General features: G+C 40.5%; 3 protein-coding genes and 1 non-coding gene across 26 annotated transcripts; 1 reads left to right on the top strand and 3 right to left on the bottom strand.

Annotated features, from left to right (window-relative positions):
- The first annotated feature begins 138,905 nt into the window (after positions 1–138,905).
- CDC42BPA (CDC42 binding protein kinase alpha) lies at positions 138,906–433,015 on the top strand. Of its 9 annotated transcripts, XM_061160196.1 has the most exons (40): positions 138,906–139,582; positions 194,332–194,423; positions 240,089–240,172; positions 249,126–249,221; positions 264,520–264,668; positions 284,639–284,732; positions 296,413–296,613; positions 298,460–298,708; positions 299,395–299,474; positions 303,114–303,280; positions 314,159–314,281; positions 327,712–327,845; positions 333,488–333,730; positions 333,978–334,088; positions 346,855–347,102; positions 352,385–352,490; positions 365,831–365,955; positions 367,471–367,576; positions 368,020–368,168; positions 369,706–369,797; positions 372,066–372,142; positions 373,211–373,258; positions 383,158–383,196; positions 390,499–390,603; positions 394,394–394,477; positions 397,614–397,719; positions 400,134–400,270; positions 401,166–401,305; positions 402,580–402,661; positions 404,484–404,700; positions 405,563–405,625; positions 408,203–408,796; positions 410,810–410,907; positions 413,414–413,498; positions 416,511–416,634; positions 417,294–417,411; positions 422,479–422,664; positions 425,358–425,475; positions 427,741–427,898; positions 428,516–433,015. In XM_061160196.1, exons 1-40 carry the CDS (start codon positions 139,405–139,407, stop codon positions 428,645–428,647), a joined length of 5,538 nt encoding a protein of 1,845 aa, XP_061016179.1. In that variant the 5' UTR covers positions 138,906–139,404; the 3' UTR covers positions 428,648–433,015. The 9 variants fall into 9 exon arrangements, with proteins under 9 accessions (XP_061016179.1, XP_061016176.1, XP_061016173.1 ...); XM_061160188.1 differs by lacking the exons at positions 373,211–373,258; positions 383,158–383,196 and having other exon boundaries at positions 138,910–139,582; XM_061160189.1 differs by lacking the exons at positions 383,158–383,196; positions 390,499–390,603 and having other exon boundaries at positions 138,911–139,582.
- COQ8A (coenzyme Q8A) lies at positions 433,009–479,619 on the bottom strand. Of its 2 annotated transcripts, none has more exons than XM_061160199.1 (15): positions 479,504–479,619; positions 456,276–456,461; positions 452,590–452,997; positions 452,307–452,373; positions 442,128–442,202; positions 439,101–439,223; positions 438,314–438,399; positions 438,077–438,217; positions 437,512–437,593; positions 437,324–437,417; positions 436,968–437,109; positions 436,633–436,740; positions 436,430–436,495; positions 435,892–435,978; positions 433,009–435,052 (listed from the first exon to the last, which is right to left on the bottom strand). In XM_061160199.1, the coding sequence occupies exons 2-15, from the start codon at positions 456,450–456,452 to the stop codon at positions 434,765–434,767; spliced, it is 1,944 nt and encodes a 647-aa protein (XP_061016182.1). In that variant the 5' UTR covers positions 456,453–456,461; positions 479,504–479,619; the 3' UTR covers positions 433,009–434,764. The 2 variants fall into 2 exon arrangements, with proteins under 2 accessions (XP_061016182.1, XP_061016181.1); XM_061160198.1 differs by lacking the exon at positions 479,504–479,619 and adding an exon at positions 478,917–479,055.
- Positions 479,620–496,175: 16,556 nt separating this feature from the next.
- On the bottom strand, positions 496,176–496,282 carry LOC133069769 (U6 spliceosomal RNA). Its single transcript, XR_009695984.1, has one exon. It is a non-coding gene; the product is annotated as a U6 spliceosomal RNA (small nuclear RNA).
- A 13,639-nt stretch (positions 496,283–509,921) lies between these two features.
- On the bottom strand, positions 509,922–536,937 carry PSEN2 (presenilin 2). 14 transcript variants are annotated; one of them, XM_061160177.1, is made up of 14 exons: positions 536,852–536,937; positions 531,522–531,606; positions 530,649–530,684; positions 530,343–530,447; positions 525,607–525,803; positions 523,382–523,599; positions 522,092–522,233; positions 519,888–519,955; positions 519,001–519,221; positions 517,376–517,474; positions 516,566–516,649; positions 516,146–516,247; positions 512,177–512,295; positions 509,922–510,650 (listed from the first exon to the last, which is right to left on the bottom strand). In XM_061160177.1, exons 5-14 carry the CDS (start codon positions 525,745–525,747, stop codon positions 510,495–510,497), a joined length of 1,350 nt encoding a protein of 449 aa, XP_061016160.1. In that variant the 5' UTR covers positions 525,748–525,803; positions 530,343–530,447; positions 530,649–530,684; positions 531,522–531,606; positions 536,852–536,937; the 3' UTR covers positions 509,922–510,494. The 14 variants fall into 14 exon arrangements, with proteins under 14 accessions (XP_061016160.1, XP_061016155.1, XP_061016166.1 ...); XM_061160172.1 differs by having other exon boundaries at positions 525,607–525,767; XM_061160183.1 differs by having other exon boundaries at positions 516,146–516,244; positions 525,607–525,767.
- Between the last annotated feature and the right edge of the window lie 39,779 nt (positions 536,938–576,716).

Raw genomic sequence — 576,716 nt, 5'->3', positions numbered from 1 at the left:
TATAATATTACTATCAATTACATACTAACAATTGTGGTTCTGCTAATATAAATGTATAGAAGGTACATTTTATAAGAGTTAAATGTATAGGGAATCTAAGCAGTTTATTGCTTAGATTTAGTTAAGCAAATAAATCTATTGCTTGCTGCTGCTGCTGCTAAGTCGCTTCAGTCGTGTCTGACTCTGTGCGACCCCAAAGAGGGAAGCCCACCAGGCTCCCCCGTCCCTGGGATTCTCCAGGCAAGAACACTGGAGTGGGTTGCCATTTCCTTCTCCAAAATCTATTGCTTAGATTTCATTATTTATTTAATTTATTGCTTCAGTAGTGTTTCATGTCATAAAGAGAAGTGGTATTTGTGTTTTATTTTTTATGTGGCTAGGTTTCAGTTATTGGAAGCCAAATGAATGAATAAGCTGTTGACATAATACAACATGAAAAGCTCTTTGCGTTGAGAATATGTCTCACCACTTTTATCCAGTCACCTCCTGCTTTTGCTTAATTTTTATTATTTGTGATCTTTTAGGAGAAAGAGAGAATTGATGTTTGAATATATAACTAGGATGGATGTTTGAATGCGATTCAGGTTTGCTACCCTTTGTGAAGCAATCCACAGCACTCAGAATCCTTTTAAAGTAATGCTCCCAAGCTAGAAACATCCAAACTACAGGGATTTGCAAAGATTATCGATATTTTATTGCTCCTATGCCTCCGTCACTTCCCAACTGAGTAACTTTGGGCTACTTAATCATGTCATGCATCAGTTTCCTCATCTGCAAAATGCAAAATCACAATAGTTTTAACTTCTAGGGTTATTGTGAAAATTAAATGATTTAAAGAGTATTAAAAACTACATACCTTCTCTATAGTTTTATTCACTGCTTGTCTCCAGCATATACTAGATACTTGATGAATATCTGTTAAATGCATGATTAAGTGATATTTCTTTTAGTCTGTATGTTTAATTCAGCTTCCCCACCCACCCACCTACCCACTCACAGTATCCAGTAACTTCTTTCCGGAAATTATTGCCTTTCTCAACTAAGCTGAAGAAGATCTGGAAAAAGAATTTGCCCATACCTCGGTCCTACTTTTGAAGCAGGATGTACCTACCATGGTTCTCTAAGAGTTTCCCCATTGCCAGCTTTTATCACATTCCTGAAATTCTGGTTAAATACTGGGTTTACTGTACTGTACTAAATGTTTCTTTATCACGTGCTCAAACCTCAGGCCTTCTTTGGAGAGACGCATAAGGGAACATAGGCCATCTCCAGTATATTGAAATGAGTTAACATGGCATTGCTAATTACTGTTTTATTCACTGGTAAGTTCTGAAAGATCATCAAAAACTGTAAATTGTAAATCAATCTCTCTGGATCAAGAGACTGGTCATTTAATTTAAGAAAACCTATATAATATCCTCAGTGATAAAAACAAAGAAACCTAAAAGTCAGGGTAAGTATAACACATGGAGCTCTGCTATGTCCTTAAGGAGTCCCAAGAGGATGGTCATTCAGTTTTATAAAAAATCCTGAAGTCCTCCATTTTGCCATCTGTGGAACATCTGTCCCTAAATACAGGGGCACCAGCACATGAATGAACAAATGACTTTAATTTGTCCTCATCTGACCAGACCCCCCTTGCTCATCAAGCCAACCCAAAAGTAACAGAAGGCACTGTCCTGAATTTCCCTGAGAACCAACAGCACTCAGAACTGTTAAACCAGGAGAATAAAATCCCCAAGTATTCGCATCCACTCTCCAACCACATTACTGAGCGGCTTAGAGCCAAAGACAGGAAGAAGCAATGCCTGTCAGCTGTTTCAGAGAAAGGCTCCAAAGTGATCTCTTTCATATTGCTGGAGAAGATCCATCACCCTTCTAGCGGCATGAGATAGACCTCCAAACAGGCGAGTAGCATGACACAATGTTACACTGTCACACCACTACCACTTCAGCTGTCACAGGACAGAAAAGAAAATCCATGTAACTGGAAGGTGAGGAACAAAGATTAAGGTAATGTAAGATTCTGGTTGTTTTATCCAATATGCAGGATTTCAAAATTGGGCTTCTACATATAGAAACTATGTGCGTCTAGAGCCTTAAAATTTATACAAATTCCTCTAAAATAACCACTGATGAGTTCATCTGTAAAAATGTGGAATCTGGGTTAGATGACCTCTAAAGCCCCTTTCGGTTCTAACCTCTATGAGTCTTACCATCTCTGTGTTCTAATAATATGGGTTTGCTTTTTTGCTTATTAAGTATTTAGAAAAATAAAAACTAAGAAAGTCAAAAATTAGCAAATATTATGTGACTGGGTGGAACTGGGTAGCAGAGGATGAGATGATTAGATAGCATCATCAACTCAACAGACATGAATGCATATACATAATTTTATTTAATTAGAAGCAGAAGAACCTTTTTACATGGTGTCTTTTATAAACTTAAATTCCAAAGTCTATGTGTGCTCAGTTGAATCCAACTCTGCAGCCTCCTGGACAGTAGCCCACCAGGCTTCTCTGTCCATGGGATTTCCCATGCAAGAATACTGAAGTGGATTGCCATGCCTTCTTCCAGGGAATCTTCCCCACCCAGGGATCGAACCCATGTCCCCCAGGGCTCCTGCATTGGCAGGCAGATTTTCTTTACCACTGGACCACCTGGGAAGCCCTGATGCTGGGCAAGTTTGAAGGCAACAGAACTGGGTGGCAGAGGATGAGATGATTAGATGGCATCATCAACTCAACAGACATGAATTTGAGCAAACTCTGGGAGATCATGAAGGACAGAGGCACCTGGCTGGCTGCAATCCATGGGATCACAAAGAGTTGGACACGACTGAACACACATGCACTTTGGAATTTAAAGTGGATAAGACAACAACAACTTCCAAAATTATCATCCTGCTCAGTACTACTAATCTGTTCATTGAGCTTGCCAACAACCTCTACAAAACAGGGATGATTTAATTTTAATCCAAATTGATTTTATTTTGCCTAAAGGAGATTTTTTTTTTCAAGATTTGCCCCAGGCCTTTAATCTGAAAGGATAATCCCCTATATTTATATAGCATTGTTAACTCTCAAAGACTATTCTATTATCTGTCTAGAGTGTAAGCTCCATGAGAGCATGATGGTCCAGCACACAGTAGGTGTCAAATAAGTATTAGTTGAAATGAATGAATGTGATACTCATAACAACTCCGTGGGTGGACAGGGATCGCCCGGCTAAGGGTGTATCTGCCAGAGGTGGGAACTGAGGGCCCAGGATCCAGGTCAGGAAACTAGCCAAAGTCACACAGGGGCCAAAGATCAACCTTGAGTGGATCCTAATTTTTTTTTTAAAAAAAGCTGTGAAAGATGGTCATGAAACAAATGGAGAATATTGAATATAGAATGGATATTAGATAACATTATGAGATTATAACTTTTCTTAGATGATAATGGTGATGTGATTATTTAGGATAATGCCCTTATTCTTAGGAGATAACATGCTGCAATAGCTGAGTGCCAAAGAATTGATTTTTTCAAACTGTGGTGCTGGAGGAGACTCTTGAGAGTTCCTTAGACAGCAAGGAGATCAAATCAGTCAATCCTAAAGGAAATCAACTTTGAATGTTCATTGGAAGGGCTGATGCTGAAGCTGAAGCTCCAATATTTTGCCACCTGATGCAAAGAGTCACCTCACTGGAAAAGACCCTGATGCTGGGAAAGACAGGGCAGGAGGCAAAGGGGATGACAGAGGATGAGATGTTTGGATGTCATCACTGAGTCAATGGACATGAGTTTGAGGAAACTCTGGGAGAAAGCGAAGGACAGGGAAGCCTGGCATGCTTGCAGTCCATGGGGTCACAAAGAGTGGGACACAACTTAGAACTGAACAACAATAACAATATGTTGAGGCAGTATCGTGATATCTAAAACTAGCTTTCTAACTAGCTTTTTTACCAGTTCAGCAAGAAAAAAATATATAGCAAAATTTGCAAAATGTGGTTATTTGGTGAATCTATGTGGAAAGCAAATGGATGTTCTTAGAAATACTCTTTCAAAATTTTCATTAAAAGTTGAAAGGGGAAGGCAATGAAAGAGACCACAGGGGGAAATTGTAGATGTGACTATACGAAAACTTTCATCCTCTCTAGCTGTGGTTTATTTGGGTGGTAGGACTTTATTGGACTCTTTCCCTCTGCATTTTCCTAAATTTTTCATATGAGTAGATATTTTATTTGTAATAAAATTATTAAAATTTAAATCATGTAGCAACTACAAGATGAATCTCCAATACCTTTCTAATCTATGGCCATACCACCCTGAACGTGCCCCATCTCGTCTGATCTCAGAAGCTAAGCAGGGTTCAGCCTGCCTAGTACTTGGATGGGAGACCTTTCTAGAATCACAGGGTAGCAGATTGTATCTTCCAAAGATGGCTCTATTTATACATTTTTCCCATCCTACATGCATGTCTTACAACCTCTTATGTGAGATAGGATCTCTGTCTCAAGCTTATGAACCTGAACAGTGACCTGTGGCTGCCCAGAGCACTGGAGGCTGGCAGACCATCACTAAACAAATGACTTTGAAGCCCAGCCCACGCGAAAGATACAACCTCCATCTCTTTCTCCTTCTCTCTTTGGATAGTTGCCCTTAAAACTCAGTCATCATATTGTGAGGAAACCCAGCCCACATAGAGAAGTCCAGTGCAGATATCCTGGCTGACAGCCCCAGCCAGCCCCCAGCCGCGAGCCCGCATCAGCCACTGTCATACAGTGAGAGTTGATGATCTCTCAGATGGTTCCAGCCTTTGAATTTTCCAGCTGATGCTCCAGATATTGTAGATCAGAAACCAGCCATCCATTCTGTTCCTGGTCTGAATTTTTGACCAAAGAAACAGTAAGAGATAATAAATACATTATATAATGCATGATAATAGTGCCTCAAGGCACTATGTTTTGGGGTAACATGCAGTCATCATAACACAGAGGGACAGTAAAATCCTCTGATGTGGAAAATGTGTTTGTTATTGATTAGAAAACTGAGTGCCACTGGGAGAGAAGAACTGAAACACAGTGTGAAAGTGAAAGTCGCTCACTCGTGTCCGACTCTTTGTGACCCCATGGACTTTTAGAGTCCATGGAATTCTCCAGGCCAGAATACTGGAGTGGGTAGCCATTCCCTTCTCTGGGGGATCTTCCCAACCCAGGGATCGAACCAGGGTCTCCTTCATGGCAGGTGGATTCTTTACCAGCTGAGGTATCATGGAATCCTGAAATGCAGAGTATGTTATCATTAATCTTCCTGGCCGTCATTAACCAGATGTATCCTCTCTTCAGAAAGCAGCATTTAAATGTTGAAAATGAATGTCTGGTTACTGCTGCTGCTGCTGCTGCTGCTGAGTCGCTTCAGTCGTGTCCGACTCTGTGCGATCCCATAGACGGCAGCCCACCAGGCTCCCCCCTCCCTGGGATTCTCCAGGCAAGAACACTGGAGTGGGTTGCCATTTCCTTCTCCAATGCGTGAAAGTGAAAAGTGAAAGTGAAGTCGCTCAGTCGTGTCCGACTCTTAGCGACCCCACGGACTGCAGCCTACCAGGCTCCTCTGTCCATGGGATTTTCCAGGTAAGAGTACTGGAGTGGGGTGCCATTGCCTTCTCCCTGGTTACTGCAGAGAAACCAAAAAAAAAAAAAACATCTTTAGAACTTGGATGACTGAGGTTGTCCCTTTTGCCTACAACGTACCACATATCAGATAATATGTTACACAAATGTGCTCTTTGGAAAAAAACCAAACTGTTTTTAAAATCCACTTTTTAATAGTCTTAGTCTTTCTTCCGTCCAAACACAGGTTTTAGTTTCATGAAGAATTCGTAATTGTTTGTTTTTCCTATCACATTTCACACATTTTGCCATGTCATTATTTAAGGAAATGATCATATTGTAATACTTCCTCTTTTCAGTTCAGACAAAGAAATTGTAAACATATCAGCAAAAAGGGAACCATAGCTTTATCTGAACACTAATATATTTAGAGAGTGAATAACATGGCCATCCAATTTCTCAGTGGCCCAGATGCATTTTAGTGTACTCAAGCAAGGTGTTAGGATTGCAGTAAAAAAATATATATATCTATATTCATATCTATCTATCTAATGAGGCAAATTTTTAATGGTGACCTGCTGCTTTCTCCAGTGCTATTTGTCATACATGGAGAAGTAAAAACAAGTTAGTGCAACAACATAGAACATTACCCATGTTTCACAAATATGTAAAAGGCCCAGGGAACAATCTTTCCATTCAGAGCGAGCTGCTTGGCTATGCAGGAAAAAATTTTTTTCTTCTTTTCTGTCCATTAATTCTCAATAGTTCAGTAAAATTATCTAGCCTCTGAAGAACAGTACAAGGAGCTGTAAAAAAACAAAGGATCTATGGCAATCTTTTAAACTCAAATGCTTTTATTTCATTTATCATTTTTAAAATATTTGTCATGATGGTGAGCCTCCTGACTTGAGTCATGGATTAAAACTTATAGGAGGGTTAAATTAGTAACCAAGAAAAGTTATCTATGTCAAAACCATGGAGTAAAACTCTTACACAATATACACTTAACTCAGAATTGCCATCTTTAGCTGTATCATCAAAAAAGAAATTGTATACATGTCATTTTCCTAATTAGGAGTAACACTTCATTAGAAGTTATATATGTGTTAAAAGCCTCCTCCAGCTGCACTAACCTATAATCTGTGTCTTCCATTCAGGTGGCAATACTGTCTTATGTATTTGTAGGTACTTAATAGGGCTTCCCAGGGGCACTAGTGGTAAAGAACCTGCCTGCCAATGCAGGTTAGACATGAGACACTCCAGTTCGATCCCTGGGTGGGGAAGAGCCCCTGGAGAAGAGAATGGCTACCCACTCCAGGATTCTTGCCTGAAGAATCCCATGGACAGAGGAGCCTGGAGGGCTACAGTTCATGGGGTCGCACAGAATTGGATGACTGAAGTGACATAGCACGGCACAGCCCAGGTACTTAATAGGACTTCCCAGCTGTCTAGTGGTAAAGAGCTTGCCTGCCAATGCAGGAGACTTTAGAGATGCAGGTTCGACCCCTGGGTCAGGAAGATCCCCTGGAGGAGGGCATGGTAACCTACTCCAATATTCTTGCCTGGAGAATCCCAGAAGAGCCTGGTGGGCTACAGTCCATGGGGCCGCAAAGAGTCAGACACGACTAAAGCAACTTAGCACACCACAGCACAGGTACTTAGTAAAAGTACTTAGTACTTTCTAAATGAATAAATGCAAATATTCTACCTTCCTACAGTGTGACATTAAATCTTAATCTCCTTTGTTCTACTCCATCCTCTACCACTTCCATTCCATAACATGTGGCACAGCTGATATGTAAACTGCTCATGTTTAAGTGAGTTTCTTCAGCAGCTTTCTGTATACTTACAGGCAGGTTGTGCTTCTCTTTTCCAGACCCTCAAGGAATCTTTTCAGGATGTGTCCCTTCCTCTCTACTAGACTGACTTACTCCCTCTTGCTAACTCTGCTCATAGTCTCTTTGCTTCACACTCAAATTTCACCCATCAGCCTGATCTCTCTGATGGGTGGTTGATAACGTCAGGCTCTCTTCCTGGGTGCTGTCTCTGGAGTCCTCACCCCACAGCCTGTTTCACTGCTCCAGCCAGTCCCAGCCTGGGAGGGAAATTCAGGCTGCTTGAACTTCATGGTAGGGGTGATCTGACTACTTGACCATTGGCTCCAAGGTTGACCAGTCTGGTCAGGCAAGCGTCTTCTTCACCACTCCCCTCACTACCCAATTAAAGGAAAAGATCTTCTCACAAAGGCAGAGGTATAAAGTAGCACCTCAAGAGCACATGAGCTTAGTTTAGTGTCTAACACTGTATTTTGCATAAACATTCATTGTCATGGCAGGTTCTGGTAGTGACCATCCTTGTCGCCTGTACCTTTCTAATCTTAGACAAATCTAAACTTCTCTTTAGGGAAACGTACGCATAATTTCCTTCTCCAGTTACTTCATAGGGCAGTTAAGGTGGGGCAAGAAGCCGCAAAGCCCTGTTTAACAAATTAAAGCAGTGTTTATATTATAGGCTTGGTCTTTCATAATAGAAGGGAGGCTGCTGACTCATGGTGCTCAGGTCAGACTTCCTGCCACCAGCTGGGTGTTCACATACTGGGAATACAGATGAATGGCGTGGGCTTTGCGCCCATCATCACTGGGCCCTGGTGACCCAATAACAGGAAGATGACTGGTGAGGCTGTATAATTGCTTTTCATCTGTGTTCAGTGAATGGCACCATCACCTCTCAAGTCACCCAAGCTAGAAATCTGGTTGTCATCCTGAGTTCTTGCTCTGTCTCACAACTCACAACTGATTTGTTTAGAGTCCTGAAGATTTAACTTCCTAACTATCCTTCAAATTCACTCCCTTTCTGTGTTAATACCTCTGGCCATTGATTCAGAGTCCTCATCATTTGTCATCAGATCTGCTACAATTAGAAACAACTGGTCTCCTTGGGTCTGGCCTCACCACTTCTAAACTGATATCTCTGGCAGAGTGATCTTTCTAAACTACTGACATGATCAGGTTTTACAGCTCTCTCCACTGAACTTAAAAATCTTTCAATGACACCTCGTTGCTTTAGGCTGAAGTTCAAAGACCTTACCATGGCAAACCATCCCCTGCCTCTTGGCTATATTTCCACAGGCCCTTCACTGCAGCTATATACATCTCATTTCAGTTTCCTGATCATCTCTCTTTAACTTTTCAGGGCTGTTTTGTGCCATCCCCACATCCTGAAATAATCCTTCACTGATTACCTCCCCTACCATTGCCTTGGCATTCATCTATTCACGAAATGCTTACTGAGGCTGACTGTGCCTGATACTCTTTCAGGTGCTGAGCATCAGTGACTAATACAGACAAAACTTCCTGACTCACAGAATTTACACTATAGTGGTGGTGGGGGTGGTGGTGGGAGAGGACAGACAATGAACAAAATAAATAAATAAATTATATCACAGGCTAGGAGGGGTAAGTGCTATGGAAAAATATTAAGCAGGGAAGAAGGATGTGATGGGGATGCCAGAGCAGGTGTGGAGGTCAGGTCACTGCAATTTTAAACGGAGTCGTCAGGGAAGGCCTCACTGAGAAGGGACATTTGAGCAAAGACTTAAGGAAATGAAGGAGCAAGCCATGTGAGTATTGGGGGGAAAGTATTAAGGGAAAAGTGAGGAGCAAGGGCAAATATCCTGAGGTCGAGACAGCCCTCGAAAATGGGAACTGGAAGGAGACCAGTGTGGTCTGAGGAGAGTGAGCATGCGGGAGAAGAATAAAGGTCAAAGGGAGAAAGGTAAGGGGAGACCTTGTAAGCCACTGCAAAGCTTTTTAAAAATATTTATTTGGCTGTGTCGGGTCTTAGTTGGGGCATGCAGAATCTTCCTTGCGTCATGCAGGAGCTTTTGTTCCGGCACACGGATCCTTTAGTTGTGGTGCATGGGCTCAGTAGTTGCAGCTTGTGGGCTTAGTTGCTCCCCAGCTTGCGAGATCTTAGTTCCCCAACCAGGAATTGAACCCACATCCCCTATATTGCCCAGCAGATTCTTAACACTTGGATTGCCAGGGAAGTCCCCATTGCATCCTAAGGGAGATGAGGAGCTTATTGGAGGGTTTGAATTGGGAAGTTTTACACGATGGAAGGATCTCTCTGGCTGCTGAATTGAGAATAGTTTGTAGGAAGACAAAGGTGGAAGCAGGAGATTTGTTAGGTGGTTGCTACAGAAACCCAAGCAAGAACTGCTGATGGCTTGGGCGAGGGTGGGGACAGTGGAGGCCATGAGACAGCGTTGAATTCTACATCTGGCTTAAAGATGGGTCTGATGGGGTTTACTGATGGATTGAATGTGGGATAAGAGAGAAAGAAAGGTCACAAGGATGTCATCAAAGTTTTTAGTCTGATCAACTCTAAGGATGGAGTTGCCATTAACTGAGATAGGGCATTCTTGGAGGAGCAGGTCTGGGGCAAAGATTAGGAGTTCTGGTTTGGATTTGAAACATCTGAATTTCTTCTGAGTTTCTTCCCCTAAAAGCCTCCCCAGTTCTCTCTCTTCACCTAGAATATGCACATTGGTTCTCCCCTAAATTGGTTTCTATTGCTTTCAGAGCCCTTAGTACACAAAGCAGCCCTTTTAGTACAAACATTTTCCATTAAGCATGTATTGACTTAGATTAAAAAACAAACCAATAACTTCTGTTCTGGCTGTGAAGGAGTAATTGAAATAGAACTTGCCCTTCTGGTATATAAACTAGAAAACGGGACAAAATCAATGAAACAACTATATTCAGATATTGGGACAATAGGGAGTGAAGAATGTGCCCTTGGAGATGAGGGAAACAAATAAGCGAGCCCCATAATCACTCTAGCTATTAAACTGCTGCTCGGGGGGTGGGAACCCAGTCAAAACCCATGAGATCTTGTTGAGTTAAAGAGAGAAAGACTGGAGTTGTTGGAGGCTGGAGGGGGGTGTGGCAGGGGCGGGAAGGGGAGTATTAAAGAGACACTCTATAAAGAAAGTGTTTCACAAATATCATATGATATTGCTTATATGTGGAATATAAAAAAAAATGATACAAAGGAACTTATTTACAGAACAGAAACAGACTCACAGACATAGAAAGGAAACTTATGGTTATCAAAGGGGAAGGATGGTAGGGAGGGATAAACTGGGAATTTGGAATTGACATGTACACACTACTATATTTAAAATAGATAAACAACAAGGACTTACTATATGTTACAGGGAACTCTGCTCAATATTCTATAAGAACCTAAGTGGGAAAAGAAATTGAAAAAGAATAGACATATGTATTTGTAAAACTGAATCACTTTGCTGTAAACCTGAAACTAACACATTATAAATCAACTACAGCCCAATATAAAATATTAAAAATTAAAAAAATAATGAGGTGCTTAAAAAAATCTGCATGGGGATTCCCTTGAGACTTTGTGTAACTATTAATCTGGGCACATTTTGGAAGAAACCCTGAAGGTCTAGCAAAGAACAGCTAATGGGAATCTCTAAGCTAAACAATCCCCAACGCTGACACAGGACTGCGAGACCTGAGTTCTTACTGTGCAGAGTGGAAAGTGCTTGTTGAACACTTGGGGTACTGAGTAAAGAACTCAGAAGGGTCATGCCTTAGTATCAATAGAAGAGCTAAACTAAGCCTAAAGTAAAGGCTGTAAAATAAAGCTGTAATTCAAAAAGATCAGCCTGATCTGAAAGTAACTTAACTACCCCAAGAAAACAGACTTTAACTTTCTTTAAAGGAAGACAAGAAAATCCCATCACTCAGCAACAGAACATTTACAATGTCAGAAATTTAAAATGGCACCAAAACCATGAAATATTTACAGATATATCCAATGTGTGTTGGAATCGGCTCACACAACAGCTCATTCTCCCATCTCTTCGGAACTCCATGTTGGGTGACGTCACATTGAGAGCTTGAAGCTGATCATAGTTTTGAGTATTCACACCACAGAAATTGGCAAACAAAACACGTTAGGGCTCTGTGACCTCCCACCTTGCTAGAAGAGTTGGCTCACCAGCACTCTGCTGTATAAACACAAAATACGGGATTACCTCTGAAGCAAAACACTGCTGAAAGACGTTAAAGGAGATCTAAATAAACAAAAAGGTATCATTTGTTCTTCGATTAGAAGACTCAACAGTAACATGTCAATTTGTCCAAATTACAGAGTCAATGGAATCCTAATTAAAATCCCAACAGACAAACTGATACTAAAATTTATGAGGAAAGGCAAAACCTTAGAATTAACCAAAAGTTGAAAAACAAATAAGTTGGAGGACTTATATTCCATGATTTTAAAGTTATATTCATTAAGACAGTATGGTATTGGTATATTAGTATAATAATATACTGATCAATGAAACAGAATACAGCTTAGAAATTCACATGCACACACACACACATAAATATATATATATATTTATAGCTAATTGTTTTCTTGGCATTAGACATTCTATTACTGCTTTATTGAGATTTCATAGTGGTTGTTTTGAGCATTTGTTAATACGTATAAAAAACTGTGTTTCATGGCACAGAAATTTGGACTTTAGTCACCCCTCTGTTCTGTGCTGGAATAATCTCAGAACTGTTCTCTAATATAAAATGTGCTTTGCTTATGACTACTCCCCTGGCCCTTCTTTGCACATTGGGTTTTTATCCAATCAAGTCACCTATCTCTAATTAAAGAATGTTCTTAATCAGCAACATAAAATGGCTCTCATTCATTTAAACAATATTTAGTGAGCAACTACTATATGCCGGGCTCTTCAGATATGATTTGGGAATGTAACAGCAAGATTACGTATCAAAAGTTTGGTTACAAAAATAGTATCTATGAATGATGGTCTGAAGAATATGTAGTCAAGTCATTTTCCTACTTATCTAAAATTGTTCTTTCATTTAAGCCAGACTTTCAAATTGATATATGCATTTGCACCTTCACAGTGACTCATGGGCTAGTATTGTGCTCTATGTCCTAAGGCAAGTAGTGTTATAAGAAATAATCATAGTTTAGTTAGGGTCATTGGATTCCATGGAGCATACACCCACCAAAATTTGCTCAAAACTACATTAAAGTAATGTGGCTCTTTGACTGACCCTAAGTCAGGCTATTGGGAAAGTTCCCATCTTTATTTTCATGGGCATGATAGTAATAGGTCCTGAATATCTGAGTTTATTCTAGTGAATGTTGGTTAGTTGCGCCTCAAAAAACCTATATAACACATGTACTTTTATAATGAAAATATCCCACAAGGCAAGCATCTACTATTTTGCCTGATGGCTCAGATGGTAAAGAATCTGCCTGCCAATGCAGGAGACCTGGGTTCGATCCCTGGATGGGGAAGAGCCCCTGGAGAAGGGAATGGCTACCCACTCCAGTATTCTTTCCTGGAGAAATTTTGACAACTTAGATAAATACTGAACAGTTTCCCCCAAAACACATTTCACCCAATAAAAATCATTTAAATACTGTGTAATTATTAAGAAAATTGAATGCATAACATAGAAACTGCTAGAGCTTCTTAACTGGTCTTCTTGATTCTGACCCTGCTTGTCTCTGCTCTGCTTTTTACAGAGTAGCCTGAGAAGTATTCTCAAAGGAAAAATCTCGTCACACCAACTCACACTAAAACCAACCAGTGTCTTCTCACTGCTCTTAAAACCCAAATTCCTATTTTTGTGGCATACATGGTCTGTGTTGATTATTCGTCTATTGCCTCTCAGGTCTAAACTCATCCTTTTATTCTAAATTTGTTTTTCTGGATCTGAGAGTCTAAAAATTCTGTTTTTGTTTTTGACAGCTTTTTTCTTTTTTAGTACCTTGCCCATAGGGTGGTAGAGCGAGACTGTAAGTTCAGAGGAGGAAGAAGGGAGCTATTCCTCACTGCCTCCTGTCTGCTTCCTGTTTCTGAACACATAACCTTTTCTTCATTCCATCAGTGACTGCCCCTCTTCTTAGTAATGAAAAGTGAAAGTGAAGTCACTCAGTCGTGTCCGACTCTTTGCAACCCCGTGGACTGTAGCCCACCAGGCTCCTCCGTCCATGGGATTCTCCAGGCAAGAATACTGGAATGGGTTGCCATTTCTTATCCAGGGAATCTTCCCAACCCAGGGATCGAACCCAGGTGTCCCACATTGCAGGCAGGTGCTTTAACCTCTGAGCCACCAGGGAAGCTTTTCTTAGTAATAGTCAAGTCTAGTTTTCAGTTTTCCTGATGCACACAGAACCAGCCTTATCATGACCCACAGAAATACCAGCACTAGTTGGCTAGTGCCTCCTCCTTCTCTGAGTTCTGGGTCCAGGCTTGAGAGGCCCCCTCCTCTGAACTTAGAAACATCAACAGAAGCTCAGCCACACCCCCTTCTCTAAGGTCCAGAAATTCAGCTCTGTGGAGCCTCTCCTCCAAGTTTGTGAGTTCTAACAATAGCATCCTTTCCCTTTGTTCCTTCAACTCTAGGGATGTTAGCTGCTTCCTGAGCCTGCTAGCTTCATGATACCTTACTCTATGTTTTTTGCCTTTTCAGTTACCTAGTTAACAATTGTTTACATAGAATTCTCTCTTTTAAAATAACTGGTTTGATTTCTCTGTTTCCCAACTAAGCCCTGATCACCTAAGGTCCTAAGTGATCTGCTTCATCTAATTTACCAATCTCATCTTACACAACACTCCTCCTCAATCCATGTTCTTCAGCTGCACCAACCTAATTTTTATCAGAAAGCTCTTTCCTATCTCCTGGGCTTTGAGTATTTTTCTCCTCTGCCTGGAATGCTCTCCCCCTGGAATTTAATGAGGTTAAGTCCTTCTCATCTATGACTTCATTTTCATTATTTAATGAGGCTAGACTCTTCTCACCTATAACTTCATCTTCATCATTGAGTAGAGCTCAAATGCTACCCACTCAGAGCCGACTTCCCTGGTGACTTTCTAAAACACTCCTGAGCACTTTCTCCCATTTCCTGTTTATTTCTTTGCCACCCTCAACAAGATCTGTAATGATCTTGGCTTTGTTTGTTTACTTGTTTACTGTCTGTCTTCACATCCATTCCAGAAGGGAATGTAACTTCCATGCATTCAGAGTCCTTGCTTACACTTACTGTGTTTCCTGGTACACGTTTTAACTCTTATACGTACTTGTTGAGTTAATGAATGGGGTCGCAGTTGGGAAAAGAGACTTGAATGAGAAAAGGGGTCCACTGACTTCTGCAAGGCACTAGAACAGGTGCTGTATGACCTGGGCCACAGAGATGCCGCAAAGGATCGGACACCTGACTCTCCAGCCCTGTCCTTCATGGCTGACCGAAGCTTGTCACTGGGAAAGCTGAGATGTCCTTGGTCCTCCGCTCTCCAGCCTCCTTTCCCAATCTGGTGCCTCCTGATCTTTCTCAGGTGACTAGTGCTCTCAGTCTCCCATTTCAACTCACGGGGACTCATTTTCATAAGACGATCTGAACAGACACCAAAACAGAAGTGACAGTGACATTCTAGACCACTAACTATCCTGAAGGCGTTTGTTTTTTATCTGGCAAAAATCCCTAAGCCAAGGAAGCTTTAGAGCAGGGGTTCTTATTTTTTGTAACTTTTGACTATGCCGTGGTGAATGCATTTATTATTTTTAAAGGTCCATAAAAATTTGAAAGACTGGTTTTTTTTAAAAAAAAATTGCATTATCTTTATCATAAATGTAGTAGGAGTTTGTTCAAGGTAATGACGGACTGACTGAGCAAATGCATATTCCTTTTATTCCTATCCTTTTAATTTTACTGAAGTACAGTTGATTTATAATGTTGTGCTGGTCTCTGCTGTACAACAAAGTGACTCGGTTATACACATATTTGCACTCTTTTTAAAAATACAGAGTGGAAGGACACCGTTTGTCATTGAAACCACTGGTTGGGATACTTCCCCAGTATGCAAAACCCCATTGGACAGCCAGCCACCTTGCCTGAGTGATAGTGTGTAGGTGACCCTATTGGGGGCGGGGGACGCAGATGAAAGGCATCTGCATTTGGTTTCTCTTCTCTTTCCTTTGCTCCAGAGGAACGCAGAGGTCTGTGGCCGCCTGCCCACAGCTCTCCCTCCTTCCTACAATCCCTCCGATACTAAAACCAGAAACTCGATGTCATTCTTGACAACTCCCTCTCTTGCCTCCTCCCCGTAAAACCCATCACCAAATCTTGCTAACATTACTCCTAAAGATCTTCCAGATCTGTGGCCCCTCCCCACTGCCAGCCCTGCACCCCACGAGCTCTCCTCGCTCTTCTCTGGAGCCCCTCACCAGCTCACCCAGCCGCCCTTTTCCTACCCTTTCTCTGTGTTGCAGCCAGAGAAATCTTCCCAGCCACAGATGGGTCGTGTCCCTTTACCCCTCTCCCAGGAGCGGAATACCCTCCAACACTTGTTTTGTTTTAGGATGAAGACCAGATTCCCTGAAAAGCTGAGTCAGCCCCCTCTGCCCGCTGTGTCCCCACAGCCTCAGTGCCACCAGCCTTTGGTTTCTCTGCTCCGATCTCAACGGCCTTGTTTCATCCCGTATCCCCTCCTGCCTCAGGGCCTTTGTGTATGAAGGCTCTGCTTACCCGCTTTACACTTTTACTCCACTTCACTTCCTCAGGGAAGCCTTCCCGACCTCTCGACTGGGTCGGATCTTCTCATACAGCCTTTCCCTCACAAGATTTGTCTCAATCACTATCCTTTACAGCTACGGGCGTGATTACTGGGTTAAGACCTGTCTCTCTGGGCGGAGAGCCTGACTTCTCTCTCCTGCCTGCCCCACATCACTATAACTCACATGCCCAGGAAGCAGAAGGGAAGACATCTTAGACTCCAGGGCTCAGAGAGAAATGATATTGCAGGTGGGACTGGAGAAGTAGAGCTTGAGACAAGGTAGTGGGTGCTTGTAATTTACTGAGACGTTGTTTTTAAGAAAAACCGGCAAGTGAGAAAAGGAGGCAAAATAGGAAAGGGGAATGGAAGCTCCAAGTAAGGGTGTGTGTCAGGTAAGTACTAACTCAGGTGAAGGTTGTGGTCTCAGGTAAAGGCTGAGGGGGACTCTGGAATGTAACCTACTCTGAGGCACGTGGGGCAGCTTGTCCTCCCATTATCAGTCAGTCAGTGGCTGGAGCTGCCCGCTCCTCTGAGGGAAAAGGGTTCGTGACTTCCCAGCAGGCAGCTCTTGTCAGTCAAGAGCAGTTGTCCTGAGAAGGGGAGGGAGAGGCGTAGCCATGATGTATGTGTTAGCCGCCAGCACCCAGCGACTGGCTGGGGATCTGGGTGGGCACCACAGCATCCACTATGGTGGCAGTTCAGATCTCTTCTTTATAAAGTGTATGTGGAAGCTGCGGGGGGTGCAGACTCCTGCTCCAGCGCTGCTGTGTACCTACCACCTCTGCAGAGTCCCAGTTTATCTTGACCAGCCTCTCACTGCTGAGAATGAATGACTTATCCATCAGAGGATGAGGTCGTCTTATACCTGTCTTTTCTGAATCTGGTAGCAGTAGGAGGCAGATATCCTTTACAGAAAGGGACACTTGTCTGCTTGATGACATCCCATCTTGTGACATCATTTCTGACTTCTGTGCCCAGGGACATCTGAGGATCATTGCACATTTCCCAATCCCAACTGTCCCTGGAATATGTGTTCTCTGGGCTCCATCTCTGACCTTCTGTGCTTGCATACCCTTGGCTGGCTCATTCTAGTGGTAAGAGATACTGTCAGCAAGACAGTCACTTAATACTCCCCCTACTCCCACTGACTAGAGTCAACCTGTTTATCCTCCAAGGGCTCTGATGGACCCCATTTCAAGCATTCCCACTACCTCTTCTTTTGGCAACTCCTAGCCAAGCCTCTGCACTATTGCCCACCATCTGTAGTCAGCCAAATGCAAGTTATGAACCAGCTGACGATGTGTCACAGTTCCTTGGTTGTAAGTAAGAAAAACCAACTTCAGGGAATCGGACAAAAGGAGAAGCTTGTTGAAACACTCCCAGGTAGCTCACAGGGTAGACAGGAGACTGGGTACCCAGACTTGAAATGGGACAGGAACCAATAGAAACTGGTCAAGTGTTGGACCTGAGAGTCACTGAGGCGATGGGTATGCTCCAAGTGTTCGTTGCTGATGATGCCTTCTCTTCAAGAATCACAGTCTCATGGGACTTCCCTAGCAGTCAAGTGGTTAAGACTCTGTACTCTGGGATCCTACAAACCATGTGGCTCGGCCAAAAACAAAAAAACAGACTCGAAGTCTCAGGAGAGTCTGAGTCGCCCGGCCTGCATTGTGCTCCCACCTCTTGGCTGTGGGAGAGACCCCTGATTCACTGTCCCACCCGCAGTGCACACAGGAGAGAAGCTTAACTCCACAAACAAAAGCTGGCGTGCTGTTTTCAATAAAGGGGAAATGAATGCTGGCAACCAAAGAAACAAACAATTAATGGCTGCTATACGTAGCTCTGTTGCTGCATGTTCTACCAAACACATGACTAATCAACTGAACTCACCACTGCAAAATCACCCTGAGGAGGTCTCCCCCAGTCCCCCACCCAGGTTGCTTCATAACCAGATGGCTTCCACCTCTGCAGCTTTCTCATCAGGCTCTGCTGACCTGAGTGCAGGACAGGCTGCCCAGAAGTGTCTCCAGGGTGCCCTCTAGGGGCCAAGGGCCATATACCTTCCTGAAGGACAAGAAGTCCCCTACATGTTGTTCAGTCGCTAAGTTGTGTCTGACTCTTTGCCACCCCCTAGACTGCAGCACGCCTCCAGGCTTCCCTGTACTTCACTATTTCCCGGAGTTTGCTCAAACTTACGTCCTTTGAGTTGGTGATGCTATCTGACCATTTCATCCTCTGCTGCCCTCTTCTCCTGCCCTCAATTTTCCCCAGCATCAGGATTCTTTCCAACAAATCAGCTCTTTGCATTAGGTGGCCAAAGTATTGGAGCTTCAGCTTCAGCATCAAGTGCCCTGCATACAAACCTGCAAGTTGCAAACTTTCACAGATGTGAATGTGCCCCTGTATACCAGTTGTTGGACTGTACCACTGTGCTTTTCAAGGTACTGTTCTCTAAGTTTAGGATGTTTTCTTTATTTTCTGTATTTGATTGTTCTTTATGTATTATTTGTGTGAAAAGTGTTACAAACCTATTACAGAACAGGCTGGGATTTCCCCTGCCACCTGGTGGGATGCTCTAACCACAGTGGCACCTTCCTCTGAACATTTCTGGAAGGCTTAGCACTGTTTTGTCCTGGGTGGATGGTCCCTAAAGTGGATCATTGGTGGAGGGTGGTGAGGCTAATGACAGAGGGTGGGTGTGAATGGAGCAAAGAGCAGGGAAAAGCAGTATAAAGAGATCATTAAATTCCACATATAAGCCATAACTAATGGTATTTGTCTTTCTTTAGCTGACTTACTTCACTTACTCTGATAATCTCCAGGTCCATCCATGTTGCTGTAAATAGCATTATTTCATTCTTCTTAATGGCTGAGTACTATTCCATTATATATATATATATATATATATATACACACACACACACACACACCACATTTTCTGTATCCATTCATCTGTCAATGGACATTTAGGTTGCCTCCATGTCTTGACTATTGTAAACAGTCTTGTAATGAACATTGGTTGTTTTTTATGTATTATTTGTGTGAAAAGTGTTACAAACTATTACAGTACAGTACTATATAGCAGATTGTGTTAGCTGGGAACCCAAGCTAACTTTGTTAGATTTATGAACAAACCGGACTCATGAATGTGCTCTTTATACTTCTTTTCCCTACTCTTTGCTCCATTCACACCCACCCTCTGTCATTAGCCTCGCCACCCTCCACCAATGATCCACTTTAGGGACCATCCACCCAGGACAGAACCATGCTAAGCCTTCCAGAAATGTTCAGAGGAAGGTGCCAGTGTGATTAGAGCATCCCACCAGGTGTCAGGGGAAATCCCGGTCCAGATCCTATTCCTGTGGTGGGGAGAATATGTTTATATTCACTGAGAAAGTCAAATTGTTCCCTTCTTCAACATAAGGCCACAGGCCCATTTGAATCCATTCCACAAATTTTTATTCAGCATTGACTACATGTCAGGTACCATGTGAGGTGCTAGTGATACAATGTTGAATTGGTGGGCTTGGGGGCGGGGGGAAGGAGACATTAATCAATTGAATGTGCACATAGAAATTTAAATTCTGATGTTTGCTGTGAGGAAAAAGCACACGAAATCTAGACTAGATCATAGAGGGACCTGTTATCTGAAGAAATGATGTCTGAGCTGCCATTTGGAGGGTGAATGGAATTAACCAGATAGAGGGGGAATTAACTAAGAAAGACTGTGCTTGACAGAAGGGACGGAGACGCGAAGACGTGAAGGCAAGGGCAAACTTGTCTGGTTTGGAGAATCGAAAGAAGATCTGTGTGCAGATATGAGAGGGTCAGGAGGAGCAGGCACCAGATGAGGTGCTGCAGCCACTGAGCCCCCAGGTTGTGGTAGGGGCTTGCTCTTATTCCTAAAGCAAAAGTGTTCATTGCTTAGTCTTATCCAATTCTTTGTCACCCCATGCACTGTAACCCTCCTGGCTCCTCTGTCCATGGGATTCTCCAGGCAAGAGTTCTGGAGTGGACTGCCATTTCCTCCTCCAGGGGATCTTCCCAACCCAGGGATCTAACCCAGGTCTCTTGCATTGCAGGCGGATTCTTTATCATCTGAGCCACCAGGGAAGCGAAGCCCTTACTCCTAAGAGCAACAATAAAACATTAAATGATTTTAAGCAGGCTGCTATGAATTGCAGGAAGTGCATTGATGGGAACAAAGAGAGTATTAAGGGAGGTGGCCAAGGATGGTTTGGCTCAGGATAGAAGAAAGCGAAAGCGGAGAGATGTGGATGGATCTAAGGAGCATTTTCGACTTGGAATTGAAAGGACTTTAAAATAGATTGGAGGTGGAGAGTGTTACCAGGATTCTGGCTTGCATACTTCTCTCCACTGCATTTACAACAAATTACCTAAATTGTAACCTCTTCAAGGTTGAGGAAGTGAACTTATGGCCCCACCTCCAGGTGCTCATAAATACCTGGAGAATGAATGAGTAAGCATCTCTTCCACGGCAGGCAGTTCTGCAGTTCCTAAGTCTCCCAGGAGGTGGCAGCACACGAAAACGTAACCGGTCACTGTTTCCGTGCCCGGAACTTCGTGTCCTGCAGCCTGCGATTTTGACTCCCTTTGGGAGTTTCCCACATTCCCAGTTCCCAGAAAAGACCGCACTCCCTAGCCTTTCCGAGCTGCCTCACTGGAGGGTGTGACTTAGCCGGGGAACTTTTCATGTGGGGGACAAGGCCTGAATTTACTCGGTGATTCTGTGGCCAGAGCTTCTATATTTTCAGCTTCCGAGGTTTTGCACAGGCATCTGTTGTCAGCATTCCCGCCTTTCACAGAGCTCTTAGGCCAAGCTGATAGCGCCAACGGAGAATTTCTTCCCCTTTCTGTTGCTCCAGACTGGACATAAAACACCAGCTGATCTAAGTGAACCCTTCTCAGTTATGTCAGGGGGAGGCCGGTCAGGTGGGTTTGATCTAGGAAAGGAAAACCAGAATGCAGGTAGCCAGAGAAGGAATGGCCAGGCTGAAAGGCCAGTGGGAACAGACTGAAATTACCCCGAGGATGTATGTGAAAGGACTGATTTATCAATAAACATAACTCTTGATTTATCAAGTTAAACATAAAGCTTGATTTATCAAGCAAACATCAGTTCAGTTCAGTTCAGTCGCTCAGTCGTTTCCGACTCTTTGCGACCCTATGAACCGCAGCATGCCAGGCCTCCCTGTCCATCACCAACTCCCAGAGTCAACCCAAACTCATGTCAATGAGTCGGTGATGCCATCCAACCATCTCATCCTCTGTCGTCCTCTTCTCCTCCTGCCCTCAATCTTTCCTAGCATCAGGGTCTTTTCAAATGAGTCAGCTCTTTGCATTAGGTGGCCAAAGTATTGGAGTTTCAGCTTCAACATCAGTCCCTCCAATGAACACCCAGGACTGATCTTCTTTATGATGGACTGGTTGGATCTCCTTGCAGTCCAAGGGACTCTTAAGAGTCTTCTCCACCACCACAGCTCAAAAGCACCAATTCTTAATAGTCCAACTCTCACATCCATACATGACCACTGGAAAAACCATATCCTTGACCAGACAGACCTTTGTTGGCAAAGTAATGTCTCTGCTTTTTAATATGCTGTCTAGGTTGGTCATAACTTTCCTTCCTAGGAGTAAGTGTCTTTTAATTTCATGGCTGCATAACTTTGAGTTAAGAATGAGAAATATGGGGATTGAGTGGCAGGGGAGGAAGGACGTGAAAAGCATTAAGAACAAGGACCCAGTGATGGACACAGTAAGTTGAAGGTCAGTTTAGGGGGACACATTGCCAGGAGGGACGCAAGTCCAAATCCCGAACATCTCGCTCAGGGCCGGGTTGGTTCCTGTATGTAAAAGGGAAAAAGTCTGTGGCTACAGGTGACGGCACCCCAGGACTTGTCTCCCATTGCTCAGGTTCTTCTGTCATTGATAGAACAAGGTGTGAAGGCTTTTCCTCCTTAGGATAAATCGCCAGTATTCCCACTCCACTAGTGCTCTCCTGTGCCAAATGCTCACCATTGAACCCCTTTCAACCTCTTCTCTCTTGTTCCCACCCATTCTGCTTCTACTCCTTACTCTTCTGACTTCTTGATCTTTAGAGACTATGAAGAACTAGTGGTTCCCAATTTCAGGAAGCTTGATCTCTCCTGATTTCGTGCATGTGTCCCTCAACCTCTGACTTATTCCCTGGAGAGTTACATTTCATTTTATAACTTTATTAATATTATTTTTACTATATTTGTTTACTATATTTTATTTAATGTATTTTTATTAATTTTCATTATATTTTATTATACTTTAGTATGTATTATATATTTTATTATTATTGTCAGTATTTTTTTATCTTAATGCTTTAGTCAGTTGAGTTTAATGAATATGTGATGAGGAGCTACTTGGTAAATGGCACATCCATCACTTAATTCAAACAAATATACTCTGGGAGGACAACATATTTACCTGTCACTTGCTCTTTAATTTTGAATGTTGATGCTCAGGTGAAGTGAAGTGAAGTGAAAGTGGTTCAGTCGTGTCCAGTTCTGTGACCCCGTGGACTATACAGTCCATGGAATTCTTCAGGCCAGAATACTGGAGTGGGCAGCCTTTCCCTTCTCCAGTGGATTTTCCCAACCTAGGGATCGAACCCAGGTCTCCTGAATTGCAGACAGATTTTTTAGCAGCTGAGCCACAAGGGAAGCCCTGGTGCTCAGGAGTCACCCTTAACTCATTTTATATAAATAGTTCCATACTTCGGTACCCTGGCCAGGGTTGCCTGGTAGATTCTCCTCTGAGTCTGTTAGTGAAAGGGCCCCAGGCTTGTCTCTGGTCACTCACATGTCATATTCTACAGCCACCTTGAATAACCTGCTGTTCTCTAGTGTCTCATTTTCTACTGCATCTTTGCTTGTTGCCTTGACTGCTCAAGATATTCCCTGACCTGTTTTCAACCAGTCAATTCTTTGCTATGAATTAGGACTCAGGTTAGTTGTCATCTCCTTCAGGAAGCCTTCCTTGACCACCCAACAGGCACTTAGTATGTGTCAAGCTCTGTGCTAGATTCTGGGGATCCAAAGATAAACAAATCAGAGTCCAGAACCTGAAAGTGCTCACAGTCTAGGGGTGAGGGCAGTGTGGTGAGTATTATGGGAACACTGGAAAAAACACCCAGCTCAGGGAGGGTGGAAGGATCCCAGAGAATGTGACATTTCAATAGAGTTAAGCAAGAGAGGAAGCTGGGGAGGGGAGGGATGTTCCAGATCAAGAATTCCTGGGGAGAGGAGTTGCAATTGTAACATATCTGGGCAATGGCTAGTGATTCCAAATGAGCCTGAAAGACAAAACCAGGAAGTGACAAGAAATTAGGCTTGAATCAGAAGGTCATATGACCAGATCATAAAGGGTCACACTGCAGAATTTGTCCTTCTAAAGACATTAGCTTTATGCCCAAAACATTGTGGAGCCTCTGAAGGATTTTAAACAGGGGAAGATGGGATCAAATCTGCATTTTAAAAAGATAAATGACTGAAGTGAGAAGATTAGATCAGATGGAACAAGGCAGGAGGCAGGGACTCTGGTGGGCATTCAGATGTCAGATGACCCTGGCCTGAACTGAGATGGTAGTGTTGGGGCCAGATGTGGAGAAGTGGAAAAATTCAGGAGCTAGCAGGGAGCTAGAATTGTTGAAACTGACAAGAAAGCCATCCAGGTCTCTAGCTTTGGCACTGGTAGGGTTTGGAAAGGCAGAGAACACAGGGGATGAGGTTTGGGGGAAAAGTTTTTGTTTTCGGCAAGTTGAGTCCAAGGTTCTCTAAGATATTCGGACTGAGATGTCCAGTAGGCAGATGTCTATACAAGTCTAGAGCTGACAAAACTCATTTGAATCTTATACCCATTAAGATCAGTTCAGTCAGTTCAGTCGTTCAGTCGTGTCCGACTGTTTGTGACCCCATGGACTGCAGCGCACCAGGCTTCCCTGCCTATCACCAACTCCCAGAGCTTGCTCAAACTCATCTCCATTGAGTCAGTGATGCCATCCAACAATCTCATCCTCTGTCGTCCCCTTCTCCTCCTGCCCTCAATCTTTCCCAGCACCAGGGTCTTTTCCAATGGGTCAACTCTCTGCATCGGGTGGCCAAAGTATTGGAGCTTCAGCTTCAACATCAGTCCCTCCAATGAACACCCAGGACTGATCTCCTTTAGGATGGACTGGTTGGATCTCCTTGCAGTCCAAGGGACTCTCAAGAGTCTTCTCCAACACCACAGTTCAAAAGCATCAATTCTTTGGCGCTCAGCTTTCTTTATAGTCCAACTCTCACATCCATACATGAGTACTGGAAAAACCATAGTTTTGACTAGATGGACCTTTACTGGCAAAGTAATGTCTCTGTTTTTTAATAAGCTATCAAGGTTGGTCATAACTTTCCTTTCGAGGAGTAAGCGTCTTTTAATTTCATGGTTGCAGTCACCATCTGCAGTGATTTTGGAGCCCCCCCAAATAAAGTCTGCCACTATTTCCATTGTTTCCTCATCTATTTGCCATGCCAGATGCCATGATCTTAGTTTTCTCAAGGTTGAGTTTTAAGCCAACTTTTTCACTCTCCTTTTTTGCTTTCATCAAGAGGCTCTTTAGTTCTTCTTTGCTTTCTGCAACAAGGGTGGTGTCATCTGCATATCTGAGGTTATTGATATTTCTCCCAGTAATCTTTATTCCAGCTTGTGCTTCTTCCAGACCAGCATTTCTCATGATGTACTCTGCATATAAGTTAAATTTTGCAGGATGAGAAAGAATTCTGGAGATGGGCCATAGTTATGGTTGTACAACAATGTGAATGTACTTAACGCTACTGAACTTAAAAATAGTTATGATAAAAAAGAACCCTAAAGATGGTCACGATGGTTCATTTATGTTATGTGTTTTTTTACCACAATTTTTTTTAAAAAGCCATTTGAGTCACAGATAGTGATGTGGGAATCTTTAGAGTATATAGATAGCAACTGAAGCTGCGATCTCACCTACAGTAGGATAGAGGGAAGCTACCAGTTGCAGGAAGGAAAAGGAAGATACCCAGGGGCCTGAGAAGTAGCAGCCAGAAGCATCAGGGGAAAACAGGAGGAATGGTGTGCAGACGTGGAGGGACGAGAGCAGGTCTCAGGCGCAGAAGCTGTAGAGATGCTAATGGTGGTTTAGTCGCTAAGTTGTCTGATTCTTGCGACCCCATGGACTGTAGCCTGCCAGGCTCCTCTATCCATGGGATTCTCCAGGCAAGAATCCTGGAGTGGGTTACCATTTCCTTCTCCAAGAGATGCTAAGGAGAGTGACTAAAATGGATTCTGTATTTAGCAACAAAGAGCGCATTTGTGACCAAGGTGAAGACAGTTTCAGGGGAGAAGATGGGGTAGAATCCAGATTACAGTGCGGTGGGGAATTTATGGGCTGAAGATGGTGAGAAAAGTGCATCCCAGAAGCTTGGCTGCAAAGGGAGGGGGAGAGGAGCTGGTACTAGAGACAGATACGATGCCGCCAGAAGTTGATGACAAGATCATTGACTTTGCAGCTTGCTCCAATTTCATGCTCACTCAGCATCCTTCTGTATGCATCCGGATTCCAGGGCCCACACAAACATCTGGCCCACCAGACAGAGTCACTCTGACTTGAGAAATTGGCATTCTACTTGCGACGCATCTTCTCAAGAATTTGGTTAGCTGAAGGAAGCTAACTGGATGCCAAACAACTCTGACAAAATTGAGTTTTCGGAAGTACAAAGCCCCAGATATTGGACTGCTGGAGGTCCCCATGAGCCCTGGCTGCCTCTCTCCTCTTTGTCTTTTTAAGTTGTCATCTCTGTCTGAAAGGTCATCCTTAGGACAGACACAACTTGGTTTCATTCCTATGCATCCCTCTTTGAGACTCAGGCTCCACTCCAGAAAGCCTTTGCAGACCTTTCCCTCCTGTCTGGGGCTGGGTGACAGTCCGCTCCTCTGTATCCACCCCACAGGGATCCGATGCTCACAAAAGAGTGCTCACCCTGCTGTCTGGTGGTTATTTGCTTGTTCCCCCTTCTGAAATGTGAACAACCAGAGAGCTTCTTGTTTCTGCAGCCCCTGTTCCCAGCACATTGTAGCTGTTCGATAAATATTTATAGAATTGATGAATGATTGGCAAAGAAAGATTAGGTTGAAATTGCGTGGTGAATAACAGGACAGGAAATTCATTCTTGGGAGACATTATTCATTGCGTGTTTGTCACACACCATGTATGATGAGTCTGTGAAAAGCTCTGGACCCCATCCTTTCAAAGTGTAGACATGGGAGCTCTCTTATCCTATCTTTCCTGTTTGAAAGAGTAATGGTAGTTGTATATGGCCTCTGTGCTCTTAAAATTATTTGTTCATACTTGAGGCTGGCACATTGTACACAGTAAATCTTTGTTGAACAGATGAATGAGCCTTTATTACAGAACTTTTAATGCGATTTCCTAGTTTTATGTCCCCTCTAGACTGTGAGCTCCTGGAAGTCAGGGACTGTGTCTTGTTCCTATTTGTTAACAGAATCTAGCACAGAGCTTTGCACATAGTAGGTATCAAAAATGGTTATTGGCTGAAAGAATAAATATCTGAGAAGAGATAGAGGAGCACACACACACACACACTCACACATGTATTGTACACACTCTCTCTCTCTTTTTTTTTTTTTCTCCCTGGTATTATTTTTTTCCATAGGAAACCAGGTGAAAAATTCATTTCTTGTAATTGGCTTTTAATGAGCCTGAACGCTTCTGCAGGCTTCCTTGGCAGCTTGCTCTGGCAGCAGCCGACACACTTCCATTACATGGCTAGAGGTTCTGAAGGGTCTGGGAAGAAGCACGGACCTGTGAGTGTGGAGGGTGGGAGTGGGCAGAGTGAATTCTCCAATGACTGTATTCAGCTCACCAATAGGTACACAAAAAGGGGGGGGGGGTGCTGGGGGGGGGCTTCCACATGGCTTAATGGTAAAGAATCTTCCTGCAATGCAGGAGCCACAGGAGACACAGTTTCAATCCCTGGGTTGGGAAGATCCCCTGGAGGAGGGTATGGCAACCCACTCCAGGATTCTTGCTTGGAGAATCCCCATGGACAGAGGAGCCGGCAGGCTACAGCCCGTAGGGTCACAAAGAGGAGGACGTGACTGAAGGACTTAGCACGCAACCACACAAAATGGGGTCCCAAGTAGTTATCAAGTTATCGAGGAAGTTTCCCTTCCTCTGGCCAAAAGAACTTCCCTGCCCCCTTCCCACCCCCCACCCCCCCAACATCTTTGTCCTGCCTGTAGGAGAAATGGGTTTGTTTAAGCAAGGATGAGATTCACAGGCAGGGTTGAGGGAGGAACATGTGTATTTTAATAGATTGTTTCCCTTTACTGAGGGAATGAGGTTATCAAAGAGCAGAAGCAGAGCCTCAGGGCCGCAGGTGATTTCATTTCGGAGGTTCTGCCGTGCTGCTCTGGGGGCGACTCTGGCGGCTGTGAGACTGGCTGGCTCAGGGCAAAGATGACAGCCCCTCCGCCTGCTCCGGGCTCATCTCAGCACTGTGGGGCTCTGTCCTCTTTGGCAACCAGCTGTATGCCTAGAGACATCCAATCTGTCCCCACCCTGGGGTCGAGCCCTGGAGGCTTATATTGTCACTGCCTCTTAGCCTTGATGAGAGCTCGGAGCAGCAGTTCAAGGTCAGCCAGGGAGGGGCGTGCCCTTCGTGATGACTGTCTATTCTGGGGCTTCCGGGGTTGGCTCCAGCTCTATAAACAGAGATGGGAAAGCCTTACCCCGTACTGATCTATAGCCTAATTTCTCTTGGACTAGCCCGATTGCTTTCCTGCTATCTTCAGGGGGTGCTTGTCCAAAAGCATGTTCTGTTTATTCCCAAGGAAAAGAATTGGCTTCCTCTTCAGCTCTTTTTCTGCTCTTCATTATTTGTAAATTCCAACTCTCCAGCCTCCAGCTAGGCACATTGACAAGTTATTATTAGGAGCTATGTGGAAAACCTCATAGTCCAAATGTTTTCTGATAAAAGAACGGGGCCGTACTTGGTTAAAAAATAATTCAGAAATAGTTTGTCCGGTTCTCCCGGTTCTCTCTCCTCTGCACCCCTACCCTCTCCTGGCTCACTGTCACATGCGGTGGTTTTACAGTTTTAAGACACCGCCTTCTCATTTGACACAATGCTAACAGTATGGGTTTTAGTTAAAGGGTTATTTAGACTTTTACGTAACATTTATATTTACCAGAAAAAGAAAACCCCTGAAATCAATTGCTTTGCGCCCTCTTGCCCTTGGTTCTGTTAGTGGCTTGGTTGCTATCTCAGTTCCCAAGCTGCCAGCAGGGCCACACTGTTTCCTTTGAGAACAGTGAGATCTTAGTGTTCCAGGCTGGTGTTTCTCCCACCTAACAACCACTGCCTGCCAACCATTCTTGCCGGACCTGGAAGTGAACCACTGATCCCAAAGATTAACAAACAAAATAAGGAGATGTCGTGTCCCCTGGGGACGTCTCTGCTTGACTCTACCGAGGATTACTAGCTTTGTCCTGCGCTGTGCTCCAGTTCCCAGGGAGAGGAAGTGGCAGACCCTCTAAAGCTACTGGGGATGGGGGAGTCTGGACCAAGATGACACAGTGCTTGACCCTCGAGGGAGCTGAGGGTACAGGAGGAAGCTACTGACTCCAGAGCTGCAGTTTTAGCTCACTTGATCGCACCCTCATTTGCCTTCGGTTAACTGACAAACTGGGGCTTCCCAGGTGGCCCAAGTGGAAAAGAAACCCCTGCCAACGCAGGAGACATAAGAGATGTGGGTTTGATCCCTGGGTCAGGAAGATCCCTTGGAGGAGGGCATGGCAACCCACTCCAGTACTCTTGCTTGGAGAATCCCATGGACAGAGGAGCCTAGCAGGCTACAGACCACAGGGTCGCACAGAGTCAGACACAACTGAAGCGACTTAGCATGCATGCAACCAGCAAACTGCATCTCTATGTGTTCCCTGCGGTGTCTCTATTTACAGCCGTGGCTCTCCAGCTTATGTGACATCAGAATCAACAAGTCCCACAGGAGAACTTGTTAAAAGTCCAGATGCTGAGTTTCTGGTCCATAGGATTGGGGTGGAGCCCAAGAGTTTACATTTCTAACCAGTTCTGAGGTGATGCTGTTGGCTGAGGAGCAATGCTCAGAGAACCAACGATTTAGGAGATAGGACTGGTGGTTTTATCTTATCTCTGTGCTGGGGTGAGCCCAAGGTCAGGACAGGAAGAGATGTGGTGGCTGCCCACAGCTTTTAACAGCAGCGCATCCATTTCCACTCCTCTGTGCTCCAGACGTTGGCGAGGGTGCTGTTTGGGAAGGGGCACGTCCAGGTGGATCTCAACCAGGAAGGATTTCCTCTGGTCTTATGGTGACCCACCTGCCCACTTTCCTGGTTGGAAGCCAACTTGCGATTTGTGTTTCTAGGTTGTGGTAAGTGTACTGATGATGTTTCTCAAAAGTTCACAGCATAATGAGAGTTTGAAGCTATGTTTCAGGATAGCCTAATTCTGCCTACCCATCCTGCCTGCTGTTCCCATGGCAGCTCATCCCTCACAAGCTGGCTGAGTATCTGGTTGTCGTCTGACCAGGCCAGTCTCCCAGCCCCACGGAGGACCCAGCTCTGGGGTTTCTGCAGCCAGTCTTGATGCACTGTGGACCAGCTAGCTAGCTGCATCCCAGGAATTCTTGAGGTTCTGTCTGTCTTCTGATGTTTATTTAGAGTTGAGTTATTGGTGGTGCTAACTCAGGAAGTGGAAAAATCCCTGATGCGTGTGTCTTCTGTGTTTGGAGAAAGGGGAGAGCGGGGGAGGGGAGTAGTCTTTGTTTTCATGGCTCAGTAAATTTCCCCAAACAATCTCCACTTCCAACATTTAGCACTGAAGGAAAATCCCCAAAATGGATTTTTAATAATCTAAAATCTTGACCAACAGGAGCAGAGGGTGAAGGGTTGATACTATGTTACTGTTTTCTTATAGAGCAATTAAATCTAGATTTTTTGCTGTGGGGCTTTATTTTTAGAGCAGTGAATTGTCTCTGCATATGGCTATAGTCTAATTTTTTTTATCCTCCTCTCTGTAACACAGTAACTCATTGTACACATACAATATTATACAAATCCTTTCATTGTTATTAAATTTTCATATATAGGAAAGTTTAAGCAACATCTATCTTAAAATAAGTTTCTCTTACCTTGTACACTTTGGGAGTGTTTCAGAAGCCTTGCCGTTCTCCCTGATGCTAGCACAATCTTTTTTTCAGATAGGCAAATTAGACTTCATTACCTTCTCCTTACCAGGAATCTTAGATCTGGGGCCATGTTTTATGAACTCTGGGACTATTTGGTGACTTATCTAGAAAGACAGAGAGATACATTCTAACTATTTGCCAGTGGTCCTTGAACTAGGTTACATTTATGTTTTAATGCACCTCACCATTAGATGGTAGTATAGTAATAGGCATAATAGCTAGGGGCAGAGGGACAATCTCTTCACCCATTTAAACAAGCTCAGAGAGGTCTTGGTTGGTCTAGTAGAGCCATCAGGTCCTGGGCAGCCCCAACAGGGTAGGTTTGGGCCTGGGACTTCTGTCTTAAATAAGAATCCATGGAAAGTCACCCTGGTAACAGAACTTACTTTTAGCTCTGTTAGCTTCAGATCAGGGATAATTATCATTTTAGCCTAAGAATACTTGATTGGAGTTGGAGGTGTTGTTCAGAGACTCCTTAGCAGAGCTTTCGGCTTCTCTACTTTTCTAAATTTGGGTGCTATCGTATATAATTTATCATTACTCTCTGATACAGCTGTCATTTTTCCAACATCAAATCCAATGCATTTCTTTACATTAGAATATAATTTCCAATCCCTCATGTCTCTGTGTTCCTAAACTGGTATTTTGAAAAGAAGCAAGTTTAGTGTTTGGCAGCTTCTCTCCTCGGTCACTTGTGACCTGGGGCAGAAAGAAATGGCTCAGGTTCTGTCCCTCCTCTGTTTCAAGAGTCCGCTGCCCTTTGACACTGATGTCTTCCTGTCTTCTGCAGTGAGTTATAAGGTGTCAAGATCAGGTGTCACACAGGATTCCCCTGTGCCCAAGGGGAAGAAGGAAACCAGGTCAAGGGGACTTCCAAGGAAATTTAAACATTTTTAAGAATGGCAAGTTTGGCTTAATTTCCATCATAATTAAAAGACTCTCTAACTTAAAAGTATTAGAAAGCTAATGGAGCTATCCATGGCTAGTAGAGAAAGAAAACATCCAATTAGACCTAGTTTCAGGAAAACAGAAGAGTCCAAGAAGAAAACAAACTGGGAGAAACGAGAAAACAGAGTGAATCTGATTTGTAAAGGTTTTCTTAGCTTCAGAATCAAGGTGGTAGAGATATTTGCAAATAGGGCAGTTTACCTGTGTAGGGCTCAGTGTCCTCAGCCCCAGCGCCTGATGCTCCTTTAGGAACCTGTCCTTAACCATCATTCATTCACTGGGTCATTGCCACAGGCTGTTTCACAGTTGAGTTTCAAGTTTTTCTCTGATGGCATGCCCTCCCCAGGGAATATTGTAATTGTCACAGCCAGGAGCTGACCCTCCACACCCTGAGCACCCTGGGCACTCAAATAACCCCCCTGCCCCCACCACCTCTGAGTCTGGCCCATCCTCATACTGTGGGGAAAGATGTGAAGCCAGATACTGCACACCCACCAGTGGCAGACAGCCAAGGTCCTCCTGGCCTTTCCACCTCCCAAGAAGGCGTCCACCATCCCCCGTCACTACCCGAGCCCCTCTGTTCCCTCCTAATGTGAACGGCCTTCATGATCCTCAATTCTGCAGCCTTCAAAGGTCAGAAGGTTGAGCGCAGCTCAGGGACCATGAAGGCCACATTGCTTGTGGGGTAGAGTTCACCTCTCTGCTCCTGGGCCCTGGGGAAGGCATGTGGGAGCTGAGACTCCTCCAGGCCTGAGAGGGGGCGGCAAGGCCTGGTGGGCCACTCTCCAGCTGCGCCAGCCTGCACAGCCGCTGCGAGGAACCCACGCTCCCTCCTCTATCCCGTCTGTCAGCAGATTACTTTTCCTAGAGAACAGGTGCTTCCTCAGGCCCTGAGAACTCAATTGTCCCTTCCCTTCAGCACATCTTTGCTGGCCACTCCCAGGGATATTCCTATGTGAAGTGCGGGCGTCACTTGCCTGCCCTCTTCTTTGTCATGGTTCTAACTGGGAGCTCTATCTTCCAGCCATGTCATGTGAGGGCTCCAGATATAAACAATGTATAACAAGAAGATGCAGGTAACTATTTAAAGCCACCTTTGGATGGAGAGATGGGAGAAAGCTCTAATGTGTAACACTAGCTCATATTCTCACTATGGGTGATTTCAAACTACTCATATGATATCACAGAACATGGTGACTGGGTTTCCAAAGGTGATTGCAACAGCCGTCAGAGCAGGTGGAGCAGTCTTGCACACCACTGACGGCATGCATTTCCAGAACTTCCTGTCTGATCCTGTCCTAATCCTGACGCTACTTCTGTGAGGTGAGAAGGGCAGATACTATTCTCATTTTTATAGATGACAACTCTTATGTGCCTCACATAGGTGGTTGGTTGAACAGCATATTCATTTGGGGCATGTATGTGACAGACCGTATGTCGCTTTTCAAATGAAATGTCTCAACACTGTTTTATACGACCCTTAAAAACCCCCATCCATGAAGGAATAGCGAAGGATCAAGAAAATGGAGAGAGGAGAATGTGTGAGGAAAGTTATGATTGACAGCCCTCCAGAAGAGGTGTGGGGCTGGGAGTATTGCATCCTTCACATCAGGTTACAAGAGGAGAACCAGTCTGAGACCTGCCTCGGGGAACTCCTGCAGGGGCTACAGCTGCTGTGGCCATGGGAATAGGTTGCTGTTGTTGTTCAGTCACAAAGTCATGTCTGACTCTTTGTGACCCCATGGACTGTAGCATGCCAGGATTCCCTGTCCGCCACTTTCTCCTGGAGTTTGCTCAAACTCATATCCATTGAATTGGTGATGCCATCCAACCATCTCATCCTCTGTCTTCCCCTTCTCCTCTTGCCCTCAATCTTTCCCAGCATTAGGGTCTTTTCCAGTGAGTCAGCTCTTTGCATCAGGTGGCCAAAGTATTGGCGCTTCAGCTTCAGCATCAGTCCTTCCAATGAATATTCAGGGTTGATTTCCTTTAGGATGGACTGGTTTGATCTCCAAGGGACTCTCAAGAGTCTTCTCCAGCACCACAATACAAAAGCATCAATTCTTTGGCACTCTCTTTATGGTCCAACTTTCACATCCATCCGTGACTGCTGGAAAAAACATAACTTTGACTATACAGAGCTTTGTCAGCAAAATGATCTCTCTGCTTTTTAATATGCTGTCTAGGTTTGTCATAGCTTTCCTTCCAAGGAGGAAATGTCTTTTAATTTTGTGGCTGCAGTTACTGCCTGCAGTGATTTGGGAGCCCAAGAAAATAAAGTCTGTCACTGTTTTCACTTTTTCTCTATTTGCCATGAAGTGATGGGACCAGATGCCGTGTTTTTTGTTTTTTGAATGTTGATTCAGCCAACTTTTTCACTCTCCTCTTTTCACCTTCATCAAGAGGCCGTTTAGTTTCTCTTTACTTTCTGCCATAAGGGTAGTGTCATCTGCATATCTGAGGTTCTTGATATTTCTCCTGCCCATCTTGATTCCAGCTTGTGATTCATCCAGTCCAGCATGAGCATGAATAGGTAGGGAGAAAAAAAAAATAGGACTTCGTTTAAGAAAGAACTGCCCAAGAAACACACACACACACACAAAGTATAAATAAATAAAAGATTTTTTAAAAAAGGAAAGAACTGTTCTCTCGCAAAGAGCAAGGACCAATCAATGTGGGCCTCATGATGGAGAGAGCAGGCCAAAGACATTTGAAATGAGTTGGCCTGAGAAGGTAAGGGGGTGAGGGGATCATCACAGGGAGAGAGAATTTGTGTGGGAGGAGGAGCTGGCAGAATGAGGAGGGCATCAAGGCTCCAGCACGAGACTGAAACCAGTCAGACCTAGAGAAGAGAGTCCTCTTCACCATCTGCCAGGGCCTCAGAGAGCCTGCTAAGAACTGTGCTGTCCCCTGACCTCTGCTCCTACCTACAGGCTGGGCGTAGCTCCACCTTGAAACAAATATCACAATGTTAATATTCTAGGTACTTAGCCCAGACACCTAATTTCTGAAATGAAACTGTGTTTTACGATTTTAACATCTGTCCATAGAATGTTCCAGTATCTCAGCGAGAACATAAAAATTCTGGAGTCCACAGAGTTTAGTCTCATGGCAGGAAAGAGCTCATGAAATATATTTTGAAGGAGCAGTGGGCAACAAAAACTTGCTTCTGGATCCTCTCCCATGAGTGGTACTGATTGCATGTGTGGATTTGGCGGTAAGCAGTACACTCCAGGCCTCTAGGGCCACTGATCTGCAGGGTTCCTGGGGGTGGGCCCTGTGGTTGCAGAGCCACCTGCAAGGAGTAGGGGCCAGCCTAAGCCCTCTGTGGAGTGTGGTAAAGGCTGAGTTAAGAAATGCATCTGTTAATAAAATGATACTTCTGTACACAGAGTTATTGCCTGAGTCAGAATTCCGTGGGACAGTCTCACTCCCATTTGTAGCTTTCCAGCCCCTTCCATGACTCATGAAGGGTGGGAATTGTATGCCCACCCCACCCACACACAGTCCTCTTGAGAAGCCAATACTAAAATCTACCATACTAACCAAACTTCATCTTGGGATGTTTCAGGGAGTCATAACTGTGAGAAATAGCTGTGCTTGCAGGTGGATACTGGTTCTGGTTTGGAGAATTTGACCCCAGGGACACACGTCCAGCTCCTTAGAGAGAGAGTCTTGATAAAAAATGTTAGTGGAAAAGCCGAATGAACATGCGAAATCCTTATACATCCTGCCAAGTCTGAAGCTCCAGAAATCTTTGATTCTGTGTCTTGTCGGCAGCACAGTCCAAGAGCCAGAATTTTTGCTCTCCAGGCGATGTTTGCACTGTGTGTGTGTGTCTGTTGTGTGAGCTGCCGCTGCGGCTGCCACCTCGGACTGCAGCTGGTGTTGATGGCGCAGAAGCGCTGAGTCACTGGCTGTTTGCTTGCCCTTACATCACGTTCCATTGTCCTTTCTTCCTTTCTAGGCTTTTAAGGGCTCTTTCAGTGGTTTTGTTCTGTTTTAGCCTCCCGCCTATCCCTGTTAGGAAAAGGGGGTGTAAAAGCAAAGAGGCTGCCGAGGTTTCTGAACAAAGCCGTCCAGAGGGATGGCCCATCCCCATGGGCTGCAGCACTCAGAGCACTCAGATCTCGCTTGGAGGCACCCAGTAGGCAGGGGAGGCGGCCAGGGTGTGGGGCTGGGCCCCAGTGAGGCCAGGGTGCCCCAGGGTGGGCTCTGGCTCATTTTTCTGGAGCTCTCCCTGCTGTGCTGGTTTGAACTGGAGTGATGACTTTAACAATCTCTTTATGCATTCTGAATCCAACATTTCTCTTGCCCTGTTTTAGCACGAGCATAACAGGTGGTGCTAATTATCTGTGTGACATAAATTCTTGGAGAGCTGGCCTCTGGAGAGTGCTAGAGAAATTTGTTTAAATGACCATTTTGACCCAACAAGCTTGTCACTTTATTAAAATTTTTTTTTTTGGTTGTAAAAATACCTATTTATCATGGAAAAATTGGGGGAAACCCAGAAAAGTATGATGGATGAAATAAAAATTATCCATCACCCATCACCCACCAATGACCACATTTTGATGTATATTTTCCCAATATTTTTTCTATATATCAATTGCTATGCACACAAAATTTCCATAATCGGGCCCACATTGCACATCTTATCTGAACTGAGAAATATTCTGTGCATATGCTCTTACATCCTTAAATCATATTCTGGAAGTGCCACAAACTAGTTATAGTCTGAACAAAGAGATATAGCTCCATTTCAATCACTGTCATTTCATTTTTAATTTCTAGAATGTTTCTCTTGCCAAGACCTCATCCGGAGGTCCCATCCTTCCCTCCCACTTCCACAAGGTCTGTAAAGCATTTTCTCAGGTAACCATCTCACACCATCTCTTCTTCTTTTGCCTTCTGAGGACCCTTAACATGTATCTCTATCTTGGTCAAAAGTTCTCAAACTTGAAGGCACCATCAAAATCACCTGGAAGGCTCAAAAAAGAACACTGGGCTTCAGCCCCGGAGTTTCAGGTTGGTAGGGATGGCTGGGGGTGGGAAGTGTGGCAAGTCCCCGGGAGATGTGGCCTGTGTTGGTTCACCACTGAGCTGGATGATATGGGAGGGTGGAGGGACAATTTGATTACTCCAAGCCCTCTCCCACCATTCCTTGGCTCCTGGTCCTTTTCCCTTTGAGCCTTCGTCCTGCTTCCAATGCCTTGCTTTAGTTCTTATCTATTTTTTTGGTTGTGTTGGGTCTTCCTTGCTGCATGCAGGCTTTCTCTAGTTGTGGCGAGCAGGGGCTACTTTGCAGTTGCAGAACACGAGCTGTACTTGCATGGTCTCTGTAACTGTGGCCCACAGGCTTAGTTGCCTGCAGCAAGTGGAATCTTCCCAGACCAGGGATCAACCCCCTGTGCCCTGCATTTGCAGGCTGACTTCTACCCACTGTACCAGCAGCGAAGTCCCCAAAGCCTTGGTTTTAACTTGTGTTGATTCCTCGTGGTATCACCTGTGCCTACAGAGGACAGAGTTACTTTCTTAAGGAAGGATTGGAACCGAAGGCTTCGGAGAGGCCCCTCAGTACCTGAGAGTGGAAGACAGGGTGGTTTGCCCTTCACTCTCAGAGCATCACATTCTCCTAAAGAGCTGGCTCAACAGGAAATGCACAAATGCCCAGACTACTTGTTCAAGGAAATGACACATTATCCTCTTCCCAACATCTGGTAATTCCTGAAAGACAGTCAGGCCCTGATAATACTGTTGGCTCACTAGATGCCTCTGTCTTCTTTCCCGAGGGGAGGTGGGGGCAGGCAACCAAGGAGGAGAGAGTCTATTTTTGGTGTCAGCCTGAGAGGATGCCTTGAGGAGGGGGCGAAGGGTCAGCGGCACCGCTGTTCTGTTCGCTGAGCCAGGAATGCAGGCTTCCTTCCTGTCCGGCCCTGAGCAACAGTCTCTTTCTGCAGTTTTAAGTCTTGCATGGAGAGCTGAAGAGTTTTAAATAGGCCATGCTGGGCCAGAATGGCTGGACGTGAGGGCAGATGAACTGTTGATGCAGGGAGAGAAGATTGGCAGGAGACTGGGGGTTGGGGTTCCAGCAAAGGGGAGCAGAGCTGTTTCCGACTGACAGGCTGTCACACTGCACCAGGGTGGCTCAGAGGGACTCAGGAACTTCTGGGTGCTCCTCAGCTGGGAAACGCACACATTCTTTCAGCCCCAAGTCATCCTCTGGAAGCAAAATGCAACATACAGAAGGACCAGGAGAGGTGTGAGAGGGGTGCCTAGTTTCCCCAGGTAATTAATTTCACACAGGTTAAAAAAAGCAGGAGCCAAGCTTTGAACTCAGTCAGAGAGCCGAGGGGCAGGGGGCCTCCAGCCTGACCCCAACTCAGCATCTAGGCCGATGGCGCAACCTCAGGTGGAGGCCTGAGAGGAGCTGTTAAGTTAGCACAGGACTGGGGAGGGGGTGGCGATGGTGGGGAGGGCACCTCTGCCTCCGGAGCTGAGGGCATTGGTTGTGCCAGGCCTTTGTTTTGTTCCAGCCAGGGCACTCTGGGGAAGGCATCCTGGGAATTCGGCCTGCAAACAGAAAGGGCATTTCCTTGTGTGGGTTTCCTGTTTAGGTCTGTGTAGAAACCCGAAGGATTGCTTGGCCTCATAAATCCTCCAGACATTACTGATGTAGATGCTCTGGCAAGATGCCATGGGAAAATTGCACAAAAATAGACGAAGGGAGGAAAGCACATTGACTCTCAGGCTTCTGGGTGGGTTTCTGGCTTCATGTTTTTGGATCTATAAATGGAGGGGGTTGGGTTAGAAGAGAGGACCATCAAGGTCCCCTCCAGCTCTGACGTTCTCAGATTCTCTTTCCCGCTCAAGGGTCACCCGCAGCTTGAGTTGTCCAGCTTGGTGTCAGGGGTCTGCCTGGTGGCTCACCGAACAGAAGCAGGATGAAAGCTTTAGGCGAAAAAATTAGGAAGTTGTCCTAGAATATATTTTAGGCTCCTTCACAAAAGAATAAAGGTACTTTTGAACTTTGGTAATTCCCAGACTTTCCTAAATATTTAGTTTATTCCAAAAGTGACAGACACCAGGCTCAGAAATACTGCGAAGTCTTGGGGCTGGATTTGGCACCAGGCGAGATCACTGAGCTGACCCCAAGGTGGTAAATAAGGTGTGTGTTTGGAGACAGCACCCATCTCAGGATTCGTTTTTACTTCCTGCTCACCTCAATTCCTGCAAATGTCAAATGGACATTCAGACTTGTTGGATTAATGGAAGAAGCCACTTTTTCATACTTACTCTGCGCCTGGAACCACAGCCTCTGTGGTAGGTTCTTTACTCGGAGTCCAACCAGACGTTAGGTTGGCTGCGAGAGAGAAGAGACAAGAGTGGGATTTCTCACTGAAGTTTCTTCTGTCAATCATGCTTTCTTCCGGTGAGGACTTTCTAATTTCTTAAACTATACTTCTTGGGTTCTTCATTGTCCCATTTATCCTTGTTTGCATTATTAAAAAAAATTTTTTTTGTCATATGGAACTGTGCTTTTTAGGAGGGAGGTACTAAAATGACATTGAGCACCATGAAGCTAATCTCCTTAGTCTAGCTATGCAGTGTTCTAGTCTAATAGGTTAATTGGATTTTCTACTTAAATGTGGATAAACTCATTTACGCAGCAACATTTCCCAAGATAAGATTGTTCCCTTAGAATTCACCATTGCTCTATTCTCAGTTCTCTCAGGTATGGATTTGATGTTGGTCTATAAACTTTATTCCCTAGAACATGTTCTTACAGGTAAATACATCAGCAAAGAAATTTTACTTCCAAGATCTCATTCTGTCATTTCTTTTCCAAAGTTTTCTTATATGTATCTGAAATACATTTTCCATTTTCCTGACTGATCCTGAACTGGTTTTTCAATAATGAAGTGAAAGGAAGGTAAAACAATATGAAGATCTAAACTTTCTGGGTCAGTACTCCTTAGAACACTGGTCCTGGGAAATGTGTTTTCAAAGCGGAGTTCCATGGTCACATATGTTTGGGAAATGCTGCTCTCTTTAAGAATCACACTGTAGGGACTTCCCTGGTGGTCCAGTGGCTAAAGCTCCAAGCTCCCAATGCAGGGAGCCAGGGTTCAATCCCTGGTCAGGAATCAAGGTCCTGCATGCCACAACTAAGACCCAGTGCAGCCAAAAAAGAAAAAGAAAGCGAAAGAATCACACTGTACCCTAATGTATTAGAAGCTCTAAAAATTCATGCAATAAAGCAATGTGTTCAACTTTAACTCAGCATTTCCCAAACTTACCTGATTGAGAATATTTCTTTTTATATTATTTCTATAGCAACTGTCCCATGTGTTCCATGTGACACATTTTGAAAAATGCTTCTTTCAACCAAATCATAGAGTTCACTGTCCTGCATTTAGCAGCTGGGAATATGTCTCTCTATCTTCTATTATTTATCTATCTTCTATCTACTATTTATCTATCGATGTGTAATGGAAATGTTTTGCTCTTTTCCACATTTTTTTTTTGTTTTTGTTTTGGCCTTGTGGCTTGCAGGATCTTAGTTCCTCCACCAGGGATCAAATCCGTGCTCCCGGCAGTGAAAGCATGTTTTCCTAATCACTGGACCACCAGGTAATTTCCAACTCTTTTCGAAATTTTAATAAGCATAGACTAGGATGTTCATAGCTATGAAAACATTTTCATGTTTTCATAGAAAAAAGTGCTAGAAAGACACCCCAAAACTTTAACTGTGGCTCTTGGTGGCCAGTAGAATGACAGGTAATTTTTTTCCCTTCTTTCACATTCTTCTACAATGAACATGAATTCATTCTATATCTGGGGTAAAAAGCAAAACAAACTTCATTTTTTAAGAAAAGAATCAATATACAAAGTTCTTTCCATTTGTTCTTAAAGTGACCGTACCTCTCTACTGAGAAGATGTCAGATGAACATCCTCCCTCCTCCAGTCACTTCTCCTAGTTTTCTTGGGGCTCTGTGGCATTTGTCTTCTAAAGTCCCATGTACCTGTCCTTGGAGTTCAAACAGCTCCTTCTGATTTAAGATGAAGCAAAGCAGTTCACATGACTGGAAGGTCGACCCGAGAGATGGAAATGATCCAGTCAAGCCCGCCATACTCAGTTGTTGTTGGACCACATGTCCACGAAGGAGAGATTGGCATATCGGTCAGAATTCTTGTTTGCAACCAACGAAAATCTCTTCGTTGACTGGAGCAGAAGATGAATGTACTGGAGGAATACGTGCAGCTCAGAGAATCAGTGGGAAGGCCAGAGAAGCAGGCTATGGAAATGAGTAAAAGTCAAGGGAGGCAAACACAGATGAAGAGAACAAAAATGGATACCAAGGGGGCTGGGGTGGGTAGGTGGGAGGATTGGGATTGATGCATATATACTATTGATACTATGTATAAAATAGATAGCTATTGAGAACATACTGTATAGCACAGGGAACTCTACTTAATGCACTGTGGTGGACTGAATGGGAAGGAAATCCAAAAGAAGAGGAGAGATGTGTATGTGTATGGCTGATTCATTTTGCTATACAGTAGAAACTAACACAACATGTAAAACGACTATACACCAATAAAAATTAATTAAAAAGAAATCAAGGGAGGCAAGACACAGCTGAGATCTTGCTGCCACATGGGTAATCTGCTTAAAATGCTACCTCTGGGGCTATCACTACCGGACAATTGTCATAGCGCTGCTGGGCTCTGCCACCCCTGAGCATTTGTCGCCATGCTGCTAGACACCCAAACCCAGCTCTGCCCCTGCCAAAGACCACTGCCTCCCCATAGACTATGTGTCCCAGATGGGACCTTCCATCTGCCGAGCCCAGGTGAGATTCTAGTTTCCTCATTGCGGGCATAGAAACTCTCTGCCCTCTTTGGCTTCTAAAATAGGAAGTAGAGTCTTGTTTTTCCGCTACTCTGGAGTTCTTCCCAGGTGGGTAGGATGCTTAAAGGCTGGGTAGCCAGAATGACAAATAGGCATAGGTACTCTGTCAGAGGGCTGCTAGGATGATGCAAGGGCCAAATTGAGGCCAGTCATGGTCAGAAGAGAACTCACCCTCCCACAGTTACATAATGCAAGCTTTCCTTTCTTTTTTGAAATTAAAAAAAAAAATTTATTTGATTTTTTGACTGTGCCGGGTCTTCATTGTGGTTCACAGGCTCTTTGCTTCTGCACGTGGGCTTTCTCTAGTTCCAGAGAGCTGGGGCTGCTCTGTAGTTGTGGAGAACAGGCACCAGGGCACACAGGCTTCAACAGTTGTGGTGCAGAGGCTTAGCTGCTCCACGGCATGTGGGATCTTAGTTCCCTGACCAGGGATGGAACCTGTGTCCCCTGCATTAGCGGATGGATTCTTAACCACTGGACCACCAGGGAAGTCCTACAAGCTTTCCTATCAAACTGGGTTCCTAAGATGGGAAAACTTCCACAAGGTTTCTTGATCAGTGGGTAGAAAAATCTGCCCCTCTAAATAACTGACCTCTCCTAATAAAAACCACACTAAATAATAAAAAGAATAACCATTTTCCAGTGGAATTAGGAGGTTAATGTAAAATATCCAGGTGACTGGGAGGGCTAAAATTTGTGGCTTACTCTGTGTGTCGGGCACATGAATTGTCTGTATCACACTGTCCAAGACAGATGAAGGAGTACAAGGTATCAGAAGAATTTTTTTTTTCCTCTGAAGAACTTTCAGTATAAGGAAGCTGATTGATTAAATATAATAGGTTGATATTACCTCAGAGAAAGGCCCTGTATGTACAGGGAATGAGAAGGGAGTGGAAAGTGTAAATGTGGATCTTTTATTGACTTCCTTATTTGAGAATGTATCTTCCTGTGTGCGAGTGTCCAAACACTGGGATTGAGCACAGAGACCAAAAGATGAGGTCCCCGGGCAGAGTTTCTGCTGCTCTCTGACTGCTGTGAAGTTCTTCGCTGCCAGACACAGACCCTAAATTGGACTGTATGACAGAAAACTGGTGGGGTTGACCACTTCAGAGTTTGGAGTGGAACGAGAAATCAGTGATTAAAAGATGAGAAAAATTCCTTTGTTCTTGAACTAATATGGATATGCTTCATATTACTATAGTGTGTCAGCATGTGCCGAAAGAAGGGTGACATCTTTAAACCTCAAAACTTACATCCAGGTACGCTTTCATTTGATGAAACTCAAAAAATGCTACAGCCAGTGCTTTGATGTGACTTAAGTTCATCAAGTGTCTCTGTAGTGGAAATAATTAACTTGCATCTGTAATAGTAACAGATTGCTAGCATTAAAATCTTACTAGTATGTATACATATAACTAATTCACTCTGTTGAACAACATTGTAAAGCAACTATACCTCAATTAAAAGAAATTTTATTAGTAGCAGATGCTTTGTTTCATTGAAGCCTTTCTTAGTTGAGAGAACACTGTGGTTAAAATGCAGCCCTTCTGGACCTTAATATTAAGATCCTCGGAAATGGAGTTCTTACGAGGGGTTGTGGAAACCGTGGTTTCTTGTAGTATTTCTTACAGGGAGGTCCTCAGGATTTGGGGAGAACTTGACAATTTTCAAATTTATGTTTTCATAGAGCATAACTTTGTTTCTCCAACTAGGGTCTGTGAGAAATTTTTTCCTTAATGAGATTTCAGAGTAACAATGAACTTTGAGGAATGCTGGTATAGTGGAAAGGACATGGGCTTTGAAATCACATAGATCCGTGTTCAGACTCTGTCTCTACAGTTTGTTCACTGGGATACCTTAGACAAGTTACCTGGCCTCTCTGAGCCTCACTTTTCTCATCTGTAAAATGGTGACAATAGCTACTAATCTTGTCGTAAAGAGTGCACAGAAATTATTTAAAACATAATAGGGGCTCAATAAAAATTATCTCCCATCTTTTTGCCTATTTTACTTCTCCTCCAAAGAAAGAAGAGAGTGGTTATTCTGCCTGCATGAAGGAAAGTAACGAGAAACTCAACTGAGATATTTAGCAAGTTTGTACTGGAAACACAGTGATTCAGATAGTGATGGTGTGGTTGGCTGAATAATGTCCCTCCTCCCCCACCTTAAAAAAAGATTGCCATGAGCCAATGCCTGTAACCTGTGAATATTGCCTTCTATGGCAAAACAGACTTTAAGATCTTGAGATGGGGAGGGTTTCCTGACTATCCAGGTGGGCCCTAAATGCAATCTTGAGCATCATCATTAAACGGAGGCAGAGGGAGATTTGACAAGAGACAGAAGAGAATGAGGCAATGTGACCAGGGAAGCAGAGGCTGGAGTGATATTGCCATGAGTCAATGAATGCCAGCAACCACAAGAACCTGGAAGAAGAGGCCAGGAATAGATTCTCCACGAGAGCCTCAGGAGAAAGTGCTGCCGACCCAACATCCTAATTTCAGCCACGAGAGACTAATTCAGGCTCCAGGCCTCCAGAACTGTGAGAGAATTAGATTTCTGTTGTTTTAGCCCCCAAGTTGGTGGCACTTTGTTACAGCAACCATGAGAAGCTAATACAGCTGGTTGGCATGACTGCAGATTGAATACTATGGAGATGGGATGTAAGTGAATTGTGCTCCCCAGCAGAAACCTAAGACTCCCAAGCAAACCTTTCAGTTCTCTTGCCTAGTTCTTGACTGCAAGGTCAACAGTTATGTAGAAGAGAAAATTCTTTTTAAAATGTAGCATTTTTCACACTGAGGGTTGAGACCTTACTGGGCTGTGAACAGCATATTTTTTTAAAAAAGTCAACTTGGGGAGATGAAAAGACTGCCACCTAATGCTCTTGCCTCTGTGAACCACGTGCCCTCCCACCTTCCCACACACAGCCACCACACAAGGTCTTTCTTTCAGTCTCTTTCTCTCTCTGCTGAGTGTGGTCAGGCGCCCTGGTGTGCGTTCCCACGGCCCCTTGTGCTTCCTTTCCTAAGGTCCTCGTCACCATGCAGCAGAGACTGCCCGTTTGTTCAGCAAGTCTCCTGTGAGTCCTACTGTGCATCACGTGCTGTGCTGGCTGTTGGTCCTGAGTGCTGGTCTGTCTCCCCACTGGACGCCCGTTTCTCTGAGGAACAGCATGTAACAGGTTTGTATCGGAGACCCAGTGATTCAGATAGTGATGGTGTGGCAGGCTGAGTAATGCCTGGCACGCTAAAAGAGATGCAGTAGGGTTACGTGCTATGGTTGTAGATTTTAGCATTGTTCTTAGGACTTCCCTGGTGGCCCAGTGGCTAACACTCTGCGCTCACAATGCAAGGGGCCTGGGTTCAATCCACGGTCAGGCAATGAGATCCCACATGCCGCAACTAAGAGTTCTCAAGCTGCAACTGTCAATAAAAGATCCTGCATGCCACAGTGAAGATTGAAGACCCTGTGGGCTGCAGCTAAGACCCAGCGCAGCCAAATAAATAATTTAAAAAAAAAATATTCTTTTGAACAAATTCAAATGGTGCCAGAGGCAGGAAGGTCATCTGGTTTGATCTTACTAGGTGTGGACAGGATATTGCTCTGTGGGCGTAGGCTTGATGAGTATAGGCTTTCTAGAGGCATGATCATAGAAATCCTCCAACTGGGCTTTCACATATTGGTAACCCCTTGGTACAACTGAACAGTTTTTCCTCCTCTCCAGGTCACCCCTTGCTACAGTACCCTCACCCTTTTAGAGGGGGAATCACATGACTGATATAGAAGTGGAAGGAGGTGGTCCTAACTGCAGGACCAGGTGGAGAAACTAGACAAAATTGTTTCTGTCATTCAGAAGTTTTTAAAAGAAGAGGATGCCTCAGTTTCCCAACTTAGGCTGTTTTACTATTTTATTGTAACATGATCATAACCTTAACCATCAAAATGAGCACCAAATTATATTCATCAGTATCTTAGGCAAAAACCACACATGTAAAATATAGATGGTGGTATCATGGCTAACTCTATGTAATTATACCTTTGCATGTACACTTTCTTTCTAGGCTTTCAAAGCACATAATACACATTAATTGGTTGTTTTCCCCAACACCTTTGCTAGCAAGGTAGGGAACAGGTATTGTTACAGTCTTATTCTCACATATATATTGATAGCTTTCCTGGGAATTATTTATCCAAAGTCCCACTGACAATAAGAACAACCAGAAAGAAAATGACTGGCATTTTGATTTAAAAACCAGAACTTCCTGTTGAGGCAACTTCAGGTCACAGTGCTGGAATATTTCTAATTTCAGGCATTCTTGAAGCAAGGGAGCATAAAGCATTAGCTATTTCCCTTTATTGTGGGTGTATAGGGAATGGGGTAGCAGATAATTTAATTAAATCAATTTAACTGTCGGTATTTTGTGTTCAATGTCTACAGGGAGCTTCTGCATTTGTTTTCCTTCCGTGATTGTAGTGGCATCACCAAGCAAAGTTCAATAAAATAGGACTAGCAACAGACTCTGGAACATAAATAGACTGTTGAGAGTCCCTTGGACAGCAAGGAGATCAAACCAGTCAATCCTAAAGGAAATCAGTCCTGAATATTCATTGGAAGGACTGATGCTGAAATTGAAGCTCCAATACTTTGGTCACCTGATGTGAAGCACCTGATGGAAAAGATTGAAGGCAGGAGGAGAAGAGGACGACAGAGGATGAGATGGTTGGATGGCATCACTGACTCAATGGACATGAGCTTGAGCAAACTCTGGGAGACAGTGAAGGACAGGGAAGCCTGGCGTGCTGCAGTCCATGGAGTCACAAAGAGTCAGACATGACTTAACGACTTAACAACAAATATAGTTTTTTTGCTATTAAAAGCAATTCTGCTATAGTGACGAAAACATTTAGAGATATAAAGGTCTGGGCTGGAGTACCAACTCTGACACTAACTTGCTGAGTGATTTAGAGTAAGACTCTCAATCTGAGTCTCTCTCTTTCTCTTTTTTGTCTGCAAAACGGGCACAAAAATATTTACTGTAACCAATGGCTTTCCCTGGTGGCTCAGCAATAAAGAATCCGCCTGCAGTGCAGGAGATGCGGGTTTGATCTCTGGGTCATAAGATCCCCTGGAGGAGGAAACGGCAATCCACTCCAGTACTCTTGCCTGGAAAGTTCCATGGACAGAGGAGCCTAGCAGGCTACAGTCTATAGGGTGGCAAAGAGTCAGTTATTTATGAGAATAAATAAAAAAGATCATATTTGTAAAGTGCTTTATAAACAGTAAAATGCTATTATGAAGCTGATGGACCACTAAAATTATAGCCCCTAGTTCCAGTTATATTTTCTACCAATGGCATCTATTTCCAATGGGTCAATGGCACAAGAAGCAAGACTTTAAATCTGTAATTATTATCTCCCTGGAAAATCAGAAGAAAATGAGGAGGGGAAATGAGACCTGGGGCTATAAGTATATCAAAATTTAAAGAATGTGTTAAGTATGAACTCTAGTCTATGTGATAGAATTCAAGTATCTATACACTGTAGGGGGCAGGACGCTTGAAAATAAGGCTTTCCTATGCCTCCTGGAATGTAGAGCCTTTGTTCAGGATCTAGGAGGTAAAGCATTCCATAAGAAGTATTTGTTTAATTGTAGCCAGAACTCAGCTGGGGGTAGGCCAGATTCCATCGTGTAATGTTATTGCTTCTTCAACCAAGATATGTGCACACTTGAGGCCAAGTGAAAACCCACAAGATTTGAACTCCTAACCTTTAAAATACAAGGCAGCTACTTTGGACACCAGGCATCCCTGTTCTTGTTTACCAGGACTGGGAGATCTCATCAGACAGAGCTCCATTTATGCCACGACCCTCACAGAATAACATTGAGAAACTCAAAGGAATATCCATTTTAAAATAGTGTCTGTGGAACCACAAGGATTCTGGAGGCCTGAATCAGCCCCTTACCTCATGGCAAAATTTACAGGCTTGCAGAGTTAAATGGAAATCAGATTGGAATGTATGGGTTCCTATTTTTCTGTAATGACACGTTGTGAGGAGAAGGAAGGCAATTTTCTTAGACATTCCTCTCAAACCAGTGCACTTGCAGTGGTTGTTTTTGGTTTATGAAACCATCCAAAGCAGACCCAGGGCCTGCTGTCTTCTCTGGGTACAGGACTCTGGGCCACTTGGTCCACTTAGGCCACTCGCCAAGGGATTATACTTAAAATCCGTAACCATACCTTGCGCTGGGGGCGTGTTTGCTTCTTTTCAAAGCCCTGAGAAAGTGGACTTATTAACTCATTCTTTCTCAGAAATAATTTAATGACGATATAAGAAAATAGATTCTCTAAAATACAATCTTACACTTTGGCTCCACCTACAAGTTGAAAGAATTGTGTGAGGAAGGAACGAAGAAAGGAAAGAAATGTGTGTTTCTCACATCCGACGATGAAAAAATCCATGTACTATAACCTGAAAAGGAAAAATAAACATAGCCCATGAAAGCCTGTGGCTAAAAGGAATGAATATGTTCTTTAAAAAACCCAAAAAACGGAACTGTATTCTCTGCAGGTTTAGTGGCAACCTTTGCCAAAATCTGTTTTCTGGAAATTTTCCTCTAGACCTGGCTCCCACCAACAGGCTTGGCTGCAGGAGAAAGACTTGGATGACTGTGGTTTGGAATGTGTGAATGTTAAAATCAGACATTGTTCCCTTTTCTTTTTAACAACAAACCTTTGGTTTGGATGTGTTTGTGCTGGGTTTTCCAATGCTGCCTTGTTTCTTTCCTTGCTACAGGTTAAAACTATTGAGGAGTTCTTTTTTTAAATCGAATATGTATTTATTTATTTGGCTGTGTCAGTCTTAGTTGCAGTATATGGGTTCTTTGATTCGGCGAAGACTCTAAAGTGCCTGGGCTCAGTAGTTACCCCACAGCATGTGGGATCTTAGTTTCTCAACCAGGAATTGAACCTGTGTCCCCTACGTCGGAAGGTGGATTCTTAACCACTGGACCACCAGGAGAGTCCCTGAGGAGCTCTTCATGTTGTATTTTCAGTTCATTCTCATTTTTGACCACCACTTTGCCCTTTCTCACAATGCCCTTGAGAAGCTAATAGACACTATTGCATGCTGAAAACTGAGTGAGTGTGAAATGATTCATGGAAGCCACACAGCAAGTTGGAAGAAGGTTCTGAATTAGAACTTAGAATTTCCTTGTCCACCCAGGTCTGTCAACCTGATCCACTAGGTCAGTTTTTCTAAGACATTGAGATCCCCTGATGCATACTGATCCATAGATATAAAGTGAAACTTCAAACTAGTAGTATTATGCAGAGTGACTAGATATGAAATTATATTGTTGTTCAGTCACTCAGTTGTATCCAACTCTTTGCAAGCCCATGGACTATAGCCTGTAAGTCTCCTCTGTCCATGGGATTCCCCAGTCAAGAATACTGGAATGGTTTGCCATTTCCTTCTCCAGGGCATCTTCCTGACCCAGGGATCAGACCGTCGTCTCCCGCATTGCAGGCGATTCTTTAACCCTGAGCCACCACGGAACCCAGGTTGTCTGTGTAACCTACCATATTATATAGCAGCTGTTTCCACTGAAAAAGCTGTTTCCAGGAAAAAGGCACATGCTGAAATCATTTTCACTGGATTTTCGAAGCAAGCAGATGTCTTTACGCTCTGGTGTTCTATAGACCAGAACGTACAAAGCTAGAACCAGAGAACATGTTGAAGAATCTATTTAAAAGAGCAATGGTGGACCCAGAGACTGAGAATGTTCTGTAATGAGTATAAAATGCTTCCTGACATCAGCAAGTTTTGTTGATAGAGGAGGGCATGAGATGTGGGACAGTGTGGGATGCAGAAAAGGATCAGTAGATGAGCAAGAACCAGGGGCAATGGAAGGATCAATAAGGACCAGGGCAGATATGTTTCCTTTGGTTATATTTGTCTAAAATGAAACCCAGAGCCAAACCATATACTAACTTATTGCATGCATGCATTTGTCTAAGATACTTATTTATGGTTGTTTTATGATGTTGATGCATTTTACGCTCTTTCTGCTGATTTCAGATTTTGAAAAATCTAGATTAAAGCCATCTCTTCTTATATTAATAAATATTGATATTAGGTACTTTAGTTGATGATGGCAGATTAAATGTATACATTAGCTTGCAGTCCCTTCTAAACTGTTCTAAAGTATAAACAGAAGAATTGGAGTTGAGAGGGGAAGGCATAAACCATAATGACAGAGAGACTAGGACAAGAGAAAACAAAAACAAAGTTTGGGGTGCTAGAAAACACCTGGTCTAGTGATAGCTACTTGGAAAATTGGAGAATGCCAAGTTTTATAAAAGTGGTTGGAAAACTGAGAAGCAACCCAGTTTACACTCAAGAACCTGAAAAAGGCTTGGGAAGTGGTGACTGGAGGTTCTTTTTGAAGTGATATTGACGCGGGGCTGCAGTCAGCAGATTGGATAAAAGTCTATTTACAAAACAGTTAGATGGATAAATGGATATATGAAATGTGATATATCCACACAGTGGAATATTATTTACCAAAGAAAGAAATGAAGTTCTGATTTACTATTAAACAAGGGTGAACTTTGAAACATCATGCTAAGTGAGGGAAGCTAAGTACAAAGGACCACATACTGCTTGGCTCCATTTATATGAACTGCCTAGAATAGACAAATCTATAGAAATAGAAAGTACATTAATGGTTGCCTAGAGCTGGTGGGAGGTAAAAATTGGAGTTTTGGCTGATGGAAATGAATTTTGTTTGGTGGTAATAAAACATTCTAAATTGTTTGTGGTGATGGATGCACAACTCAGTGAATATAGTAAAACTCATTGAATTGTGCACTTTAATTGGATGAAATTATATGGTAAGTGAATTGTATTTCAGTAAGTCTGCTTTTAAAAAACAGATTAAAAAAAAAAAACCAGATCAAAACAGATGTCCATATTATCTCTCCCATCCAGGAATGTTTTCTGAACCAGAGACCACCAGACATAATTGAGGATGGGGATACCATACTAAAACCAGAGGTATTAGATGAAATTTTACTCACTGAATGTTGGTACCTGTATTACTTCTTTCCTTAATCAGTTCCTGGTCTACCTGCAGCCAAGCTTAAGCTTTTCATCTAAGTAGAAAATTGGAAGTCTTCTCTGGGGCATCTGTCCAGCCCTTGAGAAAAGATCTAATTATATTGACATAGGTAGGCTAAGGGAGCGTCCTTTAATGAAATGACCTGGGAGATTGTGAAGGACAGGGAAGCCTGGCATGCTGTGGTCCATAGGGTCTCAAAGAGTTGGACACGACTTAATGATTGAATGACAGCAACAATGTGAATCACTCTATTGAGAAGATGTTTGCACAACTGGGGAAGAATTTGGAGATGACTCAGTCATAAGTACATTAAAAAGTAAACACATTTTAAAAACAAAACAAGACTATGTACAATAAAATATTTGGGAAAGAAAAAATCAAGACAGTATACTACATTGCTTAGCTGTTAATCATATCATATAGTCAAAATAGTATAAACACTAAATATAAAAATAAAATTTGTTTCAACTGTATTGTAGAACGAGAGTTGATGAGAGAGTGGCTATGAGATACAATACAGGGGGACAACTGTGAAGGTGAGTGAGTACTAAATCCTCATCTTCCAATGTGAGAAGTTAATAGATAATGCTGGGAACTGAAAAATCAAAAAGTACCAATATAAGAGAAGCTTTTAGAAATTTAGAAATAATTACTAGAAGAATCAGTTGACAGCACTGCCACTGAGGCATAGGTAACAAGACAGGGTTCAAGAAAACTCTGATTTGAATAGCAATACTTATAGATTACTTTTTTAAAAAAATGTGCAAGCATGACTTGGATAAAAATAAAAATTAAAACTCAACAATTAGAGTATAAACAACTGGGTTTAAAAAAATGGCTTGTTGACCTTAACAGGCACTTTACCAAAGAAGATATGTAGATGTCAAATAAACACATGAAAAAAATGCTCTACATCTTCTCAAATGTCAAAGAAAAATGCCAATCTAAAACACTGGTAACATACCACTATACACTTATTAGAATTGCCAAGTCCAGAACGTTGACACCAAATGCTGGTGAGTGTGTGAGAATACAGAATGGTATGATCCCTTTGGAAGACAATTTGGCAATTTCTTATAAAACTAAATATATTCTTACCAAAAAATCCAACAATTACACTCCTTGGTATTGAAAACTTATATGCATACAAAAACCTACACACAGATGTTTATAGCAACTTTATTCATAATTACTAAAACTTAGTTACAACCAAGATGTCCTTCAGTAGGTGAATGGATACATAAACAGTAATCAGTTGAGTTCAGTTCAGTTGCTCGGTTGTGTCTGAATCTTTGCAACCCCCTGGACTGCAGCACACCAGGCCTCCCTGTCCATTGCCAACTCCTGGAGTTTACCCAAACTCATATCCATTGAGTTGGTGATGCCATCCAACCATCTCATCCTCTGTCGTCCCCTACTCCTTTCACCTTCAATCTTTCCCAGCATCAGGGTCTTTTCAAATGACTCAGTTCTTTGCATCAGGTGGCCAAAGTATTGGAGTTTCAGCTTCAGCATCAGTACTTCCAATGAAAATTCAGGACTGATTTCCTTTAGGATGGACTGGTTGGATCTCCTTGCAGTCCAAGGGACTCTCAAGAGTCTTCTCCAACACCACAGTTCAAAAGCATCAGTTCTTCGGCATTCAGCTTTGTTTATAATACAGCTCTCACATCCATACATGACTTCTGGAAAAGCCATAGCTTTGACTAGACGGAACTTTGTTGGTAAAGTAATGTCTCTGCTTTTTAATATGCTGTCTAGGTTGATCATAACTTTTCTTCCAAGGAGCAAGCATCTTTTAATTTCATGGCTACAGTCACCATCTGCAGTGATTTTGGAGCCCCCCAAAATAAAGTCTCTCACTGTTTTCACTATTTCCCCATCTATTTGCCATGAAGTGATGGGACCGGATGCCATGATCTTAGTTTTCTGAATGTTGAGTTTTAAGCCAACTTTTTCACTGTCCTCCTTCATTTTCATCAAGAGGCTCTTTAGTTCTTCTTCGTTTTCTGCCATAAGGGTGGTGTTATTTGCATATCTGAGGTTATTTATATTTCTCCTGGCAATCTTGTTTCCCGCTTGTGTTTCATCCAGCCTAGCGTTTCTCACAACAGTAATAAATCTAGATAATGGAATACTATTCAGCACTGAAAAGAAATGAACTAGCCAGTATGATTTCAGTTATATGACAGTTCTGGGAAATGGAAAACTATGGAGACAGAAAAAAGGTCAATGGTGGCCAGGGGCTGAGTGAAGGATGAGTAGGCAGAACATAGAGGAGTTTTAGGACAGTAAGCTATTTATTTTGTATGATATTTGAATGGTGGGTACATGTCATTATGCAGTTTTACATTTGTCAAAACCCAAAGCATGTACAACAACAAGAATAAACCCTAATGTAAACTATGGACTTTGGGGTAATTATAAGTAATTATAATGTGTCAGTTTGGGCTTATCAGTTGTAAAAACTGTCCCATTCTGGTGGGGGATATTGATAATGGGAAAGGCTGTGTGTGTGGGGAGGTACAGGGGGTATTATGGGAAATCTCTGTACGCTTTGCTCAGTTTTGCTGTGAACCTAAAACTGCTCTAAAAAATAAAGTCCATTAAAAAGTAAACAAATAGGGGTGGATACAGCTCCCATCCTAATGAAGTATAAGTTGCTGTTGTTTAGTTGCTAAGCCATGTCCAATTCTTTTGTGACCCCACGGACTGTAGCCCGCCAGGCTCCTCTGTCCATGGAATTTTCCAGGCAAGAACACTGGAGTGGGCTGCCATTCCCTTCTCCAGGGGATCTTCCTGACCCGGGGATCGAACACAGGTCTCCTGCATTGCAGGCAGATTCTTTACCACCTGAACCACCACTTGTGGTCTAACCTCTGTGCTAGACTCTCTGCTTTAACACTTGTCTTCGTAAAAGTAAATATACCTGGTGATGGTATAGCTTAATTTTGCATTTTAATCATACTCAGGGAAGTTCATACATTTCCTTGGTTTGTTTTCTATGCTTTCTTTCCAGGAAATTCTCCCAACTTTATATTGTCATAGGAGTGCTATCATCAAAGGAACTGAATTTTTTCAGTCACAGCATTCTAGAAGCTTCAATGGCAATAGTCACTCCAATTGCCTCTTTGCATACGTCCAAAATGTATACCCTTAAAAGGTCCATCTGAAAATCTGATCTTGAGTTCATGCATTTATTTATTACTTTTTTTCAACAAATATCCATTGAGCAGTTATAATGGGCTAGGCCTTAGGTTTACAATGAGTGTAATAGATATGGTCCTTGCACTCATGTAGCTTACAGTTTAATGGGAGAAGATAGACATGAAACTGGCAAACAGTTCAATACTCAGAATTATGTGTGTTAAGAATCTTAAACAACTTGTGGGGCCAAGTGTGGTAGTGAGGAGGAGAGTGGTAGGAAATGAGGTTGGAGAATTAGAGTGAAATCTGATCATGCAAGCCCTGTAGGCCATGTAAGGATGTTTCATTTTCTACTAAATGCAATGGAAAAAGCAATAAAGGTTTTAAAGCATGTTTAAACAATCTCTCTACCCACTGTGGCGCGCACAGGAGGAAGGGGCAAGAGAAGATGGGGTAGCGCTTAGGCATTCAGCTGCTGTAGTTCATTGACTTGGACATGGAGAGATACAGAGAGATTCAAGAAATATTTCGAAAGTGGTTTCAGTAGTATTTGGAATGGATTGCTTGTTATGAGCAAAGGGGAGGGCGCTTGCCTAGATGACTCCTAGGTTTGTGGTTTTAGAGAATGAACAGATGGTAGTTTCATCTACTTAGATAGGAAAGATGGGAGGAGGAGGGTCAAGAATTCAGTTTTTGGACAACTTAAGTTTGAGTTGCCTCTGAGATATCTGAGTAGGGAGTTGGATATCAAGCTTGGCTATCAGAGAAAAGGTCTGGGATGGAGATAAAAATATGGGAGTTAACAGCCTTTTGGTGATATTTAAAGCTATGGCACTGGATGAGCTCACCCAGGGTGGGGGGCGGAATGTAGAGAGAAATGAACAACAGCTCCAGGAGGGCAGAGTGTCTCTAGTAATAGAAGCAGAGAGGAGGAGTTGCTGACAGTGATACTTATATTAACCCAAGCTTAGGGGAGACAAGGGGACAGCACCGCTGGCAGAGAGGGCAAGGGTAGAGTGTTTCAATAATAGAACAAGCAACTGTGCTGAGTGCTGCTGGGCGGTCAAGCTGAGATCTGGAAAGTATCTATTGGATTTGGCATTAGCACTCTATGGTGCTGAAGCTGAGCCCTACCTGCCCAGGAAATCTATTGTGAGCATCTCCTTTCAGTTCTGTGTTTAGCAATGACACACTGTTAGTTTGAAATGAGCCACAGTGGGAGTATTGACAACATGGACGTTGACAAACGCTATGATTTTTTTTTTCCTCGAGAGCTAGTTGTTAAACACGTACCAATATGCCACTGGCAATGCAACTCCATTTCTAACAAAAGGAAGGGTGAATCAGCCTTCTCTACTTTCTCTGGTCCCATCAGAAAGTTTTCAGAACATTTTTCATGGAAATGAGCTCCCTGCAAAGAAAGCAGCTGAATGTCTGAACTTCCTTTGAAATGGGTTTTTACCTTTGCCACAGGACCTTCTAAAGTCTTTGCATTTTAGTCACTAACCTTTGCAAATGGGATACAGACCAACAGGAAAAAAATATTCAGTGTGCTCATAGGAAGAAACTCTTCCATGTCTAAGATGCTATAATTCTGAATTGACTGCAAGAAATTCTGGGAAGCATAACAGTAAACCACATTTCATTTACTCCTGGGTTTATTTACTTGGTAAAAATAATCATTAGAAGATTCCAGAGTTTAAGGGCTAAGAGATGATATTTCTCCCATCTTTCTATTCCATTTCAAAAAAATTCTTGTGATTCTATGAAAATATAGACAAGAAAAGTAACTGGAAGTTGGAAAGTTTGATATGTTCAGTATCATGACAAACAAACTAGATTATTAGATAATCAAGCTAGTTATTAGATAAACAGATGTTAAGATGAAATCGTTTAAAGAGCTATGCTTTTGACATTATTTCAGTTGTGATATTTAGCCACAGGCTAAATCCTGTTCTCACCTAAAAGTGAACTAAGGATTGAGCTGAATGCATTACAGAGTCTTCAGTTCACTGAAGAAGTTGGCATGCAAACCTAATCCAGGCTGCTCTGAAAGTTTGTACTTTGACACATCTTTACTCCAAAAACATAGCAATGATAAATGAAATGTATCAACCTTAAAAACTAAATAAACACTTCTGTGGCCCAGAATTGGGATAGACATACAAAACTCATGCCGAGCGGAAGCCACAAGCTTACAGGGCTCTAGGTCTGGAACCAGGCAATGTTAGCTAGAGTTTGGCTCTTCCAGGGTAAATTAAAAGCATTCCATGCCGAGACGGGAGACTGAAGCCAGGTTCACTGCTTGAAGCCAGAGGCAGATGCAGGCTCCTCCTAATCTTGAAAGGAGGTTGAAAAAGAAGTTGTTCCTGCCTAGGGCTACAGCTTTCAGCAAACTGTGGTCTTAGAGGAGAGAGAAGACACGGATATGACCCTGTGACCAGGACAGGGAACAGTCCATCACCTGGCTTGGTGCCTGGATCTGTCTTCAGTCACTGTGGGCTGGATCTCTGAAGATCCGTTAGTAGATCTGGGTCTGAACTGGGGTCCACAGAGCCAAGAGCAGAATGAGGGCAATCACAAAACCACCAGACAGGAAGGAGAAAACACACTGGGAGTGGAGGGAAGAAGAGAAAGAGAGATAGAAGGAAGGCAAGCCTAGTCTTAAAATGAGCAACTCAACCAAAATCCGGTGATAAGCAAGAGCCAACAAGACAAAAGAAGATGAATTTATTACTGTTGAAACTACTTTTATGGAACAGTCTGAGAAAAGGTTTAACTATATTTAGAATATTCAAAGAGATATGTGAAGGAATAACTTTCATTAGAAAAAGAGCAAGACATTGTGAGAAAAATGCCAGCATAAAGGAAATTAGAATGGATGGAGGCTGAAAAGAACAACTACAAATCTTAGAAATGAAAAGCAGAGTCATTAAAATAAAAATCCAACAGATGAGATAAACTCTACACCAGAAATAGTTTAAAAGAAAATGAATGAATTAAAGATAGTGCTAAAGATTTCACCCAAGAAACAAGACAGGAAGACAAGAGATTTAAAAAATGTGAGCGAAATGTTAAGAGAGTGCATGCGTGCTCTGTCGTGTCTGACTCTTTGCAACCCCATGGACTGCAGCCTGCCAGGCTCTTCTGTCCATGAAATTTTCCAGGCAAGAATACTGGAGAGGGTTGTCATTTCTTCCTCCAAGGGATCTTCCTGACTCAGGGATTGAACCTGCATCTCTTGAGTTTCCTGCACTGGCAGGTGGATTCTTTATGGGTAGTGTCACCTGGGAAGCTCTAGTTAATTAAGAGAAAGAGAGACGGTCAAGTGAGTCTTCAACATAACGTCTCCAAGGAGTTCTAGGACTTAAGGATGAACAGAATGGTGGGAAACCACTATTTGAAGAAGTAATAGCTAAGAATTTTCCACAGTTAAAAAAGATCTTCCATCTTAGATTTGAAGAGTTGTGTAAACTGCCAAGCAGGAAAAACATAAATTCACACATCCTAGTGAAACTGTGTAACATCAAAGATAAATAGAGAATTTAAAAGCTGTTAGAAAAGATGTATCACCTTCATAGGAATGAGAATTTGACTGATAGATTACTTTTTATATGTAGAAATATATGCCAGAAGACAATTAAATGGTATCTTTATAAGTCCTAAGGCAAAATAGCTGAGAGTACAAAACTCTTATATCTCTTTAAACTATTATTAACAGTGAGGGTCAAAGACATTTTAAAAAAGACAGTGATTAAAATATTTCCACTCAGACTCTCATGACCATAACTAGTAAGAATGCATTTCAGGAAAAACAAAAAGAAACAGAGATTGATAATGATAAACAGAAATTGATAAATTAGATTAGCAAATTTAGTTTATTTTAAAAACTCACCATTTTTGCACTTATTAAAGGGATTAACTCTAGACAAAACTCTAAACAAAAGTGAAAAAGCCAGAGGGGGTAAAGGAAGGGTAAAGAACATGAGAATTACTCAATGGGAGGTTTATATATATGCTAATATCAGTTTCATGTCGGGGAAAGGATAAAAATACTGAATAATCTTAGATGTTTTCAGAAAATGGAATAGTTAAGTATGTATGTTAACAATTTAAAAATTCCTACTAAAACAAATAAAATACCATGTCTGGCTCCTAAGCCAGCAGAAGAGGAAAAACAGAATGTGGAAAATGTTTTTAATCTAAGAGATGGCAGGAAAAGTGGGGAAAAAACAGCAAAAGATGGTAAAAATAAAAGAAAAAAAAGTTAAAAATAAGTTCAAATACTCATTAACTTCTGCAACCACAAATGTGTTAAAAATTGATTTAAAACAAGGATATTATCAGAATACATAGAATACCAAAAACAGTTACATACTATACACAGCAGACATATCTAAAACAAAGTCATTTGGGAAAATAAAAATATAGGAAATGGTTCACAGTAAAAATAATAACGAAATGAAAGTTGGTATAGAAATCTTAATACCAGATGCAATATAATTTAAAAACACAAAAATTAATAAGTATATATACAGGTACACTATACTATAACATGATATATATAGAACAATCTCAAACCTGTAAATACCTCAAAATATGTAAAGAAACACTGACCATATTATACAGAAATTTACTAGTCCAGTATCATGGTAAAGAATTTTAACATACCATTGATAGATCAAGCAGAACTTTAAAAATTAGCAACTCCCCTGCAAGGGATGATTTGAAGGAGTAGCACTGAAATATATACATTATATATGTAAGGGCTTCCCAGGTGATGCTAACTGTAAAGAACCCGCCTGCCAATGCAGGAGACAGAAGAGATACACATTTGATCCCTGGATTGGGAAGATCCTCTAGAGGAGGTCATGGCAACCCACTCCAGTATTCTTGCCTGGAGAATGTCATGGACAGAGGAGCCTGTGGGCTACAGTCCATAGGGTCACAAAGAGTCAGACACTACTGAACCAACACATGCACACACCATATGTAAAATAAATAGTCAGTGGGAATTTACTGTATGATGCAGGGGACCCAAATCCGGTGCTTTGTGACAACCTAGAGGGGTAGGATGGAGTGGGAGGAGGGGGGGAGTCTTAAGAGGAAGGGGACACATGTATACCTATGGCTGATTCATGCTGATGTATGGCAGAAACCATCACAATAGCGCAAAGTAATTATCTTCCAATTAAAAATAAAATAAAATTAGCAACTCCTCAGAATATTTGAATACCAAATTTAAAAGTTTGATCTAATACATAAATCAAATACATGTAATACTCTGAATGAAACAGATGAAGAATATGGACAGTGGATTCTTTTTCAGTGTCATCAAACTTTTAAAAAAGAAATTTATCACCTACTAGGTTAAAAAGAAGTCAAGACAAATTTTTAAAAGATCAGTATCATACAGACTACAGTCTTATGAAAATTTAATTAAATTGGAAATCTACACTAAACATATTTAAATTTCTATGTGTTTTGAAACTTAAAGATTTATAACCAAATAACTCAGAATTAAAAAGAAAATCACAATGAAAATTACAAAAATGAATAAAGTAGTATCTAGAGATAAGTTCAATTCAGTTCAGTCGCTCAGTCGTGTCTGACTCTTTGTGACCCCATGAACCGTAGCACGCCAGGCCTCCCTGTCCATCACCAACTCCCAGACTCTACCCAACTCCTGGACTCAATGTCCATTGAGTCGGTGATGCCATCCAACCATCTCATCCTCTGCCATCCCCTTTCTTCCTGCCCTCAATCTTTCCCAGCTTCAAGGTCTTTTCATATGAGTCAGCTCTCCGCATCAGGTGGCCAAAGTATTGGAGTTTCAGCTTTAATATCAGTCCTTCCAATGAACACCCAGGGCCAATTTCCCTTAGGATGGACTGGTTGGATCTCCTTGCAGTCCAAGGGACTCTCAAGAGTCTTCTCCAACACCACACTTCAAAAGCATCAATTCTTCTGTGCTCAGCTTTCTTTATAGTCCAACTCTCACATCCATACATGAGTACTGGAAAAACCATAGCCTTGACTAGATGGACCTTTGTGGACAAAGTAATGTCTCTGCTTTTTAATATGCTGTCTAGGTTGGTCATAACTTTCCTTCCAAGGAGTAAGCGTTTTTTAATTTCATGGCTGCAATCACCATCTGCAGTGATTTTGGAGCCCAGAAAAGTAAAGTCAGCCACTGTTTCCCCATCTATTTGCCATGAAGTGATGGGACCAGATACCATGATCTTAGTTTTCTGAATGTTGAGCTTTAAGCCAACTTTTCCACTTTCCTCTTTCACTTTCATCAAGAGGCTCTTTAGTTCTTCTTCACTTTCTGCCATAATGGTGGTGTAATCTGCATATCTGAGATTATTGATATTTCTCCCAACAATCTTGATTCCAGTTTGTGCTTCATCCAACCCCGCATGTCTCATGATGCACTCTGCATATAAGTTAAATAAGCAGGGTGACAATATACAGCCTTGACGTACTTCTTTTCCTATGTGGAACCAGTCTGTTGTTCCAAGTCCAGTTCTAACTGTTGCTTCCTGACCTGCATACAGATTTCTCAAGAGGCAGGTCAGGTGGTCTGGTATTCCCGTCTCTTTCAGAATTTTCCACAGTTTATTGTAATCCATACAGTCAAAGGCTTTGGCATAGTCAATAAAGCAGAAATAGACGTTTTTCTGAAACTCTCTTGCTTCTTTGATGATCCAGTGGATGTTGGCAATTTGATCTCTGGTTCCTCTGCCTTTTCTAAAACCAGCTTGAACATCTGGGAGTTCGTTCACATATTGCTGAAGCTTGGCTTGGAGAATTTTGAGCATTACTTTACTAGCATGTGAGATGAATGCAATTGTGCGGTAGTTTGAGTATTCTTTGGCATTGCCTTTCCTTGGGATTGGAATGAAAACTGACCTTTTCCAGTCCTGTGGCCACTGCTGAGTTTTCCAAATTTGCTGGCATCTTGAGTTCAGCACTTTCACAGCATCATCTTTCAGGATTTGAAATAGCTCAACTGGAATTCCATCCTCCACTAGTTTTGTTCGTAGTGATGCTTCCTAAGTCCCACTTGACTTCACATTTCAGGATGTCTGGCTCTGGGTGAGTGTGAGTGATCACACCATTTGATTATCTGGGTTGTGAAAATCTTTTTTGTATAGGTCTTCTGTGTATTCTTGCCACCTCTTCTTAATATCTTCTGCTTCTGTTAGGTCCATCCCATCCCTGTCTTTTATTGGCCCATCTTTGCATGAAATATTCCCTTGGTATCTCTAATTTTCTTGAAGAGACCTCTAGTCTTTCCCATTCTATTGTTTTCCTCTGTTTCTAGAGATAAATGTATATCCTTTTTTTTATTATCATTAAGAAAAAGATTGAAAGCAAATGAGCTAACCATTTAAAATAGAAACTGGAAAAACGATAGAGTAATAAAGAGTGCAAAAGGAAGGTACACTCATTTCCTAGAGCTGCCATAGCAAAGTACCAGAGACTGGTTGGCTTAAAACAACAGAAATTTATTGTCTCACAGCTCTGGAGGCCAGAAGTCTGAAATCAAGATGTAGGTAAGATGTGAAGGGCAAGAACTGTCCAGGGCTCTCTACTATCTTCTGGCACCTCACGTGTCCTTTGGCTCATAGGTGTGCGTGGGTGCTAAGTCGCTTCAGTCATGTCTGACTCGTTGTGATCCCACAGACTATTGCCTGTCAGGCTCCTCTGTCCATGGGATTCTCCAGGCAAGAATACTAGAGCGAGTGGCCATTTCTTCCTCCAGGGGATCTTCCTGACCCAGGGATCGAACCCTTGTCTCTTAGGTCTCCTGCATTGGCAGCTGGGTTCTTTACCACTAGTGCCACCTGGGAAGCCCTTGTTTTATAGATGCATTTTTCTAATCCTGTCTTCACCGACCTTTCTTCCTGTGCATCTTCACATTGTCGTCCCTCTGTATCTGTGTCTGTGGCCAAATCCCCCTCCTCTTAAAAGGACCTCAGTCATGTTGGATTAGAGACCCTTTCTACCCTAGTATGACCTCGTGATGACTTAACTAAATTCATGTGCAACGACCCTATTTCCACCTAAGGTCACATTGTGAAGTACCGGTGGTAAGGACTTCAACATCTTTTGGAGGTAGCGGGACATGATTTGACCCATGACAGAAAGCATGAATAAAAATAAGAGCTGAATGGCTGAATAGAAAGCAAAGTTATAATAAAGAAATGCAACCAAAATTTAGTTCTTAGAAAAACAGTCTAAGGTGGATACAGTCTTTAACAAGGCTGTTCAAGGGGGAAAAGGCACATGTAAGTTCTTATAGCAGTCTTTCACTTAAAATTGATCCTGACCTGATGTTAACTCTACCATCTGGAGTTCATATTTTATTTTATTTTATTTATTTTTTCTTTTTTTATATGGGGTTCATATTTTAGAAAAAAGAAAATAAAGCAAAAGGAAAAAAGAACACGTGATTAAATCAGAAATTTATCAAGCAAAAGCTAATTATACTCACTTAATTGTAGTACCTAACAATTAACCTTACCTGGTTAATTTCATACAGTAATGACAGTCATCTATAACAATAGAAAAAGTCTGAATTAAAGGGCTCTTGAACAAATATGGGCATGAATTTCAGTCATATACTTAATACACAATTCACACTTATTTTTAAAACAAATTTTATAAATCTTGGATAGAGTATCACTTCAATCTATTTTTAAAACTTGGATGGGTAGATGATCACATAATATCTCTATTTGTAATAGCTATGTCTCTTCCTTGGGCTTATATTGGGCTTATTTTCAGATTTTTAGGTGAAAAATAAGGATCTAAGAAATGTGCCCTTAGCCAGCAGGGAGCTGCAGTGTTTGAAAAACAGTTTCTGGTAAGATTTAATTTTATTCATTAAATAAATACTTTAGCATATTTGTATACACAGAGCATATATTTTTACCTACTCCAATCTTTCTGTGTGGATATAAAAATAAATATACAAGGAAATGATAATGGAGCTACTGACAGATGCTTTGGTACAGCTGCGAAATGAAAATATTTCTCTCTATATATTCATAATCACTCTAGAGATAGAGATCTATAAACCTGCTGAGCTGGTATTTCACTTATGCACTATTTTCTGTCTCCTTAACACGGGACTCCACATTCCACATATGATCTACATTTTATTTTAACTACCATGTTCTTGGCTTTGTTCTTGTCATGTCAGATTTATCTTTTAAGAGTCCTTTAATTCACTATGCTTTAATAGTGCTTCTCAGCTTCAGACTCTGACTTGCTTTTCTTCCCTTTCAGAAATGTCCTGTAATTTTATTTCTTGTTTCCCAAAGTGTGGCTCTCACTCATATTTCCCGTGAATAACAACCTTTTCCCAGAGGGAACCATCCTCTAGCTCCACTTAAAAACTGTATTTAAATGCAAATATAATTGCTCCCATTTGTTTAGCTTTACTTCTCATATTTAGTCTAAACTTTGAGACATTGCCAAATGAAACCACAAAAGACTCTGAATAGGCAAAACAATCCTGGGAAAGAACAAACCTGGAGGCATCATGCTCCCTAATTTCAAACTATACTATGAAGCTATAGTCATCAAAACAGTAAAGCACTGGCATAAAAACAGATATAAACCAATGGAAAAGACTTGAGAGCCCAGAAATAAACCCTTGCATAGATGGTCAACTAATATTTAAAAAGTGAGCCAAAAATACTTGATAGGGGAAGTATGGCCTCTTCAATAAATGGTGTTGGGAAACTGCATAACCACATGCAAAGAATCAAATTGGAATTCTGTCTTACATCGCTCACCAAAGTTAACTCAAAATGGATTAAAGACTTAAACATGAGCTCTGAAACGATAAAAATCTCAGAAGAAAACGTAGGGGGAAAGCTCCCTAATGTTGGTCTTGGAAATGATTTTTTGACTGTAATGCCAAAAGCACAAGCAGCAAAAGCCAGGGTTAAAAAGTGCACTACATCAAAACTACAAAGCTTCTCAGAGCAAAAGAAGCAAGCAAAAAAAAAATTAAAAAGCAACCTATGGATTGGGAGAAAACTTTTGCAAATCATATATTTGATAAGGGGTTTAGATCTATTTAGGGGTTAATATCTATTTAGTATGTTGACCCATTTATATTAAACATATAATATATTAAATTATATAATATTATTACATATAATATTAAATTATATAATATTATTATAATTAATAATATAATATAATAAGTATATAATTTTATAATTATATTATAAAACCCTCAAATATATAAGAACATATTATTGATATATATTAATATAGCATATATTAATATATATAATTTATATAATAATTATTATATAATATATGATACAATATATATATTGTATTGTGCTTGCACCTGAATAGTAATTAAATTATTAGATTTCTTGTACACACAACCATCTATCCCTATGCCTTTGCTTGCACTGGTCGCTCCATCTGGATATTTGGTTTCTCTTTTGCTACCATGACTCAACTGGTAAAGAAACTGGGGCCTGGAGCTTGACTCACCCAAAGTCGCATAGTTAGTAAGGTCATAACTGAGCCTAGTCACCTCTGGACTCTCTTGATTCCCAGGGATTTTTTTTTACCACACGCACTGCCTTTTCAAGGTTCTGCACAAATAATGCTTTATTTCTGAAGCTTTGTTGAAATCTTCAAATAGAAGTAATCTGTCCCTTCCTTCAGCTCCTACATGTTTAATTTTAAACCCCTAAGGATAGTTATCACTTTAAATTTTGTATGACAGTTGTTTGTGCCCACTGTCCCCTCTGGATAGCTAATTCTCTGAGGATTGGAATCTGCTTGATTTCATTTTCATGTCTATCGTATTACCCAGACTTGTATTATTATAGTAGGTGCTCAACATATATTTGTTAAAATAATTAAACTTCTTTTGGATTTTGGAAACTCGTGACAGCATATAGAAAGCAGCTGCAGCAATATGCCAGTGGCTTCGGGAATTTGTTCAAGCTTTCTACACACTTCAATGGTTCTAGAACTGCAGTGCCCAAAAGAACTTTCTGGAATGATGAGAATGCTTTTTATTTGTATTATCCAATGTGGTAACACTAGCCATGTATAGCCATTGGGCATTTGAATGTCTAGTGAGATCGAAATGTTAATTTTATTTAATTTTAATTAAGTTGTATTTAGACAGCTACACGTGCCTAGTGGTTACCATACTAGAGAACGCAGTTTTAGATTGCCTTGGCACCCCATTTTGATAAATCTACTTGTGTTGTTCCTTTGAACTTTGTTACACAATTGCCTGCTTTGTGAGAAATGGTATTGTTGTCCAGGCTCTGAGTGCCAAGATCCCACACCTGACCTTCCTCCTTCCCCACTTCTCTCCCCAGGAGAAAGATGAGATTCATAAAACTTTTCCTGAGTACTCCAAACTTCAGGGACCTCCCTTGCCTCAGATTCTGACTACATTGCTAAAGAATAGATGTAATGCTTAGATGGTATATGTCATTTACTGCTGTTTTGAATTTTAGCATTTCTAAAATAGATTATAAACTACTTGAGGGCAAAGACCATGCATTCCATATCTTCTGATTTGCATTTCTCCGATAATGAGTGATGTTGAGCATCTTTTCATGTGTTTGTTTGCCATCTGTATGTCTTCTTTGGAGAAATGTCTGTTTAGATCTTTGGCCCATTTTTTGATTGGGTCATTTATTTTTCTGGAATTGAGCTGCAGGAGTTGCTTGTATATTTTTGAGATTAATCCTTTGTCTGTTGCTTCATTTGCTATTATTTTCTCCCACTCCGAGGGCTGTCTTTTCACCTTGCTTATAGTTTCCTTTGTAGTGCAAAAGCTTTTAAGTTTCATTAGGTCCCATTTGTTTATTTTTGCTTTTATTTCCAATATTCTGGGAGGTGGGTCACAGAGGATCTTGCTGTGATTTATGTCGGAGAGTGTTTTGCCTATGTTCTCCTCTAGGAGTTTTATAGTTATTGGTCTTACATTTAGATCTTTAATCCATTTTGAGTTTATTTTTGTGTATGGTGTTAGAAAGTGTTCTAGTTTCATTCTTTTACAAGTGGTTGACCAGTTTTCCCAGCACCACTTGTTAAAGAGGTTGTCTTTTTTCCATTGTATCATCCCTGGTGCCAAGTATGGTGCCAGTTATATCACAAATATCTATAAATATTGATCAGTTGAAGGTAGCAAAAGGGGATTTGATAAGCAACAAAGGACAGTACCTGAGACACAGGGAAGGCTTGTTGATATCTGGTGCTGTGGTAAACAACCTGCCTGCCAAAGCAGGAGATGTGGGTTTGATCTGGGTTTGATGCTCTGGAGTAGGAAATGGCAACCACTCCAGTATTCTTGCTTGGAAAATTCTATGAACAGAGGAGCCTGGCAGGTTATAGTCCATGGGGTCACAAAGAGTCGGACATGATGAGTGACTGAGCATACATGCCTGCATGCATGCACGTGCTAAAAACTAAAGGATTTTAGAAATTATTTTTTTATTCCCATAATTGTTTTTGCAAATGCCACTTAGTATTATTTTCCAGTCATCTAAGGAGCTCAACTCACAAACACCAAAAAAATTCAGAGAAATTTTTTCTGAGTACCCATGTGGCAAAAACTATGCTATCCATTTGAATGTATTCGTTTCTAATAGCGTCTCCTATCAAAGGAACTTTCTAACCACATTTATGAGCTGCATTTTAGAATATTTACTGGGAAATTGAGAGGTTGTTAGATGTGCATAACAGTACATTTGGTGGAACCAAAATTAGAATTTGGCTGTATGTTTGTTCAAAAACCTCCCCTAGATGGTCTTGATTGTGTACGAGGCTATGCTTTTTTGGTGGATGAGGAAATCCAGGCCAAGGCGTTAGAGTTAGTTCACCTTTCCCTCTTTCTTAAGCACCTAAATTATATGTTAGCAAGATTGGGCTCTTGTAGGAATCCAGATAATGGCAAAATTCCTGCTGACCACACCCTGTGTGAGACCACAGTGAGATTGTAAGGGGCTCTGGCAAGAGAACTTAGGAAATGAATGATAGCTGCAAAGTTAGAAGGCCCAACCCTGGAATTCTCTCTCCTGCAGAGCCACACTGCCTGCCTGCCTGCATGCCAACCACTAGCTCCCAGTACCCAAAATATGAGAAGAAAATAAGGAAACCAGGAGGGAGTTGTCCTTGTGGGACAGGAATTTCAGCTGGCAATTGTTAATCACATTTTTCCAGCTCTTTTGACATGTGTTATATAAGGGAACCGATTCCAAGAACAAACAATTAAATGCTCTGACTACAAGGGTGTAAATATAGAGTAAGTTGGAACTGACTTTTCCTTTTAGGGCTTCCCTGGTGGCTCAGACTGTAAAGAATCTGCCTGCTATGCCAGAGACCCTGGTTCAAACCCTGGGTCAGGAAGATCCCCTGGAGAGGGGAACAGAGACACACTCCAGTATTCTTGCCTAGAGAATTTCATGGACAGAGGCATCTGGGGGCTATAGTCCATGGGTTGCAAAGAGTTGGACATGACTGAGTGACTAACACTTCCACTTTTTTCCTTTTAACTTCTTAATTATGTAGGATGGATTTATTTAAGCAATTTGTTTTTTACTTCTGTGAAGCAGCAAATCAGGTATTTTATTCCCGTCTTTGTTCATTTTTATTTCTGCTAATTTTTATATGTTTAAAATGTTTACAGTTTGTTGAAAATACTTATGAATCATATGCACACATGCATATGTACAATAAATCATTTTTATAGGATCAATTAAATCTGACATTCTTTTTTTTTTGGATTTGAGGTTGTTACTTTTGAGTCAGCTGTTATGTTTGTTTGTTTTTTAACTTTTAATTTTGTATTCGGGTATAGCCAATTAACAAAAACATTGTGATAGCTTCAGGTGAACAGCAAAAGGACTCAGCCGTACATATACATGTATCCATTCTCCCCCAAACTCCCCTCAAATCTGGCACTCTTTTGTAGCTTACTGTGGTTCAAAATTTCAAGGCCTTAGCCCTGTTTGAGTTACAACTTGATACTTACAAAATAGGTGGCTCAAAGGTAAAAGTTTGGTTTAAAGTCCTTTGACAGATACATCTAGATTTAGTTATACATAACATGGGGGAAATAACTTTTGTCTCATTCCCATTCATGTCAAGACTAATGAAAAAAATATAGTTGGTTGCATGTGCCCAGTGTCTAAATAAGATCACATTGATCTGGTAAAATGCTGATGAATCCTAAATTATACTCCTATTTTCTGACTACTTGCCTTAATTCCAAGGTCATACATACCATTTCAACTTAGTGTCAAATAGTCTTCTCAAACTTAACATGTCTGAAAAATGACTCTTGACTCCCATACTCCTGGAACTTGCTCTTTCCCCAGCCATCCCCAATTCAGTCAACAGCATCATTATTCACCTTATTGGGCATTCTACAAGTTTTGACACATGTATATATTTCTGTAAGCACTACCACAGATAAGATATAGAATAGTTTCGATGAAGAACATTTAGGTTGTTTCTGGTGATTATAAATAGAGCTGCTATAAACCTTCATATGTGTACTTTTGAATGAACATATATTTTCCTTTCTTTCTGGGTAAATACTCAGGAGTGGAATCATTAAGTTGTATGGTAAGTATATATTTAATGTATATATTTAACTTCAGAAGAAACTGCCAAACTGTTTTTCAGAATAGTTGCACTATTTTATATTCCCACCAGTGATGACTTCCCAGGTGACCCTAGTAGTAAAGAACATGCCTACCAATGCAGGAGACGTAAAAGACGTGAGTTTGATCCCTGGGTCAGGAAGATCCCTTGAAGAAGGGAATGGCAACCTACTCCAGTGTTCTTGCCAGGTGAATCCCATAGACAGAGGAATTGGTAGGCTACAGTCTATAGGGTCGCAAAGTCAGACATGACTGAAGTGACTTAGCATGCAGTGATGTATGAGAGATTCATTTCTCCCTGAGCTCACCAGCATTTGTATTGACATTAGTTTTTATTTTAGCTGGTCTGATAGATATGCAGTGATAGCTCTTGTGGCTTTAATTTGCATTTCCCTTATAGTTAAAGATGTTAACCATTTTTTCATATGCTTATTTGCCATCTGTATACTCTCTGAAGCTATACTGTCTTATTAAGGATCCAAATCTTTTGCCTTTTTCTTCTTCTTCTTTTTTTTTTTTTTTGGCTTTCAGGATCTTAAATTTCTGACCATGGATTAATTCCCTCCCCTTGGCAATGAAAACACGAAGTCCTAACCACTGGACTGCCAGGGAATTCCCTTGCTATTTTCTAATTACATTGTTTTCTAACTGCTGAGTTCAGAAAGTTTTTAAAAATAGTCTGAATATAAGTACTTCGTTGGTTATATTTTTAGAGAAGTTTAGGATTTTTTTTAGAGCAGTTTTAGGTTCACAGCAAAATTGAACAGAAGATACAGAGATTTCCCATATACTCCCTGTGCCCCCCCCGCCACATGCACAACTTCTATATCAACTTCCTCTGTCAGAGTGGAACATTTGTTACAATTAATGAACTTACACCAATACATCATAATCACCAAAAATCCATAGTTTACAATAGGATACACTCTTGGTGTTGTACATTCTATGGGTTTGGGCAAAGGTGTAATGATATGTACCCATTTTTATAGTATCACATAGAATCATTACATCTATGTACACCAAGTTGCTTCTGTCATGTCCAACTCTGTGAAACCCTATGGACCATAGCCCACCAGTCTCCTCGGTCCATGGGATTCTCTAGGCGAGAATACTGGAGTGGGTCGCTGCATCCTCCTCCAGGGGATCTTCCCGACCCAGAGATCGAACCTGCATCTTTTACCTCTAACCTGCATTGGCAGGCGAGTTTTTTTTTTTTTTTTTTTTACCACTAGCACCACCTGAAAAGCCCTAAAAATCCTAAAAATAGTGCTCCACCTCTTCATTCTTCTTCCCTAACACTGGGCCATCACTGATCTTTTTACCGTCTCCATGGTTTTGCCTTTTCTAGAATTGTCCTGTAGTTGGAATCATATGAGAGCTAGCCTTCTCTAACTGGCTTCTGTAATTTGTAATACACCTTTAAGATTTTTTCCATGTCTTTTAATGGCTTGATAGCTCATCTCTTCTCAGTTCTGAATAATAATGCATTGAATGAATTTACCTCTGTTTACCCATTTGCTGACTGAAGGGCATCTTGTCCTTCCAGGTTTTGACAATCTGAATAAAGCTACTATAAACATCTGTATGCAGGGTTTTATGTGCACAAAAATTTGTGAGAAACTGCCAAACTGTTCCAAAGTGGCTGTACCATTTTGCATTCCCCATCAGCAATAAATGAGAGAATTCATGTTGCTCCACATCCTCACCAGCATTTGGTGTTTTCAATGTTCTAGATTTTACATGTTTAGTGGTTTGTCATTGTTGTTTTAACTCACATTTCCATGATGACATATGATGTAGAACGTCTTTTTGTGTGTTTATTTGCCCTCTGTTATCTTCTTTGATGAGTTATCTGTTAGGGTCTTTGGACTATTTTTTAAATTGTTTTCTTACTGTTGAGCTTTAAGAGCTCTTTGTATATTTTGAATAACGGTGTTTTATTAGATGTGCCTTTGCAAGTATTTTCTCCAGTTGTGTGACTTGTCTTCTCATTTTTTTGACATTGTCTTCTGTAAAGCAAAAATTTTTTAATGTTAATGAACTCCAGTTTCTCAACTGTTTCTTTCATAGATCATGCCTTTTGTGTTGTATGTAAAAAGTCATTGCCATACCCAAGTCTAGGTTTTTTCCTATATGTTGACTTCTAGGAGTTTTATGATTTTGCATTTTACATTTAAGACAGTGATCCTCTTAAAGTTATTCTTGTAGAGGGTGTAAGCTCTATGTCCAGATTTATTTTTGCATGTGGATGGCCAGTTGTTCCAGCATCATCTGTTAAAAAGACTATTCTCCATTGCATTTTTTTTTTTTTTTTTTGCTCCTTTGTCAAAGATCAGTTGACTATATTTATGTGGATCTATTTCTGGTCTCTGTATTTTGTTCCATTGATCTATTTGTCTGTACTTTCATTATCTGTTCTTTCATTAAAATCACATTGTCTAGATTACTGCAGCTTAAAGTCTTAAAGTTGAATGTTGTCAGTCCTCCAACTTTGTCCTTCTTCAATATTGTGTCAGCTATTCTGGATGTTTTGCCTTTCCATATATACTTTATTTTATTTTGCCATGCCATGCAACACGTGGGATTTTTGTTCCCTGACCAGGGATTGAACGCATGCCCCCTGCATTGGAAGCACAGAGTCGTAACCACTGGACCACCAGGGAAGTCCCCACACAGACTTTAGAGTCAGTTTGTTGATAATCTCACAACTTTCTGGGATTTTGATTGGGATTGCTTTGAATCTATAAACCAGTTTTGGAAGAACTGATATCTTGACAATATTGGGTCCTTCTGTCCACAAACATAGACTATATCTCAACTTGATTTTATTTTTATACCTTTCATCAGAGTCTTATAGTTTTCTTTATATAGATCTTATACATAGTGTATTAGATTTATACCTATGTATTTCATTTAAGGGAGTGCTATTGTGTTTGTAATTTCAAGTTCCATTAGTTCATAACTGGTATATAGGAAAGCACTCAACTTTTGTTTATTAACCTTATAACCTACAACCTTGCTATAATTGCTTATTTGTTCCAGAATTTTTGTTTGTTTGTTTGTTAATTCTTTTGGCTTTCTACATACAGAATCATGTCACCTGCAAACAAAGACAGTTCTATGTCTTTCTTCCCACTTGGTACACTTCTCTTTCCTTGTCTTGTTGCATTAACTGAGACATACAGTACAAAAGCTTTTAAGTTAAACAGATGGAGAAACATACCGTGTTCATGGATTGGAAGAATCAATATTGTCAAAATGGCTATTCTACCCAAAGCAATCCATAGATTCAATGCAATCCCTATCGAGCTACCAACGGTATTTTTCACAGAACTAGAACAAATAATTTCACAATTTGTATGGAAATACAAAATACCTCGAATAGCCAAAGTAATCTTGAGAAAGAAGAATGGAACTGGAGGAATCAACCTGCCTGACTTCAGACTCTACTACAAAGCCATAGTCATCAAGACAGTATGGTACTGGCACAAAGACAGAAATATAGATCAATGGAACAGAATAGAAAGCCCAGAGATAAATCCACGAACCTATGGACACCTTATCTTTGACAAAGGAGGCAAGGATATACAATGGAAAAAGACAACCTCTTTAACAAGTGGTGCTGGGAAAACTGGTCAACCACTTGTAAAAGAATGAAACTAGAACACTTTCTAACACCATACACAAAAATAAACTCAAAATGGATTAAAGATCTAAATGTAAGACCAATAACTATAAAACTCCTAGAGGAGAACATAGGCAAAACACTCTCCGACATAAATCACACCAAGATCCTCTATGACCCACCTCCCAGAATATTGGAAATAAAAGCAAAACTAAACAAATGGGACCTAATGAAACTTAAAAGCTTTTGCACTACAAAGGAAACTATAAGTAAGGTGAAAAGACAGCCCTCAGATTGGGAGAAAATAATAGCAAATGAAGCAACAGACAAAGGATTAATCTCAAAAATATACAAGCAACTCCTGCAGCTCAATTCCAGAAAAATAAATGACCCAATCAAAAAATGGGCCAAAGAACTAAACAGACATTTCTCCAAAGAAGACATACAGATGGCAAACAAACACATGAAAAGATGCTCAACATCACTCATTATTAGAGAAATGCAAATCAAAACCACAATGAGATACCATTACACGCCAGTCAGAATGGCTGCTATCCAAAAGTCTACAAGCAATAAATGCTGGAGAGGGTGTGGAGAAAAGGGAACCCTCTTACACTGTTGGTGGGAATGCAAACTAGTACAGCCACTATGGAAAACAGTGTGGAGATTCCTTAAAAAACTGGAAATAGAACTGCCATATGACCCAGCAATCCCACTTCTGGGCATACACATTGAGGAAACCAGATCTGAAACAGACACGTGTACCCCAGTGTTCATCGCAGCACTGTTTATAATAGCCAGGACATGGAAGCAACCTAGATGCACATCAGCAGATGAATGGATAAGGAAGCTGTGGTACATATACACCATGGAATATTACTCAGCCATTAAAAAGAATTCATTTGAATCAGTTCTAATGAGATGGATGAAACTGGAGCCCATTATACAGAGTGAAGTAAGCCAGAAAGATAAAGAACATTACAGCATACTAACACATATATATGGAATTTAGAAAGGTGGTAACGATAACCCTATATGCAAAACAGAAAAAGAGACACAGAAACACAGAACAGACTTTTGAACTCTGTGGGAGAAGGTGAGGGTGGGATGTTTCAAAAGAACAGTATGTATACTATCTATGGTGAAACAGATCACCAGCCCAGGTGGGATGCATGAGACAAGTACTCAGGCCTGGTGCACTGGGAAGACCCAGAGGGATCTGGTGGAGAGGGAGGTGGGAGGGGGGATCGGGATGGGGAATACGTGTAAATCTATGGCTGATTCATGTCAATGTATGACAAAACCCACTGAAATGTTGTGAAGTAATTAGCCTCCAACTAATAAAAAATATACAGTGACAATAAAAAAAAAGGTTTTAAGTTTAATTAGGTCCATTTGTTTATTTTTTCTTTTATTTCCATTAATCTGGGAGGTGGGTCATAGAGGATCTTGCTTTGATTTATGTCGGAGAGTGTTTTGCCTATGTTCTCCTCTAGGAGTTTTAAAGTTTCTGGTCTTATATTTAGATCTTTAATCCATTTTGAGCTTATTTTTGAGTATGGTGTTAGAAAGTGTTCTAGTTTCATTCTTTTACAAGTGGTTGACCAGTTTTCCCAGCACCACTTGTTAAAGAGGTTGTCTTTTTTCCATTGTATATTCTTGCCTCCTTTGTCAAAGATAAGGTGTCCATAGGTTCATGGATTTATCTCTGGGCTTTCTATTTTGTTCCATTGATCTATACTTCTTTCTTTGTGCCAGTACCATACTGTCTTGATGACTGTGGCTTTGTAGTAGAGTCTGAAGTCAGGCAGGTTGATTCCTCCAGTTCCATTCTTCTTTCTCAAGATTGCTTTGGCTATTCGAGGTATTTTGTATTTCCATGCAATTTGTGAAATTATTTGTTCTAGTTCTGTGAAAAATACCGTTGGTAGCTTGATAGGGATTGCATTGAATCTATAGATTGCTTTGGGTAGAATAGCCATTTTGACAATATTGATTCTTCCAATCCATGAACACGGTATATTTCGCCATCTATTTGTATCCTTTTTGATTTCTTTCATCAGTGTTTTATAATTTTCTATATATAGGTGTTTTGTTTCTTTAGGTAGATATACTCCTAAGTATTTTATTCTTTTTGTTGTAATGGTGGTGCACAACAAAGGAAATGATAAGCAAGGTGAAAAGACAGCCTTCAGAATGGGAGAAAATAATAGCAAACGAAGCAACAGGCAAAGGATTAATCTCAAAAATATACAAGCAACTCCTGCAGCTCAATTCCAGAAAAATAAATGACCCAATCAAAAAATGGGCCAAAGAACTAAACAGGTATTCCTCCAAAGAAGACATACAGATGGCTAATAAACACATGAAAAGATGCTCATCAGAGAAAAGATCACTCATCAGAGAAATGCAAATCAAAACCACAATGAGGTACCATTACACGCCAGTCAGAATGGCTGCTATCCAAAAGTCTACAAGCAATAAATGCTGGAGCGGGTGTGGAGAAAAGGGAACCCTCTTACATATGTTGGTGGGAATGCAAACTAGTACAGCCACTATGGAGAACAGTGTGGAGATTCCTTAAAAAACTGGAAATAGAACTGCCATATGACCCAGCAATACCACTCCTGGGCATATACACTGAGGAAACCAGAACTGAAAGAGACACGTGTACCCCAGTGTTCATCGCAGCACTGTTTATAATAGCCAGGACATGGAAGCAACCTAGATGCACATCAGCAGATGAGTGGATAAGGAAGCTGTGGTACATATACACCATGGAATATTACTCAGCCATTAAAAAGAATTCATTTGAATCAGTCCTAATGAGATGGATGAAACTGGAGCCCATTATACAGAGTGAAGTAAGCCAGAAAGATAAAGAACATTACAGCATACTAACACATATATATGGAATTTAGAAAGGTGGTAACGATAACCCTATATGCAAAACAGAAAAAGAGACACAGATGTACAGAACAGACTTTTGGACCCTGTGGGAGAAGGCAAGGGTGGGATGTTTCGTGAGAACAGCATCAAAACATGTATATTATCTATGGTGAAACAGATCACCAGCCCAGGTGGGATGCATGAGACAAGTACTCGGGCCTGGTGCACTGGGAAGACCCAGAGGAATCGGGTGGAGAGGGAGGTGGGAGGGGGGATCGGGATGGGGAATACATGTAAATCCATGGCAGATTCATGTCAATGTATGACAAAAACCACTACAATATTGTAAAGTAATTAGCCTCCAACTAATAAAAATAAATGGAAAAAAAAGAAAAAGAGACACAGATGCATAGGACAGACTTTTGGACTCTATGGGAGAAGGTGGGGTCGGATGATCTGAGAGAATAGCATCAAAACATGTATATTATCAAGTGTGAAGCAGATTGCCAGTCCAGGTTGGATGCATGAGACAAGTGCTCAGGGCTGGTGCACTGGGATGACCCAGAGGGATGGAATGGGGAGGGAGGAGGGAGGGGGGTTCAGGATGGGGAACACATGTAAATCCGTGGCTGATTCACATCAAAGTATGGCAAAAACCAGTACAATATTGTAAAGTAATTAGCCTCCAACTAATAAAAATAAATGGAAAAAAAAAATACAGTACAATGTTGAAAAGGAGTCCTGGGATGGGCCATGCTTGCCTTGTTCCTAATTATGACGTTATCTGTAGGGTATTTTTTGTAGATATTCTCTATCAAGTTGAAGTTTCCTTCTATTTCAAGTTTACTGAGGATTTTTGTCATGAATGGGTATTAGATTTTGTCAAACACTGTTTCTGCATCTATTGGTATGATCATGTGTCTTTTCTTCTTAGTTTGTTGATGTGATGGATTACATTAATGTATTTTCAATGTTGAACCAGCCTTGCATAACTAGGATAAATCACACATGGTCACAGTGTATAATTCTTTTTATGCATTGTTGAATTCAATGTGTTATTATTTTGTTGAGGATTTTTGCCTCTATTTCATGAGAGATAATGGTCTGTAAACTTCTTGTAATATCCTTTGGTAGTCAGAAACTGCTGGCCTCATAGGATGAGTTAAGAAGTATTTCCTCTGCTTCTCTTTTCTGAAAGAAATTGTAGTGAATTGGTATAATTTCTTCCCTACAAGGTTAGTAGAATTCACCATCTGGGTCTGGTGCTGTCTTTTGGAAAGTTATTAATTATTGATTAAGATTTTTGAAAGATATACATCTACTTGGATTGTTTATTTCTTCTTCTGTGAGTTTTGGCTGATTGTGTCCTTCAAGGAAATATTCTATGTCATCTAGATTATAAAATTTGTGGCCATTGAGCTGTTCATAGTATTTCTTTATTATCCTTTTAATATCCATGAGATCTGCTTATTTTGAATTTCTTCTTTTTCTAATTTTCTAACATAGAAGCTTAGATTATGATTTTAGATCTTTCTTCTGTTCTAATATATACATTCAATGCTATAAATTCCCCCACTAAACACTGCTTTCTATTGAGATATTTTCAAATTCAGAGATTTTTTTTTTTTTCCCTCAGCAGTGTCCAGTCTACTTATAAGCCCATCAAAGTCATTTTTCCTTTCTGTTACAGTGTTTGTTTTAATCACAACCATTTCTTCTTGGTTCTTTCATAGAGTTTCCATCTCTCATCTTAATTTGTCCATCTATTCTTGTAGATTGTCTACTTTATCATTAGATTCCTTAGCATATTAATCATAGTTCCTATAATTCCTGATCTAATAATTCCAACACCCCTGCCATATCTGAATTTGGTTCTGAGACTCGCTATATCTCATTGAACTGTGTTTTTTGCTTTTCATTATGGCTTGTAATTGTTTCCCTGATAGCTGGACATGATGTATTAAGTAAAAAGAAGTACTGTAAATTGGCCTTTAGTGACGTGGTAAGGTGTGATGGGGAAGGGAAAGCATGCTGTAATCATGATTAAGTTTTAGGCTTTTAGTGAACCTGTGCTTCTGGACACAAGTGCTTATCAGTTCATGAACTCCACCCCCCCAACCCCCCCCCCCCCCCCCCCCCCCCCCCCCGCAGCTACTTCCCTTAGGTCCTACCAGATGGCTAGAATGGGCTGGAGTTGGGTATTTCCCTTCCCCAAGGTCAGTTAGGCTCTGATAAAACACCAGCAGGTTAGGTTCTAGCTAAATAGTTTCTCCTGAGGACAGGCCTTGTTAAGAAGAATAGAATGTTCTATTGTGCTTCAAAATGATTCCTTTTTTCCTTCCCTGGCCAGAAGCACAACAGGATTTTTCTTTGATATGCACTCTAAGCACCTGATTGAGTTCTTAGAGGGAAAACCCACAAAAATGTGAAGCCCTCCCTATAACAGGGGGATCTTACTGTAGTTTTTCTCTCTCAGAGTCGTTCACACTGAGCCTACAATAATTTGTCATTGACAGTTCAGGTTTCTCTATCCTGCACTGGTTCCCATGGAGATTTTTGCTTGCGGGTTTCTGTTCTGGCAAGTTGTGCTTCCCTGTGTTTGTCCATTTCTTCAATCTGTGGGCAGCAGTTTGCCCTGTGACCTCACTGCTCTTAAAGATCTAAGGAGAATGGTTGACTTTTCAGTTGGTCAGTTGTCTCCTTCTTAGGCTGGAGTAGCGACTTCCAACTTCCTTACCCACTGGATTGGTTGTGCTCTGTTTTTAATCCTCTAAGCTGTGTTTCTCAGGCAGCAGAAATCCTTAATTCTAATGAAGTCCAATTTTTCAATATTTTCTTTAATGGATCAAGCTTTTGTGTGTTGTATCTAAGAAATCTTTGCCTAATTCAAGGTCACAAAGATTTTCATCTGTTTTCTTCTAGCAGAGTAATTTTTTTTTTTAAGTATAAATTAGATCACATCACTCCCTTGCTTAAAACTCTGCAAGGCTTTTCCCTCACATTTAAAATAAAATCGAAACTCTGGGTTTAAGCCTACAAAGGCCTGTATGGTCTGGCCTTAGACTTCTTTGACCTTTCCTTCTACCCCTTTCTCCGTTGTTCACTCTGCTCCAACCGCATTTGCTTTCTTACTGTTCCATATACCCTACTGGAGCTCTTTTACTTGCTGTACCTTTGCCTGGATTACATTCCTCTTAGATTTTCATATGGCTCACTTATCAACACTGAGGACTGCTCAAATACTACATCTTGGGGAGCTCCCTTATACCAGTCTATTTAAATTGGGTCCCCCTTTCATTTGCAATTTCATTACCTCTCTTTATCTCATTGCATTTATCACTACTTGCAACTATTTTATCTGATGATTTGTTTTTTGCTTCTTTGTGCCTCTAAAATGTAGGTTCTTTGAGGGTTATGAGTTCTGTTCTATTTACTACTGTATTACCCAAGTCAAGAGCAATGTCTGGCATAGAGCAGATGCTCAATTAATTACATGTTAATAAAACTATACCTTAAAGCTCAACATTCAGAAAACTAAGATCATGGCATCCAGTCCCATCACTTCATGGCAAATAGATGGGGAAACAGTGGAAAGAGTGCCTGACTTTATTTTTCTGGGCTCCAAAATCACTGCAGATGGTGATTGCAGCCATGAAATTAAAAGACGCTTACTCCTTGGAAGGAAAGTTATGACCAACCTAGATAGCATCTTAAAAGGCAGAGGCATTATTTTGTCCACAAAGGTCTGTCTAGTCAAGGTTATGGTTTTTCCAGTAGTCATGTATGGATGTGAGAGTTGGGCTGTGAAGAAAGCTGAGCACCAAAGAATTGATGCTTTTGAACTGTGGTGTTGGAGAAGACTCTTGAGAGTCCCTTGGACTGCAAGGAGATCCAGCCAGTCCATCATAAAGGAGATCAGTCCTGGGTGTTCATTGGAAGGACTGATGTTGAAGCTGAAACTCCAATACTTTGGCCACCTGATGCGAAGAGCTGACTCACTTGAAAAGACCCTGATGCTGGGAAAGATTGAGGGCAAGAGGAGGAGGGGACGACGGAGGATGAGATGGTCAGATGGTATCACCGACACAATGGACATTGGTTTGGGTGGACTCCGGGAGTTGGTGATGGACAGGGAGGCCTTACATGCTGCGGTTCATGGGGTCGCAAAGAGTCGGACACGACTGAGCAACTGAACTGAACTGAACTGAAAAACTATATCTAATATCCTGGGAAACTCCAAATATGGGTTTGAGGATAAGGGAGAGAGTAAGATTGGGACAGGGTGGGGCTTGTTTTGAAGCATAAGAAGAATGGAAGACTTCAGATGGACCACATAGAGAGAGGAAGCCTACTGAGCAAGACACAGCCAGTTCTCAGACATGTTGACCCCTGCATGATTCCCTCACCTACACAGAATCCAAGAATAGATCTATAGCAGCTAAAGTTCATTGTTTTCCTCTAGGGCAAGAGCTATCTCAGGATCTTGAGCTTAGGGTAATTTTGGGGGGCCTCTGAGCTTCAAATTGTATTGCCGCCCATGTAATTATTGACAAGGATGACATCTTTCAAATTAAATTAAAGTTAAAAGTTTTGACATGAGAATAGACACATAACTCAATGGAATAAGATTGAGAGTCTACAAACAAACAGTTGCATTTATGGGCAGCTGATTTTCTGGCGTGCTGGGACAATCGAGTGGGAAAAGAATAGCCTTTCTGACAAATAGTGGTGGAGCAACTCACATGCAAAAGAATGAAGTTGGACCCCTATCTCAAACCATTCACAAAAATTAACTCAAAATGAATCACAGACCTAAATGTAACACATATGCGTGAGTGCTAAGTCATTTCAGTTGTGTCCAACTTTTTGTGACCCTATGGACTGCAGCCCACCAGGCTTCTCTGTTCATGGGGATTCTCCAGACAAGAATACTGGAGTGGATTGCCGTGCCCTCCTCCAGAGGAATCTTCCCAGCCCAGGGATCGAATCCTTGTCTCTTAGGTTTCCTGTAATGGCAGCTGGGTTCTTTACCACTAGTATCACCTGGGAAGCTCCCATAGGACCTACTGTAGGGCTCCCCTGGTGGTTCAGTGGTAAAGAAAAGCTCCTTCCAATGCAGGAGACACAGGTTTGACCTGTGGTCTGGGAAGATCTCACATGCTGTGGAGCAACGAAGCCCATGTGCCTCAACTACTGAGCCTGTGCTCTAGAGCCTGGGAGCCACAACTACTGAGCCCATGTGTCACAGCCTCTGAAGCCCATGTGCCCTAAAGCCTGTGCTCCCAACAAGAGAAGCCACTGCAGTGAGAAGCCTGTGCACCGCTACTAGAGAGGAGCCTTTGCTCACTGCAACTAGAGAAAAGCCTATGCAACAATGAGGACCCAGCACAGCCAAAATAAATAAATAAATGTTATAATTTTTTTATCAAAGATGGACAATACCTAGTATCAGTGAGGATATGAAGAAAATGGAACCTTTATTAATTGTTGGTTGGAATGTAAAATATTTCAACCACTTTGGAAACAGTTTGGCAGTTCCTTAAATGGTTAAATATAGAGTTACCATATGACCCAGCAATTCCATTCCGAGGTATATACCTAAGGGAAATGAAAACATATGCCCACACAAAAACTTGTATGTGAATATTTAAAGCAATGCTATTCATAATATCCAAAAAGCGAAAACAGCTCAAATGATCAACTAATGAATGGATTTAAAAATGTGGTATATTCATACAGAGGAATATTATTCACCCACTTAAAAAGAATGAAGTAGTTGTACATGCCTCAACCTGAGTGAGTCCTGAAAACATTATGCTAAATAAAAGGAACCAGTCACAAAAGACCATGTATTGTATAATTCCATTTATGTGAAATGTCCAGGCTAGGTAAATCTATGTAGAAAGAAACTAGATTAGTGATTGCCTAGGACTGGGTCAGAAGTACTGGGGGGTTGGGGAAGTGATAGCTAAAGGGTATGGGGATTTTTTTCTAGGGGAACAAAAAGTTTTAAAATTAGATTGCTATGATTGTTGCACAACCCTGTGAACTTACTAAAAGCCGTGGAATTGTATACAAGAGTAATTGTATGTTGTGTGAGTTATAGATAAAACATAATGCTCCCCTTGAACACCTTAACTCACATCCAGGTGAAAAATCCAAACACATCCACCCAGAAATTTAGGGGATCCCCTGGGGGTCCAGTGGTTAGGAATATGCCTGTTAATGCAGCGGACATGGGTTTAATCCCTTGTCCAGGAAGATCCCACATGCCATCGGATGACTAAGCACATGAGCTACAATTACTGAAGCCCAGGCACCTAGAGCCTGTGCTTTGCAATGAGAAGCCACAGTAAGGGGAGGCTAATGCATTGCAACTAAAGAGTAGCCCCGCTGCTTGCCACAACTAGAGAAAGCCCGCAGGCAGCAACGAAGACTCAGCACAGCCAAAAATAAATACATAAATTTTTAAAAAATTGAAATTCAAAGCACTGCAGGGTCCAGCAAGGCAAAACAAGCCACCATGCCTAGTATTTTTTTAATTAATTTATTTTGATTGGAGGATAATTACAATATTGTGATGGTTTTTGCTATACATCAACATGAATCAGCCACAGATTTACATGTGTTCCCCCACCTCCTGAACCCGCCTCCACCCTCCCTCCCTTTCCCATCCCTCTGGGTTGTCCCAGAGCACTGGATTTGGGTGCTCTGCTTCATGCATTGAACTGGTACTGGTCATCTATTTTACATATGGTAATGTACATGTTTCAATGCTATTCTCTCAAATCATCCCACCCTCACTTTCTCCACTGAGTCCAAAAGTCTGTTCTTTATATGAGTGTCCCCTCTGCTGCCCTGCATGTAGGACTGTCAGTACCATCTTTCTAAATTCCATATATGTATATATATACACACACACACACATTAATATACTGTATTTGTCTTTCTTTTTCTGACTTACTTCACTCTGTGTAATAGGTTCCAGGTTCATCCACCTCATTAGAACTGAATCAAATGCATTCCTTTTTATAGCTGAGTAATATTCCATTGAGTATACATACCATAACTTCTTTATCCATTCATCTGCCAATGGACATCTAGGTTGCTTCCATGTCCTAGGTATTGTAAATAGTGCTGCAACGAACATTGGGGTACATGTGTCTTTTTCAGTTCTGGTTTCCTCAGTATGTATGCCCAGAAATGGGATTGTTGGGTTGTATGGAAGTTCTATTCCCAGTTTTTTAAGGGGTCTCCACACTGTCTCCATAGAGGCTGAACCAGTTTACATTCCCATCAACAGTGTAAGAGGGTTCCCTTTTCTCTATACCCTCTCCAGTATTTACTGTTTGTAGACATTTTGATGATGACCATTCCGACTGACATGAGATGGTACCTCATTGTGGTTTTGATTTGCATTTCTCTAATAATGCATGATGCTGAGCATCATTTCATGTGTTTATTAGCTATCTGTATGTCTTCTTTGGGGAAATGTCTGTTTAGGTCTTTTGCCCACTTTTTGACTGGGTTGTTCGTTTTTCTGGTATTGAGCTGCATGAGCTGCTTGTATATTTTGGAGGTTAATTCTTTGTCAGTTGTTTCATTTGCTATTATTTACTCCCATTCTGAGGGCTGTCTTTTCATCTTGCTTATAGTTTCCTTCACTGTCGTGCCCAGTATTGAAGGGAATTTTTCAGAGGTGATTTTTAAACTGAGATACTATGGACAAGTAGGACAATGAAAGAAGAACAGTGTATGTAAAGGCACAAAATCACTGGAGTGCTCAGGGTATTTGGGGAATTGTAAATTCATTTGGCAAAAGGGTGCATTTCTAGGAGAATGGTGAGAAATTAGTAAGAATGACAAAGAAAGTTAGGCTGAAGGAAACTTTATGACATTTTAGGAAATTATTTTACAGGCAAAGGCAAGGCAGGCAAAAGAGACAGTAACTCTGCAAACAGTGCTGGAGGGGCTGAGCAAGGAGAGCCTGGGGGAGGGAAACCAGTTCAGAGGCTCTTACCCAAAACGACAAGGGCGGTAACACCGGGAAGGTTAGCTGGACTGTGCTCAAGAAGCATTATTGAGATAAATTGCCAGAATGTGTAGAGTGGGTTTATTCATATGAGAGTGATGGAGGAATCTGAGCTGATGGCTGGAGAGTCTAATGTCAAAGGCAAAATGGCTGGAGACACAATTCTCTGTAATACAAAGGTGGGTGAGAGCTGGTTTGGCAGGAGGATAACGTGTGTGATTTTGAACATGTTGTGTATGCTTCAGGTGCCTACAGGACATCCAGGTGGAGTGTCCAGATGGTTGGAAATATGTGTCTAGAGCTCAGGAGAGCTATCTGGGCTAAGACACAGATTTGGGCGTCTTTACGTCTGTAGGTAGATGAAATGTCCAAGGGAAGTATATGGTGTCAAAGCAAGAGGGGCCTCAGTGTGGGGCCCATTTAAGATGCAGGCAGTGGAGAAGAGCTGGCAAGAGAGACAGAGGAGGAAGAAGATGAGAGAGGAGGGAAGGGTAGTGTGGAAACCTGAAGGAGGGTTTGGAGCCAGCCCTGGGGAAAGCGAAGAGGAAGAAAGGAAGGAGACCGAGGGATTTTCTTGGTGGTCCAGTGGTTAAGACTCCACACTCCCAGTGGAGGTGGCCTGGGTTCAATCTCTGGTCAGGGAACTAGATCCCACATGCTGCAACTAAGACCCAGTGCAACCAAATTATAAACAGAGATACAGAGAGACAAAGGAGGCTGAGAACATACCGAAAATGGGTGTTGAATTGATCAAGACAGGGAGACTGGGAGCAGGAGGGCATTAGCACCAGTGGAGCTGAGTAATTGCTACTATGGATCAAACGGGTAAGCAGAGCCAAGGGAGAAAGTCGGAGCACACTTGCTGTCTCTATGATCTTGCCTAGAGTTGGTCTTCTTTAAGTCATGTTTTGAATTTTTGGCTATGTTATACAGATCTTCAATGATAAGCAAGCAGTCACTTTCTTTAAATTGTTTGAGAATGCTGTCAGCAAAAAATGCCTTTGAAAGTTTACAGAACCTCTCCTGCTTGATGTTCATTTTGTTAGAATAAGAATAATAACATAGACATTGAAATACGCTAAAGAATTCTTTTTTTGTTGTTAACATTCATCTAATTGTTTCTCTACTCCTTTTTCTGCTGTCTTCTTGCAAATCCCTCTGCGTTTGGGGGCCTGGCTTGCATAACCTTTAATTATGCACAGCTTGGAGGCAGATGCTACCCATGGAGGTATTTTGCCTCATGTAGCCACTCTCGTGGGAATGAACTCCACCAGATGAGATATGCCAAGACTGCTTCATGTGCTTCCTGAAGATCAGAGTGACCAATTTGCTTATGAAAAAGCTTCATTTCCAGAAGACTAACTTATGATGGTATTAATATAGCACCATTCAGGGATGAAGTTTTAAAAAATGTGGCTCCTTGTAGCCTAACCTAGACTTAAACACAGATTTGCTGTGTGACCTTGGCCAAGTCATTGCAACTTTCTATCCTCAATCTCATCACCTACATAATCAAGTAGTAAATAAGAACCAGTGCCTCTTTAGTTTAGTTGATGACCAGCATCTCCTGGGGTTCTTGTTAATTATATAAATTCCAGGCCCTACCCCATGTGGCGCTAGTGGTAAAGAATCCACCTCCCAATGCAGGAGACATGAGACATGGGTTCAATCCCTGGGTTGGGAAGATCCCCTGGAGGAGGACGTGGCAACCCACTCCAGTCTTCTTGCCTGGAGAATCCCATGGACAGGGGAACCTGGTGGGCTATAGTCCATAGGGTTGCACAGAGTTGGACACTACTGAAGCAACTTAGCATGCACACATGCACCCTAGTCCCACTGGATCAGAGTCTCTGGAGGAGGAGCTAGGGATGTCGTGGGTCTAACAGGTGCTCCCAGCCCTCTGATTCCATCTTTCTATGATGTTGGTTTATATTAGGGCAGAAGCCTGGGTGAGCTGGAAATTCCCCTTTTGGCCCCAGCTGGAGTGTCACTTCTGGAAGGTTTGCTGGCGGTGGTGGGTAGAAACATGGATAACGGTAGCCTTTTATATGCGGGCCATTTGTATGTATATAGGGCACCTCAGCCTAAGAAAGAAGCAGCAAAACAGTGGCTCCTTCACTTCTATCTTCCCTTCCTCTGTGAACCCCAGAAATGCGCCTTTAGGGAAATGGGCCCTGGGGCACAGCAGGAGTGGCTTCTGAAGGAATGAGCAATGTTTTCTAAATGATGGTGTTGTCCTTTGAAAACACAGTGATGTCATTCAGTATTCTTCCAAAGAGAGAGACTGTTCTTTTGGTATTTCAGCTCATTTAGAATGGTATCACTCATTAGGGTCTCCAAAAGCCACCGTTCAGAATAGCATCTTTAAGTGCCCACTTAAGTGCCATGAAGCCATTACAACAGGCATCGTTTCCACTCTGTCTAAGCTTTCCATCAGAGTGCACAAACACATCAAAGGGCAGACAAACAGAGCTGCATGACATTGGGAAAAAGATAAACAGAGACCCTATCCGGCAAATAAACATAACTTGAAATATTGACATTCTGAAAAGGGATTAGTACTTGTTCTTATGTTCTCTGTTAAGATGGTTGGAGCCAGTCCAGGGGTGCAGGATTCACTCCCCCGGGCAAACAGAGATCGGATTCTTGCCTACTTATCTATTCACCCTATCTCCAAATTTGGAATTTTTAATTTATTCATAAACATTCATTAAATTTTTTCCCATTTTCTAATTGTTATGCACTGGGGATACAAAATACAAGACATCTTGCTGCATTTGGGTGGCTTGGTAACGACAAAAATTAGGAAAATATAAGAAGACCTTTCTACTATGCAGAAAAATGCAGACCTCCCTTTCTTAGGAATTTAAGAGAGCCAAACTCCAAAGAAGCATGTAAATGTTTAGACCACTTTTTAAAATCAACTTGGCTTCCAAGCTTTACGCAGGATTAGTTAAAAGCCCAAGCTAGCTTATTCCATGGGAATTGCTGTAATTGTCTTATTGTAGAGTAATTAGATTTTTTTTTTTTTTTTCTTTTTGGGTCAGATGAGTTGATCTCATTTTGACTGGAATCTGTTTTTTCCTTCTCTATTTGCAGATAGCAGCAGGCCTTAAGTAGATCAGCACTGTGGCTTGTATACATATGGGCAGCTGATTTTTTTTTTTTTTTTTCTTTTTTAATTTTTATTATTATTATTTTTTTTTTTCCCAGTGGGTTTTGTCATACATTGATATGAATCAGCCATGGATTTACATGTATTCCCAATCCCGATCCCCCCTCCCACCTCCCTCTCCACCCGATTCCTCTGGGTCTTCCCAGTGCACCAGGCCCGAGCACTTGTCTCGTGCATCCCACTTGGGCTGGTGATCTGTTTCACCATAGATAGTATACATGCTGTTCTTTTCAAATATCCCACCCTCACATTCTCCCACAAAGTTCAAAAGTCTGTTCTGTGTTTCTGTGTCTCTTTTTCTGTTCTGCATATAGGGTTATCGTTATCACCTTTCTAAATTCCATATACATGTGTCAGTATGCTGTAATGTTCTTTATCTTTCTGGCTTACTTCACTCTGTATAATGGGCTCCAGCTTCATCCATCTCATTAGGACTGGTTCAAATGAATTCTTTTTAATGGCTGAGTAATATTCCATGGTGTATATGTACCACAGCTTCCTTATCCATTCATCTGCTGATGGGCATCTAGGTTGCTTCCATGTCCTGGCTATTATAAACAGTGCTGCGATGAACATTGGGGTGCACGTGTCTCTTTCAGATCTGGTTTCCTCAGTGTGTATGCCCAGAAGTGGGATTTTTTTAAAAGGTATTTTTAAATATGAAAGATCCTAAACTAGTACAGCCGCTATGGAAAACAGTGTGGAGATTTCTTAAAAAACTGGAAATAGAACTGCCATATGACCCAGCAATCCCACTTCTGGGCATACACACTGAGGAAACCAGATCTGAAAGAGACACGTGCACCCCAATGTTCATCGCAGCACTGTTTATAATAGCCAGGACATGGAAGCAACCTAGATGCCCATCAGCAGATGAATGGATAAGGAAGCTGTGGTACATATACACCATGGAATATTACTCAGCCATTAAAAAGAATTCATTTGAACCAGTCCTAATGAGATGGATGAAGCTGGAGCCCATTATACAGAGTGAAGTAAGCCAGAAAGATAAAGAACATTACAGCATACTGACACATGTATATGGAATTTAGAAAGGTGATAACGATAACCCTATATGCAGAACAGAAAAAGAGACACAGAAATACAGAACAGACTTTTGAACTTTGTGGGAGAATGTGAGGGTGGGATATTTCAAAAGAACAGCATGTATCCTATCTATGGTGAAACAGATCACCAGCCCAGGTGGGATGCACGAGACAAGTGCTCGGGCCTGGTGCACTGGGAAGACCCAGAGGAATCGGGTGGAGAGGGAGGTGGGAGGGGGGATCGGGATTGGGAATACATGTAAATCCATGGCTGATTCATATCAATGTATGACAAAACCCACTGGAAAAAAAAAAAAAGAAAATAAAAAAAAAAAAAAAAAAGAAAGATCCTGGATGCAATTCTGTCAGCAGAGTCAAGTGCAAACCTTCTTTTAGTCTGTGTTCAACTTTTCCGACTTTAGAGGTCATCTTTCAGAAACAGCTGAGTTTCCTATATGTTGGCCCCTCTGAAGATCTATTACGAAAATCATTAATGAGTCAGGGCAGAGAAAGTGAACTCGGAATCTTCAAAACACTGTCCAAGGACTTCATGACTACTTCAGACTGACATCTTTTTACCATCTAATTGTGCTCACGGCAAGAAACTGCCTACTGAGATTGGATGTATTTGGTCAAGGGCATGATACAAATTTTTCCATATGTTGACTGAAGCTTTATGGGCCTATAGTTTGATTTTCTGAAATGTAATTTGGTTTTGCTTGCTACCTTACTTCTGTGTTTCCCTCCCAGCAAGCAATAAATTAGATTGTACCCCGGCCTTCTCCAAAAAGTCTTCCCTATCCCTTCCAAGCTGGTTGAAAGTGAAAAGTGAAAGTGTTAGTCACTCAGTCATGTCTGACTCTGCAACCCTATGGACTGTAATCCACCAGGCTCCTCCAATCATGGGATTTCCCAGGCAAGAATACTAGAGTAGGTTGCCATTTCCTTCTCCAAGCTGGTTAGCATATCTCTTCTCAGAGCTTCCAAAATAATACCCTCTGCATTTCACTATTACTGACTTTTTTCTTATTGTTTTATACCATCATTATCTTTATTTATCTGACTCTACTACTAGATTGTTAGTTTCTTGACGGTAACAATATTATATTGTTTATTTCTTCCTTGCTCGGTACATGGCAAATGTTTAACAAATGCATTATTTTTTTTTTTGCCTTTTTTTATAATTAGAGGATAATTGCTTTGCAATGTCGTGTTGGTTTCTGCTGTGCAACAGCAGAAGTTGAATCAGCCATATATATATACATATATCTCATCTCCCTCTTGAGCACCACCGCCCTCTCATCCCACCTCTCTAAGTTGTCACAGAGCACCAGATGGGACTCCCTGTGTTATAAAGAAGCTTCACACAAGTTATCTTTTTTACACATGGTAGTGTATATACTTCAATGTTACTTTCTCCATTTGCCCTTTCCTTTCCTTCCCCCATCACAAATGCATTTAAAATAAGTGGTTAAATGCATGAGTATCAGTCAGTTCAGTTCAGTCGCTCAGTCGTGTCTGACTCTTTGTGACCCCATGGACAGCAGCACACCAGGCTTCCCTGTCCATCACCAACTCCTGTTTACCCAAACTCATATCCATTGAGTTGGTGATGCCATCCAACCATCTCATCCTCTGTTGTCCCCTTCTTCTCCTGACTTCAATCTTTCCCAGCATCAGAGTCTTTTCCAATGAGTCAGTTCTTCACATCAGGTGGCTAAAGTATTGGAGTTTCAGCTTCAACATCAGTCCTTCCAATGAATATTCGGGACTGATTTCCTTTAGGATGGACTGGTTGGATCTCCTTGCAGTCCAAGGGGCACTCAAGAGTCTTCTCCAACACCACAGTTCAAAAGCATCAGTTCTTTGGTGCTCAGCTTTCTTTATAGTTCAACTCTCACATCCATATGTGACTACTGAAAAAACTATAGCTTTGACAAGACAGACCTTTGTTGGTAAAGTAATGTCTCTGCTTTTTAATACTCTGTCTAGTTTGGTCACAACTTTTCTTCCAAGGAGCAAGTGTCTTTTAATTTCATGGCTGCAATCACCATCTGCAGTGATTCTGGAGCCCCCAAAAATAAAGTCTGTCACTGTTTCCCCATCTATTTGCCATGAAGTGATGGGACTGGATGCCATGATCTTAGTTTTCTGAATGTTGAGTTTTAAGCCAACTTTTTCACTCTCTTCTTTCACTTTCATCAAGAGGCTCTTTAGTTCTTCTTTGCCATAAGGCTGGTGTCATCTGCATATCTGAGGTTATTGATATTTCTCCTGGCAATCTTGATTCCAGCTTGTGCTTCCTCCAGCCCAGCGTTTCTCATTATGTACTCTGCATATAAGTTAAATAAACAGGGTGACAATATACAGCCTTGACGTACTCCTTTTCCTACTTGGAACCAATCTATTGTTCCATGGCCACTTCTAACTGTTGCTTCCTGACCTGCATACAGATTTCTCAAGAGGCAGTTCAGGTGGTCTCAGGGGTCTCATGGGGTATCAGGTCAGGTATCCCACATCCAAGGACAGAGAAACCCGAGCAAGATAATAGGCGCTGGAGCAGCTGTGAGGAGATACCCCACATCCAGGGGCAAAGGAGAATTCCCAGCAAGATGATAGGAGGGGCAAAATCACGTTTAGAATCAAACCCCATACCCGTCAGAGATGCTTAGAGGGCTCAAACAAACCTGTGCGCATCAGGACCCAGAGACCCCACAGAGTCTGAGACAGAACTGTGTATGAGTGTCTCCTAAGGAGGTGTGGGTCAGCAGTGGACTGCCGCAGGGACAGGGGCTCTGGGTGCAGCAGACTTGGGCTTGGTGCAGCAAACTTGGGTTTGGCATAAGCCCTCTTGGAGGAGGTTGCCATTAACCCCACCATAGAGCTGCATGAGCGTATGTGTGTATAATTCAATTCTGCAAGAACAAATACATCATTGGGCACAGAGAAATTCAGTGGTTCTGCTGTGGGGCTAAAAATCCTCTTCTCTAAGGGTAGCCAGTTATCACCTGTGGGTGTTAAAAGTGACTTAGACATGGAAGCAACCTGGATGCCCATCAGCAGACGAATGGATAAGAAAGCTGTGGTACATATACACAATGGAATATTACTCAGCCATTAAAAAGAATACATTTGAATCAATTCTAATGAGGTGGATGAAACTGGAGCCTGTTATACAGAGTGAAGTAAGGCAGAAAGAAAAACACCAATACAGTACACTAACGCATATATATGGAATTTAGAAAGATGGTAACGATAACCCTGTATGCAAGACAGCAAGAGAGACACATGTATTGAACAGTCTTTTGGACTCTGTGGGAGAGGGCTAGGGCAGGATGATATGGGAGAATGGCATTGAAACATGTTAATTATCATATGTGAAACGAATCACCAGTCCAGGTTCGATGCATGATACAGAAAGCTCTGGACTGGTGCGCTGGGATGACCCAGAGGGATGGGATGGGGAGGGAGTTGGGAGGGGGGTTCAGGATGGGGAACACATGGACCCATGGTGAATTCAAGTCAATTCACAGTCAATTGGCAAAACCAATACAATGTTGTAAAGTAAAATAAATAATTAATTAGTTAAAAAAAAGTGACTTAGATCCCATTGCATGCGGTGCTCAGTTTGAAAAATCAGATATACCAGCTAAGTTGGGTGTAAACTGAGATTCTGTATCATGAACACCATTTTGGGGAGATGAGTTCTGGAGGCGGTGGAGTCCAGGGAGGATAGGTTAGGACACAGCGCCAAATAGAGGAGTATCAGGCAGAAGGGAGTGGAGATTTGGCCTTTGACCCAGTGGGGTTGAGACCTGGAGATAAGAGAGTGGGGCTGAGGACTGGCGAAAGTATATGGGGGAATAAGGGAGAGGGAAGGGAGTCTAGGAGGTAGGGAGCCTTCTGAATTAAAGACTTGATTCCCAGGCATTTGTCAGATCATGAGAAAAGAAGTGATTGTGTTAGGACCTTGAGACCTGGTCTAGAAGCACTTGTGCTGGCGTCAGTAGGGGCATCACAGGTGTAACCAGGTGCTCCTGAGCACTGGCCCCTCTGCAGCTCTTTCAGCCAGAAGTGCCTGCCATCCCAGGTCAACTTTCTTTTAACTGTGCTGGGTCTTAGTTGCAACATGTGAGATCTAATTCCCTGACCAGGAATCGAACCCAGGCCCCCTGCATTGGGAGCACAGAGTCCTAAACCCTGGACCGCCAAGGAAGTTCCTCCCCTGTCAACATTTTAGCACAGCTATTTCAAGCCACTGAATTCAACAAAAAAGGAATTTTTAAATCCTGAAATCCAGAGTCTTCAGGCCATTATTAGGAATTTAATTCCTTGCTTTATTTATTTTCTAGTGCTAAAATCTGGCAAACTTTTTCTTTTTTGCCAAAGGATGAGGAATACTTGTATTAAGAAAAGAATCTACACACACACACACACACACACACACACCCCTACATAGTCCTTGCCGTCTAGCTGCTTAAAATTGAAACAATGGTTCTGACACTGAAAAGGAACCTGATATCAAAGAGCAGATATTTGACCCTGAACACACTTTGCATATACTATGGTCAAATTAGAACAAGGGAAATAAGAGTGAGGATAACTTCTTGAAAAGGAGGTAGTGCCAGCAAGTGAAAATAATTTCCCAGGGAGACCCATGAAAATGGCAGGGATTTTATTCAAAAAGCAAATAATCAGGACAAGTTAAAGCAGAGGAGTAGACCTATATGGGGCCTGCCCGTGCATGGCTAAGGTATCATTTAACACAGACCAATGTATGTTTTTCTATTACACAGTATGTAGTTGTCTTTGCTAGGTGATTGTCTGCGTGTCTATTTTAGATTAAATATATATATATATATATATATATATATATATATATATATATTGGGAGCTTCCCTTGGCTGTGACTGTAGTCTATTCAGATGCTGAATGGGATTATGGAAGGAGGTCTAATCTTATCCAGAGTGGCTGCTTGTCCTCCTGACAGGTCGTCCCCAGACCCTGGTGACCTCAAATCATTCCTTGAGGTTTTGGATCTTGAATCATTCCTACCACTTTTACTAATAAATATCTGATCCTGTGTGTCTTTCCGGGCATCAAGTGATCCAGCCTGTTCTCTGTTCCACTTATTAAATGCTGCTCAGAAACCACACTGGGTTTGCTGCAGAGTGCTTTGGCTATGACGCAAAGAAAACGGTCTTATTTCCTTACATTTTTAATGCCAAAGCATGGGTTAGTAAAAAGAGGATTATGCCAAGCCAATGTTATTTCCTTTGTGCTTCAGGGGCAGGATATATGGTGGCGGGTGGTGGGTGTTGGAGAGTGGACAGTGGGGTAGAGAGAAGGAGCCCATGTGAATATGAATAAGGCAGCTGATTCTATTTCACATGATTTTCTAAGTCAGATGCTGAGATACTATTAGCCTACTAAAAATTCCTTAACAGTCAGTGATTATCAGTGGCTCCTTATTAACTCAATGACATCCTCCAGGGCTAGTTCTTTATCAGTAATTTAGATGAAGATATTGAAAGTATTCAGTAAATTTGAAGAGGGCACCCATTTGTAGGGAAGAAATGCTATCAACTTGAACATTAGAAATAGAATGCAAGATGACTGAAAAATCAGAAAATGTGCCTATTAAAACTAAAATTTGCTTTCAGTCTCAGCAGAGACGAATGCATATTATAATCTTGAGGAGTCAGAAATATAGACTCAAAGAGGCTTAAGTCTAAAGACTCACAAACTGAGTAGAAAGTGCGTCCATGCCAGTGTTAGTTGTTCAGTTGTGTCCAACTCTTTGCCACCCCATGGACTGTAGCCTGCCAGGCTCCTCTGTCCATGGGATTTCCCAGGCAAGAATACTGGAGTGGCTTGCCATTTCCTTCTCCAGGGGATCTTCTTGACCCAGGGATCCAACCTGGGTCTCCTGCATTGCAATTGGATTCTTTATCGTTTGAACCACCAATAGTGGACCACACACTACATGAATTAGCAGTGTAGTGGTAGAATTAAAATGATTTATTGTGACTCAAAGATAAATTAAAGGGAGTATGCCGTACAAGACAAGAAATCATCTCTCCATGGTGTTTAACAGCATTACATTTGGTGTTCATTTTTTATGATCCCATTTGTGAAAGAGCAAATACTTTGGTGAAATATAATAACAGTGATCATTAGAATGACAAATAGAAGAAATAGAGAGGTAATGACTCTTCACACTTGAAATGCTGATAAGGCCCTGCTTTCAGTGTCTATTATGTGAGATAGGATCATTGGATCTTAAATATTGTTTGGGGGTCTCTTCTGCAGGGTCAGTTTTTTACTTTGGACCTCAATATTACTAAATAATGAAAAAATAGGTAACTGGTGGGCTAAAATTAGCCACTAATTATTTGCAAAGCACTCCTCTATCAGGTTCTCCTCCTGCTTGTCCTACTTTTCTTTGTCCCTAGCTATAGAGACCATTTATCCTTTTTAAACAACTGCAGAATCACAGTAGCACTTTCTTGGCCTGAAACCCAGGCATCTTTTGTATTGATTCTAGCCAATTATTGCTTTTCACTAAAAATGATAAACCAAAAGTAAGGGAGGGAGCAAACCTGAGGTTCTAAATCAGTATTTCAGGCAATTAGGTCCTCTCAGAATTACTGAGCTTGGGAGCAAACTCTGTGGGGCAGAAGGGCTGGTCTCGGTGAGGGGTGCCTCCTCTGGCCTCCACAGTGCTTCCTTCTATGACATCATTTATTATACTGTCATGTTGTGCTTTTCTTTTTTTTCCTTTTTTAACAAAATGCTTATTTATTTACTTACTGGCTGTGTCTAGTCTTAGTTGCAGCGTGTGGAATCGAGTTCCCTGACCAGGGATCGAACCCAGGCCCCCCTGCATTGGGAGCAAGGAGACTTAGCCACTGGACCACTAGAGAAGTCCCTGTGCTTTTCTGCTTCTAATTTTATACTTTAGATCAGTGCTTCTCAAACTTAAATGTGCATTCAAATCACCTGGGAATCTTGTTAAAATCCAGATTCTGGTTCAGTAGGTTTGGGGTGGGGCTGGAAAATCTGTTTCTGTTATCCTCCTAGAAGTCCACGCTGCTAGTCCCATGGAATGCACTTTGATTACAAGGTCAACCCCTTGAGAGCTGGGAAAAGTCCCTTCATGATCTTCAAAAAGAAAATAGCCAAAAACTTTCTGTTGAAGAATCACATACATACAGAAACATGCACGAAGCATCAGAGTTCAGAATATTTCCAAAAAGTGAATACACCTGTATAAACCAGTCCCCAGATCAAAAATTAAAGCACTGCCAGCACCCCAGAGGCCCTCGTTGTGCTCCGTCCAGTCACCACTTAATCCTTAAAGTAAATAGAATCTGACATCTTTCATCCTTGCTCTTCCCTCAGTGCTCCAATGAACACATTTGTCTGTGTCCCTTTACTCATAAATGCATGTTTTTCTCTAGGGTTGTACGTGGACCCACTCTGATTTTCACAGGAGGAGGATACTCTACAGAAACATGAGTGCCTTGTAGTATTAGGACTGTATGACTTGGTCTCTGGATGGCTTTTATCTAGGAAATCAAGGACTTATGAATGATTGATAAATGCTGCTAACAGCTTAAAGTTGTTTTACATTCTTTCGAACTAAAACAGAATAACTGTGGCCAGTGCCTCTCCATTGCCTGAGGTATGTTTGTTCTTTACATGAAGTCTCAATTTAGAAACTATGACCCAGTAATTTGTCAAAAAGAAACAGGTCTGGAGTTTTGAAGAAATTGGTGATCTACTAGTTTAAAGCATGAGTATTTTTTTGAAAATGGAATGGACAAACCTCTGTCTACATTCTGATGGAAAACACACCTACTATTCACAGGGATAATAGTTTGGCAAGGACTGGCATTCACAAATCAAGGTAGCATCTAAATAATTTTGATGACAGAACTCTTCTGGGGCTTTTCCAATTGAGTAGCTAATCAGCCACTATGAAGGGGTTATAATGTAGGTCTCTATAATGTACAAAATATGTACCCACAGTTGTAGAATTTCACAGCTGAAGAAAGCAAGTTGTCTAGTTAAAAATGATTTATGCTTTGATAATTCCATTTACAAAAGAGTTACAATGGACTCGGTGTCCCAAATCTAATTTCACCATTATGTAACTGTAGATATAAAAATCTTCACTGGATTTTGTTATTGTCTAGTTCTTTGAGGTAATAATCACAAAACAATATTAATTTAATGTGTCTGCAGTTGATTTTTGCACAGGATATTATTTATTACAGGATATTATTTGTCAGGCTGCTTTTGAGAAATTCAGTTCTTTTTAATATGATTGCTGATGTGTTTTCATCAGTCTCTAATCACGACTGAATAAGAGATGGATGATACTTTGTTTTTAATTTCAGGCAATTCCCCTGGAGATATGTGCTGTGCTTAGCCTCTCAGTCGTGTCTGACTGTCTATAACCCCATGGACGGTAGCCCACCAGACTCCTCTGTCCATGGGGATTCTCCAAGCAAGAATACTGGAGTGGGTTACCATGCCCTCCTCCAGGGGATCTTCCCAACCCAGGGATCAAACCTAGGTCTCTGCATTGCAGGCAGATTCTTTACGATCTGAGCTACTAGGGAAGCCCAAGAATACTGGAGTGGGTAGCCTATTCCTTCTCCAGGGGATCTTCCCAACCAGGAATTGAACCGGGATCTCCTCCATTGCAGGCAGATTCTTTACCAGCTGAGCCACTAGGGAAGCCTAGCGATGTAACCCAATGTAAATTCTCTGAATAAGCACAGCTGGCAGAACCATTACAAACTTAGATGTTCAAACGCTTCTAAATTAAGATGGTAGCTGGTAGCTGTTTAAAAATGCACAATTCAGAAGACTAGCACTTGTTTCCAGACATCTAAAGGATTAGCTTGCAGGTTAGTAGGATGATACATGTGTACGTTAAGACGTACTATTTAGTGTTGTCAGGTCATGTGCATGTGATCACTTAGAGAAGATGTTTCTTTTACTAACTGTAACCAGAGTTCATCGACTCATTTAAAAAGATCTTCCAGGACTTCACTGGTAACTCAGTGGTAAAAAATCCACCTGCCAAAAAAAAAAAAAAAAAAAAATCCACCTGCCAATGCAGGAGACATGGGTTTGATCCCTGGTCCGGGAGGATCCTACATGCTGTGGAGCAACTAAGCCTATGAACCACAACTACTGAAGCCCTTGCTCCTAGAGTCTGTGCTCTGCAACAAGAGAAGCCACGGCAATGAGAAACCTTTATATCACAACTAGAGATGAAGCCCGAGCAGCAAAGACCCATCACAGCCAAAAATAAATAAATAAATAAAAAACAAAAAGATCCTTCAGGTACATGGTATATATCACATGCTATGGCAGGCACTGAAGATAAAGAGACAAATGTAAGTAGCCCCTATCCTGGTGTGGCCACTGTCTACCTGGGGAGATAGACAAATAAGCAAACGTTGGCGATTACGGTGAGAATTTTTAAGATGTTGTTTCACATTTGTAGTAACAGTGATTAACCCAGAATCTAGCCTAGTACATGCCCAAATGAAGAAGGCATATTCTCTAATACATGAATGCTCTAAAAAGGTGCGTGTGTGTTAGTTGCTCAGTCGTGTCCGACTCTTTGCGATCCCATGGACCAGAGCCTGTCAGGCTCCTCTGTCCATGGAATTCTCCAGGCCAGAATACTGGAGTGGGTAACTATTCCCTCCTCCAGGGGATCTTCCCAACTCACGGATCGAACCTGGGTCTCTTGTATTGCAGGTAGATTCTTTACCAGCTGAGCCACCAGGGAAGCTCTCTAAGAAGATAGAATGATGAATCAAAGGAGTATTTATCAACTCAGTCCGGGGTCGGGTGGGAAAGCCAGAATCAGGAAAGTTTTCACAGAAGAGAGAATATATATTGCTGATGTGGTCAGCTGAATAATGTCCCCCCCCCAAAGATCTCCATGGCCTTATCTCCAGTACATGTGACTATGTAAGCAATGGAAGGGACTTTGCAGATGTTTAACATTAAAACCTTAGAAGTTAATGATCTTGAGACGAGGGTGGAGGAGGGATTGTCCAGCTGGGCCCAATATAATCAGGGGTCCTTATGAGAGAGAGTCAGGAGGATCAGGGTCAGAAGAGATTGAAATGCTGCAGTTGTGAGAAAGGAGTCATGGCCAAGGGAGGCAGGCAGCCCCTGGAGGCTGGAAAGAGAAGGGTAGAGGTTCTGCTCTTGAGCCTCCAGAGAGAATCAACCCTGCTGACTCTTTGACTAAAGGTTTATGAGACTGATTTTAGACTTCCAACCTTTAAACCTGTAGGACAACAAATCTGTAATTTTTTTAAGCCACTAAGTTTGTAGTAGTTTGCAAATGGCACCAATAGGAAACTAACATATTGGTTCACTGCCTGCTGTCTTCCAAGTTCTCAGACCTCTCTGTTCAGTGATTTCTTTCAGAGATTTCTATCCTACTTGTCATTCACTCACTTGGTGATAGCCTAGATTCAATGTTACTAATAATTTCAAGTCTTCTATAACTTTCACTTTCAAGGATCTCACTTTGGCCATCACTTCCTGTGTTTCCAGCGCTCTCTCAAGTGCCCTGGATTCCAGTAATCCTTCAATCCCACTGGATCCTCCAATCCACTGATCCTACCATCTGTTCACTGTCCTTCACCCACTGATGTCCTGGTTTCCCTCCTAACCCGATTTAGATTTCTTGGGCAGTCATTGTAAACATTCCCTTGCCCACACTCTAGGCTCCCTCGCCTCTCTTTCATTTTGATGTACTTGCTTGCCAAAATTCCACCCCTGCTCATAGCCAGCTTTCTGCCTACTCCTTGCCTGCACTTGGACAGCTGAATGTGACTGAAGAAAAACACACAACCATGCTGTTGGTTCTAAATTAAACAATCACTAATCTCCAGTAGCCCTAGTGCTGCCTGGCCACCCTACCACATTTCCAGAGTCCACTCATACCTTCCCCTGCCTCCCCAACCAGCATCTTGTCCTCCCACCCCTCTTGCCCACCTTCCGGCACCCTACCACTACACACTGTTTCACCCTGCTCTTGTGATTCTAGATGAACTCCCTGTGCTCCTGTTCCAAGCCAATTTCTCATTCATGTGCTAGCTCCCATCTCTTTCCGAGGCTCGAAAACACTGCCCCTGATACAGCTTCCCTCATTTCCAATGTCATTATCTTTCCCCTCCATTTTTGGATCAGCCCCATGTTATAGCCAAACTCCTTATAAGACTTGCCTATCATTGCTATCACTATTTTCCTCCTCCAATTCTCTCTCCCTCTTTTTTTAAATTATTTTTAAGGGTGTATGTATTTATGTATTTGGCGGTACCAGGTCTTAGTTGTGGCATGCAGAATCTTTGGCTGCATGTGAACTCGTAGTTGCAGTATGTGGGACCTAGTTCCCCAACCAGGGATGGAACCTGGGCCCCCTAGATTGGGAGCTCAGAGGCTTAGCCACAGGACCACCAGGGAAGTCCCACTCCCATTCTCTCTAATCTACTCCCATCAAGCTGTCTTTCCCACCATCTTACTGAAATAGGTCTTATTATTATTATTTTTTAAAATATTTATTTATTTTGTCTTAGCGCCGGCACTTGGGATCTTCATTGTGTCATGCGGGGTCTTTTGTTGGAGTGCACGGGCTTCTCTCTAGTTGTAGCTTGTGGGCTTAGTTGCTCTGTGGCATGTGGGATCTTAGTTCCCCTACCAGGGATGGAACCCACATGCCCTGCATTGGAAGGCGGGTTCTGAACCACTGGACCACCAGGGAAGTCCCCAAAATGGCTCTTATCAAGGAGTCAGTAATTCGAGGGTGCTAAGCTCAATGGTCAGGCCCCATCTAACTTCACCTTTCAGAAACATTTGACATGAATGATCACGTCTCCTTTCCTGAAACACATTTTTTTCCACTTAGCTTCTGGGTCATTCTTTCTTGGTGCTCCTCCTTCCAGGCTGATGACGCCTTTTCCACTTTTCTTCTCAATCTCTAAACACTTAGAGGCCCCAAAGCTCAGTTCTTAGAACTCTCTTCTCTGTCTATACCCACTCCAAAGGGGTCTCATCCAGACCTGTGACTTTAGGTAGGTGACTGCGCCCACATTTATATCTTCCATATGGCCCAGAGCTCCCTTTTGAACTCTGGACTTTAACATCTAATTGCTGCCTCAACATATCCACTTGGATTTCTAATACCATGTCAAAATCAACAAGTCTGAAGCTGAATCCCAGGTTTCCATGTTTACCCCCACAGAATGCCATCAAACCTGTTCCCTCTGCAGGTTTCCCAAACTCTGTGACTGGCAACTGGAGAAGGAAGTGGCAACCCACTCCAGTATTCCTGTCTGGAGAATCCCATGGATGGAGGAGCCTGGTGGGCCACAGGCCATGGGGTCACAAAAGAGTCAGACACGACTAACACATGAATTGCAAGTCCATCTTTCCAGAGATTCAACTCAACCTTGACTCTTCTCTTTGCAAATGCTATCACCTTCACAGTATGTTCAAGATCCAAGCACTTACCATCTCTACTGCTGCCGCTGTGGTCCAAACTCTCATTGCCTCTCTCCTGGATTCTTGAATTGGCCTTGTTATTGATCTCCTTGTTTCTGCCTCACCTCCCTGCCCCAGCAAGAAGAGTTAACTCTGGACTTGGGAGCCATTTATTTAACAAATATGTATCAACTGGACATCTGCTCTGTCTGACATGTGAGATCCCATCAAGTGTCTGCTCCGTCTCTCTAGAGTCAATGCCAAAGCCCTAACTGTGGCCAAAAGACTAAAACTGGTGTGCTCCCTGCTCCTTTGACCTCATTTCCTAGCAGACCTCTCTTGTGCACTGTGATCTAGCCACACCAGCCTCCTTGCTGTTCCTCCACCTCTAGGACTTCGTACTTGGGGCTCATTTTGCTTGGAGTGTGTTTGTGTGTGTGTGTGTGTGTGTGTGTGCCCACACACATGTGCCTGCATGATCAGTCATGTCTGACTCTTTGCCACACCATGGGCTGTAGCCCTCCACACTCCTCTGTCCATGGAATTCTCCAGGCAAGAATACTGGAGTGGGTTGCCATTTCCTGCTCCTGGGGATCTTCTCCACCCAGGGATTGAATCCACGTCTCTTACATCTCCTGCATTGTCAGGTGGATTCTTTACCACTGAGCTACCTGGGAAGCCTGAAGTGTACACTCCCTCTAAATCTTCATATGGCTGGCTTTATACTGAGAAATTTTATCTAATCAGCAACAACATCATACAACTTCCTCTTCATGACATTTATTTATACTCTTAACAGTATCTTTGCGTATTTACTTGTATGTTTGCTTATGGCCTGATTTCCTCCATTAGAATGTAAACTGCATGAGAGCCAGAATTGGAGTTACTTTTGTTTGGCACTCTATTCCCAGTACTTGGAATAGTTTCTGGCATGTGGTAAGTGTTCAGTAAATGTGTGAAGAATGAATAGGCTTGTTAAATAAAGTACAGGCTATCCAGTTAAATTTGAATTTCACATCAACAAGTGATTTTTTTAGTATCAGTATGTCCCATGGAATAGTTGGGCAGAGTTATACTAAAAATATTTGCTGTTTTACTTGAAATTCAAATTTAACTGGACATCCTGAACTTTTATTTACTAAAACTGGCAACCCTATGAATGAATAGAATCCTGGGGGAAGACAGGGGTAAGAAAAAGCATTCTGGCAGAAAGAATGAATTTGCAAAGGTACCCAGGTGTGAAAGCAGCATCACTCATCTGAAGAAGAGCAATTTAGAAAGGTTATCCTATCCTCAACTCTGCCAGAATTACTTTGTCAGAAAATAGATTTAAGAAGGGTAGTTTTTTCAAAACCTGGACATACTTTGTCTCATCTTTATAGATGGGTGATATTAAAAGTTTATGGGAAGTATGGAAGATAGATTGTGTTTCTCTGCCATAGGATTGATACAGGGAAGGATCTACAAAATATGCAAAGAACATCCTTAGGGTGAGAGAAGATGCATTTTTGCCTTTTTGACATTGGGATTATATGAAGTCGCCCACAGTTATTAATACCATGTTATTAATCTTGCTACTGTTTTTAGGTCTGATTTACTGGGCTAAGTCTCCTCACTTAGAATAAGTTATATGCTTATTAGTTCTCTTCATTGAAGAGAGAAGAATTGGCTTCACATAGTGTTTGCTATGGCATGGTGCCCATAGACCCCTTCCAGACTGAGGCTCTCATCCACCTAACTGTTCAGAGTGTTCACATTAGACTACTCTCCTTTGAATTTGTGTGTGTGTGTGTGTGTGTGTGTGTGTGTGTGTATTTGTGTGAATTCCCATCAGCCCAAGAAAGCCACTTTGCCAAGTCACCTTCTCCCTGGAGGTGACCCACATCTCACTCCAGAACTCCCTGGAAGATCAGCCAAGGTTTTTTGTTGTGACTGCAGCACAGTTCATCTTCTCCTTCTTATAAATCCTTCTCTCTTCATCTCCTATTCACGAGGATCTGATGACACCCCTCCCCTCCTAAATTTACCGTATGCTGAGCCTCATCTCAGAGTCTGCCTCTTGGAGAACCTGACCTAGGATAGCTGGCTCAAGGACTGGTCTGACCAAGCTGACTCAGAAATGGATTTTGGAGCTGGATTACCCATGGTCAGGCTTCCCCAGTGCCTCAGTGGTAAAGAATCTGTCTGCAATGCAGGAGCCACAGGAAACTCAGGTTCGATCTCTGGGTCAGGAAGATCCCCTGGAAGAGGGCATGGCAACCCACTCCAGCATCCTGGCCTGGAGAATCCCATGGACAGAGGAGCCAGGCAGGCTACAGTCCACAAGATCACGAAGAGTTGGACACGACTGATGTGACTTGGCACGCTCACATGCACCCACGGTCACTAGTAATGACATCAACACTGTGGTGGGTGGATGCCATGAGATTCACTTTCCCTGGTGGTGAACTGGGATAGAGTATTGGTGGAGGGGAACAGAGGGGCAATTAGGGTTAGGTTCAGGCATTTGAGAAGTTCAGGGGAAGTAGTAATTTTAAGAACGATGGAAATGGGTGGCTGTTACTATGGACATTTAATGCACTGGAGAGAGACAATGGAAGGCTGAGGATGATTAGTCAACGATCAGAAAGCCAGTTCTTGTTGGCATCATATAAATAGACTACTTCCCTACAGCTGGAACACAGAGAAAACTGAGGATCACGACCAGGACTTAATTACAAGCTAAAGAAAGCTCCAGGAGAGACTGAGTTCATGTTTTCTACCCCTGTTGCAATGGTTCCTCTCACTCAGCTTATACCTATGGACCGTGGAAGGTCCTAAGGATAAGAACAACTGACAGAGAGGGAAAAAGCCATGTTAAATTCACGGGGTCAGCTTGGTGTGTGGATGCAAGAGAAAAATGCAAGAGAAAATGCAAGAGAAAAATGAACTGCGCTGCACTACAGCTCTATTTTAGCCCCACAGTGGAAGATCCTGGAAGAAAGGGAAAGAAATCCTACCAGCTGGCAGATCTGGGCAGTGCATCTGGTCATCTATCCTTGGTGATTAGCTTTGATGATTCCTCAGGAGGCTAGAGGCAGAAATATTAGAGGATTGGGGTAAAGACATTTGAAGGAGAGGTACATTGATAGACCTAGGAGTGTGGCCCAAAGTGTGTAGGTTTTTGAACCCCATTGTTAATTAGCTCATCAGAGAGCACCCACAAGGGAATGGGCACTAGAATCAAATAGAGAGAATGACTCAACTGGTAGTCATCAGCCAGTCCCTAACATCAGCCAACCCAGTGTTAGCATAATGAACAGAGTAGACATGGTGGCAGGAAGGGAGGCTACACATGGATCAAGGGCATGGATGCCCACTTACCAAGGCTGGTCTAGCTACTGCAACTACCAACTGTCCAACCTGCCAGCGACCATCTCTCAAGAAATCCCATTAACTGGTGGCAAGTTGATTACACTGGATCCTTTCTAGCCTGAAAGGGACAGCAATTAATTTTGACAGAAACCAATACCTACAGATGCGGTTTTGCCTTTCTTGCCTACATGATCTCTGCTAGCACCACGGAGTGTTTCACCCACAAACATGGAATCCTATATGACTCTGTTACAGTCAATGGTGTGTAAAAATAGCAAATGAGTGTAAATATGGGCACATGACTGTAATATCAACTGGACCCTGCCAACCTGCTAAAGGAATGGAATGGAATTTGAAGGTGTCCCTGAGGCTCAGGTTTGCAGATAACCTGTGAGGATGAGACAGGACACACCCTAAAACAGCTACCACTGTGTGGTGCTCTATCCCCAGCAGGAAGAACGTGGGTCTGAGAAAGGAGGTGAAGTAGGAATGGCTGTGTTTGTCCGTGACTATTGGGCATTTGTGCTTTCTGTCCTGAGAACTCTGGACTCTGTGATTTTAGAGATCCTGTATCCTAGGTGGCTCAGCAGTAAAGAATCTGCCTGCAATGCAGGAGACATGGGTTCGATCTCTGGGTGGGGAAGATCCGCTGGAGTACGAGCTGGCAACTTACTCCAGTATTCTTACCTGGAGAATCCCAAGAACAGATGAGCCTGGTGGGCTAGAGTCCATGGGGTCACCAAGAGTCAGACACGACTGAGCAAGTAAACAACAATCCTAGAGGGAACCCCTTCCACCAGGGATACAGGAATCTTTCCATTAACCAATAAGTTACAGCTGCTGCCCAATTGCTTCAGGTTCCTTGTGGTAAGGAGTTATCCTTCTGGGATTGAGTTATATTGGGAAAACAATAGGGATGATTGACTCTGGTCACCAGGAGGAGGTAGCACTAGGGGAAAACATGTTTGGCACTCAGGCCATCACTAGGGGAGTTCCCTGGTACTCTCTCAATTTTGATAGTAAGGGGGCAAGTTGCCACAGTCACAGCCTGAGAAGGGCATGGCAATCAGGGTCTCAGGTCTGTCAGGGATGCGAGTCTAGGTCACCCTACCAGGTAAAGGCACCAAGACCATCAGAGGCTAGCCAAGGGTGGGAGGAACATAGAATAGGCAGTTACAGGGGGAGATGGTTAGTTGGAGCTTCAAGTTCTGTTGCTTCAGTGACAGAAGTTGTGTTTTTTTTCCTGCTAACATTCCACTTTTAAATTTCCCACAAGAAGAACCAGTCAGAATCCTGGAAGGACTCTCTGTAGAACTTGACTTACAAAGAAAATAACCCAAGCAGCAGAAAGGGTGACATTAGTTAACACTGTGATACATTGCCCAGATTTTCCCTTCAGAAATGCGATATCATCTCCCCAGCTGTGGGGAGTGTTCCCGGCTGAAAGCGCTCAGCTGAGTCACTCTCCAGGAAATGCTCAGTCCCTCGCCCAAGAACACACCCTCCCTGGGGCCAGTCCTCAGCCAAAGACTGATGGATGTAGGATACAAAGGTCTGCCCTCTTTGCATCAAGGTGGGACCAGAGGAGGAGGAGGAGGAGAAGGGGGTGACAGAGGATGAGATGGTCGGATGGCATCATTGACTCAATAGATATGAGTTTGAGCAAAGTCTGGGAGACAGTGAAAGACAGGGAAGCCTGGCATGCTGCAGTCCATGGGATTTCAAAGAGTCGGACATCACTGAACAACTGAACAGCAACAGGCCATGCTCAGCTCCCCTTTGATGGCAGCCTGGTTTCTGTGAGGTTTCAGCTTCTCTTTCTGCCTAATCCTACTTCCTTCCCTTCTTATTGGTGCTGATCCTGAAGGCACTCCCCAAACTTCCGGCAAACAAACCAATCTCAAAGTGGATGTCTCAGAGGATATGACCTCATAAATCTTTGTCACAAATCTACTGCAATTTATGACCAGGAGCAGTTAAATAATATGAGAAACAACCTGAGGAAAGAGTCATTATATGATAATTCACAAAGGAAATTACACAGAGGAACTGGATGAATACTGCTATTAGATAATAAGAGTGTTGTTGGGTTAAGCTTTACAGATGGGGAGGGACTCCCTGTTGAGATTGTTTCCGGGAGAGAGTCAGAGTGATGATAAATGAAATAGAGGGTTTGGGCAAAGAGAATGATATTAGGCAATGTTCTGGGAGAAGAGGCATATCAGAGACATCTTGCATCTTATTGTACAACATTTTGACCTATCTTCTTTCTTTTTAATAATTTTGTTTTTTGTTTATTTTTGGCTGTGTTGGGTTTTCACTGCTGCGAGTGGGCTTTCTCTAGCTATGGCAAACAGTGATACTCTCTAGTTGCGGTGCGTGGGTTTGCATTGAGGTGGCTTCTCTTGTTGAAGAGCACAGGCTCTTGGGCACGTGGCCTTCAGAGGTTGTGGCATGTGGGCTCAGCAGTGGCCCTTCCTGGGCTCTAGAGCACAGGCTCAATAGTTGCGGCACACGGGCTTAGCTGTTTCGCCACATGTGGGATCTTTCCAGATCGGGGATCGAAAGGGTGTCTCCTGCATTGACTGGCAGATTCTTTACCACTGAGTCACCAGGGAAGCCCCTTGACCCATCTCTATTCTAGTCACTGAGGTGACTGGCGTTATGTGGGGTTAAATGGGGCTGGCTCACACCCTCATCAGTCAGAATGTCACCAACAATGTACAGGTATAACCAGACAGAACCCACCTCCACCCTGTATCACATTTCTCTCAGTTTCTCTCACTGTGTACTCTCTTGGACCCATAAAGGAACCCATTCAGCCATTCTGACACAGTGGCCATGTGGACCTGGCAGGGAGTTTTGTTTCCTGGGGTAGATACTTCCTTGACCATGATAGAGGCTCTGATGCCTCTGATTCTGAGGCACATTTACCATGACCCTTTAGAAAGTTCCCAGCAGGACTGAGCTCGATAACAGCTTAATAACACACCTTTGGTTTGTTTTCCCTCCTTTCCTATTTTACTCCTCCTCGCCTCATTTCTGTTCCTCGAGATCACATCCCTAAATGAATAATCTGCATGCAAACCTTTTTCTTAGGCTCTACTTTCTAGGGAAACCTAGGCTAAGGCAGTTGGAGCCAGAAGTAGCATAGAAAGGAAAATTTCAGAGAGGAGTCTGGCTCTTCCACCAGGCAAGGGCCTCTGACTGGTGTTAAGTGAGGTGATAACAACCACTGGCTTGCAGCAGCATCCTAATCATGGAGAATTTCACCAGTGATGGGCTGGCGTGAGATGCAGGCAAACACTGGAGCATGGTATTATACCACAGTAATGGCATCTGAAGGGTACAAGAATGATGTGTGTTATAGGCATGTGGAGTTGGCTGGGTCTTATGAACAGCATCACAAGTCAGGAGAAAGAAAACGACAGGCTCAGATGAATCAAATATCAACTGAAGTATGCTGTGAAAGTCAGCAAACCTTCACAGCAGCATTTTAAAAGGATCTTGTCTTTCTTACCTCAGACCCAGGATTTAATTTTAAGGATAGAAGACCTACAACAAAGAGTGAATATGAAGCTTTGTCAAGTCTTCTGTGTTAGGGCCCTGATGTGGAATGAGTGAGGCTCTGGCACATGGAATGGGAACAGTGTGGATGGATGAACTAGAGGATTTGAACACCCAAGATCTTGGTTCCACTGGACACTCCAGGTTGGCAAAAGTGGCTCACTTACCTCAGGGTGGAGGAAAGAAGCCTCTCCCCTTCTGGAGATCCTGCAAAGACCTCACTTGAGGGATTTCCCTGGTGGTCCAGGGGTTAACAATCTGCCTTCCAACACAGGGGATGTGGGTTCAATCCTTGGTCGGGGATCTGAGATCCCACATGCTGTAGTGCAACCACTGAGCCTGGGCATGGTGACTAGAGAGAAGCCCTTATGCTATAACATAGAGCCCATGCATCCCATCAAAAGGTACCATGTGCCAGAGCTAAGACTCAATGCAGCCAAAAATAAACAAATAAATTTTAAAAAGAGAACTGACTTGAAGCAGTTGCCTCATGGATGAGTGTCCTCCTCTGGGTCTGCTCCTACCTCCCTTCATTGCCCAAAGATCTGGCTAATATGTACTGGCAGGAAATAGGAAGCTACATCCAGGGATGGGTCTTGAGGGCGCTGGGCTAGGAAGAGCAGGATCTAAGGCCGTGTAGGTGAGAATTCATTGATATAAGAGTGCCCTTATAAACATAGGAGCTTCATGTCCTGGCAAATAAGACCCAAAATCAGTCCTAATGTGGGCTGGAATTTCTCCAAAAAAGTTAACATAGCAATGACCTGCAGTAAACAAGGTTGAGATGTTGGAACTGTCTTATAGAATATAGAGAAGGACATTACAAATACTGGGGAGATGAAAATATAAGAATTTTTCTTATGCGATAAAGAGAACCCATTACTGAGCCCCACATGGTCCAAAGAACCTGCCTTCCATTGAAGCACTAAAGATGTGCCAGTGAGAAGAGCACCAGCACCTTTGAGAAGCCCAATGATGGTTATTCTCACTGGTTACCGTAGCAGTGGGCTCCTCTGGTGGCTCAGTGGTAAAGAATCCACCTGCAAATTCAGGAGACGCAGGTTGGATCCCTGGGTCAGGAAGATCCCCTGGAGGAGGGCATGGCAACCCACTCCAGTATTCTTGCCTGGAGAATCCCATTGTCAGAGGAGCCTGGAGGACTTCAGTCCACGGGGTTACAAAAGGGTTGGACATGACTGAGCAACTAAAAGCAACAACTACTATAGGAGATCCTGCCTTGGACTGGGCTATCTAGTATTAGTACAGGTGAGAGAATTCTGAGATAGAAAAGTCCAGGTACTAGCACTAAACAGATGAGAACAAGGTAAATGTAACAGAAACAAGCAGCAAGTCAGACACTCAAACAGGGTGCTTTGTCACACAAAGTTTTATGGCAACGGTTAACAAACAGACCAGTGATGCTAGGGAGGCAAGATAAATGGGCAGCTAACTAAGATAATACTTCACTTATATAACCAGAAAAATACTAGAGCTTAGTGAACAGAAAGTTAACATTAACTCCAGAAGTGGAAAATCATAACCCCTCACCTAGTTTCCATATCTGAGCCAGTTCTCACTCCCGGAGGCCATTGATTGAAGGAGACGCTAGATCTACTTGAGAAAGGAACCCACAATGCCACTATAGGAATATACAGCTACACTACAACAACAAGTAAAATAGGTATATAAAGGGATAAGGGACCATGCCCTCTGAAGGCTGTTGGATATTGTTTTGTAGTTGTTCAGTTGCTAAGTCGTGTCTGATTCTTTGAGACCCCATGAACTGCAGCACACCAGGCTTCCCTGTCTTCACTATCTCCTGGAGTTTTCCCAAACTCATGTCCATTGAGTCAGTGATGCTATCCAACCATCCTATTCTCTGTCACCCCTTTATCCTCCTGCCCTCAGTCTTTCCCAGCATCAGGGTCTTTTCCAATGAGTTGGCTCTTTGCATCAGGTGGCCATAGTATTGGAGCTTCAGCTCCAGTTAGCCATAAGGGACTTGAAACACCAACACAATCCTCCAGTTATAGGCAAATCTTATGGAATCCAGGTAATAAATGGAATTCTGTCCAAATTCATCTGCTGGTGGGTCTACTGAGTCTGCAGACCCATCTATGGTTATTGTCCCAGTTCCCAGGGGCATCACTGGGATACATATACTTAACAGGAAGCAGGCACCTTACATTGAATGCCTGATCTATGGCATAAGGGCTATTATGGTAGCAAGACCCAAGGGAAGGTCCTTAAAACTGCCTTTCTCTAGCCAAGACAGTAAATCAGAAGCAGTCATGTATCCCAGGAAAAACTGTAGTGATAAGCAAAGGGATGCAAGGGTAGCAACCTCCATCAAATCCCCATTCAATTTACCTCTCTGGCCCTTGTGAAAACTAGATAGATGAAGGCAGGTAGTAACCGGGGCTACCCAGTTGCAATGATTGTACCAGATGTTGGATCTTTACTGGGATATATTCACAAAGTCTCTGGCACTTGAAGTACCACTACTGATGCAGTGAATGTGATCAGTAAGGAAAATTAAAAACCCATTTCCTTTTACAAGGCATCAAAATACCATCACTGTCTTGCCACAGATATGTGTTAACACGTCTTCTTTCCATGACAACATAGTCCAACAGAGACCTTGGCCATCTCAATCATCTGTGGAACCCAGATGATTGATCATCAGCATGTCAGGCTGATCAATTGAATTAATGACATTATGCTCATTCCGATTCAGGGAGCAGGGACTAATACAATCTTAAGACCCACTTGGGTCTTTCTACCATAATAGCTCTTACACCATAGATCAGGTATTCAATGTAAGGCACTGCTTCCTGTTAAGTATATGTATCCCAATGATGCCCTTGGGAAATGGGACAATAACCATAGATGGGTCTGCAGACTCTGTAGACCCACCAGGAGATGAACTTGGACAGAATCCCATTTATCACCTGGATTCCATAAGATTTGCCTATAACTGGAGGATTGTTTTGGTGTTTTGAGTCCCTTATGTCCAATTGGAGCTGAAGCTCCTATGCCCACCTGATGCGAAGAGCCATTATGGATGGAAGTAGACATAGTTGCAGATAGGCTCCCATAGGCAGGCTGTAGGCAATTTTCCCCAGAGGTGATGAAACTACCAGTGAGATATTATTGTAACATGAGTTTGAGAAAACTCCAGGAGATAGTAAAGGACAGGGAAGTCTGGCATGCTGCAGTCCATGGGGTGGCAAAGAGTCAGACACGACTGAGTGACTGAACAACATTAATTACTGTAACTCACTCATAGTAGACAATAAAAGGAAAAGGTTTTGAGAGAGGAGTTTACAAATAACCTCTCGTGTGTCTACCAAGCCTCCCGACTTTTAGTTATGATCATTTTTCCACTTCAACTAAGGAAGAAATGAGTGAGTGGCAAATGAAAAGCCTTAGAAGTAGAGATTTACTGTTGCTGTTTTGTGCATAGGTGTTCTAGAAGGACTCCATCTTCTTGCTTGCCAGGAAACCCAAATGACATGGGTTTCTTAGAAGTAAACAAATAGCCACTGCTATTGTTGGGGAAAATAAGAGGGAAAAAAAGATGCAAAAAAAAATCCCTCCAAAATAGTAGGAGTGTGCAATCAAGTGTGAACGCTGCCACTGTTTCTGGAAGAGAATGCTAGAGTCAGCACAGGGTTGGCTGGGCATCCCAGGGAAGCAGAGATGCCTGAGAGAAGGAAAGAAGGGAGACGCAGCAGCATGAAGTGAGGCTGAAGTACGGTCCTTAAATGTGGATGAGGTAAAATGCCTGGGAAAGAGGGAGAAGCAAAGTCATGAAAAGCTGAAATGAAAGACTAGGGGGAAAAAAAGCAGCAAGTCTGTGACATCTATAAGGACAGCAAAGCTGAGTGACACCAAAAGACTGATCAACCTCAAAAATATTAATGCCTTTCCTCAATACAAAAATCAATTGTTCTCAGGAAAGAAAATCACAAAATTATCCTAAGAATTTGTTTTCAAAAGTAATTTTCATCACTTTTTTAGAAAAATAATGCTTATTCATTTTAGACATTTTGTAAAATGTAAGCTAGGAAAAAAAAAACCCATAATTTTACCACTCAGAATTTAATACCATGAATAATTTGATGCTTACTCTTCAAAGGGTTTGTGTGTCTGTATTCTGTTTTAATAAAAACAGGATCATGCTGTGTCAGACAATTTCTTTTAAAAATGCATTATTTTCATCTGTGAGATGAACAATAGTGCTTCCCTCAAATCATATTCAATTTCTGAAAGGAACTCGACGGACAATAGGAAATCTCTTCTGGGATTATTTTTTTATTTGAATGCTCAACATCCTATTTTCTTCTTCTGGAATGTGCTATATCATGGTACCATGAAGCCAGGGCCAGGGTAGGCTCAGCCTGGCTTTTTCCCTCTGCAGAAATACACAGCCTGCCTCATGTGATGTTATCAGTAGCTTGCTGAAGCTGACCCGTATATTTAATTTCTTTTTATGGAGGCTTTTTCTGGAATACTAAAAAAAGTATTCTGGGATATCTTCCACAAGAAATGCAGAGGAAGTGCTGTCAGTCTGGGAGAATGGCAGGGCAGGAGCTGCTTTCCCCACAACTCTGTTTCATGGGATCTGTGACTTTCCTGCTTCTGCCTTCACTTTGGTTCTGACTGGAAAGTGTTGCTGAGTAGAAGTTTATGAGGCCAGCTATTAATATTAAGTGTGTGTTAGCCCCTCAGTTGTGTCCAACTCTTTGCAATCCCATGGATTATAGCCCACAAGTCTCCTCTGTCCATGGGATTCTCCAGGCAAGAACACTGGAGTGGGTTGCCATTCCCTTTTCCAGGGGATCTTCACAACCCAGGGATCGAACCCAGGTCTCCTGCACTGCAGGCAGATTCTTTACCAACTGAGCCACCAGGGAAGTCCAATAATAAGTGTGGAGTATATAGTGACTCAAAGTCATCTTGCCCTCTCATTACAATGAGATTCTGGACGAGTTATAAGTTCTCTGAGCCTTGCTTTCCTTTCTTCAGTTAATGGGGATAACTCCTATCAATAAAATAGTGGCAAGAACTGAATAGGATTACATAGGTAAAGGACATACATTTCTGTAATAAATGCAGAAACCACAAGTCACTCATTCTGTAAACATGCACACATAATTTATGGAAAAAACAGAGTTGGGCAGGTTGCTCAAAATCTGCAACTTTGTAACCAAAGCATTGACAGTCACAATGCATATGCTAATAAAATACTATCACAGTTAAAGTTCTCTTTAAAAACATGCTAAGTAAATATAAGACTTGCCTTTTAAGAAATGTGATGGCTACTTGATGGAAGAGGGTATGAGTAAGGGTAGATGCTGCCAAGTTATGGAGATGAGGGCAAAATACACTAAGATCCAGGAAAACTCCCAGCAAGCACTTCCAAGATAGAGCCAAGAGGAAGAAAGTGGGGTGAATTGGGCACTGTGTTCGGTACTGGATTACTTCATGACTTCCTGTGTTTTTTTTAAACCTTATTAAATGGTGTGCATTGAGCTGAAACGTATTAACATGTGTGAATTGAGCTGCAAAATATTCGCTTGCTGGGGGGGGGGAATCACTTATGAATCAAAGTAATCTTGATTATATTGATATCTCTTTATTTGCTATTCATTTATGAACTAATTTGCCTTATATGTATAGACACTGGAGAACAGGCTGAACTTAATGGCTGCCTTATAGTAAATGCTCCTTAAATGACTGCGAAGTCATCTTCAACATCATTCTCATCACACTCATCATCACAATAATCATCATATATGTTAATTTTCCCTGATCAGGCATTCAGAATAGAGAAGAAAGTTCATACACAGAACCAGCATATAAGGGACCATAAGGAAAAACCATCCTCAAACAAGATTCCGATCTGAGCCAGAGACTTAGTGTATGTTCCTGCTAACATAACAACTGGTTCTAGGGTGTTGGTAGTTTTGAGTTTCAGTTGAAAGTGACAAGCAAGAGTAGAACCAGATGACTTTGGGGATGGTCATATGGAGATTTGGAATTTCCCGAGTAATCTGCTTATGGCAAAATAGTATGGATGGACTTATTTGGTGTCCAAAATAGAGAATGAGGTTCTCTGATTTTATTTTTATAACCTGTCCACTAAAACAAAATCGTGAGTAAGGAAAAGCTGAATCTAATCCCTCTTCATCCACCACTTCAGATTGAGCATTTAGCACAAGAGGTCACGGAAAAACAGTGAGCTCACATTTTACCATAAGAGCCACTAACGCTTCCTTGCTTTTCCAACAGCTTCTGTCCTGCTTGTTTGACAAAAATTTATAGTAAGAGTCAAAGATTTTAAGAATTAAAAAACAGTTGCTTCATATAGAATCTTTTAAAAATATTAATAAGAACTTCAATTTCAGAATTCTCTAGTGCCACACTAGCTCAACTCTGCTTTGGCTGACAGAATCCCTTGTCCCAGGCTGCTGTGGAAAGCCACAGTGACCTAATGGGTGAAAGGAAACATAGAGTAGAAGAAACCTAGAATGGTGCTTGTTTTTATGAAACTGTCCATAAATAGTGTAACACAACAGTCTTGTGAATTTACACATTCAAGAACCAGGAAATTCCAGAGTTCAAATTCTTATGTTGATTCAACTATAGAGCACATTCAATATGACTTATAACATGCCCTAAAAATATAAAGCATACTGTGCTATGCTATTGTATACCATACAAAGGGGAAAATGGGAAGATCAATTTATGGGTAAAGAGGTCAACTGAACATTGCTATGAAAACTTTGTAATTCCTTATGCTTGGATAATGTGCGTTCCTAATGCTTGTGCTTCATTACTATATATATTTTTTGAGTTTAGGTAGAAGGTGTATCCAAAGAAAAACTGTCACTTTGCTAAAGTCAAATCCCTAAGTTGTAATTTTTTGGAATCAGGAAGCCCTAAGTCAAAGTTCTTGTGAAAATCCGTAAAATGTCCTCTCTTGTGCTTGTTCTTAACTACTTTATTTAAATTTTTATGACTTTAGATTGGCTTGATTTTTTCTTTTCCTCCATTGGGAGTACATGCCTGCCAAGTTGGAAGTTTATAACAATCATTTTTGAATGACATAAATGCAGAAAAATCTCAACCGTCTGTCTGCCATAGGAAAATTGTATTTCTTTCACCATTGTTTTACTGCAGGCTCATGAAGTTATTTTTATAAAACTATTTTTTTTTCATGGGGCGGGGGAGAAAGTTCAGTACAAATATGTTGACTTAAAATCCAAACATAAATTTTCTAGGGACATCTTTGGTAAAAGAGTGACTACATTGTAGTCTTAAATATTATCACTTAAAGTTTTGAGGGTTTCAATTTCACTGACAAGTGATTTGGGCAAGGTGACTAGTCTTTCTAAACTTCCTTTACCAAAATAAGCTTGGGACCTGGTGATCCAGTGGTTAAGAATCTGCCTGCCAATGCAGCGGGGGACACAGGTTCGATCCATGGTCTGTGAAGATCCCACATGCCAAACAGCAACTAAGTCTGTGCCCCACAACTACTAAGCTCTAGAGCCCGAGAGCCACAAATGCCGAAGCCCATGTGCTCCAGAGTCCCTGCTCTGTAACAAGAAAGAAGCTACCACAATGGAAAGTCCTTGCACCACAACTAGAGAGTAGCCCCTGCTCGCTGCAAGGAGAGAAAGCCCACGTGCAGCAATGAAAGCCCATGTGCAGCCAAGTAAGTAAATAAAACCAAGTAAGATTGACGATAGTTTATGTAATAAACGGCAATAACTATTGTTGTTTGTTGGCCCAGCAAGATTTCTCAAGACTTTCTTTGGTTAACGTTTCCTGCTCTAGGAGTCCTTCTCTGGGATTTCTGGATTTCGAGTCTGAGTCATAGTCCTGCCCCTAAGGGCAGGTGCTCAAGGCTTATGAAGGGTGTTGTAAAGGTTGGAGGGTAGAAGGTTGACATCTTCAGGGTGAACAGAAGCCTTCTGTAGTAGAGGATGAAATTAAGCAGAGACAGAAATGAGCAACTTGTGGGCTGAGGGTGGGGCAGGGGGAGGGCGGCAGGCAGTGGAGCCAGGGTACGCAGTACTGACCACGGACAAGAGTAAGATGTTTTTTTGCCTTCTTTTCAGTCCCAGAAGCCCATCTTGTAGGTCCAGATCAATTCCTTGGATCCTATGAAGTAACCCCTTATCACAAGCCTCATGAACTAGGATATACCCTCTTATGCTAAAGCTAAATTTATAGCTAGATTTCTGATATCTGCAACCCAAAAGGCTAAAACACAGTGTCCTTGTTAATTTTGTTGTATGAGGTTGTATATAGGGCAGTGGTTCTCAAACTTCAGCATGCATCAAAATCACCTGGAGGGCTTGTTAAACTACTACTGGGCTCCTTTCTTAGACTTTCTTAGTCAGTCAGTCTAGAGTGGAGGCCTGAGAATTTGTGTTTCTAACAAATATTTAGGCCATGTTAGTGCTACTGGTCCAGAGACCACACTTTCAAAAACACAGATTAAGGGTTAACACAGATCTTTGTACAACCAGAGCTCCTGAGTAAGGAAAAGAAGCACTGAACTACCCATCATCAAAAATATTCAGGAAGCATCTGGGTTAAGATTTTTCAGGGATGCTGGCAGAAGGGGTTTTGCATTATATGGAAAATTATACTACACTTCTAGGTTTCCTTCTAATATAATACTAAAATTTTATGTTTCTCTAAAATTTCTTTTAGGTTGAAGGAAGGGAGAGAACAACAAAACGCTTCGTTTGATTCCTCCAAATAACAGAAATACAGGAAAACTAAATGTGTTCCTGCCACAAACTCAGACTTGTTCAGTAAAGCCAGCACCACAGTGCATTCCCATATTGACTTTGGGAAATACACATTGCCATTGTTTATGAAGTTTTGTAGTATATCAAAAAACACAAATTTAACCCCTATTCAAGTTTGCTAACAAAGTATATTATGTGCTCACTGCCCAAACCCAGTGTAACAACTACAAAGTAAATACATGGATAAATATATCCAGAGTTTACTTTATAATACATTAAAATTTCTAACTTGAGGAGGCAATCAATTTTACCAGCTCCAGAAGTTCAGTTCCGTCACTGTTACCAACAGGTAAATCTAACAGTTAGTCCAGTAGGATTATCTTTAATCCTACTGTGGGGAAAAAAAGTCCTTTGTTTCCTCTTTAAACTTTCGAGAAAGAACAAATTGTGCGTAACAAACATGATAGTGAAAATATTATAGTGTTACTTGGTACTGTTTGCCTTGTGTTGTGACAACCTCTCAGGATTTTTTTTTTTTATTTCTAACATGGGGCCCCTTGTCTATTTTTGAGTACTATACCCAAGGTCATATGCAGCTGGTAGAACCAGAACAGACAGACCAATTGTTGGGCAATGTCTATGATATCCTGTTGTTAAATACGTTGAATATCACCTCTGAGTAATGATTTCATAGAAACATTCTTAAAGGCACAAGCCCCAGTAGGAATTCTTTGATTAAAAAAAAAATGAGACACAGCAGGTTATTTTAGTTGTGTTTGCTTGTTTGTTTTTTGACTTTCAGGATCTCAGTTCCACATCCTGGGACTGAACCCAGGTTGCAACAGTGAAAGCCTAGAATCCTAACCACGAGTCCACCAGGGAACTCCCTTAGTTGTATTTGGAGACTTAAAAAATTTAACCAGGCTATATTAGTCTTCAGATTTTTTTTTTAAAATAAACTAATGCAAATGAAATAAAGGGACTTGCCTGGTGGTCCAGGGGTTAAGAATCCATCTTGCAATACAGGGGACACAGGTTCGATCTTTGGTCAGGAAACTAATATCCCACATACTGTGAAGCATCTAAGTCCATGCGCCACAGCTCCCGAGCCCGTGAGCCACAACTAGGGAATCCATACGCTACAACAAAAGATCCCACATGATGAAACGAAGATCATGTGTGCCACAGCTAAGATCTGGTGCTTCAAATAAATTTTTTTTTTTAAAAAAGAAGTAAATATCAATATTACATGTTTTTAAAACTATACACATACAGATCTGTCATTTACTAGTCTTGCCACTTTGGGCAAATTTCAAGATTCCTTGAGATCCCCAAAGTGCAATTTTTCTCATCTCTAAAATGCAGAGATTGGCCTGGATATTCTTTATGTTCCCTTCAAAGCTAAAATTCTACAGCCTCATGGGAAAGGGATAGCATAATGATTCACTAACAGTTTTGTTTAAACAATCTCAGTTTATTGAAGTTCCTAGAGTTCAGGCATTTGAATCCATGCCATATGTTTATTTAGGAAGTAGAGACACAGAATGAGCAGTATATTACTAAACTTCATGAGAAATTGTTACTTCATAAAAGGAGAAAATGTGAAATTCTAGAACTGGGCAGAAACCTGTGTATCAGAATTGTGGGTTTGTGGAGAGGTGTTAAAAGGAACACTGAAGCAACCCACTATTCATGGAGGTTCTTCTCTCTCTCAAAGCAGCATATTGCCATGGTGGTTTCTTAAGTGGAATTTCACAATGTACTCTGTGGTAGCTAAATTATTAACTTTCATATATGAGGGAATGGAAATTTTAAAAAATAGCAATTTTTCCAGGTTTATACAATGAATAAAAGTCAGACTTAAAAGCTTGACATGTAGGGGTAGACATAGTCATGTGAGGGCTTCCCTGGTGACTCAGACAATAAAGAATCCGCCTACAATGCAGGAGACCTGGGTTTGATCCCTCAGTTGGGAAGATTGCTTGGAGAAGGGAATGGCTACTCACACCAGGATTCTTGCTTGGAGAATCCTATGAACAGAGTAGCCTGGTGGGCTATAGTCCATGGGGTCACAGAGTCAGACATGACTGAGTGACTAAGCACACAAGTATGCATAGTCATGTGAAGATACTGGAGAATCAATTTCAAACACAGAGAGTCAATGTTAGCTGTGTTTCCTTTTCTATCAACATAAAACCAAATAATTTTACAGGAAATAATTGTGGGGAACATTACATCATCACTATTTACAAAAGAAACCATTCAAAGTGCTTCTGCTAACTCACTTTCAACCGCTTTTGAAAATCAAAAAACAAAATTGGAATCACAAATGAAATTTGGTATGGTAAAGTGTAAATTGGCACAATCCGGGTGAACACGATTAAAGGACAGATAAACTGTGTGTTAATGTAAAATACTGAAGATTTTGTGTTAAGGAAAGTATATATATATTAAGTATGAATTCCCTGGTTTGAAAAGGATTAACCAAACTTGGTAGAAGTAAAGCCAATGAAAACATATACTTCATTTGTGGATAAAATAAAAAATACTTAAATTTCTCTTGATGATGTCATAAAGCTACAGGATACTGAGGTCCTTACAAAGATCAGTTCTCACATATTCAGTAAATAATATAAAACACAGTCATTACCACTCTGTTGAGCCTGCTGGCATAATTTACAACAGACAAAAGAAATATATCCTTTGGCAACTTTTGGCTCACCATTCAGAGATTCTGATGTTTGATATATTTAATAAAGCAGTGAAGCTTGATATTGCGTTTCTACTGAGCAGAAATATCCCAAGAATGCACAGAGAGAAAATAAATAAGAACGTGATTCTAGTAGAGGAATTGGAGCAAATGTGAAGACAGGAACATCAAAGTAGAAAAAAAAATGACTAGTTTCATATGCTAAACATTTTAAATCACTGAGGATTTATTATATTTGGCATCAAGTTGGAAGATCATACATCCATAAATCTATAATATAAATAAGATTGTTTATATCTTAAAATAGATTATTAATGTATGATTGCATATATCATAACATGTTCAAAAGCAGATTCAGACAATAATTGTGGCTATAGCAACTACTTTGATAAACTCAAGAATCTGAACATGATAAGGCTAGAGGAAGAGAAGAGGAACTGGAGTATTGGAAGGAGGTTCAACAGACTGTGCCTGCAGCATATCAGATGGCCAGAAAATGGAACTTAGAATGAGGTTCTGGGGCTTCCCAGATGGTTCAGTGGTAAAGAACTCGCCTGCCAGTGCAGGAAATGCAAGAGATGCAGGTTCAATCCCTGGGTCAGGAAGATCCCCTGAAGAAAGAAATGGCAACCCGCTCCAGCATTCTTGCCTGGGAAATCTCATGGACAGAGGAGCCTGGTGGGCTGCAGTCCATGGGTCACAAAAGACAGATACTTAGCAACTAAAAAGCAACAATAGCAAAGACTTCATTCCACACTGTATACCACTTATCTAGGATCTTCATATATCTTCACATGGCCGCCCAAAGAATACAGCTGTTTTAACTATTCTTTTTCTTACTTTCTGTACTCTTGATGCTCTAGTATTTGGAGCCCTACAGATCTGGGGAACTGCCTTCCCAGGGTTAACTAATTCATAGAGAGACCAACAACTTTCTTGCTAGCATGCTTTTGACAGGCAACCAACATCCTCCACCAGTTTCCTTTTCTCATACTTCTTCAGTCTGGGATACTGTCTTCTGCCCTAATCACCACAGGACTGGGTACTGGACAACTGGGAACCATCCCTACAGAGCAGAGCCTGTTAAAACTATTCAAACTATCCAATCATAAGTTTGTACTGCTTGCTTCTGCCATTCTTTCCTGTATAACTGAAATAAAAGCTCCTGCCTGCCGTTCCCCCCATCCCCACCCCACCCCCGGCTGTCTCATCTTATTTGGTGCGTCCCTCTGTGGCCCTGCACAGAGTGGTATAGCATGGCACGATCTCCTATTTCTAGAGGATTGTCAGTATCATAAAAACTTCTTCCTTTAGGCAATCATTTTTAAGCCTATTTGTCTTACTTTCCTGCTCAAAACAAGTGCCAAGTACATTTTTAGAACAATTGTGTTTTGTAGATTTACTGAGTTTCTCAACCATTCACATAGACTGTTCTAACTCAATACTTTCTTCTGAGGTTGTCTGTTAGACTATTACACATTACAGTCCCCAGGTCACCTTAACCTCACTGCATGTCCTCACTCAGCACTTTAAAGATACTGTGCTATGATATTGCAGTGGACTCTTTTGGACGACCCTGCAGTCTTGCCTATTCCTTTGGAAAATGAGAAGTGAGTCCTCTCTACTCAAATTAGTTCATTAGGTTCCATGACTTTCTCTGTCCAGGGGATGAACATGCAATCAAGCTAGGTCAGCTAAACATTGTTTTCCTAAAATTTGGTTCTTATATCCTATGATACAAGATCAAAAATGTTGAAGCTGATTTATTCTGTCCTCGGCAGCTGGAAGACATGTGCTAAACGAGACATTAGTTCTTGCGGCCTATATCCTAACATCTGTCTGGGTGATTCTGGCTTTCCTTTGATTTTGTGAGCTATCTCATAATCTTCCAGGAAATTCCTTATTTTAGCAATGGTTTCTGTTGCTTGCAACCACAGAATTCCAACTTACTTACGAATACAGTCAACAGAGATACTTTATGCAAAGTTGACTATTAAAGTAAATTCACAGGGATTTCTGAAAGTTCAGGATGTGTTAAGAGGATTTGTGTGCACAAGTATTTTGTAAAATGTTAAACAGCATATAGCATTGGCCTCTAGTCTTCTCTCTGCTCTTCTTCCTTCATCCCTTACTCTAAACCAAAAACCAGGCTTTGGTATAGATTTTTCAGGTTTAAGGATACCTTTTTCAGCCAATCTATATGAGTGGAGGGAATCACTGCTCTGGGATGAAATATTTGGTGTACAAGGAAAGATGCCCTTCTGGACTCCAGCTAGAAAAATGAGATAAAGCCTGAACCTCCTTCTTAAGAGTGGAGACTCACTCAGGGCTCTCTCATCCCTCACCAAAGGGTAAGGCACCTGGTATGATAAACACTCACTATATCCTTCTCTTTAGATGTCCTTCCCCTCTCTGAGCCCCCACCCATTCTGTGACTAATCTGAGAAGTACTGTGTTTCTGCCCTTGTCTAAGAAGCTATGAAGTAGACAAATTTTGGCTTTGAGCCAAACCATCTCTTGCTGTCTGTCCCCTTTGGATCTTTTGCTTCATATCTTCATATTTTTAGAACAAACATTTTATGTAAATTTACTGAATTTCTCAATCATCCAAATACGGTGGATATGACCTATCCATGCAGAAGAGTGAAAGGATCTCAGAATCAAATTCAGGCTTCCAGTGGAAAAACACAAGGTTGGCCTTTGGGTCAACTTAAGTTTGAAGCTATGCAGATTTAACTTGAGTTCTTTGCTAGAAGTTCAAAGTTTCAGTCAATGTTAAGGTAACTTGCTATATCTTCTGAGTATATATTTGTTTTGAGTATCACATCCTTCAAGTCAACAAGTATACATTAGTGTGTCTTTATCTATTGTTTACAGTTGTCATCCATTCTGGAATGTTTAGTGTTCATTTCATACTGGTTGTCCTTTAGACATTTTGCATGTCATCTCTTATATCCTGAATAACATACCCAACATCTCCTAAAGCAATTTTATTTTTTTCTAGTTGCTCAGTTGTGTCTAAATCTTGGCGACCCTGTGGACTGTAGCCCAGCTGGCTCCTCTGTCCAGCGAATTCCCAGGCAAGCATATTGGAGTGGGTTGCCATTTTCTTCTCCAGGGGATCTTCCCTACTCAGGGATTGAACCCATATCTCCTGTGTCCCCTGCGTTGCAGGTAGATTCTTTATAGCTGGGCCTCTGGGGAAGCCCCTAAATGTAATTTTTATGATATATGTGGTAGGTGTCAAAAATGGTCACAATCATTCTTACTTCCATGTGTCCACACTCTTTATAATATATCTTCTTCTATTCAGAGTTAGAGTCCACTTCCCAATTCTCTGAATATAGGTTGGATTTGTGATTTGCTTTGGCCAACACAGTATGGCAGAATGATGGTGTGCTGATTCCAACCCTAGGCTTTTAGAGGCCTTGTGTGTTTCTACTTGCACTATTGGGACTCCTGCCTTTTGCCATGGGAACAAGTCCATGCTAGTCTGCTGGAGAATGTGAGACCATGTGGATCAGAGCAAAGTCAGCTCAGTTGTCCCACCTAAGGCTCTAGACATGTGTGAGAACCCCCCCAAAAGTAACAGAACCCATTTGGATCTGGCCACAGGGGCATGAAGAACTGCAGAAGAACTGCCAAGTAGAGCTTGGACTGCTGACTCTAGATTCATGAACTTTATAAACAATGTGTTAAGCCATTAAATTCTGAAGTGGTTTGTTATGCAACAACATCAGTTGCTAACTGGTGCAATATATTACTTATTATTCATAGTAAAAAGTAGAATTATTTAGCAATAGAGGAGACCTTGGGCTTCCCTGATAGCTCACTTGGTTAAGAATCTGCCTGCAAGGCAGAAAACCCCAGTTCAATTCCTGGGTTGGGAAGATCCACTGGAGAAGGGATAGGCTACCCACTCCAGTGTCCTTCGGCTTCCCTGGTGGCTCAGCTGGTAAAGAATCTGCCTGCAATGCGGGAGACCTGGGTTTGATCCTTGGGTTGGGAAGAGCCCCTAGAGAAGGGAAAGGCTACCCACTCCCGTAATCCGGCCTAGAGAATTCCATGGACTGTATAGTTCATGGGGTCAAAAAGAGTCGAACATGACTGAGCGACATTCATTTTCATTTTCAAAGACAACCTTGAAAAACAATAAGATGATTATCACCGGGATCTCTCTGTTCAGTTCAGTTGCTCAGTCATGTCTGACTCTTTGCAACCCCATGGACTGCAGCATGCCAGGCTTCCCTGTTCATCACCAACTCCCAGAGCTTACTCAAACTCATGTCCATCGAGTCAGTGATGCCATCCAACCATCTCATCCTCTGTCATCCCCTTCTCCTCCCACCTTAAATCTCTCCCAGCATCAGGGTCTTTTCCAATGACTCAGTTCTTCTATCAGGTGGCCAAAGTATGGGAGTTTCAGCTTCAGCATCAGTTCTTCCAATGAATATTCAGGACTGATTTCCTTTAGGATGGACTGGTTGGATCTCCTTGCAGTCCAAGGGACTCTCAAGAGTCTTCTCCAACACCACAGCTCAAAAGCATCAATTTTTTGGCACTCAGCTTTCTTTGTAGTCCAACTCTCACATCCATACATGACCACTGGAAAAACCATAGCTTTGACTAGACAGACCTTTGATGGCAAACTAATGTCTCTGCTTTTTAATATGCTATCTAGGTTGGTCATAGCTTTTCTTCCAAGGAGCAAGTGTCTTTTAATTTCGTAGCTGCAGTCACAATCTGCAGTGATTTTGGAGCCCCCAAAATAAAGTCTCTCACTTCCATTGTTTCCCCATCTATTTGCCATAAAGTGATGGGGCCAGATGCCATGATCTTAGTTTTCTGAATGTTGAATTTAAAGTCAACTTTTTCACTCTCCTCTTTCACTTTCATAAAGAGGCTCTTTAGTTCTTCTTCACTTTCTGCCATAAGAGTGTTGTCATCTGCATATCTGAGGTTATTGATATTTCTCCAGCAATCTTGATTCCAGCTTGTGTTTTATCCAGCTTGGCATTTCGCATAATGTACACTGCATATAAGTTAAATAAGCAGGATGACAACATACAGCCTTGATGTACTCCTTTCTCAATTTGGAACCAGTCTGTTGTTTCATGTCCAGTTCTAAGTGTTGCTTCTTGACCTGCATATAGATTTCTCAGGAGGCAGGTCAGGTGGTCTGGGATCTCTCAGCAGAGACTTTACGATTCCTATACTGGACTTGTGACAAGATCCCAAGACGTATTTTCAAATGCATGATTCCAAAATTCTGTGTTATGATAGTTTCATTTCTCCCTCATTCTGAATGCCCACCAGGCTCCTCTGTCCATGGAATTCTCCAGGCAAGAATACTAGAGTGGGTAGCCATTCCCTTCTGTAGGGGATCTTCTCAACCTAGAGATCGAATCCTGGTCTCCCACATTGCAGGCAGATTCTTTATCATCTGAGCCACCAGGGAAGCCCATTCTAACTGCAAATAAACACATTAAAAACATGTTGCTTTCTTCTTCCCATAAGTGAAACTCTTGTATGTTAGCATTAAAATATCCCAAGTTAATAAAACATCTGTTGAGCATGGACTCTAAAAACCAATTGGTCATGTAATGACAGTGTAAGAGAAGTGAGATTCTGAAACACAAGCATCAATTTCTAAGTCATGATCATGTCTTTAATATCTTCCCACTGTTGCTGTAACACCTCAGCTAAATTCTTCATGATCTGAGTTTTAGTTTCATGACCAATAAAATAGGCACAATAATCATTCCTCTGTCTTGAAACTTGGTATGAGCCAATCATGTATATTCCTTCTATACAGCTGAGAATCCAAGTTAGATTAAATATACATATGAATCACTCTGACATACAGAGAATAAATCTCTTAATGAGAGTATCTTAACAAATATGTCACCTGATGTATGAATATTCCCAAATAAAAGTGTCATTGAAGAAACAATTAGGTTAGAATACAAATGATCAAACTGAATTACAGTGGGCTCTTCAGTATTTGTAGGCTTCCCTGGTGGCCCAGACGGTAAAGAATCTGCCTGCTAGGCAGAAGACCAGGGTTCGATCCTTGGGTTGGGAAGATCCCCTGGAGAAGGGAATGGCTACCCACTCCAGCATTTTTGCCTGGAGAATTCTATGGACAGAGGAGCCTGGTGGGCTACAGTGCATAGAGTCACAAAGAGCTGGACACAGCTGAGTGACCAACACTTCAGTATTCGTGGGTTCCACAACTACGTGTGCAATCAAAATATTTTTTAAAATTTCAGAAAGACCCAATAAGAAAAACTTGAATTATTTGCAGTTATTATAACAGTTACAGTTATTATATCAGTTACATTGTATACATGACCATTAACATAGCATTTGCATTGTTTTAGTGATTTTAAGCAAGCTGAGTATGAGTGCTCAGTTGCTCAGTCACGTCCAACTCTTTGCAACCCTGTGGACTGTAGCTCACCAGGCTCCTCTGTCCATGGAATTTTCCAGGCAAGAACACTAGAGTGGGTTACCATGTCCTTTTCAAGGGGACCTTCCTGACATGGGGGTCGAATCAGAATCTCTTGTGACTGCATTGGCAAGAGGATTCTTTACCACTGCGCCACCTAAGTAAGCTAAAAATGACTTAAAGTATAAAGAAGAAATAGATAAGTAGTAAAGACCTGCTGTAAAGCATAGGGAACTCTACTCAGAACTCTGTAATGGCCTAACTGGAAAAAGAATCTAAAAAAGAGTGGATCTATCTATAAGTATAACTGATTTGCTTTGCTGTACACCCGAAACTCACACAACATGGGAAATCAACTACACTCCAACAAAAATTTTTTAAAATATATTTGAAAAAGTAATATCCCCTCCCCCAAGAAAAAGTACATGGGAGGATATGCATAGGTTATATGCAGATACTAAGCATTTTATATGAGAAACATGAGCATCCGTGGATTTTGGTATTCAAGGCAGGGGTGGGGGTGGGGGGGAGAGAGGTGGTGTACCTTAGAACCAGCCCCTGTCAGATACTGAGGGAGAGCTGTAATTGTAAAATGCTAACTACTATAGAGCAACCGAGACAGCATATTAAAAAGCAGAGACATTACTTTGCCAACAAAGGTCTGTCTAGCTTTGACTATGGTTTTTCCAGTGGTCGTGTATGGATGTGAGAGTTGGGCTACAAAGAAAGCTGAGCACCGAAGAATTGATGCTTTTGAATTGTGGTGTTGGAGAAGACTCTTGAGAGTCTCTTGGACTGCAAGAAGATCCAACCAGTCCATCCTAAAGGAAATCAGTCCTGAATATTCATTGGAAGAACTGATGCTGAAGCTGACACTCCCATATTTTGGCCACCTGATGGAAGAACTGAGTCATTGGAAAAGATCCTGATGCTGGGAGAGATTTAAGGTGGGAGGAGAAGGGGATGACAGAGGATGAGATGGTTGGATGGCATCACCGACTCAGTGGACATGAGTTTGAGTAGGCTCCAGGAGTTGGTGATGGACAGGGAGGCCTGGCGTGGTGCAGTCCATGGGGTTGCAAAGAGTCAGACATGACTGAGCAACTGAACTGAACTACTGTAGAAAATTTAAACTTACATTTACACAGAAGGCTGAAGAGAAATATGAGTTATTAAAACTTCCAGAAGAGTAGATGTAAGAGTGGCACTAACGTGGTATTCAGCACAGTTAACAGCTAAGCCCCAATCCCCAGACAAACAGGCTTGCTTAGTCATCCTTTGAATTTTAATTTTTTTCTGAAATAAAACAAGTAGCTTACTTGTCCATGCCACTAACTTGCAAGATTATATATTTTAAAATTATATATATATTTATAGACATATATGTTCATATTATGATGATTTTAAAATTTTTTACTTGTGAAATATGCACAAAACTTAAGCATCTTAACTATCTTTAAGCAGTCCAGCATCATTAAGTCTGTTCACATTACATTCTGGTGATGTTTAAAGAATTAATGACAGATGAAATGTTATAAAAGTGGGAGTATCAGAAAGCTATTTTAAAGCCTCTGCATACATGGGAGTTTAAGGCCTTAAACTGTTGTATCAAAAATGTGGCTCAATGGTGACTCTTATTTTGTAGGATGATTGTCCCTGGGAATGTTTACCCAGAGGCTGCATGACCCCTGGATTGGGTATGATAATGATTTTTCCAGTTCAGAAACTCCAGGGCTTGCTGCTTTGAATCCTGTTCATGCGTTCTGTAATCATTTATTCAGCGCCCTGGTCCGTGCCAGCACACTGGTAGGGACCACAAATGTGAAGCTAAATGGGAATAGTCTAGTGGGACCATGAGCTCTCAGAATATCTTTCTGTGGTTCCTTTTTACTACTGTTCTAACAGATAGAACTATCAAGCTAGTGAAGTTTCTCTTTGATTTGTCACCATGGACTTTGGTAACAGACAAATTGGGTCTCAATTCTTCCTCTGTCACTTACTTTCTACACCTGTTTCCACATCTGGAGATAATATCGATAATGCTACTTAATTCACAGAGGTGTTGTGAGGATCAAAGAAATGATGTGAGAAAAATGTTCAGAACAGACCCCCCTCCCCACTGAACGTTTGCTCAGATTTCTCCAATGCTTACTATCCTTATGGAGTGTCCCACAGCAAAAGCTTTTCCTTCATCCCTCTACCTGCCACCAACTGTCAGGAAAAATTACACCTGGCATGCTCTTCCTGCCTCTTCTAGATAAGTTCATCTAAATTTATACAAATGTGTAAGTAAGCTCTAACTTGTTTTTATTTGTCCCTGGTAATGCATTTACCTTCTTGAAAGGATATTTTCCTCCATTGAGACAGGTTAACTCTACTTAAGTATTTACAAATGATTTTTCATTTATTATTATGAGAAGTTGAGGGAAAGGAAAGTAGTTAGAAAGTCAGAAGGAAAAAGAAAGAGAAGTGAAAGAAAACTAGAAAAGAGAAAGAACACATAAAGGGGGATGGGAGGGAAGTTAGAGGAAATCTGGGAAGAAGTAGATAACGGAAATTGCTGCAGAAAGATACGTTAGCAGAGATTGAAGTGGGGTTAAAAGGTAGAAACCAAGGGAGGGAACAAGAGACAGCTGAGGAGAGGGTTCTTTGTATTGTCAACCTTCACAGAGACTGGGAAGCATCCAGTATGCTGCCTGGCACAGTCAGTATGCAGGAGAGACATGGTGAGAAACTGTCATAGAGGGACACTCTCACCATCTGATTGCTCTTTGAGCTGAGGATGTTCTGCCTTCATTATTTCTTCTAATGACTTTCGTTTACAAGGCTGGTTCATAGCTCCACAGCAGTTTATTATTTAACCTTCAGAGGTTCCACTCTGAATAGGATTGTCATAGTAGACAGTTAAAGGAGAAAACACTAATTGAATTTTAGCTCCAGTGCATACAAGCTCTAGATTGTATCCAACCTGTAAAAGATGTTCCCCCAACTCAACCTTAACTCATAGCGGTGTCAGATTGCTGAAGGGGTTAGGCATCACGTAGGATGTGGAGAGAGCTAGTTTTAGGCAGGTGGCATCAGTCTGTGGCTCTTCTAGTTCTAACTGGATGTCAGCGGTGATGAGCCCCATGCTCCATCCCATAAAGGCCCTGAATAGGGTACTGCTACTGCTACTGCTAAGTCACTTCAGTCGTGTCCGACTCTCTGCGACCCCATCCCTGGGATTCTCCAGGCAAGAACACTGGAGTGGGTTGCTATTTCCTTCTTAAGCCTGGCCTTATAAGACACTGACAACTCTAACCATTAGGCAGCAATGGTTCTACCATCATAGCTCTGCATCTTGGATCTAGTGGGTCCAAAGCAACATTTAGCTCCCAAACACCTTAGAGAGTTTCTACCTGACCCCTATTCTACTTGGTCACCTTGTATGTCAGGCTTTGCATCTTGGTTTTGAACTTCTGTTCCAGTTTCCTTCTGAAATGAGTTCATTCCTTGTTGGCTGAGTCCTAGGTTCCTGCATCCTGGGTTTCTGCCTATAGATCCTCTTCCCACCTCTCTTATTAGCCTAGAAGAACCACCATTATACTAGCACCCATATGATAACAATCTCTGCTTCTTTCAACCCTGTCCTCATGGAATGGCCACCTGGATATTAGATCACCCACATAAGATCTCATTTAGCTGTACTTAGATTTCATTGTCTGTACCTCGTCCCTTCCTGGAGGGCTCTGCTTCTTCTGTCCTGGCTTGTTTCCCACAGCGCTGAAGTTGGCTTTTTCCTTTCTTCCTACTTGGAAAAATCCCCTCTGTCTGCTCTGTTCTGTGAGTAACCCAAAGCTTACCAAAAGGCATACTCTAATTCAACTTCTCAGGGAAATTTCTCTGCCTTATCACTGGCTACCAACCAATCTTCCTCTTCCAGTTAAAAGGATATTAACAGCATTGTGATACCTTTGCTTATAATTTATAAGTGCATCTTTGGGGATTTGTACAATGAAGGTTAAACAACATCCACTTATACTTTTTACTTTGTTCCTAATGCAGACTGGGGGCTTAGTAAATGGTGAGTGAATGAATGAAGAGACTAGAACAGGTTAGTGGTTTGAAAAAATTGAGAATGATTGCTCTTGTATTTGTTAATGATTAGCTAATAATTTTATGAGATGGTGAATTCCATTTTTAGTTTGAAGTACTCATGAGGACAATGTTCTAGCTTTATCACTGCCTGGACTATTTATTTTTTATATAGAGAAAGTGTTTGCTCCACAGTACTACTTTGTACTGTGGCTTGTCATTAAATAAATCATTCTCTTCTCACAAGGCAGGGTGAGCAAAAGGGTATGGATGGTTCAGAGAAATTCAGCACCATTGCTGAGAAAACAATCCACTAAAGATCAACAGAATAACATGTTATCATTATGAGAAACCAAGTTTCAAGGTATAGGAAAATCTAATATTACAGCAAATAAAAATACTTAATTTGTTTCTTCTAACATCATTTCTTAATATTATTCTGTAGCTTTTTACCTTGACCTACACCACCCTAGAATCTGAGGAAGTGATTGAAACAAGTCTCAAGTTTTAATACTTACAAAGAATTTTGCACTGTTTCCTATCTTCTGCAGGGATTTCAGCTTGTACTTGGTTATGTTAGGAACGTTTCTTATTCGAGGAAAGCCCCTCTTGCTATTTCAGATTTAATTTGCTTGAATTTTCATTTCCCTCATTCGCATGAATGCCAGGGGTGCTCCAGATACCAACCTACATGTGGGTTTATGTCTTGATACTTTTTATTGTTGTTGTTATACTTTTTATTGTGAGGAACACTGCTGACAGGGCCTTAATTCACTTGGCTTTTAGTGCTGATGCTGCTGCCCTCTGGGTCAGGGAGAGATCACAGTCTGTTCTAAAACAGAATCGCTGGCTCCACTGTATGCCTGTGGGTTTAACTGGTCCCCCACACTGGATCTTATTGCAGATTGGAGTCTGGAGAGCACATCTGTTCTGACTCCCTCACCTTCTGACAGGTGGATTTCATGAATTGAAAATGATCATTTTACAGATCCTCAGATACTACAACTCCACAATCTCTCTTTGTGTCTGATTTTGGGGTTTGTCAACCTAACAATTAAGAGTTTCTCTTTTTGTCTGCCTGACAAAACTCTATTTCAATAAACTGTTCTCTCTGGTTTTGCTCTTTTTTATATGGAAAACAATTGATCAAACTCCTGCCAGGGAATGTCTTATGTTTTGAGGTTATAATCAAGTCATTTTAGTTTTCCCTTCTTTTTATTAGACAAGAGAGCTTAGTCTAATTAGTCAGTTAACTCCTATTAGTTTTTCTGACTTGTACTGAGACAGGTTAGCAAAACATTTCAGCACATAGGCCTTAGAATGAATCTCACCTGGATTGAAACCCTGACCTTACTACCTATCAACTTTATAACCTTTGGAAAGTTACTTAAACTATTCATCCTTTGTTTTTCTATATGGAAATGTTATGGACCAAATGTTTGTATCACCTCTAAAATTCATATGTTGAAATTATAACCTTCAATGTGATGATATTAGGAGGTAGGGCCTTTGGGAAGGTCATGAGGGTGAAATCCTTATGGGTGGGACTAGTGACCTTACAAGAAGGGACACGGGAGAGCTTGCTTCTTCTCTCTGCTCTCCATCATGTGAAGGTACAAGAGGAGCCAGCCATCTGCAAACTAAGAACAGTGTTCTCAGCAGGAACCAGTTTGTCCAGCACCTTGATCTTGGATTTCCAGCCTCCAGAAGTGTGGAAATGAGTTTGTTGTTTAAGCCAACCATTCTATGGTAATTTGCTAGAGGAACCTGAGTTGATTAAGGCAAGACATAATAATAATTTCTGTCCTATAGGGTTGTTAAGAGGATTCAATGAATGGAAAGTCCTTAGTTTGGTACTTGACATGCTGCTGCTGCTGCTGCTGCTAAGTCGCTTCAGTCGTGTCCAACTCTGTGCGACCCCACAGACGGCAGCCCACCAGGCTCCTCTGTCCCTGGGATTCTCCAGGCAAGAATAGCGGAGTGGTTTGCCATTTCCTTCTCCAGATACTTGACATAGAAGATGCATAATTAATATTAGCGGTTATTAGTGGTACTTGATGGGCATCATACAACAAAGGATATGGCCATCACATCTCTTTTTCCCAACCTCAGTAACGCACATAAAGTTTTTCTTTCTCTAAAGTTTGAATTTTGCACACATATCATCCACCTTTCTTAGAGAAAAGTGTCTGTGACTTTATGCTTTAGGTATTTGCAGGCTTGTAGTATTAGGATGAGAGGATCCTAGAGATTACTTCCTTAAAGGCACTCGACTTACTGGTCGCCAACAAGATCCTGGAGAAGCAGTGGCATTAAAAAATCTTAGTAGACAGTGTAACAGGGAACCTTTTTCCTTAGGAAAAATTCTCTCCATTTCCTGCTTGGTAGGCAGTGCCTGCTCCTGGGGCAGTTTACATGATACAGACAAAGCCCAGGAGAAAGTAGAGCATGGTGTCTAGTACTAAGTGTTGGTGAATGACACAGCATTTCTGCCTTCATGGAGCTTACATTTTAGTGGAGAGACCCAGGCAATAAGGAATATTCAAATAAACAACAACAATATAGCATATGCTGTGTAGACATATGCTACATAAAAGCAGGATAAGAGGCTAGAGAAAGGCAGGGTAGAGGGCTGCTATTGATAATAGCTTATATGGGAAAGGTCTCTCTGATGAAGTGATGTTTGACTTGAATGTAGTGGGAGAATATGATATGTAGATATATGGCAGAAGAATGTTCTAGACAGAGGGAATGGCAAATTGCAAACACTCTGAGGCAGGAGTGTGTGGTAGTTGGGAAACAGCATAGGGCATAGCATGGTTGGAACACATGAGACTGAGGGCAGAGAATGATAGATGAAATGAGAGAGTCAGAGACCCAGTGATGGAGGACCTTATAGGCTATAGTAGGATCTTGGTTTTTATTCTTTGTATGCGTGTGTGCGTGCTCAGTCAGTCCAACTCTGTGTGACCCTATGGGTTACAGCCCACCAGGCAATTCTGTCCTTAAAAATCTCCAAGCAAGAATACTGGGGTGGGTAGCCATTCCCTTCTCCAAAGGATCTTCCCAACCCAGGGATGGAACCTGGGTCTCCTGTATTGCAGGTAGATTCTTTACTGTCTGAGACACCAGGGAAGCCCATTCTTTCTATAATGGGAAGCAACTGGAAATTTCTGAACTGGAGTATGAAGGCAGCAGTAAGACATGTCTGTTTTGATGTTCAGATTGGCATCTGTTCTGATTTGTTGGAACCCATATTATTCTGGTTATTAAATATTTTGAATTATATACCTGCTTTCAAGATACAGGATTTGTTGTTAGACTGGTCATGGAGGGTGAGAGAAAGTGAAGCATTTGGGTTAATACTAAGGATCTGGGTAAAAGAAGGTGCCATTTACTGAGATGGAGTACTCTGGAGAAGGATCATGGGTTCTTTTGTTTTTGGAGGGGACAGGTTAAAGTCTTCTGTTTAAACATATTGTCTTAAAATAAGTGTCAAGTAGACAGTAAGAAAATTAGGTCTGGGATTCAGGGTAAAGGCTCAGCTCAAAAACACACATTCGGAGTTATCAGCATTTATAAATTATTCTGGCTACTATTTCTGCATAACAAACTACTCAAAACTTAGTAGCTTAACACAATCATTTTACTAGGTTCATGGATGATATGCTTGAGAAATTTGGAAAAGTTACAGTGATGAGAGTTTGTCTCTGCTCTACAATGACCAGGGTGTCAGCTGGGAAGACCTGGAGTCTTGGTTGGGGTGATGACATGTACAGGCTAGAATCACCTGGCATCTTCAATCATATGTCTGGTAGTTGTACTGCCCAGAGCTGCTGTCTGAGTGCCTGCATGTGGCTCTTTCATATGCCCCCTTAGCAAGGCAGTCTTGGCACAGTTGAACATCTTATGATAATTGAACTTCTTTAATGGCAGTGCAGGGTTCTAATGATAGTATTTCAGTGGACAAGGGGAGGCTGCATGGCCAGCCTGGGAAACTAAATGGTCACTTCTGTTACATTCTATTTGTTACAAATAATTCACTAAGATTGGCCTAGATTTAAGATGCAGACCCAATCTTCAATGAGAGAAGTGTTGAAGAATTCATGACATGTTTTTTTTTTCAAACTATCATATATAGTATTTAAATCTTTAAGACTAATTGAGGTTACCTAGAGACTGGGTGTAAATAAAAAAGAGAAAAGGTCCAAAGATTGAGCCCTGAGACACTCTGGTTTTTAGAAATCAGGAATACAAGGAGGACCTAGTAAAGAAGACTGAAGGAGGAGAATGTAAGGAGAGTATAGAAGGCACATTAAGAACAGATTTCAATTAAGGGGGTGAGTAGTGCTGTCAAAACAGCTAAAAGTTCAAATGAAATGTGGACTGAGGATTTACCATTGGCTTTGATAATGTATAAGTTGTGATAACCTTGGCAGAGAGATTTCCAGAGAAAGATAACCAGGTTCTTCAACTTATTTCTCCAGCTGCCAGTCCCTAGGTCCTGGCTGTGTCACCTCCAGCCCCACTTTGCGACTGAGAAGAACACACTGGCTTAACTGGTTTGGTTTTTGTCATCACACATGGCATGGAGCCTTTTGCCAAATGTTTCCTGCTGATGGAATTTATAAAAGAATGGCATCTATCTTCTCAGTATTCAAATTTACTAAACTGTTATAATAGGGGGGCAATATTTATAATGATTGACTCTAAACTTATTTTTGAAAATTCCATTTATAGTACAGCTTGTTAAATTCAGCTTGTGAATTTAAAGAGAAATTCAAATGCAAGATTTAAAGGTAGGGCAAAGCAGACAAGATTCACTGATAAGCAAGAGGGAAATATTAGTCTGTGAACCTAAGTAAACATGCCCTAGACAAGGAGGGTTGTTTTGGTTGGGATTTTAGCCTTTTGTTTTTGAGAAATTAAAACAAAGCAAAATAAATATGAAAAGGGAGTAGTAAAAACTGCTCCTAGGTTAAAATCATGACACTTTAAAATCCACTTAATTGTTATTCAAAGATAAGACATTTGCTTTATTTATTTATTTTTTTAATAGTTTAGGTAAAACTGAAACTGCATTGATGATATGCATGTAAATCCCTGACCAGTTTATAGCCAGTCCACGTTCATCACCTGCTCTGTTCTGTATCTTTGCGGACAATGCCTGCAGGCTGTCTAACATAAGCTCTGTTTCAGCAGCAAATGGTGAGAGATTCTAGGTAAGAGGCTTCTCCTTCCTCTCTCTCTGCCCTTTTTGTACCTCCTCTATGGTTCCAGCTCCCTCTAGGCCTGGTTTTAGCTTCCACCAGTCTTGGGGTAGTAGGTGGTGCTGCTACCAAACTGAGGGTCACCTCACTCTCCCCTGTTTGTTTCCTCAGCTCAACTGTTCCATCACCTCTGTAACCATTTCTTGTAGCTAAAGTTCTTCTGGTTTAAATACATGAGTGATTTCTCTTTTTCTGGCTGGATTCTGCTCCATCATATGTGTCTCCCTTTTCTGCCCTAAAGTCAACTTCTAACATCCAGATATGTGAATTAGCAACTATAGCCCACTGCTTCCTGGTTACAACAGGAATGAGGAGTTGGGTTTAGAGAATTCTGCAGATCTTTCTGACCCCTCTCGTATACTGGTTAAAACCATTGACTCAGGCCTGGTGTTGACTCCCAGCTCCTATGTCATTGCTAGCTGTGCAGTCATTAACAAGTTATCCAAGGTATCTCTAAACCTGTTTCCTTATTTACATATGGAAATGATACTTTGTCTACTTCATATGGTTGTAATGATTGCATTGCATAATATGCTCAAAGTGCTCAGGAGAGTATCCCCATATTGTAAAGTGTTCTGTAACAGAGGCAACTATTAGTTACAAAGTCTCCCCTTGCCCCTCCTTTTTTTTTTTTTTTTTTTTAATTACATCAGCTTTTATAGCTGGTATTACTCATGTCAGGAGCCAGACCTGAAGTGAGGACAAGCATTTGGCGGCATTTCTCAGAAAGCACTAAACCAAGTCAATCATTTTCAGGGTCAGGATGTGCTAACTGGGCTGAAAGGCAATGTAGTAAAATACTTGTCTGTTACTATACATGAAGCCCTGCTGTGACATTCACCTTGCTTTTGGGCTCTGTTCTTCATTATTGAACCTATACTTATTCTGGAGTAAGATATAGCAAGGTAAGAGTGGGCTGGTTGTTATAAATGTTAATTGTTGGATCAATTCTCCCCTTCGTAGGCCAGAATTGGAGGATTCATTGGACTAAGTTTAATGACTCCTATCCTGTCTTATTCTTTTCACTCTCCTATTTCTGTCCTCTCCTGTCCTATTTCTTTTCTGAAAGGTCAGAATACTTCCTAGCATCTTTGTAAAACTTTTCCTGAGTATTTCAAATAATTTGTGTTTGCAGTTACATCTAACCTCCAGTCCCCTCAGCAAAATTTCACAAAGCCCTCCTCCAGGTTCTTTATCCAAAGAACACCCTGCCATGTAGCCTGTAGCACTCACGTTTTGCAGGATCACTTCAGGCACTGTGGGACTGCTGGGGCTTCGCCTTGCTTTGGTTTCATTAACAAGCATGTTCACACTTTAACCGGAACATTTAAAATAACACCCACACAATGTTTAGTGTCTAGTTAATGATTAAGTCTCAGAGCTTGAATTATTCAAGCAAAATTGATTGGGTTCACCCTTGTTCCTTCTCTTTGTGTGTGTGTGTGTGCTTTTTTTTTTTTTAATAAAAGAGTTCTCCTCTTTACTCTCTAAATAATGTGGAAAAGTTTATTAAGCAATCATCAATACCCTGGACTGTGGGTGGTACCCAAGTGCTAACAGAATAGGTAGACAGAGGACTGGCAGTATGACTATTCTGTTAAAAAAATGCATCTGTATCTTACATACTTCCACTGTTAATTAGCATTTATTGAGACAACATGTTTTAGATTCTCTCCTTTAACCTCTTCTTTAGAGTTATTTACAAGTTGGATAAGTGGTTATCTTGGAGCCAGCTCTATGGTATAAAAGCAGAAGAGATTTTCTTTGCTATCCCACTTCATGGTCAATTGAAAGTGTTAAAATGTCTTGGCTTCACTATTAAAAACCATGTTGTTGAAGAATATGTGTTGACCTGAAAACATGTTTATAATATATTGCCATTATTTCATGGCAAATGTTGTGTTGTGTTGTCAGTAGCTCAGTCATGTTCGATTCTTTGTGACCCCATGGACTGTGGCCTGCCAGGCTCCTCTGTCCATGGGGATTCTCCAGGCAAGAATACTGGAGTACATTGCCATTCCCTTCTCCAGGGCATCTTCCCAACCCAGGGATCGAACCCACATCTCCTGCATTGCAGGCAGATTCTTTACTGTCTGAGCTACCAGGGAAGCCATAAATGAGGAAAAAGTGGCAGATTTTATATTCTTGGGCTCCAAAATCACTGCAGACAGTGACTGCAGCCATGAAATTAAAAGATGCTTGCTCCTTGGAATAAAAGCTATGACAAACCCAGACAGTGTATTAAAAAGCAGAGACATCAGCTTGCTGACAAAGATCCATATAGTTGAAGTTAAGGTTTTTCCAGGAGTCATGGATGGATGTGAGAGTTGGATCATAAAGAAGGCTGAGCACTGATGAATTGATGCTTTTGAATTGTGGTGCCTGAGAAGACTCTTGGGAGTCCCTTGGACTGCAAGGAGATCAAACCAGTCAATTCTAAAAAATCAACCCAGAACATTCATTATAAGGACTGATGCTGAAGCTGAAGCTCAAATACTTTGGCCACCTGATGAGAAGAGCCAACTCATTGGAAAAGACCTTGATGTTGGAAAAGATTGAGGGCAGGAGAAGGGGGTGACACAGGATTAGATGGTTGGATGGCCTCACTGATTCAATGGACATGTGTTTGAGCAAACACTAGCAGATAGTCAAGGACAGGGAAGCCTGGTGTGCTGCAGTTCACGGGGATGCCAAGAGTCACATACGATTTAGTGACTGAACAAGTGAAAACAGGAGGCTATAAAACTGTCTTTTTTTTAATGCATCATTTTATTAAAATACATAGGAAAAAGACTTGAATAGTAAACACCAAAATACTATTATTTATCAAACTTTTCTTTTTTTCTATTTATAATTAGTCAATACATACACACACACACAAAGTTGTAATGGCTATAATGACCCATCTTTTGTCTGAACCTATGTATCACTCATGTGTTAAGAGCTCATTGGGAATAATGTTTTGTCCTTATTGAAATCAGGCCAGTGTAGAATTAACAAAAGATTCACAATATTTTGTGAATGATGGCATCTTGAATACTTAATCTTAGCCTTCATTTCTAGACCTTCCTTAGTCCATATTAGTAAGATGTAAAAAACAGAATTGTGCGTATTAACATAGAAAATATAACTGCCTCAGGGATGTAGGAAAAGAATGTAAAATAACTGTATTTTGGAGAAGTTTTTATAAAAGAGATGGCATTTTGAAAGGGAATGACAGAAATGCAGTGACCCAATTTAGTGACACATTTAAATGTGGGCTCTTCCATGAGAAATTTGTAGAGCGCTCTCCTAAACAGGGTCAAAAACCAAAACAAAACCCCACCCTGAAAGGCCCTAAATGCATCAGCGGCCTTACCTATTCAATGACTGGTCTTTGCTGCCAGGCTTCTGCATTGTGCCACTGGGCTACGTGTGTGTGCGCGCGCACGCGAGCGCGCTCTGGGGATGGAGGTTTGAGAAGAGGGGTGAACTGTCCTGACTCCCCTTCATTGGCTGAATCCCGTGTAGGTGGTAACCTTGGCTGGGGATAAACAGGCAGCAGCTAGAATAGTTCCGGAGAAGAAAACACTGTGCTCTCCGTAGGGAAACTTTTGGGAATAGACATGGGGAATTTTGTTCTTCTCGCACTCAGGGCTTGCAGGGTAGCGCGTACAAGTCTGTCATTGTATTCGTCCTGGGTAGTGACACAAGAAGTGGTGTAATTAGACACCCAAGGAATTATTACTTTGGAGTGCTGGAGAACTGAATGGGGCGGGGGGGGGGGGGGCGGCACGGGTTGTGGTGAGCAGGTAAGAGGCGCTGAGAAGGGCACGGTTGTTAGAGATCTGTTGGAAGCCTAAAGCCGTCTGCTTCTGGGCCTCCTTAGCAAACGTGCCAGTCAGGTGGTGCCTCCGAGGCCCAGGAGGAAGACCCGCTCTACGATCGTACGAGAAGCCTCGAGGACCGGGAACACCGCGGCGAGGCGGTGGCGCAGTTCCCAGCCCGCGCCCGGGTCCTCCCACCTCCAGACCGGCCGCCGCCGCCGCGGCCTCCCTCAGTCCTCCCGTATCCCTGCATTCCACGTTGCGGCGGCAGCAGCCTCGCCGGCCGATGCGTCCCCACCCGCCCCTCGGGGTGGCGCAGCCGCCGCGCCCCCGGCCCCCGCCCGCGCGCCCCCCCAGGGCCCGGGCTCGGCTCTGCGCGGCCCCTGGACCGGACCCCGCCGGGCCGGCTGGGCTCGGGCGGGGGCGGGGAGGGGAGAGAGGGCGGGCGCGCGCGTGTCGGGGGCGGGGGCGGGGGGCCGCCATATTGGATCTGGACTCGTCGGCCAGCCTCCGCCTGCGTGCGGTGGGCCCTGGAGCTGCCTCGCGGAGCCCAGGGCGCGAGCGCGAGAGAACGGGGAAGGCGGGGGAGGGGTGGAGGGAAAGGAAGGGAGTGGCTGCGAGCCGGGCTGCGGCAGCCTCTGGTCTCCTTACCAGCGGCGGCAACCCCTCCTCCTGCGCCTCGGCCGCTTCCCTCCTCGCCGGGGAAAGATGCCCTTAAGCCAGGGGTGTGAAGAAGGGGGAGATCTAGCTGCCGGAGCCGTCCGCGCCCTCGCCGCCGCAGTTGCCGCCGTCCGTGTCCTTTGAATCCAGAAAAGCACCCCCTCGCCAGGGCGTCGGGAGCGTCGGCGGGCGGGCGGCCGCGGTGCGGGTGTTGGGGAGACCCGGCTCTCTGCCGGGCGCGGCCCAGGCCGGCGGCCCAGCGACCACCGACATGGAGCGGGCTCGGGCCGCCAAGTAGCCGCCGCTCCCGGAGCCGGGGGCGAGTGCCGCCCGCAGTCAGTCAGGCCCCTAGGAGAAGCGGGGAGAAAAATGAAGAGTTTTCATCGGAATCGGTTGGAAATAGGACTAACTGCAAAGCCTTAAAAAGAAGGACTTCGGAAGGAGAAAGGAGAAGCCTCCTCCAGGGAAGACTTGGCGTGCTCCGAGCCGAGGGGCTGCTTCAGGGACCTCGCCCCCTCCCTTTCCCGCTGGAGAAATTGCCTCTGATGCGTTATCCAAGTGGTGGCTGGGAGGATTTGCAGCAGAATTTTTGGTTTTCCCTCCCCCTTATATACATTCTGGCTTTTTCCTCCCCTTTCGATTTTCCTTCTGCCTGGAAGTGAATTGCTGATACAGATCGGGACTTAATTCATAAATGATGCAGCCGGATTCGTTTCAGGATTCTGTTGCACGAGTTGAATTTTGAATGAAGGAGAAGAGCTTTTTTTTTTCCCCTAAAGAAGTGTTGACTCTTTGGTTCGCTGTACTTTTTAATTATTTTATTTAAATATACGATTTAATTGTATTATTCTTTTAAAAATGTATTAAATATATATTTTATGGTAACTTTCCCTCAAAAATATATGTATATGTGCGGAATTGAAGACGCTTCAGTTAAGTGAGGTTCCTGGCGTGTTGGATGTTGAATTCAGCACCGGCATTGCATGACAGTTATTTGAATAACAAGTGGTTTATTTTTAAACCACACATTTTAACATTTAGGTTTCAGTAATCATAGTCAAAATCGTTTTAGTAATTGAAAGGAAAACCAGCGGAGATTGAAGCAAACATGTCTGGAGAAGTGCGTTTGAGGCAGTTGGAGCAGTTTATTTTGGATGGGCCCGCTCAGACCAATGGGCAGTGCTTCAGTGTGGAAACGTTACTGGATATCCTCATCTGCCTTTACGATGAATGCAATAATTCTCCATTGAGAAGAGAGAAGAACATTCTTGAATACCTAGAATGGGGTAAGTTTGTATTTAAAATAAAAACTCTTTAGCTGGCCATTGTGATTTGTTACAGAGAGCTACCGTGATAAACTCTCTACTCTGTAATAAGTACATAAACATATAATATCTGTTGTGTATGTATTATGTATTTAAATATGTATGTATACACGCAATAAAAGAGTAGACACCAATTCTAGGTTTTTTTTTTTTTCCCCAGTAGTTTTTGGTAAATATTTTCCCAAGAGTGAAAGCATGGTACTTAGTTGTTGCCTTGATTTAATGTGAAACTTGAGGGGAAGAACTTACGTTGTTTTGGTCAGACAAATTTTGAATAATTCTATGATGGGCGGAAATGGATTATTGCTCACTTTGCCTAAAGCGTGGTGGTCTAACAGGCATTCAAGTGAAAGGTATTTATTAGTGGAAACATTCCTTCTTAGGCTTTGGAAGTCACTCTGGAAATGGGAGGAGGTTTTAAAATATCTTAGGTCAACAGGAACTTGAAGGTGGTCATCATTGGGTTTTATTACATCTCTATATAGTACAAGGCAAGGAAATTACTAAACATGGACTTGCCAAAAATTGTCATGTTTGTAAGATGACATAAATAGTTTAAATTTTTTGTGATAATATTTGCTAGAGAATGTTTGGGAGCAACTCCTGCTTGCCTGAGAGTTAGATTCACTCCAAATTTAATTCAGACCTAAACTGGTTCATTTTTTATCTTCATTCTCCGAAATCTAGATGTGATTTAGAAGACGTAGATATTGGAGTAGATCAATGATGAAAGCAAATGCTCCATGTGACCTTTAGCTTGAAGTCTTGGTTTAAGTTCTGCTTCCAGTGTTAACTGTGAGCAAGTTCCAACATCCACCAGTTCCCTGTGAGAAGAGTATATACATCAGCACACATCATACTGTTAATATAGTACATATCAATGCATCTGTATTGGTACACTGACTTTTGAAGGGTATTAGCCAAAGAAGTTATTTTGTACCTATGGTATGAGGATGCTTGAATTTGTTGGAAAGTTTTTATACTAAAATGTCTTTGTTCCCAAGTAAAGCTTTATTTTTTTTGAAGCAAAAGTCAGTTGGCGATTATTCCATTTTTGGGACTTGAATTTTCTTAAAATTTCATTTGCCAGGTAAATCACTTATTCAGGATTTCATGCACATAACTTTAGTTATTCAATATGTCAATATCAGGAATTTTCTAGTAACTTAATGTCGTAGGGTTAAATATATATATGTGTGCGTGTATAAGACATGAATTGAATGATTTTAAGGAACAGATTACTAAACTCATACTGGAAATGTAAGAATTTTAAGTCATCTCTCAGGAGCTCACTGTGTTAAGAATGAGACAGTTTTGACTTTGATACTGTATTAGTGAGTATATGTCCTTTAATTTTATATGTAGAGCAAAATATTTTATAAAGCCTGTGTAGTTTTACACTTCATGTTTTAGAAATTTTTTAGTTCTTTTTTTAAAATTTATTGAAAAGATTCTGATACTTTGAGTTAGAGTTTCAGTTCTTAAATTATGGTTGCATAGTCTGTGATTATGGTTGTCATTTAATATCTATTCTTTCTCATCTGTAAAATGATGGGAGAACTCTTTGTATGTACCAGTTGTAAATGTAATGTAAAAATTATGATAAAAGAGAAAACTATTCTCAATTGCCTTTTGGTTATTAAGAATTTACATTTATGTTATGAGATATTTTGCTGTATTATCAGAAAATTTTAAATACATTTTCCACTAAATATGCTTTCTTGGATCTTGTTTCTTTTATCTGTATTTAAAAAACCTTGTTTGTATATGTTTAATTTAAACCACATAAGCCAAAAGTCAAAGTGTTTGGCCAAATACATTTTATTTTTTATAATATAGTAGATTTTAAAATAATTTCGAAACAGGGACTTTTCACAATTTTAAAGTAAATTGAGTTTTAGTATTATTCTTCATATTTTGTCTTTTAGAAGTCTGGTGTGATGTAACAAAAATAATATATACAGTCTCTTAAGTACACTCCTGTTGTAATAGGAAACAAGGGACTAGAATTTTTAGGATTTATTTTGTAGGCTTTAGAACTTTTGTTGTCGTTACTTAGTTGCTAAGTCGTGTCCAACTCTTTTGGGATCCTATGGACTGTAACCCGCCAGGCTCCTCTGTCCATGGGATTTCCCAGGCAAGAATACTGGAGTGAGTTGCTATTCCCTTCTCCAGGGAATCTTCCTGACCCAGGGATCGAACTTGTGTCTCCTGCTTAGCATGCAGATTCTTTACCCCTGAGTCACCTGGGAAGCCAGGCTTTAGGACTAGGCAGTGTCTATTAAGTCTCAGGCATTTTTAAGTTGGTATTTGAGGTCTTGAAAGTGGAAGGTACCAATCATAGAAGTCTGGGTAAGGAGTAAGAAAAGAATGGAAAAAGCTGTCAAGTACATCATGAGTAGTAGTATTTACTATTTTTAAGTTATTTGAGAAATTGGGTTATTTAACAGTTTAGGTCGCCTCATTTAATTATTGAAATAGATCTGTTGTTCTTCGAGTAAGATTTGATTACGCATTTTGGGAAATATTTTATTCTCACTACCTAACATTATATAAAAAGCAGTTAGATTAAGGAAGTTTCCAGATAGTGAGTTGGCCTCAGTTTAATTTTTTAACATTATTTATTTGGTCTGTGATGGAGATTGAAAGAGTTTGTTTGTTGGGGTTAAATTTGATAATTTAGATTTGCCTTAAATGATACAGTTCTTAGTTTGAGTTTTAAAAGACCCAATATTTGCAACAGGAGAGCAGTAGTAAATACTCTGTTAATACATGCTGTATATTTGTGTTTGGCTGTCTGTATTAATGAAAGTGTCATCTAGATAATATCTTTATTTTTTTAAAACTTTTTAATTTGTGTTGGGATATAGCAGATTAACAATGTTGTGATAGTTTCAGGTTAACAGCAAAGGAACTGAACCATATGTGTACTTACATCCATTCTCCCCCAAACTATCCTCCCTACACATGCCTTATTTTTAAAGATGGAGTCAGCAAAATTCTGTTTGACTTGCTTCATTTCCATCAATTTCACTTTATTCCTAGTTATGACCCGTTTCATATTTATATTGATACTGTTAATGTTTTGTTCATTACCGCATCATGACAGTGAGAAAACTTGACAGTCCAAAGTCAGATTTTGTTTTTGGATAGCACTCCTTGCATTTGGAGCTAATGGCCTCAGGGAGGAAGTAAGTAGAGTTCTAGAGAGGAAGAGGGGATTAAGCCATTGAACAATAGAGCAAGGGGATAAGAGTGCTTTTATACCTCAATGCCACAGATCACTGTCGAATTTATATTTTCCAGTTATGTACAATAAGATTTGAAAGATTATGTTTTGTCCTTATTTTTTGTCAAAATGATTGTGTTTTATATGTTTTGTTTATACAGTAATGGTTTTGATGTCAGTAGTGTAACTACAGTAGAGTTGTAAAAATAGCTTTTACATTATAAGCTAATTTGCTGGTAGTGACTAAATGAATATGTTATTCATTAAATTGGCTGTCCTCTACTTTGAAATGGAAAGTTAAAATTTTAGGAAATTCTGAATCAAGTTGTTTAAAAATAGGGGAAAGATAATATTACTCAAATAAAAAAAAAAAGCCAGACTGTATGTGGCTAACTGTATTTTGATGCTTTCTGAATATTGGAGTTTACAATATTTTGTTTAAATTATCCTTTAACAACAGTGATTTTATAGTTTATTCAGTGTATGCACACACACACAAAATAGCCTGAATGGTTAATAAACTTGTTACTAGAGTACATCAGTAGGTACTGTGATTTAAACTTTTCATTTTACTAGAGTAGTTTTAAAGCTTATTCACATTTTTTGCTCTGTAGGTCTGTTAAGGGAGGTGATGATGGCCTAATTACACAAATCTGAATCTTTTCTTTGTTTTTCACTTATACTGTTCTTCATTGTTAGCTTTTCCTAAGTAGAGTTTATTAATCATACCAAATTATCAAAAAGTTCATTTAATACACATAATTAGGTTTATTTAAGTCCTCAACTAGGATTATCATAAATGTCACCAAAAATATATGTTGGGTAGTTTCCTTTATACTAGTCACCTAATAATTTAGTCTCTTCTTAGAGTGATAATAAGTACAATTATTTGATCTCACGCAATGCTGGCACATGATAGAAGCATGTTCTTAAGTGGTGGCTATTGTATTTCCATTTCTCTTCTATTTCTTTCTTTTTAAAAGGCTATATTGCTCAATGGGTGAGAACAGGGATGTCAAGAATAACTAATAATTTTAGGAACTTATTTCATGTGAAAATATAGGACATACCTAAGCACAGTCGTGTAAACACAAATAGCATAATATGTTGGAAATTTTATGAAATAATTTCGGAAATTTTATGAAATAATTCCTGGGACTTGACTAAGATAGTAAGCCCAGGCTATTTTAAAGTAAAAGAACTGAGCTTGTTGCAAATTAATATTTGATTGTACTCCTCTTCTATGGTAGTAAAAAAAAATTCTTCCAAAACCTTTTCTCTTCATGTTCACTTATTGCCAGTATATTGTATATATTGCTGATTTCATCCTATTGGTTTTGATAGGTTTTAGAATCAGTTTACTAAGTCCAGCTAGCATTTAAAAAATTAAATAGAAAATACTAAGTAGTCATGTGTTGGAAGAATAACTATTGTTATACAGAATTCCTGTGTTTTCTTGTATATTTTACTGAAGATTGGAATGAGCAGAGTTAGAATTCTAAGGTGAATGATACTAAAGCATGTTGGCTGTTTAACAGTGAAAAGATTATGGACATAGTTACCCTTTTCAAAAAGCACACATGTTTAAATTAGGGACAGACTGAAGAATTTAAAGAAAAGGAACTTAGATAGGGATAAGATACTTGGAAGGAGGGAGGGAGAATAGGAGAGAGGAAAAATGAGATAATGAGCGTGAATATACTGTTTTCCTGGCTTGCTGCTTCAGGCTGATTTGTGAATAACTGGGTACTTTTAATTGAGAAATTAATGGACAAGTGGATTCACTCATTTGTTTTGTCTTTGATGGTTCATTTCTTTTCTTTTCACATTTTTCCTTCTCTGACTTTGGGTTCCTGGATGTTGACTTCCACTGACTGTAAAGTTGTATAACTTGTCAAACATGAGGGATATGACCTACAGATATTGGTTGTGGTTTTTGTTTATGTCTTTCCATTACTCCAGATGTGTGTTACAGTTGATACAGGTGAGCAGGGTTTCTGGTTCCCTTGTTACTCATGGTCTCATCACTTGTTACTCACAAAACTTCCAGTGAGGTTGCCTTCAAGTTTCAGTAGCTAATATGAAGAATTGCTCAGCAGATTTTGCTGTATCTTGAGTCAAGAACTTCTTTCCATAAAGATCTTTTTTTTTTTTGAATGACCTGCCCTATAAATATAGGTCATCCCAGACATATGAATGACTGTCTTTTGTTATCACTGCATATAAAACTCCTTTCCAGATCCAGGGGATTTCCTTTTCTCCCCTTTGATACTGACCAGAGGAACAGAATTGCTTTTCTCAGCTAGTCCTCCATACTTCCCCTCTGCATTGTCCACTTCTTCCAATTAATAGCTATTAGCCTCTATTGGCCAGTACCCCTCCTCCCATTCTAGTGCTTCTTTATCTGCTGCTGTAGGAAAGTAGCACTTTGGCTTTCATAGTTAATGGGAGGCTCAAAGACCTGGCTCTCCACTTTCCAGTCTCACTATTTGCCCATTAATTCTTCCTCACATGAACTGTTCTGTTGGGAGTTAGGGTTTCTTTACTCTAGCCCCCTCCCTAGTTGTTAAGTGGGTTCTGGAAATCTGGGATATCAGTAGGTGCTTTTGGAGGGGAGAAGGTTTATGTGGCTAAATAAATATGGGAAAGTATTTTGAACAAAATTAAACTTTAGAAATATTGTGGGTTATACTGATATTTTTTATGTTTTGGGGAAGATGGATGAAAGCCAGTGTTCCATGGAACACCCTTTGGGAAATCTTCTTTCACTATGAAGTCATGGTGTCCTTTGTGTCAGAGATAGAAAGAATTAATTTTGAGGGAAAATTTGGAACACTGTATGGTGTGGAGAGAAAATCCAAATCTGAATAAGTTAGATTTTACTTAGTGGTTGTGAACTTTTGTCTCCTGTGTGATAGTCACAAGAACTGAAAGATAAACTTAATCATGGTGGAGTAGGACATGAGTGAGGCTGGTGAGCATTTGCGTCCAGGAAAAGCACCCTGTAAAGTAGAATGAAATTAAATATAATAATGAATCAGTGCTGTTAGCGTCTAAAGTCCTAGAAATTACTGATAGGTCTCTATTTATGAGCTTTTCTTGCTCTCATATCAACTTGCTATTTAACTATAGGCATTCACAACAAATTCAGAAGTTCTCACCGTATCTTTTTGCAGCTTTAGTTATTTTCATTACTTTGTGATATTTCAGAGGAAAAGATCATGGACATGCAATTTCAGGATTCATTATAGTTTTAAGTATTCTTTTTTATAAGGTTATAATGTTTTTGCTAAGCTCTTGGTTTCAGACTTTAGGATTAGTGTGGGAACTTTACTGTTATTTGTATCTGTGAAACTATGGGTTTCAAGCACCAGCACCTATTTATGTGTAGTGCAAAGAAGCCAGAATGTACAGTACTTTTATTAAAGAGGAAGCCATATATAATTAGTGCTGTTTCAACACCCTGTGAGCAAGTAGAACTCTGTGATTACTGTAAACTTCTATTCTGACTATAGAGTGGTAGATAATACTGGAGAGTAATTTGACTTGATTTTAAAGATAAATAACTTATAGGATCAATTAGTCTTTTTTCCCACTCACTTCTGTGAGTGGGAAATATATTAATTTTTCTCTTTAGTTCTTCCTCATCAACACTATTCCTCTCAACCCTGATCTAATTAAGTTTGAAAATACCTACTTATGTGGTTGAAAACAATCTTTTAAGAATACATGTGAATTAGTTCAGTCATGCAGTCATTTGTTAAATTTTGATTTTTATTTCAAATTGCTTACACATCACTGTAGACTTAATTTACCAAAACAAACCCACTTCTAGTCAGTTTGTTCTATTCATAGTGACAAAAACTTAATTAAATTTAATACTTAGAGTTTCCATGGTGAAGATCTACAGTGGAATACCTCACCCTGAAATATTTCTGTTCTAAACCTATATGCTAAACAATAGCAGGGACTTTGGTTTCAGACTGGCTCCCGTGGTTATGGGCTGGTTGATTTAAACAAGTTACTTAACTTCTCTAAGTCTGTTTTATCATCAGTGGAAAATTGAGATGATAATAATAGCTTATTCTTCCAAAAGGTTGAAAGTTGGTTTAGAATTTTCTTTTTCTGGTGATTTATAGTTAAATTTTGTTGTCTTTTTTCTCATTCTGTTTTTGAAGTTTCTATTGGGCCTTACGATAAAGGAAGATAAAACACTAGTTTTGAAAGTTTAGGTGAAATGTATAGCTATACAGCGATGTAAATAACTTTATTTTACTGTTGACAAACATAACTTACTGGTAATGTTTTATTGAATTATATTGGCATCAGAGGTGTCTTTCCCTCTGATGTCTGACTATGCCGACAGCATCTTATTCCTTCTCTTAGGATACTTTGCATTGTCACATTTTGTTGTTATTAACAGAACTCTTTTTCAGTAAATATTAAGCTCATGTGTATTTTCATCACCAACAGCAAATATGAAATGCTAGTTATGATTTATTTTTACATTTATAAAGCTCCAACCTGCAAATCAGTGGTAGAGTTCTAGACCTCAACTCAGAAGATGAAAATAATCCTGAAAAATTATTGGTATTCATTCACTTAGAACATTTTGTGGACTAAAGATTATGTAGCACCCATAAATGTGTAAGCACGCATTTATGATAGTAAGCCTGAAGAAAACTCACAGTATACCCTAGTGTTCCCTAAACTGTATTTCATATATAAAGTGTTGAATCTTCTACTAGTAAAATCTTTTATTTGCTTATTTTTTAACTATTAGTATTCCATGGATTTCTTTCCTCACTGATGTATCCTGTTTTATTTCAAAAGGGATTTCTTACAAGTAGTGGTTTATCATCCCCTCCCTTAGCAGTTGACTAAGTGTTTAATCAGGGTTTAAAGGAATAAGATAAAATGCAAATAATCTCTAGTTTTTGAAGGTAAGATTTTCTTACATTAAGTGTGTGTTTAACCTTATTTGCACAACATTCAGCATAGTCTGGTGATGATGAGTTGAACACACAAATTAGTTGCATTTTCTTCTGCAACCCCATTAAAACTACAGTAAAGGAATTTTTAAAACGTCATGAATCTTCAAGGATGAGAAAAATGGGAGGATACTATGAAATATTGGAAGCTGAAAAAGCAGGTAGATGGGTGATAACTGCTGACTTAACACATCTGAGAACATCAAGTCTTAAGTTGTTAATTGTGTAAAGCAGGGCCTATTCCTTTTACTTGGCAGAATCCTCAAAAGTCTTAGATGTTGGTATTGTCAGGAACCTGTGAAAGTTGAGGTAGGGGTGGAACTAAAATGTGGACAATCCATTGAAACTGTTGTGTAAATCGTAGGAGCTCTAGCGCCCCTCTCCTCCATGCCAGTTGACTCCTGTCTTTCCTCCCCAAAGACTGGGTGTTCATTTTCAATAAAACAGAGGTTCTCTGTGTTGAGTGATATTAGGCATAGTTTAGGATTGGCATTTCATACTGAAAACAGGAGAGTAAATACATGTTTATTTACTTTTGCTTGACTACCAGAATGTGGACAACTAGGCCCTTATCACAGAGGCAGGAGGTTAGAGAAGTGTCTCTGGAGCCTCTGAGCAGCTCCAAAATCAAGGATTAAGATATAGATGTATCAGGGATTCCTCAGCAAAGGGCAGAGGCAATCACACTTCAGTGCAGTTCATTATCAGCGGGCTTCACCCAGGGCTTCAGAGCTTTGATTAGCTCTTTCATTTTCTCAAACCTAATAGAAAACCAAGGATTGTCAGATATCTGAAGAAAGCCTGTGAGGAAATAAGTACAATTGCAAATGAACAGAAAAACGGGAGAAAAACACCTTATGTGAAACAGGGTCTGCAGAGAAAGCATAATTTCAAAAAAGCTAACGATATTTTCAGAGATAAGAGAAGGACCATGAAGTAAGTTATGAGTCAGGATGTCCTAAAAAGGAATAAAAGTGAATTAAAAAATCCTTTGAAATTAAACATGTGATAGCTAAAATTAAAACCTCAGTATAAGAACTGGAAGGTAAAGCTGAAGGAGTTTCTTGGAAAATAGAGCAAAAATCACAAAGGGATAGAAGAGAGGAGATAGAAGGAGATAGAAGAGAACACTGGAGGACCAGTTTAAGAGGTCTGAATAATAGGAATTCCAGTTGGGAGGACGGAGGGGAGGAACCTCTAGGAAAATATTCTAGAATTGAAAGACATGAGTTTCTAGACAGAGAGGCCCCACCAAGTACAGCACAAGGGGTGGAAATAGATTCATACCAAGATTTACAGCCAGTTCACTGTGGAATTTCCAGATCTCTGGGGACAAAGACTCAAAAAGTTTCCAAAAAGAAACTAATCAATACAAAGGATCTGGAATCAGAAAGGCTCTGGAATTCTCAGCAGCAACACTGGAAGCTAGAAGATAGTGTTAGTATTCTGAAGGAAAAAGATTTCCAAACTGGAATTCTGTAGCCATCCATATTCTCAATAAGTGTGAAGGTGGGATAAGGACATGTTAAGAGCTGTAGGTCTTCAAAAAAAGTTTGACCTGCAACCCGTGGACTCCCAGTAAGGTAACCCACCATCCAGGTTTACCTGGGACTAGGGAATTTCTTAATATATCGACTTGTGCTGAAACCAGGAGAGACATAGACAAACTGTGATGAGTTGGATGCTCTAGCCCCAACTAAACGAGGGAGGAAATGAAGATGAGAAAATACAGGACATCTCCTAGTAGGAGATCCAGTAGAGGGGAGAGAAGAAAGGATTTCCTAGGATGATGGTGAAGGGAGAATATGGAGTGATTGCATGGAACATAGAGGTCAATCAGCCCAGATAAGAGGCAGCAAAGAAATCTCCCTGAGAGACTTCTTTAGTATCTGATGTAAGTGAATATCTTGAGAGGAGATTCAGAAATCTGGGGAGAGCTTAGAGTTGCTTGGAAAAGGAAACAAATGAGAAAGCAATTATTAAGAAAAAAATTTGTGTAGGAAATGGTCACAAATCATGTCGCAGGAATGTAAACCGTGAATATGCATTTAACTAAGGTTATGCTGTAACTGTGTTGGGAGGTTGGTACAGAAAGGGAAAGGCTCTTAGTGAGGGTGAAGGTACTTACTGGGGCCTGGTGGTTTTCTTGAACCTTAATTGGCAATTGAATCTGTGTTTATGAATAACTAATAAACATGAATACTTAAAAAAATAGTTTTTGAAGAATTATGTAGTCCCTGTTCCTTTAATCCTTCCTCATTAATCTCATTTTCAAATTTTTTTCCAAGTCCTTAACCAAGGACCTCAAAACTGGATACAGTAAATAGATTTAAAATTTATCAGTTTATTTTTGAGCAGATAATCTTTTTTCTTCTTTAGTGATTGCTCTGTTCTTATAGATGGCATTTTATGAATAGTCTTTATTTTAGGAAAAGGTAGGGTAAATTCTATGTAATTACATTAATGAAGTTACATAAGGCACACATATTACTCAATGTTTCTGGAATTGAACACACAACAAAAGAACTCTAGTAGAACAATAAAGACAAACTAAATTATACAAATGATATGAAAGATGGATGAATTGATCACTTCTATAAAGTAGTAAGTGACCAGGTATGACAGCAGACATCAGAATGCTTGTCAGATGCTCAGCTGCAGGATAGCTTTGATTTAAAAATACTCAGCTTCTCTTGTAGGCTTACCTGGTGGCTCAGTGCTTAAGAACCTGCCTGCCAATGCAGGAGATGAAGGTTCGATCCCTGGGTCGGGAAGATGCCCTGGAGGAGAAAATGGCAACCCACTCCAGTGTTCTTGCCTGGAAAATCCCAAGGACAGAGGAGCCTGATGGGCTACAGTCCATGGTGTCACACAGAGTCGGATACAACTGAGCAATTAAGCACACAGGCTCTCTTGAGTCTTCTGAAATTCCTGTTGGACCTTGTAAATGCAAGGAAATGCATCATATTAAATCAGATTCTTTTTGAAATAAATTTTAATATTCCACAGAGAAAATTTTTTGAAACCTAAATAATTTGAGTTATGCTTTTCATATCTGTTTTAGGGCGGGTTTATGAGAAGTTTGTTTCAGGTAGTTGCTGAGCAGTAGGACTAAGTGGGAAACTGGACTGTTTTCTAACTACTCCTGGGTTAGGTTTTCAGGGGATGCTTTCCTTGTTTAATTTGAACTCTAGGATACTTGAAAAACACACTCTAAAACAAATTATTACTGAATTGCTGCTGTGGTCTGAATGTTAGTGTCCCTCCAAAATTCATATGTTAAAATCCAAACCCCTAAAGATGATGGCATTAGGAAGTGAGGCCTTTGTGGAACCTCTCTGGATGGGATTATTTGTTCCTTTATAATGAACGAGGTCCCAGAGAGCTTGCGAACCCTCCCACCATGTGAGGACACGGAAGGCAACTCTGCTGGCACCTTGGTCTTTTAGTTCTAACTTCCAGAATTTAAGAAATAGATCTGTGGTATCTTATTATAGCAGCCCAAAGGACCAAACAGTTATTCAGTACTTGGTTTCCTTACATGAGAGATTATTCTCCTGATTTTTTTGTTGAATGCACTGCTGTTGTTGAAGGTCATTTTTACTGTTTTCCAGACTTATTTTGTTGGTGATTGTATACTTAAAACATTCTGTACTTATTCTTGCATTTCATCTAAAAGGGAAAAAGAAAACATTAAAAATAGTATTGTTGTAAACTAAAATTTAAATCTTAAATTGGTGATCATTTTTCAGTTTCTGGATACAATGCTTTTACTTAGAATAAAAATAATTTAAAGTAGCTCTAACCAGAGTTCCTAGGTAGCAGCGTCCATAGTTTAAAATAGTTACCCAGGGTTAGAATGAAATATTTATAATAACCTAGTATCATTTTGTTTTCAATTAGGTATGCTACAAAAAATAAAATTTCAACCATCCCATTTTTAAAAAACAGAGGTAAAAGGAAATGATGTCATATAGCTGGTATTTGGAAATAATGAAGGAATTTTTCCTCTAGCAATAGTAATACTTCCTTTGTAGCATTATCTAATTTACATTTCAATTCTGAAATATACAAAGATGATTTTTGTAAGAGTATGTAGTTTTTGAAATAGAAATTATTTAGATTTTTAAAAGCCCCAATACTAAGAATTTTCAGGTAAAGCTATTTGCACTAATTTTTTTTCCCTAAAATTCTCTGCATGTTACTCAAATTATATTGGAGTCAGAATTTCTCATTTTGAAAGTTTGGAAAACTTTCTGAAAAAATACCAAGAAAATGTTTAGTTCAGTTTACTACTGTCCTCTCACAGAAGGATTTTCACTATGATTAACTGTTTCACCTGGTTTATATCGCTTCTACTTTAAAGGTTGTCCATTTCTAAAAGATACTAGCCTCCAAAATGTAAAGGCTAGTATTTACATGCCTTTAAATATGATTCTATTCAAGCACATTGGATACGAAATTTTATAGATGACCAGTGTGTTTAGCTCAGTTTTGTTGCTCAGTCGCGGCTGACTCTTTGCGATCCCATGGACGCGGCATGCCAGACTTCCCTGTCCTTCACTATCTCCTGGAACTTGCTCAAACTCATGTCCATTGAGTTGGTGATGCCATCCAACCATCTTGTCCTCTGTCGACCCCTTTTCCTCCTGCCTTCAATATTTCCCAGCATCAGCATCAAGGTCTTTTTCCAATGAGTTGGCTCTTGGCATCAGGTGGCCAAAGTATTGGAGCTTCAGCTTTAGCATCAGTCCTTCCTATGAATATTCTGGGTTGATTTCCTTTAGGATTGCCTGGTTGGATCTCCTAGCTGTCCAAGGGACTCTCAAGAGTCTTTTCCAGTGCCACAGTTCAGAACCATCAATTCTTCGGTGCTCAGCTTTCTTTACAGTCCAACTCTCACATCCATACATGACTACTGAAAAAACCATAGCTTTGACTAGACGGACCTTTGTTGGTAAAGTAATGTCTCTGGTTTTTAATATGCTGTTTAGGTTTGTTATAGCTTTTCTTCCAAGGAAAGCTCAGCTTTGTTTTGATTAATTTTCCTTTTGAGTTTTTAGGGTATAGCAGATATGGCTGTATGAATGCCATCTGGTTTATTCACATATTTAGCCAAATTATTAAAACTAGAAAGATGTTATTAGGTTTTTACTTTAGATTATTACTACAAAAATAATACAGTGTGAGTAAAGGCAGTTATAGTGCTTGAATTCTGGTGCTGTTTGATTATAATTTAACTTGTGATTACTTTGTGTTTGTGTATGTGTTTTGGATGTGCTCTAAATGCTCCTTGTTACCACTGCTTTGGAAATATATTTGAATTTGGAGTCATGGTACAACTCTGGGGAGGGAAGGACCCTTGAAAATTGTAGCTACCTGAAATTCTTACTGCACATGAGTGTGTGTGTTTGTGTGTGTGTGTGTGTGTGTGTGTATTTGTTTCTGAGATGGATGAAAAACACAGTAATCTCTCTGTTTTCCCCCATTTTCCTGTCTCCCTTTGTTCCTTTTTTTTTTTTTTTACCAGTTTTTTTTTTTTTTTTTTTTGGTGGCTAAACATATGTCTGGAGAAGGAAATGGCAACCCACTCCAGTGTTCTTGCCTGGAGAAACCCAGGGACGGGGGAGCCTGGTGGGCTGCCGTCTATGGGGTCGCACAGAGTCGGACACGACTGAAGCAACTTAGCAGCAGCAGCAGCAGCAGCAAACATATGTCAAAATTTCTGTTTTAACCATTTAGAAATGTATAATTCAGTGACATGTTTACAATGTTTTGTAAACATCACGGCTGTCTATTTCTGAAAACTTTCATCACCCCAAACAGAAACTCTGTACTAATGAAGCAATAACTTTCCATTTTCTTCTCCCCTAAGCTCTTGGCAACCTGTAATCTATTTTCTTTCTCTATGAATTTGTCTATTCTGGATGTTTCATAAAAGTTGTATCATACAGTATTTATCCTTTCATATCTGGCTTATTTCACTTAATGTCTTCAAGATTGATCCGTTTTGTAGCATGTATCGGAGTTTCATTTATATTTAAGGCTGAATAATATACCATTGTATGTATATTACCACATTTTTTTAATCTATCCATCTTTCAGTGAACATTTGGGTGGTTTCTAGTTTGTGGCTATCATGAATAATACTGCATCGAACATTGGTATATAGATATGTTTGATTTCCTGTTTTTATCTTTTGAACATGTACCCAGGAGTGGAATTTCTGGGTCATATAGTAATTCTATGTTTAACATTTTTGAGGAATTGCCAAACTGTTTTCCAAAGCAGTTGTACCATTGTACAGTCCTACCAGCAGTGTACTAAGATTTCTGTTTCTCTGTATTTTTGTCAACACTTGGTAGCTTGACATATTTTTATTGTATCCATTCTAGTATGTGTGAAACGGTATCTCACTGTAGTTTTAATTTGCGTTTCCCAAATGATTAGTGGCAGATTTTCATGTGCTTATTGGCCATTTGCATATCTTCTTCAGAGAAGTGTCTGTTCAGGTCATTTGCCAGTATTTTAAATTGAGTTGTTTGTTTTTTTGTTGTTGAGATTGAAGAGTTCTTCTGTATTGAAGAAGCTGAAGAGTTCTTCTGTGTGTATTCTGAATATTAAGCTCTTATCAGATATATGACTTGCAAACATTTTCTCCCATTCTGTGCTTTACTTTTTTTACTCTGTTGATAATTCTTTTTTTTTTTTTTTCAATTTTTTAATTTTTTTTTTCATTTATTTTTATTAGTTGGAGACTACTTACTTTACAATATTATAGTGGGTTTTGCCATACATTGACATGAATCAGCCATGGATTTACATGTATTCCCCATCCTGATCCCGCCTCCCACCTCCCTCTCTACCCGATCCCTCTGGGTCTTCCCAGGGCACCAGGCCCAAGCACTTGTCTCATGCATCCAACCTGGGCTGGTGATCTGTTTCACCATAGATAGTATACATGTTTCGATGCTGTTCTCTAGAAACATCCCACCCTCGCCTTCTCCCACAGAGTCCAAAAGTCTGTTCTGTACATCTGTGTCTCTTTTTCTGTTTTGCATATAGGGTTATCATTACCATCTTTCTAAATTCCATATATATGCGTTAGTATACTGTATTGGTCTTTATCTTTCTGGCTTACTTCACTCTGTATAATGGGCTCCAGTTCCATCCATCTCATTAGAACTGATTCAAATGAATTCTTTTTAATGGCTGAGTAATATTCCATGGTGTATATGTACCACAGCTTCCTTATCCATTCGTCTGCTGATGGGCATCTAGGTTGCTTCTATGTCCTGGCTATTATAAACAGTGCTGCGATGAACATTGAGGTGCACGTGTCTCTTTCAGATCTGGTTTCCTCAGTGTGTATGCCCAGAAGTGGGATTGCTGGATCATATGGCAGTTCTATTTACAGTCTTTTAAGAAATCTCTACACTGTTCTCCATAGCGGCTGTACTAGTTTGCATTCCCACCAACAGTGTAAGAGGGTTCCCTTTTCTCCACACCCTCTCCAGCATTTATTGCTTGTAGACTTTTGGATAGCAGCCATCCTGACTGGCGTGTAATGGTACCTCATTGTGGTTTTGATTTGCATTTCTCTGATAATGAGTGATGTTGAGCATCTTTTCATGTGTTTGTTAGCCATCTGTATGTCTTCTTTGGAGAAATGTCTGTTTAGTTCTTTGGCCCATTTTTTGATTGGGTCATTTATTTTTCTGGAATTGAGCTGCAGGAGTTGCTTGTATATTTTTGAGATTAATCCTTTGTCTGTTGCTTCATTTGCTATTATTTTCTCCCAATCTGAGGGCTGTCTTTTCACCTTGCTTATAGTTTCCATTGTTGTGCAAAAGCTTTTAAGTTTCATTAGGTCCCATTTGTTTAGTTTTGCTTTTATTTCCAATATTCTGGGAGGTGGGTCATAGAGGATCTTGGTGTGATTTATGTCGGAGAGTGTTTTGCCTATGTTCTCCTCTAGGAGTTTTATAGTTTCTGGTCTTACATTTAGATCTTTAATCCATTTTGAGTTTATTTTTGTGTATGGTGTTAGAAAGTGTTCTAGTTTCATTCTTTTACAAGTGGTTGACCAGTTTTCCCAGCACCACTTGTTAAAGAGGTTGTCTTTTTTCCATTGTATATCCTTGCCTCCTTTGTCGAAGATAAGGTGTCCATAGGTTCGTGGATTTATCTCTGGGCTTTCTATTCTGTTCCATTGATCTATATTTCTGTCTTTGTGCCAGTACCATACTGTCTTGATGACTATGGCTTTGTAGTAGAGTCTGAAGTCAGGCAGGTTGATTCCTCCAGTTCCATTCTTCTTTCTCAAGATTGCTTTGGCTATTCGAGGTTTTTTATATTTCCATACAAATTGTGAAATTATTTGTTCTAGTTCTGTGAAAAATACCATTGGTAGCTTAATAGGGATTGCATTGAATCTATAGATTGCTTTGGGTAGTATAGCCATTTTGACAATATTGATTCTTCCAATCCATGAACACGGTATATTTCTCCATCTGTTTGTGTCCTCTTTGATTTCTTTCATCAGTGTTTTATAGTTTTCTATGTATAGGTCTTTTGTTTCTTTAGGTAGATATACTCCTAAGTATTTTATTCTTTTTGTTGCAGTGGGGAATGGTATTGTTTCCTTAATTTCTGTTTTCTCATTGTTAGTGTATAGGAATGCAAGGGATTTCTGTGTGTTAATTATATATCCTGCAACTTTACTATATTCATTGATTAGCTCTAGTAATTTTCTGGTAGAGTCTTTAGGGTTTTCTATGTAGAGGATCATGTCATCTGCAAACAGCAAGAGTTTCACTTCTTCTTTTCCTATCTGGATTCCTTTTACTTCTTTTTCTGCTCTGATTGCCATGGTCAAAACTTCCAAAACTATGTTGAACAGTAGTGGTGAGAGTGGGCACCCTTGTCTTGTTCTTGATTTTAGAGGAAATGCTTTCAATTTTTCACCATTGAGGGTAATGCTTGCTGTGGGTTTGTCATATATAGCTTTTATTATGTTGAGGTATGTTCCTTCTATTCCTGCTTTCTGGAGAGTTTTAATCATAAATGAGTTTTGAATTTTGTCAAAGGCTTTCTCTGCATCTATTGAGATAATCATATGGTTTTTATCTTTCAATTTGTTAATGTGGTGTATTACATTGATTGATTTGCAGATATTAAAGAATCCTTGCATTCCTGGGATAAAGCCCACTTGGTCATGGTGTATGATTTTTTTAATATGTTGTTGGATTCTGTTTGCTAGAATTTTGTTAAGGATTTTTACATCTATGTTCATCAGTGATATTGGCCTGTAGTTTTCTTTTTTTTGTGGCATCTTTGTCTGGTTTTGGAATTAGGGTGATGGTGGCCTCATAGAATGAGTTTGCAAGTTTGCCTTCTTCTGCAATTTTCTGGAAGAGTTTGAGTAAGATAGGTGTTAGCTCTTCTCTATATTTTTGGTAGAATTCAGCTGTGAAGCCATCTGGTCCTGGGCTTTTGTTTGCTGGAAGATTTCTGATTACAGTTTCGATTTCCTTGCTTGTGATGGGTCTGTTAAGATCTTCTGTTTCTTTCTGGTTCAGTTTTGGAAAGTTATACTTTTCTAAGAATTTGTCCATTTCATCCAAGTTGTCCATTTTATTGGCATAGAGCTGCTGGTAGTAGTCTCTTACAATCCTTTGTATTTCAGTGTTGTCTGTTGTGATCTCTCCATTTTCATTTCTAATTTTGTTAATTTGGTTCTTCTCCCTTTGTTTCTTAATGAGTCTTGCTAATGGTTTGTCAATTTTGTTTATTTTTTCAAAAAACCAGCTTTTAGCTTTGTTGATTTTTGCTATGGTCTCTTTAGTTTCTTTTGCATTTATTTCTGCCCTAATTTTAAAGGTTTCTTTCCTTCTACTACCCTGGGGTTCTTCATTTCTTCCTTCTCTAGTTGCTTTAGGTGTAGAGTTAGGTTATTTATTTGACTTGTTTCTTGAGGTAAGCCTGTAATGCTATGAACCTTCCCCTTAGCACTGCTTTTACAGTGTCCCATAGGTTTTGGGTTGTTGTGTTTTCATTTTCACTCATTTCTATGCATATTTTGATTTCTTGTATGATTTGTTGGTTATTCAGAAGCGTGTTATTTAGCCTCCATATGTTTGAAGTTTTAACAATTTTTTTCCTGTAATTGAGATCTAATCTTACTGCACTGTGGTCAGAAAAGATGACTGGAATGATTTCAATTTTTTTGAATTTACCAAGACTAGATTTATGGCCCAGGGTGTGATCTATTCTGGAGAAGGTTCCGTGTGCCCTTGAGAAAAAGGTGAAGTTGATTGTTTTGGGGTGAAATGCCCTATAGATATCAATTAGGTCTAGCTGGTCCATTGTGTCATTTAAAGTTTGTGTTTCCTTGTTAATTTTCTGTTTAGTTGATCTATCCATAGTTGTGAGTGGGGTATTAAAGTCTCCCACTGTTATTGTGTTACTATTAATTTCCTCTTTCATACTCGTTAGCGTTTGCCTTACATATTGCAGTGCTCCTATGTTGGGTGCATGTATATTTCTAATTGTTATATCTTCTTCTTGGACTGATCCTTTGATCATTATGTAGTGTCCTTCTTTGTCTCTTTTCACAGCCTTTATTTGAAAGTCTATTTTATCTGATATGAGTGTTATGACTCCTGCTTTCTTTTGTTCTCCGTTTGCGCGAAATATTTTTTTCCAGCCCTTCACTTTTAGTCTGTATATGTCCCTTGTTTTGAGGTGGGTCTCTTGTAGACAGCATATATAGGGGTCTTGTTTTTGTATCCATTCAGCCCATCTTTGTCTTTTGGTTGGGGCATTCAACCCATTTACATTTAAGGTAATTATTGATAGGTATGGTCCCATTGCCATTTACTTTGTTGTTTTGGGTTCACGTTTATACAACCTTTTTGTGTTTCCTGTCTAGAGAAGATCCTTTAGCATTTATTGAGGAGCTGGTTTGGTGGTGCTGAATTCTCTCAGCTTTTGCTTGTCTGTAAAGCTTTTGAATTCTCCTTCATATCTGAATGAGATCCTTGCTGGGTACAGTAATCTAGGTTGTAGGTTATTCTCTTTCATTACTTTAAGCATGTCCTGCCATTCCCTTCTGGCCTGGAGGGTTTCTATTGATAGATCAGCTGTTATCCTTATGGGAATCCCTTTGTGTGTTATTTGTTGTTTCTCCCTTGCTGCTTTTAATATTTGTTCTTTGTGTTTGATCTTTGTTAATTTGATTAATATGTGTCTTGGGGTGTTTCGCCTTGGGTTTATCCTGTTTGGGACTCTCTGGGTTTCTTGGACTTGGGTGGATATTTCCTTCCCCATTTTAGGGAAGTTTTCAGCTATTATCTCCTCGAGTATTTTCTCATGGCCTTTCTTTTTGTCTTCTTCTTCTGGGACTCCTATGATTCAAATGTTGGGGTGTTTCACATTGTCCCTGAGGTTGTCCTCATTTCTTTTGATTCTTTTTTCTTTTTTCCTCTCTGCTTCATTTATTTCCACCATTTTGTCTTCTACCTCACTTATCCTGTCTTCTGTCTCCGTTATTCTACTCTTGGTTCCCTCCAGAGTTTTTTTGATCTCATTTATTGCATTATTTGTTTTTAATTGACTCTTTTTTATTTCTTCTAGGTCCTTATTAAACATTTCTTGCATCTTCTCAATCTTTGTCCCCAGGCTATTTATCTGTAACTCCATTTTGTTTTCAAGATTTTGGATCATTTTTATTATCATTATTCTAAATTCTTTTTCAGGTAGATTCCCTATCTCCTCCTCTTTTGTTTGACCTGGTGGACATTTTTCATGTTCCTTTACCTGTTGGGTATTTCTCTGCCTTTTCATCTTGTTTAGATTGCTGTGTCTGGAGTGGGCTTTCTGTATTCTGGAGGTCTGTGGTTCCTTTCTATTGTGGAGGTTTCACCCAGTGGGTGGGGTTGGACGATTGGCTTGTCAAGGTTTCCTGGTTAGGGAAGCTTGCGTCGGTGTTCTGGTGCGTGGAACTGGATTTCTTCTCTCTGGAGTGCAATGGAGTGTCCAGTAATGAGTTTTGAGATGGGTCTATGTGTTAGGTGTGACTTTGGGTAGCCTGTATGTTGACGCTCAGGGCTATGTTCCTGAATTGCTGGAGAATTTGCGTGGTATGTCTTGCTCTGAAACTTATTGGCTCTTGGGTGGTGGTTGGTTTCAGTGTAGGTATGGAAGCTTTTGGATGGTCTCTTATTACTTAATGTTCCATGTAGTTAGGAGTTTTCTGGTGTTCTGAGGTTTCTGGCTTAAGTCTCCTGCCTCTGGATTTCAGTTTTATTCTTCCTGTAGTCTCAAGACTTCCCCAACTATACAGCACTGATAATAAAACTTCTAGGTTAATGGTGAAAAGATTCTCCCCGCTTAGGGACACCTGGAGAGGTTCACAGAGTTACATGAAAAAGAGGAGAGGGAGGAGGGAGACAGAGATGAGCAGGAGGAGAAAAAGGGGCACTCAAGAGGAGAGAGACAGATCTATGCAGTTGTCTGTTCCCAAAGTGTTCTCCATAGCCCAGACACCCACAAAGATTCACAGAATTGGATTGGGAAGAGAAGGGGAAAGGAGGAATTAGAGGTGTTCTGAAGTAGAAAACAGTCAAAAGTGGGAGAGAGTAATCAACACACTCCTGAATAAAAATGGGGACTGAATATTGGATTCTTAAATGTCCAAAATTTATATCACATACTGAAAAACAAAGATTAAAAATCTAGAGTAGAGGTTAGACTCTTAAAAATACAATATTAAAAATAAAAACAAAAAAAAATTTTAGAAATATATATGAAGTTTGGTTTAAAAATAGGACTTCTCTTTTGTTTTTTTTGCAAGGTTATAGTAAAATGAAAATGAAAATTAAGGAGTAGTAGAGGAGTAATAGAGGACTTTAAAAGAAAATAAGAGAAAAAGAAAAAAAAAACAAGAAAAAAAATGGTTTCCTAATTTAAAAAATCATAAAAATATATGAAAATGAAAGTTAAGGAGTAATGGGGGAGTAATGGGGAATTTTAAGAGAAAATAAAAGAGAAAAAAGAAAAAAAATTTATTTTTAATTTAAAAAAAATATATATCTAGGAATTTCTCTGGAGCTGTTGCAGTCAGTGTGGGTTTGGTTCAGTTTCAGATTGCTCCTCGTTCCAGCTTACACTTCTCGATATCTATAGGCCCCTTCTGATGTTGTCGGTGTTACCTACAGGGATTTTAATCTGTTGCACCAGTCCCTTCTGAAGCGGTTCCCTTTGTTTATTTGGCTTCTGTTTGCTGGTCTCTTCAGTATCTAATTTCCGCCCTGACATAGGCGGGTGGAGGTGGTCTCTTGTTCAGGTTCGCTAGTTCAGTTGCGCTGCGGGGAGGGAGGGGCGCTGCTGGCTCCCGGCTGCTCTATATGGAGAGTGCCCTGCGTTGTGTGCGGCTCCAGTTTTCGGGTACTCCACAAAAGCGCGGACTCGTTTTTCCCTGCGTTTTGTGCCTTCCCCGACCGGAGCAGCTCAGGCAGCCAGGAGCTTGACGGGCACACTCTCCCCGGGTGCGGTGCGCCTTCTCCCCTCCGCGCCCCGGCCTCAGTTTCTGTTTCCGCCGGCGCCGGTCGGGTGCGTGCGTCTTGTGATTAGCCGTGACTCTTCTGGGGGATGTCAACTATCCAGAATCTCAGGAAGTCTTTGGTTAGAAACTGGAGGCCTGTTTGCAGTTTGGTACGGGGTGCCGTCTTTGGGGCCGAGTTTGCCCCTTTCCCCTCCCCCCGGCCTCCTGCCTCCAGCGGGGCTGGGCCGGTCTGCAGCCGGCTAGCTCCTCTGGACTTGCTCGGTCCCTTTGTTCTGCGAACAGCCGGCTAGTTTTGTGTGTTCCGGCCGGTTAATTTTCTCTCTCTCTTTTGCTATCCCACAGTTTAAGTTGCTATCTCACAAAAGCTCCCTCCGATTGCCCTCAGGTCACTCAGGCCCAGTCCTTACCCTAAGCAATGCCACCTGCTCCTCTCCGTTCCGCCCCCACTTGCTGGTGGCAGATGCGGGTGTCTGGGGTACTTTTCTGCTGGGAGTTGCTTTTAGGCACGTAATCTGTGGGTTTTATTTATTTTTCCTCCCAGTTAGGTTGCCCTCCGAGATTTGAAAACTTCCCCCAGACCCGCCAGTGCAAGGGTTTCCTGGTGTTTGGAAACTTTTTCTATTAAGACTCCCTTCCCGGGACAGATCTCCATCCCTAGCTCTTTTGTCTCTCTTTTTATCTTTTATATTTTTGTCCTACCTCCTTTCGAAGACAATGGGCTGCTTTTCTGGGCGCCTGATGTCCTCAGCTAGTGATCAGAAGTTGTTTTGTGAGGTTTGCTCTGCGTTCAATTGTTCTTTCGATGAATTTGTAGGGGGGAAAGTGGTCTCCCCGTCCTATTCCTCCGCCATCTTGGCTCCTCCCTCCTGATAATTGTCTTTTTATGCACAAAGTTTTTTCATTTTCAGAAAGTCCACTTTATTTATTTTGCCTTTTGTTTCCTATGCCTTTAGTGCCATATCATTGAAATCGTTGCCAAGTCCAATATCATGAAGATTTTTCTCTGTATTTTCTTCCTAGAGTTTTATGGTTTGCAAGTGAGTGAAGTAGCTCAGTCGTGTCCAACTCTTTGCGACCCCATGGACTGTAGCCTACCAGGCTCCTCCATCCATGGGATTTTCCAGGCAACAGTACTGGAGTGGGTTGCCATTTAGCTCTTATTTTTAATTTGATCCACTTAGAGTTAATTTTTGTATGATGTGAAGTAGAAGTCTAACTTCATTGTTTTACATGTGGAAATCCAATTGTGCCAACATAATTCCTTAAAGAGATTATTTTTATCCATCAAATGAACTTTAAACCCTTTTCAAAAAGCAGTTGGCCATAAATGTATGGGTTTATTTCTGCACTTTTCAGTTCTATTCCATTGGTCTGTGTGTCTGTTCTTATGTCAGTATCACAGAACCTTGATTACTATAGTTTTGTAATAAGTTTGAGATTAGGAAGAGTGAGCCCTCCAACTTTGTTCTTCTTTTTCAAGACTGTTTTAATTAGTCTGGGCCCTTTGTAATCCCATAGGAATTTAAAGATTGGCTTTTCCATTTCTAGTAAAAAAGGCTGTTAGAGTTTTGATGGGGCTCCCCTTCTTTAATAATATTCAGTTGACTGTATTTTCTAGCTTTTTTTGCAGTTAGGTTTGGACACAGGACTAGTTTTGGACATTAGACTTTAAGTAAAAGTGATATGTTTTATCAGGAGCATCATGAAAAGGTAAACTTTCCCCACTTACTCCCTTCTGCGATACAGAGAACATGTCGGGTGATGTCTTCAGAGGTTGAACCTTAAGGATGGACGCATGAGGGCCGTGCTCCAAGGATGACGTAGTAGGAGGTGAAAGCATCCTGAATCCCTTGACAACTTTGTCAGACTGCCCTACCAGCCTTGGACTGTTTACCTTCAGACTTCTTTTGTTTGAGAAAGAAATACATTTTTATTTTGTTTAAGTTGAGGTTAACTTGAGATTTTTGGTTTTATAGATCTGAGTTTAATTGATACGCCTTTCCAATTATGTTAATTTGGTTTCTGTTTGTGTGCAATGTGTGAGGGGATTAATTTATATATATGTTTTGTAAATTACACTTTAAAATTATTTGTTCTTAATATATAATATAAATGGCCACTACAACTTTTTAAAAAGTAGAAAAAAATTTGCCACTATGACATAGCAGCTTTTGTCATTTTTGTACCTTCCTATTCTGTTTTTTTTTTTTTTAATATGCACATTTAGCTTTCTACATGGGAACGCTTCTGGTATTTTTATATTCTCCTTTTTGCACTTAACATTACAAAGCGAATGGTGCATATTGATGAACCTCTTTGTTCCTCAGTTTCTTCATCTCTAAAAGTGGTAATAGTTATTATATATACTTCACAGAGTTGTTGTGAAGATTAACTAAAATATTGCACATATGGTACTAGACCAGTGCCTGGCACATAGTACGCCCTAAATATTAGTTATCATTAACATTGAATTATCATAATCTTTTTTCTATATTATTCTATGTAGAATATAGTCTATATTATTTCTGTATTATTGTATCTTTGTACTCACCACGGCTGTAGCATTGGCCTCTTTTAACACTTTCCCTTGAGACTGTGGTACTGATGGCGTTGGAGCAACTTGATCCCTTGTTTAAGTGGGTGAGGAGAGCAACTGAGAGACGGAGACAGAAGTGGCTTCCTGTAGCCCTCTCAAGAGGGACAAGCCTACCTTTCATAGAAACACCCCCAAAGTCTCCTCTGTAGTCTGAATAGCCAGAACGAGGAAACATGTCTGTTTTTGAACTAGTGGTTACTTTGGTGAGATTATTGAGGATACGTAGGCTATGTGAGGGAAGTATAGATAACAATACTAGGATTCTGTTTAGAAAGAGTGGATGGGTTCTGGGTAAACCACAAGCAGTCTCTACTACAGTTGGCATTGTGGTTTTTAGCAGTTTATAGCAATTTCTTTAAGAATTATTAGTGCTACAGTAAAGTTTTACGGTGTTCTTTGCCCTTTCCTTGACCACCTCCAAGTAATGCCTTCTCTAATGTATGGTTTTGATTTAAGGATTCTGAGCCAGGGTTGCTGTATAGAACAGAGAAGAGGATGCATTTTAGATATACACAATTAAATTTTAATTTCAAGATTGCAGATGGTCATTAAAATGATACTTTTCTCAGCCATTCCATCTTTTTTTTAAATTTATTTTTAATTGGAGCATAAGCCATGACATCTTTTGTTGGCTTATTCCTCTCTGAATGCCTGTAAAATTTGTTTGTGGTGCTCATTTGGCAACCAAAATGAATAATCTTAGATTATTGTCTTTTTATATATGTCACACCAAGAATCAGCTCTCCTTGTATCTCTGACACAAATAAATTCCAGTGTATCTCTATTGTTAGTAATAGCTCCAGATGGTATGGTTAGAAGGTCTGTTTAAAGTTAATTCATAAATATTTATTGTACACAATAAATATTATGTGTATAATAGAGTATGGGAACAATAAAGATGGACAGTATGTGGTTCCTACCCTCAAGGAATTAAGCAGAATATAAATGTATTAAAGGAGACACAAGAGGGATTACTTTTGATAAGGAGAGTAGGGAGTGAAAAAGGATCAGTTATGGTGGTGACATTTAAGGTGATCCTTAGAGTAGCATTTTGTGAATTAGAGGTAGGAAGATGGGCATTTTAGATGGAAGGGAACAATGGAGCTAGAGTATGGAGGCAGGAAAGCTCAAAGGCATGTGCTTTGAAGCAGAGTGAGGGAGTAGTGGGAAATATAGTTGGAATGGTGGGTGGGGGCTATTTGAGAAGTACCACTACATAAGTTGAATTTGACTCTGGACAGTAGGAAGCCATTGAATATGCATTTGTTTTTAAAGCAAGGAGTCTTGGAAATTGCTTTCTACCAAAGCATAAGTAGCCTTAGGATTTGTAGTCTATTGTTATGATAGAATGATTTTGGAGTTCACCCATTAATTCATTTTAACAAGTATTTATGGCATATCAAGTATGTGCTAGGTATCATTTTCTGCAGATCCAGCAATGACCAAGGCAGACAGGGTCTCTGCTATCGTGAAACTTATATCAAAATTTGGGGGGAATTCAGGAAATAAACATGTAAATAAATAGGATTACTGTAGATATTTCTAGGAGTGCTAAAGAAAATAAGAGTTTGACATGACAGAGTGTTTTGGGTCATAATTTAGATCATTAGTCATGGAATGACACATGGTTTTACTCTGGGCAACAAGCTGAATAACAATAGCTAATATTGATTATTTACTGTGTGCCAGGTACTATTTAAGCAGTTTTCATGGATTATCCTATTTAACAATAATCATCACAACCTTATGAAGAAGGTAGCGTTATTCTTATATTATAGATGAGGAAACTGGGGTGTTAAGTGGTGGTGTCAAGGTCTAAACCATTTAATCTGATTTTAGAGCTCGTACTCTTAATCACAACTACTCAGTTGTACTGCCATTGTGTTCAGTCATGTCTGACTCTTTCTGACCCCGTGGACCATAGCTCACCAGATTTCTCTGTCCAGGCAAGAATGCTGAAGTGGATTGCCTTTTCCTATGCCAGGGACTCTTCCCAACCCAGGGATTGAACCCTTGCGTCTCCTGCATTAGCAGGTGGGGATTCTTTGCCACCGAGTCACCTAGGAAGTCGGACTGTTATGCCTGAGAAGTGGAGTAGGGTGAGAATTAAGAATTCTGTTTTGGCCACGTTTGAAATAGTAAGTAGTTGATATGTTAGTCTGGAAACATAGTTGTTTCGGAGGTTAGGACTGGAGATACAAACTTCAGATTCATCTGCTTACAGGTAAAACCATGGGACTAGATGAGAATTTTTAGTCTGTAGATAAGAAAAAGAAAGAGATTAAGGGCTAACTCTGGAAGCATTCAAAATTTAAAGCTTGAGCAGTAGAGGAGCCAGAAATGGAGATGGCTAGTGAGATAGAAGAAACCAGGAGAACATGTTGTCAGGAAATCAAAAGAAAAGCTTCAGAAGAAAGGACTGTCACATGTTGTGGATGTGGCTAGGATGCAGGCACAAGTCCAAATTGAGTCAGATGAGAAAATAGAGCAAAGTGGAAGACACACACGTAAACACACATATATGTGTTTATGTATATGTATATAGACAATTGTATGGACAGTTTTTACAGAGGTTTCACAGTGATGGGGGGGTGCAAAGAATTTTGGTGGTAGTTAGAGGGGACATGGGATTAGGAAGGGTTTTTAAGCATGGGGGAGAACTATGGTTGATAAAAGTGATCCACTGAGGAGACAGATTTATGATATAGGAAAGAGGAAAATAAATACAGGGATTGGTCTTTGATTGAAGTACGGCACTTTTTTTTTTTTTTTTTTTATAGTAGAGAGGCAGAGCACAAGGGTACAGTTACAGGGTTGTGGGAGGATAAAGGAGTTCACTTCTGATTGCTTCTATTGTTTCATTAATATTTAAGATAGTAATCAGCTGAGAGTGGTGGGAGCTATGGGAAATTTAAGGAGAGAGCAGATGTGTTTGACAGGGTGCCCAAGATTACCCCTCAGTTAGATGCTTCACTAGCAGGACTCACAGAATTCAGCATGTAGTCATAGTCATGGTTAGTGTAACAAAAAGCTGCAAAGCAAAAAAGCTCATGGGGTGAAGACAGAGGAAACCAAATAGAAGCTTCCAAGAATCTTCTCCCATAGTTCACCTAAGATGCTATTAATCCCTTCAACAGTGAACTGTGACATCATGTGTGAAGTGTTGACTACCAACAATTGTTTAATGAGTGAAACTCATTAAAAACTTAATGCCCAAGGTTTTCCTTGGAGCCTGGTAACATGGGCTAACTCTGACTAGCACGTACAAAATTCCAGATGCCCAGAACACAAGCATTCAATCTAAGCCATATTGTTTACACAGTTTAAGCACATTGAGCCACTAACTCCTGTCAGGATTGAGGGGACACTTCCCGCACCCAAGTTCCCAGACTTCAGGCAAGGACCAGCCTTGCCAGCAGGTCTTTCTACTCCAGCCTTAGACCTGGAGTGCCACCTCTTTTCTGCACAGTATGAAATAGTGATTTTAAGGATAGGAGAGTGACCATCCTAACGAGAGGTATTGAGATTGTCAGGAATGTTGTGTTCACACGACACATGTGGTGATGAGTTTAATCAGCTAGTAGACTGTGGTTTTTTTCCCTCCGTGTATGTATATCCAGCTGCTCAGAAGCTGGCTGTGTTGCAGTTTTATTGTGGTAGTTTAGTTGCTAAGTCATGTCTGACTCTTGTGACCCCATGGACTGTAGCCCACCAGACTCCTCCCTCCATGGGATTCTCCCAGCAAGAATACTGGAGTGGGTTGCCATGCCCTCCTCCAGGGGATCCTCCCCACCCAGGGATTGAACTCTGGTCTCCTGCATTGCAGGAAGATTCTTTAGTGACTGAGCTACAAGGGAAGCCTGCAGTTTTAACTAGGCTGTGCCAAAATCATTTGACTAGAGCAGAAATAAGATTGCTCCTTTCTCATACCGGTGTGAGACAGAGACAAAGATGGAGTTTCTTGGATTTTATTCTCAATTGATATTTCCATGGTAGATGATCCTCTCTCTAGTGACAGGAGTATGTGGGACTCAGAGGATAGAATTTGTATGGAATTACCTGGCACTCTTCAAGGAAAATAGCACTAAATCCTGAAAAGCCTTCATTGTGACTTTTTAATGGGGTCCCTTTACCTGGTTTGGTTTTGGGCCAATTGTTTTAGGGCTAGATGGATGGAGTTTGGGTCTTTTATTTCAGGAGCAGATAGATGAAACCAAGAAAGTAAATTTTGGTTTGTCTTTCATAGGTATATGTGGCTACTGAACAATTACTTAAGATGTAAAGTCCTTAAAAGCAGTGATTCTTAGCTTAAGGTAGGGGTGTGTGTGTGTGTGTGTGTGTGTGTGTGTGGGTGTGTGTGTGAGAGAGAGAGAGAGAGAGAGAGAGAGAGAGGGAGAGAGGGAGTCCTTCAGTTGTGTCCAACTGTTGGGACCCTCTGGTCTGTAGCCTGCCAGGCTCCTCTATCCTTGGCATTCTCCAGGCAAGAATACTGGAGTGGGTAGCCATTCCCTTTTCCAGGGGATCTTCCTGACCCAGGGATCAAACCTGGGTCTCCTGCATTGCAGGTAGATTCTTTACTGTTTCAGCCACCAGGGAAGCCTCAACTTAGGGTATACGTCCAAATAAATTGTGTGGCTTTTTCAAAATATATATGATTTTTAACTCACTTCCAGAGATTATGATTCGGTTAACTCAGGATGAAGAAATGGTATGTGAATTTTTAAAATGCTTCCCTATTGATTCTAATGTGCACTTCTGCTTAAGAATCACAGCTTCATGCTGGAGACTGTCAGCTTAATCTTTATAAAAAGTTTGGATCCTCCATTAGTACCATCGAGGCAGTTTGTTTTGCTCCCTGTTTAAGGCAAGAAACCAGGAGAATTTTGTCATGGTCATGTTGGGCCATGTGTCTGGCTGGATAGATGGGAGAGTGTTGATTGGACCATGTATCTCCACTTGGAGATGTGTGCCAGGGAATTGAATCCTTTGGTCAGCCTGCCTAACTTCTAATAGTTGGCAGAACTTTGGTGTCTTTAAGAGAGAAGCTCAGCCAAATGTTGCCTTGAAGTCTAGACTCAGGGACCAATTTAGTATTTCTTTAGGAATCATAGATTGAGAATATTAGTACATCTTCAGTGCTATTAAGTTCAGGCACTCTCTTGAAAGTGATGGTGAATGGAAGAATTGAAAATTAGTTGTTTAATCTTAGGTTTAAACTTACAGACTTAAGTGGGCTGGAAAATTAACCACTATTTGTAACACTTTTGATGAGATATTGTATTCTAAGTTTCAGATTAATTTAGAAATAAATTTCTGGATTATGACTGGTTCATACCTTGTGAACTGCTTGAACTTCAGTTTTTCATTTTGAGTATAAAATATAGAAAAATAAATAAATCTTTTTTTTTTTTTACAAAGTAATTCTTGCAACATTTTGGGTTATAAAATATCAAGGTATACTGTTAAATACCTGTCAGACTACACCATCATATCGGATATGGTAAGACAAAGCATTAATTACTTTATATTCATTTCCTGTTATAGAAGAAAGAGTTTATGGATTATTCAACAGTTATTTAAAATAAGCTAGTAAAGCGTTTTGAAAGTAAATGTATTACAAACATTTTCATCACAAATAGATCTTACTTTTTGGTTCTTAGATATGTTTGCTATTATTTTTTCATGCAGAAAGAGTGGTAAGACAAAATTTGTATTAGCTCTTAGATATTTTTACAATGGCTCATGAAACATCATTTCTTTGTGGGTTAAATACTTTTTACTCATTTATATTTCTCTTGTTTATGTATATTTAGAAAACCTATATAGGAATTTCTATATCATTTTATATCAAAAGAATTATAAATATCTGCTTGCAAAAATATCTGTGAGACTTATCTGTATCATTTCAGGACATTGGTATTCCATCAGTATATGGACTTTAAGTCATATTCCTTAGAGCACTGATATTCTGCTAATAAAAGAGAATAATGGAAAATTTATTTAATTTCAGAAAAGATTAAGTTAATGAAATTTCTCAATTTCTCAGTTTTTGAGTTTTTAATTCTATGAATTAAAAAAATCTTTATTTTAAATATTGTGGTAAAATATACCTACAATTTTCCCTTTAAACCATTTTTAAGTGTACAGTTCCATGTCATCAAGTATATTCACATGGTGCTATAACCAACACTACCATCCATTAACAGCTTTCTCATCTTACTAAACGGAACCCATTAAAAACAGATCCTCATTTACTCCTGACCACTGACCGTTACCATTCTACTTTCTGTCTGTGTATTTGACTAAGTATCTCATAGGAGTGGAATCATGCAGTATTTGTCCTTTATCGACTGGCTTATTTCACTGACTGTACACTTGAGTAAATGTAAGAACCACTAGCAAAAAGTGAGGTAGAGGTGTGCCTTTCTGCTGTTTGCTTTTTACCTGCTCTTGAGCAACTAGTATTACTATTTTAAATACTTAAATAATTTATCATGTTTTTTTTAAAAAGCTATAATAAACTAAGCAAGGTCTTAGCTGCCTGCAGGTAATAACAGAGAGTCCATTGCTGTTACAGTATTGTGCTAGAGAAATTCTGTTGCCTTTTTCCACTCAGCTGCCATCAAAATTCTTATGTCACATATGTATAATGTACGTAAGTAAACACTAGAAGTGATCCTGCTATTTTCTAACAGATATTTTAGAGTGTTATGTAAACAACTGTTTAATTTTAGTTACTCACTGGAAGTGCTGCTATAAAAATAAGTTTCAGAAAATTGCTGTTCTGGCCTGAAGAATATTAATATTACAGTCTTAGGCAATATTTACTCCTTCACTCTAAATTTTTTTTTTCTTTTAGTTCTTAGAACTCCTTTTCTTTTTCTGACTGACGGGTCTGGTTTTACCCAGGACCAGGTGGGTTTTCTCTCTCTTGTCTTATACTAAAGGATGTGTGTAACCTGCCCAGGATTACCTGGGAGTTCTTATTATGTCCAGTACAGAAGTTCAGGTCTTCTGAGTCTCTGTAGTACTCTGTCCCACTCCAGTTCCTGGCCTGAGGCATTGTTATTGCACTCAGTTGTCGGGCGGGAGCACTTGTGAAAGCTCTAGCTCTGGATGAGGGGTGCTCAGAGACACACTGCCCTAGGTCCACTGCCTCTGGCTGCGTGCAGGCATGGAGTGTCTGCCGCAGTAGACGCACCGGCTGCAGTGGGCAGGCCTGTGTGCTCTGGGCTGCTTTGGGAGACCTGGGATAGCTGCTTCTCAGGGGCTCCTGTCTAGGGGGCCTTGGGACCCAAGACAGGACCCTCGCTTAGAACTGCCTGGGCTGGGAGGCTGGAGGCCTGTTGTTGACTGACCGCCTCTGTCCCATAGATTGGGGAACTCCGCCTGCTGATTGATACCCTTTGGAGCTATGTTCTGAGAAGCCTTGAAATTCCCCGGGCATGCTTGGGGTGTCAGAAGTAGGGACAGAAAAAAAAGCCTGAAGATTTAGGACTCTGAACCTACCTATCCCCATCTGGTTTTTGGTAAAACCAGAGCAGCCAGTCAAGAAAATGAGTTCTAATAATTAAAAGGAGCCTGGGCCACCAGTGCTAGCAGTCGTGTCCTGGGGAACTTCAGAGGCAGCTGTGGCTCTGAGAAATGGTTCTGACACTGTGAACTGCTGGTCTGGGATCCCTAGCTGGCAAGCTTACCTTCCAGTGAGGAGGAAAGGGAGAGGGTTGAGAAAATGATCCTTGGCCCTAGCCAGAACACCTCTCCGAACGTATGGCAAATGTTCCCTGTGAGAAAACAGAGCCCCCAGCATGGAGTCCTTTCTAAAGATTTCTTCATTTGCTTATACCTGAGAGTCATTTTAATTCACTTACACCTGAGAGTGATTTTAATTACCAGGTTAACCTGTTTTTGTTAAAATGCAAATTGTGAATTTCACTTAAAAACATCTACTAAAGCTCAAGATTATGATAATCTAGTGTAGTAGTGTTCAAACTGAAGTATCTGTACCCGTGGTGCATGAAGGCATCCCAAGGGGTTTGTGGATATATATAGTTTAATGGGATTCCAGATCCTCAACTTCCCTAAGTATTCTTTCCTAAGATCCATCTGTTGAGAACAGCAAGTCTCTTTCTTTTTCAGCTTCCATTACATAATTGCTCATCTTCCACTTTATAAAATAAAGGCATACTTATCACATCTCACATACATAGTGTCTCACTTCTTGCTATGGTGCATGCTTTAGCTTGTGAAGATATGTTGGGTGCAAAACAAAAGGGACTATTTGAGAATGCATAGCTCCCAAAACAAAAACCTATAAAAAGTATTGAAGTAGGTGTTTATTTCACTAGGTTACAAACTAGTGACAAAACTCTGTCACCCATCATCTTTCTGAAAACTCTGAAACAAAGTGTTGATATTGGCCTATGTATTAACATACATTTGAGTCAAAAATTTAAGTCCGAACTTTTCTAACAGAAAATAAGTCTTTGTGGCTTTGCTAATTAGATTATACAGTAGACATTTCCCATAAATTTTCATGAATTCCAGATTTTAATAGAATTCTATTTAAAGCATATATGCAATAGGAAATACACTGGAAATTACATCATTTACAACTGTTAAACCTGTAATTATTTGAGTTATAATGTAGAACTGTTCAAAAGAGCATGTTGTTTTTCAGAACCTTTATGGAGATAGCATGTGAAAATAATTTCATGACCACTGCTAGGATATTGTGGGAATGGCTGGGTTTTAGAGTCATTATGAGTACCCTAGCGTTGAATCTTGTCCTTGGCAATATGACTTTAGAAGTTTACTTAAAATCTACTCAACAGTTTTATTCGAGATACACACAGACACACACACACACACGTATATATATATATACACCTAATTTTCTAAAGATTTTAAGTGTTTTGTCTTTTTAATATAGATTGGTATTAAATTTTTGTCATTTTTTGCATTTGTTTTGATAATCATTTGATTTTTCATCTTTATTCTGTTGATGTGGTGATAAGCATTGAAATTTGAATACTGAATCAATCTGACATTCCGGCATTAAACCCAACTTAATTGTGATGCTTAACATATATTTTTGGATTTGATTTACTAGAGCTTTGATTATGATTTTTTACATTGTGTACACAAGAGAGAATCTTTTCTTAAGTTTTGGTGTAAAGTTTTGGCATCAACGTGCTGCCCACACAAAACAAGTGAAAAGTATTCTTTCATGTAATGCTAGTGTCATTACTACCTTAGATGTTTAAAAGTTTGGAAGAATTCAGTGACAAATCTGTCTTATCCTGGAGTTTTCTTTTTGGAGAGATTTTAAAATAGAGATTTAGTAGTTTATTTATTAGTAGAATTTTATAAAGTATAAAGTTTGATGAAGTAGTTTCTTTCTTAGCTGTAGAATTATTTAAGTTTTCTGTGACTTCTTGTGTCATTTGACACGTTGAGCTTTTTTAGGAATTTGTCTGCTTAATTTTAAAATTTATTGGCATAAACTTGTTCAAAATAATGATTTTCTGTTTATTCTCTTAATATCAGTAATTATGTACTTTTTTCATTTCTAATATTGCTTATTAATGTCTTCTCTTTTCTTGGTCTCTTTTCTAGAGGTCTTGTGAAAGAACCAAGATTTTGTAATGTTGATTTTCTCTATTTTCTTTTAATCTGTACCCTCATCTATGTTATTTTCTTTCATTTACTTTTGTTCTTTTCCTCATCTTTTGAAGTTCTTTGATTAGTTCATTAATTTTCAGCATTCTTCTTTTCTATTATAAGTTTTAAGGCTTTGAATTTCTAACTACCACTGTAGGTGCATCTCCCACATTTTAATATGTTGCCTTTTTATTCTATTTCTCTTCCTTTAGAGGTTACTCTAATAACTTCCAAATGTTCCATGTTATATGCTTTCTAATTTCCTATTTCTCTTTTCTTCTTTGAACTGTCAGTTTTTAATATGTTTTAATTTCCAAATGCTTTAAAAAGTTATTATTTTAAAAAATTTCCAACTTATTTCCATTGTGGCCCAGTATTTGTTCCATGTATGTAAATGTTTCACATGTATTTCAAAGTAATGTTTCTCCTGCAGTTGTTGTATTGTATGTGTCCACTAGACCCAGTTTATAATTTAGATTTTCTGATTTTTGTCTGCTTCACCCATCAATTAATGTGTATTAATGTTACCTATCTTGATGGGATATTTTCCAATTTTTCCATGTAACTTTCAGGTTTTGCTTATTATATACTTTGAGTAGTACTAGATTAAGTACATAAAATATAGAATTATTACATTTTCATGATGAATTGCATCTTTCATATAATGACCATCATTATCTTTAGTTAGGATTTTTGCCCTACAGTTCCACTTTTTTCTTTTATTAATATAAATAATGTGACTTTATTTTGGTTATTTTTGTGGTTTGTTTTTCCATCCTTTTATTTACATTCTGTATTCTTGTATTTCGATGGTTTTTGGGGAAGCATCTGACTGAATTTTTCTCTCTCAGTGTGAAATCTTTGTATTTTGACTGTAATATATAGACTACTTATATTTATTGTAAATACAGAATTATTTAGATTTATTTCTACCACTTTTCCTTTTAAAAAACTTGAAAAATATTTATTTTCCGTATGTTCTCATTATCTTTTGGATTAATGTAGTTTATTTTCCTGAATCAATTTTCCCTTCTTGTTTGCCTGACATACATTCTTTTTCTCTTCCTTTAGAGGTTACTCAGTTAAAACTTCCAAATGTAAGTATCAAAGTATAAAGCTAATCACTGTCTTTTAGGTGTCTCCCAAGGATGCTCTCCTATGATTCCTGCTCTCTATTTCTTTTAATTGAGAGAGAGAGAATCTAATTGAGATAGCTTGGATCAGGTGTCTAGCTCTAGTAGCTATTGTGAGGTATGGGGGAAGAGGAGGATTTTAGTAGGGATATGGCCCCTGGGTTCCTGTCTTTTACCCCTTACCACCTCTCCTTTCCCTTCCCTTCCCTGGACCATAAATTACCATGCCTCTTATCTGCCATTTAGGAGATATCTGCTACAGAATTGCAGCAAACCCACATGTATCTAGTTCTCTACCCTTTCTGTAAGACTTCTTTTCCCCCACAAACTCACGGCATGGGGAAACCTCTTCTTTCTTATCCCTCTACCCTCTACCCTTCTCATTTCTCTTTCTTCTTATCAGTTCCACTTTCTCTCTTCTCTTCCACTTCCTGTTCCTTTTTCTTTTTTGTATAAGTGAGTATTTGAACCTGTCAAAGGCAGTCCCCCACCCCAACTGGTCATCTTTTCAGGGTTGAGCTGTTTGAAAAGCCTTGGGTGAGTTATATTTTTTCCCTTGGTCTCTCCCTTCTTTTCCATTACTGCTTATCTGCTTGAGAATTCCTAGGAAACTTTGAATATGACATAGGTGTTCCATAGTTAGAATGAACTATACCTTAACAGTTAAGGGAGGCTCAAGACTGAATATATATATATATATATACACCTGACACCATCCCAAACACAAACATTTTAGCAGGCAAAGACATCCTTCTGGATTCTCCACTGGCCATTATTATTTTCATTTTAACTTGAGCTCCTTATCCTTTTAATCAATCATCTTATAGCCAGGTCTTGCTTTTTTTAATGTTTTCATCTTATCTGTTTATAAAATATTAATACTTACCTTACCAGTACTTTTGGGTTAATAAATAGTCTCTATAAAGAAACTGAGAGTTAGTTTAAGAAACATCCAATAATTTAGTTTTCTTTTAAATTTATTCAGAGAATTAAATTCATAACTTTTAAATAAGCAATAAGGATATATTGCATAGCACTGGGAATTATAGTCATTATCTACAATAACTTATAATGGAGTATAATCTGCAAAAATAGCAAATTGCTATGCTGTACACCTAATATATAATATTGTCAATCAACTACACTTCAATTAAAAATATAAAAATTTTTGTTAAATCTTTCTTTCTTTTCCTTTAGAGTTTTTGCTTTTGGCATCTGATTAGAAAAGTTATTCCCAGAACATAAAAATACCCTACGCTAATACATTTATGGTATACATAGGTTGTTTTTTAGATAATCTACCTATATTTGGACTGATACTTTTAAAACACATTTTAAATAGCTGGTAAGGCAAGACCCTTCATGTTTCTTTTTAAATGTTTTAAGAACATGTAAAAAATATAAACTAAATGGCCAAACTATTTTTTTTTTACTTTTGTCATATTTTATACATATGGAATAATTTTAAAACATCATTTTGAGTCCAGTGGTTAAGACTCCCTACTTCTACCGCAGGGGGAATGAGTTCAATCCTTGGTCAAGGAACTAAAATCCCACATGCTGCATGGCACTGCCCAAAAAACCCAAAACAAAACCCCACCATTTGATTGTAGTATTCTGACCAGCTGAGTGGAAATAAATTTATGTAGTGTCATATTTATTTTGTCTGTTTGAGATTTACTTCCCATAAAGCTCTCACATAAAATATCCTTTGAACCTGTTATTTATTTATGCATCATTATAGTGGTGATAACTGAAGATACATGAAAGAGGTGTGTGATGAGATTAACTTGTCGCTATGGGAAAACTAAGTAACTGGTCGTCTCTAGCACAGTGGCTGGTACTGGACAGGAACTCAAGAATTAAATATAGAATTAAATGATTAATGAAGACATCTTCTGGGAGAATTTATGAGACTCAACCTTATAGAACTGATCAAGTTAGGGATGCTCATATTTTCACTAATCTCACTGGTAGGAAGCAAAGTAGGTGAATTGAGAATGCTAGTTTAGCGATTTATAATAAGGAATGTGTCTATCAAGCGTTGGAGTCAGTTGTGTCGGCCCTATCAGTGCTTATTTTTTCTTGCAGAAAATATTTTATTAGAAGTTTTTCTGAAGAATGGTGTTGGAATCAGGATAGTTACTCTCATGGATTTAAGTTCTGATAGCCCATGACGGGAATGACATATCAAATGGATTAATATTTTGTTCATTTGTCAGCATCCCCATCTACTGTGCATGAAAGACTTCTACTTAGGTTTTTCACTTACAAATATTCTCTTCTGATCAGTATCTTCCTCCTGGACACATTATTTCCTAATTTAGTTATATTATTATTTTACCATCAGATCTTGCTCTGACTTAGGAGCAGTTATTTTAAAAAATGTACATGTTGTACATTAACACAAGTTTATTTAAACTATTGGCAGTTATTGAGCCTTTATATATGTGAAATACATGTTAAGTATTTTATTATTTAAGTATAAAACAATACAACACCACCACAAAGGTACTATACACCAGTGTTCATAGTGATATTCATAATAATACAAGTGTTCATTAATTGATGAATGGGTAAGAGAATGTGATATACACACATACACAGTGGAGTATGATTCAGCCATAAAAAGGAATGATGTTCTGATACTGCTATAACCTGGACGAGCCTTGAAAACGTCATACTCAGTGATATAAGCCAGAAAGAAGCCACTTATTGAATGGTTCACTTATGAGGTACCTAGAAAAGGGACTGGAGAAGGCAATGGCAACCCACTCCAGTACTCTTGCCTAGAAAATCCCATGGACAGAGGAACCTGGTAGGCTGCAGTCCATGGGGTTGCAAAGAGTCGGACACGACTGAGCGACTTCACTTTCATGCATTGGAGAAGGCAATGGCAACCCACTCTAGTGTTCTTGCCTGGAGAATCCCAGGGACGGGGGAGTCCGGTGGGGTGCCATCTATGGGGTCGCACAGAGTTGGACACGACTGAAGCGACTTAGCAGCAGCAGCAGCAGCAGAAAAGGGACATTCACAGAGAAATAAAGTAGATTATAGAGTTTACCAGAAGTTGGGGCCAAAGGGGAATGGGGAATTATTACTTAATAGTTGTGGAGTTTCTGTGTGGGGTGATGAAAACGTTTTGAAAATAGAAATCAGTGATGGTTGTACAGTATTGTGAATGTGATTAATGCTGGTATGTACCCTCAAAAGTGGCTAAAATGGCATATTTTAAGTATATATATATTTACCATAAAATAAAAGTGAAAAAACAAACAACCCATTGACTTAGGTTCTGTTATTTCCATTTTGCAATGAGGTTCAGAAAAGATAAGTAACTAGTATGAGATCGTATAGCTAATAGGTTACAAACCCTAGCCTTGAACTCGGGTCTAATCTCAACTTCCGTATTTTTAACCAAATGGTTCTCTGCTTTCAATAATGAAAGTGAAAGTCCCTCCTTTTCTGCTCCCTATGTCCATTCTCTTTCAGATATTATCTCTATTAATTCTTTGGCCTATATCCTTTTAGACCCTTTTTCTGTGGGTTCATTTTAGGTGGGATATGTGTGCATATAAAAATATGTACAACTTTTCCTTTTTTAAAGTAAACATGATAATTTTGTATGAACTGTTCTGTCATTGCCTTTTTTCTCCTGATAATACACCTAAGAGGTGTTTCCCTATTCATATAGGTCTACTTTATTCTTTCTATTGACTGCATAGTGTTTCATGGTATGGGTATGCCATAATTTATATACCATTTCTCGGTTTCTTAGGTAGGTTCCAGATATTTGTTCTACATAGAGTGTTACAGGGCTTGTACATGTATCTTTGTATTATTCAGGATTAAATACTCAGAAGTGAAATTTTGGGGTAAATGCAATGCACATTTAAAATACTTAAAGTTACTGAAATGTTTTCTTTCCCCAAAGTGATTATTAAACTCCCTGTAATGGTGTATGAGTGTACCTGTTTCCCAGAAACAGGATATTATGAATAATTTTTTCTTCCTATCCCAAGATCAATAATTGATATTTTGACTTTAATATGTAAATTCTGATTTGCTTCCAGGTCTTTGGTATTTTTCATATGATCTTTTTTATTTTAAATTACCCCCTTTGTATCCTCTGCCCATTTCTCTAATATTAATCTTTTTTTATTGATGTGTAAAAAAACTGTTCTATATATTAATTCTTATAAGTATATATTGTAGGTTTTCCCATATACTGCAAATTTTACCATTGTTTTAAAAAACTTATCTTTAAACTTAGAGAGATTTAAGTTTTAATGTAGGTAGAAGACTTAAATTTTTATGTAGATAAATCTAGCACTTCTTTCTTTTATGGCTTCTGGCCACGTGGCTATGTTTTGCTAAGAAAGTCTTCTCTGCTTCAAGATTACAGGAATATGCTCCATCATTTCCTCTGGTAGTGCTGTAGTTTTTACAAACATTTATTTCTTTAATTGGAGTTGTATGACTTTGGATTAATTCCCCACCCCCTGCCCCCAAATAGTCCATCTTTTTGCCACTGACTTGAATTACCACTTTGATTTTACACTAAATTTTCACATATTCATGGACATTTTACTGAACTTATTTCTGTTTAATTGTTTTGTTAGTCCGGGGTTCAGGAAACTATGACACCGTGGGACAAATCTAACTCACCACCTGTTTTTATTTTAAAGACTATTTTGTAAGGAAAGAAAGACTTTGTAAAGAAAGATGTTTTTAAGTCTGTGCAGTAAGTTTACCCTGTTATTTGAATACCACATCCTAAGTTCCTTACTAGTTCCTGGTTCCTTCTAAATATGTCATAGGAAGTAGAATTCACTGAGGCTTGGAATGTGGAAAATGACATTCTCAGCCTATCCTATGGCTTAAAAGGCTAATATTTTTAAACCAGGTGGTATTTTCTCTGATGACATATAGTTTGGTATAATATATCTACATATTTAAAATCTTTTAGAACATGATTTCTTAATCTAAGATTATGCAATATCTAATAATCTTTTTTATATGATATATAAAATTTGAGGAATATGTGCTTTTTCTCTGGGAGAAGTTCATAGCCTTATTGGACTTCCCTGGTGGCTCAGTGGTAAAAAATCTGCCTGTAATGGAGGAGATGTGGCAGGAGCTGCAGATTTGATCCCTGGGTCAGGAAGGTCCTCTGGAAAGAGAAATGGCAGCCCACTCCAGTATTCTTGCCTGGGAAATCTGGACAGAGGAGCCTGGCTGGCTGCAGTCCATGGGGTTGCAAAAGAATCGATGTGGACACTCACCTAGAGCCAGACATCCTGGAGTGTGAAGTTAAGTGGGCCTTTAGAAAGCATTACTATGAACAAAGCTAGTGGAGGTGATGGAATTCCAGCTGAGCTATTTCAAATCCTAAAAGATGGTGCTGTTAAAGTGCTCACTCAGTGCATCACAAAAATTCAGCAATGGCCACAGGACTGGAAAAGGTCAGTTTTCATTCTAATCCCAAAGAAGGGCAAGGGCAAAGAATGTTCAAACTACCATACAGTTGCACTTAGTTCACATGCTAGCTCAAAATCCTTCAAGCTGTGCTTCCACAGTACATGAACTGAGAACTTCTAAATGTACAAGCTGACTTTAGAAAAAGCAGAGGAACCAGAGATCAAATTGCCAACATCTGTTGGATCATAGAGAAAGCAAAGGAATTTCCAAAAAACATCTATTTCTGCTTTATTGGCTATGCTAAAGCCTTTGACTGTGTCGATCACAACAAACTCTGGAAAATTCTTAAATTGATGGGAATAGCAGACCACCTTACCTGCCTCTTGAGAAACCTGTATGCAGGTCAAGAAGCAACAGTTAGAACCTTACATGAAACAGCAGACTGGTTCCAAATTGAGTAAGGAGTAGGTCAAGTCTGTATATTGTCACCCTGTTTATTTAAGTTCTATACAGAGTACATAATGTGAAGTGCCGGGCTGGATGACTCACAAGCTGAAATCAAGATTGCCAGGAGAAATAACAACTTCAGATATGCAGATGATAGCACTCTAATGACAGAAAGTGATGAGCAACTAAAGAGCCCCTTGAGGGTGAAAGAGGAGAGTGAAAAGGCTGGCTTAAAAAATTCAACATTTAAAAAACTAAGATCATGGCATCTGGTCCCATCACTTCATGGCAAGTAGGTGGGAAAAAATGGAAAGAGTGACAAATTTTATTTTCTTGGGCTCCAAAATCAGTGCGGACAATGACTGCAGCCATGAAATTAAAAGATGCTTGCTCTTTGGAAGAAAATCTATGACAAACCTAGAGTGTATTAAAAAGCAGAGGCATCACTTTGCTGACAAAGGTCCATATAGTCAAAGCTATGGTTTTTCCAGTAGTCTTGTACGGATGTGAGAGTTGCACCAAAGAGAAGGCTGAGCTTCGAAGAATTGATGCTTTTGAATTATGGTGCTGGAGAAGACTCTTCAGAGTCCCTTGGACTGCAAGGAGTTCAAACAAATCAGTCCTAAAGGAAATCAACCCTGAATATTCATTGGAAAGACTGATGCTGAAGCTGAAGCTCCAGTGCTTTGGCCACCTGATGCAAAGAACTGACTCACTGGAAAAGACCCTGATGCTGGGAAAAATTGAAGGCAGGCGGAGAAGAGGGGGAAAGAGGATGGAATCGTTAGATAGCATCACTGATTCAATGAATGTGAATTTGAGCAAACTCCAGGAGATAGTGAAGAACAGTGAAGCCTGGCATGCTGCAGTTCATGGGGTTGCAAAGAGCTGGACACGGCTTAGTGACTGAACAACAGCTTTAAACAGCAAGTTTGAATTTAGGTATTAGTCTAATACATTTTCATTTCTGGCTTTTTTTTGTGGAGAAAATTTTTGTTTTTTCACATTTTAATGTTGAAATCTTGTTTTAAAATTTTTATTAAGAAAATTACAATGCCCTACAGAAGTTTGAAAAATAGTTTAATGAACTCCCATGTATCCTATATTTTTCTGTCCTTGATGTTTTGCCACATTTGTGCTGTTCTTTCTCTGTACACACATGCATACCTATTACTTTTGCTGAATTAGACTAAATTGTAGGTATCTTGCCCCCTTACCTATACCTACTTCAATGTCTGTTTTCTGAGAAATTAAAACATTCTCTTAAATCTTTCTACCATACAATGATTAATTTAGCAAATGTAACCCTGATACAGTATTATATAATATACATTTAATATTGAAGTTTCACCAGTTATCCCAATAATTTCCTTTACAGCAGTATTTATGTTTTATTTTTGGCTGTGAGTCCCAATCCTTTATTACACATTGCATTTAGTTTTTTGTTTTTTGGCCACCCTGAGTGGTTAGCAGGATCTTGGTTCCCTGACTGGGGTCGAACCTGAGCCCTTAGTAGTGAAAACATGGAGTCCTAACCACTGGACCACCAGGGAATTCTGCATTTCGTTTTAATGTCTCTTTAAAATCTATTAATCTGGAGCAGTTCTTCAGATATTTTTTTATCTTTTAGGGTCCGTGCTGTGTCTTGAAACTTGTCATACCACAAGCCAGTTATTTTATAGGTTGTTTCTCAATTTAAGTTCGTCTGATTATTTCCTTGTGATTAGAGTTGAGTTATCTGTCTCTGGGGCTTCCCTGACAGCTCAGTTGGTAAAGAATCTGCCTGCAATGCAGGAGACCCTGGTTCGATTCCTGGGTTGGGAAGATCCACTGGAGAAGGGATAAACTTCCCACTCCAGTATTCTTGGGCTTCCCCTGTGGCTCAGCTGGTAAAAGAATACGCCTGCAATGCAGGAGACCTGGGTTTGAGCCCTGGGTTGGGAAGATCCCCTGGAGAACGGAAAGGCTACCCACTACAGTATTCTGGCCTGGAGAATTCCATGGACTGTATAGTCAATGGCGTCGCAAAGAGTTGGACATGGCTAAGCAACTCACCTTCACCTTCACCTTATCTGTCTTTGGCAGGTGTGTAGTAATAAGTGATATTCTGTTCATTCAGTACATCATACCAGAAGGCACATAATGTCTTTTGTCCATCGTCACGATGTTGTGTTGAGCACAAACATTCATTGCAGTAACCTAGCCTCCTTTTGGTGAGGGCGGGTAAATAGAAATCAGTGTCTGGGTGTTACATATGCTCGTTGCTGCTGAGATAGCTGTATGTCATACTGCAGTGTCTTCAGTATGTTACGGTGTGTGTGTGTGTCTGAGTTTATACTGTGTATCTTTCTTTTTCAAACATTTTTATTTTTTATTTATTTTTTTACCACACTGCTTGGCATGTGGGATCTTGGCTCCCTGATCAGGGATCAAACTCCTGCCCCCTGCAGTGGAAGGATGGAGTCTTAACCACTGGACCACCAGGGAAGTCCTGGTACTTTGTATTCTGACTTAACACGAAAGATTTCTTTCTTGATACCCCTTATTCCCATGTTTGTATTTCCTCACATTGGGAACCAAGGTTTCCAGCAACAGTTAAACATTATTTTTTGATTAACTACACTACATGTAAAATAGTTTCATAATTGCTACCTACTGATTCAAAGAACCAATCTAAGTGGAGTTCAAGTTGTTTGTATTCCTTTTTTTTTTTTTTTCCACTTGACTGAAGACATATATTTAAAATACTTTGTTGTAAAGTTACTTGGATAAGTTTTTTTTTAATAATTCTCTCGTGGTTATGTTATTTGTTTGAAGGCTAAAATTACACACAGAACAGAATACTCAGATAAGTGTCACTGTCACTTGTAACCATCCTATCACTCCACCTCATTCCTACTCACACTTTGTAGGCAATCACTTTTAACTTTTTAATTTCTTTTTGAAGAAATAAGGACATTTAAAAAATATAGTAGCAGACTTCATAAGTATCCAATACTTTGGCCATCTGATGCAAAGAACTGACTCATTGGAAAAGACCCTGATGCTGGGAAAGATTGAAGGTAGGAGGAGAAGGGGACAACAGGGGATAAGATGGTTTAATGGCATCACAAACTCAATGGACATGAGTTTGAGCAAGCTCTGGGAGTTGGTGATGGACAGAGAAGCCTGGCGTGCTACAGTCCATGGGGTCGCAAAGAGTCAGACATGACTGAGCAACTGAACTGAACTGAATTGGTTTCCTCACTTAATGTATCTTGGATTGGATCAACAAGATGTAGTACAATGGAGTACTCGTTGTTGTTTAGTTGCTGAGTTGTTTCTGACTCTTTTACGACTGCAGAGACTGTAACCAGGCTCCTCTTTCCTGGGATTTCCTAGGCAAGAATACTGGAGTGGGTTGCCATTTCCTTCTCCAGGAGAGCTTCCCAACCCAGGGATTGAACCCGAATCTCCTGCAATGGGAGGCAGATTTTTTACCACTGAGTTGCTAGAGAAGCCCCCAATGGAGTATTCAGTTCAGTACCGTTGCTCAGTCGTGTCCGACTCTTTGCGACCCCGTGAATCGCAGCACGCCAGGCCTCCCTGTCCATCACCAACTCCCAGAGTTTACTCAAACTCATGCCCATCGAGTCGGTGATGCCGTCCAGCCATCTCATCCTCTGTCGTCCCCTTCACCTCCTGCCTTCAATCCCTCCCAGCATCAGGGTCTTTTCCAATGAGTCAACTCTTGGCATGAGGTGGCCAAAGTATTGGAGTTTCAGCTTCAGCATCAGTTGTTCCAATGAACACCCAGGACTGATTTCCTTTAAGATAGACTGGCTGGATCTCCTTGTAGTCCGAGGGACTCTCAAGAGTCTTCTCCAACACCACAGTTCAAAAGCATCAATTTTTCAGTGCTCAGCTTTCTTCACAGTCCAACTCTCACATCCATACATGACCACTGGAAAAACCATAGCCTTGACCAGACAGACACAAGGGAGTATTAGTCAACCATAAAAATGAATGAAACTGCCATTTGTAGTAATGTGAATGGACCTAGAGAATATTATATTTAGTGAAATGTCAGAAAAAAACAAATACTGTATGGTATTCATATGTGGAACCTAAAAAATAATGCAAACAAATGTATGTGCAAAATATAAACACAGCTGTAGAAAACAAGCTATTGGTTACCAATGGAGAGAGGGAAGAAAGGAGGAGTAAATTAAGGGTATGGGATTAGAAGACAGAAACTGCTGTGTATAAAGTAGATAAACAGTAAGAATGTATTGTATAGCACAGTTAATTGCAGGCATTATCTTGTAATAACTTTTAATGGAGTAAAACCTATAAAAAAAGTGAATCACTATGCTCTACACCTGAAACTACTATAACATTGTAAATAAATAAAGTGCTATTTTAGGTATTTTCCTAAATGATTTTTCAGAAGCTTTTTTTGATGTATAGGAGTGAAGTTGACTTGTGAATATTATTTCTGTCCAGCATCCTACTTGACTCAGTCATTAATAATAATGACTCATACTCATTTTTTTTGTGGGATCTATGTAAAGTGATGCTCAAAATTCTCCAAGCCAGGCTTCAACAGTACATGAACCATGAACTTCCAGATGTTCCAGCTGGATTTAAAAAAGGCAGAGGAATCAGAGATCAAATTGCCAACATCCATTGGATCATCGAAAAAGCAAGAGAGTTCCAGAAAATATCTACTTCTACTTTACTGACTACGCCAAAGCCTTTGACTCTGTGGATCACAATAACTGTAGAAAATTCTTAAAGGGATGGGAATACCAGATCACCTTACCTGCTTCCTGAGAAGTCTGTATGCAGGTCAAGAAGCAACACTTAGAACTGGACATGGAACAGCAAACTGGTTCCAAATTGGGTAAGGAGTATGTCAAGTCTGTATATTGTCACCCTGCTTATTTAACTTATATGCAGAGTACTACATGTGAAATGCCGGGCTGGACAAAGCACGACTTGAATCAAGATTGCCGGGAGAAATATCATAACCTCAAATGTGCAGATGACGCCACCGTTATGGCAGAAAGCAAAGAAGAACTAAAGAGCCTCTTGATGAAAGTGAAAGAGGAGAGTGAAAAAGCTGACTTAAAACTCAACATTCAAAAAACTAAGATCATGGTGTCCAGTTTTATCACGTCATGGCAAATAGATGGGGAAACAATGGAAACAGTGAGAGACTTTATTTTCTTGAGCTCCAAAATCACTGCAGATGGTGACTGCAGCCATGAAATTAATAGACGCTTGCTCCTTGGAAGAAAAGCTATGGCCAACCTAGCCAGCATATTAAAAAGCAGAGACATTACTTTGCTGACAAAGGTCCATCTAGTCAAAGATATGGATTTTCCAGTAGTCATGTATGGATGTGAGAGTTGGACTATAAAGAAAGCTGAGTGCCAAATATTGATGCTTTTGAACTGTGGTGTTGGAGAAGACTCTTGAGAGTCCCTTGGACTGCAAGGAGATCCAACCAGTCAATCCTAAAGGAGTTCAGTCTTGAACATTCATTGGAAGGACTGATGCTGAAGCTGAAGCTCCAGTACTTTGGCCACCTGATGGGAAGAACTAAGTCATTGGTAACGACCCTGATGCTGGGAAAGATTGATGGCAGGAGGAGAAGGGGATGACAGAGGGTGAGATGGTTGGATGGCATCACTGACTCAATGGACATGAGTTTGCACAAGCTCCAGGAGTTGGTGATGGACGGGAGGCCTGGCGTGCTGCAGTCCATGGAGTTGCAAAGATTCGGACACGACTGAGAAACTAAACTGACTGATGTCGATAAATCACACAATCTGCAGATTTTAACAGTTTTCTTTCTTCCTTTTCAATCTTTTTATCTGTTATTTCTTCCTACACTGACTTGGACCACTATTACAATGTTAAATAAAGCTGATAATAACAATTATTTTAGTGGAAGTCATCCTTTATTTCCTAATTTTATAATTTTATTTATTTTTGTTTTACTGTGCTGAGTCTTCATTGCTTTGTGAGCTTTTCTCTAGTTGTGGCAAGCAGGGGCTTCTCTGTAGTTGTGGTGTGTGGGCTTCTCACTGCAGTGGTTTCTCTTGTTGCAGAGCACAGCCTCGAAGGCGCATGGGCTTCTGTAGTTGTGGCATGTGGGCTTAGTAGTTGTGGCTTCTGGGCTTAGAGCACAGGCTCAACAGCTGCATGAACCTAGTTGCTCCATGGCAGGTAGGGTCTTCGTGAATCAGGTAGCAGGTGGGTTCTTTACCAGTAAGTAACCAGGAAAGCCAAATTTCCTAATTTTAAAGAGAACAGTTTTAACATTTTACCTGTAAGTTTTATATGCTGTTTGCAACTGCTGCTGTTATTGCTGTCATTTATCAGGCCATAGAAATCTCCTCATTTGTTATAAATGTGGTTTTTAAAGTTGCATGAATGGTTGTTTAATTTAATTGAAATGTGTTTGTATAAATATATTTATTGATATGTTAATTTTTCATAAATCTCTTTATGTGATAAATTATGCTAGTCAATTTTCTAATATTATAGATTCTTTGCATGCTTGGTATAAGCCCAACCTGGTCATATTATGTTATGTTATTTATACATTGCTTGATTTGTTTAGTTGGATAATTTGATAAGACTTTTTGCATCTATGTTTGTGAATCAGTTCAGTCACTCAGTTGTGTCCAACTGTTTGCGACCCCATGAATTGCAGCATGCCAGTCTTCCCTGTCCATCACCAACTCCCAGAGCTGACTCAAACTCACATCCATCGAGTTCGTGATGCAATCCAACCATCTTGTCCTCATTGAATGTTCATGAATAAGACTGTACTTTTGGCATGGGATTAGGATTACATGAATTGGATAGCTTCTCCTCTTTATTTATTGTTTGGAAAAATCTGTTTTACTACGGGAATTTTCTCTTATATGTTTGGTTGAATTTGCTTATAAAGCAGTTCAGGATTGGTATTTTATGTGTGAAAGATTTTAAACTATTGATTCAGTTTACTTGTTGAACAATTCGTATTTTCAATTTTTATCAGTTGCTCTTTTTAGTAACTTGTACACTTCCTTTTCAAATTTGTGCCCTGAGTTGTATATTACATTCTCTTACTATCTGTTTAATATCAGGAGCATCTGTAGTTTTGTCTAATTTCTCATTTCCAGTGTTGACGTTTCTATACCTTCGTATTTTTTCCCTCTCTTATGTTTTTGTTTTACTGTGTTCAGTGATTTGTCCTTTGGTCTTGTTGAGACTTTCTGTTTTATGCTTATTTTCAAATTAATTTTATTTTTTTCTTCTTTATATTTTTGTTTTCTTCTTTCTAATGTGATTTTATTCTCTTGGTCTGACCTTTTGTGTTGTGTTTTTAACATCTTATAATTCAGCTTTCCTTCTTTCCCATTATAAATACTGAGTGCTTTCCCATCCCAGTTATATTATAGAAGTTTTGGTATGTAGTATTTTTATTATTAAGTAGTTCTGAATACTTTCTAGTTGCCTAATTAATTTCTCCTTCAAAATTATTTTTGGATTTCAGAGCTTACGGATTTTCCTTGTGGTCTTTTTGTTATTGATTTGTAATTGTGCTTATTGCATATTATTCATAGAATTTTGTTTTTATGTTCCCAATACTTTGAATTTTTGTTGGAGATAGTTTTATGTTTTGCATATTATAGAAATTTGTAGAAGTTCAGTGTGTGTTTGAAAATTAATCTTCCAACGCTTAGGTGGAGTATTATATATATGCCACTCAGTACACTAAAAGTACACTAAAACCTATTTTGGTCTGCTTGAGCTATCAGTTACTGAGAGAGAGTAAAATCTCCCTTTAGGAAGGTCAGTTTGTTCTTTTATGTCTGTCAGTTTGGCTTTAAATAGTTTGAGGTTATGTTACTAAGTGTATACATCGTTAGACTTATTATGTCCTGGTTAAGTTCAGCTATTTTTTTTTTTTTTTTAATCCTTAGGTATGGCTCCTTTAAATCCCTATTCCACTAGTGCCTCCTCACCTGGTATCTCTTTTGTTTAATTTTTATCACTGTATTGATTTTGGGGATGAGGACAGATGGTTAATGTTAGCCTCTATTTACTTTTTCTGAAATTTTATGTAAATTTAGTTAAGAACCTACTAAAACAGAATTTTAGAAAGGATGATCACATGTAAATATTGTATATTTGGAAAAATGCTTACAAAATATGGAAACTTCCAGCAATATTGGTAAAGAAAAGTAACGAATATAGACTTGAATATATATTTTAGTAACTAAAAAAGGATCAAACCTATTCATGTAGTAGGATTTATTTATTTTAAAAAATTTATTTTATTTATTTTTGACTGTGCTGGGTCTTTGTTGCTATGCAGGCTTTTCTCTAATTGTGGCAAGTGGAGGCTCCTCTCTAGTTGCAGTGCCTGGGCTTCTCGTGGTGGTGGCTTCTCTTGTTGTGGCGCATAGGCTCTAGGACATGTGAGCTTCAGTAGTTGCAGCACATGGACTCAGTCCTGCGGTTTGCAGGCTGTAGAGTGCAGGCTCAATAGTTGTGTTGCACAGGATTAGTTGCTCTGCGGCATGTGGGATCTTCCTGGATTGGAGATCAAACCCGTGTCTCCTGCATTGGCGGGCAATTTTTTACCACTGAGCCACCAGGGAAGCCCCTGTATAGTAGGGTTTTATAAAGAAAAGAGTATTTTTGTCACCCTATTTCAGTAAATTTGAAAATTTCAATACAGTGTGTAGTTTCTTAGAAGAATATAATTGATACAGTTGTCACAGGTAGAAACAGAAAAATGAAAATGACAGTCTGAAAGAAATCAGAACATCAAAGTACAACATAATGATGCATGTAAGATGTTTCACTAGCAAGTTTTAGCAGACCTTACCGTCATAGTCTTCTTTGTCTTCTAAAACTTCTTTAGGTTTGTTTTTCACAGTAAGATCTTTAAACAACCTGGAATTATTTTATTTTAGAGAAAAGAAAAGAAGCTACTCAACATATTACATGAGGTTGGTTTATCATTGGTACTAAATCAGATGAAGATAGTAGAGAAAAAAATATAATTGTAAACCAACATTGTTTATAACCACGGATGTAAAATACCCAAGTAAAATGAAAGCAAACCAATTTCATTTTTTTTTTCTTAAATATATTACAGCGACTTCCCTGGTGGCCCAGTGGCTAAGACTCTGCTCTCCCAATGCAGGGGTCCCAAGTTCAATCCCTGGTCAGGGAGCATGATTCCACTTGCCACAGCTAAGAGTTTGCATGTTGAAACTAAACAAACAATCCTGCATGCTGCAACTAAGACCCAGCACAACCAAAATAAATAAATAAATAAATAATATAAAAATAAATAAAAAATATAAAAAATACATTGTAACCAAGGAAGATTTATCTCAAAGTGTACAAAAATGTACCAACTTCTAAAATCTTTTAAAGTAAAATGCCATGTTAAGAGAATAGAAAAGAAAACCAAATCTTGTCCACAGAGGTTGCAATTAACAGTCCTACCAGTTATGTATGAGAATACCTGTTATTCACACTCTGGAAAATCTTGGTGGTTTCAGATTCTTTTATTTTTGGCATATTTGGTTGTTAAATAATAGAATATTACTAAGTTTATTTGCAGTTCTCTAATTCTCTAATTAATTTGCAGTGAATATAGTTTTCTCTTTATTAGACATTTGCATTCAACACATTGAAAAATTGGGAGAGTAACACTTACTGCACAGTTTGTTTACTTGAGAACAAAGAACTATTTTATTTATCTTTATACCTCTTACATCTTATAAAATGCTCAGCATACAGTGAGTATTCAGAGTTACTTTCTGAGTGGATAAATATTGGTAAACTATGAAACTTTTGAAGAAATTTATGAAACTCATTTTTGAATGTCTGTAAATAGAATCGTTTTGTTGTGTCAAAGAAATCATATTTTTGCTAACAGTTTCCAGGAAACAAAGAATGGACAGAATTACCCTTTTAATTCATGTTGTTAGTAGTACTACACGGTGCTATAAAATGTGGATATCTGACTGAATCCTTAATCATAATTATACGTGATTTAACTACTCATTTTCTTTCTTTCTTTTTTTTTTTTAAGACCTCCAAAAATTATGCAGACCTCTCCTATAATTCTCCTCCGAGCCTAACTACCCGAGTCCTAAGTATGAAACAAAGGACTCGGGTGTGCGCACGGGGGAGAATGGCCCTAACTCTACTACTCATTTTCTTGATGCTTGCAGAAGGTATACTATTGCATGGAAAGATAATATCATTTATTTTTTGGCATATTGTTACTCTTTGTACCTTTGCCAAAGATTGTTTCAGAAACCATTTGATTACCTGAATTGTATTTCAGATACTTTCATTTTTAAAAAAGTTTCTTTTCCTATTTGATGATAGTGTTTTAGAGGATTGAAATACTTAGATTTCTAACCTTTTAGATAATGTTACCCAGAGGAAGGCATATATAGAATTATTCTTTAACCATAGTTGTCTGTGATGAATTTGCTGTCTTTGGATTTAGGGTCAGAATGAAACAGAGATATAGAACATATCCTCTGCTTGGATTAAGATATTTGGAAATCTTGAGGGGGACAGGGTTATAAAGAGAAGTACAAAAACAAAGAACTGTTCAATGTAATGTAAGCTGTGTTGTGATATTTTCCAGCTCTATCTGACAACTAGAGTAATACTAGTCTCCCCTGGCTGGCTCCAGGTCTTTATTTTTAATTTACACATTCTATGTGTACCAATTTTAGCCAAGTATTTCCGATACACTTGTGTAGAAGCAGGGAAAGAGAGGGACACTAGTCTCAAGATTATTGCACTATTTCTTGCCATGGCCTTATAACCCACCTCAGTCAGTTCAGTCGCTCAGTCGTGTCCGACTCCTTGCGACCCCATGATCACAGCACGCCAGGCCTCCCTGTCCATCACCAACTCCCAGAGTTTACTCAAACTCATGTCCATCGAGTCGGTGATGCCATCCAGCCATCTCATCCTCTGTCGTCCCCTTCTCCTCCTGCCCCCAATCCCTCCCAGCATCAGGGTGTTTTCCAGTGAGTCAACTCTTCGGATAAGGTGGCCAAAGTACTGGAGTTTCAGCTTCAGCATCAGTCCGTCCAGTGAACACCCAGGACTGATTTCCTTTAGGATGGATTGGTTGGATCTCCTTGCAGTCCAAGGACTCTCAAGAGTCTTCTCCAACACCACGGTTCAAAAGCATCAATTTTTCGGTGCTCAGCTTTCTTCACAGTCTGACTCTTACATCCATACATGACCACTGGAAAAACCATAGCCTTGACTAGATGGACCTTTGTTGGCAAAGTAATGTCTCTGCTTTTTAATATGCTATCTAGGTTGGTCACAACTTTCCTTCCAAGGAGTAAGCGTCTTTTAATTTCATGGCTGCAATCACCATCTGCAGTGATTTTGGAGCCCCCCAAAATAAAGTCTGACACTGTTTCCACTGTTTCCCCATCTATTTCCCATGAAGTGATGGGACCAGATGCCATGATCTTAGTTTTCTGAATGTTGAGCTTTAAGCCAACTTTTTCACTCTCCTCTTTCACTTTTATCAAGAGGCTTTTTAGTTCCTCTGCACTTTCTGCCATAAGCGTGGTGTCATCTGCATATCTGAGGTTATTGATATTTCTCCCAGCAATCTTGATTCCAGCTTGTGCTTCTTCCAGCCCAGTGTTTCTCATGATGTACTCTGCATATAAGTTAAATAAGCAGGGTGACAATATACAGCCTTGACGTACTCCTTTTCCTATTTGGAACCAGTCTGTTGTTCCATGTCCAGTTCTAACTGTTGCTTCCTGACCTGCATAACCCACCTACAGCTTTGTAAATAATCTATTTGTAAATAAACTATCCTCAGATTGGAATAATTTATTTCTGTTAGGACCCTGAGTGATTTCACAGTCTCACCATTTGTCCAGTCCAGTTTGTTCAAAACTAAGATGTCTTCGTTATTTTATCGAAATGTTAACTCCCTGACTTTACATCTCTCTCTCACAGTATGAGATCCTTTATACCTTCATTCAGATTTGATCTGTTTATTTGATCTTCTTCTTTTCTGTTGTGTGAATTCCAAATAGAGATTCAATCTGTATTTCCTTTCCTGACAATCTAAAGCAGAAATCTAAATCACTGCAGAAACTTCTAAACCAATGCGGAAATCTCTCATAGACTGTTTTCTGCAATGTGGAATACCCCTCTTTTCTAAACTAGTTAGGGCTAAATATCTTAGACCAAAACAAGTGGTAAGGCATTCTGTGTTTCTGTCACTTTTCTAATGCTTAAATATATACCTTTAATCTTCTACATGCTGGTCCATGGTAGGAAGGAGAAGAGATCTGTACCCATATATAAAGACCTTTTAATCATATTAACTCCTTTTTGTGTGAGAATAATGAGGGACATCAGGAGAGGAAAGGTGACAGGTCTAAATTTCTCTCAGAGACAGCAGAACATATAATTTATCTTATAATTTCTAAAACATTTCAATATATTCCCTATAATTAATAATGTTTAAGTTTCTTGTATGGCATCCAAGGCCATTTCCATCTTCCATTTTCTAGTCCTGATTTCTTTTTTATTGTTACAATTCTATTACAGCAATTAATTATTTACCATTATCACCCAAAGTTCACTTTCTTGCTTCCCTTACTTTGCAAATATCTCTCCCTTTGCTGGGAATGGGGCTTCCCTGGTGGCTCAGAGAGTAAAGCATCTGCCTGCAATGTGGGAGACCCAGGTTCAATTCCTGGGTTGAGAAGATCTCCTGGAGAAGGAAATGGCAACCCACTCCAGTATTCTTGCCTGGAGAATCCCATGGATGGAGAAGCCTGGTGAGCTACAGTCCATGGGGTCACAAAGGGTCGGACACAATTGAGCGACTTCACTTTCACTTTGCTGGGAATATCTACAGTGCAAACAGGTAAAGTAGCAAAGTTTACTTAGTCCTCAAGGCCCAGGTCCAAACTTACTCCCTCATTAGTGTTCACATAAGAGAATTAGGGTTCCATTCTCACTGACCCTGAAACACTTTGTATCTATCTCTGTTAGAAACTTTGATCACATTATTAGGTTATGTGTTTACGTACTGTGTAAACAGTCTTTCAGAAAGACTGTGAAGTTCTTGAATGAAGGTACCATATTGTAATTATATTTGTTTAAAACTCCAATAATTGCCACCATGCTTTGTATAATATCAGCTCTTGCTAAAGGCATGTTAAAAGAAGAAATAAATGAATGAATGTGGCAGAAATTTTAATTTAATGTGTGGGAATTGCTGAATCTCTCTGGTGCCAACATATTTCCTTTTACTCCTTGGATCTTTGTGTTAAAATATATATCTAGCATTGAGTTAGAATACATGGAATGTTTAACATAAGAATATATTGATCTCATTTGTATGTCACTGCTACTTTGCATTATTTCATATGTTATTTGGCTTTTAAAAATATGTTTTCCACCAAAAATATAATTCATATGTAAGAAATAAATGAAACATGGAAATTAAAACTATTTCTTCTCAATATAGTTTCATGGGACTATTAAATACTTCAGCTTAATCCTTGATCATAATGTTTAAGAAATACTGTTTACATCTAATTTGTATCACATTTCAATAATTGATATTACATTTTTGTTTCAGCTAAACCATTTACTTCTAAAGTGAAACAGATGCGATTACATAGAGAAGACTTTGAAATATTAAAGGTGATTGGTCGAGGGGCTTTTGGAGAGGTAAGAGATAAAGATTTTATAGAGATCTGATATTTGTTTTACAAGCTATTTTATATAGTCTTTGAAAGAATTTAACTGAAATATTATTTACTTGCTTTTGTAATTGGTATTATTGATCAGAAATCATTAAAATTTTGAATGAAATCTTTCTACATGGATTTTTTTTCCCAGTATTTTTCTAGTTTTTATTTGTTATTGAAGTTTGAAGTGTAGACTCTTCTGTTTGTCTATTTGCCTCTCCTTGTGTCAATAGTACGCTTCCTTAAATTAACTTTAGCTTGAGAAGTCTTAATATCTGGTAGTGTATTTACTGTAACTTCTCTCTTTGCCTCTCTTGTTATTCCTTTATATTTTCATATAATTTTGGAATAAATGTTTCAGTTTGTATTTACGCTTAAAAATCCACATCTACACTCAGCACTCACATATCTGGAATTTTGATTAGGACTTAACTAGAGATTACTTTGAAGTTAATTTACATCTTAATAATATTGAGTCAACCAATCCATGAACATAGTATGTTCCTTCATTTATTTAGGGCTTTATAAATTTAACCCATGAATTATTTGTAGTTTTCATTCAGTAGAGATAATTTATGCATTTTTCAGCAGATTTATTCCTAGGTATGTTATATTCTTCATGCTGTTTTAATTAGATTGTTAAGTTTTATTTTCTAATTGTTTTTACTAGTAGTTAGAACTACAGTTAAACTTTGTTTATTGACCTCATGCTCAGCAACCTAGCTAATTGTACTTTTAAAATCGTGAATTGTGTTGGATTTTAATCAGTGCTTTATCAGCATCTTTTGAGACATGGCTTTTCTCCGTAATTAGTTGAGTTACATTGATTTATTTTCAAATGTGAAACTAACTTTGCATTTCTAAAATAAGCCAGCTTTGTTGGGATATATTATCCTTTTAATTTACTGTTGGATTTGGTTTACTATTTGTGTCTGTGTTTTGGATCTTTAACAGGAATTAACCTGACATTTTCCTACTTACCACATCCTGATCAGATTTTGGTATCTTGGCTATACTGGCCTCATAAAAAGAGGGAGGTGTTTCCTCTTTTATTGTTCTCTAGAAGAGTTTGAGAAGATTGTTATTATTTCTTCCTTAAATGCTGAGAAGATTTCATTGGTGAAGTCATTTGAGTCCGGAGGTTCCTAGAGAGAGAGTTTTAAATTATATATTCATTTTTAAACATTGAAATTGGACTATGTGGATTTTCTACATAGTTGTGTCAGTTTTGCTAGGTTCATCCACGTCACCTAATTTTTCAAATTTATTACTGTATTGGTCATTTGAGCTTCTCATATTTTTCATTTGTTATGCTTTGAGGTTTATCAATTCTGTTATTTTTTTCAATGAATTAACTTTTGCCCTTTGAATTTTCCTATACTAGATTTGTTTCCTGTTTCATTAGTTTTTGCTTTTGAAATATTCTCTGTCTTTGGTTTTAACTTGCTGTTCTTTTTCTAACTTATGAAGATAGAGCATTGATTTCTAGCTCTTTTCAATGACCTGAAAGGCTGTACCTTTTCCTCTAAGCAACTTTAGCTATAGCCAAGTTTTGATATGTCATATTTTCATTACAGTTTTCCTTAAAATACAGTGTAATTTCCAATGTGATTTTAGATTTCTCTAGTGGGTTTTTTTTAATCTTTGATTTTAGAAGTTTATTTCTCAATCTCTACTTGGTGTATTTTTAGTTACATTTCTGTTTCTGAGTGATAATTTAATTCTAGAACAGTCAGGGAGTATGCACTGTGTGCTTTTACATCTCTGAAACTTGCTGTGTGGTGTTCTGGAAATAGCGGCTAGGTGAAAGATATTAACCTTGTTTAAATCTTCCATATCCTTAGTGTTCTTCCTGCTTGTTGCTTCATTTCCTGAGAGAGGATTTGCTTATTTTTTAATTTTATTTCTTTCCGTTTTCACTGATAGCAAATATAATGTTATTATATCTCCCTAGTTATTAACTCTTTTATCAGGATATAATGATACCTGTTATCTCTAAGTAATAAAGTTAAACTTTACTTCATCTGATATTAGTTGAATGATTCCAGCTCTTATTATTAGTCTTCTACATTAAATATCTTATTCTACCCTTTTAGTTTCAGTTTTCTATAACTTTTCATGTTTACCATTTAATAGAATATAGTTTTTGGTTTTTAATTCAGTCTGATAAATTTCTTATCTTTAATTGGAGTATAGTCAGTTGGCATTTAAATATAATTACATTATTATTATTTGCTTTCTATTTGTCTTGCACATTTAGTATTATCTTTCTCTCAATTCTTGGATTAACTGAGTATTTTAAATTATTCTTTCCCCCTTCTATTAATTTCTTAGTTGCACCTTCTTTTATTGGTTTCCTGAGATTGCTTCTTGTATACTTAGTAAATTTGTATTGAGTGGCCAACACTTTGTTTGGGTTTTTCCAGAACATCTCACAGAAAAACCTGAATGAACTTTTGGCCAATCCAATATTTTGCCATTTCCCATTTTTTTTTTGTCATTATTGTCTTTTAGCTCTACATATATTTGAAACCCCAAAAGATATGATTATACTGACCCTCTTCATTTTAGATATACCCATGTATTTACAGTTTTTTTACCCTTCACATTCACATATTTATTTATATTTATTTATTTCTCTTTGATAGGCTTTTCCTTTTGACTTAAAAATGTTCTTTAGTAATATTTTGCTAGGTCTGCTGAGATAAATTATCTGCCATTTTTTGTCTGAAAATACATTTATTTTGAGGTATTAACAAAATTGTGTTATATATATACTTAGCTCAGTGAATTTGTACATTTGCATGAACTTCTGTAACCTTTATGTTGATCAAAATAGGCTTCTATTGCCCGCCTCTCTGTGAATAACCACCTTCTCAGTAACCATCTATTCTGACTTCTATAATTATAGGTTTATTTTGCCTGTTTTTGGATGCTATACTAGTGGAATTATATAATATATATATATTTCTTTTGTTTGTGGCTTCTTTTGCTCAGTATTATGCTTGTATAATTCACTTTTGTTTTTTATTGATCCACAATATTCCTCTGTATGAATATACTACAAGTACTCAAATTTATTTTTGACTATTGTTAATAATGTTGTTATGGACATTCATATACATGTCTTTTGGGAGACAGAAGCATTCATCTCTGTTTGCTATAATCCTAGTAGAATTTGGGTCACATGGTAGGCATATTTAGATTTAGTTGGTAGTGCCAAATAATATCCCAGTTGGTTAGTTCAGATTATACTCCCGCTAACAATGTGTGAAGGTCCCAGTTGCTTCACAACCTCACCAGCAGTTGGGTCAATTTTTAAACTTTAGACATTTTTTTTGGTGGATGAGTGTAGTGGTATTGATTGTGATTTCATTTTATATTTCCTGATAACTTTAACATTTAAAGTTGAGCTCATTTTCATATCACTTCATGTAACTTGGACATCATTTTTTTGTAAAGTGCACATTTGGGGCCTGGGGGAGTGGGAACAGGTGACTTATTGGTATATTCTGGATACAAGTTCTTTGTTAGAGGTGTGTGTGTGTGCGCGCGCGCGCGTGTGCATGTGTGTGCACGCATACTCATGTATTAAACAAAATCTCTTCCTGTCTGTGGCTTGACTTTTCTCTGTATAGATCTTTTATTGAAGAGAAGATTTTAATTTTGATGAAATGCATTTAATTAAGCTTTTCTTTATGATTAGTGTTTTTTTGTATTTGTTAATTTTTTTCTACCCTGAAGGTCATAAAGATGTTTCCTGTTATATAATCTATAAAAAATCTTTTTCATTTAGGTCTATGATCCATCTGGTATTATTTTGTGTTTTGTGAGGTATAGTCAAGGTTCATTTTATTCTTTGTGGATTTCACATCATCATTTATTTAAAGACTACTTTTCTACATTTGGTTACAAAGGAACTTCTGTTGGTCAGGTGTTATGTGTGCTACTTTTATTAATTTTTAATAGTTTTTAATGTAGAAGTTTTGTTCGTGTTTCACTAAATTTATTTTTGGGTCTTTGATGTTTATTGATGAGCCTATAACTGCTGCTAGACTAGAAATACAATTAATTTTTGTGTATTGATCTTGTATTTAAATATCCTGATGTATTGACTAAGTCTAGTGTATTTATCAATTTAAAAAAAATTTCATGTGCATAGTCATACCATTTCAAAATAATGACAGCTTTTTTCTTTCTTTCATTTTTCCTTTTACTTCTTTTTCTGTATTATTGCAATAGAGAATTTTTTTGCTTAAAACATTGAATTCAGTTGTTGAAAATAAATTTTTGTGTGGTTTGTGATTCAGGGTAAGTACGAAGTTTGCTACAGCTTTTTTTTTTAATTGTTACTATTTTTAGGTTAAGGATATACTTTTTTTTAGGTGAAGGAAGTTTTCCTTGTAGTCCTAGTCTGTTGAGAGCTTTTATCAATCACTAGAGTTAACTTTTGTCAAAAGGTTTTCTATATCTGTTTTGATTACATGATTTAACTTCTATATTTGGTTAATGTGGAAGTAATATTGATTAATTTTTAAATATACCAGTAGTGAATTGCTATATAAATCTGGTTGTTCCTGATGTATTCTTTTAGTATAGCGTTGGTTTTGATTTGCTAATATTTTGTTTACCATTTTTTTGTTATGTGCATGAAAAAGATTGGCCTTTAATTTATCTATCTTTTAATTTCCGTATATTTTAAAAATGTTATGCTTATCTCCTAAGACAGTTTGGGAGTTATTCACATACTATCAATTTCCCGAGTTTGTTTAAGATTATTGCTATTTCTTTATATGCTTGAAAGTATTCTCTGGTGAAGCCATCTAGATTAGGAGTGCAGTATCTTTTGGTTGGTTGTTTATATTTTTGGAGGTAAATTTTATATGTGTTGAAATACACTGGTTGTATTATGTACAATTCTATGAGTCTTGACAAATGGATTCACCTTTCTCAAGATACAGAATGTTGCTGTCACTCTAAGAAGTTCCCTTTCCTGTTAGTTTCCTGTAACTTCTGTCAAGTGGCAGCCACTGTTCTAAATTTTAACCATGGATTAGTGTTGACCATTTGAAAATTTCATGTAAATGAAAATCATACCATATTAATCTTTTGTGTCTGGCTTCCTTTGCTCAGAATAATATCTGTGAGATTCATTCTTGTGATCAAATGTAGTAATACTTTTTCCTGCTGATTAGTATACTGCTTTTTTTAGTATACCATAATTTATTCTTCTATTGATAAACAATTGCATAGTTTCTCATTTTTGGTTGTTAGCATTAAAACTGAAGTGAATATTTGTGTACAAGTTTTATGGAACTATGTATTCATTTTTCTTTGATAAATAACAGATTGGAACTGCTATGTTAAGTAGTGGATGCATATTTAAATTGAAAAGAAACTACCACTTGTTTTTCCTAATAGGGTTGTACCATTTTATATTCCTATCAGCTCTGTGTTCTCACCAGGATTTTTTTGTTGTTGTTAGTCTTTTAAATTTAGTCATTCTAATGGGTGTGTAATAGTGTCTTATGGCTAAATTGCATTGTTATGTGGATTTGTGTTATATAAAAACATAATGGTGAGTTTTTGTGTTATATCTTCCTTTATGAAGTATATGTTCAGATATTTTGTTCATTGAAAAAAATGAGGTATTTGTGTCATCATTAAGTTGTAAGAATTCTTTATATTTTATATTTATAAATGTCTTTTGTCAGATAAATAGTTTGTCAGTATATTCTCAAATAAATTTTCTGTTAATTTTCTGCATAAATTTCCTGTTAATTTACTTAAAAATGTCTTTTGATGAGCAGAAGTTAGGTTTAATTCTATCAATTTTTTTTCCTTTATGTTTTTTTTTTTCCTGTGTTCTTTGTAATAAATCCTTATTTATATCCAGGTCAAAGAGATACTTAACATATGTCTTTCCCTAAAACCACTGTAGTTTTAGCTCTAATGTTTAGATTGGTGATTCATTTCAGATTAATTCATGTATGAGATAAGGATCGAGGTTCATTTTTTTCCATGTGGCTGTTCACATGGCACACGGCAGTTGTTTCAGCACCATTTGTTGAAAAGGCTGTTTCTCCTCTCTTGAATTACTTCAGAGCCTTTGTCAAAAATGTCAGTTGACCATACGAATGTTGATCTGTTTTCCCTCTTTCTGTTCTATTTCATCAATATCTTTTTCTATCCTTATGTCAGTACCACACAATCTTGATTTTGTAGGTTTATACTGTAGAGTTGAGTGTATATAATAAAGTGTAAGTTCTCCTTTTTAAAAAATTGTTTTAACTGAGGACTTTTCTATTATTTATATAAATTTTAGAAATCAGTGTGTCAGTTTCCATAAAAACTTAGTGGTATTGAAATTGAGTTTGCACTCAATTTATTGATCAATTTTTGGAGGACTGACATCTTAATATTGAGTCTACTAGTTAGTTCATGAACATGGCAGTTTTCTTTGTCTTTTAACTTTTTTAAAGAGTACTTTGTAATTTTAGTGTATAGATCTTGTTCATAATTTGTTAAATTTATTGGTAAAATTTTTGTTTTTTGATGCTAATATAAATGATATTTAAAAATTTTTATTTCATGTAGTATGCTCTTAGTGTGTAGATAATACCACTCATTTTTGTATGACTTTATTTTCTAAATTCATTTATTATTTTTTAAATAGTTTTTTGGTTTTTTTTTGGTTGCTACTTTCTTAGTTGTTCCCTGCAAACAGCCATATTATCTGAGAATAGGAATAGTATCCTTTCACTTTCTAGAGTTTGTGTTCTATTTCTCTATTTTGACTTATACTAATTCGGACCTCTAATATAATGTTGAATGGGTATCTTGAGGTACATGTCCTTACTTTATTCCTGAATTTAAGGAGATAGGATTTAGTGTTTGACTAGTAAGTATGATGTTAATTGTATGTGTTTTTGTAGGTACCCTTTATCGGATTAAAGAAATTAACTTCTGTTATTAGTTTGCTGAGGATTTAGTAGTCATGCGGACTTACTCTTTTATTCTGTTAATTTGGTGGATTAATTTGATGAATTTTTAAAATAGGCTTTGTTTTTTTTTGAGTAGTTTTAGGTCTGTGGCAAGATTGAGTACAAAGTACAAAGAATTTTTCTATACCCCTTTCCCTTGCACATGTGTAGCCTCTCTCATTATCAGCCTACCACACAAGAATGATATATTTATTTTAACTGTTGAATCTACATTGACATATCATAAGGTATAGTCTATAGTTTATATTAGGCTTCACTCTTGGTATTATACATTAGAAAAATGTATAGTTACATTTATCCAGCATTTTAGTATAATACATAATAATTTTTCACTGCTTAAAAATCCTCTGTGCTCTGCCTATCCATCCCTTCCCTCTCCTAACCTCTGATAACCACTGATCTTTTTCCTGCCTACATAGTTTTGCCTTTTCCCAAATGTCATAGACTTGAAATTATACAGTATATAGCTTTTTCAGATTGGCTTCTTCCATGTAACAATAGTCATTTTAAGTTTCCTTTGTGTCTATATTGCTTGATGACTCCTTTCTTTTTAGTACCAGGGAATATTTCATTGTTTGAATGTACCACTGCTTATTTATCCTTTTACCTACTGAAGGACATCTTTGTTTTTTACCAAGTTTTGGTAATTATGAACAAAGCTGCTATAAACAGTCATGTGCAAGTTGTTGTGTGGACATCAATTTTCAATTCATTTGCCTAAATACCAAGAGACAGAATTGCTGATTCATATGTTTAAGAGCATTATTTAAGTTTTGTAAGAAACCACCAAACAGTCTACCAAAGTGGCTGTACCATTGTGCATTCCCACCAGCAGTGAATGAGAGTTCCTGTTGCTCCACATGCTCACCATCATTTAGCAGTTGTCAGTATTTTGAATTTTGGTCATTCTAATGGGTGTGTAGTGGCATCTTATTGTTTTAATTTATAGTTCCCTAGAGAATGTGGAGCATCTTTTCATGTGCTTATTTATCATCTGTATATCTTCTTTGGTAAAGCATATATTAAGATCTTTACTCTTTTAACAGGATGGTTTGTTTTCTTATTGTGAAACTTTAAGAGATTTTTTTATGCTACATTTTAGATAATAATCTTTCATCAGATATCTTTTGCAAATATTTTTTTCCCAAGGCTTGTTTCTCATGCTTTTGACAGTATCCTTCACAGAGCAGAAGTTTTTAAATGAAGCCCAGCTTATCAATTATTTCTTTCATGAATTATGCCTTTGATGTTATGTAGATTGATTTTCAAATATTAAATTACTCCCTAGGATAAACTCCATTTGGTCATGACTTACTGTCCTTTTGTGGCTTCCCTGTGCCTCAGCTAGTAAAGAATCTGCCTGCAAAACGGGAGACCTGGGTTTGATCTCTGGGTTGGGAAGATCCCCTGGAGAAGGGAACAGCTACCCACTCCAGGATTCTGGCTGGGAGAAATCCATGGACTGTATAGTCCATACGGTCACGAAGAGTCAGACATGACTGAGCGACTTTCACTTTGGCTACTGTCCTTTTGAGATAATTGATTTATTCAGTTCCTTGATTTTTTTTTTAACTGTTTCCATGTCTATATTCAGGGGAAATAAAGTGAAAGTGAAAGTTGCTCAGTTGTGTCCAACTCTTTCCGACCCCATGGACTGTAACTCACCAGGCTCCTTTGTCCATGGAATTCTCTAGGCAACAATACTGGAGTGGGTTACTATTTCCTTCACCAGGGGATTCCAACCCAGGAATCGAACCCACGTCTCCTGTATTGCAGGCAGATTCTTTACTGTCTGAGCCAAATGTTGACCTATAATTTTCTTGTTTTAAATCATGTCTATGTCAAATACTGACATCAGGTTATGCTGGACTTATGAATTGGGGAGTGTTTACTCTTTTTCAGAAAAAATATGTGTTTATTTATTTATGTATGTATTTATTTTTCTTTGAATGGTAAAGTTTACCAGTGACACCATCTGGACTTGGGTATTTCTTTGTGGGGCATTTAATCCTACTAATTTAACTTCTTGATGCTTATAAAGTTAGTCAGATTTTCTATTTCATCTTTTGTTGCCTTCAGTAAGTTTTGTGTTTCATAGAACTTGGATAATTCTTTTAAATTTTTGAATGTATAAGGTTGTTCATAATATCTGTTATTTTTTGATGTCTGTGGAATACAAGATGATATTCTCTCTTTTATTGCATATATTTATAATTTATGTTTTATTTCTCTTGATCTGTCATGTAGAAGTTTTTTAGTGTTGTTAATTATTGAACAAAGCTACTTCGGCCTTGTGAATTGTCTATATTTTTGTTTCTTTTTGGGCTTCCCTGATGGCTCAGGTGGTAAAGAATCTGCCTGCAGTGCTGGAGACCTGGAGAAGGGAATGGCTACCCACTCCAGTATTCTTGCCTGGAGAATTCCACGGACTGAACAGTCCATGGGGTCTGAAGAGTCAGACATGACTGAGTGACTTTCACTCACTTGTCTCTTTTTAACTCAAACCTTTTTTTTTTTTTTTATCATTTTAAAAATCATTGTTATTTCATTCCTTTTAATTTCTCTGGATTTAATTTGTTCATCTTCTTATGCTTCTCTAGACAGAAACTTAGATCTTTGATTCTTTTCCATTCCAGTTTAAGCATTAAAGCTATAAATTTCCCTCTAAGCAGGGTTAGGTATACTCTATAGATATTGATGTTATATTTTCACTGTCATTCATATTAAAATACTATTTAACTTTGATGTCTTCTTTGATGAGTCATTATGTGCATCATTTACTTTTGGTAATTTTTGGACTTTGTGAACTATCTTACTGTTACTAACTTTAATTCATTTTTTTAAACCATCAGACATCACACTCTTAATTTTTCAAAAGTTTTAAAGTTTATTGAAATTTGCCATATGATCAGAATATGGTTTATCTTTATGAGCACTCCATGTGTACTTGAGATTACTTTTTATTTTACATTTGTTGCTTTTAGTCTTTATAAATGTCAGTTGGGTCAAATGGTTGATGTTGTCATTAGATCTTCCATAATTTGTTGAGATTTGTTCAGTGTTTTTGAGGGAGGGGTATTAAAGTCTCCAAATATAATTGTGAGTGTGCCTGTTCCTCCTCCTGTAATTTATCACTGTTTATTTTATACATTTTGGACCGCTTAATGGGGGTATACACTTTTTCAATTTTTATGTCTTCCTGATATACCAACCCTTTTAGCATTATGGAATGTTTACTTTAAGGTAATATTCCTTGTGTTGTAGTCTAATTTGTTTCATATAAATATAACCTTTTTCTTTTTGTATTTGCATTTAAAGAGACTGTCTCATGCATGCCATATAGTTAGGTTTTGCCTTCCTTATACACTATAATAATCTCTGCACTGTTTAGACCATGGTCAGCAGACTTTTTCAGTAAAGTGCCAGACCATAAATATTTAGATCTTGAAGGAAGACCATATGGTTTGTGTGGCAGCTACTCTTCTGTCTCTGTAGTGTGAAAGCAGCCCTTGACAGTTTGTAAATGAATGGATTTGGTTGTGTCCAAAGACAGTTTTATTTATAAAACAAGTGTTGTGTCATATTCGACCCTCAGGACACAGTTTGCTAAAGCCTGTTTTAGACTATTTTTAATTAATATATTTATAAATGTAGTAGATTTAACTATGTCATTTGTTGTTTGTTTTCTCTTTGTCTCATCAGTATTCTATTGATCCTTCCTTTGAGTTGTTTGAGTATTTTTTTATGATTTCTCTGTTGACTCTTTTACCACACATCTCTGTATTATTTTCTGAGTGGTTGCCCTTTATTATGGATCTTTTTTTCCCATTCCAAGAAGTTAGTGTCTTTGAAGAAGTGTCACAATATTCTTATTTATCACAAACATCCATGTCAGTTTCCTTCTTGCTGATAACTTTGCTTTCTTTCTTATTCTTTTATGTTAGTACATAAGCCAGAGAGTAGCATCAAATAAATTGCCGAGAATTAGAGCCAAACAAAAGTGAATTGCAGTGACCCAGAAAAACATACACATAATTTCTGCCAAAAAGTATATTAATCAGGTATAAGAACCGGAAAGGAAGAGTTAAAATTCTAATTTGCCAATATGATATTATTATATATCTCAGAAACCCAAGATAATAACTGAAAGCTACTGTGAATTAAAGAGATAATAATTATACAGAAGTCATGAGTTTTTATATGTATAGACAACCACAGTTGAAAGATAATGGAAGAAAAAATGCACATCTTAAAAATGTTAATTCTTTCTAAATTAATTATAGATTAAATAACTAATATATATGCTGATTATTAGACAGGCTGACTCTAAGTTTAGGAATATAATTAAGAATCATCAGAAGAACTCTTAAAAAGTAGAGTGATGACAGACCCATTATATAATTGAAACATGTTATAAAGCCTCAACAAATAACACATAAATAAGAAGTCCAGAAATGAGGTCAATTACATAAAGGAATTTAAAATTTACTAAAGACAGGATCTCCTGTTAGTACAAAAGAGATAGAATTCATAACAAATGGTCTTGAGACAACTGGATAGCCAATTGGAAAAGTCCATTTGTGAATCCAGTTAAAATTCATACCATATATTAGGAGAAAGTACAAATGGATCAAACATTCAAGTATAAAAATAAAATGAATGCAATACAAAGTACCCATCATTGGATTGACTAAGCTATGGTCTGTCTGCCTGTGGAACACTGTGTAGCTGCAGTAAAGAAAAAGTTCACTGTACTTCTATGGAGAAATCTATAGGACATTGTGAAGTGAAAAAATCAGGTGCAGGATAACGTATGTAGAATGCTATCTTTTGTTAAAAAGTGGTAGAAATATTATGATTCATACATGTGTTTTCAGAAAGTAACATTTTAAGGGGACATGAGGGAATGGGGTAGACAGAAGTGTGAGTGACACTTCTAACTGGAAACCTTTTTATGTTGTTTTGATTTTTGAAATGTGTGTGTTTCGTCTATTTTAAAAGTCATTAAAAAATTCTTCCAGATGGAGATGAATTAATTTGCAGGTTCTGTGAATCATTTAAGGAAGAAGCAATTCTAAATTTAAATTTCCTCAGATAATAAAAAAAGAGGGACCACTGCCCCAGTTCCTTTTATGAGGCCAGAACAGTCTTGTTTCTGAACTCTTGACAGTATACTGAGTGAAGGAGGAAACAAGGAAAAAATGGATCTGATTTGCTTTTATCACATAAATCAGGGTAATGGTTATCTCTAGTGGGAAAGCAGAGATTGTGGTCAGGTGGAACACATCAGGGTTTTCAAGGTTGCCCCACGGTTCTGTTTCTTGATCTTAGTTTTAGTTGTGTTTCATTCACTTTATGATCGTGTTGAACTCTACCTTTATTTTCTTTATGTATTTTATAATCAATTACAAATGTTATAAAATAATGAAAGAAGCTATAATAATCATGGAATATATATTCATCTAACAAATTAGCTTTAAAATGTATAAAGTAACAACTGATAGAGTTTGCATAGGGGAATATAAGAACTTTCAACAGTTTTAGAGCTTTTAACTCTCCTCAGAAATTGTCAACTTAAGCATGTAAAAAAAATTAAGACTTAGAAGTACTTACTATTTGAAGGTGGAACTTTTTTTGTTTGTTTGTTTGTTTGTTTTTTTTTTTGTAAAAGCTAGAGATTTATTGTTATTTTGTGATTAATAAATTGTCAAACTGGTTATGACACTACCCCACACTGTATAAAAGGTGGAACTTTTTAATGACATTTATTCCATTCTGTGTTTAAATGTTTGACAGAGCAGTGATTTTAAAAAATGGTAAAAACTGTTTTCTCCCAAACTAGTTTCACAAGGGGATTACAGATCAGTTAAATCTGTACCTAGTGGGCACCACCTAGTTTTGTTTTAAGCTATGGCAACCCACTCCAGTATTCTTGCCTGGAGAAACCCCAGGGACAGAGGAGCCTGGCGGGCTACTCCCACCGGGTCACAAAGAGTTGGACATGAATGAGGAACTAATCACACATACATTTCTTTTTTAAAAGCTAATTTTATTTATTTATTTATTTTTGGCTTCACTGCTTTGCTCAGGCTTTATCTACTTGTGGCGAATGGGGCCTGCTCTTTGTTGTGGTTCATGGGCTTCTCGTTGTGGCAGTTTCTCTTGTTGGGGAACACAAGCTCTAGGTATGTGGGTTTCAGTAATTGCAGCAAGCAGGCTCTAGAGTGCTGGCTCAGTCCTTCTGGCTCATAGGCTTAGTTGCTCCGTGGCATGTGGAAGCTTCTCACACCAGGGATCAAGCCTGTGTCCCTTGCATTGGCAGGTGGATTCTTATCCACTGTGCCACCAGGGAAGTGCTGTTTGAAGCTATTTCTGTTGTCAGCCGAGAACTTCCAGATGTTCCAGCTGGATTTAGAAGAGGCAGAGGAACAAGTGATTAAATTGCCAACATCCGTTGGATCATAGGAAAAGCAAGAGAATTCCAGAAAAAAAATCTGCCTCATTGACTATGCTATAAAGCCTTTGACTGTGTAGATCACAACTAACTGTGGTAACTAACCTTACCTGCCTCCTGAGAAATCTGTATGCATGTCAAGAAGCAACCGTTAGAACTGGACATGGAACAACGGACTGATTCCAAATTGGGAAAGGAGTATGTCAAGGCTGTATATCGTCATCCTGCTTATTTAATGTCTGTGCAGAGTACATCATGTGAAATGCCAGGATGGATGAAGTACAAGCTGGAATCAAGATTGCCAGGAGAAATATCAATAACCTCTTGATATGCAGATGACACCACTCTTGTGGCAGAAAGCAAAGAGGAACTTTGCTTTCTTGATGAAAGTGAAAGAGGAGAATGAAAAAGCTGGCTTAAAACTCAACATTCAGAACTCAACTTTCATAAAACTAAGATCATGGCATCCGGTCCCATCACCTCATGGCAAATAGATGGGGTAACAATGGAAACAGTGAGAGACTTTAATTTGGGGGGGCTCTAAAATCACTGCAGATGGTGACTGCAGCCATGAAATTAAAAGACGCTTGCTCTTTGGAAGAAAAGTTATGACCAAACTAGGCAGCATATTAAAAAGCAGAGACATTGCTTTACCAACAAAGGTCCATCTAGTCAAAGCTTAGGTTTTCCCAGTAGTCATGTATGGATGGGAGAGTTGGACCATAAAGAAAGCTGAGCACTGAAGAATTGATGCTTTTGAACTGTGGTGTTGGAGAAGACTCTTGAGAGTCCCTTGGACTACAAGGAGATCAAACCAATCAATCCTAAAGGAAATCAGTCCTGAATACTCTATGGGAGGACTGATGCTAAAGCTAAAACTCCAGTACTTTGGCCCCCTGATGGAAGAACTGACTCATTGGAAAAGACCCTGATGCTGGGAAAGAGGGAAGGCAGGAGGAGAAGGGGACAATAGAGGATGAGATGGTTGGATGACATCACCGACTCGATTGACATTACTTTGAGCAAGCTTCGGGAGGTGGTGATGGACAGGGAAGCCTGGCGTGCTGCAGTCCATGGGGTTGCAAAGACTTGGACACGACTGAGTGACTGAACTGAACTGAACTGATTGGAATGTAACTCTGCAACTAGCACAGCAGTTCTAGCCAGTGTTAGAACTGTTCATACTATGATCAGCCCAAGTGAAGTGAAGTGAATTCGCTCAGTCGTGTCTGACTCTGCAACCGCATGGACTGTAGCCTACCAGGATCCTCCATCCATGGGATTTTCCAGGCAAGAGTACTGGAATGGGTTTGCCATTTCCTTCTCCAGGGGATTCTCCCAACCCAGGGATTGAACGCAGGTTTCCTGCATTGTAGGCAAATGCTTTACCATCTGAGCCACCAGGGAAGTCTTTACAAATAAAGTCTTCGTAAAAACTTCACAAATAAAGTTTCTGATAAGAAAAAAGAATCATGCTACAGAACACAGAGGGTATATAACACTGGAAGTTCAACAGTTTTCCCAAGAAAAAATGGCTTTCTTCACTTAAAGGGCTGTGTACCATTTCTCCTCTTAACTTATTCCAAACCTAGAAAATAACTACTTGGGAAGAGGTAGTAAATATATGTAAGGTTTTAAATCCTTGTTAGGAATTCTATATTCCATTTAAACCCTTCAGGCTCTCAGTGAGTTCTGCTCCCTAGAGATGTTCTGGTGGGGGAAGGGTAGGAGGTTTGTTGTAGCAGGCTTTAGGGCAGCAGGCTCTGTGTAGAACTAGTCTCTGTGAAAGTCCTTATTAGGAAATTTAAAGGGTGCTCTGCCTTGTCAGCAGTAAGGAGATGTAGCAGTAAGGAGATGAGGCTGAGATGTAGCCAGGATTTGGAGTTATTTTCTGTGTAGGAGAGCTCTGTTTAATCTAGAAAGGATCAGTTCAAACCCTATACACAGGATTGGCCTAGTCTAGTCTTTCGTGCTGCTTAGTCAGTCAGTCGGGTCTAACTCTGTGTGGCCCCATGGACTGAAGCCCGCCAAAGCTCCTCTGCCCATAGAATTTTCCGGACAAGAGTAATGGAGTAGGGTGCCATTTCCTCCTCCAGGGCATCTTCCCAACCCGGGATTGAACCTGTGTCTCCTCATTGGCAGGTGGGTTCTTTACCACTAGCTGCCACCTGGGAAGTCCCAAGTCTTTCATAGCCACTGTCTAAACTCTTCAGTCTTAACTAAAAAAGAGAATTTCCACCCCCATAGTCACCTTAACCCTATCTGCCACATTAAAAACAAAAACTGTGTGAGGATGGCTGGATATGCTGCAGTAGACTAAACTTTTTTTTCTGTATCGATCAGTGCATGAGATTCTGTCCACTAGCTCTGACTTGATCCCACAGTAGTCATTTTCTCAGAGAATTTGAACACACAGTTGTCACTGTGTTCAGTTCTCTAAGGTTGATAGCCAGCTATTAGGGGGTAGCATTCTCTACTCTCCAGTCTCCAGGAGGCAGATGCTGTGACTTCCCTTCATTTCCTTGGTGACATGTTGAACTTTAGGCTTGGACTGCTGAAAGTTGGCATACACAGGGAAGGTTCCCTCTATAGGCTGGCCATTCTTGTAAATATCATCTGTGATCTTGAAGGACATTGTGGAAACTGCAGCTGTAGTACTTGTTGTCTTTGTAGGAAGGAGTAGACCAGGTTCATAGGTCTTTCTGCCCTCAGGAGTCTCTCTTCGCTTTCATCATGTGGTGTCTGAGAGCATTGAGATGGTGTTCACCTTGGTGGGTAGAATAGGGCCTGCAGCCTACACGGGAGTCGTAGAGGCCACCAGAGACCTTTCTTGGTCCAGAAATTCCAGGTTTCAAAGGGAAAGCCCCCATATAGCCACCCCCATACTTCACAGTAGATTTTCAACAGGGATCTCTGTTTGCATTCCTATTGTTAGCAATACTGATCTGATCAGAAGTGGTTTCTGTGACCCCAGGCCCCCAGGAAGAAACGCAGGACTCTGTTGGTAATGTCTCTTTTAATGTTTAGACAGGTTAGCCACTATTGTGGGTAGCACAAATTTTTTTGACAGATTTATTTTCTTAACAAGCTATCCTCTCTGAGGCAGCTTGAGTCTATCCAGGAAATGCTCAAAAATGCTGTTGACCTCATATGCCCATTATGGAGCCTAAACAGTTCATCTGCAGAGGGGCAAAAATAGGGTCTGCTTGCAATACTGAGCAGCACCATCAGGCCAAAAAGCATGGCTAGGGCCTGCCACATCCTTGGATCTGGATCCTGGATTTACTGAAGTTGTAGAGACTAAGCCTGCAGTTGCTATGTCTAATCTCAGTATCTGGTGTCTGTAACCCAAGTCCACCATGTTGCCATTTGGACAGAATATAAAATATTTTAATGACATGATTGTCATGCTGAACCTAATAGATATATATAGAGTTCTCCATCCATAAGAGAATACCCTTTTTATTCGTAGCACATGAAGATCCTTCTTAAAATTTACCATGTTCTAGGCCACAAAAGTTGCCTCTGCTGCTGCTTAGCACTCAGTCGTGTCTGACTCTTTGTGACCCCACAACTTCTAGTCTCCTCTGCCCATGGGGATTCTCCAGGCAAGAATACTGGAGTGGGTCATTATGCCCTCTTCAAGGGGATCTTCCCAACCTAGGGATCTAACTCAGGTCTCCCGCATTGCAGGCAGATTCTTTACCATCTGAGACACCAGGGAAGCCCACAAAAGTTGCCTCAGTAACTTAAAAAAACAAAAATTGTCTTTATGCAGACCATGATCTCTGACCTTAAAAAAATGCAATCAATATCAGTCAGATACTAAAAAATGAGACATGCTTGCAGACTTAAAAGCATAAATCATAGGAAAAATTATAAAATAATTAGATATTAATGGAAATATTGCATTTCACAGTTTGTAAAGTACTTAAAGAGAGACTTATATTTACCAGGAAATAAGATACTCTGGTGGGCTTCCCTGGTGGCTCAGTGGTAAAAAATCTGCCTGCCAGTGCAGGAGACATGGGTTAGATCCTTGCATTGGGAACATCCCCTGGAGAAGGAAATGGCAACTCACGCCAGTATTTTTGCCTGGAGAGCTGCAAGGACAGAGGAGCCTAGCAGGCTACAGTTCATGGGGTTGCAAAAGAGATGGACACGACTTAGCAACTAAACAAAACAATAGTAGTCCAGTATGCACTGAAATCTTTCTTGGCGCTTCTGTGGCAGCTCAGTGGTAAAGAATCCTCCTACCAGTGCAGGAGATGTGGGTTTGATCCCTGGGTTGGGAAGATCCTCTAGTAAGTGAAATGGCAACCCACTCCAGTATTCTTGCCTGGGAAATCCCCTGGACAGAGGAGCCTGGCAGGCTACAGTCTATGGGGTTGCAAAAGAGTCAGACGTGACTTAGCAACTAAACAAGAAACTGGTAATTGTTATCAGTTGAATTATGTTTCCTTCTCTACCCATTCAAAAAAAAAAAAAAACCCAGACATATTGAAGTCTTAACCTCCCTTACTTCAAAATGTGATAGTATTTGGAAACAGGGTCTTTTCAGTGGTAACTAAGTTAAAACGAGATTGGTAGGGTGGGCTGTAATTTAATATCATTTGGTGTCTTTATAAGAAGGGGAAATTTGGACATGGGCATAGATGGAGGGAAGATGACGTGAAGACATGGGGAGAAGTTGTCCATCTCAAGCCAAAGAGAGAGGCCTGGAATGGATCCTTCCTTCATGACTCTTGGGAAGAATCAGCTCTGCTGATACCTTGATCTTGAACTTCTAGTTTCCAGAACTGTGAGAGAAGATAAATTTCTGTTGTTTGAGCTGCTCAGTCTGTGATACTTTACTACAGCAGCTCTAGGAAACTAATATAGTAACTAATGAGCCAAATATTTCAGAAACTGGAAAAAGAGCCACAGAATAAATAAGAAGGAAGGAAATATAAGGCCAGAAATATTAGAGTAGATATTATCAAAATCCAAAATTGATTCTTTAAAAGTTAATATATTTAAAAATTGTTGGATACATGGTTTGCTCAATTTCAGAAAAAGCATAAGTTAATATATATTTATTAAAAAGCCAGAAAAATAGTAAAAGAGAATGTCTTTAATTTGATGAAGGATATGTGCCAGAAACCTAAAGCAAACCTTTAGTGGAAAAACTTCACATGCATTCCACTTAAGATCAGAAACAAGACAAAGATGGTTATCACTGTTTTTTATGTTACTGGAGTTCCTGGCCAGTGCATTAAGAAAATAGAGATGAGTTAATGGGATTGAAAGAGAAGAGATAAACCTATAAGTATTTATAGTTCACCTGTATAAAAAACTATAGGGGAAATTGATGAACTCTATAAAAAATTGTTTTCCAGACATCATTAGAATTCCTTTATACTCAAAATTCTTAGCTAGAGGAGATGATATAAGATATCACTCATATAACAAAAAAAAAAAAGTATCTACGGTTTAACCTGACAAGTAATACGTAAGATCTACATGGAGAAAATTCTTGAAACTCTTACTATAATATGTGATTAAAAAGACCTGAAAAACAGATGCGTCGTGCTTAAATATGGAACAAAAAGTTCTCCCTAAATTCGTCTATAAATTTTGTGAAATGCCAATCAAAATCCAGTAGAATATTTTGAGAAATTTGACATATGAAATAATTTGCACAGAACTTCTGATTCTAACACACTTGTTTATATCACACCAACTCTTCTGCTGAAAACAGCAAAAAACCTTGATTAAAATATAAATTCATCTATTTGAAGGTGTAAGAGCTATAAAATCATTAAATATTCAAGGTACTAAGAGTCATAGAAATAGGCTTTTTGAGAGGTGAACCCCCAACCTTCAGCTTTATTTTTCTCTTGTAAGCAGTTTTCTGGAGGTAGAGAAGTTAAAGATCACATTCAGAAATCTTACAGGTAAGGGAAACAGAAATTGGAGTTCAGTTCTCAATAAAGAGGCAGGGCTCTTTTAAAGAGGGAGGGCTCAGGTGTTTAACTGGAACATCTGAAAGGGTACACCGTTTGGTATAAGAACAAATGGAAATAGGCAAGCCCTCACAAAACTGAAACTCAGTTCTGATCAAGTCAGTCTCCAGTTGGACTAAAGTAATCTGGACCCTTGTGTAGAAATGAAACATACAGTGGCTCACATTAAAGCTTGATAGGTTTCACAGCAAATGAAGAGAGGATTCGTGAACTGGAAGACAGGTCAAAAGGAAATGCTGAGGCTGAAACATGAAAAGGAAACAAATGGAACAAAGGTTTACAAATTAGGATTCATATTAGACACAGTAAAAAAAATTAACATTCTATATTTATAGTTCCAGAAGAAGATGAAAAAGAGAAAATGGATGCAATAACATTTGAAGAGATAATGGCTGAGAATTTTGGAGCCAACTAAATACATAACTCTGTACATAGATTCAAGAATTCCATTGACTCCATGACAGGATAAATACTGATATATCTAGGCATATAATATATCCAGCCACATAATACTAAAACTTCTGAAAACCGAAGATGAAGATAAAATTTTAATAATAGTTAGAGGCAAGGGACATGGCAGGCAGTTCTTTGCCACTGGCATCACCAGGGAAGTCATCTAGCCACATTTAAAAAAAGCAGTGCCATGTTAGCAGATGAATGTATAAGGAAAATATATATACACTCATTGAGCTCTTTTACTTACAACATTCTGACACCAAATGTGTGGGTTTTCTTTTTCTAATACCAACCAGTTCTCCAACTCTTTGGATACCATCTAGGCACCCAGCAGTTCAATTCAATTCTGATATTATCTCCCTGGAGTTATCATGAGATCCCACAAGACTGCCCCTGCTTTAAATGCCATTTGCAAGTCCCAGGCCACTCATGCTTTTGACCAACCAGCTATAAATTAAGGGTTCCTATAGCTCCTTCCTCAAATACAGTAATTTTCTTGTAGACTCACAGAACTCAGGAAATATCCTTAATATGTATTTTTATTAATATATAAGTTTCAGGCGTGCAACATTATAGTTTGACATCTATATATGCTAGAAAGTGATGACCTCCCAAAAATCTAGTTACCATCTATCACCATATAGTTGAACCTCTTCACCACTTTTGTCTACTTTCCAACCCCTTTCCTTTTCAGTGACCACTGATCTGTTCTCTTTATAAGTTTGTTTCTCTTTAGTTTTGTTTGTATTTTTAGACTCCATGTATGAATGAAATCATACATTATTTGTATTTTTCCTTCTGACTTATTTCACTTAGCATAGTACCTTCTAGAGTCATCTGTCTTGTTGCAAGTGGTAAGCTTTCATTCTTTTTTATGGCTGAGTACTATTCCAATTTGTATGTGTGTATATATACATACATATGTGTTTGTATATATATACATATATATATATACATACACCATCTTTACCCATTCGTCCATTGATTGACAGGTTGTTTCCGTAACTTGGATATTGTCAGTAAAGTTGCAGTGAACATAGGGATGCATAGATCTTTTTGATTTAGTGTTTTTATATTCTTTGGCTAAATACCCAGAAGTGGAATAGCTGGATCATGTGGTAGTTCGATTTTTAATCTTCTGAGAAGTCTTCACACTGTTTTCCATAGTGACTATACCAATTTACAACCCCACCAACAGTATGTGTGTTCTCTCTTCTCCACATTCTCTCCAGCACTTGCTATTTTTTGTCTGTTTTATGATAGCCATTCTAATAAGTATGAGGTAATATCTCATTGTGGTTTTGACTTGCATTTCCATAATAATTAGTGATGTTGAACATTTTTTCATGTGTCTGTTGGCCATCTGTATGTCTTCTTTGGAAAAATGTCTATTCAGCTCCTCTGCTTGTTTTTAAATGGGTTGTTTGGATTTTTTGTTGCTGAGTTTTATGAGTTCTTCATATAATTTCAATGTTAACTCCTTATTATATATATATGGTATGCAAATATATTCTCCTACTCAGTAGGTTGACTGTTCACTTTAGAGATGGTTCCCTTTGCCGTGCAGAAACTTTTTAGTTTGATGTGGTCCCATTTCGTTATTTTTGCTTTTGTTTCCTTTACCTTTGGAGTCAGATCCCCTAAAACATTGCTAAGGCTGATTTCACTGAGGTTATTGCCTGTGTTTTTTTCTAGGGATTTTATGGTTTCAAGTCTTAATGTTTAATTCTTTAATCTATTTTGAGTTACTTTTTGTGTATAATGTAAGGTAGTGGTGGTCTAATTTTATTATTTTGCACATTGCTATCCAGTTTTCCCAACACTATTTACTGAAGAGATTGTCTTTTCTCCATTGTAAGTTCTTGGCACCTTTATTGTGAATTTATTGCCCATATATGTGTGGGTTTATTTCTGGGATCTCAGTTCTTTTCCATTGATTGCTGTGTCTGTTTTTGTGCCCACACCATACAACTGATGACTGTAGCTTTGTAGTACAGTTTGAAATCAGGAACCATGATACCTCCAGCTTTGTTCTTTTCAAGTTTGTCTTGGGTGTTCTAGATCTTTTGTTGTTCCATGCAAATCTTAGAATTATTCGTTCTAGTCCTGTGAACTAGAATGCCATTGGACCTTGGATAGGGATTGCATTGAATCTGTAGATTGCTTTGGGTAGTATGGATATTTTAACAATACTAATACTTATAATCCATGAGCACGGAAGAGCTTTCTATTTATTAGGGTCTTCCTCAGTTTCTTTCATCAGTGTCTTATAGTTTTTAATGTAAGATCTTTTACCTCCTTCAGTGAATTTATTCTTAAATATTCTTCTGATGCAGTTGTAAGTGGGATTGTTTTCTTAATTTCTCTTTCTGGTAGTTCTCTATTAGTTGTAGAAATGCCATGGATTTCTATATATTTATTTTGTATCTTGTGACTTTGCTTAGTTCCTTTATTATCTTTTTGATGGAGTCTTTAGGGTTTTCTATATTCAATTTGTCTTCTGCAAGTGGTGAGTTTCACTTTTTCCCAATTTTGAGTCCTTTTTCTTGCCTGATAGCTATGGCTAAGATTTCCAATACCATGTTGAATAGAAATGGTGAGAATGGGCATCCTTATCTTGTTCCTGATAGAAGAAAAGCTTCCAGCTTTTCACTGTTGAGTTGTATGGTGTAGGCTTATCATGTATTTCCTTTACTATGTTAAGGTACATGTCCCTTTGTGCATACTTGTTGAGAGTTTTTATCATCAATTGTTGTTGAATTTTATCAAATGTTTTTCTTGCATTTATTGAGATGACTGATTTTTATTCTCTGGTTTGTTGATGTGATGTGTCACATTGTTTGATTTGTGGATATTTAGATATCACTGCATCCCTGTGATAAATTCCACTTGTTCGTGGTGTATGACCCTTTTAATATATTGTTGAATTCAGTTTGCTACTATTTTATTGAAGATTTTTACATTGTGTTAATAATGGATGTTGACCTGTAATTTTCCTTCCTCACTTCCTCCTTTGCTTCCTTCCTTTCTTAGGTGTGAGTGTGTTTGTCTGTGAGTGTGTGCGTGCGCGTGTGTGTTTGTGTGGTGTCCCTTTCTGCTTTTGTATCAGGGTAGTGCAGGCTTCATGAAAAGTGTTTGGAAGCCTTCCCTCCTCTTTGACTTTTTGGAAGAGTTTTAGGAAAACAGGCATTAACTGTTCTCTGAATGTTTGGAACAATCCACCAGTCAAGTATCTAGTTCTGGACTTTTGTTTCTTGAAAACTTTTTGATTATTGATTCAATTTCATTTCATAGCAATTCGTGTAGTCAGGTTTTCTATTTCCTAAATTTTCAATCTTGGTAGACTGTATATTTCTGGAAATTTATCTCTTTTCTCTAGGTTGTCCAGTTTGTTGGTGTATATGTGCCTAATATTCTCTTATGATCCTTTGTATTTCTGTATTATAAGTTGTAACGTATCTTCTTTCATTTTTGATTTTATTTATTTGAGTACTGTCTCTTTTCCTTAGTTAGTCTACCTAGAGGCTTATTGACTTTTGTTTTTATCTTCTCAAAGAACCAGCTCTTAGTTTCATTAATCTCTTCTGTTCTTTTTTCCCCATGTTTTATTTATAATTTAATTATTTAAATCACTTATATATTTATTATTTCCTTCTATTTATTATTTCCTTCCTCCTACTAACTTTGAGCTTTGTTCTTTTTTTTCCCCCTAGTTCATTTAGGTAAAATTATATTGTTTACTTGAGATTTTTCTTATGTCTTGAGACAATCCTATATTGCTATGAACTTCCCCCATAGGACTACTTTTGCTTCATCCCATAGACTTTGATACATTTTATCTCTGTTTTCATTTGTCCCTAGGTATTTTTCTATTTATCTATTGATTTCTTCAGTGACCCACTGGCTGTTCAGTAGCATTTTGTTTAATCTACGTTTCTTTTTTCAGTTTGCTTCTTGTAATTGATGTCTAGTTTCATACCATTGTGGTCAAAAAAGATGCTTGCTATGATTTCAATTTTCTTTGGAATTTACTGAGACTTGTTCTGTGGCTTAACATGTGACCTTTGCATGGGAGGGAGAAAGTTACATGTACACGTGAGAAGAATGTGTATTGTGCTGCTTTTGGGTGGCATACTCTTTATATATCTATTACGTTCATATTGAATAATGTGCCATTTAAGACCATTGATATGTTCATCGATGTAAGTGGGGTGTTAAAAATCCCCAACTCTTATTGTATTGCTTTCACTTTTCCCCCTTAGGTCCATTAATATTTGCTTTATGGATTTTTCATTCTCCTATATTGGGTGCATATGTGTCTATAAGTGTTATGTCTTTTTGATAGATTGACCCCATTTATCATTGTATAGTGCCCTTGTCTTTTATTACAGGGCTTCCCAGATGGTGCTAGTGGTAAAGAACCCACCTGTCAATACAGGAGATGTAAGAGACCTGGGTTCGATCCCTAGGTTAGGAAGATCCCCTAGAGGAGGGCATGGCAACCCACTCCAGTATTCTTGCCTGGAGAATCCCATGGGGAGAGGAGCCTGATGGGCTATAGTCCATAGGGTCACAAGGAGTCTTTTATTACAGTCTTTGTTTTAAAGTCTATTTTGTCTTACATAAATATTGCTGCACTATTTTTTTTCATTTCTATTTGAGTAGAATATCTTATATCCCCTCACATAAAGTCTGTTTGTATTCTTACTTATGAATTGAGTCTCTTGTAGACAGCATGGAGATGGGTCTTCTTTTTGCTCATTCAGCAACTGTATGATTTTTGAGTTTTAGTTCATTTGCATTTAAATGAATTATTGATTGGTATTTACTTATTGCCATTTTGTTAGTAGTTTTCTGTGTGTTTTTGTAGCTCCTCTCTGTTCTTTCTTCTCTTTCTCTCTTGCTTGCTGGCTTTCTTTAGTGTTTTATTTATTTATCTCACTTCCTTAGTGTTTTGTTTAATCTTACTTTCTTTTGTGTGTTTACTATAAATTTGTGTGTATGTGTGTGTATGTGTGTGTGTATGTGTGCGTGCGTGCAGATACTGTGAGGCTCACATATAACATCTTAAGTATATAGTGATCTTTTTTAAGTTGATAGTAACTTTTTTGAAAGCTGTAAATTATTACTCCTCTGTCACCTTTTATATTTTTGATGATACCTTTTCCATCTTTTAATATTATATTTTCCTTAACTAATTATTATATTTTTAGTTTACTTTTGTCTTTTAGCTTTCATACTTTCTTTATAAGTGATTTATCCACTACCATTACTGTATTTTTACCTTTTCCCTTTTGTATGTCTTCTTACTATTAATTAGTATCTTTTCACTTTAGTATTTCTTATATGACTGGTACAGTGGTGATAATCTCCACTCTCATATCATTCTGAATGATAACCTTGATGACTAGAGAATTCTTGATTGGAATTTTATTTTTAGCACTTGAGTAAGTTATGCCACTCTCTCTGGTCTGTAAAATTTCTGCTGAAAATCGGCTTATACCTTCATGAGGTTTCCCTTGTATATAATAGGTGTTTTTTTTCTTTTTTCTTTTAAGATGCTCTCTTTACCCTTAACTTTCACTGTTTTAATTATGATGTGTGTCAGTGTGGTTCTCTTTGGGTTATCTTATTTGGAACTCTGTGGGGTTCCTCAACCTGTTCCTCAACCTTCCTCCCCCAGATAGGGAAGTTTCTTCAGGTAGTTTTTCTGGCCCTTTCTTTCTCTCTTCTCTTTCTGGGGCCCCTATAATGTGAATGTTCTTCGTCTTGATGTTATTCCAGAGGTCCCTTATGGTATCTTCCAAATTTTTAATTCTTTTTCCATTTTGCAGCTCAGTTTGGGTGATTTCCATTGCTTTGTTTTTCAGCTCATTGGTTTGTCTTCTAGTTCATCCAGTCTGATTCTGAACCCCTGAAGTCGATTTTTCAGTTCAATTTTATCTTGTTTGGTACTTTCTTATATTTTCTATCTCTTTGTTTTGTTTTTGTTTTGACTGTGTGGCTTGCAGGATCTTAGTTCTCCAACCAGGGATGGAACCCAGGCCTTGGCAGTAAAAGCATCAACTGCTAACCACTGGACTGCCAGGGAATTCCTTCTCTTCATTGATGTTCTGTGCTCATTCTTTTGTCGAGTTCAGTGAGCATCTTTATGAATATTACTTCTAACTATTGTGTAAGTTGCTCATCTCTATTTCATTAAAGTCTTTTTCTGGAGATTTGTCTTGTTCTTTAGTTTGGAACATATATTTATGTCTCCTCGGATGCCTGACTCTCTGTGTTTGTCTTCATGTATAGGGTGAACTAGCTACCGATTCCATTCTTGAAAGAGTGATCTTCTGTAGTAGATGGCCTGTGAGACCTGAAGTGCCATCTCCTGGCCATCATTGCTAGGTAGTCAAGGTGTGGCAATTGTATGGGGTGTATACACCTGATGGCTATGGCAGGCTGTGTCTGCTTTGCAGGGAGGGAGGGTATGTTGCACTTAGCTGGCTTAGTTGCTGCATGGGGTTGGTTGAGTGTGGGATGTTTGCCCAGCCCAGTTGTAGTGAGGCTGCTGTATGAGGTAAATGAGGGTTCAGGGTTTTGAAGTGGGGTAGGTAGAGCATCCCCCTGGTGCTGATAGGCTAGAGGGAGGATGCCAAAAATGGTACCCATCAGCTCTGTCACCAACTAGAATGATATTGTGAAGAATGATATTGCAAGTTAGAGTGATGTTGCAAAGACTGCCAGTGCTTCTGTCCCCAGATAATGTTCCAGCTGGTTCATGTCTCTGGCAGCTACTTTAAGATCAGTATGTGGGTCTCCTTTGCTTATGATCTAGGTGCTTTTCAAATTATTTCTTTTGCACTGGATCTCAGGGTGAGTGGGTCGGTATGTGAGCCTTTTAATAGCAGGTTCTCCCTTCCGTTCAGTTCTGATGTTTTCCTGGATTTAATTCCCATTCATTCACTAAATTAGAAGTTTTGAGGGGGTCACCTTTCCTGTGCTGGACCTGAGGGCTGGGGTACCTCATGTGGTGCTCAGTCTCTTCACTCCTTGAGGAAAAGTTTTGTATTTTTGGAATGCCTCCCAGCTGTGGGTAACTGCTCCTGGTGTGGAGTCCCACGTGAAACCATGTCTCTGCCTTTCCTACCTCTCTCCATACATCTCTTTTATCTTAGCTTGTCAATATGTTGTTCATCTAGTTCTCAGGTCCTTTAGAAAGGAAAACTGCTCCTATGTAGCTGTAAATATGTTGTGTTAATGGGAGGAGGTGGGTTTACGGTCCTCCTATGCTGCTATCTTTAACCCCTCCTGGAAGTTAACCTGGTGTTACTGGTTTATTGTAAAAGATACAACTCAGAAGCAGCCAAGTGGAAGACACACATAGGGTGATGTATGGAAGGAAGGGCGTGGAAGGAAGGGCGTGGAGCCTCCATGCCCTCTCTGGGTGCACCCCTGTTGCAGCACCTTGATGTGCTGAGTAACCTGGAAGGTACCCATTCAATTATAAATTTTTATGGAGATTTCATTACTTAGACATTATTAATGAAATTGTAGGCCCCTAACAAGATCTCTGGCCCCTCTCCCCTCCTCTGTAAGTTGGGTGTAGGGCTGAAAATTACAAGCTTCTAATAATGGCTTAGTCTTTGTGGCAACCATCCACCTATACTGAACTACCTAGGGCCACCACTTATCTCATTAACATACAGAAGAATTTTATCACTGCACAGATTCAAAGGGTTTTAGAAACTGTGTGCCAGGGACACAGATCAATATTTATTTTTATTATACTATAGCCATTATAACTATATATTTTCTAATTGATAGTTTTTATGTATGTAGAACAAAAAATGGACAAAACTTAAAGGGTAGACCTCTTAATTTCATAATAGGAAATTTTGACACACTGTTTTCATAGCTGACACAAGTAGATGAAAATCAATAAGGAATAAAAGATGTGAATAACAATTAACAGACAACTTAATTGATGCAGTACATTATGCTCAGCAGCTGATGAATGCTCATTTCTTATCTAGTGAATATGGAACATTTACCATTTATTAATGTATCGAGATGCAGTAGGTATTTTGGTACATGGACCTTGTATCCTGTGACCATATTTTAAATCCATTTATTCGTTTTAGGAGGTATTTTATGTATATATATGGCTGCCTGTTAGGTTATCTGCCTTGTGTGCCGCTTAGTCCTTATTTCCTTTTCCTGTCTGCTTTACAGTTACCAACATGAAAATTCAGTCTCTGGAGTATGGGGTAAAGTTTCTACCTTCATGGTGAAAGCCAGCTATGCTTGCTTCTGTTATAGTATTCTTAGATGCACTTAGTTTTGATGCTATACCAATTTCTTTCATTCTAGTTCTGAAATTTGTTTAAAAGGTGATTTTAATAGTTTTTCATGTTTACTATTGGGTTAGCCAAAATGTTCCTTCAGTTTTTAAGTAAAAATAAATGACACATTTTTCATTTTCATCAAGGACTTTATTGAACAATGTATTCACTGTTTTGTTCCACTACCTTCTGCCATTTTTACAGGCAACTTCATAATTCTGTCTTCCAAAACTTTTTATCTTTTTGAGCAAAGAACTGTTCAGGTGCCTTTTATAGTCTTCCAGGGAATTGAAATTTTTTCCATTAAGAGAATTTTGCAAAGACCGAAATAAATGGAAATCTGACAGTAAAATATCTGGTGAATATAGCAACTGAATGAGAACTTCCCAGCCAAGGTGAAAGAGTTTTTGCCTGTTCATCAAAGAAACAGTGCAGTCTTGGGTTATCCTGATGGAAGATTATGCATTTCCTGTTGCCTAATTCATGGCCCTTTTTGTTAAGCGCTGCTTTCAGCTAGTCTAATTGGGAGCACTACTTGTTGGAATGAGTCCTTTTGTTTTTTTGGGAGGAGCTCCTAGTACAGAAAGTAAGTGAAATTGAAAGTCGCTCTGTCATGTCCAACTCTTTGGACTCCATGGACTGCATAGTTCATGGAGTTCTAGAATTCTAGGCTGGAATACTAGAATACTGGAGTGGGTGGTCATTCCCTTCTCTAGGGGATCTTCCCAACCCAGGGATCCAACCCAGGTCTCCCACATTGTTGCTGCTAAGTCGCACTTTGCAGGTGATTTCTTTACCAGCTGAGCCACCAGGGAAGCCCAAGAATACTGGAATGGGTAGCCTATCACTTCTCCAGGGGTTCTTCCCAACCCAGGAATCAAATTGGGGTCTCCTGCATTGCAGGTGGGTTCTTTACCAGCTGAACTACCAGGGAAGATCCAAAAACCGTCATTCAGATCCCCTCTCCCAAGTAGATTTGAGAAGGTCATTTGAGGAGGTCAGTGGTTATTCAACACTTCTTTTTTAGTGTGCTTGTGTGCGCAGTTGCTTCAGACTCTGCAACTTTTGGGCTGTAGCCCACTGCACTCCTCTGTTCATGGGGTTCTCTAGGCAGGAATGCTAGAGCATGTTGCCATGCCCTCCCCCAAGGGGATCTTCTGGACCCAGACATCCAAACTGTGTTTCCTGTGTCTCCTACATTAAGGGTGGATTCTTTACCACTGAATCACCTCGGAAGCCCAAGCAAGAATACTGGAGTGGGTAGCCATGCCCTCCTCCACGGGATCTTCCCAAACCAGGGCTTGAACCCGGGTCTTCTGCATTGCAGGCAGATTCTTTATCGTCTGAGCCACCAGGGAAACCCTTCAAATCCTACCATATAAACATCATCACCTTCTTTGGATGAAGACCAGCCTTTGCTGTGGTTATTGGTGGTTCATTTCACTTGCCCCGTGATCTCTTCCATTCCATGTTATTGTACAGCATCCACTTTTCATCCCCGTCACAATTTGTTTTAAAAATGGAACATTTTTGTTATGTTTTAGTAGAGAATCATATGTGCAAACATGGTCAAGAAGGTTTTCTTTTTTTTACTTGTGTGGAACCCAAACCTTCTTAATATAACCAAGCTCGTGCAAATGATTTTCAATGCTTGATTTGGATATTTTGGGTATATTGGCTATCTTCCACGTGGTATAGTGTTGATTGTTGTCAGTGTCTCGATTGGATCATTGTCCACTTCAACTGGTCTACCCGACCATGGAGCATTGTCTAGCGAGCAGCCTGTGCTCACGCTCAGTTGTGTCCAGCTCTTTGTGACTCCATGGGCTGTAGCCCTCCAGGCTCCACTGTCCATGGAACTTTCCAGGCAAGGATAGTGGAGTAGGTTGCCATTTCCTATTCTACTAGTGAGCAGTCTACAGCACAAAATTTCGCAAACGACTTTTGACACATTTGGTCAGTCACAGCACCTTCTCTATGCTCTGCACAAAACTTTTTTTGCATTATAGATGAATTTTTTCCTTTCTTGAAATAATAAAGCTAAAATGTTAGGCTAAAAATGTTACTTCTTTCTTCCATCTTCAATCTTAAAATGGCTATGAAAAATTCACCAATTTTGATAAGTTTTTTTTTAAATGCACACTGATATGACAGCTGTCACAACACAATCTAACCAGAAGTGTTAAAGACAACTAAGCACTGCTAGAGCCATCATTGGAAAAACCGAATGAACCTTTGGCCAACCTGATATGTTTAGAAAACTCATTCAAAGTTTCTAACCTTACATACCACCAAAAACAGAAGTGTATATTTTCCTGTATGAACTTTAGGCTCAACTTGTCTACTTAAAGTGTTATTTTCATTGAGATAATATTAAATTTATAGGTTAATTAATGGAGAATTGATGCCCAGTATTCTTTGGGGATTTATATGATTTATAGTATGATTTATAAATTTAAAGAAGAAAGATTGGCTCATTTACTACATATTTTTTCTTCTGTTGCTATTGGGATATTTCTCTACCATTATATTTTCATTTCTTTCTTGAAAAATATGAATGTCATTTTTAAAATGTACATTAGTTCTCTAATATTACTTCTTTCAGTGCAGTTCAGTCACTCAGTTGTGTCCGACTCTTTGCGACCCATGAACTGCAGAACACCAGGCCTCCCTGTCCATCACCAACTCCTGGAGCTTGCACAAACTCATGTCCATCGAGTTGGTGACGCCATCCAACCATCTCATCCTCTATCCTCCCCTTCTCCTTTCACCTTCAATCTTGCCCAGCATCAGGGTCTTTTCCAATGAATCCATTCTTTGCATCAGGTGGCCAAAATATTGGAGTTTCAGCTTCAGCATCAGTTCTTCCAGTGAATATTCAGGACTGATTTCCTTTAGGATTGACTGGTTTGATCTCTTTGCAGTCCAAGGGACTCTCAAGAGTCTTCTCCATCACCACAGATCAAAAGCATCACTTCTTTGGCACTCCGCTTTCTTTATAGTCCAACACTCACATCCATACATGACTACTGGAAAATCCATATCTTTGACTAGACAGACCTTTGTTGGCAAAGTAATATCTCTGCCTTTTAATATGCTGGCTAGGTTGGCCATAGCTTTTCTTCCAAGGAGAAAGCGTCTTTTAATTTCATGGCTGCAGTCACCATCTGCAGTGATTTTGGAGCCCCCAAAAGTAAAGTCTGTCAGTGTTTGTATTATTTCCCCATCTATTTGCCATGAAGTGATGGGACAAGATGCCATGATCTTAGTTTTCTGAATGTTGTGTTTTAAGCCAGCTTTTTCACTCTCCTCTTTCATTTTCATCAAGAGGCTCTTTGGTTCTTCTTTGCTTTCTGCCATAAGGGTGGTGTCATCTGCGTACCTGAGGTTATGGATATTTCTCCCTACAGTCTTGATTCCAGCTTGTGCTTCATCCAGCCCAGCATTTCTCATGATGTACTCTGCATATAAGTTAAATAAGCAGGGTGATGATATACAGCCTTGACGTACTCCTTTCCCGATTTGGAACCAGTCTGTTGTTCCATGTCCAATTCTAACTGTTGCTTCTTGACTTACATACAGATTTCTCAGGAAAGCTTCTTTTACCAGCTGCCTTAGCAAAGGACTTTGTAGTTTTTGGTAGTTTCCTTTTCATTCACTATTTTATTCATGTTAAAGTGTACAATTTTGACTTGTACCAAAAATGATAAAATTTGGAATGAAGACTGACAAGTTTCTTTGTGAGTTCTCTTTAGTCTTTGAGTTTATTGATGTCAAGCTTTAACTCCCTATGTCATTGCTCTTAACCTGTGCCTCAATTTTCTTCCTTAATGTAGTTTGGGCTGTGGTTTCTCCATTCTTGTCTCTATCTAATCTCATTTTATCCATCCTAGATTTTAGGGGCTCTTTAAAATATCTGATTAGTTGATGTTCTTATTTTCCGATGTCGTAATTTTATTCCTTTAAACAACTTACAGTTTCTATAATTTCATGAGATTGAGGGTGAGAGAGAAGTCAATATCATTTACCATCTCAAAATACTTTAAATACTAACAAAAAGAAAACGTTAACATTAATAAAGGTCAGTATGCATGGCTCTTGTTCTTCAGTAATTCAATATTTCTTGACTGGTCTCCTTAGACTGAGGTTCTTTATATTACTTCAATGTTTCCATCCTTGGAGAATCCCAGTGTTCCATGTTTTGCCTCTACATATCTTTCATGAATGTCTGTAGTCCCTGTACTCTAGAATCCTGGTTGTTTTTTATATTTTTTATTTCTGGACTATAAGATACTGTATCTGTGTAAGGAGATGAGGTTCCAATTACTCTCTTCTCTTCGCCTCATTGGGTTTTAATCAATATGTTGGAGCCATATCAGGTTCAGAGTTATCAGGATCCCCTATTAAAAAAAGATTAAGACATGAACTTGGAGCCAACTTGGGGACTTAACTACCTTCCCCCAAATGTAAACCTTTGTTCCCCACTTTGGATCGCAAAACAGACTCAAAATATGCATATCCAGCTAGCTGCATTGAGGTTTCCAGTCAGCCTTAACAACTCGTTTGCTAGTGGAACAGGGTCGTGTTGAGATATGGACTTCCAGGCTGATTACTTTGAGGCTTAATCCATTTGTTAATTGTGGACAGAAGTGAAGGAGAATTACTGTGGTTTTTCAACACTTCTCTCTTTGCTCAGAGAGGGTAGAACCTTTCTTGCTTTAAAGATAGACTGTTTTTATTCACTCCAAACGTGATCTCTAGGAAGAAAAAGGCAGCAGGAAAAGTTTTACAGAAGCTAGAAATAGAGCAAAGTGAATTTTCCCAGGCTCACCTCTTTCGATACTGTTCCTGCAGATAGTTTAAAATGACTCTTGCATTATATTTGTGGCCAGTATTAATGGATATTTTGTTTCCAGAAAAAGTGGAGATTATCCTGGCCTAACAAAATATATTTTGTTATTACTATGGCTTCTTTAAAATCATTACATATTTTGAAATCAGTGAAAGAATTGATGGCAGAATGCAATCAATGAAAGAAATGAATGGGAAAATGACATCAGTGGATTAATGAGTTCAGAAAAATGGGAGTGAAGATGTAAGACACTTTTATCTTTTTATTGGGAAAGGTGAGAACCTTGTACAACTCCTTCCTAGCACTTGTATTTTTAAATTTCCTTATTTCTGTGTTTAATATTTGTCTTCACCAATAGACTCTAAGTGAAGGCAAGGACTGAATTTCTTTATCCCTTATACTCAGTACTTAGCACAGTGCTTTTGGTACATATACACTATGGAATATTACTCAGCCTTTAAAAATAATTCATTTGAATCAGTTCTAATGAGATGGATGAAACTGGAGCCCATTATACAGAGTGAAGTAAGCCAGAAAGATAAACACCAATATAGTATACTAACGCATATATATGGAATTTAAAAAGATGGTAACGATAACCCTATATGCAAAACAGAAAAAGAGACACAGATGTACAGAACATACTTTTAGACTCTGTGGGAGAAGGCGAGGGTGGGATGTTCTGAGAGAACAGCATTGAAACAAGTATACTATCAAGGATGAAACAGATCACCAGCCCAGGTTGGATGCATGAGACAAGTGCTCACGGCTGGTGCACTGGGAAGACCCAGAGGGATGGGATGGAGAGGGAGGCGGGTGGGGGGATCGGGATGGGGAACACTGTAAATCCATGGCTGATTCATGTCAGTGTATGGCAAAAACCACTACAATATTGTAATTAGCCTCCAACTAATAAAAATAAATGGGAAAAATAAAAAAAATAAAAATAAAGTTTAACTGTAAAAAAAAATTTCATCATACCAAGTTATTTTTCTTGCCAACAGACTTTGTAACAGGAATAATATCTTATTTGATTTCTAATAAACCTGGGTATAATAAAAAATATATATAATCATTTTCCTTATTGGAGCTTAAAAACAGAAAAGTGAAGTTTTTTTTTTTTTCTTTCATCCTTGTCTGTTTTGACTAATGAAAAAAAAACTTATTAATCATACACTGTAATCTAAACATGTTCCATACCCGTGACTAGGATCACAGTCTAATCTACAAGAGGGAAAGGTACACAGCATTGAGATCGACTGATGTAATTTTCTGGCATTTTCCCCCCCAATTTTATTTCTACTCATAGGTAATAAAATTGGGGTATTTTTGTAAACGTTGATGTCAAACCAGCTCTTCTTACCAAATATTTTAAGTCTTTTCCCCATGTGCTGAAACATTTTCTTTTAAACCTGATGGTTCTAATGGTTCCAAACAGTAATGTTAAGCTAGAATGTATGCTCCATGAGTATAAGGATTTTATTCCCTGTCAGTTCACTGTGACTCCCCAGCACCTAATTGTACATAGTAGGTGCTCAGAACATAAAAAAATGAATTAAGTTCTATTTTTTCTATATTAGAGATAATGCTCTCTAAAGCGTTTTTTAACAAAATGCTTTTGCTGTATTTCAGCTGATTTCTTAAATAATTGCTTTAGAATAAACTTCCAGAAGAGGACTTTGCTGGTTGAAAGGATATAGACAGCTTACATGATTTCGTGGTTTTCTCTATGAAATAATGCTGTCTGTGGCTCTTTTTTACACTTTAATTTTATAAATTTTATATAATAATTCTAAAAGAATCAAAAGAATTTTTTTTTCTTTTAAGTGCATTTATTTTATTCAGGGAGCAGTTAGTGATCTTGTGCCTGGAATATAAGGGTTTTTGGTGGTGGTGGTCAAAGATGAGGATTGAAAGTTCTCTTGGGCAATGCAGTGAATGATTTGGTATGCTATGGTAAGGAACGTTATTTCATAGGAATGGGACTCCTATCAAATAATCAGAGTAGTGATATAATCAGAATGATAAGAAAGATAATACCGTTAGTGTCAATGAAGGATTTGGTAGAGAAGAGACCAGAAGGGAGGGAGATCCTAGATATCTCACTCCCAACAGCCACATTATATTTAATCGATTTTTTAAAATTCTAAGTATTTCTTGAATTTCTTCCTCTCTTCCTTAGTTAGGTCCTCAAAATCTTTCACCTCAGCTACTGCTATAACCTCATGTCTTTTCTTGCCTCAGACCCAGTCTCCACAGAGCTATTAAAGTGATGTAGCTGCCACCAACTATGAAGAATTGTTCTCTATTATCTACATTTTAAGGTTCTAGTTGTTTTAGCATGGCATACAAGCTCTTGCATTACTTGGACCCTTCAGTTTCATTTCTAGCTATTCCCTGCTAGGAAGAAACCCTTTCCTAAGAAAGACAACTGCTTATTATCCCTGATTGTCTTCACCCCTTTCCCCCTCACAGACATCACATGTGCGTTGCTCATGCTGTCCCCATTCCCCAAAATATTCCCTCTCTTTAATCAGATCCTCTTGGTCCCCCTTTTCTGAGGTTCACTGTGTAAGACTCATATGTCAGTCACCTCTTTCAGGAAACTTTAACATATATATTCACAAATTACATAGATCCCTCCCTTCTCCCCCATTTTGGGTTAGGAATCTCTTTTCTTTGCTTTTTATAAGACCTTGTTTTTACCTTTCTTTTCATGTTGTACTGTAATTATCTGTTTAGTGTTGTTTCCCATACTGGACTATGAGATTTTTGAGAGCAAGGGCTCTTTTATTTATCTTCATATTCTCAGCAGTTAGCATAATGTTTGACATAGAGTAAGGTGGTCAAAAAGGAACCTATTATCATTTTTTCAGATGAAATGAGGGCTTGAACTTGGCCAGTGGAAGTGGGCAAGAAGGGTGGATAGGATAGACAGAATGTAAAGAAATCACTATATGTCACTGATAAATTAAAGTTAGAAATCATGGATGATTGAGGTATGCAGTCTGAGTAAATGGGTTTAATGTGCAGGGTTTTGACTTGTTAAATTTGAGATATATGCTGAACATTTCAGAGAGATGACTAGTAGGCTACTGGAAGTATGGGTCTACCTATTAGGAGATAAGAATTTAGGAGTCATCAGCATATAGATATTAATAGGATCATATATAGGTCAGGGAAGAGAGGAGATATAAAAAAGGTGGAGTAGGGATCCTTGGAGAAAATCATTTAATAGGATATGAAAAAAAGAATAAGTAGGAAAATGCATTGATCGTCTGCGATGTCCAGTAATGAAGAGAGGTTGAAACAGATGAGAGTTGAGGACAATATATTTTATTTGGAATTTGGAAGGACATTATTAATCTTTGAGAGAGTAATTTCAGTCCAGTAGAGGGAAATAGCAACTAGATTGAAATAGGTGATTACAAGAGGCTGAGAAACTGATGATGAACGAGTGGAAAAAGCAGGCATAAATGTTCTTTAGAAATGTGCTTTATGGAGAAATAATACCTTGTGGAAAGGGATGTGATATTACTTTCTTGAGAGGAAGATAGGATGGCAATAAAGTTTTTGTTTTGTATTTGGTTTTGAATAGGAGATGGTCATGGAGACGTTGGTGTTCAGGTGCCATAAGAAAGCAAGCTTGAAGTTCAGAAACAAATCTTTAATGGAACAAGGGAAAGAAAGGAGAGAGTCTGGCATTAAGATTTCAGATGATACTGTTATCCTTGCAAGTGGTAGGGAAACTTCTTCCTTGGGCTCAAAAGGAAAAGAAGTAAGGAGAAGTAGAAATATAGAAATATTTAAAGGTGATATGAGGAAATGTGAAGGATCTATTTTCTATGAAGTATACTACAGGGTAGGGTTTGGATAGTTCAGAGTTAGGATAGATGGTGATGGCAGGGTGACATAGGTTATTTTAGAAGCTTGGTAAAGGACAAAGGGTTAATGATGGGGCTGCAAATAGATTTAGGACTCAATTGGGATGCAACTAAGGAACAAATAAAGCAATAATACAAATATTTAAATAACTGTATATGTGTTGTTATATATTTTTTCCATAAAAAGGATTGAAGGAAAGGACAGGGTACTGAAGAATTGCTTAAAGTTACTCATGAGGATTAAGTGAGGCATATAGGTAAGGACAATGATATCTGCTCTATAGTCCTAATGCTTGGAACAATTGAAGAATGGATGCAGAGCCTGGGGAGTGGGCTATAGCAGACAGTAGTCTGGCTGTCAGTGAACTGGGAATCAAGTCCTGCTTGGTCATAGGCCAGTGATCTGGAGTCAATTCAGAGTATTTAATGCATGACTGATAATATTTGAGATTTTGTATGAAAAGATACCTTTCTCTGTCTCTCTCTCACTCCCTCTCTCTCTGTTTATTCCTCCTCTCTCTATATATATCAATTAAAATATATAAAATAAAAGCAAGCAATACGTTGTAGATAATTGACTCTCTTTTAAGACACAGTGAATTTTGTATAGAAAAGTAATATTGACTAGTTTATGAGCTCTTACTGCTTAGCTATTCATTCCTGATTAAAGTATCTTTGATGGCCCTAAATACCCTTGTAGTATTTATCAACTAATAAATTTCAAAATTCAAAGACTGCCCTAATTTTTTTCCTCTAAAGTATTTTGTCTTCTATCAGGAATTTGTCAGTAGATATTATATAGACCCAGTGGATAGGTTCACCTCTGGCACAGATGTCTGATAGGAACAGCACCTCTCTCAGTTATGCTTTTTCTTAAAAAAATAAAACTATGAAAATAAAAGCATAATTTATATAACTCCTACAAGAAATGCATAAATTATGGGAAATAATAAAGGAGCAAGATATAGTTGAAAATCAACAGCTCTACGAGTTAAGAACCTTCTCTCTACGACTCAATTGTTGTCAGTGACTGCTTAACTTAACGCTGGGTTTTCCTTTTTGCTTTCAGGAAAACCTTTAACTTACGCCCTGGGTGTTGCCTGTCCACAGTTTCCTGGTGGCTCACCGCTTCTGCCTGCTCCAGCCTTGCTCCGGCAGCTTCAAGGCTTCTGGGCTTCAGAGCTTGTTGTGAAAGCTTGCTGCTTTGGCCTGCTACCCCTGCTTCAGGTGTCAAAAGCTTTTAATTAGCTTGCTTCCTCTAATTACCATAAGTAGGCCCTTATGTGTCTGCATAACCTAGTCCTAGAGTTTGAAAGGAGAATTATTTTTAGCCATTCATTCTTCCTCAGAAACTCTGTTCCCTGGCTCTGTGGGGATCCAAGGGAGAGTAAAAGAAGTTTGAAGTTATGTTGCATGATTCACGTTTGATAGCCTCTGTATATACAGGGCTAGTCTTCAGTCCGTAGGAGTACACTGGCATGGGCATACTATATTTTTATAGCTAATGTCTGCTCTAATTGGTCAATGCCCAGGCTATACCAATTTCTAAATATTTTGACTTATCACTAGTAGATATATAAATTGCATCTCCATAGAGGGGATATCTCTAGCCAGTTTAGTTAACCTTTGTAGTGTTTTTGGTTTGTTAAAGTGTCTTAATTTTTTTATTAAGTATTTTGAATACAAGCTGATCACTAACAGAACAGTTTGTAAAAAACAAGTATTTCCATACACGTTAACCACGATCACCATTAACATGGCAGCAGGAATCAAGACTACAGGCGAGACGAGTGGGAAGATCTCTGTAAAGACCTACAGAGCCGCCTAGTACTCATAGCAGTAAGTGACAGCAGCTTTGTCATCACTTAGTGAGGGCTGTAGAAACTACTTCAGCATGGTGTAAGAACTGATTATGGCAGTGTATGCGTTGTGCCTCGCCCAGTGCCAGGCACAGAGTAGGCTTTCTATAATTGAGTTGTTTTTAATATTTTATTATTGATAATAATAAATGATGGTAGACATTATGCAGTCGAGAAAGAAGGAGACAATGACATGAAACAGTAATAATGACATGAAATAATGGCATGAAACAGGCAAAAGATAGTGAAAGCTAAGTTGTGAAGTTGAGAGTTTAAAAGCCATACATCTGATGAAGAGAGCAGCATGAGCTGGAATAATCTGGTACACACTTAATAACCCTTAAAATAGAGAATTGTATCTCTTTTTATCATAATGCCTTGTCTTTATTTTAGTTTCAGTCTCAGTTTAGTAGTGTACTTGAAGCTTGAGCATATAGATGGTTTTCAATAGTCTAAGTATATATGCTCATATAGACTACAAATCCCTTGTTATTTATTCAGTAAATATTTATTGTCTACCTCCTGATTCCCAAGCACTGGCACATACTAATGAACAAATGAGAAAAAAATAATTTCTGCCCTCTTAGAGGTTATGTTCTAGTGAGTGAAGCACACAGTAAGCAAAATACGTAAATAGAATATATAATTTGTTAAATAATAAGAGCTAAGGGAAAAAGGAAGCAAGGAAATGGGATAGAAAGTGTGAAGGGCAGAATGGCATTTTAGTGAGGGAGGGAGAGAGCAAACCATCTAGCTATGGTGGAGTGTGGGGAGGGGGAAGACGGTTTGAACTTAAGTGCACAGACACTAAGTTGACTTTGAACAAGGTGATCCGTATGTTTTGAGCAGAGTGACCTGGGAGGAGAGTAGTATGAGATCTGGGAGACTGGAAGACCAGGGTGTGCTGGAACCCATAATACTTCTAAGTTATAGTTAGAACTTTGAATTTTACATGGAGAGAGGAAACTTAAAGTTTTGGAGCCGAGTGTCACGATGTGAGCTAGTTTAAACAGAATCACTGTCGCTGCTGTTTTGAGAATAGATCTTGGAGGATAAGAGCAGAAGTAAGAGAGAGTAGGAGTAAGAAGTAATAGGACAGTCCAGGCAAGACTGGCGGATAGGAATGGGATGGACCAGAGGAGGTGTGGTGAATTCTAGATATGTTGAATGTAGACTAGATCTGTGGAACTGCATGGCAACTGCTTCTTAATTATTGAAATTCTGTTTAGTATAGTATAATCATTCTTAGTTATATGCTGTATCTATAAGTGATAATTCAGAACTCATTCATTTATACTTGTAACATACTAATTTTTTTGTAGTGTTCGCTGTTTTTCTGATATCATAGTGCTTTTAATAAGACATCTCTGTATTTGGTGCTTTTAAAAATACATCTTTGTTCTGCATTAAATTTATAATCTTCCAGTTCATACTAAATGTACTTTACATTTTGATCAAATTAGATAAGAAAGGACATTTTAACATACTACCTTTTTGTATATCAGTTAGCCGTGGTTCTTGAAAGTCTAGAACCTAGAGTTTCAGGACAATCCCTTCTTCTTCAAGTTTACAGAAATGAACGTGAAAATGATCTGTAGTGTTAAAGGAGAAAAGCATGATCAATTTTATCACTTCATCAACTTCATTATTCTTGTCTCATTATGTCATCAATTTGATAATTTGAGCATAGTTTCTAAATTGACTTCTAAAAAATTGAAATGTAGTTGATTTACAATGTTGTGTTGGTTTCTGATGTACAGCAAAGTGATACACACACACATATTTTTTCATATTCTTTTTCATTATGGTTTATGACTGGATATTAAATGTAGTTCCCTGTGCAAACAACAGGACTTTGTTGTTTGTCTATTTTGTATGTAGTACTTTGTATCTGCTAATCCAAACTCCTAATTTGTCCCTCCCTCACCCTATTTCCCCTTTGGGAACCATAATTTTGTTTTCTGTGTGAACTGACCTATTTAATTTCACCACATCCCACTTCATCTCAGAGAAGTTTTTAGGCAGCTCATGAAACTGTTGTAAGACAGTGCTGAGAATGTTTTTCACCTTGCAGCAGCTTGACATTCCTGATTAACACATAGATGTGAAGTGTGGGTCTCATTTTGGCCCTTATCAGCCACAAAATAATATCTCAACAATTAGTGGTCATTTCATGTTCAGGATGAATTATGGTATTCTATACTAGCCCCTCCATGTTTCAAATTTTGTATGTCCTATATAGAAAATATAGAAAGGAGGATGGAAATCATATCCCTAGAAATAACTGATTTTTAAGAGTCTGATGCTTGTCTTTCTCAGACTACATATAGAAATGTATAGGTATATATTTTATGTGTATATATAGACAATTTTAGTTTGTAAACTTTAATAAAATTCTTTTAAACAGTATATTGTGAACTTTCTCCTATTAATTAGTAATCTTTAACAACATATTCAAGAATTTAAAATATTTTCTATTGTTTGTGATATATTCAGTCAGTTTTACCTTTCAAAATGTATTTATTTTCAATGTTTCACTATTGGAAATTACACATAAATCTTGTAGCTTAGTTTTTATTTGTATGAATGTTCCTTTGAGGAGATTTCTAACTATATTTCTATGTATAAGTATGTGTCATGGGTAAAAATTTATAAAGTTAAGTGTTGAAGAGACCAAAGCTTCTTATTTCCTAGTTAAAGAAATTGAAGAAATTAGGAAGTATAGGATCTACCAAGTCTTAGTGATAGAGCGAAGAACAGTTAGGAGACCGAGCTATAATGTGCCTAGTGTGGTACCTGACATGTAATAATAGCTAGTGGTTACTGAACACTTGTGCTGTGCCCTTAGTTGCTCAGTCGTGTCTGATTCTTTGCCATCCCATGGACTGTCCCGCCACGCTCCTCTGTCCATGGGGATTCTCCAGGCAAGAATACTGGAGTGGGTTGCCATGTCCTCCTCCAGGGGATCTTCCCAACCCGGGGATCAAACCAAGGTCTCCTGCATTATAGGTGGATTCTTTACTGTCTGAGCAACCAGGGAAGCCCAGGAGTACTGGAGGGGGTAGCCTATCCCTTCTCCAGGGGATCTTCCCAATCCAGGAATCGAACTGGGGTCTCCTGCATTACAGGCAGATTCTTTACCAGCTGAGGTACCAAGGAAGCCCCACTGAACACTTACCAAGTGCCAGACCCTGTTGTATGCACTTCATACTTGTGTATAACCTGGATCTGGTTGCACAGACTGTGCTATCTCCACTACCCTGAACAGTGTCTGAGTGTTCAATAAATGCTAGCTTATTTCTACTGCACATCTCTATAATCCAGAGGTGGTTTTGATTCCAGTAGTTTTTGGATTGTAGAAAGATAATTTAGTACATATACTCCGTATTGCACTCTTAATGGGGTTTTGAGCAGAACCTCATAAGCAAATGCGTATGAGGTGTTTCTGCAATGAAGCACATTTATTTTTACACTAAGTGAGATTTTAAAAAAACAAACTCCCCTCAAACTGTGATTAGCCTGATGTCAGTGTATGTTGCCAAATGAATTGTCAAAACCCTTTATCTTGCAGAACTGCAGGTAAAGGATTGTGGACCTGCGTAAAACTCTTAAGAGTACTTGGCGTTTAATACACACTCAATATGTGTTGGTGGATTACTACTACACTACTGGGTATCCTCAGGTACTTCTCTACTCATATGCATAGAAAATTGGTGAGTCATACAGTGCTGGGAGGAGTTCTTATCACTCCATATGACCTGAGGAGGGCAAATCTAAGTGTTGGAGTCTTTCAGCATTTCTTCTCTAAATCAGAAGAGGAGAAGGCTTAAGTGATAGCCTTCGTTATCTCTTCCCTGTCCTCAATGTAGGCATGTCTAGCTGTGTGCTCCTATCCTTCCATCCATTTGTGCAGTATATGGTTTGAGTCTACACAGTAGTGTAACTTGTGTTTTCAGTCTGTCAGAGATCTTAGTGAAAAAAAAAAAAATATTTTAAGTTTTGCTGTGCTCTTTATTAGAGTACTCCCCTCCTCCTTTTTGGTGATAAGAACATTTAAGATCTACTTTCTTGGCAATTTCCAAGAATATAATACAGTACTGTTAACTATAGTCAACATACTGTACATTAGATCTCCAGAACTTATCATATAACTGAAAAACTTATACCCTTTGACCATCATCTCCCCATTTCCCTCAACCCCCAGCCACTGGCACCACCATTCTAGAATTAGAATTCTAGAAATAGATTTCTCTGTTTATATGAGTTTACCTTTTTAGATTTTTCCATATAAGTGAGATCACACAGTTTTTTTCTTTCTGTTACTGGCTTATTTCACTTAGCATAACGCCCTCAGCAAATAGATGGGGAAACAGTGGAAACAGTGGCTGACTTTATTTTTCTGGGCTCCAAAATCACTGCAGATGGTGATTGCAGCCATGAAATTAAAAAACACTTACTCCTTGGAAGGAAAGTTATGACAAACCTAGACAGCATATTAAAAAGCAGAGACATTGCTTTGTCATCAAAGGTCCATCTAGTCAAGGCTATGGTTTTTCCAGTGGTCATGTATGGATGTGAGAGTTGGACCGTAAAGAAAGCTGAGCACAGAAGAATTGATGCTTTTGAACTGTGGTGTTGGTGAAGACTCTTGAGAGTCCCTTGGACTGCAAGGAGATCCAGCCAGTCCATCCTAAAGGAAATCAGCCCTGGGTGTTCATTGGAAGGGCTGATGTTGGAGCTGAAACTCCCAGTACTTTGTCCACCTGATGCAAAGAGCTGACTCATTTGAAAAGACCCTGATGCTGGGAAAGATTGAGGCCAGGAGGAGAAGGGGATGAGGATGAGATGGTTGGATGGCATCACCAACTCAATGGACATGGGTTTGGGTGGACTCTGTGAGTTGGTGATGGACAGGGAGGCCTGGCGTGCTGCGGTTCGTGGGGTCGCAAAGAGTTGGACACAACTGAGCGACTGAACTGAACTGAACTGAACTGAATGCTCTCCAGGTTTATCCATGTTGTCACAAAAGACAGACTTCCTTCTTTTTAATGGCTGAATAATATTCTATTTCTTTATCCATTCATCTGTCAGTGGACATTTAGGTTGTTTCTATATCTTGTACAACCCCTTTTCTTTAAATGTGAACCCATTAAGAGATCCATAGCTGATGCAGAAATGATGGATCCATAACTGATTCATCATTCTTCAGATATGACCAGATATGACTAAAGACTAAAGTGATTGCACTTGAAATTGAGATAGTTCTTCTTCCTTCCCACCATTTTATGAATAATTGATGAAAAACTATAATCACAGTCATTAGTATAACCATTTATGATAGTTCAGTCGCTCAGTCATGTCCGACTCTTTGCGACCCCATGGACTGCAGCACGCCAGGCCTCCCTGTCCATCACCAACTCCCAGAGTTTACTCAAACTCATGTCCATTGTTTATGACATTTACCAAGGTATATTTTAGTTCAGATAACATTATAGTATTATATACTGATTTCCATTATACATGGTCATATAAGTGTTATTGCACTCTGATCCAAAAATAAATTTATTAAATGACCCTGATATGTACATTTACTATTAGGGTTTTAAAAAGTTTAGCACTTGAGTTTAAACCTCAAATTTAAAAAATTCTCTATTCTTGTAAATATCCCTTTAAACTGTTTGAAGATATGCTGTACATAGTTTATTTTCTGTTTCTTCATATTAGAGTAGTATTTGCTTTCCCTTTCCAGCCTCCAACAGCTGGTAACAGCGTTTATCTTCTCTTCTATAGTTCATCATCTGCTGTGTAGCATCCTCAGTGAACTGCAAAGGCCCTTTGAGATTATCTAGTCAAACTGAGGGAGAGAAGTAGAAACAGAAATGTCATCACTTTATTGAGAGTAGGAAAAAAAGGGGGGGGATTACCTATTTATATTTGACAGTTTTTTGATCCACAACTAAAATACAAAATACAGAAATATCTGTTCTTTTTTTTGTTGGGAAGGAATGTGGGAAGTGTATGATTTGTAGAGATATCAGCCTTAATTGATCTTTAGGGGTGTGTGTGTGTTGTCAGGGGGGGTTTGGTTTAGTGTGCAAGACTATGTGGCATGAAAAATAATATCATTTTCAGTTTATGTCATACTGTTTGATCCCCATGAAATGTATTTGTTTTGGCAGCTGGCTTTACCTGTAACATCGTGTTGGAATTTGGCATGCAGTGTTTAATGTTGTTTAGTCGCTAAGTGGTGTCTGACTCTTTGTGACCCCGTAGACTGTAATCCGCCATGCTTCTCTAGCTATGGGATTTCCCAGGCAAGAATACTGGAGTGGGTTGCCTTTTCCTTCTCCATGGGATCTTCCTAACCCAGGGAGTGAACCCATGTCTCCTGCTTGGCAGGCGGATTCTTTACCACTGAGCCACCTGGGAAGCTCACAGTGTTTACTAAGCTTTAGTTATTTCATATGGTACATTTTGGTCAATTTTTTAGATAGTAGATACTGAGTTTAATTTCCAGGGAAATTAAACTTTTTTTTTTCTTTTCAAGAAAGCTTGAAAAGGAGAACATAATATATAATCACCAACTGATACTGTGTTCAAAAACAGAGTTGTTTGGCTTATGTTCACTAATGTAACTTTTTCAACTGACAGTATTATTTGATTTAGGATCTTAGAATTTGAACTGCATGGAAATCATTGATAATTTTGGTATTTATTTTTTTTACAGAGAGGAAAAAGGAAAATGGATGACTGAAAAAAGTATTATGTGTCATGTTTTAAAAGTTGTATTTCCTTTTCTAGGTTGCTGTAGTGAAACTAAAAAATGCAGATAAAGTATTTGCCATGAAAATATTGAATAAATGGGAGATGCTGAAAAGAGCTGAGGTAAGATTCTAATTATTAGAATACTTAAATAATATCTTAGAAATATTTTTAGAGAAAAATAAAATTATAGAGAGTCAATAGATCTTTTAAGTATCATTTAGTAACCTTTTATCTATGATGGCATCATTTTTTTAGGCCTGAAACAAATTTAGGAATTCACAGTTGTGATATAGTTATTATAAGTGTTACATTTATGATGATATTTTAATGTTGTCTGAAAACCAAATGGAAACTCTTGTAATGTCAGGTTTCACCCTTATGTTAAAAGGATGTATGGCAACCAGTTTCTTTTATAGGAAGAAATTTTGTAGTGATTGATATCCAATTTGATGTAACTTGTTTATATTGTTTTGTATTTATCTCTATTCTGCTCTAAGCAAAAGCCAGCAGGAGTTTTGAATATGGCCTATAAGAATTCTGTTTATTGCTGACTATGCAGTTAAATTTATGTTATGTCCTATATTATTAAGAATGAGAGTAAAGTCTTCTGTTGTAAGAATTGTCAGCATTTTTATCTTGGTACTAAATTTGAGGGAAAGACTGACTGGAGTGCTATTAAAAATGTCTAGTAGCTGGTATGGTATGGTCGGAACTAACATTCCGTGTAAATTTTGGGGGGAGCTGTTCTAGAGGTCTCCTGTTGTGCTAGGTTCTAGTGAGTTCCTGGGTGAGGCAGGGCATTCAGGGGCCTTGGGGATGCAGAACTTACCAGTGTGGGAGTATTTAAATATTTTAACTTGCAGAAGGGTTATACTGCTGAATAGGTGAGTATTAGCCCTGGAGGCTAGTAAGATCCATAAGAGAATAATGAGAAATTAGCCCTTAGAAATCTTTCTTTATATATCAGTACTTGTAGCAACCTAAAAAACAATCAACACAAAGGGAAAAGCAAAAATGGTTCCCATGATGATAGATACATACCATGAGAGTGACAGTGCGTGCGTGCTCAGCTTCTCATCGTATCCAGCTCTTTTTGACCCCGAGGACTGTAGCCCACCAGGCTCCTTTGTCCATGGGACTTCCCAGCTAAGAATACTGGAGCGGGTAGCCATTTCTGAATCCAGGGATCAAACCTGTGTCTTCCGCATGAGCAGGTGGATTCTTCACCACTGAGCCACCGAGAAAGCCCCATAGGGAAAGTAAATACTTCAATATTTCTTTCTTTTAGAAAATATGGAAAATATAACAAAATTCAGAAAAGAAAATAATAATCACTTGTATTCCATCACTTAGGATTAATAACATTTTGGGCATGTTTTGCTTTTAGTCTTTTTCTTTTTTTGTCTACTGAAAAAGCTGCACAAGTGAAATGCAGATAAATTCTTTGTAATGTCACATTACAGATAAAGCTAAAGTACTCATTGACTATACCCCACCCAAGTGCAGCCCCTCTCTGCCTCCCAGAGGTAATTACAGAGAGTTAATAAAATCCTGTTTAAAAAAGTATCTGGAAAGTTTTATGTCATATATCTCTGACATTTGTGCCAGTGCCTATTATATTCAATAACTTCAGTATTTACTTTTGCATTTCCCCTTACTATCACTGGTCAGACTGAGTTCAGTATGCCATCTATTTATTAGAGAGTGCTTTTGAAATTGGCCTTGATCGAAGGGAAAGGAGGTGAAACATGATTTATCAGGGAGACGTCAGGCTGTCCCAGCAGTCTGTTGATCCAGCAGGGAACTGGGGAGCAGAAATGGTCCTTCAGAGTTGTCCTGCCTTAGACCAAATGATTGACCTCTTTGCAGTTGCCTTAGTCAGTCATTGGATACGGGCTGCCTCCAGAAGGACATGGATGTGGACTAGTAGGCTTTTGGCAGCTGAAACAAAGCCAGGAGGGACTGACGGCATTGCTGACAGTTGGAGCAATTAAGTCTTATTATTAAAAAATAGTAAATAATTATGCTTTTAATTGTTTTTCAGAATTCATAATTGTGGGTTAGTGTTCCAGGGTTAGAACTTTTAAAAGATTGAATTAAAGTTTGTACTTGCTTTTTATGATGTTGGCTGTTGGGGAAGAATTTTGAAAAGAAAGAGTAACTGGTTTAGCTTTACTTATTGACTGGAGGAAGTGGCAAAATTGAGGATAAAACAGGAGTAATTGAAAATTAAATATCATTTTGTTGCATTATAAAATCATTCATATAGTCTGTTTCTGGGGCAAAATGGAATAGACATGCTTCTTTTTATCTCTCCGTTTAAGTACAGTTAAAGACCATGGACATTATGTATAAAACATATATATGAAGACTCTGAAAGGCAGAAAGAATGTGGACCAGCTCGGGGCCATGGAACCCAAGGAACATCACTAATTCTGTGAAGTCTGTATTATTCTGAAGGAACAGCCAGATAAGGACCATACAAAGAAAGTTAAAGATCAATATGCCTCATGAATATAGATGCCAGTACCCTTAACAAAATACTAGTCAATAGAATTTGGCAATATATAAAGTGAATTATACACTGTGAGCAAGTGGGGTTTGTTTGAGGGATACAAGGCTGGTTCATTATTTGAAAAGAACTTGCCTCAAACTACTTGAAACTTTCATTTTTTTTTGGAGGAATTTATCCATTGAAACTTTTAAAGAGGAGTTCATTTTAAAGCATTTTAAAGGATGGAATTATATTTTTATGCTTGAATTGTCAAATCCTTCTTTAAAAAAATTAAGAAGAAACTTATTTTGATTATTACTTATCCAGCTTTGGAAAACTGGTCCACCAGTGATGCTTAATAAATTACAAGTGAACAGCAAAATTTCTTACTTTTTTAGTCTGTGTATTGTTGATACTTTAAAACAATTTTCAGAGATTTACCTCCAATCTGTTTGTCGTATTTATTTCTATTTTTGTTGTGTAACAAATATATAATTAGTGCAACACAGATTATTTGAAGGTACTAGGAAACTTGTCTCTTTCTGTAACTGGCAGATAAATAATTAGTAAATAATCCTGTAGTTACAAGAGCTTTTCTTGTGGCTCAGCTGGTAAAGAATCTGCCTGCAATGTGGGAGACCTGGGTTCTATCCCTGGGTTGGGAAGATTCCCTGGCGAAGGGAAAGGCTACCCAGTCCAGTATTCTGGCCTGGAGAAATCCATGGGGTCACAAAGAGTTGGACACGACTGAGCAACTTTCACTTATAGTTACAAAGATTAATATATATATAGATTCATCATTTACAAACTTTGTTAGTATGTCAACAATGTCTTAAGTTAACTTCTCCCAATCAATTCTGTAAATTTTACTTTCTCTTCAAATTTATTCAACTCTTAAAGATTTCACTCACATGGAAGATGTGTTACTCATTTCATTGGAAGATGCAGAATCGTTTACGGAAGTGCTGTCCGTCTCAGGAGTCAAACCTTTCTGAGGCTCAGTTGTCTCTGTACCATATAGTGGAGGAATAATATATCTTAGTTTAAGTGGGATAGTACTGGCTTATGCCTCTTGTCTTACTATTTTTGTTATTGTTGTTAGCCCTATTTTATTATTTTTATAATTGACATGCCAATAGTAGTAGTTAACAGTAGTAATAGTAGTAATGAATTCAGGTCATTAGATTGGGATTGCCTCTCCTTCCTGACCTGTTACCTGTAATAAAAAAGAAAATGCAAGCACTGTAGGAAATAAGAAGTAAAAAGATAAAAGCTTTTTTTTCTTCCTCAGATAACCAGTCTTTCTATTCAAAGTAAATCATTACTAAGAGTTTAGTTTCTTATTTATCCTTTTTTTCTCTTAGATAAACATATATTTACCTAAATATATATTTATTTGTATACTGTTCATGTTGTATAATGTTCTTTCTGTCATGAGTTACCTTGACAAAGACCGTTCTCCGTGAACATTCAGGTGATTTAGAGCTAGTTCCAAACAGGGCTAAATTTCCACACAGAAGCACACATTTTTTTTTTTCCTGGCAGTGGACACAAATTTTGAACATATTCAAAGAAATGTCCTTTTTGATATCTTTGAGTAAAACAGATGGTGAATTTATGAGGGTTTACTGAATTGAAAATATAAACACATGGGATATGAGTATTTATAATGGGGTTTCTGTGGTTGGTTAGTGCTGGGCCCTCTGTAGGCCCTTTCAGTTTTGAAATACATGCTGTTCAGTTCTAAGACATTTTCTCGTATTATTTCTTTGGTAATTTCCTTTTTTCTGTTTCTTTTGCTCTGTCTTTCTGAAAGTTTTATTTGGATATGCTCTTAATGGACCAGTTAGCTGATTTCTCATTATTTCTTTTCTAGTGAGGTTGTATTGGCTTTTGCTGTAATACTTCAGTTGGGTGTTTTATTTCTTCAACCACCCTTTTAGTATCCAGTAGCACTCCTTTGATCTTTTTTTTTCTTCATGTTCCTTTTTAGTGAGCCTGTGCCTCTGGACTGTAAACTTAAACAGTTTCTAAGTTTTTTCCTCCCTCTTTAGGTAAGACAGGATGCTCCAGCTGACTAGTATTAGGTGTTCTGTTTTCTACCCGTCAGGAGGTCAACTAGGCTCTGCTCCTACTCCAGCAGATTCAGGTCTGGTTAATTAGTTTCACCTTAAGGGCAGGCCTTGTTAAGAACTGAGTGCTGCGGCAAGTTTCAAAATGGTTTCCTTGCCTCTCTTCCTGCTGGAAAATCTAGGAGATTTTTCTCCTTTATTTACTGTTATCGTGTGATGGAGCTCCTGGAGGTGAGACTAAAAAATTGTGTAATTCTCCCTGACTGGGTCCCCTGCAGTGTTGAACTCTCAGAGTTGTCCAGACTCTAGCAATCATTCCCAGTTGAGTTTGTCTTACTCCCAGCAGCATCAGTTCTGGTTTCTGTGGCTCTTTCTGCTCTGGCATCTCTGCTCTGGCAAGCTGCAATATGTTCCCTTTTTGTATATCTAGTTTCATGGTTGCAATGTTTTCTTATCTCTAAAATATATATTTGTATGTGTATATGTATATACATCCTTCTTGCCTTGTCTCCGTCCCCTCTATTTAATTCTTTTTCTGTTTGGAACTATTATTAACATTGATTGCTGTCATGAAATGTCAAAAATTATTTTTAACTGTTGGCTTATGATTTTAATTGAATTTTGCAGTCCTTAAACACCACACCCCTCCATCTCTCATTTATTTAGTTACTTAATCTATTATTTTAGAGTTTTCTCTGTAGAGGCCTTAAATATCTTTTACTAAGTTTACTCTGAGATAGTTGGTGTTTTTAATTTGCTTTTGGAAATGGCATTATTTATTTATTTTTATTTTTTTGAAAATGATATTATTTTAAAAGATATTTTATAATTGTTGCAATTATATAGGAATATAATTTATGTATATTGACTTTTAAATTCTGTTAATTTATCTGTTTTCTTTTGTGATTTCTTTCTATGCATCCATGTTGTCTGCTAATAAAAATAATTTTCCCTCTCCTTCAGTTCAGTTCAGTCTTTCAGTCGTGTCCAACTCTTTGTGACCCCATGAACTGCAGCATGCCAGGCCTCCCTGTCCATCGCCAACTCCTAGAGTTTACCCAAACTCATGTCCATTGAGTCGGTGATGTCATCCAACCATCTCATCCTCTGTCGTCCCCTTCTCCTCCTGCCCTCAATCTTTCCCAGAATCAGAGTCTTTTCAAATGAGTCAGCATTTTGCATCAGGTGGCCAAAGTATTGGAGTTCAGCTTTGCTCTCCTTAGTAATCTTTATATACCTTTTATTTCTTCTTAACTAATTTCACTTGTGAGGAAAACAATAGAGTAGGAATGCCAGACTTTCATCTTATAAATGTTTCTTATTTATCCTTAATAGTTGATTTTACTCTATTGAATAGTGAAAGTGAAGTCGCTCAGTCGTGTCTGACTCTTTGCAACCCCATAGATGGTAGCCTACTGAACTGTCCCATCCATGGGATTTTCCAGGCAAGAATACTAGAGTGGGTTGCCACTTCCTCCTCCAGGGATCTTTCTGACCCAGGAATCTAACCTGCATTTCCTGCGTGTTAGGTGAATTCTTTACCTGATGAGCCACTGGGGAAGCCTAAGTGCATGAGAGTGTTGATGAAATAAGATTGAAAAATAAAGTAACTGTTGAAATTGGTGATGGGTACATTGAGAGCAGGGGATTACTTTATTTGTATGTGTTTAAAGTTTTATATTATGGTTTACATTTTATGTTTTTAAAATTTTATTTTCTCACTGCATAGTTTAGAACAGATCAGCATCTACTAAAGTTAATTCTGTTGACAGGTAGTCTTTGAAGTTTTATTTAGAGCTACCAGTAAGTCACATTTCCATATTTTAGCTGGAAATATCTTTAAAATTTCAGCTGTTGTGGTAAGATAAAGTCAGGAGTAAGGAGTCTCCTAGACTTGATAAACTTCACTACTTCTTTAAAATGATAGCAGCAAACCATAACCTCAGGTCAGTTAAAATCTAAGACAGAATTTAGTGGTGAGTATGTCAATGATACTATTTCCCCCCTAAAGTGAACAGAAGCATAATTATAGTAGATTTTAATAATTGAATTTATAAGTAAATTGCCCATTCATTTGGTTTAAGTTTTATTTGTTTTTAAGATTTTCCTTGGTGATGGTGTTTAATGAGTGGCTTTAGAAATTCTATTGCATCAGACAGCAAAAGAGACACAGATGTAAAGAACAGACTTTTGGACTCTGTGGGAGAAGGCGAGGGTGGGATGTTCTGAGAGAATAGCAATGAAACAAGTATACTATCAAGGGTGAAACAGATCATACATGTTGGATGTATGAGACAAGTGCTCTGGGCTGGTGCACTAGGAAGACCCAGAGGGATGGGGTGGGGAGGGAGGTGGGAGGGGGGATCGGGATGGGGAACACATGTGTGCCCATGGCTGATTCATGTCAATGTATGGCAAAAACCACTACAATATTGTAAAGTAATTAGCCTCCAACTAATAAAAATAAATGAAAAAAAAAGAGCAAAAATAAAAATACAATCTATCAAAAAAAAAAAAAAAGAAACAGATTTTTGGACTGTGGGAGAAGGCAAGGGTGGGATGATTTGAGAGAATAGCACTGAAACATGTACATTACCATATGTAAAATTGATGACCAGTGCAAGTTCGATGCATGAAGCGGGGCACTCAAAGTCGGTGCTCTGGGAGAACCCAGAGGGATGGGTTGGGGAGTGGGGTGGGAGGGGGGTTCAGGATGGGTGGGGGGCACATGTTCACCTGTGGCTGATTCAGGTTGCTGTATGGCAAAAAACACCACAAAGTAATTAGCCGCCAATTAAAATAAATTAATTCATTAAAAAAAGAAATTCTATTGCATCAAATAAAATTTATGGAAATACATGAAAAAAATTAGGGCACTTACTTAGGTTAGATAATGTGAGTTGTTTTGTATATCATGACTATTGAATTTATCTTGTGGGAAGTAAATTACTAGGTACCTACTATGTGTAGGATACTGCATGATAATTTTTAAATGTGTATGAAATGTGGTATAGCCATTGAGAAAAATTAGGTAGGTTTCTATGTACAGGTATGGAAGGCTGTTCAGATATGTTGTTACTTGAAAAAATGACTTATAGAGCACTGTGATCTCATTTGTGTAAAGAAAGAAAAGTCAGGGGAGATGGGATACCACATGAATATAGGGTGTGTGTATGTACAAAGAAGTTTTCTGAAAAGAAATTCAACTGAGTTATTGGTGTTAATCATTGTATGTAACAAGGGGACAATGAATCTATGAGAGAGTTTCAGTTTCTACTTTACCTTTCAGTTTTTTTTGAGACTTTCTGGCGTAGTGGTTTCTTAATTAAAAATTAAAAAATATATTGTAGAATTGTATCATACAAAGTTATTTTTTATTTTTAGTAACATATTTCTAAGATTCTCCAGGCTGTATCTTTATAATAATAGAAGTATATCCTGAGAATAAGTAAAACTTTTTTAAATCAGAAAAAGATAATCCTTTAGAGAAAATGGGCAAAGGGAGTTTTTCAAAGAAAACTCAGATATCTAATAAGCATATGTAAAATTATTTATCCCCTGTAATTAAGAATATGCTAATTAAAAGAATGATGAGATATTATTTCATACACATCTTATTGAAACATGCTTAAAAGTCTAACAGTGCCAAGTGCAGTTCAGGATGTTGTGGAAAACAGGTGATTTCATACCCTGGGGTGAAGGTAGAAATTGGTATAGCACTTAGGAAAGAAACTAGGTTGTATCTGATAAGGTTGAACATGCTTACGTCTAGCATTTCTGCTTCCAAGTGTATACCCTAGAGAAACTCTTGTACATTTGTACAAATATATTTATTGCAATGTTGAAATGATGCAAATTTGGGAATAACCTATGTTTTCATGATTGGGAGGGTTACATGAGGCAATTCTGCTATGATCGTAGAATGAAATACTATAGCAATTAAAAATTAAAGAGCCATTATTGATTAAAAAGTAATCACATTGCAAAGGGATAGATACAGTTACACTATTCACAGAAATTTCCAAAACACAGCTTTTCTATTGTTTTTGGACACATACATGTGTAATAAAGCATGTGATGGGAGGAATATATACTAACTTCAGATTATTCATTTTTCTTAGAGGAAGAACTGATAATTCTCTAGAAATAGGAAGGCTACAACTTCTATTTTCTTAAAAGCAAGTAGGTTAGGAGTAAATGTGACATTGTTGACATTTATGTTATCTAAATGGTAGATTGAACCATGGTTGTTAAATAATTCTGTGTACTTTTCTGATTTTTTGAACTATATATAAAATTCAAAAAATATAAAGTACTTTTAAGTTTACTATTCAGTTATTCAGTTTTTGAGGGTTCTTTGAAACTTGATTTATTGGAAGTCATATAATGCTGGATGTATTCCTTTTTCAGAATAGAAAGTATAATAAATATTTGAGTAATTGTTTGCATAATATATTTCCTAGTTTTACATAAAGTATTCTTTATCTAAATTTTTTTTCCTTTTCAGACAGCATGTTTTCGTGAAGAAAGGGATGTGTTAGTGAATGGAGACAATAAATGGATTACAACTTTGCATTATGCTTTCCAGGATGACAATAACTTAGTAAGAATCATTTTTATATGTTTTAGTAAGAATCATTTTTATATGTTTCTATATATTACCTATTTATTGGCAAAATTTAGCATTATTTTCTCTTAAGCATTGTTTAAATGTAAATGTTATTTAGAAAACCACTTTATTTCAGAGCATATAAATGTTTGATATGTGATTTGTTTCCCTGGGTAATTCAATACCTTTCAGTTGGAATTTTTAATGTTTTTTAGTAAGTAAGTCAAATCCAAACATTTAAATTCTGTAAAAGGTGGTCAGGATTTTTTCCCCATGATTCTGTCAATGTATTTTATTTGTATTGTAAATGTAATAGTATTCTATTACCATTTAGAATTTTGCATATTTTTCAAAGTTGTCATGTGCCTCTTTAAGTAGAGCCATACTTAAAATGTAGGCTTTGTTTAATTTTATATTAACATCATGGACCACTAGACAAAAGAAGTCGGGGGAGAGCTTGGAGGAAAATCAAACTATTAGAAACACTGTCAAATGAAGATTGAAGAGATGAACAAGTGAATAGGAAAATAAGGCAGAATCTACCACAGTTGAACATAAGATTCCTGGGCTATTACTTAGGAATCTTCATTTTCTGACCCCAATTTTTATTTCAAGATTTATTTTTTAGCATGCATATGCTTAGTGACTGCTTTCTGCCAGCCACTACACTATGTACTGGGATATAAAAATTAATAAGACATTTTTCATTTGATAAGCATTTATTGGACATGTCCTGTGTGCTTGGCACTATTCTTTAGATTCTAGCAATTTGGTAGTAAATAAGACAGACAAGATCTTATTCTTAAACTCTTATGAGGGAAACCAGATAAGCAATTCATAGTCAATTAAATAATATTTTCACATTGTTTCTTGTAAAGAAAAATATAACATGTATTCAAAGATATAAAGTCAATAAGGGCTCTTCTAAGACAAGTGTAAGTTGGCTGAACCAAGAAGGGAGGAGAGACAGAGAGGGGTTGGTGAACATGGAGATCTGAAGCCACCTGTTATGTTCCTATTGATGGAGGATAGAGAAGGAGGCTTTGGCGATGAGGGAGGAGAGATACATGAGTCACACTGTATAGCTGTTTATACATTATGGTATGTAAATTAGACTTTAACAGCCATGAGTGTCAAAAGCAAAATTTTTTTAAATCATAGAACTCGTGTGTGTGATTTTAAAATGACATTATATCTGAAAGCCAGCTTAGTTGGTAAAGAATCCGCCTGCAATGCAGGAGACCTGGGTTCGATTCCTGGGTTGGGAAGATCCCTGGAGAAGGGAAGAGCTACCCATTACTGTATTCTGGCCTGGAGAAGCCCATAGTCCATGGGGTCACAAAGAGTCGAACATGACAGAGTGACTTTGACTTTCACTTTCATATCTGAAAGCCTAGACAGTGAAGCATATAGAAATGCAACTGCCCAGATTCATATCTTAGCTTTCCTCATGCTTTTTCAGGGTTCTTTCTCAGAGCAAAACTGCTGTTTTAGGACTGTAGAAGGGTTTGTGGCAGGAAAGGATGGGGTTGTCAGAGGAATGAGAGAAAGGCTAATAGGACTATGATAAGGAGGGGAGAGATATATAAAATGAGGCTTCCTGAGTGTAGGCCATGCAGAAGAGTTCAAATTTTATTCTAATTTCAAGGAGGATTTTAAGGACAGTGTGATAATCAGTTTTGTATTTTACACAGAACATCTTAGCAGCAGTGCGAAGGATGGATTTTAGAGGGCTAGACTAGAGAGACTAGTTAGGAGACAATATTCGGGTGACAAGTAATGAGGATTTGAATAAAGCTGATAGAGGGAGGGGATGGATTCAGGTACTATGTAGGAAGTAAAATAATCAGAAATTGTGTTAGAGTGAGTATCAGAGGCGGAGAGAGGAATCAAAATGATTCCCAGTTTTCTGGTGTCTGACTTATGGGGTTCAGTACTTGATAGTTGATTCTGGAGTTGGGGAATATAGCAAGGAAGAGAAAATTTAGAGTAGATGGGAAAATGATTAGTTTAATTTGGTGTATGTTGGGTTTGAATTATAGTGTGATCTATTTAATGGGTTATAGATATTAGTCTGGTGTTTCTAAGGGTAAATAGCACCATTTATTTTGGAGTTATTATCTTATAGGCCAGATTTTGGTAAACTCTGACCTGTGGTTTAAATCTGGACCACCACCTATTTTCACACAGCCTGCAAGCTAAGAATTATTTTTACAGTTTTAAATAGTTGAAAAGAAGTCAAAAGAAGAATATTTTGTGACTCGTGAATCTTTTAAAGTTCAGATTTCACTGTCTGTAGTTTTACTGACATAGCCATGCCGTTGATTTGCACACTACCTATGGCTGCTTTTGTGCCTCAGTCGCAAAGTTGATTAGTTGTGATGGAGACTGGCCCTGTGACAGAGGGTAACACTGTATGTGTTACTCATTGCTTTGCACTGCTATGCTCAACAGACTATAAATTGCAGTGACATTTCAAGTGCTGTATATATGTGTATGTGTGTGTGTGTGTGTGTGTGTGTGTGTGTGTGTGTGTGTATATATATATATGTATCGCTATACCATGGCATTTTGTATTTAAATTAATAGCACATATGCTTCATGTCAAAATAAGAAAGGTAGATTTTTCAAATATCGTGCTCTTAAGGCACAGTAGATTGTGGATTATTTTATTAATGAATTAAATTACAGCATGGTGTTTATTATACCACTGTGCTTCATTTGTGCTAATAGAATACAGTAAATGTCTACACCGCTAAACTGAGCACTCATCACAACATTCCTAACTCACAGGAAAGCAGCAGTCAGAAAAGTTAGAAAAGGTAACCCAATATCTTACCATAGCAGAACCTCTTCACAAAATAAAAAATGAGTGAGGCTGCAACTATAGTACCTGAGTGTCTCATTTATTAACCAAGCAAGGAAAGCCATTGACTAATATTGAGTTAATTAAATCATATATGACTGCAGCAGCCAAAGAAATGTGTCCACAGAAAATAAACTTGTGTAAGACTTAAGGAGAACAGTTACTCAAAGAATTGAGGACATTGGAAGGAGCATCAGTGTTGGATTATAAAACCAGGGAGATAATCATTTCCTATCACACTGAGAGGTTTTCTTTGACTCTTGAGTTGAAAGGTGTTGCTGATTCTGCTCAATCCTTGTTATTTGAGGAATCAGTGTTTGAGTTTGAAGTATCTGAGGAATTAGCCTCTCTGAATAGTTGTTGTGGGATCATTATTGTCATATTATTAGGTTGGCGCAAACGTAATTGCAGTTTTGGACCATGAATTTTAAATCATTATAACTAGGCTCAAATATATCTTTATTAATCAAAATAGGAACCATTATAATCAACACATTTTTGCCAATGAGAAATAAGTTTATTCCTGTAGTGTAAAAATCCACGCTTTGAGATTTGATGAACTCTTGGAAAGTATCTTCTGCATCCTGCTGGTTGTGAAAGTATTTTCCCTGCAGTAAGTTGTCTAGATACTTGATGAAGTGGTAGTTGGTTGGCGAGAGGGCAGGTGAATATGGCATATGAGGCAAAACTTCGTAGCCTAATTCCTTCAACTTTGGAAGCATTGGTTGTACAACTGGGTATTATCATGGAGAATTGGGTTCTTTCTTTTGACTGGTGCTAGCCTCAGGCATTGCAGTTTTCGATGCATCTCATCGATTGCTGAGCCTCCTTCTCAGATGTAACAATTTTGCTGGGATTCAGAAAGGTGTAGTAGATCAGACTCGCAACAGACCACCAAACAGTAATCATGACCTTTTATTTTGTGCAAGTTTGGCTTTGGGAAGTGCTTTAGAGGAGCTTCTCGGTCCAGCCATTGAGCTGGTCGTCACCAGTTGTCGTATAAAATCCACTTTTGGTCACACATCACAATTCAATTGAGAAATGGTTCACTGTTGTTGCGTAAAACAAAAGATGATAATACTTCAAAGCAATGATTTTCTTGATTTTCTGGTCAGCTCATAAGGCACCCATATACTGACCCTTTTCACCTTTCCAGTTTGCTTCAAATGCCAAATGACTGTAGAATGGCATTGAACATTGAATTCCAATATTGAATTCTTGGACAACTTCTCGTGTGGTTGTAAGAGGATCAGCTTCTGTAATGGCTCTCAGTTGGTCGTTGTAAACTTTCAATGTATGGCCACTGTGCTCTTCATCTTCAAGGCTTTTGTCTCCTTTGCAAAACTTCTTGAACCACCACTGTACATTCTTTAGCAGTTCCTGGACCAAATGCATTGTTGATGTTGTGAGTCGTCTCTGCTGCTTTATGAGCCATTTTGAACTTAAGAAAATTACTTGAATTTACTTTTTGTCTAACATCATTTTCCTAGTCTAAAATAAATATAAAATAAACAGCAAGTAATAAGTCAGTAGCAAAAAAAAAAAACCATAAAGCGAGAAATGTGCATTAAAATGATACATAACATAACCACATTTATTTAAGAATATATTCCAGTATCAAAGTCAAACTTCAACAACGCAAAAACTGCAGTTACTTTTGTACCAACCTAGTATTTTCAAAGAAGTTGAGAAAATATTGTTTTGATACAACCTGAATTGGAATCTGCTAAAATGTGTTACAGTTGAATGTGGTAAAAGAGGAAAAGGCTTATTTGGACAGATTTACAAATTATTTGAAAATATTAGGTGCTTAAAGCCTGTGGATGTTCATTTTCGTGTTAATCAGCAGGCAGCTTGCTGCAAGTATTTGAATCTATCATGTATTGAACCAGTAGTATCAAAGTTGTGCTTCATTCAGTTTTTTGGAAACAACTATTGTCATTTCCATGGATTTTTTTTTTTTTTTTTTTTTTGGTCAAATCAAAAGCCAAACATTCTTGCTATGCCATACACCCATTCACTGATTTTGCAGTGGTAACATTTAATTACACTATTTTGAACAAAGACCTTGCTGAATATTTCTGAGCCTAAAACCCCACCTTCAACCATTATTGTAAAGTATTGAATAGGCTTGGAAATTAGCTTTTCCTGTAGACTTGATATGTTTTCAAAATAAACAACACTTCCATGAAAAGCTATGCTGTGGTGGTCATTTTGACAGCTAATGTTTGAATTACAAGAAATGTCAAGCTGCTGTATCTACTTCCCATATTGTTAAAAGTGAAAAGGAGAGAGATCTCCATTTCCGTATGGATTTGCAGCAGATAGATCTTTTGAGGTCAAACTACAGTTCTAACATCAGTTCTTGGCACCTGATGCAAGTGCGAAGGAAATGTTCATAGTTCAAAATCCGTTTAACTGGGTAGTGAAGAACTTCCATCTAACTTTCACTTAGACATGGTTAATCTGCAGTAATGACATGCTTAAACCCAAGTATCAGGAGAAAAATTTTATAGCATTCTATAAATGCCTTACAGCTGAGGAATATGCTCAATCAAAATTATATACTCGTGAACTGACAGTACCTTTTCTTCTGAATAGATAGTTTCACAGATGGGATGTGTAGAATCTCATTCCAGATCAGCATTTACAGATATACATTTGCAGTAGATTTTTGATGACTTGAGGTTTCCCTGTTAGTTCACCTGGTGAAGAATCTGCCTGCACTTCAGGAGACCCCGGTTCAATTCCTGTGTCAGGAAAATCCCCCGGAGAAGGAAACAGCTACCCACTTCTGTATTCTGGCCTGGAGAATTCCATGGACTGTATAGTCCACAGGTTCACAAAGAGCTGAACATGACTGAGCGACTTTCAATTCAACTTTCTTTTGTTATAGGGATCACTAACTTTGAGCTCCAGTTAAGCAAGCTTTTATAGTCCCCTCTCCTTACAAAAGTATTACATTTTCTCATTAGTAGTCTGTACTAATTATCATTATATTTTGAATTTTGCTAATGAAATATGTGGAAATTTTTTCTGTTATTGTATATGTACCTATACGTTATTTTTATTTTGCCTCTTGCCTGCCAAGCCTAAACCCTATTTACTGTGTAGTCCTTTACAGGAAAACTTGGCCAACATCTTTTGCAGATAACAGTGAATACAAGGAGCGAATGAGAATCAATAAGTAGTGCTTGTGAAATGAGAAAACAGGTGTGCCTGGAGAAGACAGAGAGAGAGGACACACTTGAAGTAGAAAATTTGTGGACATGATCCGAGCAAGAAAGAGAATCAAAATACTGCACCATGAAAGCTAAAGCAAGGAGAGTTGGTAGAGGAAACCATTAGCAGCGTTTAGTATTGTTGTTATTGTTCATTCATGTCCCACTCTTTGCGACACTGTGGACTGCAGCACACCAGGCCTCCCTGTCCTTCACTGTCTCCTGGAGCTTGCTCAAACTCACGTCCATTGAGTCGGTGATGCCATCCGGCCATTATCCTCTGTTGTCCCCTTCTACTCCTTCCTTCAATCTTTCCCAGCATCAGGGTCTTTTCTAATGAGTTGGCCCTTTGCATCCAGTGGCCAGAATATCAGAGCTTCAGCTTCAGCGTCAGTCCTTCCAATGAATATTCAGGACTGATTTCCTTTAGGATTGACTGATTTTGATCTCCTTGCAGTCCAAGGTGCTCAATAAAAAAGAGATGACTGGAAATACTGTGCCCACCCAAATTCTTTGTTTCAGCCTCAGTGGAATACCCTCCATTCTTGAACATACTCTGTACTCTTCTATACTTTTCTTCATTTTTATTTTCCATAATACCTTTCATACTATGTCACTCCTCTTCCTCTTCCTGCCACTAGTCCTGTTGAAGTCTAGCCAGTACTTTAAAACTGTGCTCAAATTCTCTGTCTTAAAGTAATTCAGAATTCACAATTTGAATTAAGCTTTCCTATTTCATTTTACCTTTACATTTTTAGTACGGCTATTATATGATTAACCTCTGTGTGTGTGTGTGTGTGTGTGTGTGTGTGTGTGTGTGTGTGTGTGTGTCTTTGATTTTTTTGGTACAACTTAAAAAATTTTTGAATAAATGACATGAACCCTGCTATCTTTAGCTAAAATATAATTAGAGATTAGTGAAACTTAATAGTTGGGGGGTTTGTCTGATTATCAGGAGAGATCAAGATGTTCAAGCAGGGTCATTACTTGTACTTATATCCCATACATGCTTCCAGAGTATAGTAGTGTTTTTCAAACTTCCAATTGTGACCCATTAGTGAGTTATAAAATCAATTTAGTAGCTTACAACCAGCACTTAAAAAATTAAATAGAATATCAAATGACAGAGTTCAAGTAATAAGAATAATTATTATCTCATAACATTTATTTCTTTTATAATCATTACTGAATATTCATATAAACCATATTTTTTATTGTGGATTATAGTCAGGATTGCCTAAAAGTCATGACATAGAGCTTTGCACATTTTAGTTGCTCAGTTGTTAAATTGATTGAAATATTTGACTTGAATTTACCATACTTACATGAAATTTTAGGGATGAATGTATCATTTTAAATGTAATCTGCCTAGATCAGCAAATTTAAAAGTCAAACATGTGCCAAGTATTTGCTTAGCAAAATTATAACAGTTTATCATAGCTTTGCAAAAATTTTAAGGACTATAGACCACTATGACAGTGTATTCTACTGTGGATAGATTTAACACTGTATATTTATGGTTTGCTTACAATCTACATTTGCTATAAAAATAGAAATATATAGAATGAAAATAAAGTGTCCAAATACCAAATTTTATATAGCAAAATTTTGCCTAATTTTCAATTTAAAAAGCCTGATTTATAGCTCAGAGGTTCTCTCTCCTTTGAGTTATTGAGTCTTATCTGTGCTTTTTGTATTTGACACCAGGATTAATACTTCTTTTTCAGAGACATTTTTAAGAAATTGTGTGTATATGCCAGTCATTACTTATATTAAAGTTTCACAGTAACTGAGGAGGACTGAAATGCTGTAGAACTCAGATCTCCTGTAAACTGTCAACTTTTCCTTATGGAAACCTTCATGGTACGAGTCAGAAGTCCTAAATTATCTTAGTTATCATCAAAGATTTTCTTTTGAATATTTATAAAATATAAGAAAATAAAATTGTTTAAAAATATTGACAAGCCTAACTGTAGATACCCAAAAGGAAATTTTATTATACATAGTTATTTTCCAGAATAACTTTTAACCCTAGTAGCCCTAAACCAGTCAAACAAGTAATAAAATTTTCAGAGCTATACAGTTAAAGAAAGCTGTGGTAAATATTCAGTAACTTGACTTTCATTTGTAATAAGTTCAGATTCACTATATTTGGTTTATGAAACAGTAATCATAGCATATGTGCATTTTATTTACTAGGAAGAAGTTGAATAATTTAATGAATGATATTAAGATGTGATTAGAACATTTTTTTCCTTAAAAACTCACTGAAGACAAGCCTACTTGGTTGCATGTATATGGACACATAAACTTAATCACTTAGACATCATTTAGAATATTACAAAGCAACAAAATTTCTTCTTCATATTTTTTATCCACTCTTTCCTATTATTTTTTTTTTGTTTGAGAAAAAAAACAGGAAGATATTTAAAGCAAAAATTTTACTTTTTGAATTAGCCTTTGTAAACTGATTAGCAGGTGAAAGATATTTATTGAATTGTATGTAGTCATATGAACTTCAAATTCTTACAGGAATCCAGTTTGTGCTGAAGATAGGAATAGTTAGAAAGGTACTTTTGTAAAGAGTGAAAAAACAAAAAGCTAGAAGGGATAAATAAAAGTGGGGCTCTAAGGACTGACTATTACATGTTACAACAAGATGACTAGAGGAGTTTGGTGTTCTCCCTAAGAAGACTTCTAAAGCATATCTGTTCTGTGAAATGTTTTTTCCTTTGCCCTGTTTATTTGTTGTGTGTTTTCACATGGCTTATTGTATGCCTTCATAGCATTCTTTTATTGTATATTTTCATATACTTTAGCATTCTTTCCTTGGAATGTTGTTCCTTAAAAAGCAAAACTTTTAATTAAGGACTTTTTAGAAATTCAGAATTGGAAATTTCCTGATGTGTATATTCACATCTAGAGACCTGTTTATTTTGGAGGGATACAAAATTTCTGAAGACTTGGCCTGTATCCTTAATTTCTTTTTTTGTTATCCTAGTGCTTAGTACATGCTCTTTATGTCATGGATATTGGCAGCTTTTTTACTGAACGCTGAGTCTCTTTAATTTGAGTAAGATGGAAACTGATCAGAGGATCAAGAACCCACTGAGTTCTGACTTGCCCGCTCTTTAATGTATATTTGGGCAAATAATTTATCTTCATTCTCTTTTATTACATAGCCATAAAATAGGAATAAACAGTCATATCCCTTTCTCCAGTATAGGACATTATATAAATTATAATTACTGTACTTTCATTCTATAACTCCTACTTCTGGAGAAAATGAAAGCCATTGGCTACTCCAGCATGAACTTTTAACTTTCTATGCTCTGACCTCAGCATTTCCTTTCATTTCTCCCCTGTATAGAAATTTACCCATATTTGGACCTCTTCCTATCAATGTGGATGAGGTATACCTTTATATTTAGGATTATTCCTGTTGTCCTTTGCCTTTGACTCCATCACCTTTGGCCTTTAGCAGAACTTGACTCCATTGGTCAACTTCAGTTTGACTAGATTTTTTTCCCCTTCTATACAGTGAGCTCTGTACAGTGATCTCTATACATTAAAAAGTTAGCAGTTTCACCCTCTTAAGGTAACTGATGTTAACTTTTTTGTATTCTTTCATTTTTTATGCTTTGTAGAATTGTATGTGTGTGTATGATATTTTCTCCCTTTTTATAAAAATGGAATTACAAAGTATATATTACACTGCAGCTTGCTGTTGTCACTTAAAATATCTCATGGGCATATATGTTTAATTTTCTCTTGGGCAACAGTATAATATTTCACAGAATGAATATATTCAGTGGATCCAATTACCGGTTTTGTTGTTGATTTCTATTCATATTTTCATATTTGCTCCAGTTATCAACAGTGCTGTACAGTAAGCATTCTTGCCCATATGCCTTACACATTGGACCTTTTATTTTAATTGACTATATTTGAAGGCGGGAGGAGAAGGGGACATGACATGGTTGAATGGCATCACTGACTCAATGGACATGAATTTGAGTAAACTCCATGAGTTGGTGATGGACAGGGAGGCCTGGTGTGCTGCAGTCCATGGGGTTGCAAAGAGTCGGACACGACTGAGTAACTGAACTGAACTGATATTCCTAAGAGTGGAAATGCTAGATCGAGGGGTGTGCATCTTTTAAAGTTCAATAAATAGTGTGAAATTACTTTCCCAAATAGTTGTAGTCACTCATCTTTCAAAAAATCAGTGTTCTTTAACTCACTTTCTTTAAAACAGTAGTGATCTTTTTGCTAGTTGCATTGATGAAAGATATCTCATTGTTGCTTTAGTTTTGATTATGTATGTATTGGCTAATTGTGTTTCCTCTTAAGGGAGTTACCTGTTAATAGCCTCTGCCTAGTTTTGCTGGATTCCTTCCCCTCTTCTTGACAGTTGGTAGGACCGCTCTATGTTAAATTATCATCTCCTCAACATGTCATCTGGATGTTGCCTCTCAGTCTCTAATTTTCGTAAACTCGTTTAAAGACATTGTTGCCATATTGAGCATTTTAAAGGTGGTCAGCCTGTAAGAAGTAGATGCTTGTCCTCCTGGGTGTTACACTTTACTGACTAGTCAGTGAGAGCAGTAGGACACTGATGCAGAGATAGACAACTGCAGCGGAATAGAGTGCCCAAGAGCAGACCCAAGTGTATTTAGCATCTTAAAATGTGATGAAGGGGCATTTCAATTAAACTGGAGGAGAGAAGGGGGTATTTAACTACTTGTTTTAGATAATTGACTCTTTGCATATGAGAAAATACTCTTCACACCCTGTACAAAAAAATCAATAGATTTCAGATGAATAAGTGAACCACATTAAAATTAGGTTCTTTTCCTTTCCTCTTCCTACAGCGGTACCCTCTGCCTATCTCTGTCAGAGATTTATATTACATTAAAAATGCCCATTTATTTGTATTTTTTCTTCATTAGATTGCAAATACCACGAAGGCAAGAACTGTGTCTTATTAATTGTATCTCCCCTGCATACATGTAATGTTAGCACGTAGTACATTTTATGTATATGTGTGTGTGTGTGTGTGTATATATATATATATATATATATATGGAATTAGTGAATGATTTCATTTGTCCCTCTCTTGTTCTGTATTCTATTTTCCACTCCCAAGAGAATTATCTACAGAATAAAATGTATTATAGAAAACTGTTCACTTTGGCTGTAAACTTGCAGTAGTGATATAATCAAGAGAGGCCTGGATCCTGGATTAGGATAGTTGATAGTTGGTAGGGTTAGAAGTAGATGGACTTCACAGATTTAGTAGGAAGTAGACTCAACCCTGATGATTTAGTTGAATGTTATAGTGAATAATAAAGGAGAAAGCATAAAAGAATGACAGAGACAGTCACTGGGATATGTTGTAGAGGAAAAGGGCCTTTTTTTCCTACATGAGATTATTACTTGTCTGCCTTTTTGGATGCGTTTTGTCTGTCTAACACTAAAACCCTATTGCGAGTGTAGTTCATTTTCTTTTCTCTTGCAAATCTCCTTTTGTGTTTTCTGCTTCTTGCTTTTCCCAGTTGCTGAATTCTGTCTTTACTGCACCTACTCTACCTCTGAGGACAAGATAGGGGGAAAACGTGAATAGTCAAAGGCAGAACACTCTTAGCAAGCAGGATAGGAAAGCAAGGAATACTTAAGTACTTATGTTTTATTCTGTCTCAAGGATGGTTGTATACTGTAGAAGAGATACATAATGCACACTAAAAGATTGGAAGGAAGGAATTCGTGGAGTTTTGGGTTTGTTAAGTGAAGCACAAAGCATGTGAGGATGAAAGTAGGAATAGATAGTGACTCTTGGAGCCTAAGTTTTAAATGGTGACGGTGGGTGGAAAAAATGTTAGGATGATTGTTTTTTAGCTGTTTATTGATAGATGGTATACTCAGAATTTAGGATTCTGGTATGGCAAGAATAGAGTACACTTTCAAGAGAGGAGAGCTTTTGATGTAAAAGCCTTTGATCTATTTATACTTTGTGTGGTACCAAAAAAAAGTCCTGATTGGCATCTAGTAAATGTTTATTGGAGAATAAGTTATGTTTTATGACTTTCTGTGTATAAATATTAGATTCTAGTTTTAATAGATATGTTTTTTTATTTGAAAAGTTTCTGTGTGTGCTACTATAATCAGTACTTCTTTTTAAAGTTATTTAGAGCTGTGGATTTCTTCTCCATATCCATCACCAATTTTAGCAACATGTTTAGAACAAAATTTTACTACATTAAATTAGTCTGTTCTAACCTTCTTGACAGTCTGTTAAACATTAGACCTAGTAAATACAGCAAGTAAACCATAGACCATAATTTGAAATACACTGTTTTCCTGATTTTCAAGGATTAACAAAATGAAATGTTTCTTTTATTTAACAAAATTGCCCATGCTTATAATTTTAATGTATAATAATAAGAATGTGAATTTTCTCAAGACTTTTAAATCTTAATGTCAGCTTGGTAATAAACTTGAAATAGTAACTCCTTTCTATAATAAAATCACCTTAAGACATTATAACTGGCATTTAAATATATTGTTTACTAGCCTTCTTGTTAAATGCTCTACTCTGGAGAAAGTAACATTATTGTAGTTATATAGATAAGAAAGTAAAGTGCCAAAGGAATTAATTTTTCAAAATCCGTTTATAACTCACAGTTAGAATTTGAATGCAGATCTTTCTGAGTACAAAGCCTTCTTTCCACTAAGTTTAGCTTTCACTCACTGTATAACATAAACTATGTAACATAACAATATACTCATGTATATGTAATACATATCTAGAAAATAACAAAGAAGTGGTCTAGAAATAGCAAAAAGTTATGACAGGCATAGTCTATAATCTAACAACCCAGATTACATTTTGTTGTATACTCCTTGTTTTTTCTTTTTTGGTGTACTCACACTGTACAGGAACACTATTGTTTTTATTTACATTATTGCACAGTACTTCACTTCTGATGTTAGATGTGTGGATTTTCCACGTGTCAAGCAATTCTCCCACACCAGCTGGGTGTCCTCTAATTTAACTCAATTCTGATACTGTCCACCTAGAGAAGGCATCAAATCTCACAGGTTAAGGGTTCAGTCCTTCAAGATGTTCCCACTATACACTCCCCAAAGCAAGGTCCATGTTGTTACTTGTGCTTCTGACATCCAGGCTGTAGATGAGAGATTTCTACCACCCTCTCCTCAAATTCAGTTTCTTTGCTAAAGCAGCTCACAGAACTCAGGAACAGCCCATTGAAAGAGATGGGAAGGGTAGGCATGGAGCTTCATGCCCAGTCTCAGGATACACCACGCTCCCAGCACCTCCGCTTGTTCATCAACCTAGGTGCTCTGTAAACCCCATTCTGAGTTTTTATGAAGCCCTCACAACTTAAGCCAATCAATAATTGGCCATTGATTTTTTTTTAATTGAAGCATAGTTGATTTACAATGCTGTGTTAGTTGCTGGTGTATAGCAATGTGATTCAGGTATACACATACACACATATGCACATTCTTTTTTATAATGTTTGATTGTAGAATACTGAATATAGTTCCCTGTGCTGTGGAGTAGGACCTTATTGTTTATTTTATATACAATAGTTTGTATGTGCTATTCCCAAACTCCTAATTTATCCCTCTCCCACCTCCTTTCCCCTTTGGTAACCATACCTACGTTTGTTTCTATGTAGGTGAGTGAGTCTGTTTCTGTTTTGAAAATAAATTCATTTGTGTTATATTTTAGATTCCACAGATAAGTGATACCATATGGTGTTTGTCTTTCTGTCTGACTGACTTCACTTAATATGATGATCTCTACATCCAGCTACGTTACTGCAAATGTTATTATTTCAGGCTTTTAAGGGCCGAGTAGTATTCCATTATGCATATATACCACATCTTCTTTATCCTCTTATCTGTCAGTGGACCTTCAGGTTACTTCCATGTCTTGGAAGTTATAAATAGTACTGCTATGAACATTGAGGATGTATGTATCTTTTTGAAATATCATTTCCTCCAGATATGTGCCCAGGAGTGGGATTGCTGGATCATATAGATATTGATGATTTACTCAATTTCCAGTTCCTTCCCCTGGAGGTCACAAGTGAGGGCTCTGGGGGTGAGGGTGTGAGACTGAAAGTTCGATACTCTCCTTCTGGTTGGTTCCCCAGGCAACCAGCCCCCATCCTTAGGTTTCGTAGAGATTTTCCAAGAGTCACCTTATAAACTCTGGTGTGGCTGAAAGGAACTTGTTATAAATAACAAAAGACACCTTTATATTGTCATTTGGGGAATCCCAATGGTTTTTTTTTTTAAACTTATTTATTTTAATTGGAGGCTAATTACTTTATAATATTGTAGTGGTTTTTGCCGTACACTGACATGAATCAGCCATGGGTTTACCTGTGTTCCTCATCCTGAACCCCGCTCCCACCTCCCTCCCCATCCCATTCCTCTGAGTCATCCCAGTGCACCAGCCCTGAGCACCCTGTCTCATGCATCGAACCTGGACTGGCGATCTGTTTCACGTATGATAATATACATGTTTCAGTGTTAGTCTCTCAGATCATCCCACCCTCACCTTCTCCCACAGAGTCCAAAAGACAGTTCTTTACATCTGTGTCTCTTTTGCTGTCTTGTATATAGGGTTATTGTTACCATCTTTCTAAATTCCAGTGGTTTTAAGAAACCCTCTACTCTATTCCAAAAATATATATATTTCTTATTATAAATCACAATATTACATACCCATCAGAGTTTGTATCTAAAATTAGTTCTCCTCTGTTTATGTATACCTAAGAAAAGTCTTTACTGATTCAAGATGAAATAAGGAAAATATAGAGATGATGAAGATGAATTTATTCAACATAAATGACCGTCATATATGAAATGTTGGTAAAACTGTGATCTGTTGTTGTAGGTTGATGATAATGATGTTATTTTTCACTTTTAAAGACAACATCAAAGCAGTGATAATCCCATGATTTTTCCTGTTCCAGTTGTTAGAAGATTTATTTACTACTTTATGAAATTTTTAAGACTTATTGTGAGTGCTGCTGGTCATTTTACATAGCTTCTTGTTAACTAACAAAAAAAGTACTTGATCTGGTGCTGTTTGACCTTGCTGTACATTAAGTACATTGATTTTTCACTCGTATTTATTGAGTATATTTTATATTTTCATTCCTAGTACCTGGTTATGGATTATTATGTTGGTGGGGATTTGCTTACTCTACTCAGCAAATTTGAAGATAGATTGCCTGAAGACATGGCTCGATTTTACTTGGCTGAGATGGTGATAGCAATTGATTCAGTTCATCAGCTGCATTATGTACACAGGTGAGTAAGAGGCAGTGAAGGAGTGGATTATATGAATGTCAGAAGAGATGTTTTTGTAAGAAAGTGATCATTTTGATGGCCATGGGATGATTTGTTTGTAAACTGTTTGACAGGTATAATGATTTATTTTAAAAATTTCCTACAAATGTGTTATTTTGTATATAGTTTAAGATGGAATGAAAAGAAAAAGGCCATTTACAAAATGACATTTATATAGGCCTGTTTTTATGCCTGTTTTCAGATGTTAAAAATCTCTATTTAAACATTTCATAATTTATGTGTAATAAAAAATGTTAAAACTTATTGGATGGTTTCAAAGGCAGCCTCACATTTTAAAAGGAAAGAAAGTAGGAAATCCTCCCAGAGTTATTGGTGAATTAATCATTCAGGTGAGAAAATCTTTTGAGTTGTGCAAAATGTGGAAGAGCAGAGACACTAAGGAGAAGCAGGTCAAGGGATCCTGGTATGTTAGAAAGAACAACCATTTTCTAAGAGAGAGATTTGAAAACTTGAGGATATGCATCAGAGTCATATGGAGGGCTGTTAAAACTCCAGAGTTTCTGATTTAGTAGGTTGGATGGGGCTGGAGAATTGGCATCTCTAGACCAGCAGCAGTATCAGTAGCCTCACCTGAGAAGGTGTTAGTTTTAGTCACTAAGTTGTGTCCGACTCTTGCAACTCCACAAGTCAGACATGATTAGCGACTAAACTAACTACCTTCTCAGGTGATGCTACTGATACTGCTGCTGGTCTAGTGACCTCACTTTGGGTAACTTATGCTAAGATAGCAGTGCGTGTTTCTTTTTGAGTTGCAAGTGATAAGTGTAATCTCTGTGAAGAACGGGAATGGGGGCAGAAAAAAATTTTTCTGTCTCAGTGTTTATTTTGATGTGGGTATCTTATGTTGTGCATATCTTATGATGATTGATTTAATTAATAATGAAGTTTTAGGACACCATTAAAATAATATTTTGATTAAAAATTTTTGTGTTTTCAGATCTCAATTTTACTTTTCCTATTTGCATGCTTTTCTCTGTTGATATCTGATAATCACAAATTTTATTGAAAACTAAAATATGAATACACTTTAAAAATTGTAAAGCACAATGCAGTTTTTAAGATAGTACTGTAGTCTTGAGAGTGAATTATAGTATAAGAACCCAAAGTGCTTTTTTGTTGCTTAAGCAGTAATCCAAGATTTTAGCTGAGGACTGTCATTTAAAAATACCTTAAGACATTTCATCAAACATTTAAAGAATGCTAGTCTTTGACTTGTGGAGTTTAGAGAAACGTTACTTGGCTCACATCTAAGTTCTCAAAAAGGAATGATCATTTCTGAAAAATATGCATCCAGATATAGTAAATATAAGGTATTTCTGTTACCCTCCTTTCTGCCAGGTTGTGACAAATATTCTTAACTGATCATAGGACCCTTTCCCACTGACTGTATGCAGTCTTATAATTATTCTCAACATAGCATTCTGAGTATCAACTATGTTTCTGATGTTGACATCTGGATTGAAATCCATTTCAACCCTCGGTGCTGCTTGAGTACCAGGCTGGGTTTAGAAAAGGCAGGAAAACCAGAGTTCACATTGCCAACGTTCGATGGATCATAGAGAAAGCAAGAGAACTCCAGAAAAACATCTACTTCTGTTTCATTGACCACTTTAAAGCCTTTGACTGTGTGGATCACAACAAACAGTGGAAAATTTTTAAAGAGGTGTTACTACACACTATATTACCTGTCTCCTGAGAAACCTGTATGCAGGTCAAGAAGCAAGAGTTAGACCTGGAACAACGGACTGGTTCCAAAGTGGGAAAGGAGTACATCAAGGCTATATATTGTCACCCTTCTTATTTAACTTCTGTGCAGAGTACATAATGCAAAATCCTGGGCTGGATGAATCACAAGATTGCCAGGAGAAATACCGATAACCTCAAATATGCAGATGACACTACCCTTATGGCAGAAAACAAAGAACTAAAGAGCCTCTTTATGAGGGTGAAAGAGGAAAGTTAAAAAGCTGGCTTAAAACTCAGCATTCAAATAACTAAGATCATGGCATCTAGTTCCATCACTTCCTGGCAAATAGAAGGGGAAAAAGTAGAAGGAATGACAGTTTTTTTTTCTTGGGCTTCAAAATCACCGCAGACGGTGACTGCAACCATGAAATTAAAACTCTTTCTCCTTGGAAGGAAAACTTTGTCCAACTTAGACAGCATATTAAAAACAGAGACATCACTTTGCTGTCAAGGGTCCATATAGTCAAGAGCTATGGTTTTTCCAGTAGTCATGCACAGATTTGAGAGTTGGACCACAAAGAAGGCCGAGCACTGAAAAATTGTTTTCATACTGTGGTTCTGGAGAAGACTCTTGAGAGTTCCTTGGGTAACAAGGAAATCAAACCAGTCAATGCTAAAGGAAATCAATGCTGAATATTCATTGGAAGGATGAATTCTGAAGCTCCAGTACTTTGGCCACCTGATGTGAATAGTGGACTCACTGGAAAGACTCTGATGCTGGTAAAGATTGAAGGCAAAAGGAGTAGGGGACGACAGAGACTGGGTTGGTTAGAAAGCATCACTGACTCAATGGACATGAATTTGAGCAAACTCTGAGAGATAGTGAAGGACAGGGGAGCCTGGCATGCTGCAGTCCATTGGGTCACAAAAAGTCAGACATGACTTAGCTACTGAACAATAACAACTTAATGTTAAATGAATCCTATTCATTCCATTATTGGACAGTTCCAATGTTACAGAATTTTACTTTATGTTAAGCTGAATTTCTTTTTCTCCTTATCATTGGTCCTAGTTTTGCCTTCAGAGTCAAATATAATAATCTAATTTATCTTATAGTCATCATGCTTTCTGAAGTCATCTCTTCTTTAGGTTAAATATCTAAGCATTTATAGTGTCTCTGTTATCAAAATTTACATATTCTCTTTCCCACTGTCTGACACATGTACACATACACACGCACACTCTCTCTTATCAACCTATAACCACTTTCATACCTCTCTCTCCCTTCTTGTCTTTCTTTTTGCTTGGCAGTGGACATGTTCAGGTGCATCAGTGCACTTCTTAAAATGTTATTCCCATTTTCTTTTTTTTTCCCCCATTTTCTTGATAGATTGTTTTCAGCAAGTAGTTTACTGAGGAAATATTTGTTGAGTCCTCTTTTATAAATAAAAGTCCTCTTTTGCTATAAATAGCATTGTGCTATTTATACGTGAAATTTTAAGTAAGTATAGCATATAGTTCTGACACTGAAGACAAGCTTCTTGTCCATTTGGGAGCACAAAATATAAGATAAATAAAATTTAATGAAGACTTTTTAAAAGATAAAACCAAGCTTATTTTAAAGTGTATATGGAAAGGCCACAGAACTAAAATAGCTAAAATGGTTTTGAAAAAGGAGAATGAAGTAGGAAGAATCACTGTAGCTGATATTAAGACTTACTATATTGCTGTCTTAAGCAAGACTCTGGAAATGGTGGAGGAATAAGCACATAGATCAGTAGATAGACTAGAGAACCCAATCATAGACTGACACAAATCACTCCCAACTGATTCTGACAAAGTTGTAAAAGCAGTTCAATGGCAGAAACATAGTATGAAGTAAAGGAAGACACATTTGAGATGAATGAATCTCTGCAGTGAAATAGATAATATAAAAGAACTATTGTTGTTGTTCATTCGTTTAATCATATCCAACTCTTTTGTGACCCCATGGACTGTAGCACACAAGGTTCCTCTGTCCCTGGTGATGTCCAGGCAAGATTAGTGCAGTGGGTTGCCATTTCCTTCTCCAGTGGGTCTTCCCAGATCGAGATCAAACTTGTGTCTCCTGTGTCAGCAGTCAGATTATTTACCACTGAACCACCAGGAAAGCCCAAAGGAACTATGTGCAAATATATATATGCAAATGAGCTAATATAAACAGTACGTGTAATGAATGATCACTTTGTAATTTGTTGTATACTGTGTTAAAGTATAGGATAGTGTACTGATCAAATTATTTACTTTTATATTTGCATTATGGCAACCCACTCTACTATGCTTGCCTGGAGAATTTCATGGACAGAGGAGCCTGGTAGGCTACAGTCTATAGGGGTCGCAAAGAGTCTAACATGATTGAAAGTGACTAATGCTTTTTCTCCATAGTTTTTAAGCTTCTGGAGGTAGAGACTATGATGTTTTCCTTTATTGTGTTTGATAGATATATTTTATTGTGTATCTCTGGAGGTTTCCTTCCTCTAGACAGGGAACCTGTCTTTGTATCAAAGTCTTCTTACTGGATATGGGTTAGTTGGTTTTTGCAATATAGCATTCCCATTGTCAAATCATATTTTAGGAACAGTTACTATTGCATCTAGTATTTAGACTATACATAAACTTAAAAAATAGTTAAATCAGTCATTGTGTAGTGTCCACTGATTTGTATTTCCTCATAGTGTAGTTATTTATCTAGATGTTTATTCATTCCTTTTCTTTCTCCTATCATTCTACAATGGATTTAGGTAGTCTAAAGTGCATGCAATAAAACAATGGCAGAATATTTGTATGAGTAAAGAATCATAAGATAGAACTTATAATTAAAAATGAAGAACCTAAATAAGGAAAAAATAACTAATGAGCAGAAGTTGTTGTTATGTTTTCATGTTTTTCATGCTTACCTTTACTTGTTTTACTTGGTATATAGCTTATTCATGTAAAAATGCTCACATTTCAGATCAAACAAGGATCCTAAGGGCTCAGGCACACCAACTTGTTGGATACTCTATCTCTGAAGTCATATTAGGTTGGTTTTGTGGAACGTAATGGAGTGTGTGTGCTTTCCTGTGTTTGTCTTAAATATTAAGTACTGGCTTCAACAAATCCTAGGGTGGAAAGTATTTTTTGGAGTACTCTGTCCTGACTCTAGTCCAAAAATAAAACAAAAGGCAAAAAATAGTTCACTTATTTTTCATGGATTTCTTCATCACTTCTTTTTCCTCATGGAATTTATTCAGTATTCAAGATTTTGTGACTATAGTTTTAATAAACCTCACCTACTTAATGTTAATACCGTTTCATGTAATATGATTAACTCTAGGGTAAAGTGTACTGATGCATTACAAGAAATGGATCAAACCTATTTTTATAGAATTTGTTGAGGGAAATAACACAGAATTCAGTTTCAAAGAAGTTTTCTCATCCCTTATTCCATAAGATTTTGTGAAGGATAGGTGTGTACAGGCCTCCACCAGGGCTTTCAGGCAGATTCCCTCTCTTTTCAGCGTGGATATGTAGTGTGATTTGTCAGTTATTCTCTTGGTATATGTAAAATCATTATACTTTTATAATGAAATAGAAATACTTTGAAGCCCAAGGCTAATAAAAAAACTCCCTTCAGTCTCCTACAGGTCTGAGTCTCCTTTGAAAACTAGAACTTTTGATACTACTAATGAAGGAGTTATTTGTATAATACCTTAAAATTACTAAAGAAGAGATAGTTTTATAGTTACAAGTTGTCAGACTAGAGTTGTAGGTGAAGTTGGAATGTCAGCCATTATAGAGATCAGGTTACTTAAAGATAGTCATTGTGTTACAGTGCATTTAGTATTTCAGTAACTGCAAGGAATCTGGGCCAACTTCACAATTAAAGAGACCAGTCTCCGAAGACCACCCTTACTTCTGGCACCAGTTACAGTTTGGGGAGGTTCCCAAAACCGCTTTCAGTTTTAATAATTTTTAAGAAAGATTCAGAAAACTCACTGAAAGCTCTTCTACTTAAAGTTCCAGTTTAATAAATGGAAAGGGTATAGAGTAAAATCAGCTGGGAGAAAGAAGTGCACAGGGCACCTCGCAGGAGAAGTACCAAACCCAGGGCTTGTGTCCTCTTCTCCTTGTGAAGTTAGGATAGCATTACTTCCCTGGCATCCATGTGACAGTACAAGTGGAGTGCTGCCAATCACAGACACCTGAGTGTTTGGTTTCCAGAGTTTTGGGGGTTGCTCAATCACATATTGCCTATATGACTGATCTTCCATCTCTAGCCCTTTCCTGCAGTTGAGATGATACCTTTACTTTCCAATCCCTTTCAAAGATAAAACTGATACTACATGGACCAAACAAATTACATCATCATGAATTACATTGTTAATCTGTTTGGTGGCCCAAGGCCCCAGACAAAGATGCCCTATTGGGTATGATGTTCCAGGGTCCTAGAGGTCACCTACCAGTAGCTGCAGCAAAAGCTCTCCTCTTTGGGTGAGATTAGTTCTTCACTGCACAGGCTACTTCCTGGCCTTTAGCCAAGGCTCTTTCACAACTAAATGGTTATTGGGGGGGAGCTTAGATTTAGTGTAACATTTATATAATGAACAGAGCAATAGTTCCAGTGTGAATATGTCTGTCATTTGGAGGAGCTCAGTAGGGATAAATTCAAAGAAACCAGTAATTCATCTAATAAGGCCATACATTCTCATATTTTTGTACTACTATGTCAATTACTTGTTTTCCCTCTTTGATCTGTTATTTGTACCATATGATAAACTTGTGTAGAATTGTTTAGCATAGAATCTAGCTGACGGTTAGCAAAATTGAGTTCTTTCTCTGGCTGATCATTTTATTATATCCTGAGGAGGCTTTAATTAAATCTTCCAATACACTTATTTATTAATATCAGTATTATCAAAAGACCTATGTAATGTGATTCAATCTTACCAGCGAGGCCAGTGTTAACACCATATGGTGAGTCAGAAGATGCTGGCATGTTACCAGGGTCCCACTGAGTTAGCAACCATCTAGTCCATCATCGTGTCATATGACTAAATTGTCTCCCAGAACAATGGCACTCAGGTTTGCAGAATTCCATTTGACGATGCCAGGTGCCAAAAGCTGGAAGTTGTTTCAGCAACATATGGCTTCACCCCTTGTGGTATCTGGTGTAATTGAGCTAAGAGACAATATCATCTCTTGCTCTAAGCCTCTCACAGAGCATCAATATAATATTGGATTCCCCCTATTACATAATCTGTTTATTCATACTTTTATCATTAGCTATTACTTTTCCTTCTCTCCATTTGTCACTTATTCTTGCCCAAACTTTTGGTCCTTTGGGGAAAATGTTAGGTTTGACCCTGTGCTGGTCCAGATTGAAAGCAGCAGTACTAGCAGATGCCTCCATCTCAATGCATCGATGCAGTATAGGGTTGCATAAATACAGAAATACCTATCTCAGTGACCAAGCAACCCAGCAGTATTCCCTGCCAGCCTCTGTTTTAGCAGGTGGGAGGATGGCATGACTCACCCTACCAAGTCCTTGGGAATACTGACATTAAGGTTTAAAGGCTAGAATTTCTTCTTAGGAATTATCCTTGCTTTTGGCACCTACAGTCACAGCCCTGGTGCTGAGACTCTGCATCTGGTAGGAAGGTGAGATGAGGAGGGAAGAATTATACAGTCATACCATCATCCTATGGACAGAGGTTCATGACATTGTACAGGAGACAGTGATCAAGAACATCCCCAACGAAAGAAATGTTAAAAGGCAAAATGGTTGTCTGAAGAGGCCTTACAAATAGTTGAGAAAAGAAGAGAAACTAAAGGCAAATGGGAAAAGAAAAGATATACTACGTGAATGTAGAATTCCAAGGAAAGCAAGGAGACATAAGAAAGCCTTCCTCAGTGATCAGTGCAAAGAAATAAAGGAAAATAATAGAATGGGAAAGACTAGAGATCTCTTCAAGAAAATTAGAGAAATCAAGGGAACATTTCATGCAAAGATGGGCTCAATAAAACAAATGGTATGGACCTAACAGAAGCAGAAGATATTAAGAAGAGGTGGCAAGAATACACAGAAGATCTATACAAAAAAGATCTTCATGACCCAGAAAACCATGACGATGTGATCACTCACCTAGAGTCAGACATCCTGGAATGTGAAGTTAAGAGGGCCTTAGGAAGCATCACTACGAACATAGCTAATGGAGGTGATGGAATTCCATTTGAGCTATTGCAAATCATAAAAGCTGATGCTGTGAAAGTGCTGCACTCAATATGCCAGCAAATTTGGAAAACTCAGCAGTGGCCACAGGACTGGAAAAGGTCAGTTTTCATTCCAATCCCAAAGAAAGGCAATCCCAAAGAATGTTCAAACTACCGTACAATTGCCCTCATCTCACAGACTAGCAAAGTAATGCTCAAAATGCTCCAAGCCAGGCTTCAACCGTACATGAACCATGAACTTCCAGATGTTGAAACTGGATTTAGAAAAGGCAGAGGACCCAGAGATCAAATTGCCAACATTCGTTGGATCATTGGAAAAGCAAGAGAGTTCCAGAAAAACATCTATTTCTGCTTTATTGACTATGCCAAAGCCTTTGACTGTGTGGATCACAACAAACTGTGGAAAATTGTGAAAGAGACGGGAATACCAGACCACCTGACCAGCTTCTTGAGAAACCTGTATGCTGATCAAGAAGCAACAGTTAGAATTGGACGTGGAGCAACAGACTGGTTCCAAATCAGGAAAGGAGTACTTCAAGGCTGTGTATCATCACCCTGCTTATTTAACTTATAAGCAGAATACATCATGCAAAATGCTGGGCTGGATGAAGCACAAGCTGGAATCAAGATTGCTAGGAGAAATATCAGTAACCTCAGATATGCAGATGACACCACCCTTATGGCAGAAAGCGAAGAAGAACTAAAGAGCCTCTTGATGAAAGTGAAAGAGGAAAGTGGAAAAGTTGGCTTAAAGCTCAACATTCAGAAAACTAAGATCACGGCATCTGGTCCCATCCCTTCATGGCAAATAGATGGGGAAACAATGAAAACAGTAAGAGACTTCATTTTCTTGGGCTCCAAAATCACTACAGATGGTGACTGGAGCCATGAAATTAAAAGATGCTTGATCCTTGGAAGAAAAGCTATGATCAACCTAGACAGCATATTAAAAAGCAGACCTTTGCCAACAAAGGTCTGTCTCATCAAAGCTATGGTTTTTCCAGTAGTCATGTATGGGTCAGAGAAGGCAATGGCAGTCCACTCCAGAGTTCTTGCCTCGACAATCCCAGGGACGGTGGAGCCTGGTGGGCTGCCGTCTATGAGGTTGCGCAGAGTCGGACATGACTGAAGCGACTTAGCAGCAGCAAAAGCAGCAGCATGTATGGATATGAGAGTTGGAGTATAAAGAAAGCTGAGTGCTGAAGAATTGATGCTTTTGAACTGTGGTGTTGGAGAAGACTCTTGAGAGTCCCTTGGGCTGCAAGGAGATCCAACCAGTCAATCCTAAAGGAAATCATTCCTAAATATTCGTTGGAAGGACTGATGCTAAAGCTGAAACTCCAATGCTTTGGCCACCTGATGTGAAGAGCTGACTCATTTGAAAAGGCCCTGATGCTGGGAAAGATTGAGGGCAGGAGGAGAAGGGGACGACAGAGGATGAGATGGTTGGATGGCATCACCGACTCTATGGATGTGGGTTTGGGTGGACTCCGGGAGTTGGTGATGGACAGGGGGGCCTGGCGTGCTGCGGTTCATGGGGTCGCAACGAGTCGGACACGACTGAGCGACTAAACTGAACTAAACCATCATCTTCCTCATGTCCTCTTTCCCTAGGAAAGTGAAGTATTACAGATTTACTTGTTATATATTACTGGTGAAATAGTTTTCTTTCTATCACTAAGAATGCTTTTTTTTTTTTTTTGCCTTGAAACTAACTTTGTATGGTAAATTAAAAGTATACCAGGCTTTGGTAGGCATATCCCTCTGAATTTTTGCATCTTGTTCTTATCCTTTTCATTTTGAGCCTCTCTTTAGTATATGGCAGTTAGTTGTTCTACTTGCTGATCCAGGAAAAAAATCCGTGACTGTCATTAGTGATTATTTTTGTGCTTTAATTACTTGTTTCAAGCAATGTGTTGATTTTTATAATATGATTTTGGATTTGTCAAAAACAGTCAAGTAAGTGTGAGTTTTGAAATGGATTCTGATGAAGACAAAAGTGCCTAGATAACATAACAGTGTATAAATACATTTTAAAGTAATTTTATATTGTTTTAGCAGTACCATCTGTTTGAGAATTATTTGAAGAAACTTCAGCCAGAAGAATGCAGAATGTGGCTAGCCATTTTCTTGCAAGTTGGTGGCTGATTTCATTGTAAAATAGAACATGCTGGGTTTTGGCTTAGTTGGTCTCACTTCTGCTTCATGGTATCTGAAACCAACACAGAGTTCTGATAGGTGTTAAGTGAACTTTGTGGAGCATCATGAAATATTGATATATCTTGCTCCATTATATAAAGTAGGAACCATTATGTTATCAACAAATACGACTATTGTGTGTATGTAAAAAGTATAGTATCATCATATACTTATTAAAAAGAAAAGTGTCAAACTATTTGATTACTCATTAGCATCTTATGTAAATAATTATATGATATTTAAAAATAGATAAATTTTGCCCATTAACTTGCTGTTTTCCCCCTATTTCTCATTATTTAATTTTAGCAGAAGAAATTCTTTGGTTAATCTCAGGTGTATATTTGGTAACCCTAGCACCAAGCACAATCTGTGGTACATAGTGATTATTCAGTTGTTAGCTGATTAAGTGATTAATAAAAACTGTAGAAGAAAATTGATTAGGTAAATGTTAGGGCTTCCCTGCAGCTTAGCTGGTAAAGAATCTGCCTGCAATGCAGGAGACCCTGGCTCAATTCCTGGATCAGGAAGATCCCCTGGAGAAGGAATAGGCTATTCACTCCAGTATTCTTGGGCTTCCCTGATGGCTCAGACAGTGAAGAGTACCCCTGCATTGCAGGAGACCTGGGTTCCATCCCTGGGTTGGGAAGATCCCCTGGAGAAGGGAAAGGCTGCCCACTCCAGTGTTCTTGCCTGGAGAATCCCATGGACAGAGGAGCCTGGCAGGCTACATAGAGTCCACGGGATTGCAGAGAGTGGAACACGACTGAGCCACTTTCACTTTTAAGCATAGATAAGCCTTTATTCATAGTGCTAGGACATGAGAAGCTTTCAAGGAATATACTGCTTGTTATGGAATGAGGATGTGTCCCCCCCACCCCCAGTTCATATGATGAAGCTCTTAGTCCCCAGTATGTCTTTAGGAAGTAATTAGGTTAGATAATGTCATTAAGATAGGGTCCTCATGATGGGATTAGTGAAAGAAGGTAGCAGAGTGTGCTCCCCTCTCCCCCAGTCTGTGAGCACACCGAGGAAAGGCCGTGTGAGGACACATCTGGAGGGCAGCCATCTGCATGCCAGAAAAATAGTCCTAATTGCAGGCCAAACCCTGCTGGACATTGATCTTGGACTTCCCAACCTCTTGCACTGTGAGAAAATAAATTTCTTTTGTTTAAGCCACCCAGTTTATGGTATTTATCATAGCAGCCCAAGCTGACTTAGACATTGCCTTAGGAAGGAAAGGCAGTTTTTATAGAGCTTTAGCAAGAGAGGTCATGTGGAGGGAATATAGGGAGAGCCACCTCGTTTATACACTCTGCTTTTTGTAGACTGAAGGTTTATGGCAACCTTGCGTTGGAAGATGATGGTTATCATTTTTAAGTCATAAAGCATTTTTAAATTCAAGTATATACATTGTTTTTTTAAGACATAATGTTGTTACATACTCACTAGACTACAGTATAGTGCAAACATAACTTCTATATGCACTGGGAAACCAAAAACTTCATGTGACTTGCTTTATTGCTGATAAGCTTGATTGCAATGGTCTGGAACCTAACCTGCAATATTTCTGAGGTGTACCTGTAGTGTCAAAGGCTGGTGTCAAAAGAGAAAGCAGTTATTCTGCAGTTTAGGAACTGGCGATTGGCCAGCTGGGATTTCAGCCAGAGGAGTGGAGGCAAAAATCATGGGCAAAAGGGGATGTGAGAAAGGTCATAGGAGGTCCACTGATGAAAGAAAATCACATACCATTGACTGTCACAGAGTTTTAGGTTTTTCTCCTTAGTGATATATTGTTTAAGTACAATATAAATATATGTTAAAAAGATTATGTTAATATATAACACAACAATGAGGAACATAAAATAATAAGCCCATAAATTTTCTCAAGGTAATTTTCAGGGTTGGGTCTTAAAAAAAAAAAACAACTTTAAATTTTGACACCATTTTAGATTCATAGGAAATTGCACTCAGTTCAAAAAGATCTCATGTACCTTTTAGTCATTTCCCCCCTTTGTTCCATCTTACCCCACACTTAATAAGGGGCTTCCCAGGTATTGCTAGTGGTAAAGAACCCACCTGCCCATGCAGGAGACACAAGAGACGTGGTTTTGATTCCTGGGTCTGGAAGATCCCCTGGAAGAGGGCATGGCCACCCACTCCAATATTCTTGCCTGGAGAATCCCCATGGATAGAGGAGCCTGGTGGGCTATGGTCCATAGAGTCAGACATGACTGAAGCAAGTTAGCATGTACACGCATATCATGCTTATTAGGACTTTTCTTTCAATGATACAGTGGGTAGTAGTTTAATCTACATTTTATCATCCCTGGACTCCTGCTCTTTTCTTCTTTTTCCCATAGTCTCTTTCCTATGTCTTGCTTCCACATGCAAATTAGAGTTTGGTCTGCTGGATTTGAATATTTATTTCTGTAATTAGAAATGATTTTAATTTCATGGTAGACTTTCTTTGAGTTACACTATAGGTGTGAGTTGTCAGTTTCATTTGTTTCCTCTTGTTGATTGTATCTAGATGGTTTCTTGAAGGATATGCATCAATAAAAAGATTAGAATTTGGGCAGCCACCGTTAGGAAAGATAAGTTTGAGAAAAGTTATTGACAGAATGTTATGAATAACTTTTTTCAGTTGTAAAGTAAGCTTCAAATTAATATTCCTATTAAAAATTCAAATGTATGACTAACAAAGAGGCAGTTTGTGACATAATTTTACCAGTGTCGGTTTCTTTCTTTATTACTGATGTAATATGTATTTGGCAAAATTATGATATAATTTTAATAAACATTTTAGTTGCAATGTTTTAATACAGTATACTAATTTTTTTTATATCGGTATATAAAAAGGAGGAGTAGGAAGACCAGGAAATAAAAGCATTCATACGTGAGAGCTTATACCCCAGCCTGTATAAATGATGAAGAGGAACCAGATGGGCGACACTGACATGATGTTGATGAAAGGAGAGACCTGTGTCCTAAATGAGTAGTTAGTTCTCAGTAATCAATCCCTGTGCAATATTCCAATTGTGGTGTTTGGACTGGGGCTGAGGTGCATGTAGGCGCAACCCCTCTAGTTGATTTTATTGTCCATCCAGAGTTGAAAACTGCTACTTTGAAGGTTAACTAATGTTATTATATCCACATTTTACTATTATAGAAATAATATTTATAATAATCATGCTCTGGTACTGATATTCTAGTGAAATGTTAAAATAAGAATGACCTATAGAATATTTCCCTTTTATTTATTTATTTTTGAATATTTCCCTTTTAATATGGTCATTGTTTTGGGATGCTTTTTTATTCTTATAAAGAAGAATAATATAGAGTAATTGTTAAATATTATATATATGACAGTTATATAAGTGATTATTATAAATAAAATATATATCATTATAAATATTAATTTTGACTTAGAATTTTAAACAATATTGTTCTTTTTAAGTTAAATGTTTTAAGTCAAATGTTCTTTTTAAGTCAAATAATGCTTTTCCTTGGAGATAAAGAAAATTACAGATTACAGAAGCTTTAATTAATGATAAATGGTATGACTCATATTCAAATTAAGAAGAAATTTCTTATAAATGGAGTCATTCATCATATATTTTTTTTGTCTGATGTCCTTTGATCAGCATAAGGTTTTTGAGATTCATCCAATTTGATCTTTCCTTCTTGCTGAGTAGCCTTCCACTGACAGTTTATTTTTCTGACAGTTTATCCACCTACCTGCTGATGGTCATTTGAGTTTTTTCCAGTTTTGAACTGTTAATGTATATAGCTGCTATTAATAGTCTTTTATTCCACATGATTTTATGGATGAGTGGTCCTTTACTTTTAATTGAATCCTGCTTAAACTGTTTTAGAAAATTTGAAATTTGAATCTTACTTTGTGAAGATAGTAAAACCTTAACAACAAAACTTGACAAGGATAGTACAAGAAGAGAATGTTATATGAAACAATGTCACTTATGAATATAAAGGTAAGGTTTTAAATAAAAGTTGAATTCAGTAATACATATATTATATGTTTTCAATGACAAGACAAACTTAATATCTCTGAAAGTTTTTAATCACTTCTAAAATTATAGTAGTCAGCATGTTCTTTTAATGGCATATGATTTACTAGTGTATCTTTATGATAGAGTTTTAGACTCAGTGACTGATGGCACATTAAAAAAAAAAGTATGACCATGTAGGTTTCATCCCAGGATGCAAGGAAGTTTCAACATTAAAAAATCTGTTTGAGCAGAGGGAGGCTCATGAGCAAGGAGACATAACTGTAATTATGGCTGATTTGTGTTGTCATTCAATAGAAACCAACACAACATTGTAAAGCAATCTTCCTCCCATTAAAAAATTTTTTAAAAATAAAGGACCATGAAAAGAAGAAAAATCTATTTGTGTAATACACTGTATTAATAGGTTAAAGAAGAAAAACCATAAAAGAAAACATCAAAAATGATAACAGAATTGAATATCCATTCCTGATACTCTTAGCAATTTGAGAGTAAGAAGGGAATTTTCTTAATATTGAGTTTCTACTAAAAATTTAAACCAAAGATCATATTTAATGACCATATTTAATTAGAAATATTCCCATTAAAATTGGAAGCAAATTGAGAATACTTCTATAAAGAAAATCCTATTCACAATAAGTATGTAAGACTATTGATAACAAAAGATGGGTAAGCTCTCTGTGAAAAAATATTCAGTATTATTGAAGGACATAAAAGAAGACTTGTAACTAATATATAATGTGTCTATATACATTAAGTAAGATATAATGTGTCTATACTGTTAATAGATACATGGATGGGGAAAGTCGTATGGCAAAGATACCATTTCCCTTCAGATTACTCTGTAAAGTCATTGTGCTGTATTCAGTTGCTAGGTCGTATCTGACTCTTTGCAACTCGTTAGACTGTAGCCTGCTAGGCTCCCCTGTCCATGGGATTTTCCAGGCAAGAATATGGGAGTGGGTTGTCATTTCCTTCTCCAGGGGATCTTCCCGACCCAGGGATTGAACCTGTGTCTCCCTCATTGACGGGCAGATTCTTTACCACTGCGCCACCCCAGAAGCTCAAAGTCATTGTGATTCCCATCAAAATCTCAAGATGTTTTATACAACTTACTAAGCTAATTCTGGCATTTATCTGGAAGAGCCATGGCAATTTAAAAACATGATCTACTGGTATAGAGAGGTCATATAGAGTTGTCACAATAAAGACAGTGTGATATTAGTCTAAGTATAGGTATATAGATAGGGTGGCCCTATCTCTGTTTGCCTGTGACAGTTCCAATTCAAGCCTGTTGTCCTGTTAATAGGCTCCCTTTTGTTCCAAAGACTGTTCATTGAAATTACATGGGAAGTCCTGAAATAGATCCACTTGGTTTATGGCCTAGGTGCTATTAAGAATCAGTGGTAAAAGGATGTCATTCAATAAATGGTATTGGGACAAAAAGGAATATAGTGTGGCCTTTATCTCACACAACACAAAAATTAATTCCAGGGAGATTAAAGACTTGAAATGAAAAATAAAACTTTTAAAAGAAAATATAGGACACTGTCTTGATGACTCCTGGGAAGAGAAGATAAGGGAGGTACCTTAGGACAAAAAAGGCAAATTTTGAGAGTAGAATGGTGGTTGACAGGGACTGAGGGTATGGGAAACAGGGAGAACTTGGGAAAAGGGTACAAACTTTAAGTTATAGGATGTGCAAGATCCAAGGAGCTAATGTATAGCATGATGATGATAGTTGATAATATCTTTTTGCTAAGAGAGTAGAACATAAGTGTTCACACACAAAAAAAGTAAATATATTTGATGAGATGATGAATGTGTTAACTAAATGGTGAAGATCCTTTCACAATGTATATGTATATTGAATTAACTATCATTTTGTACACTTACAAATGTATTGCAGTTTTGCTTGTCAATTCTGTCCCCGTAAAGCTGAAAAAACTGAAAAAAGACAAAAAACAAAATGATAAATTATAAGGCTACATTATCATTAAATACTTTTTTATGAATAAGAAAAATTCATTAAACAATATGGGAAAAAAAGCCCACATGCTGGAAGAACAGATTTGTAACACATGTAGGTAAATTTGAGGAAACAAAATTCCTGAAGATAAACCAAAAACAAACAGCACACACACAAAATATAAAAAAAGGCACAAGATTTTAATTAGCATTTATTGAAGAAAAATCTAAGATGACCATTCAGCTCAGTTCAGTCCAGTCGTTCAGTTGTGTCCGGCTCTTTGCGACCCCATGGACTGCAGCACACCAGGCCTCCCTGTTCATCACAAAAAAGAGTCTTAATTTTAATAGTAATCCTGCTAGTAAAGTTAAAAACATACTTGTCTTTCATAGCAATTCCACTTCTAGATAGCATGGGGAAATGTTCCTATATGAGTACAAGGAGGTATTTGTAAAAAATATTCATTTCAGAATTTTGTGTAATAGCAAAATAAAAATCTAAAACAACCTAAAATTGTTGGAAATAATTTAAATTCTATAATCTGGAGAATTGATAAGTAAATTACATGTATGAAAATATTCCATGTAGCATGTAAAATAATGAACTAAAACAATATGTGTCAACATGGATAAATTTTAGAAACATATTATTAGATTAAAACCAAGTTTCAAAAGGATACACACAGTTTAGTATCAATTATAAAGTTTAAAGACATCAGAAAAGTATATAGTCATATGATTGCATATATATGTACTAATAAAATATTCATGGATATAGTAAACACCAAATTCAGGATTGTGGTTGCTAACCTCTGGGGAGTGGAGGGAGATGGTGATATCAGGAAGGGAAATGAGATACTAGAGGAGTGTCAATGGTATCTATAATGCCTTGTTAAATATTTTCCACTTCATTATTAATTATTATAAATATATAAATATAATTTATTTCTCCCAAGTTTTAACAGTTCCTATTTTCCAGATAACTAAAAATATTATTGATGTTTATAAATTCTACCTTTAGAATTCCCTTTGTCTTCTTTAAAATCTGAGAAATCTGCCAGTAGCAGTTATGTATAATGAATATATAGCTTGAATATTTTAAAAAATAAAGAATAAAGTACAGTTTTCCCTGCATCAGAATATGGTTTAGGTAATATCTGAGGTTCCTTCTAGCACTAAAGTGTACTTTTTTAGTGTTTCCGAACAGCAGAAAATCTTTTCTTAATATAGCATTTCTGACAGTCAAAGTTGTAAGTTCAAATATTGAGGATTATGAAGCCCGTTTCCCATACAGATTGTTGTTTTTAGTCTATCTATCTGCCTGTCTATTTTAAGCAATCAGCTAATACAGGGGTCAGAAAACTTTTTCTATAAAGGGCTAGGTAGGAAATATTTTAGGCTTTGAAGGCCATAGTCTATTGGAACTGCTCAGCTCTGCCCTTGTAGTGGGATACCTGCCACAGAGTTTTGCAACACTGTAAAAACAAATGCCAAAACTGGAGTGGTAGAGCTTATTATTAATTAGATTTGGATATCTTAAAGGCTTTGACTTAACATCTGTAAATAGCTTTATATAATGTATATCACTATTAAGTAGTTGTTTCAGTTGTTTTCCAAATCAGTTTTATGAAAGTTATTTTTGTGTCATGACCTGCAGTAACTGAGTATTTATCTACATTTATGTTCAGGGTCTAGGAAGTATTTTTTCCTATTCAATTTTATGGGTTAGAATCAAGTAATTATGACTCTTCTTTGTATGCAGAAAGTAGGCCTACCAGGGTCACATTGGAAACTGTGCATATCTAAAGAAAGCATGGTAAGACTAATGTAACCTGATTGAGAATTACCAAGCACATTTTATCTCCAGAACACTGAAACTGCATGTGTTTAAGTGCTGGGAAAACTGGTCAACCACCTGTAAAACTAGAACACTTTGTAACACCATACACAAAAATAAACTCAAAATGGATTAAAGATCTAAATGTAAGACCAGAAACTATAAAACTCCTAGAGGAGAACATAGGCAAAACACTCTCCGACATAAATCACAGCAGGATCCTCTATGACCCACCTCCCAGAATATTGGAAACAAAAGCAAAAATAAACAAATGGGACCTAATGAAACTTAAAAGCTTTTGCACAACAAAGGAAACTATAAGCAAAGTGAAAAGACAGCCCTCAGATTGGGAGAAAATAATAGCAAACGAAGCAACAGATAAAGGATTAATCTCAAAAATACACAAGCAACTCCTGCAGCTCAACTCCAGAAAAATAAATGACTCAATCAAAAAATGGGCCAAAGAACTAAACAGACATTTCTCCAAAGAAGACATACAGATGGCTAACAAACACATGAAAAGATGCTCAACATCACTCATTATCAGAGAAATGCAAATCAAAACCACAATGAGGTACCATTACATGCCAGTCAGGATGGCTGCTATCCAAAAGTCTACAAGCAATAAATGCTGGAGAGGGTGTGGAGAAAAGGGAACCCTCTTACACTGTTGGTGGGAATGCAAACTAGTACAGCCACTATGGAAAACAGTGTGGAGATTCCTTAAAAAACTGGAAATAGAACTGCCATATGACCCAGCAATCCCACTTCTGGGCATACACACTGGGGAAACCAGATCTGAAAGAGACACGTGCACCCCAATGTTCATCGCAGCACTGTTTATAATAGCCAGGACATGGAAGCAACCTAGATGCCCATCAGCAGACAAATGGATAAAGAAGCTGTGGTACATATACACCATGGAATATTACTCAGCCATTAAAAAGAATTCATTTGAGTCAGTTCTAATGAGATGGATGAAACTGGAGCCCATTATACAGAGTGAAGTAAGCCAGAAAGAGAAAGACCATTACAGTATACTAACATATATATATGGAATTTAGAAAGATGGTAATGATAACCCTATATGCAAAACAGAAAAAGAGACAAAGATGTACAGAACAGACTTTTGGACTCTGTGGGAGAAGGCGAGGGTGGGATGTTTCGAGAGAACAGCATCGAAACGTATATTATCTAGGGTGAAACAGATCACCAGCCCAGGTTGGATGCATGAGACAAGTGCTCAGGCCTGGTGCACTGGGAAGACCCAGAGGGATCGGGTCTAGAGGGAGGTGGGAGGGGGGAGCGGGATGGGGAATACATGTAAATCCATGGCTAATTCATGTCAATGTATGACAAAACCCACTACAATATTGTAAAGTAATTAGCCTCCAACTAATAAATATAAATGAAAAAAAAAAAAAAGAAAAAGTTTTAATACGAACCAGAGAGAGGATTTGAACCCATAAAGTAACTAAAGAAATATGTGTTCATAAAGTAGTAATTCTGAAAAAAGTTGAGAATTTCAGCAAAAATTGTTATCTTACCAAGTTGTTGTTGGTTCAGTCACTAAATCGTGTCCAACTCTTTGCGACCCAATGAACTGCAGCACGCCAGGCTTCCCTGTCCTTCACTGTTTTCTCCTGGAGTTTGCTCAAACTCATGTCCATTGAGTCAGTGTTGCCATCCAACTATCTCATCTTCTGTCTCCCTCATCTCCTCCTGCCCTCAATCTTCCCCAGTCTTTTCCAATGTGGTAGCCAAAGTATTGGAGCTTCAGCATCAGTCCTTCCAATGAATATCCAGGGTTGATTCCCTTTAGGATTAATTGGTTTGATCTTTTTGCCGTCCAGGGGACTTTTAAGAGTCGTTTCCATCTTACCAAGTAATTGATTGTATTTATTTTTTCCAACTAAATATTGAATGTGTCTTTTTTTCAGAGACATCAAACCTGACAATATATTGATGGATATGAATGGACATATTCGGTTAGCAGATTTTGGTTCATGTCTGAAGCTGATGGAAGATGGAACGGTAAATAAAGATAAATCTTAAACTGTTATACCCTTCCTCCTTGTTTCCTTTCTCTGTTTTAGACTCCTTCTGTTTATATTATCTATCAAATATCCTTCTATCCATTTGTCTTTCTGTGCTTTACTTCCCTCCACTTAGGCATGCTTACTCATCATAATAGAGCTTGTTGATAAATTCACGCACCATGTTCTACTGCTTATGTTAATGATTTTAAGATTGATAATACTATGCCTTCTTTGAGACTCTTGTTTGTTTCTTCTTTAGTGTAACTTATTTTCACAGTTCCAGAGGACTGAAGAAAATAAATCCCAGAGGGAAAAAGGAAAGATGTAACTCCTTCACTTTCATTTCTTTTCCCTTTCTTTACTAGTTGTCTAGTTTCCCTGAGGGACAGTGTATAACAAGTGAATGCTTTCTACCAGAAAATCCTCTAAGTTTTATGTTACCATTTGCTTTATTTCTGCTAACCCTCAGTTCAGTTCATTCACTCAGTCACGTCCGATTCTTTGTGACCCCATGGACTGCAGCACACAAGGCTTCCCTCTCCGTCACCAACTCCTGAAGCTTTCTCAGACTCACATCCATCAAGTCAGTGATGCCATCCAACCATCTCATCTTTTGTCATCCCCTAGGCCCCTCCATTGTATTCTCTCAATTACTTAATGGTTTACATGCCTCAATTTTATTCCATGTTTGTTGTAGTAGTAGTAATATTTATCTCAATTTCCTGGTTGTATAATAGATGTCCAAATATATATCATTTTAACTGGTAGGAACTTTTTGAAAAGTAATTTAGTATAATACATTCCAAAGGCCACAAAAACATCCCATTATTCTGGACCAGTCATTTGACCTTTGAGAATTTACCCTAAGCAGATAACTTTTTAAAAAAAGATTATATGACTTCTGCCTCTGGCCAGGATGGAGGGAGTAATTGATACCAAATTGTTCTTTCACAAATAAATAACTGTAAAACTCGATGCAGTAATTGAGACAACTGTTTTTAGGTGGTAGGCAATACGAGACTTGTCTCCCCATTTTCCAGGATTGGGACAACTTGCTGACTATGATGCAGAAAGCTAGAGTAAAGCAGAGTTTAACAATCTTACAGAGTTTAGGAGGAAAATAACAGGTTAGCTGAAACAGTTGGAATCTGCAGGGCTTGACATTGCAAAGGAGGGAATTGTACAGAGAAGAGGCCTAAAATATCCAAATGGGGCTATCTCATGATGCCTGGGCTGTACATATGTGGGAGAGTTGTCTCTTGATATCCATAGGGGATTGGTTCCAGGACCTTCCCTCCCCTATAACTAGTAGAATGTCCAGTCTCTTGTATAAAATGATGTAGTATTTGCATATAACCCACACACATCCTCCTGTATACTTTAAATTATATCTAGATTACTTATGAGCTTCCCTTGTGGCTCAGACAGTAAAGAGTCAGTCTGCCTGCAATGTGGGAGACTGGGGTTTGAACCCTGGGTCAGGAAGATCCCCTGGAGAAGAAAATGGCAACCCACTCCAGTACTCTTGCCTGGAAAGTCCCCTGGATGGAGGAGCCTGGCAGGCTACAATCCATGGGGTTGCAAAGAGTTGGACACGACTGAGCGACTTCACTTTTCTTTCTAGATCACTTTTAATACCTACTGCAATGTAAATGCTGTGTAAATAATTGCCAGTATGTAACAAATTCGTCTTGCCTTTTGGAACTTTCTGGAAATTTTTTAAAAAAATATTTTTGATCCCTGATTGGTTGAATCTGCAAATGTGTAACCAGGAGACATGGAGGGCCAACTGTATAACAACATCTGAGAATTACCAAATAGTAAATTTTATCCATTTGAAAATCAAACAGATGACTTGAAATCAAGTAGTGCTGGAAGAGACACAGTGCTAGGGGATATTGGAATATCAGCTCTGGAGAGCTAGTTACATGTAAGTCTTACCCTAAACCTATCTAACAGCCTAAATCCAAGTCCTGATAAAATCAACAGTGTGAAAGTGGTCCTCCAAATGAAGAGGCTTGAGATGAATCTTTGTTGTTGTTCAGTCACTAAAGTCATGTCTGACTCTTCTGCAACCCCATGGACTGTAGCCCATCAGGCTCCTCTGTCCATGGATTCTCCAGGCAAGAATACTGGAGTAGGTTGCCATTTCCTTCTCCAAGGGAACTTCCTGACCCAGAGATTGAACCCACATCTCTTGCAGTGGCAGGCAGATTCTTTAATACTCAGCCACCTGGGAATCATGAGATGAATCTTAGGTTTTTTATAAATCTGCCCTTAAAGAGTAAACTGAAAAAAAAAAAAAAAAGAGTAAACTGTAAGCCATCCCATATTCAAGTTAGTATTTTTTTGACTGCTTAAAGAAGAATTAATATTCTTCAGAGGAAGATAGAAGAATCCATATTCTCTACAATGTCTTATTGACAGTGACCAGCATTCAATAAAAAAATCACTAGACCAAAAATAAATAGTGGGTGACTTAAGTGATTGTGATACAAAATTTAAAAATAAAAGTAGTCAATAGAAATCTGGGTAGCACAGATGTTGGATTTGCCAGACAGAGACTGATGAAACTATCATAAATACGTTCAAGGGAAGATATTAGTCTTAGTGATTACACAGACAAGGAATGTCAGCAGAAAAGTAAATCAAGTGAATCTTTTTAGAATTTGAAAATTATATTAATAGAAATAAAAAGTTCATAAGAAGAGGTTAATGGTGGGTTAGAAATGAAAAAAGAAAAAGCCAGTGAATTTGAAGATAGACTGAGAGAGATCAAGCAATCTGAAGAACAGAGAGAAAAAGATTGAAGCAAAATTAGTATGGGGGGCCTAGGGATGCATACAATTAGAAGCCTAGAAAAAGTTGAGATAGTAATAGAAAACATTTGTAGAATTGATGGCTCAAGCTATTATATGTGATGAAAAACAGATTTAAGAATCCTGGTATATTTCAAGGTTATAAAAAGAACCATGCCTGGCCACATCACAATTAAACTACTGAAAATTAAAGATAAAAAAATGGGAAGCAGCTAGAACGAAAAAATCATTACATACTGTGGGATAATGGTAAGAATAACCATTGACCTTTCATGAGAAATCACAGCATGATACCTTTAAAGTCCTGAAAGAAAAAAAAAGTCTCTAAACCAAGAATTCTATATCGAATAAAAATACTCTTCAAAATGAAGATCTTTTCAGATAAATGAAAGAGACCTGGATGCTAAAGGATGTCCACTACAAAGGAAACAATTCCATTTGGATACTTAAATCTGTATGATAAAGAATATCAGATACAATAAATAAGATTTATAGGATAAGAATAAAGAAAAAAGACTATACTAATCTTTTTAAGTTTACATTAGAGACAGCTGACTATTAAAAACAAAAATAAGTGTAATGTGGGTTTTATGACATAGGTGGAAATAAAAGATATAGCAATATCACACAAACTCTGTAAAACCAGTGTATATAATTATTCTGCTCTAAGGTAACTGCATGTGTGTGAAGTATAAAGTGGATAGTGCCGGGTATGACATGAGAGGGAGAGAAATAATAGCGTGGTGGTCTTGCTGAGTTGAGAAACCACAGATTAAAGTCGGGGAGGCTGTGGCACCAGAAAGCTGTGGTCCATAATTCTGGAGAGGCGAGAGATACACTGAAACAGAATTCTAGGGGAAGAGGTAGTGTTTCCCAAGTCCTGCATGTCATAAGCGCCTGTAGATTCAAAGCTGGGACTCCTCTGGAGTCTGATGTTCAGCTCTCCAAATTCCTGTGCATTCCAGAATGCATTGAGTGCTATTTCTGTCTGTATGTGTTTCCCTTGATCAGATTTATTCCTGAAATTCTGTAGAGTCAGAAATTTTTTCTAGTCATTCATTTTTTATTAATCATCTCCAAATAGTTTTTCTTGGACATAATAGCATGTTGGTCCTCCATTTAGAAAGTTATAATGAAGGAATCTTCTTTTTTCTTGTTTATTTTATTTTTGTCAAGTGATGTTTATGTATTTTAGGAAGACTTCTCACAAAAACACCTTTCCTTTGTCCTAGGTCCTTCTCACCTCCAAGTCTCTTTTTCTACAGACAGACACATACAAATCCTTTAGCTCTTTCTTCTGTTGTTTCTTTTATTTATTTTTTATTATTGTATTCATACTACTGTCTCTTGTTATTTAGTTTTAGATATTATCTACTAATTTCCCACCATGAAAGATAAGGATTCAGATCTCTTACACCTGTCTCAACCAATCGTTATACTTCCTATCTTCCCCGTGTTGTAGTGATCACATAGTCTTTCATTAAATCCTGTTCAGTTTTTTAAAAATACTTATACAAATATTATTTATGACTGTGCCATGCTATTTGTTTTCTTTGTTTTAATTGCATTTCTTTTCTTGAACCGCTCTTTGTTTTCCCTGGAGTAAGTGACTCGCTTGCTTTGCTTAGTTTTCTGTGTAAATCTCACTTTTGTTGTGTCCAACTCTTTGCGACGCTATGGACTGCAGAGTGCCAGGCTTCCCTGTCCTTCACTACCTCCCTGAGTTTACTCAAGCTCTTGTCCATTGAGTTGGTGATGCTACTAACCATCTCATTCTCTGTTGGCCCCTTCTCTTTTTGCCCTCAGTCTTTCCCAGTATCACGGTCTTTTCCAATGAGTCGACTCTTCACATCACGTCGCCAAAGTATTGGAGCTGCAGCATCAGTCCTTTCAATGAATATTCAGGGTTGTTTCCTTTAGGATTGACAGGTTTGATATCCTTGCTGTCAAAGGGAATCTCAAGAATCTTCTCCAGCACCACAGTTTGAAAGCATCAACTCTTTGGCACTAAGCCTTCTCACTAGTTTATCCCCAAACTCTCCAATATACATTTAGGAAATTGAGCAATTCCTTTCTTTCTCAGACATAGTGAATAACTTAGTGATTCTCTTGTCTGGAGACTTGCATACTCTGATTCTAGTCTGTAGGCCTACTGTCCAATAGGCCTACTGTACAACTATCATCCTAGAATTACTTTTTCTCATCATCATGGAATTTAATGTGTTACTTTCTAGTATTGGATCCTCTGTTTCCCGGATCCATCTGTGTCTTTCTTCTCATTTAGTGGTAGTTGCCTCAGAAAGGTTCCATTGGAAGTAAATATTTCATAATCTTGCATGTCTGAAAAATGCCTTCATTTCTACTCTTGATGAATAATTTGTCTAGACTGGACATAGTATTATAGATTTGAACTTACTCTTCTTCTAGAATTTATAAGACACTGCATTGTCTTCTAATTTACAGTTGAAGCATCTGATGCCATCCTAATTATCAAAGTTTCTGTTATAACCTTTCCCCCTTATTTGGAAGCCTTTAGGATGTTATGTTTATTTCCGGTGTTCTGAAATGTTGTGATTATATGATTTTGTATGGATCATTATTTATTACCTGGATGGTTGCTTCAGTTTTAACCTTTCCCACAGTTTGTGAGTTTCTATATTAACTTTTAGCTTCGTTTTTGTTTCTCACATTAGAGTTAAAATTAAACCATTTTAATCACTATACATATATAAGAAGTCAGTTTTTGTGTGGGGATGTCTTGCTGTAATTCTTTTTCTTCTCTGAAATTGTTTTGGATGTTCTTGGCCATTTGCTTTTCCATATGACTGTTAGGATTATATTATTGGTTTATATACATACAGACACATATAAACACAGCTTCACATATACAAGCTTGTAGACCTTCACTGAATTTAGAAATTAATTTTGGGAAAACTTTGTCTATAACTTGCAATCTTCCCATCTATGAATATGGTTTCTGTCTTCACTGTTTTAGGTTTTCTCTTATTTGTGTTAATAAAGTTACCTTTATTTGTTAGATTTGCTCCTAGATACCTTGTGGAGTTTTTTGGTTTTGGGTATTATAAATGGATAACTTTTTGCATTATAATAGTTTGTTGCTATTCTTTAGGACCACAATTGATTTTTGTATGTGTATTCATCCTTAAACAAGCAAGCTTACTAAACTTTTTTTATTAGTTCAAAACAATTTATAGATTCTACATGTATATTTGTCTATATAGACAATCTTATAGTCTGCAAATAATGACCAGATTTGTGTTTTATTCTTTCCAATCCTTACATTTTTATTTTGCTATATTTTTTTTTCCTATCATGCAGTCAGTGATCTTCAGCACAGTATTAATGTAGTAATTGGGAGATTCTTTGCCTTGTTCTAGCTTTATTGGTGTTTTCCCTGTAGTTTTAAATTAAGTAGTGTATTTGCTGTAAGCTTCTGTTATGTATTCTTCATCAGATTAAGGAAATTTCTATTTGTGATTGCCATGTTATGGTTGTTAATGTTGTACATTCAAATCATTTTTCTGCATCTATTGAGTGGATATCAGAGTGTTTTTCCTGTTAATATAATAAGTGACATAGATTGTCCAATGTTAAAGCATACATTCTTTGGATGTAAATGTAACTTTATCATCAAGTTGTACTGATATATTTGATCAAATTGCTAGATTGACCATTCTAAAATTTTATATTGAATTGTTACCTGAGATTCATATCTGATATTGATTATATCTGAGATTACAGTATAATTTTCCTCCTCAAATTTTTCTTGTCTGCCTTGTTTTATATTTAGGTTGTTTTAGCCTTATAACATGAACAGGGGAGCCCTTACCCGTTTTGGATCTAGAACAGTTCTTATTATACTGGGGTTATCTCTTTCTTATGTAATTGGTGGAACTCACTTTAAATCACCTTTACTTCAGTGAGGTTTGGTTTTCTTCTTATTTTGTTTGTTTTCCAGATAGATTTTATACTATTGATTCAAATTTTTTAATGGTTATAGGTCTCTTTGGTTTTCTATTTCTTCCTGAGTCAGTTTTGGTAAGTTACATTTTTTTCTATGAAAATTATCTATTTTCTCTGAGTTTTCAATTTTATTTGTATAAAATTGTTCAGATTGCACTCTTTCTAGTTTTAAAATCTCAATTACATGTGTATTTCACCCCTTTCTTCATTCCTAATATTGTTTATTTATGCTTAACTTTTTCTTCATAAGTTTTGACATAGAGCATTTTACTAAATATTTTCCAGCTTTAGTTAGAATTCTTCTGTGGACCATTAATTATTTAGATGTGTGCCTTTTAGTATTCATAGTACAATATTTACTTATTTGGTGTTTATAGAAAGTTTTCTTTTATTGAAGAGTGAATCTTTTTGTTAGCAGTTTTTTAGCATTGGTCAAGATTATGTTTTGATTTCGCATGGGTCAGTTCTTTTAACTGTTTCATATTTGTTTGAAATTATGAATCTTTTTCTAACTTTTGGTTGCAGATTTTTGTAATAAGATTAGAGTTGTAAATTTTGTTGTTCAAAATTTTAACATTCTTACTAGCTTTATTTCTTTCTGATCTATTTATTATTTATAAATCTTACTATGATGTTGAATTTATTAATTTTCCCTTGTAATTTTCACAACTCTTTTGTAGCTGTGTTGTTAGTTACATATTATTTAGGATTGCTCTTCCATGGTATTTTCTAATTATGTTAATAAATGATTAAAAATCATAATAATCATCTTGGCCTTAGAATCTAGTTTGACTGATAATTAATACACCTCCCATAGCTTTCTTTTGTTTAGCATATGCCTGGCATATCTTTCCATCTTTTTTCTTAAAAAACGTTTCTTAGTTTCTATGTCTAGGTGCATTAAACAGTTTATTGCTGATTTTTAAAAAAAATTTTCATTTTGGTTTTGTCACCTCGTGTGATAATGGTGCTTTTTGATAGGTGAACTTAATCACTTATGAATTTCATCATTAATTTGTTTGTATTTCTTTCTAGTATCTTGTACTATTTACTGTAGATTTTGCTTGGTTGTTTGCATCCATGCTTCCCACCCCCTTTCCTGCCTTTTGATGGCTGGGTCAAATTCCTTTTTGGAAGTTATACATTCTATTTCAAATATTTTAATGTTTATCTTAAAAATTTAGCATTTATCATTTATGTAAAATCTAGTTTCCCCCATATTCCTAATCAAAGAAAAAAACTTAGTTTATCTTATACCATATATAAAAATTAGCTCGAAATGGAACAAAATCCTACATGTAAGAGTTAAAACTTACATTTAATGGGTAGAGGGAGAAGTTTTATGATATTGGATTTGGCAGTGATTTCTTGGATATGACAGCAAACAATATGCAACCAAAAAAAATGGATGAATAGACTACATCATCATTAAAATTTTCTATGCTTCAAAAGATACAGTTATTTTTGGCAGCCTATACAGTGGGAGAAAATAGTTGCAAATTGTATGTCTGACAAGAGGTTATTATCCAGAATATATAAAGAATTCCTGCAACTCAATAACAAACTAACAACCCAGTTCAAAATATTCAAAGGATTTGAAATTATGTTTCTCCTAAGAAGATAGACAAATGACTCCGCATCACTAGTCCTTATGAAAGTGCACATCAAAACCACAGTGAGATACTGCTTCATACCATTAGGATGGCTACTGTAAAAAAAAAAATAACAAGTTTTGGTAAAGTTGTGGGAAAATTGGAATCTTTGTGCACTGCTGATGGAGATGTAAAATGCTGTAGCCACTGTGGAAAACAGTATAACAGTTCTTCAAAAAGCTGAAAATAGAATTACCATATGATCTGGCAGTTTCACTTTTGTGTACATATTCTACAGAATTTAAAGCAGAGTCTCAAAGAGATATTTGTTCACCCATGTTCACAGCACCATTATTCACAAAAGTCAAGGGATGTAAGCAACTCAGGTGTCCACTATTGGATGAATGGGGAAAAAAATGTGGTATATCCATACATTGGAATGTTATTCAGCTTTTAAAGAACATCCTGATCCATCCTACAAAATGAATAGACCTTTTAAAAAACATGCCAAGTGATATACACCAGACACAAATGAACACATTACTGTACAATTTCACTTGTGTAAGGTACCTAGAGTAGTAAAATTCATAGCAAGTATAGTGGTGGTTGCTAGGGTCTGGGAGGAGAAGGGGATGGGGGAGTTATTATTTAATAGATTTCAGTTTTGTAAGATGAAAAGAGTTTTAGAAATGGATGGTGGTGATGGTTGCACAGCAATGTAAATGTACTTAATTGCCACTGAACTATACACTTGGAAATGGCTATGATGGTAAATTTTATGTCATGGGTATTTTACCACAATTAAAAATAATAATTAAAAAATAAGAAAAAAAAAATAGAAAACCAAGAAACTCAGAACATTTTAATCCTAATCACTCCCTTAGTAACTTGTTGTTTTCTGGTATTTTAGTTCCATCTTATTTTTCATCTTTTGAGTAGTGTTCCTTCCTCCTCCTCACCCATCTCCTATTTCTATTGCTCCTGCTCCTCTTCATCTTACTCTTTATTGTCCTATTTCTCCTTTTCTTCATCATTATTTTATCCAATTAATCACCATTTAGGTGCATGTTAAAGTTTACTAGTATCTTTGTTCACAGTTACTTCTAGTGTCACATTCTTTCCTCTGGATTATGTTTCTTGATTCTGAAGTATATCCTTTAGTACTCCTGTTTAACTAAAAGAGTCTATGTGTGGTAGTTCACTCACTCTTTGTATGAAAATATCTTTATTTAATCCCCATTCCTGTTTTATAATTTAGGTGGATAGGGAATATAATATTGACCATTACTTTGTTTCATCACTTTGAAAAATACAATTCCATTTTCTTCTAACAGCTATGTTAGCATTAATAATTCAGCTGTCAGTCTAATTATCATTTCTAGGTAGAAAATCTCTTTTTATTCCACAGGTTTTTAAAATCTCTTACCTTTGGTGCTCTGTAGTTTAACAAAGTGTACAGATATGGATCTGATTTTATTTCTCTATATCTTTTATTTCAACAACTAGTTTTTTCCATTCTAGGACTTTATTTTTTTTCAGCTTTTTTTTATGCTTTAGATTTTTTAACATCTAATAATTTTAAGCATACTTATTTTATGAAGTGGAACTGATAATTTTTTGAGGTCTGATTGTGTTGTTTGTTTGGATTTCTGGCCTTTGCTCATAAATGAACTGTTTCCTCATTTAGTTATATTATTGGATTCTGAACTCATCTTTCAGTGAATTTTTATGTGTGAGAATTATATGATGCCAGGTTTGAGCATGTATCCTCCAGGTAGGAGGATCCGTTGAATCCGTTATGAGAAGCTTTCTAGGAGCACCTAACCTGATGCCAGTATTTTGCCAGTTTCTTGGCTTGAGAATTTCTGAACCACAGAAGTCCTATGCATTAAAGTCCCAAGTGGTGGGGCTGTGTGACCTAAAAGTTACACATTTCTAAAGGAGTAAACTTTCTTTCACATATGTCACTGTGTTTCTCTGCTGAATGGCAGATTTTGTAATTCACCTTTTACTTACAATATACCCTTTAGGCCTGGAGAAGGGAATGGCTACCCACTCCAGTATTTGTGCCAGGAGAATTCCATGGGCAGAGTAGTCTGGCGGGCTACAATCCTTGGGGTCACAAAGAGTCAGACACGACTAAGCGAATGGCTGACTCACACACACACACACACACACACACACACACACACCTTTTAGAAAGATAAAGATTATATGGGGCAGGCTTTTACTTCAAACCTCAGGTAAGCTCAGGATCTTTCCTTTTGACCTTATGTATATGTTAAAAGTCAAGTACCTAGAAAATGAAAACAATTTCCCAACTGCATTCCTGTTGTAATGCTTAATGCCCTGGTTTCCAGTCATTTCTTGATTACATATATCTAAGAAAGTTTCTTTATTTAAAGGCTCATTTATACATTTAGAAAATGGTTGTTTTATTTTATCTAGTATTTTTAAGAGTTTTCAAGAATTTTCAAGTTACTTAATCTCAGTATTGCCAAAGAAGTTTGTTCTAATAATTATTAAGAATGGTACTTTAGGAAATTCAGAGTATTAACCATTATTTTATCTTGATAATGTTCATTTCTTGATATGTTCTCTAAAAACATATAAAAACTAATTTTCTTTTATTTTGGAATACCTTAAAAGGTATGTGCTCAGGATCTTTTTTTAGCTGTTGTTTTCTAAGCTATATCTACCTTGCCATAATTGTATGTTCTGTGTTTAGACTCAGTGTTCTGAAGAATATTTTTCCCCTTTTATAATTTTTTAAATAAATAAATAGTTTGCAGGATATTATTAACATTTATTTAGTTAGATTATCTTTAAAATGTTTTAAAATAATCTCCAAGCTGCTTATAATAGTAGCCAGGCTTTTTTCTGTTTTTTTTTTCCCCACATAATTAATTGTAAAATTTTCAAAGTTCCACATAATATATGGCAATGTTGGACAGATAATATCAATAATAAGAATGTTCTAAAATAAATATTGAATTTGTGGTTTGTGGCTGTGGTGTTCAATATTTTTACTTTAAGTGTAGTCAACTAAGTAGCAGCTATAATAAAAATTCTATAGTGTTAAAAATCTGGAGAACTTGTTTGTGTGGTGATTATATATATTTTAACTTACAAGAAGACTAAATTCAGATAATGACAAAATTGAAGTTGTTATGAAATAGTGCTTATTGTGTTTCTATGCAAATATAAACATTTCTAATTAAAATAATTATCTATTTCTAATATATTATGGTTGATTTACTAACAATGTGAACTTCTTCAGGTCCAATCCTCAGTGGCTGTTGGAACTCCAGATTATATCTCTCCTGAAATCCTTCAAGCCATGGAAGATGGAAAAGGCAGATATGGACCTGAGTGTGACTGGTGGTCTTTGGGGGTCTGTATGTATGAAATGCTTTATGGAGAAACACCATTTTATGCAGAATCTCTGGTGGAAACATATGGAAAAATCATGAATCACAAAGTTAGTATATTTTACTATTTTTCACATTAGTGTGGCAAATAATACATATAATAAAATTAAAATGTGATATTTACAAAGAGAATAATTTTCCAAAAACAATAAATAATCTAATTTCTATGCTAGTAGGGTACATGACCAACATGAGTAATCAAAATCCATGAATTATTTTTTAAAAATCTATAAATTATGTATAAAATTGTCCTCACCTTATAATTTATCAGAGATGCTAATAAGTAGAAAATTAAATGATCTCTCCATTAGAGTAACAGAGATCATGAGCAGACAATTTATATCATTACTACTATGGTATAAGTATAACCATGACTAGAATGCATTTAAAATCTCGATCTTAATAGTAATAGATACATGAAATCCAAATTAGAATAAGAATGATATACTTTTTCTCCCTGTCAAATTGGCAAAGATGAAAAGAAAATAGTACTGTTTACTATAAATGATCTGTTGAGAAGAACACTGTTACACATCATTGATAGGGGTGTAAATTGATATAATCTTTCTGTCAAGAAGTCTGTAAGTATTCATCAACAACCTTAAAAAGAAATGGTTAAAACTTTTGGTTGAGTACCTTCAATACTAAGAATCTACCATAAGGAAATATTCATAGAACAAAGCTATATGTGTAAGAATACTTATCCCAGTATTATTTATGATCATCAAACATTGGAAACAGTCCAGATGCACAGCAGAAAAGAATAAAATTTTAATCCATTTAATACCAAATGAAATAGATTGTATAAGAAGAGGGAGACTGATTATCAGTCTTAGAAGATGTGGGTAATTACAAAAACCTGGGATATGAATAGGAATATCCCTTAAAGGCAGTGATAATCTGTTCTTTTTAATTTGTTGTGGTAGTACAATTATAATTAATTGCTATATATATAGTTGTTGTTAGTTGCTAAGTCATGTCCGACTGTTTTGTGACCCCATGGACTGTAACCCGCCAGGCTCCTATGCCCATGGGACTTCCCAGGCAAGAATACTGGAGTGGGTTGCCATTTCCTTCTCCAGGGATCTTCCTGACCCAGGGATTGAACCCAGGTCTCTTGCATCGCAAGTGGATTCTTTACTACTGAGCCACCAGGGAAGCCCCCAAAACATATATATATATATATATATATATAAGTTTTACAAAGTTGATGCTTTTGTCTGGCTGCGAAGATAATCTGCTAAATAGTTATCAAGAGTTTGAAAACAAGAAACAGGTCCAAAGTTGTCAATAGCAAGTAAAGCATTTCTGATAGAAGTCATTGTACTGTAACACGGTTGTTGAGAGCACAGATTCTGGAATCACAGTTTCAGTTCAAATCCTAGCTCTACCATTGATTATGTAAACTTGAGCAATTATTTTAACTGTTTCTTTGTTTCCTTTTCTATAAAATTAGAGTAATACAGTTGCTCTGAGGACTAAATGAGCTAAACAAGTAACATATGTCTAGTAGTACATGTTACATTCTTTATAAATGTTTAGTATTAAACATTAGTGTGTGACTTATATGAATGTTATCAATCACATATATTATTGATTATGTAAATTCTGTTACATTTAGTGAATTCTTTTTATTTTGACAGCATTTAAGGTGTTTTTACATTTAACTTATTCTTTCTGTAGTACATGTATGACTAAGTTACATATGAAAAGTTCTTTTAGGAAAATGATCCTTTTAAATTTATTCTTGAATCTCCTTTAGTGTCAGTACTTTGTACCCGTACATATTTATTAGATATTTTTAAAAGAAAGTATATTTTTAAGAAGGTCAGTGTTAGCATCAACCTACTTAGTAAATTGGTGATTTATATTTTGTTTCTATTATCCTCTATTTAGGAGAGGTTTCAGTTTCCCCCTCAAGTGAGTGATGTGTCTGAAAATGCTAAGGATCTTATTCGAAGACTCATCTGTAGCAGAGAACATCGACTTGGTCAAAATGGAATAGAAGACTTTAAGAAGCACCCATTTTTCAATGGAATTGATTGGGATAATATTCAAAACTGTGAAGCACCTTATATTCCAGAAGTTAGTAGCCCAACAGATACGTCGAATTTTGATGTGGATGATGATTGTTTAAAGAATTCTGTGAGTATGCTTGTTTAAAGAAGTTCTGTCTCTCTGCCTTTTTTAAACAAAAAATATGGTTATAAAGTAATTTTATAGGCCACCTTACCATTTATCACTTCAACAGTTGTCAAGGCACATGTAGACCGTGAAAAAAGTGAAAGTGAAGTCGCTCAGTTGTATCCGCCTCTTTGCGACCCGTGGACTGTAGCCTACCAGGCTCCTCCATCCATGGGATTCTCCAGGCAAGAATACTGGAGTGGGTTGCCATTTCCTTCTCCAGTGAAAAAAGCCACTTGCTTACTGAATGAGATCTGAACCGAGGGCAGAGCATCTCCTTGTTCAGCTCTGGCTGGGAACGTGCATGTAGGGCAGTGAAAATTTTCCGTTGCTCTGCAAGTGTCTGAAAATAACTACAAAAGTATTTGTGAATATTGATTTGGGATTACAAATAAATTTTAACAACTAGGCAAATTCACATATATGGAGTACATGAATAATGATTGTACTCTCAATATCCATCAGACTTTGAATCTTTTTCTTTTTATTAGAATTCTACAGTGGCAGTGTTTATGGTCTAAATTTTTTATCACTAAACGTCTAGACCAAACTTATCAGTGTTTGTAAATTGTTGACAGTGAATTTTTATAGCCCCATCTACAGTTTATAGTTATTCATTTTTTACCAGATGTTTCTTCCTCCTTTAGGAAACGATGCCCCCACCAACACATACTGCCTTTTCTGGTCACCATCTGCCGTTTGTTGGTTTTACATATACTAGTAGCTGGTAAGTTTGAAAAGTTAATGTGATTTGGATAATTTAAAGCAAATTAAAAATGAATTGAGGTTTTAAAACTATAATGCATAAGAGAGCCTTGTAAGTAAAAAAAAAATTTTTTTTTAATAGGTTGAAGCTGCTTCTAGGAAAAGTTAGACATTACAAAGTGAATAAAACATATTAATATAAGAATCTTAACTCATTTTAGGGGGAGAAAGAATAGAACACAGAGAGAGCTCAGAGTCTTTTAGCAATGGAACAGGAATTAGAAGAGTCTTAGGCTATTGAAGAAATATTTTCTAGGTTCCAGACATCAGTCTTTCAAGCCATTGATCTTAGCCCTCTTTCCATTTACCCTCATTCTACTTGTATCTTCTCTTTCCTCCTTGTGAAAGTGAAAGTCGCTCAGTCATGTCCAACTGTTTGTGACCCCATGGACTATACAGTCCATGGAATTATTCAGGCCAGAATACTGGAGTGGGTAGCCTTTCCCTTCTTCAGGGTATCTTCCCAACTTAGGGATCGAACACAGGTCTCCTGCGTTGCAGGCGGATTCTTTACCAGCTGAAGCCATAAGGGGAGCCCTCTTTCCTCCTTACCATTCCTTAAATTTCATTGAGAATGATTATAGTCACTCCTTGGGTGCTTCTCAGTTCCTTGACTATCTCATTCTATGGCATTGGTTTTGCTAAGTTCAGTTCAGTTCAGTCGCTCAGTCGTGTCCAGCTCTTAGCGATCCCATGAACCGCAGCACGCCAGGCCTCCCTGTCCATCACCAACTCCGAAGTCCACCCAAACTCATGTCCATTGAGTCAGTGATGCCATCCAACCATCTCATCCTCTGTCGTCCCCTTCTCCTGCCTTCAAACTTTCCCAGCATCAGGGTCTTTTCAAATGAGTCAGCTCTTCGCATCAGGTGGCCAAAGTATTGGAGATTCAGCTTCAACATCAGTCCTTCCAATGAACACCCAGGACTGATCTCCTTTAGGATGGACTGGTTGGATCTCCTTGCAGTCCAAGGGACTCTCAAGAGTCTTCTCCAACACCACAGTTCAAAAGCATCAATTCTTCAGCAATCAGCTTTCCTTATCAAAAGCATCAATTCTTCAGCAATCAGCTTTCCTTATAGTCTAACTCTCACATCCATACATGACCACTGGAAAAACCATAGTCTTGACTAGACGGACCTTTGTTGGCAAAGTGATGTCTCTGCTTTTTAATATGCTGTCTAGGTTGGTCATAACTTTCCTTCCAAAGGTTATCATTCCTTACTACAACTCAGTTTTCTGCCTGTACCTGTGCAGTTCAAATTGTCTAGAGAAAAATATTTGAGTACTCTTACTGATTTCACTTTAAGTTCATGATTACCAATCCCAAGTGCCCCTTATTGCTGCCTGGCAGATATACTATATTACCCTAGTGTATTCACTCTTCACTCTCCTAGGTAACTATTTCCTACTTTATACTTTTCCTCTGAAACCTCTGTCATTCTGACTCTCACTTGATGACCTCACTTCCTCTTTCACAGAGAGATTGGAGCGATCAGCAGACAGCTTCCACAAGCCACATCACCTCATTTATAGCCTACATACTTCTAGACCCATATACTCTTCTTTATATGTATGACTATGTGAGCTCCTACCTAGGGCCCATCCCTTCTGTCCCTTTTTGCTTACTCTAGTGTGTTGCTGTTACATCATAAAATTTCCCCCTTGTGTAATTTGTGTAACAGATCATTTCCATCAGCTCACAAAATGTAGGTTTTTCTTTCATCTTAAAGCAAAATAAAAAATCTCTCTTAATCCAACTTTACCTGCTACCAACCATTTTTATGCTCTTTAGTACAGCAAAATTACTTCAAACTGTTGCCTGGACTTTGTCCATTTTTCTCATCCTCTTCTTTCTTGGTACCATTCCAGTCAAGTTTGTGCTCCATCACTTGACGCTAACTGATTTTTATCGATGTCACCGCTGGCCTCCATGGCGCTAAATTTGATGGTCATTTCTTTGGTCCTCGTCATCCTTATTTGCCTAGTCTCCTCTCCTTGTCACAGCTCCTTCCCATTACAACACTTTCCAGAACACTGGCCTCATTTCTCCTTGTCTTTCTGGCCACTCCCACTCATTCTCCACATCCCTCCTAATTTCCTGTGGTTTGTGGCTTCGTCTTTGAATCTTTTCTGTTTATACTCTCTGATGCTCCCCTGGGTGGTGTTTGCTGATGACTCCTAAAATGTATATTTCCAGCTGAGTCCTCTCTTCTACTTAAAATCTCTTTTAATCACCTACTTCAGATGTTCATAATGTCATTTCTTATATTTATCTGAACCTGTCTGATTGATTCTGCTCAATGATAAGGCAGAGTATGTCACTCACCTGTGCAGGACCAGTCCTCACTGCCCCCACCTCCAGTGGCTTCGTATCTTAACTCCAAACCAAGTTCTTCTGAGACCCAACAAGGCTCACTTTATCTTTCTCGTTTTATTTCCTACTACTCTTGCCCTTGCTCACTTTGCAGCCCCGCAGGTCTCCTTTCTGGCCTGTGAACATGCCCGAGCACTCTTGCCTCAGGACTTCTGCGCTTGTTTTTTTCTTGTATTACGTTTATTTTATTGACGTACACTCGATGGTGTGTTTGTGCTGCTATTCTATTTGCCGGGAATGTCTTTCCTCTCATATTACCTTGGCAGAGCCACTTATTTTTTCTGGACTTTTTCAGGGTTACCTTCTGAGTGATGACTTTCCTGACCCCTTTATCTATATTTTAATTTATTCCCCCTCAATAATTCATTTCAAAAAGCAGAAAGGGGAAATGAAGTTTCCTTCCTTTCCTGTTTTTTGTTTTCTTCTTAGCCTGTTAACACTGCCATGTACTGAGTATTTTCCTTTTTTGTTTATTTTTGTCTCTGCCACTGGAATAAAAGCCTCTATATGGGCACATTTTGTCTGTTTTGCTCACTGCTGAAAGTCCAACACTTTTCACTTAAAAATTTTTAATCAAAGTATATAGTTGAATACAAGTTACAGACATACAATATACTAATTCACAATAGTTAAAGTTATACTCTATAGTAATTATAAAATATTGGCTATATTCCTTGTGTTGAGCAGTGTATCTTTGCTTATGAAGCATTTTATAAGTATTTTATATAAGTAGCTTATGAAAACATTTTATAATTCCATAGAGGACCATGGTTGCTGCTTTTGATTGCTGTTTCACTTAGGTGGTCACATTATTTTAAGCTACCAGTAACCCCTCAGCAAGCTTCATTTTATAATTTATGGTTACTAGAATAAATTCAAGATAATTGGGACTATTTAAGTTTTTATTTTCAAAAATGCTTCTAAGGAATTCTCTGGTGGACCGGTGATTAGGACTTGGTGCTCCTGCTGCAAGTGGCCTGGATTTGATCCCTGGTTGGGGAACTAAGATCCTGAAAGCCACATGGCAGAGCCCCTGCTTCCAAAAGGTTGTTTATGGTGATTTGGGGGAAAAAAAAGTATTTTGTAATCACTCCAGATGGCTAGCTGTAACTAGATGTTCAAATCCATGTTTTAAATGAACAATTTCAAAAGGTTATCTTTTCTCTTCAGACTTATTATTTCAGTGTAAACCCACATTCCCCCCTCTCCCCTTTTTTTTTTCAGTGTTCTTTCTGATCGGAGCTGTTTGAGAGTTACAGCTGGTCCCACGCCATTGGATCTCGATGTTAATGTGCAGAGGACTCTAGATAACAACTTGGCAACTGAAGCTTATGAAAGAAGAATTAAGCGTCTTGAGCAGGAAAAACTTGAACTTAGTAGAAAGCTTCAAGGTAAATATATTTTAAAGATAATATTTTCCCTTTTTGTATTGGACTCACAGTATAGAAACTATTTATTGTAAGTGGTTGTTTTATCTTGAAAAGAACTTTTTTTATTAAATGGAAAAAAGAAATTTATGCAGAATACGGTATAAATACAGCATAATGCTGTGCTGTGCTTAGTCGCTCAGTCGTGTCTGACTCTTTGTGACCCCACAGACTGTAGCCCACCAGGCTCCTCTGTCCATGGGGATTCTCCAGGCAAGAATACTGGAGTGGGTTGTTATGCCCCCCTCTAGGGGATCTTCCCAACCCAGGGATCGAACCCAGGTCTTCCTCATTGCCGGCAGATTCTTTACCGTCTGAGCCACCAGGGAAGCTCATACCATTTACGTAAACTCAAAAAAGTAACAGTAAACAACAAAATAGCATTTGTTTACCACAAGTGCATGTTTATGTATATAAATCTGTGGGAATAAATTCCTCTAGGGAGAGGAAAGTAGTATTCAATACTACTAATGAAAACCGTGCCCTTCTTATCCTGTAGTAACACTTTATATAAGGCTCCCTACCATGTTTCCTCAGGCCTTAAAAGTTCTAGCTTCTCGCAAACTGTCATTCTCTATAGTGTCACACCTGTTGTAATGTTTGGTGATTTTAAAATGCACATTAGTGAACCTTTTAATATTCTGACTTCTTTGTTGATTCTTCACTTTCAGTGGTACCTCTACCACTCCTTCTGGTGGTAGTAAGATATATCTTGAGATTACAGTGTCTAAAATTCTTTATTAATCTCAATTTCAAGCAAGCCTTTTGTGTATTTGTGCTTGTAATTTTCTAGTTAACTCTCTCTGGTGTCTTAACTGTGATGTCCTTCAATTCCACTGTTACCTATAATTCTGTCACCCTTTCCCTATTCCCCTTATACCCTCAGGTTTCATTCTTGGTCAGTCTTAATTATACCCTTTCATACACTCTTAAATCTATTGCTCCTCTTTCTGTTAGTCATACTCCTTTGGCAGAACCCCAACCATGTTTAAATACTTTGCATTTAACTGTGTGGCTGAAAGTTGCTTACTGAAAACACACAACATGCCAGCCAATCCCACTTGAAATTCTTGAAGAGTAATCTCAAATTTACTAAGATCTTGATGCTGCCCAGCAATCCTACCTTTTCTCCTGAGTTCATTTCTCTAGCCTGTGTTGCAAAATCCAATGATTATTTCCCGGTCTTCACCTTTTAGCCTATTAGAATCTGACCCAGTTGACCATACGCCTCTCCTGAAAGCACTTTTTTTTGGCTTCTGGAACACTTTATCTCCTGGTTTTCTTTTTCTTCATAAACCAACTGTTTCCATTCTCATTTGCTGATTTGTCCTGAACTCAGACCTTTCAAACATCTGTTTTCATTTTCTTTAGGTATATACCCAGAAGCGGAATTACTGTATCATATGGTAGATTTATTTTTGAATTTTTGAGGACCCTCCACATAATTTTCCATAGTCGATAAGGGTTCCCTTTTCACCACATCCTTGCCCACCCATGTTGTCTCTTGTCTTCTTAGATATTCTAACAGGTATGAGGTGATATCTTATTATGGTTTTGATTTGCATTTCTCGGATGATCAGTGATGTTAGGCATCTTTTCATGTGCCTTGTTACTCATTTATACTGTTCTCTTTGCAGAAATGTCTGTTTAGTTTTTCTGCCCTTTTAGAAGTCAGATTGCTTGCTTCTTTGTTTTTAAGTTGTATGAGTTCTATATATATTTTGGATAGTAACCCCTTATCCAGTGTAGAGTTGCAAAAATTTTCTGCCATTCTGTATTTTTTTTCTTTGTTTTTTTTTTTGTTTGTTTGTTTGTTTTGCTATACAGATGCTCTTGAGTTTGATGTAGTCTACTGATTTTTTTTTCTTTTGTTGTTTTTTTGACATCATATCCAAAAAAATCATTGCCAAGCCCAGTGTTAGGGAGTTTTTTTTTTTTTTTACTACATTTTCACCTACAAAGCATATTGTATTGGGTCTTACGGAAGTCTTTGAAACGTTTTGAGTTAATTTTTGTGAGTAGTATGAGTCAGAAGTCCAGTTCCAGTGTTCTGCATATGTTTCTCTGGTTTTCCCAGCACCATTTGTTGAGGAGCCTGTCTTTTCTGCCTTAGGGTCTTGACTCCCTTGGCAAGTATTGGTTGACTGTATGCACTGGGATTTAACTCTGGGCTCTCTATTCCATTGCTCTCTGTGTCTGTCTGTTCCAGTACACTACTATTTTTAACATTATGGCTTTGTAATATAGTTTGTAATCGGGATATTTCCAGGTTTGTTCTTTTTTCTCAAAATTGCTTTCGATATTCAGTGTTTTTCATGGTTCCACAAACATTTAGGATTGTTTCTTCTATTTTATGAAGAATGTCTTTGGTATTTTGATGCATATTGTGTTGATTCTGTAGATGGTTTTGGTAGTATGTATATTTTACCAGTATTAATTCTTCTGACCCATGAACATGGAATGTCTTTCTGTTTGTATCTTCTTCAGTTTCTTTTAGCAAAGTCTTGTCATTTTTATAGTACATATCTTTATTGTGCATACATAACTTCCTTGGTTAAGTTTATTCCTGGGTAGTTTCTTGCTTTTGATGCTATTGTGGATGGGTTAGTTTTCTTTATTTCTTTTTCAAATATTCATTATTAGTGTAAAGGAAATCAGCTAGTACCTAAATGTTAATTTTGTATCCTATACTTTACCAAAATAGTTGATTAGTTCCAACATTGTTTTGGTTGCCTCTTTGAGATTTATACCTACAAAATCACATCATTGGCAAATACTGACAGTTGTACTTCTTTACAATTTCAGTGCCTTTTTTTTTCTTGCTTAATTGTTCTAGCTAGGAATTTTAGTACTATATATTGAATAAGAGTAATAAGAATGGCCATCCTTTTCTTGTTCTGGATCTTAGAGGAAAATCTTTCAGTTTTTCTCCATTGAGTATATTATCTTGTGGGTTTGTGGTATATGGCCTTTACTGTTTGTTGTATATGGCCTTTTATGTTCCTTCTATACCCAACCTTTTAAGGGTTTTCATCATGAAAGGATGCTGTATTTTTTAAAATGCTTTTTTCTGCATCTGTTGAAGTGATCATGTGATTTTTATCCTTCAATTTATTGATGCAGTGCATTGCATTTATTGTTTTGTGTGTGTTGAGCCATTCTTGCATGCCAGGGAAAAATCTCATTTGATCATGGTGTATAATCCTTTTAATGTGTTCTTGAATTTGCTTTGCTAATATTTTACTGAAAAACTTTACATCTATATTCATCAGAGATATTGGTTAATACAGTTGGCCCTTGAACAACACAGGGGTGTGTGACACAAGCCCTGTGCAGTCAAAAACCTGTGTATAACTTTACAGTTGTTCCTCTGTAACCATGCCTCTGCATCTGCAAATTCAACCAACTGGGGATCATGTAGTACATATTTACTGAAAAAATTCATGTATAAATGGACCTGTGCAGTACAAAGTGGTGTTGCTCAAGGGACAACTGTGGTTTTCTTGTGGTCTCCTTATCTGGTTTTGGTATCAAGGTAATGCTGGCTTTGTAGAATGAGTTTGGAGGTCTTCCCTCCTCAGTATTTTGTAAAAGAGGAGAATTGATGTTAATTCTTCTTAAAATGACTGGCAAAATTCATCAATGAAGCCATCTGGTCCTGAGATTTTCTTTTTGGGAGGTTTCTAATTTATTGATTCAATCTCTTTACTCATTATTGGTCTTGTCAGATTTTCTGGTTTGTCATGATTCAGTCTTGTTCAGTTTTGTTTCTAGAAATCTGTTCACTTCTTCTAGGTTATGTAATTTCTTGGCATACTGTTATTCATGGTAGTCTCTTATAAGCCTCTATATTTCTGTAGCATTCTGTGTGTGTAATGTCTCCCCTTTCATTTCTAATTCTATTTGAATCTTCTCTTCTTTCTTAGTCTGGATGAAAGTTTTGTCACTTTTGTTTGTCTTTTCAAACAACCAGCTTTTAATTTTATTGATCCTTCCTGTAGTTTTTGTTGTCTATTTCATTCATTTCAGTTCTGAACTTTGTATTTCCTTCCTTCTGCTAACTTTCAGTTCAGTTCAGTTCAGTTGTGTCCAGCTCTTTGTGACCCTGTGGACTGCAGCACGCCAGGCTTTTGTGTCCGTCACCAACTCCCAGAGCTTGCTCAAACTCATGTCCATCAAATCAGTGATACCGTCCAAGGGCTTAACTTATTCTTCTTATTTAATTCCTTGAGATGTAAAGTTAGGTTATTTGAGATATTTCTAGTTTATTAATGTATACATTTTTTGTCATAAACTTTCCTCTCAGAACTGCTTTGCTGCATCCCACAAATTTGATGTGTCATATTTCCAATTTCATTAGTTCTAAGATTTTTTTTCTCTTTTGATTTCTTCTTTCACCCATTGGTTGTTCAGAAGTATGTTGTTTAGTTTCCACATGTTTCTGGATCTTCTCACTTTCCTGTTTTTATTAATTTCTATTTTCATACCATTGTGACCAGCAAAGATAATTGGTGTGATTGCAGTCTTCTTAGATTTGTAAAGATATGTTTTTTGTCCTGTCATATAATCTGTTCTGGAGAATGTTCTGTCTGCACTTGAGAAGAATGTATATTCTGCTGCTGTTGTAAGGAATGTTCTATATATGCTTGTTAAATCTATTTTTCTAAGATGGTTCATTTCCAATGTTTCCTTGTTGATTTTCTGTTTGTACAATTTATCATTGCTGAGAATGGCATACTGAAGTCCCCTACTATTATTCTGTTGTCTGTTTCTCTCCTAGGGTTTGTTAGTATTTAATATATTTTGGTGCTCTGGTGTTTGGAGCCAGTATATTTACAGTTGTTTTATCTTCTTAATGTGTTGATCCCTTTATCATTATAATGATCTTCTTTGTCTCTTTGTTACCATTTTTGGCTGAAGTATATTTTGTCTGATATAAGTATGGCTACACTCACTTTGTTTTGCTTTCTGAAATATTATCTTCCATCCCTTCACTTTGAGCTTATTTGTGTTGCTAGAGCTGATATGAGTCTCTTGTAGGCAGCATATAGTTGGAACTTGGCATTTTTTTCCAGTCATCCATTCTGTGCCTTTTGTTTGGTAAATTCAATCCATTTAGGGTGATTATTGGTATGTAAGGACTTACTACTACTATTGATCTTTCACCTTCTGGTTATTTTGTATCTCCATTGGGTTTTTCCTTCTTGTCTACCTTTGTAAGTTGATGATTTACAGTGGTGATTTGCTCATTGTTCCCCTCTTTTATGTCATATCTCTCCTCTAAATTTTTGCTTTGTCTTTACCATGACATTTACATAAAATATCTAATTGATAAACTAGTCCTTTTTCTGCTGATAGCAACCCATCTTCACTCACCTATAGAGGTTTCATCCGTTTATATCTCCTATTATATTTTTGATGTCACAAGTGATCACTTTTTACGCTGTGAATCTGCTACCAAATGGTAGTAGCTATAGTAATTTTTAATGCTCTTTTCCTTTAGCATTTATGCTATGCTTAATTGTTTAATACACTATTCTAAAATACAGTTACAACTTTCTAATTCTGACTGTATTTGTTACCTTGATCAGAGTCTTGTGTACTTTCATCTTTTTTGTTTCAGCTTGAAGAGCTCCTTTCAGCATTTCTAGTGGTGGTGAACTCTCAGCTTTTATTTGTCTTGGAAAACTTTTATTTATCTTTCATATCTGAAGAATAACTTTTCCAGATAAAGTATTCTTGACTAGGAGCTTTTATCTTTCAATACTTTGAGTATGTTATTCTGCTCTCTCCTGGCCTGTAGAGTTTCTGCTGAGAAATCTGCGTATAGCCTAATGGGGATTGCTTTTTAAGATACTTTCTTTTTTTCCCTGACTGCCTTTAAAATTCTTTCTTTAGTATTGACTTTTGACAGTTTTTATTCTAAAATGTATTGGAAAAGATCTTTTTGCATTGGGACAGCAAAGTGTTCTATTAGCTTCATAGAATTGTATGTCCACTTCTTTCTCCAGGTTTTGGAAATTCTCAGCTATTATTTCATCAAATAAACTCTCTGCCCCTGTCTCCCTCTCTTCTCCTTCTGGATCTTATACTTTTTAAATGGAGTCTGATAACTCTTGTCGGGTTTCTTCACTTTAAAAAAAAAATTTAGTTCTCACTCTCCTTACACCCAAATCATTTCTCAACTTCTGTCCTCCACATGGCTTATTCTTTCTTCCATCTGATCTGCTCTACTCCCAGTGTTTTCTAATGCAGTATTCCTCTCACTTGCTGAGTTCTTCAGCTCCAGAATTCTTGTTTTGTTCTTTTTTTGTAATATCAGTCTCTCTCGTAAGAGCTCCTTCTATTCATTCATTTTATTCCTGACTTCACTGAGTTGCCTTTCTGTGTTTTCTTGTAGCTTGTTGAATTACTTCATAATTATTTTGAATTCTTTATCAGTTATATTGCAATATTCTGTATCTTTGAGACGGTCACCTAGAAAATTGTCATTTTCTTTTTTGAATACTGTATTATGTGGGTTTTTATAGTATTTCATGAACTGTGTCTCTGCCATAACATTGAAGTAGCAAACACCTTTCTTACATAGGTAAGGTTTTACTTTGACCCTTAATTCAGATCGGCAATCAGAAGCCTTTCTTTTGCTTTCCAAAAGGTGGCGCTATAGCACAAATTTTGGGTTTCTCTTCCCAGAGCTGACTCACCACTAAAGTTTGGAGTGTGTGCATGGTAAAAGCTGTTGGTAGAGTCTAGGAAGTGTATGCTTGGCACCTGGGCCTTTTTGGTGGAAGAACCCAGAGATTTGTGGACAGACAGCAGGAAATGCATTCCTTCATTTCTCTTTGCCTGCCTTCTTTCCTTCCTTACCCTCCCGTCCCCTTCAGAAATCCTGCAGCTGTAGCCCGCATCACAGGCCACTCTGCTCTCGCGCATCACTTTCACTTTCTTACCCCCTCTGCTAGAGAGGTCACTGCTGCCAGTATCTTGGATCTGTAGCCTCCCCCAAGGTCCAGTCAACCCACTTTCAGATGTGGGTGCAGTGCAGAAACACTTTTGTTCAGTTATGGATATCCAATTAATTGTAAATTGAAGTGGAGAGGAAAAAGGAATGACTCACAGGGACATGATACTGATCTCACTCAGTTTTGACTTTTAAACGGTGATATGCATAAACTGTACAAGTATTCTAAAGTGTACTCCCTATAAATGTTTATATTAGTGTACTTTTATGTAACCTCAACCCCAATCAGTATATAGAACATTTCTAGCGTAGCATGAAGTTCCATCATGCTCTCTTCCCAGTTTGTAACCTACAACTCTGAAGTAAACAGTATTCTGAATTTTTCAGCATTAATTTTCCCTTTTCTTGAAGCCATGCAGTATCTACATTCATACAGTATGCATGTTCATACAGTGTATTGTCATTTGTGTCTATTTTATCCAATGTCTGAATTTTTCTGGCTTTTATTAAAAAATAAAACCGATTGGATGGCTTATAAACAACAGAAATTTATTTCTCCGAGGTCTGGAGGCTGGAATCCAAGAATAAAGTGCCAGCATGGTCACGTGAGGATTTATAGCCAGTGCCTTCTTGCTGTGTCCTCACCTGATGGAAGTGGCTAGGGATCCCTGGGTTCTTTTTTTATAAGGCTCTAATCCCATTCTTGAGGGCTCCACTCTTATAACTATAACTTAAACACCTCCCAAAGCCCCACCTCCTTATTACATCATTTTTTAGTAGGATTTCAACATAAGAATTTTTTTGGGGACACAGATATTCAGACCATTTCATCCAAGTTGTTCTTGTTGAACATTTGCGTTTTTTCCAGATATTGACTATTATAAACATGGTTTCTGTGAATGTTGTTATGTATTTCTTTTGATGGTCATATGTGCTTATTTCTGTTGGATATCTACCTAGCAGTAGGATTTCTGGGTCCTGGGAGAGTGTGTTTTCTGCTTTAGAAAATATTGCAAAGAGTTTTCAAAAGTAATTAATTGCATCAATAGTTTCACTAATAATGTATGAGTTTCATTTGCTGTATATTCCCATCAGAACTTGATATTATCAGCTTTTCAAAATTTTAACCATTCTGGTATCTGTATATTGGAGTTTTGCTATGATTTTAAATTTGTATTTTCCTTGAAGGTTGAGTATCTTTTCATATATTTACTGTCTATTTGAATATTCAGTCTTGTGAATGTTCTTGCCCCCTTTTTTTCCATTAGGTCTTTACATGTCTTTTAAATAAGTTTTATTTTACCACTTCACAAACAATATCAGACCCTTATAACAGTCCTTTATGTTGTTGTTTTATAGTTTACCTGTTTCTGTGTTGTAAACCTTTCAATATTTTTATTCTTGCTTTATATATTTACTACTCATTTATTTTTAAAATATCTTTTTATTTACCCACATATTTACTCTTTTTGTATTCTTTATTTTCTCCTAGTGATCCATGTATCCATCCAGAACCTTTTTTCTTTAGTCTGAAAATTTTACTTTAGTGTTTCTTATGATTACATGTGTTGTGACTAAATCACTCAGATTTTGTTTGTCTGAGACGCCTTTATTTTGCCTTCATTTTTGAAGAATATTTGCTGGTTTAGAATTCTAGCTTGGAAAGTGTTTTCTTTCAGTCCTCTACAGATTTCATGGCATTGTTTTCTGATTTCCAGTATATTTGAGAAGTCAGCTGTTAGTCTTGGTTTCTTAAATATACTCCAGCTGTTTTTAAGTATTTCTCCTTAACTTCAATTTCAAGCAGGATGGCTATGATCTACCTAGTACAGTTTCTTTGTATTAATGTAAATCCTGTTTGGGATTCACTGAGCTTCTGAATACTTGATTGATATCTTTCATCAATTTTAGAAAATTGTGTTCATAATCTCTGAATATTTCTTTTGCCCCATTCACAATCTCCTCTCCTTCTAGGACTCCAGTTACATATATCTTAGACTGTGTCCCTTATTCCTTTTATTCTCAGTCTTATTTCTTCCATTCTTAGGTTTTTTTTGTGCTTAATTCTCTACTGACTTGCCTGTAGCTTCATTTGTCTTGTCATCTGCTATATCTGTTCTGATATTAAGTCCATTCAATGAATCTTAATTTCAGATATTGTCTCTTTTAGTTCAGGAATATCCATTTGCTTTATTCTTACAGTTTTCAGTTCTCCATTGAAAGTCCCCATTGTTTGTTTACTTTTTCATTTGTTTTCTTTTATGTATTAATAATAGTTGTTTCAAAGTCCTGACTGCTAATTAAAACACCTGGAGAGAGGAATAGCTGCTGGGTAAACAGCCCTAACAGTGGCTGCATAGTAGATTTGTGTGCCTGTGAAGCCAGCTGGATAGGTTGTCTCTTTTGTTGTTAAAGTCACTAAGGATGATAATAAAAAGAGTTGTAATGAAAAGAAGGACAGTGGGTAACTATGATAAACAGGAAATGGGCATTTTAGAAGATCTGGGATTTACAGGAAGAACAGAGGTGGCAAAGAGGAACAAGGATACCTCCTGCACTCCATACCCTGCAATGTGGGGGTGTAGAAGGAAATAAGCGACTACGTCCAGTGGATATTTTTATGCCTCCCCATTTTCTACTCTCAACTTAGATGTCTTAAATAAATGAAAAGATGTTTTTTTAAAATAATAAATACAGAATGTACCAATTTTTAACATGTTTTTGAACCCAAAGAAAAAGAAATGTGTAAAAAATTCTGGATGTGAAAGGTCATGACTGAATGCACAATATGGTATATCTTACACCTGTAATTCAAATTAACAAATATTGACCACCATGCATATGAATATAATGATACTGTTCTCTATACAGATGATGAATATAAATTAGAAAATCTCTGTCTTCTGAAGGTCGCAGTCCCTTGGAGTTTTAAATATATATAAATAAGTAATATATGTATATAAGTAATATGTTACATAAAGCAATGTATGCATAAGATTAGTAATCTAAAGCAATCAGCAATGATTTGTGCTAACAAAAAATTATGGTGAGGTAGAAACTTACTGTTTGGGATCTTTCCATAAGCTGGCAGAATAACTATTTTAGGACCATTTCTTTTTTTCCACCTCTTTTAATGGTGTCTGGAAATATGCCTCCCTAGATTTAATGCTTCTTTAGTACCCTTTATCTTTCAATTAGAACAACAAGTTAAAAGAATTATCCCTATTTTAGCTAAGTTGATGAGCCAAGTCATCTGTAGGTGGATCTCCATTTTCATACATGAAATTTGGAAGGCCAGCACTTCTACATATTTTGTATTAACTTCTTTAAACCTCTCTTCATACACCAGTGGAGAAGGAAATGGCAACCCACTCCAGTACTCTTGCCTGGAAAATCCCATGGATGGAGAGGAGCCTGGTGGGCTATAGTCCATGGGGTCGCAGAGAGTCAGACAGGACTGAGCAGCTTCACTTCACTGCACTTCATACACCAGACTCAGTTTTTCATATATCATCTGACACACATTTTGATGACAGCTTATGCTAGGATGAAAGGGAACTGAATAGTTGACTCACTGGCAGAGTGTACCAACAGTATTTAAAACTGAAGACTGCACATATTAGAAGGTAGATAGTTTCCTACGTATATTATAATTCTAGTGACATTATAACTCTAGTGGAGTTTTGTGACTTAATTTTAATCTGTTTACATGCTTTTTTTGTCAGTGGGTAGATGCTTTGATCAGTTGAATTAAATAAGGATTTCCCTAGAAAGAAATATATTGGCATTAGTTTTTCGATTTTAGAATGTGGGTATATTTCTCTTTCTTTCTTTCTTTCTTTTTCTTTTTTTAAATTTTTTTTTCTTTCTTTTTTTTAAAGAGTCAACGCAGACTGTCCAGGCTCTGCAGTATTCAACTGCTGATGGTCCACTAACAGCAAGCAAAGATTTAGAAATAAAAAGCTTAAAAGAAGAAATTGAAAAACTAAGGAAACAAGTAAGAGGTAAATTCCTATGATTCATTATTAATTCAGTTTAGTAGATATTTTTTAATGTTTTGTTCACACAAAGAACATTTATTGAGTACCTGTTAATGTGTTATGTGATGTGAGCTATATGCCAGTGAGGGAACAGCAAACAAGAATGGCTCTGCTGTCAAGGAGCTCATGTTTTGGTCTTGAAAAAAGATAAAAAATAGTTTTTTGCAGTATATAGGCAAAGGCCAGAAGATAAAAATAAACACAGGTACATGGAGAGTGCACAAAGAAGAGCACCTTACCCAGATTTAAGTGAAAAAACATGACTTTTTGGGAGGACCTATTAGTTTGGAATAATTAGTTGAAATTTGTCTGGCAAAGCATTTAAATGAGTAGTTCATTTTTCAGTGTATTGTTGAAGTTAATTGAAATTAATTATGATAATTGTTGATATGCCTATTATATCTATTCATCATTTATTCCATTCAATAAATATTTATGTAGTAGGCATTATTTTATGCTCTTGGGATACAGTCCTAAACAAACCAATAAAAATTCTTACTGGAGTGGAGGGCAAATAGTAACTATGTACTTTTTTAAATGATATGGTATGTTGGAAGCTGATAAGTGCTTACAAATAGAGGAGAATAAGGAGAATGGGTCAAAAAGTGTAAGATGCTGCTGCTAAGTCGCTTCAGTCGTGTCCCACTCTGTGCAACCCCATAGATGGCAGCCCACCAGGCTCCCCAGTCCCTGGGATTCTCCAGGCAAGAATACTGGAGTGGGTTGCCATTTCCTTCTCTAGTGCATGAAAATGAAAAGTGAAAGTGAAGTTGCTCAGTTGTGTCTGACTCCTAGCGACCCCATGGACTGCAGCCTACCAGGCTCCTCCGTCCATGGGATTTTCCAGGCAAGAGTACTGGAATAGTTTTATTTTAAATAGGGTAGTCCACATAAGCAAAATATTGAAGAAGGTAAAGGGGAGTAACCATACAGTTAAATGGGAAACACATGATCCAAGAAGACAGCTCAACCAGTGCAAAATCCCTACAGTCAAAAATATGCCTTTTAAGTTCAAATTAAACATAAGAAGACAGCATGGCCAGAGCAGAATGAGCAAGCAGGTGGAATGGGTAGAGATGAGGATAGAGAAATAGAGAGGTGAGGAGGACTCATTGCCTGATCAATGGAGTCTTACTGAGTGGTCTTTGGCTTTTTCTGCGAGTGAACCTTTTGCAGGATTTAGAGGCATCACATGATCTTAGTAAGTATAGGGGGAGAGAAAGAGTGGAAGGAAGGAAAAAGGTCCTGTTTTAGCCAGGAAATTCAGACCTCTCTAGAAAAGTGGTTTTAGGCCAAAACAAGTAAGGAAAAGAAGGAATCTGACAGTGTCTTTTATAAAAAGGACTATTTAAAATACAGTATTAACAGACAAGGAGACTTAAAATTTGAGCATATTTTATGCTGTTCTATTTTTTAAGTAGCTCTTTTCTTAAGAAATACATCTTCATCAAATTTCTGTAGGTTTATCTTTCTAAAAATGAGTAAGATTTGGAATATAATAAATAGAAAAATTTTTTGATGTCAACACCAAAACGTTACGTAGCACTTAGTATATTTCAGTTTTATGGCACTAAAAAAAGCAGTGGAACACAAGACCCCAGATAGTATGGTTACTAATGTATCTTCAAAGAGGTGATATGGATTTGGAAAACTTGTTTACATAGACCTATCTCACTTACAGGCTTCCCTGATGGCTCAGATGGTAAAGAATCTGCCTGCGACTCGGGAGATCTGGGTTCAATCCCTGGGTTGGGAAGATCCCCTGGAGGGAGGGCACAGCAACCCACTCCAGTATTCTTACCTGGAGAATCCCCATAGAGGAGCCTGGCGGGCTACAGTCCATGGGGTTGCGAAGAGTCAGACACGACTGAGCGACTAAGAACAGCACAGCACATCTCACTAATATCTTCTAGGAGGGCTTTTTGGTTTTGTTTGGGGTTTTTTTTGTTTTTAAGATTCCTTGGGATTTTCTTTGCTGACCATTATGCAGCTGCAAATAAGAACAATTTTCTTTTGCCCTTTCTGATCTGGGTGCTTTTTCTTTTCTTATTTCACTGGCTAGAACTTGTAGCACTTTGTTGTAGAAGAGTGGTGAGAACAGACATCCTGGTTTTCTTTCCTAGCTTAGGGGGAAAGCATTAAGTCTTTCACCTTTAAGTTTAATATTAGCTGTAGGATTTTTATAGATACTCTTTATCAAGCTTTTTATATTATAGAAACTCTCCTCTATGTCTGCATTTCTAAGGGTTTTATGAATGGATATTGAATTTTGTCAAATATGTTTTTTGCTTTGATTGATACAAGCATGTGTTTTTTCCCTTAGTTAGCCTGTTACTATGGTGAATTAAATTGGTTGATTTTGAAATATTAAATCAACTTTATATTCCTGGGATATATACATCCCTGATCATGGTGTACATTTATTTTTATAAATTAATTCCATTTTCAGTATTGTTAATCTGTATACATGAAAGATACTGGTCATTGTATCTTTTCTCATTTTTTATATTACCTTTGTCTGAGTTTTCAGTTTGCTTTTCCTTTTTTTGTTTTTTTTTAAATGAAATATGATTAATGTGTAACATTATGTTAGTTTCAGGTGCACAACATAACAATTCAGTATTTGTATATGTTGTGAAATATTCACCTTAGTAAGTTTAGTTCACTTCCATCACCATACAGTCACAATTTTTGTGTGTGTGTGTGTGATGAGGACTTACAAGGTCTATTCTGTTATTAACTTTGAAATATACAGTACGGTATTACTTACTGCAGACACCAGTGTTTTATGTTACATCCCCAGTGTTTATTTATTATATACCTGGACGTTTGTACCTTTCGATCATCTTCCCTCCTTTAATATACCCTGCGCCCCCGTCTCTTAGGACCACCAATATTCTTTATATCCATGAGTCGAGTTTGTTGTTGTTTTAGATTCCAACTATAAGTGAGACTTTACCGTATTTGTCTTTCTCTGTCTGATTTATTTCAGTTAGTGTAATGTGCTCAAGGTCCGATTCATATTGTCACAAATGGCAAAATTTCTTTTACTTTTTATAGCTGAAAAATATTCTGTTATATATACACACACACACACATTTTCTTTATTAATTCATCCATCGGTGGGCACTTAGTTTGCTTCTGTGTCTTGGCTACTTTAAATAATGCTGCAATGAATATGAGAGTGCACACATCAGTGTTTTTGTTTCATTCTGATAAATGCCCAGAAGTAGTATTTCTGGATCATATGGTAGTTCTGTTTTTAATTTTTTGAAGACTCTCCATACTGTTTACTGTAGTAGCTGCCCTAACTTACATTTCCACCAGTATTGCAAAAGGGTTTCCTTTTTGCCCCATCTTTGCCAACACTTTATTTCTTATCTTTTAGATGACAACCATTCTGACAGGTGTGAGATAATGTTTCACTGTGGGTTTTTTTTTGTTTTGTTTTGTTTTTTTCCACTGTGGTTTGATTTACATTTCCCTGATAGTTGGTGATGTTGAACACCTTTTCATGTTGGCTGTCCGTATGTCTTTTATAAGAAAAATGTCTCTTTAGCTTCCCTGCCCCTTTTTGGATGGGATTATTTGTCTCTATTAACTTGTTGACCTTAAAAATAAAAGTCAGTTATTTTTCCAGAAAAAAAAAATAATGGCTTTATTTGGGAATACCAGAGAATGCAATGGGGCAAGCAAGTCATAGCAAAATCCATAGGCAAGTCTAACAAACAAAGTAGAGGAACATTATTTTATAGAGAAAAATGAGAAAATTAAGAAAGATTGTTTTGAGTGAAAATTCACTGGAGAAAAGTGAGAGTTCAGGGTGATGATGGTTTCTCATTGGCTGAGTTCCTGGGGTAGTTAATTTTTTGTAGGAGATGCGATGTACTGTCTTTCCTGTTGGGGCCTGTAATTGATACTTCCTCTCTTGGGATCTATAATTGACAGTTCTTAGTGTAATTGATGTAGAGAGGTCTGTGTTGTGTCGTCCCCGGTCTGGCCTCACAACTCCATTTTAGTGAGGCTTTTATTAATTTTCACATCCTGTCAGATATTTGATTTACAAACATTTTCTCCCATCCCATATGTTGCTTTTTAATTTTGTTTATGGTTTCCTTTGCTGTGCAGAAGCTTTCTAGTTTGAGGTAGTCCCATTTATTGATTTTTGCTTTTGGCTGTGGTGTCAGCATGCTCTATAGCTGGCCTCGTAAAATGAGTTTGAGAGTACTCCCTCTTTTATTTTTTGGAAGAGTTTAAGAAGAATTGACATTGATTCTTATTAAAGTGTTTGGTAGAACTCACCAGTAAAGTCATCAAGTCCTAGATTTTTCTTTGTTGGGAAGATTTTGATTACTAATTCAGTATTCTTACTCTAGTTGCTTAAACTGTAAAGTTAGGTATCTTGAGTTTTGTTTTGTTTTGCTGTGTTTAATGCTATGAACTTCCTTCTTAGAATTGCTGTTGCTGCATTCCATAAGTTTTGATATATTCTTTACATATTCACTTGTTTCCAGATTTTTTTTGAAATTCCTTTTTTAATTTCTTTTTCAGCCACTGGTTACTCAGGAATGTGTTAATTTCCACATTTTTGTGAATTTTTCCAGTTTTTCTCTTTACTAATTTCTATTGTCATATAACTTTGTGGTTGGAAAAAGTCCTTGGTATGATTTCAGTCTTTCTAAATTTGTTAAGACTTGTTTTGTAACCTAACTTGATGTACCCTGAAGAAATGTTCCATATGTTTGAGAAGACTGTATATAGTGCTGCTGTTGGTTGGAATTTTTTGATTAGGTCCTAGTGGTCTGAAATATAAGCCATGTCCAATGTTTCCTCATTGATTTTCTGTCTAGATAGTGTATCCATTGTTGAAAGTAGAGTATTGAAGTCCCCTACTATTATTGTATTGTTGTCTATTTCTCCATTCAGATCTGTTGTATTTGCTTAATATATTTAGGCACTACAATACTGGGGTCATAAAAATTTATAATTATTGTATCCTGTTGATGAGTTGATCCCTTTATTATTATATAATAACCTTTTTCATTTCTTGTTACTATTTTTGACTTATCCTCCATTCTGTCTGATAAAAGTGTGGCTGTCCTTGTTCTCTTTGGCTTCTATTTGCACGGAATACCTTTTTCCATTCCTTCATTTTGAGCCTATGTGTGTCTCATAGGCAGCAACTAGTTGGGTATTGGTTTTTTATCTGTTCAGTCACTTGAGGTCTTTCTTGGAGAATGTAATCCATTTATATTTAAAGTAATTATTGAATAGGTATGGATTTACTAATGTCATCTTATTGTTTTCTGACAGTTTTATAATTCCTTTGTTCCTTGCTTCCTCTCTTATTGACTTCATTTGTTAATGTTGTTGCTCAATTGTGTCCAGCTCTTTGTGACCTCATGGACTACAGCATGCCAGTCTTCCCTGTCCTTCACCATCTCCCAGAGTATGCTCAAGCTTATGTCAATGCATTGAGTCAGTGATGCCATCCAGCCATCTCATGTTCTGTCATCCCCTTCTCCTGCCATCAATCTTTCCCGGCTTCAGGGTCTTTTCCAGTGAGTCAGATGGCCAAAGTATTGGAGCTTCAGCTTCAGCATCAGTCCTTGCAATGAATATTCAGGGTTGATTTCCTTTAGAATTGACTAATTTAATCTCCTTGCTGTCCAAGGGACTCTCAAGAGTCTTCTCCAGCACCACAGTTCAAAAGCATCGATTCTTTGGCACTCAGTGAATGGATGATTTTTCCGTAGTGGTGCTTTGATTTCCTTCTCTTTCTCTTTCATGTATCTCCTGAAAATTTTTGCTTTGTGGTTTCCATAAGGCATGCATAAAATATCATATTACAGTCTATTTTATGTTGATGACAGCTATTTAGTCTCTTGGTTTATTATATAATTGTTTTAATTATTTCCTCTTCAGCTATTTTAGAAGCACATCAGACAGGGTTATAATGTTTTCTTAAACCATGAAGTATAATTAAGAAAACTTAAGGTGAGAAAAAAATTCTATTGTATTTACCCATATTTTTCCATGATGTTCTTCTTTCTTCCTGATATTGTTTAATTCCTTGTTTTGTTGTTTGCTTTCTATTTAGAGACTTTCCTTTAACTATTTATTAAAGGAAGGTCTGCTACCAACAAATTCTCTTTATTTTTCTTCATCAGAGAATGTCCTCATTTTCCCTTTATTCCTAAAAAATATTTTTGCTGGACTTAGTCTATATTGCAAGTTTTCTGGTTTTTTTGTTTGTTTGTTTAGGCATCTGAAAAATACCATACTGCTTCCTTTAGGTTTCATGTTTTCTGAGGAGACATTCACTATCATTCTGAGTATTTTTTTCCCTTTACACAAGATGTTTTTTTCTTGACTGCTTGCAAAGTTTTTCTTTTTCTTTAGTTTTCTTGGTTTAATGATGTGCTTTGGCATGAATTTCTTTGGGTTTGTTCTATTTGGTGTTTGTTCATCTTCTTGAATCTTTAGGTTTATTGATCTTGCCACATTTCAGAATTTTTTGACTAGTTTTCTAAGTACTTTTACAGACCTGCCTACTTTCTCGTCTTCTGAGACTCTGATGACACAAGTGTAAGATCTTCTGTTATTCATCCCACAACTCCCAGAGGTTCTGTTCATTTTTGTTTTCATTTTGTTTTTTTTCCTGTTCTTCAGATTGGCCAATTTCTGTTGTTTTATCTTCAAGTTCACTGATCCCTTTGACCCCTCCTCTGTGCTGCAGAATCCACTTATCAAGATTTTTATTTTATTAATTTCTAAAATTTCCATTTTGTTCTTTAAACTTCCATTTCTTTGCTGAGATTTTTTGTCTTTGCTCTGGTCTTCTATTTATTCCTTTGTTTCAAATATGTGTATAATTGCTTATTGAAGCATTTTTTTTCATAGATGTGTTAATATCTTGTCAGATTATTCTAACATCTCTGTTAAATATTTTGGTGTCAGCATCCATTGATTTTCTTTTCTTACTCAAGTTGAGATTTTTCTAGTTCTTGGTAGGATGAGTGGTTTTGATTAATGACACTGGATCTTATTCAACCTTCCACTTTAGCTGGCTTTTCTGGACACCACTCCAGCAATGGAGAGGAGATTGCCATCTCCTTATTGCCAGGTGGAGGTAGAATCCAGTTTCCCCACTTGACCTCCTTTGACACCCAATGAAGGGCTCCTTATTATTCCTGGAAGGGAATGGAAGTTCCAGCCCACTGCCTAATACTATGGTAGGGATGGCCTTATTACTGCTGGGCAATGGTGAAAGTTCTTTTCTGATGGAACCCCAATAGGGAGACGGGGGAGATCCTCATTACTGCTGGGTGGGGGGGTGGATGTCTTGGTTCCCCCCTGTAGTTTCCACTGACACTTGTGTGGAAAGAGGCTTGTTACCAGCCAAGAGGGTTGAAAAATCCTGCTCCCCCTTCTCTAATTACCCTTGTGGTGTGTTTGGGCACACACCCAATTAGGAATTGGATTGGAAATATAGCTCCTCACTTGTCTTTTGCTAACATAGGTGGGCATGGAGCCACAGTGTTTTCTGTTGTGTTTAACTTGAGCAGAGTGGTTATTTTCTAAAACTTTTCTGTCTTGCTATTTTGCCCCTTACTTGGTTCTTTGGCTATAAAGAGTAACCTTTGTTGGGGCCTTTATTCTCTGTTTCTGTTAGAATTTCTGGGTTGCTGGTTTCTTCAGCTCTGAGTCTATGAAATAAGAACCAAAAAGAAAAGCCAGAGAACTTAGCACTGTGTACTTTCAGCATCCTGACACACTGTGAAACTTCACCACCACCAATTTTTTGAAATGTGCATATTGCTTTGCTTCCCTCACCTCACTACTAGACTGTAAGCTCCTTGACAACAGCGACTTTGAGTATTGTATTCTTTGATATATTGAAGTGACTGTAATAGTGCTTGGCACATAAAAATCCCTAAATCAATATTTGTTGATGACCGAGTAAATAAGTGACTAAATGAAATCTCATTCTTGGAAATTTCTGACCACCTCCTAATGCGTGTTCCTGCATTGTATCTTTATAGGCAATTCCCAACATGCTTACATCCCTTGCATACAAATAAATGGTCCCTGAAATTACCCAGTTGGGAAAATTGATGGCCGTTAAATTATTGGTTGAATAATGTCCTTCCTTTACTTTATTCCTACCTTCTATGTTCAGTGCTTATAGGACTATTCTCATTATTTTGGAATATAATCAGTGAAAAAAGCTATATCCCTCTTAGTATTCTTCCTTTCCAAGCACTTTTTCTTGATCATGTGTTAGTCTCAGTGACACTCTCAATTTTATTCCATCTCTGAAATATCATTCATTTGTTTTTTTAAACCTTTTTTTATTATGGTAAGAAAATGCATAACATAAAAATGGCCATCTTAACCTTTTTAAATGTACAGTTCAGTAACATTAAGCACATTCACAGTGCTGTGCAACCATCGACATCATCCATCTCCAAACCTTCCATTATCTCAAACTGAAACACTTTATCCACTAAACAGTAACTCCTGTTCCTCCCACCCACTAACACCTGGCATCCACCATTCTACTTCCTGTTCCTTTGAATTTGACTACTCTGGGAACCTCATATAAATGGAATCATCACATATTTGTCCTTTTGTGACTGACTTATTTCACTTAGTATTGTATAGTCAAGATTTATCCATGTTATAGCTTGTGTCATAATTTCCTCCCTTAATATGATATTCCACAGTATGTATATACCACATTTTGTTTATCCATCTATTTATTGATGGACCCTTGGGCTGCTTCCACATTTTGTTTATTGTGAATTATACTGCTGTGAAGATGAGTGTACAAATATCTGTACAAAGTCTTCTTTTGGATGTATAATAAGAAAAGAAGTGGAATTCCTGAATTATATGATAATTCTGTGTTTAATTTTTTAGGAATTGCCATACAGTGACTATACCACTTACATTCTTGCCAGCAACATTTATTCTTTCTTAATACAGTCCATAGACATACATGTTGAGTTGCTTCTGTGTACCAAGAATTACACTAGATACTAGAGGCATACTGGTAAAATTGAGGTTAGATCTCTCATTCATAATTGTATCCAAGCAGTCTTAAATAGTTTGTTGATCTAAAGAGCAAGAGATAAAACAAGGGCGCCCCTGAGGACCTGCCTGATGAATAGTCCCTGAGGCTTTAGTCCTTGCTTGAAAGGAAAAAAAGTGTCCAGTGTTCAATCTCTTTTGCCTATGCATACCTCATAAGCAAGATCTTTATTACCCAACACTAATGTTTTTCTCTTTTTTTCCCCTATGGCAATGTTACCCAATATTTTAAAACTCCTAAAAAAATTTAATACACTTATAATTATTTGCAATTTATTTTTTTTATATTTGCTTTCCTCATTGCACTCCAAATCTTAAGTAGGACAATTTCCTGATACCATATAACAGACACACAATATATATTGACCATATACAGACAAAAATAAAAATTCATATTTTCATTTAATATTTTAAATGAAAAATAAAGGTTTGTTTTCCAAATAAAACACTATCATAACCTATAATGTGCTTTATATCCCCGTTCTTTTTATTGCTTCAAAGTTGGTGGTTTGTGCCTCCCCTCAGCCCTGGCCCCTGTACTGCTGTCCGTGTCTCTCCAACTCTAAAACACCCTTGCCCTTTCTCTGTCTCCCTCTATCCATTTTCTCCTTCTTTCTCTCTATGTCACTCTCTCTCGCACACACACACACACACACAAATACATGTACAGGCTGTCCTATAGTAAGTTCAGGAGAAGATTAGTTAATGGAGGGGAAGGTAATAATGGGACTCTTTTCCTTCATCGTGGGTTAGAAGTAAAATCTCTTCACATCAGAAGAGTTGCCAGTTATATGAGAAATACGACCACAGTGGAAAAGCTGTGACACTGCTCTTATGTCTCAGAAGGAGGTGCTCTGCTCTGCCCACCTTCGTGACTCGCTTCAGCCGCTCTGCAGTCTGTCCGCGTCCCTCCGTGAGCGCCATTTTGTGTGTGCCGAGTGTGTCCGACTCTGCGACCCCGTTGTACTGTAGTCCGCCAACACCACCTTAGTCATGCCTTTTTCTTAATTCCTCCGTTATCCATATAACCTGCCCCACAATTTGTATTTGATTTTCTGCTTTTTAAAGAGTGTTACTCCTTCAAGACAGAGACCATGTTTTATATCAATATATACTACACGGTGCAAAGACAATTACTGTGTATTTCACCCTCATTTAATCCTTGAGTTTCAGAATTCTACTCGCAGGAGTGAGTTAAGACCCTTTCAGTTGTTATGAGCTAATTTCACTCCCCTAGTATTGCTTTTCTGTTTATTCACTGAAACTGATTTTAAATAATTTCATCTAATTGTTTTGACTAAATCAAGTTGACATATATTTAATAGATATTTTCGTTAGTCTTTAAGGATTTCTTTCAAAATTTTAATTGAATTAACTCCTTGTTGTAGTGAAAGTGAAGGTCCTTCTGCCTGAGCCATTTTACAATAGTTGGCCAAAGTTCAGTATATTCTGGACTTTCTTTGATTTTTTTTTTCCCTTTGGGTCGATATAAAATTCTGTGTATTCCAAATTACAGGTGCTATACTTCTCTCCATATTAGAGGATTTTATAAATAATTGGGTAGGTCTGTCTTCTCCAACTTCTTTATCCAGTACATTTCCTCATGTACTTCTTCTCATAATTTACCTGATGTTGTTTAAATGAATATTTTTAATTCTTTAGGCATTTCTGAAGTGTCTGAAATATGAATCATGAAAATCTGACGTGTATTTTGTATATCTCCTTAACAACTTCATTGTAAAACTTCTAACATGAAATGGCTGCAGTTTCATCCATCTCATTAGAACTGATTCAAATGAATTCTTTTTAATGGCTGAGTAATATTCCATTGTGTATATGTACCATAGCTTCCTTATCCATTCGTCTGCTGATGGACATCTAGGTTGCTTCCATGTCCTGGCTATTATAAACAGTGCTGCGATGAACGTTGGGGTACACGTATCTCTTTCAGATCTAGTTTCCTTGGTGTGTATGCCCAGGAGTGGGATTGCTGGGTCATATGGCAGTTCTATTTCCAGTTTTTTAAGGAATCTCCACACTGTTCTGCATAGTGGCTAGGCGAGGGTGGGATGTTCTGAGAGAATAGCATTGAAACAAGTATACTATCAAGGGTGAAACAGACCACCAGCCCAGGTTGGATGCATGAGACAAGTGCTCAGCGCTAGTGCACTGGGAAGACCCAGAGGGATGGGATGGGGAGGGAGGCGAGAGCGGGGATCAGGATGGGGAACACATGTAAATCCATGGCTGATTCATGTCAATGTATGGCAAAAACCACTACAATATTGTAAAGTAATTAGCCTCCAACTAATAAAAATAAATTTTTAAAAAGAATGGCTGGGATAAAACTTAAATTTAACCTGTATTGAAATAAAACAATAAAAATATTCTTAAAGAGTATTGAAATGGTCACATTTAATACACTTTGCTGTAAAGATTATATGATACAGACATTTTATGAAATACTGATTTTTTTTTGTTTCTAACGAAGAGCAGTTTTGATAAGTGAATGACTCAATAATTTGCAAAAAATTTTAGCATGCTAGGGAAGAGCTTTTCAAGGTAGAAGAAAGAAGTGAGCATTCTCAGAAGGCATTACTAAATGTACCATACTTCTACTCTAGATTGATATAGCTTACCCATAAAATTTGATTAAAATGATCCCCAAAATGACAGAAATCAGCTGACACATACTAAATTTTATTGTTTTTTCTTTCTTTTTTTTTTGCATACTAAATTTTGACTCCAAGTTACTAGAAATAACTAAATTGATACCTAGTTTAGAAATTGTTAAAATTCTAAAAATGCTGAAAACTTAAAATAACAAAAAAAAGTGAAAGAAATTAGCATAAACAAAAAAATTTCCACATGAACTGCTGAAATTTGAAAAAATGATAAAATGTAATATTCTGAATATAAATCTGTGATCTTTAAGATTAAACATCCATTGATATTTTCTGTTGTTCTTCAAAGAAAACATTTCTTAGTACATACTATTAAGACAAAATGAGAACTAATTAAATATAACTTTGCAGATATTTTCAAAATTGCTAAAAACTATGCTATCTATAAATGTATTTAGACTTCATAATACCTAATATAGATAAACTTTTATAAATCTAAGGAATCTAGAACCAGCTAGTTTGTAATATGTGAATACATTTAGCTGATTTCTTGACTTCAGGACTTAATATGCAAACGAAATGCTCTTTAACAGGATTAATGTATTATAAACACTTCTTCATTTATTGAAAACATCAAACTCAACAATGTGCAATGCTTTGTGCATTTGTTCCCAACCTTTAATTTGCAAATGAGCCACCTGGGGATCTTGTTAAATATAGATTCTGATTCATTAAGTTTGATGTGGGGCCTGAGATTCTGCATTTCTAACAGGCTCCCAGAGGATGCTAATGCTACTTGTATGGAGTTGACACTCAAAGTAACAAGGTTGTAAAGAATAGAAAATATCTAGAACAAAATTAACAGTGTGCTTAGATTTCTGTTTTCACTGGCTTTAATTCTTTGATTTGCTAATTTACTTTTAATGCCAGGGATATTTTATATCAACTTATTAAATTTTACATACACATATGTTAACATTAATAATTTTTTAATAACTCTTTTGACCTGATAATGGTTAAATATTTTTTATTGCATTACTTTTTTAATTGGAGAGTTGATATAAGATTGGTGGGCTGCAGTTGACTGTGATCCTCATTTAGCAATGTCACTTTAGGCAAGTTGCTCAACTCCCTGAGCCTGTTTCAAATATTTACTTGTAGAAATCAGAGCTATTCTCTCACCACTAGTGAAACCAAGCAGGGTGATTTGGAGCTTTAGAAGCAAAACCATCATACAGTAATTTGAGGATTATCAACAAAGAATGCTAACTAATAGTAGAGGAAAACGTACCTGTTTTGTTTGGTTGATTGTGTTCTTTTTTATTAGTTTTAAGTTTTTAATTGGTTCTGAAGTTACTGTTTTTTGAAAGTATGGCCTTTTTTCTAATAAATATGTAAGATATTTTTGCACATAAATTTTGTGCAAAATCTTTGCACATGAAATTTACTCTTCACACTGGCGTTACCTATTCACCATTTTTACAGTGAACTGATAAGCATTTAGTTGTCATGAGTCAGTGACATGTGGTGTCAATAAGCTAAATACCAATTTCAAGATACTTAATTTACTTGGTTTAAAGCAACTCAGTGATTGTTTTTGAAGATTTATTATAAATGGCTGGTGTTGAGTGTCTTTATGCAAATAGTAAATGAAACACTGTCTCCTATTTTTAGAATCAAGTCACTTGGAACAGCAACTTGAAGAAGCTAATTCTGTGAGGCGAGAATTAGATGATGCTTTTAGACAAATCAAGGCTTATGAAAAACAAATCAAGACATTACAACAAGAAAGGGAAGAATTAAATAAGGTAAAAATACATAGATTGTTAGTCTCTTCTGAATTCTTAATCTTGTTTACCTTGTATACTGAAAGCATTTATAATGAATTACAATAATTATACTATATTTTATCTGTAAAATGTTGGTTTAAAAATTTAAGAAATATTTTGGTGTATGACATTTTATGAATGGCAATTACGCAGAAACCTTTATATTCCTGAGGCTTCAAAGTGCAGAATCTTTTGTTCTTTTGGAGAGTTAATAATCAAAGGACTTGATTAAAAGTAAATGTTACTGAAAAAGAAATATCATGAAGAAATGAGAGAATAGTAAAAATCTGTTTAGTGTCTATGGAAAAGTGAAAAATACAGGCATATTTTCACTGTGACTTGCTAATATGAACATTACTAAAAGATTATGATAGAAGATTGCTTTAATTCTTTAATCATTTTTTTAGATGTCAGTTTATCTTTCAAAGCATGGATGAATAAGCTAAAGTTATTTTTGTTAAGAACTTTGTGAACATATAAATATATTACTATAAACATCTACAAAATTTATTAATAGCTAGGACACTGTAGCACAGTCCAATAGAGTATGTAATATTTGAACACTAGAGAAAAATACTTCAATGACACACTGTGTGTGTTTTGCCTTTCATTAACAAATTTTAAGATGTTGAAACTAATACTAGCCAACACAAAAAGAAATGAGTGGTTTATGACATAGTGTAAATTGTATTCAGTGATGTTGTATATAATTCATTGATAATATAGATGAAGTACTTCTGGGGAAGATATAAGTCTTGCTGCCCATAAGGAAATGGAGATAATTAAAAATAAAACAAATAACCTTTTGCTGTTGAAGCTAGTCAAAAAGATTAACAGAGAAAGCTATGAAGGTCAAAGTGAATCACATTAATATATTTTTACATTTTTCTTGGTTCACTTTCAAACAGTGTTTGGTACAGATTCACTTATATTCATGGTCAATTTAATAATATTTGTAATTTATAGCAGAGGTCCTATTTGTTTTAGTAATATTATTTTATTAGTGGTTATTATTATGTATTTAAAGGTAGGATTACTCAGCCAAACTTAGTTAACATAATAAAGATGAGCATCTGACATCTAGATTTATGGTTACTTTGGCAATTTTTAGTAAGTTTTGATATTAAAAGTCCTTTAGTATATTCTGAGAAGAGGATAGTGCTAAAATGAAATACATATCAATAAAGAATTTTAAATGATTTGTCTGATACCCTACAGACAGCAGATATTCTTTTTAAGATTTTTTTCATTTGAGGCATATACAAAATAAATGTAACATTATATGTATAAATATACATATATATAAAGTTACAATGTTATATAACATTATATAAGTTTTGAGATAAATAATGGATGAATCTAACATCTAACTTAAGAAATAGACCATTACCTGTTTTATGGCATAGCCCTGGGTAGTCATTTCCTTCCCTTTCTCCCTACTTCCCTGACAATGTTTTGAATTTTATGTTAATCATTCTTTTAGTTAAAAAAATTTTATTACATATTAGTGTATCTCAAAACCGTATATTAGTGTTGCTTGTTTTTAAGCTTGTAAAATAGTATATGCAGTCTTTCGCAATTTGCTTTTTTTTCACTCAGCTTTGTTTCTAAGATTCATCAATATAACTATTGATCATTCACTTAGTTGCTATAAAATACACCATTATTTCAAAACCCACAATTACTTATCTAATTTTTGTTTGCAGACATTTAGTTTGCTTATAATAGATAAATACTATAAATGATGCTGCTGTGAACATTCTTGAATGTATATCCAGGTACACACGCAGACACACACACAAACCCAAAGAGAATAACTGGGTCATAAGCAATGCAGATATTCCATTTTTTATGATAATGTCAAATCATTTTCCACTGGTTGTACCAATTTATACACCCACCAGTAGTGTATAGGAATTTTTATATTCAACATTACTTTATATTATTAGAAATGTTATTTTTGAAAAACCTAATCTAAATTGACATTTTAGGACTAAAATGATGTTTTAGTATGGCCTTAATTTGCATTCTTTAATTACTAACGAGTTCAAGTAGCTCCACACATGTCCTTTTATCATTTATGTTTCTTATTTTGTGAAATAACCTCTTAATATCCTTCATACATTTTTCTGTTGGGTTGTTTGTCTTTTCCTTATTGGTCTGTAAGAGTTCTTGAAATTCTCTGGCATGCTAATCTCTTGTCGATTATATACGTTACTGATGTCTCCCAGTTAGTGGCTTATCTTTTCATTTTCTTTATAGGATCCTTTGAATAGCAAAAAGTTTTTAGTCTTAAAGTAGTCAAATTCCTCAGTCTTTATTTTTATGATTATTGCATTTGCTGGCTTATATAAGAAGTCTGAGGTAAAAAAACAATTCTCCTTAATTTTTATCTTGACCTTTTATAAGTTTGGTCTTCATATTTAAGTTTTTAATGCATCAGAAATTTATTTTTGTGTATCATATGAGATAAAGATCCAATTTCACTTTTTCCCATATAGCTAGCCAGCTATTCATTTATTCAATAGGCCGTCCTTCCCTCAGTGATGTGCAGTATCACCTCTCTCATATATTAAATTTCCATTTATTCAACTCTCTAGTCCTTGAAGACTGTGATGGGATTTTGTGTAAAATTGCATTAAATCTATATAGAGCAATTTCAAGAGAACTGACATCATTATAATATTGAGTCTTTAAGTTCTTATCCATTATTTATTAATATCACTCTAAATGCTCACAGGATTTCAAGAGCAAGGCAAGATTATTATCGTTTGCATTCAGAAAGAAAACTCAAGGAGAAGGAGTCCCAAAAAACTGAATGAGGGTGTTTATATAGAGGAGAGAGGCAGATGCTTCCTGCTTCCCCTCTATCTCTACCCACCTTTCTGAGGGTCTCCTTGGAAACCTAAAGAGAAGAATCTAGGACTCTGAAATATAAATGAGTCACTCCAGTGAAAAGATAAGTCCAACTCTCCATTTCTAAAAAGAGGGTGTCTCCTTGGTCCTAGCTCTTATCTCTCTCTCAGCCCCTCCTTGAAATGTAAACACATAAGTCCAGGAGTTAAACCTCTTTGCAGTTTTCTCACTGTCTAAATTAGTCATAAAGACTTGCTCATGTCCTAAGTTTCAGTAAAATCTGCTTAGAAAGGCCTAACCGTACAGAAACATAAAATTATTTTATCCACAAACATTGTTTATCTGTGTATCTTTAAGGTATTTTTAAATGTTTCTCCATAAAATTCTATGCAGGTCTTGTTTGCCTCTCCTTAAATTTATTATCCTAAGTTTTCATATATTGTGAAAAGAAAGTGTTAGTTGCTCTGTCATGTCCAGCTGTTTGCGACCCCATGGACTGTACTCCGTCAAGCTCCTCTGTCCATGGGATTTTCCAGGCAAGAATGCTGGATTGGGTTGCCATGCCCTTCTCCAGGAATCTTCCTGACGCAGGGATCAAACTTAGGTCTCCTGCATTACAGGCAGAGTCTTCATCATCTGAGCCACCGTTGAAGTCCCCAGTAAATTGTACCTTTAAAATTTTACTTTCTTACTGTTTCTGTCCTAGCAACATTCCTAAACTCTTATTGTAGTAATATATTTGAGATTCTTTAAGGTTTTATAATATGTTGACAATTTTGTTTGTTTGTTTACTTTTTTTTCTTTCCTTGTCTTTCTGTATAAGCTAGGACCTCAAATATGACATTCAATAGAGGTAATGATAGCAGCCATCCCTGTCTTATTCCTGATTTCAAGAAAATACCTTTACTATTTTATCATTAATAATAATGTTTTCTCTAAGTTTTTGGTGAAAGTTATCTTCTGTTCTTATTTTGCTAATCATTTTGATCAAAATGGGTATTGAATTTATTAAATGTGTTTTTTTGCACAGTACTACAGCAGATTTCTAGGAATTTGTTAATACCTATTGATGGAATTATATCATTGTTCTCCTTTAATCAATTGGTTTTCTGACTTATGTTTATAGACGTTTTCTAATGTTAAAACATTTTTGCTTTTCTGGGTTAAAATTATATTACCCATATATTGTCTGCTAAATATTAATATGATAATACAGGAAGCAGTTATGTTGTATCTGTTCTAATAGTACTGTTTTAAATGCTTTATATATATTAGATCATTTAATCTTTTACAGACCCCTGTGATTTAGGTATTAAGGTATAATAGTAGTAGCAGCAGTAGTTATAGTATTTATATAAATGGTGAGATCCCACACAAAGAAGCTAAGTGCATTTGTTCAAGATCATAGAGCTAGAAAGTGGGCAAACTGGAATTTCACCACAGGGAGTTGAATTCCAGAATTCATGTTTATCCACTTTATATATATCACTGAACTTATTTGCTAATGTCATTTTTTTAGGATTTTTAAATTTGTTTTCTTACTAAAGAAAACAAATTATCTTTCTTTTAAAAAAAAAATATATGTATATAAAGATTATACTGGTCTCATAGAATTAGCTGAGTAGCACTGCCTCTTTTTCTGTTCTCTAGAAAAATTTGTATAATAGAAACATTTTGTTCCGTGAAACACTGGGAATCATCTGTAAAATCATATGAGCCTAGAGATTTCTTTCACACTGGGGGGATGAGGAAATTTTGTTAGCTATTGGTTTGGTTACTTTAATTGTTATAGAACTATTCAGGCATTCTATTTCTTCTTGAAACAGTTTTGATAAATTTAGTTTTGTAGGAATCTGTTCATTTCACAAGTTGAAAAGTTTATTGGATTAAACTATTTCATTGCATCCTTTTATCTTTTTTGATTTCTTCTAGATTTGTGATTATAACCTCTCTTATTTTTTTCACTTCTAAATGCTCTATAAAATTGTTTTATAAACATCTTCAATAGTCTTTTTGCCTGATCATTTTAGTCCTTTGTCATTTTCCTGTTTTTATAATTTCCTTTCATTTCTTCATTTTATATATAGCAATCTATTAGTATCTGATAATTCTAATAGTCAAATACATTGGGGTTTATTTTTATTGTTTGTAATGTTTATTTATAGTTGTTTTTCCTTTGGGTGTTTGGATAATCTATGGTTGTGAGCTCATATTTGTATGCTCTTAAAAAACATACCCTAGATTTCATTGAGACTCTTTTCCTCAAAGAAGATTTGCATTTCTTTTTGCTGGGAGGCAGGTGATTCTACTGACCCAAGTCTACTTTAGCCCCTTCTAAGTTTCTCACTTTAATTAGAGAGTTTAGCTTTTCTATTTGCTGCTGGCCCAAGTCCCCACATCAAATATAACCCTTGTTTTTATCATTTGTAATCATTTGATATAATTTTTTAAACCTTACAGATAGCCATTACATTTCACAAAATCTTTATTTTGATCATTGTATCTTTTATTTCTGTATCATTTATTTATTGAAACTAAGATAAATCAGGTTATATCTTTTCAGTTAAAATGTTAGCATAAGAAATTGAAAATAAGAACAGAGTACCATGCTACTAGCATCTGTTCAAAAGTAGTTCATTTCTTTTAATTTTATTCCAAGGTGAATAATTTTGGCTCTTCTTGGCTTCATGATAGCTAATTTGATGGCCAAATTTGGTCCCTAGGTTGCAGAATTGGTAACTTATATTCTTTTTACAAAACTGTAGGAACTAGTCCAGGCTAGTGAGCGATTAAAAAACCAATCCAAAGAGCTGAAAGACGCACACTGTCAGAGGAAACTGGCCATGCAGGAATTCATGGAGATCAATGAGCGGCTAACAGAATTGCACACCCAAAAACAGAAACTTGCTCGCCATGTCCGAGATAAGGAAGAAGAGGTGGACCTGGTGATGCAAAAAGTTGAAAGCTTAAGGCAAGAACTGCGCAGAACAGAAAGAGCCAAAAAAGAGGTTAGTAGTCAGGCAAATTTTGTAGTGGCCATGGGGTAGTGATTAAAGCTGCTTTTTCAGACTAGTGAAATAATATATATTTCATTTAATTTTTGAAAAAAGTTTTTTTTTTAGTTTGATAATGTTATTTAATATGAATTTCAACATTTGAGTTATCTCCCTATTGCAAGGTAAATTCTTGTGGGGAAAACATTTTAGAGAAACAATTATAATCATAAAATTGGCTCTTTTCATTTTCCTTTAAAAGCTGGAAGTTCGTACAGAAGCTGTGGCTGCTGAAGCATCTAAAGACAGGAAATTGCGTGAACAGAGTGAGCACTATTCTAAGCAACTGGAGAATGAACTAGAGGGACTGAAGGTAACTTTTGATTTCATATTTATCAAGTTGAATTAATTTTCTCCCCTTTATGCTTAACAGGATTACTAGTTGTGTGCTTCTTTTGGTATGGAGTAAAAACTAGCTACCCTTCAAACATAGTATTCTTAATTCTCATCAGCAGAAAGCTGGTTAGACTTCTTAATCATGCTGCAAGGAAAGGAAAGGCTCTGTTTAGTGGAGAAATCTGTTAGGAAGGAGTTAAAATATTTATGAAGGTCTGCATACCTGGGTGAGATACATTGGTAATGGTAATCTCATGGGAGGCATGGTTAGATGTCTTAGACCATCTGTCTTGTCTACACATGGTCATCACCAAATGGTCAATACCAAAATCAGATTGATTATATTCTTTGCAGCCGAAGATGGAGAAGATCTATACAGTCAGCAAAAACAAGACCAGGAGCTGACTGTGGCTCAGATCATGAACTCCTTATTGTCAAATTCAGACTTAAATTGAAGAAAGTAGGGAAAACCACTAGACCATTCAGGTATGACCTAAATCAAATCCCTTAGGATTATACAGTGGAAGTGACAAGTAGATTCAAGGGATTAGATCTGATAGTCAGAGTGCCAGAAGAACTATGGACAGAGGTTCGTGACATACAGAAGGCAGTGATCAAGACCATCCCCAAGAAAAAGAAATGTAAAAAGGCAAAATGGTGGTCTGCTGAGGCCTCACAAATAGCTGAGAAAAGACGAGAAGCTAAAGGCAAAGGAGAAAAGAAAAGATATATGCAACTAAATGTAGAGTTCCAAAGAACAGCAAGGAGAGATAAGAAACCCTTCCTCAGTGATCAATGCAAAGAAATAGAGGAAAACAATAGAATGGGAAAGACTAGAGATCTCTTCAAGAAAATTAGAGACACCAAGGGAACACTTCATGCAAAGATGAGCACAATAAATGACAGAAATGGTATGGACCTAAAAGAAGCAGAAATTAAGAAGAGGTGGCAAGAATACACAGAAAAACGATACAAAAAGATCATCATGACCCAGATAACCACGATGGTGCTATCACTTACCTAGAGCCAGACATCCTGGAATGTGAAGTCAAGTGGGCCTTAGGAAGCATCACTACAAACAAAGATAGTGAATCAGGTGATGGAATTCCAGTTGAGCTATTTCAAATCCTAAAAGATGATGCTGTGAAAGTGCTGCACTCAATATGCCAGCAAATTTGGAAAACTCAGCAATGGCCACAGGACTGGAAAAGGTCAGTTTTCATTCTAATACCAAAGAAAGGCCATGCCAAAGAATGTTCAAACTACTGCACAATTGCACTCATCTCACATGCTAGTAAAGTAATGCTCAAAATTCTCCAAGCCAGGCTTTAACCGTATGTGAACCATGAACTTCCAGATGTTCAAGCTGGATTTAGAAAAGGCAGAGGAACCAGAGATCAAATTGCCAACATGCGCTGGATCATCAAAAAAGCAAGAAGCTTCCAGAAAAACATCTATTTTTGCTTTATTGACTACACCAAAGGCTTTGACTGTGTGGATCACAACAAACTGTGAAAAATTCTTAAAGAGATGGAGATCCCAGACCACCTGACCTGCCTCCTGAGAAATCTGTATGCAGGTCAAGAAAGCAACGATTAGAACTGGACATGGAACGATAGAATGGTTCCAAATCGAGAAAGGGGTACATCAAGGCTGTATATTGTCACCCTGCTTATTTAACTTATATGCAGAGTACATCGTGCAAAATGCAGGTCTGGATGAAGCATAAGCTGGAATCAAGATTGCCAGGAGAAATATCAGTAGCCTCAGATAAGTAGATGACACCACCGTTATGGCATTTCACCATACGAAAGTGGTGAAATTTCACCCTTATGAAAGTGAAGAAAAACTAAAGAGCCTCTTGATGAAAGTGAAAGAGGACAGTGAAGAAGTTGGCTTAAAGCCCAACATTCAGAAAACTAAGATCATGGCAAATAGATGGGGAAACAATGAAAACAGTGAGAGACTTTATGTTTTTGGGCTCCAAAATCACTGCAGATGGTGACTGCAGCCATGAAATTAAAAGATGCTTTCCCCTCGGAAGAAAAACTGTGACCAACCTAGATAGCATATTAAAAAGCAGAGACATTACTTTACCAATAAAGGTCTGTCTAGTCAAAGCTATGCTTTTTCCACTAGTCATGTATGGATGTGAGAGTTGGACTGTAAAGAAAGCTAAGCACTGAAGAATTGATGCTTTTGAACGTTGATGCTTTTGAACACTGTGATGTTGGAGAAGACTCTTGAGAGTCGCTTGGACAGCAAGGAGATCCAACCAGTCCACCCTAAATGAAATCAGTCCTGAATATTCATTAGAAGGACTGATGCTGAAGCTGAAACTCTTAATATTTTGGCCACATGATGTGAAGAACTGACTGCTTGGGAAAGACCCTGATGCTGGGAAGGGTTGAAGGTGGGAGCAGAAGGGGATGACAGTTCTAATTCCAGTTTTTTAAGAAATCTCCACACTGTTCTCCATAGCGGCTGTACTAGTTTGCATTCCCACCAACAGTGTAAGAGGGTTCCCTTTTCTCCACACCCTCTCCAGCATTTATTGCTTGTAGACTTCTGGATAGCAGCCATCCTGACTGGTGTGTAATGGTACCTCATTGTGGTTTTGATTTGCATTTCTCTGATAATGAGTGATGTTGAGCATCTTTTCATGTGTTTGTTAGCCATCTGTATGTCTTCTTTGGAGAAATGTCTGTTTAGTTCTTTGGCCCATTTTTTGATTGGGTCCAGCAATCCCACTTCTAGGCATACGCACCAAGGAAACCAGATCTGAAAGAGACACATGTACCCCAATGTTCATCGCAGCACTGTTTATAATAGCCAGGACATGGAAGCAACCTAGATGCCCATCAGCAGACAAATGGATAAGGAAGCTATGGTACATACACACCATGGAATATTACTCAGCCATTAAAAAGAATTCATTTGAATCATTTCTAATGAGATGGATGAAACTGGAGCCCATTATACAGAGTGAAGTAAGCCAGAAAGATAAAGACCAATACAGTATACTAACACATATATATGGAATTTAGAAAGATGGTAACGATAACCCTATATGCAAAACAGAAAAAGAGACACTGATGTACAGAACAGACTTTTGGACTCTGTGGGAGAAGGCGAGGGTGGGATGTTTTGAGAGAACAGCATCGAAACATGTATATTATCTAGGGTGAAACAGATCACCAGCCCAGGCTGGATGCATGAGACAAGTGCTCGGGCCTTGTGCACTGGGAAGACCCAGAGGAATCGGGTGGAGAGGGAGGTGGGAGGGGGGATCAGGATGTGGAATACATGTAAATCCATGGCTGATTCATGTCAATGTATGACAAAAACCACTATAATATTGTAAAGTAATTAGCCTCCAACTAATAAAAATAAATGGAAAGAAAATAAACTTTGTGGAAAAAAAAATAATAAAAACAAGGGGATGACAGAGGATGAGATGGTTGGATGGCATCACCAACTCAATGGACATGAGTTTGAATAGGCTCTAGGAGTTGGTGATGGACAGGAAAGCCTGGTGTGCTGCAGTCCATGGGGTCACAAACAGTCAGACATGACTGAGCAACTCAACTGAACTGAAACATCTCAACAGAAGTGCTTAGGAAGGGAAATCCTTGTGCCAGTTCTAGAGTTGGACTATCTGGTTTTAAAGCCTGGCCTCATCAGTTACTTGCTGTTTAATGCTGGACAAAACATTTAGTCTCTTTGGACTTTAATTTTCTCATTTGTAAAATCCTATCTCGTTGGTTTTATACAAGGAGTACATATATATGTATGTAAGGTGCTACATCACATGTGCTCAGTTACTAATAGCTATAATAATGTTATTATGTATGTCAAAGTGAGAGAATTATGATTAAATGGATATCATATTTCTATGACACTAAATTATAATCTGAATATGATGTCTGCCTTTTCCTGACTCTAACCTTTGCATATCCCATTTCCTCAGCATTGTCTGCCAGCCACCACCTCCACACACTCCTGGCATGCCTAGTCTAGTATCTTATTCATCCAACAAATACAAGAATTAAGTTGAATGTCATCTGAGGAAGTTTAAGTATTCCTTATTCTGTGGTGCTTTAGAATTTTGTTAATAAATTTATAATAGCTCATTATAATTACTTATTCACAAAATGTCTCCCCATCTAAACTATGACTTAGTTTATTGAAAGCATAGGCTGGTATAATATTATCCTGGCACAGGACCAAATTTTTAATACCTGTTTAATAAGTGTGTTAAATCAGTGAATGAATGATGTGGTAGAATTGGCTAGAACTTGCTTTTTCTCTGAAAATTGAATAATAGTGGTTGCAAGTAAGTTTTCTCTGCTTTAAATACAAATATGAACTAGATTTTATTTCTTGCTTTGGGGATTGATTTGTCTTGTTTTGTTTTGATTAATTATGATTCCATGGTCTTGTTTAGCTTTCCAAATTAGAAATGTTTCTTCCGTACAAATCTAGACTTCTAGAACAGAATTAGTGTATAGAAGTCATTGCATAACCATCTCAAATAACTTTCAGTCAGGGACAGCTTTGTTTCTAGCACTATTTTAGATGCTTTTGTTAAAAACCAGAATCAGAAGGTGCACACTGGAAGAAATCTTAGAGATTATTTGCATTTGAGGAAAGTGAAATTAAGAAGAGTTTAGGATTTACAGTCTTAAATGACAGAGTACAATTTAAACCCAGGTTTTCTCCTTCTCAGTACCATTATATCTGCTAGTTTCCCTTTTTTTTTCCTTTACTAATCACTACTGCATTGGAGACTTCAAATCACATTTATTAACCTACTGATTAAGTACTCATAATCTCTTGTATCTTTTAAAAATTTGTGGTAATAATAAAACTACCCAATAAATTAGTTAGCACATTCAAAATACTTAACCCATGGCCTGGCACGAAGTAAAGACTCGGTAACTGTTAACTATGATTATTATCATAATTGTAGGATATTATCATTATATTTTAGGATTATTATCATTTCTTAAGGATATTTTCTAAAAATGGGAATGTCTTAATTTAAAGGTATATACATGTAAATTTTGAAACTTATTTTGGCCCCTTTCAAAGGTGATAGGAATCTTTACTGCATTGAGAATACTTTTCAATAGAATTGAAAAGAGAGAAAGTTCTTGAGTAAAAGTTAGAAACTGTAGCACCCCACTTCCAAAAATGGACAGAAGATAAATAAGGATACAGATGTCTTGATCAATAATATAACCAACTGTAAGTAACAGACACATATATAGAACCCTCCTCGCAACAACAGCAGAATACATATTCTTCTCAAGTGAGATTGACACATTGTCTAGAATAGACCAGATATTAGGCCACAAAATAAATCTCAATAAATTAAAAAGACTGAAATCACACAAAGTATCTACTCCAATTTCAGCATAGAATGAAGCTAGAAATCAGTATCATAAGGAAAACTGGAATGTTAAAATATGTGCCAATTAAGCAAGGCACTCTTAACCAACCCCTGGGTCAAGTGAAGAAATCACAAGGAAAATTAGAAAATACCTGTAGGCTAATCGAATGAAAACACCACATGGGATGCAGCAGAGACAGAGCTCAGAGGCAAATGTGTAGCTGTAAATGCTTCTATTAAAAAGTAAGAATCTCAAATCAGTAACCTAACTTTATATCTTACAGAACTAGAAAAAGAAGAGCAAAGGAAACAGAGCTAGCAGAAGGAAGGAAATAAAGATTAGAGCGGAGTTCAGTAAAATGAGGAGAGAATAATAATAAAGAGAATGAAACCAAAGTTGATTCTTTGAAAGATCAGCAAAATTGACAAGCCTGTAGCTAGACCTGACAGAGAGAGAGAGGAAGGGAGGAAACAAATAACTAACATCAGAAGTGAAAGTGGATGTTGCCACCTGTCATCAAAAAGCAAAAGGATTATAAGAGAATACTCTAAACAACTCTGTGCCAACAAGGTAATCTAGATGAAGTGGATAGATCGAGAAGCATGCAAATTATCTAAATGCAGGATAAAACAGAAAGTCTCAACAGACTTATAACAGGCAAAGGGAATGAATTGGTAATAAGAAACCTCCTGACAAAGAAGAGCCCAGGACCAGATAGCTTCACTAGTGAACTGAACCAAACTTTTAAGGAAGACTTAACACCAGTTCATCTTAAACTCTTCCACAAAATATAAGAATAGGGAACACTTCCTAATTCATTCCCTAAGGCCAGCACTGCTGTAATCCCAAAGCCGCATGAATAATGTAACAAGAAAATTACAGACCAGTATTCCTAATGAATATAGATACATGAATTCTCAACAAGAGACCAACAGACCAAATCCAAAGTCATATTAAAAAGCTTATAAACCATGGCAAAGTGGGGTTTATCCCAGGAATGTAAGAGTGGTTAAATGTAAGAAAATAAATCAATATAATAAATCACATTAAAAGAACCAAAGTAAGCACGGGGACCACATGGTCATCTCAATTTCACAAAATGCAACACTCTTTCCTGATAAAAACTCTCAGAAAACTAGGAATAGAAGGGAATGTACTTAATGTGAGAAAAGGCATTTATGGAAAACCCACAGCTAACATCATACTCAATGATGAATAATCCAAAATAAATTTCCCTTAGATTAGGAATGTGACAAGGATGCCCATTTCCACCATTGCAGTTTAACATTATGCTAGTGGTTCTAGCCAGAGGAATTAGACAAGAAAAAGAAATAGAAGTCATCCAACCTGAGAAGGAAGAAGTAAAACTATTTGCAGATAATAGGATCCTATCTTTTAAAACTTTAGAGAATACTGCGTTTCCAATCTAGCATGTAAGAACTTTGGAAATCACCACTTTGTTCTAATACCAAGTAAAAGGCTGAACAAATTGAAAAATCAACAGTTCTTAGATTTGTAAGAAAAGTAGTACCACAGAATGAACTCCTACCCTCCAAGTTGGAGAGAGTGACATGCAGATCAAGAGAATCTCAACTTAGGAGAGCAGGAACCCTTGTAGGAAAGCAGTGCCAGTGCAGGGAAGCGTGAACTGTAATTGAAAAATTGCTGGTGGCTCAGTGCAGACAGGTCTGAGATACAAAAATTCGAGGGGACCCTCATCATTGGGAAGCCCTCACAGTTTCATCAGTTTTGCCTCCTAGAGCTCTACAGGTTTTCACAGTGTCAGAGGAAAATACCCCTTGTACTAACAGTAGGGGTAGCAGTTGTCAAATGTACCAGAGCAGTCTGTCCTTCTTAACAAGGAGTGTCTTCAACTAGAACCTAACTTGCTGAGGTTTTATCAGACCTAACTAACTTGAGAGAAGGGAAATAACCCAGCCCAGCCCACTGTAGTCACCCTGTCCAACAGGTAAATGGGGAAGAATAGCTGACAAGGTTGTCTTAAGTTCACAGTCCAGAAGCCCAGGCTCAATAACATACTGATATCTAATCTTAGGGTTCCAGAACACTTCCCCTCCCCACACAACTTCCACCACATTGCTAAGAGCCTATTTACAGCAGTTCTTTTTACTCAGTACATCATGGTGACCTAACAATAAAAAATTGCACTGGAAGTCAAAAAGCACAGTTAGAATAGAGCAAATATCAGAACCAGACTCAGGGTTGTTGAAATGATCAGACCAGGAGTTGAAAACAACTCTGATTGATAAGATAAAGGCTTTAATGAAACTATGATAATGCTAATCAAAAGAAAGTAGGAGTAACTGTATTAATTTCAAACAGGGTGGAATTCAGAGTAGGGAAAGTTTTTAGAAGTAAAGAAAGGCATTGTTTGTCACCAATAAGACCTAGCATACTTAACGTGTATGTGTGTAACAATATAGCATGAAAATGCATGAGGTAAAAACTGACAGAAGTGCAGAGCTTTAAAAAGAGATAAATTCACTGTCATACTTGGGAACTTTAGCACCCCTCTATCAGAAATGGACAGATCCAGAAGGTATAAAATCAGTAAGTACATAGCTGAATTCAACATCATCATCAATCATATGGATATAAGGATACACCTATATATCAACAACAGCAGAATACACATTCTTCTCAAGCTTACACGGGATAACCACCAAGATGGACCACATTCTAAGCCATAAAATAAACCATAACAGGAAAATTCCAAAATACTTGGGAATAGGCACCACCCTTATAAATAAAACGAGTCAAAGAAAATATCTCATGAGAAACTTAAAAATATTTTGAACTAAATGAAAATGAAAACACAACAATGTTTGTCAGATGTAGTAGAAGCAGTACTTAGAGGGAAATTTGTAGCACTGAATGCATATATTAGAAAAGAAGAAAGATCTAACATTAATCATCTTAGCTTCTACCTTAGGATACTAGAAAAAGAAGAGCAAGTTAGATCTAAAGTAAACAGAAGAAAAATAATAAAAATTAGAGTAAAAATCTATCAAATTGAAAACAGGAAAATATTGAAACCAAAGCTTATTAAATTCATGTTGACATCTGGCAAAAACCACCACAGTATTGTAAAGAAATTATCCTCCAATTAAAATAAATTGGTTAACTTAAAAAAAAGTTCAAGTTCAAGTGAGCAATAAAAACCTACTTTTAAAGTAAAAAAAAAAAAAACCCACAAAAGATCAATGAAATCAATAAGCCTCTGGCCAGGCTAATTAAGAAAAAAAGGGGGGGGAGTCTCTTTATCTATATTTGAGAGAAATTATATTAAGTTTCCTAGCATGAACATATTCTTACATTCTGGGAATAAGTTGTTCATATAATAGCTGAATTTCAGTGCAGCAGTAGGTTACAAATGTTAACATTTTATTGAAAATTTTTATGTTAAATTTGCATTGAGATGAGTCTGATTTTATTATTCATATGGTTTTTGACCAGATTTTGTTTCAGAAGTTTGAATACCTTATATAAATTTAATAATTCCACTGGAAACTTGAAAAGAAGGGGAATTACCTATCAATATAACTTACATCATTTTGTATACTTATAATTACCTTTAAAATTTTTTCTTTTCTGTGGTAAATTTTTTGCAAAGAATATGTTTAATCTGTGTTTTGCCTGCTATGCTTTCTGCTATATTTTTAAACTTTGGTTGTAAAATAAAACACATAAAGATGAAAAGAGAGAGAGGACACTAATATCAGAAATGAAGGACAGGACATCACTGTGCAACCCATGTACATTAAAGTGCTAACAAAAAAAAAGTGCTAACAAAAAAATACTATGGACAATTAATTATTTGCCTACAAATTTGATAACCTAGCATAAATGAACCAACTCCTTGAAAGACACAAGCTGCCATATCTAGACTAAGAAGAACTAAATAATATGAAAAGGCTCTGCCTGTTAAAGAAATTGAGTCAATAATTAATAACCTTCGAGAGCAGAAAGCGTCAGGCCCAGATATGTTCACTGGTGAATTATACCAGATATTTAAGGAAGAAATCACACCAATTATCTACAATCACTTTCAGAAGATAGAACTAGAGGAAATACCTCCTAACTCATTCTATGATATCAGAATTATACTAATACCAAAACCAGAAAAAGTACAAGAAAAGAAAGCCATAGACTAACATGCGTCATAGACATAGATGGAGAAGTCCTCAAAATATTAGCAAATTGAATCCAACAATATATAAAAAGAATTATACACCAAAACCAAATGGGATGTTATCCCATATATGTATGCAAGGCTGGTTCAACCTTTAAAAGTCAATATAATGTATCATTGATTTGATTAAAAAAGTCACATGACTATATCAGAAGCTGCAGAAAAAGCATCTGACAAACTCCAGTACCCATTTATGATAAAAACTCAGTAAACTAGGATTAGAGGGAGACTACTCAACTTGACAAAAATATCTATCAAAAAACCTACAGATAACATGATACTTAATGTAAGAAGCTTGAAAATTTTCACTAAGATCAAGAACAAAACAATGATTTTTCCTCACACAACTCCTTTTCAACATTATACTGTATGTCTTAGCTAGTGCAGTAGGACAAGAAAATAAAATGAAAAAGGTATCCATATTGGGAAGGATGACATAAAACTGTCTTGGTTAGCAGATGATATGATTGTCTATGTAGAGAATCAAAGAAATTAACAAAAATCTCCTGGAACTAATAAGGCATTTATAGCAAGGTTGCAGGTACATGATTAATATGCAAAAGTTGGTCACTTCTTTATATATTAGCCATGAATAATGGAATTTGAAATTTAAAACTCAATTCTGTTAATATTAGCACCCACAGAAATGAAATACTGAAATATAAGTATACCAAAATATGCTCAAGATCTATATGGGGAAAACTATAAAACTCTAATGAAATAAATCAAAGGAGAACTAAATAAATGAAGAGATATTCCATGTTCGTGTACAGGAAGACTCAGTATTATCAAGATGTCAGTTCTTCCTATTTTCAATTATAGATTTATTGCAATGTAAGTCAAAATTCCAGCAAGTTCTTTTGTGGATATCAATCAATTAAGCCTGAAGCTTATATGGAGATGCAAAAGACCCCGTATAGCCAACACAATAGTAAAGGAAAAGAGCACAGTTGAAATATTGACTTCAAGTTTATATCAAGCTACAGTAATCAAGACAGTGTTGTATTGACAAGAAAATATATAGGTACAGCATCTATGACAAGTTCAGTTCAGTCGCTCAGTCGTGTCCGACTCTTTGCAACTCCATGAACCGCAGCACGCCAGGCCTCCCTGTCCATCACCAACTGCTGGAGTCTACCCAAACCCATGTCCATCAAGTCGGTGATGCCATCCAGCCATCTCATCCTCTGTCGTCCCTTCTCTTCCTGCCCTCAATCTTTCCCAGCATCAGGGTCTTTTCAAATGAGTCAGCTCTTCGCATCAGGTGACCAGAGTACTGGAGTTTCAGTTTCAACATCAGTCCTTCCAATGACGACCCAGGACTGATCTCCCTTAGGATGGACTGGTTGGATCTTCTTGCAGTCCAAGGGGCTCTCAAGAGTCTTCTCCAACACCACAGTTCAAAAGCATCAATTCTTTGGCGCTCAGCTTTCTTTATAATCCAACTCTCACATCCATACATGACTCCTGAAAAAAACATAACCTTGACTAGATGGACCCTTGTGGACAAAGTAAACAAAGGCAATACAGTGGAGTAAAGAAGTTCTTTTTAACAAATGATTTAGAACAACCAGACAGCGCATACAAAAAAAACAAATCTATAAATAGAACTTACACCCTTCACAAAAATTAACTTAAAATAGATCACAGACTTAGATGTGAAACATAAAATTATTAACACTCCTCAGTCAGTCAGTTCATTCACTCAGTCGTGTCCGACTGTTTGCGACCCCATGGACTGCAGCATGTCAGGCAGACCTCTCTGTCCATCACCAACTCCCAAAGCTTGCTCACACTCAATGTCCATTGAGTCAGTGATGCCATCCAGCCATCTTATCCTTTGTCATTCCCTTCTCCTCCTGCCTTTAATTTTTCCCAACGTCAGGGTCTTTTCTAATGAGTCAGCTCTTTGCATCAGGTGGCCTAGGTATTGAAGCTTCAGCACCAGTCCTTCCAATGAATATTCAGGGTTTATTTCCTTTAGGATTGACTGGTTGGATCTACTTGCAATCCAGGGGACTCTCAAGAGTCTTCTCCCACACAATAGTTCAAAAGCTTCAACCCTTCGGTGCTCAGCCTTCTTTATGGTCCCCCTCGTATCATCTTGCTGCAGCTTCTCCTTTGCCTTTGGATGTGGGTTATCTTTTTTTGGTGGATCCAGCATTCTCCTGTTGATGGTTGTTGAGCAGCTAGTTGTGATTTTGGTGTTCTCTCGGGAAGATGAGTGCATGTCCTTCTACTCCGGGATATGTCCCTACCCTTAGTACAGACTTCAAAAAAAGGATGCACTGCCCTCGAGATCTTGATTCCTTGTTGTCACTAAGTATAATCTTAAAGGTTCTTTGGATTTTAAAAGTTTTATTGTGGATCATCTGGGAAAGTAGCATATAATGAAATAGAAAAGGTACAAAACTCAGCAAATCTTATAGTCATAACCTTTGTCTGTATGCTTCTGCTTGCCTTAAGCACTACTTGGAAGAACCTTTGGATTTTACATTTTCCTTTCTTTTTGATACCAAGAGTATATTTCAACCTAATTTCTAAAAAAGATGGCTTTCAACCAAATTTCTCCTTCTTACTACCCTACCTAAATGCAAAGAATTGTGTCACTTTTTCCTAGAATGGCTACAGAGATGTTAGATTAGACCTTTGTCATTTATCCTTGGACCATTGCCGAAGGCTTCTCCCTTTTCTTTTTGTGCGTTCTAGCTCTACCACCTCTCCCCCAGTTTAATCTGTTAAAGACACAAATGTGTTTATAATATTTCATTAGTTCCACATCAGAAACAGGATGCAGTTAGATTTTTCCCTAATGCATACAAAAACAATGTTATATATAAATTAGAATTTTAAATGTAAAACAAATGATTATATAAGTACCATTAGAAATATCGATAAATATTTAATCCTGGTGTGAAGGAGACTATAAAATACAACAATAAAGGAATACACACTTAGATAAATATTAGTAACATATGGCAGACAAAAGGTTAACAGCCTTAATAAAGTATTAGTCTATATAATAATATGCAAAAGTAATATTCATTTCCATGAACAGTCCTTTGTATTATAGTTATTATTTGATATTTTATTATTCTTACAGATTAACTAATCTTGTGTTATTACTTCTATAGCAAAAACAAATTAGTTACTCACCAGGAGTATGCAGCATAGAACATCAGCAAGAAATAACCAAACTAAAGACTGATTTGGAAAAGAAAAGTATCTTTTATGAAGAAGAATTGTCCAAGAGAGAAGGAATACATGCAAATGAAATTAAAAATCTGAAGAAAGAACTACATGATTCAGAAGGCCAACAACTTGCTCTCAACAAGGAAATTATGATTTTGAAAGACAAATTGGAAAAAAACAGGAGAGAGAGGTGAGAATCAAGTTATTTACTCCTCTAATAATTATTTGTTGAATACCTGTTTGGTGTCAAGGATTGGAGAAACATAGGCAGTAAATACAATCTAGTCCTCAAGAAGACCAAAGTCAAGATTGGTAAATAGAAGATTATATTACAGCATCATAGGAAAGCAAATGAGAAGTATAGGAACACTTGTAGAAGAGACGCAAAAGGTAACTTTGCTGCTTGGGTTTTTTTGTTGTTGTTGTTTCTTTCTTTCTTTTTTTTCAAATGTTAACTTTGATGTGTCTGGGTTTTTTTAACAAAATTATTTCTGAGTTAAGACCAAGGATATAAGAAATATATAGCTGTGGAAGAGTGTCCAGGCAAAGTTTAGCAGAATTTGCCAAGATCTATAGGAAAAGGGTAGCAATGACACATTTAGAAAATGAAAGATGTTCATTATGGTGGAGGCATAAAAATAAAGATGAGTGTTAAGAAATGAAACTGGAAAGGAAAATAGAGGCAAGATCATGAAGGAATGTAAGGAATTTAGACTTTATCCTAAGACTAGTGAAGAAAAATTACATAATTATATTTTTGAAAGATCACTCTTATTACTGTCTAGATAGTAGATTAAAAGGAGCAGACTGTAGACAGGAATCTAGCAATGAGAGATGAGGTGGCTGGACCTTAGGTTTGACAGTGAAGATGGAGACAGGCGTATGAACTCAAAGTCTACTGAGAAGACAGAACCTGAAGGACATAATGACCAGATATGAGAAATGAGAAGCAGAAGAAATTATCAGTGATACTCAAGTTGCTAGGTTTTAGGGAACTAAATGTATGTTGTTGTCATTCTTAACTTGAGTTTAATTCAGTTTGGTCCATTCATTCAACAAATTTTTTTAGAACCTGCTAGAACCTGCTATGTGAAAGCACTGTTGTAGGCCCTGGGGACATAGCAGTGAACAGACAAAAGTTCTCTGTCCTTATGGAGCTTTCCTTTCGTTATGACTAAAGAAAGACTATAAATATAATATAAACATATATATAGTGTTTATATATAACTGTTTATATATAGTGTTTGTATATAAGTATTTTGTGTATATATAGATATATATATATAGGCTATATATAGTTATGACTATAGAAAGACTAAATAAAATATAAACAAAATAGGTAAAATGCAGAGTATGTTAGATGATTATTAAGTCCAAGAACAAAAAGTAAGGCAGAGGATGGGAACTGTGAAACATTAGGGTGAGAAATTATACACACGCATACACATGATAGCCAGGAAAAATTATGCTGAGAAGGTGATTTCTCAGTAAGGACTAAAGAAAGTGTGTCCTTACGTATGTATTAGAATAACATTTTACATTAAGAACAAGTCTGTTGAGACAGTAAAAAGATCAGTGGTTGCAGGGGTTGGAAGGAGGATGTGATGAATATGCAGAGTACAGAGGATTTCTCTGACTCTGAAACTACTCTATATATGTCACTATACAGCCTAATATGAATTGTATAGTTTTAATAATAGTGATGCGTCTAATGTAGATTCATTAATAGTAACAAACACAACCACTCTGTATATATGGGCAATCTCTGTACTTTCCTTTCAGTATTGCTATGAACTTAAAACCATTTGAAAAAACAAAGTCTATTAAAATCATAATACTAAAAACGAGGCCAATGTAGAATAAACAGAGTTAAGGGGAAAGAATAGTGAGAATGTGTATGAGAGGTAATGGGGGCGAGATCATGTAAGGTTTTATAAGTCATTTTCAGTGACTTACGTAAAACCATGGCAGGCTTCCCTTGTGGCTTAGCTGGTAAAGAATCTGCCTGCAATGTGGGAGACCTGGGTTCAGTCCCTGGGTTGGGAAGATCCTCTGGAGAATGGAAAGGCTACCCACTCCAGTATCCTGGCCTGGAGAATTCCATAGACCGTATAGTCCATGGGGTTGCAAAGAGTCAGACATGACTAAGCGACTTTCACTTTCTCTTTCAAAACCATGGCAGGGAAGCATTGCAGGATAGTGAATAGAAAATGGACAGATACTGACTTGTGTTTTAAAAGGAGTACTCTGACCTAGTTTAAGAAAAGTCTGAACTAGATAAGAGAAAAGGCAGGGAAACCATTTAGAAGGCTATTGCAGTAATCTAGGAAAATGATGGTGGCTTGAGCCTAGGTTGGTGGCAGCAAAGGTAAAGATAATGATAGTTGCTGATAGACTAGATATGGATAAGAGAGAAAGAGGAAAAATCAAGGATGATACTACAGTTTTGGGCCTTAGCAATTAAGAGAATATAGTTACCATTTAGAGAGGAAGACTACAAAAGAAGTTTGGGATAAGAATATCAGAAGCTCATTTTATACAAATTATTTGCGAGATGCTTTTTAGACATCCAGGTGGAAATGTCAAATAGGTCATCATATAAACAAGTCTGGATTTCAGGGCTGGAGATAAAATCCTGGGAGTATCTATCACTCACATGTTATCAAAAGGGGTGAGACTATATGAGATCACTTAGTGAATGAATATGGATGAAAAAGAAGTCCTCGGGCTGTACCCTGGAGCTCCAATCTTTAGAAGCTGGGAAATGAGGAAGAAACAGAAAAGTGGATAAGAGCCAGGAAGAATGATAGTAAGAAGACCAGGCAAATTTGGTGCCCAGATTTGGTGTTAGGATGAATGTGAACTTAATTATCTGTTATTAGGGTTGGGCATGTTGAATTGGAGGTGCTTAGGAGACAATTTTGAGGAGATATCAAGTCGACAATTTGAAACTCAGGAAAGCTTCCAACGTAGTGGTGGTTTAGTCACTAAGTCGTGTCTGACTCTTGCGAACCCATGGACTGTAGCCTGCTAGGCTCCTTTGTCCGTGGGATTCTCCAGGCAAGAATACTGTAGAGGGTTGCCATTTCCTTCTCCAATGTAGATTGGAGTAGTTCTAATTAGTTCTAATTCATCTCCAATGTAGATTCAGATGTAAATTCAGCATAATAGATGATAATTGAAATCAGGTAATATAATAGATGCAATAGCTCAGGAAGAAGGTATAAAGAAAAGTTGAGCACCTGAGACAGAATACCTGAGAGTATTGGCATTTATTTGGAGGAAAGAGGGGACGGCGGGGGCTCACAAAGACAGCTGTAAAGTCAAAATGTAGGCAGAAATCAGGAGAGTGGGCATCACTGAAACCAGGGGAAGACTGCATTTCAAGAGAGGGAAATGGGGACAGTGTCAAAGGTAGCCAGTAGATGGGATATAATAATAACAGTTGGAACAATAGGTTTGAGACGGCATTTTTTTTGAGGTGATGGCAGCAGAAGCCAGATTTTGGCACAGGGAGGGAAAATTAGGCAATGAGTTAAGTGAATATAGCAGTCTCTCAAGACTTCGAGGTGGTTGCCCGTGAACAGGAAGACCAGGAAAGTGGCTCAGTTGGTAAAGAATCTGCCTGCAATGCAAGGGACTGCCTGCAAAGCAGGAGACCTGGGTTCACGCCCCAGGTTGGGAAGATCCCCTGGAGAAGGAAATGGCAACACACTCTAGTATTCTTGCCTGGGAAATTCCATGGATGGAGGAGTCTGGTGGGTTACAGTCCATTCAGTTATAAGAATCAGACACAACTGAGCGACTAAACCACCACCATCATAGTAGACCCTCAGCACATTTTTAAAGGCTCCCCTGGTGACTCAGACAGTAAAGAATCTGCCTGCAATGCAGGAAATGCAGGTTTGATCCCTGGATCAGGAAGATTCCCTGGAGAAAGGACTGGTAACCCACTCTAGTATTCTTGCTTGGAGAATTCTATGGACAGAGGAGCCTGGTGGGCTACAGTCCATGGAGTCTCAAAGAGTTGGATACGACTGACTAACACTTTCACTTTCTTTTTTGTTTATTTTGTTTAAGTATAGCAGAGACTTACGTTTAGTGCTAATAGGAAAAAACAAAACTGGTTTTATATAGAAAAAATTGTTTTTGGCTGTGCTGGGTCTTCATTGCTGTGCAGACTTTTCCCTAGTGGCGGTGAGCAGAGGATACTCTCTAGTTGCAGTGCGAGGGCTTCTCCTTGCAATGGCTTCTCTTGTTGCCAAGGGCAGACTCCAGGGCCTGTGGACTTCAGCAGTTGCAGCACATGGGTCCGGTGGTTGTGGCTTCCAGGATCCGGGGCACAGGCTCCGTAGTTGTGCTGCATGGGCTCAGTGGCTCTGTGGCATGTGGGGTCTTCCCAGGCCGGGAATCAAACCCGTGTCTTCTGCATTGGCAGGCATATTCTTTACCTCTGAGCCTCCAGGGAAGCCCTTTATAGAAATTTTACTCAATTTACTTTCATCTGCTTATTTTTCTGAAGGAATGCTTCTTTGTAGTTTTTCATATTTTTTTAAATTGTTGTTTTTGTTGCTTCTGAATCTAGAAAGATTCCAAACATAACCGAATTTCACATTTTGATTGTAGATAATAAAGTGACACATTTGCTTGGACACAAAATGGTTGTTTCCCTAGAAGTTAATCATTTAATTATAATTTAATTTATATTCAATCATTTGGTGATAAAGGGATTTTTAAGATTACATTTTTAAATCAACCATTATTTACGTTCTTTGTTGACTTGGAAGCAATTATAGAATTACCCAGAACTACTTCACTTTGAAATTTATTTGCTGCTAACCAACTTCCTCCATCAAACCGCAGTAGAGATAAGGCTCTTCTCTACAGTTCAATTCACTATTCAAAAACTGATTCCCTTTCTCCCTTAGGAGGTTTTTAAAAAGTTTGTTAGAATTGTGTTTACCTCTAAGGGTTAATCAGTTCTGTCTCCCCCAGAACTAAACAAGTTTTATAACATTAAATGTGTTACATGTATATATATATAGATTGGTAGGTACGTAGGGAAGAAGGAAAGGAGTTATGGGAGGATGGCCTGAGTGTATTGAGAGAACTGTTGGTAGTGTAATTTGAATTTTCTACACAGTCTAGACCTGAGTATAGAATCATATTGTGGTCCCTGTATCCTCCTTTTTCCCTTGCTTCCTCATGTTCCCATACTTCCTAGCATATACATAGCCAAATAAAGTGAGCATAATCAGGATGTCTTCCTCAGATTTTCAAATGAACAACAAAATAAATTTATTAAGCAGACAAATTATTTATTAATTAAAAGGAAATTATTGAGATTTCATTTTAAGGGAAAGAATTGGGATTTGGAGCAATTGAGATATAGTGTATAGAGTATATAGTGTATAAAGTATATTCTACTTTTAATTCAAGTCCTTTTTTCTTGCATATTTTGAATTATATTAGCCAAAGTGAAAGAGAAGAATTTGAAAATGAGTTCAAGCAACAATATGAACGAGAAAAAGTGTTACTAACTGAAGAAAATAAAAAACTGACAAGTGAGCTTGATAAGGTGAGTGACTCAATCTCATTTATGTTTATTGACACATGCTAGATAGATATTCAGTACTGCCATAGTAGTTGTAGATATAATTTTATATTTGATGTACATTTTTATTTAATATTTCTCCTTATATCAGAGTTTACTTCTGTGTACAGCCCATTTTTCATTTTACCAATCTTTACAGGAGTCTTCTGGAGAAAGGACTTGGCTTACCTTGTCTTGTTCTTTGTCCCTGTATTTTTTGAGCCCGTGTTCTTTACTTCACTTTCCATCTCTTTTACTCTTTTCTCTCAAATTCATCACTTACTATGTCATGGCTAGCTAAGTTAGGGCCTGCCTTTGGCAAGGACAGGAACAATTAAGCCAAACTAGAGAAATTTTGACAATTCTGATCTTATTCGTGATGGAGAACTGATAATAGGTAGAAATAATACCATTGGTATGTAAGAAGCCAAAGAAACTAACTCTGTCTAAACCCTGTAGTGTGAACAAAGGGTTGAACCATAGACTAAACCTAGATTACAACAACTAGATTTATGAACAAAATTTCAAATACTTAAAGGAATCTTTTTCCATTTAGTATCTCAGATTTCTTAAATTGCCATCATTCCGCATTTCTTGTGCCATTTGTTAACATCTGTGAAAATCCTAATATTAATCTTCAATTTTAATAGTTGTACTTATAAATAAATATTTATAAGTTGTACTTATAAATAAGGTTTGGCTAATTGTCCTTTATAATGAGTTCTAATATTTTCCAAAGTATTTAATTAGTCATTTCAACAACAGATTGAAAGACAATGGCTAAATAATCATAAAAAAAAAGAGACTCTTCATTCATTCTATCTCAATTTCCAACATATTCCATATTTATTTTCATTTCTCTCACTATTTTTCCCATGATTTTTCAGCTTTCTAAGCACTTAAAAATGACTTAGCTTGTTTGGTTGCAAACCACTTGAGAAAGAACTCTGTTAGTTTATTTTGTGACTGCAAAGCTGATGCATACAAACACTGGAAAATGACCAAATACTAAGTAGTATAAATTATTTTAGACTATGAATCTGTGTGAACATTATTGTATAGCTGTTAGTTATTTCCACTAAAATAAAACTAACAAGGCTTCCCTGGTGGTTCAGTGGATAAGAATCCACCTGCCAACGCAGGGGACACAGGTTCGATCCCTGGTCCAGGAAGATTCCACATGCTGTGGAGCAGCTAAATGTGTGCCCACAGCTAATGAGCCCATGCTCTAGGGTCCGTGAGTCACAACTGCTGAAGCCTGTATGCTCTAGGGCCCCCAAGTCACAGTTACTGAAGCCCGTGCACATAGAACCCGTGCTCCACAACCAGAGAAGTCACTGCGGTGTGAAGCCTGCGTACCACACAAAGAGAACCCCCCACTCCCTGCAACTAGAGAAAGCCTGCACACAGCAACGAAGACACAGTGCAACCAAAAATAAAATAAATGTGTCTTTAAAAAAAACTAGTATTATTTAAACTTTATCCAAATTAGTCACATAATTGTTATTGAATGGACTTGTATCATATGACTGCAAAATTGAGCATCATTTCTGTCTACAAGACAGAATTTTAAGATTCTGTTAAGAGTTATCTCGAGGTAAGAAATATAATTCAAGTCTAGAAGGCCTTTAGAATTAAAGTCTAGAAGGCCATATAGAATTTCTAAGCAAAATTACCTAGTAAAAGATGGTATTATAGTTGAAGAAAAATTGAACTGTGATAGGATCAGATTGAATGTAGATCAAATCTTGTATTCACCCCTTGGCTTTATTTCATGATTAACCATAACATTCTGGTGAGTTTACCAAAAACACACTTTAGAAATAATTTTTTTAAAATAATCTTTTGGTTTTGATGAGATCTGAAAGATAAAAACCTATCTCCTAATTTTATAAAAAACAGAGCATTACCTTGTCTTGCTAAATTGAAAGATATGAAAGAGAATGTGAGTAGAACTTTGAGAGCAAATCATAATGGTTGGCAAGTATTCAATGACAAATGATAATAAGGAAATATTTATTCCTTGAGAAATAGGGGAGGATCTGGGTCTTCTTCCATTTGAACCTCTTCTCTATTTTTGCTCCTTGTATTCAGCTTTACTTGTCTTTCTGCTTCTTACTCAGCCCACCTAACTTCATATAGTTACTGCTTCTTTCCATTTATTTATTTTTGTTTGTTTGATTACATTGAGTATTTTCCCAGGAGGAATAACCAAAGAATAACTTTGCCATTGCTACACCAGCTGTCCCATTGGGAACCAGCTGGAAGAGAACTTAATTCCTTCTCAACACAACTTCAGATACAGAAACCAAAAAGCAATTAGTATGTTAATTTTGAAACTTAGGTAACTAATAGATTCTCACAATCAGATTTTTTAACTTCAAAAATAAAAATTAAAAAGGAAATAGGAAAACACTTATTGATATTTTCAGAAGTCTGTATTCAAAGTTTCTATTAAAGGTAACTTATTGCAAGTAAAATCACCATTTGTGCCAAGGAGTGGAAGTAAATGGTTTCCAGCGAGAAAAGATTATCATTTGTATCTTGTTTTTAAATAATGTGTAAAATCAAACTTACACAAAGTGAGGAAAATATTCAACATAAAAGTTACCTATGATTTCATCAACCTGAAACAACTGTTTTACTTTTATATGTTCCTTTCCAAGTTCTGTTGGTACACATATTATTACATAATTTCAGCCATGTATACATTTTATTTTCTAATCTGCCTTTTCACTTAAACATGAACACTCTTCCATATCCTATGTAGTCTTATAATTATCATAAACCAAATGTGTCAGTTCACAAATAGTAAAATCTTATTCTCAAACATGCAAAATGAGCTAGTACTTAGGTTCAGTTCAGTTCAGTCACTCGGTCATGTCCGACTCTTTGTGACCCCATGAACCGCAGCATGCCGGGACTCCCAGAGCTTACCCAAACTCATGTGCATTGAGTCGGTGATGCCATCCAATCATCTCATCCTCTGTCGTCCCCTTCTCCTCCTGCCCTCAATCTTTCCCAGCATCAGGGTCTTCTCAAATGAGTCAGCGCTCGCATCAGGTGGCCAAAGTATTGGAGTTTCAGTTTCAACATCAGTCCTTCCAGTGAATATTCAGGACTGATTTCCTTTAGGATGAACTGGTTTGATCTCCTTGCAGTCCAAGGGACTCTCAAGAGTCTTCTCCAACACCACAGTTCAAAAGCATCAATTCTTTGGCGCTCAGCTTTCTTTATAGTCCAACTCTCACATCCATACATAACTACTGGAAAAACCATAGCCTTGACTAGATGGACCTCTGTTGACAAAGTAATGTCTCTGCTTTTTAATATGCTGTCTAGGTTGATCATAACTTTCCTTCGAAGTACTTAGGTAAAGTTTATTTTTTACTCTCCTAATTTACTTTATATAAATCATTTAATCCTCACAGTAAATCTCTCAGGTATACCCTATTTTTCTTACCATTTTACAGATAAGGAAACTGAGGCAAAGGGAGGTTAAGCTACTCTCCTAATCTCACAACTAGAGAGTGGCAGAATGGGATTAGAACACAGGTAGTCTGGCTCCAGAGCCCATGCTTTTGTTTAGTAAGAATGAAAAAATAAGCTTTTTCTGACAAATAGTAAACAAATCTATTTAACACTACTTGTAACTATTATAACATGAGTGCAAAAATCTGTATTTCCTCCTCTTCTTACAAATCTCCAACTGAAACCCCAACCACAAATTATTTGCATGGGATGTCAAAAGCAATGGTGATCAAAAAATAATGTGTTGTGGGAATTAGTGAAGACACTGCATCTGCAAAAAACATTCTCAAAAACAGCTGGTAAACTTCTGTCTATGTTAACATGAGGAGATTGATGCATCCTCTCAAAAAAAAAGTTTCATAGTGGACACAGTTATCGAAAATAGTAATTTCAGAGTTCCCAGAGTGAACTAAAGGAAGACAAATGCAAAACATTGCTGAGTTAAATTAAAGAACGTCTAAACAAATGGAGAAAGATACTGGGTATTGTTAGGACTGCAGTTCTCTAATCTGTAGATTCAAGGAAATCCCCATAAAGATTATATAGACTTTTTTGTTAGAAGGGACAAGCTTATTCTTAAATATATATGGGTATGCAAAAGATCTAAAATAGGAAAAACATTTCAGGGAGTGGGTATAAAAGTTGAAGAGTTTACACTACCAAAGTTTGAAACTTACTGTAAATCTACAGTAATCAAAAGATTATGAAAGGAAATCAACTTACTAAAGAAAATCAACCCTCAATATTCATTGTAAGGACTGAGGCTGAAACTGAAGCTCCAATACTCTGGCCACCTGATGCAAAGAGCCGACTCATTGGAAAAGACCCTGATGCTGTGAAAGGTTGAGAGCAGGAGGAGAAGGGGACGACAGAGGATGAGATGGTTGGATGGCATCACCGACTCAATGGACATGAGTTTGCGCAAGCTCTGGGTGATGGTAAAGGACAGGGAGGCCTGGTGTGCTGCAGTCTATGGGGTCACAAAGAGTCAGACACAACTGAGCGACTGAACAACATTGATATAACGAAAGAGTAGAGTCCAAAAATAAGATGTCATATTTATAGTTGATTGATTTTCAGCCAAAGTGCCAAGGCAATTAAATGGGAAAAAAATAAATATGAGACATGATACTATACAACTCCTAGAAGAGAACAGAGGAAAAATATCCTATGATGTAAATCATAACAGTAGTTTCTTAGGTTTGTCTCCCAAAGCAATAGAAATAAAAGCAAAAATAAGCAAACGATACCTAATTAAATTTAAAAGCTTTTGCACAGCAGAGAAAACCATAAACAAAATGAAAAGACAACTTGTGGACTGGGAAAAAAATATCTGCAAATGGTGCAACCAGCAAGGGCTTAATTTCCAAAATATACGAACAGCTCATACAACTCAATAACAAAAAACAACCCAATCAAAAATTGGTCAGAAGACCTAAATAGACACTTCTCCAAAGAAGATATACAGATGACTAACAAACACATGAACAGATGCCCAACACTGCTAATTATTAGAGAAATGCAAGTGAAAACTACAATGAGATACCACCTCACACCAGTCAGAATGACCATCCTCAAAAAGTCTACAAAGAATAAATGCTGGAGAGGATGTGGTGAAAAGGGACCTTCCTACAGCGTTGGTGGGAATGTAAATGGTTGCAGGTACTACGGGAAACAGGATGGAGGTTTCTTAAAAAACTAAAAATAGAGTTAGCATACAATCCAGCAATCCCACTCCTGAATATAGATCTGGAGAAACTCAAATGTGAAAAGGTAATGCACCTCAGTGTTTATAGCAGTGCTATTCACAGTAGCCAAGATATGGAAGCAACCTAAATGTCCATCAACAAATGAATAGTTAAAAAAGATGTGGTATGTATAGATATATATGAAATTGAATACTTTGTTGTTGTTTAGCCACTAAGTCCTATTCAGCTCTTTGCAACCCCATGGACTACAGCATGCCAGACTCCTCTATCCTCTGCTATCTCACAGAGTTTGCTCACATTTCAATCCATTGAATTGGTGATGCTATTTAACCATCTCATCCTCTGCCACCCCCTTCTGCTCTTGCCCTCAATCTTTCCCAGCATCAAGGTCTTTTTCAGTGAGTTGGCTGTTCGCATCATGTGGCCAAAGTATTAGAGCTTCAGTTTCAACATCAGTCCTTACTTTTTTTTTTTTTTTATTTAGTTTTATTAGTTGGAGGCTAATTACTTCACAACATTTCAGTGGGTTTTGTCATACATTGATATGAATCAGCCATAGATTTACACGTATTCCCCATCCCGATCCCCCCTCCCACCTCCCTCTCCACCCGATTCCTCTGGGTCTTCCCAGTGCACCAGGCCCGAGCACTTGTCTCATGCATCCAACGTGGGCTGGTGATCTGTTTCACCATAGATAGTATACATACTGTTCTTTTGAAACATCCCACCCTCACCTTCTCCCACAGAGTTCAAAAGTCTGTTCTGTATTTCTCTGTCTCTTTTTCTGTTTTGCATATAGGGTTATCATTACCATCTTTCTAAATTCCATATATATGTGTTAGTATGCTGTAATCTTTATCTTTCTGGCTTACTTCACTCTGTATAATGGGCTCCAGTTTCATCCATCTCATTAGGACTGATTCAAATGAATTCTTTTTAACGGCTGAGTAATATTCCATGGTGTATATGTACCACAGCTTCCTTATCCATTCATCTGCTGATGTGCATCTAGGTTGCTTCCATGTCCTGGCTATTATAAACAGTGCTGCGATGAACATTGGGGTGCATGTGTCTCTTTCAGATCTGGTTTCCGCAGTGTGTATGCCCAGAAGTGGGATTGCTGGGTCATATGGCAGTTCTATTTCCAGTTTTTTAAGAAATCTCCACACTGTTTTCCATAGTGGCTGTACTAGTTTGCATTCCCACCAACAGTGTAAGAGAGTTCCCTTTTCTCCACACCCTCTCCAGCATTTATTGCTTGTAGACTTTTGGATAGCAGCCATCCTGACTGGCGTGTAATGGTACCTCATTGTGGTTTTGATTTGCATTTCTCTAGTAATGAGTGATGTTGAGCATCTTTTCATGTGTTTGTTAGCCATCTGTATCAACATCAGTCCTTATGATGAATATTCAGAGTTGATTTCCTTTCGGATTGACTGATTTGATCTCCTTGCAGTCCAAGAGTCTCTCAAGAGTCTTCTCTAGCAGCCCAATTCAACAGCATCAATTCTTCAGTGCTCAGTCTTCTTTATGGTCCAAGTTTCACATCCGTACATGGCTAGTGGAAAAACCATAGCTTTAACTATATGGACCTTTGTCAGCAAGGTGATGTCTCTGCTTTTTAATATGCTGTCTAGGTTAGTCATAGCCTTCCTTCCAAGGAGCAAGCATCTTTTAACTTCATGGCCGCAGTCACTGTCCACAGTGAAATTGGAGCCCAAGAAAATAAAATCTGTCACTACTTCTACTTTTTCCCCTTCTGTTTGCCATGAAATGATGGGACCAGAGGCCATAATCTTAGTATTTCACTGCTGAGTTTCAAGCCAGCTTTTTCACTCTCCTCTTTCAGCCTCATAAGACTCTCTTTAGTTCCTCTTCACTTTTTGCTATTAGAGTGGTATCATCTGCATATCTGAGGTTGTTGATATTTCTCCCAGAAATCTTGATTCCAGTTTGTGATTCATCCAGCCTGGCATTTCACATGATGTACTAGGCATAGAAGTACATATATAAGCTGTGCATAAATAAGAAGGGTGACAATATACAGCCTTTTACTCCTTTTCCAATTTGGAACCAGTGTGTTGTTCCATGTCTAGTTCTAACTGTTGCTTCTTGACCCACATACAGGTGCCTCAAGGGAAAGGTAAGGTGGTCTGTTACTCCCGTCTAAGAATTTTCCACAGTTTGTTGTGATCCACACAGTCAAAGACTTTAGAGTAGTCAATGAAACGGAAGTAGTTATTTTTCTGAAATTCATCTGCTTTCTTTGTGATCCAGTGTGAATGTAGGCAGTTTGATCTCTAGTTCCTCTGCCTCTTCGAAACTCAGCTTATACATCTGAAAGTTCTTGGTTCACATACTGCTGAAGGCTACCTTGAAGGATTTTGAGCATTACCTTGCTAGCATGTGAAATGAGCGCCATTGTATGGTGGTTTGAACATTCTTTGGTATTGCCTTTCTTTGGGATGGGTATGAAAACTGGCCTTTTGCAATCCTTTGGCCAGTGTTGAGTTTTCCAAATGTGATGATGTATTGAGTGCAACACTTTAACAGCATCATTTTTAAGGATTTTAAATAGTTTGCTGGAATTCCAATACCTCCACTAGCTTTGTTCATAGTAATGCTTCCTAAGGTCCACTTGACTTCACACTCCAGGATGTCTGGCTGGTGTTTGCTCTGACCAGTGTGTTCTCTTGGCAGAATTCTGCTAGCCTTTGCCCTTTTTCATTTTGTACTCCAAGACCAAACTTGCCAGTTACTGCAGGTGTCTCTTGACTTTGTACTTTTGCATTCTAATCTCCTATGATGAATAGGACATCTTTTTTTTTTTCTTTTTGGTGTTAGTTCTAGGAGGTCTTCTAGGTCTTCATAGAATTGTTCAACTTCAGCTTCTTTGGCATTGGTTGTGGGGGCATAGAATTGGATTACTGTGATCTTGAATGCTTTGCCTTGATACTGCTCCCAAGTACTGCATTTTGGACTCTTTTGTTGATTATGAGGGCTACTCCATTTCTTCTATGGGATTCTTGCCCACAGGAGTAGATATAATGTTCATCTGAATTAAATTCACCCATTCCTGTTCATTTTAGTTCATTGATTGCTAAGATATCCATGTTCAATCTTGCCATCTCCTACTTGACTATGTTCAATTTACCTTGATTCACAGACCTAACATTATAGGTTTCTATGTAATATTGTTCTTTCCAGCATCAAACTTTACTTTCACCAGCAGATGCATCCACAGCTGAGCATTATTCCTACTTTGGCACACCCACTTCATTCCTTCTGGAGCTATTAGTAATTGCCCTTTATCTTTTTGCCTTTTCATACTGTTCATGGGGCTCTCTAGACATGACTACTGGAGTGGTTTCCCATTCCTCCTCCAGTAGACCAGGTTTTGTCAAAACTCTACATATTCCCATCTTGGGTGGCCCTGTACAGCTTGGCTCGTAGCTTCTTTGAGCTACACAGACCCCTTCACCACACAGGCTGTGATCCATGAAAGGGAGTGGAATACTACTTGGCCATTAGAAAATCTGTAAATAAGTTCATTTCTCTCATTTTTTAAGATTCCACATATAATTGACATCATATGATATTTGCCTTTTTCTGTTTGTCTTACTTCACTTAGTGTTAATAGTGTTAATCTTTAAGTCCATCCATGTTGCGGCAAATGACATTATTTCATTCTTTTTTTCCTGGAATACTACTGAGCCATTAAACAGAATGAAATATTGTCATTTGCCACAACACGAATGAACTTAGAGATTATGTACTAAGTGAAGTTGTCATACAGTGAAAGACAAATATCATTTAATTTCACTTATATGTGGAATCTTAAAAAATGATGCAAATGAACTTATTTACAAAACAGAAAGTGACTTGTAGACATTGAAAGCAAACTTAGGGTTACCAAAGGGAAAAGAACAGGGGAGGGATAAATTCGGGGTTTGGGATTAACAGATGCAAACTACTGCATATAAAATATATAAACAGCAAGATTCTACTGTATACGACAGGAAATTGTAGTCAATATCTTGTAATAAGCCACAATGGAGAGGAATATGAAAAAGGCTCTCTCTATACAGGTAGATATAGATTTATCTGAATCACATTGCTGATGTGATTTCATCAGAAACTACACAACACTGCAAGTCAATTGTATTTCAAGAAAAAAAAAACAGCCAATAAGAGATTATATATACATACACACCCATATATACATACACTCACATAATCTCACACATGTATTATGTATAAAAATGTTTACTGTAAGAAATTGGCTCACTAGATTATTGTTGTTGTTTAGTTCCTAAATTGTGTTCCAAGATCTGCAGTTTGTAAGCTGCAGAGACAGTTTAGTCCAAGTCCAAAGGGCTTAAGAGCCAAAATAACCAGTGATGTAATTCTAGTCCAAAAGCCAGTGAAGGCTTCAAACCCAGGAAGAGCCACTGTTTCAGTAAGAGACCAAAGACAAGTGAAAGCAGCCTGAAGCAATCAGGCAGGAGGGGTTCCCTCTTACTCAGTAGAGTCAGCCTTTTCTTCTTTTCAGGCCTTCAACTGGTTGAATAGGGTCCACTCACATTAGGAAGGGTAATCTTCTTTATTCAGTCAATTGATTCAAATGTTAATCTCACCCAGAGACATCTTCAAAGATACCAGCAGAATGTGTAGGCAGATGTCTAGGCACCCTATGACCCAGTCAAGCTGACACAAATTTAACCATCCCATGGCCTCTTATCTTCACAAACCTGTTAATAATTCTTCTAGGATAAATTTACCTCCTTCAAACTGAGTAATCAAAAATAAACTAGCACAATATCTCTACAAACATACCAGAAAGGGAGAAAGGAATAGTAATAACTAATGGCAGAATGAGACCATTTATCAGAAAAATGTAGCCATGAAGTAAAAATTATATGCAAATATTTTATCATGAATTTTAAAAAACTTAGTAAAGCAAGAAGTTTTGCTTCTGTGACAGATTAGTTTACATCATACCTACCACTACCACCTCACCAAGAACTATAAAGCTGGATGGATTAAAAAAAAAATTTTTTTAGTACAGTGGGATTACTGCCCACAGTATTCATCTGCAAGAAAGCATTGGAAAAATAGGAAGGCAGCCTAGACTTTACTGACCCAGATCCTACAGAAAGGAATAGAACTGAGAGATGAGCCCAGCACTGAGTGCCACTTTTCCTCTTGAGGATTTGCTGATATGAAAGCTATCACTGAGAATCCAGGAACTTGAGCACAGTATTCCACAGTATTATCAAGAGTTTGGAGAGATTAAAAACTAAATATCAGTGCAGGATCCTTGATAATCAATTCAAGCTTTCAATTAAGATCTTTGAAAAGGCTCCATTTTCGTAATAAGCGTGAACCAAAAAGAGATGAGCCCTCTCAGTGACTGAAACCCAGCCTTTAAGTAATTCAATCCTTCATCTCTCTTTAGTTTAGTTGCCTGCCAGAAGTATAACTAAACGCTCTCTGGAGGAAGATATTATATAGAGTCTCAGATTATCTTTAAAATTTTCATTCAATGTGCATGGCATGCAGTAAGAAATTACAGTGCATACCACAAGAAACAACCTAATAAAACCAAGATATAAAAATATAACAGCAACCAAATACTAAGTCAGAAAATAAAAATGGGAGGAAAACCAGTCAGTTTAAACAGACCCACAAAATTCCCAGTATTGGAATTTTCTCAACTGAATTTTAAAATAACTGTATGGTATATTCAAGAAAATAGAAGACATGTAGAATTTCAGCAGACACCTGGAACCTATACAAAGAAGTCAAATAAATCTTTAAAAGTAAAAAATAAAATAATTAAAATACCTAACAGAAAATTTTAACAGTAGATTGGAAAGAAGCAGAGATAGGAAAGGGTAAATAAACTTTTCATGCTGAAGTAAAGATGTATCCATATGTTTTAAAGCACAGAAATATATAAAAGAGGTATATATCGAGACATAAGGGATGTGATGAAAAGATCTGACAGAAAATATTTGCTTTCCCAGAAGGAGAGGAGAACAATTGTGGCAGAAGCAATATTTGCAAAGTTAATAGCCCACAATTTTCCAAAACCTATGAGAAATATTTAGCTACAAATTCAAGAAATGTCACAGACCCTAAAGGGAAGTTAAATCCCTATTAGGCACATCCCTATTAGGCACATCCCTATTTGGCAATACTTGCCAAAACCAGCAACCAAACCTAGACAGCATATTAAAAAGCAGAGACATAACTTTGCCGACAAAGGTCTGTATGGTTAAAACTATGGTTTTTCAAGTAGTCATGTACAGATGTGAGAGTTGGACCATATAGAAGGCTGGTTGACAAAGAATTGATACTTTTGAACTGTGGTGCTGGAGAAGACTTTTGAGAGCCCCTTGGACAGTAAAGAGATCAAACCAATCAATCCTAAAGGAAATTAACCCTAAATATTCATTGGAAGGACTGATGCTAAAGCTGGAGCTCTAATACTTTGGCCACTTGATGCAAAGAGCCAACTCATTGGAAAAGACCCTGATGTTGGGAAAGATTGAAGGCAGGAGGAAAAGGGGACAACAGATGATAAGATGGTTGAATGGCATCATTGACTCAATGGGCATGAGTTTGACCAAAGTCCAGGAGATAGTGAAGGACCAGTAGGCCTGGCGTGCTGAAGTCCATGGGGTTGCAAAGAGTCGGACATGACTGAGCAGCTGAAAAACAACAAAGCAACCAAAGAAAATCCTAGAAACAGCCAGAGAAGAAAGACATGTTATATTCAAAGGAGCAACAGCTAAACTTAAAGCGTCTTTCCAACAGAAAAGAAACAGAACCCAGAAATAAGGAATGCTGAAGGAAAATAACTGCCAGCCTGAAATATTTTATAAAGCAGAAAATGTCTTTCAAAAATGAAGGCAAAAATTCAGAGTATAGAAAACTCTATAGGACAAACAACCTACTTTTTTCAACAAATAAATTACCTGAAAATTTAAAGTGTTGGAGGAGAGCCACTGTGTCCTAGGTGTGTTCCTCCAGCACTCAGATCTTGAAACCTAGTCCCCAATGTGGTGCTATTTGGAGACAAAGCCTTTGGGAGATGATTAGGCCATCAGCGTAGAGCCCTTATGAATAGGATTAGTGCTCTTATACAAGAGACCCCACAGAACCCCCTCATCCCATGGCCATCTGTAAACCAGGAAGTGGGCCCTTGCCAGACACTGAATCTGCTGGTGCCTAGATCTTGGACCTCCCCACCTCCAGTACCAGGAGAAATAAATGGTTCTTGTTTAAGCCCCTCAGACTATGGTATTCTGTTGCAGCTGCCCGAGAGGAGTACTCCAGAACCTAAGTAAGAAAGGATTAAAAGATAGAGCAACCATTATGTTATGTTTACTTATTGGTGTGATTCAGTTTAACAGGCTGTTAAGTCTTTTGATATCTTGAGACAACTGGAAATTTGAACAGTGACTACCTATATGATGATATAAGAAAGTTTGTTAAATATAATAATGATATTGTGGTTATGAATAGAGAGCCTTGTTTTCTAGAGATACACCAGAAATATATATGGATAAAATTATATGATGTCTGGTATTTACTGCAGAATAATACTGGAGGAGGGGGTAAGAAGACAGGTATACAAATGAAATAAGATTGACATTGAGGTGATAACTGTTAAAGTTGCTAATGATGGGTTCATCAGAATTTGTTTATACTCTTCTGTTCATTTTTGTATATACTTGAAACTCCTTATAGTTTTTTTTTTTAAGATTACATAGAGATATTTTAAGACAAAAAAATGAGAGATGTTGTTACCAGCAGAATTGGGGAGTTCTTCCCGGCATATGGAAAATGTTCACAAATGGAACCAATTAATATAGGGAGTGAAGGGAAAGCAAAGGCAAAGGGAGAATTCAGAGTACTTGATGTTTCCAAATTCAGTGACCAGAGGGTGCATCACAATAGAAAATCAGGAAGATATGCATTTTTGACTTACGAGATTTAACAAGAGGCATCTGAGGCACCTTGAATTCCTGTTCCTAAAAGTCACACTTCTTTAAGCATCTTAAAACTGCCTTTCAGCTTACAACTTTGTATGAGAACTTAAGTACACGCAACCAGCAGTTGGAAGAAGAGGTAAAAGATCTAGCAGATAAGAAGGAATCGGTTGCACATTGGGAAGCTCAGATCACAGAAATAATTCAGTGGTGAGTACTCTTTAAATGTGTTTTGTGGGTGATTTTTGGCCCTATAGTCAAATTGGTATGAATTCCAGGAGTAATATTTATTATTAGTCTGTGTTTCTTCTATGTTTTCTGTTCTTTCCACTTTTCCTTAACTCTGTTAGATATTCCATAGCAGCTTTTACAGTTTCATTAGAAGCTGATATTTCTTTCTAAGAAAGAAAATATTATTCTCTCCGAAGAAAGGTAGTTAGTCCTTACAGAACTGAAGAAACTCATTTGCTAGCCATCAATATTCCTAAGACCAAAATTCCTGTATTTGTGATTATTTTAGGAAACAGAAAGCCTGGAGAAAATTTTAGAAGCTAAAGATGTTATGCTTTCACCGTTTTCATAATTAAAACAGACTAATTCACATATGGCATTTTAAAGACATTAAATGGTTACAGTTAGTTTTATCAACTGTTCTTTAAGTTCATAGGATTTAATTTGGGATAATTACCTTAGTGACTTTCATATTAATTAACTCATTAAATGATTGTTCTGGTATTTGTAAAAATCTGTATATTTTTATAATACTTAAAGTTGAATCCAACAGGGATTGTATTTTCTAATGAAAATAGGTAGCTTAACTTTTTATGCTTTTTAACTTTCTGACTTTTTCAGCATATTATTGATGTTTATTTACATAAACAACTACTGGTTTCTTCATGTATCTATAGACCAAGAATTTGGTGAGAATTTTAGTTTATAATGCTCTTATTTTGGTCCTCTAAGCATTTTTTCCCTACTTATACTAGATTAATACTCTCCTTCTTAAATGAAATCATAGGTGAATAAACACTGTCTTTTTAAGTAATCTTACCCAGTTGACTCATGTATTTTGATACTGATTTATCTGTAGAGCCCTTATGTTAACTCAGCTTTAGCTTATGAATGTGACTATTCACTGCATATCTAAAGGAAAATGCCCAAATTGTAGAAGTTTGATTGTGTTCAAAATAGTACAGTTAATGGTTCTTTAATATAGCAAAATCACTATAATCTTTAGCCTTGCTTTACATCAAACATTATGACTCTTCATTTGTAACTCCATCATTATGTAATCAAATTTGTAACTAAGATGTTAATGAAAATGACTTTATAGAAGACAAAACTGTTTTGGCCAAAGCCTGCAATCCTAGACCACTGATCTTTTCAAGTAATTGCATGATGAATTGAGATGGAATGGGAAGTGGTTCTAGTAAAGAAAAGAAGCTGTAATTATGGACTGTCTGGAAAGGATAAGTAGAAAGGATGAAGATGAAATTTTTCTGCATATTTCACATTCAAATGAAATATGCAGAAAAAAATCAAGAATACAGGAAGTCAATCTGCATTAAATACCTAATAGGCTAAAAGTAAAAGATAAACTCACTCTTCTCAGGGTTCTCAACTATTTGAAAGTTAACTTAATGATGCTTTAAAATAATATCTGTCTCACTGAAGTTTTCTGTTTTACTTTGGTACTTGATCTGTCTTTATTTGTATATATTCTAGGGTCAGTGATGAAAAGGATGCACGAGGGTATCTTCAAGCCTTAGCTTCTAAAATGACTGAAGAATTGGAAGCTTTAAGAAACTCCAGCTTGGGTACCCGAGCAACAGTAAGCTCTACCATTTAGTCAACAGACTTATTATATTAGTTGGGGGGAAGGCTCAGAAAACACTGTAATGAATCTGAGTAATTATATCAGTTCTTCTAGTTTTTGCCTACTAGAAAGTTTTTCATAAGAAATCATTCCAAGTTCCTCCAGTTTAAGAAATTATAATACATAGTTGCTTAACTGTCATTTGTATGGCTAGCCATTAATGGTAATAACCATAAAAAATAAATGTATTTATAATGAGTCTACAGTTATTTCTGAATTTAATGAAAAAGAATATATTTTCACTAGTAATAAATATATCTCTTTTATTCTGTAATTAGGGCAAGATAGTTCTTTTAAGTACTTTCAAAATTCACTTATTAAAAAAAAATTCACTTATATTACTGAACTTAAATGTAAAAATAGAATAGAACTAAAAGCACAGTCATGTTGTTTCATAGGATATGCCCTGGAAAATGCGACGTTTTGCAAAACTGGATATGTCAGCCAGACTGGAGTTACAGTCAGCTCTGGATGCAGAAATAAGAGCCAAACAGGCCATCCAAGAGGAGCTGAATAAAGTTAAAGCATCTAACATCATAACAGAATGGTAAGACTCTATAGTCCCACTAGAGTGATTTCTGATTTGATCCAAAAGTATCTGGAGAGAAATTACATATTTAGTTTCCTACCTGTCACTTTTTTTTTTAAATCATGACCCAAAAAAAAACGGTATGTTTGAAAATGAATTGATTCTTTTAGGCCTTTATGCAGTAATGGGACTTTAATACAGCTCTGTTTCTATCTGACTTGTTCTTAAAGTGGAATTAATAGTATTAATATTCTATTATTTACTTTTCCCTTTTTTGTAAAATTTAGTTCATTTTCAAATTTTATAGTATTAAATTCAAAATTATCTCTTGCTCAAGAATATTACATTAGTATAAAAATGTAGCATAGAGTCAGAACAAAATATAGTCATCTGTAATTTCTGGCCTCTACCATCGATTTTCTATAAATGAAGGTTCTAGTGATGATGAATTTCACAGTGGTATAATATATTTAAATTATAATTTTTTCTTACTATGTTTTAAAAAAGTATATCCTCTGCACTCTTCAGGACAGTTAGCTAATGATTACATTCCCTCCACTGTTATCACAGCAGTAGACCAAATCATACTCTGAATAAATGATAGAAGGAAAATCATAATTGGATTGGTTCAAGAATAAGTCAGTGTAGGTGATATGGAGGAACAGTAGAAAGTTCATATTACAAATCAAAATACAAATAGGAAAATCCATTCAGTGCTCAGAATACCTAAGGTTGCAAGGTCATTGAGTCACAAAAGGAAATATAGGCCTATAAATTGTTTTTAATGGTATGAAGCCTTAGTCCTTAAACTGCAGTCATTAATGTTTTTAATTATATCAGAGATGCCATGTATCTCTGATTGAATTGAATTATAAATTCCTCAATTGAATTATAAATTCTTATTATAAATTAGTCAATTACAAACTAAATATGCTTTACTTAAATGTGCTAGTATGACACTGAAAATGGAAAACAACTTTTTCTGGAAAATATGAGTTGATCCCAACATGAAGAACTACTAAAAGTCATTCTCTGTATTGTAATTTGGAGTTAGTGAGATCTTTCTTCTTAAGCTTAGGACATAAAACTTATACATTTGTTTATAAATCAGGAATACGAGTCAAACTGAAAATTATAAACTTAGTCTTATGGTTCTCTATGAAAGAAATTTAACAGAATTCTAAAGTTAATGTTTGATTTTATACATTTTTTTAATTTAATAATTTAGCTCATGGCTAGCAACTTTTACAATAAAAGGCAAGATAATAAATACTTTAGGGTTTATAGGCCACATAGTTTCTGTCTACTCAGCTGCGCTGTTGAGTATGCAAGCAGCCACAGACAGCACTTAAATGAATGAGCCCGAGTGTGAGCCAGTAAATCTTTATTTGCACAAGAGTAGATGGCAGGCTGGATTTGTCCTTCCTGCAGTGGTTTTCAATTCCCTGCATCATCATGACTGACATTTAAACCAAGTAAGTTCAACTACATACATGATGGCTCATTGACAAACAATATAAATAATGACATTTTTCCTTTTGTTCCCTTATTTAAGTAAACTAAAAGATTCAGAGAAGAAGAACTTGGAACTACTATCAGAAATCGAACAACTGATAAAGGACACTGAAGAGCTTAGATCTGAAAAGGGTATGGGAATGTGTTTTGCATCCATCAGGATGTAATGTTCTGTTATGAATACATTTTATTATAGAAGAATCAGCTTAATGTGTAGGTAGGAGAATTGTTCACATGTATGAATATATGGTACACACATGCACATATTTGGTAGATAAAGTCTCTGAATTATTTTGTTTTACCTGATACACACTGTTAAAGATTTCATAAGAGAAAACTCATTTTGCCATATATTCAACTATTTTTTCAGGGCCATGGACTATATCTTGAACAATATTTTTGTGATTAGAAACATTTGTTCTTTGCATATACTTTATACTATTCTCAAATGTTGTAGAGGATTAGCTCTCAGGGTAGTTGAAGAAATAATGTAGAAATAACTAGATTAATCCAGTATTAGAAAGGCAATTCAATAACAAAGAATTATTTTGACATTTTGATATCTTCTTCCACATATGATACTCAAATTGCTTGCGCTGTGGGATTTCTCAGAGTTTATTCCCATTTTCCTGAAAATATTACTTGAGCATGTTATAATTAATGTAAAAAGTAACTCAGAGTGCTTGGTAGCTTTATTACATGAACTTTAATTTTCTTTCCATCATGTGGGCATAAAGAATGTGAAGATTTAATTTTTAGAAATTCAAAATATTATTTTCTTAATGAAAGGATCTCTTATATACAGTTATTAGAAATTCATTTTCCTAACAGTATTCCTGGCTGAATACTGACCTAATTAATTGGCTTTAAGTTGCACTCACCTGCTGCCCTTTTATTTCCCAGTCCTGTGACACAGAGTGACAAAACTGGTTGGGTCTCTCCATCTGCTTTTAAAACTGTGGAGGAAAGGAGTAAACATGAAGGAGTAAACACAAAGGAGTAAACATGAAAAAAGCCATTAAAAGTAGTAGACGTTCAATAAATTTTTGTTATGAATGAGAAAGGAAGGAATCCAGAAAAAGTGAATTAGGAACTCAGATTAGGAGCATAAGGCATCATGCTAAAATGAGAATCAAGCTTTAATTTTCACATATGAAGAATGGAGGGAGCTGCATTATTTAGCAAGTAGAGGAAAAAGTATATAAGACACGTAGGACCTGTGGCCCAAAAAGCAATTTATATAGAAAAGAGAGCAGTGAGGAGTATGACTTAACCAGTTGGCATTGATTGCATCATTTTATAGTAGATCGAAATTTGCAAAAGAAGAAATTAAATTTATTACATTGTATGTTAGCCTATGGCTTTTATTTGAATTTTGAGCATTGCAGAATAATAAAATTTCACTATGTTACAAAATGATCTATTTAAATAATGTAATTTTTATATAATGAGGCAAGGATTTTGTTTGTCTCTTTCTTTACTGTTGTATCTCCAGTATGTAGACAGGGCTTGGCAAAAACCCTCGCAGCAAACATTTATTCATAGAACAAATTTCTACACTGCCATGTTCGGCAACCATGGTATATTATTAGAGAGTAATTCAAAAAAGCACATAAATTGATACCAATTTAGTGGATCAGTTTAGTCCTAATGATATGGAGATCAGAAGTGTGTATTGGTGTTTCTCCTTTTTCCTCCCTAGTATTTATCATTATATGTGTATGATTAAGAATTATTTTGGAAATTATGCAGTTATAGTTAATACCATAGCCAAGAGATATGCATCGATTTTTTAAAAATTTGTCTGAGAAAAGCTCAGGTTTGGAGTCCTCATTCTCCAGCCCTAGTTTTTCTCAGACAAACTTTTGTCATGCAATTTGTCAATAAAACAGTAAATGAAATCAGATTGAAGCCTGAGCAAAAGTTTATTCATAATTTAATAAATTTGATTTACCACTGCATTTTTTAAATAAAAGGTTATTTGTATTGGTGTATACTATATACGTGATGAAAGTATTTCAGAAAGGAAACCTTGTTTGGTGCTAAATTACCTTAGAAAAATCAGACCTAACCAGAGTCCTATTTTTAAAAAATTTCCCTAGTCTACCAAAAGATTTAATGTGCTTTTTATGGTGTACTATACAGGAAAAGAAATTCAAGAACTCAAGTAAGTCAAGAAACAAGTATTTCCTAGAGATTGATATAATTTAACTATTGAGTCATAGTACAAGAAACACGAATGTATTTTAGTTTTTTTAATATGTGGAGTTAATAATGTTAATTGGTTTTAAAATATGGTAGCTTGCAAGCAGCTTTTTAATAGATTCAGACAGGAAAGGTCATCCATGAAAATTAGTGTTAATTGTTCTAGTTTTAAGAAAAGTTGCTGCTGTCTTCTAGGTATAGAGCACCAAGACTCACAGCATTCTTTCTTGGCATTTTTGAATACGCCTACCGATGCTCTGGATCAATTTGAAGTAAGTATTAAACCTTTCAGATATCCCCTGTGGTCAATTTAAAATTTACTTTGTGATTTAAAATTTATTTGCAATAAAAATTTTATTGCATCCCATATAAGAGGACCTAGAATCTTATATAAACAAAAATGTATTATGAAAGAAAGATATGTCCTGCAATATTATGGAAACTTTAATCATAAACTTTTCTTGTATTTAAGAGATATCTAAGATCTAAATAAGAGAGTCGTTGTAAGATTTAAAAGAAATTTCATCTCTTTCCCTGAGGAACAGTAAGTTCAGAACAGATCCTAACTTTAAATAATTTTAACTTTTTTTTTCCTCCAAAGCATAGAGCCACAATAAAAAAAAGCAAATGAAAATGTCAGAGCTCACAATAGGGCAGTGCTGGTTCCAATTCCAAATCAATAGAGTTTTTTAGAAGTATACCAAAGGAATGCTTGTTGTTAAAAGTATTACATATAGAGTTTTATTTGGCACACTCCAGAATAATGAAATAGTGACTGTGTGACTCTGTCATTCTTTGGTACTTAAATTCTTTGCTAGAAAAAAGCTTATGGTTGAACTTTTTATCTCAGAAAAAATTTGTTAGTAATTATATATTAATCAACAGATAATTGTACATATCTGAGCAAGGCACTGTTGTAGGTGCTGGAGATACAATAGTGACAAAATCAATAAAGTCCTGCCCCTCAGGAAGCCTACATTCTAGTGGGAACAGTTAGAAGGCAGAGATTCTGTTGTTTAGTTGTTACCTTTTAAAGTGCTTCCATTTAATTTAATTAATAATGATTTGCAATGAGCTTTAATTTATTACACCTTGAGCATAGTATATGAATTGTATTTCATTCTTTTGGGAAAGGGAAAAAGAATCACTCCTTAAAACGTGGTTAATGAATTTCTAAGTTTCTTGAGAAACAATGACAATAACTGCTTTTCTCATTTATTTATTTGAATTAATGTCATTTGCCTTTCAATTGTTCTACAAAATTTTTGATTTATTATTTGTTCTTATTAAATTGCTTCATCCATATTTTCTATTTTTTTATTGCTGTATTCGTTAAATAGGATTCCTTTTCTTCTTCCTCATCTTCACTGATTGATTTTTTGGATGACGTAAGTCTTTGATTTTCAAACAAATGCATCCTTCAGTAAAAGAGATCAGTGAATTGATATGAAGAATTTACCTAGTAATGCAGTCAGTTTTAGAAATATCACACTTGATAATTTGTGAGCCAAAATGTGCTTCTTTCTTATCTTAAATACAAAGAAGAGTTATCATTATTAAATATAATAAAATAAAAATGTACTTTAAAAAATGCATTGGCCATCAGAGAATCTCTGTAGTTCCATTCTTTGCAACAGTGCTGAAGACTGGAGTGTTTATTTGATTATTGTCACTATATAGCTATATAGATGTAAATAATTGTTCATTTTTGTTTTTCAAGGCAGTTTCTATTTCACATTTCCCTTTTCTTTCCAACAGTTTACTACTTGGTTTATATGTTAGTTAAAAGCAAGCCTCTGGTGGTATAATAAAAAGTGACATTTTATTAACTCTTCCAATAGAGTTTATCATACATAACACAATAGTTGAGTGCAAATCAATTTTTAATGCTGACAGAATTTCTCTTCTAATGTGAAAATTGATTTTAGTTAACATATGCACTGTAAATTGACTGCATTATCATTTTCTCTCCTAAATTAATTCTATAGATTCAATAATTTAGAAGTTCCTAATGTGTATTGTTCTCTTACAGAAACACCTGACATATACATTCTTTATTCTGCTTTAAATGGCACAGTAATTCTTGTTGTAAAGCATTATATTTTCCTATTGAGCATTCTATCTTTGCAGAAATTAGGAAATAAAATGGGTTCAGATGCAAATGCAGTGCATATAACTTTTTTAAATCAGGGGGAACTCTTAATGTTTTATTTTGTGTGTTTTGTTAAATATAATTCTTACATTGAAAATCATAATTTTTTACTAAAGAAAAATCCTGATCTATATTTTTGAGTGTTTTTTTTTATTTCTTGAAATATTTATACCAAAATGCACACCTTTTCATTCTAATGGAAACTGTTTTACTATTCTTGAGATAAATAATTATACTAGTTATGGTTTTTTAAAGTGTGATAAAAAGAGAACTTTCTTGATACATAATAATATTTGATGTTATAATCTGATGTATATTTTAGTAAAATATTCAGTATAGTATTTCCATATAGATAACATTCACCTTAAAAAGAATGGAAAGGAAATCTGAACACAAACATTTTAATTGTTCTTTCTCCTACAACACTATTTTCATTTTTCTTTCTAACAAACTCTTTTCTACATCCCTTTTTCTCTCGCAGAAATCTCTGAATGTAAAGCGCAGGAGTAGTATTTTGATATTTTGATAAATAGATCAGCTCTTCTCAACAAAAGTACACTCCAGCCCACTGCTGTCTCGTGTCTGCTCTCACGTGCTGCCTTCCCCCACCACCCCGCTGCAGTGTCTAAGTTTCCCACTTTGACTCATGCTCCAGGAATGTCCCTTCTTATCCTTCCCCCACCATTACTCAGCATAGATTCATACATTCAATTCAATTCAATTCAGATCTAAATTGTAAAACAGAACAAAGGAACTCCTGTTATAAAATAAGCAGGAGCTAAGTTCATAAAGACTGCTGAATGTTTATGATTCAGGCCCCAGCTCTTTAAGGGCATGGTTTTCCTCTCATTTGCTTCCTAAGCACTTTCCTCTCCATTTATTGCTGAAGCACTTAAGTTGATTCAAATCCTGTTGCTGACATTTTCTTGGTATATAATTTGGAGCAAGATATCTAACCTTTCTATGCATTGGTTTGCTTATTGGACAAATAGGGATAATAATAGTACTAATCTCATAAGCTTGTTTGAAAATTTAAAGTGACAATGTATTTAATGCCTTCAATGATATTGGTTATTATTTCATTACTCTTAATAGGCCAGTTCCCCTCCATTGCTGTGTTCTCTTTAGCTTCCTTTCTTGTCCACAATTTCAGTTTCACTTGATTACTTTCTAAGCTCTTTACCACTCAGCCTTCCACTCACCACCGATAGGAATCACTATACTTTCCTCCTATTGAATCGCATTACTATTGGAGATGATTTTTCATGTCAGGGTGAAGACTATCCGTAAGCTGCCATTTAAAAAAAAATTTTGTATTCTTAATTCATATTTTATGGCATAAACCTCTTATTTCTCCTCATAGTTTGTAACTATGACTACCCTTTTCATCATTAGCATCCATTTCATCCTCAAAGTCATAATAGAAAAATGGTATTCAATCTTTGGCATGCTTAGGTTCAGCATCGAAGGTATTTAGTATTAATAGATAAAACTCAGGTTCCTTGACTTTCTTATTACTCTTAAATGCTTGGATTCTTAAAGATGAAAATAAATCTTGATTGTTCTGTGTGCCCAAACTAGTTAGGCTGTTGTGCATCTTGTTTATAATATGTGACTGCCCTCTGTTACTAAGTAGACTCTATTAACTAACCCATAGGATACATCCTCTGCTCATTCTTTTCTGTTTCCTGTCTCATTGCTATAGAAAAGAAAAATATTGTGCTAAAGACCTAAAATTGAATTGCAGCTGGAATTTGTAGGTATAGGAAGGAATAAGGTTAGTTTTAAGCAAAATTATACAAGTGCAGTTTTCTTTTGTGTCCACACGTCATTGTCCTTCTCCTAGTCACCTAGTGCCCTCAGACCGCCCTCCGATTTTTCAGTGCTTTACTACCAGCGCCTCCCCTCCTCCAAAGTTACCTTCTGGTTTTATCCTTCACCCCCCCACACAGGCCTGTTAACACTATAATTATTTTACTTATAGTATGCCTAATCACTTTCCTATCTCTAGTTTTTCCTCAGTATGTTTTGTCTGTTATTCAGAATTCAGATGAATACTAGAATTTGTGGCAGTCTTGGAAGACATTTGGAACAAGTTGCTTACCTTTTAAGTTACACTGTTTAGACAGCTCTTAACAGGAGAGAAAGGAGCATTTGTAACACCAGTCTTTCCTTCCCTCTGATTCAGACAAAGCAGAATACATTCTCCACACTCTACTTCTGTAACTCAAAGGAGCTTAGGCATTTGGACTTTTCTACATGTAGAATAACAGACTTTGGAAGGAGAAAAGAACCCTAGAAAATCTTTAGCCCAGTGACTTTAGTCATTATATACCACAGCACTCTCACTAGTAGATAGGTATGTTGTTGTTTAGTCGCTAGGTCGTGTCTGACTCTTTGCGACCCCATGGACTGTATAGCCTGCCAGGCTCCTCTATCCATGGGATTTCCCAGGCAAGAATACTGGTGTGGGTTGTCATTTTCCTTTTCCAGGGGATCTTCCTAATTCAAGGATCAAACCTGCATCTCCTGCATTATAGGCTGATTCTTTTTTTTTTAATTAATTAATTTATTTATTTTAATCAGAGACTAATTACTTTACAATATTGTAGTGGTTTTTACCATACATTGACACGAATCAGCCATGGGTGTACATGTGTTCCCCATCCTGAACCCCCCTCCCTCCTCCCTCCCCATCCCATCCCTCAGGGTCATCCCAGCGCACTGGCCCTGAGCACCCTGTCTCTTACATTGAACCTGGACTGGTGAGCTGTTTCACATATGGTAATATACATGTTTCAGTGCTATTCTCTCAAATCACCCCACCCTCGCCTTCTCCCACAGAGTCCAAAAGTCTCTTCTTTACATCTCTGTCTTTTTTGCTGTCTTGTATATAGGGTCATCGTTACCATCTTTCTAAACTCCATATTATATATATATGCATTAATATACTGTATTGATGTTTTTCTTTCTGACATACTTCACTCTGTATAACAGGCTCCAGTTTCATCCACCTCACTAGAACTGAATCAAATGTACTCTTTTTAGCTGAGTAATATTCCATTGTGTATATGTACCATAGCTTTCTTATCCATTCGTCTGCCAATGGAAATCTAGGTTGCTTCCACGTCCTGGCTGTTGTAAACAGTGCTGCAATGAACATTGGAGTACACATGTCTCTTTCAATTCTGGTTTCCTCGGTGTGTATGCCCAGCAGTGGGATTGCTGGGTCATATGGCAGTTCTATTTCCAGTTTTTTAAGGAATCTCCACACTGTTCTCCATAGTGGCTGTACTAGTTTGCATTCCCACCAACAGTCTAAGAGGGTTCCACTGAGCCATCTGGGAAGCCCAGTAGATATGTTACTCCCTGATTAATGACAGTGACTAGGATTCTCAGTCTTAGGAGTAATAGGGAAGTGTTGATAAAGGGGTTATGTATGGCATTCTTTAGGGCAGATAAAAGGGAGGTGAGTTAATTTTGAAAGAAACTGAGGCCATTTTGATAAGTAGTCTCTTGGGTAAGGTGTGCCCATATGAGCCAGTAAGACAGCAGTCAAACAGACACCAGGATCCCTTCTGCTATGAAAACTGTTTCCTCTTTTACCCTCATCTTTCCTCTCAGCCCCACTTGCCCAATCGTAGACTGCCTATGATACTACATATCAGGTCCAGCCTCGTCTCTAGGTTACAGGTGGGGAGCAGTGGAGCTCACCAGCTCAAATTTCCCCCCAGCTGTTCCCTTTGTTCCCACGGTAGCAGATCAAGGAATTATTTCAGACTAAGCTTACAGAAACTTGCCATTCTGTTCAACTCATTTTCTCCTTTTCAAGTGAATCCCCAAAGTACTTGACTATATTAAAGGAGTACTAAGTACAGTTATATAAATGAATTAGTTGCTGTTTATATTTGATAAACATATTGTCATATATTAAGTATATGCAAGGTAAATTTTGAGTTTTATTAAATTACAGGTCTACTCTCTGTTCATTTAGGCTAAGTTCACAGGTGTGAAAATTGCCCACTTATCTGGCAAATCAGAATGTACCATCTTGCTCTTTGGAGGTTGTCTTACTCTAGTGTACTGAGGAAAAGAGTTAATCAGGGAATTAATGCTCTAGAATATAAAGGTCAGACATAAAGGAATAAATAATAAAACATTTAGTCCAATTGTCTAGTCCTCCTAATGTGTTCTTTTCTTGCATTCTGACATATTAAGAGAAGAGTAGCCTGAAAGTATTGGCAAGCTGAGTTCTACTCTTGGTTTTGGCCTCCTTTAAAAGCTTATTAAGGTGTCCCAAAATATTTAATTTCAGTCCTGACTCCCTAGTAGGTTCCTTCATGTATGTTTTGCTTTTTAACATTATTCTCCCCCCAGCTTCTCTCATATTCTGTCATAGGCAGCCACAGAAATCTGCAATTTGGCATCATGGGTTAACTGATTATGGGGAAAGTTGATCACACACGAGAATCAATGAAAGATGAAATTCTTAAACATGCATTGTAAAGAGTTTTTAATCCTATGGCTGAAGCTAGGCCTAGATCCTTCTAAGAAATGACGAAATTTCTATAATTTCCTCCTTTAATTCTTGTTTTTTAAAACTTCCACATATTAAGTCCAATCTGACTTGAAATTTTCAATTTCAGAAGATTGTCACATGTAATCTTCTCTATTTTAGGCAGCATGTTATATTATGTATTATATATCATATATTATATCAATAATATATTTGGGTAACTAGAGGGAAGCAGTCATGACTACATAGTCTTTTATCTCTTCAGTTTTTTATTGAATAAGACCTCTGATATACGTTAACTGAAACCTTAGAATCTATTAGCCAAACTCTGTGTCCATAAGATAAATTACTTCTTTTGGTTTCTGCTTATCATGCTTACTCCCATAATCAGCCTTGAAGTTCTGGTGGCAATTTATAGATCTAGATATGAAATGGTGTAAGATTGCACACTTAAGAAAATGTACTGGTTTCCAGTGCTTGCCATGAGACCCAATTTCAGTGTTTATAGAAAACCATGGTATGTGTGGGTACGTTCAAGAGGTTTAAGAGTGTGTGTGTTTTCCTCTAATTGTACCATCAGAAAGTGTAACTTGCCCTTTTCTATTGACAATGTAAAAATGGTCTGATTTCTACATAGCCACTTGGGGAGGAATATTACTACAATGGTGATTTAGTATCACTGTTAGCTTAGAAAACCTCTTGTCCTTCATATGCAAAGATAGTTTTGAGAGACATTTTGACTTGTTTTGCATACAGTGGTAATATAATTTGAGCTATTCAATGTTCTGTCTCATGATTTTAACATAATCTGGACTTTCAGAATATGTATAGCCAATATGTAAGGGTTTCTCTGTGCTAAATATTTTAGCACTTTTTACACATGTGGTACTCTGCTGTGCACAGTGGTAGATACTAACATAAATCAGACATAGAAGTAGACCTCAAATACTTATTATTAGAAAAAATAAATACACTGTTATGTACTATACGAAGTAGAAAATGGTGAATGCCATAAGAAATATTTAGGTTAAATATCATATAATTTCAGAAGGATTTATTCAATATTTATTAAGAATTTTTAAGTTTACAAGTTTTATGCTAAACATAATACAGTATTTCCTGCCCTTAAGGATCTGATCTGATGGAAAAGACATCTAAATAATTATAACACCCATGGGAGAAGTACACTAATAAAAGATACAGACTGCATATCATGGGAGTAGAAAGGAGATATTAAGGAGCTTATATTTAACCAGTCCCATATGTAATAATTATTAAAAATCTTAACAGAGGAGAAAGATGACCAGCTTCCTTTAGGACAAGTTAAATTTGAGGTGTCTGAAGGACATGCACGTGGAAATGTTCGACAGATAGTTTTCTATATGAGTCAGCAGCTTAAGGAAAAGGAGTGAACAGAAACTGGCAGTACAAATTTGGGAATGATCAACATAGTTGAAACTAGATTGAGATCTGCCAGGGAGGGATTGTATTAGGTTGGTACAAAAGTAATTGTGGTTTTGGACTGTGAATTTTAATTCATTGTAACTAGATTCAAACTCATCTTTGTTAATCAAAATAGCAACCACTACAATCAACACATTTTTACCAATGAGAAATAAGTTTTTATTCCTGTAGCATAAAAATCCATGGTTCAGGGGCTGAATGAACTCTTGGGAAGCATTTTCTGCCTCCTGCTGGTGGTGGAGGCACCACCTACATTTTCCCTACAAAAAGTTGTCGAGATGCTTGAAGAAGTGGTAGTCGGTTGACAAGATGTCAGGTGAATATGGCAAATGAGGCAAAAGTTTGTAGCCCAGTTTGTTCAACGTTTGAAGTGTTGGTTGTGCAGTGTGCTGTCAGGCATTGTCATGGAGAAGAATTGGGCCCATTCTGTTGACCAGTTCTGGCTGCAGGCATTGCAGTTTTCAGTGCATATCATCAATTTGCCAAGCCTACTTCTCAGATGTAATGGTTTCGCCAGAATTCAGAAAGCTGTAGTGGATCAGATGGGCAGCAGAACACCAAAAGCTGACCTTGACCTCTTTTAGGTGCAAGTTTGGCTTTGGGAAGTGCTTTTGAACTTCTTCTTGGTCCAACCACTGAGCTGGTCGTTGCTGGTTTCACATAAAATCCACTTCTCGTCACACATCACAATTCGATTGAGAAATGATTCATTGTTGTTGCATAGAATAAAATGACAGTTTCTCTATCTTCAGTCAGCTCATGAGGCACCCATTTGTAGAGCATTTTCACTCTTTCCTATTTGCTGCAAATGCCGAATGACCATAGAATGGTTGATGTTGAGTTCTTAGGCAACTTCTTGTGTAGTTGTAAGAGGATCAGCTTTGATGACGGCTCTCAGTTGGTCATTGTCAGCTTCAATGGCTGGTCACTACACTCCTGATCTTCAAGGCTCTCGTCTCCTTTGCAAAACTTCTTGAACCACCCCTGCACTGTATGTTCATTAGCAGTTCTTGGGCCAAATGCGTTGTTGATGTTGCGAGTTGTCTCCACTGCTTTACGACCCATTTTGAACTCGAATAAAAAAAAAAAAATCACTCGTGTACTTTTTATCTAACATCATTTCTATAGTCTAAAATAAATACAAAATAAACAGCATGTAATAAGTCATTAGCAAAAAAATAAATGTGTTTTAAAATGGTATATAGCATAACCACATTTATTTAAGAATATATTCCAATATCAAATGGCAAAGTTCAGCAATGCAAAACTGCAATTGCTTTTGCACCAACCTAGTAGCAAAAGAAAAGTGGTGAGTCAGAACACAAAACCAGGATCTCTCACATTGAGAAGGGTGGAGCAGTAAGAGGAGGAGCAGTGGTCACAGGAGATGACTCAGGAAAGTGTTGCATCACAAAAACTTAAGGAGTACAGTTTTAAGAGGGAATGGTTTAGCAGCCTCAGGTACAGCCAAGATGTCTGGTACCATCAGACACACAGGAGACCCTGATCTTCACAGTATTTCATTAGAGCAGTCAAAGCAGAAGCCAGATTGTACTGTATGGAGAAGTGATTGAGAGGCTCAGAAGTAGAAGCTGCTCAGTGGTGTCCAACTCTTAGCAACCTCAGAAGTAGAGGCAGTGATTGTATACCATTTTGCAAAGTCCGACTATGAAGGTTTGAGTCTTACCTCTGCCACTTACCATTTTTTTGACCTGTTTCAAGTTAATCTGTTTTCTTCATGTTTAAAGTGGGGATTGTAATACCTTATATTAATCCTTCTATGAGGATTTTGAAAGTTAATATATGTAAATTCTTTGAAAAGTACCTGTATATATTTTATATGTGATAGATGTTAGCTATTATCATTTTTAAGGAGAGAGAGGGGAGAGATTAAATGTTTGCTAGAGAAGGGGCTGGTGGTTGAGTTATTAATGTTTGATTGTTTGATTTTGGGGAGTATGGAGGGAGACAGGTACTTCCTGTTAATAACTGAAGGAGTATAACTTGGTTTGAACCTGAGACTTTAGCCTCTACTATACTGGAAGACTGGACTAAGAACCTGTTTAGAAATCTGCAGACTTTCTAATCCTAGTTTGCTGTTAACTCTTGGGTTACAGTGTTTGTCACCTACCATTCCAATTTCCTACAGAAAGAAATAATAATTCCTGTTTACCAAACTGCCAGTTACTATACAAGTAAAACTGATAATCTTGAATGATGTTTCTTATCCTTGAGGTTTTCTCTTAAATTTTCTGTAACTCCTGTAGACTCAGTTTATAAATTCACTCCTCTAGGTACCCATGAAAATCTTGTACAAGCCCCTCCAGGTTCCCAAAAAACTTTGTACATGCCCTTGTTACAGCATTTGTCACATTGGTGGTGGTGTGATGCTCCCCCACCGGTCTGTGAAATGAGTGCTCTCTGTTCAGTGCCTGGCATATTGTAAACCCTCAATAAACATCAGGTTGAATTGATTATAAAAAATGAGTAGATATGATACGTATTTGGACACTCTATTGCTTGAGCATCACAAATTTCAAAAACTTTAAAAATAGTTCTATGTAATTGTCTACTTATTGTTACCTTTTCTGAATTACTTAATTCTTTAATGTCAAAAAGGCAAAGGTCCTTCTTTTGATTAAGCCTAATGTCTAGTCAGGATGGACAATATTGTTGAAGTAGCTTTTTGTGTTAATTCAACATCAGTAATTCTAAAGGCCTAATTTAGTACTTACTGTTGAAAAGAGTAAGAATTTGGTAGTAATTGCCTGAAGCAAAACTAATTAATTAAATGTTTTGTTTAAAGGCTTACTAGCACTAAATCAGAGTTATTCAGATCCTTTTTGTACTCTTATTTCAAGTTGCCACCACCAGCCTTCCCAGAAAAGAGATTGGCCTTAACTTGATGGATCATTACTTGGTGGGTGACTGTGCAAGGTCCCGTGAAAACTTGATTACCACTCTTAGATGGAGCCTGAACAAGTTTCTTTACTTTCCCGTCTTCTAGTTTTTTCTGAAAATGCCTGTACTTTCAACCTATCAGAACTATGTCTTCATATGTATGTTTATATGCTTTGTCTGTTAATACAGTATTAGTCTTTGAGAGCCGTGTGTGTAGATATTTGTAACGCAGTCTTCTCCTTTCTTTGTTGAAGCGCTCTCCATCCTGTACTCCAGCTAGCAAAGGCAGACGTGTAAGAGACCACTGCACTCGTGTGCCCATCCCGATGCCCTCTACCCTCTCTCTTATCCTTTTTGCCTGTGGTTGCAGTACATGCTGATGTTTTTGTGGTGTATTACATTTATTGCATGCTTTGTGCTGCTGCTCTTGCTATTGCTACTCTGCTTTTCTGTATTTTCTTTTTTTGTTGTTTTTTGGCTTTGGCCGCAAAGCTTTAGGAATGTTCATACAAATTTCTATAACCAAAATACTAAAATTGTAAGGTATCTTTTTTATTCTGATTGGGTGAAAAAGTGATCCTAAAGTATGCTCTCTAAATTGGCCACATACAAAGTAATTGAGTTTCTAAATAATCCAATGTGTAAGCAGTTATGTAGAGATTTGTAGAGATTTTAATTATGTAGAAAAAAAGCTTGATAATTCACATTATGCAAAATTCAAAAAAGGTTTGGGATAAGTTATGGATCTGACTGACTATAATTTTTGTAAATCAGTTCTGGAGAAATCTTTGATAGATTTTTTGGCATAGTTCAAAGCTGTATTCCCAAATACCTTGTGTTTAGAGATTTGAGGCAATGATGTTGATAATCATTTATATTCTAAGATATTTCCAAGATTGAAAAAAACATTTATAGCTTTCTTTATATATGTATTGATTACAAGCTATAACCATCTTCCTGTGCTAAACCCAATCCAGTGTTTCTCAACCTGAAATGGGCAAGCCACTATCTTTATGCTGTAGGTTCTGATATGTCCCGAATGGGGAGTCTGTTTGTGAAAAGGTCTAAACCAGCCTCTACCCCGATACCAATATACACACATTCAGACTCACTAGTTGAAAAGATAGCTGACACGGTTTGCTCTGGTTTTCATAGGTAATGTAAATAACAACATTCAAAAGGAAAATCTATGATCGATACAAATTTCAAACTTTCTCTCGTCACCTTCATGATTTTTGGTGTTGATCAGCACCTTCAATCCATAATTTTGGACTGGGAAAGTTCTAAAGGGAATTATCTGGTTTATGGAGGGCATGGGAAGCTGTGAGTCTCTCCACAAGCAGTGGTCTTCTTGTGGAGAGACCCACAGCTTCTGTGCTCTTATTGTCCAGGTGTGATGGACAGTTGATTGTAAAATAAACATGATTAACCCTAGCATAGTGTATGTTTTCAAGCTACTGGTTTAATAATGAATAAGCAGTTCAGATCCAGTGGTATGGCAAGTAGAACTGTGACTTCAACTGATATCTCATGAATTAATGAAGTTGATGAAAAGATCGCTGGTTAATTGACTTATTGATTATATTTGGGTATTTGGATTTATCCAATCTGAATATATGTTAATTAGAAAGAAAGACCAAAATGTTGTGTGCTGAGTTATATTTGGTTCAAATAATTAATCTGTGGATTGACTACTTTATTAACTGTTTGTTTTTGAATAAGGTTATCCTTCAGAGAGATTTTGTTTTTCTGGTTAAATTTACCATTAATTATGTTTTTTGCCTTGTAGATCTCTGACCACACAGAATATTTTTGTGACTCTTTAAATAAGGAAAAATTTTTGAGGAAAATAGCTGTGATAAGGCCCCTGCTATTTAGTTTATATTTTAATCTATAGGATATAATTAAGTCACACACTCTAGAGCCTATTGGCTTATAATTACATATGATTTTTTTAAATGCAGGTGTGATAGGCTTGGTAATTTCCTTTCCAGGCTTCCTTTAATTTTTCCTTATTGAATATTTGACAGATAAGAAGTCAGGTAATGTCTATGAGGGAAATGATTAAAGAGTTACCAATTATTCAACAGTTAAATAGAAACATAGAATAATGAGTAACCTTAATAGTCCCTGGAAACATCCATGAGAACAGCAGGACACAAATAGTTACCATTTCTAACAATGACCTTGAATCTTAACTGTAGCATATAGTTTTTATGTTACATACTGTGTTTTTAGACAAGAAATACATAATATTTTCATAAATTTAAAATTGTTTAAGTGACTGAAATGTTATATAAGTGAGGTATACATTTTTATTTCCCATGTGCTCTAAAGCCTCATTTATAATCTAGACATTTATGTACTTTTTATGTGGTTTAGTTTAATTAATCATAGTATAAAAAAGATTTGTTATTAATATTATTATTAATGTCTGAATACAGATGGTTATGGAAAGTTTTATTGTTTTCATTAATAGTGAGAAACACTGAGTATCTTTTGAATTATTCCTTTAGAAATTAAAGCAGAGAATGTAAATAGCCAATATGTGACTGGACTTTATTCTATGTTTTCTTAGAACATGTGTAAATTCTCCAGAGTGGATATTCAAATGAATAAGCTGAAAATAATTTTAAGGAGAAATTTTCCTAAAGAAAAACACGTTACATCATTTGTAACTAGTAAGATTACATTTACAGGTCATAACCTTCAGTAATTTATGATTTGTTTTAGAATGATAGAATGATAAAATTTATTTACTGTTATCTAAATGACATGCAATACTGGTTTTTAAATCATAAAGTGAAAGTGAAGTTGCTCAGTCGTGTCCAACTCTTTGCGACCCCATGGACTATAGCCCATCAGGCTCCTCCATCCATGAAATTTTCCAGGCAAGAATACTGGAGTGGGTTGCCATTTCCTTCTCCAGGGGATCTTCCTGACCCAGGGATCGAACCCGGATCTCCCGCATTGCAGGCAGATGCTTTTACCATCTAAGCCACCAGGGAAGCCGTTTAAATCATAAGCACAATTAAAAGAAATAACTATTTCACTGAAAGCTTGAGGTTATAACACGTTTCTGAGTAGTAAAAATTGGGTTACTTTCCTCTTTGTTTCTAAAATACTTCCAGCTACAGGATAAAGAAAATTGATGAAAATTTGGATTTTTTTTCTGTTAACTTTGAGTTTTATATTTATCAATACAAAACAATGTATTAGATGCAAACTATTTTTAAATCTCTATCAAATTCATATCAAGTCTTGGTATCTTTTTCTTTTAAAACTAGGTTTCTTCTGTGAATGTTTTGCTACTTGTTCAAATCTATAATTATTTTTGGAGTAGAAAAGACCCATTAATACATATTTAAGAAAGTTATTTTTGATCTTTTTATTATTTATAAGGAGGCCATATTGCATAATTTGAGAAAATCTGGAATAGTGGGTCATCTAAAAATCAGATCTGAGCCAAAGCAGAAAAAATTTTCTATTTCACCGTACTGTTCTAAAAACACATTTTGTGGGTTATTCATTAGAGAAGTCCTAATAAATTCAGGAAACATTATGGACTTTTTACATGACATTGTTATGCACTGTGAATAATATGCTGATATTAGGCTTTTCTGCTTTTTTTTTTTCAAGCAGTAGAACATTAAGTAAAAGTAACATTAAAGTATAGTAAATATTTCTAATACTTATTCATCAGAATAACTCCTTAAAGTATGTTTACTTAGAAAAAAGAATCAGTTAATCAAAAAATAGAAAAAGAATTACTTTTACAAAGAGAGGTTTCTCAGTAGATCACAGCTTATAAATATTGAGTGAATTGCTTATTATTGTTAGTGTGTTAGTTGCTCAGTCACGTCCGACTCTTTGCAATCCCGTGGACTGTAGCCTGCCAGGCTCCTCTGTTCATGAAATTCTCTAGGCAAGAATACTGGAGTGGGTTACCATGCCCTTCTCCAAGGGATCTTCCTGACCCAGGGATCAAAACAAGATTGCTTATACTATTCAGTTAAGATCTGTTTCTAAGATCTTCCTTTGGATTATATCGCAATATACTGTCCAAATAATATAAGCTATTTATTGTTCCTTATTATTTTCCCCCTTTTATCATTCTTTCTATAATCATAAACTCAATTATCAATTTAAGATATCTCTGCTATGATATTTTGGTATATCATATATTGGTATATCATATTTATTCGCTTTTCCTACATTATTAAGTCATTGCTTTCATTTAATGCTATAATTATTTTTATAACAAAGAATTTTTAACTTCCTTAGTTTTAATATAATATTAATTATATTTGTTTCAAAGGTAAAAGTAGCTAATATGCTATGAATCAATTGCTTTGCTGTCATATTATACCTGAATCATTGTCAATTAATTACTAAACTTAGTTTTAGGCTATCTGTAAATCCTGGCATATAATCATTGAGTATTCTGAAAGTTAAGTAAAATTAATTGCTTTTAGTAGCTAGAATAAGCCATTAATTATAAAGGCATTGGTAGCATGTAATTATAGATAAAATTAATAACAACTTAAAAAGCATAGTTGTATTGGGGTTAACATTTTGCTAAAGGGAATATGTAAGCAGTGTTGTATTTTTCTTATTAATGGTAACCTCTTTTGAGATATTGCTTACACTGGTAGTAATCCAGAAAGGAAAGAAAATATTAAAACCTATTAATCTAATTAGCTATTGACTTTTATTAGTCTTTTAAAAGACATGGGAAGCTTTTTTTTAAGTTTGATAGTCAACACTTTTTTGCCATGAGTTTATTCATCTTTACCAAACTTTTGTGTCCTTGTTTTTATGATAAACACACTTGGAAAATAAAGTGGTAATTTTTAAACTTCACTTATATATGCATGTTTTTTGTTAAATCACAGTATCATTGTAAATGGCATAGTTCACCTCTTTAATTTGGTCAGTTAATGCCATTTCAAAATATTATTTCAGTATTTCTTACTTTGAATTTTGTTAAACAAAATTAACTTAATTTTGTTTAATTTCTGGAATTTATTTTTACTTTAAGAACATAAAGCTCCAAAAAGTTAGTGTGGAAATTTTCATTATTTTACTGTATTGAGGATGAGTTATTTTTAAAATTTTAATGTTTTCCACTCCTGAATAACCAGTTTTGATCTCTTTCAACTAGGAAAATAATTTTAAAATCTGTTCTCATTTCTGTTGTTTTTTCATTTTATTGATGAGCAAAAGTTTGTTAGGAGAAAAAGATTTATAAATGACAGTAATTCTTCGGAAGGGCCAAGAGGTATGTGCTTAAAGCCTCAATCATTCCTTAAGAGTCACTGATTTATGTAATTATGGATTAAGCTGTGATCATGTTTTTTTTCCTTTGCCAATATTAAACTGTCATAATGTCACATTTTCATAGGGTCATGAAGTATGCTAGTAAATATTTTAGCTACCAATTTGATTTTTAGATTTGACAGTTGTGATGGGAACCTCTCATTAGAACACATATGGCTTAAAGTGGTATATCCCAATTTAGCACAAGAAAGTATATAAAACATTGTGTCCAACTTCTGTCAGCTTGTGTCCCTATGGCACAAGGTGCAGGCCTGCTTTAAAGTTTCAGCCAGTACTATTAGAAGCAGCAATCTCTTACCTTTCTCATTTTTGAAGATTTTTAAAGTAATTGGACCCAGAGGAACAAAGCACTATATTAGCTATATTAAATTTTCTTCTCCCAGAAAGTTCTTATGGTCTTAACTCACTGTCTTATTTTAAAATCTATTTCAACCTAAATAGAACCAAATCGTTTCTGAATTCTCTTTTTTAAACAGCATTATCCTTCACACAGGAACTTCTGATTTTATGTCTTTTAAGCTGTGAACTAAAGGCTTCTGTGTGACAGGTCAGAAACTTACATTTTCTTAAAATAATCCAATTTTTTCAAGTAGCAAATCCTCTAATTGGACATTTCTTTGAAACTTTATGAGATCATTAACTCTTGATTATTTGAATCAGTTTTAAAATTCTTATTAGTGTAAAATGTATCAGTATTGCTTTGCTTATCAATTCTATTTTAATTGAACCCATTCACCCATAAACTTTTTATCAGCTTGCAATTTATATAATCTTAAGGAGACCAGGAGATTTTTAGAAAATAAAAGACTTTTTTGCCTTATTCCCAACCTAGGGTCATATTTCAGATTAACAGGTAAGATGGATAACTTTCTCCATGGCTGTCCCTCAGTGAAATTGTGAGCTAGGCAAAATTTGTCTGGAGTTCCATTTGCTTCCTCACTCTCCTGTTCCTGGTCAAATTTCCTTGTCAGCTTCCGTGATCTCTAAATTGTTTTGAATGTGTCTGCTGCAGAGGTTCCTTGGTACAACAAAGACTACTGAGTTTGGAGTCAAGAGATAAAATTTGGGCCTGGCTTCCCCACCTTTAAGGCATACTAGTTTTATGATATTATCTACATCTCACACACTGAGCTAACATACAACTGGTATGTGTCAGTTCAGTAGTTCAGTTTTTAAAACATGAGGTACTCTCCTAGCTGTTAGTACGTGGCTACTACTCCCAGTCCCCTGGATGCCCTTCCTGGGGTCCTTCTTCTCCCCACTTCTCCCTCATCCAACAGCTAAAGGTTTAAGGCCCAACTGGTGGCCATCTTAGTCGGCCCCACCAAAGTCTTCCCTTGTAATTTGCCAGAATACCTGCCCATGCCCACTACCAAGGGAGGCCACATGTGGGCACCAGCAGAGGGCTACTCCAGGACTTGCCAGCCAGCTAGCCAGTCCCTGAAATAGGAACCATAATAATAACAAAGAAATTTTTTTAAAAACCTTTTTAGTACATATTTAAAATCCTTAAGCTGATTGCTTTTATTACTGATCTGTAATAAATGATGATTTACAGCAAATACTAATCTAAGCTTTGTTCTTTCTGTATACAGCATATTTGAAACCAATTTCCTAATCCTCCCAAGTCATCTTCACTGCCTTTCGTTTAAAAAACCCAATCCTCTTGCAAAACTGAATATATCATCAATCAATGTGCTCCATAGGACCATTTATGCTAAATTTTAACCCAAAGCATCTTCAGCTACTAAAAATACTTGGTTAAAAGGGTACAACTGAGTATAAGTGTGAATATTTCTACTGCTGCAAAATAAAAAGAGGATTTAATTTAGTAACAAAGCTGACAAGTTAGTTTCTTTTCCTTTCAACTAATGCTTTAGAGCAAACCAAGTTTCTTTCTTACCAAGGACAAAACTATTCCTAATCTGCAGAACATATTTCTGTTAAGTACTCTGCGTTTATTTCACTTGTATGATTTATTTTGTGAAATACAAGTAAAGAACATACAGTAGCTCAAACAGATGAGTGGTGAAGACTGGAGCATTTTGTTAACTGTTGTTATCTTAACCTTTCTTTAAAGCTAGTGGCTATGCGTCTGTATAATGACGCATCCCTATTGTGAATATTCAGACTGAAGTTTGTTCTCCTTTCTTGAGAATGTTGCCATGATCATGCCTTGAAGAAATTTACTAAGAGCTGCACATTGTTTAAAAGTGATTTCTTGGGTTTTTGTTTTTCCTGACTTATTTTCCTAGACTGATCCCGTTGAGAACACATATGTACGGAATCCGAACGTCAAGTTTTACATCCAGTCAAGGTCCACCTCTCCTTCCACATCTAGTGAAGCTGAGCCAGTTAAGGTGCCTCATTGGAGCAGTTTTGCTCCTCAACTTTTCACTTGTGTCAGGAAAGAGGGACTTGCAAAAACAAGTGAAATCTGATTCTCCTCCTTTTAACAAATGTTTTGTGTAATAAATCACAGTATATTGGAGATCATTACATTTGACTGATAATATAGATAAGATTATAAAACTGAAGTAAAAAATGGCCCCCCCCCCCAATTTCAACCTGAATAAGAATTTTATTTAATTTTAAAGTAGTCTATATCTTAAGTAGAGAGCTATACTGAACAGAGGACAGAGTTATGTGAATTTTGGAATTATCAGATAAAACTAGAGAAACACAGCAGTGTCAGTGCCATTCTCATATTTTAATTCTAATAAATCTAATGAAGATAACGACATGTCTGTTCCCTCATAAGCAGAACTTAAAACTGCCACTGCTGGCAATTCAGTAGTTTATTCTAAGTGTTAATCAGCAATAGGTGTGCAGCTAAATCATGCCTTTTAATAATGCAAAAATAGTGTTGTATTTGCACCTTAAGTAAGTAAATGATTTTAAACAGCCAGTTAGTCAATTTTCTCAACAGAGATCTTTTTCTCAACAAGTCAGAAGGATATATTATTCCTCAGTGAATGCCGTCCTGACTCAGATGCAGTTCTGATTATTTACTCAAGCATGACAGTTCTGACATAGCTCCTTTGCCTCGCACTTGGTCTTCAGAGCTGTGTCTGGCATTCCAGGTGAAGCAGAGAGTCCCCTTTGGAGAGCTGTCTGAAGTGAAGCTTGAGGTGTAGTCAGATTCTAACTTGATTTTTTTCCCAACCCCATGGTGTATACCTCAGACAGGTTAAGTTGATTTTTTAGATTATCATTGTTTTAATATTTTGAGTTTATGCATTTTATCTTAATGTTAAAATATTTCAAGCATACAGAAAATAATATTACAACCACCCACATAACCACCACCCACACATTTAAGATGTGTAAACATTTTGCTCCAAAATTTATATTGAAAAGAAAGAAAATATTCCAAACAGTTGAAACATCCTACCCTATACCATTACCCGTCACCTTTCCCAGGCATATCTGAATAACCTGACATTGAGGTACTCCTTCTCTTCCTTACTTTTACATGTTTATTTCATTTGTATTCATAAATAATAATATAATAGTGTTTGTTGTATATTTAAATTTTACACAGAGGTTATCTGCATCATATAAAGATACATGTCCACTTAGTTCATTCATTGTAACTATTGCATTGTATCTCATTGTATGAATATACCACAACTATTTATCCATTCTCCTGTTGTTGGATATTTAGGTTGTTTCCAAGTTTTTGTTATTACAATTCATGCTGAAGTGAACATCCTAACAGCTGTCTGCTTTTGCAAATGTGCAGAGTTTGTTTAGCATATATACCTAGAAGTGGAATTATTGGATTATGTAGAATATGCATTTTCAGCTTTAACTAGATCTTGTCAAATTATTTTCCACAGTGGTTGGACCAGTTTTCACTCCCACCAGCAGTGTGTGTGAGTGAGTTCCTCTATTTCCCCACATTCTTCCAACCCTTTGTACTGTCAGACATTAACTATTATCTATTTGATGGGTATTGAGTGGCATTTTTGCTTTAATTTGCATTTCTCTGATTTCAAGTGTTATTCAACATCTTTTTATGTGTTATTGACCATTGGTGATTTGCCTGTTCATGTCTTTTGTCCGTTGTTCTATTGAATTATTTTTCCAGTTGTTTTGTAATTGTTCTCTATGTATTCTGGATACTAATTCCTAGCTGGCTATATGCGTGGCAAATATTTTCTTCCAGTCTGTGGCTTATTTAAAATTTTTATTTTTTATATCTTTTTGTCTTGCAACAGTTTTTATTTTAATGTAGTTATATTTATCAATTTTTTTCTTTTATGACTTCTGCTTTTTGTCTTTTTAAAACAGTTCTTCCCTATGCAGCAGTTATAAAGATTATCTTCCATATTTTCTTCTAAAAGTTTTTAAATTTTGCTTTTACATGTTTAGGACTTTAAACAAACTAAAGGTATTATGAGAAATGGGGTACTAATCTATTATTCTCATATGAACAACCAGCTCTCCTATATTTCCTCTATTGATTTGTAAAGCTATCTCTGCTTTTTATATAAATGGATCTGTCTGGGGATTCTCTATTCTCTTTCATTGTTCCTTTTGTCTATTTCTGCACCAACGTCACATTGTCTTATTGTAGCCTTAAAATAATTCCTGATGCCTGTTATGATCAGCTACTCCCAAGTACCTTGTTCCTTTACTTCTTGACCCTTTAGTTTTATATATGATTTTTAGGTTCAGCATGTAGGTTCCATGTAAAGCTTTTGATTGAATTTAAATTTATAAATTATCTAAGGAGAATTCATCTCTTTGTGGTATTGAGCCTTTTTGTCTATGAACAATGTCTAGGTACTCTTTTATATCCTTCAATAAAGTTTCATTATTTTCTTCATGAATATGCTCCAAATTGCTTGTTAGATTTGTTCCTAGATACCTTAAAGTTTTTATTGCTATGGTGAATGGGATCTTTTAAAAATATTTTCTAAACTAGGTGTTGCTATTCTCTATGAATTCTGTTGATCTTGGATTCGGCACCCCTAGTTCACTCCTTTTAATTCTGAGAACTTCTCTTGGACTTTCTGTGTAAATTCAAGTGACAGTTCTGTTTCCCGTGAATTTTTCTTTCTTAGCTTTCAAAAACACTTTTGTATTCCTCTCTGTTATGTCATTTTTTTAAAGAAAAATATTAAATTAAGTTTAATACATTTTTCAAGCTTTTGAAATTAGAACTAAACTCACAATTAAATAGAAAACTCTGAGAAGCCCACCTAAATTCCATTTTAAGGCTATCATGTGTATAAAATATTTGGGTTTTGGAGCTTATATAGTAACAGAGACAAAAAGGGACCATTCATATTTTCTCTTAATATTTTAGAATATTCTGTAACTTTATACAAAGCTAGCTTTTTCCTCTTGCTTGCTTAGCATCCTAGAGGAAGTCATTCTTTGTGTATTTTTTTTATACTTTGCTAATAAGTCATCTCTCTTTTTTCCACAATAGCATCCAGTAAAATCCTTTCATTCAAAGAAATATCTTAATAGAAATACTGCATAAAGTAAAGATATAACTTGTAGTTAAATTTCTGTCAGTTCTGAATTTCAATCATGTTAAATAATCTAACTAACTCCCTTCTTCGAAATTACTTTCTTCACAAAATCCCACTAATCAATCCATCAGTCAGTGTATCTCTATATCTGTCTCACAGGTGCTCGCTCACTCTCTCTTAATCTCTGCACACAAACACACAAATCCACAGAATTGTATTCCATATGTGTAATATGCATTCTGTATATAGAAGTCAAAGGAGTTAAAGGATTCTTCTAAATATTTTTATTATAAATCTTGATAAAAACTCTTTCAGATGTTTTATAGAATTAATTTTTAGTTGAACTTGAAAATTAAAATTCTCATTTTTATGTAGATGAGATGCTGTGACTTTCTTGTGTTCATCTATAGATTCTCTTTTACAACTTACTTATTTTTAAATTTCCAGACTGAAATAGTTTTTACAAATTGAACAAATATTAATGTTTTATTTGTAGATATTGCAGACAGAATTTAAATTATCAACAGTAAGAATTTTAGTTCCTTGAGATAATTTTTCCTTATTGCCATTTTGTTTGGCTATACTTACATTTATTTTTAGTGATGTCTGAAATAGATGGAGTGTTTTATGACATTTATTTCCTCTTTTCCCCTGGATTCAGACTGTAGACTCTACTCCACTTCCAGTTCACACACCAACCTTAAGGAAAAAGGGATGCCCTGGTTCAACTGGCTTTCCACCGAAGGTATTCAATCTAGTTATAAGCATGATGTGTTCTAAAAAAAAGAGAGAGAGAGAATGGATTTCTTCTGCTTTTTGTATTTGCCATGATTTTTACTACTGGTTTCCTCAAAATTACAAACATAAAAGCTGAGAAAGAGAATAAATTCTATATGAATGGAAATAATCACCGCTGAGAAAGGTAGGACAAACATGCAAATTGTTTTGCTTTATTTCCATCTTCTTCAATTCACTGTTTTGAAGTCTTAGTATGGAGTGAGCATATACTATCTAACCCAATCGTCTTATTCCTTAAGAAAAAAATTTTAACACAGATCCATAGAGATGCTTACTGCTGTTTATGTTAGCAGAGTTGGAAATAGGAGAAAGATAGGTAAAATATGGCTGAAGTGTAACAAAATCACATTTATATAAATTACCAACACACAAAAATATCTAATTCATAAGGATATATACATATCCAAGGACCTGTGTAGATCACATTAGATTGAGTGATTGATTTCATGGGGAAAGATTGACAGTGAATCATCAGGAATGAATTTTTTTAAAAAGTAAGGCCAAGTAAAATGAGAGGGCTCTCCACGAAGCTCTGGTGATAATATTTCATGGACTGAATATTAACTCAATTTTTGTACACCTATTGTCCCTCTCCACAAAATAAAAGTTACTTCATGATTTCTAAAAGATTGAATCTACAATTATCTCAATATAAAAGTATTTAAAAAGAAAAAAGGTTATTTTAAAAATATTTAAGAAAGGTTTGTTCCAGATAAAGTCGCCTTTACTTGTCTTGTATAGCGTTGAATCCTAACTATGTACAACCATCAGTTTGTAAGTTTACAGAAAGGATTGGCTCTTCTTTGTTCTCACACCTTTTATTAAAAGTATTTTACCTTATCCATTGAGTAGCTTGAAGTCTGCAGCTCTGGCAAAATTGGAATGAAAAGAACACTTCTTCATATCAACCTCTCTAAGTTTTGAGGTTATAGTTATTTCTCATTTTACTCCAAATTACTGCATAACCTAAAATTAATATGTTCATGCTTTAGGTTTAATGCCTCTTTTACTAGACTTTTTTTTTTCCTCTTCCTCCTGCTATCTTTTGTGAAAGTATTAGAAATCAGATATTGACCAGAAGATAAGAAAGGGGATCTTAGAAAGATCCAGAAGCCAAGTAGTCTAGAACTTAGGACTGAATAGACCCTCGTCTAGAGTCAGACGCCACTGAAGCAACTTAGCACGAGTGCATGTTATATATTATACTGTCCTTAGTTAGCGGAGAAGGCGATGGCAGCCCACTCCAGTACTCTTGCCTGGAAAATCCCATGGACGGAGGAGCCTGGTATGCTGAAGTCCATGGGGTCGCTAAGAGTTGGACACAACTGAGCAACTTCCCTTTCACTTTTCACTTTCATGCATTGGAGAAGGAAATGGCAGCCCACTCCAGTGTTCTTGCCTGGAGAATCGCAGGGACGGAGGAGCCTGGTGGGCTTCCGTCTATGGGGTCGCACAGAGTCGGACACGACTGAAGTGACTTAGCAGCAGCAGCATCCTTAGTTAGAATTAGTGAAACATGCATGGGCCTTTTAATCTTTAGTAATAAATAATGTCTATGTCCTACATATGTCTATGTCCTACCTGCCACTTGATCATTTAAAATTAATGTTCTGCTAAAACATTGTTTATATTTCCTATTGTTGCATACTCAGTTAAAATTATGATATTCTGAGTAGATCTCTGGAGAAAGTGTATAATAAATGTGTTTTTTCAGTAATTTTTGGATAGTGTGAAGTAATGCTATTAAATTTGTCACTGGCACAGCTGTTTTAATTACTGTCATTTCAAACATGTCTTCTTATCTTTTGGAAAAAGAAAAAGGGACAGAGTTAATTAATGACCTTGAGCAGTTGACTTTTCTTTCGCTGTACTGAAAGCCCACAGAACAAATTAGTAACAAACTGAATTGTTTCATTAATACATTTTGAACAAATGAAAAAGTTACCAGCATTAGAAAATTTACTCTAATAGTTCCTAAAAGTGCAAAAAACTAAGAATAAAATCAGTATACAGGAGAAATGTTGAGCAAAAATTGATGTGATGTTAACAAGTTAGGTATTTTTCACAGGCATGGAGGCTCCTAATGTTGACCTAACTATGTCTTATGCAGTCTGATTTTTTTTTAAGATCATATTTTTCATTTACATGTTTTTGAATAGTTAAACTTTGAAAGATGGCAGAATCGGATCTGGGCTTGACTTTTAACTCTACCAGTAACTCACTATTCATCAGGAACTTACTTAATCTCTCTGAGTCTCACTTTCTTCATCTGTATAAAGAAATATACCTATCTTCCCAGAGGCATTGTCTCCATTAAATGAGATGATAGTACTGTCACAATATCTGCACTTTTTTGATCAGCAACATACAGGAATTATAAAGCCAGTAGAAAGATAGTCTGTATTCTACTTAGAATAAAGTCAAATGCCAGTGCTGCTTTGAAACTAGGTCCCAAGGAACTTCTAAAATAGATTGGTTTGAGGTTGGACCGGAACTCATGACTGCTTTAAATGCTGGGTTTTCAGTCTATCTCTGGAATAATACATATGTATTTTTGTCTGCCCAAGTGTGATACTGCCTGCTTCCAAGGGAGGAAGCATATTTGTTAAACATATTTGTTCTTGGTCCCAGAAAATCAAATATGTGATTTATAGTAGGGACAAGAGTTTTAAATTACTCTTTGTCTTTCATAAAAAGGTATAAAAGCCCATTTCTTTTTTTATATAGGTATAAATATGGAAACTTTTACCCAACTCATTGCCAAAGAGCAATCTGAGGAATTACAAAAGCCCTGAAGTCAAAATTTGTGGGGGGAGAAAAAATACTACAATTTATTTTATAACTTTTTAAGTGGCATTCAAGAGCAGTTGATTATCATTTAACTTCTTACATTATCTTTAGAATTCTCCAGCTCAATATTGTCTAATAAAAATATTTGAAGTGTATTAATTATAGAAAGAAATTAGAGAACATTCTAATTTCTAACTAGAAATCATTATAGCAGCTGGTGTGTTCACAGAGGTTCACATTATGGAAATCCTTTAAATGATCCGTGTGTATGTTTTTATCAATTTGCTTTGCAGCGCAAGACTCATCAGTTTTTTGTCAAATCTTTTACCACTCCTACCAAGTGTCATCAGTGTACCTCTTTGATGGTGGGTTTGATAAGACAAGGCTGTTCTTGTGAAGGTAAGAATTGAACAGTAAGAAAATGTGACTTTACAGTCCTAATGTTTACTCCCTAAATTGTAATCAGAAAGCTTTATTCTCTTTAAAAGGTATATAAATGTTTATTTATTTGACTTAATCATTTGCTTTTCCTTGGATAATAAACTGAGCACCTTGCTAAAGTCTGTTGAATATTGGAAACTAGACAGATAGTTCCTAGAAGCACATTCCGGGGGAGACATGTTTATGTTGCCTTCACCTTTGTTTCATTATTCAGGTGAACTTGTGGTCCCCCAAATGGAAACCTATGTGACAAAATAGGTGAAAGTTATTCTCGAATCTATTCATTTAATTTTACTCTTGCTTAGTTTGTTAGAGTCACTATTAAGTAAACAATGCAGTATCTTTTTAGAAATATTAACTGTCTGCTATAATGCCTCAAAAAATATTTTATTCCTAGTGTTAGTAGCAGAGGCTTTCCCCTACCATTCATTGATTCATCCATCACATGCTTGCAGAATGCCTGCTCTGTGCTTTTAGGCACTGGGGATACAGTGTTCTATGTTTGACTAGTTCTCACAACTCAGATAGAAGATCCAGATTGCATTATCCTAACTAGTCTCTTAGATGCTTGGATTTTAGAACAAAAGAAAATGGGCAGGCATGAGAAATAAGAGATTTGAGAGTTATGAATATGTGAAGTGATGAATATGAATAATGTTTTCCAAGGAAAACATAGAGTGAAAAAGAGAGTAAGTGTGAGGACCGAGCCTTGGGAAACATAATTAAGGGGAGGTAAAAGATAAAGATAACAAAATAATCTGAGAATGAATAAGCTCTGTCATTGACTAGGAAGGTGGGTCTAAAGTCAACAGGAAGAATTTGTACAGTTTTTAAGCCTTGTCTCATTGTGAAACTTAGCCAGTACTTATAAATGTGACTTTTTTAATCTGTTCATCAAAAAGAATCCTGGGCAACTACTTGGCTTTGGGTCCCTTGTCATTTTTTTATGAGTCAATCATTTGCAATTCTGTAGTAGGAATTTTTGAGATCTTTCCAACTCTCTTCCCTTCTCAGGTCCCATGCCGTGAAATTGGGCCTGTCTTTCTTCAGACTCTTTGAAACTGTAAAGACGCTATAAAACAGTGGGGACACATTAGACTATGCCTAGGCTTTCATAAATGTTGTATAATGTGGTTATAGCCTCTCAAGATTCCTGTCATTTTAAGTCTTCTTCCTTGGTTGAAATTAGATCCAGTATAAGGCAATAATTTTGTTGTTTCCATTACCTGGTGAAAGTGAGATTTTTTTGCTTAGTAAAACAAATTATAACTTGTTAGATGCTCGACTTAGAAGTGAATGAGCTGTCTTACAGAAGATGGATAGTTTTTGATAGTTAATGCTAGTCCCTCTTCCTTCTTTGTTGTTTTTTTATCCATTTTGATATTCAGTTCATTTCCCCGTGTGTATGTGTTCCCATGATGCTATCGCTTCAGTTCCACTTTTATTCTTTCAAAATATTCTCCAGGATCCCCCTTAGAGTAGGAATTCTCTGAATAGATATTCTTAATCTGTCACCCCTCCAAACAAGCTTGTTCTTTTTAAATATTTTAACCTTTAATTCTCAACCAACCAAGTCTCAATGGAAGAGTTTATTTTCATTTATCTCAGGTTCACCATGTAAGTATCAAGAGGTCTCATGGCTGTACTGTTAGTAGTAATGTATACAGGCTCTGAGCCAGACTGCCTGGGTTTGAATTCCAGCAGTGTCACTTATGAGTTCTGTGACCCAGGCAAAGTCATATGTAAATGGTGGTATTGTACCTCTCTTAGATTATTACAGATTATTGCAAAAAATTAAAAATACCCAGGAAAGTTAACTATTATTATTATCTTAGTAGTAGTTTAAATATATATAATAATATCAACAACTCCTAAAATTTAAATAACTTTTTAATCATTTAGCAATTTAAATTTCAAAGAGAGGGATTGGTAAAATTTGCCAGATATTGCAGAGATGTGTCAGGTAATTTAATGTCCATCAGTGATTCCTGCAAGAGAAATTTCCAAGTACCCAGCTGCAGTGAGATGAAGTTAGAACTCCAGAAGCTGCTTTTTTAGGAATTCAGTTTAAAACAGTCATTTTATTCTCAAGATTAGATTTTTTGCCATTTATTTGCTTCTCATTTTGATCACTAATGTTAACACAGAACAAGAATATTACAGTAATGAAAAGAAGTATTTACTATTTCTCACTGGAAGTCTTACCTATGAGCCAATGAATCAGCTCCCCAAATGACAAAAACAGTTTAAAATAAAACCAGAGATAAGCATTCATCTAACATGGCACTTTGCCTATAATGAGTTCTCAGTGAATGTTCTCTTTGTAAAAATGAATTTTTCTTGAACACTGTTTCTTTTCTCCCCTCCTAAAGTGTGTGGATTTTCATGTCACATAACTTGTGTAAACAAAGCTCCAACTGCTTGTCCAGTTCCTCCTGAACAGACAAAAGGTCCTCTGGGTATAGATCCACAGAAGGGAATAGGAACGGCATATGAAGGGCATGTCAGGGTAAGTATGGTTAGGTTGCATTTAGACTAATCTTTTAAGGTTTATTAATGAATAAAGAAAAGTCAATCACCTTACAGACATAGTCCTTGACCGAAAATTTGGCAAATAAAATTCACCTAACAGTTTTATTTCATTCAGAGAAATGATTTGAAAACAAAAACCTGGCTTTTGCTTGGAATAAATTCCAAAGTGTCTCAAAATTTTCTATTCTGTCCCTATAGCATAATGATCAGATATTTATATCTTCTTTTTTTTGTTTGTTTGTTTTTCTTAATATATATATTTTATTGAAGTATACTTACAATGTTTCAGGTGCACAGCAAGGTGATTCAGTTATGGAACAAGCAACAAAGTTTACTGTATAGCACAGGGAACTATAGTCAATATCTTGTTAATAACCTATACTGGAAAATAATCTGAAAAATAATGTATGTATATATGTATTTATATCTTCTTAAAGGAGTCTTGTAGCCCTTAGTCTTGCCAGAGAGGTGGTATATGCTTATGAAGTATGAGATATTGTCAAGACGTAATCTTACTTATAATCTTGAATAATATTTAAAATGTACACTGCCTTTCATCCTATTACCAAATTTGGCTTTTCTGCAACTTAGAAGTTTATGAATGTTATTTTAATGAATTACTAGAGAAAATTAAAATGGTACTGTTAAAAATTTTTCAAAATCAAATGTCATTCCATGTTTGAAGAGGGTGTTGTCACATTTGCTCATGTTATTAATAATGTATGTGTTCCGTCTGCTGCTTTACCAACCACAGTGGCAGACTTAAAACATGTATGTTGTCTTTAGGTTTTCACCCTGCAGTTACATATGTAATTAAAGGGCTTCTGATTGACATTTTAGTTCGGGTTGTTTTGCTTGTTTGTTTGCCTAAGATCCCTAAGCCAGCTGGAGTGAAGAAAGGATGGCAAAGAGCACTGGCTGTAGTTTGTGACTTCAAGCTCTTTCTGTACGATATTGCTGAAGGAAAGGCATCTCAGCCCAGTGTTGTAGTCAGTCAAGTGATTGACATGAGGTAAGTTTTCAGAGATGAAAATATTTGTGTCTTTGCAACACAGAAATACAAAGTGTATGATTTTTCTTCTGATTATATTGCCATGTTTTTATTTAAATCTAATTTCACAGTAATTTTCTCATTTACTAATACTGCAGTCATAACATAATTACAAATAGGAAATATGGTGGAGTTATAGAACAGGTTGATGTGCATGTGTATGCATGTTGGGTCTGGGGGTCTGGGAAAAGAAGTTAATGCTTGAAAACCAAAAGACCAGTTAAAGGCTTCTGGGGCACTAGAGGTCTAATGTATAATGTCTACATCATCACCTAAAGCAAAGGCTTCAGTATAATTTCAGTGTGAGGAAAGGAAATAAAAATCTCAAAATCAGACAGGCTCTTGGAATATAAAATGAAGCAGTGAACATTTAAGTTAAGTACATCTCTTCAATGTTTCTGGTCTCATTTTCAGGCTCCCTCCTCTACTTAACCCCTTCTTGTGACTCCAGGCATTCTCCCTCAGTGATCTTATTTACTTCTGTAGCTTCAACCATCACCTCCTCTTTGACGACTCCCAAACATATGTCTCCAGACCAGTGCTCAAAACTAGAATTTCCAGTTCTGGCTCACATAAGCATTTCATACCAGCATCTCAAATACATTTCTTCCCCATACATGTGAAATAGAAAGAAATACATTTCTTTATATGCAAGAAACTTTAAAATATTAGCAAGGAAAATTTGACAGAACCTGCTAAGGAACTAAATATAGAAAGATAGGGGGAAGAATCAAAGATAAGACTAAGATGTCAAGTCTTCAAGACCAAGAGAATGATGGTACCAATAACCAAATTAAGGAAATCACAAGGAATAGATTATTGTGGAAGGGATCTGTCTGAGAATTTCCTAAGGGACAGTAAAATGTCAGATGAGCTGTGTTGAGGCCACTTGACATGTATTATCAGAGCAAAGAGGGGACAGTCTGCTGGAGAGCCTGGAGACCTACTAGGATCCAAATCCACGTGTCCTGTACTTACTGGCATTGTGACACTGAATAAGCCAGAAAAGATTTCTAACTCTTGTGTAATGTGGCACTGTTAAATTACACCTGATAAATTACTTTTGGCACTATCAGTTACAAAAAGAGAAAATTCAAAAATTTTAAAAATTCAGTTTGGATGTTCTGTGCAATTAAATTTTGAGGATTGCTTCATATGTGTTATTTAGATGCACACCCAAAACCACACACACATACCCGCATATGCTAACTTTTAATGTTTCACTTTTCATTCAGGGATGAAGAATTTTCTGTGAGTTCAGTCTTGGCTTCTGATGTTATTCATGCAAGTCGAAAAGATATACCCTGTATATTTAGAGTAAGTCTGTGTGTTATAATTTGATCACTGAATTATTTGCTTTTAAAAACTAAATGTTTTTCCTCTCTCTATAGATCACAAACTTACTTGGAATATAACCATATCTTACAATTTGTGCAAAGTAAACACTGAATTAGTAAAAGACCAATAGAAAGCTTGAATATATGGTTTCTAAAATAGGTTTCATCTTAGATAATATTTTTGAGTCACAATTCAACTTTCAGAGAAGTACTACCGCAAGAAGAATTGAAAAGTGTGAGATTTCTCAATTTTTTAAAAAAATCAAAATTTCTTTAAGATCTTGTTTACAAGTTAGAATGTTTCAGTTCTATTGCTCTGTAATAACCACTCCAAAACTTACTGGCTTATTTATTTTTCACCGTCTGTGGGTCAGTTCTTCTGGTGTCGACTGGAGAGTCACTCATACGGCTGCATTCAGCTCATTTGGGGCTGAAATAGCCAAAACGACCTTACTTTCACATCTGAGGCCTTGGTTCTGGCTGTTAGCCCTGGTACTTGGCTGGTCTCTGGGCCACCTCAGCTCTCTTTGTGGACTCTGTCCATATGGTCTCTAATCATTCACTAGTCTGGCTGAGTTCTCCGTGACTGGCTTCCAAGAGAGGAGAAGCAGCTGCCAGGCCTTTTAAGGACTAGGCTCAAAACAGGCACGATAACCCTTCTAACAGTCTGTTGGCCAAAGCAAGTCATGAGGTCATCCCAGACGTAAGAGAAGGGGAAATAGGCTGCATTTTTAGATAAGAAGAGTGAAAATCATAGGAAAAATTGTTGGTAGACATCTTTGGAGGCTGTCTAACACAGTGCAGTCTCAAATTGATGAGTTAAGATAATGGAGGTTTGAAAAAAAGGACTATATTCTATGCCTATATGCTTAGTACAAGTATGTATCTTTTATCTAAGACCATAGCTAGTCTCTCAGTTCCCAGACCGAAAACTATTCTCTCTCCAGCTACCGAGGGAACCTACAGAGGCGCACTTATCTTACCTGCTTCTAATTGTGGGATTTTATTGTCTCTGTTGCTTAAATTACTTTTAATAAAGGATCCATATATACATAAATTAAGTATTCTGATTATAGTGTCATTGTATAGTGATAAACCTTCATTTAAATATTAGTTCAAGTGGTCTTCTCTAAGTTATTGTTATGAAGTAACAGAATCTTAAGTATTTCTGAGCATTTTTTACTTTTTTAAAATGAGTTGAAAATCAGTGTTGTGTAGTGCTTATGAGGATTTCAGTCTAGCTGTGTGCCCTCGGAGAAATTAATTTCTCTGCATCATGATTTTTTCCATATATAAAATCAAAATATGGTAACAATACCTATCTTGTAAAGATGTTGATGGACTTCCCAGGTGGCACAATGGTAAAGAATTCACTTCCCAATTCAGGAGATGAGGGTTCAATCCCTGAGTTGGGAAGATCCCCTGGAGTAGGAAATGGCCACCCACTCCAGTATTTTTGCCTGAAGAAAGATGTTAATAGAGTTAAATGAGTTAATACTTATAAAGTGCTGTGATCAGTGTCTAGTGCTCAGTTATTACTCAATAAATGTCAGTGGCTGTTGTTAAATGACTATGTGTAATGAGTCTTTTGTGATGTATTCTGGCACTCTGTAGCAAAGAAAATACAAATGACACTAACATTATGAATAACTAAACTCTATTAAAGGTATCACTTAGTGAATGCTCATTTGCTGGCTAATGCAAAGCAAACTAGCATAAGCATAAAAGTGGCTTAAAAGATGGCTGACTTAAAAGAGGTCAAGATGTTTCTAATATCATGAATTTTGATTAAATTGTTCTAGGTCACAGCTTCCCAGCTCTCAGCATCTAGTAACAAATGTTCCATCCTGATGCTAGCCGATAGCGAAAATGAGAAGAGTAAGTGGGTGGGAGTGCTGAGTGAATTGCACAAGATTTTGAAGAAAAACAAATTCAGAGACCGCTCAGTCTATGTTCCCAAAGAGGCTTATGACAGCACTCTGCCCCTCATTAAAACAACCCAGGCAGCTGCAATCATAGGTATGGATTTCTAACATTTATCTTGTTAAAATTGTTTATACCTTGTCAAAGGGATTGGCTTTCATTAGGAATCCCTGATGTCTGACATAGTATGTGTTATATCACAGATGCTCAATAAATGTTTATTGACTGAATGAGAACATATTAAAGCTTTATTTCTCAGTAAACAAGAATGAATAAACTTTTCTAATGTGTTTTCCTCTGAAAAAGCAACAGTGCTAAGATTAACCTATTACCAAATCTATTTTCTCCTTGCATGACTTAGAAAAAGTTGCTTCTTAATGCGTAAGCTGTTTTATAAAGCATAAGTTTCCTAGGTAAAATATAGGTACTAATTACTTTGCAAAGGTTATTGCGAAGTTTAAGTAAGATGGAATTTGTAACAGACTGTCCATATATAAAATACCTTCAAAAATGGCAGCTTCTATGTCTGAAAGTTTAAATTTTTGCCATCTTCTTATGTATACTGCCAACTCTTGTTACTTTCTATTAAATAATGAAAAGTTTGATGAGTAGAGTTCAAATGCCTTTCACAATTTTTCCCTCTTCAAATGAGAAATGGAATTGGATCCAGGGTGCTGACAAACTAGAGGTTTTTTTCACCTTTTATTGAATAAACATTTCTTTATTGCATTGGTAAGCATTGATAGAAATTATCTTCTAGTGATTGTTCTATTAAAAAAGACATGAGATAATATTTACTACAGTAATCTGAAAGGAAATTTAATCATGTAAATTATTGCTATATTTTAATTATTTTTATTTCCTTTTTTTTATACCATATTTCTTTATCTGTTTTATACTGTGAGTTTTATATAGGTTTTCACCTAATAAAAATATTTCATATTTATGTCTTGTATAGATCATGAAAGAATAGCTTTGGGGAATGAAGAAGGGTTATTTGTTGTGCATGTCACCAAAGATGGTAAGAGGAAATATTGTGGAGAAAATATTATTGATAGAAAATTATAAACTATAGATTTTAAACTCTAAAATGAACAGGCTTTGTTCTTATTTATTCTGTAATTGAAATTTTCCAGACCTAATCTGATACATTTATAAATCAAAAGATAATTTTTTAAATTTCTATAATCCTCTTGAGTTCCAAAATGTCCATGTATATTTTCTTTCTTGTGTCATTTTGTTTAACAGTTCTGCTGTATAAACTCAGACTGCATTTCTAAAGACAGTACATGAAAGAAAAACACAACTTGATTTTTCCGTTGTTCTAATGGTACTAGAAGCAGTAACAGTCATTAAAATGTGTTTGTTGTTGAGTTCTTTTATTCCACAAGTTAATACAAAGATTTTTTTTCTAGAGAGAAATTAAAATACTAGGTGAAATAAAAAAGGAACCCTTTTAATTTAGCATTCTTGGATGCTTCTAAATTAAGTCTTTTTTTAAATTTATTTAATTTTATTTTTTTTTTCCATTTATTTTTATTAGTTGGAGGCTTTACAATATTGTAGTGGCTTTTGCCATACACTGACATGAATCAGCCATGGATTTACATGTGTTCCCCATCCTGATCCCCCCTCCCGCCTCCCTCTCCATCCCATCCCTCTGGGTCTTCCCAGTGCACCAACCCTGAGCACTTGTCTCATGCATCCAACATGGGCTGGTGATCTGTTTCACCCTTGATAGTATACTTGTTTCGATGCTGTTCTCTCAGAACATCCCACCCTTGCCTTCTCCCACAGAGTCCCAAAGTCTGTTCTGTACATCTGTGTCTCTTTTTCTGTTTTGCATATAGGGTTATCATTACCATCTTTTTAAATTCCATATATATGCGTTAGTATACTGTATTGGTCTTTATCTTTCTGGCTTACTTCACTCTGTATAATGGGCTCCAGATCCATCCATCTCATTAGAACTGATTCAGATGAATTCTTTTTAATGGCTGAGTAATATTCCATTGTGTATATGTACCATAGCTTCCTTATCCATTCGTCTGCTGATGGACATCTAGGTTGCTGCCATGTCCTGGCTATTATAAACAGTGCTGCGATGAACATTGTGGGGCACGTGTCTCTTTCAGATCTGGTTTCCTCTGTGTGTATGCCCAGGAGTGGGATTGCTGGGTCATATGGCAGTTCTATTTCCAGTTTTTTAAGAAATCTCCACACTGTTCTCCATAGTGGCTGTACTAGTTTGCATTCCCACCAACAGTGTAAGAGGGTTCCCTTTTCTCCACACCCTCTCCAGCATTTATTGCTTGTAGACTTTTGGATAGCAGCCATCCTGACTGGCGTGTAATGGTAGCTCATTGAGGTTTTGATTTGCATTTCTCTGATAATGAGTGATGTTGAGCATCTTTTCAGGTGTTTGTTAGCCATCTGTATGTCTTCTTTGGAGAAATGTCTGTTTAGTTCTTTGGCCCACTTTTTGATTGGGTCATTTATTTTTCTGGAATTGAGCTGCAGGAGTTGCTTGTATATTTTTGAGATTAATTCTTTGTCTGTTTCTTCATTTGCTATTATTTTCTCCTGTTCTGAAGGCTGTCTTTTCACCTTGCTTATAGTTTCCTTTGTTGCGCAAAAGCGTTTAAGTTTCATTAGGTCCCATTTGTTTATTTTTGCTTTTATTTCCAATATTCTGGGAGGTGGGTCATAGAGGATCTTGGTGTGATTTATGTCGGAGAGTGTTTTGCCTATGTTCTCCTCTAGGAGTTTTATAGTTTCTGGTCTTACATTTAGATCTTTAATCCATTTTGAGTTTATTTTTGTGCATGGTCTTAGAGAGTGTTCTAGTTTCATTCTTTTACAAGTGGTTGACCAATTTTCCCAGCATCACTTGTTGAAGAGGTTGTCTCTTTTCCATTGTATATTCTTGCCTCCTTGTTGAAGATACGGTGTCCATAGGTACGTGGATTTATCTCGGGACTTTCTATTCTGTTCCATTGATCTATATTTCTGTCTTTGTGCCAGTACCATACTGTCTTGATGACTGTGGCTTTGTAGTAGAGCCTGAAGTCAGGCAGGTTGATTCCTCCAGTTCCATTCATCTTTCTCAAGATTGCTTTGGCTATTCAAGGTTTTTTGTATTTCCATACAAATTGTGAAATTATTTGTTCTAGTTCTGTGAAGAATACCATTGGTAACTTGATAGGGATTGTTAATTTGTTACCCAAAGAAATACCTTTAGAGAAACGTGAGTCAGTTTTTAAAAATAGTAACCCCATGGTAAAACTTTACTAGAATTTAGTGAGAGTGAAAAGATTTTTCTTAAAGATCTGACATGTTTTATCACATAGAAACCCTTTGCCATGGCTGCCAGAAATCTCAGTGCTAAATGTAATACCTTACTCTAGGTAGATTAAATTATCCTCCAGTGAGTGCAGTTATCTTCCTCTTTCTCCATATGGTTTCTGATATCTTAGTTTTTCTGTGTGTGTACCTCTGTCTTTATTATAAGTTAACATATTCCTTTGAGTATAATTGGGATATGATTAATAAACAAAACATTATTTTGCAGTTGATTCATTATTCTTTCTTTGCATAGAAATTATTAGAGTTGGTGACAATAAGAAGATTCATCAGATTGAACTCATTCCAAATGATCAACTTGTTGCTGTGATCTCAGGACGAAATCGACACGTCCGACTTTTTCCTATGTCAGCTCTGGATGGGCGAGAGACTGATTTTTATAAGCTGGCAGAAACTAAAGGCTGTCAAACAATAACTTCTGGAAAAGTGCGTCATGGAGCTCTTACATGCTTGTGCGTGGCTATGAAAAGGCAGGTCCTCTGTTATGAACTATTTCAGAGCAAGACGCGTCACAGAAAATTTAAGGAAATTCAAGTCCCATACAATGTCCAGTGGATGGCAATCTTCAGTGAGCAACTCTGTGTGGGATTCCAGTCTGGATTTCTAAGATACCCCCTGAATGGAGAAGGAAGTCCATACAGTATGCTCCATTCAAATGACCATACACTCTCATTTATTGCACATCAACCAATGGATGCCATCTGTGCAGTTGAAATCTCCAGTAAAGAATACCTGCTGTGTTTTAACAGCATTGGAATATACACTGACTGCCAGGGCCGAAGATCTAGACAGCAGGAGCTGATGTGGCCGGCGAATCCTTCATCTTGTTGTAAGTCTTACTTCTGGCTGTCTCACCTTGCTGTCTCTTTCCTTTTCCTTCTACTTCATCTCCTAAGTGTATTCATTATTATTAACAGAGTTTTTTTAAGTCATCTTTGAGGTTTTTCCTAGACATTATGTTGTTACGGAAAATAACCATACCTAGTTAACCTCATTAAGGTATGGTTAAGTTAACCATACCTAGTTAAACCATACCTAGGCCAGTGGGGTCAACATTAACAGGAACATAATTAAAGCTAATCATCTTACAGAATATTTTATTTAGATAAATTTTTAATAACACATATGCTTTTATTTCGGGGAAGGCAATAGCAACCCACTCCAGTACTCTTGCCTGGACAATCCCGTGGATGGAGGAGCCTGGTAGGCTGCAGCCCATGGGGTCGCAAAGAGTCGGACATGACTGAACAACTTCACTTTCACTTTTCACTTTCATGCATTGGAGAAAGAAATGGCAACCCACTCCAGTGTTCTTGCCTGGAGAATCCCAGGGACAGGGGAGCCTGGTGGGCTGCCGTCTATGGGGTCGCACAGAGTCGGACACAACAGAAGCGACTTAGCAGCAGCAGCAGCAGCATGCTTTTATTTTGAAATAACCCTAAGGAGTTATGTTCATGGTCCCCCCAGATACAGTGCTTGTGAAGATTAACAGCTCATAAAACTTATCCTAGAGAAGTGGTTACCAAGTGAATTATTTAATCGCTTATGTAAAGATACAATGTAGCATTTGAGAAGTGTTATTCAGTTTTACATTTTTATCTAGGTAGGTAGATACTTCAAATTGCATATTGCACTCTTTCAAGGAACATTAAGATATTGATAAATTATCGAATACTTATTATGTGTTATTTTACTGAAAGAGATATAACAGTGAGCAAAATAGACAATCTCACTCTCACAGAGCATAGAATTTGATAGAAGGGATTCCTGACAGAACAAGTTGCAGTAAGGTGTAAGTGCTCTGGTAGCCGAAGTGCAAAGTTCTGTAGAGGCACCCAGGAGGAGTATCTAATCCAGCAGGTTTTGTTTTTAGTGGAAGATACTTGGAGCATGTTTAAATGCTGAAGGGAACTAGCCGCCAGGGAGCCAGGAAAAGGTTGACCTTGTGCTAAATATAAGAAACAGAGTAAGATTCCCAAGAAGGCCAAAGAGGCTAGAAGTCAGGACACAGGAAGAAGGATATGGAGCAGGATGGGAATTCTTTTCCACTGCAACAAGATAGGAGGAATGGTGGGTATGAGGACTGTCAAGCTTAAAAGTTCAGTGTAAGACAATGTAGGAAAGCCACATATGTTACTACAGAGAAATTAGGGAATCTAGATAAAAAGAAAAACACTTGTATTCCTACCTAGCCAGACTTAACTATTCTTAATGTTTTGTTTCTTCTGAAATTTATACTCTTTTCTGTGGTATCATGTTTAGAACAAATCCTGGTCAGAAAATAATTCACAGTGTTGTATGAATTGAAATTAGGATAAGAACTGGAATATCTGGCTTTTATTAATAGCTCTGCCAAAAATTCGTGATCTTAGCCTGGGTAATCATTTAACCTTTGTTTGTGTCACCGTTTATTAATGTTCAGTTCATCCGTAAGTACATGTTGAGCATTTTTTGTGCCAGATGCTTTATCAGGCATTCATAAATGTGAACCTAATTCTTAAGATTTCTCTGCTTTGTAGCTTTGTTTCACTGTCAAGAGCTTAACTACTTTAGGAATCAGTTATTTTAAATGTAATGATATTCCTTTATAGAACTAGTATTGGGCAAGGGAATATTATATCCCTGGTCTTAACAGACTCCTTCTGTATTATGGCCATAAAACCTCTTCATTCATGATTGATGGGGTTTTTACTTCAAAAATGTTTTGATGTGGCTAATCTGTATTGATACTAGAATTTGGTGGGATTCCACTCTACAGTTCCTTAGCATTGATCTTTCAGAATGTTTTGCATTTAACAGTAACAGGTAATCAGCCTACTGTTCTCTCCTTCCTGTCTCTCAGGTTACAATGCACCATATCTCTCAGTGTACAGTGAAAATGCAGTTGACATCTTTGATGTGAACTCCATGGAATGGATTCAGACTCTCCCACTTAAAAAGGTAATTTAACATTAAAATATGGCCTGGACCTCCTTGCAGCCCAGTGGTTAAGACTACGCACTTCCACTGCAGCGGGCATGGATTCAATCCCTGGTCAGGGAACTAAGATCCCACATGCCGTATAGTGTGGCCAGAAAAAAAAAGAAACATATGGGCTAAGTGAACAAATGAGTATAAGTGAAACACTATATGACTATTTAGCTATTTTTCACTAATTTAGCATTTTCTGTCATATGTAATAATATAAGTGGGAATTTGGGACTTTGCTAAGAGTGAAAAGAAAAAAGAAAACTCAAGCTGGTTAATTTTATAGGTAGCTCAGCACCATACTATTTGTTTTGCATTTAGTTTCACTATATAAAGTATGATTATTATCATAATGAACAACCATAATACATTCTGTAACTTAAAATGCCAGTGTTACCTTTCACTTGAAGGAACTCTGAAGGAGCATTTCATTTGTAATTTTACTGTTTTTCACATAATGGTGTGCAGTTTTAATCCTGTGAGGACAAACTTCATGGGCTAGAAAAGTGATTAAAATTAGATCCAAAGCTCTGTTAATAAAGGTTTCACATATTCCTAATAAACTATAATATTTTCCTTTAACATTCCCCCATGATGCTATAAATTTTTACCACTATAGAATGTCTATTTTGCAAAAAGTGAAGAAAGATAGTTTGATATATGTAGCATGGGTCATTAGTTGAGGGACAGGGTTTAGAGGGATAGGTAAAAGAAAGTAACCAAGATCTTATTTCAAAATCTGCCCCAATTTTAAACCTTAACAGTGGAAAAAGCTCTTGTAAATACTGCCACATTTTATAAAACAACTAAATATGATCCTTGATTTTGTAAATTCGGACTGGTTACAATTAATTTTCCCTTTTATTTTTACCATGTGAAATTTGAAATATGTACAAAGGAAGCATAATAATAAACTGATCTCTTATGAACTAACCTCCTAACTTAAGAGCCAGAATATTACCAAAATATCACTGAATCTACCTGTGTATTTTTTATCCTGAATATTGTGTTCATCATTCCCTTGCTGTTCTTAAAATACAAAATTTTTGTATATTTAAATATTTCTAGGCAATATATTGTTCAATTTTCCTTGTGTTTGAGGTAATAATGAAATGTTGTGTATCATCTTTTGCCTCGCTTTCTTCATGTACTTACTGTGTTTCTAAGATTCATTCATGTTACATTGTACTATATTTTTTTTCATTGCTTTTCACTGCTATAAAATAGTCTCTTGGGTGAATAGATCACTATATATTCTTCTGATTAGCAGACATGTGAGTTATTTCCCAGCTTTTTGCTATTGTGAACATTGCATCATATGTCTTCAGGTGTGTATGTGCAGGAGTTTCTTTTAAGTCATATGCCAAGGAACAAAATTGATGGAACACAGAGAATGCAAGTGTTCAGTTTACAAGATAGTGACAGTTTTTTCCAAAGTAACTGTACCAGTTGACACTCCTGCCATCTGTATATGACTTCGTAATGACCCATGCCATTGTCAGAATTCAAAGTTTAGTAACTAATTTATTTGTGCTTATCAAGTGCTACCTCATGAAGTGTTAATTTGTATGTCCTCTGTTAGCTATGCTGTTGATAATCTTTCATGTTTCTTCATTGTTCATATTTCCTCCTCTGTGAAATGCCTGGTCATGTTTTTTATCCCTATTTCTGTTTAGTTGATCATTTTTAAAAATTGATTTATTGAAGTTATTCATATACTGGGTTAGTGACATATTCAGATACTGGGTTAGTGACAGGTGTGGTGAATCTTTTTCCTGTTTGTGACCTATCAATTTTCATGGTGTATTTTGTGAACGTTTATTATTATTGCTGGAAATTCATTGTTACAAATTTTAATGTAGTTAAATATATCATTCTTATTGTTCATGGTTTTTTTTTTCCTTAAGAAACTCTTTCCTACCTCCAGGTCTTAAAGATAAGATCTTTATTTCCTTTCAAAAGTTTCACCTTCTACCTTTATGTGTAATCCATTTGGAACTGACTTTTTGTGTAATGTGTAAAGTAAGGATTCAGTTTCATTTGTTCCATGTAGATGCCCATTGCTCCATCACCATTTAGTGACAGACCTTCCTTTCCTCACAGATGTACAGTTTTATCTCTGTCCTGTGTGTATACTTAGTTCAAATAAGATTCCTAAAGTATCTGTATTAATATCTTAGTATCATCATCTGCTTGCTAATGACTTTAAAAGTTAAATTTAGGGTTTAAATATATTTCACTTTTTTTTTTGCCAAGAATTCTCTTTCTTTAAAATATTATCATTACAAATTAGATAATTTGTAGTTAGAATTATCTACCTTTCTAGTTAGAATTAATTTTAATTTTTTGTTGATTTTCTGAGCAGGCTGTATTTTGAAGATAAAGGTCTTAAGAGTGTGTGCTTTTTAAGTATCTCAAAATTTTATGATTTAATTTTTGAACTTTGTTAAAATATTAATTTTATTTTTTATTATTTTAGGTTCGCCCCTTAAACAGTGAAGGATCATTAAATCTTTTAGGCTTGGAGACGATTAGATTGATATATTTCAAAAATAAAATGGCAGGTAAGAAAATACACATTAATAGGAGAGCTTCATAGAAACATTCTCGCTAAGCTGACTGCCAAAACAGTAAGTGGCAGAGCCACTTAAACTCAGGTGTCCCTTACTCTAGGGTCTATGCAGTTGACCACTATCATACTCTCAGTATATTGGGATAAACTACCTGACAAAATGTCATTCTGTTCAGGCTCACATAACTGTATAAGCCAAATATTTGTTTCTGACCTACCTCGTTATTTTTCTGTGAATTACTGAGGTTAATAGAAAAAGTATAACTGAATGTCTCTTCTGTACTTTTAATACTGTAGAACCTAACCAAAATTGGTAGTGCTAAAATTGTGAGAAGTCACCCACAGTAGTGATTCGGGGCTATTGGAGTACATCTTCTGCCAGTGCATGGGGCTTAAAACTTTTGAAGTGCTGACGACAACGTGGGCAGCAGAAGAAGCAGGGACAAGAGGAAAGTCACTGGAGGGCCCAGAGTCAGAAGAGGGAACGGGCTCCTGAGTGCCCCGGCCAGGGTGAGGGCCGTGTCCAAAGTAGTAGAGTGAGTCCTAGCCAGGGGACTGCACACATCTCATTAAATAAACAAGTTGTGAACAGTTAAAATCTTATTTTTAACAAAGATTATTATAATTCTATCTTCTATATAGTATTCTCATGTCTTAGCAACAAATTTCTCCATAACAGAGGTATCATAAATTTGTGGTAGATCTAGTTAATGTAGATGTCATTAATGGTACATTATGTACTGAAAAATAATAATTAAAATTGACTTAAATATAAGAAAAATATTGCCATTAAGAAAACACATTAAAATATTTACACTTAGCTAATATCTCTGGGTAGTTGGGATTAATTATATTCTTTATGCCTTTCTTTTTACCCCCCCTACTCTTACAATAAATTTGTATCGTCTAACAACAACAACAAAAAGCCATCAAAAGTTTGTTGTTTCTGTTTTGCTTGTTTGTTTTTAGTACTAGCATACACACAAATGCTTAGCTTCAGATTTGGTGCTCTGGTACATCTTCCTGGCACTGAAGGCTTCTTGGTATACAGACAGGTGACTGTAGGAGAAGTCCTATGCTAAGAGGATATTCAGTTGACTTGAGAAAGGACATTCGGGTATTAGAAATGAGTCCTGCTCCGTGAACTTGTGCTTTACAGCCCCTCCCTCCAAGACTCGATACTTAATTTTGTATCTGTTTCTTACTCACTCAGTCATGTCCAGCTCTTTGCTACCCCATGGACTATAGCCCACCAGGCTCCTCTGTCCATGGAATTCTCCAGGCAAGAATACTGGAGTGGATCACCATTTCCTTCTCCAGGCAATCTTCTCAACCCAGGGGTTGAACTTGAGTCTCTTTTGTCTCCAGCATTGGCAGGCGGGTTCTTTACCACTACCACCACCTGGGAAGCCCTCTGTTTCTTAGAGGAACTCTAAATATTTGTGTAAGATTAAATCTACCCTGTTCTCACTGTTGGAGAAGGAAATGGCAACCCACTCCAGTACTCTTGCCTAGAAAATCCCATGGACGGAGGAGCCTGGTGTCCATGGGTCGCAAAAAGTCAGACTTGACTGAGCTCACTATATGTAACCATGATAATCTTAAGATGTGTCCATTGTCCAGTTTGTGTCTACAGAATAAAACCTTTTCCATTTTATCTTTTTTTATGCTTCATCTTTCTACTCTAGGCCAGGAGTAAAGGTGGAGATTGGAGAAGGAAGACCCGACAACATAGTAGTCTTGTCCTTTGAAAAGGAAAGGAAATCCTATTTCCTGGAGATTGTGTTTCTTTCTTGTCTTCTCTCTATTTTGTCTTATTTCTCTTTCATCTCTCAAGAGCTCAGAGTGCTTTTGCAGCCCTCTGGCTGTCCAAAATCTCCCATTGCCACTGTTACTCACCAAGATCTGCTTTACCCTCATAATTCTCAAATTCTCATCCATTTTTTAAAAATTATCTTTTTAACTTTTGGTGTTAGGAAAGCAATCTGACTAAGTTATTTATTTTGCTACAAGGAGATTGTTGTTCTTTTGCTGATCATCTTTCTTTGGCTTGGCTTCTTCCCATTTCCTTTTTCTCGGTTTAGCTTTCTGGCTGTTAAAAACTTCTCTAAAGGTTGGCTTTTCTCTTTTTCCTTATCTTATTTAGAGAATCATAGTCCTCATGTTGTATGGATACAGTTGTCTATTTTAGAGTATGTTCACCATATTCCAGCATCCATGGCTGAGAGTTTTGTTTACGTCTAGGTATTAAAATTGAAAGATATGGGCATTAGATGACTAGGTGTATACGATTATGTATCCCCCCAAGATCAAGAGAGTAGGAATAGGAATAAGATTCTTACCTTTAGTAAAGAAACTAGTATATAGGAAAACTAGTATATAAACTAGTATAAAGAAACTAGTATATAGGAAACACAATTCCTTTCCTTTATTCCACATCTTGTAAATTGGAACTTCAAAAGAAAATGTTTTAGTATATGTAATGGGCTTTCCTGATGGCTCAGATGGTAAAGAATCCGCCTGCAATGCAAGAAACGTTTTAATTGGTATCATTTCTGTGAATAATTCTTATGCCTGATTGCTGTGCAGGTTAACAATAAGAACTTTTTAACATCTTAAGCCATTGAAACGAATACTTGGTCGGAGGGAGAAGTTGGTATAGAGATATTGGGGATGGGGTAACCAAGGTGACAGGACACCAAGGCAGCTACATTTCTCTTTTTTTCTCCTAGTAAAATTGTACCATTTTATGTTTATAATCAAGTAAAAGTGAAAATATACTTCGTAAGCTATGTTCAATTTCAGCGTATATTTGTTTAAATATATTCTGTTGAAAATTATTACTTATTTACTGTGACTATCAGCGCACAACTTTTAAAATCAGAATTGCATATACTTGTATTGATTGACATTTGTACCATCTTGGAGATTAATGACTAAAATGCATTTTAGCACTTGAAAGAACATCATTGTTCTTTACTATCTTTTGTTTCTTTTTTAACAGAAGGGGATGAACTGGTAGTTCCTGAAACATCAGATAATAGTCGAAAACAAATGGTTAGAAATATTAACAATAAGAGGCGTTACTCTTTCAGAGTTCCAGAAGAGGAAAGAATGCAACAGAGAAGGTAAATATTTAATTTGCACTCATCCAAAGATGCTTGTAGCATCAGAAGGACTATTTGGTAATAATATTATATTTGATTTGGAAGGAAAATTTGATCTCTGAAAGTCTGTCACTCATTCTCTGTGATTTTAAAAACTGCAATAATGAATGTATTTCTCAGTGTAATTTTAATTAATACTCTCCAAATTGTGAGTATGTACTAGATTAAAGTCCCATATTTTGATTCATTTCTCTATATAATAGTTACAAGTTTTAGAATGTGGGCCTTTATAAAAAACATAGAACATATCTATGCAGATTAACTGTTCTCTTCATGAGAAGTAGCCTTGTAGTATGTCCAGTTACACACAAAAACATTTCTAATATATTAGCAATTATTTAAAAGGACATCCATAAAATATTCAGAATTATCTGTAGAGTAAGAACTTGTTTCCTATTTAAGTACTAACTCTGTTTTCCCACCAAAAAGCATAAGATCTTTTAAATTAAAACTAAATCTTCTAAGTTAAAATTTTATTTTGTATATTCTATTATTTTAATTCTGTCCTTATTAACATGATATCACAGTTTATTTTTATGAAAAAAATTGAATATACTTTTCTCTAAAATTATCTAGATTGGTCATGGAACAAGTGTCAAAACAGGTGTTTTTTCTTACAGGGAGATGTTACGAGATCCAGAAATGAGAAATAAATTAATTTCTAACCCAACTAATTTTAACCACATAGCACATATGGGTCCAGGAGATGGAATACAGATCCTAAAAGACCTGCCCATGGTAAGAGAAATGAAGAGTGAATGTGAATATAGATGGGGTTAAGAATAAGGTGTGAGGGAGCAGATACGTATATAAATATGAATGTGTGTGTGTGTATACACATATATATGTGTGCTTAAGTACATATGAGTTGAAAGGATATATTGGTGTAATGAGGAAATGTTTATCTCAGAATATCACGATATATGTAAGATGCATGATGACATAACTGATGAAAAATGTTAAATTGAGCTACATATCAAAAAACAAGCATACCAATTCTTATGTAGTTGCATCTCCTATAAACTCCCATATCTAGATTTACCACTTTGGAGAAATAAACCATTAGATATGGAGAGGTTCTATACCAAGATTCAGAACTTTGTTACCAAATCACTAAAATTTCATTAAGTTATAGCAATTCAACACAGATATTTGGCCCACCTCCCATTGAAACTGTATTAGCTTGTTCATTAATGGTCACACCTCTCATCTGATTATGAAATTAAATCTTTTTCATTTGCCTAATTACAAACATGTTACCTAGTCAGTCTTATATTTAAAAAGTACAAATTGGAAATTTTTTTCCTAAAAACATGAAGATTGGATTCTTGGACCTAATATATTGAGACTAAGAATATTAATCTTAATCTGGAATTAGCTAATTTGCCAAGCTTTGTTTATACTTAACATTTCAGTATTATGGTATTCTCAAACTATGTGTTTTAGTCGCTCAGTCATATCCAACTCTTTGTGACCCCATGAACTGTAGCTCATCCATGGAATTCTTCAGGCAAGAATACTAGAGTAGGTTGCCATTTCCTTTTGAAACTTTAATGTGACTCTTTTGATCAGTGGTGACAGCATCTAGATTTTGCACAGAATTTTAGGCATAATTTATATACTGTGGCAGTCTGAGATCTCCCAGATCTCCCAGATTTGTGAATCTTAACCCAAAGCTCTTTCTAAGAAAGTCTGTGTTAAATACCCACATTACTAACTCTACTGTGATAGAAGATAAAAACATCTATCACTGACAGAAAAAATAACAGGTAACACAATTTGTACAATGAAGTTTTTTTAAATTAAACTCTTAAGGGTAGTCTTGCATCCATTTCATGGAAGGAACCAAAAAAAATCTGCATTAATTTAAGTCTGAGTTCCACATTATAAATATCTCAATTAACCGGTTAGTCCTGTTTATGAATGAATATGACATTCCTGCTGTCATTTTTTTTTTTTTACCAATTATCATCAAGACATTGTATGATTATAGTACTATTCCTTCCTTTCAAATCATTCACAGTGGTCATTTATCCTTTTGAAATGGGGATTTATTAGCTGTGCTAGGTAAATATAAAGTATGCAAAAAGATTACAGCCAATCTTGATATAGTAATTAAAACAAAGTAAGAAATTTAAGGCTGAACATAAATATTAAGCTGAAAATTTTGAGCCTAAATATTAAACTGTTTTACTTATCTATCATATTTAATACACTGTTTTTTTCAGTTCTTACCTGGGAATCAGATTTCAGAATTTTCTCTATTCCTTTCCCATTCTGAACATTTGTTTAAGTCCTCAGTCTGAAATCCCTCAGTCTGAGTTTCCTTTTTTCTCAGAAGTAAGCGTAATGGAACCATACAGTTCAAAGCCTCTGTCATTTTTTCTTACGGAAGCTACAGTGTCACGTACAAAGTACCTTAGGAGAGAGAAATTTTTAATTATGATAAACAGTTGAAATGTGAATATATGTACAGCTTATATTTGATAGAACAAGTGTTATGTACTATCTTAATGAAACTTTTTGAAATTTAAATGATAGTTTTTAACACTTGGCTACATAGCATTTGGAGGGATGTGTACATGCTAATAAATAGTTTTTAACACTTGCTACATAGTTAGCATTTGGAGGGATGTGTGCATGCTAAGTCACTTCAGTCGTGTTTGACTCTTTGCAACCCTGTGGATTGTAGCCCGCCAGGAGGAATACAGATTTCAAATACATCCATATGTTGCAAAGCAACATATCAACAAACACAAAATTATTTCACTAGTGAACAAAGTTTTAAGGGGTATTATCCTTTCAAAATTAAGCTTTCTTTCACATTTGCTTCATATTTGTGCACAGAAAAGAATATATTTTCCTCTCATTATATTCTAACAACATAGCAAAAAGAATTATGGAAAATTTTTCTATAAATTCTATTACATCCCACAGTTTGTTCCTTAAGGTTTCAGGATAGTTTCAGGATTTAATAAAATGTTTCTCTGCTTGACTAGGTGAAAAATTAGTTTGCTAATGTTTCAGAATTCTTTCAGACCTTCATACACAATAAGACTTGGCCTTTCTACATACACCCTGAATATGTACACAGAGGCAAAATGTCAAATTTCAAACATAGTAATAATTTTTGTATCACAGTATCCCTCCTTTTCCTCCCGTTACCCTCCACCACTTAAAGGAAATCTCTATTTTTGTTGTTGCTGTTCAAAATAAGATCCAGTCTTAATTACTGTGCAAAATAAGTTCAGATAGCATTTCCCAAAGATTCATCCCTGATCTCACTCCATGACACATGGCCTTCTCTGCTGGCTACTTATTCCCATTAGACCTCTTGATTTTCAGTATTTGTGTCACTGATCTTGTTAACCATTGACTGCCTCACTGGTTCGTTTGTCAGTAACAAAAGTGATTTTTTGCCCTAGCAGTGCAATTCAGTTTTTAATGTTCATTTCATGTTTTCTTATCATATAAACACTTTTGAATTTCCAAAGCAAGAAGTTGGTGTAAATTTTTGAAACCTGTTCACCTGTACATGGAGTATTTATTGTAGCAAAATGTTATGTGTCTGAACTCCTATTTTTCACAGTCTCACTTTACTTTCACCTGACTTTCTTCCTTTTACTAGCTAAGAACATAAAAGCTGGAACTTTTCATAAGCATCCATTTAATCACTTAATAAATATTTTTTGATATACTGTCTTACCAGAACTGTGCTTATCTTGGAGTAAACATTGGTAAACAACACAATAATATGCATGTCTGAAAAGAAAATAATATGCATGTCTATATCTGTGTGTGTGTGTATATATATATATATATATATATGTATACATGTATTGAAAAGCTTGTGATATTTTAATCTCAGATTTTAGTATGTTCCTTCCACTGTAGTTTTCTATATTTAATGAACTATTCAAAAAAAAAAAAAGATGAATTAAATTCATCTAATATTAACACATATAAGAAGCACTTTCAAATACCAAAGCTAGGTTGTCATTTGTGCAAAGAGCATGTACCCCAGACATTTTTGTGTTTAACTTACTCAAATCAGTATTGCCTTCCTGTGAAATGCTTATAAGCTTAGAAAGTTTACTGAATGTCTTTGGAAGCTTATTCTGTTTCCTTTGTACCAAAATGATACTGAAATAGGTTGTTTGCCTCATGAGTGTGGAAAAGATAGTAAGGGTAAGGGAGTCATTTTTTATTTTTCTCCTATATCAGTGTGAATCTTTCATGTGTGGCTTAGTGAACCAAGAGAATATAAGCAATTAATATAAAATAGCATGTGTGTCTTACAAGTACATACTGTAGTAGTTTCCTGGAATCCTTTTTGTCATCTACCTTTTTCATAAGTGAATACTGGTAATAAAGAATAGATTTGTCTCAGAGCTGAATTAAAGAGTAATATTTTACCTCTAAAAGATTTCATTTTTTTTTTTAGCACATAAAACTTGTAGTCTTTCACCTGTTCCTAAAATTGTTAATAAATAAAATTTCTAGCTCAGTGACCTTTTAGACTTTTAAGAAGTAATTTTGCTTCTTAAAGTCATAGTTATATGCCCATGAGTAGTTTTTCCTTTTGGAAAAGAGCTTTAGCAAGTATTGATTTCACACACATCTCTAAATTTAAAATAATATCTTATATAGGAGGCTTTTTTTTAAGCTTCCCTAATTTATCAGATATTTTTTTAACAATGCAACCTCATCTCAACTCATGAGAGTATCAGTCAGCATCTCTCTGGGAAGTCGTTCAATCTCTGTCTTTAATGAGGTGTTCTTAGGATGTTTACTTGAGACATAGTTCTTAAGAACTGAACTTTGAAAATTCTCATAAGAGAAGGTGACTGGGTGCTAAGTGATGTCTCCAAATATCCACAAATTATATTACATGAAAAACTAGAGTCCTTGTTTTCAAAAACTTTGTTCTATGCCTTTAGTGTTACATTATTTCATTTTTTTAAATTACACTTGAACATTGAAGAAAAGGCTGTTCTTTTAAAAAAACAAAGGTTCTCCAGGTGTCTAAGTGGAGATAAGCTTGGGCTACTTATAGATAAACCAATAATTAGTACATTCCATCCACTCAGTTACTCGTTCAGTCGTGTCCGACTCTGCAACCCCATGGACTGTAGCCTACTAGGCTCCACCGTCCATGAGATTTTCCAAGCAAGAATACTGGAGTGGGTTGCCATGTCCTTGTCCAGGGGATCTTCCCGATTCAGGAATCGAACCCAGATCTCCTGCTTTGCAGGCAGGAGCCACCAGGCATACAGTACATTCTAGAGTTACTCATTATAGGAAGATAAGATCAGTAAAAGCAAACACATGTCAAGTCTATAAATACAGGAAATGGTTTCAGTTTCTCAAGGAACACTTACATAACGCTTCTGGTGAGAGGCTGGTTGTAGTAATATGTTCACTTGTTCTTTGATTATTTCTTGCTTTTTCTATCCTTAATGTTTTTGTTTAGATTTTTTGCCATGTTTTTTTATATCACAATCAAAGGAGAACACTGAACTAAATTTCAAAAGTCTACTTGTATTTCTGAAAGTCCAGTTTCTACTCATCTTGATGACAGCAATAAAAGAGAATAATGACTTTTTGCAAATCAACTCTTCAAGTAACTGGCAAGAAGATTACAAAATTTAACTTTCTAGGCCTAAAAGTATTTCATGATGGATTCTATTATTGATGCGAGGTGCTTTATGTTTTTCTACATGCATGTTGTCGGAAATGTCACATATATCTGGTGAATCCATTTTCATTACCTCATTACCTTTTTTCTTTCTGTTGTTTTGATAGCCGGGTTTTCCTTATCCATCCCCTCATCATCACTCCGGTCTGATCTCCTCTCCGATCAACTTTGAGCACATCTATCACATGACTGTTAATTCTGCTGAAAAATTTCTCTCTCCTGATTCCATAAACCCTGAATATTCCCCGTCTCTGCGCTCTGTCCCTGGTACACCAAGCTTTATGACTCTGAGGGTATGAAAGCTGAGTTAGGTGTTAACTTGTACTAACCATGTGCGGATCTCTGCCTGGCTTCAATAAGTAACACTGCCAAAGGGGTACATTCTGTGTACGTTTTCCTTTGACCTGTTTCTCTGCTGCCAGACTGCTATCCTTCCTCTTCCTCCTCTTCTCTCTTCAAGTTCTACTTTGTTTCTTCTTCTGAGGAAAAAGATAAGGACTAGGGAAGATTTCAGTTTTATTTCTAAAACAGTATTGAAGGTTTTTCTATGGTTAATATAAAATAATCCCATCATGATATATTTCATTACAGATACTGTAAGAAATAGCCCCCGAGTAAGTCTTTATTCTGTTAAAACAAACGAAAAAACAGGTCCTAGAATTTCTGAATTCTTTATAGCTTGTTAGCTCGTTAACCAGTGCAGTTCAGAGAAATTTTTAATATTTAGTGAAGTCTGTATTTAGTAGGCCTGTCTACAGGCCTTTTATCTACAATAAACCCCCTTCCAAAGAGCTCACAATTCTTAAAAATATAAAGTATAGTAGTATCAGTGAATAACAGGAAAAATTACCAAAAGAAGATAGTCTTATTAATGTTTGAGTTGCTGGTGCACCTTTAATGCTAGTCAGGATCCAAAGTAAGAGAAGTAAATCAACACAACAAAAAAGCAGAGTGTGCTGCATTCTGGGGGATCGTGGCCTGGGTCCTTCCACGCAGCCTTGCATCCTTGTAACTAGCAGCTCTGCAGTGGGACAGACAGCCAGCAGCCATTCAAGCTGAATATCCTTATTTCCAAAAACAAATATGTACTGACTTCAAGAGGGTATTTTCTCAAGTTTGTTTTGCAGATAATAAAATATTTGGTTTATATCACGCAAACCCATTTCCTGTGACTTAGAAAAAAAATAGCATCCACTTTTTATTTGTATATTTAGTCATTTTCCAATAAGAAAACTATGTGTAGGGGGAGTTTTTCTATTTTTGTTTGTATTATAAAATTATTTTAAATTATGTTTTAAATGTCATTGTCACTGACATTAAACTGTAATGTTATTTACATGTCTTATTTGATGACATAAGATTACTTATGATAAACTAAGCCTTTGTTTGCTTGGTAACAGATTACAGTTAGTGGATTCTAGAGGAGGTTGTATAAACTAATCAGTCAAGAATTTTTGATATAAAAGATGGTGGAAATGTTACTTAAGTTGGTCATCTATAAAGAGAAACACTACTATCAGTGAACATTTTACCCTAATCTTAAGCATATTTGTGAAAGGACCATCAGATTAAGTTTCATGTTACTTTATAATGAAGTTGAACTTCAGAGGGATAAATGATAAAACTGTTGGATTTGCGGTTTTTTAAAAATTTTTCCAGAGCACATCATTCCTTTATTACTTCAGTATTCAGTGTTACTAAGCCACTGGCATTTTTATAGGCCTTCATTTTTGCCTTTTTTTCTAGAGTAGGTTTGTTTTATAGAAAAGGACAACACCAAGTTACCTTAAGGTTCATAGCAAAAACAGTAAAAATGGAAAGGTTTCAACTGATACCCCTGTCTCTCCTGATCTTTGCTCTGCTGCATCGTACGCATGTCACCGGCACCTCACAGGGTGGCTTCCGTGAGTGGATGTTGAAATGCTAGCACTGACTGTTTCCATTTTAAATTTTTTATTTTGTTAGAGAAAAAAAAGGTAAAACATTTGCTTTAAACAAATAACACAATAAGAATTACATGGACTTTGCAAATTTGATATATGAACCAAAATGGCAGTGGCAGTATTTGAAGGCAGCCAGCCTGCCAACTTTCAATGTGTGTGATTCTTTAAACTGTGTAAGTTGGAGTTTTTCAAGAGATGTATTAGTGCATGTTTTCCTGATTGCTGGCTTGGGCCCTGCGTTAATTGTATTGTTGTAACCTTCTCTCAGGTACCAGCCAGCCCCAACACCCCTTCTCGTCTGAAAAGTTTGGGGCCATGGAGGAGCTGTTCAGAAGGCTGGTCCTACACACCACCTGTCTGTAACTTTCAAAGCATTCCGTAGCTCATTCTCCTACATTGGGCCCCAGCATCATTCAGTATTAGATGGAGAACTTTTCCCTCCAGCGTTCCCCAGTTAAATCACCTCACCCAGGCAGTGATGGTTACAGACGTCATGTTCAGGACTGATGCTGCTTTGTCTGTGAGGCAGGGAGGCTGCCTGGTGACTAACATGGGAACATGCAGATGGCACTTTTGGTGTCAGAATAGTAGAAGGAGTACTTGAGAAGAACATGCTTTTACATGACTCTCTTCTAAACAGGCTTCTTCAGCTTTTGAGTTTTCCTAGGAAATAAAAATCTCAGACACAGTAAAAACTTTGCTTCAGTTATCTGCAGATGTCCATGTAATTCTACGTTTCACTGTCACTTCTAACCACATAACTTTCACTTACTGTTCTCATAACAACAACAAAAAATTCTTATTTACTGATAAGTATTTCGGTGAGTATAAGGATAAGCACTTATGTTTGATTGGCCTGAGGTCTATTTCTGTGAGGGCTTTAGCACGTTTGGGGGTGGGAGGGATTATATAATCTGTTTCGTGTTCTGTATCACTATAGTCTAAACAACTGTATTTCTTGAGATTAGGGTGAAAAATAGACCTCTCTGTCAAAAATCAGTTTCTCGCTGGATGAAGAATTTTTCTTTGTCTTTTGATCTTAGAACCCTCGGCCTCAGGAAAGTCGGACGGCATTCAGTGGCTCGGTCAGTATTCCGTCTATCACCAAATCCCGCCCTGAACCCGGTCGCTCCATGAGCGCCAGCAGTGGCCTGTCAGCAAGTAAGTAGCCTGGGCGGCAGGAGACTCATCCGTAGCGAAGCAGCAGCCGCGCATTAGTGCATCACCCGTGTCAGTGTCTCAGATGCGGCAGGGTGACACCTTGTCTGCGCAAGTGCAGGTGTTGCAAAAGTCGTCATGGGGTCCCTCTAGAGGTCACAGTCCATCTGGGAGACAGACAGGTAATACTACAAACCATGATGAGAAGTGCCCAACCTCCCAAATCACCACCTAGAACTTTTGGGAAGAGACCCTGCCTAGGACCACAGTTTTCAGATTGTCCCCTTTGCTGTTCAGTCAAAACAGCCCATCTCAGTTTTTTAAGATTAGGGTGGCTTGAGTGTAATTTTTCTCTGAAAGGAATTTTCCCAAACTTAAAAAGAAAAAGTGTAAATCACAGAGGTGAGGTTCTGTAAATGATCGCTAGGATGGAGGAAAGGAGCCCAGGAAGAACGTACTGAGCAGTAGGCAGCCCCATCAGACCCCATCCTTCTGACCATTCACTCTCTGTGTATTGAGTGCTCAGTTCCCACAAGGCCCCCATAAGGTAGAATTCATTTTTTTATATACAAATGAAGAAAACTGAAACTCCGACAAGATAACTTGCTTAAGGTCACACGGTTAGGTTAGTAAGCAGAGCAGCAGAAATCTCTGGTGGTTTGGGTTTTTTATTCAGAATGACAGAATTTTTAAAACAGTAACTTCAAATTATGGCTTTTGTTAAATTGAGGACTATACTAGGCATGGAGTTGGAAGAGAAATCTTAAAAAAATGATTTATGCCTTCACTTAAGTTATAATCTAAGACAGAAGATTGGCAACGAAAAAGTAGAGTGCCTACCCAAAGAAACACATCAACAAATGAAAATCAGCACATGTTAGTGACAGACACCTCTAGAAATAGGATGGAGTGTTGGGAGGGAGCAGATCTCCTAGGGAGTAAGTCTGAGTCAGTGGTTCTCAACCTGAGATGCATTCTAGAATCATAAGGGCTTTTTAAAAGTTAAGTTGGGAATTCTGCTTTTGCTGGTCTGGGATGGGGCCCAGGCACTGGTATTTTTAAAGCTCCATAATATAATACGCAGCATACACCCAACATTGGTAACTTCTGCAGTAAGAAGAGTGTGGTGACACATTTGAGGGGCTCAGGAAAGAGACTGGAAGGAAGCTGTCAGATCACCAAGGACAGGGCTTTAGCAGGCAGGCTCCTGTTCAGTCTATGAAGACAGCTGAATGTGGGTGATCATTAAGTACAAATGCTTTGACCAGTCACCTCTTGACATTTCACTGAATTCTGAATGTAACATAACTCAATTTTAGGGCTTTGTTAAACCAGCAGAACTTGAAACGATCGATATCTTGTAGTTGTGCTAAAGCCTTAACACAGTCTTAGTCTTTTTTGAATGGTGATCTTAATATTGAAGCTCAACAGAATTAAAACATGTTTAGGTTAAAAGCTAAAAAATAGTAGGGAGTGCTCAGTTGAACATACATAGGTGCTAACAGTACCCCAATATTTCCAAGATTTTTCTGGTCACCACCTTTCCTCCTCTGGGTGGTCGCCAGTCCTCCTTTGATGTGTCCCAACTCTAAGATCAAAGCAGAGCATGAGTTTAAAGAAACACACCTTGTTTTTTTATCTGGGGCTTTTTGCCCTGTGGAATGAAAATGCTTCTGTTATGTTCCTTTGTGTCTTTAATGAAAATTCTCTAGAAGCTAAGTGACAGTTCTGCATCATCAGGTGGCTTGGTCTTCCTTTTTCTGAGATCTGTTCTCCTCGGCTTCATCGTTCAGCATATGTGCTTTGAACATCTGCTCCTTGCCCTGTTCTTGTCAGGGGCCTCCAGAGGCAAGGACCATCCATTAAAAGAATGGCAGGCACATAATTCCAACCTAATATCCAGATGCTATAAAAGATGTGATGAGAAGTGCTATAGGAGCCCCAGGGAGCAGGGAAGACTCACTGAGACAGTAGCACGTGGGTAGAGACTGGAGGCACTGATTCTGCGGAATCGCCTCGCAAGCAGGGCAGCCCGGGCACAGCCAGTGAGAGCAGAGCCTGGAGGCCTGGCGGGTGCTGCCCACTCATCCAGCCACCGTGGTGGCTGGGCTCCAGGGTGGCCTTCAGTGTCAGGGGCCCACAGCCGGGCTCACTGTCCATCAGTGGGCGTTAAGCAGGGAGGAGGGCTCCTCACCTCAGCCATCTGTGTACTGTCTAGAGTGTCATCCCCTTCTACACGTCTAGTTTTACCCGAACCATGTGCCGTAGGGTCATCTGCACAGAACGGCAGTGCATTAAAGAGAGAATTCTCTGGAGGCAGCTACAGTGCAAAGCGGCAGCCCATGCCCTCCCCATCAGAGGGCTCGCTGTCCTCGGGAGGCATGGACCAGGGAAGCGACGCCCCAGCGCGGGACTACGATGGAGAGGTGAGTGCCTGTGGGGAGCAGCTCCGCCTGGAGACGGGTTCTGGAGACGTCCTGAACCAGACAGGTAAATGTATCTCCTGAAGCCGTTCTGCCGCCTGGATTGTAGCAGGGATCGGCCACGTGCTCCAGCAGGGGTGGTGGAGCCAGTCACTTGGGTTGCAAACTGCAGTTACCCTGGAAGTGTTCAGACTTCTAATAGCTTTTGTATGAAAACAGCCTATGTTTCCAAAGGCCTGCAGAAAGGACCAGGAGCTTTGTTATATTCTGTGCCTCTTACTCAGCTCAGAAAAGGTGCTTTCTACCCACAGTAGAGAAGTTATGCGTGCGTGCTAAGTCACTTCAGCCATGTCCAGCTCTCTGTGACCCTATAGACCATACCCTGCCAGGGTCCTCTGTCCATGAGATTCTCCAGGCAAGAATACTGGAGGGGGTTGCCATGCCCTCCTCCAGGGGATCTTCCACACCCAGGGAGCAAACCCAAGTCTCTTATGTCTCCTGCACTGGCAAACGGGTTGTAGAAAAGTCATGTCCAGTCATTGGCCAGGGTGGCTGGAGAGGACCCGTGTGGCCCGAGCCCCTCCTGACCCTCTCCCTGACGTCTTCCTCTGGCCTCCCAGGACTCGGATTCTCCGCGGCATTCCACGGCTTCCAACAGTTCCAACCTGAGCAGTCCTCCCAGCCCAGTGTCGCCGCGGAAGACCAAGAGCCTATCTCTGGAGAGCACGGACCGCGGGAGCTGGGACCCGTGAGCGGGAGCTGGGACCGTGAGCAGCCTCCACACTCAGACGCTCTGGGCTCCCCTCACTGCCCCCTCCTCTCACTGTCATCTCTTCCCCAACCTCTGCCTGAAAACGCCAGGGCCGACTGCAGTAGCAGGGTGGGGGTTCAGGAATTCTGCCTCTAGGACTTTCATCCATGCCCCCCTCAATTTAACAGCAACAACCATAAAGGCAGACTTTCATTGAGCAGCTTAGATGAATACTGATTTCATTTCATACACTTAGCGTTGCTTTCCAGACTATTTCACCCCTCCCCTAAAAGGTAGCTTAAGTAGACAGATTCCACACATGTAAGCGATAAGAATAAGATTAGACAGATGTTGTTTTCACAGTAGAGTCTCATGTAGCCCTGAGACAGCACGTGGGGCTCGCCAGTGGGTCCCGGGCGCGTGCCAAGCCCCTTCAGCACCACAGTGAATGTCGACCTGATCGTTGCCAGTAAATCCCTTATCACTAAAACAATGCATATTTTACTACAAAACAGAGTTTAAATAAATACACAAATGTAGAGGTTAAGTACTGAATGTATATAGTAAAAAGAAGCATCTTGTATTCAACGAAAGTTGGATGCATATATGAGAGATCATTTAATTTAAAGAAATGTGTTGTTTCCTGTCTGTTTTCCACCTAAAAAATGAAAGGGTAGAAAGGCCTGGCCCTGGCGTGTAAAAGAGGGAGGGCGGGAGGAGCAAGCATCCCCTTACCACCAGCTCTCACGCTAGGCGGGGGGACGCGGGCACCTGCGAGCTTTAGGAGATGTTCTAAGGCTTTGGTTTCATCAGTTTGGAGTGTAAACTGGGAACCAGACTTGTAACATTTAACGCCTCTTCAGCAGCATCATTAAAAGGCAGATTTACTTCTATCTAAGACATTTCTATTTCTAGCAGTAGAATTTGAACTGCACTTCTCATCTGTTACTATATTTTGGTATCTTCTGCAGATGAATGTAGAAACGCAGTTTTGTCACCTTCTGGATCCCTTCCATCTGAAAGGACACAGGGAATGGTGTAGTTTCTGAAGGGCCATAAAAAGGTTCAGCAGAGTGCTTTTTTCCCTTGGCTGATCTCCTCCCCCGCCCCTTGCAGTGAGGCCTGTGTCCCCCAGCTGAGCCAGCTTCTCTTCAGAGAGGGATCTGTTTTGAGGGGGGTGTGAGCGTCCTCAGATAAGCCTGGGAAAGGGGTTTAATTACCAAATAATGTAAAACCTCAAATGCAAGGACTTGAACAGCCTTAACCAAATACTCTTTCCCACATGGAGTGGGAAACGGACAGCTCATCCCTGCCGCACACAGGAAGTCAGCCCAGCTTGGCCTTCCTGAGCGAGTAAGCTTTGCCTCCCTCCTAGCTATGGTGTGTTAGTCCTATTTCCATTTGGATTCCTGCTGTTTTAATTGCCATAAGGAAATGAGATGCAGAACCAGGAATTTATTTCTCCAGAGTCATTTCACCAGTTAAGCACATGAGTAGAGAAAGATAGAAATAAAAATATCTCATGGCCATACAGAGAATCTGCCTCTCTTTTACTTTTTATCTAAATTTCCCTGAGAAGTACCAACAGATTTTCTGCTCTCTTCTTTAAAATTCAGCTAAAATGAAAGAGCGTTCCTGCCATTGCTTGTCTGGATCTTGGTGTGTGAGCACTGTCATTTTACCCGCCCACCACCACCTCCACACCAACACACACACACACCAGCCACAGCTATTCTGCTTCCCACCACAGGCCACAGGGAGCCAGACTATTCCCAGAGGATGCCACTCTCAGGAGCAGGTTACTGAGGTTCAGGGAGGGAAGAAAGGGTCCTGTGTGGGCATTATATTATGAAATATTACAGTAGAGAATTTTAAAATAATAACAGGTTTGGCATTTAAACATCCTGAACTTGGCGCTTGCTCAGATTTATGTTTAACTTGGGATGGGCATAAATCACTGCACAATTCTAACCTTCTAAATCCTTTGCTTTTGGAGGAGAAGTGTTATGTGAAAGTACTTCTGTGCGTTTAGATTTCGAGAGTCAGACCTTGAGTCTGGTTATTGCCATGACTCCAGTCACTCCTTAAGTTTAGCACTTCCCAGGAGCAGAGGGAGCCTGCCAGCCGGCTGCTGAGTGCCTGTGGCCCACTCTCCTCCAGACCCTCCCACCCTCTTGTTTCCTTTCCCCTCGCCTCTTCCTGCCCCCCTTTTCTCCTCTGAGCGGAGGCAGATCCAGCTGAGATTCACTGGACTCCACACTAAGACATTAGTTTATAGCTTTGACAACTAAGTTTCCGTTGCCTATAGGTGCTTATTTACTTTAGATGCTTTTAGGATCAAAATAACCATACCTGAAGTCTGAACACCAGTATAGTGAGGCATACCCTGAAGCCCCCCCAGGAGGGCAGATAAGGGCTTGTCCTGGCTGTCGGGCTCACTGGGAGGTGTAATACCAACCCAGTAGATTATATTCCAGTAATCTGAAATGGTCTGAAATAATCTGAAACAGTAGCAAGAGAGCAGTCCCAAATGTGATTCGTGTCCAGTAGGAGGAGACTTGGGGGGGGAAACACTGCCAAGGGTGGTGATCTGGGGGATATTTTCCCAAGATAGTGATCATTCAACTGGGTTTATCCCCATTCTCCAATATGAAGCAGTTAGTGTCAGAAGCTTCTTGAAAAGAATGATTTGGGAAGATGGGGGATGGATTCTAGAGAAACAAAAAACAGTGATCACTGAAATGGATCAGTAACAAAGATTGCTGAACAGATGTGATGTTGCCGTCTGCATTCATCCTTTGTTTTCATGCAGGACATTCAAAGAAACGTATGGGGAAGCAGGAACTTATTTCTCAGTAGAAAGGAAAAATAAGAGGCATTTCTGGCATGGTCTAGATGTGTTGATATTTGGTGCTATCTATGTTCAGCCAATTTGTTGTCTACTCTTGAATTCTACTTTAATCTTGCTATGTGCTTTGGGTGTATAAAATTACATATATACATATACACACACACATTTATATATATATATTTCTTTTTGCCAAAAACAGAAGCCTTCCTCCTTGTCAAATGATTGCTAAAGCAACTTTTTTAGTTATATGTGTGCACACACACCCCTTACATATGTGCACACACACCCCTTACGTGCGTGCACACACACCTACACTTAGTGATTTAATCTTCTTTCTGAGGGAGCATAGTTTTAAGGCTGTGAAACACAACTAAAAAGGGCCCATCTATTTAATTTTCCAAGCAGAGCTTGTACCCAAGCTTCAGGGAAGACTCTGAAATCCCTATTTTGTTTACAGCAACAATCTGTCATTCCCCAGCTGGTTCTCAGCCTCCCTCTGCCTTCCATATGGTTAGAGTCGTGTTGTTTCGTTTCTCAGTGGCCACATCTCCTTCTGTGAAAGACCAGTTGCATTTCTATGGACTCTCAGGTATCATTAAAGAAACGCCAGAGTAGAGAGAGGTGGGCAGACATCCCCGACCCCCAGGTAGAACAGGGCTGTTTACTGGCCTTTGGCCACAAGCTCTGTGGTCTCACAGCTCAGCAGAGCACTGTCAAGCTCAGCATCCACTCTCTGGACGGAGGGGTGTTCTCAGCAGCGGCCAGGCTTCACCACTGCCCCAGTCTGCTGGGCACAACAGGGAAGTGACCGGCCCCCCACCCCCGCCCCCACTCCCCTCCTCTCGCTGGCCCAGCCCCTGCATTCATTAGACAAGCCGCACGATATTTCACTGGGCCCTTGTTATGACTTCGGTGTGACAAGTCCAGCGTTCTCTGCAGAGGCTGCTCCTAAGGGGCCCTCGCTTCAGCTGGAGCTCTGTCTCGAGTCTCAGCGCTGGTTGGCAGGCCGGGCGCTCCTCTCTCCCTTCCCAGGGACGACCGTCACACACACAAACCATTTCATTTATGGGGGGAAACGGATGAAAACAAATCAGCCTTGAAATTTCATGAAAACAAAATGACCTGCCTTTTTATTTGATAGTGTAATATCATTTATTTTATAAATTTTTTAGGGTTTTTTCTCATTGTAATATTATTGTACAGTTTTGCATGGCCTGGGTGTAATCATTTTTTTGTTTAGAATATAATGCTGACAAATAAGTGTGTATGGAAGGGGAAAAGGTAACTGCTTTGGCCTCTGATCACTCTTTATTTTGTTTGGTTTTACCCCCTCAGTGTCTTAGGGAACTTTATAAGAGATTCTCTGCTACCAAACAATGGTGTGGATTCTTTTGCACAGAAATATTTAAGGTGGGACAGTCAAAAATGTAACAAGACTCCTCGCCGATATTTTACGTTGGTATCACTTAATATTAACCAGACTCTGATGTATTGCAATAAAACAGGGAACTGTTAGAATTGAGTATTTTGTCTTTTTTCCCCTGATTAAGAAGTCTGAGGAATGGAGAAAAGGTGACTGACTCTTTTCATCTCTTCGAACCCCGATTTCTGCCTGTCTCCCTCCTCAGCCAGCTTCCTCGTTACACTGGAAGAATGGGGAGTTAATCTAGGACTTTTCTTAGTTCCTTCCATAGCTCAGGTGAGAAGAGTGTTTGACTCTCCTGAGGCTTTCAGCTCCCCTCTCTGGTCAGAACTTCCCTGGTGCTCGGCCTGCAGGGCCAGGCTCTGCCTGCGCATCTGTGGGCCGCCCTGCTGTGTGCGCCTGCCACAAGGGAGCCCACCACATGAGGACCGCCCCCACGCCCAGCCAGACTTCCGGACCCGTGCCAGCGCTGACTGAACGTGGCGACTGCTTGCTCTTCCATCTTCTTACTGCAGAGAAGCAGCAGACACATCCCACAACTTGTGCTTGAGTTAGAATAACACAGCTGAGGCCACACAGGAAGGCCTGGGTGGTCTTAACAAAGGACATCTTAAATTGGCCTGCAGCTAAGTAATTATTCTGAGACCCCTCCCCATTCCATTTCACATGTAATAGACATTTCTGTCTGTTATTTGTTGGTTCACTGTTTGAAACCATGCTTTAGAGGCAGGAGTTGTGCAGAGGTTGGCAAGTGTCTGTAAAGGACCAGTGAAGAAATACTTTCAGCTTTGTAGGACTAGTCTACTGCACCTACTCAACTCTGCCATCTTTCTCTGCTGATGAACATGGGCTAAGCCTTTCTGGGTTCAGGTACCAACAGCCTCGTGGTGGGAACAAGGCCAAACCTTGCAGAAGCATCTGGAGGCAGGAAGGGGTATGACACTGACCTTGGGCTCATCACCATCAGCTCAGAAGCCTTTGCAAGTGAAAGAATTAATGCCAGGATGCTAGGATTTTTTTTTTTAATTGAAACAAGTAAATCAGACAATTACAAGAATTGTACGAATATTAACACAGCCTGAAATGACCCCTTGGGTCCAAGCAGGTGATATGTGCACATCAAGGCCCTGGGGCGGGAGGCAGGACCCCCACACACCAGTCTTGGAGCCCAGAGACAGCGCGTGTGGCCCTCTCTCCTTCTGTGGCTCCTGTCCTCCCCGTAGGAGGTGGCAGTTCTCTGGAAACCTCTGGTTCTCAAGAAAGCCTCTAGCAACGAGCCAGACAGCAGGTGTGGGGTGGGCCTGGCTTGGCAAAGTAGTACTTGTTGGCACTGCTCAGCTCAGCACTTCTAGATCCAGGCCGGACAGGAAAAGGCAGAAAATACAAATCTCATTCTAGAAACACACACACACACACACAAACCTGATATTACACACTCAATAAAATCCAAAAAGGCTTTTCTGGTTTTGGTGTTTTGTTTTTGGTGGCAGGGATTCAAAGGAAGAACTCTTATCTTCTGGTTAACATTCACATTAGCAAAAAACCCCTGTTACAAAAAGGAAGAGGAAATAAAATTGTCTTTTTATCGAAAGCTATTTCAGAGGATGACTAAACAATAAGCAGATTCTGACAGACAGTAGTGGGGCTGCATCTTCATCCTTGCTCCTCTCACCCCACACCCACTTAGCAATAAAACCGTGTATAAGCACGCACAATGGGCTCTGAGCAGCGTCCCCCCGTCAGCCCGACCACCCTCTCCCACTGGGCGAAGTTTAAATGTAGCGCAGGCACCACCAGCTTCCTACTAGTTTCAGCGCCTCAAGGACCGAGGACGGAGGGTCTGGCTACTGCTGCTCGGCCTGCCTCCTGCAGTAGTTGCTGTAGGCCTCCTCGAACATGGCCTTGCAGGGGAACCGTGCCTTCAGCTTGGAGCAGATGAGGAAGGAGCCACCCATCTTCCTGTGCAGGGAGTAGGTCTCCTCGGGCGGCGGGACGAGCCGGTGCTTCAGCATGATGGGGATCAGGTTGTGGATCTTCTCGGTGGTGCTCTGGGTGCCAAAGTCAAAGGGCTCCTCCGAGGCAAAGGCCTCCCCCAGGATGAGGATGGCATCCAAGTGGGCGTCTTCCATGGCCTGGAGGGAGAGGGAGGGGAGACTGAAGAGCCTGCCAGCCCAGGGCTCCTCACACACACCCCCCCAGGGGCTAGACTGAGCGCTCCCTGAGGGCAGGGCAGGTAGTGAGTGCTTCACCCAGATTGAGTCATGGTGACAGGGGCATGAACTCAAACCACTAAGGGCAGGAAACATCATTAATGTGTGACCTTTCTTCCAGGTAAAAAGAAAGGGAGCTTGGCAGGTCTGTGGCAGAATGCCAGGTGTGACCCAGCCTGAGGGCACTCAAATCCAGAGGTTTTATAAAACGCCTGTCAGTCCTGAAAAAGCCACAGGCCTGAGCTGAGGTGAGCCTCTGCAGTCCTCATAGGTGGGAGACCCGAGACCACCAGGGTGTCCGCACCCCTTCCCCACTGTCGGGAGAGGAGAGTGCTGCTATCTGGTGACAGGACACCAAGAAGGTCACCCCTTCATTTAAGGGGCTACTAAGATCTCTTCCAAGGTGCCCCTCACCCTTTCCCCAGGGAGGCCACAGGAAGTGGGGGCTTTGCATCCCACCTGCTCACCTAGGCCCTGAGCACCCGCGACGAGCCCAATGACTAGGATCTCGCCATGGGCTGGGGTGGGACACAGAACAAGGGCTGCATGACCAGCCCTGGTATTCTGAGGGCTTCGGCCCACCGGCGGGGGCAGGGCCTGCCCTACCAGCTCTGATTGCGTCCACTTACAAACTGAGATACCCTTCAGATTTCACAGGAAAAGCAGTCCACATCCCACCCTTCCCACAAACACCAAAGCTGGCCCAGCGGCTGCATGTGGCTCAGCAGGCCTGGTGCACCTCCAGAGTCAAGAGAGCTCACCTTGACCTCGTAGCCGGTGAGGAACTTCATCTCTATGGATTTCTTCAGCACAGCCTCCCTGTCCTGGTTAGCAGCAGCCCTGATGATCTGGGCAGAGGGCACCATGGGTGGCACGTGGAGAGGAGATCCTGGGGGTCCAGGGGGCTGGTACCCGCCCCGCCCCCAAATGCCAGCACATCCACTTTTACCCTTTACTTGGGCTTCCCTGGTGGCTCAGATAGTCAAGAATCTGCCTGCAGTGCAGGAGACCAGGGTTCACTCCCTGAGTAGGGAAGATCCCCTGGAGAAGGGAATGGCTACCCACTCTAGAGTTCTTGCCCAGAGAATCCCATGGACAGAGGAGCCTGGGGGGCTACAGTCCATGGGGTCGCAAAGTCGGACACGACTGAGTGACTTTTACTTTCCTCTGCACCTGAGGCGGCTGTGACGTCCACTGTCACCAAACACCAGGGACAGACAGACATCAGGACAGGAGTCTACCCTCCCTCCAAGCCCCAGAAGAGCACCGGACAAGGCCAGCCCCCCGCCTCCCTTCTACCTGGATGTAGAGATCGGTGAAGGATCTGTCAAATTCCCGAGTTGCTCCGAAGTCCAGAAGAGCCACCTGGGGACGGCAATACCAGGGAAGGTTTGCCCCAGTGGGGTGGAGGGACAGGGCAACGGGGAGCTGAGACCCCCAGATCTCGGAGCCCTGGTCCAGTGGAGCTCAGGGTCCCTGTGGGATCCCCACCCGGTGCTCACCTTGTGCAGCTCAGGGTCATAAAAGAAGTTGGACCAGTTGGGGTCTGTCTGCATGAAGTGGAACTCGAACAGCTCCCGCAGGCACAGTACCAGGATGTTGTAGCAGATCTGGGGGCCGGGTGGGTCCGGTCACACCACGCCAGGCCACCTGACCCCCTCTAGACCCGGACCTGGAAGTCTGACCCCTGCTCTCCTCTCATCATCCACCCCATCCCACCTCCCGCCCACAGCCAACTTCGATTCCACATATATCAGCGGGTGGGGAGACGAAGAAGCGCTCTTGTCCCTGCCCCCACAGGGAGTGCTGGGGACTCCAGAGTCACCAAGCGACACACCTCGTTTCGGATCTCCTGGCTCAGCCCCTCGGCCTGGTCCAGGGGGAAGCCGGACACCAGCTCCGTGGTCAGCACGTGGGGGCTGCAGAGCTCGTCCACAATCTCGGGCACGTAGAAGAAGGGGTGGTCCTTCAGCAGCTCCCTGGCAGGAGCGAGAGGTCACACCCTGCTCACCCTGATCCTCCACCCCCACCCTGGAGCCGACACAGGACAGCGAGGCGCTGAACCCCCCAGGCTGAGGGGCTCCGGCCCCAGGCCCCAACCACGGTCTTCCGCCCCTCGGAGCTGGAGGGGCTTCCACCCCCTCTGTCCCCGCAGCGGGAGCAGTGGGCGAGGGCCTGAGGCTGCAGACGCACCGGAACCTGCGGGCGCAAGCGGCCTCCCGCTGGTAGTCGCACTCGAGGGCCAGCTCCCGCCGCAGCACGTCGATCAGGTGCTCGGGGAACAGGCCTGGACGGGGGAGGAGGGTGTCAGGGTGGCCAGGGGCTCCCCGAGTCCGCACCCCACCCCCCACGCCTGCCCTTGCCCAGCAGCAGCCTCAGACCTTCCGGAAGCATGTTGCTCATGTTCAGCACGGTCATGAGGTTGTTGACGTCACTGTTGATGCTCTGGGCCACGCCAGGGTACTGCAGGGAGCAGAGGGGCAGCGGGCACATGGAGCACGGCCCTGCGGGCCCCTACCCTCCTGCCGCCCGTCAGCCTCCCAGACCCCACGCCTCCACAGGGCACAGCCAAGACCCCACGATGCTGCTGTAACCCCTGGGCCCACCATGACCCTATTCTACCCCACCTACCGCACCCCCACCCGCATGCAGAAACAGCCGCCCCACCCCTCCAGCTCAGGGCCCCAGGCAGACAGTCACTTGTCCCCTGTCCCCACCCCACTCAAACCAAGCTTGCTGGGAGGCTGTTCTCCCTCCCAGTCACTCAGCAAATACTTCTCAGCACCCAGCGCTGATCTGGTGCTAGGGACAGAAGCGATGAGACACGCACTACGCCCTGGGCGCGGGGACACTCGGGGGCTGTGGGTGCAGAGGCCCCCACAGCGCAGGCCCCGGCTCTGCCCTGAGCAGCTCCCAAAGATGTGCGCACACACCCTGGGCGCCTACCTGGATCTTCATGGCCACCTCGCGGCCCCCCTTCAAGCGGGCCAGGTGCACCTGCCCGATGGAGGCGGCTGCGAAGGGCCGCTCCTCGAAGTACTCCAGCTTGTCCCGCCAGTTGGGGCCCAGGTCGTTGTTGAGAGTTTTCTGGAGGGAGAGGCCAGGGAGGGGCTGTGAGCACAGCCGGGGAACCCCCACCCCCTCCCAGGCTGCCACGCCCCAGCCAAGAAGCCCCGGCCTCACCATCATCTGCTTCAGCGGCATGAAGTCTGCACTCTGCCTGACCCGATCAAAAATCTTGGCCAGATGGGGGTTGATGAAGGCGTCGTCTGGAAGGCAGCAGAGCAGACAGCAGAGTGCTGACCCCTCGGAAGGCGGGCGCGCAGGCCACCTCCATCACCCTGCCCAGCGTGGCCTCCTGGGAGGAGGCCCAGTGCTGCTCCACCCTTCCACACATTGAACCCCAGGTTCAGAGAAGACGAGGCACAGGCCCAGCCTCAGGTTCCTCCTGCTTGAGGGGAACTGGCTGTGCTCCCTCTCAGGACACCAGCATCTCAGATGCTCCGCCCTGGGGGCCCCATCAGAAGCCCCGAGGCTCCCCTGGACCCAGGCTCCACTCAGCGCTACACCCAGCCCGCCTCCTGCTCAGCCACAGCGTCTTCCCCGCCTTCCTTCCCTGACCACACACCCCGCACCCTGATGTCACGCCACTGCAGCCCGTGAGCTCACCCACAGCACCCTCAGACCATCAGCCTGACTCTCGCCAATTTTTTAGATGCCAGGACTTTTGGATATGCCAAAACACTCAGAAAGAAGCCAAAAAACAACAACCACGGGCTCTTATTTAAGACTCTGTTTTTTAACCAGGTTGGTTAACAGCAAGGATTCAAACAAGAGAAGTCAGTGAGCAGAAAACCTCCCTCTCTACTTGTCCCCAGTGGGGCTGAAACACACGCCTTCCCTCTGCTCCCCACCCCCACTGCTCCCCACCCCCGCCAGCCCCCACCCCGCCCCCGCCAGCCGCACTCACCCTGGATGCTCAGCATCTGGCCCAGCTTGAGCGCCGCCCCGCGCACCTTGCACAGTGTGCGCACGATGCGCTCCGCGTTGGCCTCCGACAGGAAGGGGCTGGAGTCCAGCACGGCCTTCTTCCCTGCGGGGGAGCAAAGCCACCATGATGCCCCTCAGGCGGGGCTGCCAGACCTGGGACCCCCCACCCCACCCCAAGAGGACCCTCCCCCCGACTCAAGACTGAGACAACCCAGCCCACTGGCCCCTGGTTGTGGGTCTTGGCAAATCACTGGTTCTCCCAGTAAAATAACAAATAATAAAATAACGAAATGTCAGGGTTTAGCACATTTTAAGGGTGGTGGAATAGAGCCCAGCAGACATTCTGATACAAAGGGCTTTCCTCCCGGGGCGCCACAAAACCAGCAGTGCAGTTTTAACTCCACATCTCACATCTGCCCCCTCAGGTGCCGAGGAAGGCCCTCCGGGGCCCCCCAGGTCTCCCCAGGCCCGCCCCCAGCACCCTCCAAACACACACACACACACACACACACATACAGGCCGGCTCACAGGGCCTCTCCCTCCATGTCAACCCTGGCCAAGTGACTGTCCCTGCCCCTCAGTGTCCTGGACAAAGGTCACCAGCACCCCCGGAGTCCCTGCACAGTCACCCGGGGCCTGCTGGCCATGGTGAGAGCACAGTCCTAAGGGAGGGGAGTGCAGGGTCAAGGACAGCCTCACCTGGTGGGTGCCCGCCTCTCCCCTCTGCCCACAGAGGCCCTGCAGCCCCCTGCAGCCAGCGGGCCCCAGGAGAAGGTGAAGAAACCTCAGGGGAGCAGATGACCTCTGTCCAGAACACTCAGAGGTGGGAGGGTACAGGGTGGTGACTCGGGGTGACGAGGAGGGGGTCACCCAGTGGTCCTGCCCTCTGTCCTGTGAGCCCAGTTAGACCGGAAGTCCCCCAGGCTGCCAGGCTGCCCCCACGGCCCCTGGCACTTGCCTCAGCCTGCATCCCTGTTGGCCCGGTCCAGACTCAGAGCAGGTCTGAGTCAGATCCCACGGCGGGACCAGGGGAGGTGGCGTCATGCCACTGCCCTCCGTCCGGGGCTGTGTCCAGCCTGGCCTCTGATATACCAGGGCCAAGGGGCTAAAGCGGGATGTGAGTCTGAAGGCCAGCATCTGAGGGTAGCTGTTAGGCTCACACAGGGCCAGGCTCACTCTCAGGGAACCAGATATCAGGACAGGGGCCCAGAAAGGGGAGAGAGTTCAGCTCCACAGGAAGAGGCCAGTCACGGAAGCTACAGCCCCTGGGCGGGGCCATCCAGGGTGGCTGGGCCAAGGGCGTCCCCGGCAGACCTCTAAGTCCCCTCTGCCCTCCCCAGCTGCTCAGCCCCTGGACCCTGTGGGCCAGGGACCTGGGTCATGTCCCTGAGGAGGCAGGGGAGGAGGAAAGGCCCGGCCCCAGGCAGGAGGACGGCGCTTTCTCCCCAAGTGACACAGTGACCCTGACATTGAGAGACAGGGTCCGGCCCTCCTGAGATTTCCTCCCCTCCTCACAGCTGGCCAGTCTCCACAGCCCCGGCAAGGGTGGTCTGAGAACAACGTGGGGGAGTCAGGGAGCTGAAAGGCATGATGGGCTGCCCCCCAGCCAGGAGGCGCTCCCCGGGGAGAGCCGGCCGGGGCTGCAGGCGCTGCTCAGGAAGGGGGTGCACACCCTCTGGCCTCAGCCCACGTCCTGCTCCCAGTGTGGTGGCACCCAGGCGCCTTGACCCCCAGCCAGGCCACTGCTTCCCTGTCAAAGGACACCAGCTGTAACCGAGGAGCCAGGGTTGCCTCTTCCCTGCTTGGACGAGGCGGGATGGAGAGCCGCCAGTTGTGGAGCGGAAGATGGGAGGAGCTGTGCCTGGGGCAGGCTGGCTTCTCACTCCAGAGGCAGGCTTCACTTCCCGGAGCCTCAGCACCAACACTAAAAATACCTCCCTAAGCCTCTCTGTCCTCTGGCCCCTTCCAAGGACACACATGCTCTGGGGCCAGTAGGACGGGCTAGTGCCCTCTCCCCCGCGAGGTCTCTCGTCCCCTCGAGAGGGTCCTGCAGATGAAGCAGGGCCATCCAGCGGGCTGACAGGCCACCAGGGGAGCCGGCCCCGGGGCTGTAGCCAGGGCTTAGGGGCCACAGTGCAGCCGGACAGTGGGGACCACTCAGGGTCCTCAGGGATGGGAGGAGGAGGTGTCAGGTCTTGGAATGAGCTGATGAGCCCTGAATAGGGACAGGGGGCACTCAGCCCGGAACATCAAGTACACATTGAGAAATCCATGAGCAGAAGGCTCTAGCAGGGCTGCCCTTAATGGCCACCAGAACTCCGTTAAAGGGGAAGTTCTCTGCATCTTCCCAGCCCACCCCCACACCGGGACAAGCTTGGGGGAGGGGCCCTGGCTGACCACCCCAACAAGCGGGAGGTGGGGGAAGCTGCCCCCTGACCCACCAACACAGCACCATAAGCATCCAGGTTCCAGCAGCCAGTCTGCAGAACTTTCTCCATGGAAAGTTGGGTGACCCAACAGCTGGCCACCCAGACTAGGGGGAACCGGGCATTCTGACCTGACCCCGGGCTAGCCCCGGGATCACAGGGGAGTCATGACCTTCACCTCAGAGACGAAGAGTCTGAGGATGGAGAGGAGATGGCCACCCCTGGTCACCGAGCAGGGGGATGGAGGCCCCACAGCTCCAGCAGCTCCCACATCTCTCAGCCACAGCCAAACAGGGAGCCCTGGCCTAGCACACCTGGGGCCCCAACGAAACCCGAGGCTCCTGTCAGGAGAGAGCAAGCGTGGAGGCCCCAGAGGAGCCAGGAGGGTGGGTGAGCCAACATGGGCCAGGACAGGTGCAGAGCGGCCTTCAGGTCCCAAACTCCAGGGCTGCCATTTACATGAACACAAGGTGCAAGGTGCCCGTGGAGGCCAACCCTCAGGGAACACAGGCAGGAGCTCGGAGCTGACAGGCCCCCCTCCCAGGGCCCAAACTACCCTCCTGCTCAAGGGCCCAGCTCACCTGAGGGGTCCTCGGGGCGGAGGCTCTTCTTGGCAACCTCGGCCAGGGCCCCGAAGCCCAGACCTACAGCCAGACCTGCAAAGAGGAGGTTGAGGGCTCTGGGCATTCGCTCAGGAGCTGCCCATTGCCCTTCCCCATGAGCCCTGGAGCAGCCCCAGGCAGACAAGGGCCTCGCTCCCCAGGGACCCCTGATGACACTGCAGACATCTTAAAAAGGTGGGAGATACACAGTGACTGTTTTCAAAGAACACCTGGCTCACGATGAGTGCTCCAGTGGAAAAGTCTCCTCTGCCCCCACTCCCCTCACCTTTGCTATACACTCACGTGACATACAAACACACCCCGAGACAACATACAAGGAAGAACACACTGGGGAGGCACGGCACGAATGGAAAACAGACCGGGAATGGTTGCGGGCCAAGGACAACACAGGGCACCCTCCGGGACACAGTCACCCACTTCACGGTGTGGGCAATGAGCCTCAACACCCTAGGACTCTCCGATCTAGCTGACTGCAGCTGCAAGGAGACGTTTTACCACCACAACACACAGCAGTCGTTGATGGGGTCGGAACATTTTGCAAAAGCCACGGGGACTCACTGGAGCTCAGACCGCAGCTCTCACTCAAGAGGAAGGCCCCACAGACATACACAGGGGTTTAAGGAGAGTGGGGTGTCAGCCCCCCTTTCTCCCTTCATCAACCTTTGAAGTCAAGGTCTCTTAACACCTCATTTATCAGAGGTTGGTACTGGATGATCCCAACTGTCCAGGAGAGGCCCAAGGAGCCCAGCAGGTGCCACTCGGCCCACACAGAAAGCCCAGGAGCCTGGCTCAGGGCCCATCTCCTCTATTTCAAACAGTTCCGGCTGGCCTGGGGAGGGAGCGCAGTTAGCTGAGAGAGTGAAGAATGCGCGGAGAAGCACACTGATCACAGCAGAAGGGCAGCAAAGACCCAGGGAAGATGCCAGAGGCCCCAAGAACAGTGGACCGTGGTGAGCACGGTCCTGGGGGACTGGGAGGTTGATGGAACAGTTTCCCTCCAGGCCCGGTGGGCTCACACCGGGCAAGGAAACCTGCACGTGCTTCTACATTTTCCAAATTTTCTACGATTATGTGTTACTTTTATGAGAAATATTATTGAATGTACTGAGAAAGCTACTTAATGACGATAAATTTTAAAAATCAAAAAAGGATAACCAAATTAAAAAATATGTATTTTTGGAATACACTTTGCCCACCATTAGGCAAAGGTGCAGCCCCCACTTTGTCAGCTGTAAAGGAGGCTCCTGCCTCTTCATCGGTGTGAGGATTAAACAGTGGAGTAAGACTGAAGTGCTACCAGAAGGGGCAGTCATAGGGCAACACTATTTAAAGATGTTCGCTATTACTGTCCTTTCTCCTATTCAAAGAGTAGACCAGTGCTTGCCCAGGAAATATAATGTCAGCCACGGATATTTTTTATTTTCTAGTGACCACATTAAGAAGGCAAAAAGAAGCATGTGAAATGAATTCTGATCGTATACTTAACCCAAAGTACTCAACATATTTCCCCTATTTCTTTGCACTGTTCACTTAGGAAGGCTTTATCTCTCCTTCCTATTCTCCGGAACTCTGCATTCAGATGGGTATCTTTCCTTTTCTCCTTTGCCTTTCACTTCTCTTCCCTTCTCAGCTATTTGTAAGGCCTCCTCAGAGGAAAACAATAGAATGGGAAAGACTAGAGATCTCTTCAAGAAAATTAGAGATACCAAGGGAACATTTCATGCAACAATGGGCACAATAAAGGACAGAAACAGTATGGACCTAACAGAAGCAGAAGATATTAAGAAGAGGTGGCAAGAATACACAGAAAAACTGTACAAAATAGATCTTAATGACCCAGATAATCATGATGGTGTGATCACTCACCTAGAGTCAGACATCTTGGAATGTGAAGTCAAGTGGGCCTTAGGAAGCATTACTACGAACAAAGCTAGTGGAGGTGATGGAATTCCAGCTGAGTTATTTCAAATCCTAAAAGATGATGCTATGAAAATGCTGCACTCGTATGCCAGCAAATTTGGAAAACTTAGTAGTGGCCACAGAACGGGAAAAGGTCAGTTTTCATTCCAATCCCAAAGAACAGCAATGCCAAAGAATGATCAAACTACCACACAACTGCACTCATTTCACATGCTAGCAAAGACAGGCTCAAAATTCTCCAAACTAGGCTTCAACAGTACATGAACCAAGAACTTCCAGATGTTCAAGCGGGATTTAGAAAAGGCAGAGGAACCAGAGATCAAATTACCAACATCCACCGGATCACAAAAAAAGCAAGAGAACTCCAGAAAAAAACAACTACTTCTGCTTCATTGACTAAGCAAAAGCCTTTGACTGTGAATCACAACAAACTGTGGAAAATTCTTAAAGAGATGGGAATACCCGATCACCTTACCTGCCTCCTGTGAAACCTGTATGCAACTCAAGAAGCAACAGTTAGAACTGGATATGAAACAACGGACTGGTTCCAAATTGGGAAAGGAGTACGTCAAGGCTGTATACTGTCACCCTGCTTATTTAACTTATATGCAGAGTACATCATGAGAAATGCTGGGCTGGATGAAGCACAAGCTGGAATCAAGATTGCCAGGAGAAATATCAATAACCTCAGATATGTAGACGACACCACCCTTATGGCAGAAAGCGAAGAAGAACTAAAGAGCCTCTTGATCAAAGTGAAAGAGGAAAGTGAAAAAGCTGGCTTAAAACTCAACATTCAAAAAACTAAGATCATGGCATCCGGTCCCATCACTTACTTCATGGCAAATAGATGGGGAAACAATGGAAACAATGACAGAATTTGCTTTCTTGGGCTCCAAAATCACTGCAGATGGTAACTGCAGCCATGAAACTAAAAGACACTTGCTCCCTGGAAGAAAAACTATGACAAACCTAGACAGCGTATTAAAAAGCAGAGACATTACTTTGCCAAGAAAGGTCTGTCTAGTCAAAGCTATGGTCTTTCCAGTAGTAACGTATGGATGTGAGAGTTGGACCATAAAGAAGGCTGAGTGCCAAAGAATTGATGCTTTTGAGCTGTTGTATTGAAGACTCTTAAGAGTCCCTTGGACAGCAAGGAGATCAAACCAATCAATCCTAAAGAAATCAACCCTGAATATTCATTGGAAGGACTGATGTTGAAACTGAAGCTCCAATACTTTGGCCTGATGCAAAGACCCTGATACTGCGAAAGACTAAAGGCAGGAGAAAGGGGACAACAGAGGATGAGATGGTTGAATGGCATCATCAACTCAATGGGCATGAGTTTGAGCAAGCTCCAGGAGATGGTGAAGGACAGGGAAGCCTGGTGTGCCACACTCCATGAGGTTGCAAATAGTCGGACACGACTGAGCGACTGAATAACAACAACTCAATATATCATCCCTTACAAGTACTCAATATAAACATTGTTAAAAAGATATATTACTCTTTTCTTACACTAAGCCCTCAAATCCAATATGTATTTTACTCTCAGAGCACATCTCAACTTGGACCAGCCACATTTCAAGTGCCCAGCAGCCCATGTTGCTGCTGGGTCAGCATATGCCAAGCATAAGCCAAGTTCTTGCAGCCACAGGAAGAGGCCACAGTCATCTGGAGATGCCCCCAAGGACACCCTGGGGTGCTGAATGGAGATGCTGTGGCCTGTTTCCCTCTGACACCCCAACCCAGCCCCAGAGGACACAGCACAGAGCCGGAGCCATGTCTCTCGTCGAATATTAACTCCCTGCTGCCTGCCCATCCCCACCCCACTCATCACACTATCTGATTTAGCAAAATAATGATAACAGGAACATTAACCTTCAAATCCCAACGACATTCACCAGTGTCTCTCTACCCCAAGATTTTTCTCTGGCTAGATCAAATCCAAAGAGAAGCCTACGAGAGAGGCAGACTCACCAAAGGTTACCCAGCCTGGCCACTGCGAGCAGACGCTGCACCCCTCCCTCTGCAGAGCCCCCCACGCCTCCTGCTGGGCCCCCTCAGACTCTCCTCTGGCTAATTCTAGGCTGTGGGACAGAGCCAAAGCTCTCCAAGCCAAGGACATGTCACTGAACACTGAATCACGGAGGGAACATTCTGCAAAGGAGGCCGCAGGCTCCTCCTGTGGCCCCGCGAGCTCCCTCAGGACCAGCCTGGTGCCAGGCCTGCAGAACTGCCAACAGACAGGCTCCCCACTGCGGCCCGGGAAGGTGAGCAGCCCTGCAAGCCAGCCAGCCAGCCCTGACCTTGACCTCAGAGCTCCTGCTCTACTGAACCAGGAATAGACTGGTCCTCCTGCCAGTCCCCAACACGCTGACTTAAAGGACTCTCAGAGCTTCGTGGAGAGAGAAGGGCAGGCGCAGCCCCAGGTTCCTCCTTCCCGCAGAGCCAGGTGGCACCTCTGTCTCAGATTCCCCGAGCTGGTGAGGACACCCTGAGCCCAGGCTCGCTCAGTCTCCCTGTGTCACCTTTATCCCCACCCACACCCAGCCCCCCAGCCCTCAGGACAGCGCCATCCATGCCCTGACCCACAGGCAGCCCCGGCCTGGACCGCACAGGCTGCTCGGAGATCCCGGAGGAGACCAGCCACAGATCCAGGTCAGCCCCACGGCCACCATCAGCAGCCTGGCCACCACCCTAGGCTGTGAGAAGGCGCCAGCCCCTTTCAAGAAAGTTCCTACATTTCTCTCACCAAAGGAGGTTTTTCAGGCTAGAAATGCGGAAGGAGTGAGAAGCTGCAGGGAGCAGGGTTCTCCCTAGAGGAGTTGGGAGCAGTGAGCTGCTTCCCAGGGAACTGGGCCTGTTCCTTGTGACCAGGAAGCCCAGGGCCCTCTGCAGGTCCTCAAGAGATAAACATGTCCCCTTTGAACAACCACTGGGCTTCCACCCACACAGGCACAGAGGTCAAAAAAAGGTAAAAATAAAACACCTTCCAGTAAACAGCAGCGACTGTGAGGAGGCTTGGTGAGAGGTGCCTGAGAGCAGAAAGAAGTGAGGAAATGTTCCGCATTTACCTGCCAGAACCCCCAGAAGTGTTTACCGAGCAAGGCTGGCCGGAGATTCCCTGCAGCGGTGAGGTGCAAACCTAAGGGAAAAACAGCTTCACTCACACTGCACCACCCGCGTGCCAGCCACTGTTCTCGGGCCTCAACTTTTATCAACACGATCCTCCTGATCTCATAAGACAATAAAGTCCACAAAGAAAAGGCAGTGGACAAGGAAATTTCCTTTGCTTCAAGGTGTTCCCGAACCCTTGGTAACCCCACCTTCTCTCCCATCACCTGCATCCCCCACACCACGCCAGTGCCGGCCGGGAGGGGCTGCAGCCCGCAGGGCTGCAGGAAGGCGGACAGGAGGGAGCGCTGGAGGACGTTCCCTGCAGAGTGAGTGTTCTCGGTTCTCAGAACTGGGCCAGGGCGGGAGGGGAAGAACTGACGGCCCCTCTGCGGGATCGGGGAGAAGGGACGAGTGCAAGAGCGGCAGGCCCAGACTCAAAGTCCCTTTGAAGGATGCTCCTGGGAAACGTAGGAAACCATGTTCCCTCACCCCTGCCAAGGTTGCTAACTTCTCTTAGACTTACGGGGCATCCGTCTTGCGACCTCAGAGAGCACAGAGGAACGCCGGCCGCTTAGAGGGACAGCACACGTGCAGCGCGTGTGTCCTCGGGAAGTCAGGCGGCAAAGCTGGCATCACTGAGTGAGTGCCACCCAACGAGGGACACTAGGGCAGCCCCTGTCGACACCAGGACCTCAGATCTCTGCATCCTCAATGAGAATTAGGTGCCCTATCAATAAATGCTGGTAGGGGAAGCCTGACTTCAGACAAGTCAACACAGGGCTTCACACCAGGAGCTCGGAACACACAGTTCTGCTGCAGGAGGTGTGAACACTCCCACCCCTACCAAGCTGCCCACCCCCTCCCCACCCCAGCCAAGGGGTCCATTGGCATCGCCACTGCTGAATGGCTCTGCAAGGCCCCTGGCAAGACACAGCAGGGCCGACATCTGAAAACGAAGAAGACAGAATGAAGCCGTCAACAAAACTCAGTTACTCAATTTACCATCCTTTACCTTGGGAGCATATCCTTTGTACTTTTATGTTGTTAAATGGCCTTTAAAAGTATAAATTAAATGATGTTCATAGTTGATGATAGGTTTTGGTTTTGTTTTAAACATTCTTACTTAGCAAAATTTAAAAATCACCAAACTATGCCCACTTATCCCAAAATCTTTTGTTTTCAGTTTTACTACTGAGACAAGGGGGGTGCGGAGAATGACCCAAAAGCTTTGTAGGAAAAGGGGCAAATGAGCTCGGAAAGAGCTTTGTTGCTGACATATTAACAGGACACCTAGGGTTATCAGAATCTTTAAGAAATTAATCAACAATAGCAATCAGTTTGCATTCACCTATTTTCTAACATAAGTGAGAACACTGTTCTTACAAAATCACTTAAGAAAGTCAATGGTGTCTTGGGAACTATTTTTTAAAGCAATGTATTTTTCTGGAAGGAAGAGGCCTTAACCTTTTACCTTTTAAAAATAAGAGGATTCCTGAGAGTCCATTCCCTCTACTCCTCATTCCTGGCCCACTCTTTTCTCAGACTAGCGTCTATTTTCATGTATCATATTTCAAAATCCTTTCTACGTAGAATCTAAGTATCCTTATCGCTTCCTACTTCTTCACTTGCTGTTCCTCTTTCTAGTTCTCTTAGTATTCTTCTCCCTTCTGCCTTAATGATGTGGACTATAAATTCCTAAGTGAAGGTCTTGGTGATCAGCAAAATGCTATGCACATAGTGCTCAGCTCCTTTTGATAAGTTTTCTCTTGTTCTTATTTGCTTCAGTCATGTCTGACTCTTGCAACCCCCCACCAGGCTCCTCTGTCCGTGGGATTTCCCAGGCAAGAATACTGGAGTGGGTTGTCATTTCCTTCTCAAGGGGATCTTTCCAACCCAGGGAAAGAACCCACATCTCTTATCTCTCTTACACTGGCAGGCAGATTCTTTACCACTGAGCCACCAGAGTAACAAGTTTTCCTTAGTGCTTACTTTATCTGTTAGTCTCATTTCTATAATCCTCCAGTTTTCCATTTGTAGGTACAGGAGAGATGATAAGACATCTCTCTGAACCTGTAAGATTGAGGCACAAATGAAAAATACAGAAAAGAGCAGAGGAGACACATTGGACAAAGGGAAAGACCTAACATATGTGTAACGGGAGTCTCAGAAAGAGAGGAGAAAGAGAACAGGCCAGAAACAATATTTTAAGAAATGACCATTATTTTCCAAAATTGATGAAAGACATTAAGCCACAGACTCAAGAAGCTCTGCAATCCCAAGTAGGATAAAAACAAAGTAAATCACACCCAAGTGTGTCACAGTCACACCGCTGAAAACCAAAAGCAAAAGGAAAATTCTAAAAGCAGGGGACAAAAGTACAGATCACCATGCCCACAGCATCACAACCATGACACCCCATGGCCAAACTGGATCTAGAGCTCCTGCCCCATCTCAGCATCAAAATGTGCCATCCCAACTGAAGAGCCCCTGCCTCTGCCTCCACATAGCTGAATACCAGCTGCTGACATTCCCAAACTCAACCCTATCTCCCTGAGATCGACAGCAACCGCCTTCCTTCATACCCCTCATAAAACTTTCTGAAGTCTGTTACTCTGCACCTCAAAACATCTCACCCTTGTGAGGAGAAAAAAGATTCGAAGTGTATTCTAGGAGAAGAAAGTAAAGCAGTGTCACTTCAAATTGTTTAGACAATGACCCACCAGTAAGCCATATACAATGCAATGAAGAGCATGTATCAATGGCATAAATATATCTGAAACAAAATATTTTTGCAATGTTCTGAGTTCTCAGGATCTATGATACTAATTCTGATCCTTTTCTCTTCAATTCCATTCTATTTACTTGTTTTTAAAAACACTGGTCCTGACCCACTAAACTGATTTCACACTCACTTAAGGGTCATAACCCACAGTTTGAAAACCTCTGGATAGGACAGAAGGTTCAGAATTTACCTCTGGGGCCAGAACAGCACATTCTTTCCAGACCTGGTTCCTCTTTGCTCTCATCCTGCCACCTCCAATCCTGAAATATGAGCCACCAACTGCATGGGCAACATGAGCAACTCTGAATCACAGCTGTGAGCAAATCTCCAGCAGAGACTCTGAAGGAAGGCTCTGGGCACCAGGCAGCTGTCAGCAAGGGCTCAAGAGGCTCTGGAGGGTGCAAAGCCCCTACAGAGACCAGGGCCTCTGCTCACCCAACCCCAGCTCCCTCTGGTGGCCATGTCTCCCACACCCTGAGGGAAGCCCTGCACCCTGGTTTTAAGGAAGCTGACTTTTCGTCCTACACACCTTTCTCTACCACCGCTTTCACTTCAGTCTGCTGTCCTTAACCCACCACCCAAAAAGGTTTGACTTTTGCTGGCTTCACCATGATCTCCATCAAATTCTAATCGGCCACCACGACCTTCACCCTGACTGCTTTCCCAAACAGGTCCTCTACTACTCCACCCTCGCAGACTCCAGAGAGAGGCTTACGCCCATTCTACACTATGTTAGTCAAACTAAGCCTTCCGGTGACAGGGCTCTGTGATGAGCTCTGGTCTGGAGTGAGGGGAAGAGGATTACAATTACAGAGAAAAACTACAGAGTAAGAAGAGAACGGTTCCTGCCCTCAGACTCATGGAGGAGAGCACAGAACCTCCACCCAATATGAATGATAATAAACGTCCCAACTAATAGCACTGAGCAAAGCAGGGAAGTGCCATGTCTTCTGGGCATGAGGACCACTGGACACCATCAGAGCAGCGACTCTCAAACCCATTCTGCCAGTGGCACCCCAGGGGGTTACAATGTTTTATGAGGAACTGCTAGCCCATGAATGTGAAATGAAGCAATAATTTTGTGCTAAAACTCAGATGACATTGGATGCCAGAATCTGGAAAAGATAAGTAGCAGCAGATGTCAAATTTTAAGATAACAGTTATGGAAGAAAACCTCAGCGCTGAGATAATTCTATCCAATTAACCTCGTCTGCTCTGAACATAAGGTGGACAGCCAGCCACTGTTCAGTGTTAAGGCCCACACAACAGGCCAGCTCCCAGAGGACCATGGAGCACCGAACCAATTTTGAACAAGGAGGAAGATGGGTTTTCAAATGAGAAGAGCAGCCAGGGAGAAGAGTGAGCCTGATGTACAGCCTCCGGGAGGGGAGACGTACAGACCAAGAAAGCAAAAGGCAGGCAGTAACAGCTCAGACAGGTGAGAGTGGGCCTTCACGACTAGTTAGCATTGGCATCGACAGGAGCCAAGGAGACCTCTGTCACACACAGCCTCGCACTTGCCCAGCGAGGGCATATGAATCAAGCTGCCAGAGCTGATTGCCATACTAATGCCATTCTTTCATTAACTGCATTGTCTGGAGAACCTACTAAGGACAAGCAAGCTTTAGAGAAGTCATTCCGTCTCCAGGTAGAACCCATTGCGAAGGACGGCACTTTCAAAAGGAATATTTTGGTCAGCGAATAAGCACCAGATAGACAACACAACATCACAAAAACAGACACAACTGCTGTAAATCTTCATTATAAGATGATCTTCCAATACGGACAAAGAGAGCACAGGTGTATTGCATACACACTCCCAAAGGAAAGGACAAACTCACAACTCCACAGTGCATTAAAATGGACAGCAGCAGCTCACGGCCAACACACCTTGATATCATTCTACTGGAGCCTGCAGGCCTGTGGGAATTCAGCAAATGGCTCCCCAAAGGACTGGGCAAAAGTACCGTGTCCAGGAGCCAAGCAGCCCCACTGTCCCGCCTCCTCTCTGCGGGGCCTCTGGAGGCCTGAGTGAGAAGCTGATGCTGCAGTCGCTGCCCCCCAAGAAGCAAAGCTGCAGTCACAGCACAGCATCAGCCACACCCCACTAATCCCCAGGGGTGAGCTGAGGTAGTGACTGGATCACTCACAATCACACTGGATCACATGAATGTTTTTACATTCATGGAAAACATCCAAGAATGGCGAACACGGGAGCTACCACCCTCCCCAGGACACCCCTGGACCCCCATCCTTCCCTCCTCATGCAGGCCCCATGGCAGCCTCAGCTCCTCTCGCCAGGACTGGCACCTTACCTCCAAAGTTAGCCAGCCGCCCAATCCGTGTAACTGGTACCTTCCGCTCGCGAGCATGCTCACTGAGCTAGAGGGAGGAGAGAAAGAGCCCTCATGGCATCAGTGACCAGGGACAGGACCAACCTTCAGGGTCCGTGCTGCCCCCCACAGCCCCTCTCTACCCCAAGGGCAGCACACTCCACCCACAAGAGGCCTCTGTGTGCCTGAAACTCCAGGCCACAGACCTGCACGGTAGGACTGCGGGAACCACTCCGGTCCCACCCCAGGGGCCACCTGCACGCACTGTCTGTTTGTGGGGCTTGCTCTCCGGGCGAGCCTTGGCCTGCCGGGCCTTCTCAATGTCCTCAGCCGTGAGGCCGCCCATGGATGACTGGTCCTGGTGGTAGACCCTCCGTTGAAGGCCCGGGGCAGAGAATGGGTCTCTGGGACTTGCGAAGAGCCTCCCGTTCACCCTGCCCAGAGGGGAGGCGGCCTGGCCCGGGAGCCCGCCTTCCCGAAAGGGTCCGCTGGCAACATAGGCAGGAGCTGGGCCCTCGCTGCCGGCGTGAGCCCAGGATGGAGGTGACTGCTCCGGGGAGGAGGCTGCAGAGACATCCTCAGAGGTGCCCTCGGCCCTCATCCCTGAGAAGTGGAATGCTCCTTCCGGGTCATCGAGGGTCTCAGAGTAATATTCTTCAGCCTTCTCCTGACCCTGCAGGAAACAAAAGCCAGCGTGAGAGGAGCAAGAGGACAGCCGGGAGCAAATCCCTGTGTGCACCCTCTTCCACCCAGAACAGCACACCCTCCAGGGGATTCTACTGTGTCAACCCATGGCCCATTCTAGAGGTGAGCAGCAGCCTGGGATCCAGGAGGACCAGATTCCACACCTGCTCCCACCAGGGTCCCCACCTTGTGGGCCAGGCAAGCCAGTCGCACATGGCCACTGCTGGGTGCCCAGACCAGACCACAGGAGTGACCACTCGCCTGGAGTAAGCTCTTCACCTGTAAATCCGGACTAAGGAGAGGCTACCAGGGCTTTGGGGAGGGTGAGCCAGGGCAAAAGATGGGGAAAGCTTTGCGAAGTAAAAGAATGACCACTGACCAGCAGAGGGGAGGGCGGCACACCGGTAGGCCCGCCCTGCCTCTCAAGGCCAGTGCCTTGGTGCATCTCCGCCAGTCAGCCTTGGGCGCCCCCTTAGGGGCTCTCACCAGAGGGCTTGTCACAGCCAGGACCAGGCCCGGCCGTTACTGGAACAGGGGGTACACAGCGCAGGTAAGGAGGGTGATACACCAGGTTTTCCCTGTTAACAGTTGCTGAGACTTGAGCTTCAGGCCCAGGGTCTTTCTACTTCTGAACCCCTAGCGGCCTGTTGAGTTCCTGACCCCTCTCTACCGCTTCCTTCTCTGAAAATAGGGCTCCCCCCAGTCACAGAGCTACGTGAGGCACAGACAGGGCCAAGGGAACAGTGCTAAGAAGACTATAATTAGGACGCAGCCGACTCCTGAAGGGAGGTCAGTGGCCTGGATTCCCTGAGTCCAGGATTCTCTGAAATGGAGTCAACACACAGAGCACTGCCTGCAGATTCTGCACAAACAGCAGCAGATCCCAAAGCCTTCTCACTCTCAGCTTAATAAGATACTGTGGAATCCAGGCAGACAAGACATGCCCTCCAGTGGAAGAAAAGAGACAGGCTGTTACTTTTCCTAAGTGAGAAACTGAGGCTGAGGGAGCTGAAATAACCTGGTAGGGGCCCCCAGGCAGAGCAAGGACCTGCCGCCAAGGCTGGCCCCACCGGCCGCCCCGAGGCCACCTGAAGGCACCTTCCTCAGAGAAGAGATGAGCTGTATTTGGAATCAAGAGGCACCTCTCCAGATGGTCAGGGAGGCCCTGGAAGGAGGGAGTCTGGGGCAGGGTCCCATGAGCCACGTAACTCCTGTAACTCCCCTGCGGGCCACCAGCCCTGCATTACCATGACCTGATTATGTGGCAGTCAAGGGGCCTCAGCGTCTCAAGGGGACCAGACTCAGTACATGTCTGCTGAATGAGCAAGTGAACAAACCCCTGAGAAAGCAGAGGGAGAGAGGCTCCTGGGGTACCTGACCCTCCATCCCCTCCTCATGTGTAGACGGAAAGGAGCTCACTGGAGACCACCGCGCCATGCCTCCTTCCAGGCGGGGGTCCATCACTCCTCCTACCGCCCAGCGGCTGTGTCGGCGGACAGCCTGGTCTCTTCCCAGAACCAGAAACCGGCCTATCAGAGGGGAGCAGGGGCGGGGGGGGAGCCAGGGCACCCTCACCTCTCAAGGAGGTCTGCTCACATCTAACACGCTCCTCACTCCCAGGAGGCCCAAGCGAGTCGGGCAACCTCACTTCGGGTGTTCCACAGGCAAACGCCCAACAGGAAGGCGATGGCTCCTCACTAGCGAGGGGCACGGAGTGAGGCAGCCAGCGCACAGCCCCACCTCAGCAGGGGAGCGCGGGCAGAGACACAGTGTGTGAAAGGGACACAGGATGCTGGTCCTGTCAGTCAATAATTGCATCAAACTGCTGAGACTCAGCTTCCCCATCTGAGAAGGGAGGTAAGCATCTGGGCCTGCACCCTTCCCAGGACAACGGTGAGGCTCGTAAGAGACCACAGGAGTGAAGACCTCTGTGAGGTGAAGGCATCTGTGCAGAGAGAGACACAGTATCGCCCCTGGACCTCAGAGAGCAGGAAGGCAGCTGGCAATCCTAACCTGAGACTGGCCAGAGGCTGGCGGCCCAGAGCCTGGAGGAGCGCTCGTGTCTTTGTCTAGAAGGACAGGGCAGTGATGGAAGGGGAGCAGCAGCGGGGCTGCCTCCCAGCACAGCTCCCAACGCACACTTGCCCAGGTACACGAAAGCACACATGTACACGCATGCACACGCAGACCGTCCCCATGCCCTCAGACTGTCAGGAACGGGGTGTGGACCACGCGGGAGACGCCGTGGGGGGCGGGGCTCTGCTAGCAGCCCTGTTGACAACCACGGCTCCAGCGCTCGATTCTGCTTATAGTCCTCCCCTATGACAGTATAGCGTCGAGGTCTCTGTACTCAGGAAGAGACAACGTGAGGGATGAGAGGGAGGCAGGAGGTGAGGCTGCTGCCCTGGAAAGAGGCAGGGCTCCCGAGTCAGCTCCCGGAGACCCCAGCCTGTGGAGGAGGAAGACAAAGCCCAGCCCAGCCAGGAGGGGTGGGGATGGGTGGGGGAGAGTGGGCAATGGTTTCGAAGCCCCAGGAAGGCCCACTGACATTCAACCCTGTGACACTCGATGCTGAGGCATGACATCCAACAAAATGTGCCTGCCCCACCCACCCACACATGGGAAACCTTGCGTCACTTTACAAAACTGACCCAACAAAGAAACACTAACGGAAACCAGAGGAACAGGGAGAAGGTGCTCTGTCTTATAGAGTACTTGTTTGCTTCAGAGAAGGAAGTGTATCTGGCCTTCCAGATACACTGAGATCCTTCTAGCGGCCTCCCCTAAGAACACAGGGAACCGTGAGTTTCAACTTTGTGGCTTTTTTTAATTCCCCAAATTAAAAAGGCCTCTCTTCAGTACCTTGAGGACAGGCCCAGGAACTGAACCCAGGCCAGGCAGAGTGAACAGAGCAAGCCCCAAGCAGCCCCTGGCAGGTCGGGGCCTGTCTCACCCCTCTGCGCCCCGAGCCTGGCACCAGTAGGCACAGGGTAAGTGCTGGTGAGTTACTAGTCAGACTGGAGAGCATGCTGGGCTTCATGTTCCTTGGGTTCTTCCCAGCTGTGAAGCTTCCTATAACTGAAACTCCAGTCACACGGCAGCAGCCTCCCCCTCACACCCGGAAGGATGGTGGGCTCCACTAAACAGTGGGCTGTCTGACCCCGGCCACAAGGAGACTGGCCATCCTGGAGGTGTCCCAGCTCACCCCCTGGTCTCACCAAGACCTCCAAATCCAGCCCCGCTCCCACCGCCAAGCGGCCTCCTTACCTGCATCTGCCCAAAGACCATGCCGACCTGCTCTGCGGCGGAGGACTGCAGGGCCCTGACTGCCATGATGAGCTCCCCGCCGAGGCCCAGGTGCTGCAGGTGGGTCTCCACGGCCGCCTGGGTCAGCTTGACAAAGCCTTTGACCAACATGATGGCGTCCCCCAACACGGCAGCCATCCTTCAGGGCTGGAAGAGAGTGGGGTGGGCCAAGTCAGGGTGGGGGCTCCATGCCTCACTCGGGGTCGCACTCACACGGACCACCTCTAACCCCAAACTCTGGCTGTCTGGTTTTTCCACTGACCTCCCCTTCTGATCCGGTTGACCGAGAGAAAAGAGAGGCAGGGAGGGCCCAGGGGTCCAGGTAGACTGAGTGACTCCCCACGCTGCGGGGCACAGAGCAGAGTCTGTGGAGGCGGAGCTGTGCACGGGGCCCATGTTCCCTGGCCGCACGGCCACCCTGTGGCACAGAGTGAAGGGATTTGTCCAGAGTCTCTCAGCCACCAAGCAGCAGAACGAGGACTTGAATCTGGGAGTCCCTGATTTAGTTCAGCCTTCTTCCCTCTGAACCAAGGCTGCAGGTTGGGGAGGGAACACCTCCTTGCAGGACTGGGCCCCCCAGCTCCTCAGGGGCTGTCTGTCCGTGCCCAGCCACTCCTGCTCTGCCCTGAAGCCTCTGAAGACACCCACCAAGGGACAACCAGAGTCCCTCCCCACACTCTGGCAATGCACTTGGAAAATCCTAGCCAGCATTAAAAAACACCACCAACATGATGCGGGACACTGCGGGAACAATGCAGGCAGGACCCGGCCTGAAACCTGGGTCCCCTCCATGCACATACAGGCTGCTCTCTCCTTTCTACTGGGTCACAGTGTAAAACACGTTTCTTTATGTCAGCGTGGAAAGCCAGTGTACACAGCATGCCTCGCAGGGTAGGGATTGTGCTGGCAATCTCCCAGGCATTGCTCAAGACCTACCTGGGGCTGTGCTGCTGGGAAGGGTAAGATAAGCTAAAATGAGGGGGCGCTGAAGAAAAAAACACAAAAAGGAAAGGAGCAGAAGACTCCAAGGTGGGCAGGAGCATTCTGGCCAGGAGGCAGGGAGGAGCTGGGATCTGCCAGGAGTCCCAGAGACAAGAGGATAGGATCTGAAGGTACAGCGGGCAGGAGACCCACAGGAACAAACACAAGGGGGCCAAGAAGCGCAGATACACCCTGGACGCAGGGCTGGGCCATCAAGAGGGAGGGGACCGTCCCAGAGACAACTTCAGGATTAAATAACAGAAGTGCAGATGGGAAGGTCAGGCGAGAGCACTGACAAGGATCTCAATCAGAACCCTTGGGACTTCAAAGACCAGCTCGCTCCTGTCCACCCTTCACAGGGAAGCAGCCCGTCAGTCCAGAGACACCTGCAGAGATCTGCTCGGCTTCCAAGCATGGGCACAGCTACTTTTACTTAAAAGAAGAGAAACCCACAAATGCACAGGAGCCTGGAAAGTTACGATGACCCACCCAACCTGCCCTCAAAGACCCCTTCACCTTCATAGGAAGAGAGCTCCCAGACACTAGGCTGGCGTGCTTTCCACACTCCATCTCCTTTTAATCTTTATAAGCCACCTAATGACATGGATATTATTGCCCCCATTTCACCAAGGAGAAAACCAAAGTCAGAAGCGTTAAGGAACTGGCTGAGGCCATTCAGCTCCAAAAGCTCAGTCCACCGACCCCAAGGCACGCCCTCAGGGAGCCACTGATTAGACACAAATGAACCTCCTGTACCCTAATCAAAGCCAAGGAGGTTTCTGGGAGGTGACCATACCCTTGAGGGAGATGGGAAAGAGGGGGGGGGAGCTAGCCCTGCCCATCACCCAGGGCTATTTCACACCCTGGGCTCAACTCCGGGCTCCTGCTCCTATGGCAATAAACAAGTGTGAGCCCCGCAGACCAAATGTCCAGGACTGGGAAAAGATCACGTAATCAGAGCTCAAACGCAGCTGGTGCCAGCTCTTAATAGCTCCCCTGCCCCCGGCCCCACCCCTGAGACATTTCACTCACAATGGGAGAAGTTTTGAAAGAGACATCAGGGACACACAATGGCAGAGGCCAGGGCCCCAGCCCCATCCGTTCAGAAGGACCCTTGCAGGTGGCCCCAGGAATATCCACCATACCCCACTGCTACACAAGTCCCCAGAAACAGATCTTCCCCTTGCTCACCTCTAAATCCAATCCAGATAACCAAGGCAGGAGACTCTCATAGGCCACGTGCACATGTGCTAAGTCGCTTCAGTTGTGTCCGACTCTTTGGGACCCATGAACTGTAGCCCGCCAGGCTCCTCTATCCATGGGATTCCCCAGGCAAAAATATTAGAGTGGGTTGCCACGCCCTCCTCCAGGGGATCTTCCTGACCCAGGGATCAAACCCACATCTCCTGCAGCTCCTGCACTGCAGGCAGATTCTTCACCACTGAGCCACGGGGAAGCACCTCACAGGACACAAGCCCCGATAATCCCAAAACCTCACCTTGTCTGCTAACTGCTAGACCTATTTAATTCTGTTTCTAGGCTTAAAACTAATTCTACTAAATTTCTCATCCAAGTTATCATAACCACATAATTAAAGTTTTGCTAGAGCGAAGCTGATAAGTGGGTTTTCTGGCCAATTTCCCACGCCTAGCTTGAATGGCCCCCTGCACCGACGGGGGAGCTCATTGTGAAATACCCAGGTGTGGCCCTGCACTCTGCGAGGCAGGTCTGAAACCACCAGAGTCCAGTCCTAACTCCTCTGGTTTCTAAGTATGTCGGCTCTGAGCATAGTTCCCCAATGGGCCAGGATGACACCTACTTTACAATGATGATTTTTTTTAAATTCAAAAGAGGAAAAAAATGTTAAATAAACTGACCAAGTGTTTTTTTTTTAATTAAATTCCTGCATTAGGGAAATATGAGTAATAACAGTCTCCTTCACTATTTTCCTAACCGTCTTTCATTAACTTTTAGTTCATATATTCCACTTTCAAAGTGGCAAATAAATCTGTCATCTTTAAAAAGTGCACATTAAAAATTAATTAGCTACGCCTTTCTTCTTGCCTGCACGGTTGAATCCTCATACCGGAGAACTTTCCATGGGTGCCTGTCTCACCCTGGACAGCGAGTGCCGTCATGGAGGAGGAGAACAAGAACCAGTTCCCTGGAAAGGCAGTTCCATCCACATGGAAATGACATCACGGAAATATACCTCCCCACTACTGTGGGGCAATACTGCCTCTTCTCACGTTAACAGATGCTGTTCGTAAACAGTCTGGCCTCATGAACAGATTCACAGGTGGATGCATATTTCAAAATCGCAGCCCATGCCAGCCCCCTTGAGGATTATTCATCTAATGTGCAGGGACCACTGCCCCCAAACCTCCCCACATGCTGCTCCGCCGCGTACAACATGAAACGTTCGAACCTTAGTCAATACCAGGTATTTTTTGACAAAGGAATGTCTACCCTCAAGGAGCAAGGATGGGAAGGCGGACAACTGCCAGAGAAAATACCTTTCTAGAACTGTGTTCACCTTCTGATTTTCAAAACAGGCTCTCATAAATCCTACTTCTAATACACCAGAACCCCAACGTGACTCAGAATTCAGCTATCCTGAATGTTGGTGCAAAACCCCTGCAGGAATGCACAGGCACCAGGCACTCAGCTACACCAGCAGGCATTTTCATCAGGATCTTAGGTAAACAAAATCAAAAGCCCTGAAAGTACATTAACCACAAGTTCCAAATCTTATCCTCATCACGATTTCAGCTACAAGTATTAGAGCTCTCACCCCAGCCCGCTTCACCCTGCTGGTTCTTACATGGGTTTTGGGGACCTTGCTGAGGAACAATACAGGGATGAAGGGTATTTTCAGGCTCCTCACCCACTTGGCACCATGCACCCCAGACAACCTGGGCGCTGCCCGCTCTCCTCTGAGCGAGCACCAGTGAATGTAGCAGTGGGGGTGGAGGACGGGCACTCACATTCAGGGGCGCCCACTAAGGCACCAGCACCAAAATAAAGTCATTCGGTCTATTCTCTAAACACATTTCCCCCCTGGTGGTCTGGGCTAGTCTGTGCAGGTCCTGGGATGAACCTGCCCTTGGCCCCGGTGCTCACAACTGCAGTGGCATGCACGCACATCTATAATGGGCACAGCCACCACGGCGACAACCAGAGGCCAGCTGAGACGAACGCGCAAGGATCAGATGCAGGGGAGGCAGCTGAGCAGCGGCAAAGCCCGGGAGCCCAGTCAGCCCAGCCATGGACACAGTGCACTGCTCGCCTCCCCAGCAGGAGGGCGTTGCAGGCGGGTGGGGGGCAGGGAGGGGGTCTCCAGGCCCCTTTTCCGGACTAAAGTGCTAAAGGGCTATAAAGGAAGTAAACAAAGTTGTTGTCTAGAGAGAAAGAACTGGAACAAATGCAGCTCACCACTCCCCAGGGGCAGACACTGAGAAAGTACAGCCAGTGTCCCCTGACATGGGAGTCCTCACGCTCCGAGAGGAAATCTTCCTGCTGAACCTTCACCCTCTGACCTTCCCCACGAGCCTTCATTCATGCTGAAAAACATACTCAGAAATCCTTTAGCTGGAAATTACCTGGGGTGTGAGGGCCTTCAAATCTGGCCTCCAGAACTAAAAAAAAAAGAAAACAGTCCACCAAGTGATACCTACCTGGCCAGTTACAGTAAGATGTATCAGCAAGACAATGAGCTGTGTTCTTTTTAAAAATAAATGGGAATTCTCTGGCTGTCCAGTGGTTAGGGCTCAGCACTTTCACTGCAGTGGCGTGGGTTCAAGCCCTGCTCGGGGAACTAAGATCTCACAAGCCGCATGGTGTATCCCCACAAAATACATACCTACATAAAACAGACAATCCTGACAAGCATTAAACAAATAAAGTCACCATAAATTTTTCCATCAGGACCCAAATGGGAGAATTTTATTTGGGGGGAGGGTTCCCACATGCATCCCCAAGCCCCCACTTCACTGCCAGAATTCACAATCTATCACTTGTCTCTTCTCACAAGGTAACAGCCAGCAACAGTGCATGAATTTATTAAGCCACTGTTCAATCCCCTCTGTAAGTATGAAGTGTGACAAGACAGACCAGCTCCCATCCGAGCAAAGCCCCAGAGTCTGTCTCTCTAAAAGCAAGCACACCCTCCTCTGATCTCTTCCTGTCCTAAGCTGGCCTGGAAGCCATGGGATGCCTGGTGTAAGGACCCCAAAGCCAGCTGCCTAGCGAGCCCTTTGTCTCGGGGAGTGAGTGTGAAGCTCACTGACAAGCCTTCCCGAGCAGGCTTCCTCCCGCGGCTGCTGCATGCACATCATCCAATGGTCCACGGACATCAAGCTCAGCACATCCAGAACTGATTTCACTCCCCTTACCTGGCCACCCAGGCTCCCCATCCTGAGGACTGCAACCACCTCTCCTAATCCCCCCAGGTGCTCCCAGCCAGGCAACCACAGCAGCCCTTCACTGACCTCTCTGCCCCCCAACCCCCTCTGTCTTGTCCAAGAATGCACGCCTTTCCTTCTCACCAGATCTCAGGGCAAACAGCACCTCTTCTGGGACGCTCTCCCCAACATGTCCCATCCCCAAAGCCCATCCACGTCCCTCCAAAGCTCCGTGTTCCATCCCCAGGTAGCAGTGACTGTGCTCTAAATCTCCTGTGGGTCCCCCACACCGAGCTGTCAGCCAAAGGAGGGCACAGACCACGTCTGTGGTCTCCTCTCCATGTCTCCAGCAACTAGCACCACACTGGACACAAAGCAGACAGAAATGAACTCAGCTGGTCCCCCCAAGATTTAAGAAAGCCTTCCATTTCTGGGACAGGCTCACACCTGCTTGCAGCTTTTAATCTACATATGGAAGCAAAGGTCTCCTAGAAGCCTTGTCTGAGGCAGAGTTCTCACACTTTAGGGGGCATCAGAAATCAAGAAATCACCCAGGAGATTCACTAAAACACAGCTTGATGCTCCCCAACCCCAGGTTTCTGATTCTCTAGGTCTGAAATGGAACCTGGAAATGTACATTTCTAACAGATTTCCACCTGCTGCTGTTGCTGGTCCTGGAAACTTACCTTAAGAATTCTGTCCTGGAAGAGGAGGGAAAAAGGAACCAGGGTGGCCCACACTCAACGCCAGGCAGGAAGTCTAAACAGAGACCCTTTCCTCAAAGCTTCTCCCTGCTACTCCCTAAAAGTCTGGCTTTGTCCCTAAGTGGAAACCTTCCACTGCCCCTTCCTTTCCCATTACTCTTCCTCAAGAAACTGAAAAAGGAGACAGCCACCAAAGAATCTCAATACTGCCACTTAATGTTCCTGGGAAAAGACTGTTTAATGACCTCCAGGAGGCCCGGGATGGGTGCTCACAGGTGTCCAAGAACAATCTTTTTACTTTGGGCATGAACAGTCCCAGTTTCTAGTCTGCATGGACACTGGAAAATTCCTTTACATGCTTGAAATTTTTCCTTTTTTCTTTTCCTCTTAGAAAACAAAAACACCAGTGGACTGTTTCCTCCAAGGACTGATAAAGAGTGTGTGTGTTAGAGAAAAGACTTAAACCTCTGAAGCTCAAATCCACGAACTTCTGTAGATGTGCCCTTCATGTCAGCCTTTAAAATCACACCCCAGGGGCCAGTATTTCAGACCCTGAAGGCTTCTACCTAGTGAGGTCCGGCCTGAAGGCCCATTCATCAGCAGATTTGGAAATATCCTAATACACATCAATTTTCAAAGCCAACTGAAAACAGAAAGAAGAACCCAGGGCAAGAGACAGAGAAAAAGAGCCTGTGCCCCCCTCCAATCCCACCTTGTACCCACCCCTTCACTGTCGGTCAGCCCCAGCCGGGCCTGGTGAGTCAAGCTTCTACAACAGGGAACAGGCCACTAGGGTCATTCATGCCCCACAGCTACAAGCCACCTCTGGAATACCCCAAACCTGTGTGTCTACTACAAAGTCCCCTTTCCCTGTCTCCTTCCCAGGCCATCCTTTCTGGGAGTTATGCAAGCATCCTCCCAAACTCTGTCAAACTGCATTTCCTTAACATTGAAATGTGTGATAATTCAGCCACGAGAACAAAAATCACAACACTAAGACTGGCTACATAAATAGTGATACACCCATAGATGGGCTGCTATGCAACCACTTAAAAATGACACTATGAAAGGTGTTTATTGGCAAACAAGAAAGTTTACTATATATTCCCACGTAGGAAGGAAGCAGGTTACACAACAATATTATCCTTTATTTTGGAAGGATAGAGGGAGGAGGAAAGAAGTTTGAAAGAAGGGTGATGGGTGATAGATAGCAAACATGCAAAACAGGTCTTCTCTGGATGGTGGGGTGATAAAATTCTTTTTACTTTCTTCATTTCCTTTATTTACCAAAGTTTTCAACAAAGAACATACACTACTTCTATGACAGAAAATAAGTTACAGAAAAATAAGCTTTAATATCTATTGTTAAAATATAAAATAAAAGCAAGCACACAGAGGTGTGATTTAAAGAAACTAACCCATATCCCTCAAGTGTCTGTCCTGGGTGGGATGGGCAGAGGGCTGGACAGCAGATCAGAAAGCTATAAATAAGGCCTCTTCACATCCTTCTTTAGCCACTGTCCTTCATCAGAAGACAACTGCCCCTAACAGGCCACCAGGAAGATGGAACATGGCCATCCCTCTTTTGGGAAAGAAGCTCAACTGCCCTTCTCAGAAAGTGGTGAGAAAATCACTTGGCACAGGCAGGACTAATGCTGGCCCCTGTGTTAAAAAACAGAAATGATTAATGGGTACTTCCCCAAAAAACAGGATCCTTGTGGTGAAGTCACTTAATCGTGTCCGACTCTTTGTGACCTCATGGACTGTAGCCTGTCAGGTTCCACTGTCCATGAGATTTTCCAGGTAAGAATACTGGAGAGGGTTGCCATTCCCTTCTCCAGGGGATCTTCCCGACCCAGGGATCGAACCCGGGTCTCCCGCACTGCAGACAGACTCTTTACCATCTGAGCCACCAGGGTGTTTAGAATAATGTAGTAAGTGCAGTGATCACATTTTTTGAACCAGAAGTTAAGAGATGTAACTGGTGCCTTTCTAGGTCAGGGGTCAGCAAACCATGGGGACAAATCCAGTCCTGCTGCCTGTTTTTTCAAATAAGCATTTACTGGAACGCAAGTTACTGCTCATTCCTTTAGGTGTTGTCAACAGCTCATTGATATGTATTACCTACGGCTGTTTGGGGGGGGTTTGGTTTGATTTGGTTTTAAGCTATAACACCAAGTTGAGTAGTTGCAAGTGAGAACTATGGCTCACAAAGCTTAAAATATCCCCTTATCTGGTTTTCAGGGAAGTGTGTTGACCCTGATTCTAGGGCAACAGGGTAAAACATAACCTCAACTGTCCCAGGAAATCTGGAAAGGTCACTGGAGTTACAGCAGTCCAACAAAGCTGGTATCGGGGTGAGCACACCTCATTACAGCTCTGTTCCTGGCCCCAAGAGATGGACACCTTCCCAGGCATAGAGCTGCTCCACTACCCACAGGCCCCAGGCAGGGGCTGGACAGAGGGAGGGGCTCTGAGGTGACCACCTTTTACTGGCTCACCCAGACAGAACAGGATGATCTGAGAGCTGCTAATGAAGGGGTCAGGTCAGGGGTGGGGTGGGGTCAGATGCCGACTTCCTGTTCTTCTCCTTCCTCCTGCCTTACCCAAGGTTTTCAGCCACACAGTTGCCTCCTGCGTTCCCTCATCTCACATTAAAATGACAAGTGCACTGTCAGTCCACTGCTTGAGACTGAGTGGCTATAAGTCCATCATCATCTAACCAGTCCTCCATCCCAGAACTTTCGCCATATCCCTGACAGGAGCCCTCTGTCAGGCAAGCACCAGGGTGTGCCTGGGACGGCGGGTACTGCTGGGAGGGGAGAGCCGGGCAGACAGGATGGCCACTGCTGCTCCCACCCGCAGCCGCCCACCGAGCCCCCACTGCAGGACAGGGCAGCCTCCTGACCTGGTCCAGGCTACTCACCACAGACCACACAGGGCTGAAGACGCAGCCCTTGGCTGGCACAGTAGAACTGACCCCTGTATGGAAAGAAGTTCATTTCTGGGCCTCAAGTTGTCTCCTACACTAAGGACTTCATGTTCCTTCAAAAGCCATTTCCAGACTATTGGAATTTTTTTTGGAAACCATTTAAAAAGTATAGACTCCTATGCTAATAGCGGGCACTCTGACATTCTCCAGTGACTTTCACTGCTTCCCGAAACATCTGAAGCAGAAGACCAGCATAATGTGATGATAACTGTAGCTTCTATTATTTACTGAGGGTTTATTATATGTCAGGCTGTGTGCTATGTGTTCTATGTTCTATGTTACTTTTCTTTCTTCCCTGACCAGGGATTGAACCCACAACCCCTGCATTAGAAGCTTGGAGTCTTAACCACTGGACTGCCAGGGAAGTCCCCTCACTCAAGGAAGTACTACTATTATGTCCATCATACAGTGAAGGAACCAAGGCAGAAAAAGGTTAAGTAACTTGCCCAAAGTCACACAACAAGTCACACCACTTGCCCAAAGTCAAAACAAGAGCTAGAACTCGAATCTATCATGGCTCAGGAGCCACACAACCATTTAACAGGTAAAAAGAGAAAACAAGCAAAAGAGTGATATCCTAGATGGCAAGCCTCCATCCTTCACCCACTGGGGAACTAAGACAATCTTAGGATTCCCTGTGGGTTGCCCCAAGGTGGACACTGGACTAGGGGCAGCGAGAGGGAATCAAAAAAGCATCAGGAGAAGTTCCAGCCTCTAATGACAATCCAGAGAGAAACCCATGCCATGAATGAACCTGCACAGGCCCAGGACTCCAGAGCACAGGTGGGTACCTCAGAGGGCCCCAAGTGACCTTACCTCTCACTGGACAACAAATGTAACTGATTACAAACACCAACATGCCAAGCATGGGGTCCTGAGTGCAGTCTCACTGTCTGATTATAAACCAACGTAGTCTGCTTAAAAGATTAAAAAAGATTTGGTTCAGGAAGTGATACTGATGAAACAGTGCTCTGGAGCTGGGCACTCCCGGTTAAAATTCTGACTCTGCTGCTGACCTAAGTAGTCATTTAAGCTCATCTTTGCACCTCAGTTTCCCTCATCTGTTCTCAAGAGGAGTGGGTTAGATAATCTATATAATAGTACTTAGGACCCCGAATGCCTGGCACACACAGAAGGTGCTCAAAACCTGCTAGTTGATGATCATTATTATTAACACCACACAGACACTCTGGAATGAGGTCTGGACTTGGTGAGACCAGAGTGAGCACGAATGAGACCAGTGTGGACAACGCTCTTACTGATTTACACTCCCAGCAGGCGGGCCGGGTACGGTACCAGATGTGACTCTGGGAGGGCAGACTCACCCTCTCCTGGGGACCAGTGTGGCTTATACGGCTGTGTTGCGAGGCATCACTCAGAAAGGCAGTCCAGCATGCTGGCAGCCCGCATCCTGTGCCCAGGACAAGCAGGATAAAAATACTGCTGGTAATCCTCAGCATGGTTGATGCCACTCTCAGAGAAGATAACTGTATGGGAGGCTTTCGCCAGGTATTTTCAGGGAGGGACAGTGCAGGGAAACCCCTCTGACGCCCACAATTTCCCTGGCTCCATCCTATAGCCCATCTGCTGCCAGATTAATCCTCAAAGCCATTTGCATCACATTTCACCCTTGGCTCAAATGGCTCCTAGTTTTCTACAGAATAAGCCCCAAACTCCTGAGCCTGAGGGTGGAGGCTGAAGTCAGGACCCAGGCCTCCCGTCCAATCCCTGCCTACACCTATGTGCCCCCACCACACACAGACACAGACACACATGCACGCACCTACTTCTCCACCTGTGCACCTCACCTATGCACCCATCAGCCATGCAGACTGTCTGCATGATGCCAGCCTCTGGGCCTGGGCATCAGCTCTGCGCGCATGTGCACACACACATGCATGCATGCGCACACACACGCACCTGCTCCTTCACCTGGGCACTTCATCTATGCACCCATCAGCCATGCAGACTGTCTGCATGATGCCAGCCTCTGGGCCTGGGCATCAGCTCTGCTTTGACCAGCCAGGATGCTCCAGGTCCCTGAACCTGCTTCCTATAACCTCAGCTGGATACTAATGATGGCCTAAGTCCAATCTAAATAAGAGAGACAGAAGTACTTTGAAATGTACGAATATATTCAACATTCCTTGAATATATTCAAGGACATATGTCTAAATCGGGCCCTCATTGTTTCTCAGCTCTTATGAATTTAAGACTTTCCATCAACTGACGTAAATTTTCCAGCTCTGGTCAGATTCTGCCCCATTTGTAAGTTACCTTTAGCACACAGAAGTCTTCTCAATAATAAGCCTCTTGCGGAAGGCTCACATCTCACACACCTCTGACTCTTCCCACCCCCACATTCCCACCCCCCACCCCCCGCACATACACACAGACTGACCTTGACCACACAAACACCAGTGTAATCTGCAGTCACACAGAGGTGAATAAGGACCCTGGTGCTGTAGTTGAGGAACTTCTCTTAAACTAAAATCAGATATTTACGGGGTTGTGTTAAAATTTGACCAAAATACTATGGGTGGCTATAGCCGGCTGAATGATGGCCACCCAGAGATGTTCACACAGATGAACACACATGTTCTAATCCCCAGAACCTGACTAAGTTATTTGCGTGGCGAAAGGGACTTTGCAGGTGTGATTAATTAAAGAACTTGAGATGGAGGGTTATCCACCTGGCTCCAGTGTAATCAGGGGTGCTTATGAGAGAGGCAGGAGGATCCAAGTCAGAAGAGGGAGATGTGAGAGAGGCAGAGGTTAGAGCGATGCAGTTGTGAAGACAGAGCCACGGCCAAGGGAGGCAGGCGGCTCCTAGAGGCTGGCAAGAGGAGGGCAGCGGCTCTGTCCTTGGGCCCAGAGAGTCTGCTGACTCCTTGGTTTTAGATAGGTGAGACCCACATCAGACTTCTGACCTCCAGAATATTAAGATGATAAATCTGTAGTGTTTTTAAGTCACTGAGTTTGTGGTCATTTTTTATAGCAACAATAGGAAACTAATGCAGTGGCTATTTTTTTAAAGGTAAATTGTTGGGCCGGGAAGAAGGACTGTAATCTAGAATAATTTCGAGATCATTCCTCTAAAATAACTTAGTGCGGTCACTCTACAAGCGGCGCTGAGTGCCAGGCGCTGTGCTAGGTGCTGGGATATCCCAACAGGCAGCTGGAGACACATTCCTGTTCCTGATGACACAGTCCTGCTTGCGTTCAGTATAAACATACCCCGTTTGTCTACCAGCCTCGGCCCAACACCAAAAACATCACGGAGCACTTGCGTTACATGCCGGCCCTGTGCACGGCGTGGGGCACCACAACTGCCCCCACCCTCAAAACACTGTCAGTACTTAAATTCTTAACCTTTTAAAACACATTGACTGCAGATTAAACATTTCAATGAAATAATATTAATAATAAGAACAGCTAATTCTTACACTAACAGTCATTATTCCCCTTCTGCATGCGTCACTTTGTGTTACTCCTAATCTCACAACCAGGGCTTCCCTGGTGGCTCAGATGGTAAAGAATCCGCCTGCAATGTGGGAGACCTGGGTTGGATCCCTGGGTCAGGAAGAGCCCCTGGAGGAGGGCATGGCAACCGACTCTAGTATTCTTGCCTGGAGAATCCCCATGGACAGAGGAGCCTGGTGGGCTACAGTCAATGGGGTCATCAAGACTTGGACATGACTGAGCGACCTTCACTTCACTCTAACCTGACAACAACCCTGTAAGGATCACAGCCCCCACTTGCTGACGAGGCACAGCTCTACCGGGTAAAGAGATCTCCAGTCCCAACACTGTCAGGAAGCGGCCAATCTACACCTGCCTGACCTCAGGCTCCCTCAGGCCTTTCCTCTTGTGGCCTAGGAAGTGAGAGCAAATGAGAAAACTGCCCCAGGTCAGTAACATGTTTTTAAATCAGTAGTCACTCTCCTGGAAACACAGCAAGGTTGACGCCTTGGAAAGTGTCCAACTGGTTGCAGAAAACTGTGAGTCATGAAAACCCAGGAGCTGGCTGGGCCCTCCAGGGCCACCTGGCCAAACTGCCTAGTATACTGGGGAGTTCCCCAGCTACCAGACTGAAAGTGTCTGGCTTCTCAGCACCAGCGGTCCCACCCGGTCCTGTCTCAGACACAGCGGGAGAAAGAGGCAGGAGCCTCACACTGGGTCCACTCTGGGCGTGCACCCTGGGCATGCGGCCCCAGTCCTGCCGTGTACCAGCCGTTACCAGCAGCGCCTCCAAACACCACACGCGGGCCAGACATGGGCACTTGCGCACGTCGCTGGCGCGAGGGTTAAAGTAACGACTCCCGCCGCGGAGAGCCCGGGCAACTTTTGGCATGCGCTGTGCACAGTCGCTCAGTCGTGTCCGACTCTCTGCGACCCCACGGACTGCCGCCCACCAGGCTCCTCTGCCCACGGGGATGCTCCAGGCAAGAGTACTGGAGTGGGTTGCCACGCCCTCCTCCAGGGGCTCTTCCCGACCCAGGGGTCAAACCCAGATCTCCCGTATTGCAGGTGGATTCTTTACCATCTCAGCCACCAGGGAAGTGTACACAAAACCCCAATAGTTTTTAAAACCAGTGAGTTAACTACAAGGGACAACTCTAGACAGACGACTGTATGTAGACAGAGGGCAAGGCGGCTGCCTCCTTGCTGACCTCCACTCTCCTTTGCTGGAAGAACTGAGGCCATGGGCCCAGGCCTGGCCCTCAAGGTTCTTCATTGCAGGTCGCCAGACATCTTTCCAGGGCTTATTTGCCACTATCTCCCCCACACCAGGGCTTCAGCCAGAATGGCTCATCCCCAACACACACACACACACACACAGACATACCCCCATCCCACAAACACACTCACACGTTTTCCTGCTTCCACATGCTGCTCCCTCCGCCTCCCCCGGAACACCCTTTCCTCTGCCAACGTCCTACCCATCCTCATGAAACCTTAGATGCTCCATAGCGGTCCCCCGCTCCATCCTAAAGCCAGGTCTCTTCCTCATCTCTTAATGGTCTAAGGTCGTCTTGCCATGCCCTGCAGGACTCTTTGTGTACCCTTCCCGTCTCCCGGGGTTGCGTGGTGCATTCACTCTCTTACCCAGACCCTGACTCCCGCTGAGGGCTGGCACTCCTCTACACCCTCACCAGGAGTTTATTACCCACGGGCACGCAGGGGCTCCCCAGCTTCTCAAGCTCCATCTTTTGAATCCAGAACTCAAGTGACACCAGGGATGCTAAGCCCCTGGGAAACGCTTTCTGTCCACAATCACTGTGAACCACCCACAATGCAGAGGCATGGACACGGTAGGAGGACCAGCACCCTGTGTTTTAACAGGCAGGAGAGGGAGAAACAGGAAGAAAAACATTCATAAGGGGACATTTGGGAGTCTGCTCCTATGCGCACGCAGACACGGGGAGGGAGTGGTGTGGCCTACCCAGGATGCCCTATTCAGCCCCACTCCCTGCTTAGAAGAGTGGAAGGGAAGAGGGAAAAAGAGAGCAGGTCTGGCCCACGAACAGTGAGTTCACGTGGGCTGCAACAGGGGCATAGCAGGCGTGACCTATACATGGTACCCAGCCCTCAGCTTTACCAAATGTTGGCTGTAAACACAGCAGGGAGCAAGAGCCACAAACTGCTTTTTTGATCTCACACAGATGGGAGATGTTTGCTCCAGAATCTGTCAAACAGTAACCACTTGTGGGTCACAGGGCAACCTATTCTTACCTTCACCCTCCCCTGAGCCAGGCCTGGTGCCAAACAGAGAAAATGTGCCAGGCAGAAAGCAAACCAGGCTGAACCCCAAGATCTGGGTTTAATGTAAAAGTTATCTGTGTGTGTGAACAATCCCCAGGACCTCGTGTCTCGCCTAGCAGATGGCAGGAACCCTCTGGCTCCCAGTCAGCGAAGGCAGCCAGACAGCCCCAGGTTCGAAGCCCACCCTGGGCACTAGCTACATGTGACACCGGGCACCCCTGCTCTCCCTTGGGCTGAGCTTCCTCGTTTCCTCACGTATAAGAAGCTGAGACTGACCTAGATGACCTCAAGATTTGAGATTAGGACATGGCCTTTTAATCCCTGAGCAGATCAGGATGACCCAGGGCAGCGCTAAAAATTGGGATTTAACAGGGTCTAGAGAGAATCACAGGCTTCCCAAGTGGTGTGAGTGGTAAAGAACTTGTCTGCCAATGCAGGAGGCATAAGAGACCCGAATTTGATCCCGAGGTAGGGAAGATCCCCTGGAGGAGGGCCTGGCTACCCACTCCAGTATTCTTGCCTGGAGAATCCCAAGGACAGAGGAGCCTGGAGGACGACAGTCCCTGGGGTTGCAAAGAATCAGAAACGACTGAAGTGACTTTGCATACACACACACACACACACACAGAATCACACTCAAAAGAATCTGAGTACTAACCCTTCTAGACACTCTATGAAAATAGCAAACGTGTGTGTGGTGGTGGGTGGGGGAAGGTACGCGGATGGGCAGACTTGCTTCTCAGGGGTGGAGAGGTGGGGACCACAGCCTCTTTCAGGCAACACCTCTGGGAAAGTCCAGTGGGAGGGGCAGGGAGCAGGGAAGGGGCTGGGCCCCTTCTCAGAGAACCAGGAAACACTTCCCTGCCCCACTTACACACACACACACACACACACACACACACACACCCTTTCTCAGAGGACCAGGGAACACTTTCCTGCCCCACTTACACACACACACACACACACACACACACACACACCCTTTCTCAGAGGACCAGGGAACACTTTCCTGCCCCACTTACACACACACACCAGGAAACACTTTCCTGCTCCACTTACACACACACCAGGAAATACTTTCCTGCCCCACTTACACACACACACACACACCCTCCCTCCCTCCTCAGCAGCTGCCAGGAGCCTGACTTCCCCTTTAAGCACCAACCCCAGGCCAGCCTCCCCTCTCACATCAAGCAGAGGGCCTTGCTCACATCTAGCTGACCTCTTGCTTCCCTAAAACAAAGGCAATCAGCTGTGCTCGCCCTCAAGCCCTGGTCCAGGTCTCAGCCCTCCCCGACTCTCCTCCCATCCTATCCCCTCCCTGTGCTGTCATCCCCTTCTTCCCTTTCCTTCCTCCTCTAGGATCTTGCCTCTGACCTATTTTTTGTTTTGCTTTCAATCTCTCCTTCCACAAAAGCTTTCCACCTCAAGCCCACAAACCTGCTCTCAGCTTTCATGCACCAAATATCTAAAACCTCCTGTTGATTCTGTCTCTCCTTCAGCCTCATGCCTGCCAACGCCTCCAGGGACAGAGAGCACCTCCTGTCTTGTCCTTCCTTCTCCCTCAACACAGACTGTCTGGCCCAGACCCCAAGCTCTCCACCACCCCCCCACCCCACACCATGACACTCACAATGGCTACTTGATGGCTCCATCCACCTAAGCCACCCCAACACCATCCTCCTCAGCCTTTTCCGCTGGCCCCACACTCTCTCAGGAAATCCTGACCTGGGTTTCCGTCACTCACTGTCAGCCCCTCAACTCAGCATCTTTGACCAGCTCCTCATCCTCACAGCACAGGTGTCCCCAGGCCTAGTCCCCAGCCTCTCCTTCTGGCTCCCTACACTGTCCCCTGGGGACAGGCTTCAGCCTCCCCATGGGCTGGCGGCTCCCCCAGGCCTATGCATGCCATTCCCAACTGGAGCAGGCCATCCCAACCACTGAACCAATTCTAGAACCAAACCAGTTATACATACATGACATCTCTCCCTCCAAGTCCTACAGACACCAATGAAGGGGTCCAGGGAACTGGGGGCGGGGGGAACGGAACAGTTCTAGACCTTGACTGGGATAATGGTTATATGATTCTATGCATTTACCAAACCACCCAACTGCACACCAGAAAGTATGAACCTACTGTATGCAAACTGTACCTAATAACAAAAGAATCGAGGGGAAAAGTCCCACAAGGCACCTAGACCCCTTTGCTTCTAAAACGATCACCATCTTCCTTCCGCCAGTCCAGCTCCTCCTCCCCTGACCCTGTTTTCAGCAGTGACACCACCATCCACCCCAAACAGTGCTTGCCCCACTAGACATCTCAGCCCGGGTTAAGCAGTCACTTAAGAGATTCCACCTGCACAGAGTTACATTCTCTGGAATCTATGCTCTCATTCCACCTCCCCAAGCAAGGCCTGCCACCTGGGACTCAGGCCGCCCTCACTTCTCACAGGCCACCTCACTAGGCTCCCCTTCATCTACTCTGAGCCCTCCACCATAATCCAGTCCCCATTCTGCACAGTTTGCCTACTGAGGGCCCTCCCCTCCCCATAGCGGCGTCTACTTTTGCCCCTTCCTGCTCAGGCCTCAGCTTTGGATCCTGTCTCTCCCACAGAAGCCCGGGCACCCTTCAGGCCACAGCTCCTAGACCTCCCAGCACAGGAGTCCACTTCGTGAGCCGTCTCCCAACAGAACCAGCAGCACTGCACCCTGGGCTCCCACAGCAGAGGGCCGCCCCCACGCCCCACAGCCCCCAGCCCTGCACAGCCTGCCCAGGACCCTCGGATACCCGCGTCCACTGCACATACGCCAGGGCAGGGAGCTGCCTCCCTCTCTGTCAAGGCCCCCCAGGCTGCAACTAAGCTGCGGGCACTCAGGGAAGCCTTTCCAGCCTGAACTATCAGCTGAAAAGAAGGACGGCTAGGCCAAGCCCACCTGGCTGGCCCCCTGACCCCACTGCTGAGATAAAATGCCAGAGAAGTATTAGTGGACTATCCTAAACTCCTACGGGTGATCGCACAGGCTACTTCAACACGAAGCAGGGACTCACCCCATCCACTCCCTAGCCCAGTCCCCCACCGCTCCCCTTCAACTCCTGACCCCCCCACCAAGCTGCACTCACCCCCACCAGGCAGTGCCCGGTTCCAAGGCTTCTGCTCAAAGAGCCCACTGCCTGGACAGATGCCACTCAAAGAATGGGCCTGGGACTGAAGGTGTCATCCGTGATGAAGTAACAGGAGTAAGCACTTAGAAAGGCTTCCCTGGTAGCTCAGCTGGTATAGAATCTGCCTGCAATGCAGGAGACCCCAGTTAGATTCCTGGATCAGGAAGTTCCCCTGGAGAAGGGACAGGCTACCCACTCCAGCATTCTGGGGCTTCCCTGGTGGTGGCTCAGATAGTCAAGAACTCACTTGCAATGTGGGAGACCTGAGTTCGATCCCTAGGTTGGGAAGACTCCCTGGAGGAGGGCATGGCAACCCAGTCCAGTATTCTTGCCTGAAGAATCCCCATAGACAGAGGAGTTGATGGGGTCGCAGAGAGTCAGACACAACTGAGTGACTAAGCACAAGCACTCAGAAACCCTCACAGCCATCAGCACTGCCATGATGTGCAGAGCTGACTCACTGGAAAAGACCCTGATGCTGGGAAAGATTGAAGGTGGGAGGAGAAGGGGGCGACAGAGGATGAGATGGTTGGATGGCATCACCGACTCGATGGACATGAGTTTGAGTAAGCTCTAGGAGTTGGTGATGGACAGGGAAGCCTGGTGTGCTGCATTCCATGGGGTCCCAAAGAGTCAGACACAACTGGGCGACTGAACTGAACTGATGACATGTTTAGTGTGTTTTGCAAAAGTACTGGTCTGCAGCAAATCGGGAAAAAATAAACCTGGCCTTTAGCATAGAGTCTGGGAAGCCCTGGCTCCTCACTCCTGTACACTCCTCCCTCTTTCTGCTAAAATCCTGCTCATCCTCAGCGTCCCAGTTAACACGCCTTCTCCTCCAAGAGTCACTAGCCAGAAGTGATCTCACTCGGAGCCCCTAGTCCAAACCACACTGAGGGTGTTTAGGTGGTATCTGCATACCACTTACTACAATTCCCAGAGGCCAGGGACCCAGGGAACTGTTCAGTTTTATATTCCCAATGTCACACTCAAGGCATACAATCAACTGATACTTGTTCAACAAGAAGTAAATAACCAGCTGCTGCTGTTGCTGCTAAAGCGCTTCAGTCGTGTCCGACTCTTTGCGACCCCATGGACTGTAGTCCACCAGGCTCCTCTGTCCATGGGATTCTCCAGGCAAGGATGCTGGAGTGGGTTGCCATGCCCTCCTCCAGGGGATCTTCCCAACCCAGTGACTGAACCCATGTGTCTTACATCTCCTGCGTTGACAGGCGGGTTCTTTACCACTAGTGCCACCTGGAAAGCCCACCCACAATGTCACACAGGACTTTTCTTCAGGGCAGGACATGGAGGGGCACCAACCCTTAGGCTACACACAGTTTTCCAGGTTTGAACCAAAACCTCTCCCTCCCCCAGATGGAAACGGGGCAATGTTTTAAAAAGCAAGTTGAGGGCTCTGGAGACAAGAACTCAGTCACTATTCACTACAAGAGAATCTACAATACTCTGAAATGGCAAGTTGAGCGAAAAACTCTCAGCTTTCTCATGAATCCTTCTCTGCATGGACAGAACAAAAAAATAAATCATATCCAAGTATGAAGAATAAAAAGATTTTTTTCAGGATCATTTTCAACTTTAAATATTCTGTAGGCTCCTGACCTCAAAGCAAAAAGGTCAAGAGCTCAGGAGCCTGTAACCCCACAATGAACAACATGCTTGTGAACAGACCACTCAGATTGGAAAACTGTGGGGAGGAGCCCACCCAGACGCACCCCACCCAGGGTCCTAAGTCTGCCTCAGAGTCAGCGGATCCCATTCCCACTACCCCCTCTCCCTGATGGGCCCAACTCCTAATGGAGCAGGACCCTCATATCCCCCCCTCCCACCAGCTCTTCTTTCTCCTGGCTCTCCCAAGTTCCTGGCTGTTGTTTAGCAAGAATGCTGGAACTATTTCCAGATGCCACTGTCAGATCAAGACAACTCTCTATCTAAATATTCCTGTCTAATTTTGCACACAGCTCTTGTTTCAACTGACAAAGATAATGACTCAGTGTCCACAGCTCTTGATGGAAAATCATCCTGCCAAGTTTGGAGCTTCCCAATAATAGGCTTCTCTAAACTTCTTTTTGAGAAAGGAAGACTGACCTCCCTGTACAGATTCTGTTCTGCAGGCAAGAAAGGCTACCCAAATGACCCCCTAACAAACCAAGGAGTGTTATGGGAAAATCCTGATACATCCCTATAGGACCAATCAATGACAAGAAAAGGAAATCCATGGTAGGGACTTGGGGTGTTTTTCCTATACAATAACCATTGTTTCTTCACTTTTCTGCATCCGTCAGTTTGGGACTTTGGAATTTGAGGCATAAATTCTGGGTTAAAGTGAAGACAAACTCTAGACTCAGAAATAAAGCATCTTTCCCTGCAAAAACAAATGGCTCATTGTCTCTGACATTGTCTCTGATGCTTCGATCAACTATAAAAGCACTCTACAAATTGTACGTAAGTCCATTCTGCACCAGTATACTTCTGGGTAGCCTCTTTCTGAAGGAGTACGTGGTACAAGTAAATACACCCACATATGTGTTTGAAATGCAGACACTTTCTCTCTGCAGACATGGGCCTAGCCCCCTCTCACATCATAAGACATAAGAGATGTCTCAGTAAATAAGTGAGAATGAGCAAAGTATCACTTTGGAAAATCCACTTATGGAAAACTGAATTAATTGGCCTTTCAGTCAGCACTGACAGCTTAAACATCTTTGCTCACTGTTTAAAAACCACCCCATGGTTATTTCACATGCATATCTCCCAGAGTCTTGCAAAGTCACCAAAGACAGAAACCACAAGTCTCCCACTTCTTTCGGGCTTCCCAGGTGGCGCTAGTGGTAAAGAACCCACCTGCCAATGCAGGAGACATGAGACCTGGGCTGGATCCTTGGGAAGATCCCCTGGAGAAGGGCATGGCAACCCATTCCAGTAGTCTTACCTGGAGAATCCCATGGACAGAGGAGACTGGCAGGCTACAGTCCCTAGCGTCGCAAAGAGTCGGACATGACTGAAGCAACTTAGTATGCATGCCCGCTTCTGTATTCTGGACTCAGTCTCTGCCATGCATTCAGCAGGCACAGGTAATGCCCATAGGTTTCTAACCTCCTATCTCACTCCTATCCCCCCAGGTGCGGAGCAGAGGGGAAGGAAATTCCCTTAAACCAACATGGCTGCTATCACTGGTTTAGGAAAACAGCACAATGCTATCTGCTACCTAAACTTTTCAGCTACTTGTGGACAGGTCCCAGGGGGCCTCTGGCAGCATGGGAAGAGTCTTTTTACAGTTTTATCTCCGTGGTTCTCAGCCAAGGTTGACTGAGTCCTCCAGGAGACATCTGGCAATGTCTGGAGACATTATTGGTTGTAACAACTAGTGGGGGGAGATGAGGGGGGAACTACTAACATCTAATGGATAGAGGCCAGGGATGCTGCTGAAAATTGAGAAACCCTGGCTTATGTGACACACAGGAAAGCATTCAGACCACCTTAGTTCACTTTTCCTTTGAGTTGTCCAAGGTCAGGCCCAAAATCATAACCTTGTTTTGTCTGCATCATTTGCAAAGTTGAAAATGCCCAAAGCCATCATCAATCATAAAGGTGTTTCCCCTGAGAATCACCAGTTTCCACCCCCTCCAACTCCCGCTTTGTACCTTCTCCAGAGTTGGGCCCTCTTGCCAGCATAACAACTGGCAAGCTGGCATCATGCACGCTCAAATCCTTTAACAACAAGTTAGACCTGGCAGGTCCAACTCTTCAGTCTCCTGTCACGCACACCCAAGGCCCAAGTGAGCATGGACGAGTTTCCCAATGGGCTGCAGGCCCTACCTAGGATGAAAGGCTGCACAGAAGCCGCTCACCCTTCAGAGGACTGGCATCCAAATGGAGAGTTCCAGGATGCAGACCTACCCCCCAGCAGCACTCCCCATTCCACAAGGCACATGGGAAGACCAGCCTCCATTTGGCAGAGGGGCAGGCACTGGGGAAAGGCACGACCACTGACAAGACCCCCAGCATTTGAAGAATGCAGGACGGGCCAAAGAAAAGCCAACGGAGAACAGAACCAAAAAGGATCCTCATTCCCATGTTCATACAAAAACCCTCACCAGTGAAACCCAACAGCTGGCTAGGGCCAAGGGCGTCAAAGTCCTGACACAAACTTCGGGCCAGGGACAATTAGCGCCCCTGAGACAGTGCAAAGGGGTCTAGGCGTGAAGAGAAATGTCTTCATAAGAAAGCGAGGCAGGAAAGCAGTACCGCCGACCAAGAAACTAGGCATCAGGTCACCAGCGCAGCTAGGCGAGTTCGCAGGGGCCAAGGCTCTGGCACGCAGCCTTCGTACCCTCCGCGAGACAGGTATGGGCTGTGGAAACGGGGGTAGCAGGCAGCCGTAGGCGCCCACCCTGCATTCTGAGGCGCGCCCACCGCGCAGCGGCCCGGAACTCGGGGCAAATGAAACTCGCCAAGGGGAAGCCACGCTGCCACTTGAGGATGCAAGAAGGGCCCAAGCGGGAGTTACGCCCCGCTCTGGCCTCAGGCAGACAGCGCCCAGGGCACGCGGCGGCCGGCGAGCAGCAGCCTTACCCGGCTGCAGGAAGCTGGGATCCGCGGTCACCTTCGCGCAGCCTCCGCGCGCTCGCCTCAGCGCTGGCCCCCGGCACGCGCTCCGGATCTGTTTACCAACTCGCCCGCGCCCGGAGACCCAGAGCCCTCGGCCCTGCCCCGCGGGCCGCTCCCATTGGCTGCGCCGCCGCCGCTAGCCCAACGCCGCGCGTCGTGGGGCAGCGTGCTCGGCCCGTGCGCTCGACCCGCGGCCAATGGGGTCTGAGGGCGGAGAGAGAGGAGCCAATGGGAGGCCTTCCCAGAGCGCAGGGCCCCGCCCATTCTTCCTCTCGCTGCTGCCCTCTCCCCTAGTTGAAAAAGCCGGACTGAAGACCACGCGTTGGGTTTAGAGAGACAGCTCGCGTGCGCCCGGAGACCTCTGCCTTCTCCAGACGGGACGGCAAACGCAGTTGCGGTGACCGCTGTCGGCTGTCTTGTCCCGGGCTGGTAATCCCCAGGCTTTCTAGAGGCGGAGGAAGAAGCCGTAGCGACTACAGCGGGCCTGCTCCGCGCTGGCCGTTATGTAATGAGGAGAGGAGCCCTCTCCCGGTTCCCCAGAAGGGACTCACAGAGCTGGGAAGCCTTGCTGGGAAGCCAAGCTGGGAAGCTTGCATTCGAGCCTGTTGAATGCACGTCCGCCTCCGGCGTCCGGCCCCGCCCACTTGTCGCGTTTCGCTTTGGGCTGGTAGCGTTGGCCGGCCTCCCATGCCCCAGGTCGGGTCGCCCTAGCAGTGGCCCCAGAGCGTGTGGGGTTATTTGCCTGTGTCCTCGTGGGGGCCCTAGGTAGCTGGGCCACACCAGCACGTGGAAGGAGCTGGAGGGGGCCCCGCGGCCCACTCGGAGCTACCCCGGAAGGAAGTGCTCCGAGGACTGAAGCAGAGTGGCCCCAAGTCTCCGCGTCGACCAGAGTTTCAGACCCGAGCCCCAGTTGTCTTGACAGTTTCCACTCGCTGATCATAAAGATAAATATTCAAGTCAAATCATTGTCCTTTATGCTGAGCAGATTTTGAGTAATTAATATATAACATTATGCAAGCTAATTATTTTTTAAAGTTTTTTATATTGAAATATAGTTGATTTACCATGTTGTGTTCAGATTCTTTTCCATTATAGATCATTATAGAGTATTGAGTAGACTTCCCTATGCTATACGGTAGGTCCTTGTTGATTATATATAGTCTGTATATGTTAATCTCAACCTCCTAATGAAACTGGTTTATTTTTATTATTAGTCAGAAAAACTTGAAAGCCATTGTATGCTGACACCTGAAATGGAGGAGGGGGCAGAAGTGAAAAAAAAGAAGTGTAAAGTGTGTTAGTCCCTCATTTGTGTCCAACTCTTCACACCCCATGGAGCCCACCAGGCTCCTCTGTCCATGAAATTCTCCAGGCAAGAAATGGGGGCGGGGGGTGGGTATTAAAAATAACAGAATCCAGATGTGAACCTAACTTCACAGTTTGAACCAGAGCTGTGGTGATGTGTAACCTGCAGGGCAGAACAGAGCCTGTGGGTCCTGGGTGGGGGGGCTGCGAACTTCCATGGCCTGATCATTGGGGTGCTGGATCTCCTCTGCAGGAACGTTCATATACTCTCTTGCCAGTTCAATTTCTGCCCCAACCCCCCAATCATCTCCACACAAAATACAACATATTTTTTTTAGAGATAATTAAGGAGTTTTTGACAAATTTCAAGAACTGCCACAAATAGTACAGGGCTAACTGGGACCTTGCCTTGACTAAGAAACTGGCTCCCTTTTAACACACTGAAGAGAAAGTTGCAGCCCCTATTTAGGCCTTCAAGGGGTATTCATTGCTCCCTCCCAAGCTAACTGTTTGCTTAACTGCCTGCGTTCCTTCAACTTCTGCCAGCTTAGTGACCCTCCACCACTGCCCATGGGATGGTGGAGTCCCTGGTTCATCCCTTCCTGTAATATACAGTACAGACCCTACCTCCATCAGACTTCACTTGGATGAGGATGTGATTTTCATCAGCTCCAGCTTCTGCCTTTGAAAGTGGAGAGAGGATGTGGGAGGGAATTGGTTGCTTCCAGGCCAATTCAGTCTCACTCCGCTAGCAATGCCAGGGTTAACTTTTCTCGTCCCAGGTGGTGCTAGAGGTAAAAAAAACAAAACAAAAAAACCCTGCCTTCCAATACAGGAGTCAAGACAGGCTTGGATCCCTGAGTAGGGAAGATCCCCTGGAGGAGGGCATGGCAACCCCCTCCAGTATTCTTGCCTGGAGAATCCCATGGACAGAGGAGCCTGGCAGGCTACAGTCCATAGGATCACAAAGAGTAACTACTGAATAACTTAGCACGCACAGAGTACCTGAAGACCAGCATAACCCACTACCATAAACATTAGTTTTTCATCAGAGACCACCACTCTAGTTTACTGGAGAAGAATCCCCCAACTAGTTTATGGAAAGAAGGAATCTTCATCAGGTTGATATTATTTTGATCTTACTCCTTGTGAATAATGACCTCAGCTTTTTTATGCTAAAAACATAGTTATTTCCTGACCTGATTTTTTGTTGCAGAAATTCCTCCATTACTTCAAGTTAAAGATTCCTTCAAATTATATTTTAGTTACGCTAATGGCATGGTAGTTAGGTTTTTTTTTTCTTTTTTTTAAAGAGTCCTTGTGTTTTATATATACACACTGAATTATTTCCAGGTGAAATCACACAATATGTGGGATTAGCTTCAAAGTACTACAAAATACTACAGGGCTGAGGGGTCATGAGTTGATAATTGAAGGAGAATGATGGATATATTGGGGTTCATATTCTGTGTTTGTTTGAAATTCTCCATAAAAAAGTTAAAAAATAAATTGGGCCAAGAAAACAAACAAACCAAAAAAACCCAGTTGGAAGATAATACTAATGCAGGCAGGGTGAACAACAAGAAGAAAAGATCATTACTACTCTTCTAGGTATAAACTCACTACAAAGTAAGAGCAAGGATGAATCTAACTGTAGCTGATAAAAAGACAGCCAGAAAATTCAAAATTAGCAAAAGGTCAATTGAAGCATGATTTTATTCACTATGTACCTTGCTCTGAGTGTCTGAGTGCCTGAGCTGTTAGTGATTATATGATACACCATCTTATTTATCGACTTTTTTTTCCAAATTTATCTTAAACTTCTAAAAATTTACATTTTTATCTTTTCTAGTGGGCATAATATATTAATACAGTGTTATTCAATACACATAAATATGTGTGTACATATATACATGCATATATATAGACATATTCTCCCAATAACCAAAGATGCCAATTCCTGGGACATTTGGGTAAGAAGCAAGGTGCTGTAATAATTCCCTTCTGATCTCAAATTTTCTTCCTTAATAACAGTGACAGAGAAGGCAATTATCAGTTTTTCTCACTCTGCTCAATTATTCTTACCAGCACACAAACCTGTTAACTATCTCTCACTCTTCATCCCACTTCCATTTCTCTTCTCCCATTTTCAGCAAACTCCTGAAAGAACTATCTTTTTCTTTTTTAAGAAAAAATAATTTTCTCCCCCTCCTTTTCTTCCATTCTACTTGGACCAATCTAGTCTGCTTTATGCCCCAGCCTGCCTGTAAAACTGCTCACCAGTGATCTCCATGTTGCCAAATCAAGCAGTTAGTGCTCAAATTTCATCATAGATAGAGCTCTATCAGCAGCATTTGACACAGTTGGTCACTCCCTGCTTTTTTCTTAGCTATTGTCCTGAGGTATAATTAACATAATGCTCTAGTTCAAATTAATTCTAACTTAATTTTAATAATAATTTCAAAAATATAATTTCAATAATATACAAAAACTTTGTATATTATATATATATATGTATATATGGCTCATTCTCCCCCTTCTTTTGTGCTGTTATCATACAAATTATATCTCTGTTCATGGTATTCCCACCCCGACAGATTTATCACTGTTGCTTTATGCAGTTATTTTATTTTTTTTGGCTGCACCTGGTCTCAGCTGCAGCATGCGAGAGCTTCTCTTGCCACTCATGTACTCTCTAGTTGCGGCATGTGGACTCAGCAGTTGTGGCATGTGGGCTCGCCAGTGGTGGTGCGTGGTCCCAGTTGCTCCGCAGCACGTGGGGTCCTAGTTCCCTGACCAGGGGCCAAACCCATGTGCCCTGAATTTCAAAAAGACTCTCAACCATGGGATCACCAGAGAAGTCCCTGTAGTGATTTTTTTAGATCAGGTGAAAAAAAATGAGAGTTACCAACAGAAATAGACCTTTGCTGCCCTTTTTCTGTTTACCTGTATAGTTTCTTTCACCATTTTCTGTATTTCACCATGTGGATTTGAGTTATTGTTCTTTCATCTCTGCCTGATGGACACTTTTTCTTACAGAATGTGTAAACTAGTGATGAATGACCATGGTTTTGTTTATTTATATTGAATGTTGGATTGGCAGGGTTTTTTTCCTTCAGTACTTTAAATATACCATGCCATAGCCTTCTGTCTTCCATGTTTCTGATGTAAAATGATATGTTAATCTTATTAAGGATCTTTGTGCTTGATGCTTTGTGAGTTGCTTCTTTCTTGCTATTTTCAAAATTCTGTCTTTTGACAGTTTGATTATCATGTGTCTAGGTGTTTATCCTATGTGTGTGTGTGTGTGTGTGTGTGTGTGTGTGTTCGTCACTCAGTCGTGTCCAACTATTTGAAAGACCATGGACTGTAGCTCACAAGGCTCCTCTGCCCATGGAATTCTCCAGGCAAGAATACTGGAGTGGGTTGCCATTCCCTTCTCCAGGGGATCTTCCCAACCTAGGGATTGAACCAAGTCCCCTGTATTGCAGACAGATTCTTTACCATCTGACAACCAAGGAAGCCCTGCATTTATCCTATCTGAGTTTAGTGTGGAGTTATGTGGGGTTCAGTGTGCTTCTTGGACATATATACTAATGTTTTTTTATCAAAATTGGGAAGTTTTCTGCCATTATTTCCTCTAAATACTTTTTCTGTTCCCTTTTCTCTCTCTTCTCCTTCTAGAACTCCCATTCTATGTATGTTGCTATATTTGATGATATCCCACAGATTTCCAAGGCTCTGCTAATTTTTTAAAAATTCTTTTTTTTTTCCTCTTTCTTTTCTTCAAACTGGATCATCTGAATTGGTTCCTGTTTTCAAGTTCATTGATTCTTTCTCTTGCCTGTTCAAATCCAATGTTGAGCTCCTGTAGTAAATTTTTCATTTTAGTTATTGTAGTTTTCAACTCTAAAGCTTCTATTTGACTATTTTCTTTATAATTTCTATCTTTTTATATTCATTTGGTGAGACATCATTTGCATATAAACCCAGGGTTTGTTATTGCTGCTGCTTATTGTTCTTTGTTTAATGACTTTTCTGAGCTAATTCTATAAAGTCTGATTTTGTTGTGTATGGCCACTGATGTCTTTACTCAGTTAACTTAAGGTCAACTAATGATAAGACAGATTTCCTTAAATGCCTGGAACTAATAAATCATCCAGTGTTTGTTGAGAGACTCTGTGTGCATGTCAGGGCATGCTTTCAACACTCAACCAGGCAGTTGACAACTTCTTCCTCAGTCTAACTTCCTGCTTGTGCAGAGTCTCAGAGTCACAGGTGAGATTTTAGGAACTTCCCTAAGTATATGCCTAGCCCTGCCCTGCGTGTGGCCTTCTAGAGTTCCAAGAATAGGTCAGTTTTTCAGTCCCTGTGGGTATCTCATTCCTCGGCTCTCCTTAAGCTTTTTAGGTAGTCTACCATTTGTCTCAACTGTGATCCACTATCTCAGGCAGCTGCAAAGATAAAACACATGTGTGTAATTTTCTTTTTTTTTCCCCGACAAATGCTTGTTAGGAAAAATGCTTTTCACACTGAGTAAGCTCGAGTCAGGTCACAGACAGCCTTGCAAGTGGTGTTTTCCAGAGAACTACCAAAAAAAAAAAAAAAAAAAAAACAGAGAACTACCAGACAAGTAGAATAATGACAATTCTCTGAGAACTGGCTTTGAAAAGTTCCAGCTCTATTATGTTCCCTTAGCCAGTTTGAACCGGGAATGTCAACTGTTATTTTTCAAACTACTACATAGTTCAGCCATTTTTTTAAGTAAACATTTCCCAGGTTAGTGTAAGCCTTTGGTTAGTTTGCAGAGGTCTGAAAAGAAGATTTTGAATATTTTTTGCCAGTTTCATAATTGTTTTCGTGGAGGACAGAATTTTCAAATGCTCTTCCTTTGCCATTTCCACTCATTCTTGAAAGTTTTTTCAGTTTAGCCCCTGGAACATTATACTCTCCTGTCTATCTTTCTGAGAACCATCCTTTTAGCCTCAGTTTCAATTGCTGCTCTTCCTCGTCGTCCTAACTTGTAAATGTTGGAGGGCCTCAGGACTCAATCCTTGTACCCCTTTTCTGTCTACACCCACTCTCTACATCCACTTCCCATAACCTGAAAATTTCCAAATTTGTAATCTCAGGCATTGACCTCTTTTTCATACTATAAGGATCTTCACTATGGTGTCCACTAGGTAACAAACTCAAAAAAGTGTCCAAGACTGAACCCTTGATCTACCACCCCATTCCTGCTCCTCCCTTAAGACCCTGCCTCAAATAAATGACCTTCATTCAGTGCTCAGACCCAAAACCCTGGCATTCTCCATGTCCACTCTTTCTTTCATACCTCACATCAAATCCATGAGCAAATTCTTCTACTCTATCTACAAAATACACCCTGAATCAGCCAATTTTTGCCTCAGTATCACTGCCATCCTAGTTCAAACCAACATATTTTTTCACCTGAATTATTCTAAATAGCCAATGAACTGCGAGTTTCCAAAAATCCCCTTACAGTGATCCTTTTCTGTTTGTCTCTTTGTTTGAAAGGAAAAGTCAGATCATGTTATTTCTAAACTCAAACCCCTCTGATGGTTTCTCATCTCACTCAGAATGAAATCCAAAATCATTGCATTGCTTTACAAGACTCAGCATGATCTTACCGCCAGGTATCTTTAAAACATTGATGGAGTTTTTTAAAAATCATTTGATTTGTTTGTTTGTTTTTGGCTATGCTAGCTCTTCACTGCTGCCAGACTCCTCTCTAGTCCCCAGCGGCGGCTACTCTTTGTTGTGATGTGTGGGCTTCTCATTGCAATAGCTCCTCTTGTTGCAGAGTACAGGCTCTAGGGCACTCAGGCTTCAGTCACTGCAGCACATGGGCTCAACAGTTGCGGTTCCTGGGCTCTAGAGCACAGGCTCAATGGTTGTGGCACACAGGCTTAGTTGCTCCAAGGTTCGTGGGATCTTCCCAGATCAGGGATCAAAACCTGTGTCTCTTGCATTGGCGAGTAGATTCTTTACTACTGAACCACCAGGAAGGTGCCTCAGTTGTTATTTTGAACTGCCCTCTCCTCTAATTTTATTCCAACCAAAAAAGGCTTCCTTTCAGCATTCTCCTAACATCCTGAGAACAGTCCCATGTGAGACATTGCACTTTGCCTGGAATGCTCCTCCCTAGACATTCTCTTGGCTCACTCATACGCTTTATGGGGTTGTCTGACAGAAAGTCATTAGGGAGTCCTTTCCTAATCATCCTACCAAAATATGACCCATCCTATTCCTTAATTTGTCCTAAGAGGACTCTCTAGTCCCTTATCTTGCTTTCTAGTTCTTGCTAGAAATTTTTTATCACCTAACATATTATGCCAAAATCTGTTGGATCATCAAAAAAGCAAGAGAGTTCCAGAAAAACATCTGCTTTATTGACTATGCCAAAGCCTTTGACTGTGTGGATCACAACAAACTGTGGAAAATTCTTCAAGAGATGGGAATACCAGACCACCTTATCTTTAACTTATATGCAGAGTACATCATGTGAAATGCCAGGCTGGATGAAGCACAAGCTGGAATCAAGATTGCCGGGAGAAATATCAATAACCTCAGATATGCAGATGACAACACCCTTATGGCAGTAAGCGAAGAAGAACTAAAGAGCCTCTTGATGAACGTGAAAGAGGAGAGTGAAGAAGTTGGCTTAAAACCAAACATTCAGAAAACTAAGATCATGGCATCCAGTCCCATCACTTCGTGGCAAATAGATGGGGGAACAATGGAAACAGTGAGAGACTTTATTTTTGGGGGCTCCAAAATCACTGCACATGGTGACTACAGCCCTGAAATTAAAAGACGCTTGCTCCTTGAAAGAAAAGCTATGACAAACTTAGACAGAGTATTAAAAAGCAGAGACATTACTTTGCTGACAAAAGTCCATCTAGTCAAAGCTGTGGTTTTTCCAATAGTCATGTTTGGATGTGAGAGTTGGACCATAAAGAAGGCTAAGCACCGAAGAATTGATGCTTTTGAACTGTGGTGCTGGAGAAGACTTGAGAGTCCCTTGCACTGCGAGGAGATCCAACCAGTCCAGCCTAAAGAAAATCAGTCCTGATTATTCATTGAAAGGACTGGTGCTGAAGCTGAAACTCCAATACTCTGGCCACCTGACGCGAAGAAATGACTCATTTGAAAAGACTCTGATTCCGGGAAAGATTGAAGGCAGGAAGAGAACGGGGATGACAGAGGATGAGATGGTTGGATGGCATCACTGACTCGATGAACATGAGTTTGAGTAAGCTCTGGGAGTTAGTGATGGGCAGAGAAGCCTGGCGTGCTGCTTTTTGTGTCCATGGGGTCGCAAAGAGTTGGACACGACTGAGTGACTAAGTTGAACTAAACTAAACTATTATCTATCTGTCTGTATCCCCCAACTGGAATGTAAGTTTTAGAGAGCAAAATCTTTGTTTCTTTAGTTCACCATTGTACCTCCAGAACCTAGAACAGTTCCTGGCAAATAGTAAGTGCTCAATAAATATTTATGGCTAAGAACATTGACTCTGGATCCAGGATGTCTGGATTAGAACCCCCACTCTGCTACTTACTTGTGAACCTGAGTTAGTTACTAAATTTTCTGAGCCTCAGTTCCCTCCTTTGTAAAATGAAGATAATACTAGTATTTATATGTAATAGAGTTGTTGAGGATTAATAAATTAATATATGTAAAGTACATAATATGGTGCCTATCACATAGTATACACATTATATAATTTTAGTTATTATTTTTATTTAATAAGTGATTGATAAACCCAACATTGTAATATGTATTTGGCAAGATGTGTATTGATATTGATTTTTTTGTCTAAATTGTTACCATACATAACCTGAAAATGACTTCTAGGTTTTGAAATGAAAAAAATTAAAAAGGACCACATTTTCTGAAATTTTGTCTAATTTATTAGCTGTGGTATTTCAAATACTTTTAGACCATCTTGGTATTACTAACCCATAGTAAAAATCAACTAGTTTACTTAATAATGATGCTGAAGCTGAAACTCCAATACTTTGGCCACCTCATGCGAAGGGTTGACTCATTGGAAAAGACCTTGATGCTGGGAGGGATTGGGGGCAGGAGGAGAAGGGGACGACAGAGGATGAGATGGCTGGATGGCATCACCGACTCGATGGGCATGAGTTTCCGTGAACTCCGGGAGTTGGTGATGGACAGGGAGGCCTGGCGTGCTGCGATTCATGGGGTTGCAAAGAGTCGGACACGACTGAGCGACTGAATTGAACTGAACTGAATAATTCCATCTTTATTTCTAAATAAGTCAAAGTTTAGTCTTTATTCATAATTCCCAGAAAATTAATTTGTATACTGGTTGCAGTATTTTCTCTTTAACACTAGATTTTAAAGTAAAAAAGCTTAATTTTCTAAGAAGTTGATAAATCATAACTTTCAGGCCTGGAGAAGATTCTGAGACATATTTGTAGAATTATGATTTTCTTGCTCTACATTACCTAGTAGTGTTCAACATCAGTATTCTTTTTGATTCTGTTAAAGAAAAAAGAATTTATGATACTTGTTTAAAGATGGCAAAGCAGACATGATTCAGGCCCATTGCTGTAGGTATGGGACCACTGCAGAAGGAATTTGCAGAGGGAGAGAAACAGGGCTCAACTCTGAATACAGCATGGACAAATAGGAGTTTGTCCATGCAGGGCTGGGGGTTGGAGTAGGAAGTTCTCAGTGTATGGAAAATCACTAAGAGGAAACATTAAGGGTAAAGGCGATTCTAGCTAAATTAACCTAAAAAGATTCTTGCTGAAGGCAGGCCCGGTGATCATCGCACACCTGCGGGATTGTGGCAGATGAGCAGCCTGATCAGGTATCAAGAGTGATCAGATAGGGAAGATGGGGGTTCTTGCTAAACTGACTTGGCTGGGTTCTTGATAAAACTGGATTTTACAAGGAAATACACAGAGGGGCCTAGGAGAAGATTTAGGAGCCTGACTAAAGTTTGGTCAAGCAAAGCATCTTTGTCAGTTTCTGGACCATTTCGCATATATTTCAAACCGCACATGGTTAAGAATAAAAACAACTCATAACTGTATGATGGTCAAAACCACCCGCTCAGGAGGAGTGGGAAGATGCCTGAGCAACTGGGTCACAGGCTGCCCGGGGTGCATACCCACACCCCCAGGGCTCTATTATAGGAAAACAATCGCTTGATATCTATTTTATTCCTTAGCTGTAACAAAGTAGGAATTAAAACAAATTCCACTCTTCTTTAAGTACATGCTTTTCCCACGACACCTTCTCAAACTACTGTGTGGGAATGCTGGATAAGGTGAAAATTTTTTCCTATTTTTATAAACTTATGAACATTTTAATAGATTTCAGTCTTCCACTTGTGTGCTAAGTCACCTCTGTCACGTGCAACTCTTTGCGATCCTGTGGACTATAGCCCACCAGGCTCTCTGTCCATGGAATTTCCCAGGTACAAATACTGAAGTGGGTTGCTATTTCCTTCTCCAGGGTATCTTCCCAACCCAGAGATTGAAACTGCTTCTCCTGCATTGCAAGCAGATTCTTTACCACTAGCAAAATGCATTCACATTTTTAAAAAAACTGTTTGAAAATGTTTGCTGTGAAAATTCTCCCCCTATTCCATCTCTCTCCCAGCCACTCCCCAACCCAATGCCCCCACACCCCTACAACCTCCCCACTCAAATGCAACCACTGTTTTTAAGATTTTTTTCTCTCTCTTTCCAAAATTTCTTTAGACATAATATAAGCAAATACAAACATAAAACCTCATATTTTATACTAACGGTCACACTCTATACTACATTCTGTTTTTTCATTTAAGATCATGTATAGCTTAAAGCTCTTTCCAAATTAGTATATGGAGAAACGTCCTCATTCTTTTTTCAGTATTACGTTACGTGCATGTACTGTAATTTATTTATCCAGTCTCCTACTGATGGTCATGCAGACTGTTTTAGTCCCTGTGCTATTTCAAAGTGCTGCAGTGAACAATCCTGTTTTCAAAGTGTGATTAATTTGGGCCTAAGCAAAGCTGGGTTGGCACACCAAGAAAGCAGTGCCAGTGCAGGGCCCACAAGTGCCCTCCCTGTGCTTTGAGGCCTGACACCATGACTCACTGGCTCCAAGATTAGTCACGTAAGCCCAGACACCCCAGGGTGAAAACGGATCATCTCTGGAGCACCAGGGATGCACCATCACAGGCCGCAATCTGAGGAGGTCGCCAGACTCAGAAAAGTCCGACCCAGTCCATTAAGGGAATAAATGTAAGGGGTTCCCAAGCCTTTTCCACTAAGGCAAGACTAATGATTGTAATTAGCTGACTGCACAATTAGAAGTGATTAAGCCTATTACAGAAGAGGCTCAGATCCCCACAGCTGGAAGCATCCCAGCATGGCCCGCTTAAAAGGTTTACTGCTTTCCTCTCTGTTTTCTTAGACTATACTTGTAGCACATGTCTACCCTCACAATAGGGGTATTATTTTTCTTTTCCATATTAGTTTCTTTTCAACATACTGTCACATATGGACATTAGCCAAGTGTGCCTAATCATTTGTTTAATTTTTCTATTTTAAAACTAAAATATAGAATTGCTTGGCAGTCCAGTGACTAGGACTCGGCGCTTTCACTGCCAGGGGCCTGGGCTCAATCCCTGGTCAAGGAATTAAGATCCCACAAGCTATAAGGAGTGAACAAAAAATAAAAGTTGAAATATAATTTACATGCAGTACAATGCACAGATCTTAAGTCTGTAGTTTATAAGTTTTATAAATGATTATGTCATGTAACCAACACCCCGATTAAAATTTATAGGAGAAATTTTTTCCCTCCAAAAAGTCCTTCATGCCCTTCTCTCCATCATCCCCTACCTTGCTCCAGGCAACTCTTGTTTGCATGTAAAAGTCAGGCCAACCCCACCCTCCGTTGTGATTTTAAGTTAATGTTGTTAAGACATATATCATGTCATGTTATATGACATGAATTGGGAAAGAGCACCCTCCAAATTAAAAAGAGTATGTAATTCATTCTTTTGTCCTTAAATTCACGAGTGTGTCTGGGCAGCCATCCTAGCTGCTGAATATGTATTTTACTTTGTTCTCCTTCAAACAGTCACTGAATACTTCTTTAAAACTTCTAAAAAATTCACTTAAGTTTAGGAGTAGTTTCCAGATTCAGGGCCAAGTTTGTGGACAAGAGCAGCAAATATACTGGAAGCTGAGAACCAGGAGCAGAACCTGCCTGTGTGTCAACCTCTTGCACCACGTCCTTCTGAGCTTTCCAGCGTCAGGGTTTCAGAGAGTGAGGCTGTGAGGGGAAGTTAGGAAAGAGAGGAGCAGTGTGCCCCCAAACAGAAAGAGCCGTCTACAAGAAGGAATGTCAATCAAGGCAGGTAGGAGGGCTGCAAAAAAAAAAATCCCGACCTAAAGGAGAGGACAGACCAAGGGCACACACAGGGCTCCATTTCGCCAATGACCAAGAAGGCTGAAAGTCCACGTGAACTTTCAGTAAGAGTGCAGGAGGGCCTGCTTCCCTTGGGTGAAATAAACAATCTGTGGACAAGACTAAGGTGTGAACCTACAAATCTGGGTAGGGCAACAGGTCCCACTGGCAAATGAAGTTTGGGTTTTACTTTCTTTCTCTGTGCCAATGACAGAGGTGTCAGACAGTCACTGTGGTAATGTAGAGCATTGCACATTGTTGTCCCCACCCCAAGGATCCCAGGAGTGAGTGCGTGTGTTGGGGAAATGTATGCAGGGAGGCTATCATAAAAGGGAGTACAGAAAGCTGTGATGTTACAGGGCAGGTGTAGCTGAGAAGGAAAAATTCCTGCCTCCCGGTGCCGTGGAGGGTGGAGGAGCCTCAAATTTAACTGAGGGGCAGAGCTCCAAGATCATGGTCCTGGACCACCGGTGGGGAATGCTGTTCCCCAAACTCAAAGTGACAGGAGCGGAATTGTCTTTCCTGGGGAGCCACAGAGACCTGGGGACTTGTAGGGCCACTAGACTGAGCAGAGACCAGTAGTCCTTGCTTACACGTGAAAGTCAGACCAGCCCCAGACCCTGCCTTGGACTGTGTAAGCCTTTGGGTTTGAAGAAGATTAACTGAAGTGAAGTAACCCCATGGAGGAGACACTGAAGTTCCTGCTAACCATGCAAATGGGGAATTGATTAATTAATTAATTTTCTTTACAAGAGAAAATAAAAGACACATTTGGTTTGCACCCTAACTTTGTGGGGTGGTCATGCTGTTTACTCAGGTATCATCTGAACTCCAAGATCGTTTTGTAGTGGGGTAACATGCCCTGCCTTCGCAGCAACTGCTAGAACTTGTGCTCCAACTATTGCCTTGCTGCCAATGTCCTCCCTTCCTACCTGTAATCTCTAAAATGCTGCTTATTCTTTAAGACCTAATTCCAGTGTAATTTCCTACATGATACTCTTCTGATCACCTCACCCAGAAACAGTCTGACTCTCTCCTTTACGTTCTCCTGTTCTCCTTTACTTTGTTTTAGCATTTGCATACCTCTTTCATCTTATCTTTTTATACCTAATAAATTGTAAACTGCATATCTTAATACCTCCTTTAATGCCTTGTACCTAGTAAGTAGTCCTTATATTTAAAAAAAAAAATTTTAAATTGCTACCAAGTTGTGGTAGACATTGAGAGGGTGTTTCCCACACCTCTTGTCCCCCTCCCCACTGTGCAATCACCATAAGGTGAGTGGGATTGACCTTATCCAATTCCAGGGGCAGTCCTTTGCGGTGTATGCCAGTTCCAACACACTTGCCAAAGTGATAGGTTTTTGAGCCTGAGCCAAACAGTATATGGCACGCCCATAGTGATTGGTCCTTAGGGTGATTCAATCAGAAAGAAGCATGGAACTCACCCACAATGGCTACAGGCAGCAGTAGCCCTCCTCTCTCTAGACTAAATGTCAAGAAATTTTGACTGAGCTGTTCAATTCCAACTGGGCAGCTATTCACAGGCATCTTGAAACCAGTAAGAAAGTCAGCCTAAAAAGGAATTGGGCCCACCAAGGTGGGCAGGGCAGAGAGAATCAGAGATGGAGCCAGACCCCTGATTAAACCATTTAGAAGGCTTCCCTAACTTAACTCCTTAGTCATCTGAACTAATAAATTCTCTTCATGGTTTCTCCTACTTACAACCCAAAGCATCCTAGCCAGTGCATTGGGAAGGCAGCACTACAGTGAACATTGTAGGTTCATACATGTTGTATGCACATAGCGTGTGCACAAACCTCCCCCTACCCCACCCCCCAGCCTGAATCTTCCTAGGGAGAGGGAGAAACATACACATCTCCAGTTCCTGGGATGGGGGCAACATCTGGCTTTATAAAATTGCACATTTTAAAGCTTTTGTGAATAATTACCAAAACATGGAACTGATGTTTTTGATGTTTTAACTAATTTCTGTGTTAAAAATGATTTGCAATTATAACCTAAATTTTTAAGACTATCTCAGACTCTAACAACTGGTAATAAACTACACATTGTTTTTTCTCAAAAAAAAAAAAAAAAATCATGTACTGTTTGGGACTCTGTAACAGTACTTAGAGTAATAAAATCAGCTTTTAGCATTTTGTGAAATTTGTACTTTCAACATCTTTCTTAGAAGGTGAAATGGGGTTCGAATAATTGGAAGGCGATACTGACTTTTTCTTGGTCAAGCTTCCATGTCTTGACCTTATTTACAACGTTAGGACTTTCTAGTCTGCTGGTTCACTTGCTTTCTTGGCAAGCGTCATCCTCAAGTCTCCTCTCTAGGGGCTTAGCTGCTTGTGAACTGGGACCACATCTTGTGCCTCTTTCATAACCTGTGTCTTCCTCCTGCCACGAGGAGTTCTAGAGCTTCCCAAACGCTGGTGGATGGCCCATGGAAATTTCCACAGCAGCTGCCCAGCCCTGGCCCCCCCACCTGGGCCCTGGCCCACAAGTCCTACCGCCCAAGGACACTAAGCCCGGCTCTGGGTCAGGCCTGTGGTCTATTTATGACTTTTTATCTCAGGGTTTGTGCCTTGGCACTTTGCACTCAAGAAACTTCCGCCCCTCCTCACCAGTCAACACACGTCCTTATCTAGAGAAGAGAACAGTGGGCCGATAAACAAACTCTCTTTCTCCATGGCTACCCAGATGGCCCCAGTGTCTCTCTGCCTTTGGTTCATTCCTCTTGTTCAGGGGCCCAAATCCTTTTATGGGAACAAAGAAAACCTTCTGACATTCAGATAAAATATCTTCATGACCACTGATGAGATTATTGATGAATCTGTTTCTCACATGCGGCCCATTGGTGTGTTAGTGCTAGTCACTCACACGTGCATGCTAAGTTGCTTCAGTCCTGTCCAACTCCTTGTGACCCCATGGACTGTAGCCCGCCAGGCTCCTCTGTCCATGGGATTCTCCAGGAAAGAAGACTGGAATGCGGTGCCATGCCCTCCTCCAGGGGATCTTCCCTGCCCAGGGATTGAACCCAGGTCTCCTGTATTGCAGGCAGACTCTACTTTCTGAGCCACCAGGGAAGCCCTCCCTTTACTAGGGAAAATGTGTCTCCCAAGTGGGAGGAACCTCCCCCTCGCTCCCACCGGGTGTGGTCCTGAGCTCGGCTCAGGCAGAACTGGCCACTGATGGATCCCAGACAGCTCAGGGGAGAGCTGGCTCAGGAGGTACCAGGAGCACCCAGTGCCCGAGGAGCTGCCCTGCTTCCAGCCCTGCAGCCTCGCTCTCCTCTCGGGCGTGGAGCGAGAACGAGGGGCCGGGAGCCAGAGAACCTGAGAACAGAGCAGAGCTCTACCATTACATCAGGTCTCTTGGGCACCTTACGTAACCTCTCTGGGCCTCAGTGTTCTAAGGTGCCAAATATCTGAGCTACTTACTTAATTCTTAATTTAATCTTGTGATATTACCACTATTTTTTTTTCTTTTTAGCAATGACCGTGTCTATTATGTGACTCAGATATCAGCTGAAGCCTCCCTGAACAAGATTGGTTCAAACATCCATTCCACATCCTATGGAAGCCTAAAGTCCTGCCCCCCAAATCTGGCCAATTCCCAGGAGGCCAGGGTGGAAGGTAGGAGGAGGCTTATGTACACAGTCACCTCTGGCCCTGAGCCCCTGAGAGTGCTGAGGTCCACCGATTTGTGGACGGTCTCACCATCTGTGTACCGTCCCTAGGCAGAGCTGTGCTGACCCCTTTGGGGAATGAAAGGGATCTACGTGATGTCAGACGGAAGAGTAGACATTGCTGTCCTTGGAAGCCTTTAGCTGCCCCATTCTATGAGGACTTCTATCAGCTGATCGCCTCATGGAGTTTCCAGTTAGTGGATTTTTTTTTTCTCCCTTACTTTCCCATCTCTAGAGCTTCGCTGGTGGGTTAGATGGTAAAGCGTCTGCCTGCAATGTGGGAGACCCGGGTTCGATCCCTGGTTCGAGAAGATCCCCTGGAGAAGGAAACGGCAACCCACTCCAGTACTCTTACCTGGAAAATTCCATGGACTAAGGAGCCTGGTAAGCTACAGTCCATGGGATCACAGAGTGGGACACGACTGAGTGGCTTCACTTTCTTTCTTATCTCTCCCCCTTATCCCTTCCCTTTGAGACTGCCTCCAGAACTCCAAATGCTTCTTACTGTACTCCGTGGAGTCATTTATTTCTCTACCATTCCTTCTGCCAAACTCAACCTTTCAAACTAATCAAGGTGTGAAATAATACAAGATCAGCCATCCTTAGGTACCAGGCAATTGGGGCTATAGGTGTTTTTTTCTCACTCAACTAAAACTGTGATACAGCTTCTGCTCAATTATTGTCTAAATGACAATTCCATTCCTTAGAAAGCAGAGAAAATAAAGAGGAGCAGCATTTTTTTTTTTAAAAAAAATATGGAACGCTTCACGAATTTGCGTGTCATCCTTGCGCAGGGGCCATGCTAATCTTCTCTGTATCGTTCCAATTTTAGTATATGTGCTGCCGAAGCGAGCACGAGGAGCAGCATTTTGGTTCTAATTCTTCACAACCAGGGGAGTTTGCTCATCAGGGGAAAATGACAGAAATCTCACTGTCACCCAGGAGTGTATGACCTCGGGGAAGGCCTGCTAAATGGTCCAGTGTGTGCCAAGACTCAAGAAGGAGTTGTTCAGTTGCTCAGTTGTGCCTGACTCTTTGTGACCCCATGGACTGCAGCATGCCAGGCTTTCCTGTCCTTCACTATTTCCCAGAGTTTGCTCAAACTCATGTCCATTGAGTTGATGATACCATTCACCCATCTCGTCCTCTGTTGTCCCCTTCTCCTCCTGCCTTCAATCTTTCCCAGCATCAGGATCTTTCCCAATGAATCGGCTCTTTGCATCAGGTGGCCAAAGTATTGGAGCTTTAGCATCAATCCTTCCAATGAATGTTCAGGGTTGATTTCTTTTAGGATTGATCCCCTTGCAGTCCAAAGGACTCTCAAGAGTCTTCTCCAGCACCACAACTTGAAAGCATCAATTCTTTGGCACTCAGCCTTCTTTATGGTCCAACTCTCAGGAAGGAGACTCCTACAGTATTTGGAGAAAAGCTAGGTGTGATTGATCTCATGATCCAAGAATAAAGGGAAGACAGCTCAAGTAGGACTGAGTGGTCCTGTTACAAATGACCCCCTGGGGGAAAAGATAAAACAGCTCCACAGTCAAATACACCCATAGGTAGGTGAATGGGTCAGCAGGGTGTTTCCTCACTGGCCAACAAGAGCTCCAGCATCTTCATCACATGACTTGAAAGTTGCCCTGGGGACCTTCTCCACTCCGGTGGGAGATCAGTGGGCCTGGCCTGGCAGTGGCACACAGTTTTCTGCTCACGCTCCCTCCACTGGAACTATCACGTGGTCACACTCCCTGCAGGGGAATGTGGGAATGGAGTCTAAGTGTGCTCTCAGAAGAGCCAGAAGGCAACAGCAAGGTGTCGCCCAGTAGTAGCAGTCTAAGCCACACCCTTCTTCAATTTCCTTATCAAGAGTGCAAAATTGAGTAACAGTATCAGTAAGAGGATATGGAAGCAGATAGAAAGACAGCACCTTGATGCCCCGGGAGAGCTCAGGTCTTCTGACAGGATGAATTACACTCAAGGGAACTGAGGGGCTGGTGGACAATCCAACTTCATCTTAGGGGAACTGTAACAAAAAGAACCGCTACTGGAAGGCTGAAGAGGCAGGCACTATCATCCAGATACTTATAAAGACTAAGAAAGTGGAATCTAGAAAGTACACAGTGATGAACTTGACATGAATACAGGATGAGTGGCTCAAAGAGATCGTCAGATGGGTCGTCTTGAACACTGAGAAGGAAAGCAATGACCACTAAGAGCCAGCATGTAGTCCAGGCTAACCTCATTTTCTGTTTTGAGAGGATTATCTTAATAATGCTTGTATCTTTAGTCTTCATAATATTCCTTCAGGAGGTTTGTGCTATGGAATCAATGCAAATTATGGACAAAGTTACTTTGCACAAAATGATATTGTCACTATTTTTATTTTATTTTTGGCTATACCATGCTACTTGCAGAATCTTAGTTCCCTGACCAGGGATTGAACTTGAGCCCCTGGCAGTGAGAGAATCAAGTCCTAACCACTGGACCAGGAGGGAACTCTCACTATTTTATTTATAATAGCAAAAAATTATATACCATCTAAAAGTACAGCAATAGGGGAATGGTTATGTAAATCATTAATCATTAATACAATGAACTATTGTATAGGCTTTAAAACTGTTTTTGAAGAGTAATAATGATACGAGAAAATACATATGAAATACTGTCAATGATAAAATCGGGATGCAAATATCAGAGAATGTATGCTCTCAGTGATGTGAAAAATATCAGCATAGAAAAATGATGAATAAAATAGGCAGAAATGTTAACAGTAATTATCTAAGATGGCAGAATTATTGGTCGTTGTTAATTTCCTCCATGTACTTCCCTATATTTTGCCACAGTGAGCATGTGTGACTTCCACAAAAAGAGAAAAAAAACCTGTTCTTTAAAAAAGAAAAAAATCACCAAGCTGATAGAGCAGGGTCACCACACATATAAATAGGACATCATCATTTCACAAGGTATTTGAAAAAGAATATTCACTGCACTGATAGATTAAATTGTGACTCAGTTATTATGAATATAGGTGGTTGTTAATCACTGAATGACCATCCATCCCCAATCCAGACTTAGGTCTGCAGAGGCAGGAATAGGCTTTGTCCTGTTCAGTAATTTTATGCTTGTCTCAGGTGAACATCTGCACTGTCCAATGTGCTAGCCACTAACCATGTGCAAATAATTGGTTCTAAATTAATCAAATTGAATGCAATTTAGGGGAATTCCCTAGTGGTCCAGGGGTTAAAACTCTGTGCTTCTGCTGCAGGGAGCGTGGGTTGGATCCCTGGTCAGGGAACTAAGATCCCACATGCCACATGGCCAAAAATAAACAAACAACACCCCCCCCCCGCCCCCAGGTAACTAAAATTACTGACCTTGGGGCAACGATATCAGCTTCACAGAGCGCACCAGGCTGAAGGGAAGTCAGCCTCTCAGGTGATTACCACAGGCTGGCACGACAAGCCAGGTCTAAGCAGATGAACCCCGAACAGTTCTAAGCATGACATCCACCACTGGACCACCACGGAAGTCCCCGGGGGTGGGTGGGGTGTTAATTTTTGTTGAAGACAAACTCCATATGTGTCTGTGAGGTAACGCAACTAAGCCAAAATACGAACTCTGGAGTTGAATGAATGAAATATACGGTTCAGGACAAGAAAGTGATAGTTCCAAGCTATGTTGGTCAAACTACACTGAGAATTCAAGCGTTTTTCCATCAATGGTGTTTTCAGAACCAGAAGTGGCCAGAATGAAACTGATTAAATACAAAAAACAGTTTGCATCACTTGAGACTGCTGTTGGTTATACGCGGATGGAAACTGGAAACCAGCACAGCATATGAGGGGAAAAAAAAAAGACTGTTAGGAGCAGTCCAGCTACCAGGTTTTAGTGGCTTTGTGCCTGGTTTGGTAAACAATGAGGTAATAAGCCATACAGGTAATACAAGTGGTGAGACTGGTGAGAAATTGCATTAACATGGTGCCGGTGTGGGGAGAGAAAGAGAGAACTAAGACTAATACCCTTGGGCAAAAGCCAGAGGTAATCAAGCGATGTTTAAGGTTTTATAGCAATCCAACCAGAGCTATGAAAGCAGTTTTGTTATCAAACTACTTGCAGGAAGATTAATTTTGTTACTGTACATCTAAAACATTCTATTCCTAATCTCATCTTGATTCTTTTTTTTTTTTTTTTTAAGCCACACAGTATTGGGATCTTAGTTCCTCAGCCAGGGATTGAACTGATGACCCTTACATTAGAAATATGGAGTCTTAACCACTGGACTGCCAGGGAAGCCCCTATACTTGCTTCCTTTTTGTTCCTAACCTTGTCTTAAAACAGTTCTTACATCAGATAAGAACTCCTCTAAACAAAGCTGTTTTTTGATAATGTGTGATTTCCCCAAAATGCAACTATCATATTTTATATAGTGGAGCAGCCACAATTGTCTTCAATTTTGAGTATTTTGGTCCAAAAGAGATGCTGGATTACTTAAGCAAGTCAAGAGAAAAAGGATAAAGTTCTAGAAACAAAAGCAACAGAAGATATGTCGAGCTGAAACTGCTGTGTGGACACCTGTAGAAAGGGAAGTGATGGGAACTGAGTCTTAGTTTGATACAAGGAAGGAACTTCCAGCAGTCTAAGGTGAGGCAGCAGCTGCAGGAAGCAGTATAGGGTGGGGGTGGGGTGGGGGAGGGGAGGGGGGAGGGCTAGGTCAAGGGTCAACCTGAGTTTGTGCCTGGGACTTTCTAACCATGTGACCTCAGGACAAGTTACTTTACTCTTCTAAGCCTCAGTTTCTTCACCTGTAAAAGGAGATAATAACTCTTAGTGTTATTATAGGAATTAAATAAACTAATACATGCATAGTGCTTACTGTAGCGTCTGGCACATGCCAAACCTTCCATCAGTGTTACCTACAGCCTGTTATGATTGTTCGTGTAAGCTCCTTGTCTCTGAATGTTCCAGCAAACCTCCTGGATCACTGGTTGGGAGAATCATAGGATGGATTTCTGCACTGTATTGGTAGATGGTTAGGATATGTTGTGCCGATACTAGCAACCTAGAACTTAAGAGGTGGGGTAGGAAAAGGGTTCTGTGGTCAGATCAGTTGACAAGCGCTGGAATAATCAAAATTCAACAGCTCTCTTTTCTCTGTGACTTCTCTGAGCCTTTAGTATCACTCGCTTGCTCAGTCGCTTCAGTCATGTCTGACTCTTTGTGGCCCTTTGGGCTGTAGCCCACCAGGTTCTCTGTTCATGGGATTCTCCAGGCAAGGATACTGGAGTGGGTTGCCATTTCCTCCTCCAAGGGATCTACTCCACCCAGGGACTGAACCCAGGTCTCCTGCGTCACAGGGGGATTCTTTACCACTGAACCATCGCCGAGCCCTGTTACTACCCTGATAATTACATTCCTATCATACTTGGCCACAGAACCCTTTTCATAGAATATCTTGAGGGAAGAGAGTGTTTTGAACACATTTTAGGAAATATTGAATTAGATGCTTTCTGAGATTCTTTCTGACTCTGGCATCTGAAAAAGTTGTGAACTACAAATCCAGTGATGTTTACAGCTACTGTTTATTGAGCACTATGAACCATGCACTGATTTGAGCATTTTAGATATGTCACATGATTGTCACAGTAACCCTTTAACATTTCATTGCCCTCTTTTTACAGCTGAGAAAACTGAGAGAGGTTAAGCAATTTGCCCAAGTTCACACAGCTAACACATGGTGGAACCAGGAATACAACCTTGACTGCTCTTCAAAACCCTGCTCTTAACTGCTAGACCATGCTTTAGCAAAAGCTGCTGATTTTTTATGTAGCAGTATAAATATGATGATGTATATTTAGGGGAAAAAACAATGTGGGGTTGACATTATAAGAAAAGGGACAAAACACAGTCCAGGAGCCAGGAGACTTGGGAGGTGAAGCCTTATCTTACAAATTTAGATCTCATGCCCTTTCTACTGACCAGTGTTAGGAAACGCCGCGGGAGAAAAAAAGCCGCCTCTAAGGACCGGTGGTAAAGGCCTTTTTATTGAGCCCCGCTCTCGGGCAGAACTCCCGGGGGTGGGTGAGTGAGGAGACAAAGGGAGTCTGCAAGGTATGAGGGGTGGGGAGGGGTTTTATAGTCCGGGCCGGGCATCCAGGCCAGGTCTTTTCATATAAGGAAGAAAGCGCGGGCTACAGCGGTGGTCAGTGTCCGAGGGCTTTATGTTGGTGCCTGATTGGACCAGGCTGCAGGGGGCCAGCCCCTGGAAGTTTAGCCAGCCTTCGGAATTTGCCTTGCAGCACTTTCCCGGGGCATGCTCCGACCTTTCAACCAGTATTCAAGCCAACGATTCATGCCAGTTTGTTTTAAGGTTATCGGTGAGGTCATTGGAACCACTGGCTACCAGGAAGTGAGAGGACTGTCTGTGCTAAATGACCAGGAGATTTTTTTTTCCTTTAGTAGAATTGCCATGGCTGATAAGAAATGAGGCCCTTCACAACATATGCCCTTTACCTCTACCTTCATCCAAGATGAGATCAAAGGGCAGAGGAATTCCTTGGCTCCCTCTCTTGATGTGCTTACCCCTTTACTGTGATAACTCAGTTCAGTTCAGTTCAGCTCAGTCGTGTCCTACTCTTTGCGACCCCATGAATTGCAGCATGCCAGGCCTCCCTGTCCATCACCAACTCCCGGAGTTTACTCAAACTCATGTCCATCGAGTTGGTGATGCCATCCAACCATCTCATCCTCTGTCGTCCCCTTCTCCTCCTGCCCTCAATCTTTCCCAGCATCAAGGTCTTTTCTAATGAGTCAACTCTTCGCATGAGGTGGCCAAAGTATTGGAGTTTCAGCTTCAGCATCAGTCCTTCCAATGAACACCCAGGACTCATCTCCTTTAGAATGGACTGGTTGGATCTCCTTGCAGTCCAACGGACTCTCAAGAGTCTTCTCCAACACCACAGTTCAAAAGCATCAATTCTTCGGTGCTCAGCTTTCTTCACAGTCCAACTCTCACATCCACACAGGACCACTGGAAAAACCATAGCCTTGACCAGACAGACCTTTGTTGGCAAAGTAATGTCTCTGCTTTTTAATATGCTATCTAGGTTGGTCATAACTTTCCTTCCAAGGAGTAAGCGTCTTAATTTCATGGCTGCAATCACCATCTACAGTGATTTTGGAGCCCCAAAAAATAAAGTCGGACACTGTTTCCCCATCTGTTTTCCATGAAGTGATGGGACCAGATGCCATGATCTTAGTTTTCTGAATGTTGAGCTTTAAGCCAACTTTTTCACTCTTCTTTCACTTTCATCAAGAGGGACACGCTACTTAACAGTAAGGAGAGCAGGTGCCTCTTCCTCATGGACTATGCTGATAAGAAGAAGCACATCCAGATTAAAGCAGAGAACCTGAAAAGCCGGCTTCTTACCTCAGCTTGACATCAAGGTCACGTTCATTCCCAAGCATGTCAACCCCTGCAGTGTGGTCAGCCTCTGGCCTGGGCCTGTAACTGAATCAAGCCTAGGCCTCTCCTGGTTCCTCAGCTCACTGGGAGGGAGCACAGGGGGGCTGCACTTTCTGCAGGCAGGGACTTGGGTTTATCACCTTTGCTTCTCCAGCACCACTGGTCAGAGATCCGACAGGAACTCAGTGCTGCAGGCTGAAGCCTGAACATCACGGCTTGAGGGCCTCCCTGTGGCTCCAGGTGGAATCTGCTGCCCTCGTGTGGCCATCCTGGCTCAGCGCTAACCGAAGGAAAATTGAAGGCAAATGGGCCCTTGAGAGGCCGGGAAAAGACAGATGAACGGAGTCATCAGGTGAAAGTAGCAAACTTAGGGGGGCAAAGGGGGACAGTGGTCCTCCAACTTTTTGGCCCCTGTTCTCTTTACACTCGTAAAAATTACTGAAGACCCCAGAGATCTTTTATATGAATTGATTCTCTATTTAGAAATTACAACTGAGAAACTTTTTAAAAATATTGACATAGCAATTCTTTAAAAGATAACAATAAACATTTCACGTTAACATAAATAACATATTTAGGTAAAAAACTGTATTTTGCAAAGAGAAAAGAAACTTTAATAAAAAGAGCAGCACTTATTTGCATTTTTGCAATTCTCTATGATAGAATACAATATTTCAATAGAAGACAGCGAGACCCTCATTTCTTTTGCATTCAATTGCTTCTAGAAAATGCCTGTGTACATTCATGAGAGAAGAATGAAAAAGGCAGAGTATCTTCGTATTATTATGAAATAGTTTTGACTGTGTTGTCCCCCTGGGACCACATTCTGAGAACTAACCCTGACTCAGAGTCCTCCTCTCCCAGCTCAAGAGCCCAGGTTGGGGAAGGTGGGAAGGGAAGCACCATAGGTGGCCTCTACTCCAAGAGGAAACATCCACAGAAATAGGTAGTAAAGTCTTCACATTTTTTTTCTTTTATTTTTAAAACAGCTGGACTTTTGTTAAGACAGAGAAGTTGGGGAAGAATACTGACTGAGTCACTGTTTCCCTCTTTCCCCTTCAGAGATAAGATTTTTCTTTTTAAGAGATGACGTCACTTGCTTTATTTTCATGCATTCTTTTTTTTTTTTTTAAATTATTTATTTATCTGGCTACACTGGGTCTTAGTTGTGGCATGTGGGATCCAGTTCCCTGACCAGAGCTCTAACCTGGACCCCTGCATTGGGAACAAATAGTCTTAGCCACTGGACCACCAGGGAAGTCCCTTCATGCACTTCGTTTTGTTTTTTAAAGCAGTTATGTTTTTTTAATAGACAATTTAGAAATGGTGGTATGATACACATAACATAAAATTACCATTTTGAACATTTTAAAGCATGTAATTTAGTGGCATTTAGTACATTCACAATGTTACACAAACATCACTGCTGTCTGGCCCTGGAACATTTTCATCACCCCGAAAGGAACCCATGCCCATGAAGAGTCATTTCCCACTATCCCCTCCCCCAGGTCCCTGGCAGCCACCAATCTGCATCCTGTCTATGTGGTTTGCCTTTTCTGGAGAGTTCATATTGGGAGAGTTCATATAAATGGTATCATATAATATGTGGCTTTTGGTATCTGGCTTCTTTTACTTATCCTGGTGTTTTCAAGTTTCATCTATGCTGTAGCAGGAATAAATACTTCATTTCTTTTTATGGCTGAATATTCTCTTGTAAGGATATACCGATTTTACTTATCCAAGTTTTGGCTATTGTGACTAGTGATGTATCAACATTTTGTACAAGTATTTGAACACTTGTTCTCAATTATTTTGAGTGGAAATGTTCGGTCATATGACAACCTTATGTTTACCTTATTAAGGAACCACCAAACTATTTAGGGTGCCACATTTCACTATGTAAATGTTTCTTCAGAGAATTAAAATAACATATTCAAGAGGCTTCCTGCATCAGTGGAAATGAGGTGGGGAACCCAGGTCCCACTATAATATTAATAATTATTATTGTTAGTTTAAAATCATGCTTCTGGTTGTAAAGTATTATGATTTTTCACATGCTTTGATGATCATTATTTATTTGAGCTCGACAACAGTGCAAAATGGTGAGCAAAGCTAGTCATGCTCTCAAGTCATGCATGTGTGCTTAGTCGCTCATCCGTGTCTGACTCTTTTTGTGATCCCATGGACTGCAGCCCACCAGGCTCCTCTGTCCATGGAATTCTCCAGACAAGAATACTGGAGCAGGTTGCCATTTCCTTCCCTAGGGGATCCTCCTGGCCCAGGCCTCAAACCCATGTCTCCTGAATTGGCAGGTGGGTTCTTCACCATTAGCGCCACTTGGGAAGCCCCACTCATGCCATAGCTTCTTAAAAAACTTAAAGTACAATTTGGATCACCTTTGCTGCTGCTACTGCTGCTAAGTCGCTTCAGTCGTATCCGACTCTGTGTGACCCCATAGACAACAGCCCACCAGGCTCCCCTGTCCCTGGGATTCTCCAGGCAAGAACACTGGAATGGGCTGCCATTTCCTTCTCCAATGCATGAAAGTGAAAAGTGAAAGTGAAGTCATTCAGTCTCGTCCGACTCTGTGCGACCCCATGGACTGCAGCCCACCAGGCTCCTCTGTCCATGGGATCTTCCAGGCAAGAGTACTGGAGTGGCGTGCCATTGCTTTCTCCATAGAGGAATTTCATGTATATTTCCTTTAGGAAGATACAATTTTTTTTGGTATAATGAGATGATAGAGGGAGACGTTGGTTACACTTGGGCAGGTCTTGCAATCTGGCTCCCATAGCAGCCAACTTGAGCCAAGGATTTGAGAGCAGCCAGCTCCTGTGTACCATGGAGGGGATTCCACTATGGAGGGTGGGGATGTAGGGAAGATGGGGTTGGGGGAAGGGGCAAGGGAGGCAGCAGGTCAAAGTGCATTATCAGGCCTCTCACATGGAGGCCCGTACGGGGAGGCAAGGAGTGTCGACTGAACAATTCACCAACCCACCCCAAACTCATCCTCCCAGGTCCTATTCTAGTTCTTCATCCCTAAATATGAACCATCAAGCAAGAACCATTGGCCACTTTAGAACAGGTATAAAAAAGAGAAAGATGGGCAGATGACGAAAAAGATGACCCTGGAGAAAACTTGAGAGGATTCAGAGAGTAGAACACTTTTTAAAACAATTAGTTTTTCCAGATCGATCTGAGATGGTATTATCTATATCAAATATTAACAGGTCAGCTGTGAGAAAGGAACAAGTAGAAGTGAACACTTTGGGGAAATGTTTTAAAATATGCCATTCATCACACACACACTCACACACACACTTCTGCTAACTGTGTGTGGTGACGGATGTTAAGTAGGCTTACTGCGGTGATCATTTCATAATATATGCTCTTAACTAAGAGACAATAGGCCCCAGATAGAGTCACTTGTGCTAAGTCCACATCGCCAAACTGAGACTTAATAATTAATTAAAGTGTGTCCAGAATTGTAATCTTAACCTGTCTATCCGGAATTTCCCGGTCAGCACTAGTGAGGTCATCTGCCAGCTAGACCCCTGCCATCCCCCAAAGGCAGGTGACCTTCCCTGAAACAATCCACTCTTTGCTATTAACTTCCTTATCCTGCCTCCTTCTGCCAATAAAAGTCTTCCACTTTGTACAGCAGTTCAGAGCTCCTATCTGCAAGATAGGATGCTGCCTGATTCATAAACCATTGAGTAAAGCCAATAAGAGCTTTACATTGACTTTAGCTGAATTTGTTTTGAACACTACAAATAGAGAACAATAGAGAACAGATTTATGGACATGGTGGGACGGGGTGGGGGCTTGCAGGGGGAGGAGAGTGTGGGATGTACGGAGAGAGTAACATGGAAACTTACTATATGCAAAATAGACAGCCAGCGGGAATTTGCTCTAAGACTCAGGGAACTCAAACAGGGTCTCTGTATCAACCTAGAGGGGTGGGGTGGGGAGGGAGATGGGAAGGAGGTTCAAGAGAGAGGGGACATATGTGCACCTAAGGCTGATCCATGTTGATGTTTCACAGAAAACAACAAAATTCTATAAAGCAACTAACTTTCAATTAAAAAATAAATTTTAAAAAAAGATAAAAAATTTTTAAAAAGAAAAAAATACAAATGTCAAATCACTCATTATGTTGCACATCTGAAACTAATATACGTCAATTAGATCTAAATTTTTAAAAAATGTGATTGCTGAAAACTAAAGTGTCGGAAGGCTGAGAGATAAATTAGAATATGGATGGGTGGAGAGACAAAGAGAAGGCACAAGAAAATAGTTTAGAAAAAAAAAAAAATATGAGAGTTCTAACAGAAGTCTCCAAAAAGCAAAATTAAAAAATTTTTTTAAATCCTAAGAGCCCATCTACCTTAATCCCCGGCTGTCATCTGTCATCTCCTGTTTTCACCTCCTCTGAAGACACCACCGTGGTCCACACTCCCTCATGACCCTCGCTCTCTCTCACTGTATTGTTAACTTCAAGATCTACGTTGGCGAACCAGAAGATACACCATAGCCACATACGTCCTTATCCTCTTTAGACGGATATATAGTCATCTGAAATAAACATATTTCCCAGTCTCCCTTGTAGCAAGGTGTGGTCATGGCCACAGAATATAAGCAGAAGTGCTGTGGGCAACTTTAAGAGGAAGAAGTGTATCCTTTTCTTATCCTCCTTTTAGGCCAGATGGAGTATTGACTTGATGGCTAGAGCCTGGCAGCCAACTTGGACCATGAGGTGAGGTCTACTCACCTACTGAGGACATGAAACAAAACGATAGAAGCCTGACCCCTGATACCACAAGCTATCATGACCTTCATGAGCTGCTTGTTTGTGAGAGAACAATAGCCATCTTGTTTAAATCGTTATTTTTGTTATATACAGTTTAACCTAATCCTATTCTCAGGAGGTTTCAAAGATGTCCCTCAGGTCACACAGTTAAGTAGCTGGCAGAGCCAAAATTTGAATGCAGACCATTTTATTCTAGAGCCCAAAGAGTGGGCTCCGCCCCATCTCGAGGCCTTACAGAGGGGACAGCTCAAGGGACTGCAGTCATGAGCTCTAGAGGGGGCAACAAGAAGCCTAGTGAGCATGCGGTGGAAAAGAAAAAGCAAGAGGAGCATACAGCAGAGAGAGTGGACGAGCTTCACCTCACACTTGGCAGCCCCATTCCCACGGTGCTGCAGGGGAGGAGAGAGGGAAAGCTGGCCCTTGGGTTGAACCATGATTGGTTGGCTCAACAAGGTGGGGGACAGAGGTGTTTGCATACTACTTCTCTGTTCTTCTCAGCATGTCTGGATTATCTTTTTCCATCTCCTCCACTTAGGTGCAGGGTTCCCCCGTCTCCCAGCTACTCAGAGACCGAGTTTCCCCAAACAGAGTCTCCTCAAGCATCTCTGTTTTCTCTCCAATGGCTCTCACCCTTTTGCCTTCTCACATGTGTTTCTTCCGAGTCTTCACTAGGCTTCTCTAGTGAAATCAGTTGGTAAAGAATCTGTCTGCAATGCCGGAGACCCAGGGTTTGATCCCTGGGTCAGGAAGATCCCCTGGAGAAGGAAATGGCAACTCACTCCAGTATTCTTTCCTGGAGAATCCCCATGGACAGAGGAGCCAGGCAGGCTACAGTCTGTGGGATTGCAGAGTCGGACACGACTATGCGACTAACTTTCACTTTTCACATCAATCTTAACACCTAACCAGGGCACCGCTCACCTCTCCTCCCCTCACTGTTCACCCCCACCTTCTGCTTTAGCCTCTACATGTGGCTCCTCTCCCAACACCCAGATCAGGCCTCTGACAAAGGCCTTCTAAGCCTAACAAGTCAAAGCACTTGTCAGATCTCCTCTTTGGAAGCCCCACCCTGAAACTACTCTTTCAAAGATAAATATCGCCCTCCTTGCCAAACTGAATGCGTTTTCCCCAGTTTTTCTTCCCCTTTAATCTCCAGGGAGCTTGTACTCTCACAGACCAGGCCTCATCTTCTTAAAATTCTCCCTACTTTTGGCTTTCACAGCAGTGATGGGGGCACCTGCATCCCAAGCCAGGGACAAGCCAGATTGAACTGCCACCCCCAGGCCAAGCGAGTCTGCCCCCTCTCGGCTTCCACGTCTATCTCCGCTCTTCTACAAACAGCCCAGGGTGGGGAAGGAAGCTAGGTCACACCACCAAAATACACAGTTCTTTCATCTCCTCGTGATATGTAGCCAGCTTTGAGGCTCTCGCGGCGCTTCTGGGACAGCAGACAGAGCTTCCAGTTTGAGCAGCAGTCTCAGCACCTGTAATTTTCTCAGGAGTCTGATAGCCATGCTCCCCACAGCCCCAGCGACTTGCTCTGTGAAGCCTCCAGGGGCTCAAGTCCCAGTAGGAGGGGGAGATTTTCTTTGCAGCCTGTGAACGGTGTAGAGGAAAAAAAAAAAGGAGGGATTCCCTGGTGGTCCAGTGGTCAAGACTTTGCCTCCCAATGCGGGAGTTGTGGGCTCCATCCCTGGTTGGGGAGTTAAGATCCTAACAGTCCTCCAGGCCAAAAAAAACAAAACACAAAACAGAAGCAGCACTGTAACAAATGCAGTACAGATTCTTTAAATGATCCACGTGGGGAAAAAAAAAGAAAAGAAAGAAAAAGGAAAAACCAATCTGCACCCCCACCTCGCCCCACGCAGTGCCCAGAGATATGACCACAGAAGGGAAGGAGAAAGGGTTCCTGGGCTCCCCTCCGGACCGCCCCCCACCACCACCCCCAGCAGCCACTGCTGAGAACCAGCTCTGCGCATTCCTCCGGTGTTTTGGCAACAATCTTGCAGTGTTTCTGAGGACAGCCAGCCCGGCACCTGCCCAGCTGTCAGCCAGCATGCCTCTGCTTAGGAAACCTAGTTCAAGAAAACGATGCAGAAAAGGGGGCATTTAAGCCTCTCTCCTTCACAACTGGGCAGATCTCTTCCCTTCCACCGCCAGAGCACACGTTCTCCCAGGAGCGGCAGGAGGAGGGCCCACACTGACAAACAGACCAAACCCCAGCACTGTGACAGGATTCGGCTATTTATTGATGGTGATATTAAGACACTTCCCAGCAATGACTGCCGTGACAAGGACTCTAAAGGTAATAAAATAATGATGACATCATAGACAAAGCATTGGGAACATTCCTCGCAGAGAAAATTGGCTTTTCCTCTCCAGTCAGAGTGACCAGGCACTACATGCCATCCCGGGCCTGGCCTCCCGGTCCCAGATATCTTTGCCTCGTCCTCTGTCTGGGCCCTCCTCCGAGGACGCCAGACTGGGGGTTGAGAGCAGGGGGCCTTCCCCGCGCCCCCCACGTCTCGGAACTGTCCTCAGCTCCCCTGGCCTGACTTTCCGGGTTTCCTGCAGGTGAGACGAGTGCTCACGAGGGGGTGAGCCACGCCCGGTGACAAAACCACTAGCACCACAAAGCTGGTCCTTCCTCTTCACGAAGTTAACACAACCCTTTTTCATTCTCATTTTCTTTTAAAGGAAAGAAAAGTCTTAAAAATATATGGCACTAGAGTGTAAAATTATACAGCTGCCTCCGGTTGCCACTTCCTAGAGCTTCCAGCCCACGGGGCCCGCTTCCCCTCAGATGTAGAGCTGGTGGGAGGCCAGGGTGTCCATGAAAGGCCGCACCAGGTTGTCCGTGGAGAAGTAGAAGATGAGCCCGAACGTGATGGAGATGGGGAGGGCAGGCAGCGCCTTCTTGAACACGGCGAGCAGCAGGAGGGTCAGACACAAACCCTGCAGGACACAGAGGCGGAGGGGCGTGAGGAGGTGACCACCGGTGTGGACATGGGGAGGGGAGCAGTTAGTGACGGTCCAGTGTCTGGGCTCAGGAGCCCTGACACCCCATCGTCTCCCCTGGTCCTCTCGGCAGCTCTGGGAGGTGCGTGGGGGCAGAGGCTTTCAGCCAGTACTAACGCCTTGCACATGAATGGATGAACCGGCAAGCAGGCCTCCTGAACTGGGCCGCTGCTACCAGACCACTTCCCCTGGCCATGTGACGTGTGACCTGATGACATGAAGCCTTCCCCCAGGGGACATGTATTTATGCAAGAACTGGGTGGGTCTGACTGAAAGGCAGCAGTGTTCTCAGCTGACACCAAGGGAACCAAAATTCCATGTGACACACCCCCTGCCCCCCACCGCAAGCAGGCGCAGTGGTTGCCTATCCTGTCCCTGCCCCAGCTGATGCAGGCAGTGGACCAGGGTGGGGACAGGGAACCAGAGTGCCTGTCCCCTCCCTGGGGAGAGCAGGGCTTCAAGGACAGACAGTCTGGAAGTGTAAGAGCCTGGGTGTCCCCAACCCAGTCCTTGACACACACTGTGGGCAAAGAGAAATGTCCAAAGAACTGGAGCCTTGGTCCTAACACACCACGTGATGCCCAAGGTTCACCAGGCAGACACTGAGTATGGGCCGTTCAGGGCCTCCACCTCCACCAATCATCACAGGATGTGTCCCCATTACGTGTACCTGATCATGATAAGTGACTATGTGTGCTAAGCCTCTGTAGTCGTGGCCGACTCTTTGTGACCCTATGGACTGTAGTCCGCTGAGCTCCTCTGTCCATGGGATTCTCCAGACAAGAATACTGGAGTGGACTGTCATTTCCTCCCCCAGGGGATCTTCCTCACCCAGGGATCGAACCTGTATCTCTTGCGTCTCCTGCATTGGCAGGTGGGTTGTTTTATCACTAGCACCACCTGGGAAGCCCTTAAGTGACTATAGGGGCCTTCAAATTTCACCACTGGGGTTCAAAGTGAGGGGCCCCCTCTCAAGCCCCAGGAGATCCCATGGGGACTCAGAACCACATGTCTGGGTGGTGTGGAGGGAAAACACGCAGCCCCGGAGTCAGAGACCCGAGTTCAAATCACAGCTCGGGCCTCACAGCTTTGTGCCCACGGCCAGGCCCCCACCCTGCTCCATCTTTCAAACATCTCAGGTCACCATCCCTACCTCACAGGTGTGGCAAGACAAATGTACAGAGTTAGCCAAGACCTTGGCACCCAGCATGCACACTCAGTAACACCAGAGCCCCTGGTCACCCTCCCTGCACCATGTCCGTGTCTCCTGACGACCAGATCCTCCTGTGAACCTTGGTCTCATCTTGAGGATCTTTCTGGCAACCCTGCCCAAAGGACTTTGGCAAGCCCTTCCGAGGGATAGCAGCATCAGAAAACTCCCTGGGGTACCTGGGCCCCCCATGAAGACCCTCAGGGGCCCCCACTGCCCAGGGGTGGGTGGGGAGCACCCCGGGCCCACTCACAATGAGGATGGCCACAAAGCAGGCCAGTGTGGTGTTCCAGTCCCCGCTGCCCGTGGCGGCTGCCTTACCCACCAGCACGCTGTAGAAGATGAAGTCTCCGAGGCCGAGCTTCACGCCTCCTGTGTGGTGGGAAGAGAGGGAACCTGTAGGTCTCAGAAGCCCCCAGAAGAAGCAGCAGAGAAGGCTGACCCCAGCCGAAAGGCCCAGGCACCTGGCCCAGCCCAGGGGACCCAGGGCCCAGAGGCCTGGCGACCTCAAGAGGGCTGATGGGCGGTGTCACTGCCTAGCCCACCTTACCTGGACTCTGGGACAAGGATTAGCTGTCTCAGAAAAACAGCAGCCAGTGGGAAAAAGGGGGAAACCTGTGGCCTGGGTGACTTGCATTCTGGGCTGTGCAAAGCCAACATTTCTGATAATTTGCGCAATACTGCTGCTTGGTACTTGGTTTGAGTAAAGACAAGAGTGAATAAAATCCATTGTCCAGGGCTGGTGGGAAGTTACCCAAATTAGCACTGAGTATGAATTATAAATGCTTTTTAGGAAATTTAATTTCATTGCTTTTAAGAGTATATATGATACCCAAGGTCCTCTGGAGACTAATGTCTCTTTAAAAGAGGTAAACATATATTGTAAATCAACTCTGTTGTTGTTGTGTAGTTGCTAAGTCGTGTCTGACTCTTTCAGCCTCATGGAAATTTCCCAGGCAAGAATACTAGAGTGGATTGCTATTTCCTTCTCCAGGGGATCTTCCTGACCCAGGGATCAAACACACTCTCCCACACTGCAGGCAGATTCTTTACCACTGAGCCACCAGGGAAGATAAAGGTAACTTGTAACTAGTATATCCATTACTGAAAAGGAGATGAGCTTCTAGGATGTTTTGTTTCCTTCAGTACAATTGCCCTGTACACCTTCTTATAGGATAATTTCATTCATCATGGACAATAAAAATGCTCATGAAACAGACTGGAATTGAGCAGGTCTGCATCAAGGAAACATGCCCTGCGTGTCTCACCCCACCCCACCCCCTCCACTCTGGGCTCCAAGCAAGAAGCACCTCACCTTAGTCTGTTCTTTCCTTCACCCCTCCACCACTCCCAACTTCCTCATGTTGGCAACCATGTAAGCCCTGCCCTCTTACAGAGAGGACCGCTCTTGCAGGTCTCTTGCTACCATCCCCTCTCCAGCTTCCCTTTTCTGCCTGCTCTCCCTTCCCTTCTCTCTCCTTTTTCAATCAGTTCTTTCTCAAAGGAACTGCGCTCACCTCGCAGGCACTTCAGAGACCTGAGGCAGTAAGTCCCACATCCCCCAGTCAATGTGCTCAGGCAAGGCCACCACCCGGCCCCCGTGGACACCCCCACGCTGTCTATCTCAGCACCCTGCCCTCTGTCTGCTCCCCAGGATCCTCCACAAGCGACCTTCCCTTCATCCCCTTAACATCGCTCACGCTGGCCCTCTGGCTGTCCACTCTGACCCTGCACCCTTCCTGGGTACCTTCTGGGGACCCACAGTTTTGACAACAAGTATATCCTGGTGACTCCTCCTCGGGCCTGGAACCCTGACCTTCCTGAGCACTACTCCCCCTCGTGTGTCTCTGGCTTCTCCACCTAAGGTCCTCCAGAGCCTCCCACCTGCCGGCCCCTCCTCTCATCACTCTCCCCACCTCCCTGCCCATCCCTTGTCCAGCCGGGTCCTGCCGGTGCATCCCAGGCAGGTGGTGATACCCGAGTCAGGCCCTTCTGGCTCTTCCCTCACCTCTGTGTTCCTGCTGCCACCTGGATCTGTCTGGGATGCAGCTCTGCTCACTTTAATTCCCTGCAACAAATGCCTAATGGCTCCCCATGGCCTCCAGGATGAAGTCTGAGCTCCCAGGAGTACCGCTCACCCTTGGAGGTCTGGCCCCCAGCTTCTCTGGCCACCAAACATCCCAGAGCTTCCAGATGGCTTCCTCCCCTCTCATCTGAGCCTTTGCCAATGCTGTTGTGGAACAGAATTGAACCAGCCTTTGTCCCTCATTCTGGGAGGGAGCTCAAACCCTTGGAATTTCCCCAGTGATGGAAGTGTCTTTGTTGTTGAGCAGCCCCTTGGATCATTTATGCAAGCAAGAGGATGGCGCCGCCACTGCTGCTGCTAAGTCGCTTCAGTCGCGTCCGACTCTGGACAACCCCATAGACGGCAGCCCACCAGGCTCCTCTGTCCCTGGGATTCTCCAGGCAAGAATACTGGAGTGGGTTGCCATTTCCACTGGTCACCAGAAAGACCAACCATGTGATAAGGAGGTTGAGACTCTAGGCTAGGCTGAGTCTGGGGAGAGGAGGCAGCCTGGAGATGAAGTCCAATGTCATGAGCAAGGACTCAATCCATTATGCCTATGTAATGAGACCCCAGTAAAAACTGTGGACACTGGAACTCGATACACACATCCATATGCAGGGGTGGGGGTGATTCCCAGGCCCCAAGGGCAGAGAGCATCTTCCCAGACCTCACCCTATGTGGCTCTTCATTTGGCCGACTGGTCCTCGTTTATGTCCTTTATAAAATCAATAAAACTGTAATGGTAAGTACAGCACTTCTCTGAGTTTCGAGAGTCATTCTAGTAAATTTTCCAACCTGATGGAGTTGTGAGAATCCCCAGATTTGTAGCCAGTTGGTCAGGAGTGTGGGTGGCCTGGAGACCCCCAGAGCTTGTCGCTGGCATGTGAAAGGTGGGTGGTCATGTGGGGATGGTGCCCATGTGGTTTCAGTGCTGATTCAGGCGGGGGCTCAGCACCAGGCCAGTCTCTGGCCCAGCTGCCTGTCTGCTGGATGACTGACAACTTGTCCTTCCAGGCCAGCCTACAGCCTATTGTCTTCCCCACGTCTGTCCTGAGTACTTCTTACCTAACCCCCCTGACTTGGGCTGCTCCATGGGTAACTTCTCAAGGGCAGCAGCTGTGTTAACCTGGCAGCATCCCCCTGGCTCCCATGTGCCTCCCGGTACACACTAGTGGTCCATAAATGGGTGCTGATAGGTTATTTTAATCCGCTTGGAAACATAACCATATATCAGAAGGTCCTTGGGTGGGTCTTCAAGATTTTCCTCCACACCTGCTCCTTCTGCTCCCAGCCACTCGGGGCTCTGCCTGGGAGAAGCCTGCACCCCAACTCTGCCCCTGCCTTACGCTCCACAGCCCCACCGACCTGCCCAGCCCAGCTCACCCCCAGAGCACAGAACAGAGCCTACGTCTGTGACCCCGCGGCTGCACTGGGACATTCTCCGGCTACTCGAGCGCACACTCTACCAGCCACAGTCCTGCCCTCCCCCTCGTCTCCCCACTCCCGCACAGCTCAAACCCCTCCCCATCCCATGGCTCCCACTGTTCACAGGACGCAGATGAGAACCCCCATCTTGATCCAGAAAGCCCCTGAAGCCCCTGCCTGTCTCCCGGCTCCATCTCTGCACTTGGGTCTCAGCGTCCTGCTTCCACTTCCTCTAAGTCAGCCCCAGGGTCACTGCTCCCAAGGCGCCCTCGGCTGGAAACCGACCCACACAGCCCCCCCTCCCCCAGCACTGTGTATCCCCGTCTGTGTCCTCAGCCTCTGGAGCTCAGCTCAGAAGTTACTTCCTTAAGAGACTTCCTCTGACCCCCTCAAGCAGGTCAACGGCCTTGTCAGGGCCCCTACCACCCTATGTTCTTCTGCTCGGTCCTCCCAGCTCCCGAGAGGGTGCTTAGGGCCCACGCCTGCATGGCAGCACCCCCAGAGCAGCACCCGTACGATCACCCCCCAGTGCAGAGTGGGCACATGGCCAACATCTGTCACACACGAGGTGCAGCCTGGGCGTTGAGTCCCTGTGGCCTGCCCATAGGACTGCGCCTTGGCAGGCTTCTCCCTGACTTTATGAAGCATCTCTGATGTCAAACGGGCTCTTCCCTGACCTCAGGGAGCCCCACCCTCGGCCCACGCAGACCTTCCGTCTGGACACCTTACTTTCCTCCTCTTCCTCCAGCTCCTCCCCCGGGTAGCCAGGCAGTTGGGGCTCAAAGACGTCAGGGTATGAGGGCTCCCCAAAACTGTCATAGGAGTCTTCTTCTGGGTGTCCAGTGTCATGTGAGGAGGGAGAAAGACAAGAGATGGTCAGAGGATTCTGAGCCCAGAGCTTCCCTGCCCCACCCTGCACCATGCCCAGCCCAACACAAAGAGGATTCTCCAGACCACACCGCACGGGGAGGGAAGGGAGAGAAGCAGGTCTGAGGCAGATGAGCAAAGTCCCACCCGCACCCAATCCCCACGGTGTGTGTGCCAGAGGGGTTAGTCTTCCCTGCCCGTCCTGTCCTTATGCCTTCCAGAGAAGTCAGGCGGAAAAGCACCACTCCCCCATGATGACAGGCTGTCAGTCCCGATACTCACCCATTTCTGGGTCATAGGGGAGCTGAAGGGCTCCCTGAGAGGAAGGGTCCAGCTTGGCCATGCCCACGGTCCACACCATGGCGGCTGGGGAAGGAGAAAAGGGTCCAGCCTCAGACAGTACTAACTAGGGCTGCCCCCGGGGCCTGGAAGGCAAGTGGGACAGTCTATGTCCCCAGAAAGCCTGTACGGACCCTCAGTCCCTGTGGGTATTTGCTTATGGCCTCTGTTAGGGGGCCTCTGGGGGTCCAGACTCCGCTGCACATCCAACACCCAGCAGAGTGCCCACCACAAGGTGCCCGCCGTCAGTGCATGCTTGCTGATGCTTTCATAAATAGAGATCCCTGCACACTGGCCAGCAGCAACCCCGAGAGTGCTTCTTTAGAGACTGAGCTTCAGCTGTTGAGAAAGCCCAGGGAAAGGCAGACATCCTGCCACCTGCCTCCCCAAACTCCTGCCCTGAACAGTCCCTCCCCAAAGTCCCTTTCCAGGGGCCTGGAGGGCTGAGTGGGTGGCCTCGGGCTCATGGGAACGCGGCCCACGCCCACTGCGTGAGCCTGGATGAGATGAAACTGCACGCGGGCCACATTCCTGGAAGCCCTCTTCCTGCTCTAAACGTCCAAGCTTCTTCCTGACCCACAGCAGGACGCAGCCCACCTTCATGTCGGGAAGCTGGACCCCTCCTGGGGTCACCAAGGCTGCCTCCCCTCCTTTGATCAGGAAAAAGGTAAACTGTCTCCCCATTAACTCTGAAAGCCATGGCCAATGCAAACCTTGGTTCCCACGTCTGAAGGAAGCACAGGGGTCACTCACATGAGTATATGAGGGCAGGGAATATGGGCTCATTTCTCTCCTGGGCGGTTTCCACCAGCATCCTCAGTGGCCCTTTGGGGCATAGCACAGCCACAAGATCTGGGAAAGCAAAGTCATCCCTGGCATGTTAAGAAAGACATTTATTTGCAGCCAGCCCCCAGACAGGAGTCAGCGCTCTGACACCAGGCCCGGGCGAGTATATCCTGGAATCTCAGGGCAAGGCTCTCCAACCATGCCCCCCTGTTTCAGCAACCCCACCCTTGGGTTTCAGCCTCGATCCCTAGAGCCTGCACTGGCTGGAGCCCATGGTGGGGTCTAAATGGGCTAACTGCAAATAGGGATTGCTGTGTGGCTCAGAGACCCAGAGGATGGGCTTGAAGTCCCATTTCTCTGAGCCCCAAATTCCTTATCCTAAGAATGTAAGAAGCAGTACTGGTGATGGTAATCTAATACAGTCGACTTTTCAGATCTCTGGGTTCTGTATCCATAGATTCAATCAGCCACGGATCAAAAATTTCAGAAAATAATTCCAGAAAGCTCCCCAAACCAGTATTTGCTGCACACTGGCAATTATAAACGTCATTTACATTCTATTAAGAGTTTTTTATTGGAGAAGGAAATGGCAACCCACTCCAGTACTCTTGCCTGGAAAATCCCATGGGTGGAGGAGCCTGGTAGGCTACAGTCCATGGGGTCATGAAGAGTCGGACATGACTGAGCGACTTCACTTTCACTCTCAAGTGTTGGAGAAGGAAATGGCAACCTACTCCAGTGTTCTTGCCTGGAGAATCCCAGGGACGGGGGAGCCTGTTGGGCTGCCGTCTATAGGGTCGCACAGAGTCGGATACGACTGAAGCAACTTAGCAGCAGCAACAGCTATTTATATATCACTTATATTGTACTACATAAGTAATCTAGAGATAATTTAAAATGTTTGGGAGGGGACATCCCTGGCCCAATGGTAAAGACTTCGCTTTCCAATGCAGGGGGTGTGGGTTCGATCCTTGGTAGGGTAGCTAAGATCCCACATGCCTCACAGCCAAAAAGATCAACATATAAAACAGAAAGAACATTGTAACAAATTCAGTGAAGACTTTAAAAATGGGCCACATCAAAAAACAAAAATCTTAAAAAAACATACACTATTTCAGAGGATGTACATAAGTTATATGCCAATCCTATGTCATTTTATGTAAGAGATTTGAGCATCCTTGGATTTTGGTACCTCAGGGGATTTTGGAACCAGTCCCCCAATGATACCGAGGCAAGATTATACTAATTAAAGAGCAGCTTGCATGTGGGGTACTCATTATTTACTGGTACTGTGCCCAATCTCAGGGTTGTTCTGAGGAGCAAATGACTTCTGGCATGCAAAGTGCTTAAGGGTGCAAGTGCTCAGGAAACATTTGTTGTTATTAGTAATCACGTCAACAGTCATGATTCCATTGGACCCGGTTTGTTTTTTATGAAGGTGAACTTCTCAGAAGGGAGACCATCCAGGCCTCCTTGAGGGGGCTGGAGGGAGGAGGAGGGGACTTCTCAGCACCCACCAAGCCTGTCTAGCAGTCAGGATTCTGCCCTGGACGTCACTCCAAGGCCCCCCACCAGGCTGGCAGCCCACCTACCATACACGGAGATGGCACCCAGAATGACCCAGGCGGACCACTCTGGGAGGTACTTGATGAACACCAAGGCCATGAGCGCGCTGATCATGATGAGGTAGGCCTGCTGCAGCACCAGGGGGCCCTTCCAGTGGATGCACACCATGCCCACCGCCCCGAAGTTCCAGACGGTCAGGAACAGGGTGGGGTAGTCCATGGCCACATTGTAGGTCTTGAGCACTTCCCTGTGAGACCAAAGTCGAGCCCGGGGGCTGGGACACTCACTGGAGATGTCAGACCCTGAGCCAGGCAGTCCAACACCCTCAATCATCAAGTCACATCCTGGCTTTCCCTAATCTCTGGCTCATTTATTAACATCGCCTTCCCCACTTCCATGAGCCCTACAGGTAACCCCTTGTTTTCTGAAACAAGGTGGGGAGTATACTGACATCTTGTCCTTGGGCTGGACGACCCTCTGCCCATGGAAAAGGTCTTTGGAAAAGTGTTTTCTCCTGTGCCTCTAGTTTTTTTGGGCCCCTGGGTTAGGCTGATGTCCTAAATCCAGGGCAAGAGAGACCACCTTCCCCCAAAAGGAGGGACCCAGTCCCAGCCCAAAGATTGGAATGTAAATTTTGAGGCCTTTCTGATCCCTGCCTCAGCCCAGGTTCACAGCCTCCTCTGTGATGACTCTGAGTCTTTGTTTTAAATTAGGAACCAGAAGGAGACGTGTGGCCCAACGAAGGGCTCCACTGCAGTGTCAAGGAGGCCAGGCTCCTGGAGTAGCAACAAGGGGCACCCTTCCCTCCCGGGTCCTTCAGACCCACCCATGCCACAGGGAAGCGGTCTCAGAGGACCTGCTGCCCCCGGCAGCCACTCACCCAAGGTCCCGCTGTCCCCCAGCGGCCACTCACCCGAGGTAGATGTAGGTGAATAGGAAGAGCAGCATCAGAGAGGACATGATCAGCCAACCATGGATGAACTGGGTGGAAATAGGCATCGTGACTGCAGGCCCCCAGGCCCCTGGTCCTCAGGACTGATACCCAAGCCTGGAATCCCTTCCTCCTTAGGCTCCTCCTGACTATGCTGGAAGCTGGCTGTTTTACAGGTAAGGAGGGCACAGACATTCAATGTGTTCTCTCCAGGTAACCCAGCAAGCATACCAAGGAGCTGGAACTCCTTGCTGTCTAAACACCCAGCTCTCTACTTGTTCACCTGGAAAGAACATGCCTGGCACATTCCAGGCTCCAGAGAGAAAGCTGGCCGGGTCTCTGCTCCCACATGCTGCATCGCCAGGTGTGGGCAGCAAGACAACAAACACATAGACACACACTAGCAGGAAGAGATAAGGGCTGAGAAAAAAACTGGCTGGGGAAAGTGACAAGAGACCCACTGGGTGCTTCTATTTTAGACAGAGTGTGGTCAGGGCAGGCTCCTCCTCTCCTGGCCCAAACAAGGGAGGGTCAGAGGTGAGGGGGGTGTCACTGCAACCCACCTCCTCAGAGGACAGACCCATCAGTCACCAGCTCAGGCCACTGGGGACCGCAGCAGCCACCTGGCTGTCTGCTCAAAGCAGAAGGGGCACCTCTGGTATGTGCTGATCCTCCTCATCCTACCCGAGCCTGCCCAGATCACCATCACCTCTTGTCCGTGTCGTGGAGTAAATCTGACTGAATGGAGGCTCAGCGGCCTCCCAACAGTTCCTAGCGTGGTCAGGTGACACCTGCTGACCACAGCACTGCCGGCTCTCCCCGGCCCCGCTCCTGGCTTGTCCTCACGCATGCCGTAGCCTCTGCTCCAAACAAAAGCCCTCTACCCTACCTTCCACCATCCACGGCCCCTTCTGCCCCAATCACAAACTCTTCCTCGGTTATACAGGCAGCTATTTACTAAGAAGCTCCAGCTCCTGGACACCCCCTCCCACTACTCACCCCCAGCCAGGACCCAGCTCGTCCCTCTATTTGAGGCTCTCCACCTCTCTCTACCTGCTCCACAGATGCCAGCAGCCTGAATACCCAGTGCTGCATACACCTGCGTGTGAACAGTTTAAAATCAATAATGTCTAGTTCAACTTCCTTTCAGTCCTCACGGCTTCAAAGCCTTCCTTGGGAGAAAAGCCTGAAACTCATGCCTAAAAGCTTATGGATCTCTGTGGACGATTTGGGCTAGGTGGGACTCAACTCCCCTGTTCCTCCCCAGAGCTGCTCTGCAGGGCAGGGCCCACCCAAAGGTCTCTGGGAGTTGGAAGATCTCGGTATAGCAGCTGTATACCCCCAGCTGAAAGGCAAATGGGAAAATAAAAAATAAGCTTGCAGGGGAAGTATATGGTGAAAGAAGCTTAAAATAGAAAATCTGACTTCTTCGGAAGGACAGGCAAAATAAAATTAACTTCTGAATATGAGTGCAAGCAGGCCGGGCGCAGACCTCTAGCCCCGAGATGAATATGAGAAGTGACCCTATGAATGTAGCAAGGAGGAACTCAGCTAAGTGGGATTAAGTGTAGTTGAAAGGACAGGCGTATTGGGTAACCCGTGGTGGGGCAGGAGTCGGGTGGGAGAAAGTACAGGCAAACCTCAGGGATTTTCGGGTTCAGTTTCAGATCACAACAAAGTGAGTATCGCATGAAAGTGAGTCACAAATTTTTTGGTCTCCCACCTCATGCAAAAGTTAATGCTTGCACTGAGGTCAATTAAGTGTGCAATAGCATTATATCTAAAAAAAAACTGTTAAAAACAGCATTAATTAAAAAATAATGCTGTTGCAAAAATGTCACCAACAGACTTGCTCAATGTAGGTTTGCCACAAACCTTCAATTTGTTTAAAAAAAAAAAAGAAAGAAAGAAAACACAGTATCTGTGAAACCCCCAAAAATGAGGTAGGCCTGCTCCAAAACTTGAGGTCTATTTTATAGGAAAAAAGGAACTCTGCTTAAAAAAAAAAATCCAGGGTTGCTGCGTAAGAGGCTTTGAGGCATGAAATCCAGGGTTGCTTTATAAGAGGCCCTGAGGCATGAAATCCAGGGTTGCTTTATAAGAGGCCCTGAGGCATGAAAGCCAAGGTTGCTGCAGGAGAGGCCCTGAGGCGTGGCAGGAGGCAGGGGGCAGGCAGACCGGCTCACTTTGTAGCAGCGGTACTTGTAGAGCACGACCAGGAAGATCGTCATGGTGACGATGACGCTGATCATGATGAGGGTGTTGAGCACGGAGTTGAGGAGCCGCTGGCCCACCGAGGGCGTGTCCTCTGAGAACGGCGTGTAGATGCTGAGGAAGGAGACAAGGGCTAGAGGTCTGCGCCCGGCCTGCTTGCACCCTCCACCCCAGGGAGCCTGGACCTGGTGACGCAGGCATCCTGGGCACCCCTGGCCCTCAGCACAGCACTCTGGCTGCCCTGGTCTGAGTGCTGCCCACCATCCTCACGAGCTGTCCTGCCTCCCTGGCACCTAACTCCAACTTCTAACTGAGCTGATGCAGCCACCCAGGAGGGCCTGACTGGCCTTTACCACGGCCTCCTGGGCCCCCACAACAACTAAAACCTCTCCCGGAAGTGCTTCTCCCAGCTGACCCCACTCTCCAGCTCTGTACCCACCTCCCCATCAAGCCTAGGATGCCTCCAACCCCACTGCTACCCCTACCCACACCCAACATAGCCCAGTAACTGCACAGGCAGCTATAAACTAAGGAGGCAGTTCACTGATCCCACACTCTTAGGGAAGCAAACTGCTTGCCAAGTTCTCATGGTCTCAACGCTTTTCACCTGAGCTGCTCTGAGTCCCCAACAGACTATATGCTTCCTGAGGGCGAGAGCTTCTTTCTCTACTCCTTTCATTATAGAAATCATAAACAAAATGTAACAAAAACTCCCTTTAAAAAAAAAGATAAGGTTTCAAGAAGGTAGTCAGCAGTGATACCATAGGAGGCTGGGGGAGGGAGCATAGGGAAGCTTCCCATTTTCCCAGGCTGCTGCTTCTTCCTGGATTCTTTTTATTAAGATAAACAAAATCCCCCTTGCAAGTCTGGGAGTGAGCTAAGAAATCATGTGGTCCTCTCTAGCTTACATCCCCGGGAGAATGAATGAGAGGCCCAGAGAGAAAGAGACTTGTCCGTGGTCATGCAATGACTGGTGGCACACCTCGAACAGGACAGAGAACTTACCTCCTGCCGTGAGAGCAGGGTGCAGGGGCACTGCACATGGATTAACTCACTCAGCTCTCCTGGTAACCTTGTTACCAAACCCATCATACAGATGAGGAAACTGAGGCCAAGAGCGGTTAGGAAGGTGCCTGGGCAGGTTGTGTGGACTCGGGCAGCTCCCCAGCCCTGCTCCTTGCTGTGGCTGCCATGGGGCCAACACAGGCTGCACCCTCTGCCCCCAGTCCCGCTCCCTCACCCACCCCCGGCCCCCAACTCACAGCTGTCCATTCTTCTCCGTGTAGAAGCGCACGGACTTGATGGTGGCCACCACCACGATCATGCACAGCGTGACAGGCACAAACAACATGATCACGTGCTTTGCCCCGTATTTGAGGGTCAGCTCCTCCTCCAGGCCCGGCGGCCGCCCAGGAACCCCACTGCAGACGTAGCGGTCAGGGTCCTCGTCCTCATGGTCCTCCTCACTCTCCTGGCTTCTCTGTGGGAAACCGTGCTGTGAGGACCACGGAATGCCCCCCGCCGCAGGCCTAGTGACACAGAGCATGGGTGTGTGTGAACTGGAAATGAGAAGCTTGAATGTTGCTTTTCAGATGGAAGAACCAGTCTACGGGCTGTAGTTTAGATGTGGGAGTGGTGGCATTCCAGGACATTGAGAAGTTTATGAGGACAACTAGAGATTGAGAGTTGGCACTAGCCACCACAGATGCAGGAAGGGAGGCCATGGTGGCCGTAGACGAGGACAGTCTGCAGAATGGGTCTGCAGCAGGTCTGCAGATCTGTCCCCTCCCTCAGTGCAGGGACTCAGGATGCCACTCAGTTCTGGTCACGCGGCCATACTAGTTTGGGAGGAGCTAGGCCAGGTGATGGGAGGAGGGTACAGACTAAACGTTTTTGGTTAAAAAATCACAAGCCAGAATGGTCAGCACACAGGGGGACTCTCTTTGACTGTATTAACAAATAAGGCACTGGGAATTTGCAGAGGAAGAAATTACTTTGAAATTTTTGCCCCTGCCAAAATCCAGCATGCAAGCTTTGCAGCTTTGAACCAGAGGCTAACTAGGCATTGAGCATCTGGGAGGATCCAGGTTAGGGAAGGTGGGAGAGTATAAATGAGGAGGCAGCAAAGGAGGATAGGACGCCTGCCAGACACTGACATACACTGATCTTCAAGAATGTGTTTCAGAATTGTGGCAATTCAGGCTCACTGGCTGCCTTGTTATTTACAGTAACAGCCATGACAAAGCCAAGTGAAACAGAAATCAAAAGTGACTGCTCTTTGGTATCAGTTTTTTGCAGAGAGAATTCCATCTAGATATTCAACTGAGAAGCAAAGGAAAACTGTTAATGGGCAGGAACTGAAACAACTGAAATGCACAAAAAGTCCAGGAGATAAAAGACAAAACAACGAGCAAGAACTGGCTGAGGAGTCGCGGGGCCGTGGCCTTGAGCTGCTGAGATCGCTCTCGGAGCCCAGAAGAGGACAGGAGAACTGAATTCAAGTTTCAGCAGAGGGGAAAGAGGCTGGCTGGAAGAAAGAAAAATACTAGAATGGGCAAAATAGAGGATGGGATTTAGGCAAATTCAGATACTGTTTTTACCCTGATGAGGAGGGAGGCAGCTTGACTAAGTGACTCTCCCATGTACACTCTCCACTTCATACTGTTATAATCTCCTGCCTTTTGGGCTGCAGAGGCAAGATCACAGTGCAGCATACTCCTCCTGCTACGGGCTGCATGTTTGTGACCCCCAAATTCATATGTTGAAACCTAATGCCCAACATGATGGTGCTGGAGATACAGGCTTTGGGAGGTGATTAGTTCACGAGGGTAGAGCCCTCAAGAATGGCATTCGCACCCTTATAAAAGGGGCCTGAGAGAGCTCCCTAACCCTCTGCCTTGTGAGGACACAGAGGGAACACAGCTGCCTATGAACTGGGAAGTGGGCCCTCATCAGACATCAGCTCTGCCAGCGCCTTGACCTTGACCTCCCAGCCTCCAGAACAACGAGAAATACACTTCTGCTGTTTATAAGTCACCCAGTCTATGGTATTTTTGTTATGGCAGCCTGAACACATAAAACACATCCCCAGCTCAAAAGTCAAACACGAATCAGCTGATCTCTCAGTTCCCATCTCTAGCCATATATCAAAAAAGGTTCCCTCCAGCAGTTTCCTCCTACCGACCTTCAGCCTCTGTGCTGCCTGCCCCAGCATCCACCCTCACCCTCAGGTTCCTGTGGAATTAATAATCTGCATAGGAAGGTGAACCAAGGGGGCAGGGTTGGGGTGGATCACGCAGTCTATTACAGAGTCGGTCTGTGACTGGCCGTCCGTGTGCAGAATCTACGATCAAGCCCTGTCAGACCTGGGATCCACCAGAGTGGCCACCCGCCCCTTTGGCCAGTTCTCACCTTCACTTCCCCTCCCTCCCAGAAATGGGATGCCAGCAGCCTGTCCGGAGACCACGGACTGCTGGCAGGAACTTACCCACTGGGCGGCACTCTCTCCGTCCTCCAGGCCCTGCCGGCCATCCTGGCAGGAGCGCGGCGTGGGGCTCTCGGCCGACATCAGGGACGTCCGCTCATCACACACTTCTTCCTCGCTGTCAGAGGCCATGAATGTGAGCATGGCCCTGCCTCCGCAAGTGCCTGGAAAAGGAGCACAGGGGTCTTCGTGCCGCTCTCCTGAGAAGCAAAGGCAGCGGAGGGTGAGATGTGGCTTTAAGAGCTGGACACAGGTCCTGCCCACAGTGACCATCCAGGATGCATTTGTCAAAGGACTGCTTTAGGGCTTCCCGAGTGGCTCAGTGGTAAAGAAGCCGCTTGCCAATGCAGGAGACAGGGGTTCAATCCCTGATCCGGGAAGATCCCACGTGGCAAGGAGCAATGAAGCTTGTGTATCCCAACTACTGAGCCTGTGCTCTAGAGCCTGGAAACTGCAGCTTCTGAAGACGGAGTGCCCTAGAGCCCATGCTCCAAAACAACAGAAGACACTGCAATGAGAAGCCCACGCACCGCAACTAGAGAGTAGCCCCTGCTCTCGGCAACTAGAGAAAAGCCTGAGCAGCAATGAAGGCCCAACGCAGCCATAAATAAACATTTAAGAGAAAAGGAGAGTCCCCAGGAGCCACTACTGAGGCTGCAGTAGTTTCAAGAGGGACTGGCTAGAGAGGATCCAGGCCATGGGGATGAAACTCCCAACCAGAAATGTCAAGGCCACTCTAAACTCTCAGCACACTCAATTCATTCAATCAACAAATATCTGACCACCATCTATCATGTGCCAATGACACGTTTGTCCTAAAAGAATAAAAACCAATCCAATGTGGCAAATTCTATAATCCAAGTGTTCACTAAGAGGAAAAGAAGGGACTAAATCTCAGAGATCAGGAGTGTTTTCTGGAGAAGATACCATCATGTGATGGACACAGACTCTCCCAGGTGGGAGGGAAAGGCAGAGGGCATGAAGAACGTCTCAGCCTGAGCCTGGCACTTCCAGGGTTGGGCAGGGGGACACTGGTGTGGAGGAGTTAAGGGTCTCTGGCGCCATGTTAAGGAGGTGGGCTTTGTCCCCCAAGGACACAGTGACAGATCAGGTCTCTGGTTAGAAATCTCAGTCTGGTCACGGACTGAAAAAGGAGTAGAAAGAAGGAAAGGTGACCTCCCTGGAGACAATGATGGGGTGTGAACAGGGCCTAAGGTGGCAGCAAGACGGATGGAAGTGAGGGGACAGAATCCATAGAGACAAGATGTTGGGGACATAACAGGACAGAGTCCAGGACAATGACAGGCAGGAAGTAGGATGGAGGAGTGGGGAGAACAAGGTGTTGGGGGAAATCTGCTGAATGTAAATGGCTGAAAGGGGGGAGCTGCCTGGGGGGTGGCTGAGGGCCAGGGTCTGAGCTGGAGGGGAGGGAGATGAGAGTCACAGGTTTAGATGCTGCGGCCACGGGAGCAGTGAGCTGAGACCACGAGAGAGGAGTGTGTGTGTTGGGGAAGTATAGCCGAGGGCAGGACCCATAGGAAAAACCAAAGCTGAAAGGGCCACACAGGAGGGAGCCTGTCCCCAGAGACTGCTGCACTGCCCTGAGAGGTGTGGGGACTCAGCAGAACCATGTGGACGCTGGGGCAGCCCGAACCCCTACCAACACCCTGGGCAGGTCAGCTGAGCCACCAGCCGGGCCAGCTGCCCCATCACCTGCCTCCTGGGACCCTGGGGAAGACTCACACCAGTAGGAACAGTCAGGTCTGTTCTTGTCTCAATGTTCATCTCCATGTCAGTTGCCTTCAGAATTTATGATCATTTTTACTCTATTTCTATATTGTCTTTCTTTAATATATGGACCATTTCGAAAGTCTTTATTGAATTTATTACAATATTGCTTCTGTTGCATGTTTTGGTTTTTTGGGGGGAGGGGGCCACAAGGCATGCAGGATCTTAGTTCCCTGACCAGGGATCAAACCCACATCCCCTGCACTGGAAGGCTAAGTCTTAACCACTGGACTACCAGGGAAGTCCCTATGATTTTCAAGTGGAGAAGGCAGGCAGGTTCCTTCCACTGAGGCATCCAGTTCTGCTCATCTTGGCAGAGGCTCTGAGGCTTTGTTTTGAAGACAGTGTCCCAGGCCGTGGCCTGCATTACTTCCAGCTGGACTTCAGCTCCATCCCCAAGTCCAGGCCCATGGCAGAGCCTGATCCTCCTCACCGACTCGGGCCCTTACAGGCTTCCCCGTAGCTCTTACAGGGAATTCAAAATGAGCAAGCTAAGCTCCCCTGGCTTCAGCAGAGAAACGACACGTATAGGAGGGACAGCAGTAGTGACATCAGTAGGAAGCAAAATAAGGTCACTTCCAGGAGAGGTGACGAAGATGCTGTGCTACTGGAGTTAAGACTAAGTCGGGGGGCGGGGGGGGGGCAATCTATCAACAGTGGGGAGTAGACGTCTCAAGTCTTTAGGAGGAAGAGGGACATGAGACGAGGCACAAAGGTTAGGAATATCTTGCCAGGCAGAGGCTGCAGTAGGTGGGCACCTGGAAGTAACCTCGTAAACAGATGGCGGAATGGGGGCCTTGGCTGAAATTCTGAAACACCCAGCAGGCTGAGGTGGCTGAAGTGTGGGGACCACAGAGGCAGCGACAGGAGGTGGGACCATCCAAGGGAGGGGCGTGGGGGCCCAGCCGGGGAGGAGGAGCTGAAGCTAGCGGCGGGAGGGGGCAGCCAAGGTTTCTGAATTTAGGAGGGATGTGACCAGAGTGTGCTGTGTGGGAGCAGAGGGCCGGCTGAGCCCTCCTGCCTCTTCCCCGGAGACCCCAGGAGCGGTGCTGCCCAGGACCCAGGAGACGGATCTGCTTCTCAGCACTCGGACCTTGGGACCAGCAGAGTCTACCCAGGAGCCCAATTAGAGGGGACGGGCTGTGAGACCTTGGGAAGTTCTTAGCGTCCTTCATCTATGGTAACAGTAATGAAAGAGATTACCTAACAGAGACCCAGGCAGAAAAACTCTAAAGCATTCCTCTGCAAGGGTGGGCCCCGCTAGATAAATCCTAAACATACACCTGCCTGGGCCCAGGAGATGCCCTCACTGACCCTGTGGCAACGCTGAGTCCATTCTTACTGAAAGAGCGACACTGAACACAGAGCTAGCAGGCTGCACCTCAAGCTAAATTAGGACATCCTATCTGGAACAGTGTAGCAGCTCTTTCAATACTTTGTTTTGTCTGGGCTGTGAATTAATAATTTAGTTACCATCTCCCTCCTTCTGTTCTTCCCACGCCTTTAGAGGCCCTGGGATTTATCTTCACAGTGACTGGAGGAGTGGGTCAGGAATTCCTGCATCTAAACGGGAGGGCTGCAGCCCCCAGGGCAGAGGCGAGCTCACCCTTCAGAACCACAGCTGCCAGCAGCCAGGCTGCCTCAGTCCCCAGAGCAAAGCACGAGGGGACTGGACAAATAAGAGGCTAAGATGCTTCTTGAAGGAGAAAGGGAGCTACAGGGCAGGTAGGAAGAGAAAAGCAGGGGATCCACGATCAAGTAGGAGTTAAGTCCTTTCCAATTTCCATTTCTTCAGCCAGTCACCAAATCCCAGGAAAACACGTCTGCCTCCCAAAGTCTGTGGACACACCCAGGGAGAGCACATTTAAAAACAGACTATATCCCTTCCATGTGAAACTGCAGTGCAGAGGGAGAAAAGTCAGAAAACTACAAAACATGCTTTGCCAACCACCACATGTAATGTATGGCCTCCTCAGCAGAAAACAAATGCTCCCTGAGCAGATTCCTTCCCTCCGTGGACGCTGCCCGGGACCCCCAGAAAAGCTGGACAGGGAGGGGTTGCAGCCAGAAGAGCTGGTCTTGGGTTGGACCAAAGGCATCCTAATCACAGCCCTCTAGCCCTGGAGGAGGTGAGGACAGCTGGAGGCACTTTCTGGGGCTCCCAGCATCTGAGGGCATGGCTTAGGACTTTCAGAAAGCTGTAAGATGCTGGAGATGCAGTTTGGCAACGTGGCCCAGGCCACCTGAAGGGTGGCGGCAGAGAAGCTGCTGAGCCCTCACTGTGTGCTAAACACAAGTCAGGAACGAGGGACAGTCAGTCTCCTACGGACGAGCCTTCAACCTGCACACTTTCAGAGATTCGAACATGAGTTCGCAAGCCCGGTAGCGTGAGTTCACATGTCTGGTGTACTTTTTAAGGTACTGTACTGTAAAATTAAAAATTTTCTGTTTCCTTTTTATGTATTATTTGTGTGAAAAGTATTATACACCTCTTACAGCATAGTACTGTATAGCCAATTGTGTTAGTTGGGTACCTAGGCTAACTTTGTTGGACTTAAGAACAAACTGGATTTATGGCCTCTTGGAACAGAACTTGTTCGATGCAGGGCACTTACTGTACTGCCGTTATTTCTCATTTTACAGATGAGGAAAAAAGATTTTAAAAGTGATAAGTTCAAAGTCATCCTTGGACTGAGGTGGTCAGGTTCTGTGCTCTTAAACACTATGTTAGGGTGCTAACTTCCAATGCAGATCCTGTTTCATTCTGGCCAAAGGTCCAGGGATTTGCATTTTGAGACAGTCCCTGGGCGATTCTCAGGCCGGTGTTAAACCCTCCCTGGAGCTGCTCCTGCCAAGTAATCAGATGCCCCAGCCTGGGCCCAAACTTGGTGCTCAAAGTGTCCAGTTACAGTTCACCTCCCTATTGCAAGGGCAGGGCCTCACGCACCTACCTTAGCACACTTACTTACTGCTCTGCACAACTTGCTCGCTGAATGGGGGCGTGAAAGAATGAGCAGTCCTTTCTCCTGAATACCCTGTGGTTGGTCTGAGATCCCCTGGGGAGGAAGAGCAACAGGAGCTTTCTCAGACTAGGAGAGCTGCAGCGGGAGAATGCAGTGATCTGACTGACAAGGTACGCATGCAATGCCCACCTGGATGGAGGGTGTGAAAAAAACTGGATCTCAAGCATCCCTGGTACAAACTGCACCAGCCTTTTTGAAGGCAGTAAACATCAAGAGCTTTAAAAACATTCATACCTTTTGATCCTGAAATGCTACTTCTCGGAATCTGTCCTACGAAAATAATAAAAGATTTATCTGAAAACACGGTTGTTGCAGGCATTTATAATTTTTTTAAGCGAAAACGACTAAGATGTCTGACTCTGTATGATAATATATCCATCCGATATATGACTAATAAAAATCTTACTTCAAAGAATATTTACTAACATGAAAAAAAGCCAAGATGCTAAATTTAGTAGATTTAAAACCACAGATACAAGCATCTGAATTCTCTTAGAAAATGTATATATATATGAAGGACTGGCAAGAAATAGTATACAACATTAAAGGTGCTTATCTTTGGATAGTGAAACCACAGATATAAGCATCTGAATTTTCTTAGAAAATGTATATATATATGAAGGACTGGCAAGAAATATTATACAACATTAAAGGTGCTTATCTTTGGATAGGGAGATTGCGGGTGATACATGATATTTTTCTACATTTTTTAAAACTTCTATAACAAAACATGAATTGTGTCTGCTGTTTTTTGTAAAGCTATTAACTTTTAAAAGGGAAATAACAGGGGCTTCCCTGGTGGTTCAGACAGTAAAGAATCCACCTGCAATGTGGGAGATATGGGTTCCATCTCTGGGTCAGAAAGATCCCCCTGGAGAAGGGCATGGCTACCTACTCCAGTATTCTGGCCTGGAGAATTCCATGGACAGAAGAGCCTGGCAGGCTACAGTCCATGGGGTCGTAAAGCTATTAATTTTTAAAGGGAAATAACAAGTATCAGCATTTAGACAGATATTCTTCCATGCTGTCTTCTCCCACATCCCCTCTCACTGAACTCGGGGACCTTGGGAAGCAGCTTTCACACCTTCTCCTAACCCCTCTTATTACCTGGCTCCTGAAGGAGAACAGAGCAGCTGGGATGGATTCCTCTGGCTTCTAAGCTGGAATTGAAGCCTGAAGGTACTCTGCAATCCTTGGAAGGAAAAAATGCAGATAAACAGTCTTGCTGGATGTTTGTCCACAGCAGAGCACCAGTGATGCCAAGAACTCCCGCCGGGAGGCTGACTCACAGGCCGGTGCGGGTGGGGCTGGGTGACTCTCCTGCTGATGTCAAATCCCATCAACCACGTAGCAACCGGCCCTCCCTCTCTCCGAGGGAGCAACAGGAAAATGCAGAGAAGCCAATGAGGGGAACAGGTGCCCCAGACTACATCCTGGAGACCCTTCCCAGAACAAGGTGCTGTGGCTGAAAACTCCTTGGATTAGGATGTAAAATCAAACATCCAAAGAAGTCACCGCTCACTCCCATTAATCAGCTGAATGAGATCCAAATGCTGAATGAGCCAAGCCAAGGGAGTCTGACCCAGGGAATTTCCCCAACCTTGCCTATCTCAGCAGTTCCTGCAATTATTATTGGAACCTTGGTGACCCAGTTTCCTCAACCTGATTTTCATTTCAGAAAAATGCAAAGGTTCTGACCTTAAAATTTAAGGTCAATGGACCTAACTAGGAAATAGATTCCTACATAAGTAGGAAATCGATTTTTAAATTCCATCATAAAGAAGAGTGCCTCAAGGAAAAACATGGAAATTTCGGTTCCAAAAGAAAATTGGGAGTCAACAGGTGGGGCCAAAGAGAAAGGCTTGGATCCTAGTACTTGCTTTCTTTGTCTCCACAGGCCTAACAGTACTTCTTTCTTTCAGTATTGAAGTATAGTTGACTTACAACATTACAGTAGTTTCAGGTGTACAACATAGTGACTTAAAATTTTTTACAGTTTACATTCCATATAAGGTTACTGTAAAACACTGGCTGTATTCCCTGTGCTACACATTACATTCTTGTATCATTTATTTTATACATGTTTGCTTGTCCCTCTTAATGCTCTTCCCCTATTTTGCACCTCCCCCTTTCCTTCTCCCACTTGGTAAACATGATATGCTTGTCTATTTTTGCTTTTTTTTTTTTTGCAATTCTACTTATGATATTTATTGAAGGAAAACAAAAATACTAATTCAAAAAAACATATATGCACCCCCATATTCATTGCAGCACTATTTTTTTGTTTTTGTTTTTAATTGAAGGATAATCACTTTATAGTACCTTGTTCGTTTCTACCAAACATCAACATGAATCTGTTTCTGTTTTGTCTTGTTTGTTCATTTTAATTTTCAGTGCTCCCTCAAAGAGGGCAGCAATGGTTTTAAAAAGGTCACTTTCTATGGTCACATGGCTACTTCACAGAGCTCCCATGACTCCTGGGGCGTTCCCAGCCTTCCCTTATACTAGATGAGGAAATTCCCTTAGAAATTCCCACAGCTTGCCTGCCTGCCTATTTCCCCTGGCCCAGGCACCTGACCATGTATGGGCCCTGGCTGACTGTCATCCATCTGTCCGTCCATCCAGCCCATACTGTGATGCACATCACCTGCCGGATGGTTTTCCCCAGAACAGGGAGGCAGCCTCAGCTGGAGCAGGGGCCCCCATCCCACAGGGAGGCCCTGAAGTACCGCTCCACTCCCCTGAGTCACAGGCCCCAGGCGACCCTCTGGGGTCGCCTAAACCTTGACCCAAGCTCTAGATTTCCCTCTGTCTGCCCTTTTCTACTCAAAAGCGCTCAGTAAACATTTTCTCTCACTTCCTGAAGAAGCCTGGAAAAGGGGCGGTTTAGAAGTGACAGAGAGATGCTGCAAAGGTAGCCACACTGGCCACGTGCTACCGAGTCACCTTTGAGCAGCCTCTCATAAATTGTGTTTTTGCTTTCAATGAAAAGCAGCAAGACAGCGATCAAAAGCTGAGCCTTAGAAATGGAGAGAGTTTGAATCAGCTGGCCGACTGATCTGAACCACATACTTGGACAATTTAACTTCACACAGCCCATTTCCTCTTGTGTAAAAAGTAAGATAGGCACGCTTTGCAAGATGACTGTAAAAATTAGAGCTAATGTGTAATGTGTCCAGCACAGAGTAGATGTTCAATAAATGGTAATTATAATGAAATAAAGGCAGGGACACAGTGAGAGGGGACAACAGAAGCCTGTTGATGGCCCCCCTGGAAAGCTACAAAAATGCTAAACCATCAGACATGAGTTGAGCACCAAGGTCACACCTCACTCAGGCCCTGGGTGTTTCCTCTTCAGCCCCAGTCCAGGGCATGCTGGCAACATGAACATTTTGTCAAACAAAAGGGCATGTCCAGAGGCTGATGTCAGAACTGGCAAGGATCTTCAGGGCCATCCGGTCAGCACCCCATTTCATACTTGGGAAAATTGAAGCCCAGATGGACAAAGGGACAAGGGCCCATGACCAGAAGCCACAGTTACAGCTCAGGTCTCCAAACTGCCAACGAGGAGCTCTTCCCTGCTGCTCCAAGTACTTGAGAGGGTCACATACTCAGTGGATTTCCAAGAACACTCAATGAAGGGAAAATTCCAAAGGCATAATATTAACACAAAAAGCAGGATACAAAACTTCATCTTCAGTTTCCTACTTCTAATATTTTAATACATGAATACAGGTATGTGCATAAAGTACTGTAAGGAAGTTCATGTTAAGAGTGGTTCTTTGGACTAGGGGCTAACAGATGACTTGAAGAAAAAAAATCCCAAATTTTCTAGAGTGAACACATATTGCTTTCATTTTTAAAAAGTCACAAAGTTTCTGGTTAAGGTACAGCAGAAGGTGAGCGCCCTTTAAACTTTTCTTCCCATTGCTCCGGAAGACTGTGTTTCAGCAAAGACAAATGAGCAACCCTTTCTCCCAGGCAATGGAAAGAATGGAAAGTAATCATCTCCCTCCTGGACATCCGGTCTTCACTGAGGATCACTTTGAAACTACTTCTGCCCAGACTGTAATCACACGGTGGCCTCACGACTTCCTGGTCAAGAAGCTAACGCTGATTCTACAAGGCTTGAAGGCCAGGTCAGATGCAGCCAGCAAGGTGAGGAGAAACCCCCAGGCCCTGGCCAGGGGCAGCGTGGAGGGTATGCCAAGCTCAGAGCTCTTGCCTTCCACTCCCAGCCCCACCCCCAGCTGCTGGAGTCCAGGGACAGGTGGAAATATTTGCAGAAACATTTGTTGCCTTGCCAGTCTTACCAACTAAACAGTGTCTAAAAGTCAAATCAACAGCTGAAAAACAGCCAAATGTGTCTTCAATAGAAACATAAGGTGACCTATACACACCGTGCTTTAGTTTCTTTAAAAAAAATTTTTTTTTTGGCTTTGCCAGGTAGTTTCTATCGGAGATCCTACAGCAATTTCCTACACAATGTCCAAGTGCAGGCACATGGGTGGGGTGTGAGAGTGGGAGGTCTCCCAAGCAAAAACTCAAAAGATGCAAAAGACACAGTCAGCTGGGTTCAAATGCTGGCACTCACAGTCACAGAAGCCGCACAACAGGACAAGGTCCTTGATTCCCTGAATCTTAGTTTCCCCTTTCCACTTCAGTGTGATGGCAACTCTTTAGATAACTGTGACAACTACTGTACAAAATGGCTTTTTATTGTATATAACAAACTTATAAGTGATGTTATTGTCATTATTACCATCAATGATGTAAGAGAGGGGCCAAGGTAGGTGGAACCTCTCATTCTGGCAAAGCCTGTGTGCATGTGTGCAGAGGAGCTGGGGTAGGGGTGGGGGTGGGGCAAAGGGCCCCCTGGTACAGTTGAACAGCAGCCTCTGGCCAGGCTGTTCCTTGTCCTCCTCTTTCTCAAACAGACAGGCTCAGAGCATTCACCTCCTAACCCTGCACACATTAGACTCTTGACTTGGTGCACAAATACTTCAACACCAAATGATACAGAATTTTTCCTGAAAACCCAAGGCACCATCATCCCATTCCACAGTAACATTGCATGAAGTCCTCCACCTCCAGCCTCTGCCCTGAATGCTCCCACATTCACCCAAGGCAAGAACCTGGATGGCCTGCCTCATGAGTGGCCGAAGCTGCAGCTTTGAGCTGCAGACAGGACTTCAGGCCCCTTCACCAGCTGGGCCCAGAAAACACAGCTGCTACCACACTTTCCTGCCCCCTCACAGCCACGGTTCACCCAGAGGGGAACCTGAGGCTCACACACCTGCAGCAGCTTATGCAAAGCCTTTAATTACTACCAAAGGTCTTAACCAAAACCCTTGGAGACTCAAGTGTCTACAGAAGGGGTTATGTTGAATCAGGGCCATCCATGTGGGAAGAGCTCGGGTCCATAATGATCAATTACTCTCAGGACAGGCTGGCAACCCACGCAGTCAATTTTGGGTCAATCTGGCTCTGCGATTGCTCTGGATGGGAACCGCCTCTCAGGCTCTCCATCTGTGAATGAGGATGCAGCTACTGCAACAATCCACAGTTCATGCCGTCAAAAGGGAATACGCATTAAGTCACAGACTGGGGCATTTCATCCAGCTGTCCCAAGTGCTGAGGTCTAGTCCCAGGTCTGGACAAGAGAACTAGAGTCCAGGACAACGGGTTCGAAGCCTGGCTCTCATATATCCTACCTGCGTGACCTTGAACAAAGTCACTTTAGCTTTGAAGGCTGAGTTTCTTCATTGATAAAATTTGGGATGGGAATTAGCTCCTGTTTCAGGTTCATTCAGCTTTTCAAAAGCTAGATTCTGGGAGTCTCCTCAGAGCTGTAAATGCCTGATCAAAAAAACAGCCAAACATCGCAGATAACGAAACTAGCGGCTCCAGGCCCTGTCCTTAGGTCCTGTTCCTCACGCCGGCGGAAAGACCTCCGCCTCCCCTCCTGCCACTGCCAAGCAGAGCCCGGGGCCGCGTGTCGCAGGCCGGCAGGGCTGGGCGCCCATCAGGTGCCAGTCAGGAGGGAGGAACACACTGCCGCGTCCGCACGCCTTTGAGACCCACGTGCGCTGCTCCTTTAAATGTCCCGGCCCTTTAACAGATCGCACCGCGCCCACTCCGGCGGGGGCTCCGGCGGCGGGGAGAAACCGGCCCGGCTGAAGGCCCGAGGCCTGGAGCGGCTCCCTGAGCTCCTTCCACTGGCCAGTTCCGGGCCGGCCCCCATCGCAGCGGTCCCGGCGCCCTCCCCTCCCCAGCCGCTGGGGCCTCAGCCCCGGAACCGCCCCGAGGCCGCGACCCGCCGGGGCGAGGGGCGCGCGGAGGGCAGGGCCCGGCCGGCGGAGTGCAGCTCTACCTCGCGCCCCTCGAGCGGAGGGCGATCGGGCCCCCCACCCGCGCGCCCCATCCAGCCGGCTCACCTGCTCCGCCGCGCCGCTCCAGCGGTGTTTACGCGGCTGGCCCAGCGCCCGGCAGACCCGGTGCCGGCGCAGGCCCCGCCCCCGGCCCGCCCCGGCCCCGCCCCGTCGGCGACGCCAGGCTCCCGGGTCCACGTCCGGCCGCACTGGAGCCCGGGCACCGCGTAGGCTAGGGGCCGGGCTTCCCACCGTGAGCCGCAGGGACCGGGGAATGAAGCTGACCCTGGACTGAGCACTGACCTGAGGGAGCGGAGGCCGCACCTGGACTGTGAGAGGGCTTTGCGCACCATGGGCGGTAGTGCGTTCGCTTCGAGGACGATCTCCTGTCTTGCAGTTTTAGGTTCCGGCATCCCCCCACCCCCCAGGATTTGAAAGGGAGCACTAGAGACTGGTGTGAGCTAACATCTTGAGAATTTTCCCGGTCTGTTTTCTAGAGCTTCCAAACTACCAGGAGCACTAGATCAAATTAAGCGTGGATGAAATTGCTACCCAGGCCCTGAGGATTGACCTAAGTTGTTTCCAGGATTCCAGGATTCCTAAGTTGATTGCAGGGGTCCATGGGGTGAGTTGAGATGGTCAGTAATCTGATATTTCTGAGTAGCTTTACTTACAATAAAAAAATTAAGGGGAAATCCATGCAACGTAAAATTAACTATGTAAAGTGTACAATTCAATGGCATTTAGTACATTCCTGATATGTAGGTGGCTCGATCCTAGCCACCTCGGTCTGTTTCCAAAACATTTCCATCAATCCAAAATAAAACCTCCTACCTATTGAAATGCTTTCTTCACATCCTCTTCTCCCGTCAGTCCCTGGCAGGCTATTGACCTATTTTTGATATTTCATATAAATGAAGTCATAGGGGATGTGACCTTTTGTAACTGACTTCTGGCACTTAGCATAAATGTTTTCAAGGTTCATCCACATTGTGGCGTGGATCAGCACTTCATTCCTTTTTAAGACTGGATAATATTCAATTACATGTATATCACAGTTTGTTTATCTGATCATCCACTGATGGGCCTTTGTGCTGTTTCCACCTTTTGGCAATTGTCAGTGGTGCTGCTACAAACGTGTGTACATATATTTGTCTGAGTACCTGTATTCAGTTCTTTGGGGTATATACCTAGGAGCTGAATTGCTAGATCATATGGAAATTCTATTTTTAACTTTTTGAGGAATGGTCAAACAGCTCTCCATAAAGCTGAACCATTTTATACTCCTACCAGCAATGAACAGAGGGTTCCAATTTCTCTACATCATCCATCACTTGTTATTTTCCATTAAATTTATTATTATTGTTGTTGTTGCCTTCCTAGTGAGTATAAAGGTTTTATTTTGCATCTCCCTGTTAATTGGTGACGTTGAGCATCCTGCACTTGCTGACCATTTATATATCTTTGGAGGAATGTCTATTCGAGTCCTTTGCCCATTTTTAATCAGGTTATCTTTTAGTTGCTGAGTTATAAGTGTTCGATATATATTTGCTCTATATCAGACTCCTGTCAGATACATGATCTGCAAATATTTTCTCCCATTTTGTAGGCTGTCTTTTCACTTTCTGATAATGTCTTTTAATGCACATGCATCTGCGTGCTCAGTTGCTCAGTCATGTCCAACTCTTTTGCAACCCTGTGGACTGTAGCCCACTGAGCCTGAACATGGGATTTCCCAGGCAAAAGTACTGGAGTGGGTTGCCATTTCTTTCTCCAGAGGATCTTCCTGACCCAAGGATCGAACCCGCATCTCCTGTGTTAACATATGGATTCTGCGCCACATGGGAATCTGCACATGGGAACCTCTGCACCACATGGGAAGTCCTTTAATGTACATAAGCCTTTAATTTTGAGGAAGTCTATTTTATCAGTTTTTTCTTTTATTATGCATTTGGTGTCATGTTTAAGAATCTATTGCCAAATCCAGAGTCAATAAAATTTACCTCTGTGTTTCTTCCAAGAGTGTTATGGTTTTAGAACTTGCATTTAGATTATTGATACATTTTGAGTTAATTATTGTATATGATATGAGGTCTAGGTCCAGCTTCATTCTTAGGCATGTGGTTAATTGTCCTAACACCATTTGTTGAAGAGACTGTTCTTTCCTCCAGAGAATGGTCTTGGCCTCCTTGTCAGAAATCAATGAGCTATAGATAAATGGGAGAACACCCAAATTTTAAAAAGATCTATTTAAATGGAAATTAATCCAAGATGGAAATGGGGCAGATCAGCATTTTGACAGACAAAATAATGATCCAAAGAATAACCATTGATGAATTAGAGAAATTAATTACAAGTAACAGAAAGAATTATTAAGTAATAGGTTCTTAAAAAGTATAAGGATCCTTGAGGGTCACAAACTTCAACTCTAACTGATGTATGAACCATCTCTGCAGAGTCCCCAAGAAAGGACTGCCCAGGCATATTTCTTGTTTTGGGAACTTTCAGTATTGTAATGTGGGCCTCCCAGGTGGCACAGTGGTAAAGAATCCACCCCACCCCCGCCCCGCATCCCCCAGCTGGAGTAACAAATGGCAACACATTCCAGTATTCTTGCCTGGAAAATTCCATGGACAGAGGAGCCTGGCAGGCTACAGTCCATGGTGTCGCAAAGAGTCGGACACAACCTAGCAACTACACAAGCAGTGTACATATGTTAATCACAAACTCCTAATTTATCCCTCCCCCCACCACCTTTCCCCTTTGGTAACCATAAATTTGTTTTCAAAGTCTGTAAGTCTGTTTCTGTTTTGTAAATAAGCTCATTTGTATCATCTTTTTAGATTCCACATGTAAGTGATACCGTATGATATTTGTTTTTCTCTGTCTGACTTCCTTCATTTAGTATGATAATCTCTAGGTCCATCCATGTTGTTGTAAATGGCATTATTTCATTCTTTGTTATGGCTAAGTAATATTTCATTGTATATATGTACCATATCTTCTTTATCCATTTCTCTGTTGATGGACATTTCAGTTGAGTCCATGTGCAAACTGGATTCCTGTCCCATGTAATCACTGAGGCCACCGTTCCACTATCTCATTGGTCAGCCACTGACTTGACAGAGATCTCCTTAAACACCTGGAGCCAACTCCTCGCACTCCCAAAGTGAGAAGAAACCTCTCCTGGTCTTTATAGATTGGTCCTGAACAGCGTACTCCTGCTGCACTTAACCAGGCCACCTGAACTCTGCTTTACTCTTTACTTTCTGCTTGAGTGGAAGGTCAGCCAAAAGTGCAAGCCTAGGGTCCTCTTGGATCTTTTCTGAGCCTATGTCTAGCCCTGGACAAGTGTGTTGCAGTGTGGACTCTCTGGTAAAAGAGGTAGCCCTTCAAAGCCTTTTTGCTTCCAGTATCTTCCTCCTTAGCCTCCCCCTTCCCAGACTTTTTGGTTCATCTGCTGCTTAACCTCATCTGCTGCCTCTTGCCCCAGACAACTATGGGTCCTGAATGTCTTTGTGTGTGTTAGTTGCTCAGTCATGTCCAACTCTTTGCTGCCCCATGGCCTGTAGACCCACCAGGCTCCTCTGTCCATGGAATTCTCCAGGCAAGATTACTGGAATGGGTTGCCATCCCCTTCTCCAGGAGATCTTCATGACCCAGGGAGATCGAACCTGGGGTTCCTGCATTGAAGGTGGATTCTTGACTGAGCCACTAGGGAAGCTTCTGTAGGTCTTTTAAGTCTTTTCAAAAGATGCTCCTTGGAAAGCTCCTCTAGTCTGAGGGGAGTGAAGCAAAGGTCAGCCTCTGTACCAGTCCCTCAGGGGGACTGCCAGCTGGGCCACAATGGAAAACCACATTTTTGAGAACAAGGTCTGTGTGGCCCAGTCTGGCACCAGCAAGCCATAGCAGGTGTTCAGGCTGTTTGTCCTCCTGGCTGCTGCTGGGAGAATGGGAGATGGTGGGTAGGTAAGCAAAAATGCTGTGACGATTTCTTACTGAAATTTAGCAGCCTCTTTCTTCATGAGTCACTCCTCTGGTTGTTCTAATTTTTTTTTTTTTTTTTAGATTCCAGAGTTCTAAAAAAGCTGATTCTGCCAGTTCTTATAAGCCTAATGGTTGCTTAAGTGGAGGGACTGATTCTTGAAGCTGCTTGTCTGTCATTTTCCATAACATCATTCCTAAACAGTCTCCGTTTTGCCAGTGGGCACTATTGACGGGACAGTTTTCTCCTTGAAGCCATGCTCCCCTGTTTGCCTCCTCCCTGGTGAACTTCACCTCCTCTGCCCTGTTTTGCTTCCAGCTGTCGGTGGGGTTCTGTTCTCACCGAGCAAATCTTCTTGGGGAATCCAGCCATGACCCAGGCTGTCACCTCCGTGTTGGTGAATCTCAACTTAGTCCTCTCCTCAGAGCCCCAGACATGTGGACCACCATCCATGGACCACTCCGCTCAGAAATCCCACAGATCACTCTAGGTGAAGCTGTGTGAGAAAGTTCTGGCTAATAGGATGGAAGGAGAAGGGATTCATCCTTATTCTCATTCTTCTTGCTATCTGAAACATAGTGGTGATAGCCAGAGCTCGAGCAGCCACCTTGGACCATGTCAACCATGGGGATGGAGAATCAGTAAAATGGAAGGAGCTGTGTCTTTGATAAGTGTGGACCCACTGGCTTAGAATTGCTTACCTCCTTACTCTGTCTCAGGCGTCTCTGGTGGCTCAGACAGTGAAGAGACTGCCTGCAATACGGAAGACTGGGTATCCGTCCCTGGGTCAGGAAGATCCCCCGGAGAAGGGAATGGCAACCCACTCCAGTATTCTTGCCTGGAGAATTCCATGAACAGAGAAGCCTGGCAGGCTACAGTCCACAGGGTCACGAAGATTCAGACATGACTGGGCAACTAACACTCTGTCTTAGGGAGGAAAAGCAATTTTATCTTGTTATTTGTGAGTCCCTCACATGGAACTAAACCAAAGTTTGCTTAATACACAAGATGCTTCCAGCCCTATTCCCCTTACACCATTGCCCCACTGGCTGCGCTAAAGCACACCCAGCTCTCACCACTAGCATCCCTCTGCATAGCACCTACTACAAGGGATTATAGAGGTCTAGTCGCTTGTCTTCCTCATTATTTCCTGTGACCATCTCTAGAGAAGGGCCTGTACATCTCTTGAATTCCTGCCATGTGGTCAGCTTCTTTAAGGCAAGAAAAAGAGGGACAGGGAGTGGACATTCTTGGATCCCATTTTTAAGTGCTTTACATTTTATCTATCTTACTTTAACTATTAGAACAATCCTGTGAGAGGTGGAACATTATTATTGCTCTTTTATATGGAGAAATGGAAGTCGACAGAGACAAAACTGGTTTCCCAAATGTACATGGAGAATGAGGGGCAGAATTAAGTGTGAACCTCAAGTGTGTCTGGCCTGATGCATCAGCCCACTCTAGCCCACTTAGAAGGTTCCACGTCAGAGCATTGGCTGGGCTGTGGCTGCATGATCTTTGATGAATTAATTCCCTTCATGCTTCTCCTTTGAGACTGTCATTCTCAGCTGCTTTTCATATGCTGGTTTGTGAAGGATGAGTAAGCGCCTTTCTGAGCCTGACCTCAGTTCAGAAAGGGGTGGCCTCTGCTTCAGGTTTTGTTGTTCAGGGGACTTGAAGGTTCCTCAAAAAATTAAAAATAGAACTATCATGTGATCCAGCAAATCCACTCCTGATATTTATCCAAAGAAAATGACAGCACAACTTCAGAGAGGTATGCTGCAGCTGCTGCTGCTAAGTCACTTCAGTCGTGTCTCTGTGCGACCCCATAGACGACAGCCCAACAAGGCTCCCCCATCCCCGGGATTCTCCAAGCAAGAACACTGGAGTGGGTTGCCATATCCTTCTCTAATGCATGAAAGTGAAAAGTGAAAGTGAAGTCTCTCAGTCGTGTCCGACTCTTCGTGACCCCGTGAACTGCAGCCTACCAGGCTCCTCTGTCCATGGGATTCTCCAGGCAAGAGTACTGGAGTGGGGTGCCATTGCCTTCTCCGTCAAAGAGGTATATACACCCCAAATACACACCCCTGTGTTCATTGTACTATTATTTACGATAACCAAGATAGGGAAGCAACCCAAGTGTAAATAATTTTTAATTTTTTGAGGAACCTGCGTACTGTTTTCCATAGTGGCTGTACTAATTTGCATTGCTACCACTAATGCACAGGAGTTCCCTTTTCTCCACATCCTTGCCAGCACTTGTTATCTCTTATCTTTTTGATAACAGACATTCTGATGGGTATGAGTTGATATCTCATTGTGGTTTTGATTTGCATTTTCCTGATGATTAATGATATTGAGCATCTTTTCATGTGTGTTGGTCATCTGTATATCTTCTTTGGGAAAATGTCTATTTAATTCCTCTGCTTGTTTTCTAATTAGGCTTTTTTTTATGTTGAATTGTTTATTTTGGATATATTTTATTCATATATTTTGTATATTAACTCCTTATCAGATGTAGTTTTTGCAAATACCTTCTCCCATTTAGTCCTTTTCATTTTATTGATAGTTTCCCTTGCTGTGCAAAAGCTTTTTAGTTTGATGTAGTCCTATTTGTTTATTTTTGCTTTTGTTTCTCTTGCTTGAATAGACAGATCCAAAAAATTATTAAGGCCAATGTAAAAAAGCATACTGCCAGTGTTTTCTTATAGGAGTTTTATGATTTCCTAAAACCTATGGTTTAGGTCTTATGTTTAAGTCTTTAATCCATTTTGAGTTTTACTAAAAGGTTTTTTTTTGGGGGGGTTTTGCTAAAAGTTTTATTTATGCTCTTAAAACTTCGAATTCCAAAAAAGCTTTTGTTTATGTGGATTGTATCTGTCAATATTTACCACATTAGAAATTAAAACTGAGAAAGTTAAAAAATGTTTTCATTTAAAATTTTTCATTTTAATGTTTTCATTTGTAAGAACAACCAGTGATATGTTAACATACTATTTCAATGAAAATAACTGTATTTTACCCAAAAAAATTAGTGAGGAAAGTGACACTGTTTCACATTTGTGGTAGGCAGAATAATGTCCCTCAAAGACGTCTAAACCCTATTCCCTAGGACCTATGAATATGTGACTTTAGATGACAAAAGGGATATGTGAATGCGATTGGGGTTAAGGACCCTGAGATGGGGAATCTTCCTAGATTGTCCAGGTGGGTTTAGTCACGTGAACCCTTAAAAGTGCGGAACCTTTCCTCGCTGTGGTTGAAAGGAGATGCAGCTACTCAAGAAGAATCAGAGGCAAATGTAATGTTGCTGTCTTTGAATAGAGAGAAAAGAGACCTCAAACCAAGGAGTGTGGCCTCTAGAAGCTAGAAAAGGCAAGGAAACAGTCTCCATTAGAACCTTGAAAAAGGAGCACAGCCTTTTGACACCTCGATGTTCACCCCGTAAGAGGTGTATTAGACTTCTGCCCCAGGGAACTGTTGTTAAGCCACTAAGTTTGTGTTAGTTTTTTTTTTTTTTTTTTAAATATATAACATCAAGAGATAACTAATACAACATTTGGCAGATTTCTTTAATGTCCAGCTTATAAGAAGACCATTGGATATTCACATCTGCTTCTGCATTCAGTCTTTTGTGATACGATGCTTTGGCTGAAGTATATGAAGAAAATTTGGCCTTGTGTATTGTTAAAGTTGGAAAATGTAAGAGAGTTTTAGTAGCCTTCTCAGATCACTGGGGATCATTCTGATACTACACTGAATTTAACAGTTGTAATTTCCTAAATTTTAGTTGCAGAGTGGAGCCTGAAATGATATCAATCAACTTTTCATATTCATTACATTAAAATCCATTGATCTTTCTTGCTCTTTAAGGAATCTTTTTACCCATGCATGACTTTATAACATCATGTATTGACTGTGTAGAAAAACATTGGTTCACTGAACTATGCGGATCTTCTAAATGTTGACATTCTTCATTGTACGATATAAAAATAAATCTTTTAATATCACCATCAATCTTCTCTAAACTAGCTGGGAAGCTATTCAAGTCCCTGCGACAGATACAAGGTTTCTAGAATTCTCGTGTCATTAGCAAAACATGCCATCAGCATTTTTCCATCAGTTGTTTCCCTTGAAATAATAGGCTCACTTTGTTCATTTTCATGAGAATGTCTGCCAGGTACACAAGTCTGAATAACTTTCAGTTGGCCGTCATACTTCCTAGCAAAAATGATATTTCTAGAGAAAGCAGCTACTGCAGCTTACATATGAATGTAGTCACAGAAGTGCTTTTCATGGAGACAACCAAGACACTTCATGTTGTAGCAGTAAGGCTTGATGCCTACTTTCCATTTCACCACACAGAATATTCAAAATATTATTCAGATATATTATATAAAAATATTACACAATCAAGGGTAGAGATTAAACAAAATTGGCAATTTTTACTGCTTTCTTCTGTATGTCTTCAGTTGAATCTGGCACTTTTAAAAAGTCATTGATCCGTGACATGACTGTTATAATGGTGACCAGGATCGTTTTGTGCCGCTGAGTGTCCCCCATACTCAGGCCCCAGAAGTTTTACCTACCATCGCCTTTGTTCCATCAGTGCACATGTCAACATGGTAAGAAAGAGTAATAGTAAAGTTTTAGTATTAGTATGAAAATCATGTTGCCCTAGCAGCCTGCAGGTCATGCTTTGAAAACCATCCAGTTGAAGCTGTTTTCTCTCAGGACTCTACCTTCGTTCCATGTTTCTATGATACGTGGTGGATGGACTTATCATTTTGGTATTTGTTTCTTTAAGGATGTGCATATCATCTTGTCATGTTTCTTACAAGATTTATGAAATTAACAATGTATACTTTGTAGACAGCTCCGAAAACATTTTTTTAATAGCCTGGCTCCCACTTTGTTATTTTCTTGGTGGTGTGTACCACTCTACATGTTTGGGTTTAGGAAGCAAAGTAGTAACTGTCCAGTAGTCATTCCCACTTAGTGGGGAATGATTTCATTGAACATGGAGGGAAAAGATGTAATGGATGTTAAGGAAATTAAACAAGGAGGCCATGAGACTGAATTGGCTCTAATGCCTTGGTGCCCCATGCAAGCAAACCAAAACACAAGCAAACCAAAACACAAGCAAACCAAAACCTGAGCCAGAGTTAATGCACTTCAATCAGAGAAAATGAAACTTGAGAGCCGCCAACTGCAAACAGCCAACTTGGCTTTTCCAAATAAGGCAACTAACTGCTTAAGCTTTGGCCAATCAAATAATCTCCTTGCTTTGCTTCTTCTCTGTAAAACCCCTCCCCTGGCTCCTGTCAGTGGAAAGCTATTCATCACCTTTGGTTTGGTGCTGTCCAATTCAAATCAACATGAACTCAAATAAACTTTTTTTTTTTAAAGTTAATGTGCCTCAGTTTACCTTTTCACATGCATGTGCCTGCATGTTCAGTCACTCAATCATGTCTGACTCTTTGTGACCCCATGGACTGTAGCCCGCCAGACTCCTTTATCTGTGGGATTTTCCAGGTAAGAATTCTGGAGTGGGTTGCCATTTCCTCCTCCAGGAGATCTTCCCCACCCAGGGATCAAACCCGCATCTCCTGCATTGGGCAGGCAGATTTTTTACCACTGAACCACTTGGGAAGCCCCTTTTAACGTGTATGCATCTGGACAATATTTAATTTCATTACACTTTGTCAAGTAGAAAGCCACAGTCAGTCACAGACACAATCAGATTTACCCTAAGGCACACAGTCGGGTACCAGGGTATGGGGTTTGAGGCCGGCAGAGTAACTGGAAATTGACGGAGGCCATCCTGGGAAGAAGGCACCACAGAGGGGAGGGCCGCCCAGAGGGCCCCCCAAATCTGCATGTAAATTCCCCCCAAAGCCATGGCTGACCTTTTCACCAGAGATGAAGGTCATTTTATTTATTTATTTGGCTGCTACAGGTCTTAGTTGCACATGTGAATTCTTTAGCTGTGGCATGTGGGATCTAGTTCCCTGACCAGGAATTGAACTCAGGCCTCCTGCATTGAAAGTGTGGCATCTTAACCACTGGACCACCAGGAAAGTCCCATGAAGGGCATTGTATAATGATAATGATAAACTTTAAGTTGGCCCCTTTCAGATATTTGCTATGAATATTTTCTGAGCTAACACAAAAGAGCAGAAGAAACTGGACACCTGGCCAGTGTCATAAGAATTGCTTAGTATGGGAAAAACTCTCACACATCTAGTGTTAGAAGTGTTGTGAATGTCATAGTAGTGTGAGAGTGAAGTAGAGACACACTGGAGGAGGACTGAGGTTTTCTTTAAAGCCACGTAAGGTAATAGTCACAAGTTCCAGGGATTAGACCTGAATATTTTGGGGGATCATTACTTAGTCAACCACAGCCCAACCCTCAGCTCTCATAGTCATGTCTATCCTGCTCGCAAAACAGTCACCCCATCGTGTGTCTTCCTACATCTCAACACATGGCAGCATCTTCTCAAGCCCCAGATATTGTCTAAATATCATCAGCTATAAAGCTCAAAATTTCATCATGTTTATCATCTAAAATAAGTGAGACTCTGGGTATGATCCATCCTGGAGCAGAATTCCTCTCCATCTCTGGGCTTATAAAACTAGAAAACAAGTTATCTGCTCCCAAAATACAGTTGTGGGACAGGTACAGGATAACAGCTGTAGACCTTCCCATTTCAAAAGGGAGAGAATTGCTGCAATGACTGAGCCCAGGCGGCTTAACTAGAGTCTGTGTGCTGAAATGAAAGATCCTGCTTGCCACAACGAAGACCCAATGCAGCCCAATAAATATAAAAAAGAAAAGGGAGAGAATAGAAGAAAGAGAGAGTCACCAGCCACAAGCAATTTTGAAACCCCACCAGCCAAACTCCCATTAGGTTCACACCCCTGCCCTGCCCCCTGCCTCCCCATCTTCCTTTTTCTTGAAAGTGTAGCCTGTGTTTGCAGCTGAGTCATTTTATCTGCCTGTTTCTGGTCTATAGAAGTTTGGTGACCACTTTCTTTCATTTCACCCTCTCAGTTCGAGTTGGTGGTTTTCTAAAACATTCTGAAAACCCTTGTGTATGTCATGGAGAGTCACACCAGGAAACAAGAGGCTCCTGGAGTCCCCCACCTCTATTCTTGGCTTCTGGCTTCTGCTCAGATGGCCGAGGGAATGCACGGTAATGTGTTTCAGCTCTTCAGTGCTGACATGGCTCTCCCACCACACCCTCAGCCTTCTCTCTACAGTCTGCTTTTTGGACAGTGAATCTCCTAATTAGCATCTTTTGCAATCTGGGATAGGTTGAGAGTTTCCCAAATCATCAAGTCTTGGTTCTTTCCTGCTTAACAGTTCTTCCCTCAGTTGATCTGTTACCTCTGGAATTTTATTATAAGCAGCAAGAAGAAACCAGCCTGCACCTTCTGCACTTTGCTTGGAAACCTCCTCAGCTGAACATCCAGGTGCCTTGTTTGCAAGCTCTGCTGTCCTCAGGACTGGAAGACACAATTCAACTAGGCTTTCTGCCTTGATAGAGTCAGGATTCTCTTTCTTTCAATTTCCTATCACACGTTCCTCATTTCCTCTGAACCTTTGCTAGCAGCACCTTTAACATCCACTTTTTTTTTTTTTTTTTTTTACCAGCAGTCTGTTTATGATAATCTAGGCATTCTCTAAGATTACGTGGGCTTTTCTACTGTGCTCTTCACTTGCGTCTGAGCCATCATTGATAGTGTCTTTGACAACCATATTTCTACTAATAGTCTGCTCACAACGATCTAGGCTTTTTCTACCATGTTTCTCAAAATTCTTCCAGGTTCTTTCCCTTTCCCAAACCCAAAGTTACTCCATTTTCAGGGGTTTGTTATAGCAGCACCCCACTTCCAGGCAAAATCTGTATTAGTCGGCTCAAAGCAGCACACATTCACTCTCTTCTGTCAATAGCTCTGAAGGTCAGAAGTCTGAAATTAGTTTCATGGGGCCAAAACCAAGGCGCCTGGGTGTGCCCACTGCAGAGGCTCTAGGGGAAAATCCATTGCCTTTCCTTCTCCAGCTTCTACCTGTTTCCTCCTGCAGGTTCCAGCTGATGTTGCTTGGCTCATGGCTCTTCACATTTCTCTCTGCTTCATAATTACATCACCTGCTCTTCCATCTCTGTAATCAGATCTCCCTCTGTCTCCGTTATAAGTACTCTTGTGATCATATTTAGGACCCACATGGATAATCCACGATAATCTTCTCACCTCAGGATTCTTAACATAAGTATATCTGCAAAGACTATTGCCATATGTGGTGGTTAATTTTGTGTGTTGACTTAACTAGACCACAGGACATTGGGTCAAGCATTACTCTCGATGTTTCTGTGAGGGCATTTTTTAGATGAGATTGTCATTTGAATCAGTAGACTTACAGTGAAATGGATTACCCTCCGTTATGTGAATGGGCCTCATTCAATCCATCAAAGCCTTAATAGAAAAATATCAGCTTCCCTGGAAGAAGAGGCAATTCTGCCAGCAAATGGCCTTTGGACTCAAGCTGCAGCTCTCTCCTGGGTCTCCAGCCTGCCAGCTACCCTGCAGATTTTGGATTTTCCAGCCTCTACAATTGCACAAGCCCAGTTCCTTAAAATCTCTTTCTCTCTGTATAACTTTACACACACACACAGTGCCGGGAGCCAGCACACGAGATCCCACCCATGACAAGGTCATGAGGAGAAGGCCTGACAAGCAAGGCAGATCAGGACTTCAGGAATTTCGAAAAGCTGCCCCGGTGCTCACCTTAAAGATGATCTCTGTCTTTCTGATGCTTGCTATATTAGACTACTCCCTAATTTCTGTGACACAGGTAGAAGGCCTTCCCCGATTTCTCTCCAAACAGAATCAACTTAGAACTTTAATCAACATGTCCCCCGGATGGCGGTATCCTATAAGATTATCCAGGATGAAAGGAGTGTTTCAATTTAGACCCCTTTGCTAGCCTGCTTGGCAAATGCGTATTAATGTAACACAAAAATATTATTTTAAAAGTGGTTAGAATTGTTCGTTTTAACCAGGAATGCTAAACAGGGGCTGCCTCACCGGAGCTGCAGTCTTTGTGTTGTAAACCTTTTAGATAAATTCAACTAATAACTTCTGCAAAAGGCCTAACCTTTGTGTTCATTAAAGAATAGATTACAGGAAAACAGCTTTGCATTCACCTAGGTCATAAAATGTCAATAGGCCCCGAGGCCAGAAGATAATGTATAAGACACTCACAAAGAAGTTACTGTAAACACCCTGGTTTCCTGAGGGACAAGATGATGTAATGTTAAACTTTCTTCCCCTAAAAATGTACTAACTTAGAATATAAAAGCTACAGTAAAAAATAAAGATTTGCCAGACTCTGCCAGACCCTGCAAGCACCCCCGTCTGGTCATTCTCTTTCTCTCTCTCTCTCCCTCTCCCTCCCTCCCTCGCAGACTTGGCCCTATCAAGGCTGGTCTTATGTGTCTTCTCTCTCTCTCTTGCCGACGCCATTCATCCTGAGGGTACCCCTGGATCCTGCTGAGGCTGGACCCTGGCAACACAGCCTATTAGTTCTGTTTCTGTGAAGAACCTGACTGACACATCATATAAGGTAACATTAAGTTTCTAGGAAACTGGCCACGGTTAACTTTGTTAACTATGCCATTGTTCAGTCTATCACAAACATCATCAATTCTTTTCAAGTGCATATGGAATATTTATCAAAATTGACTCTATGCTGAACCATAAAATAAGTCTTGGTACATTTCAGTCTTACATAGTATGTTCTCTTTTGACAACAGAAATAAATTAGAAATCAATAATGATAACTAGAAAAGTCCCACATATTTGGGAATTAAGCAGCACTCATAGGACAAGGAAGAAATCACTAGAAGAGTGAGGGACTATTTCAAGCTGACTACAATATATCAAAAATTAAAGACTGCAGCTAGGCCATGCTTAGAGTAAAATTTATACCAGTAAATGCTTACAAGAAGAAACATTTAAAGTTAATGACCTGTTTTACCTGGAGAACTAAAAGAGTGAGTTAAACCCAAAGTGAGTAGCAGAAAAAATAATGATAAGAACAGAAATCAACAAAATAAAAAACAAATGATAGGGGCTTCCCTCGAGGTCCAGTGACTAAGACTGCGCTTACAATGCAGGGGCCAAGGTTGTTTGAAGTCTGAATTACTTTTCATGGGAAGAGGGTAGTGACAGGAAATGACCAGATAATCCACTTTTGACGTGTATCAGATAGTACTAAAACATTTGAGAAGCCTCATGGAATTATACCGTAAATGGTCAGACCTATGGTCAAGTTCAGATACCTAGGTGATAGTCTCACACAAAGCAACAGAATGCACGGCAGTTTGCAGTATGTGTCTTTTAAAGCCTCTTCAGTACTTTTGGCTTGAGGGCCACTTATGCTAATAGCATTCATAGAGCTCTCTGCAGATAACATATTTTGAAAATATGTAAGATAATTGCATAGAAAGGAAATAGAGATGTAGATATACTTTGAAACTAGCAAATTATTTTCCTTGCTACAACACTTCTCTTTTCCTCTAATATATGTTTACAGACAGCGTTCCTGGAATATTACTGCCATAGTACAAAGAATGACTTTTGTGGATTTCTTCTTACCCTCTGCAGAAGGGCCAGCTTTCATTTTGGGTGTGGCTATCTCACACAGCAGTGTGATATATCAAGCCCATTAAAATGATCTATATTTAAAAGTACACATCTAATTTACTTACTTAAAGCTCAGTTGGTAAAGAATCTGCCTGCAATACAGGAGACCCAGGTTCCATCTCAGGGTCAGGAAGATCCCCAGGAGAAGGAAATGGCAATCCACTCCAGTACTCTTGCCTGGAGAATTCCAAGGATAGAGGAGCCTGATGGGCTACAGTCCATGGATCGCAAAGAGTTGAACACGACTGTATGACTTTCTTTCACTTTTTCGGGGAACTGGACCCCACATGCTGCAACTAAAAGTTTGTTTGCTACAACTAAAGATACAACGAAGATGGGAGATCCTGCATGCTGCGACTAAGATCTGACGCAGCCAAAGTAAATAAATAACAGAATGTGAGTTTCACGTCTACCTTAAAAAATAATAGAGTAAATTAACAAATCCAAATGTTGGCTCTCTGAAAAAGATTAATAAAGTTGACAAACCCTAGTAAGACTGATTAAGAAGAAAACAAGAGAAAGAAAACATAAATTATCAGTATCAGCAATGAAAGAGAATCGTCACAGATTCTACAGATGTTAAAAAGATAATAAATGAATATTATAAATAATCACACTAAATCTGACAACTTAGATGAAATGAGACAATTTCTTGAAAAACCCAAATGATCAAAACTGACACGAAAATAAATACAAAAATTTAATGGTCCCTTTTTACAAATATTGTCTATTACAGATGTTGAATTTCTAATTAAAAATCTCCCCATAAGCAAAACTTCAGAGCCAGATAGTTTCATCGGTAAATTTAATAAAACATTTAAGGAAAAAATAATAGTGTCAATCTTACATAAATCCTTTCAGAACACAAAGGAGGAGGGCAGAGTTTCCAATTTGATGACCCAGCAATAAACAACCTTGAAGCCAAAATATGACAGAGATGCTTTAAGAAAAGAAGATTACAGATCAATATCCCTCATGAATATGGATACATAAATCTTTAACAAAATGTTAGCAAATTGAATCCAACAATGTATAAAAATAACAATACATCAAGTCAATGGGATTTATCCCATGAGTGCAATGTTGGTTTCATATTGGAAATCAATCAACACAAATCATTGTATCAACAGAATAAAGAAGAAAAACCATATGACCATCTAAGTAGATGCATAGAAAAAACATTTGAAAAAATGCAACACTCATTCATAATAAAAATCTCAGAAAGCTAGAAACACAAGGGAATTTCTTCATTCTAATAAAAGTCACCTATGAAAAACCTATAGCTAATATACATAATGATGAAATATTGAATGTTTTCTCCTAAGATGGAAAAAGGCAAGAATGTTCTCACTTTTATTCAACATTGTACCGAAGCCATAATGATTGCAACCATGCAAAGAAAAATAAAAGGCATAAAGATTGGGAAGGGAGAAGAAAAACTGTCTTTACAGCTGTGAAATAACCACTGGAACTAATAAGTGAGTTTAGTAGGGTCACAGATTACTAGGTCAATATACAAAAGTTAAATGTATTTCTATATACTCACAGCAAGCAATTAAAAATGGAAATTCTAAAATCTCTTTTTAATAGCATCCAAAAACAAAACAAAAAAATTAGGAAAAAAAAGTTCTCAAAATGCATGCAGAACTCTACCATGAAAACCACCTGGCAATCATGAAGAAATTTAAGAAAACCGATGGAGAAAGACATCATGTTTACATACTGGACGATGTCAGTTCTCTCCAAATGTATCTATAAATTCAATGTTGTGCCAATTAAAGTCTCAAAGTCTTTTGGTAGAAAATGACAGGTTGATTAATAATTTTTAATGGAAATGTAAAGAACATAGCTTAAACAATCTTGAAATGGAACAGTTGGAGGATCCACAAAATCTGATTTCAATATTACAATGGTAATCAAGACAGAGTGGTATCAGCACAAAGGCAAATAGATCAATGGAAGAGAATAGAGAGTCCACACATAGAAAATCAATTGATTTTTCACAAAGTTACCAACGTAATTCAATTAGAAGGAGAAAGTCTTTCCAACAAATGGTGCTGTAACTATTAGATAAATGTATAGAAAAAAAATGAACCTTGTCCCCTATCATAGACCTAAATATAAATGCCAACACTATAAAACTTCCAGAAAAAATTTAGGTGATTATTTTCATGACTTCGGGATTGGGGATATTTCCTCAGAGCAGACACACAAAAATTGATAAATTAAGACTTTTTGGAAATTGAAATTTTCTTCTTACTAATAGACACCATTAGTAAAACCAAAAGACAAGTCAGATTGTTGAAAAATTTTTGCAATACATATATTTGACAAAACACTTACATCAGGAATATATAAAGAAATGGAATAAATAAATGACAGAAAGACAGACTACCCAATTAAAAATGAGCAAAAGTCTTGAACAGATACCTGACAAAAGAAGATAAACATGGTTTTAAAAGGAGTGAAAAGATGTTCAACATTATTAGTCACCAGGGAAATGCAAATTTAAACTCCAGTGACAGTTTAAACTCCCTGACAGTTTCTCCCTGACAATGCCAAATGTGGTGAGAACCAGTAAGCACCTGGCACTCTCACACCGTGGAAGTGTTAAATAATCCAGTCATCATGGAAAACTGTTACACATCCATCCACACTATGACCCAGCTGTTCCATGCCTTTCCTAAGTGTTTATCCAAGAGAAATAAAACATAATGTCCAGAAAAAGTCTTGAATGAGAATATCCATAGCAGCTTTATTCATGTGTCAAAAACTGATGACAGCTCTAATATCAACGGACTAGATAAACAAATCGTTGCATGTGTACACAACATGTAATATTCAGCAATATAAATATTCAGCAATAAAATATAATGCAACAATGCAATATTGCAATAATGCAATAGTGATAACATGCAACAACATGAATAAATCACAAAAAATATTATAGTAAAAGAAGCCAGGCATACACTAGTACATATGGTATGATTGCATTTGTAAAAAATTTAAGAATGGCCAAATTAATCTATAGGCTGGAAATCAGAACAGTGGTTTCCTGTAGCGGGTGAAGATTAACTGGGAGGTGGTATTAGGAACTTTCTGGGTGACAGAATTGTTCACCCAGATTTGTCCGAGTGGTGGTTATATGAGTATTTACACATATATCCAAACTCAATGAATTGTATATCTAATATAAATATAAAATTTATTGTATGTAAATTTCAATATATGCATTGTATAAAATGTATTTACTATATATTTATATTTGTTATGGGCATTCTAATATCTGAAAAATAAGTGCTACTTAAGGTGATGGTCAAAGGCAAAATAACATATATTTAACTGGGTTTTCCCCCTACTCTTTTCTTGTCTATTGTAAACATGTAATGTTGTAAAATAAATAGCAAAGATTGAAAACATTTTTGTTGTCTTCTAAAATACTTTCTTTTATCCAAAGCTTAAAGAGTCTTTGCTTAGATAGAAATTTGAAAACATTTTTCTTTTCTTTTCTCTTTTTTCTGTAATTCTCTTTAATCTGTCTAGAATTTGGAGGGGAGAATGCTGGATTCCAGCGGTAGAGAGGAAAGGGCTTTCTTTTCACCTCTTAAGTTCATTTCCTGGACCTCTTTGCCTCCAGGTCCTGCCTCTTCTGGCCAAAGACAAGAGATGGTAGAAAAGCAGGAGGCAGATATTCAGCTGAGAGCCGAGGGTCACCCTCTCCTCGAAGGGGTCCTCGAAGGGTCCTTTTCCTGCACATGACTATCTTTGTCTAAATGGCCTCATTTTCTGATTAATACAGCTCAAAATTAGCCCATTTCCTTGAAATTAAAACAAAAGTACAGTCCTGGAAACACTCAAAAGAAGATAAAACCTAAATAGTTATTTAAAAATTAGGAAAATGCTCTGAATGGAATATTATAACCATCCTGTGATACTCACGGAGTGTTGTACATCTGACAAATATGGACCTTTGGGGAAATGACGATTCGATGACTGGCTCTGGTCTTTGGGCATCACACCTGGGGAGCTGGGGGCAGTTGGGAGTACATGAGGTAAGAGGTGCCTGAGTCTGACTTACAGAGTTATCCCAGTACCAGCCTTAGTGGCATCTACACTTTATTCTCAAAGAGCAACTGGTCTTGGTACAAGTTGAAAAGAACATTGATCTCAGAGGCTTTTTCAAAGCTAGGTCTACATGACAATCACTGTCAGCAACAGCAACATCTGCAGATACAAGAAGCAGCAGGAAATTAGTGTTGATCTTCCAGAGATATTCATAGCACTTTTTTGAGGGTGTTTAAAGCTGTGAGGGGCTTCCCAAGTGGCTCAGTGGTAAGGAATCAGCCTGCCAAGTAGGAGACGGGTTTCAGTCCCTGGGTTGGGAAGATCCCTTGGAGGAGGATATGGCAACTCAATCCAGTATTCCTGCCTAGAAAATTCCATGGACTGAGGAGCCTGGCAGGCTACAGTCCATGGGGTTGCCAAAGAGTTGGACACGACTTAACTACAGAACAGCAGAAGCAGCAGCAGCAGCAAAATCATGAGACGAGAATTATCCGGGAATTGTGAATGCTGCAAAACATGATGATAGGATAAAGTTGTGTGTCTCCAGCTTACTTCGATAAGTAACTTTTATCCTCCCTAATCACTGTGGGAAGCACTGCACAGGTGCCTGGCTTAGAACATGCTTTAGATTTCTTCTGTTCAGACTGATGTAAGAATCAGCATATGATCCACAAGGGGGAAATCAGCTTGCTGTTCTTAATTCACATCAATTGGTTGTGAATAACCTGTGGCTGTTTCCAAAAGTTCAATCTGCCCCAGAAAGGACAAAGATTTACCAACAAAGTATTAAAGGAAATGTCTGGTCCAGTCTTTAGAAATGTTTACCATCAGAGTTCCCGACGGACACTGGGTGGTTGGTAGCATTCCCCACAGAGACGGCTCTGAAGGGTCTTCTCTCATTGATGACTTCAGTCCTGTTGGCTTGTCACCACCCTTCTCCTGCATGCCTTATTCCTTAAAGCCTGGACCTATGCAGCACTTACAGACCTCCCTTTTGCGCAAAGTGAAAAGCAAATGTTAACCCTGTTTCTAATATTTCTGCATGTTTTTCCTCCTAATTTTCATCTCTCCTGCTCTCACTTGATGGTTTGGAGGATGAGCAGTGATGAAAGGTATCTCATGTGTCAGAATTCAATCCTTTTTAAGATAATGATATTCCATAGTAAGGATGGACCACATTGTATTTATCCATTCATTCATCAAAGGACACTTGAGTTGCTTCCATCTCTTGACTATTATGAACAATGCTGCTATGAAATGTGTGGACAAATATCTCTTCGAGACACTGATTTCCATTCTTTTGGTATATACCCAGAAGTGGAATTGCTGGATCCATAAAATGGTAATTTTATGTTTATTTTTTTTTTTTTGAGGAACCACCAAATTGTTTTCCACAATGTCTGTACCACTTTACATTCCCGTTAACATTGCACAAGAGTTCCATCCTCAGCAACACATTTTAATTTCTCTCTTTCTTTTGGTCTTTCTGTCTCTTTTTTTAAAATTTTCATAGTAGCCGTCCTAATGGCTGTGCGGTGGTATGTGCTTTTACTTTTTAAGCTTTTACAAAAAGCTTGGTGTCTTTTAGTCACAATCTGATTTCCTTCAAATCCAAAGGAGGCACTTTAGAATCTTCTTTGTATTGACATATAGTCAGTTGTTCATCTGTGCATTTTCTTTCTCAGAATGTATACGAAGGAGTACCTTCTCTGATTCAAGTGTACCTGAGCTGATATCTTCAGACGAGAGGATAATTTAGCCAGCAGAGACACCTGCCCCCATGGAGAGTACCTGGAATGATTCAGCCAGGTTTCCTGGTCTGGATGCGTCCCCTTCCTCTTATGCCATCCCCTGGAGACCTCTCCTAAATCTCTGACCTCCCCGCGAGAGAATAGCCTTCCCAAAGACAGATCTCTCTCTCTGGCAGTCTGAGGTGCTTGGATATATTTACAGATTATATGTTGTGTGTGGATTTAGTAGTAGTAGTCTGCTTTCCCGATGGCTCAGAGGGTAAAGAATCCACCTGCGATGCGGGAGATGCGGCTTCGATCCCTGGGTCGGGAAGATCCCCTGGAGGAGGGCATAGCAACCCACTCCAGTATTCTTGCCTGGGAAGTCCCATGGACAGAAGAGCCTGGCGGGCTACAGTCCATGGGATCTCGAAGAGTTGGACATGATGGAATAACTAAGCACGGAGCCTTAACCTCCCTAAGAAATAATGACAAGAGCCTAAAATCCAGTGATCATGGAAGGCACTCATGAAAACAGTAGGCCTTATAGCAGTGCATTCTAAAATCACATGGCAGCAGGAAAACCCAGGGAACACAACTTTTCCTCTTTCTACCCCTAGTCAAGAATCTTCGGGAGGTGGTGTTTCCAGGGCCGCGTCACCCCTTTGGTTACTACCTGGCGGGCATCCAGCCCTGCCGGTGCGTCTGCACCTCGACCGGGGCTGTGAAGCAGCTTGTTGCCACTAGAGGGCGCCAGGCTCCTTTGTTCAGCTCATTCTGTGTCAATCCAGGGAGGCCTCCAGCTCCTTTCTGTCTGACTGCACCTCCTGCCTCTATTTTTAAGTCCTCTGTGTTGGCCTTGGCTATTCAGGCCTGGAGACCCCACTGAGTCAGGAAACAGCATATTCTCTCGGAGACCTTGGCCGAGATCCCCTCTAGAAATCAAGTTCCTGCTTGATTCCAGAAAATGGGTTGTGAGGGTGGGGTAAGACAGGTCACCTTTCACAGAGTACTCAAGGCCCGTGGAGGTTGCAGGGAAAGGTGGGGAAGCCATGCCTTTGTCTCTTCACATTTTAAGTTCTCAAAACCAAAGTAAAATTTTAAAACAAGAGAGAAGTTGCAGGATCCAAAGGAAGATGCATTTATCTACTTTGCCTTCCTCTGTGGTACTTCCTAATAAGTTGAGAAGCCATCCCCTCTGCTTCCCCACTGGGTTGTGTGACCTCCTGGTAGCATTTGGACCATGCTGGTTTTAAGAGTCACCAGATAAAAGAGCAGACACCCAAGCCCCACCCTGGGAGGTTCCACTCAGTAGACCCAGGGTGTGGCCCAATAATCTGCCTTTTTGGCAAACACCTTATTTTATTCTCAGGCAGTGTGCATTAGTCGCTCAGTCGTGTCTGACTCTTTGCAACCCCAGGCACGCCCAGCAGGCTCCTCTGTTCATGGGATTCTCCAGGCAAGAACACTGAAGTGGGTTGCCATTTCCTTCTCCAGGGGATCTTCCCGACCCAGGGATTGAACCTGGGTCTCCCACATTGCAGGCAGACTCAACCATCTGAACCACCAAGGAAGCCCTGATTTCAAACTTATTCTCAGGCAGAGGATCCTCAAACCACACTTTGAGAAACTTTCCACTGGCCTGTGTCCTATTGTGCCATTCACCTCATGTGAGAGTTCTAAGATAAGTTTTATCTTCCATGCAGAAACGATCCATGCAGGAATTCCATGCATTTTACTGTTTCAGTTAGAGAGCACTTCTTTGAGCCGCCTGGGCAACCCCCATCTTAGAGTCTGAAGTATGGTGTCTCCCAGCAGCCCCCACCCCAGTTCTTTTTTTAATTTATTTTTGACCGCCTCGGGTCTTAGTTGCGGCATACCAGATCTTTCATTGTGACATGCAGGCTTAGTTGCCCCACGGCATGTGGGATCTCAGTTCGCTGACCGGGCCTAAAACCTGTGTCCCCTGCAAAAGAAGGCAGATTCTTAACCACTGGACCAGCAGGGACGTCCGCCCCCCACCCCAGTTCTAACCCCTGATGCCCCGTTCTGTCCTCAGCCTCCTGCTGCTGACGCTCTGTGACTCCCCTGGGCCAGGCGGCCTCCTAAAGTGCTTCCATTTATTTCACAGCTCTTGGGAGAAACCTCCTGGGGTAGAAGCACCCAAATGAGGGTCTGGCTGTGCCTTTCCCTCCCTGATGTAGGGGCTTCTGTCAACACCACCTCCAAACACACACACAACACACGGTATAGACCTAACAATTGCTACTGTTCTCTAAGGACAGCCCAGCAGCCAGACTGTACCTAATTTTCAGCCTTTGTATGGTGTCCCCAGCTCTGATGGTGCTTGGAAAGAGTTGACGTCAACACGTTTGAGGATCAGTCATTACCCTCCCCGTGTCTGGGAGAGCCAGGATAAAGACTGCTGAAAAAGAAATCCACTTTGGAGAACCTGAAGCCCAAGCAACAGCTGGGAGGGGGGCTCCCGGCACTTCTTAGTCTGACACAAACGGTGTCTTTAAGACACAGAAGCACAAACTGCTGCATCTTTGAAACATGAGAATGAACACACACCCACAGAGGTTGCCTAATTTCCCATTCCCTGCCATTCCAGGCTCCCACCTTTCAGCACTTTCTTGCTTGATTCTCATACTAATTCCTAAGCCTCCGGGTAGCAGCTCTTGGCTATTTGCCCTGTGTCTGGTATTGAGATCTGAGGCTAAATCTGTCACCAGTTTGTAATTACCGGGTACTGAGCCCCCGCATGACTGCAACATCAGAGAAAGCCTCTTAGAAGACCGCTCCGGGCCTGTCTTCTGAAAGGCCGCCGTACCTGCTCTGATCCAGCACACACTCGTAGGAGCAGATGGCCGCCAACGACAGCAACTGCCTGGCCCCCCCGAGAGGTCCAGAGTTCCAGGGAAGGGGGCTCACAAGTTAGGCTGGCCCTAAAGAAAGGGGGTCACAGCTCAGTGGTGCTAGGACCTAAGGAGGTTCACAAGAGACCAATGCCATGAAGCCATCACTTACAATGAGAAATAAGATGCTCCAACTCAACAGACATAGGTGGGGAATGGGCGGGGGAGGCTTTCTTTTGTGGCTGTTGTGCAGAGCAAGTATGGTAAGAAGTACAATTCCAGCGTAAAGGGTAGGGGTCTCTACTTGCATTCAGAGTGGATATTCAGCAGAATATATACTCCATGGCACCATAAAAGTTTTTTTTTTTAATTTATTTTCTTTCTGTGTTGGTTCTTAGCAGTAGCATTCAGGATCTTGCATTGCAGCACATGGGCTCAATAGTTGTGGTCTGTGGGAGTTGCATATGGGATCTTAGTTCCCTGACCAGGGATGGAACCCACATCCTCTGCATTGGAAGGTGGATTCTTAATCACTGGATAGCCAGGAAGTTCCTCCCAGTGACTCCAAAAGTTATTAATGGCTGGATCTTGTCCTGACTGGTCAGCACCTCTGCCGTATCACTTAAATAGTTTGAACATCACCCTTAACAATAGGTGAGTGTAACGCCTGCTGAGAGGGTCAGAGTTTCTGGAAGCTTGACAGTTTTCTCTCCCCTGAACTACCTATAAACCCCGCATTAGACTTCACAAGGTTCTACTCCTTGGTTAATTTAGTATTTAGCGCATAGTAGGTGCTCAGTGGCACATCATGGGTGCTTATGATGTTGAGCTCAAGCAACCCATGGTGCCCGGCTGCTCTCTGACACGTTTGCCCTGGGCTTCCCTTTTCTAGGCTTCCGTGGTTGACCACTCCCCCAGCGGTGACACTGTTTCTTCACACACACCAGGCTGTCCTGGAAGGCCCCTGTCTTTCAGGGGACCTTGCTGTCTCAACAACCAACACTTGACTGAGCACCTACTGCATGTCAGGTTTGGAGGATATGGCAGTGAATAAATAGTCACGGCTCCTGCCCTCCTAGAGTCAAGTCTGAAGAATGAATCAGGCATTGGACACATAAGATGAGTGGTGTGGACAGAGAAGGGCCGAAGTTATGGGAGCACAAGGCAGAGGATTGGATCCGCTCCTTGGAGGAAGTAATGTTACAGCTGAAATTTGGTAAGTTCATTGGGTGAAGGGAAAGAGCAGATACATGTGGCTCAGTCAGTAAAGAATCCACCTGCCATGCGGGAGACCTGGGTTCAATCCCTGGGTCGGAAAGATCCTCTGGAGAAGGGACTGGCTACCCACTCTAGTGTTCTTGCCTGGAGAATCCCATGGACAGAGAGGAGTCTGGTGGGCTACAGTCCGTGGGGGTCTGAAAGAGTTGGACACGACTAAGTGACTAACACTACTTTTAGGCCAGAAGTACATTTCCCAGGATGCTTTGTAGCTAGAACACAAACATGTGACCCAGTTTCCATCAATCAGGTGCACCTTTGTGAGAAAGCGCAAAGGAATTCTTAGGTGCTGAGGGGAGCACTCATTTGGATCTCAGGGAAGCAGGACAGCAGGGGCAGAGGTGGTGGTATCCTCTCTATCTCCGTATCTAAAGTGCCAGTCATAGTGGGAAGATGATTTGCATATTGTTCCAGGCTGTAGAGCATTCCATAAGCCATACAATATCCTTCAGTAAATCAGTTTGCTAGTTAACCTTGCAGTGTGGATTTTGTTGTTGTTGTTTGCAGTTAAGGGCTCTGAATGATATACTACTTCACGGCATGATGGCAAGTAGTTGGTCAATTTTAGCAGCTGGAAGGTGAAGCCTTTTGTTTTTCTAGCGAGGCAGAATTGTGCTGGAGGATCAGGAGTGAATACCACAGGGCACATCAGTTCCCAATTATAGCTGCAGAGCCTCAGGGCGACTGCAGAACAGCTGGTCCCCTTTAAGCCCTGAGCGGCCGCGGAGAGAGACCTCGGTCCACATGAGTAAGGAAAGCTTCAAATGGGTTTTTGGTGGCTGCAGAAGGGCCAATCTGGAAGAGGCGAGGGATTATTCACATGGTTTCCTCAGGCACAGGAGAGGGAGCTGAGGGAAAACATCCTTCAGAGTCAGTTTCTCGCAGGGCTGGGTGGCCAGTCCCCATTTCCAGTTTGGGGAGACGTGCCTGAGGTGTTCCTGACCTTTCTGGGGCTGGGAGCTCTTGGGGAGGAGGCAGCCCATTGTAAGCAGAGCCGTGACACGCATCCCGCTCCCAGGAGCCCGCGCTCAGCCTGGAACAGTGTCAGGGAGATGACAGATGCGCCTTCTTCGTTGGGCTGGCTTCAGATGCAGTCATCCTTTCCCTCTGGACTCTGTCAGGGTTAGTGCTTGGTCTTTCTGAGTCACTTGACAGTTTGTAAGCACGTGGGGAACCAGAGGTACTGTGCGTCTCTCTGTCTCTGTGCCTTTACTTCTAAGGGTGTCCTGGAAACCCTGCACCAAGAACGCTGACCCCCGAATTAAATGTCGTAGGGAGACTTGAGAATTTTAGAAGCGTAAAAGAAGGCAAAACCAAGTGTGACGGACATTCAGAAAGGCATAGGAATTTTAGCTACTATGAAATCACACCCACGTCTCTAGATGATCCACAACCCTCAGGGGATGCTGTTCGTATTTTCTGGGGTCTTACAAGGGGCAGGTAAGAGCGAGTGGTGTGTTTTTTTTTTCCTCCTATTTTTTAAAGTCTTTACTGAATTTGTTATAGTATTGCTTTTGTTTCACATTTTAGTTTTTTGGCCCCTAGGCATGTGGGTTCTTAGTTTCCTGACCAGAGATTGAACCCGCACCCCCTGCATTGGAAGGCGAACTCTTAACCACTGGACCACCAGGGAACTGCCCAGAGTGGTTTTATATATGGCTTCACTAGAAGAATGCTAATCCTAGGAAGATTTTTTTTCCTTACACGATATCGTTGAGGAGAGGTTTTCTTATCTCTCCATTGTATAATCTACCCTTAGACATTTTTATTCCTATGATTTAAGGAAGCTGTTGCTGCTAAGTCGCTTCACTCATGTTCGACTCTTTGCAACCCCACGAACTATAGCCCAACAGACTCCTCTGTCCATGGAATTCTCTAGTCAAGAATACTGCAGTGGGTTGCCATGCCCTCCTGCAGGGGATCTTCCTGACCCAGGGATCAAATCCATGTCTCCTGCAGTTCCTGCATAGCAGGCGGATTCTTTACCACTGAGCCACCAGGGAAGCCCCGATTTAAGGTTAAAACATCCTAATCCAAAGTCTCTAGAGGGGGAAATGTGAAGACCCTCCCATTTCTTTGGTTTCTTTAATTTTGTCTGTGATGGATCTTTGTTGCTGCACACAGACTTTCTCTAGTTGCAGTGAGTAGGGGCTTCTCTCTAGTTGTGGTCTGCAGGCTTCTGTTGTTGCCCAGCATGGGCTCTAGGCCTGGCAGGCTCAGTAGTTGTGGCACATGGGCTTAGTTGCTCCACAGCATGTGAGATCTTTGTTCCCTGACCAGGGATTGAACCCATGTCCCCTGTATTGGCAGGTGGATTCCTAACCCCTGGATAACCAGAGAAGTCCTGATACAGGCTTTCTTGAGTAGCCTTTGTAACGCATAAGAAAATCTAAACATCCTCCCCTCTTCTGTTCATCCAAGACAGTCTGTTTCTCCAGGGCTGGATCTCGGCGCTGGGCAGTCCCCGGTGGTGTCACCATGTGTCCAGGGGGGATGTGTTTGGCAGATGAAACTCACTTAACACTCACATATACCCACCACACCCCCACATCCTCCAAGACAGCCCTTCCTGACCCTCAGAAACCAGCTTGACCCTCAGAACCCAAATAACGTGTAAGCTTTGCAGGATCTTGACTCATGAAGTTAGGAAGTCCCTGTAGGTTCACCACTCAGCTTTTCCTAGAGCAGGTACCAGTTTAATTCTGAGATGGTGTAACACATTTTGTTGTTTGTTTCTGCTCTGAGGTGACCCCAGCTCTTCCCGCACCCCAGGAAGCAGGATGTAGTCACTCTTCAATAATCTATAAAATACCAAAATCACCTACTCAACATTCTGAAAATGATAGCAAATGTTTTTAAGTATTACAGCAGGAGGACATGGTAACGTGTATCCTGCTTTGTAACTAACAAAACATCCCCTTGAAGCCCGTTGCTTCCTTTCCCTCCCCGAAGGAATTTGCTATTGTTTGTAAATATAATATACCCCGAACACCGGCTTTGTTTAACCACTTTTTCAAACTTAGTCTTTCTGATTATTCTTAGTAAGTCAGTTTTGATTTTTTTTTGAACCAACCCTATTGAGGTATCATTTACATGCAATCAAATGCACCTGTTCTAAGTGTGCAGCTGAATGAGTTATGACAAACTCATTGTGTACCCACCACAAATACTCAAGATAGAGAATATTTTCCATCACCCCCAGAAGTTTCCTCATGCCCTTTTGCTGTCAACCCCCGCCCCACCCCCCTGTTCCAGGCAACTCACTGGTGATCTGCTTTCTGTCTCTACAGATTAGTTTTAAAGGCCTTTGATTTTAATGAGAATAGACTATGGTCAATAACGTGGCATTCTACTTGATTCTGCTGGAAATCCTGCAAGGGGGCAACTTGAGACAATATTAACATTGAAAGTGAAAGTTGCTCAGTTGTGTCCCACTCTTTGAGACTCCATGGACTATACAGTCCATGGAATTCTCCAGGCCAGAATACTAAAGCGGGTAGCCGTTCCCTTCTCCAGGGGATCTTCCCAACCCAGGGATCAAACCCAGGTCTTCCACATTGCAGGCTGATTCTTTACCAGCTGAGCCACCAGGGGAGACCATTGACATTGAATAAAATTGCAATGTGTGTGTCCTTTGAGCCATACAAAATCTATCCCTTTGTGGACTTCCTTTCTTTCTTTAGTGTGGCAAATTGTTTTCAGAGATGGCGCCAACAATTCCATCCTCCCTGTGAGGTCGTGCCGCTCCTCCCAACACAGTGCAAGTCCTCTCTCCTCCCCTTAAACAGAGATCATCTTTGGCAAAAGAATGTGGAGGAAGGGATGCTCGGTCAGTTCCAAGCTCAAGGACTTATAAGACCTGATAGGGTCTGCGTTGGGCCTCTTGGGATTTGGCCACCATGGATAAGGTTAGGCCAGAGAACTGAAGGATGACAGTCTGCCTGGGGATGGAAAGACCCAGTCAGCTGCCTGCTCTTCCAGCCCCAGCTGAGGAGCCAGACATATGAGTGAAACCATCCTGGACGTTCCAGCTCCAGACAAGCTCTCAACTAAATGCGGCCACAAAAGTGACAGCTCACTGAATGCAGAGCAGAACTAAGTGCCCGGCCAACCAACAGGATCACAAAAAATAGTAAATCATTACTGTTTTAAGCCACTAAGTTTGGGGATAGTTTGTTGTCCTGAAGCAGATAGCTAATGCAGTCAGACACCTTGATGGAGGGCAACACCCTCATAGAAACACTTGAAACAACACTGGAGAAGGGAAAGACCCTCCCTACGGAAGGGAAAGGAGCCTCCATAATGCCCTAAAACAATCTGCTCCTCTGCAAATTCCCACATGTTCATAGAACTCACTCCTACCAGAGGAACCAGAACCCAGGGTGCAGTCCTGGACCAAGAGAGGCCTCATCAGAGAACACAGTTGAGGGTTGGTTCAAGGAAGAAAGGGGCCCCAGACCCTCTTACTTCCCTTTCTCCCTGTGACTTTTCAAATGGAAGGTCTCACACAGCAGAAAGGACTCAGCTGAAGAATCTGAGCCTCTAAGGAGACCTAAGACCCTGTAGGAGGTTAGGAGCTTCTGAGAGCTGAGTTTCCTCAGGAAGATCCAGATGAGAAACAATGCAAAAATTTCCACATTTGAGGTCTGGCATGGTCCATAGCATGCAAGAGTTACTCCCAGAAGTATTTGTTCAATCAGTCAGTTTCCATCTGAGTCACCTGAATTGTTCACAGGCCCATTAGGTTCAAGAAATCCAAGACCAGTGCTAAGGTATCCACCAGGCATGGACAAGCCCCTGGGACAATTCCTGGGGCATCACATACATTCTCCAGACCAGAAAGAGCCATAAGACATTTAATTTGGAGATGAACTATTGGCCTGTTGTAGACTTTACCTTCACCTACCATTGAACCATGTAGTGGAGTGAGCTTGGGACATCAACATAAGCCCATCACTTGCCTTTCTTTGCTTAAGATCCCCTCATCTTCAAGCAAATCTCCAGGTCATGGAAAAAAGATCTCCTCTAGCAGTTACTCATTTGAATTGGGGAGAACTTCTAATGGAATGTATGTAAATTGTTGCTCTCAATGTTTGAATAAGCAGGTGGTAAAAGCAAGGGGACCAGCATTTCCTGATAAATATAGGCGGTCAGCTGCCAGTTGAGGTTGTTTTGAACGGGATACAGTGAGCAGTGAGAACAAAACGACTTTGCTTCTATTTCACCTGAAGTATCCATTGGTCAGGAAGATCTCCTGGAGAAGGAAATGGCAACCCACTCCAGTATTCTTGCCTGGGAAATCCCATGGACAGAGGAGCCTGGCGGGCTATAGTCCACGGGGTCGCAAAGAGTCAGACATGACTGAGCATGCACGCACACATCCCCTGGTTGACAAGCCCCTGAGAAGGACAGGGGACAAAAGGAGTTTCCTGTATTGGGACTCAAACATGCTTCTCACCCCCGTGTTAAACTGTCAGTCTTTAGAATGGCCCCAGCACATTTTCTGGGTCTTCGTATTACCTGTGCATGCATTTGAGGTGGGTTTCCACAGAGTCACCTCCCAGAAAGCAGAGAGAGGGGAAAGAGGTAGAAATGCGGCCACCCCAGGAGTCTTTCCACAAGAAGGACCGGGAGCGAGTGGCAAAGACTCGGGAGGCCCGGGCACAGCCAGCAGTAAACCTAGAGCAGCACGAAGGGGGCGTCAAATGCTCAAGAGTTTTCTCTTTCTAAATTGGCATGTACCTTTTTGAGCAAAAGGCCGTGTCCCTCTGCTTAGGCGAGATCTCTCTGCGTGTTCAAGCTTTCTGAAATGCTTTGTGTTGCACGACCCACAGGTGGAGTGATTGCTGTTATTAGCTCTGCCTGTAACTGGGAGGCGGCCCCACCTACTGGCACTGACCGAGTAGGAAAAAGGCCTCAGGGTGTCCTGCAGTGGGGACACCAGGTGACCGTACAGAGTCCATGCCAGCCAGGAGATCCCAGTAGGTGCAGGGCTGATGGGAAATGCGCAAGCTTGGACGGTTTTCCTGTAGATGGAGCGTCCGGCTGAGTCACTCTTCCCTCTGCCTGGGGGAGTGAAGTCACAGGTTTTTGCTCTGTCTTGCCAGCCCTTCTCGTACCTCTCCTTGGCACCCTTCCCTTCTCTAGGACAGCAAACCAAACACAACTAGAAACACACACTAACTTTATAACACTTTCCCTCATGTACTTAATATCTAAGAAAATGTGTCACATGTCATCTCCCCAAATGAGAGCCAATTAATCAGTAAAAACCACGGTAATATTAAGGATTTTTCAAAGAAAACAAGGGATGAAGTATCATGTAGGGTTAGGGTCAACCCTAACCCTAACCCTAACCCTAACCCTAATTTTTTGTCTGGCGGTAGGCCGAGCAATCTCTACTCTTAATGCCTTTATAGGCTGAAAAATGAGATTGATACTCTTATATGATGACCTCAAGACAGAGATTCTTAGACATATTCAAAAATAATATTTTTTGTATGCTATTCCATATCTTTTTTGGAATGAAACAAGGCAATAATATATTTTCATGGCTTTTTGCAAGTACTTCCACATACTTTATTTTCTTTGGTTTTTGGTCTTGCAACGGCCTATTGAACTGATAGAGTCACTTCCACATACTTTATTTTCTCTCGTTTTTGGTCTTAGAATGGCCTATTGCACTGATGGGGCCTTGAATGGGTCAGACAGCCTGGCTTTCAAGCTTTGTCTGAATCTGTAGCATAGTGTTGGGGTACCTACCACCATCAAGGTAGTGGCAGGGTGGGTATGTGTGGCTGGACATGAATGTCCTGAAGGCTTTCCTGTCCTTTGCTGACCCTGTTGGCAGGTAACTTTCTGACACCATGTTGGGGACAGCATTTTAATCTCCGTGACATGTAGAAATACAGACTCACTGGCTGGGGATGTTCCTCAGGCCATTATAAAGGTGAAGTTTACCTTTGGATTCCTTTAGTCACAAGTTACAGAAATCTGTTTAAATTGGCCCAAGTAAAAAGAGGACATTTGTAGCAGGATATACTGGTGTCTCAAGGAACCCAAGGGCAAGAAGGGCAAGTAGTCTCATGAGGGCCTGGAACCAGAATAAACATATGTTCCAAACAGACATCTCCTTTCTGAGTCTGCCAGCAGAGAATGTCGTGGAATCTTCCAACACTCAGGAGGTCTAATCCACTCCTTGAAACAGCACAGTCCCAGTTCAAGAGGGGACACGGAGACAGACTTGGCAACCAGGAAAAGTACCGTATTATATATAAAATTTGAATGTGTGATAAAGAAAGCGTAATAAATGGTGCCAATAGCATTTAGAAGTTCATTTTACTTGATACACCTAAATAAGTTACAAACTAGTTAAAGGGCACATGTTCAGTTGTGTCCGATTCTTTGTGACCCCATGAACTGTAGCCCAACTTGCTCCTCTGTCCAGGGGATTTCCTAAGCAAGAATGCTGGAGTAGGTTGCCATTTCCTTCTCCAGTGGATTTTCCCAACCCAGGGATGAAACCCACATATCCTGCATTGGCTGGCAGGTTCTTTACCACTGAGATACCTGGGAATCCCAATTAAAGGGTAAGCATTTTAAAAGTGTTTTTAGAAAGTATACCGTAACAACTAAAATAAAATATCATTTAATATTAATTGGGACTTTAATGGAAAGAAGAGAATAGCTTCTAAGCCCAGAAACCAGAGAGGAAAGTTCATGAAGAAATGTTGACATCCACTAAGTGCTTATTACAGTCAACCTCAATTTTTAAGCATTTTGTCCACCTTCTCTAGTGTATCTTTTAACTTTATGAAAATGGTATCATTATTCTCATTTTTAAAAACGAGTGAACTGTGGCAGTGACGTTAAGTAACTTGCTCAAGATCACACAGTAGGCGGCACAGCCCAGTTTTACCCTGAAACTTTCTATCCTGAAGGCCAATGCACTAATCCTCCATGTCCTAAGGTCTCCTTCGTATACATTTAAATGAGTTTATAAGGGTCAATTTCATTCACTCAATCATTCAACATGTGTTTATTGAGCTCCCACTAAAGGACGGGACTTCCCAGGTGGCACAGTGGTAAAGAACCCTCCTGCCAATGCAGGAGACAGACCTGGGTCAGGAAGATCCCTTGGAGGAGGAGATGGCAACCGACTCCAGTATTTTTGCCTGGAAACTTCCATGGACAGAGGAGCCTGGTGGGTTACAGTCCATGGGGTTGCAAAGAGCAACTGAGTCTGAATGCACACCAAGGAATAAACACTGCTCCAGGCACTGGGCCTCTGGTGATGAATCAGGCAGGCAAGGTGCCTGACTTCAGGGAGCTTATATTCTAGACGATAGAGTCTAGAGAAGATACACACTATTTAAAAAATGAATAAGTGAACAAGAGAATTTCCGATGTGGCAAGTGCCATAAAGAATGAAACCTAGCGCTCTGTGATGAATAGTGACTAGGGTAGCTTGATTGGTTGGGGAGGGCTGGAGGAGGGAGCCTGGCTGGTGGATGAGACCTGAGGCGTCAGGGAACAGGAGGAATCCAGAAAGACTCAGGATGTGGGCTAGGGTGGATTGTCATGCCATTTACTAAGACGGGGAAGAGCCGAGAAGGTACAGCAGGTTTAGGGAGGAAAACCGAGGGTCCCATTTCAAGATATGTTAAATTTGAGTGGCCTACTAGACATCCAAGCTTGTGTTACAACTTCTAATGCGTGCATAGCAAATATCACAAAGAATTAGTATTGGCTACATTGACAAGAAAAACACACTTAATTTCCAGCAGATGTGTGGGCAAAGCTGGAAATTCAGCATGTTTTTCTTGTCAATGTAGCCAATACTAATGCTTTGTGATATTTGTTATGCACGCATTAGAAGTTGTAAGGCATACTTGGATGTCTGGAACAATTTAGAAAAGGGAAAACATAGTAAATAAACATGGGAAAATATTGGATCTCACTAGTAATCCAAGAAATGAAACTTGAAACATTAATGAAGTAGTCTCTTTTTAAGTACTAAATTAGAAAAAAGTTAAAAAAAAAAAATAACACCCAGTGGAGCTAGGGTGAAATTGGTACTCTTCTTCATACATTGATGGTGACATAACAAAGTGGCACAATATTTTGGAAAGTAAGTTGAAAAGAGTTGTAAAAATTCTTATATTCTTTGATGGAGCTTTTTTCACTTTGGGGATTCTCTCTTTAGGAAAAGATACTGTGTGCCCATGGTATTTACCACGGAATTATTAAGGGTGAAAATTCAAAAACAAGAACAAAGCAGTAGGAAACTGGTTGGGGCTTCCCAAGTGGTGCTAGTGGTAAAGAACCCACCTGCCAATGCAGGAGATGTGAGAGATGCAGGTTTGATCCCTGGGTCAGGAAGATTCCCTGGAGAGGGAAATGGCAACCCACTCCAGTATTCTTGCCTAGAGAACCCCATGGACAGAGGAACCTGGTGGGCTACAGTCCACAGGGTCTCAAAGAGTCGGAACCAACTGAAGTGACTTAGCTTGCAGAGAACTGGTTACAAAAATGATGGTAAGTCTGCTCCACTAGAGCCCTGGGACTGCCGGTTTACCTCAAGTAACCAGCGGGGAAAGTTCATCCCAGAGGTCAAGTTAATCCAACAGAAACAGAGGAGGCTGGGAGGCCACAGCTGGCATCAGGTGTCCTGAAGGGCCCAGAGCTGGCTGGAGGGGTGCTTCAGTCATGGTCCCCACAGCCTGGGCACCTGGGAGGATGGAGCTGCTCTGGCTCCTGGGCCTGGCTGGAGCCTCTGAGATGCCCCAAGGCAAGGAGGGAGGAACCCATGTGTTCCAAGTCCTATGCTCCAGACCCCAGGTGGTGGAACTTCTGACAACACCCATGTGGCTGCAGTGAACTTTCCCTGAGATGGACATAGAGTCGCTTGACCCCTGCTGCTTGGGAGAGGGTCTCTCGCCCCAAAGTTTCCCTCTCTCTGGGCCGTTTCTCTTCCTACCCTCTGCTTTGTGTGGGCTTTGTCCTGAAACACCGGGACTCACAACTGAAGTGGCTCAAGGTCATTGCCCCGCAGCCCCACAGTAAGCCCTTCAAATGCGTGGCCAGGAGTCACACCATCCAGCTGCCGCCTGGCTGGTTCCTAGGCATCCTAGGCAATTTCCCCTGGAGACTGCTAAAGCTGGCGTGGAATGCATTCTCCAGTCTCAGGGGGAGCTCTCCTAGGAGTCAGATGACCTCCCGGTGTTTCCATGCGTGTGAGGAGGAGGGAGCCAGGCCCTGCCTCCTGGAGAGCCTTTGTTAGCTCTGCCCCTCCAAGCAGCTTAGGCCAAGGGCACTCCAAAAGTGACCTTTTGAAAAATGTGGCCCAGGGAAGGGAGGAGGCTCAGAGGAACCCAGAGAATCAGGAGCCCAGAGAATCAGGAATCTGGGACCACGTCATACTCCTTCCCAGATCCCCTGGAGAGACGCCTGTGTCCTCGTGGAATCGGACCCAGGTGCGTGTTGGGGGCAGCAGTATCCCTGCCAGACCACCAGCCTGCAAGGGTAGCTATCTGGAGCGGCCACAGCACACAGCGCCACGGAGAAGCCCCAGGTGAGGACACCACACGCTTGCCACATCCCTGGCTAACCTACTCTGTCTCCAGCATTTTCTGGAATCAGCTGTGCCCACCTGAGGTTTCACCTCCTAAGAAAGCAATAAGCCTCCTGGATGCACAGCCCTGTGGTCACACACCTCGTCCTCACACAAGGCCCGATGTAGACACCCAGGATACGTGCATACTCAGTCGTGTCCAACTCTTTGTGACCCCATGGACTGTAGCCTGCCAGGCTCCTCTGTCCATGGAGCTTCTCCAGGCAAGAGTACTGGAGTGGGTTGCCATCTCCTCCTCCAGGGGATCTTCCCCACCCAGGGATCGAACTTGTGTCTCCTGCATTGGCAGGCAGATTCTTTACCACTGAGCCACCTGGGAATCCCAAGGACACCAGGATCTCACCTCAAATACCTGGTAACAATTTCCCTAGTGGGAACTTTGAATACTTGGGGTATTGCTCTCCTCAGTCCCCACCTCGCTCAAACAGCCAGCATGGGGCAGGCTGCAGAGAATTCTCCAGAGGTGCCTGTCACTGCTTGTCACCCACCTCCCTTCACTGCCATCCCTGCTGAATGGATCCAGCCACACTCGTAATTTAGCTCTGGGCCCTGCCCCTGGCTACAGCAGTTTGGTCCAACTGGGGCATCTGAATATCTGGCCAGTGAACTGTGTGGCTGCAGGTCCAGTCCAAGGGTGGGGGGGTGGGGGCTGATCAGATTTCTCTCTGGATTCATCTTGCATCAGGAAACTGAAGGCTCCAGGAGCTCCGGGAAGACAGGAGACTGATAAAGGAAGAGTGCCAAAAGGACAAAGTGCCTCCGTAAGCAGTCGAAGGAAGCACCTGGATCCCTACCAGCGGCAGTCAGCCGGCAGGGAGAGAGATCTTCCTTACGAGTCCTTTGGAGTGATGGCTGTCCTAAATCCTTACCACAACAAGCCTTGTTCGGAGGCTCCCAACAAGGGGGCTCTCCAAATAGAGACTCCCTCATCACCCAGACACATGCAACCGATCGGCGCGGGGCTCCCGGGGCACAGGTAGCAGCAGGAGCATCCCCAGTGGGTGGGTCTGACCCACTTCCTCAGACACCAGAAGGAGGAAGCCGGTGCTTCCTGTTGTCTCACTCTTGTTCTCACTCAGCACTGACTGCCCACTGGGCTTTCAAGGCTGAAGGCCCCACGACCATCCTGACACCCTCGCTGAAGCCACAGCTGTGTCTTCAGCCTCGCTTTGTATGAGCCCGCGCGATCTGCATGGCTTGAGTGGTCTATTTTTACCCAGTTTCTCTGGATTCCATACTGCACCAGAATCATTAGAGGAGAAAGGTTGCTTAGGGATAATGTAGACTCCCAGGTCTCACCTCAGACTCAGTGAATCAGAATCTCTGGACCTGGAGTCCTGAATCTGTATTTTTAATGCTCCCAGAGGAGGCTGACACACAACTCAGGGTGGGAACGCCTGAGCCACACCAACTCCATCTACTCCAGATGTGGAAACAGGCCCCAGGAAGGGGTGTGCCTTGCCTAGGTCACTCAGCTTTTGCTGGGGGTGGTGGCTGGGGGCTTCCCTCTCTAAACAAGCTGAATTCCCAAACAAGACCCCTTTTGTGTAGTCACATGGGTCTGATTTCTTTGATGTTCATGGGAAGCACAGGGAGAGGAGAGAAAAATGGACAGGTTGACACTTATTTCACACTCAGGACCTGAAACCTGGACATACTTCATTCATCCACACCCCTATGGAGACATACATATATGTGTATTAATGAAAAGCTTCTTAGTCATGCCAAAGGAGGACAGAAAGGACACCACCTAGACAGACTTCCTATTTCTGGTCAATTGAGCTATTTCTCATCACTGGATGTGATTTCCCTGCTCATCTCCCTAGGGCTCATAACAATAGAAAGTCAACACATATAAGCCTTGGGCATTGACAGCACCCTCTCAAAGGGAGTACTAATTTCTCCTATTCCCCAAGCCTCCAAGGAATCAGAAAAAAAGACATCTTGGAGAAACCATGATAAAGCCCCAAGGGCAGAGCCAGACCTGTTTTGCTCATCACCGGTGTGTCTTCAGTCTTGAGCACACTCTCAGACATACTGTGATGTTTACTAAAGACTTGTCAATGGAGGATTAGATAAAGAAGATGTGGTACATATATTCAATAGAATATTACTCAGCCATTAAAAGGAATGAAATAATGCCATTGCAGAAACAGGGATGGACCCAGAGATTGTCATACTGAGTGAGGTAAGTCAGAGAAGACATTCCTTATATTGGAATCTAAAAAGAAATGATACAAATGAGCTTACAAAGCAGAAAGAGACTCACAGACTTGGAGAACAAACTTATGGTTTCTGGGGGGAAGGATGAGTGGAAGGGATAGTTAAGGAGTTGGGGATGGACATATACACACTGCTATATTTAAAATGGTTAACCAACAAGTTAAGTTGGTTATGAATTAAGTTGCCATATGAATTCTTTTTTCCTCGTGTCACCTTCTAAGCTTAGAAGGATCAGTCATCCTTGTATCAGTTAGCACACTACTCTGGTCTCTCGCCACTGCGTTTCTGACTCCTCCCAGGGGAGACAGCATGCACTGCTGTCTGCTGGTCCATGCTTCAGGTTTTACAGAGGCTGACATCTGCAATAAGAACCTACTGTATATAGCACAGGGAACTCTGCTCATGTCATGTGGCAGCCTGGATGGGACAGGGGTTTGGGGGAGAATGTGAAAGTCACTCAGTTGTGTCCAACTCTTTGGGACCCCATGGACTATACAGTCCATGGAATTCTCCAGGCCAGAATACTGGAGTGGGTAGCCTTTCCCTTCTCCTTTGGATCTTCCCAACCCAGGAATCAAACTGGGGTCTCCTGCATTGCAGGCAGATTCTTTACCAGCTGAGTTATCAGGGAAGCCCGGATACTGGGCTGAGTCCCTTCACTGTTCACCTGAAGCTATCACAGCATTGTTAATCAGCTATCAGTTCAGTTCAGTCGCTCAGTCGTGTCCGACTCTTTGCGACCCCATGAATCGCAGCACGCCAGGCCTCCCTGTCCATCACCAACTCCCGGAGTTTACTCAAACTCATGTCCATCGAGTCAGTGATGCCATCCAGCCATCTCATCCTCTGTCGCCCCCTTCTTCTGCCCCCAATCCCTCCCAGCATCAGGGTCTTTTCTAATGAGTCAACTCTTCGCATGAGGTGGCCAAAGTACTGGAGTTTCAGCTTCAGCATCAGTCCTTCCAATGAACACCCAGGACTGATCTCCTTCAGGATGGACTGGTTGGATCTCCTTGCAGTCCAAGGGACTCTCAAGAGTCTTCTCCAACACCACAGTTCAAAAGCATCAATTTTTCGGTGCTCAGCTTTCTTCACAGTCCAACTCTCACATCCATACCTGACCACTGGAAAAACCATAGCCTTGACCAGATGGACCTTTGTTGGCAAAGTAATATCTCTGCTTTTTAATATGCTATCTAGGTTGGTCATAACTTTCCTTCCAAGGAGTAAGCGTCTTTAAATTTCATGGCTGCAGTCACCATCCGCTATACCCCAATACAAAATTAAAAGTTTAAAAAAAAAACCTGTCAATCAAACTTCGAGCTTTTTATTGCCCCCCCCCATCCCAGTTTTATTGATCTATAGCATCAGCTACCCCCTGGCCTCTGGAATGAAGGGGCCATCCTGTATGGCGTGAGTAAAACCCACTTCTGATGCTGCAGAGGAGCTTCCCCTTTGCCCAGCCATGACAAATCTCTCCTCCTCCACATTGCTGCCTTCCCCTCCTGAAAGGCCCCTCCCTTTCCAGTCAGGCCGCACTCGGATGCTAATCTCACCCACAGTACCCAATGGGATCTACCTCTTCAGCAAATCTCTCTCATCTTTCGTCCCCTCTGTGTGGACCTCAGAGCTTCCCTGGTGACTCAGGGGTAAAGAGTCCGCCTGCCAATGCAGGAGACACTAGTTTGATCCCTGAGTGGGAAGATCCCCTTGAAGAGGAAATGGCAACCCACTCCCTTATTCTTGCCTGGAAAATCCCATGGACAGAAGATCCTGGCAGGCTGCAGTCCACGGGCTTGCAAAAAGAGTTGGACATGGAGATTGGACAACAACAACTGTGGGCCTCAAGTCATTGGCTTGGCTCCTCCCAAACCATGTTGATGTTTGGCAGAACAGTATCGAAACATGTATATTATCAAGTGTGAAACACATCGCCAGTCCAGGTTGGATGCACGAGATGAGTGCTGGGGACTGGTGCACTGAGATGACCCAGAGGGATGGGATGGGGAGGGAGGCGGGAGGGGGGGTTCAGGATGGGGAACACATATAATTCCATGGCTGATTCATGTCAATATATGGCAAAAACCACTACAACATTGTAAAGTAATTAGCCTCCAACTAATAAAAATAAATGGAAAAAAAAAAAAGAAACCAATGCAGTATTGTAAAGCAATTATCTTTCAATTAAAAGTAAATAAATTTGATTGTGAAAGAAAAAAATAGAGGTTGGGATTTGGACCCCAAGCACCAACTTATACTAAATTTTGAGTCTTAGGGAGTACAATAAATGAGAAGCTTGTTCTCCTCATCCGACTTCTGGACTAATTTAGAGATTAAAAAAAGGAGGAACAAGGCATATAGATATCAAATTGTCATCTTTGCTGTAGATAAAGCTGATATTGGAGAATGGGGCTTATCCTGGAAGCAAGTAGCATTTCCTCCCCTACAG

Source organism: Dama dama, chromosome 14 (genome assembly GCF_033118175.1).
Source record: "Dama dama isolate Ldn47 chromosome 14, ASM3311817v1, whole genome shotgun sequence".
Classification (NCBI taxonomy): domain Eukaryota; kingdom Metazoa; phylum Chordata; class Mammalia; order Artiodactyla; family Cervidae; genus Dama; species Dama dama.
Note: the sequence above shows the minus strand (reverse complement) of the source record. Positions and strands in the feature narration are given on the sequence as shown.

Excerpts from the sequence above, each read along its gene's own strand:
- CDC42BPA (XM_061160196.1), top strand. The coding sequence starts at position 139,405 with ATGTCTGGAGAAGTGCGTTTGAGGCAGTTGGAGCAGTTTATTTTGGAT. Across the intron at positions 383,197-390,498 it reads CAGCTAGCAAAGGCAGACGT|ACTGATCCCGTTGAGAACAC; the intron begins GTAAGAGACCAC and ends TTATTTTCCTAG. Across the intron at positions 410,908-413,413 it reads AGACTCTCCCACTTAAAAAG|GTTCGCCCCTTAAACAGTGA; the intron begins GTAATTTAACAT and ends TTATTATTTTAG.
- COQ8A (XM_061160199.1), bottom strand. The coding sequence starts at position 456,452 with ATGGCTGCCGTGTTGGGGGACGCCATCATGTTGGTCAAAGGCTTTGTC. Across the intron at positions 437,110-437,323 it reads GCTTGCGCCCGCAGGTTCCG|GGAGCTGCTGAAGGACCACC; the intron begins GTGCGTCTGCAG and ends CGCTCCTGCCAG. Across the intron at positions 436,741-436,967 it reads GCCAGGAGATCCGAAACGAG|ATCTGCTACAACATCCTGGT; the intron begins GTGTGTCGCTTG and ends CCCGGCCCCCAG.
- PSEN2 (XM_061160177.1), bottom strand. The coding sequence starts at position 525,747 with ATGCTCACATTCATGGCCTCTGACAGCGAGGAAGAAGTGTGTGATGAG. Across the intron at positions 522,234-523,381 it reads ACGGAGAAGAATGGACAGCT|CATCTACACGCCGTTCTCAG; the intron begins GTGAGTTGGGGG and ends CTCCTTCCTCAG. Across the intron at positions 512,296-516,145 it reads GCTGGAGGAAGAGGAGGAAA|GAGGCGTGAAGCTCGGCCTC; the intron begins GTAAGGTGTCCA and ends CCCACCACACAG.